Below are 430,400 nucleotides of genomic sequence, written 5' to 3'. Positions count from 1 at the left end.
CTATTTGGTCTTTCTTTACCCCCTATTTATACATTACATTTTCCCCACATATTAGTATACATAGATTGATAGAAATGTAGTCCTTATAGAAGAGAGTTTGAGTAAAAGAAGAAGATAACATTTTTCCCCTTTCCTTAATATTTACCTTTTCAGGTATTCCTTGCTCTTTGATTTTCGGTATCAAACTTTCCACAGAGCTCTGGTCTTTTCTTTGCAAAGAATTGGAAGTCTTCTATTTTGTTGAATGCCCATACTTTCCCTTGGAAGTATATAGTCAGTTTTGCTGGGTAGTTGATTCTTGGTTGGAGACCCAGCTCTCTTGCCTTTCTGAATATCATGTTCCATGCCTTACGATCATTCAGAGTAGAACTTGCAAGGTCTTGTGTGACCCTGATTGGCATTCCTTTATATCTAAATTGTCTTTTTCTGGCTTCCTGTAGGATTTTTTCTTTTGTTTGATAGCTTTGGAATTTGGCAATTACATTCCTGGGAGTTGTCTTTTGGGGGTTTAGTGTAGAAGGTGTTCTGTGAGCTCTGTCAGTGGCTGTATTGCCCCCTTGTTCTAGAATCTCTGGGCAATTTTCTTTGATTATATCTTGTATCACCATGTCCAGTTTGGTGTTTATTTCTGGCTTTTCTGGGAGTCCAATTATTCTTAAATTATCCCTTCTCCCTCTATTTTCCAGATCTATCACCTTGTCGGTGAGATATTTTATGTTCTCTTCTAATTTCTTGGTATTTTGGCTTTGCTTTATTAATTCTTGCTCTTTTACACGATCGTTGTCTTCCAGCTGCCTGATTCTGGCCTTTAAAGCCTGGTTTTCCTTTTCAGTTTCATCATACCGGTTTTGTAGATGCGTGAATTTCTTTTGCATTATTTCCAACTTTTCCTCCCAGAAGGCTTCCATCTTTTTGGTCATTTCTGATTCAAATTCTTCATAGGTTTGTGGAGAGTTTCCATTTCCTTTGGAAGGTTTTGGAGCATTTTCTTTTATATTATCTTCTATCTGCTCTGTATTTTGTATTTTGGCTCCATAGAATGTGTCCAAAGTCGCCCCTTTCTTCGTATTTTTCTTGGTATTTTGGGGCTTCTGTGGTTCTGTGGAGTTTGCCATTTATGAATGTGGAGGATTAGCTTTTCTTGTCTCTGTCTGGTGTTCAGAGGCTTTAGTCCTGGGCAGATGGTTCTATGAGCTTTCCCTGGGTTAAACTGAATATGCCTCACTGGAACTGGAATGGAAGGGTCGGACCACGTTGCTTTCCGGAAGTTGCCTTCAGAATCGCTGGCCGTGAGGCTGTTTCGTCGGCCTGCAGGGGGATGGGCTGCAGCTTTCCCAAGCTCTAGGGCAAGGACTTTCACTGAGACTTGGATAGCAGGATCCAGCCTGTGAGGCTGTCTTGCCCGCCCTGAGGGTTGCTGTTGTTTAGACCAGCTCTCTGCAGCGGAAGCCCCAGGCAGTAACTTTCACTGGGACTCGGGTAGAAGGCCCTGAGGGTTCTGCTCTCTGAGCCCGGCCGGGCTGCGGCTTCGGGAGCCTTGGACTCTGCGCTCCTACCCCTGAGGTCCAAGTGATCTCGGGTTCTGGCTTTTGAGGGGAGCCGTACCTTTTGAACCGGGTCCAGGTCCAGGAGGAGGGTTCCCAGGGTCTGTGCTGTTGATCGTTTTGAATTTCGGCGCCTTAGGAGCTTATCGTTTGAGATCGGTCGGGAAGGGTTTTCCGGAGATCTGGACTTTAGCTTTCTCTAAGCCGCCATCTTAACCGGAAGTCCTCCACCATGCTAAGCTCTTAACAGTTATCTCAGGTTTTTGTGGGGAGGAGGAGTCAAGATGGCAGTGTAGAGGCAGTGAAAGTTCAGACCTCTGAAAACCCATCCTTACCCATTTCAAACCAAATGCTCCTAGGACACTGAAAATCAAACCTAACAGTAGGACAGAGCCAAAGAACCCTCCTGCCGGACTCAACTTAAAAGGTACACCCCCCCCCCAAAAAAAAGCCTGAATTTGAAAACACTCGGGTCTAAGGGGAAAGAAGAAGGAAGGTCCCAGGAGCCCTCCCCCACCTAGACTGCTGAGCTTCCAGCGGTACCTGGAACCTCTGGGTGGACAAGGGTGCTAGTCTGGAGGGAGTACCTTATGGGCAAACCTGTGCCAGGCTCAGAGCATCGAACACAGGCAGTGGGGAAGCAGTTGGAGAAGAAGCACAGAACAGGTAACCTAGGCTCAGCAGCTGAGACACTCCATATTGCCCCCCACTTCCTAAGGTTTTGACCTCAGGGCACATCCAGCTCTGCAACTCAGCTGGGATTAATTTCATCAAGCCTTCAGAGGGCAGGCAAGCTCAAGCTCCAAAACACCTCCCCCACAGACTGTGCTGAGAAATTTGCTGACTAAGCTCCAAGGGGGAGGGCTAATAGAAAATCCCAAAACCACAGATCCAACGACATAATGAGAGGAGCAAGACTACAGGCAACTACAAGTGGAAAAGAAGGAGCAAATATGAGTAAACAACAGAAAAAGAAACTACAATTGACAGCTTCTATCCAGGCAATGAACAAAGAGCAAATGTAACAAAGAAGGATGAAAGAACACCAAGCAAAAACACAGAAACTCCAGAGAATTGGACACAGGCTTTGGAAGAATTCAAAACACAATTCAAAACACAATAAAAGAGGCTGAAGACAACTGGGAAAAGAACTTAAAAAGCAAGATAAGTCATCTGGAAACAGAGGCATTTGAACTAAAACAAGAAAATAGTGTCTTGAAAGCCAAAATCAATCAGCCTGAAAATGAGGCAAAGGAGATAAAAGATGAGGCAAAGAAAATGAAAAATTAGGCAAAGAAGATGAAATTTCAATGAGGCAAAGAAAATGAAAGATGACCTCCAAAGAAAATCAGACCAGAAGGAGAAGGTTGACAAAAAAGCCAGGGATGAAATCCAGTCTTTAAAAACCAGAATACAACAATTAGAAGCAAATGACTTCATGAGGCAAAAGGAAATTATAAAACAAAATCAAAAGAATGAAAAAATTGAGAAAAATATGAAACATCTTATTCACAAAACAGAAAATTTGAAAAATCATTCCAGGAGAGAAAACTTAAGAATCATTGGTCTACCAGAAGACCATGACAAAAGAAAAAGCCTGGACATCATACTACAGGAAATTATCCAAGAAAACTGCCCCAATATTCTAGAACAAGAGGGAAAAGTGGAGATTGAAAGAATTCACAGGTCACCTCCTGTATTTAATCCCCAATTGACAACACCCAGGAATGTTATAGCCAAATTCAAGAACTATAAGACCAAGGAAAATATATTACAAGCTGCTAAGAAGAAGTCATTCAGATACCAAGGAACTACAGTGAGGATAACACAGGATGTACACTGAAGGACCAAAAGGCATGGAATATGATATTCCAGAAAGCAAGGGAACTAAGTCTACAACCAAGGATCAACTACCCTGCAAAACTGACTATATTCTTACAGGGGAGATTATGGTCATTTAACAAAATAGAAGAATTCCAAGGATTTGTAAAGAAAAGACCAGACCTGAACAGAAAATTTGATGCTCAAACTCATAACTCAAGAGAATCATCAAAAGGTAATTAAGAAGGGGGGGGGGGGGAGAAGAAAAACAAAAACAAAACAAAAAAAAAAAACTTTTTTTAAGAGACCCAATAAGTTAAAATGATATGTATCCCTATAAGAAAAGAGGTCATTGGTAACTCTTAAAAATTGTTACTATCACCTGGGTAGCTAGAAGAATTATACTTAGAGGGAACAGTGAAAAACTATATAGGATGAAATGCCAAGACATAAATATGTATATAGAGATTTGATTGCATAAATATATATATATATACATATATATACACACACATATATATATATAACTAGAGCTAAATAAAAAGGTTAATACTAAGAGAAATGGGAAAAGAAACAAAATGGGGTAAATTTATATGTCACAAAGAAGCACATGGCGGGAGGGGGTTGGGGGAAGAACATCAATATCCTGATAGGGTAAAGAGGTTGGAGATAGGAAAGACTCAATTCTTACCTGCATTGAAATTGACTCAAAGAGGGGAGAGCAATCAAGTACATTGGGGCAGAGAATTGATTTGTGCCCTATACGGAAGTAGAAGGGAAACAAACAGAGGGAGAGGGAAGCAATACAAGGGAGGGAAAGGATGGGGGGGTAGTTTAAAAAGACCGTAAAGAAAATAAGAGGGGAATAAGAAGGGAGGGGGGTAGAAAATGAAGCAAAATAAGGGTGGGAATTAGGGGGACTGATAAAAAACAAAACACTGGTGTAGAAGGAAATAGTGAAAGAAGAAAGGGCAGGACTAGGAGTGGAAATCAAAATTCTGGGAAATACACAGCTGGTAATCATAACTCTGAATGTGAATGGAATGAACTCACCCATGAAATAGAAACAAATAGCAGAGTTAATTAGAAACCAAACCCTTATCACATGCTGTCTACTGTTGTGCTTGAATTTTTCACCTTTTAAGATTGTTATAATATTGAACAATGGCCGCCAAGGAATTTACTTATGAAATTCCTAAAATGAAACACTCAAGTCAGAATGGAGTTTATGGAGGTTTAATCACAATGGGAGTAGGGAAAAGGAGAGGGAGAGAAGGAGAGAGGAGAAAAGGGAAAAGGGGTTACTCAACCTCTGACCAAGGCAGAGGGAGTTTAGGCCTAAAGGCCAAGGTGGAAGGAATTAGTCCTTGACTCACGTGACTTATCTGAAGGGAAGCTGTCTGCGGGCCTCTTCTCTGTTCAAGCTTCTAACACGAACTGCCGTCTAGCTCTCTCCACAGGAAGTGCGCGAATTCCAGAGGCTGTTCCCTACCTCATTTCCTGTGCCTCACAAGTGCCAATGGTGGCTCTAGCTTGGCTTAGGACAGCCCAGGTGGGCAGTTAGTTATTTCTGATTTGTCATTGACTAGCACATGCCCGTGTAGTGTGGGTGTGCACAATTTTTGGGTGCTAGACCAAGATGGAGACTTTTAAAATTCACAATGAAACACACATGAGGAAGGTAGACATGCACAGGGTAAAAGTAAGAGGATGGAGCCAAAACTATTGGGCATCAATTGATAAAAAGAAGGCAGGAGTCACAATCATGATATCTGAAAAAGCCAAAGTAAAAATAGATATAGTCAAAAGAGATAGGGAAGGTAATTACATCCTGATAAAAGGCAGTATAGACAATGAGGAAATATCAGTACTCAACATGTATGCACCAAATGGCATAGCATTCAAATTTTGAAAGGAGAAATTAGTGGAGCTCAAGGATGAAATAGATAGAAAAACTATACTAGTGGGAGATCTGAACCTTCCTCTATCAGAACTAGATAAATCAAACCAAAAAATAAATAAGAAAGAGGTAAGAGAAGTGAATGAAATGAATGAAATCTTGGAAAAATTAGAGTTAGTAGATAAGTGGAGAAAAATAAATAGGGACAAGAAGGACTACACCTTCTTTTCAGCAGCACATGGTACATTCACAAAGACTGACCAAGCACTAGGGCATAAAAACATTGCAAATAAGTGCAAAAGGGCAGAAATAATAAATGCAACCTTCTGAGACCACAATGCAATGAAAATAATAATTAGTAAGGGTACATGGAGAGGCAAATCAAAAATTAATTGGAAATTAAACTATACAATTCTCCCAAATCAGTTACTTAGAGAACAAATCATAGAAACAATAATTTCATTGAAGAAAATTGTAGCAGCCCAGCCCATAGACGTTGTGGGGAAGCAAGGAATGTGAGTGAGCACATGGCCATTATGTGCATGGCAATGAACTTTATTGCCAGCATGGCTGAAGTTTAGGCGCGAAACCTTGCTTTCCTGTGTCCCACTCACCTGAGGAGTAAAACCCCACCTTCACCTTGTCATAGGTTGTATTATCCAATAGGGGTACCCCAGATAACTCATCCATATGTATTGAGGTATCATATAACTGTTCAATATGTATTGAGCTGGCATGACTATAAATAAACCAGCTCCTCTAAGCTCCGCCCACTGGTTCAGGATTCCCGGGTCTGGCAAGTAGCAACTTCTCCCCTGTCCCTCTTCTCTATCTTTCTTACTAAGGCCTGGTCCTTAGACCAGGCCTGCCTTACTAAGGCCTGGTCATTAGTCCAGGCCTGCCTTACTTCCTCTCTTTCTCCTAATGCTATCTAGCATTATCTACCTCTTGTAGTTCCTAGTCTCCTTTCCATCTGCACTAGCTTTATCCTCTGACCGGTACGGTGTTAAAAGAGGATCATTGGGTGGTTTCAGCCTGAATATTCACACCCAGTGGTCGGAGCTTAGCTGTGGCTCATACAAATAATATCCGTCTACTGACTCGGTTACTCACATCTCTAAAGTCGGCCCGTTCACGCCCTTCGCGGGTAAAAATCTCTTCTCTATCTCTATCCTCTCAAATTCTTCCCCCCATTGCAGCCTCTTGCAGGCCGGGAGGTTGCATTCTGGCGCCCAGACGTGCTTAAGGCCCACTCCTAGCACTCTCGTGGCATTCTACCTTTATTTCTCACAGCGGTTTGGGAGGGCGCGCCCCAACACGTGAAGGAATTCTTCAGGCTCGCGTGAACGAAGCCAAAAGACGATTCCCTTCAGGTCTGGAAAAAGGAAGGTGAGTTGGTCTCAGAGATGGGTTTGAATATTTCCTCCCACGCAGGCTATATACGACTCCTCATGTCGTTAGTGGAACAGGGAGGTAGGAAGGTCTCCAAAGCGCAGATCAAAGCCTTGCTACAGGTGATTCAAAAGGCTTTCCCAGCCTTCCCAGCCAAGGGGACGCTAGAAGTTGCGCAATGGGACCTAATCGGACAGTCTTTAAAGGACTATCAAAAGGAAGGTAACAGAGTCAGGAAGACGGTATTTAACACCTGGTCAATTATCAGAACCATTCTAGAGGATTTAGCTACTAGTACCTATACTGCAGGGGAGAAGGAATTTCCACAGACTCAGGAATTAAAAAAGCAGGATTTCAAAGGCACTGCTCCTGAGGAGACTGATGGGGGAAGGGAAGGAGAGTGTTCAGAGTGGTCTAGGGATCCGCCAGAGGCCCCAGGCTATAGCTGGAAGAGGAGTAAAACAAAAGAGTCATTTGCAACTCCAAAGCTATATCCTTCCTTAGACACTCTGACCCCTCCCCCTCCCACTCCACCACCAGACTACGGGTTGGCTTCACGAGTCTCCCTCGTGGCCTCCCCACCCCCACCTTGCTCACCTGAAGTTTCTAAGCTTTATTCACCCAGGAATGAGCCGATCACGCCTACTCAAAAGGGCAAGGAGGGCATTTCTGCTTTCCCAGTCAGATATATAGAGGACCCTGAGGATGCCAACAGACGCATTGCCCAGCATAAGCCCATAGACTGTAAGGTCTTGAAAATGCTCAGAAGCAGCGTAGTAAAAAACGGGGCAATCGCGCCATTCACACTAGCGCTCCTCAGTAACCTGGCTCAACAGACACTCACGCCGGCTGACTGGTACCTGGCAGCCGAGTCCGCCCTCAGCGGAGGTGACTATTTGACCTGGAAACTGAAATTCCATGATCTATGTTCCCTGCAGGCCTCCGAGAACAGGCAGGCAGGAATCAATGTGCCCTTTGAACAATTGGTAGGGCAAGGAGAATTCGAACCAATTGCTAGGCAAATCGCAGCCACAGAGCAGATTTTTAACCAGATAGCCAGCGCGGCCACTAAGGCATGGAGAGCCCTACCCGGGAAGGATTCAGAGCGCTTGTATACAGAGATTATCCAAAAGCAGAACGAATCTTTTGCTGACTTTGTGGATAGGCTCAGTACAGAAGTCCGCAGACATATCCCTCACGAAGATGCAGCCAAGGTTCTCATTCGGGACCTTGCTTTTTTAAATGCTAATGAACAGGCCAGGACAGCTTTAGCTCCCATTAAAGCTACAGGGACCCTGACAGATTTTTTAAGAGCCTGCCAAGACATAGGCATGGGTGAGACACGAACTGTTTTAACAGTGAGTGAGCAGCAGGGAATGCTCACAGGGCATTGCCATGCATGCGGCAGGAAAGGTCACTATCGTAAAGCATGTCCAAATAGAAGACCAGGAAAGACTCCAGGTATCTGCCCCAAATGCAGAAAGGGCAGGCACTGGGCTTCTGAGTGCAGAGCTAGCAATAAGCGAAGTCTTCCCAACACAGGATCTAACACCCAGTTAAACTAGACTTCGGGCCAGCCTTGAGCCCAGGAGCAAATCAGGGCAGGACCATGAGGTATTCTTTTCGTTTCCCTATTATAGCAACCGAAAGCATAGTATTGAAAGAGAACTCAGAACCTACTTGGATTCCAGCTAGCTTTCGTTTCCCAGTACCTCAAGGTGCTAAAGGGTTAATACTAGGCGACCCTGACCTCATTGCAAAGGGTTTAGAAATCTTTCCCACATTGTTTCAGGATAAGGAGACCAATGGGCTCCACATCCTGGCTGCTGCAGAGCCAGCATTTTGCATTTCAAAGGACACCAATCTAGCTTACTTGACCATATTCCCTGAGGCTGATTTCTCTCTAAAGAGCAAGCTTCAAAAAAGCAGCCTTGACTCCACAGCCCATGGATTGTTTTGGTCTCAAAAAGTGACTCAGGATAGGATGGTAATGTCTTTGTTTGTAGTAGACAGGGTTATCTCTGGCATCCTGGACTCTGGAGCAGACATCTCGGTGATCTCTGCTACGGATTGGCCAGAGTCATGGGAAGTCATTGAACCTCACCAGAAGTTAATAGGCATAGGCACTCCTGAGCACATTCTCCAATCAGCGAATACTTTATCGTGGTCTGATAGTGAAGGACATAGAGGTATATTTAAACCTTATGTACTAGATATTGCCCAATCTCTGTGGGGCAGAGAGGTGATGTCCGCAATGAACATAACATTGACTACATCGGACAGACTGCACACGGAATTTGTGGGTGCGGCTAGCGTCGCCCCACTATTTGCCGACCCTATCACATGGTTAAGTTCCAAACCCATTTGGATTAACCAATGGCCTATATCTAAGGAGAAATTAGTACATTTAGAGGCCATAATACAGGAACAATTGAGATTAGGTCACATACGAGAATCAAACAGTCCCTGGAACACCCCGATTTTTCTGGTGCCAAAGAAGGCAGGGAAGTGGAGGCTAGTCCATGATCTTAGGAAGATCAATGAACAGCTAATGGACATGGGGACAAGGCAACCGGGATTACCTTCCCCGGGTCCGATTCCCATAAACTGGAAGCTGATAGTTATAGATTTGAAGGATTGTTTTTTCAATATCCGCCTGTCCCCACAAGATTGTCACAGATTTGCATTTTCTGTACCCTCAATAAATTATGGTACTCCTTTCAAAAGATTCGAATGGCTGTGCCTTCCACAAGGCATGCGTGTAAGCAGCTGTTTATGTCAGAAATATGTAGCACATGCATTAGAAAAGGTTAGACTTGAACACGGGAATTACCACATAATTCAATATGTAGATGATATTCTGTTAGCAGCGCCATCTAGTGGCGAAGTGGAGATATTGCTCGCAGACGCCACCAAAGCGTTAAGGGCGGCGAATCTGGTGATCTCTAAGGAAAAGATTCAAACCACGCCCCCTTACAAGTACCTAGGAACACTAGTGTATGATCAAGAGATCCGTCCACAGAAAATTGAGATTCGTAGAGATTCCCTGAATACGTTGAATGATTTCCAGAAGTTATTAGGTGATATTAATTGGCTCAGACCTTTTCTAAAAATCTCTGCAGGACAGTTAGAACACCTGTATGCCACCTTAAAGGGAGATGCTGCTTTAACATCCCCTAGAACACTGTCTCCCAAAGCGGAGGAGGAGTTAAAGGTAGTGGAAGAAGCGGTATCAAAAGCCAGAGTGTATAGAATTGATCCATCATTACCTTTAATAGCGTCTGTTCTACAGACCAGGTATACTCCCACAGGTGCTTTACATCAGGATCAACACATCATAGAATGGATTCACTTAGCCAATCAACAAACTAAATCCCTCACTAGCTATCTAGAACTTATCATTTTGCTGATAACTCAGATCAGAAAAAGGGCAAGACAATTAACTGGCATAGATCCTAGTACAATTCATGTGCCTATAACTAGAGAGCAAGTTCAGAATTTATTTGCACAGTCTTTGCCATGGCAAATTGCTTTTGCCGATTATACAGGACAGATAGATAATCACATTCCTGCTAATAAGATACTGCAGTTTGTAAAATTGACTCCTATTATTTTTCCAAGAATGACATCCATGCATCCTCTTGTAGATGCTGTGAACGTTTTTACAGATGCATCAAAACATGGGAGAGCAGGAGCTGTAGTCCAGGATAGTACAATGTTATTAGACACTACTTATGGCTCTCCACAAAAAGCTGAATTAGCTGCAGTTCGCAGTGTGCTAAGGGATGTAGTACAAGCTTGTAATATAATCTGTGATTCATTATATGTGGTTAATTTGGTTAATTCGCTGGAAACAGCAAAGATTAAACCTGTACCTGATGAGGAGTTATATCTCTTGTTCCGTACCACCCAGATGGTGATATGGCAGAGGCAGAACAAATTTTTTATAACACATATTCGTTCACATACTAACCTCCCTGGTCCTCTCTCGGAGGGAAACGCTAAGGTGGATACCTTAGTGGCATCTGCTTTTCAAGATGCAGTTAGATCACATTCTTTATTGCACCAAAATGCAAAATCTCTCAAATGCCAATTTGACATTACTAAAAGACAGGCACAGGAGATAATCCAGCAATGCAGCTCGTGTGCCCAGTTCTCCTCTACACCTCTTCCCTCAGGAGCTAATCCACGAGGACTCAATGGACGTGACTCAATATGCTCCTTTTGGAAGGTGGAAGTATGTGCATGTGATAATTGACACATACTCAAGGGTCATATGGGCCACGGCACAAACGGGAGAAAAAGTTTCTCATGTCATTGCACACTTGCTGGAAGCATTTGCGCATTTGGGCATTCCAAGTCAGATAAAAACTGACAATGGTACTGCATATACCAGCAAAAGGTTTGCAGAATTTTGCAAACTGTGGAATATAAACCACAAAACTGGAATTCCAGGTAACTCCACTGGTCAAGCAATAGTGGAGAGAGCTAACAGGACTCTCAAGAACCAGACACAAAAACAAAAAGGAGAGTACCTGACAATTTATGAAGGTGACATCTCTAAACCCAAACCTATTATCCCTAACAAACTGTTAAGGATAGTACTTTTAACTCTCAATCATTTCTCCATCCCAGAAGGGCTGAATGCTACACCTATGCAGACGCATTTTGAGTGTCATGATACAATGGACACGGTGCAGCAGCCCTGGGTTTTTTGGAGATTGCCAGGAGACAAGGATTACAGAGGTCCGAACAGGCTAATAACGATGGGTCGAGGATATGCTTGTGTTTCCACAGATAATGGAGAGATCTGGACTCCCAGTAAGCATCTCAAACCGTGGAAGGGACCGCTTCCAGATGCAAGGGGAGCAGAGGAACAGGCTCACCAGTCTAGCACCGCACCGGCTGCCCGAGACCAGGACGAGAAGCAGACGAGCATCGCTGCTGTCTCCAGTCAGCTACCTGATGGTCAAGCGCAGGGCACCGGGATCGAAGGCAACACTGGTGAATGCACGCACTCTGAACACTGACATTACATTTACTCTGATGGCATTCACTATTTTGACTTTGCTGAACATCTGTCATGCTGAAGTCTACTGGTCCATCGTGCCCAAACCTCCTATTTTGAGAATGTTAACTTGGATGGACAAGCCCCCTCTGGTATATGTTAACAACACGGACTGGCTACCACACCCTATTCTAGCCAAACGTGTTCCTCTAGAGTCTGAAGGGGCTCTGTACAATTATTCAGGATCTACTGTGTATCCTCCATTTTGTATGTCTTTTAGAAATTCGTTTATTGGTAATTCTTTCTGTGTACCACGCAGACATCAAGCGTGGATTGTCAAAAACGCCACTGACAACAGTTATGTAGGGGTTGGCATGGGTGTGATAGGAATGGGAGATGAGTTAGCACGTAAGACGTTCCAACCTAAACACCCTGCTAACAAGTACCTATGTCCAAATCAGATAGGTACGGTACAAAAGGAGTTGCCATGGACAGATTGTTCTGTCCGAGTTCCCAGAAAGGTTAAGATGCCGGCAACCACAGACTTTAACATTTACAATTGGGCACCCAGGTTACGTTGTGGTCGCTCTGAACAACTGACACGGTTAGACAAATACACTGACTATGAGAAATGGCACATGCCATGTCAGAATTTTCAGAAAATTGAGGACTTACTAGAAGTAGACATGGCTGGTTCTAGACTTGCTATTGAAGCAGGTCCTATACAGAACACACAGTGGAAGATAGTGGCTGCCACGCAGCCGATATACAAGTTTAAGGTCAAGGTGAAGAACTCAGGACTTGATCTTGAGTATGACAGTCACATCAATGTCACAGCATGTGTTTTTGCTCCTTATGTAATGCTAGTAGGTAACAACCTTCGAATTTTTAAAAATGACAAAGGTCTATATGAGATCAACTGCACAAAATGCCGACTACATCAATGTCTTAGTCCTAAACACCAAGATTCATATGTTGCTATCATGTATCATCCACCTTTAATGTGGGTACCTGTCAACTTGACAGAGACGTGGGCATCTACGCCTACTGTGCACATTGTTCAAAAGGCATTTAACATGGTTATACATAGGTCCAAGAGAATGGTCTTTGCACTTGTAGGAGCCGTAGTCTCAGTAATTGCCATGATCACATCACTAACCACGGCAACATTGGCATTAACTTCCTCTATCCAGAACCATGAGTTCATACAGGAAGTGGTGTCTAACTCTTCCAAATTATGGCACACTCAGCAGAGTATTGACTTAGCTTACAGAGATGAGCTGGACAGTTTAAAAGATGCTGTGTTTTGGTTAGGTAAAGAGGTTGAAGCTTTACACACAAGGATTACTTATCCCTGTCATTACAATCAAACGGGTTATTGTATTACTCCGTTGCCATATGATAATGTGTCATATGAATGGCAACTGGTCGTTCAGCACATCAAGGGTGCTTGGGGAAGTCATAACAGCACCTTGGACATTATTAAGTTGCAACAGCAGATCAACAAATTAGACCAAATTGTATATGAGAATGAAGCTGCAAATATAGCTGCAAATTGGGAAGCAACTTTATCTTCCCTAGATCCCCAAAATTGGTTTGGTAGAGCTAATTTAACCAGCATTGGTACTATCATTTTATTCATATTATTGGCTATTGGTTTGATTATACTTTGCAGCAGAAGCTGTAAAAACAGAGCCTACATTCGAGGCATACTGCCAGAATTGGCACGGTCTTATCACACTAGGCAATTGGTGCCTGAAAATGTTGAATTGAACACAACCGTTTTATGAAAGACCAGAGTATCATGATACTTTACATTCCAATCTTTGATATATACTGAGAAGGTGAAGGCATGTTTGCTATGTCACACGTCTGTCCCTCCTGAATTGTTCAGAGAGGATGTTTTTTCTTTAAAGGAATCTCTCCCACCACACAATCCAAAAGAAAAGGGAGAGGAATCTCATAGAGATCAGTATTTCTAAGAAATCTTACAGAGATCAGTATTTTGCTCTAAGATCAGTATTTATATTTTAGAGGACACTTTTTAAAGTCACTCTTGATTGATCAACCTTGATTTTTTCTTTTGCACTATTAAGGCCAGAACTTTAAGTATAAAGAAGGTACTGTTAATGCTCTGATCCAGAATTATGAAGGTGCCAAGATTTCTAGAATTACAGTCACCTTACGGTCAGTAAGCATGAGAACATGACAGAAATTGTTAATTTTCAGTTGACCATTCTGGAGAGTGATGTCTGATTGCATGCAACGGGAATCATGATGAATACCAGACAGCCTAAGCCACGGTGATGCATTTTCCATGTGAAATGGATGCTTGAGGTTGGGGAATGCAGAGACATAGTGCACTGACGCCCTCAGTCACTGGAGGTCCTGGCATCGTCCTTCCAACCAGTTTCTTAGGTGGCAGGCATCTGGCAGTGAGAGCGAATAGATCCCAAAGATGCAGAATCAGTTCAAGAGAAGGAAAGCATTTATCCTTCGGGTCCAGAGGAGGTCAATTGTGCTAATCATGATGAGATCTGACAACTTCTCATGGTTCTGACTGGTGAAGAGTGACGTAGTTAACTGAAGCACCTATCTTGTCAGACGGAGAACTTCTACCTCATGAAACCAGGATCAGTGTTATGGAAATTATTTTTCTCTTTGACATTTTATATTTTATATAATTATTTTGTTAAGCACATAGATAGAAAAAAGGTTCACACTTGATTTTTATATTTGAGTTTTATAATCGGGTTTGATTTTCTCACTGTGAATTGTTATGATTGTGCACCAGTGTGTTTATATTTAGCGTGTGTTGAGTTACATTTTGATATTACTCTATTCATTTGTGTGTCAAACAAAAAGGGGGAGATGTAGCAGCCCAGCCCATAGACGTTGTGGGGAAGCAAGGAATGTGAGTGAGCACATGGCCATTATGTGCATGGCAATGAACTTTATTGCCAGCATGGCTGAAGTTTAGGCGCGAAACCTTGCTTTCCTGTGTCCCACTCACCTGAGGAGTAAAACCCCACCTTCACCTTGTCATAGGTTGTATTATCCAATAGGGGTACCCCAGATAACTCATCCATATGTATTGAGGTATCATATAACTGTTCAATATGTATTGAGCTGGCATGACTATAAATAAACCAGCTCCTCTAAGCTCCGCCCACTGGTTCAGGATTCCCGGGTCTGGCAAGTAGCAACTTCTCCCCTGTCCCTCTTCTCTATCTTTCTTACTAAGGCCTGGTCCTTAGACCAGGCCTGCCTTACTAAGGCCTGGTCATTAGTCCAGGCCTGCCTTACTTCCTCTCTTTCTCCTAATGCTATCTAGCATTATCTACCTCTTGTAGTTCCTAGTCTCCTTTCCATCTGCACTAGCTTTATCCTCTGACCGGTACGGTGTTAAAAGAGGATCATTGGGTGGTTTCAGCCTGAATATTCACACCCAGTGGTCGGAGCTTAGCTGTGGCTCATACAAATAATATCCGTCTACTGACTCGGTTACTCACATCTCTAAAGTCGGCCCGTTCACGCCCTTCGCGGGTAAAAATCTCTTCTCTATCTCTATCCTCTCAAATTCTTCCCCCCATTGCAGCCTCTTGCAGGCCGGGAGGTTGCAAAAATGACAATGATGAGACATCCTTTCAGAATTGGTGGGATGCAGCCAAAGCAGTACTAGGGAGAAATTTATGTCCTTGAGTTCATATATTAACAAATTAGGGAGGGCAAAGGTCAAACAATTGGGCATGCACATTAAAAAACAAAGTGAACAAAGTAAAAATCCTCAGATTAAGACTAAATTAGAGATCCTAAAAATCAAAGGGGAAATTAATAAAATTGAAAGTCAAAGAACTATTGATTTAATAAATAAGACTAGAAACTGGTACTTTGATAAAAACAAATAAAATAGACAAAGTACTGGTAAATCTAATTAAAGGAAAAAAGAAAATCAAATTGACAGTATCCAAGATGAAAAGGGAGACTTCACTCTAATGAAGAGGAAATTAAGGCAATCATTAAAAATTATTATACCCAATTACATGGCAATAAATATGGCAATCTAGGTGATATGGATGAATATTTACAAAAATATTAATTGCCTAGACTAACAGAGGAAGAAATAGCCTACCTAAACAACCCCATATCAATAAAAGAAATTTAACAAGCCATCAAAGAACTCCCTAAGAAAAAATCCCCAGGACCAGATGGATTCACAAATGAATTCTATTAAACATTCAAAGAATAACTAATCCCAATATTGTACAAACTATTTGACAGAATAAGGAAAATTGAGTCATACCAAATTCCTTTAACAACACAAATATGGGACTGATTCCAAAGCCAGGCAGGTCAAAAACAGAGAAAGAAAACTACAGACCAATCTCCATAATGAATATAGATGTAAAAATCTTAAATAGGATACTAGCAAAAAGACTCCAGCAAGTGATCGTTAGGGTAATTCACTACCACTGAGTAGGATTTATACCAGGAATGCAAGGATGGTTCAATATTAGGAAAACCATCCACATCATTGACCATATCAACAAGCAAACCAACAAAAATCACATGATTATCTCAATAGATGCAGAAAAAGCCTTTGATAAAATGTGTAAACCTTAAAATTTCTTAGACTTATGAATGTTGGAAATTTCCCCAGTGGGAAATCTCATACTGGAAAAAATTTCCTACTGATAGTAAGAACTCTATTGGAATGTGAAACCCCTTGGCATGGGAGGATCCTTCTCCTCCCTACTTAAGACTCCTTTAGGACAGAAACCTTTTGCTAAACAATGGAAAGGGTTTTGACCTATGCTTAAGCATAGAACAGGAAGTTCTTTGAGTCATGATTGATTTTAGAATTGATACAGATACTTGGATATATAGATAGAGATACTTGGAATGACAGAACCAGGTCTTGGAAAATACAATCTCCACCCTACTTAGAGTAACAGGATTTAGGAAGGGCTGCAGCAAAGATCAAGATTTAATTATTTGAGAATATGACCTTCAACAGACATGTTCAATAGACCTCTGGGTGGTCCTGGGTTAAACTAGAGCCACCATTGGCACAGGGGAGACATCGACAGTGATTGGTAGGTGTGAGAACTGAGGGGAGGGAACTTAGATGGTTTCCTTAAAGATAGCGGGGTCTGAGGACAGAGGGAGGAGAGTTTTTTGCTCTGAGAGGTTTTGCTCTGAGCAAGGTGGCTCTGAAGGAGGACTGAGGAGGTTGCTCTGTTGGAGGACCAGGAGAGAAGGTTGGCTCTGAAGGAGGAGAATTCTCTGGAAACATTTCTTGAAAGGAGGCTCTCTTGAAGGTGGAGCCTGAGGTTGGCATGAGAAGCCTTACCTAGAGAGATCTTGGGTGAGTGATAAAACCAACTGACTGATTTATTCATTCTTATTCCTTTCTTACTTTCTCTCTTTTTCTATTGATTAATCAGTGTATTATAAATTAAATTTCTCTATAAAACCCAGTTGGCTTGGGCATATTCATAAATTGGGAATATATTCCCTGGCGACCATCTTATATTTATATAAAACCAAGACACAGTAGAAAACATATTTCAGCGGTCATAATTGATATATATATTTCCCTTGCTCCCAAACATTTTAATTATCACAGTTTATGGCTCCCACTCTCTTATCTACAACTATTTAACGCTCAAAACTATTTTAAATCTAACAAATGCAATACCCATTCCTACTGAAAACACTAGAATTGATGCAGAGGGAAAGGAGCAGAACCTGGAGAACATTGTACACAGAAACTGATACACTGTAGTACAATTGAATGTAATGGACTTCTCCATTAGTGGCAATGCAGTGTTCCAGAACAACCTGGAGGGATCTATGAGAAAGAACACTATCCACATTCAGAGGAAAGAAGAGAAACACAGAAGAAAAACAACTGCTTGATTACATGGGTTGAGAGGATATGGCTGGGGATATAGACTATCATTCTAGTGCAAACATCAACATGGAAATAGGTTGTGATTAAGGACATATGCAATACCGAGTGGAATTGTGCATTGGCTACAGGAAGGGATGGGGGGAGGGGAGGGAGGGAAAGAATATAATTCTTGTAACCAAGTAATAATGTTCTAAGTTGACTTAATTAATTAAAATAAGTTATCTCAGTTTATCTTCACTGCAATCCTAGGAGGTAGATGGTATTATTCTCATTTTTCAGAAGAGGAAACTGAGTCAGGGATTAAGTGACTTGCTCAGAGTCATACAATAAGTTTCTGAATCCACATTTGAACTCAGATCTTCCAGATTCCCCATACAGATAATGTGGAGGTCCAGTGGTCTGTAGGGTTTCTTCAGTATGCCAGATAGTACTACATCTTTAATGTAATTTCCATTGGTAAAACCATATCTCTTTCTGATATTGAGCCATTGGTTAGTAAAAGGACTTCAGTAGTGAGAGTTTTCTTTCATGTGTCTTCAGTAGCTGTGACCCCTGAGGGTTTGGTCCATATTAGTGAAGGGAGCCACCCCCTCTTCTTCATGAACTCATAGGTCATTCGAAGTGAAAGTACACCAAAGTGAGCTAAAGGAGGGAAGTAACTTTTAATACAATCATAGCATGTTAAAGCTAGAAATGACTACTCCAACCCCTTCATTTCAAAGGTGAGGAAACGAAGACCTAGGCAAGGGAAATGACTTGTCCAGAGTTGAATTGTCTAGAGTTCCAGAGCCCTGGTCTAATGCTTTTCAGTCATTTGTACTATGTATCTTGAGAACAAATTAAGATTCATTATGTCTTTGCATGGCAGCTCAATTAATATTTGTAGTAATCTTACATTAGTTTTTAAATATCATGTTACTACAAAAGGATGTGTTGCAAAATGTACCCAGTATGAGGTATTATCCCCATTACTTTCACAAACACCAAATGGCTTACCAAAACTTGTTTAAATGGGTCTTTTTCTTCTTTAATCATATTTAGGACATGTTCTTTGAGCCTTTCCTCCTGAACCCTACTGCTATCAAGCATTATTACCCTACTGAAAGCTATTGTCAGCACACAGAAATAAAACCCGAGCTCTTTTGTATAATTTGCAAGAGTTATTATCTCGACTTTAATGAGAACAGATCCCACTATCTAGAAATCTTTTTCATTTTAAGTTACTGCAGAAAATCTGGTCCTCTATTATTATTTTGATTGTGATTTGCATATCTAATTGTCTGGATGTGTTTTCTTCACCTCTGGATTCTCATAATTACTGACAAACCAAAACTATACTATGCTAATAAAAGGAACCCTATTGCAACTAGAACTATCCTGTTGAGTATTTGTCTTTTTAACTCTAGAATAACATATTCAGTGCTGAGAGACTTATACCTTGAGATAGTATAAGATTAGTAATGAAAGCTCAGGGTCAAAAGGTATGCACATTTTAATCATTTTATTTGCATCTTTCCCAGTTTTCAAAAATTGCTCTACTGATTCACTACTCTACCAACTATGCACTATGGTGCTCCCCTCACCACCTACAACCCCTTCAACATTGACATCTTTGGTCATCTTGACTTATTTGGATGTTGCTAGGTGACACTTTGACATTGCTTTGATTTGCATTTCTCATTACTTGGAGATAGATATTTGTAGGTATATATATATGTATATATATAAAAAACATATATTGTGTGTACATATGTTAATTATGTATCTTGAATCCTATCTTATCAGAAAAAGCTAATACAGATTTTTTCCCATTAGAACTTTTCCAATCTTAACTTAGTTTTTTGTTTCTGTATTTTTTTTTGTGTGCAGCTTTTCAGTTTCTTATAATTAAAGTTAACTATTTTATCTTGTAATTGTCTCTATCTCTAATTTGTTTTAAAATACCTTACCTATTTAAACTTGTGAGAATGGTATATGCTCTGCTACTCTTCAAATTTTTTTTCTAATTAAACCCTTACCTTCTGTTTTGGAGTCAATACTGTGCATTGACTCCAAGGCAGAAGAGCGGTCAGAGCTAGGCAATGGGGGTTAAGTGACTTGCCCAGGGTCACACAGCTGGGAAGTGTCTGAGGCCAGATTTGAACCTAGGACTTCCCGTCTCTAGGTCTGACTCTCAATCCACTGAGACACCCAGCTGCCCCTAACTCTTCAAATTTTTTTTAATAGTTAAAGTCACATATTAATTTAGAGTGAATTGGGAAATATGGTATGAAGTATAACTTTAGGCCTAATTTCTGACAGTTTTATGGTTTTCTGAAGTTTTTTTTTAATCAAAAAGAGAATTCTTTCCTAAGTAATTTATGTTTTCTGGTTTTGATGCACTGGATTATTTGGGTTCCATTGTTTCTGATTCTCCCTTGTATGGTTTGTTCCATTGATCTATCTTTCTATTTTTTAATCAATACAAGATGGTTTCAATGCCTACGGGTTCATAAAATAGTTGGAAATCTGGAAGTGCAATTTCATCTTCCTCTATATCCCTTTCCATCATTTTCTATAATGTTCCAGATTTTTATTTTTTCAAATGAATTTTGTTATTTTATCATGTTTTACAAAGTATGCCTTTGATAATTTGATTAGTACAGCATTAAAAGTATAACTTTTATTATAATTTTTATTATATTGGCATAGCCCAGTCATGAGCAGCAAATACTCACATTTCTTTAAAGGTTATTTTGTAGTTGAAGCTAAACACATTTTTTGTGCTTTAGTAAATTGATCCTCAGATATTTTATGTACTTTGTAATTATTTGCAATATGATTTCCATTTATATTTTTTCCTCTTATATTTTGTTATTTTGTAGAAACCCTGTTAATTTTTAAGGGCTTATTTTGTACTTATTGCTCTATTAATCTTTAATAAGCTTTAGTGATAAGCTTATGAGATCTGAAGGGATTACCTAAAGAGGGTTGAGGGGGAAGGTAGACAGAATCCACCATTTGGGAGCATGATGTAAATGGTGTCTCAGCAAAAGAGACTGAAAACGTGTGGGACAGACAGGTAGGAGAACCGGAAGAAAGTAGGATCATACAAAACCAAAAAGGAGATAGTAGCCAAGTGATAGAGTGGTCAGCAGCCAAATGCAACAGATAAATCAAGGATTTGGCCTGAGAAAAGAGCATGAGATTTGGCAAATCACTAATACCTTTGGAGAAAGCAGCTTCAGTTAAGTGATGCGATCAGAAGCAAGATTACAAAGAGTTTGGAGGAGTGAGTGAAAGAAGAGGAAATGAAGGGAAAGAATGTGGGCAACTTTTTCTAGGAGTTTGGCTGAAAAGGGGAGTTATGGAACATTGATCTGGTGAAGGGCAGTGCAATTGCCAGTCAGAATTCCAGAGGACAGATGATGAAGTGTGCTACCCATTTTCTTACACAGAAGTGATAGACTAGTGAAGAATGAGACATACATTTTTAGAAATAACTACTGTGTGGATTTTTTTTTTACTTGATTATGCTTATTTGTTACAAGGGGGAGTTTGCTGGGATTTGCTTTTGTTTTAGTTTTTGGCTTAGTGATAATTATGCAAAAAAAAAGAAAAAGGGAGAAAATGATCATTGAAATATTTTTTTAATGCACGAAGAAAAGGAAGTTCAGGAAGAAACACAAGCATGGCAACTTTAAAACTAACTTGGTAGATTTATATGGTTTTTTTCTTTTTTTAAAGCATATTGTATATAACAGATTCATGGTATTATATAGAATTATCTTTTTCTGTTGTTCTGAAAATGTTCATGTTAACTCATGTTTAACAATTTCAGAATTTTTTTTGAAAGAGTATTTTTATAAAGGAATGTAGCTCAGTTAAAATTTCAAGTCAAATTGAAAGTTAAGTACAAGAGGGCAGCTGGGTGGCTCAGTGGATTGAGAACCAAGCCCACAGACAGGAGGTCTTGGGTTCAAATTTGACCTCAGACACTTCCTAGCTGTGTGACCCTGGACAAGTCGATTAACCCCTATTGCCTAGCCCTTATCACTCTTCTGCCTTGGAGCCAGTACACAGAATTGATTCTAAGATGAAAGGCAAGGGATTTTTTTTAAGGGGAAAAAAAGATAGTTGAGGACAAAACACTAAGCAAGGCATTTGACTTTAAGATAGAAGATTCATTGAAAAAGAATATTAAATATAAGTGAGAAGAGTACCAAAACTATATGCATGTATTTACTTCTTTTAAAATTATAGTCTAAAAGAATAATCTCTGATAGTCAATTTTAAGTATAGCTATTTAATTAAGAAAATTAATATCCTAATTAAACAAGACTAAATGTATTTCTTAGACTGTGTAACAATGGTACCCTTCTATCACTAATGAAAGTTTACCAAAATTTTAGTTTCACTAATTTGAAAATATTCAACTGCTTTTGTAGTTTTAATTTGCCAAAATAAAGCCATAAAGCCACAATAAATGCCTAATATCCAAGAAGCAAAATGGTCTTTACTCTATTTATTTTCACATCCTTCAACTCTCTCCCAGGGTTAGCCACCTTGCTTTTTTTCTATATAATTTCCCAGATAAACCTACACCTTAGTATATCCTTTACACACACAACACACACACACGATCCATATTCTAAATCATTTATACAATCCATAGGAAGCCTCAGAGTCTGACACACAATTGTTTGGCTCTGTGTTCCTAGATGTGATTCAGGTTAAGAATTCTTTTTACTGAGGTTGCCTTGATAAGAACTATAACAGTCCCAGAAAGACTTGAGCCTGGAGTTACGATATTCTTAGTATGAATACAAAATCCCTCAAATCCCATTCTAGCATGTATGTACAAATTTGTAAAAATCAAATAAAACAATTTCAGTCTGATTCTCAACTAGATTTTGTTTCAAATCCAATTGCATCAATTATGCAGTAATATAGTGAGTTATTATTTAACTTCCATGTTTTTCTCATAACTATTGGCAATCTCTGACAGAACAAGTCCTACTTCTTCCATGGAAGTCTTCCTTGACTAATTTTGCCCATAGCCATCCCCTTGGGTTGGACTAATGAAGGTCTTTTCTGACTCAGAGATTCTATGATTTTATAATTTTCTCTAAATTCCTACCATACTTATGGACTGAATCTCACATGTTAGCTCTTCACTAATAGCAAACACTCTAAAATACGCTGCTCCTTCATTTTGTTTTTTCTCTTATGAAGCCAATTAGTTATGGAAAATGTGTTAGAAGTCAAGGACTTTTATGCTTCCTTTATGTTCTTTCAGTCCTGCCCATGAAAATTGCTCATTCAATACCTTTTTGATTTACTGAGATACTAAATTACTATGGGATTATTATAGTTAGTATTAATAAATTATAATAATTTAGTTACAATATTTTCATAGTTACAATATGTTTTAATACATTGTATAGTTAGTTATAATTTAGTGAGAAGTTAATACATTATTATTGGAATACTAATTGACCATTTTGTTACAAAATCCAAGTAAAATGCCAAAGGAAATGCATATTTCAAACTTTACTGTAAAGAAGCTTCAGTATTGATTGCTTCAGAAGGAAGCGATTCTGAGCATGTCCCAAAAAAGGACAATCTGTCCCCTGAGGTCTTCTTCATCTACCTGCTGTAAAGATTAAAATTTAGGGAAACTGAGGCAGGTAGAAATTAGTTTCTGCAAGGAGTATTATATTTTTTATGAGGTTTATTAAAGATTAAGGATTAAAGAAAATACAGGATAAGAAAACACATGTCTAGGCCACAGAGAGGCCTAGATATAACCTCACCTACATTATGAAAAGAGCCACCTCTCCTCCACAATGGAAGTCCAAAAGACCCCTCAGTAGGCGGAGAACTTTAAATAATCATTTGTGTTCTCTCGCCCAGGCGAGAATTCAGTGTGATTACAAAGCACTCTGGGGAAGTGGAGCAAAGGATTCTGGGGATTGGAGTCCTGAATTCAAGTCTATTTTTACACTGCACTGTCACTAGGTATGTCTAAGTAATTATTAGCGATAGTAAGATTTTGCAGTGTTTCTAGTCATTGTTTCAAAATGCACATGTAGATAATACATGTATAATAACCCAGTTGGAATTGCTTGTTAACTCCAGGAGGGGGACAACACGAATCATATAATTTTGAAAAATTCCTGTGTGAATTTGTTATTAAAATAAAGATAAAACTAGATAAAAATAAAAATGCACATGTAACAGGCTGGTCCTGCCAGCAGTTGGGATCATGGGGATCCTGGGGGTTAAAAAAAAGAATCTAGTGCACATGAAAGGAAGCATACCTTTTCAATCATCAAGCACTTGGCTCCTTTCTCTTACTTTTTGAGCCCTATACTGGATTACTTGTCAGTCATTTTCAATCACTTGCTCAACCAGTTCCTATTCTCTTTAGAAAGGAGCCTGTAATCTGCTGCCATTAAACCACCGCTGAAAGGCCTCAGTCCTGGGGTTAAAATTCCCCAGTGTTGGTAGTTTCTATTGAAACATTTCATAATGAAACTTCCTTTCAGCATAGATGTGAGGGACTATGGGTGTCAAATGCTGGAAATGGGAATAAGGAAAATATGGGCGGAAATAACCGATATAAAAACAAAAGGCACCAATGCACTTATTTTTAAAAAATAAATAAAAAATTAAACATCTGATTGCCATTGCAGAAGCACTAATCTCAAAGGGCCAGCCTTAGAGGTCCCTTTAATTTTAATATTTTTGATCTTATGATTATAAGGGAACAAATGTAAATATGCACAATCAAGATCAATAAGTGGTCAAAGAATCTGAACCTTTCTGTCTCAGTTCTTTCATCTGAAAAAATCACAGTGAGTGGAGATGAACGAGTTGACTCCAATACTCATTACAACTCTAATCTACGCTTGCATTATCAAACACTTTAACACAAACAACATGAAGAGATGTAATTCCACCACATGATGGTGTCCTCAGCTGACTTCCTGCCTGCTAGGAGAGAGAAACCATGCCTGGTTGTGGGCTGATTGGCTCTGGAGGACTGGGGACAGGCTGGCTTTTTCCTGCTCCATCCATCCATCTGTCCCCTAGGCCTACCTAAAGGGACAGGAGAGAAATACCATTCCATTATCTCCTGCCCTGATCTTCTGCTCCAGCTACCTAATGTCCTGAGAAGATGCTACTCAGAGGCAAAAACCATTAGTTAATAGCCTATCACCTGCATTTATTAATGATTAATGAAATGAAATTAATGAAAAAAAAGCCCTCCCCTCCCCTCCCTAACCCAGTGATTCTGAACCCCTTGCTATCATGATTCAAACTCTCCCTCACTGCTCACTCCCTTATTCCTATCCCAACAACTCCCTCAAGTGTCCCAATATGAAGCTACCTTACCCCTTTCACCACACTCTCTAGAATACCAGTCCTATAGGCAACAAATTTGCTCAGACCTCAAATTATTTCTATCCATGCTACCCTCGAACTGGGTCTATATACTTGGAGAGTGCATATACACATATCTTGCATGGGTATACACCCCTCAAGGAAATGAAAGGAAAAAAAAGCCTATATACAAAAGATTCATGGCAATGATTTTTGTGACAAAAAGCAAGAAACAAAGTAGATACTCATTGGATATGAAATGGATAAACAAATTGTGGGTACATGAATATAAGGAAATATTAATGTGTTAGAAGAAGAAATAAAACATTCTTGATGAGAAAAGCTATCCATTACCATAGAAGGAACTGATGAAATCTGAATGCAGATTGAGGCATACTATTCTTCTCCATTAAATTTTCTTCAGTGTAAGTGATATATGCCCTCTTTCCCAACATAATGAACATGAAAATCTAGATTATGTGATAATGTATGCATAGCCTATATCATATTAACCTATCTTCTTGAGGAGGGAGGCAGGGATGGGAGGGAGGGATGGGAGGGAGGGAGGGAGCTTGGCTCACAAAATGTCAGAAAACAAAAATATTTAAAATTGTATTTCCATACAATCTGGGGAAAAATTTTTAAAATTTTTAAAGAAATAACAAATATAACAAATTCAGAGTTGGTGCTTTTAATAAATGTCTGGTAAAGAAGTATGGGAAAACATAACAACTGATGGAGATAAGGAAATAGAACATGAAAAGCACTATACCCAACGACTACAATAACGTAAATGGAAAACATTTTTTAAAAATTAAACTAAACAGTGTTGTTGAGGAGACATGCATGCAAGACAGAAAGCTGAGGACAGAAGAGCTGTCAATCAAAAGGCCTGGCAAAGACAGTTGGAGCCAAGCCAGGCTGAACTGGACTGAGAAGCTTCTGAACTGGACCCCCTTTTGGCTTCTTGAGCTAGGGGAGAGGCTTGTGAACTAAGCTTTTGGCTGCTTGTGACTGATGGTGAAGAACCTGAAGCTTTTGCTGACTGACTGATATTTATCTGGCTGGTTAGAAGAAAAAGAAGAAAGAAGAAAAATATTTGTCCTTTTATCCCCCTGACTGTCCCTACTAGTGACTGATTGCCATTTCCCCAATATCTCCTAACCCTCATTGTAGAGAATAGGGAACCCCATCCCTCTTACCTTATCCTCTACCCTTGTCCAGTTTTCCCCAAATAAACCCTTACTTGAGAAATCAAGAGAAAAGAGTATTTCCTCTAAATCTCAAAGTTTACCCTGAGTGACTTGAAGGGAAAGGGGGAGGGGAAGCTGAAAGGCTTTTGAAGAGGGAGGAAAACTGGGAAGAGGGTAAGAAAAACTTGATTCATTAGTCATCTAGTAACATTCAATAGACACCCTCAAGTATCTCTCTATTAGAGTATGTAATTATAATGATCCCAGAGAAGAGTTGAAAAAAACATACCTTCCTTTTCTTCACTGCAAAGGTAGAGGACTCTGGACTTAGAATGTCAGATGCGCTGTCCAGCATGCTCAATATATTGTTTAGTTTCATAGAACTGCTTTATTTTTAAAAAATATTTAAAAATATATAACTAGATCTCTATAGTAAATATAAATTTAGTACTAATATTTTATTATCTGATCTTAAATGCTATTTAATATATTGATTTATTAATATATCTAAACATATAGATAATATAATATATTATGCAATAACATATAATAATCCATATAAAATAAAATAATAATAAATAAATGTATTAAATATATATAATATATAAAGCATTTATATTTTTAAAATAAATATTTTGTTGAAATTAATGTTTTTTCCCATAGGGGATAGGAAGGATATATTGAGAAATGTATATGATGTCAAAACAAAAAATCAAAAGATTAAAGAAGAGTAGACTCAAGCATTCTCCCAGCTTAGAGCTCTTGGGTCTACACTCCTGGATCAGGACATAGATCCTAATGCAGATGACTTTTCCTACCCTGTTCCAGTCATTTGTAGAATCTCCCAACATGTTTCTGATTCCATAGGCCCTGTCACAAACTCCAGGTTCAGGAACTAAAAACTGTCAAGTCATTCTAACTACCTTTGAAAATCTTTCTCACTAGTTACCGAGATGACACTGTACCCTAATTATCCTCTAACTTCCTCCACTTAGGCACTTTGTTGACAGTATAGGCTGGTTGCCAGACCCACCTGAAGTGAGTTTTCTCACTTATTTCTCCATCAGTTCCTAGGAAATTCTGGCCTTCAGGTCTCTAACCTTTCTACTATGTCAATAAAGGACTAGAAAGGGAGGGGGAGAAAGGTCCTAGAAATAACTACAGTACCATCTACAGGCCAGATGCAAACTCTAGATACTTATTCCTAAAGTAAGTCCTTCAGATATATATATATATATAAATAAATATATAAATATATATATATATATATTTTAACCAATCACACATAACAAATTTCCACATTTGTTTTCCAAAGTTATGTGATCCAAATTGTCTCCCTTTCCTCCCTACTCCCAGAGCTGGCAAGCAATTTGATCTAGGTTATACATATATTATCACACAAAACATATCTCCATATTGTTCATTAATCTTCAGATATTTAAAAAATGCCATGCCAAAACCCAGCATTTTTTAATTTAATTTATTTTTTTTTAACCCTTACCTTCCATCTTGGAGTCAATACTGTGTATTGGCTCCAAGGCAGAAGAGTGCTAAGGGCTAGACAATGGGGATTAAATGCTTAATATATTTTTCAAACAAGAAGTATGAAACAAAAGTTCACAATTTTATATGCAATCCTATTTTTGTTCTTTGCATTTTGAAAGGTTTATGTTCACTGAAAAGTTCATAATAAAAATAAGAGAAAAAAATTTAAGATTCCAGGAAAAGTGGGTTGTAACTTACTGGGCTCAATTCTGTACTTCCATGGGAATGTAAGTGTTGCTGCTGCAAAGCCTCTTTTTCAAAACTATTGTGCTGTACTTGCTATAATTGTTTTCTTTTTCTTTTACAATTGCAGGGTGGAGATGGAGGGACGAAAAATAGATTTTTTAATGAAAAAAATTAAAACAAAATCTTTTTTTGCCATGCTCTAGTGTTTGTACTGTACCCCTACTCTCATGTCCTCCACCTCAAAAGAGAGGCTTTTGTATACACAGTGGATCACAATCTAAATATTAGACAGCTATTTAGAATTCTCATCTGATACTATGATAAACAAAAGCAAGAAGAATCATCTTTCTATATAGTGCAAGACCCTGGTTCCTATCTCATTCCTTTTTTAGCCTTCATTTTTTAGAGATGTGGAAAACTAGGCAGAATAGTATACAAGCAACAAAAATATTAAAAGCAATGGGAAATAAGCAATTTTTCTTGGAAAAGATAGGTAGCCTATAAATAGAAAACTAATAGTCATTTTTTGTTCCAAGAAAGACCTGGATATTATGGGAGTACTCATCAGCTTAGAGAATGGTTAAATGAATTGTTATATGAATAGAACAGAATGGTATGTAATATAATATGATGATATAATTATTCATTAATTATATTATGTCATGACAATTTTATTAAGAAATAAAACAATTCTTTTTTTTAACCCTTTCCTTCTGTCTTTTAATCAGTACTGTGTAGTAGTCCAAGGGCTGGGCAATGGAGGTTAAGTTGCTTGCCCCAGGGTCACACAGCTAGCCATATTTGAACCCAGGACCTCCTGTCTAGGCCTTTTACTCTTAATCCACTGAGCCATCTAGCTGACAAAATGGATCTTTTCAAGAGAAACCCAAGAAGATTTGTATAAACTAATATGGAGTGAAGTGGACAATTTATACAACTACCACACAGCAAAGAAAAACCACTTTGAAAGACTTAACAACTCTAAGCAATGAGATAATCAACCACAATTCCAGAGTACTAATGATGAAACATGGTACTCCTGGGCACAAGGGACTTAGCAGTGCAAAGTGACCAGACCTGGAAATGGAATGCCATGTGTGAGGGACAGTGGAACAGTGTCCCTGGATTTCAGAGCACATGGAGAGAAAGTAAGTGTAAATAAACCTGGAAGGTAGGAAGTGCCCAAATTGTGAAGAGCTTTAAGAGTCTCACATGATTATATATATTATCCTGTAGGTAATTGGAAGCTACTTACGTGTTATCTTCAAAGTTCTCCAAGGACTAGTTTCTTAGGATTCTCTCCTCATTGCTGGTGATTGATTGCTCTATAATTCACCCTTGCCTAAGGGGCAAAGATATAAAGAAGACAGATTCTGGTCTTCTAATTTCAGCTTTTAGAGAGAAGACACACCAGTCCAGACTCTTCAGTGCCCTTGAAGAGGAAAAGACTCCCAGAAGACCCCACCATATCCAGGAGCCAGTATTTGTATTATGTTCCTATTCCCAGTTTACTGTGGGAGGGATTTCAAGGAATGTTCCCTTGGGCGAGATCTGGGGTTCTCCCTCTTGGTTGAGCTGAATTTTCCTATTCCAAATGGGAGAGCTCATCGACTGCAAATTGTCTCTTGTATAGTCTCATGTATACTTTCTCTGATATCTGCTTGCTGTCTCTTTGGATAAATGGGCTTATTTGCCATTTGCTCCCTATGAGTGCTCATTGTGGAACTCACATCTAGTGGCAATGGATACAAGACTTGGATGTTGACAGCTTGAGACACTCCTTCCTCATTAAGGGATAGTGATCAGAAGTATAACTTGCACATAAAAATTACTTCCCCTAAACTAACAATATTTCAGAGAGTAGATCGATATAATCCTAGTCCCATACTCCCTCTCTCTGAGGAGAGCAGAGTGGCCAGGCTCTGGTCCCAATCTCTTGTTTCCCCTCTTGGAAGGAATCAATCTCCCTTGGAGAATAGGTGGGGTAGGGTGGAGAAGAAACTAGAGAAAAGTATTTACTTTCTAGAGTTATCTAGATATCTAGAGAAATCCATGTGCACAGATATAACCTACTTGGCCAAAAAATAACGAGAACCCCACACCATATCACTTACATAAACTTATTAAACCTATATAATAGGAGCAATAGATGCCATGTAGGCTAGGCTAGGTTGAGATTCTTGAAGCCTTTTGTTCCAGGACAGTGGTGAATAGTTATGGGGTGAACCCAAAGAGACTGCTGAGAGATAAAAGAATGGATTCATGAGACAAACAGTATCACACAAGTGTCCATGCCTTCTACTCAACTTTGATTTAGGAGAAAAGGAAAAAAATAATAGATATCTCTCTCTCCTTCTCTCTCTCCCTCTCTCTCCATTTTCTTCTTGTTAACTTCTTGATCTAAATCATCAAATTTCCTCCTTTCTGGAAGGAAGAAAGTTTTAAAGAGGAAAACTGGTTCTGCCTTGGTAGCCTTTTCTCTAAGCAAACTGTTCCCTGGATTGTCATTGCTTACTGTCCCTTTTATTGCTGTCCCTTTATTGCCTTTGTTACATTTGAAGATTTGGTAGTCACTAATTCTGATGGTTAATGACCATGGCTCCATAAGAGATTTGGGAAGTTTTGAAAACACAAGAGGCACCATTCCTTTTTAGTTGGAGCAATCTGAGAAGACTGTTGGGGAGGCAGGAGGTGGGGAAGTCCCCAGATCCCTAAAAAAGAAATAGTGAATGAAGCTAAATAGTCATCTTCTACATCAATTGGAGAAGCCATGGGAGGTAAATAAATTCCCAAGTGGGAAAAATATCCCTTGGGGTGAGGGCTGGGTATTTTGACTTTGAAGCAGTTGAGAATGACTGTTGCTTTCAGTGTTGTCCCAAGTGCTGGAGCATTCTACTTCTTCTTTAGATCCGGGTGTTGGGGCTACCCCTGCAAAGGCACTGGGAGCAGCTTTGGATGCCAGTTTTTCTAGCAGAGGTCTTACACAGGGCTATCACTCAGCTATATACCTTATTTATATAGGTTCTAGTTACACACTAACCCCCTCCTCCCTGTCTCATTACTCTTGCATTTGCTTTTTGTTTTAGGTATATATCTTACCCTTTCACTGATTATTAATTTCTTAAAAATGTTATTCTGTTGTTTTCAGTTGTGTCTTACTCTCCTCCCCCCTCCCCCCCTCTCTTTTCTTGCCAGGGATATAGAGTAGTTTGCCATTTTCTTTCCTAGCTCATTTATAGATGAAGAAACAGAGGCAAGCAGGATTAAGTGACTTGCTCAGGATCACAAAGCTAATTAGTGTCTGAGGTCAAATTTGAACTCAGGTCTTCTTGACTTCAGGCCTATCCACTCTATACCACTTAGCTGCCCTTTCCTGTGTATACGTCATAACTAATATATATAATATATGTAGATTATGAGCATTGAATATTTTACTAATCCAGTAAGCATTTATATAGCACCTATTATGCATGTATATAACCTAGTAACACAAACATAAACACATATAAATATGTAGTCTAACAATTTATTATGTGCCTATTATGTATGTATGCATATGCACATACCTTGGGGGCAACTAGGTGGTTCAACAGAGAGAAAGCTGCATCTGGAATCAGGAAAATGTGAGTTCAAATCCCACCTTGGATACTTCCTAGCTGTGTGACCCTGAACAAATCATTTAATCCCTGTTTGTCTCCGTTTCTTCATCTATAAAATAGGGAAAATAATAACACTTCCCTCCCAGGGTAGCTAGGGGGATTAAATGAGATTATAAAGTGTAGTACTTTAAGGATTGAGAAGCACTTTACAAATGTTATCTCTTTAACCGTGAGAGGTAGATTTATTATTATCTCCATTTTATAGATCAGGAAACTAAGGTATACAGAGCTTAAGTGACTTGTCATGCAGGTAGGAGGTATTCCAGGCTACATTTCTTCATAAGCTTAAGCAGCAACACTAAAACAAAAAATCCTTGGGGAAAATAAAGATAAGAACCAAACTCTCCAGTCAGAAAATTTCTTCAGAATTTCCTTGGTTTTTAATAGCCTTAATGAAAAAAGAATCTGGGGTCTTCTCTGGCCTAATTTCATCTCTCTATTTTAGGTATGTGGGGAAAAAAAACTTAAAGCAAGTTTTGGACTTTCTGCCACTCAGGTGGAACAAATTCCAACAGCAGTTGGAATGTTAGAAGATACTGACAAGAATGACAGTTGGTGGGGGGGGGGGCAACTGGGAGTGGCAGTTGGTCCCCTGACACCCTTGCTTCCTGGCCCTTGAACTGGAAGGAGCCCCTCTCCCTGTTTCTGGATAGAAGCCTCTCTATTCCTGAATTTCCCAACTGTGTGCTCTACCTGGATTCCTGTGATCACGTCATTGGACAAAAGGATTTAAGGGAAGCAGTTTGAACTGTAAGGCCAGTCTTTAGGCGCATCTGCCCGAAGAGAGGCCCAACTAGCTCTGAATGTCAGAACTTTTCTTCCTCGTGCTGTCTACTGCTAAAGACCTTGAACTTAAGAAAGCTAGCATAGATTAACATAGACAGGAATAAAAGAAACCCTCCACCAGCCTGCAAGGCCTGGCCTTAGCTCAAAAGGTGAGAGAGACTCAAACCCAATCTAGGGAAATCCCAATTCCTTCTTCCCTGATACCTCCCCAATCCAAACTTGTTATTATTAAAATTATTTATTAAAATTATTATTATTTATTAAAATTTATCTTTAAATAACTGCAGTCAGATAAGAGGACTATCATTTCAGGGGACATAGAGGGAGCTGAATCTCAGGACAGCCATTCAACTATAAACAGTCTTTATTGGACCCCTGCTGGGCAACCTTGGTCTGGGGGGGAGGCCTGTCCCTCAGGAGGGTCCTGGGGTATCTGCAGCATCATTATATAGAGAAGACATCCCCTCAGGCTATCATAAGTGGCCCATTTCTCAGGAATCCCATTTTTCAAAAATAGCCTCTCGGCAGGGCATCTCTCTCCTTTTACCTCACCGTTAGCCATATTCCCTCTCTCCCTTCAACTCCTCCATTTCCTGTTACAAAACCTTCTGTATCCCCTGTTCTTCAATCCCCAACACATTTTCCCTATAAATATTACAAGTATTATAAAGTATTACTAGAAATGCACTCTGGCTCTATTGATCGGCATTTTTCTGGGCATTATGTGTACTACATTTGCCAAACTGAACTCACCCTTCTCAGAACAGCATCACTAGTATTAGTGAAGGAACTTGACACCACACAAGGATAAGTTGAAGGAAAAGGAAATTTTTAGCCTAAGAAAGAGAAAGCTCAGAGAATACTTTTAAATATTTGAAAGAGTTTCACACGAAAGAGTTGTCATGACATTAACACAAATTAATCGCTTTGCTTGACTTTGATTTTCTTTCCTCCCTTTTATTAGCACAAAGGTGATGAAGCATGGGGAATTGTGTAATTGGCTTGCTAATGATACTTACTAGAATTATATTATTTTAATACAAACATGGGAGCCAGCATGATTCAGTGGGGAAAGCATTGGATTGGAATCTGAGGTCCTAGATTAAAATCTCACTTCTGTTACTTGCTACCCAAATGAAGCTGGGCAAATTACTTATCCTTTCTGGTAACTCCTTCAAGTCTATAACCAGATGGGCTTTAAGGTCCCTTTTAGCTGTGAATCTATGATTCTTTAAGTTGTTCTGCTAGACTTCGGAGGGCAGAATTAGGAACAACAATGACAAATTTCAGAGAGGCTGATTTTGGCTTACCACAAAGAAAAATATTCTAAGAATTAGAGCTTGTAATGGAATGCCACTACATAGTAAAAAATGGCAAGCAAGTTAATTAAAAAACAAACATAAGAAAACCTACATAAAATTATGATGAAAGCAGAACCAAGAGAATATACAGTAACAGAAATATTGTCTGAAGAATGATTTGTATGTGTCGATCTCCAGAGAAAGAAGTGATAAACAGAAACACATGAGACATTTTATATGTGTGTGTGTGTGTGTGTGTGTGTGTGTGTGTGTGTGTGTGTGAAATGACACCTTCTTTAGTACAGGGACAGGAGGAAGGGACATAGCGTGGAACTTTAATGTAACAAATTTCCTTAAAAAAGGAAAAGGAAAGAGAGCTATCAAAAAGTAGAATGGACTGATTGAGCAGGTATTGAGTTCCCTAATGCTAGAGGTCTTAAAGCAGGTACTAAAGCATTCATTCTTTGGGCATTAATAAGAGGAGATCTCTCGATTTCCTTCTAAATCTGAGACTTTTAATTCTAATTGAGATTCACTGACCTAAAATTGGAAGGAACCTGATCTAGTTCAGACTTCTCCCCTACCTGCCTCCCCACCCCCACCCCCATGCCTCATTTTACAGATGAGGAAACTGAGGCCCAGAGAAGTTAAGTGATTTGTCAAAAATCATATAATAGTCACTGAAGGCAGCATCGGATGCCAGTTCCTCTAGTTCCAGAACTACTGCTTCTTTCATTGTTTCATTTGGTCTTCCAAAGTCCAGGTGTGTTCTGGGTTCTTCTGTGAAGTTTTTGCTGATCATTCTAGCCTACAGGGATCTTTCCTTCCTCTGAAATATGTAGCACTTGTCTCTCTGTTTTATATTGCCTTGAATTAGTATTAAAATGCTCATCTGGATGTCTTGTCTCCCAGCTAAGCGAGTCATCCTCAGGAGGTGCATGATAAATACTGATGGTTAAGTAAAAGCTTAGTCAAGTAATAATGGGAGCAGCTGGAATGATGAGGAAAGTTAAAGGCAAAGTCAGAAGTTCCAACTTGAGGCAGAGATGCTGGAGGATTTTAAAGACTTAGAGGTAGGAGAGAGATTAATCCAAAAGGAGACAAGCTATGCTTTTAAAAGCACTTCCCAGGGATGTAGTGAGGCAGTGTCAAAAGACTGCTTTGAACTTCTTGAAAGGAGGGCCCACAAAATAGACACTATTATTATACTCACAAAGAAAAAATGGGCTTTTTTGGCTTTAATGAAACTGGAAAACTTGAGTTCTTGAGGTTATAAAACTATAGCCTTTTTGAAGACAAGTCATCAAGCCAATCCAATCCCCTCTTTCATGCTCCCAACTTGTAGCTTGAGTCTCCATTTTTCTTAAGCGTGCCATTGTACATTTTGGCTTCTCTCCAGAAGGGATTAGTTTAATATTCTGGTTCCCTGACATTCACTCTCTATAGACTATATACTCATCTACTTATGTGAGTTTAAAGGGGAAAAATAGAAGATGTATTGCCTTTTGTGTTACTGGTCTGTCTGATTTTTTGCAAAACCCCTTCGAAGTCCCATAATTGCTGTTAAGTCCTAAGACAATTGCATTCTTTAGGGAAAAGGGTAATTTGTATATAGTGTTCACAGATACGTATAATATATATATATATATATATATATATATGTATATATATATAGACACCCAAACATATATATACTATGTATATATACATATATAAGAATGTCATTACTTTTGCTTCATTTTTTTAGAAAAAGAAATTTCTAAGTTTCTAAGTTCTAAAATAGAAAACTCTGTCTATATAGATAATTGCTATCTATGTATAGAGAGGGAGATATATAGATTACCTTCTTCCAAAAAAATGTAATTGTCCTAGTTTGTAGTAGCAATTATGGAACTTGGAGTGGTTTTATAAAAGTTATCAGCTAGACTAGTAACACAAAAAGTAATAGGTCTTCTATTACAGCCCATTTTAACTCACAGAAGTGGGAGGCTCTAAAACATAACCGCTGGGGCAAGAGCATGGAGAAGTGGGGCAGAGGGTGGCAAAAGGAAAGAAGAGAAGGTGAGGGCAAAAATTTCTGGCTGCCAGTTACTAGAGGGATTAGTTTTTGGGTATGAAGGGCTTCAGGCCACTTTAGGAATAGGAAGGGACCTCTGGGAGAGGCTGCCCTAGCTCTTGGAGAGGTATTGTGGTACCATGGAATCAGAGGACCTGAATTCAAATTCCAGTTCTGCTACTTCATGTGTGACCTTATGTAAATTCACTGGAACTCAGTTTTCTCATCTATAGATGAGATGGTTGGACTAAATGATTTTTTAAAAACCCTTACCTTCCATCTTAGAATCAGAACTGTGTATTGGTTTCAAGGCAGAAGAGTGATAAGGACTAGGCAATGGGGGCCAAGTGACTTGCCCAAGATTTCACAGCTAGGGAGTATCTGAGACCAGATTTGAACTCAGACCTCTCATCTCTAAGCCTTCCTCTCAAGCCACTGAACCACCTAGCTGCCTCCTAGATGACTTCTAATATCCCTCCTAGTTCTCAATCTATTACCCTGTGACTTATCACACTCAGCTGCTCCAAACTCTCCATCACTCATTGAGGCAGGCCATGACCAAAGCCCCTTCAAAGGATTCTGGGCTTAAATGACCTGTGAGACCTCATCTTCTGGAGGTCAGTTTCTTTCAGTGGCTCTTTGCCCATATCCTGGAGTGTCATCTACAAAATTAAATTCAGGCATGGCTTGTTTTTATGTTTTCCCACACGTGGGTCTTAGGGTATCCAGTTCCCACATAGGTACTTAACCATAAAATTAATTTTCCTAAAGCACCGGTCTGACCATGTTATCCCGCTCACCAGTCCAATGGCTCCTTATTATATCAATAAATATAGGTTCCTGCCATCTTCCATTTTATTTACTTCATGGGTTTTTATGGTATTGTATGTGTGTCTTATCATGGCATGAGCAATAATTTAATATGTATTGCGTGAAAGTGTAACCAATATCAAACTATTTACCCTTTAGGGAGGGATGGGGAGAAGGAGGAAGGGAAAAACTCTGGATCCTAAAATGTCAGAAAAAAAAAAACGCCAAAAATTGTTTCTCTGTGTAACTAAAAACATTTTTTTCAAGAAAATAAACATGTTTCTCTGTAACACTTAAAACACTTCACAATGTGATTCCCTACTATAATTACAGTTTTGCTTAAAACAAAACAAAGCATTTCTCCCCTCCATTCACTTTGTAGTTTGTTCACACTGGTACCCTTTGCTCACCCATGAGGCTCCGTCTCTCATCCCCTTTCCTTGGCATTCACTGTCTGTTCCCTGTGTCTGGAATGCTCCTCATCACTTCTGCCTCACAGAATATTTGACTTCCTTCTAGCTTCAAGGCACTTCTCAGGCTCCTCCACCTCCTTCTCTTCCAAACCTGGCTATGGGAGCCTTACCTTCTAAGGCTGCCTTCCAGCTCCTTTGTATTTATCCTCTATGTACCCATTTGTACCCATTTCTTCAAACAAACAGATTTTTGTTTATTCTTTGTATTTCTAGCACTTAACACAATTCTTGGTACACAGTAAGAGCTTTAAGAATGTTCTGTAGAGTTCAGCTCATACATAAAATTCTTTCGTGGGTTTGAATCGCCTGTAGAGGGAAGTTGGATGCTGGAAAGTAATGGATAAAGCTTCCAGGCTAGAGAAAATGAAACAGAAAGAGCAGAGAGACAAGACATAGCATGGTGTCATCAGGTCAGATGGTCAGAGATCCAGTGACTGAGCTGAGCTATCTTTATTAAAGAAAGTAGCAGTGGGGGTTGCAGGATGTCAATCCAATAGTACAGCAGCAGTTTTAACATGCTAATGCCAAAGCCCAAAGAGTGGATAACACAAGAGATCTCCAGGTATCCAGATGGAGGCTGGCTCCAGATTATTTTAGGAATGCAAATGCAGGTCTTTGACATTACAAAGCACGTTTAGAACTTGTCTGCTAGCCTCCAGACTGCAGATCACACACAGTAAAGGCTTGGTTTCTAAGTTACACAAAATTGAACACCCAACCAATTTAAGGACTCAGAAAGGCATCACGTGAAATATTAGAAATACTCCATAAGTCTAGTCCATGAGCACTTTGCTCATTAGTCAGCTTTTGAATACATCTTTTTTACCTTCGTGCTTCATTATAAATGGAACTCTACACTTGCTGGCTGATTGCTAGGATAGTTTATTATAGGATATAATCAAACTGATTATCACTCTAAAATAAAGGATGTCCCATAATTGAACTGATTGATCATGGGACATCCTTTATTTTACCCAGGAAGAACAGGGTTACATGAAGAAATATAGAAAGAGAAAGCATTCAACCCATTAGTCTTTGGCCATAAAGTAACAATATCCAGTAGGGGCTAAGATGGCCACAGAGTAGAAGGAACTTCATGACTTTCCCTACTACCCATCACAACAAAGCATCTCAAAAGGACAAGAATCAAAATCAGATGAGGGCAGGGGCTCTGCCATGGGGCACAGCCTTGAAGGTAGGCAGAGATTGGGCATTTCCACACTATAAAGGGGATAAAATGACACCTAACAAAGTGTAAGCTGATCACCCCGCCAGAGTCAGAGTGAGGGTGGGGGCAATCTCTAAATTCTCAGGAGCTGGCTGAGGTATAGAGATAGGATTATAAAAATAAGAGTGAGTTAAGTGAAGTTGAAGGTTGTCTTGCAGAGGCTAGTATGGGCACATGCTAGGAACTCTGAAGAGAGGATTCTGGAATGCAGGAGAGAGAGGAGGGAGAGGGGTTTTTTATTTTAATTTTTTAAATTTTATTTAGTCAGTTTAGAACATTATTCCTTAGTTACAAGAATCATATTCTTTCCCTCCCCTCCACCCACCCTTCTCATAGCCAATGAGCAATTCCACTGGGTATTACTTGTGTCCTTGATCAGAACCTATTTCCATGTTGTTGTTTGCACTAGGATATTCATTTAGAGTCTACATCCGCAATCATATCTCCTCGACCCATGTAATCAAGCAGTTTTTCTTCTCTGTTTCTATTCCCACAGTTTTTCCTCTGAATGTGGATAGTGTTCTTTCTCGTAGATCCCTCCAAGTTGTTCAGGATCACTGCATTGCCACAAATGGAGAAGTTCATTACATTCGATTGTACCACAATGTATCAGTCTCTGTATAATGTTCTCCTGGTTCTGCTCCTAGGAGGGAGAGTTTTGAAGGTGCAACCATCAATTTCTCTCTCTTTCTGTCCTAAAGCCTAAGAGGAAGGAGATTGTCCACTGCTGAGCTCTTTGAATCAAGCCTGTTTGTGAGAGAAGAGAAACCTTTTGAATTCCTTTGGAAGTACCTTTTCCACAGAAGAAACCTGCTTAAAGAAGATCTCTATTCTATTAAACCTGACTGAGAAGAAGTATTATCCAGAGTCCATTGGTGTATGAGGGCTGAGGTGTTCACCTCAGACCTAGTCCATCCCAGGGTGGACTCAGTCCATTTGAATTCATCCTTATCCAACTTGTAGAAAACTATTGACAATCAGATAAACCAACAAAGGAGGATTTTAGTGTCAAGAAGCATAGAGAGGGTTTGGGGATACTTAGCCAGAAGCAGGGAGTAATAGGGAGCATCAACATCTTGCAATGGACTTAGAGGGAAGAGGGAAGTAATAGAATTTAGAGATTAGGGCATCCTCCTTCCTAAATCCTCCCTCCTGTGAAAATTGGATTTGGCTATCTCCTGATTGTAACAATGAATGTACTTAGCTCTTCTTTTATTGTGAAGATTAAATTGTAATCCCCTGTCTATTTTTAGATTTAAATCCCCAAAGTGTTAACTCAGTGTTTTAAGTAGATCCACCCATTTTAACTACAAAAAGGTGTTAACTAACCTAAAAAGGTGTTAACTAAATACAAAAAGTGTGAACACCCATTTCATACATTGAGTGGGCAGTCCTGGAGAGGAGCATCTTCTTTGATTGGTAGATGTAAAATTTAGAGGAGGTAACACAAGAGAAAAAAGTCTTTAAATAGAGGAAACAGAAACACACAAGGAGAGATAGATCTTCAATCACTCAGAGTTGGACCGGAAGACAGACTCTTGAGGAGAGACTGGAAAACAGAAACTCAGACTTGCAGTGAAGCTACTTGATCATGGAACTGGACCCCTGGAGGAGCTCATGCAGGAGACCTCAGACTGCTTTCCTTTTTAGATGGTCACCATGGTGAATGTAAAGGCTGACTTAGTTCCTTGCCCTTTCTGGAGGTGTGAACCTCCAAGAAAGGCCCATCATCTTGAGACTCCTTTTCCCTGATTAGGGCCTTAGAGTTTCTACCTGGCTCAGAGAAAGCCAGAGTTTTTTTTTTTCTCTCTCTCTCATTCCTTAATATCTTCCTTCTATTGTAAATAAAACTACCATATTCATTTTGGGATTTAGAAATTAAATCCCTGGCAACCACCAATTAAATAATTCAGTCAAACCATAAAAAATTTAACACTCCTTACCAATTTGCCTTACTTCGTTCACTAAAGGGGACTATGGTATTTACAACCAATTCCCTTGGTGGATAATAACATCCATCCACCTCAGCTTACCATAATACTTCAGAGGGCACCACAGTCTTACCACTGAAGGCAGCACAGGACCTTGGCACCTGAGGCTGGGGAGCATGAAACATGGAGCTCAGAGTGTGGAAAATGGGCTTGTAGATAGGGTAGACTCAGGCTGACCACAGACCCTGGCTGGCAACAGAGACTGGAAAAAAAGTCTCAGGGTAAGACTCTTTAAATCTCACTACACCAAGAACTGCCTGCCTGCCTCACTCAGACTTCTGGCTGAGAAACCAAGATAATATAGAGAAAAAAATGAGCACAGCAATGGTTACCAACATGAAGGGATCACAATCCACAAGTACCAAAAGAAATAAACAGCCTTTGTAATAAAATATGTAACCTGTGTGACTATTTCTTGTTGATGTAACTGATGTATATACTCTGGCTTGTGACTAGAGAGAGCTGCTAGTAAAGGGACACTTGAGGGCTGTCTATTTGCAATGAGGATAGAAATACTTTGAGAGACACTAAGAGATGCTATCACAGGGGAATGCTCTGGGATTTGCCTACTGATCACTATTGATGGCTGATAGATCAATCTATTTCCTAACCTCCTCCTCCCTTCACTTCCCAGATCCCACACACTCCCTCAACCCCTACCCTTCTCCCAGCCTCTCCCTCCAAGTTTCTTCTTGAAGCTTGTGGCTTTGCCCCTCCCCCCTGAGTGACTATGAAGATACATTTGTTTTCTTTCTCAGGTAAAGGGTTTATTGGGAAACAACAGGATAGAGAACTGAGGAAAGAGGGATGAGGGTTTCCCTAAACTATAAGGAGAATAAGAGGATTTGGGAAATCAGTCCAGTCACAACTGTGACAGAGGGGCAGTCAGAGAGATGGAGGACAACTATTATTCTTCTTTTCTTCTCCACAAAGCCACCAAGGTCTCTCAGCCTAATTTCAGAAGCCTCCCTCAAGGGTCCTTCTGCCTGGGACAGAAGCTAAATAAGATCAGTTCAGGGCTTCTCTCCTTCAGCCAGCCACCCTTGGTCAGGAAAATCCAGAGAGCCAAAGTCTCCTGGTCATTAACCCCATAGAGAGAGACAGAATCAGATCCTTCCCCTGGCCAGCTCAACTGCCTCCTCAGGGAACATTCCATTTGGAATCTTCACCTTGATTTTGCAGATCAGGTCCCCAGCTTGGTTTGCAAACCTGAAGTTCTCTCTTTCTGGCTTGCCTCTATCACACCTTTGACACTGTAAAACTTATATGGAGAAAAGGAGCAGAGTGCAGAGGCAAAAAGCAGAGTGACAAACAAGCAAACACATCCAAACTTTCAAAAAAATGGCAATTGGTCAAAAGTTCTTGAGGAACTCAAAATGGAGTTCAAGAACCAAGTAAGAAATATAGAACAAAAATGGGCAGAAAAGTGGGAAATAGAAATGCAGGTAATTAAAAAAGAAAATAACAGTTTAAAAGACAATCTCCCACCTGGAAAAAGAAGTACAGAAATCACATGAAGTAATAAGCAAATTGGTGACCAGGATTGATCTGCTGGAAGCCTTGAAAAGCAGGATGGACCAAACTGGAAAGGAAAATCAAAATATCATAGATGAAAACCAGTATTTAAAGAATAGAGTTGAGCAGTAGAATCTAATGATCTTACAAGAGAGCAAGAATTAATGAAGTAAAATCAAAAGAAGGAAAAATAGAAGGAAACATGAAATATTTCATTGAAAAGACAACTGACCTGGAAAACAGGTCTAGGAGAGACAGTTTGAGAATCACTGGTCTACCTGAAAACCTTTGGGGGAAAAAAACAACCAGAAGCCTTTACATCATATTACAAGAAATTATTTAAGAAAACTGCCCTGATGTTCTTGAATAAGAGAACAAAATAAACATCGAAAGAGTTCATAGATCACCCTCTGCATTAAATCTTCAAAAGACAACTCCCCCAAAATTCAAGACCTTCCAAGCCAAGGAGAAAATATTGCAAGAAGCCAGAAAGAGACAATTCAGATATCAAGGAGCCCCAGTTGGGATTACAGATCTGGCAGCCTCCACACTAAAGGACCACAAGGCTTGGAATATGATATTCAGAAAATCAAGAGAATTGGTTCTAAAACCAAGGAAACCTACCCATCAAAACTGACTATATACTTTCAGGGGAAAGTATGAGCATTTAACAAAATAGAAGATTTGCAAGTATCCCTAAAGACCAGAACTAAACTGAAAATTTGATGACCAAATACAAAATTCAAGAGAAACATGAAAAGGTAAACAAGAAAGAAAAATAAAATTTTAAGGACTTCAGTAAGGTCAAACTGTTTATATTTCTATATGGAAAAATGATATTTGTAATCTCTAGGATTCTTTAAGTAGACCATCATGTCATCTGCAAAGAGCGATAATTTGGTCTCCTCCTTGCCTATTTTAATGCCTTCAATTTCTTTTTCTTCTCTAATTGCTACTGCTAGTGTTTCTAATACAATGTCAAATAATAGAGGTGATAATGGACATCCTTGTTTCACTCCTGATCTTAATGGGAATGGATTTAGTTTATCCCCATTGCAGATGATATTAGTTGATTGTTTTAGATATATACTGTTTATTATTTTTAGGAATGACCCTTCTATTCCTATGCTTTCTAGTGTTTTTAGTAGGAATGGGTGTTGTATTTTATCAAAGACTTTTTCTGCATCTATTGAGATAATCATGTGGTTCTTGTTGGTTTGCTTGTTGATGTGGTCAATTATGTGGATAGTTTTCCTAATGTTGAACCAGCCCTGCATCCCTGGTATGAATCCTACTTGATCACGGAGAATGATTCTTCTGACCACTTGCTGGAGTCTTTTTGCTAGTATCCTATTTAAGATTTTTGCATCTATATTCATTAGGGAGATTAGTCTATAATTTTCTTTCTCTGTTTTTGGCCTGCCTGGCTTTGGAATTAGTACCATGTTTGTGTCATAAAAGGAGTTTGGTAGAACTCCCTCTTTGCTTATTATGTCAAATAGTTTGTATAGTATTGGGATTAACTATTCTCTGAATGTTTGATAGAATTCACTGGTGAATCCGTCAGGCCCTGGGGATTTTTTCTTAGGAAGTTCTTTGATGGCCTGTTGGATTTCTTTTTCTGATATGGGATTATTTAAGAAAACTATTTCTTTTTCTGTTAGTCTAGGCAATTTATATTTTTGTAAATATTCATCCATATCACCTAGATTGGTATATTTATTGCCATATAGTTGGGCAAAGTAGTTTTTAATGATTGCCTTAATTTCCTCTTCACTGGAGGTGAGATCCCCCTTTTCATCCTTGATGCTGTTAATTTGCCTTTCTTCTTTCCTTTTTTTAATTAGATTAACCAGTACTTTGTCTATTTTGTCTGTTTTTTTCAAAGTACCAGCTTCTAGTCTTGTTTATTAGCTCAATAGTTCTGTCACTTTCGATTTTATTAATTTCTCCCTTAATTTTTAGGATCTCTAGTATGGTTTTCTTCTGGGGGTTTTTAATTTGTTCGTTCTCAAGTTTTTTGATTTGCATTTCCAATTCCTTGATCTCTGTCCTCCCTAATTTGTTAATATATGCACTCAGGGATATGAATTTCCCTGTAAGTACTGCCTTGGCTGCATCCCATAAGTTTTGAAAGGATATTTCACCATTGTCATTTTCTTCAACAAAATTATTAATTGTTTCTATGATTTCTTCTCTAACTATCTGATTTTGGAGTATCATGTTATTTAATTTCCAATTAATTTTTGATTTGGCTCTCCATGTACCCTTGCCGATCAATATTTTTATTGCCTTGTGATCTGAAAAGGCTGCAGTTATTATTTCTGCTTTTCTTCATTTGAGTGCCATGTTTCTATGACCTAGTGTATGATCTATTTTTGTGAATGTGCCATGTGGTGCTGAAAAGAAGGTGTATTCCTTTTTTGTCCCTATTTATTTTTCTCCATATGTCTATTAACTCTAATTTTTCTAAGATTTCATTCACCTCTTTTACCTCTTTCTTGTTTATTTTTTGGTTTGATTTATCTAAATTTGATAGTGGTTGGTTCAAGTCTCCCACTAATATGGTTTTACTGTCTATTTCCTCCTTCAATTCTCCTAGTTTCTCTATTAAAAATTTGGATGCTATACCATTTGGTGCATACATGTTGATTAGTGATATTTCCTCATTGTCTATACTCCCTTTTAGCAGAATATATTTTCCTTCCCTATCCCTTTTGATCAGGTCTATTTGTGCTTTGGCTTTGTCAGATATAATGATTGCCACTCCTGCCTTCTTTCTATCAGTTGAGGCCCAAAAGGTCTTACTCCATCCTTTAATTCTAACCTTGTGAGTGTCAACCCGTCTCATATGTTTCTTGAAGACAACATATGGTAGGGTTTTGGGTTCTAATCTGCTATTTGTCTACATTTTATGGGTGAGTTCATCCCATTCACGTTCAAAGTTATGATTGTCATTTGTGGATTCGCTGGCATTTTGATATCTTCCCCTAGTTCTGACCTTTCTTCTTTAGCTTTCTCCTTTTGAACCAGTGATTTACTTTAGGTCAATCCCCCTAGTCCCCTCCCTTGATATGCTTCCCTTTCTAGCCCCTCCCTTTTTATGCTCCCTTCCCCTCCCCCCCTCCTTCCCTCCCTTTTTATACTCCCTCCCCCCTCTCCCTCCTTAATTTTCCTTTCTTTCTTGCCCTGTTGGATAAGATAGAATTCAGGATCCCACTGGATCTAGATGTTCTTCCCTCTCAGATTTGATTTCACTGAGAGTAAGGGTTAAGTAATTCCACTTCATGCTCTCTTCCTCTCCTTCTCATATGAGAGTTCTTCCCCTCCCCTTCCCATGTGTATCTTTATATGGGAAAGATTATTCTATTGAGTCCCCCCCTATTTCTTGAAGTAAATCTTAGTATTATCGACAGTTCCCCCCTCCCTTTTCCTTTCTTTGCCCCCACTTTCACCAAATCTTCTTAATGCCCCAATCTTTCCCTATGCATGTTTCTTCTAACTACTCTTATGATGGTACAATTTATGAGAGTTACACAAAACATTTTCCCCACATATTAATATATATATAATTTGATGTAAATGTAGTCCTTGTAGAAGAGAGTTTGACTTAAAGAAAAAGATAAGATTTATCTCCTTTTCCCTTTCTTTCATATTTACCTTTTCATGTTTCTCTTGCTTTCTGTGCTTGGATATCGAACTTTCCACAGAGCTCTGGTCTTTTCTTAGCAAATGCTTGGAAGTCTTCTATTTTGTTGAATGCCCATACTTTCCCCTGGAAATATATAGTCAGTTTTGCTGGGTAGTTGATTCTTGGTTGGAGACCCAGCTCTCTTGCCTTTCTAAATATCATGTTCCATGCTTTGCGGTCTCTTAGTGTGTTAGTCGCTAAGTTGTGTGTGATCCTTATGGGAGCTCCCTTATATCTGAAGCTCCTCTTCTTGGCTTCTTGTAGGATTTTCTCCTTTTCTTGGAAGCTCTTGAATTTGACAATTACATTCCTAGGGGTTGTCTTTTGGGGATTTAGTATAGAAGGTGTTCTATGAACCCTTTCTAGTTCTATTTTGCCCCCTTGCTCCAGAACATGTGGGCAATTTTCTTCAATAATCTCCTGTAGAATAACATCAAGGTTATTGTTTATCTCTGCTTTTTCTGGGAGACCGATAATTCGGAGGTTTTCTCTTCTCCCTCTGTTTTTGAGATCGGTGACCTTCTCAGTGAGATATTTTATGTTTTCTTCTAATTCATTAATTTTTTGGCTTTGCTTTATTGATTCTTGCTGTTTTATCATCTCGCTTTCTTCGAGTTGCTTGATTCTGGTTGTTAGGGACTGTTTTTGCTTTTCAGCTTTGTCTGTCCTTCTATTGGATGCTTCGAGCTCTTTTTCCAATTGAGCAGTCTTATCTGTCAGACTGCTGATCTCTTTCTCCCATTTTTCTTTCCCGGTTTCCATCTTTTGGATAAGTTCCAGTTTGAGATCTTCCAGAGCTTGTTGATAGTTTCCATTTTGGGAGGCATGTTCTGATTTTTTTTGGATTTCCTCCTCATTCTCCTCTTTTCCTTGGGTACTTCCACCATAAAAGTTTTCAATAGTCACTTTTTTCCCTTTCTTCCTGGAGGCTTGATTTTGGGCCATGTGAGCCATCCCTTTGGTGGTTTTATTCCCCTTTACTTTTTGGTCTGGGGTCTGGGTTATATGGGCGGTTTTTCTGTGAATTTAGGTTGCTTCAGACTAGTTTTTCCCAGCCTCCGAGGTTTCTTAGAGAGCTGGGTCCCTGATCACAGCCACACTGCCCAGCTGTTCAGCTCCGCACAGATAATCAGCGCGTGGTCCGTCCCTGGTGTTTAGCTCTGAGGAGATGTTCAGCACAGCCGCCCCAAGTACAGCTCCGCTGACCCCCGTGCTCAGTGCCGGGTTCTCCAGTGAAGCCGCCCTGAGACGTTTTTTCCTGGCAGTCCCCAGATCCCAAGGACCCTGGAGTGCCACCCCCCCCCCCCCCAAGACAGAGACTTTCCCCACTCACTCGCTGTCCCGGTGAGTGCTCAGGTAGCTCACTCTGGTTTGGTGGGGGAGGTGGGGTGGGGGAAGGGCGGCTCAGTTCACTTTTCTGGCAAGCTTTTCTTCCTTCTTATTATACTATGGAAATGTTCAAGCCCCACGTACCTTCACCTCTGTGGGATACTGAGGAGTCCTGTTCTGCCAAAGGTGATTTTTATGCTCCTTTGATGTAGATTACCCGGAAGTTCCTTACACAGAGATTCTAACCTACTCAGGTGTGGATTACTAAAAGGATTAATCTACTCAGGTGTGAATTCAGAATGGGCTGTCCTTTGGAAAACGTCTACTGTGATTGGTAGATGGAAGAACTTAGGGGAGGTAACATAGGAGAAAACCCGCTATATAAGAAAAAGGAGAGACTGTTGAGGGCTCTTGAGATATACAGCTCTTGAGAGACAATATCTAAGGAGGTCTTTCAAGGGAGGCTGACTCTGGCTGGAACTCCCTCTGGGGAGACTCTGTCACTAGAATCCTTGCGTGGACAGATCTTGTGATGAGTGATAAAAGACTGACTGATCTCTCTCTCTCTCTCTCTCTCTCTTAAAGACTCAGGTCTAGGCCATGTTGGCTTAAGGCCCTTCAAACTTATTCCTTTCTTAATCTCTCTCTCTTTCTTTGATTCCTCATTGTATTATTAATTAAATCTCTATAAAACCCAGTTGACTTGGGTATATTCATAATTGGGAATATTTCCCTGGAGACCACCTTATATTTGATTTAAAACAAGACACTGCAGTGAAAACATATTTTCTGCGGTCACAATTTACTCACCCACTCTTATATCTACTACAATTTATATCTTCAACCATTTTAACTCTTACAATTTATGGCATATACCATTTAACTACTACAGTTTATGGCATCAACTCTTTTAAATGCCACAATTTGCTCTGTTCATTGCCTGCATAGAAGCTGTCAATTGTAATTTCTGTAAAAAATAGACTCGAATACAGGACTACAATCCCCACAAGCCTTTGCTCCACTTCCCCAAAATGCTTTGTAATCTCACGGGAATTCTGAGGTTGGCCGAGATCGAGGAAGGATTTAAGCTGGTGGCAAAGGTTTTTGGGGCTCTCTTGGTCTTTTGGACTTCCGTTTTGGAGCAGACATGGCTCTTTCCATAATGTAGGTGAGGTTTTGTCTAGGCCACTCTGGCTTAGGCATGTGTTTCTTATCCTGTCTTTTCTTTAATCCTTAATCCTTAATAAACCTCTAAAAAATACAATACTCCTTGCAGAGAGAAACTAATTTCTACCTGCCTCAGTCTCCCCAATATTTTCTAAATTTTAACTTGTTACATTTCTTTTTCCTTTTTCTGTTGTTTACTCATATTTTACCCTTCTTTCCCCTGTGTAGTTGCCTGTAGTCTTGCTCCTCTCATTATGCAGTAGATCTGTAGGTTTAGGCTGTTCTGTCCAGAAGGGGCTTCTTCTCTGTTCTCCTGATTGATCAGGTTAATCAGTTATTCCCTAGCAGACAGCAGAAGCTGAAAAGGAAATGGGCTTCCCACCCAGTTATCAAGGTTGTTGCCTGTAGTTTGTTGCAGCCTTTGTGCTTTGAGTTTAGTCATCAAGGCTCTCAGATCAGTCCGTGGGTGAGGGGTGTTGGAGCTTGAGCTTCCCTGCCCTCTGAAGGCTTCTAACTGCACTATTGATAAGACTGAGCCAGGGCAGAGTTGATCTGCAAAGCTGGATGTGCCCTAAAACCAAAACCTTGGGAAGGAGGGGGCAAGATGGAGTATCTTGGCTGTGACTAGGCTGCCTGCTCTGTGCTTCTCCTCCAGCTGCCTCTACACCGCCTGTGTTCAATGCTCTGAGCCTGTCACAGCTGTGTCAGCAAGGTACTAGTGACTAGCGCCCTTGCTTACCCAGGGATTCCAGACACTGCTGGAGGCTCAGCACTGTAGATGGGGGAGGGGTCCTGGGACTTTCCTTCTTCCTTCCCCTTAAACCCACATGTTCTAAAATTCAGACTTTTTTGGGGTGTACCTTTTAAGTTGGGTCTAGCAAGAGGTTTCTCTAGCTCTGCCCTGTTGTTAGATTTGGTTTTCAGTCCCCTCAAAGCATTGTGCTTTTGATTCAGTGAGGAAAGGTTTGTGGAGGTCTGAACTGTTGCTGCCTCTAAGCTTCCATCTTGACTCTACCTCCCCTTTACTCCTATTATAAAAATAAACTTTGTTTCTAGAGCCAAGGGTTTTGTGCTTTACTGGTGTGGAAGTGAGAAATTGAGAATGATGAACAAAATCCAATGAATAACATAAGGATTACAGAATTCAATGATTCTGAATCAGAAACTGAGTCAGAAGGAATACCAGATGTAATAATAATAAATGGATATTACAAAGATAATTTGTATGGCTAGATGAGTTTTGATATTGCTGAATACCAAAAGACTGGTTATTGCCTTGCAAGTAAAATTGGATAAAATTGAAACAACTTATGAACAATTAATGAAAGTTATTGGTATGGCTCAGGATCTAAAGCAGCAGGAAGTAGTGAAGCTTGCAGGGGCTGAACAAAAACAAGCTCCTACAAAGTTGGAACTGGAAACTGAGGATTTAGAACATAAGGCAATTGCAACGTGTCCTTTGAGTGATATTTCTGATGTTACACCTGACCAAGGCATCTTAGGCAGCATAAGAATTTTACTAAAGGAGAACTGGAATCTTTAAAGAAATGGATTCCCAAACATGAGGAAGAGCTAATCTAGGTAGTTAAAGAGCTAGAGAAAGTTACCAGGATTTTGACCTGCTTTTAGATGAGATCTTAACTAAGAGGGAGAAGTAGCAGATTGTAGAGTGAACAAATACCAATATTGTTCTCTTCAGATAAATTCAGTGGAGAATTACAGGCAAGGGAGTCTCTCTTAGAAATCAAGAAAGCAAACTCAAAGCGCCCAGGGATGTGGTCAAAATTCGACTGGTTGAGAGAAGACGAAGTGGAGACTATAGCTAGCTTCCTTGACAGAATTATTGATTTCAGGGAATATTGGCTTGGCCTAGATCAACTATCTGAAGAAAATGTAAGTCACATAAAGTGTCAGTTCATGAAGAATGCCTTCCAAGTCATGAAAACCTATTTCAGAAGTAATTGCTCAAACTGGTTCACCATGGAACTTGATGAGTTGAAAAGGACAGTGACTTATGTTTACCAGGATGAGTTAGATAAGGCAACCTGATGATAAGACCAAGGTAATTGAAAAAATAAGGCTGCAATTGAAGGAAGCTAACAAAAAGATCCAAGAGAGTGAGATACAGCAGGTTAAGACTGTTGCAGTCTTGCAGTCTTATAGGCCTCTTATAGGCCTTATAGACATGAATACAATCATAAACAAAACAGGCAAAATCCTCCTCAGTGCTATTTATGCAATTTAGTTGAGCACATGATGAGAGAGTGTAGATTCAGGGGTCAATTTAAGTTCAAACTAGAAATGGAAAACATCACGAAATGTAAAATGAATAATTTTGATTACATTAAATTAAAAAGGGTTTGTACAAACAAAACCAATGCATCCAAAATTAGAAGGGAAGCAACAAATTGGGAAAAAAAATCATTATAACAAAAACCTTTGACAAAGGCCTAATTTCTCAAATATATAAGGTACTAAATCAATTGTACAAAAAAAATCAAGTCATTCCCCAATTGACAAATGGGCAAAGGACATGAATAGGTAGCTTTCAGATAAAGAAATCAAAACTATCAATAAGCAGATGAAAAAGTGTTCTAAATCTCTTATAATTAGAGAAATGCAAATCAAAACAACTCTGAAGTGCCATTTCAAGCCCAGCAGGTTGGCTAATATGACAGCAAAGGAAAGTAATAAATGTAGGAGAAGATATTGCAAAATTGGGACATTAACGCATTGCTGGTGGAGTTGTGAATTGATCCAACCATTCTGGAAGGCAATTTGGAATTATACCCAAAACTGCCTTCCCTATGATCCAGCCATACTACTTCTGGGTCTATACTCCAAAGATATAATAAGAAAAAAGACTTGTAAAAAATTTATATAGCCACGCTCTTTACGGTGGCAAAAAAATAAAAGGAAAATGAAGGGGTGTCCATCGATTGGGGAATGGCTAAAGAAATTGTGGTATCTATTAATGATGTAATACCATAATTAACTGGAGGAATTCCATGTGAACTGGAATGACCTCCAGACACTGATGCAGAGTGAAAGGAGCAGAATCAGGAGAACATAATGCACAGAGATTGATACACTGCGGCACAATCCAATCTAATGAACTTCTCTACTAGCATCAATGCAATGACCCAGGACAATTCTGAGGAACTTATGAGAAAGAGCACTATCCACATCCAGAGAAAGAACTGTGGGAGTAGAAACACAGAAGAAAAATAATTGCTTGATCACATGGTTCAGTGGGGATATGATTGAGAATGTAGAACTCTAAACAATCACTGTATTGCAAATATTAATAATATGGAAATAGGTCTTGATTAATGACACATGTAAAATTCAGTTAAATTGCTCATTGACTACCAGGTGGTGTGAGAGGAGGGAAGGGAAAGAATACAGATCATGTAACCATGGAAAACTATTCTAAATTAAATAAATTAAATATTTTTAAAAAGAAGATAACATAATGTGAAACCATTAAACAAATAAGCCTTTTTTCACCTCACCTTGCCCTATTTGGGCAATTCATAGTAACATCATGGAGGGCTGGCAGATCTCTTGGCTTCTCTCTTGGAGAAATTCTCTTCCTACTCTCTGTATTCCATTTTCAAAGTCAAAGACAAAGAAAACTCTGGAAAAGAAAGAGATGAGATATTTTATAACAACTTTATAGCAGTTCTCAAAAGAGGAATTGTGGATGATTAATAATCCTATGAAAGAATGTTCCAAATCACCAATGAGAGAATTAAAAATTCAAACAACTCTTGATGTTTCACTTTATGCTAAGCAAATTGTAAAAAATGACAAAATACGAAGGCATTGTGGAAAGATGGACATCTTATAATATACTGCTGATGGAATTATAAATTGCTCCAACCATTCTGAAAAGCTATTTGGAATTTTGAAAACAAAATGACTACATTTAATGTCCACCCCCTTCCAGATATTCCATTGCTAGACATGTATTCCCAAAAGATCAATGACAAAAAGAAGAGCCCCCATAGACATAAAAATTGTGGCAGCACTTTTTATAGTATATAGTTCTTACTAGGAACAAAGACATCTGGCTTGGGAGTGGTGAAACAAGTGTGGTACATGGTAATAATGGAATATTACTCTGCTTTTAGAAATGCTTAATATAGTCTATACATGTCTTCTCCTTTCTTTTCCTACAGGAAACAGAAAGAAGACCATGGGAAAGAAGGTAATTCTTCTCTCTGCTGTTGTAAAAAAAAAAGAAATGGCAAAGAAAAATGGTTAATCCTTTGAGAAATTCTCTGGGAACTTTGGCCTTAGTTGGGACATCCAGACTAAAAAGTGTTTTGTCAAATGGCCTCAGTACATTGGACTGCAGTATCAAAGGTTTATCCTTTATAAGCATTCTAACGTGCCACCAGTAATTAACCAGTTAGGCCAGATTTTTTATTTTTTTAACATTAGACAACTACCCAAGTGTTTAAACTTGTCCACAAGTACAGACCTGAAACAAATCAAGAAAAGCTGCTGCTTCAGCCTGAGTTGAATGCTTCAGTCAGGAGTAGGGGCTATATCTACTAAGAGATCCTGCATCCTCAGAGTCTTCCCTACTATCTTGGTAGAAAACAAGAAAGCTCAGTGGGTAGTAAATGTGCATAATGTGGACCTCATTGAACTAGTGTTCTTCCTACCTGTCTTGTACCCAAAACTGAGGGCTCCTTGTTGTATTATCAAAAGAAGGGCCATATTGAATTGTTTAATTTGCAAAAAAGATCTGTATGACACTTGCCTTCACACAGAAGAATCCTAAGGACAGGAGAGCCCTGCTTAAGTGGGTGGAAGCTACCAAAACCTGATAAGTTAACATACAATAAGATCTATCATCATTGGGGTGGCAATGTTCTGGGTCCCAAATCAGGGGTTCATATTGCCAAGCTAAAATAGGCAAAAGCTTAGGAACTTTGAATCAAACCAGGTTAAATATGTAAGTTTAATTTTTCCTTATATAAAAATAGAAATTCTAACAACAAAAAAGAAAGGATGAATCTAAGGGGGCATTGAAAGACTTATGGTAACATGCAAAATGAAGGCAACAGAGCCAGGAAAATGATATACTCAATGATTATAAAAATGTAAATGGAAAACACAACAAAAAATAAAACTAAGTTCTCTGAAATTATAATGCTAGGCCTGAGGAGGAGACATAAAAGGCACTGTGAGTGTAGGAGACCACGAGTGTGGAATGTAACATATGATGTCCAACTCCTTTTGGAATGTTGGTTAGTTTGGCTAGACTATTTTGTTTTCTTTCTCCTTTTTTGTTTTCTTTTTGTTTTATGCCTTGCTTTTAAGAGGGAGAGGAGGCAGGCTATATTGAGAAATGTGTCATTTAAAAAATAGCAATACAATGTATTTTATTTTTTAATTTTAAAAAATTAATTAATTTATTTAGAATATTTTTCCATGGTTACATGATTCATGTTCTTTCCCTTCCCTTTTCCCTTCCCCCCTCCTGGAGCTGACAAACAATTCCACGGGGTTGTATATGTATTATACAATGTATTTTAATAAAGTTGATTGGGGGAACTCATCAAATTGATCACTCCCTTACAATAGTTTTTAAAGGTGGAGGCAGATCCCTCCTTGTATGGTTGGTCTTCCATCTCTGAAACCAAAGGCAGGGAGATGCTGAGTATTTGGCAGGGGAGTAGGCAGCTTGAGCCTGGGGTATGGACACTTCTGATCAATGGCAAGGGGGTAGAGTTGGGGCAGGAAGAGGGATCTGGCAAGAGTCCCTAGTACAGACGGCCTCCTATCCCAGGTTTTTAAGACTATAAAAACAACAAAACAACTTTAAATGCTAAGACTACAGAGCATTTCAGTGAATGTCTGAACTGGGCCTTTTCACTGTCAAGGTCAGCCTGACACAGCACTGGCAAGCAGCACACATCTGTGCCAGAGACAGGAGTTACAACGATCCTGGGATATGGATCATCTCCTCGAGAACCCCTCCCTGTAGACTTTCCCCAGACTCAGTTTTCAATAGCCGGATGGGTGATTCTCTAGGCCACTTACAGGATAATAAGCTGTGTGGAGGAAGGAAGGAAGGAAGGAATTTTAGCTAAAAAAATCCTGAACCATGAAGGGACTCTGGGAAAGATAGGATTCCTGTGCTGGATCTCTGAGATTGGAGCTCCGACCCTGGAAAAAGGTCAGATAATCAAATTAAAAATTGGAAGACTCTAGGATGGGGAATGTCACTGCCCAGCTATAAGTAAGGCCAGGGGGATCATCTCATGGGCTTAATTTGTGTAGGAATTTTTGAACTGCTACATCCCAGACCTCTCATGATCGTTTCCTAGAGCAGAATTCCTGGGGAGCCCCTAGTGAACAACAAATCCAAGACAAATAGTGGGACCTCATTTGATAAAGGATGAAGATGGTGGCATCTCTTCCCATGCTTGGTTTCCAGTGAAGGATGAAGGCTGTAAGCCTAGAGCCAAATGCCTGAATCTCTGTGTTGACCTTAATTGTCCAATACAATTACAGAAGTTTTAGGGATAAGATCCATTTCTATAAGGCAGGATAACCTTTAGGACCAAGATGACATCTTACTAGGTCTTGATTAGTTTGAGTGATGAATCCCATGATGTGGTTGCATTATTTGTATTCATAATACTCAAAGTTAAAATTTTATGTGAAATATAATTGGTTATAGTCCAATGGAAATATGTAACAAATTATATGAATTGCATTTCTTTGGAGTGCAAGTCTAGCAATTCTGGGATTATTTTCTATTTATTTAAAACCAAGTTTTCTTCCATTGTTTGCTATTTTTCCCAGAAATCTTATAGAATCAGAAAGCCTTCAAGATTATTGTTGGCACAATGTAACAAAAGGTATTTCCACGCTGCTACGGCCTCAACTGTACTTGTGGCTTCTCCTGTAATTTTAACATGAATGCAATTGAATTTCCATTTTAAAGTGATTGAACCAATCAGTTTGTAGTAAAAGTTTTCCCCCTATCTATTTCGTGTCCATTTTTTTTCACTGCCTTAAATAAACTTGAATTTTTTGTCTGATAAAAGACATTTGGCATTTTTATTATTGTAATACTTTTATTTCTTGGTGCTGTTTGTGAACCAGAGAAAGCTGGTACAACACTGCTTTTTGTTTTTTTTTTTAGCTTTTATTTGGCCTGCAGGTTTTATAACCTATATTACAGATTTAGGCATTCCAACATTTTGGTCTTCTTGGATTTACTACAATTTCATTCATGCTATTCGATTATATAAATTTTTGTTGTAATGTAGTAAATTGTTTCTTTTTCAATGTTAACAATGTTTCCAACTGAAGAATTTGCCAATTTTGTTAATAGGTCTACTTTTTAAAAGTTTTTACCAATTACATGTAAAAATAGATTTTAACCTTTAAAATTTTTTTTGAGTTCCAAATTCTGTTCATCCCTTTCTTCTTCCTTTCCTAAGATTACAAGCAATTTGTTATATATAGGTTCCAAATGTGCAATCATACAAAGCATGTTTCTATATTAGTCACATTGTAAAAGAAAACCGACAAAAAAGGTGAAAAAAGAAGTGAAAAATAGTATTCATCGATCTTCCTTCAGACTCATGAGTTCTTTCTCTGGGAGACGGCTAGCATTTTGCATCATGAATAATGTTCTATTCTTAAAAAAATACAACTGTTGGCAATGTAGCCTGCATCATAGCCTCGTGTGACAAGAGTATGGCACAGACTGACAACAGAGCGGTGCATTAAAACCCTCAACTAGAACACATTACATTAATTGAATTGTCTCACATTAAATGTCATCTGGTATAATTTTATAATTCACACTAAATTGAATTTTGGCTTGCTTGAAATTGCATTAATTTTGATGCAGCTGAACTTGGTAACTCCTGATCTAGAAGGAGCGGAGAGAGGCACAATCAGGACTAGGAAAGAGTGAGAAAGCTGCCTAAGAGCCAATGAATGGAAAGGTTTAGAGGATTTTTAAAAAAATGTTGGCCAGATCCCTGATCTCCTGTGTATAGGGATCTCTAGGTGGAAATTCCCTGTATTGAGGAAGACCCAACACTGAATTGTAGAGTTGCCAGCAGGCAGAGAGGTCAAGAGGCTGGCCCAGTCAGCTAGCCATGATGTGTCCCAAGTGCACCCTCTGCCCCGTGCAGTATCTCTCATCACAGGTCCTTAATTCTTTTGTTAAATGCACATAATTTTTAGGGTTAGAAAATTCTACTCTGGGGCATGAATTTAGTTTGTGATGTCACAACCTAAGCTATAGTTAAAGGCTTCGATGGAGAGAAGAATATGGAACTGAGAGAAAAAGAGAGGAGAGAGAGAGAACCAAAACATCTTAATAATATGGCCTCATTTTAGCATAAGGTTTACTACATTTGGATAGCAGATGAAGCTTATTTGCTCTGAAATAAGACTGTATAAGTTTATGAGTCTGATTTGAAATATTATGGGTGAGAATATTCAAAACTCAAGTTGGGGAGGGAGAACAGGAATTGTATTAGCTTACTACTAAGCATACCTTCAAAATACATTAATACAGAACAACTAAAAATCAGATAATTACATAAAAAAGCACTTATGTGAGAGAGAGAGAGAGAGAGAGAGAGAGAGAGAGCTTATTAATCAAAAAGGATAAGGGAGAAAGATGAGAGATGGAGAGGGAGAGGGAGAGAGAGAGAAGGAGAGAGGGAGAGGGAGAGGGAGAGAGAGAGAAGGAGAGAGGGAGAGGGAGAGGGAGAGAGAGAGAAGGAGAGAGGGAGAGAGAGAGAGATGGAGAGGGAGGAGAGAGATGGAGAGGGAGAAGGAGAGAGAGAGATGGAGAGGGAGAAGGAGAGAGAGATGGAGAGGGAGAAGGAGAGAGAGAGATGGAGAGGGAGAAGGAGAGAGAGATGGAGAGGGAGGAGAGAGAGAGAGAGAGAGAGAGAGAGAGAGAGAGAGAGAGAGAGAGAGAGAGAGAGAGAGAGAGAGAGAGAGAGAGAGAGAGAGAGAGAGAGAGAGAGAGAGAGAGAGGAGAGAGAGTATGACCAATAACTTTCACAAGAAACCTTGGTCTCCACAGGAACTGCATTGATCCACTCTGGATCAACAAAGCTTTCAAAAATTGCCAGCTAACAAGATTTATTGAGTGCCTATTATGCCTCACCTATGGTGTCCATTTCTCCTGCAACTCCCTCTCACCTGCGATTCCAAGAAGCTGTGGCATGGGCAGGAGCTACCCCAGGTAAACCATTGGGGCAGGCAAGCTACAACAAGCTGAGGGTAATCCACAAGCCCCAAACCCATTGATGAGTTAGACAGGTGTCTACCCAAAGCTTGGAAAGACTCCCAGGGGCAAATGAGAACAATTATTCCAACAGTACTCCCCTATTCAAATAACTTCAATGGCTTCCTCCTACCCCTAAGATAAAATAGGATCTCTTTTTTGGCAAGTAGAGACCTTCCTAATCTGACTTTTAAACTATCTTGTTAAGCCCATTGCATGTTATTTTCTTTTTCACATATATGTTCCAGATAAATTGGTCTGATCACAGCACCTCCTACACATCCCATTTCTCATCTCTGTGATTTTGCCCATGCTCTCCTCCATTCCTGAAATGCAACCCTTTTGTTTCTGACTCACAAAATCCTTCAAAGCTCAAGTACTTACTGAAACCCTTTCTAATTACCCCAGTTATTAGTGCCAACTGTTCCTCCTCCCATTCCCATGAAATTACTGTGTTTATTTTGTACTGATTTAACTGGGCACATATTGTTTTCCCTCAGCAAAATGCAAACCCCTTTACAACAAAGTCTGTTATTTTTATCTTGGTATCCGTAGAAGCTAGAACCTAGTAGCTACTTAATAAATGTTCACTTGCATTGAATAAAAATAAATTTCCTTTGAAAATCTGAAATGCAGTTTGTTTGTTTTTTGACAGGCTTTCCAAGACAAAAATTAAATCTATTGATGTCCTTACTAATGTCCATCAACCCATTAACATCCAGGGAGGGAGTAGAGTCATTGAGCAGCTGCAGCTAAGTGAAACATCAAGGAACAGAGGTTTGAGGTATAGTTAATAAGGTATTATTATATATTATTATATAGAATATGTGTGCTATACTACACTATTATATATATGCAGATCACATCAGATATAGGTACACATGATACATATATTTTACATGATGCATATAACATGTCAGATACACAATACTATATCATATTTACATGTACTAGGCACACATGATTAGATATGTGTACACTACATATTATGCCATGTACACATCATATAGACTATATGCACGCATCACATATTACTTGATTATATATTATTAGATATCACATACATGTCATAGCATTAGAAATGTGTGTTACATAGTAGTATGTGTACATGCAAAATATTAGATATGCCTATATTATATGCATGTATATTACATACGATCAGATACAGGCATATCATATTGGTATTATATGTATATATTACATGTAAGTCAAATATTATTAGGTATTATGTACATACTATATGTCATTAGATATTATATGTATACATTATTAAAATATGGTTCTTTTATAGATAGTATTCTATAATAAACAGGGTACAGTTAAAAAACAGATCAGATCCCAGCCGTACCCCGTCACTGGCTACAAGCTGTTAACCTGGTTCTTTTGGGTCTCTTTTTTTCTATATTCACATATATGTACACACACACACGTCTGCATTCCTATCTATGTAGCTATGTATAGTATGGCTAGTTTTAGCTAATATACTGGGCATTTTACTAGGCTAACCTGCACACACACCCTGGCGGCACAGCGGATCTGCAGTGCACTCTGGAGTCAGGAAGACTCTCCTAGAATTCAAACCAGACCTCAGACACTTACTAGCTGGCTGACCCTGAGGAAGTCTCGTCACCCTGCTTGCCTCAGTTTCCTCTTGTGTAAAATGAGCCGGAGAAGGGAATGGCCAACCACTCCAGTATCCTTGCCAAGAAAACTCCAAATGGGGTCACAGAGTTAAACATGACTGAAATGGCTGAACAACACCTCTACTATGCATGGGTATAACACAGACACACGTCCATCTCGAGCTAGTTGGCATGGGGTTACCTGTTGGCCGTCTCCCCCATTAGACTGTGAGCTCAGATTCAGAGGCTGCCCTTTTTTTTGTTCTCTGCAGCATCCAGGGCCAGTGCCTGGTACAAGGTTGTGCTTAATAAACATTTACGGAGTGACTTTACCAGCTTTGTTACTCGATCAAAGATTCTTGAACTTTCCTTTCTCTGGGAGTTTCATTTGCCTGGCTGTGACCCATCCTGCACCCCCTGCCTGGCCATCTGCTGCCCACTGGGGGAAGACGGGCCCTCCCACGCTCACTGAGCACCTGGGTGGCCTGGATCTCATCACTAACCCTCTGGGCCTCATTTTCTCATCTGTAAGTTGAAGCAGGGACACGAGATGGCCTCTAAGAATGCGATGACCTTTTCTGTGTTTCACATACTATGTTGCCGGCTGCCACTGGAGCACAAGGGGCAGGTCGAGGCCCCCAGAAAGGCCGCAGTAGAGGAGCAGAGCTGCAGAACAAGGGGATTTGAGAGCAAAACTGTCCCCTCCTTAGACCTTTGACTATTTGTGGCACTTTTGCTGGGCTACAGCCTCTTAGACGGGAGACCTTTTGGGGAATTTAATCCCTAAGTAATGGACACACTTTGTTGTTACTGTTTCATTGTGTACAACTATTCATAACCTCACTTGAGGTTTTTGTGGGCAAGACACTGGCATAGTTTGTTGTTTCCTTCTCTGATAAGGAAACGGAGATAAACTGGGTGAAGTGACTTGCTCAGACTATTAAGTCTCAGACCAGATTTGAACTCAGGAAGATGAGTCTTCCTGATTCTAGGCCTGGGACTCTATCCACTGTGAGACTTCGCTGCCCATCCTGAACACACTACAATATTTCCCTCCAGGAACATTCAAACTCCAAGGATTGGGACTATTTCATTTTTGTTGTTGTGAATGCCCAATACATACAAAAGGCTGCTCCAAATGTTGAAGGAAGTTTAACTATCATGAATATAACAGTTTTTGAGCAATATATGAATACTGAATACAAACACATACCCTTTCCCCCCGTGCATTTGTTTAGTTAACACATTAATTGTTTGCATTTCTACAAATTAACTGGAATTTCACTCAAAAGTAGGAAAGAGGAACAGAGCCAAGGATATATATTTCACCATAAGAGTTGGTAATTTGGTGTACAGTATGCATACTTTTTACACCACTGAGAAATTAAAAAAAAATTTTACTTAAGAATCATTGTAGATAAAGGGGCAGCTAGGTGGCTCAGTTGATGAGGACCCGAATTCATATCTGGCCCAAGACACTTCCTTCCTGAGAAATCCTGGACAAGTTACTTAACTTATTCTTTCACCATGGAACCAATACATGGTTCTGGGACAGAAGAAGGGAGGGTGGGAGAGAGGGAGAGAGAGAGAGAGAGAGAGAGAGAGAGAGAGAGAGAGAGAGAGAGAGAGAGAGAACAATCAAAAAAGAATTACTGTAGTTAGATGTGCTAATGACAAAGACAAGAGATAAGATATAATGTTAACTAGGATCTTTTATTGTCAGACTTCCTTTGAGCAAATACGCAATTTTTTCTTAAAGGCTGTGGTTTGTCAAAAAGGCCCAAAATGGCTTTCATTTAAATTCTCTTAATGCACAGATTCATCTCGGTTGATGCAAGTTTGCCTTATATTACAACTTTTTCATATAAAAATAAACGTCCCAAACCAGATTTTTTTTCTTCTGGTTAGAATTGCAGATTTATTTACAGGTGTTTGTCAAGACCCCTATTAAGAAATTGGGATAATGGGTTTTTAAAAAATTAAAACAACACAATATAATTTCATGCTCCTTTAAAAGATCGCTTCCATTTTATAAGAGTTTGACCTCGTTTCCCCCAACCCCAACAGGGTGCTTTTATAATTTCTAGCCAGTTTTATAAGTATAGTGTTCTTTAGAGTAACATTTAATATTTAAAACTTTTATAAACTAAAGATCCCCCACATATGGCATGGACTTAATATGGCATTGAAAATTGCATTTCTGTATAAGGGTAATCTATAAATACAATTATCTTAATCAGCTCCCTATCTGTATATAATACAGCAAATACAGAATGCAGACTCGCTACATGGAAAATAAAACTGTCAAAATGGGGTTTAGAAATACAGTAAAGACATAAGAAAATCGAGGATTCTGATTTATTAATACAATTGCCTTATAAAGTAACCATAAAATTGAAACAACTATAACTCTGAACTATTAAAATGTACAGAAGGATTGTTTACACCATTGCACGTCATTATTCCCTTTGCTTTTAATGCTCATGAGAAATGAAATAAAATTAGAGTTTATATAACACATGCATGCCTATGCAAGCACATCTACTTAGAAGAATAAACAAAAACAGTCCAATGTCTGCGAAGAAGGCTGCCAGCAGCACTCCAAGTAGAACAGACGGTTCGATTCCCCTCCCAGCGCCCTGCCCCTCGTCCCCCAGATTGCTCACTGTACCACTGGCAGAGGCAGTCCGGCTGGGAGCTTAGTGCATAATAGATGGATTCCCTCCCCTCTTCCATGTTCTCTTCACTCTTCTGAATGGAAAGGAAGGCTCTCTCCTCAGGAGCACAGTTAAGGTCAGTTAGTGTTGCTTTATAAGGTGAAGGCACTTTTCGCCACCTTGGTGGCAGCGCACACGCACACAGACACACGCACACAAATACACACATCTTTAAGGCATGGATCATCTAAAAGTAATAAAGCTTTGGAAATCTTGCAGACTGTGAAGCTGACAGTTTAATACATGATTTTTCAAGTTGGCATTGTGTAAGGACTTGCGGAGAAACCTTCCCCCCACGAGGGTCTCGACGACGTCCCCCGGAGCTTTGCTGATGGCCTGAATCAGTCAGCACGTGGGAGCCCCTCAAGGCCAGAAGGTGAGAGGTTCAGAGTTGAGGGTCCTGGCGACGGGCCCCACTTTTCATCGCGAGCTCCCCTGGCTTCCGTGACTGCTCACAGATCGCGAGGTGCTGTAGCGTTTCTTCACGATCATACTGATGTAGGCTTTCATCAATTTGGCCACGTCCACCACCTGTCGAGGAAACGAAAGAAGTCCGGGCCAGATGGTGAGTTTCTCACAATGCGGCAACACGGAGAAGCCACCACCCCAATGGTTTTCCCTAGCGAATGAGCATCCCAATGCTTGCCCTAAGAAGCCCACGAGCTGGAGCCACTGCCTTGGAAGGTTTAGCCTTAACTCAAGTTTTGCAATGTGCAGTGGCTGCGTATCACTGACTTTTGCTGTCCTAAGCTGAGATGATGGGAAAATGAGTCACATTATTCCCACGGGTACTCTCATATTTAAATTAACTTTTAAGCAGATTTTAATGTTTAAGAATTGAATCAGGCATGATTATAGTTCCAATGATATCAAAATATATGTTAATGCTGCTCATTATTATTAAAATCCCCCATTTTGGGGGGATTCAATCAATCAATCAATCAATCAATCAATCAATCAGTGTTCTAGGAATGACTGCATACATTTTTCTGCATTGATTTTAATACTAGTAATAAAAGCACACAAACAGTGATGCTGTGCTAGTCATTCAACCTCTGAGTGCCTAAAAACTCCGATAAAACTACAAGTTACAGATGAGTTTGATGATAGGAAGCAGATTTCCATACAGAATTCTCCCCAGCAGGGTTTCCTTTTTATGTCTTCTCATGAACATTATAATCTCTCCCGACCCTGTTCTTTGCATTGCTTTCTCTATTTACAAACATGAGTAACAACAGAATCTATCCACAGTAATTAAACATCTGGGCAACCAGATACAGACTTAAATGCTGTATTGATGTTTTTAAGAAGAAACAGATTTAAATCCAATAACTGTCTGGCCAACCTTATCACAAAGAATCAGTGGCTACTGCTTATTTACTGAGTATTTCATCAAGGATGTTCAGGATATGAATTCATTGTCATCTCTTACCTCACTGGTTTCAAAAAGCAGTTCTCTCTCGTCGACCACAATCTTGTATGTGTTTGCCAGGGGCGCCCCAAAGGACAGGATGTGCTCGTACTGGAATACCTCTAATGGCCTGCCCTCGCCACGTTTGTAGACAGACACTGCTTCAGCACTGACTCCCAACCAGAGCTCTTGTGGAAAGCCACCTTCTTTGCACTATTAGGAAAAAGAAAAAGAAACATGCAAGAGTTGTAGCACCAGTAGAAAATTTTTAAATACTCTGATTCCCTCTAAAGAGGTCACAAAAACTTTCTATACATTAATTAGTTTGCTTGTACCTCATTCTCACTGGGGAAATTGGGAAATGGGATGAGAACTGTTTTTCAAGGGTTATTGAGCCATTTTGATGACACAGCCAATCATCAGCCAATTTAAAGTACTGATTTAAATAATTTTTTTTTTGTTGGAAGTTTTGTTTTATTGCATTTAATAGTCATTTGATTAAAAGTGACCCATTATTCTGGCAACACTACCATATTTGCCAAGATTTCCCCAGTGAATTAAGGAGCCAGAACTGAGATTAGAAGGCAGGATTTCTGGTAGAATCCACTGCTGTTAAGCTTAAATTTTGCACCAGTTTCTTGCTTAACAGAATATTCCTCAAACATAATAACTATAGGGCGAAGGGCATTTCCTTAAATCATTTTATACTTGGTAGTTTGGACCTTTCCTGAAATAAATATTCTAGGCAGATCTAAGTGATATTTGTGTACTATATTTGGGATAATAAAGGCCATATTCAAATTATCTTCCCTGTCAAATTAATTATCTGTTCAGTTTAGAGTTTAATATTTCTATAACTTCCTCCTACAGATGTAAAAAAGTGGCTAGTTTCCATCTGAAATATACTAGATATAATGAAGCATGGATATACACTAATGAGACCTAGATGTCCTCGACCAGAAAGCTTTAATACAAACTGGAAAGGATCTCTGAACCAGTAACTCCCTTTTCTATGTTCTTTTTTAGCCTGTTCTTACCATGGGATAAGAGGTAACCTAACACATTAATTTACTCTGGTGATAAATCAGATGATCTAAGATATTATTAAGATATTGTCATTGTAAACAACTTTCTTTAATAAGAGATTAAATGATATTAGATTAATGTTAATGATGAACTACAAAGCTAATGAGAAGAAAAAAGTATACAACACATGGGTATAATTTATAGGATTTGGCTCACTTTCTAAAAAGTAGGAATATGATGAAATGACTTAAAACTTCTAAGAAAAAAGAGGAATGCTATTTTAGAAAATACTTCCTTCTACAGAATTCCCTTAATTCTCATGATATATTAGGAATTTTTTCAAAGAATGAAAAGTTTTTATCCATAGTCACTAAAAGAATATGGTCTGTCAAATGAGTTTTTTCATCCATTTGAGTGTCATCCTTTATTAGCAGCATTTATTCTATTCTCCTGGAATCACTCCTATTCTGTTTTAAGTCCTTGGCTCTCCTTCCTGCCCTCTTAACTCACGTCTCAGCTATCTACAGTACCCATACAGTATCCAGAGCTGTACCAACGCCCGTAGCTGCCTTACCTCCACATCAAAGAGTGTAGAGCCATATCCAGGCCACTCTTTAATCAAAGCCATGTACTTGGCCATGGCCTGTTCCTGATTCATTCCCTGCAATTTCTTCCATTTATCAATGACACTGGCTCGAGCAGAGGAGACTTCTTCCTTGATCCACATATCCAACATCTGCTCTTCTTCGACCTTTTGCCGGCTGACGGAGCCCGTCCGGAAGCTTCTTCTCAGCGTTCCTTCTAAAAAGCTAGTGCGTCTCTTCTCCATCCTATCCAAAGGCGAGAAGGTTTTGGTCGACTGGGTGATGCGAGACTTGAGCTTCTGCAAAGGGTAGACTTCCTGTAAGGCCGGGACGGCCGTGTGCATGGTGTAGTCTCCCTGCAGGTACTGAAGCCTCAAGGCAGCGAGGACTTGAAGGTTCTCCTCGGGAGCTGGGTAGTGACCTCGGATAACGGCTTCATGAGCCTAAAAGGAGTCAGAAGGCAACTTAGGGACCCTATATGCAGCGCACTTAAGACCTCTTTCTTGCCCCGAGACCACGCTCTGGAGGACTTCACCTTGGACGCTCCAGAATTCTCTCCTTGAGGACTGGGCTGCTCTAATTGGAAGAGTCTCTTATGTCCCCCTACATTCAGGATGGCCGAAGCCCTCGCTGCACCCCAGCCTTCCCAGCCTTTCTGCCACCTTTCCTGCCAACACACTCATCCGTTCTTCCACCCCTCTGACGTTCAAGTGTAAAAACAAATTGGCGAGTTATAAAAATTAAATGATCATCCTTAGACAAGTCAACACTATCATTTCTACTAGAAATACGGACGGGCTGAGCATCCTTGTGGCTCTGCTCACTGCCCGAATGAGTTCCCTGATGCTTTGTGGCATCCCTCCCTGGACACAACTCTGTCCACTGAGACGAGACCCCCGAGGACGAGGACTGCTTTGTTTGTGCCCGTGTGTCCAGCGTACACCACTTGCTGCTCCAAGAGTTGAGGGAACACAAAGGGAGCAGTTTCAACTCTCATTCCTATAGCAATAGATGTTTTGCTTTGTTTATAGATGTAGTGGCTTCTCCTATGAGAATAGAGGTTCCTTGAGGAAAGGATGATCTTCCTTCTGAAACTGTATCCCCTATTCTTACTACAATGCTCCTTTAAGCACAGGAGAAGTGCTTAACGAAGGTTTTCATTCATTTGGCGAGGTGGCGCAGCAGAGGAGACCCGAGTGGAAATCCAGCCTCAGGTGTTTCCTGGCTGTGAGAATCTGGGCAAATCATTTAACCTGTGTGCCTCAGTCTCTTCCAGTGTGCAATGAGGAATCATAAGAGCCTTTAGCTCAGTGTTGTGATGGGGATCAAAGGAGACATATTTGTAAAGAAATTAACATAGGGACAAGGTACATACTAGATAAATGCTTATCCCTTCCCTTATTCACTCATTGTTCAACAGTTTTATTAAAACTATCTTCCATAGGACAAATTAGCAAGGTTTCTCACTATTTGCTGGGGCATGATGCCTATTTGAAATAGTTCCCTTCCTCCTTCCCCCTCTCCCTTTCTCTTTCTGTCTCTCCCTCCCTCTCCCCCGTTCTCTTTTTACCTGTTCAAACATAAATGCAAACTCCACACTGTCTTTGGGGACATTATCTGTGTCCAAGAAGCAGTAAAGCTTGAAGTAGAATTTCCAGGGCAGGTCACCAACCTCTGATGTGACTGTGAGCCTGAAAATACAAATCATGGTATGCTTTTTGAAGATCAAAATACTAATTAATATATACTCCACAGAGGACTCCTGCATTTTTTATTTTTAAGGTTTCTTCATGCTTTTATAGTTTTTTACATGATAATCATTTCCTGATATACCTTCTTCCTAATCCTCTTTTGTAAAGAAAAATCGTCGGGCAAAACTGATTGAGATAGCAATATCCCAATTGCTTACTCTTGTCATGTTTAGAATTTGTTAACTTCCCTTCCCTTCCTGCCTCCTGCTTTATGGAGAGGACCTTTTTCTTCCCCATTAGCTGCTCTCTGGAACCAGAATTTGATTTCTTTACCTTTAAGCATGTTTAACATTCTACCATAGTAGTATCATTTCCATACATATTTGTGAGATGGGTTTTATATACACACATACAATTAAATGGTATAGTAAACCATACAGTAGGGGGCAGCTGGGTGGCTCGGTGTATTGAGAGTCAGACCTAGAGATGGGAGGTCCTAGGTTTAAATCTGACCTCAGACACTTCCCAGCTGTGTGACCCTGGGCAAGTGACTTAACCCCCACTGCCTAGCCCTTACCACTCTTTTGCCTTGGAGCCAATACACAGTATTGACTCCAAGACGGAAGGTAAGGGTTTTTAAAAATAAAAAAAAATAAACTGTACAGTACAGTTTTTTGGGGACTTTTGGGATACCCTATATATGGCTCAAAAGACATCATATTCTCATACATTTAAATTAATATAAGTTAAAACAGAATCTTTTTATTTGGTCATCAGTTTAAAAAATGTAGTACTTAGTATTAGTACTACAAAAAATATTTTTTGAATACTTCTATATATTCAGCACTCTGCTGAATCCCAAGTCCACAAAATGAAAAATTCATGGGAACAAGGAAACCAAGCCTACTTATCTATTTGTCTTTTAAATTTTTTTTTAGCTTCTTTAAAAAACTAAACGAAGGACAGCTAGGGTAGTTCAATGGATAGAACACCAGACTTGGAGTCAGAAGGACCTGTGTTCAATTCTGCCCTCAGAGACTTTCTAGAAACTAGACGGAGGGAGAGAGAGGGAGAGGGAGAGGGAGAGGGAGAGGGAGAGAGAGAGAGAGAGAGAGAGAGGGAGGGAGAGAGGGAGATGGGGAGAGGGAGAGGGAGAGGGAGGGAGAGAGAGAGGGAGATGGGGAGAGGGAGAGGGAGAGGGAGGGAGGGAGGGAGAGAGAGAGGGAGAGGGAGAGAGAGAGAGAGAGAGAGAGAGAGAGAGAGGGAGGGAGAGGGAGAGGGAGGGAGGGAGAGAGAGAGAGAGGGAGAGGAAGAGGGAGGGAGAGGAAGAGGGAGGGAGAGGGAGAGGGAGAGAGAGAGAGAGAGAGAGAGAGGGAGGGAGAGAGGGAGATGGGGAGAGGGAGAGGGAGAGGGAGGGAGAGAGAGAGGGAGATGGGGAGAGGGAGAGGGAGAGGGAGGGAGGGAGGGAGAGAGAGAGGGAGAGGGAGAGAGAGAGGGAGAGGAAGAGGGAGGGAGAGGGAGAGGGAGAGGGAGGGAGGGAGAGAGAGAGAGAGGGAGAGGGAGAGAGAGAGGGAGAGGAAGAGGGAGGGAGAGGGAGAGGGAGAGGGAGGGAGGGAGAGAGGGAGAGAGAGGGAGAGGGAGGGAGAGGGAGAGGGAGGGAGGGAGAGAGGGAGAGGGAGGAAGGGAGAGAGGGAGAGGGAGAGGGAGGGAGAGAGGGAGAGGGAGAGGAAGGGAGGGAGAGAAAGAAAGAGAACAGCAAAACATCTTAGTAATATGGCCTCATTTTAGCATAAGGTTTACTACATTTGGATAGCAGATGAAGTTTATTTGCTCTGAAACAAGACCGTTTAAGTTTTTGAGTGTGATTTGAAATATTATGGGTGAGAATATTCAAAACTCAAGTTGGAGATGGAGAACAGGGACTGTGTTAGCTTACTACTAAGCATACCTTCAAAATACATTAATACTGAACAACTAAAAATCAGATAATTACATAAAAAAGCACTTATAAGAATTAAGAGAAGTGTCTGCATTTATTAGTGTGCTGAGAGAAGTATGTGTGGAGACGAGAGGCAGGATAAGAAGGATGAGATGTACAGGAGAAAATGGAGCACTTTAGAAGTTAGAAAGGCAAGTAAAATTATAACTACTTTAAATCCAAAGACTATTTTGTTTTTGTCTTTTGAATTTCCAAGTCCTAGCAATGTCTTCCTTGCACACAGTACCAATGAAAAGATCTCCCATTATTATTCAAGGGAAACAGGGTAGCTTCAACAGAAAGAAAGATTAAATAAAAAGACATTCAAGGTTGCCAGGTATTCTGAAAGTCCTAGAAGCTCATGGGGTTCATATTAATGAGAGTTTTAAAGTGTGTATTTACTTTGTATTTGAGTGAGTCAATCCCTATTAAAATATTAGAAAATTGCTAGACTGACTTTTCAATCAAGTTTTAACAATTTTAGGCCAGGGTTTATAATTTTTCTTAGAATGTTTTAAATGCATAAAGTATAACGTATAATATTTCAAAGAATCATATTGAAATAAAGACATAATTTCCCCCATTTGCATTCACATATCAGAAACCTGCTCAAAGATACAAGGTTAAGAACCCTTAGGATGCTTACTTTTGTTAGTGGTTTATATACTTAATATCATCCCAAAAATCCATGTTAATAAACATAAACCAGGGAAGACTACAAGACAATTTCTACTAGGAAATCTCATTCTAGTTCTTTTATGGGTTGTGGTAGTGACAGTATAATTTCAATTTAAGTATTTTCAAACTTTAAAATATATAACTTAATGCTTTTAGTAATTAGCTTTGAGTAGTTTTTAACTTATAGAGTAAAATAGATAACTGTCAATCACAACTGCATTATTATTTATTGCCTTTCTGGGAGATGTAAAATTGTCTGTTTGGGATATATTCCATTCATAAGACCAAATCCCCCACCTCCAACACCTTCCCCTACAGATCTTTCATATAAAATATTAAAGATTATGTGGTTGGCAATTAACATCTTATTAATGGATTTTTATGCCCTTTGGAAAACTTTGGTTGCATTACATATAAGAACATCATGATAAGTGACTAAATTATGGAGTATAAATGGATTTAGTGGCCATTTCTGAAGAAAGCTGTATATTAGCCCCTTTGTTAAGAAAATTAGTTCATATGGGAAAAACGAGTTGATACAGATTAGAAGATTTGCTTCATAGAGAAAAACAAAGAAGGCAGGAAAGAGTTGTTAAAGAATCTCTTAATAAGAATATCAGCAAATCAATATTTTTAGAATAAAGCACAATATCTACAATCCTATTTACTTTCTACATGATACAAGTATAGCTGTATTTATAGGGATTAAGATTATATTAAACTCTAGCTGTTAGTTTCCAGAGTTTATTAATATTTACTTGAGTAAGAGAAGGCAGACAGATAGAGAGAAAGAAGTCTATTCTAAACTAGCCACATGGATGCCCCGCTCATGGCTCCCTCCTCCACCTTCCTTCCAAGGGAATAGAGAGCCAGCTTCCTGAAACTCCCTCTTTTATTCTGGGTCAGAATCCTGATCCTTTCTGGCTCTGGTGCCTAGGTCACTGGCCCGTGACCCATGCAGTACCAGGACACAGGTACATGATCCTGGGAGGGGGCTCCCTTCACACAAGGACTAAGGAAATTAGGATAATATAGATGACTATTCAAGCTAGTTCATTTTAGAATTGCTATTGTGGGTCTTTAAGGAGACTTACTTTTCAAACTTGGCTAAGACATCAGCCACTATAGTTCTGCTTTCAATTGCTTTATCAGCCGTGCCATTGTACTCAAAAAGAGCAAACATGTTTCTGCTATCCTCCATGGCCAAACCTCTAATTAATTTTTCAACAACCTGAAACAAACAAACAAAAAAAAAACTTTTAGTATCTTTTGATTTCTTGAAACAAAAAAAAAAATTAAAACTTTTAGTATCTTTTGATTTCTTCAAGTTGTTAATTAAAAACAAAAACAAAAACACCCAACAGTAATAATATACCTTTATCTAAAATTCAAATGTATTGGTGTCTCGATTTAGAAGTAAAAGTGAAGAACTAAGTGGGTTTTTTGGTATAAGGGATGTTTGTTGGGGCCTGGGAAGGGAAAGGAGTATTTTCAGAAATGAGGGTGTTTACACACTGCAAATGAGCAAAAATGACACAAAATGCAACAGTCAGTTTGGAGGGGTTTGGAAGGGTGGGCACACAAATACATTGTTTGTGGAATGGTGAAATAGTACAACCGTTTTGGAAAGCAATATGGAATTATGCAAATAAATGAACTCTACCGCCACATGCTTTGAGTCAGAGGCTCCATTACTGGGCTTGAGCCTCAAGGAAGCCATCAATCAGAAGAAAGGGCCCCAATATATCTTAAAATATTTATAGCAACAACACCATTTACCAAAGCTAAGAATTGGAGACAAAATAGATACCTGTCAATTGAGGAATGGCTAAAATAATTTTAGTACATGAACACAACAGAGTATTATTGTACTATGAGAAATAATATGTGATGAAAATCGAGAAATGTGGAAAGGTCTATATGAACCAATGTAGGGGAAACAAGCAGAGCCAAGAAAATAGTATCCATAGTAATGACAACACTGTAAATGGAAAGAACAATGAAATACCAAAAAAAAATTATAAATTATAAAGATCGAACAGGACTTGAATGAAGAGCTATGAGGGACAGCTGGATGGCTTGGTGGACTGAAAGCCAAGCCTAGAGATGGGAGGTCTTGGGTTCAAATCTGGCCTCAGATACTTCTTAGCTATGTGATTCTGGGCAAATCACTTAACCCCCATTGCCTACCACTCCTCTCCCTAGTAACCAATAATAAATATTGATTCTAAGATGGAAGGTAAAGGTTAAAAAAGGAGAGAGGTGAGAAGAGTGCCCCAATCCACCTCTTTGTGGACATCCCACCATCACATATTTTTAGATTCTTTCAATGTATTCATCAGTTATGCTGATTTTTTTTCCTCTCTAAAAAAATACTATTTGTCACATGGGATGACTTTCTGGGAGGAGAAGGGAGGAATATGTGGAGTAACTATGGTGATATAAAAAAATAAAAATAAAAATTTATTTTTAAAAATGGTGAGATAAAAATAAAATATATCCATAAAACTTAAAAAATCTTTAAAGCTTTGCAAAATAATTTATAAACATTCACTTATAGACCTCATAACAATTCCAGATAATAAATGTTTTAGTATTCTCAATTTATAACATGAGGAAAAAGGGGCTGAGAAAACTAAAGTGACTTTGCTAACATCAAATTCCAAAATTCCACTTCATATTTCAGGATGCTTAATTAACTGTATTAGCACATGGTATATGATTATGATTTCATTAGGAAATATTTTTGCAGCCTTCAATATATTAATCTTTTTTTCCCATAAAAATAAAGGAGCGTATAATCTGCTCACTGGTAGGATCAAAAGACTTACAATTATAAGGACGTGTTGATTTTTGTCTATGATCAGAGAAACAGAGTTTGTGTAAGGCCATGTTCTACCTCTTGCTCCCCAACCTCAAACATGGATCTTTAGTACCCCCTTCCCCAAGGGGCTTTCTAGTTCTGAAACCATAATCAAATTACAAGACAAATCCTGAAAGGCTGTCACTCTATTCCCCCTATGGCTCTCCTCGGCATCCCTATAACTTTCCAAACCAAAATTCTTTTCATTCTTTTCTCTCTGTCCCTCCCAAGGCCCCTGGGGACAAGTGGAGAGAGCATGAGGCATGGAGTCAGGAAATTTACAAATACAACAAAAGACGGGGGGGGGGGGGGGGGGGGGGGGGGGGGGGGGGCTGTCTTTTACCTGCTAATTTATTAGCTCAAAGGAGTATTAGGAGTGCCTTCAGAAAGTTCCTTGTAGAACATTTCCTATGTGTTAGAAACCATTCTGAATTGTATATCATTCCTTTTTTTATTCTAGTAGGAAGACTAGTCCACTAGTGTGGTCATTTGCACACCCATTCCCTGGCTGTGGTCACTGAGATGACAAGGAAATATTTACATTTCTATGTGGATATGGTATAATGAAGCTGGGTTATTCTGCATGACTTGTCAGTACTAATTGGTTCCCCTGTAATGATAGGATTTTAAATACTTTCTGTTAGTTACTGACTTAGCAAGTTAGTTTTGAGAATATATTTTGTGTTAAGAGTTTCAGAGAGGAGGATTAGGTGGCTATGTGGGCTCAAACCTGGGCCCAGATACTTCCCAGCTGTGTGACCCTGGACAAATCATTCAACCTCCATTGCCGAGCCCTTACCACTCTTTTGCCTTAGAACCAATCACAGTATTGATCCAAAGATGGAAGATGAGGGTTTTTAAAAAAAGTTTCAGAGATGTTCTTTCTATGTTATCTTTATAGCTTTCCTCTTCCTTCATTTCTAATAAGAATCTTATTTTTGTGAGCACAAAGCTAACTTTAGGTCATTTCTAAATTTGTCAAGCTGAATGCCCTTTGATACAGCAATACCACTACCAGGTTTGTATCCCAAAGAGATTAAAAAAAAAGGGAAAGGTTCTGTTTGCACAAAAACATTTATAGCTGCACTTTTTGTGGTGGCAAAAAATGGGGGGGGGGGTTCCTTGATTGGGAAATGGCTGAACAAATTGTAGTATGTGATAGTGATAGGATATTATTATGCTGTAAGGAATGGTGAATGGCTTGATTTCTATAAAAACTGAAAAGACCTACATGAACTGATACAGAGTGAAATAAGCAGAACCAGGAGAACATTGTACACAGAAACTGAAACACTGCGGGATGATCAAATGTAACTGACTTTGCTACTGATAGCAGTGCATCGATCCAGGACAATCCTGAGACTTATGAGAAAGAATGCTATCCACATTTAGGAAAAGAACTGTGGGAGTTAAAAATTCAGAAGAATACATATGATTTATCACTTGCATATGGGTGCATAATTTGGGGTTTTGGTTTTAAGATATTATTCTATTATAAAAATGAATAATGTAGAAATGGGTTTTGAGTGATAATATATGTATAACCCAGTGAAAATGCTTGTCAGCTCTGGGAGGGGGGAAATAAGAGGGGAAGGAGACAACAAGAATCATGTAACCATGGGAAAAAAATTAAAATATCCCTCTCAAAATACATAAAAAACAAAACAAAAATGTGTCAAGCTGAGCATCTTCTATGTATGTGTGTATGTATGTACATATATTTACACACACACACACACACACACACACACACACACACACACACACACACACACACACACACACACACACACACAGGAAAACAGGACAGAAGAACGTCTCACCTCTCCAGCTGTGGTGTGAGAGTTGATGGTGATCTTACAGGACCCTCCACCATGACAATAAACAGTAGATGTCATTTCCTGTCTATTAATCAGGGCTTCTATTTCATCCCGGGAAGGCACAAACTCTCTGCATTTGGTTTTTTTAAGAGACTCATAAACGAAGGCAGCATACTTTTCCATTTCTGTTCCTGGAAACTGCTCTCGTATCCTAGGAGACAAGCACTGGCCTTTAATTACAAGTTTCAAGAAAAAATTTTAATGAAGAATTGGTAGTCTGTGCTCCTGGGGACTCTGAATTGACTTCACTTAAGATCCTATAAGAGGCTCCCAAAGCCAGCACGGTGACTCACTGGCTCTGGTCACACTACAAGGCACATGTCCATTTTATGTGAATTTTATTTTAAACAAGAGAAAAACAACCAAATGTTTAAAGGTGTACCCAGTTTGTTGCCAGTTCATCTTTGAATCAAAGAACTTACCTTTTAACACCTAGGACTCTCATTCAAACACAGTTGGGGAGAAAAAACCAAAAACCAAATAGCCTCCATCCACAATAAAATAAATAAAAGCCTGAATCTGATTTTTCTCTGTGGAATATAAAATGCCAATTCATTTTTCTCATGAAGTGGCCTGAGCAAATAGGCTACACTCATTGAGACATGTTGCCTGAAGATAGATACGAGTATAAAAATTGTATAATATTTCTAGACTGTTCTGCAATCTTCATCTCTTTTCCCTGGGCATTCTTCCTTCTGTCCAACTCTTTATAGGCTGACTCACCATCTTGTGACTTCCTTGTCCAAAACACCTCTCCCCCGGCCACGCATCCCTTATAGAGGCTTTGAGAGAGGTATCTGCCTTTTTTTTTAAGGGGGGATATTTTCTTTCCTTGGTACTTAGCATATAATTTGGCACATACTAAGTGCCTGATAAATATTATTATTATTTTCTCAATCAAGGAATCTCAAAGTCTGGCAAAGGAGTGCTAAGAGATCTTCAGGGCTCTCCATTTCTTTAAATTTGAATCAAATGATTACATGAATAAAAGCGACGACAGCATTCATCTATTTTTGGGGAGCAACATGGGAGATAAAATGAAAAAGCCCCTAATAATAAATAACATTCCTCTTTCCCCCTCTAACCATTCTAAAGAAGCCTTTTTCTGACTTTACCTTTTCAAATGGAACTTGAGATACTTCAGGATCCCACGACTGGGCAGGAAGGTGCAGCTCAGACAAGTCAGAATCTGCCAGCTGTACAGATTGCCCACGCTGCCTGGGTGAGGCACCTTGTTGGTCTGTTTGATAAGCTGGCAGTAAAGCTCGTCTCGGAGAGGTCGGAGGTCGTGCCCGGTCTGAAGGATGCCTTGAATAATCGGGATAGGATCTGACATGGACTCGAGTTGCTGGAGGGAATTGAATATCTTGATGGCTTCATCCTGGAGAGTTGTATAGCCTTTGTCTTTTAGCACTAGGAAAACACAACCGAACACAAAATAGGAAAGAGTTTTTTTAAAGGTTTGGGCGAGTGTGCAAATTGATGGGCAAAGAGCATGGAAAGTAACAGGATTAGGCCAGGCAGCTGCAGTGAAAAGCATACTTGTTTCTTTTTAAATTCTTTCTTTTATACATCCACATGGAGGTTCACAGACGCCACCAAACCACCAAAAGGGTTCATGACACAAAAAAAGATTAAGAACTGCCAACAGCAAAGACCACTCAGATCTTTCTCCACTCTGACCTAACCAGTGAGTCAATCTCTGTGAAGAGCCATAAGAATGTAGCATAAGGCATCATCCTTGCTATTATTTAGAAGAGAACCTGCCCGCTACTTTCAGAATGCTTTCTAAATTATTATTAGATGTTAAGTACAGTCCAGCATGAGGAACATCTAAAAATGTCACTTCATCTCTTTAAGAGTTCAACAAGACCCAGCTGTGTGACCCTGGGCAAGTCACTTGACCCCCATTGCCTGGCCCTTAACACTCTTCTGCCTTGGAGCCAATACACAGTATTGATTCCAAGATGGAAGGTAAGGGTTTAAAAAAAAAAGAGTTCAACAAAAATGAATTGTATGTTGGCTATGGGAGGGGGGAGTGAGAAGATGAGGAGAGGGAAAGAATATGAATCATATAACCATAGAAAAATATTGCAAATTAATTAATTAGTTAAAAAATGAATAAAAATAAATTTTAAAAAGAGTTAATTAAACAAGAAGATGTCGTTTGCAATTCTATGCCTTATTCTGGGGCATGGATTGACAACAGCTCCTGAATATGTTGCCATACCACCCTGCATCATATGAATCGGTAATCAGTTTTAAGATCTGGCTCCAATTTCTTTCAGATGATCACTCCTCATTAGCTGTTCTAAGTAACGGATGCTGAGGTGACTACATTTACATTCCCAGTTCTCTCTTCATTTTTGAAGCTGATCTCCTTGCTGATCTACTACAAGACACTCCATCTCCCAAGGCTGGGATTCTTCCACATCTGTAAATGCTCTCCTTCCTCATTTCTACCTTGTAGTTTCCCTGGATTTTGTCAAGCCTCAGTTAAAAGCCCTCCTTTTCCCAAGAAGCCTTTCCCAATTCTCCTTAATTCTAAGTGCCTTCCCTCTGTTGATTATTTCCCATTTATGCTGTATATCTCTTGTTGGGACATAGCTGTCTGCATGCTGCCTCTCTTATTAAGATTATGAATTCCTTGAAAACAGAGTTTGTTTGGGCTTTTCTTTGTATCTTTCCCCAGTACTTAGCATGTCAGCTGAGATAGAAAATAAGTCTTTGAACAGCCTATGTTTGTCGTCTATACTTACAGTTTAGATTAATGTCCCCATAAGGCAAAGGCAGAAGCGGTGAGTGCAACGGGTGATGGGTGTAACGCAGAATCGGGTTTCTCTTGTAAATCTGTTCTACCACATCAGAATTCAGGCAGTTCTCCTTAAAAATATTTTTAAAAATTAATTCTAAAAACTCATTTGCATTTTATCATAAAGAAGTACCACAAAGAATACCATGAGCTGGACTTCTGTTAAAGAGGATTCCTTGATTATAAAGTCTTTGAATGGTCCCCAAAATACAATTTTTAAAATTACTGATATTGAAAAACAGAAAATACAGAAAAGATTGGGAAAATTAATTCTCAATATGAAGTTTTTCTGAAGGAATTCTTTTCCTTCATTTTAACTTGCAAATATTTTCCTAAAGCATTTCTATTATTATTTCTAGGAACTTGGTACCCTTTAAAAAGTGGAATGACATACACAGAAATTATTTGGTTAGGTAACCTAAATTATACTTTTTAAAAAAGTATACAACTTTTTCAAATAAATCCCCATCTCCTTAATTTTCTTACTGATATTCTCGCAAACCTGTAATGTGTGCAGAAAATCTATTAATACAGCTGGATTCAACAAAAATATAATTCTCAAGCAACTAGAAAAATTGAACTCCACTCCAAATAATATTTCACATTCATACATTTCTTATTTATCTTCCACCTAGCATGTAAAAATATACTGGCACACGACTATCAACATACCTTTTAGTCTATTCTTGGTGCTATAATATCCTGTACTTGGAGTATGAGAAATCCAGTTATTTTTACTGTTTCAAATTTTTTAAAGGTGGAGAAAAATCCAATGAACTACTCTATCAGGCATTTTAATGTTTTTAGGAAACTTTTACTATTCCTTTATCAAATATTATTCCTTTTACCAAAAAAATGTAAAATGGAGTGTTAGACATTGTTTCTTAAGTCTTTTCAGATTTGAAAATTTTCACTTAATCTCTAAGTTTATTGAAGAAAAAGGATAAGTGAAGATCAATATATAAAATTAAATTTAAAAGATCATCTGATTTGCATTTCTCTTTGCCAAAGATCTCCAAAAATAATGAAGACTGTCATTGATCTTAGCCAAGCAGATGCTCTAATAACAGGATTCTTAGTCCATAGACAATTCTACAATTTCACAATATTTTCCCAAAATTTTTGGCAGTTGAACATAAAAACCTTTGGATCATTTTATTAGAGTTGGCCCACAAGAAAGGGAAAAATGGATACAGTAGAAAATGATTTTAATTAGCTCTCTTTAGGTCCCCTAGAACGAATGGGTTGATTTTGGAGCTCACAAAAGGAATAGTCCCAAAGTTTAGGTTTTACTAAGTTGCTGTCAAGTCACCAGCGCGTCCTCCATATTTTGCTTTTACAAAGTTTTTATGCCACAAACTTAACTGTTTATTCACTGTCATATTTTGATCAACTTGAAAATAAAGAAATGTAATTAATATTTAGCTTTGGATCAGAAACAGGTTAGGAAAGAACCTTACTCCTTTCTTCTATGGTTGAATTTCCATGGCGGGGCAACACAAATAATACTACCTCCATCCTTTTTGACCTCGCAAAAATGTTAAGTCTTCGGAACAACAGGGCTTTGAAAATCTGCTTCTGGACTGATAGGTTCCAGAGTTATAGAGGGATGCTTTTCAAGTAATTGTCCAGGGATGACCAAGATTCCAGATTCAACTGGGAAATAATACTAGAGGAGTTTATAACTCAGAGCTGATACTTCAGAACAGAAATGTAAAAAGTTCTTCTAAATACCTCCTGTGGACTTCCATCCTTAAGAAGCCCAGGCGGTACCTACAGAACAAGGCTGGAAAATTTCACACAATATTAGAGAAGATGTGCCCCGAAGATCCCACATTCTGCTCTCTCTCTCAATATCCTGAAGGCTAGTCCAGCAAGTGTGAAAATGCTCATATCTCCAAAATATGTCAATTATGGTCTACTTAAAGGCTATCTTTTCTCTTGCCTGAAAAGGGGAAATTCAGATAAAAACTAATTTCATTTTCTTCTTTAATGAATCCACCCATTCATACCAATGTTTCTCATTCCAGTCTAGTAACGGAGTATCAAAGTCAGTTCTGAAGCGGATGAGCCACTAGATACAAAGATAAGAATGTGAATAGACATTCTGCAGTTGGGTATCTTACCTTAATATCCTGAATCAGCTGCTGGGTGGGAGTATCAATTGGAGCTTTAGTCTCAGTCACATTTTGAATGGCACTGGACCACCGGGTGGCCTCGTTGAGCAGTTTTGTGTAGAGCCGGTAGCAGTGCTTTCGTCCATACACGGTGACATTCCAGTAGCCTGAAGAGTCAGGGAACACACAATTACAAAACTCTCTGACCCAAGGAGTCTGTCCGGAAGGGATATTCCTTTAGGAAATCCATCATCACAAGGGGGATGTATCCTTCCCTCTAAAGCTAGGCTTATGACCACGGTGACGGGGGTTAGACAGAAGCTGGCAATGGACTCTTTTCCTCTAATTCCTCATTCTTAGACTCTTAGACTCCCTTTAAGAAATGATTATGCCAGGCAAGCTTGTATATTATGGATACTGCTTATGCCTTTTTCTTCCTTTCCTTCCTAATCTCCTTAAAACTCTGATGAATTTAAGACAAAAAGAAAAGAAAAAGATAAAAACCAAAATGAAAAATAAACAAACTAGAAAGACCACCAATCTCCCTCCCCAACTTCCAATCTATTAAAACAGAAGAAGTTTTTCTTGGATGCACTTATGCATCTTGCTTTTCTATTCATCTCACTGAGAGCTGGGACTCTGTTTGCTTCATGCTGCATGTATCATTGATTATAATGCTATACATTTTTAAGGAAGATCAAAGAGCGAACACAAGAATGGAGATGATTAAATCTCACTGCATCTGTAAGACAATCTGCAGACTTTGTCCCATCAGTTATTCCCACTCCCACTAAAAACTAGAACATCTATAAATAACTGATTCTCGAAGATAGGTGACTGCTGTACATATTTTCTGGTGGAAAGAAAAACTTAACAACTGTAATTTAAAAATTAAATTATTACTCTTCGTATGAAATTCAATGTATTCTTTACACTGAATCATGTAAGAAGCTGAATGTACAGGTGGACAAACAGCCCCATCCTACAAGGCATGTGTCTAAAGAAATGCTGCCAAGATTATATCATTCATTACCTTACAATTAGTTACATCGTAGGGATCTCTAATGATTATCATTAACAGGTACGATATTATTAACTGATGCTTATGAAGAGAGTTTAGAATGTTCAAATCTCAGAAAAATCTCATCTACTGCTTTTCTTGCCTTTATATGAATTTTGTGTGAACTTCCCCAAAACTCAGAAAAATAAAAAATTCTATTTATGTGTTTATTTAGAATCTTATTTATAGTGAAACCCACAAGCACGTAGTCTAAAAAGAAGCAATGGGCTATAAAGAAATTTCTGGAGAGAAAGTTTAGACTCTGAGCAGAGCCCTTTGAGACCAGAAACATAGCTCCATGGTAGTTTTGATAAGGGGTCATAAAGGCAAATGAGCCAGTTACCTGTTTCTTTGAAGATTTTTTCATCAGGTGGGACAACAGAACAGAGACTATTCAGGACCAGGGTGCCCAGTTTCAGAGCATTCTTCTCGGAGCTTTTGTAATAATCCAAGGAGTTGTGTGTTAGGACGAACCAACGCTTCTTCAGCTTGAGGGAGGACACCTTGGGGCTGTTTTTTACCTCTTTGTGTAACCATCCTTGGGAGAATAATTATTTATATGATGAGAATTAAAAGCCTTAACAATCATATAAAATACTAGATACTAAGTATAAGTCAGGAGATACTCAAAACGGGGTTGAATTTCTATTTTGAGGCTTTGAATTACTTTTGCATTTGTTATTAATAAGATACTTTAAAAAAATATAAAAAGTGAGTCAAATTAACTGAGAAAAAAAAAGAAGGAAAAAACCCCTTTCCCTTTTGTCTTACAATCACTCAATATTATGGAGAATTAATTAATTAATTAAGGCAGTAAAGCAATAAGGGCTCAGTAACTGAGGCTAAGTGGCTTGTGCAGGGTCTGAATCCAGATCTGAACCCAGAATCTCCCGTCTCTTAGCCCGGCTCTGTAATCACTAAGCCACTTAATTATCCCCAAATTAACTTTTAAATAATGTCACACAAATAAATATACTCCTGAAGAACACACGGCTCTTTGGAAATAGCCTTGCAATCCCTGGTCATTACCTCTCACGATAAATTCTTGCCCCTCTACCCGGGTATCCCCTTTGGACCTCTGCAGCAGAGTTATCCAGTGGTGCATCTCCTCTGGTGTGTCAGCATTGCAGTGAAGGACCCGGTTAGCTGTGATGATCACAAATGAATTGGGCCTGCATCCAGGGAAGAGAAAGTGGAAAAATCTATTAGCTCAACTGTCAACATAACCTTTGTTTGAACCACTACTAAAATGACTCTTTCCTGGCTTACCAATCATAGGTAGAAACATGGTTGTGCTATTAGTATTTTATATTAAAGTAAACACTGTTCACTTTTGGAGCATTTATTTTAAGCTTCATTAACCTTTACACTTGGAGCAACAAATCCTGAAGGTTCTGGGAAGTAAAAACATTTTTCTATGCAAAATTTTCCAAATGAAAACCTGGCTAGTTCTGGGAAAGCTAAATAAAGTGACTTCTGGAGGAAAAAATGATGATTTTTCCAAAGTCAACTTTTTCTCTGTCTCTACTGGGTTATATTGTTGTGGATGAGTAATGAATGGCAGGTAAGTACCGTTGATCTAAGTATATCAGTAAAAAGTTAAGAAAGTGAAATGTCTTGGTATCTTTTCAAAACAGATTCTGGCAGGTACATGCATGTTAGGCATTGGGATGAGGGCCAGGAAGAGGGGACACGGTGACAGAAAAAACGATAATAAAATCTGTCTGTTTCTTTGGCCTTTTTCTGTTTTGGATGATTTTGACTGCTATAGATCTGTGTCACCTCCGATGGCCTCAGGTTAATTTGTTAAATTATGCCAGAAAAAGTCTGGAATTGTGCAGTTTATAAATCTTCAGAAAGAAAAAAAAATTACTGTTTGAAAGATCTTAGCATAGTAAGATTTAAATTAATATCCAATAACTCCAAGTATTATATTTTATAAGATTTATTAGTAATCACTTGAAGTAGAAGAAATAAGAAATAGAAGTACAAAGCTTAAATATGACCACGTGAGTAAATTTTCCTGCCAAGCTCTCCCCGCAGCCTCCACAGTCATCTAGGAAGAGCTACACAAACATATCTTCCCTACCGTTAGCACACAGCGTGAATATGCAAATGGGATGCTGGGAAAGAGAGTCTTATACAATATCTAAAGAGGTAGAAAATGAGATTCTCTCTATATATTCTTAATAAACTTTATTATTGTTCTGTCATTTCAGTCATATTTGTCCCTTCATAATTGCATTTTGGATTTTCTTGGCCAAGATAGTGGAGTGATTAACCATTTTCTTCTCCACTTTATTTTAATAAGGAAACTGAGGCAAACAGAGTAAAGTGACTTGCTCAGGGTCACACAGCTAGTAATTGAGGCTGGATTTGAACTTGAGACTTTCCTGCCTCTAGGCCTGGTGCTCTATTCACATCACCTAGCTGTTGCTTAAGATTCCTTAGCTTCTTTGGCAGCTGACTAATACTCTCCGTTACTACTAAATTATTAGAATATAAAATTTGTCGTGTTACTTTTTCTTACTATTGTTTTCCTTTTGCAGGATTGCTCATTTTTTTTAAAAAGGATTATTATCTTAATGGCAACATGCAACTAATGTGGAAGTATTCTAAAGGGAAAGAAATATAGAATTTTCAAATTTCTGAAGTGAATAAATATGGAATAAGGGAATTAATTCCAGAAAAAAACATATAATACAAAAGTATTTTAGCTATCTGGATTAATATTAATTATACATATATATGTATATTTATTTTAAAAAATTTAAAAATGCCTTGCTCAACACTGAAGAGTAAAAATAATTTATTGAAATCTATATAGCCTGTAATGTTTTTATATGTAATCAGTATTCAATACATATTTAAACAAACAAATTAAAGTTATCACAGACTAATTTTTGTAAATTAATTCTCATTAGTTTTTATGGTACAGTCTGGACTACACTAGGTATCTTTCTTCAATTATAATCTAATTATGATACTAAAATTTATGGATGTCAAAGAAATGTGTAACATTTAAATAAAGCACAGTAGATCATGTATTAGAACACAGTTAATACTCCAAAATTGAAAAGAGAAAAATGTGTGTTGGAACAGTAGGATGATTTCATAAAAAAGAATTCAGAATCAAGCAGAGAAAAAAAAATTACCATAATGTAAAAAACCCAAAGAATATCACCTCCAAAGAGCACTTCAGAATTGATTATGATTTTACTAAGAATGTTATATTGCACAGTCCAAAGGAATTTTTTCTTTAGGGGGGCTGGAATAAAGAGGCTAATTTTAAGACTTTTTATGAACAAATAATGAAGTTTATATAAACTTCATTATTTGTTCATAAAAAGTCTTAAAATTTTTTTTATTAAGGCCAGGGTGTGGATGGAAAAGTGAGTCAGGGAAATCCAAAGCAATATTTCTTTTATGGTGATTTTCATTGATTTATAAAAATCTAAATTCAATTTTACTTTTGCTCAAATGGAGATTATTTTGATTGTGCTCTGTTGAAAATATCTAAAAAGTTAAATTGCTCCTTCCCTGTTTTTTTCCTATGAACCATTACTGACTAATGATTTGAAAAAAGAGGCAAAAGACAGACTTTGGCTCTGGGATAGGTCTGAATTGTGAGTCTTAGCTTAATGTGACACTGGACACGTCACAGAATCTGTAGCCTCAATTTCCTCACTTATAGAACTGATATAAAAATACTTATGCTACTGATCTCACAAAGTTATTGTGAGGAAGCTATTTTGTGAACTTTGAAACCCAAGAGAAGTACATGAAATTACTGGAAATGAAATTGCTCTTCTGGTCCTTTTTTCAAGCAAGTTACATATATTGATTACTGACCATAATATTATTTTGTCACTAAGTGAGAAGAAAAACTGGTTAGATATGGGGGAAAAAACTCAAGTTAGAAAAAATGAAATGAGGTCTTCAAATTTATTAAGATATGAAAATAAGATTAAAAAAAAGTAATAGCTGAAATTACCTGTCTGGGTTGTCAGAAGCACAAACAGAATCAATCAATCCAACATCCAGAGTGCCCTGCAATTGAGAATAAAAGAGGGAATAAGTCAGGAGAGCATCGAAGTAGCTATATATAGTAGTTTGTAGATTTGAAATTCTATGGCTCAGCAAAAATATTAGAAAGAATCCCCTTTATCCCCTGTTAACTGCAAAAGAAAAAAGATTTCCCATACAAGAGGCATTCCCTTCTTTAGAAATCTCTGGACCCAGCCTGAAAGCCCTTTCTCCCAGGGAAAGAAATTTTGAAACTTTCTTTAAAAGTTCATTCTTGCAATTCACAAATGGATGTCTCCTTTATGAACAGTCAAAGATAATGGCCTTAACACTGATTTCAGGACTAAGGATAAAAATCACCAGTCCTGCCTGCTTGGAAAAAAATGTTACAAGTTTTTCTAGTTCATCCTGTTTTATTTTTCTTTTATGCATCATTTCTTGCCTATCAAATTCCATTTATTGACCTCTCAGGTTTTAGGTCTATTATTAAAGGGAACAGAAAAGCAATTTCCCTATCTTTGTGTCCTGTTATTAGCTTCCCATGTTCATTAAACAAAAGATACTCTTATTTTATTTCTTCCCAAGCTTATGTTAGTACTCTTAATTCTCAGCCCATGTTAGCTGCTAAGTAAAGCTTTCACTCACCACTGCATTTTGTGGATTTGCTTGCTCATCATGCATCTCCCGAATCTCCTGGTCTGTGGATGCATGGACTTGACTCAGCACACTGAACCAGTGACTGGAAGGAGGAAAGAGTGGGTGTCGTTTTGAAAAAGAAAGGTCAAACTCTGCATTTATAAAAAGGCTGTCCTAGAAGCAACCTTTTGGAAGGGGCCTCTGATTTCTGCTTCGTTACATTACATAGAAAATCAGAAGTAGAAACTTAGGCTTTTTTGTCTTGTTTGGGAGCAGTTAAAAATTATAGTAACTGATTGCTTTTAGATGCCCAAAACAACAATTTCATAAGGATAAGAGATTTTTTCTGCTTCCTGTTCCCTTTCCACGAGATTATTCAATATAGCAGAAAATATACTTGTGGAAATAAAATAAGGATAATGACCCTATCAAATTAGCAAATTTAGTAAAACACTTGTTAGTTAATCTACTGAAGTACTTTATCAAATACATTTACAGGATTATTTTCTTTAAAAATGAGTATAAAAAGGAACAGGCAACACAAATGAATATCTGTGAAATATATAGGGAAGGAATGAAGAAACTGATCCCCTTTAAGTGTTCAGAAATATTGTTTCAGCATGACTATTTAGGAAAATTGTTCCATAAACCCTCCCAGGCCATGAGTTATCCTCCCATGATATGGTTTTCTTCAAATGAGTCAAACCTTTCCATAGTAGAGCTAGAAGTTATTGCATTAGTCAGAAAGCACATCTTTCCTGTCATTTTATATTCCTTAGATGTTTTAGTTTCAAGATGTTTTTTTCAACCTTCAATTATCATCAAAAGCAAAAAATAAAAGCAGCGTAAGCCTTCCTTTCTGCCCTGTTACAGTGAAGCAGAAAAGGAAAAAGATCTGAACTAAGGGACTACTTCTTGTGGAATGCTTTATAATTAAATCAGGTAGTACCATTAGGCAAGAGACTTGGGGGTGATGAACTGTAGGTTGTATAAAAGAAAAGGTACTTTGATTTGCATTTCTTTAATCAATGACTTAGAAACTTGAACCCAGGACCTCTAGTCTCTAAATACACTGAGTCACTTAGCTACCCCTCTACTGTTTTTCTTCCAATTTTGACTACATTAGTTTTAATCTTTTAAATTTAATGTTTTTTTTTTTTTTTAATGGGGGAAGGAGAGGGAGTTACCAGGGAATTTTGTGTGGCAAATAAATAAATTTAAGTTTAAAAAATGCATTAGTACATTAAAAACAAAAGAATTGGGGGTAGGAAGGAGAGATGGAGGTAGTTAGGTGGTTCAATGCATAGAGCCAGGCCTGGAAACAGGAAATCTTGGATTTCAATCAAATCTCAGACTAGCAGTGTGCCCCATGGCAAGTCACTTAACCCCCATTGCCTAGCCCATATGGCTCCTCTGCCAAGGAACTAATACATAGTATTGATTCTAAGAGTGTTACAAAAACAAACAAACAAACATCAAAGGAACAAGTATATGGAGACATGGACTCTCCTCTTTATCTCATTTGTTTTTATGGGGAGAGGAAGGGCAAAAAGAGAAGGAATGACAAAAGAGCAAGCACATAGGCATAGTCAGTGCTAAAGGACTCGAATATCCTATTTCTTCTTGGGAGACAATTACATTGTGTCCATAAAATATCAACAAATAGCTAAAGAAATGAGAAATACCGTTTATATATATATACACACATACACAAAGGGATAAAAGATAATCATTTCCTTTGGTATTTCCTAAAGGAAAGCTATATTACTAAAGAGCATGTAGCCTCAAAATACATAATAGTTTTAATTAATTTAATTTAGTAATTATTTTATTTTATGAATTTTAAAATAATTTAATTAATACACAATCCATTTAATAGTAATAAACTCAATGAATTCATGAGCTAACCAAGGGGCAAAATTTCCAATGAACTGATCGAGGGTACTTCAAATGCTTCCATATGTATGTAAAGAAAGTATATGTGCATCTCAGCTTTAAGTAACTAGATGAACATTTACAAAATCCTCAAGATGACAAGGGAATGTATTGTTCTTTCATAGTCTTTAGAGAGGACACTGTTAAAATTACTCACATTTCTTCTTCCTAATCAAATATAATTTGGGACTAGAAAAGTGCTGAACAACAACTATTCTATGCACTGGTCAGTGGAAGAAAGGAAGCACTTGGATGAAATATCCACAAGGTTAAATTTAGCTGATTCAATATGGTACAAATCAAACAAGGGAGAGCTGCCAAAGGCCGGGGCTATAATTCCACTGAGAAGTTGTGGTCATTTTTTCTATCCACAAGAAACCACATGCAGTCTCCAGGGCCATGAAATGGAATTACAGGACTATAATTCCAAGTTTGTTTGCTTTTCTATTTTATGTATAATTTATGGATCTAACTGAAGTTGGAGTCTCTTCCCATGGGAAGATTTTTTCCCCGCTGATGTCTTTCCTCTCACCACTGCTGCCATGGTGCTATGTCAACTCAAAGTTTTTTAAGAGTGCAAGTGGTGGGGTAAGGTCCTGAGAACTTGCCACACTTAAATGAAATCATTTTTAAGTAAAGGGAAGAAAAAAATGCAAGCTGAAGGATTTAGGAATTAGAAGCATGACATTTTTGGATCTTTATTATCTAGGGCCATACTTGTTCCTAACAGAACTCACAGGAAAAACCATGGAAGGCCAGGGCAGGCTCACTTAAAAAAAATAATAAACTCTTAGCTTCTGTCTTGGTATCAAATATCAGTTCCAAGTTAGAAGAGTAGTAAGGGCCAGGGAATTGGAGTTAAGTGACTTGCCCAGAGTCATGCAGCTAGGAAGTATCTGAGGCCACATTTGAACCTAGGACCTCCCATCTTCAAGCCTGGCTCTATCCACCAAGCTACCTGGCTGCCCCGCAATTTCACTTCTAAAAAGTAGCAATTAGGAGGCGGAGTCAAGATGGCAGTGTAAAGGCAGCGAAAGTTCAGACCTCTGAAAATCCTTCCTTACTAATTTCAAACCAAAGGCTCCTAGGGCACTGAAAATCAAACCTAGCAACAAGACAGAGCCAAGGAACCCTCTTGCTGGACTCAACTTAAAGGTACGCATCCCCAAAGCCTGAATTTGAGAACACTCCAGTTTAAGGGGAGGGAAGAAAGATGGGCCCAGGACCCCTCCCCCACCTGGAACACTAAGCCTCCAGTGGTAGCTGGAACTTCTGGGCAGGCAAGGGTGCTGATCTGGAGGGAGTATCTTGTGGGCAAAGCTGTGCCAGGTTCAGAGTGTCAAACACAGGTGGTGGGGAAGCAGTTGGAGAAGAAGCTCAAAGTGGGCAGCCTAGTTGCAGCAGCAGAGACACTCCGTATTGCCCCCCCCCCCCAAGGTTTTGGCCTCAGGGCACATCCAGCTCAACCCAGCTGGACTTAATCCCATCAAAGCCTTCAGAGGGCAAGGAAGCTCAAGCTCCAACTTGCCTCCCCCACAGACTGCACTGAGAGATTTGTTGATTAAGCTCCAAGGTTGAAGGCTGACAGAAAAGCCCAAAACCACAGATCCAACAAAAAAATGAGAGGAACAAAAGTGCATGCAACTGCAGGGAGTAAAGAAGGGGTAACTATGAGCAAACAACAGAAAAAGAAGAAAGAAATTAAAATTGACAGCTTCTATACAGGCAATGAACAAAGAGCAAATGGAACAGAGAAGGATAAGGGAACATCAAGCCAAAAAGCAGAAACCCCAGTGAATTGGATACAGGCTTTGGAAGAACTCAAAATACAATTCAAAACACAATTAAGAGAGGCTGAAGACAACTGGGAAAAGAACTTAAAAAAGCAAGTTAAGTCATCTGAAAACAGAAAACAGTGTCTTGAAAGCCAAAATTAATCAGCTTGAAAAATGAGGCAAAGGAGATGAAAGATGAGGCAAAGAAAATGAAAGAAGAGGCAGAGAAGATTTAAGATGATCTCCAAAGAAAATCAGACCAGAAGGAGAAGGATAACCAAAAAGCCCGGGAAGAAATTCAGTCTTTAAAAACCAGAATACAACAAGTAAAAGCAAGCAACTTCCCAAGGCAGCAGGACACTATAAAACAAAATCAAAAGAATGAAAAAAATTGAGGAAAATATGAAGCACCTCATTCACAAAACAGAAGATTTAGAAAATTGTTCCAGGAGAGACAACTTAAGAATCATTGGTCTACCAGAAGACCATGAAAAGAAAAAGCCTGGACATCGTACTACAGGTAATTATCCAAGAAAACTGCCCTGATATTCTAGAACAAGAGGGAAAAGTGGAGATGGAAAAAATTCACAGATCACCTCCTGTACTTAATCCCCAACTGACTACACCCAGAAATGTTATAGTCAAATGCAAGAACTATCAGACCAAGGAAAAAATATTACAAGGTGCTAAGAAGAAGTCATTCAGATACCATGGAACCACAGTGAGGATAACACAGGATTTGGCTGCATCTACACTGAAGGACTGAAAGGCATGGAATATGATATTCTGGAAAGCAAGGGAACTAGGTCTACCACCAAGAATCAACTAACCAGCAAAACTGACTATATTCTTACAGGGGAAAGTATAGTCATGTAACAAAATAGAAGAATTCCAAGCATTTGTAAAGAAAAGACCAGACCTGAACAGAAAATTTGGTTCCCAAGCACAGAACTCAAGAGATTTATCAAAAGGTAATTAAGAAAGAGAGAAAAAAGAAGAACAAAACCAAAACAAACAAACAAACAAAAAAACCCAACATTTTTTTTAAGAGACCCAATACGGTAAAATGATATGTATTCCTGTAAGAAAAGAGGTCATTGGTAACTCTTAAAAATTGTTATTATCACCTGGGCAGGTAGAAGAATTACACTTAGAGGGAACAGTGGCAAACTGTATAGGATGAAATGCCAAGATATAAACATGTATATAGATATGTGTATGTATAAATACATATATACATAAATGTATATATATGCAATTAGAGCTAAAAAAAGAGGTTAATACTAAAATAAATGGGAAAAAAAACTAAAAAGTAGCAATTATACTACCGTAAGCTTTGTTTTTAGAAAGCCTTTATTTTCAAATATTCAAAGCTTTTTTAAAATAGAGATTATTTTGCTGGTTAGGTAGGAAAAAGTGAATAAAGAACTGAGGTCTTTTGAGGCTGGCAGGAGTTTTTGTGTGTGTGTCATCTACTCCCTTTGGCAGTCTGGTCAAGTCTACAGAGCCCTAACTCAGAATGTTTTAAAATATACAAAATTTTAAATAAAATTTAAAAAAAATCAACATGTTGATAGCTATGTTAACTATTTCATGGTTGACATCCCCCTCCTCCCCCAATGCTAAGGCAGTCAGTGATGGAACCCAGACTTGGATCTAGGAGTTCTGATTGTCCCTAGTGCCTCATAAAAGTGAGAGTGGGAAGACTTCTTCCCCTGCAGTCATTTTACTAGGCTACAGGTCACACTGTCCTTTCCCACCTTTTTTGCTTTTGTTGCATCAACAAGAAAACAAGAGCTTTAGGTTCTCAATATATACATTCTGTGTAAGCAACATGTCCTTTTATACTAAGCCTCCACTTCCGTATCTGAAAGCAAATCACATCTGACCCTGGCTCCATAGCAAGAAACAGAGGGGGCAGAGACTGCTTTCCTGCACCCCTCTGCCCAGGAAGGCTTCCCCACACATGAAAATTCATGTCCTTTTTTCTCAAGTGTTCATTTGCTTTATGTCCAGTTAAATATTGGCTCCACAAAACACTTTCCTGGGACCATTAGGAATTGTAATCCATGTGAAAGCAAGGACCAATTCCACAGAAACAAAGCAATAATTCCCACTCACCTGGCATCTTCTGGGGATTCAGCGATCAGATGGAATACCCTGTCAGCCATAATAATATCAATTCCATTCTCTTTACTGGTATTGTCAATGATCTCTCTGAAAAGAAAGCGTGTAACTGATCTTAAATGAGGAACACTACAGTCTTAATAATATTCAATGAATGACAATCTAGGAAACCATCCTTCCAAGAGAGATTTTATATTAAATCATGTTTATTTCTGATGGTTTAAAAGTAAAAATCATAAATCCAGAACTTGTGCTAGTCTATGTATGATAATTTTCAGGTGTTGATTTGCTTCTGGCACAGGGAGCGAAAGGCATATATAATGCCTTTCTTTACCTTCCTCTTTGCTTCTCTGGTTACTTAAGATTCTTTTCTTGCCCTGTTCCCCTTCTACTCTCTATTTAACAAATTGCTAATTAATGTGATTGTGAAAAAAAAGATGAATTAATAGATCTTGGCAACATTGTCTAGATAATCTAAATGCATTTCAAGGGAGTTTCTAGAAGAAATGACTTCATCTGAAGGAATAACTTGAATGGTTATTTATTTAGAGGCTATGGAAAGTTGGAAGAGGGCTTTTTTAAAGCAGACAACTTAATTAAATTAAAAACATTTTTTCTAAACCCTTACCTTCTATCTTGGAATCAATACTGCATATTGGTTCCAAGGCAGAAGAGTGGTAAGGGCTAGGCAATGGGGGTTAAGTGGCTTGCCCAGGGTCACACAACTGGTAAGTGTCTGAGACCAGATTTGAACCTGGGATCTCCTGTCTCTAGGTCTGACTCTCAATCCACTGAGCTGCCCCCTTGCCAGTCTATTTTGAATAAAATTAGTGCTTGGTAAATGGTTTTGCTAAAGAAAAATAAGACCTCCTTCTATAAACCTTTTTTCATAGGTGGCATCCTGTGTGGTAGAGATAAGGGAGACTGAGTGCACTAATTCTCCCACTTTCAGGGATAACGATAGAAAGTGACAGGACAAGGTGATGAGCGATTCAAAGGACAATTCTGATCTCAAATGGGCAGCAGAGGAAGAAAATACATTTATTCTGAAAACATCTCCTGGTTGTCAGGTTCTCCCTCAATTTAGCAATTAACAATCTGGCTTTTGGCAGTCCAGAGACTCTGAAAGTGATATGCTGAAGGGTGAAATTGTTAAAAGGAACTTTGACCAACTGTTCTACTGTTTCACTCCATTATTTCTGAGTGCAACTAATTGTGCTTCCAATTGGCTAATTACAAGTCCAACTGGCTAGGCTTTGTCTTTTAAATGAAAGCCAAATGGCTAATTGTGACTACAAAAAGTCTATTAAATTGTTATTCACAGATGATATCTTCTTTCCAGGCTATCCAAGAAAGTATAATCAGCTAATAAGAACAGCAGGAGCCCTTAAAGATCTAGTCCATTGCATTAAATTCAATTTAAAAAACCATGTCTAAGTTTCCATGGGAATTTTGTAATACTTAGAATCACATGCAGGTCAGAGAATACTATTGTTATTTCTACTTATTTGCTACCCACCCTTTGCAAATGGCTAAGAACTTAGAAAAAAAGAAAAATAAACGGCAGTACTTATGTTAGTAATGGCTTCTATAATTTAGGAACAGTTCATGAAACTAGGTTCAATAACATACTTGGCCGTTCGGACTTCAATTGTGCCCTTTAACTTCTCCTCGCTATCATTTTCAAAGTACATCAGTTTGGACTGCCGGAGAACAAACCAGCGCTTCTTCCAGTTCCTCCTGGAGAGGGTGGATGATCCACCACCTTTTTTGTGTAGCCAGCCTTGTTTAAGGGCTTCTTGCTTGGATCGGAACCACAAAAAGGTCTCATCCTTGAGGACACACCAGCGACGTTTCCATGAGTTCATTAAGCCACCTGTTCCCCAAGAGAGTCAGAAATAAGTTAAGAAAAATTAGAATAAAATAAACCAGGATTGTAATTATACTCAAGTATATCTTAAAATAATAATAACAATAATAATGATGATGATGATGTCAATGATGTCTTCTTTCAATCCAAGTTTTTTTTTTTAAATCATTTCCATAACTTTCCCAAACAAACCAGAATCAAATAGCTTAGGGATGGGGAATGTTTAACGGTGTTTATTCCAAATTCAGCTCTGTAACTATAGGCATCAGGATTTTTGAAGTCAGACTGTTGTGTTGTAAAAGAGTGGGATCCTCTAGAACTGTCCTATCCTGTGTGTATACACACAACATAATAAGGAAGAGATGCTGAATTGTGTCAGATGTTGTTCTGAAACTACATTGAAGAAAAATCTTTTAAAAAATTTAAATTTATTTTTATTTTATTTTTTAAAACATTTCCCCTATGGTTCCAGGATTCTTCTTGTCTCCTTCCCCTCTTCCTTCCCCACTTTTACAGAGTTACACACATATTATCACTCAAATACTATTCTGGAAGAAAAATCTTTAAAGGCTGCATGGATTTATGCACAAATTCATGCTGATTGTGAATCTCCAGATTTAATGGATTGTCCCCAGAAAGACACTTTTAAAGACATTTTTTTCCAATTCCCTCTCTGCTTTATCTGCTTGAAAGAAGTTACTCTAGGAGGAAATTGGAATCAGTCAAAATTTAGTAAAAACATTTCATATGAAAAAAAACATACTTTTATAAATCTGTATATCTTTGAAAAAGGATAAATACTATGCTCAGAAAATTCTTCTAATTTATAAGGTAAATGATTTACATTACAAAACATAGCTTTTAGCAAAATCTCTGGGCAGATTTAATCCATATCAATGCTAATTAGAACTCCTTTATCATTTGGCTAGTTGGGAATGAAATATGGAACCGAGATAAATTAGCTACAATTTCTTTCAAATTTATATTTACATAGTCATTTAATATTTGTAAGGCCCTTCTTAATGCATAATGTTTTTTTTTTTGTCTCTTTATCCAAGGTGCCTAGCACAGTCCAGGAGCTTAAAAAATGCTTAACTGAATTTAAAATACATAAATATATATGTAACCTCATTCTAAAGACATAATTCTATCTCAGTCCTACAGATTCTCCAAGAAACAATAACTGTTATGGCCATTTGTCTTGATTTCTTTTATTGAATGCATTGAAGAACATAGCCCAATTGAAGTGTACAAAATATCCACATCTGATTTCCTAGTACTAGGGGTTAATTGGTACTCAAAATGAGTGAAAATAAAAATAAATTTAAAATGTATATCTATAAAGCTTAGAATTATAAGGTAACTAACCGTTTAATTTCCCATTGTTCAACTACCGATTCACTCATTGTAATAGTAATTTACAATGCATTTAATTAATTTCCCTTTTTGAAAATAAATAATGAGAACTTTATCTTGGAGGAGGGGAAGGAAGAGTATCTCCTAGTTTGTGATGACTCTGGGTAGATACTGCTCAAAATAAGAACTGGGACAAACTGGCTAAAATGGCAACTAAACAAAAAAAACAGTTTGTGCTTCTCTAAAATAACAATCTATGTATGAGTGTGCCAAGCTTGAGAAATCTTTTCTATCAATAATAAATGTTACTAGAATAAAATACCAAATTCATTTCTACTTGTGATCTGAATACAGATTTCTCAAATGTAGATCTAGAAGCAGTTGTATTAAGACTGATAATAAATCTAATTTATTAACATTTTATAGTATGAAGGTTATTCTGACATAATATCAAATTTTAAATAGTTACTATAACTCCTAAATGGAATATAAATTAGCTTTTAGGCTAAATCATAACACTAAATTATTAGTTCTTATGGTTAATGTATTTCTCATCTCTGGGCCAAATTCTTTCTCCCTTGGTACTTATATGTTCACGGAATGTGATCAATCTCCCATAAAAGAAAGTTGAAGTTATTATTTTCCTTTAAATTAAGGATAAAATTAATGTGACAAAAGAGGACAAGAATTGAGGCACTGTGGTTTCTTTATCAACTATTTTTCCCCCAAACCTTTTTGCTTGCATCTCTCTTTTAAAGAATCAATGCACTGTGGCAGTATTGTTTTGTATCATGGTCAAAGGAGATCAGATTTCCAAGGGTTCTTCCCTGGATCACTGTCACCAAGTCTTTCCTAACTAATTTCAAAGTTTCATTTATCTCACCTTTTCTCTATTTCCATTTATTTTAACCTGACTAAATTATCAGGGAAATATGATGTAATACAAAGTTATTAAGTTTATGAGATATCTAGCCTCATGAACAAACACATAAAACCTGCATGTTGTATTCTCAAAACTATGCCAATTCCATTTGGTAAAACAAGGAAAACTCCAAACCATAATTGGAGAATCTTCATGTGTTTTTAAGAGCCCCAACAAGAATTTTTTAGGCTTGTTATAATACTATTAGTCATTTTTAATTATAGTTGTTCTTCAAGTAGTTTGTGGCTGATTAGGTCAGTTGGTTAGCAGAGTTTCCCAATCTTTTTTTTTCATTTTGTGACACACCTCTAAAGTTCTACATTTTCCATGATATATCATGCAAAGTTTGGGAGGTACTGGAAGGCAGCTCTTTGAATAAAATGTACTGAGGGGTTGCTTGGGTCCATGCTAGTGTGAGGGGTTGAAGGTAGGTATGACATTCTTTGAAGAGTATATATTTGACTGAAGTGATAGAGCTAAAAAGGAAGGTGAATTAAGGAAGCATAGTTAAAGAAAGGAATTAAAAAGAGAGAGAGTGCAAAGAATAGGGAAGAGGCAGAGAAGGAGAAAAGAGGAAAAACTAAAAAAGAGAAAAATTGAAGGGGGAAGCAAAGAAGAAAGAAGATGAACAATATGGAGTGAGGAGGAGAAAAAAGGAAAGGAAGGAAAGAACTGGGAAGAAAGGAGAAAAAACCAAAAGTGAATGGGAAAGAAGATAAAGAAAAAGGAGAATAGAGAATGAAAGAAAAAGAAGGAAAATAGAGAAAATGAGTGGAGAAAAGAACAGATGGTCAAAAAAAAACGAATAAAGAGAGGGTTTTATGTTTTTTAAAAATGACTAAACATCTAAAAGCATGACACCCTTCTTGGAGAATTAGACTGATACAGATATAGGACCAATTCCCCTGCAACGTAACTTCACATTTTAAACTCACTTTTATCTTTAATTCGATGCCAATTTCATTATATTTCAATTTCTAAGAACTGTACTCTTAGAGGGGAGGAAGAGGAGAATTAGTCTAAGTAAGGGAGGTTTCTTTTCAGATTGTCTCTTCTTCCTACTTAGTTTATATGACTTTTCCCCAATTCCTTGCTTTTCCACTAAGTCTGGGATAGTGATAGGAGGAGGTCATCTTCCCTTTAATGGTCCCTCTGGGATATTTCCCCTAAAGAACTGTTGTACACGATCCCCCCAAAGTCAAGTTCTTTTCTGTTCTACTACTGTCTACTTTAAGAGAGAAAAGAGAATGCTGATGATCACTGCAGATGGCTCCCACACTGCGGCAAACAGTCAAGGTAAAGTGTGAGCAATATATTTGACAGTTCCTTAAACAGCCAAAACATAAAACTGTTTGTAAAGCATCTTCTGGGCCCCAAATCCCACCATGGCATCACAAAGGTGGACTGATATAGGATGTGGTGATCCATTAAGTAATCAGGGTGTGTCCTTTCGACTACCCACAGTTTCCAGATATGCCACACCTTTCTCTGTTCTTTCTTGGACCACCTGGGAGAGAGAGAATGCCAATAATCGATGCACCTGGACACCCACAAAATATGGCCCTCGATGCATGCATGAGAATGTCTCTCCAGAATGAAGCCACTAGTGACAGGGGTGGAAGACTTAGAAGCCAGCAATCTGAGTATCTCTACAGGGAGAAGCAGAATTCAGGATGGTAAATTGTATCTCCTACAAGGATCCAGGTATGCCACCGTCCCAGCTCTGGAGTAGAAAGCAGGCAAACAGACTCATGACCACCATTGTGGGCAAAGGAGATTATGCCCCGAGTGTCTTTTGGTTAGATTTCGTGCTCAAAAGAAATCTGAGTTTCTTTATTGCCAATCTTTTGCTCTACCCAAGAGTTCCTTATTACCAAGAGCAATCTATTGCTCTATTCAAGAGTTCCTTGAAATTACCAATCTATCACTCAATCCAAAAACGTAGAATCTGTTTGATGTTAAAACATACCTTTCATATACAGAAAACTGTGGAAGTAGGGGAGGCTGACACAGCTATAGACTGAGTCTCTTCGATAAGAGAGTTCATCATCTGTATCAAATCTAGAATCAAAATCTTCTTCACTGTCTTCAAACTATTAAAAAAAAATCAAAATTTAAATATCAAAGTATGCAGTGATAGAATAAATTATGATAGTATGAATCATGCAGAGACCAATCACTTTTTTAAAGTACAAAATGACAGTTATCAAAGTTTAGACATAAAGGAGGGAGAGCTGTTTATAATAAGGTTAAATGCATGTCAACATCTGCTGAACTCTTCTAGAATGGACAAATCAACTTCACATAACCTGGAGGAAGTCTAAAATAATAAATCCTTGCTGTTTGAAGGATAAATGGTAATTAAATTATTTAAAAGTTAATGTATCTTGAGATACCATGCAAAATCATTTAAATACATATTTATTTAAGAGAAATATATTTGAGATACAACTAAATGCAGGAGGAACTTAATACATGAAATGGAGCATAAGATGAGAACTGGAGGAAGCAAGGTCAACTATATATAATTAATTAATCTAATTAAGAAAAAATGGACAAAACAATAAAATCAAAGTAGTTACAGCCCATTCCTTGTCTTTTTACCAGTATTAGAAATAATATTCTATTGAGTGAGTGACATGTGAAGCAACTTTTCCAAACTTTTCCCAGTGTGCCTTTGGCAATTCTGGTGTTGGGTGAAGGTGTCTCATTTCCTAACCTAGTGCAAAAGCCACAGTTAACATTGCTCAAGCCCCAAGTAAACACTTGCCAGTTTTATTAGGCTTCAGGCAAAATTCAATTCTGGGTGTGTTTGCAGCTCCATACAGAGGGCATAGCAAAGGTTTCTATTTGCTAATGAAAATCCTTTTTGAAAATTAAAGGCTTCAAGATCTTGTTATTGTTAGGTACATAATGGAATCAGAACCTTTGTACATTTTGTATTATTTGATCTAAAGAGATCGAGACAGTGGACATTTCCAAACTGGCCTGGGTAGTTACAAAAACAACAGCATGGACTCACCGAGGACTGTGCTCCTTCAGAACTAAAGCGGTAGGCTCCGGAGCTATTGTACGTCCCCACTGAACAGCGATAGTCGGGGGACCACTGGCTACTGCTGTGAGAGTTGGAGAAGGTCACGCTGCTGCCCGAAGTGATAGCCCCATCTTCGTAATCGTCCTGGTCGTAGTCATAGTCGCCGTCTGGGGAGATAAGGTCCCCGGAGTTCTGGGGCATGCAGTAGGTGGACTCGCCACTGGACGAGTTCTGCAAGCTAACGGAGTCCTGGACAGAAGGCGTCAGCAGCACGGTGCTGTCGGCGCTGGGGCTGGTGGGAACCACCGTGTCATTCATGTAGGGATCCTCCTCCGAGGAGTCGTCACTCGTCCGAATGCCGCTCGTCCTCTGATCGGAATGGCCGTGCTCGCTTGGGTTGGGTGAATCCTTAAAGGCATCGTCATCAGCCTCGAAACCCTCGTCGACCTCCTCCTCGGGGTAAGGCTGGCTGAAGTTGAAATTGGGTTTTTCCCCACAGGCATTACTAGCCAGTTCACTGAGCTCAGGAGGAAAGCTACTGCCCACAGAGAGGGACCTCTCGATATTTCTAACACACTCGTCAATCTCATCAAAATTGAGGGATTCCAGGAACTCCTGGGCCGCTCGGCAGGCTTCGTCCTCGAGCCTTCGGAGCTCCTGGTCCCGGAGCTGCTGCAGTCTTTGCAGGGAAGCCTCCGTCAGGGATAGCTCCTGCTGCTCCTTCACGCGTTGCAGGTCTTCAATCTCCTTTTCCAGGCGTAAGATCTCTTCCACTTGCTTGTTTTCCTTCTGCTTTTCTATTTCCCATTTCAGCGCTTCTTCCTTCTGAAGGGCTTCCAGTTCTGCAAGCCGCCTTGCTTCTTCAGCCTGTTTGGAGAAATGCAAATCATCATGTTTCACGACACACCTGTGCTGATGTGCCATCACGGTGGATCAGCTGCAGACAAGATCTAAACTGAAAAGTTCCATTGCTCTGTGGAATTTAAATTCATAATGAGAAACTCAATTGTCCAAAGTTTTTCCTAGTAAAAGACCCCCTCATGTAAGGAGTAGGAAATCCTCACAACATTTTTTATGGAATTCATCCGTTTCTACTTGTAGATTTCAATTCCAAGGAGCATCTCAATACAACACCCACCAGTAAAGATCCCACTCTAAACAAGCTCTCAGGAGGCAATCCCTCTTTCCAAAATGCTTACAGTCCAGCAGGACTATATGACAAATAAACAAATAGTAATAATGCAAGCATGCAGAAGACTTGGGGAAGGGGAGGTCATTTCTGCCTGGTGGTGGTCAGGGCGGGGCTTTGTAAGTGTTTGGTGAACTGACATCCCTGAATGATTCTCAAGGGCAGCACTAGTACTGCAATCTCCTAAAATCTACTCATCTTTGACACCTCCCTCTCTCATCCAGCCCCCCACCCCATCATTTTCCAATCAGCCACCAAGACCTGATCATTTGATCTTTGGTTCTCTCAATACATCTCTTAACTAAGTTTCCCTTTTCTTCTGACACGGCCACCACTCTGGTCTAGCGGGGGCCTGGCTCTATCCACTGAGCTACCTAGCTGTTCTTGCAAAGGGATTTTTCTAAAGCCCAGATCTGACCCCATCTACCTATCTGACCTGCTCAAGAGACCTTCAAAACCTGCCCCTTTCTCCCACTTTTCCAGTCTTCTATCTTATACCCTCCCACTGCATACTCTTCAATCTGGCCTCGAACAATACGCGCCATCTCTTGTCTCCAAGACATTTTTACTGGCTGTCCTTCATGCTTAGAAGGTTCTCCTTCTTCATCTCCATTTCCTGGCATTTCTGACTTCCTTTAAGTCTCAAATAGCATCCCACCTGCTACAGGAAGCCTTTCTAATCATTCCCTCTAGCGCCTTCCTCTGTTGATGACTCCTTAGTTATTCTGCGTGCAGCTTCTGTCTAGTTGTTTGTATGTCGTCCCTCCCTTTAGATTCTGAAGTCCCCAAGGACCAGCTATGTCTGCTTTTCTTTGAATGGCTAGCCCTAAGCATAGGGTTTAGCACTCAGCAGATTCTTAATAAATGCTTACTGACTACATAATATATTCTTGAAGGTATATCCAAAGAGGAAGAGAAGAAGAGGTAGGGGGAATTATGTGGGGGGTATTATAAGGACTATAAAAAGAAGGGACTAACAAAGGTAGTATGAAATAGAAGAACAGTGACTTGTCCATTCTGACTGCATACTGTCTTGAATGCGAAGCTAAATCGTCCATATTTTATAAAATAAGCAATGGAGAGTTACTGAAGATTTCTGGGATACAATGTGTTAAAAGACGTGTTTCAGGAAGAAAAATCCAATGCTAGTGCAAAGGGCAGACTGGAGACAAGGTTAGGGAGAGATTATTGAAACAGTCTAGGTAATGAGGGCCTTAACTCAGATCACAGGAGAAGGAAGATATGTAGCTGAGGTAGAATCAAAAGTATTTGGAAATAAATTTTTATGGTAGAAGAAATGTAGAAGGTGACTCTAGCATTTCAAATCTAAGGGATGTGGGAATAATGAAGGTCCCAAAAACAAAAAATAGAGAAGTCAGGAGATGAGTGACTTGGAGAATAATAATGATCCCAGTTTTGGACAAGTTACATTTTAAAACAATTCAATGGGCTAGTTGAGAATGAAAAGAAAAAAGGACATGAAGGGAAGCCAAGTTATCAAAGCATTCTTTACCTTCTGGGCAAGAAGCTCAGCTTCTTGTTTCTTCCTTTCTCTTTCTCTGTTAAAGTTAAGAAAAAGAATGTGAAAATAACAAAATATAGCACCTTATGAAGAGATACTTATTTTCTAGTAGTAATTTGCTAGTTATAGGCAAAACTTTAAAAGAACGAAGTTTATAGCTTCTCTCTTAAAATATAAACAGAGGACATTAAATCTCTACATAGGATCCCTAAGGGTTGCATATTGGCTTAGCTTTATTATCTATCTTTTATTATATTTTTAAATTTATTTTGTAAAATAGTTCCTAATTATATTTTTACCTAGTTTAAACTGAAAAAAAAAGGAAAAAAAAATATTTATTCTACCTACAAATAAGAACAAGAAACATTGTAGAGGAAATGTAAGGTTAATTTTGAAGTCAGGGAACACCTGTGCTCAAGTCTTGCATTTCACTCATGCTATCTGTGATCTTCCAGCAGCATTCTATGACTATAAGTTATTGACTGCTCCCAGCAGGGGCAGGGGAAGCTCCCTCTATCAGGACTACTCTATTTGGAGGAAATTATAGAACTTGAGTTCATTTCCATAAAAATTTTAAATAAAAACAAAAATGAAAGATCTGAAATATTGATGGTGAATACTTGCTAAAGGATATTCAAAATAAAGTCTAAAATATAATTTTTAATGAAATGACAGTACTGGAGCATACAGCACCTTTCTTGCTCCTCCTTTTTCCTTTTCTCCTCTTGATTCCGCTTCTCTTCCAGCATCTGTCTATAAACTCTCCGGGCAATCTGGCCTCTCAGTTGTTTCTGGAGTACTACAGCAGCTTTCTTGAGGCCCAAGAATCTTCTCCTCATGAGGAAGGCTCTGTAGTTCTTTTGTATGATGACAATGTGATAAAGGACCTTTCTGTACTGCTTCCTGAAGGAAGAACAAGCACGATGGTAAAGAGGGTCAGATGAGTCATGGAAACTGAGACTACCTTGAGAATGGTTTGCATTATTATTTCAGGGCAGCAAAAGAACAGAAGAAGCACCTAGCTTTGTAACAATTCTTCCATTATGCTGATGCTCTCCACTCCTACCTAGAGCACAAGGTCCATTTACATGAGGAAACTAGCATTATCTTGACAAAATAAATGCACACCACCAAGAGCCACATTTTTTATGGTCCAGATAAGAAGATACTCTTAGAAATGAAAAGGAGATCTGATGTATCTCCTGCTTTAATAAAAGAAATGACCACAGCAGGAGAGCTTTGTCCTATAGAAAAAGGAATTCCTGGTGTTTTATGTGACATATTGTTCTGTATATGTGCAAAGAGCTAATATACACATGAAAAGAAATGGCCTCATTATGCAAACTACTCCTGAACAGGCCTCTATAGAGTTACTGAGAAAATACAAAAGTAAACAGATGGGCTGTACTAGAAGACTCTAATCCATAATGCATGAAACTAGGTAAGCAAATGAAAACATTTCAGCAGTCACCTAATGTCAGTTCAGTAGTCACCTAATGTCATTTTACTCTTCAATATCAGTGACGGGGGCTTTTCCCTTCTTTTTTGTCAAGACAGAGATGACACAGGACTTATTATAATATTAAGAGGAGTAACTGGGGGTCAGGGTGGGAGATGGGAGCCAAGAACAAACTTCACTTTGCTCAGCTATTCCCAGAGTTCCAAAGTAATTTTAAAACGAATTCACACAATCTCAGATTATTCAATAATGTTGTACCAAAGCAGGAAATGCCCTTCATGTGTATTTTGGTTTAACAGATTACACACCGGGCCAGGTAGCCAAGGACATGAGCACGGATCACCATGGCTGCCCGGAAGACCTCCTCTTCCCGTTGTTTCTCTAATTTCTGTTCCAAGGACTCGCGAAGAAAGACCTGCACAAAGAAAATGCACATCAGGACCTCTCAAAGACCCAACGGCCAGAAAACAGGTTTAACCATTCAAGGAATAATTCACAATCAGAGAGCAGATCCTGTGGAGAATGGAATGACTTGTCTGAGGCCCACATATAGAATATGAAATTTCAGAATTCTTAGAAACAAAAGAAAAAGCACATTAAAAAAAGTGAAACAATAATGAATTCCAAAATGATTTTCTCACTGAAGACATCTCACCAAATGTTACTTTGGTCTGCCAATTTTCATGTTGGTCTGTTCATTAAGGATTATGGCTATTCCAGTTCATTGTATCTGTTATTCTGGAAACATACATTCATAGAATGATTTTATATTAAAAATTTAAGCTGGGGGCAGCTGGGTAGCTCAGCGGATGGAGAGCCAGGCCCAGACACCAGAGTTCCTGGGTTCAAATCTGGCCTCAGACCCTTCCTAGCCGTTTGACCTTGGGCAAGTCACTTAACTACCATTGCTTAGCCTTTACCACTCTTCTGCCTTGGAACCAATACATAGTATTGATTCTAAGGCAGACAGTATGGGTTTTCAAAAAAAGAATTTAAACTTAGAAAATAAGATTTTTAGAGTGAAGGGCAAAGAGATTTGTGAATTCCTGATAAGTGATTAAAATAAAGGAGACATTTTTGGTACATCATACTTACTGAGAAGACTGCTAAAGAAAACTTCTAAGTATATTGCTTTCTCCTTGAAAACAAGAATATAACCCCTCCATCCATAACAGGTATTATGCTTACTTGCCAAATAAAAAATAACAACCTTTAATTAGCAAAAGAGTTTCAGCATCTTGAGTAGTCTGGGGTAAATTTTACTTTAAAAAAGAAGTACAAACATTATGGTTGTACAGGAATGTCATTTTCCACTTGATTTTTTCAGAACTAAGACATACTTAAGAGGTCTTAAATGTCTCTCCAAAAAATGGGAGAAATATATCCTTGCATTTTGACTTATGAAATAATTTTTAACCTATTAAAAAAACCTTTGGCTGAATTCTACATTTCCTCACACATGATCTTAACTTTAGTGACTCCCCTGAGTCATACAATGATGTACTAGACTTTAAGGCACACTTTTCCACTGATTTCAACAATTTTTGGGAAAATAATATAAATATAAAAAATCACATCAGGTGCCAGCTTCTCTAAATTTTCTCCTGAAACTCTAAAAACATTGCAGCATATTGTAGGAGCTTTTAATGTTCTGACATATGAAAGTTATTTCATTTCATACAAACAAGGATTAAATATCTAGGATATATTTATTTATGACAAAAATATAAGTACAATAAATAAATGTTTTATTATGTTATAGACCAAATAGGTGGTCATTACGTCAAAGTTAGAAACCAAAAAACAAATTTAATAAAAATGTAACAGTATGTGAACTTGGTCAATATACTTTTCAGGGGAGGTAGAATTCCCAAGTCCTGCCCAACTCCTGAAAGTTTGGGCCTGCTCTCCTCCACTGGCTCTTTGTTCTGAAAATTGTTTAAAAGAAACTCAATAAAGTACATTCTTTCAATAGGACATAATTACAAATATAAGCATGCACAACAAGTAAGCTTCAGCTTTGTTAAGCATGCAGATAACAATCTAGCCAGCCAATTTCCCTTTAAGTAGTATTCATTCATTATCAGAACAAACTCCTCTGTACTTCTTTCTGATTTAAAAGTAGTTGTTGTTGTTTTTTTAGTATAAAAAGACTGTAAAAAATTGTTTTTACCTTGTTTGTCCTGAGGGTTATTAGAGAAGAGTATAATTGCCATATATAGACTTGAAAGTCAGAATTGAAAACAAGGAATGAAAAATCTGCAGAGGAAAATGTATCATTCCCATTAATAGCCACAAATTACATTTGGTATTGTCTTGGTTCTGATTCCAATGGGTTTATCATTTTAAAATTTCTTCTTTAGTAAAAATAAAACAAAAATCCCTTTAAAAAAGAGAATACTGAAAATTGCACAAAATGAAATGAAGTTTTATCTATTAAGACTTAAACTTTAGTTAAGTGAACTATATAGAGCCTGATGGGATTTTCATAGAGCACTGGAAGTTGTTACACTAGACATTTCCAAAGCAGTGTCTCAAACTGGGATAATAGAATGCTTATTCCCCAAGAGAATGGGAGCCAAGCATTCTGAAGCAATATAAGTCAAAGGATATAGAACTAGAAGGGATCTAGGAGAATGCCATTCCCTTATTTTATAATTGAATAAACCGAGGCTCAGAAAGGAAGAAGTGACTTCCTCAAGGTAATACATAGAATAAGAACAGCAGAACCAGAATTAAAATCCAGGTTTTCTGATTACCCAGTTCTCTTTCCACTATATTAAAGTATTTAGGTATATATTTCTAGAAGATAAGAAAACAAATACAAGTTAAAAAAATTTTAAGTACATGATTACAATATCTGTAAAGCCTCTTTCAACTCTAAAACTAGATAATTCTATGGAAATCTTAAAGCACAGGGAAGTATGGATCTTGACTTGTGCTCAAAACAAGGGGTTAACTGAGAATGGAAGATGTTGAAAGATTGAGACTTTGGTTAAATAATCACTATGATCCAAAAAGAATTCAATAGACTATAATTGTGGACCAAATTTAATAAGACTAGACTTGATAAAAATAAATTGATGGACTACAAGCTATATGAAAAGATAACTATCAAACTGCTGTATTAAAAGACAACCCCCCAAACTACCCTAATTATCCTCAGCTTTTGTCAGACCAAATACGGAATATCTCTGGATAAGAAATGACAAGCTTTAGGGAAAAAATGGAGACGCTGGAACACAACCAGAAGAGGGTGATTAGAATGAAGAGACTATACAATATGAGGATTATTTGAAGAAAATGGTAGTGTTGGAACTGGAGGAGACTTTTGTGGGACCAGATAGTTGTGTTTAGACTTAGATTGATTTTACTTGTTTCTCAAGAGGGAAGAACTAGGAGGAACAGATGAAAGTTGCAGAAGGATATTTATATTTAATGTGATCAAAAACTTCCTAATAAAGTGAAATCAAAGTTAATCTTGAATCCTGGGAATGATCATTTTTAATGTTTCCCATCACTTGTTTCTTAGTCTCAATTTCTTAATCTGTATAATCTCTACGAAGCTATTAATACTTGCCTCCGTCTTCTCTCTATAAGGAGTTGATAAGTTCTCAGGGCTGAACAAGGACTGTGACCCAACAAAGTATTTTGTATAGATGATTAATAAAGGCTTTCCATTGATGACTTGTCTCAGCCAAACTAAAGATGTAATATTTCTCTCTGAAAAAGTAATCTGGGAACTCATTTAGGTACCAGTAATAATCAAAGTTAGTCATTTCTGTCTTTTTATTACTCCCAGTTTGAATTATTTAGCACGTTATTGCTAGCCAATCTCTTCACGTCTATTATAGCTAAGGAGATTCTCTTCAAGTATATTAAGCACATATTCGTGCCCTCATTCATTCAGATGAGTTCTTATTTGACACAATGAGAACATATTACCACTAAATTTGAAGCATATGAAGAGTTATAAGGGAACAGACTGGAAAAAGAGAAAATATACTGAAGCTAGAAGAAAGAAGATCTGGATTTACCTTGTGTTTGATTTCTATATATTGTCAACTTGAAATCTGAAGACTCCAATTTTGCCCCATCCCCAGAGAACTCAGCCCAACGGTGGTCCCAGACAGACCCATGTCAGGCTGACCTTAAAATACTTGATCCCATCTCTGTTTCCAATGAATAATGTATGAAAATGACCAAATAAAATAATGTTTAAAAAATAAAAAATAAAAAAATCTCATCCTATTGTAGCGTTTAAAAAAAAACAAAACAAAACTTGATCTCAGCCCAGGTGAGGCTAGCAGACCTAATCAATGTTAAGCACCCTTTTAGTCTCAGAAGTTTCCCCCATGGAAGACCAAACACTAGTGCAGGAGCCCTCCTTTTAGTATCCAGGGCAAGTAGACCCCTCTGGGATACCCCCGCCTCTGGCTACAGCCTCCTTCCCAAGCCTGCTCACACCTGGCCACTATGTCCAGAAAGCCCTGATCCCCATGTCCTATTGTTTCTTTGGAGAATCAGCTCTCAGGTGCATTCTCCCAGAGACACTGTCCTCCCAGTCCCAGGCTTTAGCTCTGTGCAGTATGTCGGCGCCTGGCTCAGTGACTGGACCTATCTCTTTCCTGATTAAAGACTTTGCTTTATCTGACACTTCAATAGTTCTGTGTTTTCCCAAGTTGACAATATCTTGTATATGTTTGTACTTGTTTCTCTCACTAAGATTCAAACTCCTCGAGGACGGTGACTAGTTTGTTTTTGTTACAAACAAAACATTATAGTTTAAATATTCCATATCTCATCTTTTCTTGTTCTGATAGCCGGGAGAAGGCTGGAGAGAAGAAAAGATAGGGTATCTGAGGGCTGCTGTTGGGATGGCGGTTGGGGAAGAATGGAAAAGAACAAGGAACTCAAAGGTGCTCAAGACAAACTCTTACAACTTCAAATCCTCTGGGGGTTGGCCCAGTTTATATTCAGCTGCTGTGGGCAAATTCTACCTTGCGAAACGACACCACATATACCCGGTGCATCAGAAACAACGTTCTTCAGTTGTGTGACCCTGCCAAGACTGCTCTGCACAATGAGTCATTTAATAATTAGACTTCATTATGAACTAATTTCAATTCAGTATTCACTAACTGAGGTATCCTCATAGTATCTAAATATTCTGATGCTATCGTTCAACTTTTCAGTAGATATGAAACAATTAATTCTTAGTTTACCCATAATTGTTTCCAGGGCACATCAAGACTTTAATAAATATGATTTTTATTGGCTGTTTATCCTATGAGACAAAATGAGTAGTGGAAAGGCTTCATTTAACTCTCAGTTTAGGACCTTTACTTTTATAGTTAATGAATAAGCTTCCAAAGGGACCCCATTCGAAAATCAACTGAATTTGCCTAAATTTGCCTAAATACCAGTGCCAACATGTTTTTGGAACCCCCAAGTTTGCCCCTGTCCCTAGGGAAATTGCCTTAAGGGAAGGCCTAGTCTCAGATTGAACAATAAACCTTAAAGTACCTAATGATCTCAGTTTAGGTAGAATTAGGAGACATAATCAAATCTTAAGTACCTTTTTATCTTAGAAGTTTCTCCCAGCCTCTGGCTCCAGCCTCTTTCCCAAGTCTGCTAGTAACCAGCAGTGTAGGCTTTCTGTCCTTAATTCCCCCGAAGGTATTTAAGACCTCAAGTTCTATTGCTCCCCAGAAAATCATCTTTGGCAGTGTGCTTTCCCAGAACTTTGGCTCGGTGTGGTATTAAGTACATGGTGGGCCGAATCTAGAGCACTGTCTTTTGTCCTGATTAGAGGCTTGTTCTTTCTGTCTGTTTAATGGTTCTGTTTTTCAAAGCTGACACCAGGAATCGTTGCTTTGCTAATATTCCTCCAGCATACAGAGTACTCAGTTTATAAATACAGAAATGAATAGCAAAATAAAATTCTTTAAAAAAAAAAAAACCCTTACCTTCCATTTTAGAATCAATACTAAGTATTGGTTCCAAGGCAGAAGAGCAATAAGGGCTAAGCAATTGGGATTAAGTGATGTTGCCCAGGGTCACACAGCTAGGAAGTGTCTGGAGGCCAGATTGAATCCAGGACCTCCCCTCTCTATCCACTGAGTCACCTAGCAGCCCCAAGGTCTGAATTCTTGAGAAATTACATATGCAAAAAGCAGATTAAAAATTGTGTTTGATGAAAACATCCAATTCAATAACCATTAATAAGTACTTTCGTGGGCAGAATACTCTTTGTTGGGTGGGTGGGGGTTGGGGGGGAGAAATAGATAGATTAGTTAGATAAGACACAATGCCATTCTCATGGAGCTTAAGAGCATGATTTGGAGAAAAGAATGCTAAAGTGCTCATTAATTTTAACTAATAACACCTATTTTGAGGCTGTGAAAGTGACATCACTATAGAAGTGCTTTGAACACCAAATAAATCTTACCTTGGTCTTTCCCAGCTGCCATTCGCTGTTAGTGTCATCATAGTGGTGAAGCAGGACAGTGCATTTTCCTTTGACATCTTCAGGAAGAGTCAGATTTCTCATCAGTACTTTATACCTGAGGCATAACTCATGTTAGTTAGTTGAACTTCCCACAACATCCTAATCTGCAAAACCCCTAGTAAATGATAGGGTACAGTGTAGAACCCTTCCTTACCTTTTACAAAAATCCTGAAAAGGCCTGCGGACAGGAAACCCAGCTTTTCTTATTCTCACAGTCTCCAGCATCCCAGAATATTTCAGCTGGTTAAGCACAAGTGCTTGATCAAACTGATCTGGCATCTAAAGAGAAATGAATCAACTTTAAATAAGGTTGACACCCTTAGAATATTTTACAAGGCATTTTCCCTCAAGAAACCTCAGACAGCTATCAGGCCATCACTTTTTTGTACCTGCAACCTAATATTAATCTTGTCACCACAGACAAAGAAACTGTGGCCCACTGGGGTCATCTGTTTTTGAGTGCCCAGTCACAGCAGTGTCCAGTGGGGAGGCCAGAAAGTGGAAAAAAAAGGACAGTGGAGTATTTCTCAATTTTCAGCTGGGTAACTAACCTACCCATTAATCTCAAGTTAATTATAGTTATCTATACAGGGAGCATGAGAAGAAAGTAACTTGTTTATTTAATTAAAGGCACAAGAAATGAAGCCAAAAGACATAAAATTCCCTCTCTCAGTTCTCCAGTTACTAACACACATCACTAAATTCTGACCAAATAGCAAGTTTTCTTCAGCATGAAGCACACTAGAAGTGACACATTTACAGTGTATTAGGTTTTCATTTGTTTAATCAGCCTTTCCTTTTCATTTCATTGGTATCTTGCCATCTTAGTTAACTCTATAAAGAGGACTGCCAGATAGACACCCAAAGTTTTAAAAGTGAAAAATAGAGAAGAAGCTTTTCCAAGAGAGAAAATATGTCTAGGTTGTTTGCCAGTCAACACAAAGCCAGCCTTAAAACTATTTATGCAAACCAGTCTTCCAAAGACAATAAAAAACAAATAAATAATAAAACCAATAGAATGTTACATTTCAAAGAGGAGTTCATTGTCTTGCAAAAACAACAACAAACACAGACGGGTGAGATACTGACTCTAGTCAAGACCATTTTAACAGGAGTAGTGAGCTCTTCTGCAGGATCCATGTAAATAATCCTGGCTCCACAGTTTTACTCTTAATGTTTTAAATAGGCTTTAAATGTTTTAATGTTTTAAAATAAGCTCAATGAAGAGAAAAACTAGACACAAAATTATTATCATTATAACTTTAGAATCCAAATAGACCTTCGTAGATTTTTAAAAAAATCTTTATTTTGTGAAACCAAATCTCACACATCAAATCACAAATAATTAGATCTCGCGTTTAGAAGATTACTACCAAATGTTTAAATGATTGGACAATTCTAAAGCTTTTGCTAGAAAATTAAATCTGACCAGAAAGTCATTTATGATATTGGCTTTTTACTGAAATAAAAATTATTTATCTATGAAGAGAACAGTTCCTAAGACTGACTTGAAGGAGAAAGTATAGATCAGGATCATACATTTCTTGATTCTAAATTCAAATAAACCTCCCCAAAGTAAAGACAACCAATCTGATACTCAAATTCTTTAGGGTAAAGTATATGCTTTCAAAGCTTCTACATCTGACTCATACCAGAAAAAAAAAACAAAAACAAAAGCACACCCCCACCCTCATTTTCTCTTTTCTCTCCTTCTACTTTTCCTTGTTTAACAGTCAAAAGGAGTTCAGTGATTACTTGGCTCCAGAGCCATAAAAACAAACTAAAACAAACTACTCTCACCAACTTCATCCATAAAGCTCAGAAACACTTACCATCGTCCCTTCTTCCTAGGTAGTAGCCAGAACCTTCTGTTTGGCTCTCTGGCCAAAATGCATATGGAAAACAACAGCCACACACTGACCTTTTCCCCAGGGCTAAAGACACTGAACAATAATGAACACCATTCCTGTGCTTTAAAAAGTGCTCAGTCACCATGGCAACCCCTCCCATTCTGGGGATAATTAGTGTGGTGTGGTTGTAGGATTTGATACAGGAGAGAGGGAACAGGGCAAGGAGGTTCCTCCACCAAACACTTTTGCTACTTGCAATCTCCCATTGAGATTGGGTTTCTGGCCCTTTTCACAATGATTTAGCCGGAGGAGTGGGGAGTGGGTCGGTCTGCCAGCCGAGGGGCACAGTGGACAAGGCACGTTACAATCATGGCAGAAACACCGAATTTCTAACAGCAGTGTTCCTTCTGGCCTCAACTTTTTTTTTCCCTTTTCCTCCCAGTGAACTTAACGTTGAAAGAAAACGCAGTTGGAGACAGAACAAGAAGCAACTTAAAGGCACTTGGCCTTTCAAAACTTCTCAACTGTGCTTGGTCTTGGCTGGTAACTCGTTTTTTCAGAACAGGAGTTTCATGCAGAGAAAAGCCTCCAGCAGGGAGGAAACCTGGAGTTTGGGATGGGGACAAATGGGTTGGGTTTCTGGGGGGATGGGTGCAGGGGGGGTTGCTTATTCTCCTGGGGTCAGGCTATAGTCACTGCTTCAAGTTTCAAGGGTATATAACAAATAACCTTCGCTGTTGATTTATGCCTTCTTGGGCTTGTTCCCTATTATGAATTTCAAGTCACGAGGGCTTTCCTTTTCACCACCAGGCAGACTCCAAAAATGTGTATGAAGCTCACAGTCATTAATGGCAAACCAGCCCCAATTTTCAAGGCTTGATAAGGTGGCACGGGTCTAAAAAGTATTTTTCTTACTAATGAAGGTGAGATTCAAGGCAATTTTCAGTGGCTAACCCATTGGCACTATGCTTTATAAATATTAAAAGTAAAATGGAACGATATGCATCATCCATACCACTTTTTCACTTCTATGAACCAGATGCAAATTCTGAGAACGATTTAAATTAAAATTTTACTTAGAATTAAATTATTTAAATGAAAAGGGTGCATCTACATTCCTTAGTGCATACTTTGAAATTTTGGTATAGATATATCCCCTCAAAAATTCAGAGGAATTCATTAAAGGCTTTTCATGAGTCCCTGTCACTTTTCAAGATCCATCATGAAGCATAGAAGAGTAAGAAACACTCCATTTAGCAAAAAGAACCGCTACATGCACCTTTTATGTTTCATACTGAAGGGGGTGGGAAGGGAGGGGGAGTGGATTTAACTATGACTGAGAAACTAAACTTTAGTATGGAATAATACTTTTGTTTCCTGCCAACACTCCCTCAGCTCTTCCCCAAATCCATCCTTTCACAATCCTTCAAATTTATTAAACAAACAAAAAAAGAATTTATTCCAAGGACACCAGTTTCTAAGACTCATCTTCCCTAAGTCCTTTAAAACAAAGTTTCATTAAGAAAAAAAGGTTTCCTTCTTAAGCTGCTCAGAAACTGCTTCCAGTGGCTACAATTTCCTCCCCTTGGCTCTAGCAGAAGAACCATCGGGCATCTCCAAGGGAGTTGCCCTGGCCCTGGCCTCCGCTGCGTCAGGGCAGTTATTAAACATTATCGGAGGAGCCCGCTCACTAAGGAGGCTGTGTCATTTTCTTGACCTTCAAAGCACTGGCCAGAATAATCAGGCCAGCGAGGAGGGCACCCTGCGCTCACAGAACACACCGTCCCAGGACCCCAGACAAGGAGCACGAGGGGGCTTGTGTCACTGGTGGAAGAGACAGGGAAGAGAGGAGGAAAGTCACATGACTCCAAGGGAGGCAGGGAGGAAGCATCCTTCTAACCCCCCAAAAGGCCGAGCAAACACTCACTCCACAAGCACTCATTAACTGCCTACTGGGTAAGTCCTGGAGATACAGGCGCAGAGTCTGATGCCTGATGGATGGGGGGAGGAGAGAAGAAATAAAAATGGTGGATGGATGGCCCAAAAGAAAGGGAATGAGTACAGCGACATACAGACACTTCAATTCAAGGTGGTTTGGCGGGAAGGGCACCAGCAGTTGGAAGAACCAGGAAGGTCTTCCTGCACAAGATGGTGCTTCCCTGAATGCAAGAGTGATCCTGAGGGTCCCTAGGCTCTTTCAAGGAGTTTTAGAAATCTAGTTTCATCAGTATGAAAGCAGCTAGAGGGCTTCTCTTAAATTCCAACTAAAAGTCTACCTTCTCTTAAAAGCCTTCCCTAAACTCTTAATTCCAAAATCCTACCCCTTTTAATTATTTCCTATTAATCTTGTATGCAACTTAGTGTATATTTTTGTTTGCATGTTGTCTCTCCCATAGATTTTAAGCTCTGTGAAGTCAAGGAATGTCTTTTGCCTTTTTTTGCATTGCTTAGCAGACAGTCAGCCTGGCATGTAGAAGGTGCTTAATAAATGTTTATTGAATTGAACAGGTTCAAGAGAGAGCACTTGGCCTGGCTTGTGGAAGATTGGAGTTAAAATCCAGCCACAGATTCTTATTAGTCATTTGGCCCTGGGTAAGTCACTTAACTCACTATTCACTTCAGTTTCCTTATTTGTAAAATAAGAATGATGATAGCAACACTTATCTCCCCAGGTTGCTATGAGGGTCAAACGAGATAATATTTGTATAGTGTTTAGCAAAATGCTTTACTGATAGATGCTTAAAAAATATTAGCCTGCAAATGTTTTGTATAATACTACATGTATAACCCAGATAAAACTACCTGCCAGCACCAGGAGGGGGAAGGGAAGGGAGGGGGAAGAGGAGCTTGATTATATAACTAAGGAAATTTGTTATTACATGTAATTGGTTAATATACATATATAAATAAATGTTTATTTCCTTCCTTCCTATTAAGAAGGCATTTTCCTATTAAAATATTCCTCTCTTTTGCAATATCTGCCTACACTTCAACCAAAAATAATATATCATAATTTGAAATGTGAATATTGACTGAATATAGAAGCAGACATGAAAATCCAGTGAAGTCAGTCATTAAAAATATTTACAAAAATATTTACAAAAATATTTACAATGCTGTCTGTCTTCTCACTAAATTCTGGTCTTGGAAAGTAGTTATTATTTTTAACAAAAATATTATTTAAACATGTAATAGGTATATTATTATTATTTTAAATGGATTAATAAATATTTTAAAAACGTAATAAATATTTTGTTTTAATTTCTAATATGCAAAGATATAAATATATAATACTCTGTGGTCCTTGATTTTAAAAAATCATAATTTATTTTATTATTTAAAGGGGTCCTAGGACTAAAAAGTTTGAGAATTGCAGGCTTAAAGGAAAGAGAAGGTACGTGGCACAGTGGATAGAGTGCTAGGCCAGGAGTAAGGATGACTTGGGTTCAAATCTGGTCTCACATACATCTTGGCTGTGATTCTGGGTAAGTGACTTAATTCCATTTGCCTAGAGTTGCTACTTAGAAAGGGACTCTGAGGTGGAAGGAGTGTATTTTAGGCACAGGAGATGGCCAACACAAAGACAGGTAGTGTTTTCAGTGAGAAATAGAAAAGAACCCATGTCCAAGGCCGAGGGCATGAAAACTTGAACTGAGGATTGTAGTTTAACCCCAAGGGAATATGAAGTAGGTGACCCTGGGCAAGTCATTTAACCTTGTTTCCCTTAATTTCTTCCCTCTTGTAAAATGAGCTTAAGAAGGAAATGTCAAACCATTTCAGTATCTTTGCCAAGAAAATCCCCAAATGGAGCATGAAGCACCAGATACAAGTGAACAACCAAATAAGTGACTGAAGTGAGCTGAGTAGGGAAGACATACAGACAGATCTTTGCTTATGGGGAATCACTTAGGCTTCTGTATATAGGATGATAGATGGGGGGGGGGGGGGTTGTAAGGAAATCAGATGGTGTTTGTTGTGAAGGTGGAGAAGATGAGATTTGGCAACTGGCTGGATATAAGGGAGAAGGAATAGTCAGGAGTTTGAGAAAAATACTGAAGAAATACTGGAAAGAGTGATAAGATCATGGTGCTTTTGGCAGAAATAGGAAACTTTGGTAGAGGGAAGGATTTGGGAATGGGAGGGAAAAAAGTTTTTTTTACTCCCCAGTAAACTCAAGGGCCAAGATCAAATATAAAATCCTCTATTTGGCATTTAAAGTCCTTCCCAACCTGGGAATATATATATTCTTCTCTGTGCATTCTATACATAAATCAACCAAAATGGCCTTTTTACAGTCACTATCCTCTTTCATATATTATATAATACATGCAACACATGACACTCTTAGTACGTCTTCATCTCTAATTTTTTTTCAAAACCATCTTCTACATTAAAAGTCTTGATTCCTTTAGTTACTAGGACTTTATCCCATCAAAATAACTTCATAATTATTTTGTATATATTGCCTACGTACTTATATGCACACACTTTTGTCTGCCTTTTAATTGAATTGAAGTCCCTTGAAGGCAATAACTGTCCTTTTTATTTATTTATTTATTTAGTATCTTTAGCACTTAATGGAGTCTGGCTCTATGTTGAACTAAGTTAATATAAGGCATTTTGAGTATGCTATTGTTCATATGGCATCCTGTCTGCAAGAAGGCCTTTTCTTAACTAAAGAGACATGGAATGTTTTCCATGAAATCAATTTCTAGTCTTATTTATTAATTCAATGTTTTTCTTTCGATTTTATTAATTTTCTCTTTTATTTTCAGGATTTTAATATAGGGTTTTTAACGTGTTCCTTTTCCAGTTGCATACCTAATTCACAGTCTTCTCTTTCAATGTTGTATTGATGGTGAAGCATTTAAAGATGTAAATTGTCCCTTAAGTATTACTTTTCTGTATTTGGTTGTGATGCTTTCATGTTTTATCATATGAACAATTGTTGTGAAGGTGCCATGTACTGCTGAGAAAAAGGTATATTCTTTTTTATTTCCATCTAGTTTTGTAGCAGTCAAAGTATGTATAAACCCTGGTTATATTTTAGAGTAAAATATAATTTTAGGTAAAAGATAATCAAGGTTTATACATGCTTGGACTGTACAAGTTTTATCCAGATGTCAATTAAGTCTTACTTTTCTAAAATTCTACTCACCTCCTTAACTTCTGTCTTATTTATCTTTTGCTTTGATTTATCTAATTCTGAGAGTGGAAGTTTAATGTTCCCACAATATGCTACCTACAAGAAATTCCTCTAACACATGTTAATAGAGAAAAATCCATTATGCTTAAGCTAAAGTAAAAAAATTGGAGTTAGTCATTATGATCTCAGACAAAGTAAAAGTGAAAACTGGACCCATTAAAAGAGATAAGAAAGGAAATTACATATTCATAAAAGGAACCTTAGATGATAAAATAGTACTAATAGTAAACATATATCCACCAAATTCAAATCCCTAAAGGGGCAATTACATTAATTACAAAAGGAAATCTCAACTAGCCTATCCAATGAGCTTTTACAAAGTACCTATTACCTACATGGCCATTTGGTGTTTGGGGGCATCAGAGATGGTCTCTGCACTTAAGGATCTTATACTGGGAAGCTTTGATCTACATATGTAGTGACTGGACCTGAAGTCAGTAAGACCCAAGTTCAAATCTGGCCTCTGTCTCTGTCTGTCTGCCTCAGTTTCTGACTGTAAAACAGAGATACTGAGAAGCATCTACTTCCATGGAATTGTTGTGAGGGAAAAAATAAGACAATAATTGTAAAGCACTTTGTAAAATATAAAGTACTATGAAATGCTAGGTGGTGATGGTGGTAATAGTAGAAGCAGAACAATATGATAAGCTACCTCTGTCATTAGACAGCTATTCCTTGCACGTCCCCAACCAGATGCTACAAAATAGTTATGTAACTGGTTAAACTCAAACCCCAGGAGCAAGTACAGGCTTTTGCCCTAAAGAGGCATGGGACTAAGGGAACACTGGCATATAAAATGAAGATCAAAACCTCTGCTTATCCCATCTCATGCTTGTAGAAAAAAATACCTTAATAAAAGGAATCATCGCCACATGATTTGTCCCCAGATATTTAGACTATATCCCTCTGTTTTAAGACTGACTAGCATTTTTGGGGGGAATTGCAGTGAAAAGATTGCTGGACTTACAAGTAAGGAAAACCTGATTGCAGATGCTTAATGGTTGTATGATATTAGGAAAAGACATTTAAATTTTCTCATCCTTAGTTCCTTTCCTGTAAAGTAGGAATAATACCACCCAACACAGAAAGGAATTGGGAGGATAGAATGCAAAAAAAAACAAAACGTGTAAGATGCTTTGCAAGCCTTAGGGCACCATATAAATGTCAGCATGAAGAAGAGACGAACTGAAGCCCAGGAACCCTTGTTGGTGACTCATCTGCTAAAACTTGGGAGATGAGGCAATTAAAAAAATAACTATTTACACAAAATAGGCAAACTGGAATGAATGAAATTCTGACTAGAATGAATTACTTTCTGGACTTTACAGATGGTCTGGCACAGGGGTCCCCAAACTATGGCCTGCAGGCCACATGTGGCCCCCTGAGGCCATGTATCTGGCCCCCACCACACTTCCAGAAGGGGCACCACTTTCATGGGTGGTCAGTGAGAGGAGCACTGTATGTGGTGGTGCCTCAAAGTGAGGCGTTGCACACAGACAGTACTACTTCCGGTGACATCATCCTTTGTGTGGCGCCTTGTTCTGAGAGTAACTGAATGAGAACGAGGTGCAGCTCAAAGGATTATGTGGCTGCACAATGGAAGATCTGGGGGAGGGGATTCCGCACTGTGTATACTGCTGCCCGGTATAGAGGTGGCAGTGATGGGCCTGTGCAAGGTGTGACAGACCCATCACAGCCAGTGCTGCAGCCTCCGCTATCCCAGACAGCCGTATACAGATTTGTTCATTGTTTGTTTTTTTTTATAGTTCAGCCCTCCAACAGTCTGAGGGACAGTGAACTGGCCCTCTGTGTAAAAAGTTTGGGGACCCCTCTAGCATATACTGAGTCTAACCTAAAACAAAATCTAGCCATTCTTTTCCTAAAACTTCTACAAAGGGCATTCAATTTCCCTCAGTTGATTACATAAAAACGGAGGCCTCACTTTCCAAACGTAACATAGCTAATTAGTGACACAGAAGAACTCATTATTCACATGATGTGAATATATCTAGACCTGGGTAGAACCTTAGAGTGGGTCAGAAAATTCGAGATTTAGAGCTATAAAGGACCTTTGAGGCCATAAAAATCCAAATCTCTTCTTTTAGAATGAAGAAAGCTGAGCTGAGAGAGGGGAAATGATTGTCCCAACGTCATACAAGTACATATCAGAGCTGGGCTACTAATGAGGCCCATGGATACGATGGCATCCCTACTACCTCTCATTTCTAAATTTCAGCCCAGTGCTCTTTCTCCTGTACCATGTGCATATTTAAGTCTAGCCAAAAATAGTCATCCATCAAAGAAAAAAAAATGAAAATGTTGTGAAATGAGGAGTAGTTGGTTAATAGGTACCATTCATTTGGCATATAACTCAGGACAAGTTACAACCTTTTCTATACTCAATTTACTCATGTTAAAAAGGGAAGGGATTAAACTAATCATCTCTGCCAATCCTGCCAGCAATAAAATTCTCAGTCCTTGGTCTCTGATTCACAGGATTTAGAGGGGGAAGGGGTATCCTAGTCCAACTGCATTTTACATGAGGACACTTAGGGACATTAAATGACATGCTCTTGGCCTATTCATTGCAATTTGAAGATGGATTTCTACGTATTTCATGGAAAAGAATAAATATTTATAAAGGAAAAAAAGCCTAACTCTCCCTTTCATATTGACCCATGAATTTATATGGATGAGTGAATGACCAGTGAAACATGGATATAAGGAATAGTCTTGGGGAAGAGAAAAGAACCAAAGTTCCTTGTCACACAAATTAAGAGAACAGAGATTTTTCAAGAAGGGAAAAAATGACCGACAGGTTCAAATACTATAGACAAGTTGAGGATATAGACTGAGAAAAAGCTCTGATTGTTATGAATGCTTACACTGTTCTCACAGTTTAGAGAGTGTATTTTTAAGTCTAGTGATGTTAAATTTCCCAGGCCAACAAAGATCAGGAATTCTACTCCTGAATCAAAATGTAGAAATTCAGTCATCTTAACAGTTGAACAGAATAAGGAGCCCTAGGTATTTCCTTACAACACTACAGATGCTAAAGGACACCATAAGTGGGGTGTCAGGTCTACTTTTTTTAACAGTGGATCAGCAATTACCTAAATAGAAATCTATTAAATATTCAACTCCACAAAATAGACGTTTTTTACTTATTTCCTATTTCTCAATAGGGAAGAATATTGGGAAGACATTCTTTGGGGTTTTCTGTCAATTTGTCAATTGGCATTACCAGGTGACATTTTGAATAGCTTTAAATGTTATGTGCCTATTCTGTAATTATAATTAACTGGTGGATAGAATGTGGGCTCAGGAAGGAACCTGTTGAAATTCTGTCTCAGATCAGTTACTTGGCTTCTCTTGGGCTCAGTTTCTCATCTATAAAATAGGACAGCACTTACCTCATAGGGATGTAGAGAGTTTCAAATGGAAATGTATGTAAAATATACCATCTACTTTAAAAGCTCATAGAAATGTGTGCTATTATGAATATTAACTGCATCACCTATAATGAACTGATGGAATAAAGTAGTATGTTATGAGGTGACATGGCGTGGGAAGGGGCAATTTACCCCTTATAAATTCAGGGTTCTCATCTTGGCTCTGTTCTTAAACAACTGTGATTTGAGGAAACTCATTTACCTGCTTCTACTCTAAAGTCATCTATAAAATAAAAGGTTAAGACCTCTAAAGTTCTATAAAGCAATAGTATTTTATGAATTCTAAAATCAGGATGGGGGAAGTGTAGCTATACCACATTTTTATAAAAGGGGATCTAGGAGTTTATCAGAATGTATCCCCATTATGAGAAAGAGCACTATCCACATCCAGAGAAAGAACTGTGGGAGTAGAAACACAGAGGAAAAACAACTGCTTGATCACACAGTTCAATGGGGATATGATTGGGGATGCTTACTTTAAATGATCACTCTATTGCAAATAGTAATAATACGGAAATAGATTTTGAACAATGATAGACGCATAACCCAGTGGAATTGCACGTTGGCTCCTGGGGGGAGGAAGAAAGAAAGGGAGGGAAAGAATATGAATCATGTAACCATGGAAAAATATTCTAAACTATTTAATTAAAAAAAAAAAAGAATGCAGACCCAGTCAACAGTGTGATACAGTCACCAAAAAAGGAAATGCAGTCTTGGGTAGACTTAAGAGAAAGATGCATCTAGTACGGGGGAGCAACATCACTTTGTTTGATTCTGGGCATCATGTTTTAGGGAACACCCTGAGAAGGCAGAGCATGCCAATATGGGGAGCAGGTTCAAGACCATGTCATATGAAAATCTTTTGATGAAACTGAGACTGTTAAGCCTAAAGAAGACTTGGCAGGGGTGCATGAGAGGAAGCGTAGTGCAGGACACACAACTTTCTTTGGGAATTTAAAGGATCATCCCTTTGAACAAGAATTAAACTTCTTTTGTTTGCTCTCAAAGCATTAACAAGGCCAACTTTGGTTTGCTATGAAGGAAAAGCTCTTCATCGAATAGTTCAAAGGCAATATCACTTGTGTCTCAGAAAGTATTTAGATTTCCCCCAAATGATAATTTTTTCCCTCCCAAACCCTTACCTTAGGATAAGTTCTAAGACACAAGAGCTAGCCAGTTGGATTAAAGTGACTTGCCTAGGGTCACACAGCTAAGGAGCATTCAAGACCATCTTTGAACCCAGATCCACCAACAATGACATTTTCAAGTGAAGGCTGAATGATTATGTTACTAATACTCTGAGGTACTTTTCTATCCTCTATATAGAACACTGTACTCAGACTCAAGAAGGTCTCAGTTCGCATCTGCTTCTCCTACTTACTAGTTATATGACCCTGTGCAAATCACTGATCTCTCTATGCTGGGTCCTCATCTATAAATAAGAATGTTGGACTGAATGACCCTTGAGGTCCCTTCTCTATTTGTAATCTTTATAATCCTCTGATCTACTAAGTCTACCTTTTCACATTAGGAGTTCTGTATGATTTTGAAGTCACAGATGACTTAATGACAATTCTAAACATAGCATATTTGTTAGCCACGGACCAGGTATGTTTGTCTCCTTCAATAAAATGTAAGTTCCCGGAGAGGATGGATTGTTTTGTTTTTGTCTTTTTTATCACCAATGTCCAGAACATAATGGTTGCTTATAAACCTCTATAATACATGGGAAGCATTAGTATAGCTTATTGATATTATTAACGTAGGGACTTATGAATTATAAATCAAAACACCTATATGGTTACTAATAGCTACTGTAGAATCTTGAATCAAAGATCATCTCTGGCACATATATTTTTTTTTTTATTATAAAATTGTAAAGAGTTAACAACAACATGCTGCAAGTAAAAAGAGCCATACAAGCTTAACGGCCAAAGACAAATGGCCTTAGACATCGCCAATGGGGGAAACAAAGAAAAATTTGGATGGACTCAATTTGGGTGTGGAAAAGTGATCATGCACATTTTGTGAAGGACAAAAATGATTATAAGAAAAAATAAAAGCTAGAGAGGAGGCTTTCAGAGAAGACCCACTTTAACGACCTTGATGAATAGAGGCAGTAGGCAGGGAGCCACTGAGTTGGACTGGAGAGTTTGGCCTGGCAAGACTAGGCTCAAATGACATTTGCAGTCACCCGAACTAGTCTGCCAGAGAGTCAAACTAGATTTCAGCCAAAAACTATCCACAACTCTTCCTTGTCTCTGCAAACTTTGCTGTACTTTATTCAATATCTTGAAAAAAATCTAGTGCATTCTGTGTTTGAAATTGTAAGAAATTGCAAGTGTAGTATCCTCTATTCAATTCCTACAGCTCCTTTGATACATGTACCCTTTATTAAAAAGCTAAAATGCTTTAAAGCACAATGAACTCAAAATAAAAATCATCTTTATGGCAGGGGGCACTTTAAATAGTAGCAAAGAAACAGACTTCCTAATTCGAACACATGTACCCCTTCTTTTAAGTAACATTTAAGTTTCTATTACATCCAACTTTTATTATGTATATGAAGTATGATTTTTAGTTTTACAGAATCTTCAGCTTGAGAATCTACAAGCTGAGGTATGCTGTATTAGCTCTTTCAGGACACTTTGTACTTCGCCACCATATCAGGTAGAGCAGTAGCCCTAGAAGGTATTCAACAAATGCTTTTTCCACCCTTCTTTAAATTTGACTAGCAGAATTTATTTTTAGATATCTCAGCCAACCCTTCCCCTTCCCATACTATAGAAGGCATCACCTGGCAAACATAGGTACATGTAATGCCTTTCATATTTCCATTTTTTTTCCCTCTTTGGAGGTGAACATTCATGAATTAATGTTCTCTAGGTTCTATTTATTTCACTTTTCATTATGTCATGTAGTTCTTTGCAAGTTTTAAAATAAGGTAATCTGCTTATCATTTCTTAGAGCACAGCAGCATTCCCTTCCAGTGCTATGCCACCATTTGTTTTAGTCATTCCCCAATTGTTTGGGTAGCCCTTCAATTTCCAAGTATTTGCCACCACAAAGAGGGCTGCTATGAATATTTGAGCATTTGGGTTCTTTGCCTTTTCCCCTGTTCTTCTCTGGAATCAGATCCAGAAATGGTATTGCTGATTCTAAAGGTATACATAAATTTAAAAGACAGTAGTAAAAGTGGATTATAAAAAATTTCCCCTCAAAGTAATTAGGGGCAATAGGAATAATAATAACAATAACAACAACAATAATAGTACTAGTAGTAGGGGCAGGTAGGTGGCTCAGTAGATAAGAGAGGTAGGCCTGGAGAGAGGAGATTCTGGGTTCAAATTTGGCCTCAGACACTTCCTAACTGTGTGACCCTGGGAGAGTCATTTACCCCTTACTGCCTAGCCCTTACTGCTCTTCTGCCTTAGAACTGATATTTACTATCTATTCTAAGACAGAAAGTAAGAGTTTAAAAAACAATAATAATGACAACTAACATTTACATAATATCTTATATTGCCAAGCACTGTTCAATTTTTATCTTGTTTAATTCTCACAACAATCCTGGACACACGGGGACACACACACACACACACACACACACACACACACACACACACACACACAATGGATTAGATACAGTTTTTCAAAAGCTTGTTGAAATGTAAAAGTATTCTACTGATTCAGAACATACTCAAATCTATTTTGAGATTCATTTAAAATGTTTTTTAAAAGAGAAAGGATATCATAGAGAAAGGTTCAGAGTTGGTTCTACAAAACAGCCCTCTCTGGTAAAGGTGACAGAAGGTAAGGCTCAGTACAGCTCCCATCTGGAAATCTCCACAGAAACCTCCTCCTTCCCATTTATAAAGCTGGAGTCCATTAAATTTTCTTTTCTAAGGAAGTTAATTAATTAAAGCTTTTAATCTCTCCAAGATAAAGTTCAATCTGGCTCCTCTGTCCCTTACTGTTTCCCTCTGTCCACCACATTGTTAAGTGGTCAGCAGTATTCCCTTGTACCGTAACCCCAGACATAGTATGAAAAGTCATGCTGTGAAATACTAATTAAAAGGACAGCTGTCCTTTGAAAACTGTCACAAGTATACCCAAATCAAAGTCACTAAGGCCTAGTTTACGCACTCTGCCAGATGCTTAATCACTCTGGTTATAAGAAAATAGTCTCACAAACTTGACTTTTTCCTGATAAAATGATGGTATTTTTACTTATAATTTATAACACATAATGTTCTCTCTCTCTCTCTGTCTCTCTGTCTCTCTGTCTCTCTCTCTCTCTCTGTCTCTCTCTGTCTGTCTCTGTCTCTCTCTCTCTCTCTCTCTCTCTCTCTCTCTCTCTCTCTCTCTCTCTCTCTCTCTCTCTCATAGAAAATGATTTCTTTTCTTTCAAGTAAAAGAACCATAGAAGAATTTTAAAATCAACATCATGTCAACAATCAGAACTTGCAAGTAAGAGTTTTAAATCTAAGGAGAGAAGAAGAGGGGGAAAGGCTAGGAAGAACAGATTTTTTTTGAAATCAAAAAAAAGAGGAGAAATGAAAAAGTAAGCCTGTCAGTACAAAATTTTATCCTCAGAAAACTAACAAAAAAATAATTCAGAGAGGCCCTCCTTAGGCCATTTTTTTTTTAGTTATTTTTGTCACATCTGATTCTTCATGACTTTGCTTAGGGTTTTCTCGGAAAAGATATTCGAGTGGTTTGTCATTTTCTTCTCCAGCTCATTTTCTAGATGAGGAAATTGAGGCAAGTAGAATTAAGTGACTTGCCCAGGATCATATAAACTAGTAAATGGCTGGGGCCAGATTTTAACTCCATAAGATGAGTCTTCCAGATTCCAGGGCAAGCATCCTATTCATTGCACCACCTATCTGCTACATTTGTTCTAAGTCACAACAATAGATGATACAATCTAGGATAGTGATAACATGATACATACATGTACATAAATAACATTTATCTGATTCTTTTTAAATTTCCCAGGTTTTCTTTACAGATACTGCCTAAATCTTCTGGAAATAATCAGCAAGTAAGCCTTGTAACAGCATACCTACTTTGCTATCACTTCTAAAACCAGGAGTCAAACCCTAGAAGAAATCTGCATCTGGTTAGTATCAGATACTCTCTGTCCAAACATCTAGGTTCAAGACTATTGATAGGTGTTTTGTGAAAACCAGATACTATAGCAAGAACTGTTTTATTCTTCATTCATCAAACAGGCATTGAGTAGAACCTAGGATTAAAAAGGCATTGTGATTAGTGACTGACATATTAAAAAGTAAGTAAAATTCAGTCCTTTCTCTCAAAGCCCTTGTAATTTGGCAAGAGTCAGTTTCAGTTTGGTAGAGTGATCAGCTGCTCTGAGCTTTATAGTCATCTATTCATTCATGGCAAGTGCAGAGAAAGAAAAGATCATCAGAATAGTGGCAGTCAGTAGGGGGACAAGAGGGGTGAGACATTACAGGAGAGATACACTAGTTACTGAGAAGAAATCTAAATTTTGATCATTTTACATGCCACAAAAGAACTGACATGTTTAAAAGAGTAATACTGAATTACTAGATTAAATTAGAATCACTAGCTTAAAAAATAGAATATTAGAGATCATCTAGTTCTACTCTGATTTCAAGATGGGGGAAAATGACTAGTCTTCATTTTAATACCACTAAAGAGTAATAAATGAATTTATAAATAGGTTGTAATGTGAACTTAAAAATATATGACACCATGTTTTTAAAAACCATGTGCCTAAATGTTCTTTCTGCAATAAGAAAATAAAGCAGATTAAAGTTAAATTATCGATATTCTACTTTAAAAGAGATTTGAGAGGGATTTGGAGAGTATACAACAGAATACAATTTCCTAGGAATCCCCCACCCTTATTCATGTATTAAAGTGACTGCACACAAGCTATAATGGGAAATTAGCCAGTCTTAAGATCACAGTCAATATCTGATAAGTATAAATTAGGAACACCATAAAATATTCCACTGAGCAGCTCTGAGTTGCTAGGAAACAGGAGGTCAGGCAACATTCAAAGGCCGGATTATTCCCATCCTCTAGTACACTTATAGAACTCTATTCATCCTAAATCCCAAGTCTGTGGGTGCTGGGTTGCAAAGACTCTGTGACCCAGCACTCACGGAACCTAATTGTGATTCTGGTCTTCAGAGTTCCATGACACTGTCCTCACTGAACTCTGAATAAATTTGAATTCCTCCTCTTTCCCCATCTCTCCTTAGCCAGCTCTAGGATTTCATGCTACTTTATTTGCAGCTTGGCAACTTTTCACCTGTGAGTCCATAAGAAAGAATAGTTTTAAGGGTCATAGCAACTCATGACCTGATTTTCAAAGCATATTCTAAAAGATTTTTTTAAAAAATGAAAAAGAAACATGTCAAAGGCTCATTACCCATGATCAAACTAAAAAAAAAAGTTAAAGGAAACAAAAAAAAACTTATCACCTGGCTTGTTTATAATGAAAGGCTATATATGAAGTGTTCCTCAATCTTCAGAGTTATACGTCAGTTACTATTATTTTTATTGTATGAAACAATGAGCCATTCCTAAGTCTGTAGTTGACCATTCCGTGGATAATGAGATTTTGAATACTATTTCCTTCACTATTTTATCCTTGTTCTGATTTAGCATTTAAAACCCTTGATTTCTTGGCTGTAAAGAGGAATTTGACAACATTTTTGAATTATGTTACCTCCAATTCTCCCTTATTTCAAATCAAATTTTATAGAATTTATTTTAGAAAATGAACTTTTTTCTTTTATAATTTATAGGACTCTTGTTTATAATTATTATTATTTACGGAGGTATCCTATGAAAAGAACATGTCCTACACGACTAGCAATTTTCTGTGAGAACTGCATATTATATTTCTTTATCACATTTTTATTTAATATTTTCCATAAAATTCCATTTTAAATAACTTGGAGTCACTTGTAATTCACTGAAGTACAACCTATGACCAGACAGCCAGGAAGATAGTCGTGTTAGTTCTATAGGTGATTCTTGCTCAGGTATAGGTTGGATGAGATGGTTTCCCCCCTTTCTCTGACACCTATGCTTGACATAATGAACAAACATCTGTGATCTCTGAATGACGACTGAAGTAAAGAACAGACAGAAGGAGCCTTCTAGGGATGGGGGTCCCAAAGATTAGCAGTCTGTATGATATTCCTTTATAGGAAAAAAATAGTGAACTCCTCGGTGGCAAATCATGATGGTCTGAAAATAATCTCATCTTCATTTTAATTTGCTACAAAGTCCTATCACAATATAATCCCAACATCAGATAAGGACTTCCTTCCTTCTTTCCTTCCTTGTGGAACTTGAATGCCTATTTTATATCAGCTATTGTTTTATCTGAACAAGAAAGGGGAAGTTTTAATAATGTAACTGGTGGTGATGCTATTTGTGTAACACAGGAAATACCCCCCCAGCACAGCTTCAGAGCCAAGGCTACTCTTTTCAAAAAGGTGAACAAAACAGCAAGGTCCACTGATGCCACACAATGGCTATAGACAAGGGTTAGTATGAAATGGTTTCTTTATAGGATGCAGGTGTTGTGATTTAGGTGGGCCCACAGAATGAGACCTTGGGGGCCAGTCAATCCAATTCAACGCCTTCATTTGCTAGATGAAACGGAGGCAAAGAAATCAAGTGACTTTCCAAAGGTTACAAAGGCAAAACATTTCAACCTGTCCTTTGTGTCTGAATCCAATGTTCTTTCCATTATATCACGATGTATTTGGCCTTGTACACTGGGTGAGGGCACTGGTGTGAAAAGGATAAATCAGCAGTATTTCCTTAATCTTCCTACATGTGGAACATGTGAAATTGTTTTTGTAATTGGTAAAAATTAGAAAAGTCTCTTTTTTGAAAAAGTTAGGCATATTTATTCCTATCATATTAATATATACCATTATGTATAGTCCACTGCTATTAAATATCAATTAAATATATATTTATGTATAAAAATAAATATAATAAAAGCTAGCATTTGTAGAATATCTACAATGTGTTAAGTGCTCTGCCAAGTGCTTTCTATCTTGGTTGATCCTCTTCATTCCTTAAGAAGTACATGTTATTATTAACAATCCCATTTTAAACAAAGTTTAAAGTCAAAAGAAGTTAAGAGATTTGTCCAAGGTGTCTCAGGACAGGTATGAACTCAGATTCTTCCTGACATCAGAATCAGGATTTGCTTTATCCACCGAGTCACCTCATTGTCTATTATAAATTTTAATGGAAATAATGGAATGTATTATGAATGAAGTATATCATAATCAGGGAAAAAAAGATAATTGGAAACTAAGAAAGTGGAAAGGCCATGCTGCTGTATTCTATAATCCCATAACAGGTCACTGCTGAAAGGTATCTGAAACAACTCTAAAAATGGTCACAAAAATGCTTTCATTTTTACTAACATGTTTTTTATAAAGTCAAAAGTTGAACATTTTTGAACACAATTGTATTGTTTAATTATTTATAATTAAAATATATAAAAATAAAAATATATATTTATAATATAAATATAATTACAATAATTAAACATTGTCATGTTTACTATTAAAAACTGATTATTACTTTTAGTTTTAAACAAGTATTAACTTGAATTAAAATTCTCTGAAATATCAGTTTCTGCTTTAAAGGTTGCAGGAGTTTTTTTAACTCATGACACTCAATAGCTAAACAATGACAATTTCATAATGTTGACTATGGATTTTTTAAAAAAATTAACCCACCCCACTGCCCACGGTAAAACCAAAATATTTTGTGTCCTCATTTAGGTAAAACTATTAATACAATTGCCACTCTAAAACAACTGAGTACCTAAAACTTATGTTCCTGGGGTGTTATTTTGATACATTCTGATATACCTTTCTTTGAAAAAAAAAAACACTTTTAGATTTTTATAATAAGCTGCAACCTTGCCTGTTGTTGGCAATTACATTTATCAACAAAGTCACTTTTTTTTCCTTCCTTAAAGTTTTACTTGGTATATAACACTATATAACATAAGTTCTGGACCATCTTCTTTCTCTTGTTAAAAAAACAAACAAATAAAAACCTCTTAACTTCTTAGAACTGATGCTAAATATTGGTTCCAAGGAAGAAGTATGGGTAGATGCTATCTTCATTTTGCAGATAAGGAAACTGAGGCAGGCTCAGGGTCACAAAGCCTTTAGTAAATCAAATAAGAAAGTCTCATCTGCAGTATACTTTGGTATAATGCCAAGAGCAATGGCTATGGAATCAGAAGACATGGGTATGAATTGCAAAAGGGAGAACTGTTTCATTTTTGTATTTGTATCTTCAGAATCTAGCACAAGTTCTGGCTCTTGCTGGGTAAATGATAATTGATTGATTATATGACTGAGGGAAGGAAGGCAAGCATTTATTAAACAAAGGTATTATGCTAAACACTTTACAAATATTAACCCACTTGATCCTGACAACCCTAAAAGATAGTTGCTGTTATTATTCCCATTTTAGGAATAATATTTCTGGAATAATTTAGGAACAATATTTAGGAATAATGTTTTTGAGGAAACAGAGGTAAACAGAAGTTAAGTGACTTGCCCAGGGTCCCACAGCTAGTAAATGAGACCACATTGGACCTCAGGTCTTCTTGACAGCTGGCCCAGAGTTCTATCCATTGCAATATCTAGCCACCTGACTGACTCTGGGCAAGTCATTTATTGCAATTTCTCAGTTCCCTTAGTTTTAAATTCCTGGACAACCAATCTCATGGGATTGTTCTGAAGATCAGATAAAGTCGTTTGTAAACAATATTAGCTAGCAGCAGTAGAAGAAGGAAGAGAGCAGTATTAACAATAGTAGTAGTTTTGCAATAATATGGTGCTATATATCACATCCAAATTACCACCAGAAGTTAGATGGGAGGACGCTGATACCATTTTACCTGAAATCTGATACAGTTTAGCAAGGACTAGTGCCAAACCTGAAATATTTTAATTTAAATATTTAGACTAAAGTTGTCTTTGTATTGCTTTATTTATGAATAAAAACGCACACTTATGGAACACTAAAGGATGTTTGCATAAAGAGAATGCACAGCATGCCTACAAGCAAGGTCATAGAGAAGACACAAATAGAACAGTGCCTACCCTCAAGGAACTTCTCCTTTAGTGGGGGACAGAAGCCACTTAAACGAGTCTGCTGGAAGACAGGATGTCTACAAATGCCCCCAAATGGTTAAAAAGGCTTCAGAAGGTTTGAAGAGAGAGCAGGGACCCTTGGGGACGTGGGGAGAGGTGGCTAGTCCTCACCCAGGGGGGGGGCACTGGCCCTTGGCTTTAAAGACAGGATGGGAGAGAAGAACAATCTACCCAGAGAACACAGAATGGAGAGGCAGAGGAGGCCCACACTTGAGAGTGCAGTGAAGTATAAAACAGCTCAATTCGGCATAGGTAGTGAAGAGGATTCCACTGAAATAATGCCAGGGAGGGAAGTGAGGACCAAATCAGGGCACGCGCTAGAGGGAGTCCTTGATGGCTTGTGTTGTGTTTTGTTACAGACCAAAGTAAACATAAGAAAGCCAAACAAGACAGTTTCAACAAGGAATTGATCAATTAAGTGTTAGAGAGGCCAAGAAGGAAAAAAAACGACTAGGAAAGCGTCATCAGATGGAAAATTAGAAGGTGACTTGTGAAAACATTTCCACGGAGAGCCAGTAGAAACCAGGGTGCAGGATGGTAGGGTTGGAGGATAAGGAGGCAGCTGGTGGTTTGGGGGATACAGTAGCGGGTCCGGAGGCAGGAAGACCCGAGTTGAAATCTGGCCTCAGACACTTCCTAGACGTGTGATCCTGGGCCAGTCACGACCTTGGTCTGCCTTGACCCACTGGAGAAGGAAATGGTCAAAGCACCCCAGTGTCCTTGCCAAGAAAACGCCACAGACAGCACAGACAACAGGGTCAGACAAGACTAAGACTGAACAACAATAAGGCATGGACAGATTCCTTTTAAGACTTCTCGTCAAAAGAGAGGTAGGGTAATCATTTGATGCTTTATTCTGTTTTAAATGATAAAGAAAGTTTGAATATGTCTGCAAAGGAAGGGAAAGGATTCGTGGAGATGGGAGAAAAACAGGTCCTGAAGAAGGAGACGGGGAGGGAATTAAGAGGATGAGGCCACTTATCCAAAGGAAGAACGATGAGAAAGTCTATGATGGGAAGGGATGCATGCTCTTTAGCCAAAGAACCCCCTCATTGCTACCCTTTGGTCACGTATCAGATTCTCAACTCCCTGGGACCAGACAGAAAGAATGGTGGCTAAAAGATAAGGGTTGGGGCAGTTCTCACCCTAGTGGTTCAGTTGATAGAAAGGGCAAAATGATGTCAAATGTAATGGGTTTGGAAGCAGGAAGCCCCAAGTCTGACTCCTGTCTCTGACAATGACTAGCCATGTGAACACTCACTTCTCTGAGCCTCAGTTTCTCCATTTGTCAGAAACGAATAAAAAGATCTAGAGTACAATGACCTTACATGGTTGTAGTGAGGATCAAATATTTTAGCAGGTTCAAAAACCACTTATAAGTCTCAAAGTGCTATATAAAAGAAACTATCATTATTTTTATTATTATGGGTGAATATTTGAGTAGGGTACAGAGTTGGGCACCTAAGGAGCACAGGAAAGGCTACAAGCAATGGTAGGTATAAAGTCTAAAAAGCTGAAAATCTCAACCCCCCCCCAATAATTCCCATTTCCTGATACCAGTCTACACATTTAAAGTTGACCAATTCTACTTATGCAATAAAAACTGTATTGTTGAGGAAAGGAAAAATATAAATGAAATAAATGGAATGCATTTTACTGTATACTATAATGACTAATTCAAAATCTAGATCTAGTCATGTGGCATTCTGAATGTATTATTATATTTAATCTCAACATCCAAACTTAATTTCTGCCAAGCATAAATTTTAATTTTTATTCAGATGCCAGTTTTGCATGGGATCTTTGTTTTCACTTTAATGTCAAATTGCAAAATTAAGCCACCTTTTAATTATAAGGGTGCAATTAGTAATTAACAGAAGCCAGTGATTACCCCTCGAGTTGTGTTCACACATTTATCTGTAAGCTGAGATTTGTATTTCAACCATTTCTTCTTATACACTTTCCTTAGCAAAAATTTCCTTTAGGATTCTTACTGGCCTGGGACAAGTGAATCTCAACAAAATGTGCCTCCTCAGGTTTCTCCAGTAGGATTGCAAAATTCAGGCGTGTATCTACATGTGTAAAGCAGGCATATAATATGCAACAGATGATCATTCAACTAAAACCCTTTCCTACTTCAAAATCTATGAAAATCATTCATCAAAACATATTTTAACAAAAGAACAATAATGTTCATTTTCTTTTAGTGTGGCTACCTTTCCTTGAAAAATTCACATAATATAAAACCTTACATAAAGTACTTAAGTCACAAGCAAACGGCATGTTTCTGAATACTGGCTTGAAAACAGAGGAGGATTTCTTTGAAATAATGAATTCAAACAAAAGAATCCCATTGAAAAATCATACCTATTTTCCCCATTCCCCTAATACCAATACCAGCCACTGTTCTGTTGAATTAACAAAAATATATGCTGCAGATTCCATATTTAATTTTAATATTAATATCTGAAAGTTTAATATCTGAAAAGAGTTTTCTGGTAGATTAAACTTCTGCAGACAAATCACTTCTCGACTGACCCACTCAGGAAGAAACCTTTCCAGCTCATTTGGAAATGGCAACCTCCACTTTCACAACTCTCCTGCATGCCGCTCCCACAAGTCAGATACAATCTGTTAAATACAGTCAAGAACTAAAGCCCCTACCTTTGGATTCCTGTCTTCTCCCTTTAGTTTTGGTCCACTGGGAAAGCTTGCATCTTTAGCAGTCCAAGCTGCTACGTTCACCTCCACTGACTGAGGCACAAAAACGCGCTTTCTCCAGCTTGCTGGTATTTCAAGCCTTTCATGTGGTATCTTAAGCTGTGCCTGTTTAATTCATTCCTGCTCCGACTCAGAGGAAGTCATGCCTGGTGAGGGTTGGCTCAGCAGTGCATGCTGAAGATATCTGGGGCTGGCTCTGAGAAAGCAAACCAGCTTGTAGGCAGCCAAGATGCAAATATTTCAAAGCCAGTGAATTCTAAAATTTTAATAGTGGACCTGAGGGGTGGGGGCTGGGGGAAATAGGGACCAGAATAAAAGTAAAGTTATTTGGGTTCAATATCAGAAAATTTCCCCGAAGTCCTACAGTCCTCGCTTCAGCTGCACTCTCTGAGCTGCATTTGTGCCTTTTTATCAGGGTCTGTACATAGCTTTGCTGAATAGTTACCATGACAACTTAGTAAACAGGATTCAAGTGACCATTGAGAGAGGCTGGGGGGGATTGTTCTATTTTGTGAGCAGAATGGTCTCTCTTCAATGCCTTCTTTACTAAAACCGTCTGAAAAGGTAAAATTGCCTGTGTGTTTGAGATGTTCTCAAAAGGCAAAGAATAAAATGTTGGCAGTTGATGTACCTTTGACTGGGCACAATCCCATATCCACTGTGGTCAGTCCACAGAGCCCAACAAAAATTAATAGCAATGATAGGAGGAGGAGGGTGGAATGCTTAAAGGTTCCTGAATGGCTTTTTTCTCTTCAACACTGGGGCCAGGTGGGCATTTTTCAGTAGAAAATAAAATGGAAATACATGAATTCCCTCCAAGAAAGGACCGTCTCAAAGGGAGAATGGAAAATGAGTCAGGAAGCTGACCTTCTGGGTAGTACCACTGAAGTTCTAGCCATCCCGGATCTCTTGCTTTTCTCTACTCTCTTATTTTACTTTCATCTAGAAAGACTAAAATGCACCTTCTGTAACAGGTACTTCTGTATTTTGAGGCTTTACACTGTGTTTTCTCTTCAGAAGGTCTCTGATGTTCTTTTAATGACAAACATTCTTAATAATAAATACAGACAGTTCTCACTTTACACAAATGGATCCTGCTGCGGACCAGGATTGTAAAGTGATTTTGAGGCAACATGGAGGGAAGGAAGCAGGGGCTCAGCACTGAGGTACACGAGGACCAAGAGGGACCAGGAGAAGAGCAGGAGGTGGAACATGGGGGCTGAGGCCAGACATGTTGGCGGGGTCTGGCCAGAACTGAGAAAAATACACAGTGGGGCAGGCAGATGGAGGCTAGACAAGGACAGGAGAGGTCTAGTGACAGTGGGGGGCCATGGACGGACACACGGATACCCAATGACTGACACGATGGGGCCAGACACACAGGTGGGTGGGTGGAAAAGGGCAAAGGTCTCTCTCTACTGGGGGTCTCCAGCCTCTGTCTGTGCCTTGTATATCTGCTTTTAGATGGAGGATTTTTTAGTGGTGGGTGGGTGAAGAGCTGAGCCAGACAGAGGAAGGGACAGAAAGATCACAGAACCACAGTCAAGTTAACATAAGTATTTTTCTAGAAAGTGGATTGGACAGTTCTCACTTTACCATAAATGTCTTATTATTCAAATTCAAATTCTGAAAGAAATCCACAATGTGACATTTACTATAAAATGGGAACTGACGAATATAAAACTGAGGTTCTAAAAAGAAAACCAAGCAAACCCCACCAATTTGGAAGAAGTTGCTTTTTTATTTATTTTATTTTTAAGCCATTACCTTCCATCTTGGAATCAATACTGGGTATTAGTTCCAAGGCAGAAGAGTGGCAAGAGCTAGGCAATGGGGGTCAAGTGACTTGCCCAGGGTCACACAGCTGGGAAGTGTTTGAGGCCAGATTTGAACCCAGGAGCTCCCAACTGTAGGCCTGACTCTCATTCCACTGAGATACCCAGCTGCCCTCACTCCTCCCCCTATCTTCTTTTTTTGCCAGAATGAGATGATCTTTCAAGAAATGAGATACCCAGCTGCCCCCCCCTCCCCACTATAGATATGGGGAGGGGGGGGCAGCTGGGTATCTCAGTGCTGGGGAAGGCTGGGAGCTGGGGGCACAGGACACCCCCTCCTTTTCCAAATGAGGAAACTTGGGGCCAACAGACAAGATAAGTCCTCTGGTCGCTGGGTTGGTAAAAGATTTAATCCTAAAACCTGAAAATTAGTTGGCTCTTAAGATGAAGACAATGATTAAAATGTGGCTTTGGTTAGTGACTTATAATTTATTCCTAGATAAAAAAAAGGGTGGAGGTAGAGGAGCATTGTATATGAAGAAATTATGCTTGTGAGGAAATCCAGGAAACCAGAGTGAGAAGAATGGTTAGAGGGCATTTTGGGTAAAAATCAATGGCGGGAGAATAGAAACAATTGTCATTTGAATATACTATAGTCTACACAGGCCAGAACATAGAAAAATAGTCGTTCAGGAAGCAGATCACAAGCTTAGAAAAGGCAGGACACAGCAGTGATGAGAAAGTTCATTCATCTCAATATATGCTGGAGATTTCTCAATTTAAAAAACCGAGCCACTAATAACTTCCTGTTTTGCCTTGCTGATGGGAGCCTTAAAAAGATGAGGGAAGGAAGAGGTACAGGAGGCCGGGGATTGAACACCCTTCCTGCCCTTCTGGCCCCCAGAACTCCAAATCCCAGCCTGTTTGAATGTCCAGAAGGCCTCAGGTTGACTGTTATCCCTGCCTTTCAGCTCTGAGAACTTCAACCTAGGCAGCGAAGGGCAATGGCCAGAGGAACAAGAATAAAACCCCTCCTCTACATCTCCCCACAACCTCCAGCTAAAAAACAAAAACAAACACGAAAACTGCCCCAAAGAAGACATCAGAAGAAAGTACAATGATGAATAAACCCCATTTACTCCTTGAAAAAGAAACATGTGACTCTATAAAACAACCAGAAATGGCCATGAGAAGGGTTGCACCAGAAAAGCTGGCCTAAACTCCATTAATCAAACCTGAAGTTAGTGACCACAAGGACTGAGACTCATTAAGGAATAAGGGAGTAAAAAGAAGCAAACCATGGTACACAATGAATAAGTGCTGCGGTTTAAAGCATTCAAGAGGGAAAGGGAGCAACAACACCCCAGAGAGGGAAGCCACAAAGAGTAAACTGGCTGGGTCAGAAGGATAATAGGAATGGCTGGAGGAAATAAAGAGATTTAAAAAATGAAATCATAATTGAACTGAGAGCTCTGGAGAGAAAAGTTGGAAGGAAAATAAATTAGAAAAGAAAGTGGAATATATTACTTAGATAACAGGCTCCCAAGAACTCATTGATTCTATGAGACAATAAGAAATGCTTAAAGATCAGAATATCAGAGGTTCTGAGGTAAAGAAAAAATAATGTGAGGAGCCAGAAACAAAGAGTTCAAGAACAATGAACCCCAGTAAGGATCACAGAAGACTATACTGCAACTATACAAGAGAGAAAATCCTGGAATAAAATCTTACAATAGACAAAAGACAAAAGCTTATCCCCAGGAATAATATTCTACAAAACTGGGCATAATCCTATGGCTCAAAACAAACCTTTCATAGAACAGATGATTTGCAAGAAGTCCCAATGATAAACTGGCTAAACTTCAGAAAGTTTAGGTTTCTCCAAAACCTAATATTCTGAGAAATTCTTTTTTTCTATACCTCCCCCTCCCCTTTTTTTCTTAATAAGCTGGCCATTCAGGCCAGTCAGTCTTCTATCCTGAGATTCATGCTTTCTTTAAAAGAAAGCCAGTCCTGTCAGAATTTGAAAATTCTCCAAGAAGAATCCATTCACTCATTCTTAAGCTTCTAGCCCTGGAGGGGCTACCCTCAGAGAGCCTTTAAAGTATTAGGTTGCATTTTATCTAGACCTCCAATAAGTGAAAGCATGAGTCAGTCTGATTCATATGATAAAATTACACTTGGGTCATTGAGTATGCTGATAATGCTAGAAAGGATTTGTTGGAAGGGAGGGACATTTGCTTCCTATTTATTTTGGTACATTTAAACAAAGATGTTTATCAACATTTTTTATTTTTCTGGTGAGGACAAAGTATGTCCTACATAATTTTACATAAAAAATTCAAAGATTAACTAAAGATGTAAAATAAGCCTAGATGGGTGAGAGGAAAAAAAAGAATATACCAGGATCCCGAGTTACATGCACCCATTACATTTTCTGAAGTGTTTATTAATTCTTTTTCAGATATAGCTTTCCTGGATTCCCGTTTTTAAAGATGGATCATGTATGATTGGAATCGAATTTCTTCTTTATCATAGAATTGCTCTGATATAATATCAGAGTGAAATATGGTGAAAGATATCAGCAGTCAAAGCCAAAAACCCCTCCCAACAATGCAAATTCATTTTCTTTCAAAAGAGAGATATAATTCAACAATAAATGGTAACACTTGCACTGTTTCCCTAGGGAGAGGAGAGAGCTTTGATACAACATAAAATTAGATGTTCTGGAAACTCTGGGAGATTAGTTCTCATGCTTATTGAGATTTTGTGATAGTCACCTGTATGTTCCTTTCTTTAATTCCATCTTATAACCCCTTGGGGGATTTTGTTGAGGAATGTTAATGAGAGCCCTTTCTGTCCAAAACTCATTTGCTTAGATACTCTGAGAAAAGACTGAATACCACATGACTTTCCTTTGGGAACTGTTCTAATGAGGTTAAAGTATGTTTTGAAGGATAAATCTCCTGTGGTTTATTATATATGGTAGATTATTCTTAGCTATTAAGGTAGCCTATGCCAAATTATAAATTGACTTGTGCAATTGCTTTTTTGGAGATGGAATTATGTAAGTATTCTATTTCCTCTTCTGTTATCCTAGGCAATTTATATTTTTGTAAATATCCTTCCATTTCACCTAGATTGTCATATTTATTGTCATATAATTAGGCAAAATAGCTCCCAATAATTGCCTTAATTTCCTCTTCATTAGAGACAGAATTTCCCCTTACATTTTTGAAACTGATTTCAAATTATAAATTGAAAGGCAAAAATAATTCTATTTTTTATTCCCAAATCATTCATGATCAAGAATGTGAGATCTGGTCCACTACTCCATATCAAATTCTACAGAATTCTTTATATTTCAAATTTCAATATTAAAAAAAAAAGTACCTATTTATACTGTGGAGCACTGGGGATTGATGCAGAAACAAAATCCAGACACAGCCCCTTCCTACCATGCAAGTAAGGAAAGAGGACAGGTACACAAATCACCAGGATGCACACTCAGTGCATGAGAGAGGCACTGATCAAGTGAGGGGCTAATATTAGGGGCACAGGAGGTCAGGAGAGGGAAGGATTTAGGGAAGAGAAGGCAGCTGGGCTGGGCCTAAAAGGAGAGGCAGGATTTGAGCAAGCCAACATGTGGGATGCGAAGGGAACCATGTGACAAGGAGTCTAGGCCAGTTTGGCTGGCTTCTAGCCATGGGTGATGTTTGATGATTAAATCCCTTAATGCCAGGCTGAGGCATTTGAATTTTATGTTAAGAAACAGGAAGCCACTGAAAGGTTTTGAACAATGGAATAACCTGATCAGATCTGTGTCACAAGGAAAATTAATCTGAAAGCATTATGGGTAAAGATTAGATGGAAGAAGGAAGACAGGTTAGGAGGACTAGTCCATCATGGTAAAGGCTTTAAAGTACTAGCCGTAATGAGGAAAGTTTTAAAAATAGCCTTCATAACTCAAAAGCCAAGAAGAAAGCTTAATATAGGCTTAGAAAGCACATTCTACTAGTCAATAGTGAGAAATTATTTTTATATATTATATTATTCATCTTTATTATTTATTATTTATTTTTATTTATTTTATTATTTAAATTATTTTTATATATTATATTATGTTATATATATTTATATACATGTACACACACGAGAAAAATATAGTAAGAAATTATAAATAAAAAGTAACATAATATAAATTCTATAGCTGTGTGGGGAAGAAATACCACAATTTCCAAAATGCTCTCTCTTAATACTAAGAAATGAATGCCCTCAAATAATAGATTCAAACCCTTCCTCCTAAAACAAACCTGATTTTCTTCAAGGTTCTTCTCTTCATCATAAAAATTGTGTATTGTGTGTAAATATTATGAATATTGTGTAAATATTGAGAAAGTCAAGCTTATCTTCTCATTCCACTATCTAATCCCTCCCCATCCCACCTCTGCCTCAAAACAAACTCTGGATTCAGTTACTATTCCCAATGAATAGTTTTCCTCTTGGCATGACTTTGCAGTGGCTTTGATACTTTTCAAGTCTGCAGATATTAGGGGAATGCGAGAAGGTGGTCCTGCCATTCTTTTCTCTTCACATTCAAGAAATATGTATTCTTCACAGAATGTAGATCCCTAGCTTTCAGAAAGTCTATGAATGTGAGAGGAAAAAAATGAACATTTTTTCTCATCCCTAACCTTGGTCTCTTTTTAAATTTAAAGTATTTTATTTTTCATCTACAACATTAATTAATGTCCTAAAAATAAAATACTGACAGCCAAAATAGGGTCCATAACAAAACAAAAGTTAGGAACAATGATCTAATCCAATCCTTAGCTTGTGAAAAAAGTCCTTCTATAACATTCCGGACCAGCAGCCATTCATTCATCCTTTATTTGAAAACTTCTGTAAAAGAGAATCTGGCCCCTTTCCTTCATCCCCACTTCAAAGAAATAAATTTCAATTCTGGATTGCTCTAATTTGTTAGTTTATATATATATATATATATATATATATATATATATATATATATATATATATATATATATATATATATATTCTTTATATAATTTATAAATTTCAAGCTGAAATTTCCCTCTCTAGAAACACTGCTCCTAGTTCTACCTTCTGGGGTTAAGCATAAAGAATTTAAACAAAATCTTCTGAAATAATATGATCACAGATTCAGAGCTAAAAGAATCTTTAGAAATCATCCAGTCTAGTGCCCTTATTTTAGAGATAAGGAAACTGAGGCCCAAGACAAATTAAATAACTAGCTCAAAGTCACACAAGTAAGGAGTAAACAATAGAACTACTCAGCAATATGTGCCAATTAAATCTATTCTAGATGAAATATCTTCATTTCTTTAAATTACTCCTTGTATGGTCAAATTGTGAGGTTCCCATCTTAGTAATAATGCTCCTACAGCTGTTCTAATTTATCAAGAACTGAAGGAAGGAACACTTCAGCACAGTTGCATCGAGTAACTTTTAGAAAGATAATTTTTTTTCTTTGAAGTGTTATCTTCCAAGCTAGAGAAATGCTTAAATATTCACTCATAATGGATAATTCCTTAAAGGCAAAGAGTATTTTTACTTTTTCTTTGTACGCAAAATGCTTTAGCACAGTGCCTGGCACACAGTGCTTAAAAAATTCTTACTGATTGATTCAAAGTGACCAAACAGGGAGCTGATATAAACTTGTAATTCACTACAGTAACTTTCTAACTTTTTATCATTCTAAGTAAAGGAAAAAATAAAGTCACAAATTGTTTCCTGACTTTTACTATCTAGAAATTCAAAAACACAGTCCTATCATAGCCTATTAATATGTACTTCTATGTAGAAGTTAAAAACCTGCGTTTGTATTTATATCTGGTGAGTACCTCAAAAAACACCAGGGTCATTTATAAATGCTCCCACTATGTATATTTCCTTATGGAATGAATTACTGACTACAACATATGAGGAACACAGGAGGTAATGAAAATTGAAACATTATGGAATAATTATTGGAAAAAATTATTAGTATAATCCTGGATAAGTTGGGATCATTTTTTAAAAACCTTTACCTTCCATCTGGGAGGCAATACTGTGTATTACTGTGTATTGGCTCCAAGGCAGAAGAGTGGTAAGGGCTAGACAATGGAGGTCAAATGACTTGCCCAGGGTCACACAGCTGAGAAGTGTCTGAGGCCAAATTTGAACCTAGGACTGCCTGTCTCTAGGCCTGGGTCTCAATCCACTAAGCTACCCAGCTGCCCCAGGGATCATTTAAAAAAAAAGAAAATGTAAAACAGTAGCAATTAATGATCTGAAAAAGGCCACTGCCTTTACTTTTTTAGGGATATAAATACATGCAACAAAAAGCCTTCAAAAAGTACTCATTGTGGGGGCAGTTAGGTGGCCCAGTGGATTAAAAGTCAGGCCAAGAGATGGGAGGCTCTGGGTTCAAATCTAGCCTCAGACACTTTCTAGTTATGTGATCCTGGGCAAGTCACTTGACTCCTATCGCCTAGTCCTTATTGGTCTTTTGCCTGAAACCAATACAAAGTATTAATTCTAAGACAGAAGGTAATAGTTAAAAAAAAACAACAAAGTACTCCACTTCATCTGCCTTATAAAATATTTAGAAAATATTTTAAGGGTTACAGGGCTTTACAAAAATGCATGGAAGTAGTTTAATACCAGGATTTGAATATTCAATTTTGACATTTTGTTTTAACATTAGATAATGTGTTGTCATTAATGGTTGGGCAGAAATTTGAAACATTAACATTTGACTCCAATTATAGGACCCAAAAGATGCTTTACCTAAAAGAATTGTTCTGATTTCCTGCCTGCCTGCCAGCCATCAGTCCATGCTCGGGTACCACGTCTATTTCCTGCCCCATGTGTGGCCCGTCCTCTGCTCTCTGTGCTCGCTCCTTCTCATTCTTCCTCTTGTCTTACTTCTCTGTCCCTGGCCCCCGTGTGTCCCTCAAACTTGCCCCCTTTCTGGCTCCCTCTCTCTCTTCTCCCTGTCCACAGACAAATCTACAGTACATAAAAAGGTCATCTGCAGAATGGTCCACTTACATGAAGTGAGAACTGTCTGCAGGGCTAAGCCTTCTCCAGTTATTACCTCCTTTGATCTCACCGCAGCCTTGAGCGGTAGGGGCTATTATTATCATTTTACAGAGGAGGAAACTGAGGAAAACAAAGCTTAAGGGGCTTGTCCGGCATCACACAATTAGTGAGGGTTAGAATGGAATTGAATCTGGGCCTTTCTCACTCTAGAACCTGTGTCCCATCCACTGTGAGATCTAGACATGCAAAATACTTGGTTTCCTGCTAAGCCAACATTCACAACTGAATTTTAAAGTTACTTTTTAAAAATAAATGTCCCTAAAGTAAAGAACAACAGCAAGGCTGTCTCTACTTAAGAGGATTACAAAAGGCTGTGGACAAAAAGCTCCACTTTATCATTTGGGCTCCAAGAGAGGTCAGAGTATCCTGATGCCATGTGAAATTCCCAAGTGGAATGATGTATCTCATGACCATTATCAAATAATATTAAACACTTGAAGCCAGGTCTGATGTTAATTTAAAAAAAGTATCTGATACCTGGAAAAGTTAGCAGGGCTGGGCAAAGGAATGAGAAGAACTTGTCTATAATGAAAGCTTTATTTTAGTAAGCAACAGAAAATTATATGAAAACATTTTGTCATCACAAAGAATATTAGCTCTGCTGCTTCCACTTAAGAACTCTTTCTTAGAATGCTGGATGTAAATTAAAGATATTAATTTACATAACAAAAAACTGCAGAAGACTTTTATTTAGAAATATCCTATAAACACTATGAGGAGCACTATGAGAGACTTCTCTGATATACGCCTTCAGAGACTCTCATTCCAAGAAGCCAAATACTATCATCTACATCAGAGAAGAGTACCTTAAGAGAGAGAAAATGACAAAATAAAGCAAGAGATTAGCTTAAATTCAATTAAAAAACCCTAAAAACAGTATCGAGGTATGTCTACTTAAGTGATCAAATACAAACACAAGTGTGTGTACACATATACATTAGGAAATTTATCATTTTACACATATATCAATGCAATAAGAACTCTTATTGTTTATGGTTAAAACTAAAACTTGGGAATTGTGTTGTCTTTTTTAAACTAAATTTTCTACCCCACCCCCAATTTTGGTTGCCTTCTATTAAAAACCCTATCCAGTCATGCTTTAGTTATGGCTTGACAAACTGGACACAATATTCTTTAGAGGTAACATTTCTTTATCTTATACAAGGAGTAAAGCTAACTCCATCTTCTCTTTGATCCCACATAAAGCAATTGGACAATTGGATTTTACTAGAGAAGGTTTGTCATAAAAAAGGGACTGTGCCAAAATTATTCCCCCAAATCACACTAACTTCCATTGATGGTAACTGAGTTCTGATCATATGTGAAAAGTTTGCAATCTACAACTTTGAAGAAAATTTAGAAAATAGGCAAAGCTAATAATATACTGGTTCTCTTTAGATAATCTCTGCTTTTCTTTATCAGCATTTTTTCCCTTCACATTTGGCATCAAACAGCTATATACACTTTGAACAATTAACAAAAGCCTCGATGAATCTCAAAGTTGCCTGACAATAACATAATAATAATACAGAATTCAGATGAGTTATAAACAAAACATCTCTACAATACATACAAATCCAAGGGAAATCACAAAGAATTTAAAAACTGAGGCTAAATAAAAATTTGAAAACACCTCAAATTTTTCATTTTATTACAAAGGAAAGACTTCTCTGATATACGACATTCTTTAAAGAAGTAAAATGGAGATATGAGTGGCTCTAAGTTTTAGAATGAAATTTTCCACATAACATTTCAATAACAAGAGTCTGAGTATATGACTAGCACGCAGTACATTCAAACACGTTCCAAGTGACCTGACAGAAACTAGAAAAATGAGAATCCACCCTCCCTCCCATCCCCTTCAGAGACTCTCATTCCAAGAAGCCAAATACTATCATCTACATCAGAGAAGAGTACCTTAAATCTTACCTTTTGCATGTTGGGCTTGATACAGCGAACAAAGAAAGGATTAGATGTGCTCAATGTTGCCATTAAGGAATGCAGAGAGTCCTATTGAAAAGGTTAAAAAAACCTCTTATTTAGTTTCCTATTATTTTACCCTTTTCGTTTCTAAGCACCACAGGCACTTCTAATAACAGCCTTAGTAGACAGAAAGGTGATTTTTTTTTAAGGTATTTTCATTTTAAAGGTCTAAATCCAATATAAAAAGAGAGACATTAAAAGACACAATAATTTATATTGGGAGGCAGGGGGAAAGTCTCATACTAGAAAAACAATATATTATTACTGCTGCTAGTCCAGATGATCATTCTAGTTATGCACAAAATGAAACCATTTCTTTTTTAATTAAGTGAAAGCAAAAACCAAAACAACAATACACAAAAACAAAAAAACAAATTTTCTTTGTAATGTTTAAAGAGGGGCAGGGCAACTAGGTGGCTCAGTGGATAAAGAGCCAGGCCTGGAGTCAGGAGGACCTGGGTTCAAATCTGGAATCAGACACTTCCTAGCTATGTGGTCCTACTCAAGTCACTTAACCCCAAGTGCCTAGTTCACACCACTCTTCTGTCTGCTAAAACATGTAATAGATAATAATGAGGAGGTATATCCTCTTTTACAGACAGAATGTAAGAGTTGCTTTTTGGGGGGGGGAGTGCATAAATAAAGGGGTAAGAATACCTTCTACAACAGAAATAGCTGACCATTAAGCATCAAGTGATGGACAATCCACAACTTCCTAAGGTTGCTCATTCCACAAAGTAGAGCTTTCTTGTTTGGGAAGTTTTTCCTTTTACAGAAAGTCTACATTTGCTCCTTTGCAATTTTTACCCATGGTTCTTGGTCCTGGTCCTTAGGGCTATCTTCTGTTCCCTTCCCCTTCACTTTAAATCTCCTCAAAAAAAGTCAATATTTGCTGACTTAATTGCCTTCCCTTCCCACTCCCTCCATTATGCTCTGAAGTCTGTTTATCCCTGGACTCTATTCCCTGTTCAACAGTATTTTCCCTGACAGCAAGAGTTTTTTGGAGGAGAAGGGTTTTTTTTTTTGTATCCCCAGAACTTAATTAGCACAATACACAGCACAAAATAGACACTTAATAAATAAATATTTATTGATTGACTGACAGAAAACTTTCTTCAATATCACTAAGAGACTTTTCCTCTCCTCACCTTCCTCCTTGACATTTCCTACAATATCTGACATGGTAGAACATTCCACCTTGCTTGATACCCTCCTCTCTTCTCTGGCTACATTACATGACACTATTATTTCTCTCCTCTAACCTCTTTAACTAAGTCTGCCCTCCCACCCTTTCCACAGTGCTCCAAAGTGGCTGACTTTCAACAGCGTGCTGGAATCTCAAACTCAAAATATCAAAAATTGAACCCATCATTGTCTCCCCTAAATTTGCTTCTCCTCCTCTCTCCTGGTTTTCTGTTAGTGCCCACACCAATCCTTCCAGGCTTCTGTGTCATTATAAATTTTCCCTCTCCCCACCCATGCAAATGACCAAATTTTGTCCATCTTACCACCTTTGCAGTGGAGCTGGCATCAGTTCCCTTCCTTTCAATTTCTGTGTAAGCTATCATAGCTCCTGTCCTTATTTCTTCTCACCCAGACTATTATAATAGCTTCCCAAATTGTTTCTCTGACTCTAGTCTTTCTCTAATTACTGCTGTCCATGTAATTTTCTTAAAGCACTACTGTGATTGCATACTTCACCCTTTTAATCAAAAACTTTTAAGGACTCCCATTATTTACTCCATAAAGTAGGGACTCCTGTCAATGGCATTTTACATCTCTTCAGCCTTGGTTTTGATTTATCTGTACAACTTTAGCTTCAATTAACCTAACCCCTTCCCATGTTCTAGTTGTTTCTTGCCAAAGTACAATATTCTTGGATCCCTATTCTCTTCTTCCCCTCTGCTGATGCTGGCTTTTATGACAGAACTGCAGACACAAAGAAATGCTAACAGAAACTCTTTCCTTGCTCACAATCTAGGAAAAATAGCCCTACATCTCTGTCCACTGAAACCCCTACATTCTACCCCCACTCCACTCAGCTCTTCCCTAAAGCTTATGCTAATACCTTTCCAGGGAAAAACGACCTTCCTTATCAAATTTCATAGCAGTTTGCCTAAACCTCTACTTTGCATGTATCTCATTCTACCTTGGGTTAGGATTATTTGTTCTTTTCCCTGAAAAACTGATTGTAAATTCTCTGAGAAATCTAAACATAACTTTTGCATCTGGCACATAGTAGAAAATTAATTAATGCCTATTGAATTAAAGTTTTCTTTCATATTTATCCTTAAACAGCTACCAGTTAATTTTTTTTTTCATTGGAACACTTTAAGCACATAAAGGAAAGGACAAACAAATATAGGAAGAAATCTACTCCATGTTCAAGTAAAGTGCTATCATAAACAGAACAATCTGAAAACACCACTCCCACCATGACTAAAAAAAGCTATTCATTTTTCTTATTAAAAATAAAATTATTTTATTTCTACAAAACTTTTTGTTTTAAAATGGCAGAATTTTTAAAGAAAATTATAATACTTCCCCATGCCTACACGAATACCACGTTCAATTTTTAAAATGACATTAAATAATAAAACACCAAAGGAAGGTCCTTTCAACTAACCTTGAACTGGGAGCTGACAGTGGGCCTCTTGTGTTTACTTCCACATTTCAGGGTTTCCTGGTTATTGCGGCTTGAAACATGTTCAAATAGATCATAGATGAAATCAAGTCTAAAAGAGAAACACAACAAAAGCCTTCACAGAAGTAATCGTAAAATGATTATACTTCATCTTCCTATGATTACAGCCCTCTTTTCATCTGATAACTCCAAGTTATTTACTTAAGTCAGAGTTCACATTACTTTCAAAGGCTGCAGGCTTATTATCAATAATAAGAGAATAAGAACAGCTTAGCCGTGGGAATGCCGATAGAGTTCATCCGTGTGGAGATGACATTTACTCCTTCTGAGAAATGGGACAAGCTCACCACCCCTCACCGGCCTCGGCTGACTCATCTGAATGATGAAAGGGCTCAGCAAGATGGCCTCTGAAGTGCCTTCCAGCTATAAACTGATGATCTTTTTACCGTAAAAAGGGACGGTACCCCGATTTCGTAGGTAGTACCATGTAAGTTCTGGTGATCTCTGATCTCCTGCTTTTCTCTACTCCCTTATTTAATTTCATCTGTAAAGAATGAAATTCACCTTCCATAACTAGTACATCTGTATTTTGATGCTTTACACTCTATTTTCTCTTCTGAAGGTCCCTGACACTAACTTTTAATGACAAATATTGGTGAATTCCAGTGTTGACACTGGCTGGCCGTGTATCCTTAGGAAAATCAATTCTACAGGTCAGTGCTTCATCAGTAAAATAAAGAGGTGCTGGTGGGGAGGTCTTTGGGGGTGTAGCTATGTGGACTGAGAGATGGGGGTCCTCCATTTGAATCTGGCCTTGGACCCTTCTTATATGTGTGTGACCCTGGGCAAGTCACTACTGCTCTTCTGCCTTGGAACCAATAAAGAGTGTCGATTGTAAGACAGAAGGTAAAGGTTTCTATAAAATAAACAAAAGCGGTGGGGAGGAGAAAAAGGGACGGGATAGATATTACTTTGTACATACTTTGTATTTGTTTAATTCTGTAAATATTGTATCTCCTGGTAGAGTGCAAGCAAGGATTATTTGCTTTTGTCTTTCTATACTACTCAGTTACTGTAGAAAATAGTCCCACAGTCAGGAATACCTGACTGGTAAAATGGCATATACTGGGCTGTGTGGCTCTATGTCTCTTATCCCTTCCTATCCCAGGCAGCCTGAGAGAAGTAGCTGGAGAAGAGCCATAGATCTACACTGATAAAGGGAGTTTTCTGGTAAAGAAAATTCTGCAGCATCTTACGAAGAGGAGGTATCTTATTAACTATTTACTGTACTGAATCTAAGAAAACAAACAAACAAAAAAACCCCCACCAAATTCCTAAGCCTAGAAACCAGAGATACAACCATCCTATGATGCTGTCCACTAATTATTACAGGTAACATCATCAAAATATATTAGATTTCCTAACAAGTTTTTTTCTAACTAAGCCACTGATTATAATTCAAACGTTTCAATTATAAAAATCAAGTAACTTCTCTACTCTTCTCTCTTAATAAAGAAATATATTTCATCTGTAAACAAAATAGAAACAGTTTCTTATTCATCAGAAATAAGGATCAGGAAAATAAATTATGGATTTATTATTTATATAAGTAAATTATGGATACTATATATTTGAATAACATCAAATAATCTTTACACTAGAAATAAAACTTCAAATCTACGGGCCATGAAAATGTTAAGGCAGGATGACTTCACCATGGAGTTGTTTCTTTCAAAGGTAGAGTTAAGCATTTAGTGTCAGATGAGGGCTACTGACTTGAGTTCAAACAGAGATTCTCAAATTTTAACTTTGTCCCTAGAATGGGTCTATTTTTCAGCCTTTCTTAGACATTAAATTATTAATTATTGTATTGTGTATTAAAGATGCTTTATTTCATAGTCCTATAAAGTGATATTTTAAATGACTATAAAACTGATCTGAATAGTCAAAGATAAAAGGTAATAATATAAGAATTTAAAGAAATTCCAAGTTAGTACATTAAATATGAATATTTAAACCAGTAATCTACCAGTTTTTAAAGTTTTCTATATCCCATCTTTGACTTTATAATACTGCCACTCCTAAAAGGATTGTAGGCAGGCAATAAAGAAAAGAAAGTTAAATAGGGGGCAGCTAGGTGACTCGGTGGATTAAGAGCCAGGCCTAGAGACAAGAGGTCCTGGGTTCAAATCTGACTTCAGAAACTTCCTAGCTCAGTGATCCTGTGCAAGTCATTTAATTGTCTAGATCTTACTGTTCTTTTACCTTGGAACCTATACAATATTGATTCTAAAATGGAGAATGAGTAAAATAAAATAAATGTGGTTTCAAAGCTGTGAGAATTTCCTTACCACTCTTGAGATAACAGTATTAGAATGTAAGATTCAATGACTTAAGCTACAACATTAAAATATCTCTATTAATGTTAATTTTTGGTCAATAAAAATATTACCAAGCGCAGGCTATTACAAAATGTTCTAGAAGAATATTAATATTTTAAATACTACTATATGAAGAATATAGATAGTGTAATTCAATAGCAAATCACATCTGGCATTTTGCTGGCCAATTAGTTCTCAGTGAGTGGTGTCACTTACCGGCTTTCCCTTAGCAAGTTGAGAAGGTCATCTCGGAAAGTATCTCTGTTCTTTTCCAAGATTCCCCTAACATCATATTGCACCTGGAAAACCATCCGCAAAAAAGGGAAGAGAGACAATGAGACAGAGAGAGAGAGGAAGAGAGAGAGAGAGAGAGAGAGAGAGAGAGAGAGAGAGAGAGAGAGAGAGAGAGAGAGAGAGAGAGAGAGAGAGAGAGAGAGAGAGAGAGAGAGAGAGAGAGAGAGAGAGAGAATGAGAGGGGAATAGAGAGAGGAATAAAGAGAGGGAAAGAGAAAGAGGGAGAGAGAGGCAATGAGAAAGAAAGACAAACAATGAGAGGGAAAGAGGAATACAAAGATGGAGAGGGAGATAATGAGAGAGGAATGGAGAAAGACAGAGAGAGACAGAGAGAGAGAGAAGAATAGAGAGAGGGAAAGAGACAATGAGAGAGGAATGGAGAAAGACAGAGAGAGACAGAGAGAGAGAAGAATAGAGAGAGGGAAAGAGACAATGAGAGAGGAATCGAGAGGGAGAGAGAAATAGAGAGAAAGAAGGAGAGAGAAACAATGAGAAATATAGACAAAGACAATGAGAGAGGAATAGAGAGAGGGAGAGAGAAAATAGAGAAAAAGGAGAGAGAGGCAATGAGAAATATAGACAAAGACAATGAGAGAGGAATAGAGAGAGGGAGAGAGACAATAAGAGAGAGGGAGAGAGAAAATAGAGAAAAAGAAGGAGAGAGAGGCAATGAGAAATATACACAAAGACAATGAGAGAGGAACGGAGAAAGGGAGAGAGACGAGAGGGGGCAATGAGAAAGAAAAGGGGGGGGGGGACGGAGAGAGACAGGGGAAGAGAAAGATTAAACAAATTTTATAAAACCTAACAGTAAAAACAAAACATTTCAATGAGTTTGTTTCTCTGCCTATGGAGTAAATAAATATTTTTCTAAAAAGTATCTGGAAAAATTTCAGAGTATTTTTAAAACCCTCTACTAGCATCCTACTTTGATGACTTATACTAAAGTGGAGGTGACCCTGGGTACTCAAAGGTTCTCTGCCAACATGATATAAGCACTGGCAGTTCTTATCAAGCTGGCAAGGCTCTGAGAACAAGTCTAGTGACAATCAACTTTCTGTCATCTCCTGTTTAGCCTAGTTTAGAGAGGTTGGTTCATCGATCATTTCTTTTTTGGTCCAAAGCCTAATCATGTCAACAAAGATATGGAGAAGCTGTGATCTGTGTTAACAGAGAAAATACCTATACTAACAAAACTATGGCTCTTTTGAAACATTGAAGAAATCTTTAAAATATATTACCTCTCCAGCATAGTGTTTTACTCCAAAATTATTAACGGCAACTCTTGGCTTCACATAAAAGTGGTTATGCTAAATTAAGACAAAAAGGAAAAAAGCAAATAATTCACCAAGAATTCTTGGTGTTTACTCCACAGAGAACACTATAAAAGGTAAAAGGGAAGTATAAAGTTTAGATAAATCTTGGTCTCTGATTTAACAGACATGCAACATCTATATATTGCTACAAAAAAAATTTTTAAGTGTATTAGAAGAGGTACAAAGTCCTATGACAAATCTGAGGAGGGAGAGGTCATTCTATGCTGGGGAAACCATAAAGGGCTTCTCTGGTATTTGAATGGTTGAACTGAAAGGATATGTAGAAATGTACCAGGTATGAGATGGAAATGGAGGCACTTTCCCTCAAAAATCTTAGTTAAAGGAATGGAGGTAGCACATATTTGGCTAAAAAAGGAGCAGTCAATGGAATAAAACACACAGAACCTAGCAACACTGCATATGTCATCCCAAATCTAGACAAGAAATACACAATTAGAAGTGCTAACATCTAACCAGTAAATGAGTAAATGTTTTGATGTTGCCACCTCACAAAATATTGATAACAAGGAAGATGTCTACGGAGTGGGAGTCGATCAATTAGGAATGAGTCTATTTAACTCACCTTAAAAGAATCTGTCTTAATGAATGGTTCAAAAAAGAGTTACAATTTGGAAAGGAGATATATCGGTGGGCACTAATGAAATAAGAAGTGTTCCCAAATTTTAAGTGTACACTTAATCCAAAGTTTTGTTAGTGGAGATAGAAGGATTTTGAATAACTTTAACATACAGAATGTTGAGCGTGTAATTTCTCCAATAAAGTATTATCTGTGGCCTGAGGAAAGTGACTTTCTTCGTTGATAAGGGCTAATAGTCCGAGTTTCTAGAAGAGGAGAGAAAAAAATAAGAACGTTTTTAAAATATAATAGGAGGACATTTTTTTAAAAATTAGAGTTGTTTTCCTGTTCTCTCATTTTTATCACAAGGCACATAAGGTTATTTCTAAGAAAGAAAAAAAGTTTTTAATCTTATACTATAAAGAAAAATATTATGTAGATGATTTTAATTGTTTATTTTTTAGTGGCAGCTAGCTGGTTTGGAATCAGCAAGACTCATGTTCATGAGTTCAGATTGGGCCTCAAACACTTAAAAGCTGTGTGACTCTAGGCAAGTCATTCACCCCTGAGTTTGCCCGAGTTCCTTATCAATAAAATGAACTGGAGAAGGAAATAGCAAAACACTCCAGTATCTCTGCCAAGAAAACCCAAAATAAAATCACAAAGGATCAGAAATGAATGAAATGACTCAACATCAACAAAAAGTGGTTTTAAAAAAATCAAATGAAAAAGGAAGCTTGGTGGGACACATAAAATGTTGGGCACGGAGTCAAAAAGTTTTGGCTTAAGTCCTTCCTCTGAGACTTAGCTGCTTAACCCTGGGAAAAGTCACTTTAACCTCTAAGTGGTTCAGAAAGCTCCTTAGGAGTTTTCTTTAAGACACAGACAAGTTGGAGCTTTGCACTGCCCACACTGGATTCCCTCCCCTGCCCCAATAAAATCACAGATTCTTGAAATTCATAAAGTGATACACATTTATTTTTTAGAAACTGAAATTTTGGAATTTACTTATTTATGTTTTGCTGTGTTGCACAGTATTGGTGGTAAAAATTCTAGATACCAAGGTATAGTCTAAATTCTAGAAAAGCATAACCATGCCTGTTCAGTTCAAATATATACATGTATATATTATGTCTGTGTACATACAAATACATACATGCACATTATTAAATAGACATAATTATATTTCTAGGAGAACTAAGATCCTGCTGAACTTAAAATCAAAGTGGAAAAGATAAAAAATGCTCCCAAATGATCACAGGATCATAGAACTGACAAAGCTGGAAGGCAATTCTAATTAGAATACAATAGACTATTTTGGCTTCTTTCACACCTTTAAAGTACAGGTTAGTACATGCTATTTTGTTCCCATAAGCACAAATTAACACAGCTGAGCACTCCTGGGACTCTAAGGCATTCTGCAAAAATGGATTACCTTTTCAATCAGATCTAGACATTCTCCATTGTCTATCCAGTCAATATCTTCCCACACTAATCCTTCTCTGTAATAAAAGGAAAAGGAAACATTTAAATTTCAAATATTTTAAAATTCTCAATTTTTCTTTGCTCATTTTGGAGATGCTACTTTGAATCCATGATTACCTGCTATATTCCAGTTGTTCTAAAGAAAAAATATGCTTATTGAAATATTCCTGAAGCTTTTCATTTGCATAGTTTATACTGAATTGCTCAAAATGGTTAACCTGAGGAGGAAAAAGAAGCATTAGACAATAAGTATCTTCAAATTTCCCAACCATAAAATGAAATTTAAGAAGAGAAACAAAAAATCCACCGTGAGCTTGAGAAATCCACTCTAAACTTCAAATAGAAAGGATTTAACAGCAATAGGTTTACATACTGAAGAATTATTGAATACCAGTCTTCTGAAACATACATACCTCAAAGTTTTCAAATCCAAATATGTCTAGGATTCCAATAGATTTGAAGTCATCTTTGCCTTTGATTCTACTGTTAATTTTCTTAATAATCCAAGCAAAACATTGGGAATAAAGTGCCATGGCCATAGAATCTCTGCTATCTGCTGCCTATGGGACAAATCAGACACATTAACCATACTCTATTGATACTTAATGGCTTGTCCTTCTCACTAGACGTATCTATCAGGTATGGTTCAAGTTTACCACACTCCAAAATCAACAGATCCATTCCCAAATTTGTGCAGGGTTTATGTTTCAAAAGTTTGTAACCTGGTACCTTGGAAATTATTTTCCAACAGAAATCTGATGTTGAGGTTCTGAAGTTGGTCCCCCAAATGCCTATTTTAGTGTGAGTGAATTTAACACTAATAGTCCCAGTGAGAATGTAGGGTCTTACAAGAAAGTCACATAGTACAGGAGAGAAGAAAAAGATGGGAAAATACCTTCTTCTTTTCCTTGGCTCAGGAAAAGTCAGGCAAAATTCTGAGAAGGTGCTACGTTAGTATTTGATGTCTTCCTACTTGCTGATACCCTCATCCCAATGTCCCTAATGCCTTCATGTTTCCCTTCATCTTCCAACATGGTACCCCATTCCAAACTGTTTGATTTATCTTTTCTAGACAGTATGCACAGCCTTGCCTTTAATCCATAAATTGACCTAGGGAAAAACTCAGTAACTTTGGCCAAAATTTACTTGTTGTATGTTGAGAGGTGTTAAGATCTCTTCTCCCCTGAGTATCATTGATCTCTGTGTCAAGGCATCAGTTAGCTGTATTGAGTCCAACCCAAGTAACTCTGCAGATCTACCGAGAGCTGCCAAAAAAGAAAAAAAACATCCAAAAAGGTAACAAGTAAAATACTGTGTTTGTACAAGAAGAAAGAGATGATTACTTCTTTTTGGTGTGACAAGGTTATACTAGTGTACACCAAGGTCTTTAACCAGATAATATTCATTAATCAATTTGCCTTGGAAATCAAAGAAGAATGAAACAAGTTCAGCGCTCATATAGGATTTATGCAATTATAATAGGTGACTGGAAAACTTGAAAAACTGTATTTCCCTTTTTTACTTAGAATGATAATTCATGTCCCTTCTATCAGCTAAGGTCACACTGAATTATAGGATTGATAGCTTGAAAACTTTAGAGATCATCTATTCTAAGTCTCTTAGACTAAGAAAAATCTCAAAATCAAAGAGGTTCAAGTGAACTACCCAAGCCTACAGGAAGTGAGGAGTAAAGCCCTGATTGAAAATCCAAGTCTTCTGATAAATTTAAATCTAGTCAAATCACTTCTAAAAGACAGCATTCAAAATGTAACCTTCTATTTATAATATAGAAGTATGGGAAGCTATTGACTGGACAAACAATAGAGAATATTAAGATCTTTCTGAAAAGGCAGTCCATTTTAAAAAATTATTTCAAAAGAAGATTCTAGAATTCCTCTCAATTAATCCTGCCAATTACTAAATATGTTACTAAACATTCCACCTAAAAAACTCCATTCCTGTAGTTAAACAAAAATGCCTAGGCTAAAGGTCATTCATAGCAATGGTCTTCACATAGTTAAGATGGAAGAAACCTTTAGTCTTCTCTTCTAGAAGATCCTTTAGCCTCATCCCATATCCCTAAACACACATTCTATATTTTCAAAGAATTGAGAATTTTAATTGATCCTATCATTAGCAAGAAGGTAGAATTGGAATATGAATTCATTTCTTCTGACTCAAAGACTGGGTCTATTCCTGATTTTTCTCCTACAGATCCAGTAATATTTTTAGTAATGAAGTTTCACACATGGAAACAAGATCCTCACGAGTTAAAAAACAAACAAACAAAACCTTACCTGTTTTGAAAGAAACTTGAGCTCCACCAGCAGTGATGAATTCTATATTTCCAAGATGTAAAATACCAGCAAGTAGTCTAAGAATTTCCCGAACTTCTTCTTTGCTGAACTGCATCACTTCCATTGCAGTCTAGAAGAAAAAAAAATATTGTTTATGGTACCTTCCTCGCCCCTTAAATTGAAGAAGTGGCTAGTGCATCATCATCGAATGACATCTATCATGCATTGGGGTCTGTATAGCAAAGCTAAAGACTGACGATGGAAAATGGGTAGAGAGTTAATATATGCTTTTATAAGTTAACACTAGCAATATGATCCATTAAAAACAAACAGCACATGGAAATAAGTGTTCCATGAGTGCATAGCATTATACAAAGAAATAATGTCTCTTAATTTCCATGGATATTTCTGATGGACCACAATTAATTTCTACACTACTTGGTAAGTGCTTACCCTGTACAATATCCTGATAACCACTTTTGAAATGTTCAGAGAAAAAAATGTTTATTTGTTTGTGGGTTAACACATACATTTGATTATTATTTAATATTTTTAAACCAGATGTGATAATATAACATAAAGGGCTTTACAAAGTGTTGCACGTCACTAGAAAAGATGAGTTGGAGGAGCAGAAACCAGTACAGTAAAAAACTTTTCCAGAGATCTCGAAAATGCCCCAGACTGAATTCTGGTGGGGAAATCTAGAAAGTGTGGCAACGAGTCACGTGCCCAGCCCAGCTGACAGAAAGGTCTATGGACAAGGGAGAAAGGCTTCTGGAAGCACTCTAAAACCCAGGCGGGGGTGCACCATGGGTAAGAGGAGACCCAGGCCCAGAAAGGGCGACCTCCTGACCCATACTGGGGCACTGAGATAGGGACAACTGGAAATCCGCAGCTTTGCTATCCAGTACCTAATTCTGGGTCACAGATTCAAGGTGGACCGAGAATGTGTTCCGAGGTAGGGTGGTCTTGGGCAGTGTCCCAAGAAAAGAGAAGAGCAGAGGCAGCGGCAATGTGGCTCAGACCCAAATATCATTTAATGCAACTAGACCTGCTTAGGGAGGAATACAAGGCAAGAATCCCAAGCTAAAAGAGAACCTATAATTCTGCCATTTTGAACCAACAAAGCTTTCCAGCTGACTGATATGGGTCAGCAGCAATGTAATCTTAAGCAGATCTAAATACAGATCATGGAACTGCAGAGTTCAGACTAGGAAGGGGTGGGGGTGGCTGTAGGGAAGAGAAATATTCAGACTCTGACCTAGATCAGACCACTTTGAGAGCACTGAAAGCTGGCAGGTCCCACAGTTTGTCCATGTGGTTTGGGGACTTAAGACCCCAAGAAAGCAGTCAAAAGAACAGTCCAGAACTTTCTTCCAGAAATATAACAGAGCCCAGTCCTTAGATTAAATCTGAGGTTAAGAAATAGGCTGAAAGAATGCACAAACAACCAAACAAAAACCCACAATAAAAAAGGGGAGGTAGGGATGCTAAAAGACATAAACTCAGAAGACAATGTCTACAAAACATCTACAAACAATTCCTTAGGAAAAAATATAGCTTGGGAATAAATAAAACTAGAATGCTTGAAAGAGATGAAACAAGTTTTTTTTTTTTTAAGTTTTAAAATGGTTTTATCAATGGTATGAGAGTGCTTGAGGGGAAAAAAAGGAAAAGAAATTAAAGCTATGGAAGAAAAGAATGTGTGTGTGTGTGTGTGTGTGTGTAAGTTAGGGAAATTTTTCTCACAATCTATTTTCTTTCATCTATATCAACAAGGTAAAGGAGCATGGCTGACAGTTACACTTCATTTTCATTTGAATTTACTCAAAAGAAAGAACAAACACACATACAGAGTTGAATACAGAAATTACTTTCATTAAACAGATAGTTGAAGAAGAGGGAAAAAGGAGGAAGGAATATCACAAAGTGAGTCAATTAAAGGAAGGATCTGTGCTAAGTAGAACAAACTCAAAGGATGTGCAAAAATATTTATAGCTCTTCTTGAGGTGGCAAAGGATGAGAATTTGAATGAATATCAATGTATTGGCAAATAGATACGTTAAAGAATACAAATGGGATGGAATACCATTGTACTGAACTTTTAGCAGCTTAACATCCAACTAGTATTCCAGAAAAGTACTGATAAAAAATGTTATTTATCTCCTGATAGACATGTGAAAAATTCAGTGCAAAATGAGGCAAAGTATTTCTTGGGCATGGACAATGTAAGTATTTTGATTGAATATAAATGTTTCTAATGGTTTGATCTTTCTTATATTTTCAGATTCTGGAGGAGCGGTATTTAAGGAGTATAATAAAGATGATTAAAAACAAAAGATCTTGATGAATTAAAACAAATAAAAAATAAAGTGTTATGCATTAGTTATTTTTACTGCTATTTTTATCTGTGGAATTTCTATTTCTCAAATAGAGGACACTTTTTTGTTTAATTTGATCAAGATCTTGAGAACTAAATTATTTAAATAAAAAAATAAAATAACAATCAATAGCTTAAACAGGCAATGTTAGATAAATCATAATCTACAAGAGATTTCCTCTTAGAATAATATATTATTTAATATTTTAGGCTCCTTCTCTCAACTAAGAATAAGTAATTTATTTATAATCCCACTGAAACTTGGCACAGTCAGGAAGACAGAGCTCTACTTGCTGTAACATGCACCCTAGTGGCCATAGAGAAAATTGGTTTCAAGGGTCAAAGAGAAAGGAAAAGACTAGGTTGAAATTAAGATGGCACTATATTCACGGAACAATCTATCTTTTAGATCAGAGGTGTCAAATACCCAGCAGTACTTGCAATATTCCTAAGAATACAGGCAGAACCAGATTAATATGTAACTGGGAAATATTTACCAAAATAAATAAATATGATAAAACAGAGATAACTACGTTTTAAAACTAAATCAATATAGTTCGCAGATACTCCTAGGTAAGGATTATTATTTAAATATCACACCACACCTTTAGAACAAAACCCTTTTCTTTAGTCATAGTAAAATCAATCTGGGAAAGGTCTTTTTCTTTATGTAGCCCTCGGAGGCACCTAACCCCTTATCTTTCAAGATTTTAGATTTATAGCAAGAAGGGGCCTTAGAAGTCTACTTCTTTATTTTACCCCTGAGAAAACCGAGGCACAAGGTGGTCACGGGATGTGCATAAGTTTAGGTATGGCTAGCATTTATTTATATTCTCTTCTTTCAATCACCAAAAATAGTCTAGGTTTCCTTATTTCTTCTTTATATCAGATCTTTACAAAAGAAGCAAGCTAACTATTAAGGGCCCTCTCTATGATAGAAGGCTAGAAGCATAAATGAAAATGGAAAGAGACAATTAGAGAGTATCTAGAACATATGAGAACATTTATCAGGGCCTGAAGATATATACTATAGAATATTTAAGGAATGGGAAGGGATTACTCTGGCAGCAGACTAGTTAACAGTCTTGAAAAACCATGAAAGACAGGACAAGTTTCTGTGGGGAACCCTATATAATTTCATCCAAATAGGAAATTCCCAGAGAAGGAATTCACTCATGTGTAACTAGACTGTAATTGTCATCTCTTGAGAGTTGCCTGGGAGTACTGAAAAGTTAAATGTCTTGCTAGTGATAATACAGTTAATATATATCAGAAGAGAAACTTGAATCCAAGTTTTCATGATTTTAAGGCTGCCTCTATCCAATAAAAGCCCGCTGCCCTCTCTCTGTGGTTTACAAAGGGCAAAGGCTGAGCCTATCCTAGGGAAATGAAGGGTGATCCAGGGCATTACAGACCAGGGAGCTTAGGGGTCCACACTTGCGTAGAGAAAACAAGGCATTTGTAAGAAGATTTTAAGATGTAAATAATAATGGCTTGTTGAAGGACATCAGTCAAGTGAATTTAGTTTTATCTGACTGAATGACATATTGACAAGTGGGTAATATAAACAGAAATTGGTACAATGAAGAGAGGACTGAATTGATTTAGAAGACATCAGCTCCAATTTCAGCTCTGTGACACACTTTGCAACATTATAAAAATCACTTAATATCCCTGGGCTGCAATTTCCTTAAATATAAAATAAGGAGACTGGATACGGTAACTTCTAAGGTCCCTTCCAGCTCTAAAACTATGAGCCTAAGACCTGCGAAAGGTTTTTGATTACACTTTGAAAATCCTTAATGATAAAGCCACCAAATAAAAATACCACACAACAAAAACTGGTTTGATGGTTAAATATAAAGCTATGAATAGTTGGTAATAATGTGAGTGATTTCTCTAGGGATATTAAACAGGGAATAGTTTTGGATCCCAGTTAACACACTAGATTTATATAGTATTTTAAGGTTTGTGATTGACATATGTTACAATAGTTGATCCTAACAACCCTGTAGGATTGGTGCTATTAATTATCATTCTCATTTTGCAGACAAGGAAATAGACTGAGTAAGTGGAAATGATTTTTCTCAATTCCAACTCAGATCTTCCTGACTGCAGGTTCAAGATCCAGCCCCTGTACCATCTAGCTGCCTCTGAAAAAATTGGACTAAGAATAGGGGTTTTTTTTAAATTATTTTTAAAATTTTTATTTGTTTGTTAAATTAAAATTTGCAGCTAACTCTACAACCCTCCCCTTGCTGCATCTGAGAAGGCAGCATTTAACAAAAAAAAAGATATATTTATATATAAGAAAAGATATATTTATATATAAAACTATATCTTGCTTATTTGAAAAGATGCTTTTCATAAGATTTGCCATTTATGGATATGATTAAAGTAAATGTTAGGAATGATTTATAAGTAAGACTGTTTTATAACAAAGGCTTTCTGAAACCCAAGTACTACAACTCTTAGATGTATCTGCTTTATTCAAATTTTGATCCAGAGCAAATAATGTACTATGTACACTACTGGCTATAAAGTGAGCTAGAGCTGAGACTGGAATCCAAGTCTTCTGACTAATTCCAATGCATTCTGGTTCAAAATTATCTTGACCAATTAGAAAAGAAATTATGTAAATAAGAATCCAGGATCTAAAAGGACTGAAAAAGATCCCTAAGGAGAGGATATACACTAATTATGTATCATATAACCTTCCTCCGGAAGATGACTGCTGAAATAATTATGTTGTCTACATATTTTGCATTATTTGCATCTTTATTAAAGAAGTGTGTTCATTTTTATCACCAATTTTTTAAAAAGAGAAACTAGGAATATTTCAGAAAAGCATGACAAGGATGATTAAAAAGATGAAAAAGGGGGTCCTATAAAGAAAAGTTAGAGAATAGCCTTATTTAAATTGGAAAAAAAGGAATTATAATGGGAAAAATTTTTATAATCAAGGTATTTATTACTTGTTCTCTTTGTTTTGAGTTAACTGGAATATAAATTACATGAAAATAAGATAATTATTCATGAATGGAAAATGATTGTGCTTATAATAAATGGGATATGATTGGGATACAGGAAATGATTGGGCTTACAATAAAAAGAATATGAATTGGGCTGGAAATTTGATTTCAATGGGACAGGGAACTCTTTCTACCAAAGAAGGTGGGCCAGTTTTCTGCAACTTCAGTCTTAAGAGAGTTGCCTAAGGCACAGAGAGTTTAAGTAACTTGTCCTGCATCACACAGCCAAGTATATATCAGAAGTGGGATTTGAACTCTGGGCTACCTAACTATCAGGCCACCTCTCTCACACAGCAACTCTAAATGAAAGGAAAAGGAGAAATTTCAGTAGCAACTTCTTTGAATACCAATGTAAGAAAACACTGAAGTGAGAAAGTATGGTTTTTTATGACTACAAATCTTTATTTTAAAATAAATGTGCTTGTCCACAACTTAAGAATTTGTCCTCTAGTATGGTTTTGTGGCAAGTGGACTGGTCTCCTCTTATCAAAAGATCCAAACAAGTTCAAGCTTTACCACCTATTAACCTTGGGAAGAAAATAATTTAACTCTTCGTGAATTAGTTTTCTTACCTATAAAATAAGGAAAATATATGACAACAAATAATTTTAAAGAAAACATGTTGTTAATGGTAAAGAATTTTGTAAATATGAAATATTATTAATAGAGTAGTTCATTATATCTCAAAGTTCCAGTTAATTCCTGTTTTTAAAGCCATGTAAAAAAAGGTCACCCAATTTCTGAAGGCAAATTTAGGGAGAAAAAAAGAAAAGAAAATACCTCCCATGAATGTTTACTGATTAGTCATTATTTCTGTTTCTACCTATGTAACTAATCATACACTGTATTGGAAAGTAAGAAAGTTGTGTAATTAGAAGTATATACCCTTGAACTACAATTCCCAGCATCCCACTTTAGTCCTCATGTTACATCCTTACATTTTGGAGATAAAGTGTCTGTAACCCCGCCCCTTTGTCTCTCTTCTGTGAATCTCATCAGGAAAAACTGCTCTTTACTCAGGCTTTACTTTGTTCTTTCTATTTCCTCTCCTTCAAATGATTATTACTAAATCTTATAAAATATAATACTTTGAGTTATTGGATATTAATTTTAATATCACAAAGTTTTATTTTAATTCCTATTAGAAAAATAACTTACAATGACATCTTTGAAGGATTCTTTATCATTGATTGTCTCATCTGCTACACACCCAGACTGATTCAAGTAGTGGTAATGTTCCGGCCCAGATAAATAAAATTCTTCTGCAGAATAAAAAGAGGGAAAAAAATTTTAGCCCACAATTTTTATTAATTCAGCTGATCCCGAGGGTACACAACAAAAAAGGATTTCTTTCTGTCATTCAAAACAGCAAACTAAGTATACCTCACTAATATCTCTTCACTAAAATAATTTATAGAAAATAATGATTTGGATCAAGTATATTTTTATACATCAGGATGGTAGAACATAGTAAAGTCGGTGTAGTATTAAAGGCCAAGGAAGTGTACTAGGCACTAGGGATACAAAGCAAAAATTAAATAGTCCTTTTGCTCGAGGAACTTAATAGTCTTATAGGAGGAATAATATGTATAGAGAAACTAAAATGCAAAATACATATAAAGTAAATATTGAAGGGAGGGTATAAGCAACTGGGAAGGGAAGAGAGTAGGGTTTTGGGGAAGAAGTGACACAAAGCCAAGCTCTGAAGGAAGCAAGGGATTTTAAAGTGGGAAGATGTGCATTCCAGGAATTGGGGATAGCCTGGGGCAAAGACATGGAGACATCACCCGTAATATTAGTGAACAGGAAGCAAGACAATTTAGATGGGTTGTAGAACACGTGAAAGGAGGCATTTATGCATATAATCACAGAAATAAAGACAAGATAGATTATAAAGGGCTTTAAAACCTAAACAGCAGCATCTATATTTTATTCCAGATAAGAGGGAGCCAAGGGAGCTTCTTGAGCAGTAGAGTTACAAGAACAGCCCTGGGATATATAGTAGTAGTTATTACTCAGACAACCATGTGCACGGGAGAGGGAGGGAGTGCTTGAATCAGAGTGGAGACTCATGTTTGAGAGATGTAGTGTGGAAGCATCTTGTTAGAGGTAAGGCAGAGTTGAAGAAGAAAAATTTGAGGATGACTTCCCAAGACTGTGAGGAGCATCCTGGGGGCAGGAAGACTCAGCTCTGTGAGTTCAAATCTGACCTCAGACATTTATTGGCTGTGTAGCCCTGGGCAAATCTCTTAAACTACTTGCTCAGTTTCCTCATCTGTTAAATGAGCTGGAGAAGGAAATGGTAAATGGCTCCAGTATCTTTGCCAAGAAAAACTCAAATGGGATCATGAAAAGTTGACCAAAAATGACTGAACAACAAGGCTCCTGGGTTCAGGTTTTCTCACTGAACCTGTTGGCTATTTCTTAAAAATCTTTTTCTTTCAAAGTTCAGCTAAAGTTCTGCTTTGTACATGAAGCCTTTCCTGTCTTCTGATGCTAATTCTCTACACCTCCATCACTATCAAAACAAACAAACAAACAAACAAACCAAAAAAAACCCACACACATACACAGAGAATTTTCATTTAGTTCACATACACATTGTATCCTCAGGTAAAATATATGCTTCTGGAGGGGGAAAAATGCTATTTACTTCTCTCCTTCCCCTATATTTTGTCACTATGTTCCCAGGGATGAGCATAATGCTTGGTGTAGGCATTTAATGAATGTTATTAAATGATCCACTAATATTGGTACTACCATATATATACAGTGTTTTTGTTAAGAAACAAAAATATTTTACAAGTGAAAAACACCATGTAAATGTTAGCTTTTATGATTAGAAAATAACAAATTAATTAGTTTCTGTTTGCTTCTACAAATGTTGGAAAGCACATTATTCATGTGTCATAACAAAAAAAAATCAATTTCAACACTTTTATTTTCAGAAATATCCTTTGAATTAGAGATCCTCAAAAAGAAAAAAAAGGGCAAAAGTCATGGAGATTCCGGATTTCTTGTCAGTCTCCTACCTATGTTAACTGGCACTTAAGTAAATTCAATGTTCTATTTTGAAAAAACACCTTATTACTCTACCAATAGATTTCTTAAAGTTTTCTAATAACTTTTCTTTGATTATTGATTTTTTAAAAATGGAAGACAGCTTACACACACATGTGTTTCTGTCACTCACCTTTGTCTTCATTGTCTAGTCCTGCCAGCAGTGCATAGAATACGTGATAATTCCTTTCCCCTGGATTCTGTCTTACCACTCGGTTCTGTGAAAATATATTAAATTTACACTGTTTTCCCCATGTTAATTTCCATAAATTTACAATCTTTTCAAAACAAAAATGAAGCAGAATGTAAACTGAGCCAAAAGTAAACTTACTTTTTCTAATAAATCTTCATTTTGAAAGAAATTTCAAGTCAAGGAAAAATCAGGAATCTGACATGAATTTTATCTGAAATCTTCCATTCTTTATTTTCATTCAACACATTCCCTCTGACATCTGTTATTTGTGTTGCCAGAACACAAATGAAACCTAAAATAAGACTAGTTCATCCAAATTCAATTGCAAACATGGTAAGTACTAGAAAGTCAAGTCAAATGATGTGACACTAGATTTTACCACCTATGTTTTTATGGTTAATTATGAGCACAGGATTTATGATAATGACACCAGCTACCAGAGCTTTCTAAAGAACAATTTGTTCTTAACCGTGTGCACTAATTAAGTAGTTCAATTCTGCTTACTCTAAAATCAACTATTTAAAGCCGATCCAGAGAAGAAGCCAATGTTTCTCTTTCTTCTTTCCTTCCATTACTGGGACAATCCAGTAACAGCAGCGGCTCCTTCCTATTTATCAAGGTTAAATAGAGAAGAAATAAAAAGGAAAACAGGATACAATCTACAATTCTTCCTCCTTGAATATTTCCCTTCTCACAGATGTTCAGCTGAATAAACTTCCCAAAGCGACTGGAGTTGTTGTTGTAAACAGTCTTTGCATTACCAAAAGCTTCCATAATTGGGCTGTGAAATGAGAGGGTGGCAGAAAGGGTTAATTAGGAGCAGAAGTAAAAACAATAAAATCTCCTCTTGCCCTTCCCCAAATGTCATCTCTACAGAAACCAGGAACAAATATTACCCCCACACAGGTGCTACATCCTTTGTTTTTAGCCCATCTTAGAACTGGCCCTGACATAGCAAGAACTATTATTATTATTATTATTATTATTATTGGGGTATGGATCTGTGACATCATTATTAAGGAATTCTCCACATTAAAACTTCCAATACCAATGAAAACTTGCCTGCAACTTAAGAGACTTGTGTGGGGTACCTAGATAGAGGGTAAGTGGTCACTCAGCTAGAATGTGTCAGAAAGCAAAGCTTGGGGGCAGCGATGTGGCTCAGGGAATTGAAAACTAGAGACAGGGTGTGTGTGGGATGTCCTGGGTTCAAATCTGGCCTCAAGACCCTTCCTAGCTATGTAACCCTGGGCAAAGCACTTAACCCCCACTGCCTAGCCCTTACTGCTTTTCTGCCTTAGAACTGATACTTAGTATTAATTACAAGATAGAAGGTAAAGGTTTAAAGAAAAAAGAAAGAAAAGAAATCAAGGATGGAATCTAGGCTTTCCTAACTCCAAAGAGAGCACTCCATACACTATACCATGTCACCTCTTAGTGAATAGCTTTATTTTGAGAAATGAGGTAATTAAATGGTATTTAAATTAAGAAATACTTTGAGAACTCATTAGTTTGAGTAGTTATAAAAAAATCAAAATGAACAATATTTTCTGTATAAATTAACATAAATCTATACCTAGTCATGAAGCAAACAATAGGGTAGGCAAAATTTTTAAAATAAAAATTAATACTATAAATTACCATAAAAATTGATATGAGCTGCTATAAAACGCATCACTGTGGATACTGATAACAAGATATAATTTATTTTTTCATACATTGAACAAGTATTTGATAACTGACTACAGTGTGTCAGATACCTCTCCCATGGAAATTATAGGATAATACAAAAAAAGCATACAAAAATATAATTATGTATACATTTACAACAAACTGTAACAGTAGGATTTAATGGTAGAGGTTCATAAGAATATTCTTCGAGATTATTTCCTACAAAGACTTCATGGAGAACACAGGATAGGTAGGAATGACATATGTGCAGAATGACTCACATATATTTCTGAATATATGCAGTCATAAAGTGCATTTATTTTGCTTTACTATGAAAATCGGTTACAAGGAATTTTCTTGTTCTTTTCTCTTTTTTTTCCCAATTGGATAGAGGTGAGTGAGAGTGGGAGAAAATATTTATTAATTTTTTTATATTAAAAAAAATGAAGGAAGGTAAGGAAGCTGCAGGTGTGGGACATTGTGGACACCTTCAGATGAAGTCCCTCTACTGTTGGTTTGACTTAACTGGTTTACATTCTTATAAGAGAACAGTAAATGAGGATAAATCTTTAACGTAATGTAAAAGCCAATCAAAGAGCAATAAAGCTCATTAAAAAAAAAGAATATGTGTGGATGGAGGGTTGGGGAGGAAGAGAGGAAGGTCAGGGGTTTTGAGGAGAAGAGCATGTGCTCAAAGTCACAGAAGTGAGGAAGCACTGGAGGTGTGCAATTTCTAGTGTGAGAAGAGAAAAATGAAAAATAAGGCTGAAAAGAGCAGCTGGGGGGGCTCAGTGGATAGAGTACCAGCCATGGGAAAGGAAGACTTCTCTTCCTGAGTTCAAATCTGGCCTCAGATCCTTACTAGCTATGTGGCACTGGGCAAGTCACTTAATTCTGTTTGCCTCAGTTTCTTCATCTGTAAAATGAACTAGAAAAGGAAATGGCAGTTTCCATTCCAAAAAAGCTCCAGTATCTTTGCCAAAAATCCCAAATGGGGTCATAGAGAATCTGACATGATAGAAAACAACTGGACCACAAGGCCAAAGAGATGATTGAGACCCGAACATGGAAGGCTTTGGAATGCAGTGCTGAGATCAAACTTGATTGTAGTATAGTGAAAAGGGCACTGGATTGAAAGTTGCAGGTCTCCAAGGGCTATTAGTTCTTGCTACTTACTTTGTTATATGCTCTTATTTAAATGTCTGAGGCTCAGTTTTCCATCTTTCAATGGGGGGAGGGTACAATTGAACAGAAAATGCCCAAGATCTCTTCTGTTCTGAAGACCACAATTATTAGGTAAAAAAATTAAATGCTTCCAATTGACACGGTCTATGAGCATAAAAAGTGAACTGTCTTTCACTAATGAGGGCCAGTGTCATCTTCAAACAGCTGATGCTCAACAATTGAAATTTTTTGCTTGTTAATCTATCCTATTCTCTTTGAAATGTTGAAGGAAGCATGGTAGTAGTTCCTACTATCGCTACTAACAACAGAAGGGACCTGCCTTTCTAACAGAAAAGTTCAGGATACAACTCTGAAACTTGTAAAGCATTTTGATATGAAAAGAGAAGAATTAAATTTAGTTTAAAAATACCTGCTTTCAAGAATAGCTTGCTCGACACAGGCTGTCTTCTCCTTAATTGATAAATCCAAAGAGTGCTGGCTGATGGCAGACAGGAACTTGAGGATCAGCTTAGTGCTTTCTGTTTTACCTGCTCCACTTTCACCACTGAAAGACCAAAATAAATATAAGGAAAGATAGGGTGCTCTACTACTCACCATAAGTGCCATAATATAAAACCGGTAAGTGGAAAAGCGCTATTTCTGCAGCTAGCAATATAGCTTCTATCATTCATTATATTCTCTTTTATGGTGATGAAATGAAAGTTCTTAATAATGAAAAAGACAATACTATGGAAGTCATATGACATAAAAACAAAATTTATCCCTTCCTGCCTCCTTCCAGGGTGGCCAAAGCAACATGGCTGTACAAATGTATTTGGGAGCTTTGGGGAATAAAGTATAAGCCATGATTTATGTATTCAAAGGACTTAGAATCCAGCTGGGTAATGAGATAAACACACATGAAACATTTGTCAAACAAGACAAGATAGCACATAATTCAGCACTAAATTGAGCAATATAAGTATCAAAGTGGAAAGGTCCAATAAATAGGCAGTTGGTGGTGTAAGCTGGGAGCTCAGGACAGACTATTATTATCATCCCTGTCTGATCTTTTAGACTGCTTTCATTTTTATAACAACGATGGAACATTTTCCTTACATTAAATATGTGACTGGTTTTAATACTGATGTGTTAACAGAAAGATCATCAGTTTCTTGCATTAGAATAACATATGCTCGATCTTATAGTGCGACAGGGATGTGATTGGGGTTTTGATGTTAAAGGATCACTCTACTGCAAATATGAATAACGCAGAAATCAAAGTTTTGAACAATGATACATATATAGTGGAACTGCTTGCCGGCGTTGGGAGGAGGGAAGAGGAGTAGGAAAAATCATGAATTGTGTAACCATGGGAAAATATTCTAAATTAAAAATTAAAAAAGTAAATAAATGGATAAATAAAAAAAAGATCATCAGTTTCTACTTAATGGATAACTCATTAGAATATTCTATTGCTAAATGGCAAATATTAAGTTTTTGGTTTAAAAAATTATTTTTATTGTAAATAATAATATATTTTATTATATTTAAAAATAAATTTCAGAATGATTCAAAATAGGGAACATGTCAAATTATTTCAGAAAATTAACCTCAAAGAGGAAACTAATATGAAAAGTAGCTTGGGAGGGTCTTCTATCTATCCTTATTAATTTTCCATTTTCCATTTTCTTAGACTTGTTCCCCATGGAGACATTTCTTCAACCCAAGAAGGAGACAGAAAAACTTTGGAATAGAAAAAAGAAAAAGCAGGGTTGGGGCTTTTTTAAAACTACAATACCTTTCAAATACAAAGTATCTCAATTGATACACTTTACAAATCAATTCTCAGCTTAACTTTTTAAATTTATGAGTATTCATGCTAGGTGACTATGTCAAGATGACTTGAAACACAGAAAGAATTCAAATATTTATGTGACAAATTTAATTTTGTTATAAATTCAAGTCAAGATATTTTAATCTTTCTGGGCCTGAGTTTACTTATCTGTAAAATAGGGCATTAGAGGAGAACAATTAACATTAATCAGGCAATTTTTACTATATATAATCACTTTTTGCAAAGTCTATGATGCATAGTAAGAATGTGATAATTAAGGGGAAGCTGGGTAGCTCAGTGGATTGAGAACAAGGCCTAGAGATGGGAGGTCCTAGATTCAAATCTGGCCTCAGACACTTCCCAAGTGTGTGACCCTGGGCAAGTCACTTAACCCCCATTGTCTAGCCCCGTGATGGTGAACCTATGACACACGTAGCCATTTTTGATGATATGCAGCTGTATATAGAGAAGTATGGGGCTGCATGCCGAGAAGGACATTTTTTCCCCCCAAAGTGACACACCACCTGAGTTATGCTCATTTTTTTTTGCCGGATTTTGACACACCAAGCTCAAAAGGTTGCCCATCACTGGTCTAGTCCATACCACTCTTCTACCTTAGAACCAATACACAGTATTGATTCTAGGGTGGATGGTAAGAGTTGTTTTTTTGTTTTGTTTTGTTTTTTTAAAGTGATAATTAATGTGAAAGAGAGGATGCTTTTAAAATAATAAAAATGAGTATGTCCACAAGAGGGCACTTTATGCTCAAGGAAATCTAAATTGAAATAGCTTGGTTTCTATTAAACTTTTTTTTTAAGTCATAGCAAAAATTCAAAAAAGAAATTTGTATTAATGAGTAAAATATTTTTATTTGAAATCTCTCCTGAGTCTGAATATTTACTGTAGTTACAATGTTCATGTTTGTATTATACAATAGAAGCTTTCTACAGTTGACAGTAATATTTAATTAAAATATAATTAATGCATAAGTATAATAATTACATTCTGAGTTTTTCCTATAGAAGTCAGAAGTTACTCTATCAGATAGATTTGTGGTCTCTCACTTTTTTCCCCTATTCAGATCAATTATTAGTTATTTAGGTATTTAATAAACCAAGAAGCTGAAACAAGCATAAACAGTATAAAAAACCTGGGACCTCTATTCAGGAAGACCCGGATTTGAATTCCTATTCTGTTATTTAGCCATGGCCATGGCTACTCAACCTCGTTGAGTTTGTTAGGCCCAGTGAGACAGTTAGATCCTGTAAGTCAGGAGAGAGAGCCAGGCTTGGATTTCAGAAGGCCCATATCTGAATCTTGCCTCAGATACTTTATTACTGGTGTAACTTTGGACAAATCACTTAGCTCTACCAGCTCAATTTTCCTCATTTGTAAAACGAGAATAAAGATAGCATGTGTTGCACATTTGTCTTAAAACCCATCTAGAAAAAGAACAGTCCCATAATTGACTCTTTCACAAATATCCTTTAGCAAAATGCCATGTTCCTTAATTGAGCAAATTCTTTGGACTCCATACCAGTTCACTCTTTAACCCAATGGAATGGAGTTCAGGAAAAGGCAAGATCTACACCTTGGACCTGAACCAAAAGTCTCAGTTGCTTTAGACCCTAAAGACAGAATTAGCACAAAGTTCCAATATAAATAACTGAAATTAAACTCTGATGGCAGTAAGATACAATAAAAGAAAAGAAACTTAGACTTGGCCAGGGGATAGTAGTTTGGGGGAAAATAGGGGGATCTAGGAAGATTTCGTTTTCAAAAGAGATTTTAAAGGAAATGCATTTTAATTACTTTCGAGTACATGATGCAACTTACTTTTCACGGATTCTTCCAAGAAGAGAGATCTGCTAGTTTGTTTTAAGGAATGAACAGCATTCATTTTAATAGCATTTGTATGTTAGAATCTTTTCCCCCTCCCACCAAAAGTAGATCCTATAAAAATTATTAACAGATTCTTTTTTCCCCCGGTAATTTTCTGTAGTAGAAGCTTAGGAAACTTTTTTCCCTAGGAAATACAAAGTTGAGAGTGTTGGGGAGAGAGAGCTTGGTCACGGAGTCCAGATGAGTTAGTTTCAAGTTTTGCCATTGACACACTCTGGCTGGCAGGTGCGCCCGGGCAAGCCAGTCTCTCTCTCAGGGAACCCTGGCAACTCTCCACACCTGTAAAGTGGATCTGCACTGGTCGAGAGAGCTGCCTCCAGGATAGGAAAGTGGGGCATACCTGGGAAGGGATCTCCCTTCCAGATACAGATCTAGAGTGGTTCTGGACACAGGCTGATTTAGCTTGGGTTCACTCGGTCAGTACGTGGATCAACCTAGGTCTTGAATCTGTCTTTTTGACTCTTATGCTACTTTGCTAAACCAAGCTGCCCTCCAAACTTCAGGATTGCTTTTCAAATTGTTAAAGATTCTGAAATGAGTCCTAATTAGTGAGGCATTATTGCACTGATGAGTTACCTCGGTCAAATATTAATGACATGCCATTTTGATTCAACCAAACCTCGGCCCTAAAATAGAAGCTGCTTGGGAATAACATTGTTGAGTGGTAAGAAGAGAAGACAGAGGGGCAGTTAGGTGGCTCACTTGATAGAGAGCCAGGCCTACACATGAGGGATCCTGGATTCAAATCTAACCTCTCACAAATGGGGGCAAGTCACTTAAGCCCCACTGCCTAGCCCTTACCATTTGTCTGCCTTGGAACCAATACTTAGTATTGATTCTAAGATGGAAGGTAAGGGAGCAGGAGAAGGAGGAGAAACTACAAAACTAGTGTGCAGGTACATGTTCTAAATAATGCGCTTTATTGAGTTGGTTTCACCAAGTGAAAAAAGAGGAGGGTACCTTTCATGGATGAAACAAGAGAATTGAAAAAATGAAATCAATGTGTGTTAATAAAAGTATCTGGCAATCCCCGAGTACCAAATGGCTTCCATTCTGTTGTCCTGTCTGGGCATAGTTGAGGCTGCCAAAAAAAATCAATGAGAGATGGGGTGTATGTGTGAGGGCAGAAGTTGGCTCTATAAGTGTGAAACACTTTCAAGTTGGAAGTTCTAGAGGAACAACAGTATTGAAGAGAGCAAAAGAAACACTACTCAGATTCTCATAAAGTTAAAGAGCAATTAAAGTCACGCAATGAAAGAAATAGGGTAGAATAATTATCTTTAGTTAAATAACTAACAGGTTATGGATGTTTCTTTTCAAATGAGCTCCCCAAAGATCTTTTGATAGATGCCATTTTCAAGCCTAGTTAAAAACAGATTATCAAACTGTTCAAAAAGGCACGTCCAAGTTTGAAAGAAGGGGGAAGCATTTATAATGAAAGGAAATATTAATTCAAAAGGCAATACTATGTGGGTGTAAACATATTTTTTTCCATTAAATTATTCTATAAAGTATGTAAGCAAAGCATATTTTCTTTCACAGGATAATTGGAGCATGTGGTGACACTGCATCCTCAGAGACCCAGTAATAAAAGAGGTTTATGGGAAAATAGACAAAGAGTATTTTTTGAAGCTAACTTCGTTTCATTCTTTCCTGTCATTCCCTCCCCTACTGCCCTACGCCCCCAAATCTTTGGCCCCTTTCCCCAGGCTACATTACGATGATGCTCTCCTCCCATTATTCTGTTTAAGCAACACAAGCTGACCATGAATTATTAAAGTCACATCCATTTACCTGATGAGAACACACTGGTTGTCATGACGTTTCCACAGGCAGCGGTAACATTCATTAGCAACTGCAAAGATGTGAGGTGAAATCTCTCCCATGTGGTGCCTGCTGTAGTGCTCCATTGTGGACTGGTCGTACAGACCAGGAATGGTCTTGTAAGGATTCACCGAGGCAATAATGGAACCGATATAGGTCTGGAAATACATGCAGAGGAGAAACACAGTGATTTCACAGGCCTGCAGGTGGCCCACTTACAAGAGCCATCCAGAACTTTAGCTTTCCGTTCTTGAAAATGGAACCTCAAGAAGACACAGAAAGAGCCACAAACTTTAAAGGATGATGTAAATTCTAGATTTTGTTACAAGAAAACTAGGGAGCCAGAGCCAGAGATGCTGGGTTCAAATCTAACCTCAGATACTTCCCAAGCTGTTGTAACCCTCAGCAAGTCACTTAACCCTCATTGCTCTTCTGTCTTGGAACAGATACCTAATATCAAGACACAAGGGAAGGGGTTGAAAGAGGAAAAGGGAGAAGGAAAGAAAGAAAAAGAGAAAAGTTTAACCCCTGAGCGCTTTGACAAATTCTCACAGAGCATGCCCCCCAAATCCACAAGAGAGATATATAGCTTGAATGTATATAACCTAATAAAGAATGCAGTTTGTAGAACTACTGAAAATGGCTTCTGAATTAAACCCGGGTTTATTTCTATCCAACATTTTTAGAGGATATAATTATATACTGTACCTCCTCTTAACCTCATCTTATCTCATGCCAGCAAACTACCGCATGCTTTAAAAGGTTCTTTTGTTTTTTACTCATTTTCATTGTTTCCAACTTTTTGTGATCCTATTTGGGATTTTCTTGGCAAGGATACTGGAATGGTTTGCCATTTATTTCTCCAGCTCATTTTACAGTTGAGGAAACTGAGGCAAACAGGGTGAAGTGACTTGCCCAGGGTCACACAGCTAGTAAATATCCACAGTTAGGTTTGGACTCAAGAAGATGAGTGTTCCTGACTCCAGACCTGGTGCTTTATCCTTTGTACCACCCACTGCACAGAAGTTATCTAATCTAGTTCCCATTCCAATATATGCATGTCATCTAAAACCCCTCAAGGAAAATGCTCATCTAGCTTCCTATTTTAAATTTCCAGTGATCATAATACTAGTACCTTACAAGGCGCCCAATCCATGGTTGGGATGCTCTAAGTGTTAAAAAGTCTGTTCATGCATGAAGCCTCCTTTTTGGATGATTTTAAGTTGTCATTAACCTCAAAGGCAGCTAGTGGGTAGTGCTGGGAATATTTGAGTTCATATCTGGCCTCTTAAACCCTTACTAGTTGTATGACTTTGGGCAAGTCATATTTGCCTCAGTTTCCTCAGCTGTAAAATGGAGAAAAGAGGGTGCCAGATAGGGACTTTAGATTAAGCCCACAGTTTCAGGGCAAGACACGGTGGATGATCCGGAAAATAAAAGTGAGAAGAATTGCTAAAAGGGTAGGAGAACAAAGAAGGGGGTCATGTAATGAAAACCCCGAGAAGGGAATATCCAGGAAGAGGGAACAGTGAAAAATGTCTAATGTTACGAGATAGATGATTACTTTGGAGAAAAGTGGTTACAGTGGATAGATTGGATCAAAAGTTAGGCTGCAAAGGGTTAAGAAATGAGGGGAAAAAGGAAATTAAGATATAGGAAGGACGATAGCCCAAGGGGAAGACTCAGTCAAATGAGGATTTTTTTTAAGGACAGGGGAAACACTTTGATATGTTTGTAGGGCACAGGGAAAGAGCCTGTGGACAAAGCTGAAGATTAAAGAATAAGAGGAGATGATTGTGAAAGAAAAAGGCTGGAAGAAAACTGAGGGGTTGAGATTGGGGTATTGGCAGACGAACAGGTCTTGGAAATAAGTCCACCTGTCTAGTAAACTCGAGTACAGGAAGGGAAAATGGGGAATGATATCAAGGGATTCTAAAGACAGAATAAGGGAGAGATGGAAGCTCAGAGTGAACGGCATCTCTTTCTTACTCTGCAAAGTATAAGGCAAAGTCTTCTGTCAACACCGAAAGGCTAAGAATGGTGTGGGAAGAGGAGGTCTGGAACAGCCACTGTGGATCACAAAAAAGAAACTCAAGTGAAGAAGAGGACAAGAATTGCCTTTTGACAGTGAGAACCAAGTTGAGAGTAGGTAACACATTTTAGTGGATAAAGTCAACAAGGATGTGTAACGTTCTCCAGAACTTTTCAGCAGTCCAAGAGGAAAGATGGCGGTGAGGGTGGAAGCAGGGGAAGGTAATCCAAGGCTGGAATCTGACAGGGTATGCCAAGACAAAAACATAAAAGAGGAAAAACAAATACAACACCACTCCATGATTTATAAAATGTGTTTTCCCTACGTTGTTAAAATAAATGAATAAAAATAATATCTTTCCTAGAAACTGGTAACTTGCTTTCTTGTTTCTGCGGTAAATGGAATTTATATTTTGGTTTGGCTAAGTCTAATCTGCACTGGATTTACTCAGGCTCTCTTTCTCTCTCCCCACTCTCTAAATTACAAATTATATAAATAAGGCCAAATTTTTTCTTAAAGTCACAGTTTAGCACATCAGTCTGGTAATAACTTAAGATATCATCTACCAATCATATTTCTTTTTTTTTTTAAGTGCACAACCTATGATTACATGTTTATGCTACCTCTAAAAAGGACAGCATTATATTTAAAATATTGGCGTGGTTTACTATAAACTCCACCCCACACAAGTTATAGTTTCTTTTCAAAAGGCTTCCTTCTTTATAGTTACTATAATTAACATATCATAGCATGCACTGCTTCAGTAAGTCAACTGAACAGAGAACTGATAAACTCTGACTACAAAACAAAGCATACTTTTTTTCTATTTATTTTTCTAGTTACCTTTTTTTTTTTGGTTTGTTTGTTTTTTGCAACACGGCCAGTACAGAAATAGGTTTTGTCCAACTTCACATTTGCTTGCCTTATCAATGGCTAGGGGCAGGTATGGAGGGAGGGGAAAAAAGTTGGAACTCAAATTTTTAAAGAGTATAAATAATAAAAAATTAGAAAGAAATAATTCAATTAAATACACACATTCATTAGTGTCGTCAAATCAGCAAGCATTTATTAAGGGCCTACTGTCTGTGTGGGGTTGTGGGGTTTAAGGAGATGGGAAAAGTGAGTCACTGTCAGATCTGCACTTTAGGAAAGATCACTTCTTAAATGAATGGAGGAGAGACTGAAGTGGGAAAAGAGTCGTGGGAGGGACACTGGTTAGCAGATTAATAGACCAGGAAAGAGGTGATATGAGTCTGGAACAGGATAGTGGCAGTACCAGAGAAGAAAGAGTTATTATGAGAGATGCTGAAAAGGTCTTGGCATCTGATTAAATATGGAAGGTGAGGGAGGTAGAAGATTGGAAGATAACACTTAGGTTATGAACCTGGTTGACTAGAAAGATGGTGCCCTGACAGAAAGAGGCAATTTAGGAAAAGGAAAGGGCTTGGGAAGAAAAATAATGATTCCATTTCAGACATGTTAAGTTTAAGATGTATGTGAGGCAAATGGTGTGTGTGAGAGACAGACAGACAGACAGAGAGGCAGACAGACAGAGGGGAAGAGAGGGAGGGATAGAGAAAGGAGAGAGAGACAGGAGAGAGGGAGGGAGGAAGAGAGAAAGAGAGGAGGGAGGGGAGGGGGTAAGGAGAGAGAGAGGGAGAGAGAGAGAGAGAGAGAGAGAGAGAGAGAGAAAGAGAGAGAGAGAGAGAGAGAGAGAGAGAGAGAGAGAGAGAGAGAGAGAGAGAGAGAGAGAGAGTGTGTGTGTTAGTTGGGCAAGTAAATGTGAAACGTCAATATAGAGAGGACAACTGAATTTAAAGGCTACTGAAAAGGACCAAGTAAGGAAGATAACCAGGAGAGAAGATTTATCAGCAAAACCTAGAAAAGAGAGAATATCCAAGAGAAGTGGGTGGTTGACAGTAAAAAGGATGAAGAGATGTCAAGAAGAATAAAGAGCTAGGTAACAGTGGATAGAGAACCAGGTCTGGTGATGGGAGGTCCAGGATTCAAATATGACCTCAGACCCTTCCTAACTATGTGATTATGGGCAAATCACTTAATCCCCATTGCCTAGCCCTTATTACTCTTCTGCTTTTGGAATCAAAATTTAGTATTGCTTCTAAGACAGAAGGTAAGGGCTTTAAAAAAAAGGCATAAAAAAGACGAAGAAAAGGGAGATTTGTCAATTAATAGATCATTGGTAACTTTGGAGACAGTAGTTTCAATTAGATGATGAAGTCAGAAGCCAGATTGAAGAGAGTTAAGAAAAGAATGAGATGAAAGTAGAGAAACCAGTTGTAGACAATATTTTCAAGGAGTTTAGTCAAAAAATAAGAAAAGATATGGGATGATAGCAGGAATGAATGGATGAAGTGAGGGATTTTTCTGAGGATGGGAAAGATATGATCACGTTTGTAAGCAACAGAGAAGCGGAGAGTAGTCAGAAATAGATTTTGCTTATTTTTAATTCCTAAAGATACAAATTCATGCTATATCCATTATTTAATGATTGAAAACACCATCTGATTCAGTATAACAAAATGCAGCTCTCTTGAAAAAGGTATGTCCCATGCATATTAACATTTTGTAAAGTTATAATAGATGTAACTACAGAGAAAAATGTTCATTGAGTGCCTAAGTATTTATAGCTAGCAAGGCAGAAAATGTGGGGAGACATATATACTTGCCTATTTGACAGTGTTTAGAAATTTGATGTGTACAAAATTAAAACTGTGTTCACAGATGATATCAGGATTCATTAAAGGGTCCTATTCATAGGTAGTACTGTATTTAATTAAATGAATTAATTGAATGAAGCCACCAAATGCTATAAAGGTTTCCTTAGATGAGGAGACTTCCTGGTATAATTAAAGTTATATCATAAGCATAAATTATTCTGTTCCAATGCAATCACAACATTGACTATAAGGAAAGACCTCTGCAAAATATAAAGCACAACAGAAATCTAAGCTATAATTATAATCAAAATGATTTTAGAGTCAACATTTCATGAATGACTTTTTCATTCGCCCACCTATTTTTTATTTTAACACTCTAAATATGTACTTATCACTACCCAACGCCTCATTCAGATAATAATGCATCTAGAGTTCAACCCAGAAAAAAAATAAAGACAACTAATTTATTCTACTTTTTTTGAAAAGACACTTTTCCTGCATTTTTCATGAAACTGAAGCTTACCTGTTTTCAAGCACCTAAACATTTTTGGATGCTATTTCAATTTTTTTTTTATGGAAACCTATGATGACATACTTTCACCCTTTTAAACTTTGTACACAAAAAGAAAATGTCCGTTCCTATAATTTTTATAGTTATCAAAATCCTTGCTTTTATTTGTATGGCATTTTACAGTTTATAAAATAGTTCTGTATACATTCCTCACAACTGTTCTGTAAGGAAGGAAGAAAAGGTATTATTATCTTCCCTTTACAAATAAGTAGACTGATTTATAGATGTGAGGTGACTATTGGCCAGTTTGAGCCCAAAGGTCCTACAATTAATTATCAAGCGACTAATGACCACTTTATCACTATATCTTTCTCTTATCTTCACTCTCTCCAATTTGTCTTGGCCATTTAACATGCTGGCTTACTCTCTTTCTTTGACACCCTCTTTTCTTTGTTTTTATAAAACTCTAGTCTCAGAATTATCTTCTTCTGTACACCCACCCACAGTACAATTCGTATTTTGTTAATTGTGAGCACTAGTACATAAGGAGGTCCATAACAGCAGAATCTGGACTGTATGCCATTTTTGTATCTCAATCACACACCAGCACATTGCTTCTGATCCAGATGGCTTGAATAAACGTCTCTTTAAGGTGTTCCAACTGAATCATTGTGGGCTGTTTTCTCATGCATAGAGAAAGTCCCAAACTGCCCTATTTTCTGAATCACTGCATCTACTGTCCCCTCCCCCTCATCTGCTTCCTTTGTTGTACGCAATCCCTTCTCAGGGCTTTTGGAATAGGTCCTGGCTTCGATTTCACTATCTTGTTTTTAATAGAATTGTCCAGGTGAGATGCTGAGGGAGGTTATAAGCTTCTCCTAGGGAATGAACCCCACAAGCTTTGTAATACTTGCTTACTATTCACTCAGTGGGGTTTTTTCTTCTGAAATTTCCATATTCTTTCTGACTTTCAGATAAGTGGGAGATTAATGTACAATAAAAACAATGAATGTCAAGATTTACCTTTATTTTTCTTTACATACAAAACAACCTCATTTCAACTCAAAATGTGCTGTGCTCAAAAGGGCTTAAATTTTTCAAAGCTTTTAAAATAAATTCAGTATTAAAATGGCAGAGCAGTATAATCATAAGATTATGGATTTAGAGCTGAAAAAAGGGATCATGTAACCCAAACTCTCTCTCCCATTTTATAGACAAAGATGAGGACCAGAAGTTAAACAACTTGCCCATGGCCAATAAGTGGCTAAGCTAGGATTTTGAACACAGATCTTTTGACTCTAAGATTTTCCATCTTATTACTGTACCACACTGCCTCCCTATCATCTTGAAGTTTGCATTAAAAAAATTTTAAAGTATCTATAAAAAGAGAGACATTGCTAAAAAGTTTTATAAGATGATTTGACTTTGATAAATGCTCTGAGAGTTTATTTGCCTAAAATCCTCTTCTTTAAAACCCTCTCTTGCCCTGAACAATCTGCAGGGATCTAGGAGAAAAAACACTATGCACAAGCAGAGGACAAACTGTGGGAGTAGAAACACCGAGGAAAAGCAACTGCCTGACTACAGCGGTTGAGGGGACATGACAGAGGAGAGACTCTAAACAATCACTCTAATGCAAATACTAACAACATGGCAATGGATTCGAATCAAGAACACATGTGATACCCAGTGGAATCATGTGTCGGCTACGGGGGGTGGGGGGGAGGAAAAGAAAATGATCTTTGTCTTTAATGAATAATGCATGGAAATGATCAAATAAAATACTATAAAATTAAAAAAAAAAAACCAACCCTCTCTTGGGGGCTAGATGGCTCAACTGAGCCAAGCTTAGAGAAGGGAGGTCCTGGGTTCAAATTTAGATACCTGTGTCATGAACCACTTAACCCCAATAGCCTAGCTGTTGACACATTTTTGTCTTAGAACTGATATTAAGGCAGGAGGTTAAAGATTTAAAAAATAAAATAAAATAAAATAAAATAAAAAATAAAAGTCACTAGATGAGGTGTCAAGTGTAGCTTAACAAAAGAAAGTTTCATCTGACAAACAGAGATTTGGGTTCAGCCATGGTTACTTTGTGAAACCTGTGTGTTACACTCACAGTACCAGAGAATCTTTCATCTAGAAGGGATCTAAATAAGTCAGCTAAAAGTAATTTGCTACTGCCTGAGAACATGCATCTCAGAGAAGCGGTAGCCCAGTCCCTTCATTATCTCCAACGAAATGCAATGCTATAAATTGGCTTTGGGTTTACCCAGTATTGAGGCTCAGAATAAGCGGAGGGGGAGAGAGCTAATGAAACCTGGGTGAATCTAAGGAATTGCAAAAAATAAAGTGAGGTTTGAAACATGTTCTAGAACAAAATCTAGATGTGGGATTGCTTTTATACACGTTAAAAGCTCATTTGAACAAAATCACACGAGTAGAAATAATGGGAAATGCCACTGAATCATAATTTTAAAATTTCTCAAATATACATGCAAACTCATATTCAGACGTTCCTCAAAAATCCACAAAACAAAATATGTTTACGTGCTGGCAAGTTAATAACTTTGAGAAAAATCAGTATCCTCCTGTCCTAAAAGATTAAAAGTAGCTAAAGGAAGGGGGGCAGTTTTGACACAAAAGTTTCATTATCTTGGTTTATAAATTGAAGTAAAGAGGTTTAATTTATCAAAGGAAGAGCTAGAAAATAAAAGTAAAAAATTAAGCAATCTCAGATCCTGTTTCCTGGCATCATTTCCAGAAGAATGTCTATTTAGCTGGTATGGAAAAAAGGATGGGCTGGTTTTATTTTTTTAAATAATATATTTTGCATATTATAAAAATGATAAGAGTTACTCCATCTCTCTGAGCACATAATTAAATAAAAAGAAAAGCAGAGGAACTTAAATAACCCTTTAAATGTCACTATTTCTGAGTTTTAGTCTTACTTTCTGTCAATGGAGAAAGAAACAACTGGCAAGTTTTATAAACCCTTCAGACAACATTAGAAAATTTCATTTACACTTTTAAACAAGAATTAGATGTACAAATGTGTTTTGAAATATTGTAAGACATTCAGGAGGCCAAGAATAAATATCTTTTAAATGCAGCTTTTAGTTAGGTATTGCCAACTTATTAAAAAAAAAAAAAGAGGAAGCTATCTTCAGATGTCACTGTTCAAAGAGGGGGCTACTTTTCTAAATTTAAATTATCTAATTTTTAAAGGAAAAATAGTACTTATCTAATAACTATTTAGTGTTGTTTCATTCCCTTCTTGGCCACATTTAAAATGTGAAAACAAAGACAACAGAATTTACAATGGAGAAGAGAGTGGAATTACTACCTTCCACAGAGGATCTATAAATTAATTAGACTATGAGTACGCATAAAAATTAAATTCATTATCCTCTTCTACATTCACTCAGCTTCTATTAGCTAATTTAAGCTTTCCAAAGAAAAAGAAAACTTCAGTTTTTTACTTTACTTTAACTCATAATCTTTTTTCATTTTCTCCAATTGAAAATGGATACTTATTCAAGAAAAGGAAGGAAGGCAAGGAGGGAAGAAGTCCACTCAGAAGAAGGTTTTACCATTTTTCTGGGTTGCAAACTTTGGAATGTTGTTTTTTTTTCCCCTACTGTCTCTTTTGTTCATCTAAAGACAACATTTACTTATTTTACACACTTGATCATAATATAATTTTTAGCAAAGATAATGTTATATATGGTAAATAGGACAAACAGTAAAGATAATCTTAAAAAGAAGATTTGATTCCACAACTTCAAAACATTTAGAGGTAGGCAAGTTAAGACCTCTTTCAACCTTTTTCAATGGTATTAACATACTCTTCTACTGTCTGCTTTACTCAAGGTATTGATAAGATACTGATTAAAAAGTGGGGGGGGAGCTAAAGTCTATTAAAAACAAACTAAGAATGAAAGATGAACTTCATTAAATCCTATAAATCTAGGTTAAAATTAAAATAAATCTTTAAAAGTGTTTGTTGAATGCATGCATTACTTCTTCCTCTAAAATTAATGCATTGAACAGTCAGCACAATGGCATTCTCTGCAAGAACACCCAATGCACACCCATCCTTCAGCACATAGTAGACACCCAAGGATGAATAAGCTACCTCATTCTTCAAGCTGAACTCCAAATTCTATGACTGAAAGTAGCTTGGTCACTTAAAATGCTTTATGAAAACAGAAAAGATCGTGTGACTTTGAAGCACAGAAATTAACTACTTCCTCCAAACACACATTTTTTCTGTTTTCTGTACACCAAAAGCACATTGGGAAAGGATCAGGGAGGGGGTGAAGCACTTGTGTTCCTTTTCCCAGGAATACTATGCCAATGAGATTTGTTAGCAGCATAACAAGACCCCGGAAGTCCGCAATTCCATCTCTCCTTTATGTATATTTCACAAGATCCATATTTCTTCACTGGAGGCACGTTCTTTAGTAACCTCCACAGGTTGCTAAAAAACCTTGACAGTGGGCTATGCTGTAAATTAGTGGCCAAAAATAATCATCACTGGATGCCCGATTTTAGGATAATAAACGTCTTTATGAGTTATTGTTAGTCACAAGAATGAACCCGAAATCTGAAATGGTTTAGAAAGAAATTTATTTGGTCATTTGGTCAAGAAGTGAGCCTGAGGAAAGGGTAGCTCCCTGTCCATTTTCTATAAGGTTTATATTACATAGAGTTCAGAGAAGAGTGCCAGCACAGGGACGGCATGTAGCCAAATTAAGCTATTTTGGAGAAGGCAGTTCTTACCCAAGGCCCACGGAGATGCATATTTTATCAGGTAAATATATAAACATTCAAATGTGGGGAAATCAAAACATAAGCATGGGGTGGAGCCAGTTACCTGGGTGGGATACAAGCATTCCCTGAAACCATCTGGTCTCCCCAGATGTGTCTGAGGTCCACCTGTGGGAGACTTGAAGTATGGCAGTACTTTGAATGGAAATAGGGAAGTTTGGAAGAGAATTGCATTTAGGAGGAAGGGAAGAGAATGAGTTCGGTTAGGGCTATGTTTTTTTTTTAACCTTTATCTTCGAACTCAGAATTGATACTAAAAATCAATATCAAGACAGAAGAGTGGTAAGGACTAGGCAATTGGGGTAAAGTGACTTGCCCAGGGTCACACACTGTCTAAGGCCAGACTGGAACTCAGATCCTCTCAACTCCAGACTATCCACTGTGCTATCCAGCTGTCCCAGGCTGTGTTGAGTCAAAGATGTCAATAGGACATCTAGTTTGAAATGCCCAATAGGTAGCTGGTGATCCAGGGCTCAGGGGACACATTTGAGCAAAATAAATGGACCAGGGACTCTTCTGTATAGAGAGGCTGATGAGCTTGCCAAAAGAAGGTAGAGAACCTGGGATCCTATAAATATGGATTAGTAGGCAGGAAAGGAGATTCAGAAAGAGTGCTCAGAGAGGTAAGAGGCAAATAAAAGGGTGCAGTACAGTTGGTCTCAGACTTTCGTGTTGGATTCCATGACCTCTGGGAACTTCTATGATCTTAATACATGGGCATCTAACACTCACACATTTTCCACAAATGCTATACTCTGAAAAAGTTGGGTATAAATCAAATGATCTTAAATATATAAGAATTTGTATTCTTGTATTCAAAACTATTTAAATTTTTTAAAATTTTATTTAAGTATCTAATTCATTATTAAATATATATAAATTATAATTAATAAAAATAATGGTTAATTAATTAAATATTTAAAGCAAAATTATATTCTCTTTAGAAATGTATATTTTCCCCCACCACAGATTTGCTTTCTATATTTGAATTCTTATAGATGTTTTCAAAAAGAAAGACATACTTATGATGATGATGGAACTGCTATATACCTAACTATATACTATACACCTAAGATTTAAAAGTATAACTATATACCTAAGATTTAAAATATAGTTCCTAAAAGAAAACAATGTTATTTAGTAAACATCTGTTTGATTAATATAAATACTAAAAATTCACATCCTTTGGGCAGGGATGTATTCAGAATCTCGCTGAGAATGACGAATAGTTCATATTTCTATAGAATTATACATACATTATCTTATTTTATACTTACTGCAATCCTTTGTCATTATCCTCATTTTACAAATAAAGAACTTGAAGTCTGTATATTCAGGTGACTTGAATAATGTGTCAAATAGCTAGTAAGCAGCTGGAATTCAAATCCAAAGTTCTTTTCACTAGCTATGTTGACTGTGCAATTCCCTTAGTGATTACTTGAGGTCTAGCTATAATGCTTTAGTATATTTCCATTTAAAATTCAATTGTGAAATTAAATGACTTCAAGTGATTTCGATATGCTAATGCAGGCCAGCAATAGGAACTCTAGTCTGATCATTGAAGTTGTCTGGATTCAAATTCTACTTCAACATTTAATGCATAGAGAAGCATGAGATGGTTTGTTTCATTCTTTCTATATCTATTGCTCCTTCTATCTCCAGTGTTCTTACCTTGGGGCCTGTGAACTTTAAAAATACATAATTTGATAACTATTTTTTCAATAGAATTAGTTTATTTTATAATCTTATTAATTTTAAAACATTGTTCTGAGAAGGGGGAGCAGTTCAAAGGTTTCAACACACATCATAGGGATCCATGATTCAAGAACAAGAACTCCTGCTCTATATGAGGTGAAATGAATAGTTTCTTAATAAACAATGATGCTGAAGGGCAGTATTAACAACTACTTAATAACATAAAAGCCTATCTCCTCTTGCTCTTGCACACACAAAGGCATATGCATGCTTGTATTGCACACTGGGGATGGGGACTATGATTTGGATTATATCCAGTAACAATCCATGCATAATGAGACTCCATGATAATCTTAATTAGATCATCATTCACGTATGTTTTATAAAGACAGTAAATAATAAAGAAAATTTATTTTTTGCCAACAGATGTAAGTGGATCCCAAAAGATTGAATTATTAGCAAAGTTAAGGAATTCAGAGCTTTTGAAAAAAAAATTTAAGTAATGTTTTTCAGAGCACCTAGGTGATGCAGAGAGCCAGGTCTGGACATGAGAGTCTGGGATTAAATCTGACCCCAGACACTTCCTAGGTGTGTGACCCCGACAAGTCATTTAACCCCAACTGTCTAAACCTTAATGCTCCTCAGCCTTGGAACCATTGGAAATTGTATTGGAAATATTATCAAGTTGTTTTTTTTTAAACCCTTACCTTCTGTCTTGGAATCAATACAATGTATTGATTTCAAGGCAGAAGAGTGGTAAGGGCTAGGCAATGGGGGTTAAGTGACTTGCCCAGGGTCACACAGCTGGGAAGTGTCAGGACAGATTTGAACCTAGGACCTCCTGTCTCTAGGCCTGGCTCAATCCACTGAGCTACCCATCTGCCCCCAATATTATCAGTTTTAAGAGAGAAAGTAATAGTTTTGTTTTTTTTTAAGCAGTGTTTCTATTTAATTTAAATGAATTTGTAAATAAAAATGGAAAAGGAGAGAAGGGATACAACAGGAAAGAGAGAAAGGAAGGAAGAGGGGAAAAGATTTTAAAAAGGGAAAGAAGGGTGGGGAACATCATGATAACAGAGTTCCTGATTAGCACCACCTTAAACTGACACCGCAAAAGTGGCTGCTCAAAGGCATACATGTTTGGTGAAGTTTAAAAATACATACAGTCTGACAGATGGTTACAATCATTTTCTGGCAATGCTTGTTTCTTGATTTCAGATTAAAAAAACCCAACTTTATAACCATATTCTATTCTTCTTCTCTCATAGCTGAACACCTGCCAAGGTTGAAGTAACTATATGACCTTTTGACAGCCTTTAGCACATCTGAAAAAAGAACCTGAATCAATGATGGACACTGTTCCTTGGCACTTGCATCGTAAGGGAAAAAGAGTTGAAGGGCCTCCCTGGAAAAGCTCAGCTTGGAACATTGCATGGGAAATGAAACACAGATTTAAGGCCACATATCCAAAACAGTAAATTCCACCACTGTGTTCACAACCATCTTAAAATCCTAAGTGGGATCCAGGAGGGGTCATTTCCCTTCAATTGCCCACTGAAATCGACACACCGTTAGGCCACTAGTCACCTTTCACACTTTGCTTTTCCAGAACCCGCTTCAATATCTAATTCAAGAAGAAAGTTTAAGGCATGTGCAGACTGTGCTTAAAGGGCCACTGGGTCAAACTTCTGACAGCTAAAAAATGCGGGGTTTGTGAGTATATTCATACTTGCCCATCACTTATTTTTAGACACAGGCTCAGTTCCTAAATTCCAGTTGACTTGCCTGCTTTCTGTTCTCTTTGTGGGGCTAGACCAGCAACGTAACCAGCTGACTGGGTGGAACAGAAGTGGTTTCCTTTGGGGTCAACTTCAACACCATAATTTCAAGTAAACTGTGCTGTACCTAGCAGTATGGCCTAGTGATGTGGTTTAGAGTCACTCCTCAAAGACTGGGAGAATCTTCTTTATTGTGCACTATGCTTAGCTTTGATTGGCCCAAGAGGGACAATTTCAAAATTACTCTAAGATGTGTCTTATTTTTGATGACTTAAAAAAAAAAAAGTTATTGACCGTTTTGTCCAGACATGCAAAGCTTGTAGTATCCATGTGATGACTGAATTTTCAAGAGGCAGCATTTCTTAATTTTTAAGTTGGCCTATTAATTAAGAAAATCTGAACTGGTTGGCTGACTTTCCATAATCTAAAGGAACCCTAAGGAGCTCCAGCAGAGCAAAAGGAAGACTTAGAGCAAAGGAGAGAAGTTGAGCAAGAAAAAGCAAGGGAACTCTGGTCCATATTTTATATACCCCATGTATCCTCATCATCCAATTCCTCCCCATGGCCTCCCAAGACATCTCTGGTGGATAAACAGCCATGGAGGAGGTAGACTTAGAGACCCCAACTCCTCCCTCAGACCTTGTCATAGAAAGGGGAGAGTCCTTGTTGAGACCCTGAAGCTGTCAACACATTCTGCCACCTGGTCTGGTCATCATGGCTGTCTAGCAAATGGCTAGAGCTTATTGATTTATTCTTTTAAGTAAGTCAAGGGGCTTCTCAGCCCTATCCCGAATCCTGTTGGTCTTTCAAGATCCAAACAAAAGAAGGGAGATTCCCCAACCCAGACCCATAGCCGGGAGAGAAACTAGCCTCAACTTAGAAACAGATTTTTGAGGGAGAATGAAGAAAAAATATTTTACAAAAATATCTCAATTCATTATTAATTTTCCAAAATTCACAATTATTATCTGCCTCTTGTGAACCCACTAGAGTTGGGCATTTGAGAATCTTAGTAGGACAGGTCAGTCTAAAGCCATACTCATCAGTCATGATTCTCATTCTTCACCTCCCTTTTTAAGTCTAATTTGTGTATGTTGTGTCTACTTCCGATGTGCCCCAAACAGAATATATGCTCTTCAAAAGGAGAAAGTGTTTCATTTATGTCTTTGTATCCTCAGTGCCTTACACTTAGTAAATGCTTGCTGAACTATATTATCTTTTCTATATTACTGCGTTAATTAGTACTACTATTTTTACAATTGCTTAGCCTCAAAACGTTTGGGGTCATCTTTGGTTCATCCCTCTCTAGTCAAATACAATAGATCTTGTCGGGTTTTTTTTAATGGACCTAGGTTTAAATTTGTTAAAAATAATTTATTTAAAATATTTTCCCATGCTTACATGATTCATGATTTTCCCCACCTCTCTGCCCCTCCCCCCTCCCAGAGCTGATATGCAATTCCACTGGGTTATACATGCAAATAGATCTTATTCTTACAATGTCTAATATCTCTCCTTTCCATTTCATGGACACCCACTCAAAACAGTCCAGCTCCGAAAGTGAATGGAAGCCTTTTTTTTAGGATTGGGGAAGAAGTCATTTTGATTTAAGTTTTACATTTCTAAACTTCTTAAAGAATTACCTTCACTGGGTGCTTGCACTGCCTGCCAGTCTGATCAGTCCTTCTGAGTCTCACTACTTTACTGAAACCGTCTTCTCGAGGGTCACCATGACTCACACATCATCCTCCATAACATCTCTGCGATCTCTAAACCACTGGAAGTGCAGACACCCCACTTATCCTTAAGTGGGGGGAAGGTCCGTGACCCACGTGCGCCACAGCGGGTGACAAATCTCCCCCCCCCCCAAAAGTGGGGTGTCTGCACGTCTAGTGATTACATCTAAAAATAGCGAGGGGAGAGTTAATCCCATCTTCACATCTCCAAAAGTTAACCACCCTTCCAGATAATCATCTTCCCTCTTAATTTCAGAGATAATGTCCTTTCTCCTCCTCCCTTGCTAGTTTACATGCTAATTACTTGGGACAACCAATAATTTTGTCATTGCTTCCTTTTGGGACAGCAGCGACCATGCATGGATGCTTCTGCTGACACAGAACATCTGGCCTGGACCCAAGGAGCTGGACTGAGCCGTTTCTCCCACCTCTGGCTAGTTCAGTCCTCTGAGCGCTAGATTGTATGCTATATACTTGGGTTTCTTTGTTTTCCTTTGTGGTGAACGTAATTCAGTGTTTAAAAGAACAGATATTATTTCAAGGACATTAAAGTTAAACAAAGTACAAACTAACACACCAGCCACGGGAAAATGTGGCTTTATACAATCGGATGGGCTACCTAGAAAGAAGGTAAAGTCAACATCACCCGCTGTTAGCTTCCTCCAGAGCAAGTGCTGAGGTTTCCTTTCCCTGGCCCACCCGCACTCACTGGGCACCCAACCGTCTTCTTCCTCTTTCGCTCTCTCGGCTTGACCCTCTGTTATCTATCTCCTTTCCAGAGCTCCTGTTCTATTGCAAACCCTTCCTAAAACCCTGAGCCATCCGACACCACCTCCTCTCTCCCCTGGCCACCTCCAGCTTGGTAGAGGAGACATGGCTGTTGGTGGATGAGCGAGGAGTCACCAACTACAGTCCTTCTGGCCAAATGGAGGCCAACTAGGCATTCTCTGGTTGTAAGCAGGCAGCTAGATTGCATGGAAGAAAAAGCATGGAACGGGAGTCAGGAAGATCTGAGTTCAAACAGGGCCAAAGATTGACCGCTGTGTGATACTGGGCAAGTCACTTAACCTATTCGCCTCAGTTTTGTATATTTTTCATAAAACTGAAGATTTAAAATTTTTGTTTGAGAAAAATTTCAGGAAAAGAAGCTTATCAACTCCTTGAATCCAGAAACTGAACTGTTTGGAGAAAGAAGCCAGCAGAAACCTACACTGCACCAAGAAGATGCGGAATGAACTTTGGGATGTAATTGGTTGAACTGAAGGGGGTTGAATGCATTTATTTTGAATGTAAACTTTTATGTCAAAGGGGACTGCCCCCTAATTGGCTTTTTGTCAATGTGCCTAGCAAATGATGGTTTTGCTCTCTCTCTCTTCTATTTCCCTCTTATCTCTAACTATTGTAGTTTTCTTTTAGAAAGTGCAATATTGTATGCACCTTTAGTTAGAAGATCCTTAGATATAAGATAGTTATGTTTAAATGGTCCATTGGAGAGACTAGTCTCCTAAAGGATCACAGGGGGAATTGTGTAATTAAAACCAGTTACCCTAAAAACTACAATTCCCAGTACCCCACTCTCCTCATGCTACATGCTAATGTAGGGAGGATATAAATTTGGTGTAGCTTCACCTCTCACTCTCTTGCCTTCCTGTACAGGCTTTGGTGGAATGGGCTTTTTATTTTTTAAAAACTCTTACCTTCCATCTTGGAATCAATACTGTGTATTCATTCCAAGGCAGAAGAGTGGTAAGAGCTAGGCAATGGGGGTTAAGTGACTTGCCCAGGGTCACACAGTTTGGAAATGTCTGGGGGCAGATTTTAACCAAGACCTCCTGTCTCTAGGCCTCAATCCATTGAGCTACCCAGCTGCCCCCTGGAACGGGCTTTTTAAACAGGCAAGGAGAACTTAGTCACGTGGTCTTAATTTTGTTAAATAATTAAGTATTTTTTACTTCTATTTCCTTTTTATTCCCTCTACTTCAAATGACTATTAATAAACTTTATACTAATACTTAGAGTTTCTGGATATTAATTTAATTCCTACAGTTTATTAATTTGGAAAATGGTGATAGCACCTACCACTCAGTATTATTGAGAGGATCAATTAAAATAATAACTAGAAAGTGCTTTATTAGGACAATGTCTGGCACATAGTAAATGCTATTACTATTATTACCTTATGTTCTATCACTATGCCCACCAGATTCCTAGGCATTGCTATCTGATATATGCTAAGGACCCAATAGCCTCTTCATCTATTATACACCTCAACATCCTCTGTGATGTCTCCTCCAATCAAAATGTGAGCTTCCTGACAGTAAAGACTGTTTCACGTGTGTGTGTGTGTGAATATTTATATATTTATATACATTTGTTTACATTTATATATATTTATAATTTAGATATATAATTCATATTTACTATTTACATTTATATGTCTTATTATAGACTATTAGTTTATATAGAATTATATAATATTTATATATAATTTATTATTTATATTCTGTTACATATTATAATAGTTATATATATATATATATATATATATATATAAATATATATATATATATATCCCTAGTGTTTGGCACCTAGTTGGCATTTAATAAATATTTCTTTATAAATTCATCCAAATGCCACCTCCTGGCATTAAACTTTATAATCTGCCTCTGAGCTACTTTTCTAGAATAATTTCACATGACTCTCCCTCATGCACTTGATGGTCCAAACAAACTGATTTACTCAGCAAATATAACATTCCATCTCCTGTTTTTGCCACCATCTCTGTGTTCTGTTCTCTCACTTATCCATATATCTTGGTATCCCCTAGTGTCCTTCAAGAATTTACTGAAGTGCCATCTTCTTTGTGTGGCCTTTCCAGGTGTTTTGTGTCTCCTTCATTAAAATTACTTTTGCATAATATATCGCATTTGTCTATACATATTAGATCCCAACATCACAATGCAAACCTTTTATATTCAGGATCCAGCTTAGCACTTCACATATATTAGACACATAACATGTATTATTGATCTTCTCATTGTTCTCAGGCCACAGTGTTATGAGCACTGTTTCCCTACAGCTGGAACTTATTTGTCAGCAGCCTCTATATAGGTGAATTAAAGATTTCTAAGGACTTTAAAGGCAGACTACTGGCCTTTTGTCCTTTGTCTCTCTCTAGTACCTGGTTTACAAAATATTTAATCAATTGAATCTATTGTTAGAATGGAATAGAAATTTAATCCAATAAATAAACACACGTCCCATCTAAACTTACTCAACAGTAACAGCCAAGAATTACAGAAAATATTTTAGCATCATTTTTTCTTTAAAAACATGAGCATCTCTGCTCTTATTTCTAATGATGGGCTTTCCCTTTTAAATGATAGAGGGAAAAGACCCTCAGTAATCTAGTAAATTCTAGATGAAAGGGGGAAATAAATAAAGCTCATGCTTGACATTGGCTTTCCCTGCTGGAATTCTTGGCAAACCATCAGCTCTGATGAGTGAAGAGACTGATAGGCCTTGGCAGTCATTGTAAATATATTTACTCTAATGAGGAAATAATAGTGGCTACTTTACAGATAATAATATAATTACCCCCAGACTTAAATCAGGTTATAAAGGCATAATTAACTGAATTGAGCTGCAAATTGAACTCACACAAACTTCAGATGAGCATCTACATCAGTCTGTAAGAGCAAGGGGGAAGTGCTCTGTTACAGAAGTACAAACAAAAGGTCCATTCATATGGTTTATTAGGAAGTTTACTGATCAGGTTCTCTCATAGCGAGATAAGAAAACCCACTTTTTTTCTCCAAAGATATATTTTTCTAAGTGCTTAGTGTTTTTTCTTTAAAAATTTTTCAATGAAATTTGAAGACAAATATATAAGTGAGCATTAGGGTACTTAAAAAAACCAGGAAAGTATACAAGCAAAGATTAACCCCATGAAAAGTTCTCCAACAGAAAAACAAAAATTTATCTTTATGCTTTATAGGCCATGTTTACAGAACAGCCTTCTGATCTATAAATACTGCAATGCATTTGTTTTCAAGTTTCTCCAACAAAGTTGAGCAGATATTGGTACATAGTTGTCATATTTTAAAAATAAACATCACCTTTCCTAAAGAACATATGGAAAACATTTTCACTTGCAGAATTTAGCTCAAGTCAAGCTCAACCAGTCAAAATACCATAGTATGATTATAAAGCTTATTCTCTAGACATCACTGTTTAAAAACATTTGGAAAACATTTAGGTGAATTTGGCAATACTGTCATTTAACAATGTGAAAATTAATGCAAATAACTTTCTTAGAAAAAGTAAGCATTGCCTATGATTATCTATTACAAGGTATTTGCTTTTCTTTTGTCAGTGCAAAGATGGGAGAAGTAAAGAATGTGTGATACCTGAAAAAATAAAATTTAATCTAAAAAAGAAAGGGGGGAAGCGTACTTTTTTTTTTCTAAAATTTTTCTCTTCTCTGCCGGGTGAAGAATGATTCTAGGTGTGTCTTTCTTGATTAAAGCTTCTGTTAACCTTATCTCTCAAAAGGAAATGTGGATCCAATAATAATAATGATAATAATAACAGCTGTAGCAACTGTTAATCCCCTATGAACTACATTGAAAAACATATTGCTGACTTTAGTTTGAATTCCTAACAAATATGACATTAAAATTTGAATTAAAAAAAACTGATAAATTTCCTTGAAAAATTCAAATACATTTACATTTAGAGTTCATTAAAAAAAAATAAGTTGGGATAGCATGAATGGAATGATTCAAGTCGAGTGTATTTTGACTATGCTATCCCCACATCCTAACTACTAATCCTGGACTCTATCCCTGAAACCATCCTGGGCCCTTCTCAGGATCCAGGACTTCGTTTCACAGCCCAGCCATCTCTAGACCACGTTTCCATGTGTGGATTCTCCATTTCCAGCATCCCTTTCGGTATCGTGGGAAAGGCTATCTCTTAGGCTTGTGTACCCAAATGCTCAGCACAGTGATATGGACATACATGAGCCTGAATCTTTTATCTATCAAATTTGACTTGCTAGGAGAGAGAAATAAAGAACATGGAATTGGACTCAGAAGACTTGACCTTGAATGCCAATTCAGGCAATTACTATCTAGGAAAAGTGACTACCGTTGTCAGGGTGTCACTTTATTTATATGTAAAATGGGGATGGTTAACCTAGATTAGGGTTCTGGATACCTTTGGTAAACTATTGAATCCTATCCATCTCTTCACACAAAAATGTATTTAGATGCACAATTATAAAGGAAATCAATTACAATGAATATAGTTGTGGAAACACATTTTTTCCCCAATTAGCTAACTCTAGGTCAAGAACCCCTGGCCCAGATAATCTTCCAGGTCTAAACCTGTAATTCTATAATTGTCTATTTCTCTCTGTGGTCTAAGAACTAGTCTAGCACAGTAAAAAGCTAATTACTAGACTGGCTTCGGGGTGATGCATTTTGTGGCCATGGCAACCATACAATGTGCATCAGTGGGAGAGAGTACCCACACAGAAAAAAATCAGGGTCACCTGAATAATGAGCTACACTGGACCTAATCCAATAAATCATCAAGCATTTATGAATGCATGCTATGAATTGAAACATTGTATTAGGCACTGGAAATTTTAAAAATAATAAAAAAATAAAAACATGCAGTCCTTGTCTACTAGGAGACTACATTCTATTGAGGGAATGCGACAAGTACAAAACTAAGTGCATACAAGATACTGAGAAAGAAAATAAGTGGAGTAGAGAGGGGGAATAATCAAGAGGATTCACAAAGGAGGACGAGGCATCTAAACTGATCCTGAAAAGAAGCTAGGAATTCTAACAGTGAGAAATGGTATATTCTGATGATGAAGAAATAAAATGGAGATAAAAGAACTAAACCACATCAAATCTTGTAAAAAGTCAGTAAGCCAGTTTGGCACTGTGTATGATCTTAAGAAATGTAAGCCTCATGTAAATTTAGAAACCAAAAAAAGATTAGTTCAAAAATATAACTTTTCTAAGTGGTAAAAACACTGTAAAATAAAATGTATTCCCAAATGGAAATAAAAACATTCCTAAGCCCCAGAAAGTCTATCTAATCAAAGGAAATCCTTGGGTAAAAAAGGTAAAAAAAAAGGAAATGATATAAAAGTTGGCTATATAGAACTTCAACTGACCAAATTAATGGAAGTCCAATTAATTATTTTTGTATTGATTGTAATTTTAAAAGTATTTAAAAATAGGAAATACTTGAAGAACAAAGCAACATTCCCTGAAACACTAGTATTTTAATCCTTCTCTTTAAAAATTTAAAATGGAACTTACATATATTTGAGTTTTCTGGTATCGCAGGAATAAATTGTTTAATATGGAGCCCTCATGGAGGTCTATCAATGAAGCCATATTTTCCACACCTTCTTCATTAGATGGATGCATAGCTGTTACCTTTTGCTGTGTAATCGTATTCTGTTTATATGTGAATACCTGGGGGGGAAAAAGATTTATTAGATCTCTTAGTTATCACCATTGGTAAGTTGGCCTTACAAAGAACCTTCAAAATAAACTGGGAATCATCTGAATAATGTAGCTGATACTTGGGTTATTTTTTTAAAAATTAAAGGATTTTACATCATGTTACCACGGTCTACCTTAGGGAGTAGAGGGTCACTGACATTTATATGGCACTTTAATGTATGTATATCTAATTTCCACAACAAACTTGTAAATTAAGTGCTATTACTATCCCTGTTTTACAGAGAAGGAAACAGAGGCTCAGTAACATGCCCAGTGTTAGCCAGCTGGCAAGAGGCAGGACTTAAAAGCAACATCTTTCTGACTCCCATCAGTCCAGCAGCATCCACAACAAGGCATTCATGGAAACCATTAGGATCTACTCAAAAACACACTTTTGGATAGGAAGGAAAGATATCCTGACAATTACTATCAGATGTTTCTGACAGATATTACTTGAAATGCTGACCATCCTCAGGGAACTTCAGAAATTGGAGGTCTATAATATACTCCCCTGATAGTATCAGATTAAAACACAGGTGCTCTGATTTTTCAAAGTGAAACTCTGAGAATGTTCATGTAGCACTATACGGCAAATTTCTATTAGTTGTATTGAAAATAATAAATATATATTTTCTAGTAAAATTCAGGTTATGCAAACATAACAAATATTTTGAAGATGTTCTTGGAAGATGGCTTGAGCATCTGGGCAGTAAACTTTGATGTATTCTTTTGACAAAGCAACTTTGTTTCTAGGTCCTAAACATGATGAATTTTTTTTCCTTGTGGGCCTTTTTCCCATCCCCCTAATTTCCTTTTTTAAAGTTCACCGCACGGATGACGAGTTCCTCTAAATTTTATATCTGTTAAATAGTTTATATCTTTTTTTCCCATGGAATTTTTTCTTTAAACCCTTACCTTCTGTCTTGGATTTAATACTGTGTATTGGTTCTAAGGCAGAAGAGTGGTAAGGGCTAAGCATGGGGGTTAAGTGACTTGCCCAGGGTCACACAGCTGGAAAGTGTCTGAGGCCAGATTTGAACCTAGGACCTTCCATCTCTAGGCCTGGCTCTCAATACACTGCCCCCCTCCATGGAATTTTTTAATGGATAAAATTTTATTTTTTAAATGGAGTGGTCTCTAAGTAAATGATGACTAGGGATAGGATTAATGATACAAAAGTCATATTTAAGGAAGTTATTTGAGCAATTAACATCCAAATTTGTGCAGGGCAAGATATTTCATAAAGGAATTTCACTGTAGATTTATGTATCTTCATTACATGGCAAATTTTTAAATAGCAATCAGCACACATGATTTCAAAATGAAATGAGCATTATTAATATGGAACATGATAAGTTTTCAAAAAATTGCTAGAATAACACTTTTTAAAGTATAATCTTTACTGGCAATAATACTAATTGGCAACTGATCCCTCATAGCCACAAACTGCTTGTTAGTAAAGGAAGACACTCTCAGTCCTCAGGTGCCATCAAGAGAAGGCAAACTACCAACCCAATGATTTTTACAAAACATTAAAAATGAGAAGCTTCTTCTTAACTTTTTTTTTTTTTGTGAATCACAGACTCCTTTCAGCAGTCCCAAGAAACCTACAGACTTAGAATACTGCAGTGCTTTTAAAAACCAATAAAATAAAAATATAGAATTACAAAGGAAATCACTGAAATAGTTATCAAATACTTTTTTGGGGGAAACTTATTTAATTAGTCCATTTAGAACATCATTTCTTGATGACAAGAATCATGTTCTTTCCCTCCCCTCTCCCCACTCCTTATCATTATCAAATACTTTTAAAAGTTCATAGAAATCAGGTTAACCCAATTCCTAAGTCTCTGAAACACTAATTTGAAGATTTTCCACCACCTGATGACCAAGAGCTGCTCAAAACTATAGAAAAAGGGTTGCCACAATCCGGAGCAATGCCTGCCTTGCCATCCCTTCTGAAGAGGGGAACCTTTCCTCAAGTTGCCTTAAAGAGGGAGGTGAAAGAGGCCCTTTCTGTGTCCCACACTTGTGCACAGCCGACCAGAATCAGAAGTGCCAGCCACAGGTGCCCTGCCTGTCTTTTCCCTCTGGGGTGGCCCAGATCACACGAGTGCATTTAAGGTCGGGGCAATGAGCCAAGCTCTGTTGTGGAAGAAAACGGAGCTGTGGGGTCCTGCCAACACTGCCCACAATGACATGGTATTGGAGAAAAGAGCAGGAAGTGCACATACGGCATGTATAAGAATAAAATACTTCAAAAGCATGCCTCCTGTGTAACAGAAAGAATAACCAAAAACACCCAGAAATTTGGTAACAAACACTGTGCTATAAAGTAAGAAGGTTATCAAGGTCTGCTGTAAACTGCCTCCGTTACGCCCCCAAACCCCCCTCTCTAACCCAACACGTTGCCCCAGCAATGGTGTGGAGGTGGCGTTGGGTTCTCCAAATCTATTTCAGCAGCGCTCGGGTTCTGTCAGATACAGAAAAGTTTCCATGTGGTGATGGACTGCTGTCTGAAGACTAACCAAGCTAAGTTTCAGGATGCGCATCCCTAGAAAATGATTTTTAAAAAATGACACAATGACACCCAGTGGAATTGCTCGTTGGCTATGGGAGGGGGTGGGAGGAGGGGAAGGAAAAAACATGAATTAGGTAACCATGGAAAAATATTCTAAGTTAATGAATTAAATAAATGAACTTAATTTAAAAAATAATGATATATCAGTTTTTAAAAGGTAGAAAGGCTTTTATTCATGAAGACTGTCCCACATCAATGAAATCGTAGCCAATCTGAAGTTTTTTTCTTTCTGATCGGTGGTTTTCTTTTTGAATGTTTTTTTTTTTTGTTGGTGCTATTCTAAACTCAACAAACATCAATGAACATTAGTACTTAAAGATTAAAAAATGATGTGGTCTAAAGTACTTAAGAAGGCAGTGACTGACCACCCTGAAGCAAATAAACAGAAAACTGACTGAAGGCCCTTTGGTAAACTCTAGAAGAGTTAAGATTTCCACATAAGTAACTTCTTCCCTTCTAGCAGGACAGCCAACATTGCCACAATCTCAAAGCAGAAAACTGACTTTCAGGAGATGCTTGAAAAAGTAGAGCTTTTGGAGATTTGCCACTTAAGCCTTTTGTGGAAAAGAAACAGAATTCAACTTCTGTCAGATAAACCTAGACCCTACAGTACAACCTCTCTCTGACTCTGTCTTTCCCTCTCTTTCTATCTCTATTTCTGTCTGTCTCTTTCTCTCTGTCCTTCCCTCTATCTCTCTGTTTCCCTCTATTTCTCTTTATCTCAGTCTGAATATTTCCCCCTCTCTTTCTCTCTGTCCCTGTCTGTCTGTTTTTCTTTCCCTCTCTCTCTCTCCCTCCCAACCTTGTCCAGGTTACCCAAAAGAACTTATAAAACTAGACTTGAGAGATGCAGGCTGATAACTCCCAATCATATTCATATTTCTGTTGTGTCATCGGTAATTGCCTATTTGTCTAACTGAATCTGGAGCACTGTTCCGAAAGCCCTTTCTAGAACTTGTTCTCCTCTGGTTGCTTCCTCCTCTTTCTGATTTAAACCTGCTTTCTCTGCAGCTGATTCTTGCACATTCTATCAGAATATCTTAAATCTAGAGTGGGAAGAGACTACACAGAACTAATCCTAAACCCTCATTTTATAGCTGAGGAAACTGAAGCCTTAATTTTTTTTAAGTTTTAGAAAATTTTATTTAATTTAGAATATTTTTTCATGGTTACAAGATCCTTGTTCTTTCCCTCCCCTCCCCCTTCCATAGCCAACGAGCAGTTCCACTGGGTTTTACATGTCATTGATCAAGACCTATTTCCATATTATTGATATTTGCACTTGGGTGATCATTTAGAGTCTACATTCCCAATCAATCCCCCTAGACCCATGTGATCAAGCATTTGTTTTTCTTCTCTGTTTATATTCCCACAGTTCTTTCTCTGGATGTGGATAGCATTTTTCTCATAAGTCCCTCAGAAATGTCCTGGATCAGTGCATTGCTGCTAGTAGAGAAGTCCATTACTTTCTCTTGTGCCACAGCGCATCAGTCTCTGTGTACAATGTTTTCCTGGTTCTGCTCCTCTCACTCTGCATCACTTCCTGGAGGTTGTTCCAGTCTCCATGGAATTCCTCCACTTTATTATTCCTTTGAGCACAATAGTATTCCATCACCAACATATACCACAGTTTGTTCAGCCATTCCCCAGTTGGAGGGCAGCCCCTCGTTTTCCAGTTTTGGGCCACCACAAAGAGCACAGTGAAACCATAATTTAAAGATGGGAAGGAATTTGAAGTATTTTCTGATCCAAACTCCTTTACTTTATAAGTTAAGGAAACTGAAGCTGAGTGACTTGTCCAAGGTCACATAACAGTTCTAGAATTTGAACCCCGTTTTCCAACTCCAAATTCAACAACTCTTTTCACTGTACTTATACTGTATTTGTTTAACTAAAATTCATGTCCTTAAACTTAGTGATATCTAGCCATAGCTTGCTTATGTAATCATACAATATAATCCATTATATCCAGCAAGCTCTGGGATCTGGAGGCAATATCTACTACTCTCTGCTGAATAGATGATAAATAACGGTATCCTCAAAAATAAACCACCGGGGGCAGCTGGGTAGCTCAGTGGATTGAGAGCCAGGCCTAGAGACAGGAGGTCTTAGGTTCAAATCTGGCCTCAGACACTTCTCAGCTGTGTGACCCTGGGCAAGTCACTTGACCCCCATTGCCTAGCCCTTACCACTCTTCTGCCTTGGAGCCAATACACAGTATTGACTCCAAGATGGAAGGTAAGGGTTTAAAAATAAAAAAATAAACCACCAAGAAGGTGTTCCAATGTCTTATCCTCTGGAAATATGAAAAATGGGAATGACAGCTGGGAAAAAGGGACAGAAGAGTAGATGGCAAAATAAGTTGCTAAATAAAGTTATAAGCTATGGTACTAGATCCATCAAAGGTAGAAGAATTCAGAAAACAATGATACCTAAAGCAAAAATACAGGGCAAAAGTAACCTAGAAGCATCTATGCAGTTGCTAACCACATCGAAATGAAAGTTCTCAAAGAACCATTACACTGTCTGGGTTTTAAAAATAATGTGAATAATGTGGGCTAAGTGGCTCAATGCATGGAGAGCCAGGATTGGAGATGGGAGGTCCTGGGTTCAAATCTGACCTCAGACACTTCCCAGCTGTGTGACCCTGGGAAAGTCACTTGACCCCCATTGCCTAGCCCTTATGGCTCTTCTGCCTTGGAGCCAATACACAGTATTGACTCCAAGACAGAAGGTAAAGGTTAAAAAAAAAAGGGTACTATTCAGAAATATATGTATAGATGTATATATATTATGATAGATTCTTAGAAAATTCTAGGAGACGATAAAAATAAAACTACCTTGAAAAGTCCACATTTTTAATAAATACAAATGGTAAGAATACTCACAGCTCTATAGCACTTTTATTTTTTTAATTTAATTTATTTAGTCAATTTATAACATTATTTCTTGGTTACAAGAATCATATACTATCCCTCCCTCCCCTCCCCCCACCTTTCCTGTAGGGTATCATTGTCCTTGATCACAACCTATTTCCATGTTGATGTTTGCACTAGGATGTTCATTTAGAGTCTACATTCCCAATCATATCCCCCAACCCATGTAGTCAAGCAGTTGTTTCTCTTCTGTGTTTTTACTTCCACAGTTCTTCCTCTGAATGTGGATAGAGTTTTTTCTCATAGATTCCTCCAGGTTGTTCAGGATCACTGCACTGCCACTAGTGGAGAAGTCCATTACATTCAATTGTGCCACAATGTGTCAGTCTCTGTGTACAATGTTCTGGTTCTGCTTGTTATAAGTAAAATTGTTGATGTTGTAAACTGTAGTGATTAAAATAGTGGAAGATATAAATTATAATAGATATAAGAGTGGGTGAGTAAATTGTGACCGCAGGAAATATGTTTTCACTACAGTGTTTTGTTTAAAATCAAATATAAGGTGGTCGCCAGGGAAATATTCCCAATTATGAATATACTCAAGTCAACTGGGTTTTATAGAGACTTTAATTAATAATACAATGAGGAATTAAAGAAAGAGAGAAAGAGTAAGAATGGAATAAGTATGAAGGGCCTTAAGTCAACATGGCCTAGACCGGAGTCTTAAGAGAGAGAGAGAGATCAAACAGTCAGTCTTTTATCACTCACCACAAGGTCTGTCTAAGCAAGGATTCTAGTGACACCAGGCCAGATCCATCTCAGCTGACTTCACCAGAGAGAGTTCCAGCCAGAGTCCTCCTTAAAGAGCCTTCCAGCCAGAGACTGTTTCAAAGGGCCTCTCTCCAGAGGCTCCAGAGGGACAGAGTCCCCTCAAAGGAGCTCCAGCGAGACCTCCTTAGAGATTGTCCTCCAAGAGCTTCCCTTCTCCAGAGCCTCTCTCAAGAGATTCTTCCCAAGTGATCCTCATAAGAGCTTCCTCCAAAAGGATTTGCTTCAAGTGATCCTCATCCGCCTCATAAGAGATTTCTCCAAAAGGATTGTCCTTCAAGAGATTCTGCTTTTTCTTATATAGGGGGTTTTCTCCTATGTCACTTCCCCTAAGTCCTTACATCTACCAATCACTGTAGATGTTTTCCAAAGGACAACCCATTCTAAAAAACATGGCTGGGTCAACTAATCCCCTCAGTAAGTCTGAACCAGAGAAAACACAGCTGAGTTGACTAATCTCCTCAAGAGAAAACCTCTGAATAAGTTTTCACCTCTTTGCTCCTGGCAAGTTTACAAGTTTCCCGACCTTTATAGGTACCTAGCATCCCATTGTATTGATTCTAAAAACAGGCATGACTCAAAGAACTCCCTGCCTCATCATAAGCATGAGTCCAAGTACTTTCATTGTTTAGCAAGGAGTTTTCTCCCCTAAAGCAGTCTTAAGTACGGGTGGAGTAGAGGTCCTCCCATTTCTGATCCTGGCGAGTTCTTACATCAAAATGGGGAATGTTCCCGGTAGGAAATTTATTCCAATGGAGGATTCCTCAATGTAGAAATTTTTAACATTCACAAGTCTGAGAAATTTCAAGACTTACATGCTTCTCTCACTCTGCATCACTTCCTGGAGGTTGTTCCAGTTCACATGTAATTCCTCCAGTTCATCATTCCTTTCAGTATAATAGTATTCCATCACCAACAGATACCACAATTTGTTCAACCATTCTCCAATTGAAGGGCATCCCCTCATTTTCCAATTTTTTTGCCACCACAAAGAGCGCAGCTTCTTTAGCACTTTTAAATGGACATGAATTGCTATCCTTAACAACTCTGTAAGGCTGGCAACCCAATTATTATTATTCTCATTTTACAAAGGAGGAAAATGAGACAGAAAGGTGAAATAATAGCTAGTTAGTAAGTAGCAAAGTGGAAACTTGAAATTTGGACTTTGACTCCAAATCCAAAATACCACAAAACCTTCCTCCAAAACCAAACCAAAACAAACCCTCTTTTCCTGGAGTGGGGTGAAGAATGAAAGTGCTTTTTGCTCTATTAACTGAAATTTGATATCCTAAAGAGACCAAAAACAAACAAATAAGAAAATATTTAAAAACTCCAAATTTCCTTCAGGAAAGTCAGAGAGCACATTTGGTGGCTCCATATCACATGGAATGCAAATACTTCGCATGAAGGATGAAAAAAATCATCTAAGAAACAAAACTAAATTAATCTGTATTGAGAACAGCAAACTGTAAATGCAATTCAGTCTTCTTTAAAAATCAGACCACCGTACTGTTTCTTTTCCTATCACCCCAGCCCTAACTTCACTCCAACCATCATCCACAGAAAATTAAACTCGATCTCTGGCATTTAATCATCCTTTATCTATTTGTTCTACACGAAAGGGCAGTAGAGTCCATAGGCTAAGCTATAGCCTTTAAACAAGACATTCTGCACTTTCTTTATTAAAGTTATTTGTTAATACGGTCTAGTTTACTCTCTTATGAATAATTTAAGGAGAAATAGCCTTATTTCTCTATTTTCTTAATAATCTTGAGCTGAAAACTAAAGGATGAATAATGTGGGCAGATAAGTCTATCTGGGAAATGATGCACCTTTGGGAAAACAGGAGAGATCTGGCAGTTCCAGGATAAACAAAGTGGACTTTATGACAATCTGACCATCACAGAAAGTCACACAACCTGTACTTGAACCAAAAAAAAAAAAAAACCCTTCGACAACATTCCCAATGAATAGTTATCTACCCTTTGCTTAAGGACCTCAAGTAAGGGAGATCCCTCTACCACTTCCGTTATATTTTTGGAAAACTTTCATTGTTATGTTTTTCTTTCTATAAAACAAAATTTTCTCTTTTGTCTAATTATTCCCTCTTGCCCTGGACTGCTGGTCTAGATCTGGACGGTTCTTTATTCAGCTCTCTTTGAAATACCTTCAGTTTTCTCAAGAATTAAGAAAACAATGGCCATCCTCCTCTGCCACACTCAAAAAAGTCTTTCCACAAGAATTAAGGGGGCTAGTTCTCTCAGTGAATATGAGAGCCACGTCTGGAAATGGGAGGCACAGAAGTTCAAATCTGGTCTCAGACACTCTTCCTAGCTATGTGACCCTGGGCAAGTCACTTACTCCTCCACTTTCTAGCCCTTACCACTTATCGTAAATGCAGAACTGGGAAGTATAATCACTAAAAGCAGTCCTAGAAATCAATACAAAATTTGAGTTTCTATTCAGAAAATAATGACAAAAGACTAAATCTTGACCCTCTTAACATTTACTTGTCAGTGTATTTATGTGTTGTTTAAAAATATATTTTATTAATGTCATTTGCTCTATAACCAGTTTGTCTATAACCCACCCCCCCATTTTTCCCTCCAGTGAGCCTCCTTTATAACAAAGATAAATAGTTTAAAAAACAGAACCAGCTTGGTGATCATATCCAGCAGGGTATGAAACATTCTATCTCTGCAAACTGCCCACTTCCCCTTTCCTCTACCCAAAGGAGGAAAGCATTCCCTCATTATCTCAGGAGGGTGGGAGTAAGGGTGCACAGTACTGCTAGTCTTTACAATTTCCAATTCAATTACATTTTAAAGTATTTAATGTAATAAATAAATTTATGAGAAAATGAAACCAGCAGTCTAATAATTTTTTAAAATGTAAAAAAGAATTTAAAGTTCTTTTTGTTTACTTTTTTTTAAGTCACTGGATAGACTGTTTCTCCTGGTTTCATTTTCTCATAAATTTACAGAAGTCTTCCTAAGTATTCTATGCTCCTGACACTTGTCATTTTTAATGGTGAAGTAATATACTCCATTTCAATCATCTATCACAATTTATTCAACTTTTCCCTAAACAATGGTCATCCACTTTATTTTGAGGTTTTGTTTTGTTTTGGTTTTGCATTTTTCTTTTTGCTGTAACAAAAATTGTTGCCAGGACTATTTTGACATTAAAGCTATTGTTAAATGTTGAAAATTCTCCTTTTGTAAAAATGTTCTTATCTACTGAGTAATATTTCCTGGTCTTATTTGCATTATTTCTCTATATATTTCAGATATTTGGCTTTTATTAGGGATAGGAGACAAAGGGGCTCCTTTTTATTTTAACTCCAGTAATGGTAACATTTATGTAATCATTTTCCTATTTAAATTTATGATGTTTATTTATATTTGAAAGGAGACTGGCAGAAAGGCATATTAGACAAAATATACTTAATTTGTTATTGATTTAGATGGTTCCTAAATCCCCTTCTAGCTCTAACAATTTAAATTCATTTTAATTGAAATATAATGTAACATAGGAAACAAATGAAAGAGTTAACCATGAAATTCTTTCGTTCCTTCTAGAAGGAGAGTTGTTTTTACAGTAGTAAACTACAATGATCTGACTCTGTTGAAAAGTGCATTTTTCAAGTCATTAAACTAAGGTTAATGATTCTATGCCTTTCCCCCTAAATGTATTTTCAAGCTTTATTTTTTTAAAGAAAGTAATTCATTGAGTTAAAGTAATGATCAAATGCTAAGAGTTGAGACAGTAGCTTCAGTCATAATACTTAAAACTTTCAATGAGACACAGAATTAGATACTGAATAGATCTATTTGTTTAAAAGTTTTATTTACTATATAACATTCCAAACTTCCTGTGGTTATAGTATTTTCACATTAGATATTAAGGAACAGCATTGTTTGCTTTGTATTTAATAAGCAAGTCAAAATTTTAATAAAGTACCTCTTTCCCAAGAATTGGAACAAAAAGCTTAAGTTCATTAACAGGAAAGGGAGTAAGATTTTTTTTACATTTTACATTCCATTTTTGAACACTGTTGTTATTAGGCTGAATCCAGTGCTTTTTTGTCTGGGAATGTTATGCTATAATAAAATCTCCAGTAAAACTTGGTAATTTTACTGCATATTCTGAGGCAGAAACAGAATGACTTACTTTCAGTCTGAAATGAATTCAAAGACATAAAATAACCAAGAAAAGAAGAAAATAAAAAACTGTCCACTTACAAAAAGTCACTTCACATTTTTAAGATGATTCAGTGGTTTAGGTTTTACTCATTTACTAAAATTTGAATCAACAAAAACTCTTCACAAAAACCCTAAACAGTTAGAGGGTAAATAATTAAATCACCTGCAAGAATCCAGGACTCACTCCCAGCATTTGTAAATCTCCAGGGTTGCTCGCTTACCCCCTCACCCCCACTCAACTCCTAAATGATGAAATTCTCTTAAATCGGGTCACTTATCACATATCCAGGAGATCTGGTCCTGGGAAACAGAAACAAAGTTTGCCATTAGCATCCCTGCTCCTTCTCTCTCTTCCTCCTCTTGGGACACTAAAGATTTAAAGAAGCTTTATTATAGGATACACCTTGAATAGCTGAGATTCGGATAACCCAGTTCCTGATCAGTCACTGTAAGATAGATAGATGGATAAAGCGACAGACAGACGGATACACAGACAGCCAATTTATCCTGTATAGAACTTGTTTGCACAGTCTTTTGTGTGCTGCTGCCTCCCCTATTAGACCACACGCTCCAGAGTAGGGACTCTCTTTTCAAACAAGCAAATTAAAGGATTTATTAAGCCCTACTATGTGCCAGGCACTTTGCTAAGCTCCCCGGATACAAAAAGACTAGCCTCAAAGACAAGGAGTCTTTCCCTAGCACTACCCCTAAGAGCTGCATCTGCTCAGTACACATTCTGTACAGCACCTAATAACTTACACATTGATCATTCCATTGGAACAGATGATCCTTGAAGGCAGGGACTCTTTTTTTTTTTTAGGGGAGTGGGGGCGGGGGCTGACGAGTTGGTTTTTCTTTGCATCCCTAGGACTTAAGAGTGCCTGGAAAAGAGCAATTCTTTAATAAATTCTTGTTGATTTACTGACCTAATTATCAGAAGAAAAAGAAAAATACTTTTATTTTAAAAACTGTTTGGCATCAGTATTTCAAGTCCAACTGGAAATCCAGAATATTGGTCTGAGACTCAAAACTTATACAGTACTTTCTTTACCTGCATCTACCAAGGTTAGTCAGGCTGGATCACTGACGTTACTGAAATTATAAATATATAAACAGCTAAATGGTACAAATAAAGGAGCAATAGACACAAGTAACCCACAGAACAATGAGAGGGTGTTAGAATAACAATAAAAACAAGAACATGCTTTGGTGGCTGTCAATAATCCATATTCAACCAATTACTTAATATCACTCTTCTCCCTCCACCTCCTCTTTTTTAACCCTTACCTTCCAAATTGGAGTCAATACTGTGTATTGGTTCCAAGGCAGAAGAGTGGCAAATGCTAGGCAATGGGAGTTAAGTGACTTGCCCAGGGTCACAAAGCTAGGAAGTGTCTGAGGCCAGATTTGAACCAAGGACCTCCTGTCTCTAGGCCTGGCTCTCATTTCACTGAACTACACAGCTGCCCCCTTCACTCTTCCCTTTTAACTGTTTTTATTTTTCCCATTACTAAGAAAAGATAAAGCAAAAGGAATTTAGGGGGAAAATTCTTTAAAAAAAAATGTTAGCAATAAGAAGCCACTTCCTTATCCCCTCCTCCACATCCTTCCTCTGCACAATTAGAAGGTTATGAGTAAGAAATTTAGTCTGATTTTGAGCTTTTTTCCATAGTATGGTTAGTTTTGAGGAACTTTTTCCTAATTTTTTTATTCTTTGTTATGGGGAAAGAGGTAGAGGGGCAATAGGAGCTTGATATACTAGAAAATGTGGATAATTTTAAAAGAAACCATATTAATAGTTTTAAAGTTAACTTGTATTAGAACAAAAGACTATTAAGACTATGTAGAGCTCTTGTTATTTAATTCTTTTAAACATTTGGAGAAAGTCTAAATTATGTTATAAATCTAAATCATCATTATTGTTACACCGAATGAAACAGAAATGAAGAAGGCACAAACTTTTGTACTGCTGCTGTTTTCAGCTGCTGGCTTGGCAAATTCCTACACAATAGGACAGAGTTCAACTAGCTCATGATACAGTGGATGAAGTAGTGTATTTGGGATCAATAGACAGTTTGAAACTAAGCTAAGTCACTTAGTATCTGTCACCTTCAGCAAGTGTGAATCTCTCAAAAGTTTCAACTTCCCCATAAGTCGGGATCACATTCACACTACCCTGTTACAGGATTATTTTAAGGATCAAAATAAACTACAAAAAACACTTTGTACATGTTAAAAGAGCCACATAAATATATTCTTCTTTTTCTTAGAACAGGTAAAGATATAGTCTGATTAATTTCCAAAGAAATCTAGAAAGTGTTGCAAAAAATATCTGTTAGAACACTAAAACTGATATGGAGAGAGGTAAAAGTCCAAGAAAATATAGCGAACTATAGAAGGACAGCAAAAGTCCTTCAAAAAGGGATGCAAGAAAATCAAATGCTTCACTTAAGTTTTGCCTAGCCATGCGGAAAAAAATAAATATGAAAAGAAATGACAAAAATAAGAAAAAGATAAGAAAGTAGTATGATTCATTAAATAAAACAAAAAGTCTCAACTCAGAATGAATATTTCTGCATAAGCATATTTTAATGAACCCAAATAATATTAAAACTCAAAATTCCTAAAGGTTGAACCTCAAAGTTCAACAAGAAATATGGTCAGATCATCCAGGCACATTGAAAGCACTTTAAAGTCAAAAGGAAATTATTTAAATCAGACCAAGTCTTCCCAGTGGTTCACCAAAGAGCAAAGGTTATAAGAAAAACATAACGATTCTCCTGTTTTTTGTCAATTAGGTCATTTTTCACATTCCTTCCCCACTCAGCTACAATAAATTTAGTGAGGAAACCATACTTTCTGGTAATATCTTGAAAGAAAAAAAATATAACTATTCAAATTTTAACATACATTACAGAAATAAAGTAGGAATGCTATATTCTTTAAACCGATAACAATTGTGAATTTCACCTTTGGTCTAAAAAAATGTCTGATGACTTCTTCAGTTTTCTCCATCATGTCTTGCAAATGCAGTAACACACAAATTTTCTGCTGTAATGTTTTCAACTATAATTTCAGTGGCCTTTCACCGTCAAATAAGTGGAAAGATGATGAAAAACAAAACCAGATAATCATATGTATGCAGTTAGTAAAGGACAAAAGATGAAGAAAATATGTCCAAGTGCACCTACCACACCCAGCTAGGATAAAAATCTGGAGGCTAAATATTTCTTTAAAAGAAACTTACTGATTAAATTCATATATTTCAAGACTCCTCAAAACAAATCCAGTAAAGATCACTGAGTATCCTTAATAGGATTCAAATTAAGTTTCTCCAAGATGCTTACTTGTGAGTCTTTAGACAAGTCACTTAGTCCAAGCCTCAAAAGGGTGCACTCAGATTCTTCTATGATCCTATGATTCTAGGTTTAAAATTAGAAATGAGAATAACAATTTTCATTTCTCTCATTCCCTTTTCTGGTCTTCACATATTCTTTTGCTGTAGGGCACAATTTGTCTCAGATCCATATATCACAAGCATGTAGTCCTGAATAAAAAGCCAGACCCACAGGAAAGTTGTGGGGGAACCAAAGTACCTTGCATACCCCTCCTCAACGAACCAGAAAACTATCTTGTACCAAAATGGCAGTAAAAGTGAAAAGGAGCTACCTGGAATTCTAAAGTAAAGCAATGACAAGGAAGAGCATCAGAATCCTAAGTAGAGGACAAAGATGTGACTCTACATAGAGCACAATAACTACTCCTTCCCAGGATTTTCTGAGGGATTAGAATATCTCTCTAGCATTGTTACTTATGAGCTCCCCTCTCATGTGTTCCTCCAATGATTAACAATTAGCTAGTATTGATGAGCTTTTAGAAAGTTATTTACTAAATAGGGACTGCAAGTAGGGCTGCCACAGAAATATGCCCACAAAGCAATAATATACTCTCCTTGTACACAAAAGGTCCCGAGAGTGGAAGGGAGCATACATGAATTCATGTGGACAAAGGATAATTTCAAAGTTCTTAATTAATGGAAGTCTTTTTTTTTTAATCTTCATAAAAGCACCACAAAATTCCTTCTTAGATGTTGCTCTCTTACTTGGCTCCAAGAACTGGTACTCTTGTACAGTAAGTATGTTTGAGAATGCTTTTCCTCACGGTGTCTAGATCGGACTCTCTCAGCATCCTTGCTGGCTGCATTATTTGCTACTGGTTCAAATTCATTGATGACAAGAATAGTGTGATTTTTCTCCAACTTTTCCTCCCTGCCGTCTTGTATAAGTAAAAGGATCTGTCTCCTCAGCCACTCCAGAAGCTCCACTTTCTCACTCTTGGATTCCCTGATATATATATATATACATTCCCCAGGAATGCCTAATTCTCTCAATAAATGACAATACTTGACTATCTTTTGATTTAACTGAAGATCTGCTCCCCAAAATGATTATGGGCTTGCTCACACTTAGTTTACAGTTGTGATTCATTCTGTATTTTAAGCACAAAGGCATTCTCATCCTATAAAGGTATCAGGACACAGAGCATTTTATTAGTTACATTAATTGGATTGAGAGGGTTGGTCTTGCCTTTTACACAGGCATAAAAAGTCAGTCAAAAGCATTAAGGCACCTAGGCAGTGTGCTAAGTGCTGAAAGTAGTTCTGTTATAGGAAAGAAGGCAGGTAAGTACCAAAGGAAGGGAACGTACTGGTATAGGAATAAGTTAGGTAAGAGGAATGAAGCAGCCAACAGGGAAAGATGCCTAAGAGTGTACAGGTAGAGGTTTGTTTTCCTTGAGCTATATAGTCCACTTTAAACATGTGATTCTTCAGGAAACACAAGACTTAGCCCTAAAAAATACATACTTCCTTCTTTTTTCTTATCCTAGTCTTTTTTTTTGTTTTTCCTAGATTTTATGCCCTTTTGGTTCATCTCTTCTTTTATCCCCCTCCCCCTCATTTAATTTGTGCTACTCTGTAAAGAACAAATTGGACTCTTGTTAACTACCAGTGGTTGGTGGCTCCTCATGTGTTTTCTATCAAGGGACTGTTTTCAACTGTAAGAGAACAAGACATGGCAAGCTATGCAAAAGAAGAGCGATCCCTGGCACTCAGTCACCAAATGCAGTCTAACCAAATTATTTCCCTGATGAAAAAAATGATTGGATTCAGAGTCATATTGAGTATAGACAACTTACTCTTGAGATTCTTAATGAATCTGCCCAAAAGGTGAATTCTACCAAAGAAATGAAACTTGGTTTTATCCTTAAATTCATTCAATAAGCATCTGTAGATTCAAAAAGTAAAGTAGACAGCGAAATCGGAACAATTCAAACTCTACTCATTTAAAATCTGTGATCATTCAAGCTGGACCTTGGGAAGAAGTGCTTTGCTAGGTAAAGCATTTATATTATATTATAAACAATACTTTAAACATCTTGTTTAAGGTCTTCGAACTGGAATATTTTGCTTTTTTAAAGGACTTTGACAAACTTTCTATACAAACAGATGAGGATTACAATTGTGTCTTAGCTGTTCAATAAAACGGCCCAAAAGGGTACTTGCTTTAAAACTTTTTTATCAAACTAGTTTGCAATTGTACACTTTTGAAAATTAATGGCACTGTAATTCCTTCCTTATTTACAATTTTTGATTTATAATTTTGATGATCTGAAATATTAGCCATACCCTAATTTTTTTCATTCAATATTTTTTCAATTAGCAAACATTTATTCACTTTCTCTTCTAACTCCACTGCATGGGGGGGCAGGGAGGGGTAGAAATGGGGAGAGAACAAACTCTTATAATAAATACACATCAAGGAAGACAAATCCTCATATTGTCTATGTCCCAAAATATATGTCTCATTCTGGGTATTGAGTACTATCATCTCTGTCAGGAGATAGATGACATTCTACATATATTATTAGTACTTGGACCAGCCTCTATGTCCAGTGGTCCAAATTATAGTACTTCTGTGAAGCCCAAATCTGCCTTCAAAAAAAGCCTTGAAAATTATCTGCTGCACTGTATTATTTTTCTATAAGCAATACTCTTGTGGATATCCACCAAGTTTATGTTTTGAATGTCGCAGTAACAACAACAAGCATTTATATGGAGTTTTAAGCACTTATGTTATTGTATCCTCATTTTACAAATGAGGAAACTGAGGCACAGATAAGGTTAAGTGATTTGTCTAAGGTTACACATCTAAAAATGTCTAGGGCAGGATTTCAACTTAAGTCATCCTGATTCCAAGTTGAACACAAATGTTACATCCACTCAGGTAGCTGCAGTGAAGATTTACTAAAAGTTTTCTGTAGGGATTGAACCCTATTAGTCTTAGATTTTTTATTTAGTCTGTGATACTAGTGGTCAAATGGCTAAAATGAACTAACTATATACAAAGAAATGGCACCTGTTTCCATGACAAAAATAAAGTGCATGAGGGGAGTATCATCATCAGAAAAGCATTTTAATTTTATCATATCTATGATAAAGTAACTAGATAAACATACTATAGAACACAAATTAGTCCTAAAAATTAGTATAATTAACATTAATTGAGCAATATTTAGGTAAAGTAAAAACTATTTCATACTGCTCACTATTCACCATACACCTTCCCATAATATATTCTTCTAAGTCAAAGCTACTTAATAAGAAAGCCCTTTTTTCTATAAACTTTAATTTGCTTTTTAAAATTCTGGATACATTTAATGAATTCCTTAAACAAGAGTGTGTATTCCAATAGGTTTCAATTCAATAAACATTTATCAAGTGCATTAGTATACTCCTGCAAGGCCCTGAGGATACCAAGATAAAATCCAAAATCTGGATTAAGGGGAAAGCAGGCTAAATCTAAACTAGGGGGAACTCTGCCGTGTTTACCTTAGCTCAGAAGCATACAAGGTCTAAAAGACAACAAAATTCTCTCCTAAACCACAGACTTGAGACTTCAGCTGTTAGACATTAAAATGCTTCCTGAAGCAAAGAAGCCTTTTCATATGAAAGGTTGTTAATGGTCAATCCTGCAAGAGCACCAAAGGCCCTCACTATTGTTTACCTTTTCCCTACAGGTTAAGGTGATTCCTATTGTTTACCTAATGAGGATAACCAATAGAGAAAGAAACATCCTTATCTGAATACACACCAAACACTATTCCCCAAAGGTAGAGCACAGAGTTGGGTAAAATGTGCCACAGCTACAAAAGTAACAAAGATAAGACTGTAGCAAGCAGCAACCATGGTGGTGCCGGAGAGCCTGGGTGAAAGTGACTGACCTTGGTCCCCTAAGGGACAGATGTCTGTGAATTTAAGTCTTCAGAAATTTAGGAGGATCCTTGCTTTTTTACTCCACTGTAAAAAGACCCACTTGGACAAACAGGGTACTTAAGAGTATGCTTTGGTTTGTATTTACACAGGGACAAAGCACTATCTTACTGCTTATCTCTGAAATTTTAAATAGAATAATTAAAATTAATTAAATAATTTTAAATAGAATGATAAATAATTGAAATAGAATAATTAATAATTAAAAGGAAGAACTCAAAGGGCAAAATTCAGGTGAAATATACATCAAATTACAATATCTTTAAAGAAAATCCCTGTATAATTGAGGTACTTCAAAACACCTGTTGCAGAGGACCAGATTATTCCAAGTGATAATAAATGTAAGGAAACTGGGATATAGGAACATATCTTGATTAGGAATCAAGAATATTTAATTAATATAGGAAAATATAGGAATATGTAGGATATAGGAAAATAACTCAAACAATCCCACAAAGTTCAATGCAGCAGAATTTGGTCTACATATACATGATGTACATTAAAATTCAAGTAGTTGACTCCATTGCCACCCACCAGTGGAAAGTAGTGAATTTTTTAAAGAATATTTTAATAAGGATTTACAAAGTTCCTATTAGAGGGCCCCTATATTAGGCAGTATGGATACCTAGATAAAACAGCAAGGACAAAAAGAGAGGCACTGTGTGGGCAAGTCATTTAACTTCTTGGTGTGTTTTTGGACACTTTCTAAGTGGCAATGAAGGTTCTAACCTGCATTAGTAGAGAAAATTCCTCATCTTTATGCCAAAAAAACCAGAGACTTTGTCCATATCCCTTTCTGAAAGTCTGACTCTCTTCCTCTCCCATAATAAGCCCATGACAAAAATGAAAAGAGAAACTTAAATAATATTTAAACTTGGGGTTTGAATTTAAGACATAAATGAGACACTTGAATGACTGATACAAATTTTGGCCAGGCAGCCTGTTATAACAGCACAGCCTCTCTGTAAATGGCCAAATAAACTGTGCCCAAGCACCACTTCAAGCTCTGTGGGTTATTTATACTGACAAGAACTAGGTGGCAAAAATAAACCCTCGTCCAAAAGAAAGTAGTTTAGTTGTTCAGTGCCATTTTTCAAAGTTATGAAAGTTCATGCAAGGTCCTGTTCTAAGGAGTTCACTATTTATTCTGCTTAGTTCCATCAAAGCCCTTTTTAAATGTTCATATATCAGTTTTAAATGGCCCAGAATTCACTGTCTCATCACCATCATCACAGCTAACATTTATATGGCATTTATGACAAGCCAAGCACTGTTCTAAGCACTTTGCAATTATTATTTCATTTGATCTTCTTCACAAAAGGCCTGGGAGGTAGATGTTGCTACACGACTCTAAGACCAGAGAGTTCTAAATACTGTGCCACCACGGCTGCCTCAAGTATGTCGGTCAGTATTTAAGAAGTTGTCTAATGATAGTAGTAGAATTTATTTAACACCTACTATGTGCTGGTCACTCAGCTAATTATTAGTTCTTTTGATCCTCACAACAGCCCTGGGGAGGTAGGTGCTTTTATGATCATTCCCATTTTATAGCTGAAGACTGAAGCAAAAAGAAGGCAAGTGACTTGCCCAGGGTCACACAATTAGTGTCTAAGGCCACATTTGAGCTCAGGTCTATCCACTAAATTTCTTAGCTCTCCCTAAACTTCTTATCTATGTTTTCCACAGCAAAGTGCAATGGAATACCTACTTGATCAAACTAGTTTAAAAGTAGGAAATAGATTTCTTTATAGCTGCCAAAACAAATTTGGAAAGTACATAAATGTGATTATAGAACATTTTTATATGAATAAAGGATTTGTATTAAATAAATAATATAAAAAAATAATAAATTAGAATTGTATTAAATACTGGAGAAATGAGTGGGCAGAGCCAATATAATTAAAATGACAATCCTACCTAAACTAGTCTACTTATTAAAAGCAATCCCAAACAAATTATCAGAAGTATTTTATTGAACTAGAAAAAATAATAAAATTCATCTAGAAAAACAAAAGGCCAAGAATATCAAAGGAATTAATTTTTAAAAAGGAAGGAAGTTTAGCAGTATTCGTTTTTTATAAAGTGGTAGTAATAAAAACTATCTGGTACTGGCTAAGAAATAGAAAAATAGTTTGGTGGAACAGAACATACATACAACAAACAGTTGTAAAAGATTAGTAACCTTATGTCTAACAAAAGTAAAGATCCAAATTTTGAAGAAAACAATTTGCTATTTGGTAAAAATTGTATGGGAAAACTGGAGAGCAATCTAGCAGAAATTAGATATTGACCAGAGTCTCACATCATTTACTAATATAAAATCAAAACAGATACATGACCTAAGCATAAAGGGAAATATCACAAGCAAATTAGAAGAAGAGGGAACATATTACCTATCACATTTATGGACAGAAAGAATTTATGAGGAAAGAAGAAATAAAAGCATTATAATATATTAAATGGATAATTCTGAAAACATGAAATTAAAAATGTTTTGTACAAATAAAACTAATGTGGACAAGATTAGAAGGAAAGCAACAAGTTGGGGAAAAAATTTATAGTTTCTTGAATAGAGGTCTCATATCTAAAATATAGAGAGAACTTTGGCAAATATTTAAGAATATGAACCATTCACCAATTGATAAATGGTCAAAGGATAAGAACAAATAGTTTTTGGATAAAGAAATTAAAGCTATGTATAATTATATGGAAAAATATTCTAAATCATTATTGATTAGAGAAAAAATATCAGAACTCTGATATCTTAAGTAATATACTAATTACAGGTTAGCTGAAAAAAAGTATTGCAATGTGAGAAACATTACAAATATTCAAGCAGGAAGCTATCTGAAAATTCAATTTAACAAACATTCAGTATCTATTTATCATCATGACTTAAGCAATGCCTCATCTCCAAGTTCTCTAACTTTTAAGCACTTGTCTTTTAAATATATTTATCTCCCTAAGGATTTGGCTTAAGGTATAGCTTGTCTTGTGCATTACCAATATTATACAGAACCCTGGGAAATGACAGTTTTTTCAAGTTAACAAGTATTTTATTAAGTGCCTACTATATTCTAAGAACTGTATTAAACACTGTGTAAAGGGAACCCCTTCCTCCCAGGATCGTGAACTTTCTGCTCATCTGAGCCAGCCCATTAGTGACCTGGAACTAGAGGTTATGGGTCCAGATCAGAGAGACTTTGATTGGTACTTGAGATGTGGTAGATCAGCGCAGAGGGAAAGGACATGGCATGGAGAAGGAGGACTATAAAAATGAGACCGTAGAGGAGGCTGAGCTCTTCTCTGAAGGTCTTTGGTTGGGGGCCTGTCTGCAATCGGCATTGGTGACTAGGGTGGAAGACAATCATGTGGGCTGGAAAGATTAGGGTAGTAGGTGAGGATTTTTTTTTTCTATTTCCTTCACTCCTTATTTCTTTCTTAGACTATATATTAAAATTAAATTGTTAAAAGCTATTATCATTTTTGTGACTTAAGGATTATTTTTATACACAGCAACCACAATAATCTTTTTTAAATTAATGTTATTTCCCCAAACCAATTTCTAAATATTACATTTAGCTTATTACCCAATTTGGCATAATATTAATTTTTCAATATTATAACACTAAGGACACAAAGTAAGTCAGTCAAAAACAGCCCTTGCTCTCACCAAGGTCATCATTTAAAAGAAACAAACACCTATGTACCAACAAGAAATCTAAGGAGAAACTGGAGATAATCTCAGAGAAAAGGCACTCATATTAAAGGAGATTAGGAAAGCTTCTTGCAGAAGGCTGGATTTAAGCTGAATCTTGAAAGAAGTCAGGAAAGTCAGATGGCAGACATGAAGAAGAGAATCCAAGACATGGGGGACAACTAGTGAAAATGCACAAGTCAGATGAAGTGTTGTGTGTGAGAGGAACAGCATGCCAATGGAACTAGAATATAAGAGTATTATATGATTGAAAATCTATTACCCTAAAAAAGAACTACATATCCCAAGAGCCCCCTGACTTCCTGTCATTACGTACTCCCATAGTAGGTAGAGGGAGGATAAAGGGCGTGAGCTTTGGAGGTTCTCGCTCTCTTGATGTAGAATCAGCATTGATGGTGGTGAGTGGGGATGACTAAAAAATGGCTAACCAGCCATGGGCATGTGGTCTTTATTTGGTATCTTCTTTATTCCTTGATTTCTAATGATAATTAATAAATCTCTTAAAATATAATATTATCATTGAGATTTAATTTTAACTTTTACAGTATGCAGAGGGGGAAAAGGTAAAAGAATACCACTCTATGAGTAGTGGAAGGCAACTGGAAAACAAGTTTAAAGAGTATCTACCATCAATAATAACTGCCCCAAATTAGATGAGCTAAATTCATGTCTGAAAATACAATTCCACTTCCAAGGCAAAGCATCCAGAGAAAATGGTAGAACCTGCCCAAACACACTTTTTTTTTTAAAGAAAATAAGTTGAATTTTTATTTCTTACATATAGTCATGGTTTGCATTTTCTGAATAAAATAAAACTTATAAATGGTTCAAGGACTAAAAAATTCTTGATTCTGATTTTTAAAAATCACTGCAGATAAATGATCAACTAAAACTAGTTTTCAATAAGAATTACTCTTAAAATCACATCCTATTACGAGACAGAAATTACAACGTTAGGATTTGGATAAAGTGGCATTCACATTGGGAAACATTAGTTTGGAATATATAAAGAAAAATATCAATCCTACAGAAAATTAGGAATAAATTACACAAGAAAAATAAAACATATTCATGAAAATAAATGTGAAGTTTATATTCTTTTGCTAAATCAAATATGAGGATAAGAATGAAAGAAATGCAATTCATTCCCAAGCAGCTATAGCCTACAGGTCTTAGAGATTATCAAGGCTATAGCTACTGACATGAGATCCATTGGCATAGAAAGGCAACTGGAATCATGAAACAGATTCATCAGACCCATCGAGAGAACCAGAGGAATATTTAAAGAAAGAGTTGGTGTCCACGGTCCATAGCCTCCAAGTTATGGTTCTTCCAGTAGCAACATATGCCTAAGGAAAGCTGAGAATGCAGAAACAGACCCTTTCCAATGGAGGTACTAGAGAAGACTTTTGAGAGTCTTTCTGGACAGAAGAAGATCAAAACAGTTAACACCTGGAGAAATTATTTCAAACTATTCACTGGACGGTCAAATACTAAAGATGAAGCTTAAATACTTTGGCCACATAATGAGAAGTCAGGACTCAATGAAAAAGACCTTGATGCTGAGAAAGGTTGAAGAAGAAAGGAGAAAGGGATGGGAGAGGATGTGATGGACTGATATCGTCATGGAAACAAAGAACATGAACTTTGTGAGAGATACTGGAGGATAGAAAGGCCTGGCATGTAGTGGTCCAAGGGGTCACGTACAGTGGGACATGACTGGATGGCCAATGAATGCCCAACTATCCACATTTATGGGTTAGAAAGATGAAAATGAGCCCCCCAAAAAGACAAAGAAGAAACCAAGAGAGCCAGGGGATATGGGGGGGGGGGGGGGAATCAGTATTCAACAGTGTCAGAGGAGCCAAGGGAAAAGCATTTCAGGAAGGAAGACTTGTATCTTGACATTTCAGTAACACTTTATCCTGGTGTATCAACCTAAATGAATGTTGAGAAAATCTGCTGATTTGTCAATTAAGAGATGGCTGTATAAATTTTGTCAAGGAATAAAGTGGAAGCAGAAAGATAAGAAAGGAATAGTCAGGAGGCAGAAGGTAACATACCAGTGTTTCAAGAAGTTTGTCTATAAAAGAAAGGAAAGATACAGGATAGGAGTTTAGAGGGGACAAAGGGGCCAAGAGAAAGTTTTCTCAGGAAGGGAAAACCTTTGATACAGGATAATAAGGTAGAAAGGAAGGAGCTGGTTAGGAAAGTCTATCTATAGCCAGGGTCTACCTGATCATTCATACAACAGTAAATGGACGTTTCCAAGTATTGAAAATGCAACACTAGAACTGAAAAACCTACAATTAAATCTTTAGCTATACTTTTTATTTTATATAATCACTAACAACACTTAATAGTTCCCATTTCTGGAGACATCTGTAAAAAATGTTGTTAAAGGGGTGCTATCAGAACCCTGCCAATGCAGTTAAAAATACATGAATATGCTCATAGTAGCTAGTCAGAATTGGCAGTATTTTAAAACAACTGCAATAAATGAAGCTATAAGCATACAATAAAAAGTTTGAATTGACCAGTAAAATAAAACCATAAAAATGGAGTAGTAATAAAAATTTTTACTATAAAGAAGGAAAAGAAAAATGTTCACTTAAAGAAGGCTATTTTGAAATTGTTTACATTAATTTAGATATTATAAGTCCAGAACGTCAGTCCTTTTTTAGTAGACAAAGCTGTTTTCTTATAAATTTGGCTTCAAAGTTTCCAACTTTGTTGTATTAATTGTCTACTAGATATGTTTGTTTTTTGGATAGATTAGCCCATGTGCTAAACAAAGTCCTTTTAAATGAAGTACCTATTCCTGGATAAAGGGAAACTCAAATAATCAATCAAGCATGGTTCAAACAACACCAATAACCTACAAAAGCACACTCTAAAACATTTTCTAGTTTATTTTTTAAAAGAGCAACTTAAAAAATTTTAAGTGGGAGATGATACATTTTTCTTCCAATTTAAAACATTATAAACATAAACTATCAAAATCAGTTTAATTTCTATTTATTTGTTTTATTTTTTTAAACCAGAGCCAGGAGAAAAGGTTGTAGTGCACAAAGAAGGCTTTAAAAGCTACTTTGGTGCTTTAAGACATTAACTGACTCAAGCTTTCCCTTAAACAAAGCACAAGTTCTATTTGAACTTTTAACAATGGTAGTTGACTTTTCTGCCAAATTTTCTTGCAAACTGTTTTTCATTAATAAGCTTTTTAAAGTGTGTCTAATAATAAAATCCACTGTTCCCTTTGTCCTGGCCTCATTATTCTGGTGTCTTGCTGGGTCTGGTCTTTTGAACTGGTGAGATACACATTAGCTCAAGTTCCCAACATGCTGGAAATCCCATCATCTTGCCTATTGAGACTAGCCCAGAGGCATCATAACAGGACAACGAATAGTCTATTCTATCACTGAAGACGTGAGCTTTTTTTGGTGGGGAAGGGGGGGTTGAAAGAAAAGTGATATACTAGAAAATTAGATAGTAAATGTTATAGAAAGACAATCTTGTAAACTTGTAGCATGGCATTAATCAAGTGTGACAGAGCTTTCTATAATGCCATAATCACATTTTTAAGGAAATGTTCCTTAAATAATAGCATTCAGTATACAAAGAAAAACAGTTGTGGTTCTAGCTGTAACCAAGTCACATGGAAGCTTGAAATATGGTGTGTGTATCTTGAACTGATGATTATTAAAGTATTAGTAATAAAGTGAGTCTTTAAGTCTAGCACATAAGCAATGCTGAGGTACTGCTGTCAAGAAAAAATATTGGGCCTGAGGATGAAGAGAACCAAGGACTAGCTAGTTCTATCACTGACTGAGTGACCAGAAAAAGTCACTTTCCCTCTTTTGCCTTAATTTCTTCTTGCTCAAAAGGTAGACATCTCAACCTGCTTCAGGCTTCTGTGAAAATCAAACAAGATAAACTGTGAGCTAATTATATTGAAAAATCAGTTATCAAAAGAATTTTTAAAAAACAAGTCAGTGAAAGAACAGATAAAATGGAAATAAGATGTAGTTTTATATATATAATCTGTTTATCAAATGATATGGGGAGATGGAAGGAGAGGAGGGAAGGAAGGGGTGAATTGGGTATTTTACTGTAACAAATAAGTAAATTAAATTTTTTTAAAAATTCTTGGATTTCAGGTCCTGTCTAGAACTTTCCCCTGAAATCTTTTAAGACCAGACTTCAACAGGAAAAAAATGATCTTTAAAATGGGGAGACAAAAAGATGATAGCAGATTATTTATAATCTCCAAGATTTCTGGTTTCATCAATTCTCTTGCTTTAAATAATATGTATTTTTAGAGCTTTAGGCAATAGGTCAAAGAAGGGCAATATGCTACAATGGTAATAGAAAAGCATTCGAAGTCAAAGAACCTGACATCAGATCTTATCTTTGAGGACAACTCCCTTAACTTCTCTGGGCCTCAGTGTCCTCATCTGTAATAGGAGGGTGTTAGACACAGGTCCCTTCCAAGCTATATCTCTAGAATCTACTTCTCTTTTGGTCTCAAGTTTCTCTGCCAGGCTCCTATTTTGTCAAATCTCTCCTGATCTGAATTAAGTCATTCTTCCACTTCTGTTTTTTCTAGATCTGAAAAATCCCTCCACCTTAACATAATAAATAAGAGGCAGTGACAAAATGGACAAGGAGCTGACTTCAGAGCCAAAGAGAGCTGGGCCCCAGCTTGCCTCTCGAGCATGATAGCAGTAAGACCCTGGAATTAGAGATGACATACTGCCTGCATGGTAAAGGACCTTAGCTCACCAGGGCGCTGCCAAAATCAATGAAATTGCTTAATGGAAGAGACATCTATATCCTCTTCAAAATGGACAGGACGAGGGCAGCTAGGTGCCTCAGTGGATAAAGAGCCAGGCCTGCTGACAGAAATCCTGGGTTTAAATCTTATCTCAAACACTTCCCAACTATGTGACCCCAGCCAGGTCGCTTGAATACCCCCACCCCTATTACCTAGCCCTTACTATTTTTCTGCCAATTAGTTCTAAGACAGAAGATATGGGTTAAACAAACAAACAAACAAAAAAGGAATTACTTCACAGAGTTACTTAATGCTATTCATCTGCTTAGAAATGGCTTTCTCCCCCAACTCTCCACTTAATCAAATCTTTTTTTAATTTATTTTCCTTTCCTTTCTTTCTTCATACCAATTACATGTAATTACAAATTTCTACAGCTTTCTGAAGTTATATGATCCAAATTCTCTCTCCCTCGCTTCCCCCCAACTTAATCAAATCTTAAAGGCATAGTCCTTTTGCCACTTCCCTATACTCCCTGAAGAAGCGCTCTCGCTCTCTCTCGCTCTCTCTCTCTCTCTCTCTCTCTCTCTCTCTCTCTCTCTCTCTCTCTCTCTCTCTCTCTCTCTCTCTCTCTCTCTCTCTCTCTCCCAACTCTACCAATTCTTATCCTTCACAATTCATTTAGTGATTCAAAAACCAGGCTTGAAGCTCTGATTCTGCTACTGCTGAAAACAAAGGATGGGAAAACCCTAAAGATGTATGAAGCTAACATAAATATACACATATGATATCTGAGAGATGTTCAGCAAGCAAATGTCCAGCTTTTCTCAGCTTTATCCATTCTGGCCTGTATCCATTCTGCTGTATCCATTCTGGCCTCTAATAATTGCTTTTCAAAATTATATGTTCTACTAAATAACTAAAACTGTTTTATGGACATTTTTTTAAATGAAAAGGAACAGAAATTAAATTTATTTTTACAGCATTCTTTAGAAATACTTATTTTTGTATTCTGTTGTAAAATCAATCACAAAGTAGAAAGCAGGCATGATTATTCACCTTTACAATGGGAAAAATGGGGTACTCTAAATGAGTTTCCCCAAAGTACTGAGGCAGTTACAAAACTCTACTGAGAATAGTACTTCATTGAACCAGAGTTCCTAGGTAACAAGGAGACTAAGCTATCACTATTTGCAGACGATATGATGGTCTACCTAAAGAATCAACTAAAAAGCTAGTGGAAATAATCGACTTTAGCAAGGTTGCAGGATACAAAATAAACCCACATAAGTCATCAGCATTTCTATATATTTCCAACACATCTTGGCAGCAAGAGTTATAAAGAGAAATTCCATTTAAAATCACCCTAGCTAATATGAAGCATTGTTTCTGAAACTTTCTATTACTTCACATTTACATTAGGATTTTCTATATATTTATTATTATATCATTTTTAAATTACATTTTCAAAAAAAAAATTCCCTTTTCTCTCTCTTTCACACACACACACACACACACACACACACACACACACACACACACACACATATTTATCAAGCAAAAAATCAAATGAATAGCTCTTTAAGGAGCCTATTGGAGAAGAAAAAAATGCTATTCCTTTTTCCCTCCCCCTAACAAGAAAATGGAAAAAACAGTATAATTCAAGAATTAACTTGCTAAATGAAACTATCAGAAATTGGATTCTTGGTATTCAGGTGAAGATAGAGAAGGATGTATACTTAAATAATGTGGCCAATAGGAGCCCAATTTCTGATCTGTACTCAGTCAAGTCTGACCTTCTGCACTAATTTCCTTTCTTCAAACTCTGTGAACTCAACTGTGAAATGAGGCGAGGGATGGGTCCTACTTAAGCACACATGCTTTAAACTAAACTGCGCTAAATGATTACCTTACAAAATCCAGAATTGTAGCCTGCTTTTTACAGAAGTCATTCCTTTAACCAAAAACAGTATGTTTAAACAAAGGTAATGGAGGAATAGAAATATTTTCTAAATATATAAATTGCAAAACTCACCCATCAACCACACTACTGGAAGAATTGTGTACCCAGAAATGTGGGTTAGTTTCTCAGTAATTTGTGATGTTCTCCTGATCCCCCTGGGGTTAGCTGTATTAACTAGGCACTAAGCAATAATAAACACAGACTGACCTTGGCAAGTTATTGTTACTGGTTTGTAAACTAAATTAGTTTTCAAAGTAAAAGAGATTCTACAATGTGACAAAATATAGAAGGTCTAATTATGATACCAGAAATGCAAGAATGAATAGAACTTGGTTTAAGTTTCTTTCATATCAAATCTTCTAGAGCAGTTAAAACTACTTGGATTCAAGTTTTAAATTATTATTTTGAATATAGTTTTTTTTTAAGCATGTGTGACCCTGGGCAAGTACCCAAGGGCCTGATCCTTGCCACTTTTCTGTCTTATGAAGACAGAAGGGTTTAAAAAATAAATAATAATAATAAATGATTATTGATTGATGAGTGTTTTGACATTCATCTCCAATTTAGCCTAAGAATATCTTATTTATAGGGGGTTTTTTTTCATTTATCTCCTCTATTAAACTGTGAGCTGTGTTAGAACAAGTACCATTTTTGTCTTTCTTTTTTATCTCTATTGTTTAGTACAGAACCTAGCACAAAGTAGATCCTTTCTAAATGCTTGTCTCTGGTATTAGAAGAAGGCAGAGTGGGTAACATAAATAAGGAAGATTAGAAGGATTATAATTTTCTTACACTGATTAAGCATATACGATTTTTCAGACCTTTAAAAATACTCAATCATGGGGTAGCCAACTAGCTGGGTGGATAGAGTACTGGAACTGGAAAGACTTATCTTCCTGGGCTCAAATCTAGCCCCAGACACTTCCTGGCTGTGTCACCCTGGGCAAATATCACAAGCCCAATTTCCCATCCCTTGCCACTATTGATATTTTAAATCAATTCTAGGACAGAAGTTAAGAATTAAAAAACAAAAACCTCAATCCCTCCCTATCCCAGTCATGCCCTTAGTTATGCATCCTTTAACAAGGTTTGGCAGGAAAGAGCTGTGCATATAGTGGTAGTCTCTCGGTGACCGAGAATGACTATTGTCTTTGTGCAGTTTCATCTACGGTGTACCCTCATGTGGCTGTGCATATTCTAGTAAACCAAAACCCATGCATGTTTATGATCCAAAAATCTCACTTAACAGACCAAAACCCCCTCTCATTTTGCTTGTTTCTAATGAGAAAAAAATAAGCAAATTTCCTCAAGGTGTTTATTTGTGTGTGAATGTTTTCCTTATCTAATATTTATTTATATATGCCAAAACTACCGAAATGACCACAAAGCTTTCTTTTAAGTCTTTCACTGTAGAACCCAGTTTCAGTCTCTATAAAGAAAAATGCTGAGAACAACAAAAAGAGCTTTTTAGCTATATTGGGGATAAGGACAATGAAAGATTCGTTCTGGTACTGGGAGAGCATTGGGCTATGATCTCACGGAAAGGAAGTGATCTATTCCATTCCTATTTTGCTTCTGCTTTCCCTATCAAGAAGAATGATCTTCAGAGTAGAAAGAATAGAGCTAAAATGCCTAAGAGGAAATTGAAAACCCAGATTAAGTGGGGAGATAGTAAAAGGCTACCTGCCTGATTTAGTGTGTACAAATTACATCTCGGGCCCTGGTGCTGAAACAACTAGTGGATGTGACTGCCCAACAGCATTCCATTTGAAGAATGGAAGAGAATGGGAAGCATCCCAGCAGACCTAAAACAAGCAAATATCTTACTTCTGAAACAGAGAAAAAGCCATAAAGCAATAAGAAGATAACTGGCACTGAGTGGCCAAGCCTGCAGACCACAATCTTTGTGAACACCTAAAAGCAAAGGAATGATCACCCTAAGTCAGAATGGGGAATTCATTATGAACAAGTTGTGGTAAAATATGATAGTATTTCCATTTTTGTCACATAGTAGTACATTAAAGAATACATATTAAGTCCTCCTGTTCTAGAGAACAATTTAGAACTCTACCAAAGGGCTATAAAACTGCATATGCTTTGACCTGGCAATACTACTACTGGTTCTGCCTTCCAAAGAGATACTCCTCTCCCCCCAAAAGTTAAAGGATCCGTATTTACAAAAATATTTATAGCATCTTTTTTGTGGTGGCAAAGAACTGGAGGCTGAAGGGACGCCCATTAATTGGATAATGGCTAGACAAGTTGTGGTATAGGATTGTGATAGAATATTATTGTGCCACAAGAAATGAAGGGATGCTTTCAGAACATACAAACTTCAAAATGTAAGTTAGTAAAGAATGTCTGGTTGAAGAATCCCATTACATACATATTACAAGTTCTGAAAAATGTATCTGACATTCTTCTTTCCTTATAGGGACCTGTGGAGGTCCCAGGCTAGTCCAAAATTGCAGCACTATAATATTAAGAGGCATATGGGATATTAGAGCTCTAGTCTAACCCTCTTAATTTACAGATGAAGAAACTGAGGACCAGAAAAGTTAAATAGCTTGCTTAAGGTAAAAAAGCAAGCGGCTCATTTAGAATCTGGGCCCCAATACTCCAAATCAAACATGAGATCCACATAAAAATGTGGAAAGTGGGAAAAAAAGTTTAAAATTAAATTTATATTATAATTACAGCTATGTCAAAATATTTATATAACCATAAGGTTTGTTGAGCCTGTCATATGTTGATGCAATGTTTCTTTATTTTTCCTTTACTGAATTAAAGAAATTTAAAAGGGAATATAAGTTTACATGATGTTTATATATGAGCAAGGATCAAAGTCCTAAAACTGGATAATTTGATATGACCTAAATAATGACAATAAGCAAAATGGCCAGTTAAGACCAAAAATAAAAAGGAAAAAACATCATCTACTTTTAGTTAGTTGGCCAACTCAATGGCAATTCTCTCTACGTAATGGTTTTTTTCCTTAAACGCCTGCATAGGCAAGGAACAGTGCCAGATATTGGGGCTACAAAGACAAAAACAAAGCAGCCCCTGAGCTCTAGAAAGCTAAGAGAAGACAAATGCCCTTACAAAGATATGAGTAATACAAGAGATAAAGATAACTCAGGTGGGAAGAGTGGAAAAGGCTTCACATAAGAGCTGACGCAGTTTTTAAGAAAGCTAGATCTCAAAAGGTAGAGGTGAGAACCAAATACATTCCAGACAGAGCGGTGACCACCTCTGCTGTGGCATGGCAGCAGGAATGGACTGTCATAGCCTGGACACAGCAAACAGCCCAGTTTGACTAGAACTGAGCACAGGAGTAGAAAGTACATTGAATAAATCTGAAAAGGCAAGTGGGAACTTGATTATAAAGAAGTACCAGTCTAGAGATTTTCCATTTTATCTTAAGGGCAACAGAGAAGCACTGAGGACTTTTGATCATGGGTGAGTGTTGGCATGGTGTCTTTTACGAGTATCAATCTGACAACTCTGTGGAAGATGGAATGGAGCTAGAAGTCAGAAGCAGAGGAGGCAACTGAAATAGTCCAAATAAAAGAAATAGAACCTAAACTGGCCTGACAATTATGTGAATGGAGAGAAGGAAATAAATAAGAAATATTATGGAAATGGAATGAATAAGATTTGGCATTGTAAGGGAAAGTGAAGAAAAGGGAATAATCAAGAATGATTCCCATGTTAGAAACCTAAGTAAAAAGAATTATTCTCTCATTGTGAATCTTAGTGCCTGGAAGGATGGTGATGCATTCAAAAGAAATTGGAATTCTGGAAGAAAGATGGAAGGAGGAGAGGGAGAGAAAGAGGGAAGGATATAAATTCAATTTTCAGACAACGAGTTTGAGATACCTGAGGGTTATACTGGTAAAGATAAATAAAAGGTAGTGAGAATGCAAGACTGAATTTTAGGAGAACTTGGACCTGAACATAAGATTTTTCAGAAGCTTCTGCCTAGAGATTGCCACTGAAATTATGAGGACTGAAGAGATAGCCAAGAGAGAAAATATACAGAAGTGGAAAAAAAGGCTTAGTACAAAGTTTAAAATACATTGGCTCTTAGAGGTGGAAGGAAATTTGGAGATCATTTAGTCTAATCTTCACATTTTACAAATATTGAAACTAAGTTGCAGGGGAGGGGGAACTAACATTAAATATCTTGCTCAAAATGGAAAATAAGTGAATCTACCCAACTTAAATTCAAATCCAAGTCCTCCAACTCCACTTACATTGTTATTTCCCAACAATATTTCCCAGTATGTTACTCCTATGGACTTATACCATGCTGTGCTTATTTTATTTAGCACTTAATTTATTTTAAAAATCTACAATTTGCTCATGAAAATTTTGTTTGGATAGTTATAGACTAGCATTTGACCATAATTTTTGATGGTCAGTAAGAGAAGTTACCAACTGGTTTCTCAGGATTTTTTCCCCTGTAACCGCATATAACAGGTTTTTAAACCCTCTAATGAATTTATCATGTATTGCTTCACATTATACAGATGTCACACTACTAAGGGCAGGGGTTATATCTGTAAGCTTTATTTTCCCCAATAACTAATTTAATCTTTGTCAAACAAGATACTCAATTTTAAAAAATGAATTAAATTATATAACTTGTAGCATCTTTTTTTCACTAGAACTTTTTCACTAAACAATAGCAAAATCACACAATTCAATTTAAAAAATCTTCATTAACCACCCTTTCTTATGCTCTGGATTTCATGCCTTAAGACCTAGAGATGCCCAAAATGAAAAGGCACCTGCCTCCACATTTATATTTGACTGGAAAAATAATAATAAATGAATACAAGGTAATTTCAAGAAGCTGTAGTTACAACTGCAATGTATTTTAACAAATATTTCCACCATCCTCCTTGCTAACAGAAAACTAACTTATGATACTTTGTCCTTCCTGGATCTGCTTCTAACTTTTCAGACTTTGTCACTAGGCCCTATCTACTACCTTACTCTGGAACATCCATTTACCAATTGGTGCCTCTTCACCTTGGAACATCTATCCATCATGGGAACTATCCTTCATCCCTTTACTGACTCTGTTCTGACTTGCTGGATTTTAATACCATGTCCCCAGTTCATAACACCCTTCCCCTCCACTCTTTTCTAGCTCCCTTCTGTGTTGTCTATTCTATTAGAATGTAGGTTCTTTGAGAGTAATCACTGGCTTTCTTTTTGCTTCTATAATATACATAACATGTATATCTTCTCACAGAAGAATGTCTTGCACATGATAAGCCTTAGTAAATCTTGTTGCATTATGTTTAGTGAGAATCAAAACTTTGATGACAGTTTTAGTCCAACTAAAACAGACAAAGCAAATATTTTCATATAATGACTTGTCCATAGAAGATGGAGGGGAAAAAGTGAAGATTGCTTATAGACAATTTTCAAGGTCAATATTTCTAAATAAACAAAAACATCCTGTATCTGTATTACAACAGTAAATAAGTGAGAAATAGAGAAAGCAAAGGAAAGACGGAAGATAGAGAAGTCCTAGGGAAAGAAGGAAGAAAGAATGGTTTAGGTATAATAGTGATAGAATTAGGATTTTACCAGTTTCTGTATATTGGAGAAAAACTGTATAATTTCACCTTACAAAATGCAAGTATGCTGCTGATATTATTAAATATGACTTTCTTCCCACCTTTTAAGTGCAAAAATGCATAAGAATTCTCTGTAATTCAGACATAATCTCAACATCCCATTAAACTGTTTAACAAATTTAGATGATGTCTAAGTGAAATTCAATAAGTCTATTTAAATCAAAGAATAGTTGCTTACAAAATACTGAAACTAGTCAATTTGGTCATTAAAACATTTATTTTTCTTCTATGACTTGGTCTGAAACCTTTGTAACATTTTCAAAGAAAACTGAAAAGAAGAAAATCCAACCATACAAAAGAAATTTAAATAGCAGTCTGTGTACATCTGCTTTAACCTAAAAACAAAAGGCATTTTGCTCCCTCTTCAGTACAAACTGAATCAAAGCGCAAAAAGCACAGATGGTTTAGATTTTCTGTACAGTGTCTGAGAAGACTAACATCTTCCGTATTTATACAGCTAAGGCTAATCTTACTGGCAATTTTAAACCAGGAATTTCTATAAGACAAAGGGGAATTCTTATAAGCAACTAAAAATTAATTGGGTTAAACTGATATTCCAGAGAGAATCAACTGACTGTTCCACAGCACCATAGTAATAAGACAAATGTTTTCAACTAACAGCACTGTAAATTCATTTAGCAGTTTCATTTTCATATACATATGGTACTGAGAGTCAAAGGGTCCTTGCCCCCTAATAGCTTCGATTTTATTTTTAACAGGAAAATAAAGGAACTTGATTGAAATGTATATGATCAAATTTGATAATCAGCATCAGTAGGCAAAAAGGAAAAAAAAAGGAAAACTCATGATATGATATGATCTCTTTCTGGTGACATTGTCTAATCTTATAACTTTACTCAAAATAAGTGGGGCAGGCAGAGGAGAAATTAAGAGTTCAGCATTGTGGGTGATACCTATGTTCACCAACTCCAATCATGCAACATAGCTTACTTATAATTAAAACCAAAGGCAATATGCCCTTTTCCATAAATTTCTGTCTTAGTAAACTTCATATATGTGCATCTTAAAGCATTTTGGAAGAAAATGAGACATCATAAACTTGATAAGATCATTTTCCCCTCGTTACACCATTTACAATTTTGTTTTGTTTTGTTTTACAGCTACTTAACACATAATGGATGCTTGGTTTTCTCACTTTTCAGCTCCCTAGCTTTCTTTTAATTATGGATCATACATCTGACTTCCCATTTAATACAAGTGCAACAGCTGCATTCTCTGCAATAGATTCTATGTCTCTTTTCTAAGGAAAAAGAGAGGGGTGAAATTTTTGAAATAACTTAAAAGAGTAACTGAGCCAATAGCAATCATACATAATTTATTATCTATAAGATTTATTATGATCTATTCATGAGTCCTATATAATTTTTGTAATCAGTCATACCTAACCTATCCCTCATATTATGTTTTCCTCCTTAAATATGGTCATAGTTATCAAGTCTTTTCCTTTAGCTCAGTGTTATAAGTCATTTTAGTTTCTTAATTTTATGAGATTTTGGACACTACCTTTTTGTTCCACTGGGTGAAATGATACATTAATACTTTTTTTTTCAACCCTTACCTTCCACCTTAGAATCCTCACTTAATTTGCCCAGGGTCACAAAGCTAGGAAGTGTCTGAGGCCATATTTGAACCCAAGACCTCCGATCTCTAGGCCTGGTTTTGAATCCACTGAATCATTTAGCTGCCCCAACTTTTTAAAAGCACAGTATTTTCTTGCATTATCTAAATCAAAGTCACTGTTAAACATACCTTAATGAGAGAATTCTAAGTATTATTCTCTTCAGGGAAACAGGAATGGTTTTTTTCCTATTATATAAAATCGTTTTCACTAAAGTCCTTCTCTGATTCCACACCATTACAAGACGGTATTCTCTAAGACTGTCAATTGAATACAACAATTTTCTGGTTTTCCAATGCCAAACAGGAGAGTATTTAAGATCTGATTAGGCATCTGTGTGTAGGTCTCTCTTTTGAGCACCAGTCTAGCTCACCTGGGAGAAACTCATCAGTGGATTGACCAGCAGGTGACTATTTTTGGCCTCAGCAACTAATAGAATCTAAGTAAGGTGCATCAGAGTGGTGATCTCCATCAGTCAGAGAATATACACACTGTTGAAATTAAGGATCCTTGAAATAATTTGACTTCTCTTTGCATAATGTCATCAAGTTAGAATTTTTATATCTATATTATGATACAAATATAATATGTAATTCTATGCTATAAGTGATAAATTGTGATGCTGATAGCTGTCCTCTCATCAGTGACAACAAAGAGTTGTTTGATTCAGATAAAACTTACCGATTTTACCCATTTTAACTTATTCTTATAAGCTGAAACAAAGGCCTTATGTAAATTTTAAAAATCCACCCTATGTCATAGAAGGAAATTGTCTTGCAAAAGGCAAAACCTGTCAGACTAAAGGCATGCTGGCCAGCCTCCCTGGAACTCTGTTCTCTTTTGCTAAGCTACAAAAGTCCCATAATACAAAAGCTTCTTGAAAACCTCGGCCAGCATATGGTGTCCTATTGTTTCGCAAGTGTCCGTCTCTCCACATTACCCAGTTAACATCTGTCATTACTTCTGTTTGCAAGGATATAAGCAGATGCCTCGTGAACTTTGACTTCTGACGAAGATGGATACATTTCAGAACAGAAAAATCATTCCAGCGGAGTGAGATACTTGCTCATTTCTAAAGAATTAGCAATCTATCACCTTCTTGTGAAAAAGTGTACCAAAACTCAGGTAAAATCATTATGTGAGCTCCCCAAAAATGTTCATTTAAAGACTAGATTCAATTCTTTATTAGATATAAACTAAAATGATGACACATTTGGAACTTTTAACATTTTAAAAGTTTTGGGGGATGTTGTATGTTTGACCAAGTAACCCACTAGATTGCATTGATCCAGTTTTGATCTTTTTCTCCTCTATATTTTTCCTTTCATATTTTATTTTGAAAAAATCTCATATAATCAAAATTTTACAAATTAAGAAAAGTCACCTTCTTGTGGAACATTTTACATTCTCAAGCAAGATAGCTAATCTTTTCAGGCATTTGAGAAAATACTAAGAGATTTTTTTTTTTTTTAGGTATGCATACCTACTCTTCAAAGTTTGATTATCATATCAGAGAACCAGGGTTCAAATCCTGATTCTGTCATTTACTGTGTGACCCTTCCTATCACATGGCTTCCATTTTTTCATGTGTCAATTAAGACTAAATTCCCTTCCATCTCTAAATCTACACTCGAATAGTCCTAATATAAGACAGGATTAAGTACACAAAGTTTGCACAGTGGAGGAAGAAAATTCTTAAACTCTGACTTCCCATTAGAGAAGGTGGAGAAGTCATAGGGAAAGAAGGAATAAAGGATGTTTTAGGCAGAATAATGGTGATAGGAATGGGATTCCACTGGCTTCTGTACTCTGGAGGAAAAAAAAGTATTATCACCACATAAAATACAAGCATGCTTGCTGAATGTTATTGAATCTAACATTTGGAACAGAAAAGGGTGGGCAGCTAAAACAGATGGGGAGGAGTTAACAAAAATTGCTTTAAAATATTATTTTTTATAATGCCACATACCAGAAAATTTAATTTTCCATGGCATGGAAGCATTTATTTTGTGATAGGTTGCATATGTTATAATGAATGCTCAAAATCTTTTGTGGATAATAACAATCTGGGGGTGATGTTTTCAAATGCAGGGATGCAGTTTTTCCAAACCTTCTCTTAGGTTGCGAAAATGCCATAGTGTGGCTCAGCTTCTAGTCCAATGATTTAACTATATATAACCTGTGTTCAACTTTATGCTGTTTTCTCATCTTATTGCCTTTGTGTTATATCATGGAAAATCGTCAAGACCAGCTGATTCAGCCTAAGCATGAGGAATTTGCACAAGTAACAGTAGGTTTGTCAACAGTTTACTGCATTGTCCTAGCATAACACCCTGAATGCTCTAGTTCCTAATTTCTAAAATGGGGGAAATGTTGATGGGCTTGATAGGGAAACTGGATGAATCAACAATTTATGAGTGCTTTTCAAGTTGAGGCAGTTGTATTTATCATGGGTCATATTACACAGTAACTCCAGGAAATAAAACAAGCACATCCTATAAGTTTATAATAACTTAAGCTTCTGAAACAATTCACAATTGAAAACCATTTCCCAGAACTGAAAGGGGAAAAAAAAGGAGGTTGGGGTCGATGTTAGCTCCATCTAGAAGAGATACACTACTTTTGTTGTAAATAACACAAAACATATGCTGCTTTTGTTGTTCTTCCAGAGCCCAAATGCCCCAACAGATCTGTGTTAAGTTAAGCTAACACAAGAAATGTACCTTTGTTACAGACAAAAGCACTTACAGTTGCCAGTTTCTCAACGTTAAGGATACTATACACTATGTTCTGTTTGCTGACAATAGTACACTGCGAATGAAAATTCAAAGAAATTACCTTTGACTGACAGGATTCTTTACCTGTGATACTGACCATCTGTGTTTGAAAAACATTACTGAGATGATGTATTAGCTGTTTCCATTTAGAATGTGTTTTGTCTCCTTAAAAAGTCTTAAAGGAGTAATTAAACATACATTTTCTGTTGATGCTAATCATCATCATCATCATCATCATCATCATCATCACCAAGGTATTTTTTGCACATGTCTTTCTGTGTACTTTTCAGCAAATTCACAACATATTATAGCATAAAAAGAACTATACTGAGGCTTGGAAGATTTATGTTTTCAATCACAGCTCTAGTAGTGATAAGGCCTTGCTCAAGTTATTTAATGTCTCTTGGTCTCTGTTCCTCATCTGTAAAATAAGGAGATTGGTTCTATTAATTCCAATGTCACCTTCTAAATCTCCTGGAATTCTATTATACACTATTTAAAAGGAAAATGTTCTTTGGAGTAAACAATGAAATGTTCCCATAAAAGCTACAGGTCTCATTGATATTTTTGTCTTGAAGACATGCAATTTTAGAGCAAACAGTTGCTTTTAAAAATATATTTAAAATTAATGTTATTTAAAATTTGAACAGAAGAGACAATTTGCCACAAGATCCAATTTAGATTTCTATTTTTTTGGTCCAAGTACTTGTTGAGGAAAACTTCCTGTTTTCAGTAATGTCATTAGTATTCTGTGAAAATGGTGCATCAAGAGAGACAGTATCTCATCAGTGAAGATATGTCCTTGGCTCTCTCGGGTTAGAACCTTTCAAGGCCTAGTAGGCAATCTTCAGGAGATTCTGTGGCCTCCAAAGTGAATTACCTGGTGGGCAAGCTTCTGTAGAGAAGCCTCTTTGAATTTAGCTGTCTAGTTCTTGAACAAAATCTGCCAAAATGTGTATCATCAAGAACTGATGGTCATTATATAACAAGTGGATAAGGTGTAAAAATACATAGAAAGAAAGAAACATGAAGGAAATTTTGGGGAAGATTTTAATTGATATGATGAGAGACTTGAATGGTAGGGGTTTTATTTCCATAAATGAGAAGTCAATAGTGGCAGAGCAATAGTTAAAGGTGATTTTGGTTGTAATCTCTCACAGTTTATGTACTGTAATTTACACTGTCATTATTTTATTGTTTGCTACACTGTTAATAAATAGTATAGTCAGTAACCTTAATGTTTATTTACTTGTAAGGGTTTTGATACTTATAGAGAGAGCTGAGCCAAGCCAAAGCTTAAAGGGCAGGAGCAGCTGGGTTGCTCAGTGGATTGGGAGCCAGGCCCAGAGACAGGAGGTCCTGGGTTCAGATACTTCCCAGCTGTGTGACCCTGGGCAAGTCACTTAACCCTCATTGACTAGCCCTTACCATTCTTCTACCTTAGAACCAATACATAGTATTGATTCTAAGATGTATGGTAAGGGTTTAAAAGAAAAAAAAAAGCTTAAGGGGAAAGAAGTTTGTCTAATAGTCAATAAATATAATAAAGTTGGATCAAAGTTCAGATATAATTAACTGAGAGGTGATAAGATTTTAGTAATTAAGACAAATAAAAATAATTTATTGCTTGATTTCCTTGGAACCTAAATTGAGAATAAGAAAAATAGGCTAAAAGCAGGTAGCGATAGCCTTTCACATTGGTAAATTTACTTTAGTAATTTCACATTATATGTGAAAGGGGCTGACCTCAAAACAGCTACAGTTATATTATCCCTGACAGTGAATGTCTAAGTTTATCATAGGATAGCTTAGATATTCACTGATTTTTAACTGTTTTCCATTCATTCTTATTTTTTTATTAGTTTTTAACTCTGCAAGGAAATACACTGAAATCCCAAAATTGATTTCTTGATATATGTCTAGTTAAAAACTGGTGCAAGAGTTGGAGTTTAAAATCATATTGGAGAAGTTTACAAAGAATCTAAAATGGGAACAGATGGAAAATGGACAATTTCCCAATTCTTCCAGCCTGAGTTCTTCATTATGTGACTGACTTTTTTGGAGTTAATTCCCAGAATGAGAGATATTCACACTGAAATACAAGTAGAAAACCCCATTACCAAGAAAATGTAAGTAATCTGGGGGTTTATTTGTCACTTGGGATCATTCACTGCTTAGTTCATCACCCTAAGTGAGAATTTTCAAGAGCTGGATTATGTGCCTTGTCTCATTTACTATTTTAATGCTGTAAGCATCTGAAAGTCAAGTAGAAACTTACATTAGTCTCCAGATTGAAGAATGTATTATTTCCTGGGTGGAAGTGAGGAGGGGGTATATGGATCCTATAATATACTATAATTAATGACATATATATCTAGATTCTACAATGTGCAGGAAAAAAAAAGTTGAAGCCAAAGGAAAGAATTAAAAAGCAAGCTGTTAAAGAATCAATAATAAACTCACTTATTTTTTCTATTATTTCTGGCTTAGGAATGTTCAGTTTTCTCCAAAATCCTATTAAGACCCATAAAATTTCCATCCCTTGAAATTTTAGGGAGCTTTTACTCCCAGTACATTTTATTCTTAAAAAAAACCCAACATTTTGTCAGTTACATAGGACTGCTGACAATCTGTAATTTTGCAAAAAAAAAAGTCAGATAACTAAAAAATTTTCACCATCAAGCCCAAATGATACCATTGATGAGCAATACAATGAAATAAAAAGAAAGACCTAAAATGTAATAGAAAAGCAATTTGGTAAGAGGCAGAGTAAAGATATAAGACTTATGAGGTGGTAGGAGATGGAAAGAAGTAGTTCAAGTTTTTTTTCCTATTTGAAACAATTTTTCCAGATATACCTATTTTAAGGAATATATTTTCAATACCTCCCCCATTAAAAATAAATAGTTTGAGGAGGTGATAGTGTATAAAAGAAAACCAACTTTCATCTAAGCATGAAAGGTTATAAGCATGAGAATTATGTCCAAACCACAGACCAGGAAAGTTTTTTTCTTGGTTATGAATGGATTTCAGCTTCCTGTGATAAAAGATCTTTTTGGTTTATCACTAATATCTGCAGATCATTCTTTTCTTCCTTGATAATTTTATTTTAATCATTGCTTTTGGATTTCAGCTTCCTGTGCTAAAAGAACTTTTTGGGTTATCACTAATATTATCTCCAGCTCATTTTTTTTTCTTCCTCGATAATTTTATTTTAATCATTGCTTTTTTTCTTTTCCATTATTTCTTTTCCTTGTTTGGCCTCTTTTCTAAATTGCCCCTTTTCTCCTCTACCTCTGCTCCCCCATGTTTTTATATCCCTTTCCCTTTGCCCCCCAAACTCTCTGCCTGCCACCTTTCAGCTGAAGATGGGCTGATGTGTGTGAACTTCAGAGAACGTGAGGCCTCCCAGCCTGCTTGTAGTTCTGTGGAGGGCTGAGCTAACTGCTACTGATTTCCCAACCTGATGCATATTTGAGAAGCTTATTGTGAAAAGCCAGTTTCTTTCTGTCACACAGATCTCTGTTCACATGCAGCTGGCTGTTAAGGGGAGCAGCTGTTTCTGCATGTAAGGCTCTGGAATGCAGCTTTGCTTGTAGCTAAAAGAACTGGGCATCCCTAGGCTCCCAAGACCCAGCTGACATAATCTACTTCCTTTCAGAGGAAACAGTCCAAGAACCTGGCTGCTGAGCTAAAACGTCTGGAGCCCTGTCATTTCTCCTCAACAACCATCTCCTTTCCCTTCCCACCTTACTGTTGCAAGTACACAGTTATGGCTGGCTCCTTTTTTCCCCTATGATCTTCTTATGGGGGAGAGGAAAAAAAAGTCTGGTTCAGGTGTTTTCACTTTAAGTTTTTACAATCTGATGATGAAATAAACTTCTTAGGGGAAAAATGATTGAAAGGATTGAATATATGTGAGTATGATGTAGTAGGGGGAAGATATAATAAGGGTATAAAGTTGTGACATATTAGCATGAACTTATTTTTTAAAAAGGCAAAAAGGCACTAATGAGGTAAAGAATTAAGGAAATTGAGAGACAAAAAGGGTGAAGAGCACTTGTGAGAAACATCACATCAAGAAAATTACATCAAATTTTAAAAACCACTTAATAGATCATTAATTCCAACTATTATGTAAAAGGACATATGGGGCCTATAATGTGAAATGTAACTATAAAGCAACAGGACTCATTTTCCTGTGGGGCCAGTCTTATTACTTGGTTACTCTGTAATAACTGGTTTCTTCTAGAGTTAAAAAAATGCTGAAAAGAGAGCGCAAACTTGTTTTTATTTTTTTAATGAGAAAACTTTTTTTTAAAAACATATCTAATTATGCTTGCTGTGAAAATGGAAAGGAAAAAAGTGTGGGAAAGCAGAGCCAGCAATTTGCAGAAGTCCATAATTAAATCTTTAGTGAACAAAAAATAAAAATCTGTAGGCCAGCATGTAGAGACAAGACAAGGAGAAAAATCATCGGCCATTTCACATGTTAAGAGGCTTTATTAAGTTTATGAGAAAAAAATCAAATGGTTCCTCAAGACTATTATGTGCCTGAAAATTAAACAGTTTACAGAAAGTAAAGTATTAATTATTATAAAACAAAATATTGACTTTAGCACTTACTTAATTCTACAAAATAGCCCACTAATTCATGGTTCTTTGAATCTAGCAGTGAACTATTTGTGTTCATACTTGAGTTTTTCTTTTTTATGTTGTTAATGTCACTTTCACCCCCCATAAAAAGACAACTAATCATGATTATTATTAATTAGTGGCAGAGAAGACATTCTAGAGGTAGAATTATGAGGATTTGGTAACTGAATAGATCTAAGACATGAAAGAGAGGGAAAAACAAAAAAATTATTCTAAGGTGTTTTTAAACCCTAACCTTCCATCTTGGTATCAATACTGTGTATTGGCTCCAAGGCAGAAGAGTGGTAAGGGCTAGGCAATGGGGGTCAAGTGACTTGCCCAGGGTCACACAGCTAGGAAATGTCTGAGGCAAAATTTGAACCAAGGACCTCCTGTCTCTAGATCTGACTTTCAATCCACTGAGCCACCCAGCTGCCCCCTCTAAGGTTTTGAACACAAGAGATGAGAGGAATAGCAGGAAGAAATAATGAAATCAGAAGGAAAAGCTTTAGGACAATGATATTAAACTGTGTTTAGGGCATGTGGAGTCTGAGGTGCTGGTGGGATACCCAGAATGGATGTAGTTGGGACATTCAGGTCAGGAAGTTTAAAGCTATAAATATTGATTTCTATATTCACAAGCACAGATATGATAGTTAAAACCAGGACGATGAATGAAAATATCAAGGAAAAAAGTAAAGAACGGTCTTACAAAATATCCACTTTCCAGGGTTTGATTCAAATCTAATAAACAGTATTGCCTCCTAAATGAAGATCCCTGGGGTTAAAATTGGGGCTGGGCCTAGATTTAGATAAGGCAATAACAGACCACATCTTCTTAGCGTTTAGAATGTAGTAAGGGGATAAATACTAACAGAGATCAGTTAAATAATATGGAATACATTTACTTACTATAAGGGTTTCTTAAAAGGGTATGTATACCTAAAAGGCGTTATCTGTCCTAAAAAGGTAGAACTACATAGTGTTTACTCTATAGAGTTTTACTGGCTTTGTTTTTAAGTTTTAACAGTTTTACAGCTATAGAAAAGGTCCTGTGAGGTATGAGAGATGAGATTAGACAGGGAGAAGGAAAAAAAGGGTTGTGAGGCTGACCACGTATCATCAGGAGAGCTCCAGCATTACGGAACATGCAGAGCAAGAGTACAAAGGTTGAAAAGGATAAAGACTGTCTGCGGGGCAGAGACTTGTCCAGTTGAGCCAGATTGTCAAATTCTCAGAGGTCAGAAAGGGATTAAAGCTGGAAAGCAGAGTGACGCCAGATTGTGAAGACTCTTGAATGCCAACCCAAAAACATATGAACTTTACTTAATAGGCAGTAGGGAGCCCCTAAAAATTTCTGGGCAAAGAAGTGATAGGAGAGCAGATTTTTATGTGTTAAGGGGTCAAAGATCATTTAAAAAATTATTTTGGGGTCAAAATGAATACAAATGGTAAAAGGTATGACTTTTAAATGAGGCACACAAAAAGGTCAAATATTTTTATACCCAAGTGAGATTAAACATGGCTCAAGGGAGAAATCAGGCATTTTACATTCAATCAAAGAAAGACCATTTGCCTCTAGTTCTTCAGTGAAGAAATGTCTCATTAAGCATAATTCTGACAAGACGAAGCATGTGGTATAGGAATCAATGATCCTGCCTGGAGACCCGGGATAGTGGGGTGAAAGTAGACCATTACGTGCCAGTGATGTGGGGCAGTAAACAAGACCAGGGATGAGGCCTTAAAGGAAGAATGAGGTCTGAAAGAAGAAAAAGAAAAGTCAAAGTCAAGAGTCAGGAAGTCTAGGAAGAGTGCAGAGCAGAAGGGGTAAGGCAAGTCAGCTAAGACTTTTCCGCTCTGTCCTGGGACAAATTGCATGTCAAACCATAAAATACAAATGAGTCAGGGGGGAAAAAAGTCATTTGTCAGATTTAAAGTTCAGAAAATGTACTCAGCATATTGTCCCGCTTCATGTAATTACTAGCTTTCTTGATTCATACTGATTGGCTTATCTTTTGTTCATCAACCATGTTGTTTGGTGCAAAATTGTATTTTAATCCATGATTAAAGCATTTATTTAACGAATAATTTTACAGTAAATTTGTCCTACTGGGCTATTTCAGGCCAATTAAAAGTTAAAACTTCATTATGGTTTGAACAAAATTTTTAAGGTTGTCGTGAATGAAAGGGGAAAACTGAAACATTAAGCTAAATTCTCTGGGTCCAATGCTACAGAAGAATTCTTTTAAAGTATTCTATTCATATATATGTCCACAAGACCAAATCTAAATGATACTGTATCCCCAGGATTCTTGTGGGGTTTTGTGTGTGCGTTTTCAAAGTTCAAATTATGAAAGTCCATCACACAGAAGGTGATTCATCCAGCTTCCTATCAAAAGGAAGTTCATGCTTCACTAAGGAGCTCATTACTTCTCTCCATGGGGACCGGGTAGGCCCTGACTTGTGATTTCATATATAGGGAATTCCCAAGTGATAACATGCCCTCTATCAATGCAGATCTCTACTCCTCTGCAACTCAGTTACCTGAAACACTCAGAGGTTAAATGAATTGCCTGGAGTCATACAGTCACTATACAGTGTTGGGACTTTCTAATTTTAACACCAGCTCTTTAACCATTTTACCACACTGCCTGATATTACAGTGATGAGACTGAGTATCTCTTTTTTTTTTTACATTGGAAGTACATGGCCACCCAGTGGAATTTCTTTTCAGCTCTGGGAGAAAGGAGGGAAGAGGGGAAGGAAAGAAAATGAGTTGTGCAAACATGGAAAAATATTTAAAAAGAAATTTAAAAAAAGAAAAAAGAGAAAGAAAGTATATGGCATGACTAATATAGAAATATTTTGCATGACTACACAGATATAATCTATATCTATATCAAATTATTTGCCTTCTTAATGAGGAAGGAGGGAAGGAAAGAATTTAGAACATTTTAAAAACCAAAATGTTAAAAAATTGTTTTTTTAATGTAATTGAAAAAACGATAAAAAAGATTACTGAAAATAAAGTAACTGACAATACTAAATACCTTAGTATTCTAAGATGCCTTCCAATTCTGATTTCCCATAAATTATTATCAATGTTTATTTACAGGAACAAAATTTATAATGAAGGGAAAACAATTAAAATGACTTGGCATCACCATGCTCCAAGACTGACCTTGTCTTTATTTTTTTCCATCTGCTAATGCTCTCTCTTCAACTACATCCTCCCATTCACCCTCACCTGAAAAGGTATTAGAATAGCAGTTCATCAGTTCCCTGCCATCTTGGACACTAAAGATGGCAACCACATCTAGGCCAAGAAGCTCTGGATAGACTGTTTACCAGTGTACTCTGAAATGATTGTTGGGACAAGGGAGATCCCAGTCTGAGTTGTCAGTGGAACTGGTAAAAAAGGGCCTCCTGAGAACAGGCTCTGAATCCTAGGCAAATGGTAATATTAGGTCAGAAGAATGGCAGGAAAGGAGATTAGGTGGAAGTCAGTCAGATTGAAAGAAAGGAAGAGGTAGGGTTGTGGGAAAGAGGAAAAAAGTCAGAGATGTTGAGAAACACTTCCCCACCCTCTCAGGTTGTAATTAAAAAGTTAATCTAAGATTAACTTTTTATTAATTAATAGAAATTATTATTTTATTATTATATAATTATTAATTAATAGAAATGAGACCACAGATACATCCTCTGACCCTAGCTCTACCCAAGAACCCAGAAACAACTAAAACAACTTAGCCTTACCTTTTTATAACCTATTTGAAAGGCTAATATAATTTCAAAGGCAAGGATAAGTAGCCTCTACCACATTAACTGCCCTCTCCATTCCTATCCTGTACTTCCTGCTTCCCTGACACCAGAACATTTCATTCCATAATTTAAGACAAAAGATTTAAAATTCAATCACAACTAGGAATTTTGGCGCATCTGAATCTGTGAGTTTCAATCAAAATTAAAATAATTTAATAAAATAAATAAAAATAATATTAGACCTTTGTCCTATTCCAAAAGGGAGAAAAGTTAGAAAAATAAGGCACGGAGAGTGTGAGGGAAAAGCTCCAGGATACCATGTTGGGGATAATGGGAGGAGGGTATGATTTCCTGGTGGATTCTGGCAGTGTTGAGACGGCTTCTAGGTCATGTTGGGAACAAAAGAAGTTCCACTCCTATGGAGCCTTCAGACTTGGGGGGTGAAGGGGTGTATTGTCTATTGTATCCTTGTTACTTAGTCAATTAATATTTTATTAAATGCCTATTACATGCTAAGTACTGTCTTAAGCTCTGGAGATAAAAGGAAAGGCAAAATAACAGCCCTTGCCTTCATGGAGCTCACAATCTAATGATCTGATGCTGCAAATTATTTATTATTGATGTGTTATAGCTAAGTAAATTTCATTTTATTAACTGTTCAATAACCTATGAGTATTTCATTTGTCCCAACACTGAACCTGACCAAATAGGGTATGGCTAAATGCCCTTCATGGCTGGCCCTATAAAGGGGTATTTCATCATAAATTAAGTCTCTCAAGATGTATATTTAAAAGGATTTTTTTGAGGGAGCAGCTCAGTGGCTCGGTGGATTGACAGTGGATTGATTAGGACAGGTCTAAAGTCCTGGGTTCAAATTTGACCTCAGACACTTCCTAGCTGAGGGACCCTGGACAAGTCATCGAATCCCAATTGCCTAGCCCTTACCATTCTTCTGCCTTGGAACTAATACACAGTATTGATCTCTAAAATGAAAAGTAAGGGTTTAAAAAAAGGTCTCATCTAAAGAGAAAGGATATGAAAAATCATAAACTATCATTATTAATAGTAATATTAGTTTATATCATTTTGAAAAGCATGGACTTTAAAAAAAGAGCCATTTTCTCATGGAGTAATACAATGAGATGGATGTGTCTAAAATCTCTATTCCTTTTAAAGAAAATTGTCAATTTTGAATTGTCTTTATGAACTGTAGTAATCTGATCTTGAAGCATATATATGTGGAGACCACATTCATGACCTCATTATGTATATACAAAATAGCCTAATTACAGAAGAGCCATGTATGATGGGAAATGGAGGGAGGACAGTCATAAGACAAGAATGAAGACTAACAGATGGATTGCCCAAGTGTTCTCTTGGAAACCAATCAAGTTAAAAGACCTAGACTAGGAAAAAGCCTCTAGCACCGTGAGTGAAATTTCTGTAAATTCTCTCCTAAAGATTATAGGATCAAAGAGAAGTAAAAGAAACTTTAAAAGCCACCAAATCCATCCCCTTCATTTTCCAGATGAGGAAACTGAAACTCAAAAAGGTTACATGATGTATCTGGATCACACAGCTAGTCAACATCTGAGGCAAAACCTGAACTCAAGCCCTGCCTAGTGCCCAATCCACTATGCTTCACTGCCTCTAGATCAGTGGCTCTTGACTTTTTTTTTGAGGCATGGATGCCTTTCACATTCTGGTGAAGCTTACAGTCTCTTCGGAATAATGCTTTTAAATGCATAAAATAAAATATCTAAGAAGAAATCAATTAGATGGAAATAAAGCAAACAGAGGATTTTTTAGAAGTCCCCAGACATCCTCTCCCCCTAAACTCTTGGTCTGTGCCACAGAACAGGATAGCCAAGAACGAGAAGGCATAGACGGGTTGTGATTTTTACTTATAGAAGGAATATCTCCATTGATAAGATCACAGATCTAACAAGTATTAAGCACTGGCAAGTAATGATAACTAACACATAGAGGGCTCTACAAGGTTTGCAAATAACTTTATTTTTTCTATTTTCCATCTCAACATGAAAAGAAGAATCATTACCTATTCTTGGGTTGTCAAGCTACCTATAACAGGAATATGGAAAAAAATAAGATTCTAAAACTTTTAATATATTAATTAATAATGTAATATATAATAATAAAACCCAGAGCCATAACTAGGGAAGTGCGACTAGAATTTTGCTCCAGGGTGCCAAAACAGAAAAGGAACTGGCATGACTTGCTCTCTTAGCACCTGAGCAAGGGCTTAGTGCCCAGTTAATTAGAATTATTTTTTGGACCAGACCCACAACTTCATTAGTAATAAGTAATTCCTGCTGATGAGGAAATGATCTCTTGCTGATGAATGTAAATCAGTACCTGTTCTGCAAATTGTAGTTTAAGAGAGCTGCCTGGGACACTACGAGGCTAAGGGACTTCCTGGCACTTTATACAGTGCCTGGCACACGAATAATTGTAAGTAAGTTGTCTGACTCGCTAGTCTATGTGTGAGGAAGGAAATGAACCCAGAGCTTCCTGACTCCCAGCCTGGCTGTCTATTCACTACAAAGGAGTGGCCGCTCAGTGATAATAGTTAAAATAGGAAATTAGGAAGTGACAGCACACCTCAAGAGAACTCTTTCCCCACTCTGACCCTTTCCCAGTCTCTTCTTCCCCTTACTTCCTCCCCGCCAGCGTACAGAGCCTATCCACACACAGGGCCTTATGTCCCAGGATATCCTGCCCCAAATCTGTGTCAAGAAGTTGATTTGCTGGTATATTTGGAGCTGAATGTTTTTGGCACCAAAAATGCTATTCTAGCACTGAGAAAACCCTAAAATCTATTTCCAGATCATGGTTTTATTCTTAAATTGTTTGAGACACACAAATGGGGATCAATCAAGGAGAAAAATGAAGTGATTGAATAGACTTAGAAAATGGAAGTTTCTCACAACTAATGAAGGATCTAATAATAACAATCTAAACTGAGTTTACTAATTAATTATATATTTTTTAAATTAAAAAGTATCAACTGGGGCATCACTCTGATTCCTGGTAGACATTAGGATATTTATAGATGCTCTAAGAATATAACAAGTTTGTAGTTGAACTGCAATTTAGCAGCAAAAGAAAGAACATAATGTCCTTCCATCATATTTTATTTGTGTCATTCACTTTATGAGACTTCATTTGGAAGAATTTTAATAGATAGAAAATATTCATGAAATTATGCATTCCATCTCTCTGGACATTGCTAGATCAGTTGAAACACAGAGAAGTGTATAAAATTTCAAAACCACAAAAGAACACTTTTTAAAAAACAGCCCCACAAACCAGACACTGATTTACAAAGTGATATGCCTGCTCCTTACCTGACCATAATCTGTCCTGAAGACAACAACTCCCTCTGCACAGGAATTTACAGTACTTGGAAAGTGCTGGCCATTTTCTCGCAACCAGACTCGGGTTCCCTGTAAACAAAATGAACACAAATAAGCTTTAAGCCTGGAAAGAATTTTAAAACAAACCACAACTCCCCCAAATATCATTACTACTGTATACCTTTCCCTGATTTGGAAAAAAAAAAAGATCATTTAAAAACTAAGATACTAACCCAAAGAATCTGTCTTCCCAGCAAGCGAGCCTCTATCCCCAGTTACCTAGTCTCAGCATATAGCTGTGGCTTTGGAAGAGGGGGAATGGTAGGTGGAAGAACAGACCTCGCCTGGCTTCAAGTCTAGGCATGGTGGCAAACATCTATAATATAATCCCAGCTGCCGGGAAGGCTGAAGCTGGAAAGTGATCTCTTGAGCTTGAGTTTTCTGGAGTGAGTATCCACAGTGATGTTGGTATTAATATTGTGTGCTCACCAGGCCTGGGAGACTACCAGACTGCCTAAGGAATAAGGTCCATGTGTAGTAACTGTATTTCCAAGCCTGGGTGACATGGGGAGACTCAGTCTTAAAAAAAAAAAAATTATTAGCATCCTTTCTTTTTTATATTATCTTCATTCCTGGACATTTCTTCTCAACAATTTCCCTGCAATTCATCTCTTGTTTTTAAAAGATGAGGGGAAAAGTAATTTCACAAAAAACCAAAAATAAATAAAAATGTCTATGGGGGAAAAGAGGGGCTATGTACCACCACAGCTTACCCTTCTTAAATAAATAAATGTGGAAACATTCACTTGGAGTGTTACTAGGCCAAAAAGAGGAGAAAAGGAACAAGCATTTATTAAGTAAAGTACTGGGCACAATGTGTGCTTTATTATTTAGTTATTTTTATTACTTATTCATATTATATATTATTTGTTAAATAATATCTCATTGAGTTAATGCCTCAGTTGGGTGCTAGATGAATTGGAGATGAAGCCAGCATTCCTATATCAAGGGCTGAAGTCAATTTCCAGTTCTACATTTTCCAATGGCTGAAATGTACTCCCTCCTCATTTCCTCAGAGAATCTCCCTCTTCCTTCAAGACACAGCTCAAATACCACTTTCTACAATAGGGTTCTTCACCTGGGACCCACAGACCTCTCCCAAGAGGGTATTAGATTGTGGGGGTGTGTGAGGAGTATTTGTGGGGAAAAAATACATATTTAAATATAACTGGTTTCCTTTGAAATTCTATATATTTCATTTTATGCACCTAAAAAGAACATTCTGAAACAAACTTCTTTATCATTTGTAAAATACATTCTGCTATCTCTCTTATTGCCAAAGAGCTCCACACAAAAAGACTTATGAACCCCTTTTCTACATGTGGTCTTTCCTGATCTCCCCAAAACATCCAATGCCCTCTCTCGAACTACTTTGCGTTTACTGGGTTATATTTATTTTGTATATGTATATCCATTGCCTTGGTGTGTCCCCCCCCCTACACTCATTCTACTTAGAATTATTGGAATATGAACTCCATGTGGGGACGGCCTTATTCTTTGTAGTCACAGTGCTGGTCCATAGTACATGCTTCATAAAACCACACACTCATGGACTGACTCAGAAGCTGAATGAGAGAGCTGATTTCTCTCCAATTTTAAAATTAACCTCTACTGTTTTATATGGTATCAACATGCTCCAAAAACTACGCATCTAAGTCACAATTATTTGACACTTTGTACGTCCTTTCCTTGTGAAGAAGCCATCAATATATGGATCTACATGGCTGACTTGGAACGGACCATTTTTTGTTCATCACGATCCAGTGTGACCTAGATGAACAAAAATCCATTTTCATATATGCCTTTCTAGTATATGACTGGATGGTGCTTGGGGTTAACTTTCCACACAATACAGCAACAACATGGAGCTAGAAGGCTTTAATATTAATAATAATAATTAATATTAATTAATAATTAAATTTAATATTAATATTAACCATAGAGTATGCTTCTTATGATAGTTGGTGGACATGTGAAGAAAGAGCTGATTGGAAAACCCAAGAGATTTTAATCAGCCCCAACTCACACCACTCTTGTTCCTGGTTCCCCGTCACATATTTTCTGAATCCAAAGTGGGGCTGACCATGCTGAAACTGATCTGAAAACAGTGGCACATTGATAAAAGTGACACGTGCGGCTGCCTATCAACTCTGGACAGTTATTAGCAAACAGCTGCTATCAAAATGCATCCTTTTTCTCCTCTAGCCTCGAAATAGTTCTACTTTAGTATCTACGCATGTACTATTAGTAGAACATCACTGTCCTTTATAAATGCATGTAACACATAACTTTAAGTCATGTACCTTTGTTTTCTTATTACATATACAAATAAAAAGAAGGGTTCAATTAGGAATCAGATAAATGCATTTAACTTAAATTTCAAGAACTTCAAAAAATCTATCCATCCTATATATGGAAAGAATTATGTGAAAAAGATACATAACATTACAAATGGTTTCCATTGGCACAACCATAAAGAACCCAAGGTTCTTGTCACACCACAATGAGATATAATAAATGGGATTTTGCTGAGGAGGAAGTCTAAAAGCAAAGCCTAAAAGGGGAGGAAAAAATACTATGAAATATGAAAATGGGGAGTACATCCTAATCCAAAAAGTATTTATTTAACACTTCCTATGTTCAAAGTATTGTGTTAGGTAATGGAGATACAAAGATACATAGGAAACAGATCTAGCTCCCACAGAAGAGTAAAATTTTCTTTAAAGGGGGGAGGGGGGCAGCGGAGTAGCTCAGTGGGTAGAGAACCAGGCCTGGAGATGGGAGGTTCTGGGGTCAAATCTGACCTCCAACACTTCTAAGTTGTGTGAATGATCCTGGGCAAAGAGCAGGGCCAGCCCTTCAACTCATTCCCATCCAAAGTAGGCAGCAGAGCCCAACTGAAAGAGCATCGCATGTAGAGTGAGGGGGCCCCCATTTCACATCCTGTCTCTGACACACTTAACAATTTTCTGTGACCCTGGACATCGCTGGCTCTCAGTATCATCTCAGAAATGACCTCTAAGGTTCCCTCCAGAGCTATGATCCTCTGACTTGGTAATTGAGAGGATGGACAGAAAGAAGAGAAAGAAAGAGAGAAAAGTCAAAGATGACTGTGATGACTGGGGCCAGCTAGGTGGCTCAGCGGATTGAGAGTCAGGTCTAGAAATGATTGATCCTGGGTCAAATCCGGCCTCGGACACGTGTGTGACCCTGGACAAGTCACTTGACCCCCACTGCCTAGCCTTTACTACTCTTCTGCCTTGGAACCAATACATAGTATTAATTCCATGATAGAAGGTGAAGGTTTAAAAAAAAAATTACGTCTGGGCAAGGAAAAATTGAAAGCATAAAATACAAAGGACAAGAAGTCCTTTTGTTTGTGTGTTCTTTTTTTAAATAGCTACCTTAAAGTTCAACTATAGTCTTGACTTTCAATCCTCACTGATGGCAGTGACCACAATAGAAAAAGGGTCGTTGGGAGAAGTGGGAGAGGGAAAGGGAAAAAGAGAGGGACAGATATATGAAAAGAGTTGAGTTCTGAAGATTCTGGATTGGAATATTGATGGGATATTCAACTAGATGTGTGATGACAGACACAGAGGGGAAGATAATGGGGCTGGAAAAGCAGATTTTGGCATCAGATGCATAGCACTGATGAGTAAAGTCACAGCAGCAAGTAGTCACACCAAGAGGCAGAACATAAAGAAAGAAGAGGACAGAGTGCTGGAGAGACACCCGCATTCAAGAGGCAAGGGGAAGGGGCAGCTAGGTGACAGAGCAGAGAGAGTACCATGTCTGCAGTCCGGAGGATCTGGTTTCTAATCTGGCCTCAGATACTTCTTATCTGTGTGGCCCTGAGCTGATCACTTAACCTGACTTCTGTCTTAAAGAGCTGTTTTTAAAACAGAAATTAGAGGGTGTTTTTTTTTTTTTTAAGAGGCAAAGGTCCAGCAACAATTCAGAAAGATCAGATAGGTGGAAGGACCAGAACCAGGAGAAAACAGTGTTCAAGTAACCAAAGGAAAAGAAAAGTGATAGAATTGATTTTATTAGACGCCCTAAAGACATCAAAAAACATTTAAATCTTCTGCCCTCTATGACCAAAGAAAACAAGTCTTCCACATAAGAACCCCTCTAATACTTAAGATAACCGTCAGAACTGCAAGAGACCTCAGAAGTCTTGCAGTACAATCCCCTCATTTAACAGGTGATGAAAATGAGGCTCAGGGCAGTCATTTTTTATAGAATGTTTATTTGTGAATTCATCTTTGTGGATATTCCCATTACTCACAGATGACTGAAACTCCTTAGAGCTTAGTAAGAGGTCTTCATGAGAGTCTATGAACAGCAAAAATTCATCCAGTAGTGGACAACCTTCTGGTGAAAGGTTTCTATTGACATACCCACCCTCCTCAATCCTTCTGAGCCGATAAGGATGCCCTAGTATACCTTTTGCTCTGGTGGCACAGCCTTTGAGAACTCAGGGTTACCTCTACACCACAATGAGCCATCAGAGGACTATGACAGAGGGTATTACAGAAAAAAACAGATCAGAAAGGTAAGGGTCTTAAAGTAAGCAACTTGCAGGGACCCTCACTGATTGCAGACTTTCTCTACAAATAATTTCACTGATAAAAACACAGTTCTCATTTATTATAGCTCACCAATTAGCCTCATCCAAGTGTTTCCTGATGTTTTGGGGCCATATAACAAAACAATGCACTTTGATAACTGAGATAAACCTGTCAATTAGTGGTAGATTAATTAATTTTAACTAGTTTGATTACTGAGTAGAGGGTTCTGACCTCACCCCTCTAGTCTTTAGTTTCTTCTATAAAAGAGAAGAATGTTCCTAATGACTTCTAAAAGTCTCTTTCAGTTCTGAATTTATAATCCTATGATCCTTAGAAAAGACATGTGGAAAAAGAAAGCTAATTACAGTTTGCAGGTATTTTCTATTACCTGTTAAGTCTTTTGGTTCAAAGTTTTGGTCTCAGACAGTGTTCTGCCTCAAGGCTCACCACTCCCCTCACTGCTGGCCATTCAAGTTTAAATAGTATTGACACAGCATTACAGGATCCAACAGAAATACACACTCCTGTATTTCAAAGGTCTTCTGGCCAGGTGTGAATAGCTGCTGATAAGCAAAAATCTCCAGAAGTCAAGCAATAAGCCTATCAGTGCCTGCTTGGTCTTCTGGGCAAGGAAAAGTTGAAAGCATAAAACACAAAGGATAGTCCTTCTGTTTATGTGTGTGTCCGTCCGTCTGTCCATCCGTCCTTCTTTCCTTCCTCCCTCTCTTCTTTCCCTCCCTCCCTCCTTCCTTCCTTCCTTCCTTCCTTCCTTTCTCTCTTCCTTCTTTCCTTCCTCCCTTCCTCCCTCTTTCCTTCCTTCTCCTCTTTCCTCCTTCCTTCCTTTCTTCCTTCCTCCTCTTATTCTACTCCCTCTCCCTCTCTCTCTCTCTCTCACCCACACTCACACTTAAAGTTTAAATACTTTACCAGTGGTCTCACACTAATGTTTTAACACAAGAAGTTCTTATGCTTTCTTTGAGCCCAAGGCTTTGTACTCCAGCTCTTTCTGTTACTAAGTTCTGATAGCAAGATCCTGTAAGAACTCCAAAAGCATACAATAGGGATGTGGTTGCTGATATATTAAAGAAGTTGGAACTTGGGGGTCGTGTGGGGAGGCAGCTAGGTGGTTGGGGGATTGACAGCTAGGCCCAGAGAAGGGAGGCCCTTCCTTAAAATCTGGCCTCAGACACCTCTCCTAGCTAGGTGACCTTGGGCAAGTCATTTAATCCCTGTTATCTAGTAAAGAAGGCTGAAGGACTTCAAATGAGAATAAAATTCAAATGCTTCAGCTTCACAACGTAACAGTTAAAATTTAGGGGAGACTGAGGCAGGTAGAAATTTGTTTCTCTCTGCAAGGAGTATTATATTTTATAAGGTTTATTAAAGATTAAGGATTAAAGAAAATACAGGATAAGAAACACGTGCCTAGGCCAGAGAGGCCTAGACAAGATAATCTCACATCATGGAAGAGCTGCATCTGCTCCAAAACGGAAGTCCAAAAGAGACCACAAAAGCCTTTGCAATCAGGTTAAATCCCTTCTCGATCTCAGCTCACCTGAGAATTCAGTGAGATTACAAAGCATTTTGGGGAAGTGGAGCAAAGGCTTGTGGGGATTGTAGTCCTGTATTCGAGTCTATTTTTTACAGCAACAGGCACTGAAAAGCCTTGCAGAGGGTGAGTAATGTGGTCAGAGCTATGGCTTTTGGTAGCTGTTTACAAGATGGTTTAGAAAGGAAAAAGACTTGGTAAATAGGGAGTACAATTAGCTATTACAATATAGTAACAAGGACCTAAATCAGGACTGAAACCAACGTGAGAAATGTTCAAGGAAGAATTGACAGGTCAGCAATTGACTGGACAGAGGAATAAGAGAGAAGGAAGAACAGAAGATTGGTTAACAGCACTCAGCCAGGAACCGTGATGAGCCTGCCTTGAAGGATGACTCCAAGATGGCAAACGTAGGTGGCTAGAAGGATGATGGTGCCCACAACAAAACAGGCCAGTTCGGGATCAGGAAGGAAGAGAATGAGTCGTGCTTTAGCTGTTGAATATGAGATGCCCGTGTGACAGCCTGGTGGTGACATGTTCAGCAAGGCAGCTGGTAAGGGACAGCTGCTCCGGAGGATTGTTATGGCTGGACATGAAAATTTGGGAATTTATGTATGAAGATGATGAGTGAACCCACAAAGCTGATGAGATCACCAAGAGATGGTGTAGAAACAGCAGGCAGTGTGGGACCAAGGTTTGGGGGTGCAAACAGAGCAGTACAGGAATAATGACCCAGCCAAAAAGCCAAGACAGGGAAGAGAAGAACCAGAAGGGAACGGTGGGTACCGCATGTTCAAGGAGGAGGAACTATCAAGAAAGTAACCGACTGTGTCTCAATTGATGCAGAGACAAGAAAGCACTGGATTTACCAGATTGCTGGTAACCTTGGAGAAGGCTCCCCGCCCCCCCAAATGTCTCTATGCATAGAATAGATATCCATAATTATTCCCAAGCAATGGTTTCCACATTCTAAAGACTGAGTCTTGCTACAATCCATGAAACTCTTATGCTTTTGCTTGTCAAAGTACCAGAATCCTTTCTTACTTCTTGTAGTCAATATTTCTCAGTCTGTATGAATGGTATCTCATCGTGACTGTCAGAATCCCAAATTAGAGGAGGCAGTTGGGTGGCTCAGTGGATGGAGAGCCAGGTCTAGAGATGGGAGGTCCTAGGTTCAAATCTGGCCTCAGACATTTCCCAGCTGTGTGACTCTGGACAAGTCACTTAACCCCATTGCCTAGCCCTTACCACTCTTCTGCTTTGGAACCAATATGCAGTATTGACTCCAAGATGTAAGGTAAGGGTTTAAAAAAAAAAAAAAGAATCTCAAATTAGATGAACCACCATATGCTCTGTATGGGACAGCAAGAGGGTGCAATGGATGGAGAGCTGGGTCTGGAGTCAGAAAGACTCATTTTCCTGAATTCAAATCTGGCCCCAGACACTTACTAGCTGTGTGACCCTGGGCAAGTCACATAACTTGTTTGCCTCAGTTTCTTCATCTGTCACATGAGCTGAAGAAGGATATGGCAAACACTCCAGTAACTTTGCCAAGAAAACATGAATGGGGTCATAAGGAGTTGGACATGACTGGACAACAATAAAGTAATATTAAAAGAGAGTGGAAATTCCAATGGTACTTCTATATCAAAAAATTTAAAACCAGTGCACTATCAGTCAATCTAATGAGGGCAGGAAGAGAGAGAGAGGGGGAAGGGGTAGATCTGTTCTGTGCTCCGGTGAGTCCTGATAAGAGATGGAGCTATCAGTCCTGGGGGAGGCCTGGAAGAGCCGGGAGAGATTAACATAGACTTTTAGACACTATCAAGAGTGCATGAATAGGGGACAGCTAGGTGGCACAGTGGATTGGGAGCCAGGCCCAGAGACAGGAGGTCCTAGGTTCAGACACCTGGGCAAGTCACTTAACCCCCATTGCCTAATCCTTACCACTCTTCTGCCTTGGAACCAGTACACATTATTGATTCTAAGACAGAAGGTAAAGTTAAAAAACAAAAAAAAAGAATCCATGAATAAAGAAACAATTATTAAGTGCTTATCAACCAAACTACACTTGCCCAAGAAACATTAGGCTATCTTGGGGTAAAAGAGACTGAAAACGATTCTTTCCATTCCCCAATAATCCAAGAATCAAATCAGATTTACCTAGAAGGCTGCCAACATCAGCCTAATAATTTCATTTCACAATTTGAGAAAACAGACTTCCACTTAAACAGTGTAATCAGTTCCTGTGTAATAATGTCAACCAAAGAAGCTGTTTAAATGACTCGTTACCTTCTTGGTTGTGTAATAAAGAAGTGAATTTGTAACATAAATAAAGATACCTTATCCTTAGATAGCTACTTCAAGAGCTTTTATATAAATTATAGGGCCTTCAAAGTAACCCTTTGAATTAAGAAAGGTTAAACATCACTCTCCTGTTGATAAAAGAGAAAATTCAAGACCCAGGAGGATGTGATTTGCTCAAAGTCTTGGAATTTTTAAATGAATAAATGAGCACCAGAATCTAGGACAGTGGGAGTCATCACCAAGCAAGGGGTAAAGTGATGGAGAGAGGTTTTTTTTTTTTACCACTTTCTGTGTAGCTTTACTATGGGGACCTTCGTTTACCTTCAATTGAATTAGAACTAATATCAAATATGCATACGTGTGAGCTGTAGTTAAAAAGCAGCATATTGTTCTGATTCAGATGACTTAAATAACCAAAATAAATTTCAATAAGTGGTTGACGGAATTCTGAAGAACTTATGACAAAGAATACTATCCACCTCCAGAAAAAGAACTTTTGGAATTAGAATGCAGATCAAAGCATACTATTTTTTACTTTATTTGTGTTTTTATCTTGGGATTTTGGTATTATATTAATTTTTTTCCTCTAACAATGACCAATATGGAAGTGTTTTACATGACAATACAAATATAACCCAGATCAAATTGCTTACCATGGTGGGGGGGGGGGGGGAAGGAAACAATTTGGATCTTATGATTTGGGGAAAAAATGTTGAAAATTGTTATTACATGTAATTGAGAAAATAAAATAGTAAATGACTGACTGCATAAAAAAACATTCTTCCCAAGAAATCATCTTTTTAGGCTAAACTCTATAATTAAAAACTACTCACCAAGAGTACTAGAATTTGGAAGAAAATTGAAACTAAAGATGACTGCCTACAATATGAAAAATAATTTCCCAAGCCAAAAGAGGGAGAAAGGAGAAGTCAGAGAAGAGATATAGATCCCCCCAGAAAGAAGACATAGATACATGTGTCTATCCTCCTTAGGACTTCTGACAGCTCTTGTTTAAAAAAGAATCGCAAAGGCTTTTACAATGAAATATCCTGAAAAAACAAGCATGACTTCTTTCTAAATATACTACTTCTATGTTCTTTGGTGCTAGCCCTGGAGCCAGTTCTGAAACCTACAATATGACTCATCAAGCAATAAATGCCTCGGACTTGAATTAACTGTAACTCCTTAAGTTGTAGTCTTCTTCCAACAAGATCAAACCCTGTCTTACCCCTCGAGATCAAGTAACAGCTGTCTAATAACCTTTATGTAAGTCCCATTGCTTTTTTTGAAAAAATGAAGTACTGAACTACACTATCTCGGGTATGAAGCAGTTTTCTTTTGTTTTTTAAACCTCTGTTGAAAATTTCTCACTACTGAGATGAATTCGTAGGAAACTAGGGTTTAAGAAGACATAGCAAGCCAGGCAATGACTCCAAAAGACAAAACTGTGAGGCTTTTAAAACTACCACTACATATAATTCATATTGTTGTTTGCACATCTGTAATCTATCTTGGCTCCTTATGGCACTGGTGTTGACTGCCATATGGAATAATTCTCCTAAAAACTAATTGAATGGAAAAGCATGTAGGGCCTGTGGGATTATATTGGGGAGAGGAACACAAAACATTCCTCTGATCACTCAAGATGCTGGTTGTCCCTTATTAGGGTAGCAACCTTTGATAGGTGATCTGCTTTTCCAAGGATAATTCTGGATAGTTTCCAAACAAGTTTACATTTTATTCCCCACCCTCCAACCCTGATCATATTTATATCACTTAATACATAAGTACATACACCTTTGGTATTTATGCAACTCCAAGATCCCTGGGACAATTCTAGCCTATTCTCTTATGCAATACTGTATTAAGTAAAGGTGTAAACTAAAATAACTAAATCCATTCAGACTTGTTAGACTAGGGCAGACTTTGAAATGAACTTCAAAGCAAAATGTCAACAGATTTCATGGCAATCCTGGTCAGATATGAAAGAGAAGTAAATCTTTAATAGGAAGAAAGGAAGCGATATCAATTTCATTGTGAATTTCACCTTAACTCCTGCTTTTTGGAAAATGAGTTAAAACTTTTTGGGGGGGGGGGGACTTTTTCACACACTGGCTGAAGAAGGTAAAGCTTTGTTCTGTTTTAATTAGGAAAAAAGTAACCAGTTAATTTGAGATACCATGATCTATGGCACGCTCTACATATAACACCAGAGGTAAAAGAATATTGTGAAGTCAAATGCACAGGTTAACACGCCACTCTCCAACTGCCTATTTGTCACCTCTTGGATGAGCAGAGCCAAAAATGAGATTTTTAACAGCGTGTGGGGATGATAAAGCAAGAAGACTACTGTTAAATCTTGGCGGAGAATGCCTACCAAACTGAAGGCCTACAGAGCTATTGGGCTGACCTCTTTTGTTGTATGCCTGTGAAACCCAGACAGTAAATCAGTTCCACACCAGAAAACTGAACATCTTCCATTTCAATTGTCTTAGGAAGATTCTGAAGATCCACCTGGCAAAATAAGGTATTGGGCACGGAGGTCCTTTCTCAAGCTGAACTGCCAAGCATCCAGACTCTCCTGCAGACAGCTCAGTTCTGATGGGCTGGCCACACTGAATGGCAAACATATGTTTACTTAAAAGACTATTCTATGGAAAACTCACACAAGGCAAGGGTTCACAGAGAGGTCGGTGGAAGCGAAAGGAGGGCACTCTTCAGGTCCCTCTGAATAACTATGCTATTGATTTTGAAACACGGAAAACCTTGGCACAAGCCCATCCACCAGGGTGTGCTGGCATCGAAGAAGGTGCCTAGGAGCAAAGCAGAATTTCAGTAGCTCAAATGGAATGTGAGATGTGCAAATTAGACACATCTCTCCCCCAAATGTTCATATGGACTTATTTGTGCCCAACCTATGGTAGAACCTTTTAAGCCTATACTGGTCTGATCAGCCACAGCCATACGTTGCTCTCAGCATCTTGATGTCATTTTGATCCTTTTCAAGTATGAAGGGCAACAATAATGTCTATTTGCATCTATCAGCAGAGACAAAAATAGGATTTCTAACAGTATATGGGATAAAGCAAGGAGAACTAGAGTGGATAAATTTTTACTTTAAAGCACAAAGAAAAGGTTATACCATTTTTAGCCGCAGAGAATGAATTCCACTCCCATCCTGCATCCAATGGACTATAAGCTCCTCAAGAATAGGAATTGTTTCATTATTTTGTCTTTGTATCTACAGTGCCTTGCACACAGTAGGCACTTAATAAATACTCAGAGACTAATTTCAAGGTAAATACTCAGACAGTTTTAAAGGCTAACTAAAGGAAACTAAATAGAGGGCCAAAGTCAAACTGGGTTCTAGTTCTTTCTCCTTGACAATCATCATGAGACAACAAAATATTATCTTGACAGATTTTCAATTTTAGAAAATGAAGTGATCAAGTTGAAATTACTCCACATTACTTTACAGTACCTAGTTCTTAAATAGCACTTCCTCTCCTAATTTTCTTTTCTTTTTCATCAAATACCACATTTACCTTTTATTATATTTGATTACTTCACACTAGAAATATTCAAGCTTATTTTATTGAATGTAGGAATGTCATTCTATGGGGATAATTTAGACACTGTGATTTATATCATTTTTCTCAGACTATCCAATGAGAGTAGTATTTGAATGCTACCTAAAATTTGCTAATTTATGTGATTTTCCAACATGACACAAATACAAGTGACCAGGATTATTTGTGCAGAGAGACTAGGTACTCTGATAATAAAATCCACAGTTTATAAAATACACATACCTATATAATCCATTCTTTCACAGTATATTATATTCCTTCAAAATAGATGCCTAAGTTTTTAAAAGGATGATATAATTCTCTTGATTTTATATTTATATGGAGATAGAGAAGTATTACTCTATTCTCCATTACAATTCTATATACTTCTTCACACCAATTATTCCTTCACTCATAAATTTTTACTTTATGTACATTTAACAACAGACAAACCTGCCCCAAATTACCATCTGTCTCTGTTCTTGGACATAGTACAAAAGAGAGGAAAAAGTGAGATGGCAGAAAGAAAATTACAAAATTTTTATAACAAGGGTAACACATTGAATAAAGTGCCAAGCTCTCTTTTCTGTTCACATCCACGGTGCCTGGGAATTCCAGGAGTTCCCACTGCAGTGGGTGGTCTTTACATTCCACAAGGGATACAATATCTAAACAGATTTCACTGGGCAAAGGAAAAGGACTAATTGATTCTCCATAACGGATTTTCTTATCCCGAGACTTCTGTGTTTCGCCACCTTTTTTTAGGGCAACTGTATCAAGTTCTGAAAAGGAAAACCTAAACCACAGCCTACAACTTCTCATTAAAACTATTCTGATTTCAAATGAAACATGGTTTGTGCTAAACTGCAATTTCAAATGACAGGCCACTTGGGTCTGGAGATGCCAAAGTGGTGTGTTGGACCCAGTCACATGCCAAAATATAAAGGACACTAAAGAAGTGGTAATCTGACGATCAACATAGCAATTTACCATTAGCGCTTGGATCCTGCAGCCTGTTATAACATGCTTGAAACACTGGTTTAGGGAGTGACCCAAGGTACCACCTTAACTACTGGTCATAGCATAATGGCCATTTCTTATACCTCTAATTTGACTCATACTATTAAAATATGGTCAAACAATTTAAATTTGCCAGTGAACCAAATAACCAATTATTGCTGCTTTCTCTATACCCACATGACCCACCCGTGGCTGCCAGGAAAGCCAAGAGGGTATTTCCCCCTTTAGTTGGGATGGGGCGGGAGCATAAAGGAAAGGGAGGAGGAATTTGTCCCAAATTCAAACTTAGTACTGATTTTTTTCCATAGACGTGGCACTATAAATGGTAGTTGAGACTTCTGCCTCCCCTAAAATATCTACAGAATATTACTGGAAGGCAATATATTTGTAACAAGACACTTTTTTATTATTTTTCACTGTAATCACAGTGTTATGGCCAAAGTTCAGGTTATACACACACACACACACACACACACACACACACAACTAAACAAGCATATGCATATATATTCAAAAAGATAGCCGCTTGGTGAATTAATAAAAACAAAGACATAAACAAAGTTGTTGGTCAATCATTTTTTAGTCATATCCAACTCTTCATGACTTCATTTAAAGTTTTCCTGGCAAAGATAGCAGAGTGGTTTGCCATTTCCTTCTCGGGCTCATTTTATGGATGAGGAAACTGAGGTTAAGTGACTTTCCTAGGATCACACAGCTAATAAATGTCTGAGGCTAGATATGAACTCAGAAAAGTGAATTTTCCCAATTCCAGACCCAGTACTTTATTCATTGTGCCACCACCTACCATACACATATACATACATATATCCACACATACAGGATTACGTACATATGTATGTGTATACATGTCACTTGTAGCACTTTGATTTGGGAAAATATAAACCTGCTTCTAAATGACTACCTTATTAAAGAATTTTTGGAATAAAAATGGAAATGTTGAATTAAAATGTAGCAGACTGCCTGAATTTTTATAAAATTTACAACAGAAAAATAGTCCTCTAAGAAAAATCATCCAAACACAAAATCCCCCATTTAGTATCATCAAGCTTACAAATGCCAAAATGATTTTTAAAGGATTACAAGTGAGTTTTCCTTTTTAAAGTCCATGCTGATAACATTCAAACTCAATGGGCAGTTCTGCTCTACTCTGAGAAGATAGTAGTCATCAACCAACTCATAAAGGAAAATAAACACACATCTGAAACATCTGGATAGAAATCCAAGGATGAAGGCAACAATGGAAAATCTCCAACAAAAAGGGGACTTTGGTCAGGATCTTTAAAGTCTGTGTTCCCAAGTCAGAAAGGCAAAGTCATGCCAAGGAATTAAGCAGAGCTAAAGGGCAAGATGCCCAAGCAATGTACTTGTGGCTTTGGGAAAACACATCACTTGCCCCCATAAGGAAGTGTTCTTGGCTACAAGATCAGTTCCTATATCCAACCCCCCTTCAGACCTGGTTCATAAGAAATTTTTTACTCCAATGGTTCTGAGCTATTGCTATGAGAAATAATCAACAAGTAAGGAAGCTAATTAAAGATGGGAATGCAGCGACTCCAGAAAGAAAGGAATTCACTACATAGTGACATCTGTGTGGATGGAATACCAGCTTTATGATGTTCTGAAACATAAGATTAAAAAAAAATGAATGCTCTGACACATTGGGGAAAATATCTGAAGTGAATTTCTACATCCATCAAGTAAACTAGCCATGACAAAAGAATATGCCTGGGTTTTTAGAAAGAAATTGAAGGGCTCAGTGGCTAGAGAGACAGGTCTTAAGAGGTGAAATTCTGGGTTCAAATATGACCTCAGACTCTACTTAGCTGTGTGAACTGGGTAAATCACTTAGCCCTAAAGATTAAAAAGAGGGAAGGAAATTGGACAATGGATCCTACAAAGAATTAACTAGCCAACTTAGTAGATATAATGAAATTTCAAGTAACAATAAACATGTATTAAATGATACAAAGATGAACATCTAACATGTGTTAGCATATAGTTTAGAGTAAGGGAAATAATAGACATTCGATATAATCTCTCTATCCTTTCTTTTCATGAGAATTCACTAGTATTTAAGAGAAGCAGTAATGGGATTTAGAAGTAGGAAACAGTAAATGTAAAGAGGGAAAAGAATGTATCTTTTGTAAACTAAATAAAATTACAGCAAGCACAAAGACTTTTGCCAAGTTGGAACAAATCCCTCTAGGTGATAAAGAAAAAAGCATTATGAATTAGGTTTCTTCATTGTTGCCTTTTAATGGTAGCAATAAAGAATAAGACCATTAGGTTAAAAAGAAAGATGTTTGCTTTCTTTAGGAACTACATAAAACAAGACATTTTTTACCCTTGATTTATTTCCTTTCCAACCATTGATAAGAGAATTTTTTTTATCTTCATAAAACAAAAGCAACAAAAGTTGATAGAATAACAATGAAATTCTAACAGGATTTTGGCCACTCTACTTTTTAAGGAAAAAACAAAAACACAAATTTGCTCCAAATAGGAATCTCTTTGTACATGTTTTCATTGCCATAAAATTTTTGTTGATTGTGTACTTTGTGATCTGAACTATGAACCATGCAGTAAATAAATAAAACTAAAAATTAATATTTTTCATTCCCGCCCCATAAGCACGAGTGTTTCACTAAATTTTGTAAAATTTCAAAAAACTGTAACTCACTTTAATGTCTAGATATTTAACTCCTCTTTTGTGGTCCTAAAGAATTTTAGAGGAGGGGACCTAAAATAATCTAATTCCCTGATTTTACAGATTAGTATATTAAAGCCTATTCCCAGATGCCCAAACCTTTCAGGAAGCTCTATCATTAATTTAGTTAGCATTCTGAGAATTTGCTCAGTTCTCTCAATACATGTAATCTGATTAGTAGGCTTCTTAAAAGAAAATTCTACTTTAATCATCATTTACCTATTTTTTTTCTACCTACTCTGACAGTTCTACAAATGTACACATTAAAAAAGGATATTAATCCCTAAAAATCTCAAACCCAACCTCAGATATTCTGAAAATAGGCCATTTGGGGGGGAGGCAGCTAGGTGGCTTGGTTGATTAAGAATCAGGCCCAAAGACAGGAAGTCTTGGGTAGAAATCTGACCTCAGACACTTCCCAGCTATGTGACCCTGGGCAAGTCACTTAACTCTCATTGCCTAGCCTTTACCACTCTTCTGCCTTGGAACCAATACATGGTATTAATTCCAAAACAGAAGGTGAGGGTTTAAAATAAAAAGCCTATTTTCCAGCTAATTCGCTGGTGATTTACTGACTTCTGGGATTTAGATTCTTTAAAAATGAAGAATTTGTGCTTTTTATGTTTACACACAAAATATGATTTTTAGAACTAACTAGGTAAAGGAACTTACAACAAATTTATTATACAACTCTTTCAACTATATAAAAGTGAAGGCTCATTTCTTTTATTTAATTCTTTATGTACTTTAGCAACAAATATCATTGTCACCGATGTAGAGTCAAGAAGGGGCTCTCTAGTTTTGATAAAAGGACCACTAGTAGTTTCCTATGTGATAGGACAGAACATTGGACTTCAAATCTGTAAGACCTGGGTTCCAATCCTGACAGCCATTTAGTATTTCTAGGAAAATAATTTCACCCATCTCAATGTTCCTTGATTTTTTCCCATCATTAAATAATTAGAAAAATAAATATTTGCCCAGATCATTACTTTCACAGTTATGTGATGCCAAAATGAGATAATGCACATATGAAAGTACTTAGTAAAGTTCTATACAAAGAGAAGGTATTCTATGATAACATCTATACTGTCATGCTAAGCATTATTTAGCATCTTATCAAAAATCTTTTTGTGTTCTTTTTTACAAGCCATGCTATTCACTCCCTGCCCTCCAACTGGGAATACATGCAAATAAGTAAATGATCACTAAGTATTGTTTAAGAACTGCTGACTTAATTAATAATATGAAAACCTATAGGAAGTGTTCCATCTGAATAAAATGATTTTCAAACTTTCTGGTCTTAACGCTCTTTAAACTAACTCTCTCTCTCCCTCCCCCCCCTCCCCTCTCTGTCTCTCTCTCTCTCTCTCTGTCTCTCTCTCTCTCTCTGTCTCTCTCATCTTTCTCCCTTATCCTTTCTGATTAATAAGCTCTCTCTCTCTCTCTCTCTCTCTCTCTCTCTCTCTCTCTCTCTCTCTCTCTCTCTCTCTGTCTCTGTCTCTCTCTATCCTCTCTGTCTCTGTCTCTATCCTCTCTCTCTCTGTCTCTCTCTCTCATCTTTCTCCCTTATCCTTTCTGATTAATAAGCTATCTCTCTCTCTCTCTCTCTCTCTCTCTCTCTCTCTGTCTCTGTCTCTCTATCCTCTCTCTCTGTCTCTCTTTCTGTCTCTCTCTCTGTCTCTCTGTCTCTCATCTTTCTCCCTTATCCTTTCTAATTAATAAGCTATCTCTCTCTCTCTCTCTCTCTCTCTGTCTCTCTCTCTCTCTCTCTCTCTCTCTCTCTCTCTCTCTCTGTCTCTCTCTCTCTCTCTCTCTCTCTCTCTCTCTCTCTCTTTCTCTGTCTCTCTGTCTCTCTCTCTGTCTCTGTCTCTCTTTTAATAGGCAATGGTGGTTAAGTGACTTGCCCAGGGTCACACAGCTGGGAAGTGTCTGAGGCTACCCAGCTGCCCTCTCTTTTACACTCTTAAAAATTACTGAGAGGGTAGCTAGGGGTTTCAGTGGATTGAGAGACAGGCCTAGAGAGAGGAGGTCCTGGGTTCAAATTTGAGTTGTCACTTGGGTCAGTTCAAATCTAGCCTCAAGATGCTTACAAACTGGCTGCTTGGCAAGCACTTGACCCTGTTTGCCTCAGTTTCCTCATCTATACAATGATGTGGAGAGGGACATGGCAAACCCTTCCATCATCTCTGCCAAGAAACCCCAAATGGGATGACAGAGTGGGACCTCCGGGGGGTGGGTCCTTGGACTGGGCTGATGCGATCACTGGCTCCGAGGAAGCCTCTTGGATCGCGTGGCTCTCTGGGTCCAGCTCAACCTCCTGGGGCTCGATGAGTCGCCCCAGACCAGGAACGCAGCAGACGTGCCCCTCAACTTGGAACCTGGCGAGGACTCAGAAGATGATTCATGCCTGCTGTCCCCTCACAGGCTGGGCAAATACAGCGGGGAGATGCTGACTTGTGGTCTGGGAGTATGGAGGAAACCGGCCTGTGGGGCCCAGGGGAGCAGTCTCGGTCAGGGCGAGGCTGCCCAGTGCCCACCCCGTCCTGCACCCCCCCCCAGGGAGCCTTGTTCCGGGCGGCCTGCGGCCACGCCTGCCCACCGCCCCTCTCTGGCACATCACTCAGTGCTCCAGGACGGGAACGGCTTCCAAGAGAGTGGTCCGCCTCCCTCATTGGTGATGCTGCAGCACACTCCGAGTCTGCAGCACTCTGCCCTCCAACGGGCGGGTTCCTCCAAGAATCAACATGTTAAGAAAAAAGCCCAGCTCAGCCATCGTGGCTTCCTCCCCCCAAGCTCTACTCCTAGCGCTCCAGAGGGTACCTACTGTGTCCCTGCACAGAATAGTTTCTCCCCAACTCCTCTTTTCAAGTCCCTGTTGTGTGCCCTTTTCTCTCATTAGAACCTGAGCTCCTTGAGGGCAAAGACTTTCTTCTTGTATTTGCATTCCCTTTGGCACAGATCCGGACACACAGTAAGTACTCCTAAATGTTTGATTTGGGGGGCAGCTGGGTAGCTCAGTGGATGGAGAGCCAGGCCTACAGACAGGAGGTACTGGGTTCAAATCTGGCCTCTGACACTTCCCAGCTGTGAGACCCTGGGCAAGTCACTTAACCCCCATTGCCTAGCCCTTACCACTCTTCTGCCTTGGAGCCAATACACGGTATTGATTCCAAAACAGAAGGTAAGGGCTTAAAATAAACAAATAAATAAATAGATGTTTGATTTGATTCAGTGATGAAGGGTTATCATTTTTATCAGATGATAATGACAGACAGCAAATGACAAAATGGGACAACTTTGACACCGATGATATAGAGTGTAAAAATATTTTTCTACTTCTAAGTCCTTTTTCATTTCTTCCCATACTCTTATATTTTCATCTTGGGTTTCAAAGGAATTTTGGAAGTTACTGAAATGTGCAAAAAGAATGCTACTGCTACAGAACCCTTTAACCATCAGATGGTGTATTTCTTTGCTGTTTGGTATAATTTCCCTCAAAAAAATGATCACCAAAATCCCAAAACTGGCTCTTAGGTGAACTCCAGCACCCCCCGTGCTGGATAAGTGAGAATTTCAAACAGGAAATCAATGAGGACCAGGTCTTCTCTGTGATTTCCCCCGTAGAGAAGTGCGATGCCAACAACATATGTGAATTACAGAAAGCAGAAAGAAAGGACTATAGTAAAGACTAGGTGCAGAATCTTAATGGAAAGGAAGGTGGGTTGTAGATAAAGAACGGAGGAACTGAATACAGTTGGGCTATTAGAACTTAGATAAGAAGGTTACATGTAAGTCAGAAACAAGAAGAGACCATGTTAAAAGGTATATAATTTTGCCCTGTCCAAACCAGAAAAGAACATTTGACTAAAAAGACAAAAAGTTAATCTTCTGAAGCTGAATGGTCCTGCTTGCACTAACAATAAATTAACTCTTCTGCCAGATAAATAAGCTAAAAAGAACAGATCCTCTACCATGCATTTACCTGTGTGATTCAAATCTAGAGCACAAATGCTAGACAGCATGGAGATTATTTTTCTTATGCTCTATCTGCCAGCAAGACTCCAAGTTTTTGCTGGTAAGGTTTTCCCTTGGTCCCTCTCGGGTCTATCTTCCTAGATCTATCTCCTTCCTCACATTCCAAGGTACAGGATAACCCATGGGGCCACATGCCCTTCCACTCTTCAAATCCCACCCTCCAAATCCCCTGGCACGAAGATGTCCCATTTAAGTATCAATCTAATTATAGTGAGCTATGAATGACCAATAATACACTTAATAGAAGAACAAGGGAGCGTACTGGCATCCGAATGATTTTAACTTACGAAGCTACAAATTCTTTAGGTAAATTCCCGTCTGGCAGCACGTTGAGGGCAGATATTTGTTAATAAGGGATTTGGCCTACAGCCCTTCTCTAGTCCGGTTCCTATTCCTAGTCCAGAGTAGACAACAGATCATCGGAACCAAACAGGCAGGAAGAACCCAAAACAGCATCCTTTTCAGTTGCTTTTTTGTACAGCCACAGGATTCACTACAAGTGTCTGCTTAGGATCACCCACTGAAAGCTGAGAATGACCTTCCAACCAGAGTTCATACCCCCCAACTTCCTCACTTCATACATGAGGCAACTGCAAGTGAAAGTGGTTAAATGAATATTCCAAAGACACACCTTCTGTCTTACAGTTGTTATGAAGATAGAGAAAGAGGAGAGGGATGGGGGGGGAGAGAGAGAGAGAGAAAGAGGCAGGGAGAGGGAGAGAAAGACTTGAGAAAGATGAAAGTGTGATAGCCAAATTTAAAAATGAGCCAGAGCTCATCAGTGGAGAGGGAAGAAAAAGAGGAAGAAAGCCTACGCTGCTTGAGTGAAGAATAACTGCTTAACATGTCTTCAAGGAATTTTCTTTAAAAGTAATAGATTTCACTAAACCTGGCTTGACACGGCATTTGATTTAGCTACAACGCTATAGTCTTCGGTTGGTCACGTAAATATTTGTATCTGGTTTTCTCTGGAGAATTTTTACTATAGTGGCGCACTAACATGGCACAAAAGCAACTTACAGCTTTCTAGAACTCTCCAGAACTCTTTCCTTTTGCCAGGGAGTGACACAACCGTGTTTTAATACGCTACCTGCTTTCTCATCTGGGAGTGGGAGAGGTCGGAAGGAGAGAAGGCAGATTTTTGCTAACTAGTTCTAGAAATGTAAAAGCCCATCTTCATATTCCACAGACTGTGTGCTAGGGCACGGGAGAGTGGGTAGAGAAGAGGAAAGAATTTAGATTTCTCCCTAACGCTGCTTATCCTGAGCTTTGATTTCTTACAGTCAGTCTTTTCTTCCCACAACTCATAGGATTGCATACACTCTGGGGTCTGAAGGGGGATGTAATTCTTTACCAAAAGAGGTTGCACTGGTTAGCCATAACTGAAGTATTTGCCCCATGCCTATTTATATAGGATAAAAGACAAAGCATGAGCTCTATTTTAACTATAATAGTAATGTTTCTAAGAGGCAGATTAAAATGAGAAAGATTTGGGTCTTACCTCTAATGCATATGTTTGGGAAAACACATACAAATTATAACAATGACAACCTTTAGGAGGCTTCAAAATATAAATACAAAATAGGGCTGCCTTTGGAATCAGGTTAATCTAAGTCCCAATCTGGGTTTAAGTACCACCATCTGCCCAAATACTGCTGTGCGATGCTAGATAGTCAATCAACAATAACTTGTTTATTAAGCGCTTACTAAGTGCCAGGCACATTCTAAGAGAGGGAGAAAACATGAAAAAAAAATTGTACGTCCAACTATGATCTGAAGATTTCTACTTGAACTGGAAGAACCTCAATAAATGATGCAGAGTGAAATGAGCCGAAACGAGAGAACACTGTACACAGAAAGTGAAACATTGTGGAAATATCCAATGTAATGGATTCACTACTAGTAGCAATGCAATAATCCAGTACCCTCTTGAAGGACTTATGAGAAAGAACGCTATCCACATGGAGAGGAAGAACTGTGGGAGTAGAAAGGCAAAAGAAAAACATGTCACTATCACTTATATATATGGGAATGTGATTTGGGCTTTTGGTTTTAAAAGATGTCTCTATAGCAAAAATGAATAATATGGAAATAGGCATCAAGTGATAATATTTGTTCAACCCAGTGGAAGTGCTTGTTGGCTCTGGGAGCAGGGAGGAAAGAAAATGAATCATGGTAATAGAAAAGTATTTTATAAATAAATAAATAAAAATGTAAAATTAAATACTTGTTAAAAAATCTGCATTCAAAATACAGACCAGTGTAAAAGGAAAATAATGTGAGAAGGAAGGCACTAACAGTGAGGGAAATGGCAAAAGCTTATTGCAGAAATTGGGATTTGAGCTAAGCCTTAAAGTTAACCATGGAAGTCAGCATCCAGAGATGAGGAGAAAGCATTGCAGGCAGAAGGAGGGCATAGTAAAGGCAAAAAGGTTTATGGAGTATTTTGGGCAAGCAATAGCAAGTAAGCCAATGCTGTAGAGTACTTAAAAGGGTGCAAAGTTTTAAGACAGAAAAGTTAGAAAAGGGTCAGTTTGCAAAGGAATTTAAAATCTAGAGGATTTGAGTTTTTATTCTGGAGGTAATAGGGAGCCACTGAAGCTTACTGAGAAGGGAGGTGACATAATCAGAGAAGCATTTTAGGAAGTACAATTTGGTAGATGCTTGGAAGAAGGGTTAAGTGGGGAGAGAATTGATCTCGCTGAGATACTGATCTGGTAGTGATAGTACTAAATCAAAGGATATACAGAGTTTTATTTGGGCAGAGTTCCATGGAAAGAGAATTGAGGAAGGTGGACCAACTATGAGGCTATTGCAATCGTCCAAGCATGAAGTGAAAAGGTCCTGCACAAACCAGGATGGAGGGAAGAAGATGGCCACAAAAGATAACCTCTCAATGCCACAGGTTGCAGAATGGTTGCTGTTTTGCACTAAGTTGCAGAATGCCACAAGTTGCAGGATGGTTGCTGTTTTGCACTAAGAGAGAGTCTCCTCACCAGAAGTTCCTTACACTGATGGAATTTAAAGCCTAGAACAAATATACATTGTTTCTCAGCTTGTAGCAAATAAAAGATATATCCTCATAGTGAACTTCTTATGTGACAAGTGGGACTTGGAGAAAAGTTAACTGGGATCCTGAACCTATATAAATCCATCTTGAGATCTTCAAACAAACATTTCAATTGTTAATATAAGCCTTCTCCTCAGTTTGTATTTTCTGTCTAGATTTCCATGGGACATCTATGCCCTTTTCCTTCACCTACTTACATTACTCAAACCAAAAAGCACTATGATATATTAAAAGAGTCACAATTTTTTGTCATCTAAAAAAGATAACCTGGGAAAAATGCCAAGGATGTCAACCAACAGTGTAAATCTTAGGAAACCAAACCCTCTTCTGGTATATAAAGTTCGGTCCATGGGGATAATTCTCCCGAGTGGTATACAATAGTGAATGAAGTCAAGCTGCAAGAAGGTTTCCTAAGCCTCATTTTAAATGCTCATAGAAGACAGAAAAAACGAATAAGGACAAATATTCCACCAGCAGGTCTAAAATACAATTCCAAAACAGTTGTAAACTAACAAAACACTGCCCAAGTATTTTGGAAGTGTTATTGATGTTTCACAGACCCCATAATCTCAAGAACTCCTTGAACCCTTTTTTACTCCAGGAAGAGCTGACCTACCAGCAAGTTTGCCCTCCTGCTGTCATTAATCACAGACTCAAAAGATAAGCAGAATTCTGCATGCAGGCAGTACTGAACTTGTAGCAATTGTGACAAAGTAATGAAAGATGGTGCCCCCGCATTTCTCCTGGAGGTTACAACAGCAGGAAATATCAAAAAGCTGCTCACAGTTCACCAGAGATAAAACCTTTCATTAGCTCCCTCATCTGTTATCAGTTCCATGGAAAACCATCTCACTTCTGAATAAATGTATCTTCTACTAGACATCAATTTGTAAGCTTCTATGTTGTAAATGTCTTCAGGCAAAGAAAAGCAAATCACTTCCTTAATGCAAAGTTAAAAGACAAGAAATAGAATAATTCTATCTGAATTTGCTTTTTTTTTGTGGTGCCTGGTGGAATTCCATGTGCTTGTATGAGTTTAAAGGCATCTATCTACTCAAAGACTTCTCACATCTGGTATGATTCTGGGGTCCGCCTTGCTCGACCCTAACCTGCTCCATCAAACAGACCCTCACACTGCCATGATTAGTGGGAAAATCCCTTTTCGCAGCACAGAAAGGATGTTAAAAGACTAGTCATGAGGAAGAATTTAAATTTAATTTAAAGTCTTCCATTTCCTGCATTCAGAATAATCAAATGGAAGCTTTCTAATTAGACTAAAGAAATTCCTAGCACATTAATATTCTTTCCTCTTTTTTAACTGGGAAAGAAAATGAACCTACAAATTAGTGCTCTGTTCAATAGTAATATTTAAAAAACCTACACACTATGATTAGAGTTGCAAATTGGTAGTGGATAGTGTGCCAGGTGGAGTCACAAAGACTCATCTTCCTGAGTTCAAATCTGGCCTCAGACACTTCCTAGCTGTGTAACTCTGGATAAGTCACTCAAATCTGATTGCCTCAGTTTACTCATCTATAAAATGAACTGGAGAAGGAAATGGCCAAATCCCTCCAGAATCTTTTCCAAGGGCACCCCAAATGGGTTCATGGAATCAGACACAACTGAAAAATGCCTGAACAACAACTAGTGGTATGGATGCCTGCTCAATGCCTACATAACTCAAGACAGGGTAAAAAACTAAAAGAATAAATCAAGTGGAAGAACATGAGCATTCTCTCCTAAGTGCCTACCCTCTTAGACACCAAGTATATGAGATGATTACAAAGAAGAAAAAAGTTTTCTAAGACCTAATTACTGTCTCTTAATATGCTGCTTCTTTAACTGGGGGTTTCCATGAACTATACTTTAAGAAATGACAGTGAAACAGAGTATTATGTTGTGTATTATAAGACATTCATGTACTAGGTTATAACTTAAAAATTCCCCTAATAATGTTATGAATATGCTGAGCAAGCCAATTTAAGTCGCCAAAATATAAGCATGATATATACTATCCAATGTAAAGTGTTTCCGCAGTTACCATCTGCCAAATCAAAAACCTGGGTTTCCAATTCACATAAAACTTACCCATCTGTACAAATCTATATATGTGGATAATAGTTTAGTGACATTCTGAGCCTGAAGCTAGACACCTTGAGATGGTCCAAGACTCATCCACAAGCCACTTAATCTGAAGCATAAAATGATTTCCCAAAAATGTAACCTTTAACTAGGCCATCTTTTTTCTTTGGACAAGATTCCCCTCCATCCCAATAACTTGCCAAGTTAAAAATGTTTTCTGTTTTAATGCTATTCTATTTTTTAAGTACTTTAAGCCATGACAAGTGAAAAATAGTTGCACATTCTATAGCAACCAAAAATGTACTAACTTTTAAAAATTGTGAAAAATTCATTGTAGTTTGATGTGGTAGAAAGAGGCACAGGCTGTGGACCTGGGGATCTGGATTCAAATTCCATCTCTAATTTATGTGATTTTGGGTAAGAGTCACTCAGTGTCTCTAAAAACCTCAGTTTCCCTCATCTGTGAAAAGAGGGAGTTGGATCAGATACCCTTTGTCTATTCCCCAGAGAGGTATACCTTGTCAGCACTAGATCTAGCACTCAAGAGGATTCACTCAAACCCAAATGTGTTCTGTGGCTGCTCTGAAGTGCTCTGAAACCCTGAAGAAATACAAAAACAATCTTACCAGGGGATCCCCAGACTGCACTTGCTATATATATGTCCCTCTTGACGGGTGCTGCTGTAGATTTCTGTGGTCAATTTCTATGAAACTATTTTCTGCCTGCATGTGAGTCCTTTGAAAATGATTAATTTGAGACGACTTTAGATTCGCAATACTGGTTAAGGCATGCAAAGGCAGTATTTCAGCCCTCCACAGTAGTAGACCTGCCAACTTCTTACATTCAAAGCTAGTACATAATGTGCTGCTGTTTATTAACAGATCTGATTTGCCAAGAGCACATATGGTTTCTTCAAACTGTCTTAATGGGAAAAACTCTAGGAGGACTTATCTTCCTTGAAATGGAAATACCTGAAAAAGAGAGATGTTGGAATGTGGTCTTAGAAATGGAGCCCAGTTCTGCAAAGACTACTACAAAGAGTATTTCCACTACAGAACAGTTCAATGGTTCTTGAACATGCTGTTTCTTGTATATTCAATTTGTTATTGTTCAGTCATTTCAGTCGTGTCTTAACTCTTCGTGACCCTGTTTGGAGTTTTCTTGGCAAAGATACTGATTGGAGTGATTTGCCATTTCCCTCTCCAACTTATTTTACAGATGAGGAAACTGAGGCAAATGGAGTAAAGTGGCTCAACTAGGGTCACGCAGCTAATAAGTGTTAGTCTGGATTTGAATTTAGGTTTTCCTGACTCCATGCCCAACGCTCTATTCGCTGGGTCAGCTAGCAACATAATGCTATGAATCATACCCACAGTAGAGTTAGCATTTTAAATCACTTTTTCCTTACTATACCTAAGCTGATCCATAAGCTAACCAAATCAGAGCTGTTGCTAAATATGATTCAAGAAAAGCCCTGGATAGATTATTTACTTTACTCTAAAACTAATAAATTTACTGTCCCATCTCTCTCTCTCTCTTTTTTTTTTGGTTCATCCTGAAACCAAACCAAAAAAAAAAAAAACAACCCCATAAACCAAAAAATATTTTATTTTATTTTCAGGATAACAATCTTTTCCCCTTATTTGACCTTGAAACCTCCTCTCCCACACTGTTGCAGTTTTCTAAGTCTGCCCTTGGAACAGTTTCATTGTTCTCAGCTGAAGAGAAAAGGGGGTGGACACCTCCCATCCCTACAACCAGTCAGTCTCACTGCAACCAGAGAAGACTCCCTGAAACCAAAATCTCCCCTGTGGCAGCATCAACAGCCACCACTCTGCCAAAATAACAAGTTTTTTAATACAATGCTTCCACTTCATAGCACCACTGTATTGCTCATGACTGCTGCGGGCCGATTATAACTCCTCTTTCACGTGCATTACAAAACTAGAAAGTTCACTTTCAAACCAGAGAACCCAGAGTTTTATCTTATAAATGACACTCTTTCAAATACATTTTATGGCTGTCAGTCACAAAAAGGCATCATGTGATTTTCTTGTGTTTGCCTTAAAAGAAAAGAGCCTGGGTTATCAGAATGTGTAACTAAGAAGAAATTTAACTCTTTGTTTAAAAGTCATTTACAGAGCAGGCATAAGTCTATAACCCATAAACTCATATGCACCAATCAGAGAACTGCTAGGGATTGAGGCTAAAAGCTAGGGATGAGTTAAAAGTTTAAAAAGCCAATTATAAATCTCCTTCTGTGTACACATCTCCTATACAAATCTATGGGGGGGGGGGGACCAAATCAGCTGTAGATTCAATTTCTTATCACATATATTTTATATTCTAAGGATAGTACAGGGTCATGGAAAAAAGGAAAGTATAGGGAAGTATGTCAAATATGGAAGGGGGAAGGTAGGGAGAGAGAGGAAAGGAGAGGGAGAGGAGAGGAGGAGAGGAAAGGATAGGGAGAGGAGAGCAGAGGAGAGCAGAGGAGAGGGACAAACAGAAAGACAGAAATGGAGAAAGAGAGTTCAAGGAGAATGAAAACTGAGAAAAAGCCATCACACGTGGCAATTAAGAGGTCACTGGCAACCTTAGAGATTACAACTTCCCTGCAAAGGCGACTCTGAAAGAAAGGCTTTATGCACGGGGAGAGTTTGATTCATGATTAACTTAAGCTGATGTGTGTTTTGTGGAACCTGTGTTCTGTGAATAGAGGGCTCCTTGGAAAGTTTCTCCAGTGAAATTATATGTATGCTAGTCTATTCTACTCTGAAGCTATTCCTACCCCACAAAGTCACAATCCCTTTGGGAATTCCTCACCTCAGGACCTAGGAGCAGCATTTGGGGAGCTCATCAACACAGTTCACACTCAAATATCTCGGGTGGCTAAGTGAATTTGTTGCCTTGAAGAATTACAAAGATATCTGTATTATGGGATCTCCTGGATGATTACAGTTATGAGACCTAAACTTGTTGCTACACCAAAAACCAACCTATATAGGCTAGTTTAGGATATACTGACCAAAAATAAAACAAACAAACAAAAAAAAAAACCTTTGAATGTAATTATTACGGAAAAGAATAAAGGTTTCTTAGTTTGATTCTTATAGAGCTTAAATAAGAGAAGAAAACAAATTTATTTATGTAAAACATATGCTTATAATACTTATTTTCCCCCTTTTGTTTTTTTAACTTTTTTTTAAAAAAGCTTAAGTTTACTCCTATTGACAAAAGAAGAACTTTGTTCCTATAAACATTGAGTATTCAATTTAGTTGAAACTGGAAGAAAGATGGTCCATGTCTATTCTTAAAAGCTGAATATCATTTTGAGCTACTTTAGGCCCAAAGTGTATATATCTGCTTCTGCTTACATAGACTTAACCCTGAAAAACAGCATGTTTAACCATATAATGACTCATATGTTAAATCACAAGTGTGAAATCAAAATAAGAGGGTGACCAACCTAGTTAGATATGGGGATAAAATTCTACCCAGAAACTTACAGTAAAATTTTACAAAGCAGAAAAAAATTATATATGAAAACTTTTCCATTTTCAACTCTATTTTAATTTGAATCATTTGTTTTTACACTCACCTATCCTAATAAGCCAAATTAAAGCAGAAGTAGAAAGAACACTAAAAATCATTTACAAAACTATGTACTCTGAGAATAATTACAATTTTTTTTAATGTTTTAAAAGTATAGCCTCATATTTTCCATAGCTTCTTGAAAACTATGAAGATATTTTTAAAATAGAAGATAATTACATTTCCCTCCATAAGACAAGCCAATTTAGGTTTAGCAAAATTAGATAATAGGACATTCAGGATCTACTCCTAATAAAAAGAAATCCAACTTAGATCTTACACTTGTGATACTGGTTCAATTATGGATTCATTATTTTGAAAAACAATCTAAAGTTAGGAAAAGAAAATCCTTTAATTGGCTCCCTTCCACTAAATTAAGAAAGCAATCATTTCATGACATGCTACACAGCATCTCATGCAATGCAGGTGTTCAATAAAGGATTTTTTTTAAAGTATCATTCTGTACAGAATGCCCTCATCCAAGGTAAGCTTTTCAAAAGAAAGTCTGATTGCTCAAGGAAAGCTGAAATAAATCTTAACTCAGATGAAAAAGAATGTGATTATTTTTAGGGTAGCCTTGGGTATGACATACCCAAATCATACCTCAGGTTTGACCGCATGGCACAATAAATCTTTAAAAAAATGTTCTTCCTTTAACCACCCAAAGTTCCAAATGAGTAATCATTCTATTTTTAGTTACCCCAAGTTATGGTTTCCAGACAGCTTTTCCCTACAACATACCACCTCCTCAATATTGAGTTTCAGCCTCTAGCAGTTTTGGCTTTTTCCGTTAGTTTAGTTTTGGAGGATTTTTTGAGCCATGGGCACGCTTCTTGGCTTCTTTTCAAAAGAACACTGGAGAGCACAGATTTTTTTTTTCCAAAGAAAAATATTTTTTTTCTTGTCTCTTTCCCTCTATTTTACTACAATGAGCATATCCTCTTTATCACTTCCCCCCCCCCCAAACACACACAATGGATTTAGTTTTATTCCACAGTAGTCTTTTTTAATCCTTAAAGAAGAATCCTGTCATAAGTGACAGAAACCATACCAATTTTATTTGTTTAAATTCAAAATTTTTTTAAAAGGATAAAAACCCCACAATGTAGAAATAAAGCATTGTGGGAGAGGGGGAGAGCTATGTGGCTCGATGGATAGAAAGCCAGACCTAAGAGACTGAAGGTTCAAATCTGGCCTCAGATACTTCCCAGCTGTGTGACCCTGAGCAAGTTATTTAACCCCATTGCCTAGTTCTTACTGCTCGTCTGCCTTAGAGCAGATATTTAATATCAATTCCAAAATAGAAGATAAAGGTTTAAAAAAACAAAACCAAACAAAACCCCAATGCACTATGGAAATGCTAGCTATTATAATTAATATTAGCAAAGAACTTTAAAAAATTGTGTTTGTTACATTAAAATTTCCAGGTAAGGGGGCAGTTGGGTAACTCAGTGGATTGAGAGCCAGGCCTAGAGATGGGAGGTCCTGGGTTCAAATCTAGCCTCAGATACTTCCCAGCAGTGTGACCCTGGGGGTAACTCAGTGGATTGAGAGCCAGGCCTAGAGATGGGAGGTCCTGGGTTCAAATCTAGCCTCAGACACTTCCCAGCAGTGTGACCCTGGGCAAGGCACTTGACCCCCATTGCCTAGCCCTTACCACTCTTCTGCCTTGGAACCAATACACAGTATCAACTCCAAGACAGAAGGTAAGGGTTAAAAAAAAAAGAATTTCCAGGTAACTCCTTCCTTCTCTGTCTTTCCTGTATTAGAGAAGGCGTCATTTGACAAAAAGATTATATACATAGATTTATACACACATACATATAAAACTCTGTCTTGCTTATTTCTATTTATCAATTCTTTCTCTGAAGGTGGATATGCACCTCATTCTTTAAACAACATTTCTGATGCTGGAGAGAGAGACAGAAACACAGAGAGAGTGAGTGCTAGATAGATATAAAATGTTCTCTTGGTTCTACATATTTCACTCTTCATAATTTCATGTAGGTCTTTCCATATTTAAAAAAAATTAATCTGCTCATCATTTCTTATACAATCATATGTCACAACTTTTTTGGCCATTCCCCAATTGGTAGACATCTCAATTTCCAGTTCTTTGCCACCACAAAGAGAGCTGCTATAATTATTTTAGAAAATATAGGTTCTTTCTTTTCCCCTCCATTCCTCCTATGTAGGTAAAAATCAGTCCCAGAAAGATTTTACTTGTTTGGATAGTGAAAACATAAAAACAGAATCAAGTAGGCATATTCATGCTTAAATTAAAACGATCATTTAAAAAAATAAGTCCTAGGAAACAGCCCTTTCGGACTGACTTCTAAAGAATAGGATTTCCAGCTCTTCCACCCTACTGCTAATGCTATTTCTATTCATAAACCAAAATCAGTTTCTTACTTTAATTTGATTCATACATCCCCCAAACAGGTATAGGAAGAGTAATTCAGTCTTCATTTTTATCTACATTTTCATAAATTAGCCAGCAAGGCATCATAAGGCCCATGATAGTGTCATCTTCAGGCACACTGCCAGAACCAATGGGTCTAAGCCTGGGACCTTTGGGGAACTCTCACTGTCTCAAGAGCAATTTTCAAAGTAGAAATCAGACCAAAGCAGCGGCTCCCAACACAAAGTGATATGGATCTTCCTGCCATTCTGACTTAGAGGAATGAGGATACCTACAGACTTTAGAAGAGCCAAGGGAATGGACCTGATTCATACTCTCAGTGATGACCAACAAGTCACAGACAGTGGCGACCCACTTCCAGCCTGCCCTGCAGGATGCTTCTGATCCATCTCCATCTTCTTGTGTATGGTGTCAGCTCTCAGACTGTCTCCTCCCTAGCTAGCTGCCCAAGAGGCACTTCGAATCCCATTCAATCATTTACTAAGTCATCAGTCCTGTATCCCCTGTAGCTTGTCCTACCACCTGGGCATGGCAGCACATCAAGCAAATACAAGCTGGTCATGCCAAAGAGGGGCTAAATCTGAAATTCTTTTTCCTGGCTGGTCAATGAACCATTTCTGACACCATTATCCAGTGAACATATGATTCAGATCTTTGAAACCTTTAAATATTCTATGAATATCCATTGTTACCATTGTAGTTGTTATTATTACTAACTTTGAAATCTTTCAAGTGTTGTTACCATTATAGTTATTATTATTACTAACTTTGAAACCTTAAAGGTAGTCTATAAATATAAGCTGTTACCATTATAGTTGTTATTATTATGATTAATATTCATTTTTCCAGTGGAAGGCTTTGTCCGGAACTATTCAATTTATATACAATTTTCCCACTATGCCTATTTTCTCTTTTGTTTTCACAGAATTTCTATTCACAAATAGTGAATTCCTGAGAGAGAATTCTCCCTAATTAGTCTTTAATTAACAATAAATAAAATAGAAAATATAAATGAATAAAAAATAAAGTCCCACGGCTTGGTATATTAGCCAAGAGAATGTTCTGGGGATGTTTTGACCCCATCTTTGGGCATATACAATGATTTAGTTAGTTAAATAAAGCCCACTTAATAAGTCTAAAGTCAGCCTCATGAATAAGCTGAGAGTCTATCTATTGCTATGATAGTTGTGTCCTGAAATTGCAATTCAAATGGATAAAAGAATTAGGCGCTGCCTCAGGAAAAGGCTCCCAAAGATCTTCTATGGCAGAGATTCTCAACTCTTTCTGTGATATAGACTCCCTGGAAAGTCTGAAGAAACCCAGGGACCTCTTCTCAGAATAATGGTTTTAAAGGCATAAAATACAACACACAGACTGACAAAGGAAATCGATTTACATTAAAATAGTTATCAAGTTCGTGGATCCCAGGTGAAGAACACATATTCTAGGAGTCTAGTCATTATCCAATCATGTATTCTAAATCCTCTCCTTCAGTCAGTAACATTATACTACAAAGTAGAGGGGAAATGATCATTGCCCGCTATATACATTAATGACCACAAGTTTACTTTTGTACTTTAATGGAGAGATCAGAATCTCCCAGTACCAGTTTTCCCAGCTACCCAAAGGCTGGCACCCTTGAGTCACTGCCAAATTTTATCTTCTCATGAGCTGGTTTCTGAGACGTGGAAGACACTCAAATTATTCCCTACTCTCTCATCATTAATCTGAAGGATAAAGACAAACGGCTGCTCCTTGAAAGCTGTTTATTGATCAAAGACGCTGTTCTCTTTGGTGAAAAGTACCAATTGCTGAGATCCCTGGGTGAAGTCAATGATGATTATCTGCAGCCTGGGGCCTAGGCCAAAACTTACTTTAGCTCCTGACTGCCTACACACTGATAATGCCACAGTCAAAGGGCCTCCCTTTGGCTCAGCTCCATTTAGCAGATTTATTTCATTTTACACAGGAATCTTTTTAGTGGTTGGGGATACGACTGAGGAAAACACCTAGGAAAATGCTGCAGCCATGCAACTGTCTCGTTTGACCCTTGTCCTAAATCAAGTAAATGTTTCCTATGGGCCCCTTCAGATCAACTAGCATTTCTTACCTGTTTATTCTCTCTATAAAGGGTGGGAAATACAGTCTCCTACCCTCAAGGATGATAATAGTGGCTAACATTTAGCCACGAAATACAGTGTTCTACCCTCAAGGATGATAATAGTGGCTAACATTTAGCTGTGATGATAATAGTGGCTAAATGTTAGCCACTATTATCATCCTTGAGGGTAGAACACTGTATTCCCCACCCTTATTATTTTATTATTATATTATTATTATTATTATATTATAATATATTTGTATATTATATATAATAATTATATAATTATAATATTATATAAATATTATTATATTATATATATATATGCTTGAAGGCTTGCAAAGCACTTATTAGTTCATTTAAACTGGCCCAGGGTCACCCAGCTAGAAGTGTCAGAGGACACATTTGAACCCAGGATGTCCCATCTCCAGGCCTGGTTCTCTCTACCCATTGAGACACCTTAGCTATCTACCCCCATTTTTAATTTCTGCCCAGACAACGTAGCCAGAGGCAAATTATAAAAAGAAAGAAAATTTGTTTTACTCATCAAAATTGAGGGAGAAGAAAGTAATTACAAAGGCAGTAGATGCACATACCAAAATCTCATTCTTATGTTTTAAAAAGGATGCATCATGATACATGTAAAACCCAGTGGAACTGCTTGTCAGCTTTGGGATGGGGGAGGGAAAGAGAAAGAGAGGGAAAATCATATATCATGTAACCAAGGAAAAATATTCTAAATCTAAAAAAAAAATACAAAGAAATAAACAATAAATGAAGGAATAAAAAACAAGCAAACAGCCAAATAAATACACACACACATAAATAAATGAATAAATTAGGTGCATCCCAAATTTTCAGTCAATAACATCTGGGTTTTCAGGAGGTCCTAGGTTCAAATCTGGCCTCAGACACTTCCCAGCTGTGTGACCCTGGGGGCAAGTCACTTTACCCTCATTGCCTAGCCCTTACCACTCTTCTGTCTTGGAACCATAGGAACCATAGGTTCCAAGACAGAAGGTAAGGGTTTAAATTAAAAATATATATTATATATATATAACATCTGGGTTTTTGTTTATTGACTAAAATAACCCAAATAATATCAACAAATAATATAACTTGAGAAAGAATCTTGATGCAGACTTCTTTTTCTTCAGTTCTTCTCATAAAAAGAAATTAACTTTTCTTCTCTCTATGTCCTGAGTCTGTCCTGTTCTCTATTTCTTTGTCCCCTCTGATCAATAATGCCCGTAGTTAAAAGACTGAAGAAAGACCCTCATTTTTAATATCCAATCAGTTGCCGAGTGTTGATTCTATTTCCAGTTTCTTCTATCCATCTCCTACTTGCAAAGCCACTAACCTAGTGCAGGCCATCACCATCTCTTTTCGGAACCACTGCAAACACTTCCTAATGGGTCTCCCTGGATCCAATCATCTCCAATTCATCCTCCACCCAGTTGCAAACTCTATATTCCCAAAGCACAGGTCTGATCTTGTTCAAGAAACTCCCTAAAATACAGGCTAAAATACAAACCTGGCATTCAAAGACTTTCACAGTTAGGTTCCAACCTGCTTTTGCAGGCTAATTTCCTACTACTTCCCCTTTCCACACCTCATTTCAGCCAAACTGGCCCTTTATTCCTCCTCGAGTTCCCATGCTTGGACACAAGCTGCCCCAATGTCAAGAACACCCCCACTACCACCACCACCACCTCTGCCTCACGGAATCCACAATTTCCTTACAGGCGCTGCTCAAGCACCACCATCTATATTATATATCATACATAGTAATTTTCTCCTCCCCAAACTACTTATAATTATTTTGTACATACAGTAGGGCCCCTTTATTCCCAGTTTCTATTATCCCGAGTTTCTCTTTCCAAGATTCCAGTTACCCAGAGTCAACAGTAAAGGACCAAAGTCCACTAGGGAAGTGAAAACGGGGGGTAGGGATGTCTCTCCCTTGTTTTTACTTTTTGGTTTTTATGTTCACCTTTTTTAAAAAATTCAAATTATTTTCCAATTACATCTAGAAAATAATTGCTTTCTAACATTTTGTGATTCAGATTTTCTCCCTCCCCCTATTTCCTGAGAGAAAATAATGTGAAATAGGTTATATCGTTGATTTCATGCAATATATATTTCCATATTCCTTATGTCATGATATCCATTTCGAATATATTAACTTTAAGATGTCTACCTGAAGGCCAGTTTGAGATGTGTGAAAGATAGTTGAGGGTCTTTCTGCATAGAGCCACACATGATTGACTTATCTATTATTAGTAGATTATATCCTCCTATTAGTAAACAATATTATGCTCAGATAAAAAAAAGGAAAGGTATTTAGAGATGGAAGACTGTAGTGAACAGATTAGAGCAGAAGAGATATATAGAATGAAGAATACCAAATTTGAAAAGCAACATATGGTTATTAATATACTATATATGAAAAAAACCCTAAACAAAATAGAACTCTTAATCGCTGTAATGACCAATCTCAGTCCCAGAGAATATGCTGAAACCTATCTCCATCCCCTTAGAGAAAAGGTGAGCAACTCCGTGAACAGTACAGCATGCAATGCCTGAGGATCTCACTATAAGTTATTTTAAAGCTTTAAAAAGAAAAATAAAAAACCCTTGCTGTCTGTCTTCATTTCAGTTCTGAGAAGGGCAGCAAGGGTCAGGCAATTGGGGTTTAAGAGACTTGCCCAGAATCACACAGGTAGGAACTGACTGAGGATAGATTTGAACTTGAGTCCTCCTGACTCCGGGCCTGGCACTCTATCCACTGTACTACTTAGCTGCCCCTGTTTCATACATTGTTGAAACCCTAAAAGGGAGGATTCAATGCTAGGAGAAATAATGAAGAAATGAGTGTGATGTAAAAATCACAAGTATTAAAAGACTTTAATTTCTTTTTTAATTAGCTTCATAAGCAGAAGATGCGTGACTCCTGGTTAGACAAGATGATGCAGCTAAGGAATAGTGGAAATAGTGCTGACCATGAAATTAGTTCCCTTAGAGGTAGTGGATTTTTCCTCACTGAAAGTCTTCAAGAGAAGGCTGGATAACCACTTGGTGAATGCACTGAAAATTAGAATACTCTTTGTCAGGCATAAGTTCAACTCAGTATCTGTCCATTAATGTCCAGGAATGCAGATAGGTGGTGCTAGTTTTGAAGGCTGGACCTCTTGACCTCAAATTCTGCCCCAGGTTATCAGACTCAATATCTTCACGTGTAAAAAGGGCAGAATGGACATGATGACCTCCAAGGTTCTTTCCATCTCGACATCTTAGGATTCCAAGCTCTAATTTTACCTTCCTCAGCTAGAAGTCTATCCTATCTTTAAAATGACTTTTGAAGAAAGAAAAAAACACATTCTGAAATGGATTAAGATTTAGGCACACATAAAAATGAGATTAGCTAAGAATGAGCCAACAATTAATCCATTAATACATATTTATTAAACACCTACTCCATACCAAGCAATACCCTAAGGGCTAGAATCCAGTGTTTGTCAATGTCTTCTCAGTAAAAAATCACTCTGTCTGAAATTCTGAATTAAATTCCGGCCTCATTTCTTTCCTTTAAGAAGCAGTCAGTCATCTGGATACGGGCAGTCAGACGACAATAAGATACTGTACAGTTCTAAGATGACATCGATTCTGAGCTATGTTGGGTATTGGGATGATAAGACAACCCCATCCGTCTTCCTTCCTTCACCAAGTTCTTAGTAAGAGACATCAACAGAGATGTCAAGGCTCCACTACTCCTTCACTAAAGACCTGCTCTGGATGTTTCATCATGGTCTAGAGGCAAACACAGATTCCTGAAGGTCACTCCAGTGGCTCTTCAACTCTGGCCAGTTGTACCAAGATGGAAAGACGTGGTACATGGGACGGGTAAGAGACCACGTATGGCTCTTGTCTCAGGACTAGAGTCGCTCGTTTTGGGAGGTTTATTAGCAGTTTATGTACAGGTGATTATTCCTCTGGTCACAATGACTCCTAAAACCATCTACCAACAGTGGTTACAACCTGCCACACTGGACAGAGAACCGACACCAATGAAATCACGATGCTTGAAGCATCCGCATCCTAATCGGTGACATTCTTTTAGGTACGTCCCGGCAGAGAACTCACGTTTACTCCAGAATCTGTAAACAGACAACAGCTAAAAATTATTTTAGGAGACCTTAAAAACACTTCAACTTTTTGCACACCGAAGACCAACGCAACGTGAGTTTTGTTCCTTGTAATATTCATTGATATAACCTATGACTTCAACAACATCATAACTTATTAGATATCTGTATCACGAAGAGAATGCAAGAATGAAGAAGTTAACTTGGTGCTTGTGTTTTAGGCCCAATAGTACTCCTTTGAAGAAAGGTGTCAAATTGAGAAACATATTTTTCACGATGCCACATACCACACATCTGAGATCAGAACCTGGCTCATATAGGCAGCAGAGAAAACATTTCCATTCCTCCCTCCTGCCCTCCACAGAACTGTTCACTCATCTGTTTTAACTTTTCATGGTAAAATGCTGGAAAATAATACCTATCATGAAAAGACAGCTGCACAAATTGCCCTTCGCAACATATGCAAAGAGCGCCTGACTTGTTTATTCTTCAAAATGGACTATTTAATATTGTATGGCAGAATCTGGCTCTCATAGTTTTACAACAAAGAGCTCACTTCATCAGATTTTCTTCTGGTATACACTTTGAAAAGCAACAGGAAATGCCAACTTTTAAATCTTTTATGGAAAAACCACACTGGGCCTTTCTGGGAGAAGCTTGAATGAGCATGGCTTCAGTACTTAAAATACAGTCAACTAAACTCCATAATGTTCATAAGAAAGAAGCAAATTGCTAATGCTAAATTGCCCAAAAGTTCCAGATCAACCTATGGCTATTTAAAGTTTGATACTTAAAAATGGCTATTACATCTTAAGAAAGTTCAAAAAAACTTCAATGGTTTTAGGAAGCCCCAAAATAAGACTCAGAATTTGTTGTACCTTATGCTGACCAGAACTTCATTCTTTAAAATGTAGGCTTGTCTACTCTGAGAGTTTCTAGGATCCAGTGGAGCCTTCCTTTCCCTACCATGATGCCACCAAAGATCACAAGAATGGCCCAGGAGCTCATTACCAGCAAGCTGGAAGTCTGGAGGGTCATAAAGACATTCATATATATATATATATATATATATATATATATATATATATATATATATATATATATATATATATATATATATATATATATATATATATATATATATATATATATATATATATATATATATGTACCCAGAAAAATAACAAGCATTTATCAAAATTCTGTACTAAAGTCCAGACACAATTTTACTCTGCAAGGACCAGGCCTTCCTACCTTGGTCAGGTACACAGCATGGCATAGCAGCCAAAGAGACAACTCTAAAGTCAGAGGACTTCTGTTCAAATACTACCTCTGATACTTATATTACTACCCGTGCAGCCATAGGCAAGTCACCTAACCTGCCCAGGCCTCAGTTTCCTCATCTGTAAAATGAAGGGGTTGAACTAAATGGTCAACATCACCAGGGACAGCTAACCAATACACAGTGTTGATAAAATGGAAGGTAAGAGTTTTGAGGAAACAAAACAAAACGAAACATCCACGTCATTCTATCTCCCTGGCCTCAGTTTCCTCCTTTGTAAAATAAGAGGGATGACCTAGATGGTCTCTGAAGTCACTTTCTGGCTCTAAAGTTATGATCCTGAGACCACCTCTTTAGACATGCCACTCATACTTCTAATTTGGACTTCCCATCAATCCTCCTGCCCTTTGGCAGAGTACCATGTATTTTCTCCTACAACTGTAGCTCTGAACAACCAACCCAATGCTTCTGGCCTTTAACTTCAGAGAGAACTTCCTGGCTCCTGCTTCTGACTCAGGAAACCTCAGTGTCCAAGAGATCATCTCATAATAAAAATCTGTTTGAGCTATAATATATATTTTTTCATTTCTGTCTTATGACTTTATTTAGCTTCTGTCTTCATTTAACTTCTGTCTTAGAATTGAAAGATTGTATCAATTCCAAGGCAGAAGAGTGTTAAGAGCTAGGAAATTGGGGTTAAGTCACTTGCCCAGGATCACATAGCCAGGAAGTGTTTGGGGCCAGATTTAAATCCAGGACTTTCCATCTCTAGGTGTGTTTCTCTATCCACATAAGGCACATAGCTGGCCCTGAACTATATTAAAAATATTAAATATTTAAAATAATTATAACTGATTAAAATTAATGAGCAATAATTAATTAGTTAAATACACTTCACTGTCCCATTAATTATATTAATTTATTAATAAGGCAGTGGCGTATTCAATTTACCAATTCAGTCATATATTAAATGAAAGGGAAAAGCAAGTTTATATTTACATTAACTCCTCAGTTTACATTCCATTTTTGTTCATACGCTTGGCTAATGGAAAATTAAATTTCTTCTTTTTTGTAAAGATACTTTATTTGACCAATTACATGGAACAACAATTTTCCACATATGTTTTCTGAAGTTATATGATCCAAATTGTCTCCCTCCCCCATTCCCAGAGATGGTTAGACATTTAATCTGGGTTATACATGTATTATCATGCAAAACATATTTCCATATTGTTCATTAAGATTTAAAATTTTTTTAAACCCTTACCTTCTGGCCTTAGAAACAATACAATATATTGGTTCCAAGGCAGAAGAGTGGGAAGGGCTAGGCACTGGGGGTTAAGTGACCAGGGTCACACAGCTAGGAAGTGTCTGAGGCCAGATTTGAACCTAGGACCTCCCATCTCTAGGCCTGGCTCTCAATCCACTGAGTTACCCAGCTGCCCCCTGCTTAAATTTCTTTAAAGAAATTCACAAACTAATATGGAGCTAGAATCCATAGATAGATTAGCCTTCGGTAGAGATGGTGATTTGTCTTTTGCCTTTCTCTTGTATCCCTAGTACTTAGCATAGTGCCCAGCACATAGTAGGTTCTTTAAAATGCTCAGTGACTGATTGGTTAAACAGCACTCACAAAAAGCCCTGTAAAGGAATAGCAATAGCTTTGAAGGTTACCTCCTGTGCCAAAGTCTGACCTCTTCCTGCAAAGTTGTTTTTTTTTTTAATCTAGTTTAGACAGACTTTTCATCTATTTTATATGGAACAAGCGACAAGTCTCTATATTTTCTGCAGAAAAGAGGTTCATATATATAATCTACTTCACAGAATTCTTAAAAGGAACGGACTGAAAAGAGAGTCCTATAAAGTAAGTTGTAGAGTCTGATCCTAAGAAGAAATATTTCATCTATGTCTAAAAACAAAACCAAAATAGCTTTGATTGAAGGAGCAGGACCTCTGGTCTCACACAAGTTGGAATCAACCCTTTGTAAGGATTTTATGACAAAAGGCAGGTTGACACACCATGCGAAGAAGGGGGGAGTTACTTGGGGAAGCAGCTTAGTAACAGCAATTGCTGAGTCTCTAGCAGCCAGACCAAGCGGTCAGGAAAGTGTTGCTAGCTAGCTGAGCTGAGGAAGTGGCAGCTCCAACAGTGAGGCCGAGGAAGGACCCTGGAGCCCTGGCAGTGCCAGGACGGACGAGTCTGCCCCGGTGTGTGACTTCGAGGGCTGGGTGCGAAGTTAGGAATGGGAGGGTCAAAGGCGTACTCGCTGTGGTTGTTCTCTTGGCTTGTTTTTTCATTTCCAAGATGGTCTATGTATGGGGCGGCCCAAGGTTCCAGTGAGCCCCGCATGCTGGCGCATGTCTATGATCCCCGAGACTGCACCTGGAAAATCACTTGAGCCCAGAGTTTTGAGCTGCAGCGTTAATACTTAGGTAAGCTGCCAGAAACACACCAAGGAAAGGAGCAACAAGGTGCCGATGGAGAGGCAAACCAGCCCGAGTCGGAAGGGCCAATCAGCACCGGACGGCTTCGCTTCCAGCCTGGGTGAGATAGGAAAGGCAACAAGAAGTCAGGGAAGGGGATGGGGAGGGGTGCAACGGAGAGGAATCGTCTCCCTTAAAAGCAGGTGCTGGGGACCTTGCAGAGGGCCTTGGACACACCAGGAATGTAATAGACGCTTGCTGATTGTCTAGGTTCTTGTAATAAATGTTTAAAACCTTTTCCCCCAATCCTCGTCTTTATTTCCCTCCCATTAGTATGCTTCCCTGTTAGATGAAACTGGGCAAGTTAGCATAAAAGCTAGTCAGTTGTTTTTTTCTTTCCTTCTTGTTTCTAAGGGGTAAGGAGGCCAGGGTCAGAAAGTTAACTTTCTGCTTCTTTTCTTACACTGGTCTACAGAGAGGGACTGGTATATGAAGACAAAGTAAAACTTTTCAAAATAGGAATACTTTTAAAAAGAAGCATGTCATGATTTCAGAGAGTAGCCAACTCAATGAATCAAAGAATCAATGGGGTGATAGCAGCCATCAAAAAGATAATTTCAACCAGCATCCTAAGAAGTCATTCGAAAGTAGCAACTGTTTACCCTATTCAATTTGCACATTTCATTATAGAAAATGGAATTATAAAACATTATAGATGCATTCATAAGAGTATGCAATTTTATATATATTATATTTATGTATATATGCATAAATGTACACATAGAGACATGTAAATATATGTATATTTATAATGTATGCATTTTTTTGTATCCAAAAAGCAAAAGAAATAATTTCTCACAATCTTGTTTCAGCTGTAGGGGTCAAAAAAATACTTGTAAGAGTGGCTCAGTGGATGGAGAGTCCACGAGAGATGGGAGGTCCTAGGTTCAAATCTGGCCTCAGACACTTCCTAGCTGTGTGACCCTGGGCAAGTCACTTCACCGTCTTTGCCTAGCCCTTATACAGTACTGATTCCAAGATGGAAGGTAAGGGTTTAAAAAAAAAATACTTGTAATCTGTACAATTAGTAATACCATTTAAATTGTGGTACCTAAAAGAGTGGCCCACCATGCCCGGCGGCCACACTGGGGTAAACTGTCTTCCCCACCAGGTGAGATACACCAGGTTGAGGGTAACTCACGGGTCTCACCTGTTGGTGAGTTTGGGGTGTCTACCCCAAGTGTGTGAAGACTTCACCTGGCAGGAGGGGCAGATGAGAACAATCTGTTCCAGTGGCCATAAAGGCTGTGGAGGGCTTAGAGCTTGACTAGACATCAAAGAAGCCAAAGTTAACCACTACATCCCAGGCCATCACCCGTTGTCTTGACCTTTATCAGACGACTTTGTGCCACTCTGACTCACTTAAATCCAATTTGTGCTCAAGGCATCACGTGTATGTCATTTTGGTCCTCTTCAACTAACAAAACCCAAATTAGTCACGTGAACAGGAGTGCCATCTCGAAACCAAAATTATTATAGTCGATATTATCAAGAGAGGATCAGCAAAGGCATTAGAGTACCCATATTTAAGGACATGGAATTATTAAGGAAAATGGAAACCTGTCGGGAAACGTTTCTATAAGGAAATCCTGAAAGTGTCATGACCAAAATCACCATCAGCAGTGAGATAACAACAAGAAGGAAATGATCTACTCCAGGATCTTTGGCAAGAAAGTCTCCAAATGGAATCAGGAAGAGTCAGACCACAACCACAGAAAACAAACTGTGCCAAATAAAATGTAAGCCCCTTGAGAGCAGGGGCTGCTTTTCATTCTGTCCCTGTACTCCCATGCCCTCGTGCAGTACATAGTACAGAGGGCGCTTCATAAATGCTGGAAGAATATGGAGGATGCAGGAAACGGGTCTACCATGAAGTCTTCCATAACAGTGTCTGGAAAATGAGCAAAGTCTACAAATGCATACAGTGTGAATGAGACAGGGAGGAGACGTAAAGATGCAGACTTGTACCTAAGACGAGCTGGAGCTGGAGCAGATGGAAAGAGCCACACGAATAGCCCACGTTTACTGTGCAAATGAGCTTCATTTCTCAACCGATTCCTCCAGGGTTGAAATGAAGCATATGCTAATAGGCTCCAAATGGACAAAGAAGGAACTAAATCCTAAATGCAAAGTTTAAAGTAAAATCTCATTCAACAATCACTTGCTGGTACTAAGTGCCAGGTACACACTAGGCTAGGAAAACGAGTGGCTATCATTAAAAGAAAGGTGTCGGGACAAAAACAACCAAATTCAATCTGAGGAAACAGTAAGAGAGAAAGCTAACTGGAAACCCTTAGCCCGTGGCCATCATGAGTCACCCATGGGATGATAGCACTGCAAAGCAGGCCGACGGCCTAGATCAGATGAGGAGCTCTACGTGTGAGGTGTGTGGCCATAACCTTACCTCCTTACAGAATGGAGTTAATATGAATTAGTGTATCCGGCTTGGGTAGCCTATTTTAAAGATGTGCATATTTTTTTGAAAACACACAAAAAATGAGTCTCAGAAATAATCACAGATCAAGAAAATGGGGCATCTGAGGAAAAGTTCAAAGAGTTCAGCCTATGGGAGGAATGGAATAGCCATTCAGGAAGAGTTTATAGAGAAGGTATATCATGGATAATGGTTTACTCTGCAGGGCTATTAGGTCAAAGAACAGAAAACTAAAAATCCAGATGATCAAAGAAATGAAGGCCTAAATATTAGAAAACTAGTTTTTACAGATTAATAAACCATCCCCATTAAAGCTCTATAGATTGGATCTTAAATTCAGAATTTCTTGTGTTATGGATTCCTTTGGGAAATATTATGGTAAAGCCTATAGCCCCCCCTCCTTTTTTAAATGCTTTTAATAAATGTATAAAATACATAACATGGGGAAGGAAACTAATTACATTGAAATATATTTTTATTTTAAATATTTTAATATTTAAAAAAACAATTTTTAAGAAACAAATTCTTGGACCCTAGGTTGGTAATATGAATTTATTTATCTGAAAATTGGAAGGTGGTAAATTTAATCTACTTCACCTTGAATTCTAGTTTTAATTCACATATATTATGCACTTACAATGTGTCAGGCAATGTTAGGTGCTAAGGATACAAAATCAAGTAAGACAATCCTTGTCTTCAAGGAACCTACATCCTTTGGGGGGAGACAATTTTTTCAATACTGATATATCCAAAATATAGGTCATTGTAGGGGAGTGTGCTAGCATCTGAGGGACTAGGAAAGACTTCATGTAGGGGGTTCTTGAGATAAATCTTTATTTTTTTTTAACCCTTACTTTCTGTCTTGGAAACATCTCTAAGACAGAAAGGGAAGGGCTGGACAAATGGGGTTATGTGACTTGTCCAGGATCACACAGCTAGGAAGTGTCTGAGGCCAGATTTAAACCCAGGTTTTTCCAACTCCAGACCTGGCATTCTATTCACTGTGTCACTTAGCTGCCCCAAGATAAATCTTTAAAGAAACTAGGAATTCTAAGAGGTAATACTGATAAAGAATGAATTCTACCTAAACGGGATAGTTATTGAGAAGCCAAAGAGATGGAGTGGCTTGGATATGATAGAGGAAGAAGACCCATTTGACTGGGCCATTGAGCAAAGGAAAGAGAATAAAATAGAATATGGGTGTGAAGTTATTCTGTAGCCAGATCCTTTTATTTTCATTCAACAAGCATTTATTTAAGGTTGACTATGTACAAGGCATTATTCTAGGTACACTGAACTCTCCATGACTGTGTAATATGTGTTGCTAGGAATAGAGGTGAAAAAGAAAAAGAAGAAAAGAAGGCAAAGGCAAAGATTCTTGAAGCAGTGGTTAAGTCACTTAACCTCAATTTCTTCATCTATAAAAATGGAGATAATAATGACATCTACTTCCCAAGGTTGTTATGAAGATAAAATGAAATATCTGTCAAGAGCTTTGCAAACCTTAAAGCACGATATAATGTTATTTATTTACTACTACTACTACTACTGCTACAGCTACTGCTACTACCACCACCACCACCACCACCCCTGTCCCTACTACTACAATGAGCCCTCAGATGATCACTAGTATCCTAGACAGTAATAAGCAGAATGGGAGTAACTAATTTAGCGTAACTTACCACCTTTTCTCCTAATAACCTTACATTTTATTCTTCCTGACCCAAAAATCACTTTCCATCCCCCTCCAAAAAAAATTCAATTTTATTTTTTGGTCTCTTAAAAAGTCTATTTTTTCTCCATACTCCTCCACTTTTCTAAAAAAGAAAAACAAAACCTTTATAACAAATATGACTAGTTCAACAAATCAATTTCTCACTGGTCATGTCTAAAAAATATGTCTCATTCAGTACTATTGGCCTGCAGACATAATTAAATTTTATCAAGAGTATGTCCTCTGGGAATTCCATGTGAACTGGAATGACCTCCAGGAACTGATGCAGTGTGAAAGAAGCAGAACCAGGAGAACATTATACACAGAGACTGATACACTGTGGTAAATTCAAATATAATGAACTTCTCTACTAGTGGCAATGCAATGACCCAGAACTATTCGGAGGGACATATGAGAAAGAGCTCTATCCACATCCAGAGGAAGAACTGTGGGAGTAGAAACACAGAAGAAAAACAAGTGCTTCATCACATGGGTCAGTGGAGGTATGACTGGGACAGCGGACTCTAAAAGATCACCCTAGTGCAAATACTAATAATAAGGAAATGGGTCTTGATTGATGGCACATGTTAAACCCGGTGGAGTTGTACATCATATATGGGAGGGGGGCAGGTGGAGGGAAGGGAAGGAACATGAGTCTTGTAACCATGGAAAATTATTCTAAATCATCTAATTAAATAATTTTTTTAAAAAAAGTAGGTTCTCTGGAATCTTGGTTGCTCATTTTATTGATCAGATTTAAGTTTTTCAAAGTTGATTATTTTTACATTATTGTTGTTATAATACATTGTTCCCTTGATTCTACTTGTTTCATTTTTCATCAATTCAAACAAATCTCAGGGTTTTCTAAAATAATCTCATTCATCATTTCTTAAGAATACATCTATATTCCATCATTCATATGCCATAATTTCTACACATATTCCTCAATGGGTGGGCACTTCCTTAGTAATATTCCTGAGTATTAATTTCTAAGAATTCATAATATTAACACTATCTAGGCTACCATCATCCAGTTTTGCACCTTTGACCTTATCTTCAACCCTCCCTTAACTTACACATTAAATCAGTTGCCAGATCTTGTCATTGGTGCCTTGACATCTCTTGTCTCCATCTTCTCCCCCTCCACTTAAGCCACAGCCCTACTTCAAACCTCGATCCCCTCACACTGGAACTCATAACAGCCTGATCTCCCTGCCTGTATTCTCTCCACAAAGTGGTAAAAAAGGCAGGTCCGGCCACATCCCTCAGTTAGCTCCCTATCGAAGTAAATAGAGATTTGTCTGTTTGGCATGCAAGTTTCATATTCCCTCAGAGATAGCAAAGAAAGTGGAAAAGGGCTCATGTATAAAAGCACGTAGAACAGTTCCTTCTGTAGTGGCAAAAATCTGGAATCTAGCAGAATGCCTCTCACCACCTGGACAAAGGTTGAATAAATTATGACACAGGAATATCATGGAATACTTTTGTGTTATAAAGAAAAGATGGGATTTCAGAGGAAGCTGGGAAGATATGGAGAACAATTTCTACGATAACAATGGCATGGCTAAAATACTCTGAGCAACACGATGACCAAAGACAGTTTCAAAGGATTCTTGATGAAGCACGCTATCCATCCCCAGATAGAGAATTGATGGACTTAAGAGCACAGACTAAAGATTTTTTTTTATGTATCAGACATGACTAATGCAAGAATTTCTTTTGCATGACTATATTTATAAGGGGCTTTTCTTTTCTTTCTTTTTCAAAGGGTGGAGGGAACAATTAAAAAATAAAAGATAAAATTAAATTTGAAAAACAATAATAATTCTCCCAATTCCTCCCCAACAGTCAACAAATAGTTAAGTGCCTACTGTATGAAGAACATAAAGCTAGACACCAAAGATATTAAGTTTAGATAAGATAATTGTAGCACACTGGCAGAGAAAAAAGGAGCATTTGCATTAAAAGACTGATATGTGGAACGACCTCCAGGAAGTGATGCAGAGCGAGAGGAGCAGAACCAGGAGAACATTGTACACAGAGACTAATACACTGTGGTATAATCGAACGTAATGGACTTCTCCATTAGTGGCGGTGTAATGTCCCTGAACAACTTGCAGGGATCCAGGAGAAAAAAACACCATTCATAAGCAAAGGATAAACTATGGGAGTGGAAACACCGAGAAAAAGCAACTGCCTGACTACAGTGGTTGAGGGGACATGAAAGAGGAGAGACTCTAAACGAACACTCTAATGCAAATACTAACAACATAGCAATGGGTTCAAATCAAGAACACATGGGATACCCAGTGGAATCACGCATCGGCTACGGGGGGTGGGGGGGAGGAAAAGAAAATGATCTTTGTCTTTAATGAATAATGCATGGAAATGATCAAATAAAATATAAAATTAAAAAAAAAAGACTGATATGGGGTGGGTGGCTCAATGGATTGAGAGTCAGGCCCAGAGATGGGGTGTTCTGGGTTCAAAAATTGCCTTAGACACTTCCTAGCTGTGTAACCCTTGGCAAGTCACTTGTAAAAATGGAGATTTTGAACCCTAGACTTCATTCCCCAGAAGTCCTTGGTATTTCCCAGAATTCCCTATAATCTCACCTGAGTCTCCAAATTGGTGAGATCACAATTGGTATTTAACTGGCAGTAACACCTCCCACGCACTGCTCTTCCTTTAAAATGGTGTAGCAAGTATGGTGGTAAGCTAAGTGCGAGGGTTTTAATTGGGCTAATCAGTCATGGGCACGTGGTTTTTATTTTGTATCCTCTTTATTCCTTGATTTTCTGATGATCCTTAATAAATCTCATAAAATGTAATATTTTTATTATTAGTAGAAATATAATTTAAATTATTACACACTTTAAAGCCCCACTGCCGAGCCCTTACCACTCTTCTGCCTTGGAGCCAATACACAGTATTGATTCCAAGATGGAAAGTAAGGGTTAATTAAAAATAATAATAAAAGACTACTATGAAAAGCAGAGATGACTCAAAGTCTATTCAAAAAGTATTTACTAAATTAAATTTAAATTTAAAAAATAAAGTATTAATAATGCATACATTAATAATATGTACAAGGCCTTGTGCTACATGCTGAGATTACAAAAACAATATTGATAATGTGACCTGGAATGAGTAGACACTTACATTTTAATTTCAGAAGAGAAGTCATTGAACTAGGATACTTCCTAGGGGAGAAAAAAAAATCTCCAAGTTAAAAAACCCATCCTCCTCCTCATCATGTTACAAAATCTCCCATTCTGGGATTTGGCTGCCTTTCTGGTTCACACATGGTAGGGTGTAGGCAACAAAATGCAATGGAATGAGGGATTAGAAAATAAATCCATTGGAATAATTCTCAGGACATATGCTTCCCTTGGCAAAAGCAGAGACCCCCTTGTATGATTTCACTCTCCAAAGGGCACTGGCCATGGCCCTGGCACACTCTTGTAGACTTGATGAGTGGGTATGCTTACAATAAACAGTGGAAATGTCCCGCATCTCTGCTCACAGCTAAATGGTTAAGACCCTTTTTATATTTGAAGCCTACTTAGCTAGGCAAAATGCTTCCCAAAAATTCTAACCCAAAGTCAAACATAAATTACTGAAATGGCAGACTCACTCAGCATCAGTACTGTCTCTGCTGCAACTGGAACTGTTCTGAAGGAAAAGAACCATAAATGATTTGGTGCTTCCTAAGTTAAGAGAGCCACAAGAAATGTAATTTAGCACAAGTACTCTCCGTATATGAGGGGCAGCTCAAGTAGACAGAGCTAAGCCTGGAGATGGGAGGGCCTGAGTTCTAATCCAGTTTCAGACACTTTCTAGCTATGTGACTCTGGGCACATCATTTACCCTAAATGTCTAGCCCTTATCACACTCTTCTGTCATGAAACCAAAACTTAGTATTTATTCTAAGGCAGAAGATATTTTTTAAAGTACTTGATAACTGACTTCTTTCAAGAGCCCATAAAACTATAAAACCTCCACTTACACCTGTACCAGAATGAGAAATCTCATTTCTTCTGAGCTTAGAGATATATTAATGGCAGACTCGGATCACCCCAGAGACAACTTATTTTAAATTGCTCAGTGCAGTTTCTCCTGAGCTCTAGTTTCTTTTAAATAGATAATATGTGCCCCAACACTGGGCCACATAACAGATGTGATGGATCACATTTTCAGCAGATGATAATCACACCCCTTATTTCATGAAGCAAAACCATAAACATGATAGTATAAAAGGACGACTGTTCAGTCTTCACTGTAGAAATACCTGTTAAAGAAAGCAGCGTTGGGCTTTGAGTGCAGAAGGACGTTCAAACAAGGCTCTGACACCTGAATTACCCTTGGCAGGTCTCTTAACCGTTAGGTATTTCCTTAGGCGGTTTCCTAGGACTTAATCTACAAAATTATATTAGAGTTGCAATTTTCAGAAAAGGCTATTGAAGGGGCAGCTGGATAGCTCAATGGATTGAGAATCAGGCCTAGAGACGGGAGGTCCTAGGTTCAAATCTGACCTCAGACACTTCCAAGCTGTGTGACCCTGGGCAAGTCACTTGACCCCCATTGCCTAGCCCTTACTGCTCTTCTGCCTTGGAGCCAATACACAGTATTGACTCCAAGATGGAAGGTAAGGGTTTAAAAAAAAAGAATTTTTTTTCTTAAAAAAAAAAAAAGAAAAGGCTATTTGGTGAAATCACAGATTCTTCAGTATGTCGGTATGGAAATACAATTCAATAAGCATTTACTACTGAATACAAGACAGTGTGCTTAAAGATGGAAGTTAAAAAAAATAAAATGGAAACCATTCCTGTGTTTAAGGAGCTTCCATTGAACTGAAGGGAAACAACAGGTACAGTAAAATTCTCTAAGTAGAGACCAAAAAGGTTCCTTTTGACTTGGGCCTAAAATCACTTATAGAAACTCACATATGTACCATTGATATTATATTGCTTGTCTCTTCAAAGGGTGGAAGAGGGGAGGGGAGAGAAGGAGAGAATTTGAAATAAAAAAAAATTTTAATGAACTTTTAACATTTTATGTGTAATTGGGAAATAAGTTAATGAAATGAAAAGTATATTTTAACATTTATATGCATATATAAATGAAAATTTATAACCATGTTTTGTTTTGCTTCATGTATTCAACAAACTTCTTATTAAGAGGAGTATCTTTATACGATACAATATCTAGGGATGAGGAAAAAGTTTCCGGACACCCACAACATTTCTCAGACTGTAGAGCAGCTTTGAGCTAATTCTTGATAAACTTTTGTTAATAACAATGTCAGATAATGGCGGTCTATATAAGCAACCACCAAAGGTTTCATCTAATAATATCTAACCTCAGATTAAATTTCAAAGTCTACATGAGTTCAAAAGTGACTTTCATAAAAACACGACGGAGGAGTTGTAATTAGATAATTAGGGAGCAGCAATAACCCTCAACAGTAAGACATGGCAGCCAAAAATACTAATAAAATATTTAGACTGTACCCTGAGAAGCCCAGTGTTCATGATGGCTAAGGACTTCCAACTCCAGGCCCAACACTCTCTCCAATGGGCCACCAGCTGCCTCACTAAAATGCTAAGACCCTTCTAAAAAGTTTGCCTTAAGATGGTAGAGAGAAAAAGGTCAAGAGGAAGATTAAGTGGGGGAATGTAAGTACAGGAGTAAACTGGGAAAAGGCATTCACCAATTCCTATAACAAACAGGAAAGAAAAGAAAAAGAAAGGCCACTTGTCTTGGGGGAAACAAAGGAAGTGGTCCTCAGAGAGGGGCTAGAGGTAGATAAGTTAGACTCCCTACCACCTGGGGATGCAACTGGAGGGGTGGGGGAAGAATAGGGAAGATAAAGGAAATAGCTTCTCACATTCTTGTTTAAAATGCACATAAAGGGTGAGTGGAAAGGGTTACAGTACAAACTCAAACTTCAGTGTAATTTTCACAACCGTGTCTAGAGCCAGGAGTGGTATCCAAATTGGGTCTTGAAAGGGAGAATTTCAAAAAGGGGAGAGGTAAAGAGAGGATGGAGGGAGAAAAAAACACAGGAGGGGCTAGTTCCAGAAATTCCAAAAAGCTCCCTTGAGTTGGAGCACAGAATACAGGAAAGAGAGAAATTTGATGACAGAGTTGGAAAGTGAGCTGGAACCACTGCACAAGGAGGCAGCTTATGGTGAAATGAAGAGTATTGGCTCTAAAATAAGAGGACTTCATTTAAATTGTCTCCGACACTTACCACCTACGTGAACTTGGACAACTCGCTCCGCTTCCCTAGGCCTTATTTTCCGCTCTATAACATTAGGGAGTTGTACTAGATGGCGTTGGGGTCCCTTCCAGCATTCCATGGATGATGCTTGATCCTAAGGTAAGCATGAAGGGAAAGGCAGGACCACAAGCAACCTAAAGAAAGCTGGCCTTTCTCATTCTGGCAATGGGAAGCAAACTGATCAGAACTCTTATTTCAGGAAATAAATTTGGCAGAAGGATACAGGGTGGATTGGAGAGGAGAGACCTTAGGGAAAACAAGCTAGGAGGTTACTGCAACAGTCTAAGAGGGGATAGAATAATTGCAGTCTGAGAATCAGAAGTGATTGGAAGAGAATAGCAAAAAAGGGAAGGGTAGGAGAGAACTTGCCAAGATGAAATCAACAGGATACAGTCCCTGATTGGATGTGAAGGGAAAGGGAAATGTCAAAAATGAAGGAGGGTTCTAGCCTGGGACTGGGAAGAATGGTGCCCCATAATCAAACAGATAAAAGTCAGGAAGAAGAGTGGGTTCACTTGGGGTGCTATTGGGATATCCGGGAAGAAATGCAAGTCTACAGCTCCGGAGGGAAGCTGGAGTTGGGAAGATAGATTTGGGAGTCAGCAGAGAGGGATGAGTCAAGGAAAGTGCTAGGGTTTTCCCATTCTCCAACTATCATACAGACTTATCTGTTTATGCTGTTTTCTACATCTGAGAACAGGGACTATCTCTTACTTTTGTAGACCATTTCTCAGGGCCTCGCTGGGGGTCTGGTGCTTAGTAGATTTAATTCTATTGACTGATGAACGATTGCCATGAGAGAATGAATAGAGAAAACATAACCAATCCCAATTGAGTTTTAGAAAATCTACCCAAAACCTGAAGGAAAGCTACATGTAGAGCCAAGAAGGGGGAAAAAAACCACAGCAGAATGAGAAAGGAAAGGGAAATTGTTTTGTTTTTAAAACAAAACCCCTTTAAAAAGGGTAGAAATAGGAGCAGCTAGATGGTGCAGGGGAAAGAGAACCAGGCTTCAGTTCCAATGTGACCCTCCACTTCCTGGCTGTGTGCCCCTGGGCAAAGCACTTAACCCCCACCGCCCAGCCCTTCCCACTCTTCCACCTTAGAACCAATCAAAGAATACGGATTCCAAGATAGAATACTATTGGTTCTAAGACAGAAGAGTGGTAAGTCTTTTAAAAAAGAGGGTAGAGTGAGTATTGTAACCAAAAAAGTAAAATAAAATAAAATAATTTTTAAAATAAAATAAAAATAAAATAAAAGCTCTTTAAAGTCCTCCAAAAAAATAAAAATAAAAAAATAAAAATTCCCTCAATCTAAAAAAAAATGAAAATAAAAAAGAGGGTAGACCTCCCAGAAAAGTGTACTACCACGGAAGCCAGAGGAGGCAAGTTGTAGGAGTTGCGGAGAAGACTCTAAGGTTCCTGTACACACTAACTGTACAGGGAGCACCATTTTCAAACTTTCCCTATGGAGCAAATACCTCTTCCTACCCACTACCAGGTTGGGGAAAGACCACTATATTTGGCAATTAGGCAAAGAAAATCTTAAAAAGGGGGGCAGCGAGGTGGTGCAGTGGATAGAGTGTCGGAGACAATTTAGATTTTTTTTAAACCCTTACCTTACTTCTTGGAGTCAATACTGTGTATTGGTTCCAAGGCAGAAGAGTGGTAAGGGCTAGGCAATGGGGGTTAAGTGACTTGCCCAGGGTCACACTAGGAAGTGTCTGAGGCCATATTTGAACCCAGGACGCCCATCTCTAGGCCTGGCTCTCTATCCACTGAGCTACCCAACTGCCCCCCAAAATCCCAATTCTTAAAGATCATTGTGTTTAGAAATCCTTCAGGCTTTAAAAGAAAAGCTAACCACTCCATCCACACCACCCAAGTTAAATAGCCAAGATGTAGGGACACAATGGTCCTGTCAACATCAGACAGTATCTGATTATTCGCTAGAGGGAAGTAAGCTGAGTAAGAGGGTCAAGAGAGGGAATTTGATAAGAGAGGTCCTCTTCTGGTATAAAGAAAAAAAAGTAAAGCACCATACTGTGGGCAAAGAACAAATGGACACAGAGCGCCCTTTACTCACAAGGTCTTCCAGGGATGACCCCATGTTGTTTTCTGCAGATAGCTGTCAACAGAATTGCCCCAAGGCATAGAAAAAATGACTTTCCTACATTTTTTCTTTCTTAGGTAATTGGAGGCCACAATCTTGGAAAACAACAAAACAAAGGCTTCGAAATTTTTATTCTCTAAAGGGAAAAAAAACTATGTTAATATGTCACATGTACACCCCCCCCCCCAAAGATGCTATAAAAATGTGTCTACACTGGAGGAAACCAAATGTTAGAGAAAAAAATCTCCAGTGTGAGATATCATTGTAAACAACACAAAACAGGAATACAATCCAGAGTCAATCACCTCTCTTCAAATCGTGTTGTGTTTACAAAGACTGTTTTTAATCCTAAAAAATGGTAAATGATAAAAACAGCTGGAGAACCACACTCTCTAACAAATAAGTATTCACAGCTTTTTGCATTAGAATTTTATATTCTAAAACCTTAACAGTCTTTATGTATATCAGTGGTGTCAAACTCAAACAGAAATGATCCTTATTGGTAGATTATTGAACCACACATTATGTTGTGTGATTTTTTTTTTGGCAGCTAAGTGGGCCTGGACAAGTCACTTAACCTCTGTTTGCCTTAACCCAATGGAGAAGGAAATAGCAAACCACTACAGTATCTCTGCCAGGAAAACCTCATATAGAACAGACAGGCATGAATGAACAACAATAAAATCCCTTTTTAGAGGCAGTTAGATGGATCCGTAAATAGAGAGCTAGGCCAAGAAATAGGAAGACCTGAGTTCAAATCCAGCCTCATGAACTTACTAGCTGTGTAACCTGTTTGACTCAGTTTCCTCATCTGTAGAATGATCTGGAGAAGGAAATGACAGACCACTCCAGTGCTTTCACCAAGAAAATTCTATGGACAGTACTGGTGTGGTATGGTCCACAGGGTGCTTAAGAGACAGACACGACTAAACAACAACAATTATATTTTTATTTTGTTAAATATTACCCAATTATATTTTAATCTGGCTTTGGGCCAGCCTAACACTTCAGACGTACATATATCTATCTATTCAGGTAGATAGAAAGATAGATATGTATCTATGACTTGAATAATACAAAGCATTCTCTCTAAATACCTTCATAGAAGAAAATTGAACAATCAAATGATATTTAAGTTAGCTACATTTTTTGTTTAATTTTTAGGTAAATTTTATGTCAACTCAAAGTCTAGAGCTTAGTTTATTATGTTTTTTTTCCAACTTAATTTTAACACTCCCCCCAAAAAAATATAATTTGCTGCTATTTTAAAATTTTAGGTACTTGGGAGGATGGGTGATGTTTGACCTTTTTTTTAATTACTTAGGGGCTCTAAATTTAAGTTTCTGTCAGAAGCAAAGTTTTAACAACTTACCTGAAAGGCTAAAAAAAAAAAAAACAGGTTCCCAAGAAATACAGACAGAATGTATTATAGTTTGGCTATAAAAAACCTAATGATAGTAGTGACTAAACTAAAACTTGATGGGGGAGTTTTACCCGCTTAGGTTTTTTCCAATCCTGAAGTACATTTGGAAGTCAATAGCTGTCAGATGACTGGCACAAGTTGTTGCCAGTCAGTGATAAGATTCTGGGTCTTATTTAAACCAGGCAAGTATAGACAAGAATTCACGGCCTGTAACGCACCCAGAAATTAATGCAATTAGGCAATTGCTTAATGTGTATCCTCTAATACATAACAAAACATATGCTAGTCACAATTAGTTTCCATTTTCTTGTTATCAAGGCACTTATAAAGGTAATAAATGCAAACAGAAATTTTAGCATCTTTCAACACTAGCTTCAAGTTGACTATCATTCATCAAGTCATTATCCTGTAATTTACCTAGAGAGAGGCTGCCTGAGAGAAGGTCCCCTACAAGAAGGCCACCACAAAAAGTCTTAGCAATGTTCTTTTTAAAAACGGAGCCTTACCTAGAAATACTATACTGAAATCCCTTTTTTCCTGCTTCCAAAGAAATAGAATATTTATTACAAATCTTTCCTATTCTCATTACATTTCATAGAAAGAATATTCTATTAAATTATAACTTAATATATATTAAATAATATTAAATTATTATTAATTATTATATAATATTAAATAATAAAATAAATTCTCAAAACAAGGGCATTTGCTAAGAGTCCTCTGATCATCTACTACATTTCTAATTTATCATGCTTGAACTCCTTGACACAAGCCTTGTATGTCTGCCACTCTAAGCAGAAAAGGAAACCAGTTATTCTTATGGGTGGAACTCTGGATATAAAATAAGGGCCAAGTTGCAAGATTAATCACATGGAGAGTGTGAAAGCCTCAAACACATTAAAGGTTTGGGGAAGACAGGAAAGCCACAGTTACTCATGCAAAAGAGACTGGAGATTAAGGTGACCTGGCTGTAGATACACCTTTGCCCATTAGCTCTGAAACCATGCATATGTCACTTAATCTCTCTGGGTCCCAATTTCTTCTCCTGTAAAATGAAGGGTGCAAAATCCTTTCTAGCTTGTGGTTTGTGATAAAGGATAGAAACGTTTGCAACTCCATCCTTGATCACAGGTTCCATGGCTAGCATCATTCCAGGTCTATTATTTAGTGGTTATTCATATATTCAATTTATTTATTTACTCAATAAAAGGCGCATTGTACACTTCTTAATATCTTCACAAGATTGTTGAGAGAAGAGAACTTTGTCAACTATTTATGAGACCGTAACCAAATCACGTATAACTTTCTGGTCCAGTTTCCAGTAAAAACGTAAGAGTCCAACAGGATAATGATGGCTGATATTTACATACATAGCACTTTTAGGTTTGTAAAGCACTGCAGACATTATCTCCTCACTGGAACCTTGTTTGGAAAGTTCTACTACCTTCAAGATTTTACTCATGAAGAAATAGGGCCAGAGAGGTGTGTGACTCTCCCAAGAACACAGTTACTGAACTTGGCTTTCTCCTGACTCCCAATCCCAAGTGCTTTGCACTAGACCCTGTAGCATTCAACAATCTGCAAGTTCCCTTTCAGCTCTAAAAGAGAATTTGGACTGCTTGAATACATGGGTTGAAGGGATACGGTTGGGGATGTGGACTCTAAATGAACATCCTAGTGCAAACAACAACATGGAAATAGGTTCTGATCAAGGACACGAGTAATACACGAGTAATACCCAATGAAACTGAAGAGTGGGTGGAGGGGAAGGAGGGAAATAAAGTGATTATTGTAACCAAGGAATAATGTTCTAAATTGACTAAATAAACTTATTCAAAGGGAAAAAAAATAAGTAACTAAAAATAAAAGAGAAGATGGCCATTTGTGGTAGAAAAGGCAGAATAGGGGTTCAAATCCTGCCTTGTGTGGACAGTTCCTTTGCCTGTCTCTGGAACTCCTCAGTTTCCTCACCTGTCAAATGATGATAATATTTATAGTATTTCCCTCACTGCTACCTTATGAGGAAGGGATGAAATGATTGACATGATAAAGACATAAAGCATTTTAGAAATGCTATCATTTATTAAGATGAAACTTTATTCCATATGTGAGCTGCTGTGATAACAACTCTCCCCAACATTTATCTAGCACTTGGAAAGACTGTGAAGTTCTTTACATACATTATCTCATTTGAGCCTTTACAAGGACCCAGTGAGTGCCACTGGTGGTACTGTGCCTATTAACAAGTGAGAGACCCAAGGTCCAGACAAAGTAAAGGACTAGACTTTAGCTTATCACACAATTAATCAGTATCAGAGGTGGAATTTGAATTCTAGTCTTCCTGACTTCAAGTCTAGCCTCTCCATCCACTGGGGCCATCTTGCTAAAGGCACTGTGCTTAAGGATGAGGGCATATGAAAAAAAATGTGACTCTCAATGGATTGTTTTAGTGTATCATTCTGCTGTTTAAAGTGAAAGAAAGTGCTGTTAATTTTTCATTATGTTTTCATTTAGAATGAAGTTAAAGGAATCCTTCTAGCTAGAATACCCTACAAGAGGTCAGTAACCACTCATTTCCAGCAGGTTATCCTGCCATTCTCTCCTAAATGCACTAGGGGCAGAACATTAACTTATTTATAGATTAAAGCAAATGAACCATACTAAACCTGTATTATTAAGACAAACTAGAATTCTTGACAGAACAACAATAAAAAGACCCTCTGATTTTCTTTCTTTCTTATTTTGTTTTGTTTTACTGTGGGAAGGGAAATAAATGCTATGAATCTGGAAAAACATTAATCTAGTAACTTCACTCAAAAGAGAAAGAGGAAAATTTGTATTTTGAGTTAACTTCATTTTGCTTCTCAAGGCACCTATACTTAATTCCATTTGTCCTCTGGTCATTAAAAATGCTGTTTTCCACAAATAGGATAAATATATAGCCTGAGGGGGCAGCTGGGTAACTCAGTGGATGGAGAGTCAGGCCTAGAGACTGAGGTTTTGGGTTTAAAATCTGGCCTCAGACACTTCCCAGCTGTGTGACCCTGGACAAGTCACTTAATCCCCATTGCCTAGCCCTTACCACTCTTCTGCCTTGGAACTGATACATAGTATTGATTCTAAGGAGGAAGGTAAGGATTCAAATAAATAAACATAGTATGGATTCTAGGACGGAAGATAGGGGTTTAAAAAAAACAAATATACAGCCTGAAAACAGAATGGTTTGAAGATATAACTCATATCCAATTTAGCTACATGAAGCACAAACTTCATTGCAAAGTCATTTCAGTGACTAGACCAGAATCTGGTGGAACTGCCCAAGTTTCATAAACTCTCCCTTGCAGTTAAAGGGAAACCACATTAAACTCATGTGTCATGTTTAACTCTGGGTCATTTCAAACCTAAAATCTGGGCAAGATAAATGAATTGAATCAAACTAGAGGAATAAGTCTATTATAGAAGTTAAGCTAAATCCTTTCAATAAGAGCAAATGGTTATTCAAAAAATTTTGTAGTTTAAAAAATTGTGTTGCCTGGCTTCAAGGAAAAAAAAAAGCTTGTTTAATTATTACTAAGAGGGTCTTTTAAAACATGTTTCTCATCTTTGCAATTCTCAAAAATGAATTTTTTTCAGCAAAACACTCACGACCTTCAACAAAATTGTCAGTTTAAAAGAAATGATCTTTTGATATGGTCTGTAATTGCTCCAAACCTTAAAACAGAAACATTTGGTGGGCAACAAATCCAAAATACCAAAATCTCTGGCAGGGAGTGAGAAAAAGAGTAAATTAAATCCTTATCCCTATTTATTTTATTACTCTGGCCTGCCTTAGAAGTATTTGGACCCCTGCAGTAACCAGTGAACCCCCTAACAGGAAGCCAACAAGTTTTTCAAAGGAAATACCAGAGCCTTTCTATGAGAAATCAAGCATTTGGCCATGTCCTTGTTCCACATTTTGGTGGACTTTCTGCAGAAGGGTGATCCTACATATCTAACTGCTTTCTCTAGGCTCTTAGCTCACAATTATGTTCAGTGGCCCCCAAGCCCTTTGACTCACCTAAGAGCTTACATACAGCCTCTGACACAATCATGAGCAAACAGCCTACACACAAAAGGAAACTCACCTTCGGTACATCCTGGAGAAAAGTGGGAAGAGGAGACAATGCAAAAGCTGCCAGCATTTACTCAGCCAGAGCCTCCTCCCGGGGGAATTAATTTCATATAACTTTTTTTGTGTGTGTGTGTAAATTTCTCCCTCTCAGGCTAAAAAGAAACTGCAATAATGTATTTCAAGCGGGTGATGGAAAGAATTACTCACTCATCCCAACAACTGATCCCAGAAAAATGCGATCCTGCCCGGCCCGACGCCCCAACTTTGACTAGTGGAAACCAGACTTAAGTCGGGAGCCCCGCGACCCCTTTAGCTCCGGGCTCTTAACAAAAGCTGCCCAGAGAGGAACTGGGGCCGGGGTGGAGAGAAGGGGAAAAGGGCTATGGATCGCGCGATGAAATCGAGCTCTCCCCGGTCTCCCCTCCCAATGCTGCCGGTGTACCCCTAGAACTGTATGTACTCACCTCACTCAAAAAGTTATCCATTGTTTCACTGTTGAGTCCAACTTGCGGAGAGTTCAACTTCCAACTTGCGGAAGTCAGCAAAGCAAAAGGTCTGGGTCAACCATGTGTGTCAAGATCCCCAGTCAATCAGAACAGAGACTTTTTCAGGGTTCGGGTTGCTTACACGCTGCCATCTCTTCCTTCCTCCCCTTCTCTTCTTTCTCACCTTTCTCGGGTGGGCGGTTGCTTTTTGGGTTTTTTTGTTTGAATGTTTTAATCCAACTCTCTTAAAACTCGCTCGGTCCAACGGGAGCCTTTGTCTCTTTCTCGAATTTCCTCAGTTCTGAGTAAAGAGCTCGCAGAGGGAGAGCAGCTGGTGGCACATTCTTCCTCAAGGGCGGGGGAAGAGGGGGCTTAAATCCTTTGGCTCCCGGGCGGGCGCGCACGCCAGCAAACACACACACACACACACTCACACACACACACACTCTCTCTCTCTCTCTCTCTCTCTCTCTCTCTCTCTCTCAGGCTGACTCTCTCACACACACTCTCACGCCGGCAGAAGCACAGCAGGGTGAAGGTCCTGCCACAAAGAAGCACGTTTCTGGTCTCTTGGGGCAAGGCTTCAAGCGCCTTTCTCCTCTAGCGCGTCCGTCTGCGGCTCTCGGGACGAGCCCCCCGCGTTCTCTCCCGGACACATCCAAACCCCAGCGCACGTCCCGGCAGCGCAGCTCGCTCCTTCGCTGCCTCACTCGGGAGCCCAGACGCCCCGCCCCCTGCCTCGCCAGGAGCCCAGTGCTTGGCCAATCCCGGCCCCGCGCTGCTTTGGAATCCTGACCCAGCCGGCGCTAGCAATCTTCCTCCTCCTGCTCCTGCTCCTCCTCCTCCACTTCTTCCTCCTCCTCCTCCTCCTCCTCCTCCTGGTTCACCTCTACCTCCTCCTCCACCGGCCCCGCGCCGGCCGCACCTCCCCTCCTCCCCACCCCGCCCCACACCTACCTCCAGGGCTCCTCCCACTCTGCGGGACTTTGGCTGCTGCAGGAGCAGCCACCCAGCCCCGCGGCTGGCCGGCTCTGTCCTCCACCCCACCTTCCTCCAGAGCTGCCCCAAGGATTCGGAGGGTCTCTCCACCAGACGTGGATATTAAATGTAAAGGCAGGGTTTTTAGTTCTTTCTGGGTGTTTGGTCTTTGGGACATCCTGGAACCAACTCAGTAAGGATCTTGGTGTTGCAGCATCCGCAGATGGAGAAGAGACGTGAGTCTGCAGAAACCTCTTCTGCACCTCATTTGAGGGTGAACTCATTAAGAGCTCTGACTGACGCGCTGCCCTGTGCTTTGAACGTAGCGCTGAATAAAAATGATTGTCCCGCCCCGCTCCCATCCATTCATTGATTCCTTATTGGTGCCCCTTGGTGCGATCAAAGCAGAGACCATCAGCATAACCAAAACGTAAGCCTCGGTACAGTAGATACTTTCTCAGCGGCGGTCATTTTGGATGACATTCTCAAAGGATGGGGAAATGTTTTCTGTCAAATCACAGGAAAGTGGAAGAAGATGTAATTAATGTAATAGCTCCATTTCTGGATTTTTAAAAAAGGAAATCGAAGAGGACTTAGACAGATCGAAAGTGGTCAAGATTTCCGACCTGGAGGCTGGCCAATAGACGTGATCACTAGTATTTATATAGAACTTCAATTGTTTTTATAACCCATTTCTCATAGCAGCTCCATAAAATGAATGTTTTTGCCCCATTTTGTAGATCAGACACTTGAGGCACTGAACTATTAGAATAACCCCCCTGTATCACAAGGTAGGTAAAGCTGTCTAGAAAGACTCCTCTAAATGTGTTCAAATCTGGCTTCAGACACTTACTAGCTGTGTGATCCTGGGCAAGTCACTTAACCTTTTTTACCTCAGTTTTCTCATCTGTAAAATGGGTGGGAGAAGAAAGTGGAGAACCACTCCGGTATCTTTGCCAAGAAAATTCCAAATGGGGACAGGAAGAGTTAGACAGGACTGAAACGACTGAACAACTGCTCTTAGAGTTGTTCACCCTCAAACCTAGGGCTTGGCCCAATGAGTCCCATGTAAATTTCACGGTCTTAGCACCTTTCTCTAATGCGCTTAGAGATCCATTCTCATCAATCTAAACAATTTCTGGAAATGAGGGATTATAAATGGAGACTAGTTTGATGAAATGGCTTAGTTTCCCAGATGGCTGCTGCCACCCAACAGCTGTGCAAACTTGGGCAAAGTCTTTGTTTAGCAGATAAGGCATAGAAGTCTTTTCATTCCTGCCCCTCTACTTCTTTCCTTCAGTCCACACACATTTAATAAGCTCCTACAGTATACAGAGTACTATGCTAGGCATTGCAAGAGATTACCTTTAAGTAAGCTGGACCCTATGATCTCCTAGAGATTTCTTTTCCTCCCCAGACCAGATTTCATCAGGGCAGAAACACCAAGAGTGGAAATTCTCTCTACCAGGAAGCAGAGCATTAACTTCCATTTAACTTACAGGCTAGTGTTGCCTCAGGTACTTAAGCCTTTTATCCACAATAGCATACTGTCTCTCCAAGTTTACTGCCCGCTAATGATAGTAGCTGACATTTATAGCTCTTTAGGGTTTACAAAGTGCTTTGTATCTACCATGGAATATAATTCTCAAAACAATACTGAGTTGGGCACAATAGGCACCTCCATGTTAAAGATGAAGAAACGGAGACTCTGGCTGAGTGATTCTTTCCTAGTCACAAGGGTAGTGTTAGGACATGATTCCAAAGCGTCTATCTTCATTCACCTCAAGTCTAGCGCCACTCTGCATTGCTTCCTACTAAGAGGGAAAATAGAATTGCACAGATTGCTTTAAAATACATTGCATGTGATGGAATAAGGGACCATAAACTGCTTGATTTCCATAGCTGGAAAGACCTCCACGAACTGATGGGGAGCGAAATGCGCAGAAGAACCAGGAGAACGTTATACAGAGACTGAAACCTTGGGGGTCAATCACATGTAATTGGCTTTGCTTCTGATAGCAATACAGTGATCCAGGACATTTCTGAGGGACTTGGGAGAAAGAACACTATCCTCATCCAAAGGAAGAACTGTGGGAGCAGAAATCCATTAGAAAATACATGTTTTATCACTTATTTATGAGGGTTGGGGATACGGGGTTTGGGTTTTTAAAAGATTACTCTATTACAAAAACTCTATTACAAAAATGAATTATACAGAAATAGATATTGAGTGGTAATATATGTGTAAGCCAGTGGAATTGTTGGCTCTGGGAGTGGGAAGGGAAAAGGAGAGGGAAAGAACATGCATCATGGAACCATGGAAAAATACTTAAATAAAAAAATTATAAAATAAAATGATAAGTACAACTGAGTTGGGAGCATCAGGGAAGTTTTCACGAAGGAGGTAGCAGCTAGTTGCTTCAAAAATTTAATAGAAGGGGTGGCTTGGGGGCTCAGAGGATTGAGAGCCAGATCCAGAGAAGTCCTGGATTCAAATCTAACCTCAGAAACTTCCTGGCTGTTTGACCCCTGGACAAGTTTCATTTAACACATCCCCAGCCCTTATTGCTCTTCTGTCTTAGAACCAATACACAGTATTGATTCTAGAACAAAAAACAATGATTTGTTGGGGATTTTTTTAAGTGAATAGAAATTCGATAGTTTAAGAGGCAGAGGGAGAACTTTCAAATAAAGGAAATAACGTGAATAAAAAAGCACGGTGGCAAGAGTCAAAGCACATTGAGGGAACAAAGAGTAGAATAGTTTGGCTGGAATGCAGAAAGAACAAAGTTGTTCTAAGTTATCTTTTGTTTATGTATTTTTAAATATAATTTGTTGTTTACATTAAAGATCTCAGGTCTCTCTCCCTTTTTCCCTTCCCTCCATGCAATAAAGAAGGCATGATTTGACAAAAATATATATTAAATATATATAGTATAATTAGAATTTTGAACCCTAGGACTCTCTCTCCCAGCATTCCATGTTCCTTCTCACATTATGTACTAATGTAAGGAGGATATAAGTTTTGTGTAGTTCCACCCTCGAGCTCTTAAAGTGGGTTTTACTCAGGCTTTTACTTTTGTCCTTTTATTTCTTCTACTTCCAGTGATTATTAATAAACTTTATAAAATATAATACTTGGAGTTATTGGATATTAATTTAAATCTTACAGTATATATAACTATGGCTCATTTGTTTCTATTTACTAGTTCTTTCATATACAAGTTATTTTTCAAACAATATTTCTGTTGCTGTATTTAATATTCTTTCAACTCCCTCATTCCACTCTTCATAACTTCATGTAAGTCCATGTTTTTAAAGTTAACCTTCTTATCATTTCTTATGGAACAGTAGTATTCAATCACAATCATAGGCTACTACTTATTTATTCATTCCCCAGTTGATAGGCATCTACTCAGTTTGCAGTTCTTTGCCAACACAAAAAGACCTTTTACAAATATTTTAAAACATATATGTTCTTTTCCTTTGAAACAGACCTAATGGTAGTATTGCTAATATAAACAATTCTATAACTCTTTGGGCGTAATTCCAGATTGTTCTCCAAAATAGTTGGATCAGTTCACAGCTCCACCAACACTGTGTTAGTATTTGTGACAGGCCAGCTTTGAACAATGACACAAATTTCATCCTTCCCTATGACCAGGGACCATGTAATGATAAAGGTAAACAGTAACATTTTGTTTCTTTAAAAATTTTGACAACTATTCTAGCTACTTCCTCAATGTGAATTTTGTTTGTATACAAAACATACACACAAGAGCAATCATACTTTGTTCTCAGCTCTAATTTCCTACTAACCCTTAGGTACACAGTTTGACTTATTCAAAACTAATTGCTTGCCAAGTCTTGCCCACCCCCAGGATCAAACTAGGTAGACAGTTACTTAAGGCTCAACACAGAAGAAGGTGAATAAAAGGACATGACTTTGAATAACACTTTTTAAATCTATAAAATTCTTCTTATTTTTAAAAAATAATTACTCTGAAATTAAACATGAAATAAAATTTTCTATACATAGTAGACACAAAAAAAGGATTCTTTATGAAATCTCTATGGATCTACATTTCATATTTACCTTTTTTTTAAAGTATGTAATGAATTCTATATGTTATTTTTTAAACACTTCCTTCCAAATGTCCTTTTATCCACTTCTGTGCAATTTCAAAGATGCTACCATGCCTTCTCCCTTTTGGGGGGCATCATTAACACCAACTCTTACCCCTCAACCCCTTCCTCCAACTGAAAACCAAGAGAAATAAAGAAAATAAAAAGCTTAACAAGAAATAAGCTTGGTCAAGCAAAAGCAAATCCAACAAGGGCCAAATCCAAAAACCTATGCCTCTTTCTGCAACTTTTGTTCATTACCTCTCTGACAAGATGAAAATAACATGCTTATATTAGGTTCTTTGGAGACCTGGTTTGTCATAACACTAAGGAAGGTTTGTAAATCTTTCAGTTTTCTTGTCTTTACAATGTAACCATCCTTGTATAAATTGTTCTCCTGATTCTGCTCATGTCACTCTGAATCAATTCATACTACCCAGGATTCTCTGAAATTATCTATTTCATCATTTCTTTTGGCATGATTATATTTTATTATACTCATATACCACAATTTGTTCAGTCATTGCTCCCTGGTCTAAGAGTCAATCTGAGATTCTAGTTCTTTGTTTCCTTTTTCTTTCTTCTCCTTAAGAAGGAATTGAGAAGTTTGTTTCCTTTGCAAGGACTCCCTCTCAAGTATTATCTTCAGGCTTAACCCCATTCCCAGTTCTCACTTTTTGCTCTGTGGTTTTATGTGTTCTGCACTAAACTGTATGTGGATTCAACCCTTCTCTGTCCATTTCACAGTAAATTTCATCTGCTGTCCACTTCCCCCACCCCACCTCAATTTATAGTCTTCCCATACAACCCCAATTATGATTTATAAGCAAGTTCCACCTCCCTTTCTTCCTTCTTATGCTAAGGCATCCCGCCTTTCACCTTCCCTTATATTTCCCCTCTTGAAATCCTCAGAACAGAACTAATCTTATCCCAGGACATCTGTTTCTCTTATTTGACTCCCTCAATACCCTTTGAAGAAATTAAGATTCTGATGGGACACTTATTTCTTCTCCTACTATTAAAATGTTGGCACTATAACATCATATAGCTTTTTCCACGTGCTCAGATAAATTTAGCTTTCTCAGACTTCCTACTCAGTTCTGGTCTTTTCATCAAAATGCTTGAAAGTTTCCTTTTCTATTAAAGGTCCATTTCCTTCTCTATATTAATATACTCTTCAGGGTAAATTATTCCTGGTTTTAAGCCTATATATTTTGCATTTTGAAATATCAAATGCCAAGAAACCTATTTTTAATAGTAAAAAATTATTCAAACTCCTAGCTAGCTCATCAGTTAAAAAGTAAGGGTTAAAATAGGGATTTGACAAAAATAAGAGAGCAACGTTTAATAACTTTAGTTTTAATGAGAATATAGTAAAAGAAGGAAAATATAGTAGAGAACGAAAATTCCCTAGTGTCTATACTAGTTATCCTATAACTACCTATAATTTCTACCTAAAATTGTCTATATCTACCTATAACTGCCTATACCTACCGTTAATAACAACCACCCCACAAAGTTCCAACCCAATCCACCCCAATCAAAACCAACTTAATCAGTGTTTAATCCAACTGCAATTAGGTCTGTCAACAAAGACCAACCACCTCTCAAAAAAAGTTCAAGAAAGAAAAAAATCAAACAGCCCAAACCCAAAAAATCAAAAAGCCCTCTGAAGACTAAAGCCAAAAGGCCCTATCAGTAAGCTCAGGTTCACCTTTTATATTCTATCAACTAAACACCAACCACCAACCCAACACATTTCCAGCAGCCAACTTCCCTGCAACTACCAACACCTGTCAGCAATTGACAGCCTGACCAACTGATGCTGGCCCCTTTTATAAACCCTTTTTTTTCTACCTCACTGCCTGTCTCTATGGTTCCTCCTTCCTGTCTCTATGGTTTCTACTTCCTATCTCCATAGACTGGTTAATCCCTACACATCTATATGGTAAGAGGAACTCCAGATCCCCTGTTAACTTAAAAAAAGGAATAAAATTTTTACAATAGAAACTATCAGATCTTACTCTTATGTTTTTCTGACTAGCTCTTTGATATTTGAACTTCCTTTTCTGGATGCTTGCAGTATTTTTACTTTGATAGAAGAGTTCTGAATTTTCTCTCTGACATTCCTGGAATGTTTCAGGAGATTTCTCCACATATTCTTTCTGTCTTCACTTTGCTTTCTGATTCTTAGATTCAGATAGCTTTCATTTATGATTTCTTGAACATAGTATCTGCTTATTATTTTTAAGATGATATTCAGTATTTGTTAAATTATTTCCTTGATCTGTTTTCCAGGTGGTTGTTTTTTTCTTATTAGTCATTTCAAATTTTCTTGTTTTTTTTTCCCTTGATTTTTAAATTTTTTTCTAATATTCCTTGCTATCTCAGGGAGTTGTGATCTGTATTTGGTATATTCTAGTTTCTAGAGTATTGATTTCCTGGGTAAGATTTACTTCTAAGTTATATATTTTTTTTTTCACAATTTTCCTCTTTGATCTTTTTTCCCTTTTTTTATCTCTTACTTCTTCTAGATGTACATTAGTTCTTGTAGAAAATTAATTTTTTTACTTTGAGATTCTTGCAGTTGTTACAGTCGATTCTCTCCTTCATTTAGGTGATCACTAAATTTACAACTTTTTTTTATGCTGGTTGAAATTTTCTTTGATCATCTCATCTTTCCATCTTTAGTTCCTGAAATAGGGCTTTCTTGACAAAGTCAGGCTTTTATGAGCAGAGTGGTTGATCTTATTTGGTCTCACCCTAGTTTCTTAGGTTCTTGTGTTGATCTCTGCCTTCTAAAGTTAGATTCTACTGAGATTCAAAGCATTGGGTCTTCAGGGGCCCTTTCTGATATCTAGCAACAGTGTTTTAGGAACTTGAGTGTTTCTTGGCCTCAACTATCTAGTTCTGCGCACCATGATACCATGATGGTTGCTAGCCACTATCTGTTACTATTTCCAAGGACCTCTCCAATTGTTTTCTTACCATTCTGTGTAATTCTAAGGGATCCCTCTATTCCTGATGCTTCTAAACCCAAAGCCTTGTTCTCTAGAAATCTTTCATCTCTGGTTACAGTGGGAGGCTACTATCCTTTTCTCATTGCCTGAAAGCTTCTGGCTGATTTTTTTGGGAAGTTTTAGGGTAAAAAAAAAAAACAAAAAACAACCAATTTCTTGATGAATTTCTGATACATGATTTGAGGGTCACAAAGATTTAGATGTGAATAAATTGACTGAACAATAACAATCTGTTCTGAGGCAAACTTTAGGGGGTTTCTGGAGAAGTTATGAGGAAATTGGGCGGTCATCATTGTTTCAGGCAGCCATCTTAGCAAGCATCCACTCTTAATCATTTAATCAATTGGTCAACAAGTATTTATTAAAATACTATGTGACCAAGCAGGTGCTTGTAAAAAGAATCCTTTTGGATTCTAGCCCTAGTTCTGCCACTAGCTTTTAGAGAGACTAGGGAAATCACTTCAACTCATCTATTCTCAGTTTTTTTTTTCATCTAAACAATGAGAAAATTGGACTAAATAATTTTTAAGATCTCTTTAAATCCTAATTTATATAATTCTACATATTATGTAAGTATCTATATATTTCCTAAGTAGTTCTAACTAAAGATTAACAAGTCAAATGTAGCTAATGCATTTTGTAAACGTTATGTACTTTAAATAGATGCCTACTGGCAAATGTTTAACAACTGACTCTCCAGAATAAAAATATTCAAAAAACACTTTTGAGTTTAGTCTGAATTATTAATATTTTCTCACTTTTACAAGTCTAGACAATCAATAAAACAACATATCAAGCCCCAATCCATAGCAGTTGTCAATTTAACAGTTGACTCTCAGAGCCAGGATGGACTGGCTTTAGCATACCACTGAGTATAAAAGTAAGCTATTATAGTTATTGTTATTATTATTACTACTACTACTACATGATAGATCAGACAGGTATTTAAAAAAGTAAAAATCATATTTACCTGGCAGCAATGTGCTATAGTAATAACCAAATTAGGTTATTTAGGTGCCAGAGGAGGGAGTATTCCTGTCATAAATGATCTAATTTGATTGTAACCACAATCCTAATTCACCTCTTGACACTCACTTTCACTTCGATTTTGTGCTTTGGGAAAACCCAGTAGCCTTCCTTCATTATCCAAGTCAAATCAACCAATACAAACTTAGAAAACAGGTGTTTGGTGAGGATCTCAGTGTCTTTTCAAATTAATCAGAAATATAGGCAAATTCAAGGATTATAGAGACTTGGCCTGAATTGTCTTTTGTACTTTAATTGTTTCTTCCCAAGCACACAGAGTATAGTCATTTATACATAATAGATGCATAAGTATGGCTGTTGAATGAGTAAATGAATGATCAGATATGGAGTATTGTGTTCAGTTCTAGGTACCACATTTTATCAATGGTATTGAAAAGATGGAGAACCATCAATATTAACCCTTGTAACCATATCATATGAAGATTAGTCAAGGGAACCACCTCTGGTTTGTCAAGAGAAGAGGATACTAAAAGGGGCTATGATAGCCATCTTTGAATATTTGAAAAAAATCTATTTTAAAATTAAGAAAACTGAGGCAAGTAGAAGTTTAGTGACTTGTCCAGGGTCACACAACTAGTAAGAATCTAAGGTGAGATTTGAACTCAAATCTTCCTGATTCTTCTGGACCCACCATGCTATCTACTATGTCACTAGTTGGGTCAAAGGGAATCTAGTAAACTTGAGTGGTAAAAAAAATTACAACTTTATTTTCATTATTCTTAGATTTACTATGTAATCCTATCAATTTTGTTTTATGCACTTAAAAACATTATGCTAAAAAGGGATCCCAGGCTTTATAATGCACCAATTTGGTCCATGGCACAAAAAACGTTAGGAATCCCAACTGAGACAGAAAGACATCTTTTACCTTTGTCTTACTCTGTTCTTAGGACCACTGCAGATGGATAGTGAATTGAAACTAGGCAGTCAAATTGCTGATTAACGAATAGTATCTCTGAGTCTGGTCTATGCTAAATTAAACTGTGGAATGTTACAGTTCAGGCAATTCAAGGGCATCCACATTGCTTAGGAATCATATCTAAAACCAGCTCAAACTGTAGATAGTTGATGTAGAATAGCAAAGTTTTCACATGTCAGTTATAGATTCAATTTGTTTCCCCTTGAAGCTAAAACAAGTATGAAAAGAATACATGTCAGTAGTATTCTCCTTTTTCCCGTGCTTATACAATTCCTCTTTTGCCTCCTCCCCTTTCACCATTTCCTCTCAGAAATGAGCAGGATCAAATCAGTCATCAGTTTGAGGTCAGTGACCTAATATGTTGGGCATTGTAGCCTTTTAAGTTTAGTTCGGTTTCAAATGTGTAACCCAGGGCTCAAACCTAGGAATTTAAGACTCTCCTCATTGGTGGAGAGAATGATCAATCAGTGTTGCATGAGTAATTTCCCCTGAATGAGGGGTAAGAGCTTGGAAGAAGAGAGCTTCCTGCTTTTGGCTTTGAGGGAAGACAAACAATTCAAGTTTTTCTTCACGAAGATGTTCTTGGAGGCAAAGAAAGACTCCTGGAAGAAGTAAAAATATAGAGAATCTGATCTTGATTATATCCTTATTTCTAGTTTCCCATACTAGTGTAATGAGTTATTTGTTAACAAAGTAAGCAATAAAAGATTCTTGATAGATTACCTAACGAGTTTGAGTGAGCTGGGTTTCTTTCATTCAGAATGGAATTCTCAAAGAGGATGATGGGGAAAAAGGAATTTCCCAGAGGTTCTTGGGAAGGACATTTGGACCAATGAACCCTCTTTGGACAGTCCTTATTAAGGAAGGTTGTCCAAGGAACTGCTCTAAGAGTTTGAGAAGATCTGGTGATTTATCACTTGGAAACATCCTAGCATCAAAGAGAGAAAGTGGTTGAAAGAAGAGTGGTGTTGCAGTTCCTCTGTTTCACCAGTGGTGGCAGGAGAGAGCAATAGCTGAATGGAAGTAACTGTGACTTCTGACAGGTGGAGTTTCATCTGAGCAGAAGGAAGAAATCCAATTTATCTTTCACTGTTTATAAGTTTATATTTTAGTGTTAGGATAGAAAGATAGCTAGTTTGGGAATTAGACTAGAGTAGTTAAATCAGCCTTGACTTTGGTCAAGGAAGAAGAAAGTCTATTGTGAGATATATTCGGGGATGGTTTTAGTTAAGATAGAATTAGGGAATTATATTTCATAAACCTTTCCAAATTCATTATTTCCTTTTTCCTTTTCCTATCACTGCTCCTATAGAAGTAAATATAAATAAATAGGTTTTATAGAAAGGTTAAATAAATAGGTTTTATAGAAAGAGTGTAAACCTCAAATTTCCTTAGACTTATAAATGTTGGAAATTTCACCATTGGGATATTTCATACTTGGAAAATTTCTTACTGATAGTCTATTGGAATGGGAACCCCATTGGCATGGGAGGTTCCTTCTCTTCCCTTCTTAAGATTACTTTAGGACAGAAACCTTTTGCAAGGAAGATTTTTGAAATCTTCTGTAGTCTATTAATATCTACAAATTAATAACAGATCTAACCCCACACAACACTAGAGATATCAAGGATTTCCCCCTGGTTAATCTCTCAGGGATTCTGTCTCTCTCAGTTGAGCTGAGAGCTTATTCTCAGGGGAGTTCGCTCACTTTGTGTATTGTTTGGAATATGCTCATGAATATAACCTCTCTTATTTCTATTTGCTAGTTCCTTGGATAAATGGATTTATTTACTATTTAGTATGTGTGAAGGTCTTTGTGTAACTAGTATTTGGGGGGGGAAGAGAGTCAAACATTTGAATGTAGCTTCTAGCACTCCTTCCTTAATAAGTGATAGCAACTAGGGGAAGTGGCTTAAACCTAAAGAGTATTTCCCCTAGACTAACAATATTTAGGGAGGCAAAAAGATCTAATTCTAGCCTCGTACTCCTTCTGAAGAGAATCTTGTGATATTCTCCTTGACCCCAGTCTCCTGCTTCCCTCTTGGCAGGAATCAAAATCTACCTTGGAGAAGAGTCTACAGATATCTATCCATATCTCTCTGTGAGCCACATTTAGACAAACTCATAGACAAATATGGCACTTACACAGGCTACACACATCTTACTCTTTTTAAAAAACCATTATCTTCTGTTTTAGTGTCAGTTCTAAGATAAGAGAGTGGCAAAGGCTAGGCAATTGGGGCTCCAGGTCTGATACTCTGTTATTATAGCTGCTCCTCATTTTTGAACTAATATTGTAGAGTTGATCAAAAGTAATCATAGTGAATCAAATGAAATAATGTATTCCAAGTGGTTTGCAAATCTTATAATTATTATTACTAATCTCCATAAGCAATTGTAGAGGAGCAAACAGGAACTCTTTCCTTCTTCAGGATCCTGGGCCCATTCCAGTGGGATGTGTGTGTATTCCAACTCAGCTCAGAAGGACTTGGAGCTTTGATACAGCAAACCCTGGGTGGTCCCTTGGTTTTCCCCCAAGTCCCTGATGATGGGGATGCAGTGGGGATTGAGAGGAGGTTGAATCTGTGTGAACTTTAAAGGAGAAACTTCTGTTTCTCTTTCCTCTTCCTCCTCCTTCCACCTTCTCCCTCTCCTCTTTCTCTTCCCTCTCCTTCTCCTTCTCCTAATCCTCTTCTTTCTTCTCTTCCTCTTCCTTATTCTACTCCTCTCCCCCTCCCCTTCTCTATCACTGTATCTCTCTCTCCTCCACTACTTCACCCCTGCTAACCCCTACCCCTAATTTGGCTTGGAACACACTTTCTCTGCTACCACACCCTCCCCCTTCCCAGCAGAAGTGCCTACTGTTTTCATGTGTCACTAGAGTGGGTGTTCTGCCAAATGAGAATGAGTCAGGACCTCAAGGTTCTTTCTGGCTGCCTCTTTTCTTTGTTTTTCTTTACCTGAGCCAACACTGACTGATGGACCCAGGAAATCTGGACCTCTTGAACTCACAAAGTTGTCCCCCAAACTGAAAGTCCACTTCTGAAATACTGTTCAGTCATATCTGCTCACCCTCAATCCCAGAAAGAGCAAGCTTCAAGTTATACTTTCAGAAGAAAAAAGAAAGGAAGAGGAAATAAGTGAAAGCTTCTTCTCCATAGGATTGGGAGAGTCAAATCAAGGGACTCCCCCAGAAATTCCCTGCATCATTCCAAGGCTCTAGGCTCTTTTGTACTAAGTCAGAAACCCATATGACCCACTCAGAGTATCCCAAGATCCCACAGATCAAGTCAGCCTTACCTATCTATATCTCCCTAAGACAAAATAAAAATAAAAATAAATCATTTTCTTCAGCTGCTCAGAGCTGACAATACCACAAATCCAAGTAACATAGGAAAAAATGTCTTCTCATATTTCTTCTTTTAGCTAGCCAGTTGGTGAAATGGATAGAGTGTTGAGCTTAGAGTCAGGAAGACTTGAGTTCAAATTTGACTTCAGGTACTTACTAGCTATGTGTCTCTGGGAAAGATGCTTAACTGCCACTTGCCTCAGTTTTCCCATTTGAAAAGTGGTGATAATAACAATACCTGTCTTTCAGGGATGTTGCAAGGATCAAATGAAAGAATATTTGTACTTATCATAGTGTCTGGTAAATAATAAGTACTATATAAAGTAGTTATAATAACCATTGTGATAATTAAAATTCTGTAGCATTAAATTTGTTTTGTCTTTGTTGCCATTGCACTTATTTACATTGTTATCATCATTTTATATATTGTTTTTCTAGTTCTATTCTTACTGTTCATCACTTCCTATAGGTTTTCCCAAGCTGCTCTTATATATCTTCTCCATTCGATCTTACAGAATAGTCCTAATTTGTCATATTCATGCACTGCTATTTGTTTAGCCATTCCACAATCTAGAGTGCCTTGATGCCTCTGGATCCTGGTTTCCCCATCTAAAAAATGAGACAATTGTACTAGATGATTTCTGATGATTCCTGTTCTAAATCCATAATTCTATATTCTATAATATTGAAATGGGTTTAGAAAATGGAGATGGGTATGATTGAGGTTTTGGTGCTAAAAGATCACTCTATTGCAAATTTGAATAATATGGAAGTAGGTTTTGAACAATGATACACGTATAACCCAGTGGAATTGCTTGTCAGCTTTGGGAGAGGGGAGGGAAGAGGGGTGGGAAAAATCCTAAATCATGTAACCATGGTAAACTATTCTAATAAATTAATTTAAAAAGAAAAAGAGAAAATGGGGATGGGGAAAGGACTCTTTAAATTAAAATTTGTAGATAATGAGGAAAATGCAAAATTATAAGCAGATCATGAAAAGAGAGTTGTTACTTGGAGAACTGTCCCGATTTTTGCTTTTTTTTTTTTCCTATCCCATGTAGACTAGGATACAGCCTAATTCATCCAAGAAATATGAACAAATACCTAATTTCAGGCAAACCCAGGACCTCTGCACTCTGCAACAATTCAGAATAATACTCACCATGTCATCATGGGCAGCTAGGTGGAGTAGTGGACAGAGTGCCAGACCTGGAATCAGGGAGTATCATCTTCTTGACTTCAAATTCAAGCTCAGGTACATATTAGTTGTGAGACTCTAGCCAAATCACTTAATTGCATTTGCCTTAATTTCCTCTTCTGTAAAATGAATTGGAGAAGGAAATGATAGACTACTCCAGTATCTTTAAAAAAAAAGAAAAAGCAACCTTTATCTTCTGCCTTAGTATCAATTCCAAGACAGAAGAGCATCAAGAGCAAGTGAAGTTAAGTGACTTGCCTCGGGTCACACATCTGGGAAGTATCTGAGGTCAGAGTTGAAAGCAGAGCCTCCTGTCTGAGGCCAGGTGCTATATCTACTATGCTATGTAACTGACCTATGACTGTAAAGATAAATTTAGGGTTGTGACTTAAAATCTAAATTAATTGATTGCCAAAGAAAAAATTCCAAATAAAATACCCAAGTCAGTCTGGAAATTTATGGTAATTTTAATTAATATAGAGGGAAGGATTTAAGGAGAAAGAAGGAAGAGGGCATAGGTTTTCTCCCACCTGGCCTGTGCCAGGGGGAGTTCAAGATTTCTGCCACTAGGTCTCTGAAGGAGATTAGAGGCTTCTAAGAGGATAAGTTTGGAAAGCAAAGGAGAAAAAGCTCAGCCAGAAACTCACCACTGAACTGGACAATAGCTTGTAGCCACATTAAGATGGGGAAAGGCTCAGCACACTGCCATCAGCCAAATCACCACCAAAAGGTTGGGGAGAGAAAAAGTGAGCCAAATATATAGACCTTTTACCCTTGTGTCCCCTCCTCTAAATGCCCTTTATTTAGTTCTCATCTTTGATTAGATTATATCTTTTGAGTTACTTAACACTTCTTTGTTAAGTTCACCTTTTGTTAGTTACTTGACCTTTTGTGATTAATTTACCCTTTTACATTTATAATTTATAGTTAATTAACAACTTTTTTGTATTAAGATCTAAAAATAGATTTAGCTTAAAGTTCTAACTTCACTATAAAGTAAGAACTAAGTATCTTCATTGTTCAGTCAGGAGATTACAATTTCATCTTCTCCATAAAGTAAGATCTAAGTAGGGTGGAGTAATCTAAATTTCAGGACACTCCAGTATCTTAAACAAGAAACCCCCAAATGGAATCACAAAGAGTTTGACTGGCCTGAAATTGAATAAACACTAACAAACAACAAATTTCAATTGAGTTTCTGTCACGTGATTTTTAAAAATTGATGCCCTATGCAAATGATGTTCTTATTTTTAAAATTTGAATATAGTTGTTTTTCCGCATTAATATATTTCATTCTCATTCATATTTAGAGCAAGAACCTTCAGTGCCATGTTCAAATGATAGAATCTCAGAGCTGGGAAGTCACAGGATCATCAATCTAGGTCTCCAGTCTACCTCAGCAGACCGCCTAGTTCAATTCACTCATTTAATAAATGAAGCTGTCACACAGGCATTAAGTGAAAAAAGATGAGATTTGAGCCAAGGTCTTCTGACTCCAAATCCATTGCTCTTTCCACTCTTCCAACAGTGACTTTTCCTTGGGTCCACAGAGGTCATCTACTCCGATCTTCTTTACTAGGGATCCTCTTTACAACATTTCCACCAAGTGCTCTCCCAGTCTTGAATCCAATCTAATCTCATAAGCATTAATTAAATCCCCATTATATGCAAGGCAAAAATAAACAAAAAACCCCACAGAAACCCAACTTAGTCCATAAGGAATTTACATTCCTTTGGAATATTCCATTGGAATAACATTGCTTGTTAATAGATAAGAATATACCAGATGAAGTGTATGGGATATACTGAGAGGATTGGCACCTTTAGTGAGAGGAGCCATGCTCTTTCCAAGGCTGCTCACCGACCTTTAGTATATACCTGTCACCCTACCCTCACCTGAGCTCCAAGAAGCTGTAGCCTGCACAGTGGCCACTCTAGCAAAACCATCTCAGCAGATGGTCTAAATCAGTCTAAAGGTAACCAACAGCTGGCAAACTTGTTTCTGACTTAGGGAGGATGTCTACCCCAAGTATGTGAAGATTTCCCCAGGCAGATGAGAATAATTTGTTCAAATTGCCTTGGAAGTGACTGAAACAAGAGCTATGGAGCACTTAGAACTTGGGCAGACGTGAAGATGCCAAAGTCTTTCCCCACACCCTGGACCCTCATTAGGCTTCTTGGTTTTTATCTTGGCACTGGATTTCAAGGACTCTGGAAGAGAGAGGCTCCAATTCACCAGCAAATCAAGACATCATCACCCTGTGAGGTCACTGGTCTCTTTGGAAGGTAGGAAGACCAACATATGCATGATAATATAAGGAGGAATAGAGTCCTATCAACTAGGGGAATCAGAAATGTCTTTCCATAGGAGTTAGCATATGAGTTGAACTTTTAATGGAGGAAGTGAGGATTCTAAGAGGCAAAGGAAAAAGAGAATGAATGCATTCCAGGTAAGGAGGTGACCTCTGTAAGGCATTGAGGCCTGAGATAGAATGCCAAGTTCCAAGTACAGTAAAAAGGCCAGATAGAGTAGATGAAAGAGAGTGATGTGAAATAATCTGAAGAAGTAAATCAGAGCCAGATTTTGTGCCAAGTTGAATTATTAACTATTCATCTAGTCAATAAGCATTTAGTTATTTATTTTTAAAACCCTTAGCCTCCATCTTAGAATCAATACTGTGTATTTGTTCCAAGGCAGAAGAGTGGTAAGGGCTAGGCAATGGGGGTCAAGTTACTTGCCCAGGAAGTATCTGAGATCTGATTTGAAACCAGGCCTTCTGTCTCTAGGTCTGGCTCTCAATACTCTGGGTCACCTAAATGCCCCCTCAATAAATATTTATTAAGTGACTATTATGTACCAGGTACAGTACTAAGAGCTGATCCTAGAGGTTATAAGGAGTCACTTCAAAATTGAGTTCAAGGAGGATGTATGGACAGGCTTATTAATTTAGGAATATTATTTTGAAAACTCTGAAAAAAAAATATTGAAAGGTCCAAAATAATCCAGTAATCTTTACCAAAGGTAATTAAAGGCCTACCTGATCTAGAATTGTAGTCACATGAGTGGAGAAAAGGAGACAGATATAAGATATATTATGGAAGTCAACATTGGCAACTCAATGGATATAGAAAGGTAAGGGAGATACTGGATATGTAAGGATAAGATACCAGTGTTTTGCCATTTCTTTCTCTAGCTCATTTTATAAATGAGGAGACCTATAAATGAGGAGACTGAGGCAAGCAGGATCACACAATTAGTAAGTACCTGAGTCTTTTCCTTCCTTCCTTCCTTCCTTCCTTCCTTCCTTCCTTCCTTCCTTCCTTCCTTCCTTCCTTCCTTCCTTCCTTCCTTCCTTCCTTCCTTCCTTCCTTCCTCCATCCTTCCTCCCTCACTCCCTTCTTCCTCTTTCCCTTCTTCCTTCCCTTCTCCCTTTTTCCCTTCCTCCCTCCTTTCTTTTCCTCCCTCCCTCTCGTTCCATCTCTCAGTCAAGTCTGTGTATTGGTTCCAAGTCAGCAGAGTGATATGGGCTAGGAATGGGGGTTCAGTGACCCACCCAGGGTCACACAACTAGGAAGTGTCTGAGGCAAAATCTGAAACCAGGACCTCCTGTCTCTAAGTCTGGATCTCAATCCACTAAGCCTGCCCCACCTCTTTACAGTCTTTCAAGGACCCCAGATTGACTCAGTAGTCACAACTGTTGGTTCTTTAATGTGTTTTGTTTACGACTGATAACTTTAATTCTTTAAGGGAATTCACATCTTACTTTTAAGGAAGTGAGGGAAAAGAAAAGTGAAAATTCTCCCATTTCTGCCTTAGGGGACCAACCAACAAATCTAATCTGCATTTGTAAGCTTAAATGTCTAGAGAGACCTCAATAGAAATAAGAAAGTTTTTGGTAGAAAGGTTATGAGACCAGATTTTGACTATACCAGGTTTAATTTTCTTACAGAGATACAGGCAAAGATATGCAACAGGTAGTTAGTTGATGATGTACCACTGGAGCTAAAGTGAGAGATTAGGATTCAATACTGATCTAGGATATATGGGCCTGGGAAGAGATGTATAGGTGGTATAAAGATGATATCACCAATTACATAAAGAGAAAAGGAGAGGGCAGCTAGGTGGCTCAGTGGATTGAAAACCTGACCTAGAGATGGGAAGTACTAGGTTCAAATTTGGCTTCAGATACTTCCTAGCTGTTGGACTCTGGACAAGACCCTTAGCCCTCATTGCTTAGCCCATCCCTCTCTTCTACCTTGGATCTAATACACAGTATTGATTCCAAGACAGAAGGTAAAGTTCAAAGAAAAAAAGAAGAGGAGAAGGTCCAATAATGAGCCTTTAAGATCAACTTCAGTTAGAGGATAAGAGCATGGCTGATCACTTTGCAAAGGAGACTAAGAAGGAATGGTCAGACAGGGAAGAGGAAAACGAGGGGAGCACAGTATTAGAAAAACTGAGGAAAGAAATATTAACTATAGAGTACATTTGAGGAAGCTCATTTCACTTTTGGATAATTCTAATTATTAGGAAATTTGCCCCTTTGGAAATTCTTTTTAGTGCTCCTCCTCTTGTGGCTATCTAGGAGCTCCTCTCAGATCCCCCACCATTTTATTTTATTTTTTCTAATATTTTTTAAAAATTTGAATTAATTTATTTAGTCAATTTAGAACATTATCTCTTGGTTACAATAATTACATTATCTCCCTCCCTCCCCTCCACCCACCCTTCTCATAGCCTATGTGCAATTTCATTGTGAATTACTTCTGTCCTTGATCAGAACCTATTTCCATGCTGTTGATGTTTGCATTAGGATGTTCATTTAGAGTCTACATCCCCAATCATATCCCTTCGACCCATGTACTCAAGCAGTTGTTTTTCTTCTGTGTTTCTACCCCCACAGTGTTTCCTCTGCATGTGGGTAGCGTTCTTTCTCCTTAGTTCCTCAGAATTGTCCTGGATCACTGCATTGCTGCTACTAGAGAAGTCCATTACATTCCATTGTACCACAGTGTATCAGTCTCTGTGTATAAATTTCTCCTGGTTCTGCTGCTCTCACCCCCACCCTTTTAAGGAAGACACCACAGTAATTCTTCCCATAATTTCCTGCCCAACTGCTTTTCTTCAGCAGATATTTTATGGCATAGACTCCATTCCCTCATCATCTTGGTTTCTCTTCTCTGGACATACATTAGCTTGCTGATATCTGTCTTAAAATGTGTTCCCAGAAATAAACACCAGTTATTTTCTTTTGTGTGGATACCATGCAACTTTTAATATAGTTGAAGATCACCTCTGAATCTTTAAAAATTAGAGGAAACAACAGAGAAAATTGCTAAACTGAGCATGATTCTAATCAAAAGGAGCTCTGTTAGGGGGCAGCTGGGTAGCTCAGTGGATTGAGAGCCAGGCCTAGAGATGGGAGGTCCTAGGTTCAAATCTGGCCTCAGACACTTCCCCGCTGTGTGACCCTGGGCAAGTCACTTGACCCCCATTGCCTAGCCCTTACCTCTCTTCTGCCTTGGAGCCAATACACAGTATTGACTCCAAGAAGGTAAGGGTTTAAAAAAATTTTTTTTAAATATTTTTCCATGTTTACATGATTCATTTTCTTTACTTCCTCTCTTCCCTCCCCCCTCCCAGAGCTGATAAGCAATTCCACTGGGTTGTACAAATGTGATCACTAGATACCTATTTCCTTCCATATTATTCCTTTTTGCTATAGAGCGATCTTTTAAAGCCTAAACCCCAAATCACATACCCATTTATACATGTGATAAGTGATGTCATATGTTTTGCTTTTGCATTTCTACTCCCATAGTTCTTTCTCTCAGTGTGGTTGGCATTCTTTCACATAAGTCCTTCAGGAGTGTCCTGGCTTGTTGCATTTCTACTAGTAGCAAAGTCCATTACATTGAATTGTTCCACAATGTTTTATTTTCTGTGTACAGTTTCAATCATGGTTATGCTCATTTCACTCTGCATTAGTTCACTGAGGTTCTCCTAGTTCACACAGAATTCCTCCAGTTCATCATTCCTGACAACACAATAGTATCCCATCACCATTGGATACCACAATTTGTTCAGCCATTCCCCAATTGAAGGGCATCCCCTCGTTTTCCAGTTTTTGACCACCACCAAGAGTGCAGCTATGAATATTCTTGTACAAGTCTTTTTCCTTATTGTCTCTTTAGGGTAAAAACCTAGAAATTGTACTGCTGGATCAAAGGGTATGCATTCTTTTAAAGCCCTTTGCGCATAATTCCATATTGCCTTCCACAGTGGCCAGATTAATTCACATCTCCAATAGCAATGCAGTAATAAGACTGAAATTCTTAAGACAAAAAAGCAATTAGAGTAAGTAGGAAAAAGGAGAATTGTTTAAAGAACATGATGAGAATACACAAATAAATAAATCTTACATCTTATATTTTTAAGACAAATATGAAAGATGAGAACAAGGAAAGGTGGATGGGGAAGAATTAAAAAATGTGGTGTAACCCTTTGAGAATAATATAAGGAGTGCTATCACTCACGATAACCAGAAGCTAGACAGAAACAGTAGGGACAACAAATATATATATATATATTTATATATGTGTATAGATGCATATATATACACACACAAATACATATATGCACACATAAAGTATATTAGGGTGAAAAAACTGTATTAGGGATCAAAGAAAAGATAAGGCTATTCCTTATTCCAATGGATCTCAAAGCTATTAAATGTTAGAGCCAGGATTTGTTCCTAGGTCACTTGACTCTAAGCCCTGTGGGCTTTTTATGATACAATTAGTATTTTACTTCTTTTCTTTAAAATACCCTAAATTATACTACTAAAAAATCTTCTCATTTATACTTTTTAAATTTAAATTTCTTTTTTTTTTGGTATGATAAAAATCAGCAGAATTAGAAACAATGGACCTCAGCCACTTCCTAGCTGTGTGACCCTGGGCAAACACTTGACCCCCATTGCCTAGCCCTTACCACTCTTCTGCTATGGAAGGTAAGGGTTTAAAAAAAAAGAATTAGAAACAATGGCACATGAATTCCACAGCCCTGGAGGTCCAATCCCCAGAAAAGCTATTAGAGTAGTCTGATGGAATATGAGGGAAAAAGACTCAGAAAGAAGAAAATTCAATTACTCATCCTGAGTGTAAGCAGATAAACCAACATATGGTTTTATTGTATTAAGAACAGAAGGAAATATGGTCTCTAGATCAGCTAAAGGAATCCAAATATCTATGAACAAATATTTCAAGATGAAAAAAAATCAAAACTTAAATAAAGTGGAGGACCTTGTGGATTCCCAAGACAACATGTAACCCCCAAAAGATTTCAGAAGAGACGGTCAAAGGTTTTTCTGGAATCAAGATACACTATATTGATGACATTCTTATGATTTACTTTTTTAGGAAACCTATGGGGGGGGGGGCTTTTTCATGATTTGTTTAGTTAACTCACAATGACTCCTAGTAATCATCTCCTTTTCCTGTTACAAATCTGCCTAATGATTCATTTTAGAATTATGTGGAAATTTATGTCAAGCTTATCAGTTTTTAGTTTCCTGAATGACTTGTATCATCAGGTGAATTTTTATTATACAGCACTGATTGAGACATGTAAGGTATAAGGGTCATTTTAATTTTACTCTGGTTCTAATCTGTTCCCAGATTCTTGACCAAAGGCACTACCATTTCCCCATCTTTTTGCACCTCTGTATTTTGAGGTTAAAAAAAAATTCCTACTACAATATTATTTCTCCACCCTTTCACTTAAGCCATATTTAGATTTGGAGGGGAAATGTGAAAGGGAGAGAGGTGTATAAGGTGCAAATTAGACTCAGAGAACTTGAGTTCAAATCTCAGCTCTGTCTTTTACTCCATGTTTGACCTTGGCTACTCTACTTCATCTCTGTAAGCTTTATTTTCCTCATTTGTACAATGAGGAATTTGGATTATGTGATCTCTTAAGATTCCTTTTAGCTCTAAATCTGTGAAAGTTATTTTAAGAGTCAAACTATATAAGACCCAAATGAATGAATTGCATTATATTAATAAAATCTCAAGTTGGGAAACATGCAGTTCACTGAGCAAGGTCTTCTTTGGGGATATCATGGAGAAAAGATGGAAATTTTCAGCTCTTTTTATTTATTTAGGGGAGTAGATGTAGAGAGAGTATTCAGAATATAAAATACCCTCTCTTTCAATCCTGGGATTTCAGAAGTCACAATGGGTTAAGTGTGGTCCAAATATGACATACCACCTTGAAAATTTAGCAGCTAATTCTTTCAAAATGCAAGGTTGCATTCCTCTTCTGTTTCTTGGGCTTTTTCTGCCTGACAAATGGCACTGCTTTGGTATGCCTTGTGAAGACAGAGCAGACCCATTTTGTTCCACTCCCTACACCTAATACTCTCTCAGCTGTCTTGACTGACACAGGAAACTCAAAGCTGTAGGTCACTGAGGAAACTTTGGAAATCACAAGCTCTTCCAATTCTCTCTCCCCAGGGAGTTGGAATCTTTGCTTGCCATGTAAGGGCATATTTTGCATTTAAAGAGAGGAATTTGTGTGCCTCAAAGCCAGGAATTCCACATGTTGTGAAGAAAATTTTACAGTACCTTTTAAAAAAAGTTAGCTTTTACAATGGTTATTATTTTGTTCTTTGTTGTAATATCTTGAAATAGCATATTTTTGCTTCTGTCCTTCACTAAAATTTATGTAAAACATCTAATTTGAGAGAATCTGAAAGGAACAAAAATTTTCAAACATATGTGCTGCCTAGTAAACTGGAATGGCAATATCCCATGTCTATTTTATTGTATTAAGAACAGAAGGAAATATGGTCTCTAGATCAGCTAAAGGAATGCAAATATGTCTATTTTAAAGAAAAGTATACCTGTTATTTTTAGGTACAAAGATAATACAAACCTGGAACTATCTATTATAATTTCTACAAATTATTTATGTCTACCAAATACATTTTTCTATCAATTATTTATATGGTCATAAAATGTCCAGACTCAATTTTGGGTCAAAGTTCATATTGTCCATTTTACTTGGGTCTTCTCTCTCATTTTTCCCATTCATCAGTGGAAAATTTCATTATGGTACAAAATTGAACTTGTCTGGTACTCATGTCTCATCAGTGGCCTCTGCCATTCCGATTGGACACTGTCTGGAGAGCAATGCCATAGGCTCTAGCCTCTAGTTAAAATTGGGGCTCAAAATGGGTTTTTCCCCATTTCCTACCAGCTACACTGCTTTTGTACCCCCACGCCCAGAAAAAGAACCCTCCATTTCAGCTTCCTTTTTTATGTTGTCATCCCCAACTAGATTGTAAACTCAGTTTTTCATAAGAGAATTCTGAGTTCTGCATGTCTTACATATGAAACTAATCCCCAGATTTCTTTCATTTTTGTACTATCTGAAGTGCATTCCTATAGGAAATCATCATTGACTCCACTCTTCCCAAGTACTAGAACTAATACTAGAGCATTCTACAAAAACCCACGTCTCTACTGTCCCTTTCTCTACATTAGCACCAAAGATTATTCTTCTGTGTTAGCCATGAAGGCTGTGTTGTTTGTTGGTACTCACTAATAATGAATGAGTGAAAAAGTATTTATAAAGCATATGTTAGTATAGTTTCATTTGTATAATACTTTAAGGATTGTAAAACTACTTGTGTTATCTCATTTGATCCTGGTGACCCTGTGAGGTAGATACTGATCTACATTTTATAGATGAAGAAACTGAAGCAGGAAGAAATTAAGTGACTTGCCCAGGATTACACAGCTAGGAAGTGTCTAAGTCTGGATTTGAAGACAGGCCTTCCCAAATCCAAGTCTGGCAGTCTATCCACTATTCTACCTGATTACCTTTAATATCCCTTGTTGAGTGATTACAGTCATGTCTGACTCTTGGTGACTCTATTTGGAGTTTTCTTAACCAAGACTCTAGAATGTTTTGCCATTTCCTTCTCCAACTCATTTGACATATGAGGAAACTGAGGCATAGTTAAGTGACTTGTCCAAGATCACATAGCTAATCTGAGGTTGTATTTGAACTCAGGTTTTCATGACTCCAGTTCCACTGCTCTATTTACTGAGCTGTGTGGCTACCTTAAAGACACTATCACTGGGGCAGTTAGGTAGCAAAGTGGATAAAATACCAGACCTAGAGAAGGGATGTCCTGAGTTCAAGGCTGGCCTCAGACACTTCCTATTTATGTGACCCTAGGTAAGTTACTTAACTCCCATTGACTAATCCTTACAGCTCTTCTGCCTTGGAACTAATACTTAGTGTTGATTCTAAGACAAAAGGTTAAAGGTTTTTTTTAAAAAAGACATTGTCACTTAGAGTTAAGTCGGAAAAAATAGATTAAAAGTCAAGACGCCTACTTGGAGTTTGCCTTTAGGTTCAGATCTCTTTTGTTTTACTTAGCAGTTGGCTTTTTCATTGTGATTTGCTTGTAAGTCATTTTACTTGGGAGTTAGGGCCTCAGAGCTTTAAATAAGAACACTTTTAAATGCCCTCAGGGTTCAGGAGATAGCATGCTGGTCCTGGAGTCAGGAACACCCTGTTTCCTGGGTTCTAATCTGGCCTCAGATATTGACTAGTTGTGTAATCCTGGGCAAGTCACTTAACTCTGCTTGCCTTAGTTTCCTCTTCTGTCAAATGAGCTGGGGAAGGAAATGGCAAACTACTCCCAATAGCTTTGCCAACCCCCCCCAAAACAAATGAGGTTACAAAGAATAGAAAACAACTAAAACACAAAGAATAGGAAACAACTAAAACAACTGAACAATCTCAAATGAGCTCCAGAGGAGTATGAGAGATATCTCATCTGATTGCACTCCCCTGGTTCCCTGGTGGAACCAAGAAATCAGGCACTTCCTTTCAAGGTCTGTCAATGGATGAATTATCTTTTTTCTCTAGGAAGCTCACCAGTGGGAAATTATGCTGCAAAACTGAATCTTGCCTGGTACTACCTTCTCAGATGGGACTCTAGCTGGAAGGCAGAGTCATGGGCTAAAGGGTCTCTATTTATTTCTTAAAACTGAAAAAAAATAATTAATTAATTAATTTAGAATATTTTTCCATGGTTACATGATTCATGTTCTTTCCCTCGCCCAAACCCCCTCCTATAGCTGATGCGCAATTCCACTGGGTTTTACACGTGTTGTTGATCAAGACCTATTTCCATATTATTGATATTGATATTGATGGGGTGATCATTTAGAGTCTACATCCCCAATCATATCCCCATTGACCCATGTGATCAATCTTATGTTATTCTTCTGGGTTTCTACTCCTACAGTTTTTCCTCTGAATGTGGATAGTGTTCATTCTCATAGATCCCTCCAAGCTGTTCATGATCACTGCATTGCCAATAATGGAGAAGTCCATTACATTCAATTTAACCACAGTGTATCAGTCTCTGTGTACAATGTTCTCCTGGTTCTGCTCCTCTCGCTCTGCATCACTTCCTGGAGGTTGTTCCAGTCTCCATGGAATTCCTCCACTTTATTATTCCTTTGAGCACAATAGTACTCCATCACCAACAGATAGCACAATTTGTTCAGCCATTCCCCAATTGAAGGGCATCCCCTCTAAAGGGCCTCAATTTAAAGTAGGGTCTCAACAGAATTTTTTTCTCCATTTTCCTCTAGCTACATTATTTTTAGACAACTTCCTTCCCCTCCCCCCATTTCAGCTTCCTTTTCTGTGTGGTCTTCCTCTATCAAATTTTAAACTCATTGAGGGCAGGGACTACATTGTTTTTATTTGTATTCCCAGCACTTAACACAGTGCCTGGCACATAGTAGGTACTTAATAATCATTTATTGACTGACTGACTCCACACTGGGAAGTGGCATTTTAAAAAAATGAATGATTTCTAATATCCCTTCCAGATCTAAACCTGGGCATATATGCTGTCTTCCAGAAGATGTCTCATTTTTGTCTTTGTATTTCCACCTGGTATCTATTTGGTACCTATTAGGCACTTGATATACACTTACTGATTGATTGATTGAACCTATAAATCAAAGACATTTCCTTCACCTTCTGGTGGTCTAGTACAATCTCTCCAAGGTCCTTTCTTTGTGCTAGGAAAGTGAGCAGATCAAATCAATTTGATGAAGGCAGTTAATGGCAGAAGCAGTCAAAAGAGAAGTAATAGACAATTTCAGAAAGGGAAACCCAGTTCAAGCACTAGTGGGTCTGTCTTCAATAAAGGAAAGAGGCCAACATCCAAATGGTCAAAACTGAAAAGAGCTTCTCAGTAGTTTTAACACCATTGGGGTGAAGCTTACATCTGCTTTTCACTCAACTCTCACCTGTGGTACCAAGGATGCACAGAAGCCACACTCCAGTAAAATCATCTCAGAAGACAGGCTACACTAGGTTGAGAGTAACCAACAGGCTTCAAACCCACAGATGAGTTAGGGAGATGTCTACATAAGCATCTGAAGACTCCCCCCAGTGAAATGGACAGTTGAGAACAAATTGTTTCAAAGGCCTTGAAGATGGCTGAAGCAGGCACTGAGGAGGGCGGTGAACTTGGAACTTGGTCAGACATCCAAAATACTGAGGTCATCCACTGAATAATGCACCATTGCTAGCTGTCCTGACTTTTGTTTCACCACTGGTCTTTGATGACTAGAAGAACTTTTGAAACTGTCTTGCTTAAATCAAATTAATTCGAGTCAAAACATCACCCCAACATGGTGATGCCATTGGTTGTCTTCTAATGGTGAACATGAAAGTCTAGCCCCACAGCTGTTCTGAAACAATAGTTGATTCTCCACCTGCCCTTCTGTCATTGGTTTCTTAGTTCCATTCTGGTAGAACCCACACTTTTTATTCCAGGATAGCCATTAAGAAAATTGAAAAGTAAACTGTTTGTCCTTGGATCCTTCTACCATTTCCATATTCTTTTATTTCAAAGTCTTCTCCTTTCCATGCCTGATGCCCACACCTAAACCCACCCCTCCCTTATCTAGCACCCACAGAATTTAGACACAGAATTCAACTTTCAGAGACAGAATGTCACCGATGCTCATTCTTTCCTTTTATAGTTAAACAAATTGAGATTCAAAGAAGTTGCATGACTGTCAGCCAGAACCAGAACGAAGTCTTATTTAACACTCCAGTGTTCCTCATACCACACTACAATCCTATGCTGTCCTTTCCCTCCATTTCCAAGGACTTTAATCACCTTATTTTCCCTTTTCTCTCACTAAATTAATTGCCACTCTACTTTATCTCCTGAGGGTTAGGATCTCTTTACCTCAAGATTTGCTAATCTAATAAATTAATAGATTATCATGGTTATCTTCTAACATAAGGAAAAGATCTCACTTATCTAGGTTGCTTCCAAAATGAACTGTTCATCTCATTTAATCCTTTAAGTCTCATCAGAGATGTTTCTCCTCATTTTCAGGTTTACCTATGTTCTCATTCCCATGGCATCCTCAAATAATAATAGTAGTTTGCTCATGAATTGGGAAGTAGATTAGGAAACTGTAGAATATTAATGCAATAGAAGACTTGTCCAGTAAAAAAAAAAAGTCAAATGTGAGCAGAATTCAGAGGAGTAGAGGAAGATTTGTATGAGATGATGCAGAGTGAAAAAAGCAGAATGGGCAAAGTGACTAGAATGAAAGATAGGGAGTTTGCTTTTGAACCATGAAGACCTGGGTTCAAATCCTACCTCTGCCATACTAGCTGTGTGACCCTAGACAAGTAACTTAACCACTCAATGCTTTTGACAACTCTAATACTATATTTTAAAAGATACGGATCTAAAGGGAGTTTCCTTATTTAATAGTTTCCTATACCCATAAAACCACAATCATACCCATAAAACCACTGGGGAGGTGGGAATGGAGTTTAGTTTGACATCTTAACTTAGTTCTTATGAAGCATTGGTCCCATGAAGATTATGTCCAAAGTCTGCATTATTACCTACTTTTGCTGGTATGGAATCCCGAGATGATGTGTTCCTCAGTGTCATTGGTGAGCTGGCAGCAATTCCAAGGCTGGCTTCTTAGACTTCCAGATCATGGTGGCTCAAGCTCCCAGCCCAGATTGGAAATTTGACTCCTTGTATCTAGAATCTGAAAGGAACAAACAAAAGAGCCAAAGACCCAAGACTGTTTCTTGTTGTCATATTACCTTAAGGGAGGGTTGAGAAGGAGGAGACCCTATGACCTTCTGTCCCTTTACCATATGGACTCACAGGCTGTGAGTAAAGTATAGTAGTTACATCCCTCCCTCCTTCAGAAATGAATATAGCCAAGCACTGATTGTTGCTGAGACAAGCCATTTTGAAGATGCTGACAGTTCCAGCTGCCCAGTTAATGGAAAAAGGCTCATTATAATCATAGAATAGGCCAACACAGATTGACCATGTCCTTGATTCCCACAATTCTCTCAGGAGCAGGTCTCCAGCATCTTCTCCATTTTTATGCCATTTTGGGGTGGTCTGGATATACTCTAGACCCTCATTAAATTAAAATGGACCAAATATGACTTCTGACCTGCGATCCAATTGTGGGAGGAACTTTAAAATATCCTTATGTTCTGAAAGGGCTAGAAGGTGCCAGAAGTGGGTCAAATTATTAATCTCTCCTTATACCCTGAAAATGCTAGAACTGACAGCAGTGGGTCAACTTATTAATCTATTATATAAGATGAAGATAGAGATGATTCAGTACGTATAGTAAGCAAATGTGATGAGACTACATATGAATTTATACCTTTTGACTTTCCCAAGTGTAGACGAATCACTCTCATTCCCCTCCCTCTATCTTTAAGAGCACTAACTAGTATCTACATACCAACCCTTCATACCAGTCAATTAATAAATATTTATTAAGCACCAATTATGTGTCAGGCACTGGGCTAAATGCTAGAGAAAACAAAAAGAGGCAAAAGACAATCCCTGACCTCAAGGAGCTCAGAGTCTAGTAGGGGAGGCAATAAGTAAACAGATTAATACAAATAAGCTACATACCAGATAAGTAGGAAATAATTAAAAGAAGGAAGGTATCAGAATTAAGAGGAGTGAGGAAAGACTTCCTGTAAAGGGAAAGAATTTTGTTGGGATCAGAAGGAAGCCAGTAGGCAGAGATAAGGAGGGAGAATATTCCAGGAATGGGGGATAGCCAGAGAAAACATCAGAATCAAGAGATAAACTGTCTTATTTGTAAAACAGCAGGGAGGTTAGTATCACTGATTCCAACAGTATGTGGCCAGGTGTAAGGAGAAAGGTTGGAAGAGGCTAGGTTATAAAGGTCTTTGAATGCTAAGAAGAGTATTTGTATTTGATCCTGGGAGCTTGACAGACAGCCACTAGAATTTATGGAGTAGAGATGGATGTTTATGGAGTAAAGATAACGATCAGACCCAAACTTTAGGAAAATTGTTTTTATGGGAGAAAGGAGGATGAATTGGAGTGGAGAGAGATTTAAGGCAGTTAGATTCATCAGTAGACTATTTCAACAGTCCAAGCATGAAGTTTCTACTGGGATAGTAGCAGGATCAGATGAGAAAAGGGAGTCTATTCTAGGTAAAATCGACATACCTTAGCAATAGATTGGATGGGGAAGGGGTGGAGTGGGTGATAGATAGTAAGGAATTGAGGTCTTTCACACCTAAAATTTGAGCCCTGGGTCCTGGGAAAATGGTATCGCCTTTAACAGTAATAGGAAATGGAAGGGGGAGGGGAGGGGAAGAAAGGTTTAGGAGGAAAGATAATGAGTTCCATTTAGGACATATTGAGTTCAAGATGTCTACTGGGTGTCCAGTTTGAGATGTCTGTAAGGTAATTGCGGATGTGAAATCCAGCAAGGAGATTAAGACAGGATAGGCAGATTTGAGAATCATCAACATTAGAGATGGTGATTAAATCCATTTAAATCATTAAATCCAATCCATTTAATCCATGACTGAATCTAATGAGCTCACCAAGTGAAGTAACATAGAGGTCAAAGAGAAGGGGACCTAGGACAGAACCCTGGGAGATGAGGATCTAACAAAGGCAACTATAGACTGGTCAGATAGGAGAAGAGCCAAGAAAAAGTGGTATTCTGAAAATCTAGAGAGAAGAAGAGCATTGAGAATAGGGTGATCAATAGTGTCAAGGGCTGCAGGGAGATCAAGAAGATGGAGGATTGAGAATAGGCCATTGGATTTGGTGATTAAAAGATCATTGGGAGTGAGACTAGATGGCTCAGTGGATTGAGAACCAGGCCTACAGAGATGGGAAGTTCTAGACTCAAATCTGACTTTAGACACTTCCTAGTTATGTGACCCTGGACCTCTGTAATCCCCATTGCCTAGCCCTTACCACTCTTCTGTCTTGGAAATAATACCTAGTATTAATTCCAAGACAGAATAAGAGTTAACAACAATGACCAAAAAAAAAATCTTTGGTAACTTTGAAGGGAGAAGTTTTAGTGGAATGATGAAGTGGCAAATTAGATTTTAAGAGATTAAGAAGGCAGTGAGAGGAGCAGCTGGGTAGCTCAGTGGATTGGGAGCCAGGTCTAGAGATGGGAGATCCTAGGTTCAAATCTGGCCAGAGATACTTCCCAGCTGTGTGACTCTGGGCAAGTCACTTAACCCCCATTGCCTAACCCTTACCGCTCTTCTGCCTTAGAACTAATACATAGTATTGATTCTAAGACGGAAGGTAAGGGTTTAAAAAAAAGACAGTGAGAGGAAAATATAAGCACTGGGTATAGATAAGCTTTTCAAAGAATAGCCACAAAAGGGTCCAAGATAAATAGGATATAGAACAATAATGAGAATGAAAGGATCAAGTGAGGTTTTTTTTTTTTTTTTAGGATAGGAGTGACATGGGAGTATATAAAAATTGAAGAAGCCAGGGAAAAATCAAAATAAGTGATAGAGTGAGGGTGACAGAGGAGGCAATCTGTTGGAGGAGATGAAATGAAATAGGATCACTTTTTCAGGTAGAGAAATTAGCTTTGGTAAAGAGTCAGGTCACTTCTTCATATGAGACAGTAGTGAAGAAGAGAGTAGCAGAATAAGCAATATGAAAAGGAAAAAAGGCAGAGTGGAAAAGAGACCTGATACATAATGAACTTGATTTTTTCTGTAAAATATAAGGCAAGGTTCTTAGCCATGGCAGTGGAGGGAAGATGGGTCATGGTAGGTTTCAGGAAGAGATTACAAGTTTGGAAATGTTATTGTGGAGAGTGTAATAGGGAACTAATAAAGGAGGTATAGAAAGATTGCCTAGTAACAGTGAGGGTCCAGTTGAGGGCGTGTAACATAAATTTCGTGTGGACCCAGTTAGAATAGTTACATGAGATTTTCTTCATCTTCATTCAGCAGCTTATGTGTAGTAGCCAAGATTGCAAATGTGGGAATGATTCAAGGCTGAGGCTTGGCAGGGTGCAATCAGTGTCCTAATAAGGGAGCCAGGAGTTCAAAAACAGAAGGCAATGTAAAGTTGAACTATTTCATCGAAGGGGTCAATATGGGGAAGAGAGGAAAGAGGCTAGTCCAGGAAAGATGAGCTGGGAGAGATATGAAGAGTAAAAGGATTGGAGGTCCTGGTCTGGAAGAAGAAGAGGGTTTGATAAGGTAAGACAGAAGGAGAGAGGTGAAAAACCAATAAGTCAGATAAGATTTCAGAATTCTTGAACATGGGCAATGGTGATGGCAACGTCACAGGTATGACGATCTTCATGTGTTATTAAAGTGGAACGAAGGAGTAAGTCATGGAAATGAGTAGGTTGAGGACTGAGTGTTTGCTGTAGTCTCCTAATATGAGGGTAAGACTTGAAGAGAAGGGAAAAATTGTGAGCCAAGTACCAAACTCAAGGAAGGAAAGAGAATGATCTGGAGATCTATTGACAATAGCTACCAGGATTAAGAATTACTGGAATGTGTAGGGTATGATCAGGAGATGATTCATCTCTGAGTGGAACACACCCCTCCTTTCCCCAGAAGCAAGAGTGGCATGAGATGGAAGGCATGTGGGCAGGTGGGCAGATAGGAGGCCTTTTCTCACTACTAATCTCTCTGAAGATTGGCGTTTCCATAGGAGACCATCCCGCAGGAGAGGAAAATCCTACTCCCCTCTTTTCTCTCAAGGGGCAGGCACAGTAGGAGATGGAAGACCTCCAGTCAAAAGAAATGGCCCCTCTCTTTGCACGAGAGACTCTCTACATATAGGGTTAACCCTCATTTAATTATAGTTCATTTTACTGAGCTTTGAAAATAGTGTTTTTTACAACTTGAAGGTTTTGGCAACCTTGAATTGAGCAAGTCTCTTGGTGCCATTTTCCTAACAGCATGTGCTCACATTGTATCTCTGTGTCACATTTTGGTTATTCTCACCACATTCCAAACTTTTTCAGTATCATTATATCTATTAGGGCAATCTGTGATCACTGATCTTTGACATTACAATTGTAATTGTGTTGGGATGCCACAAACTGCACCCATATAAGATGGTAAATTATATCAATCCATAGTGTGTGTTCTGACTCCCACCTGCTCCACCGACCTACTGGTTGTTCCCCATCTCTGTTTCTCCTGGGGCCCCTTATTTCCTGAGATACAACAATTTTTCCTTCGAGGATATGTATGTGCTCCTTTTACCAGAACATATTAATACTACTCTATGACTTAGTAAATGTTAATATGATGAAAAAATTCATCACTACATAGCCAGTCTGATGAAGAGCCTCTCTCATCCTAGCTAGGTTGGTTCTCAAAAAATAGATACAGTCCATCTCAGTGCCTCATTCCTCAGTGCCATTTAAAAATTCATTAAAGAAGCCTGTTTTTTTTTTTTGCATTCATTTGATAAATTGGAAGAAAAGATACTGCCTAGAAAGTGTCAACTAACTACCTTTCATGGGCTCAAACAGAGATGGGAGTGGTGGTATGGGGAGAAATGGCAAACTTGTTAATAAAAGTTACAGGACGGTGTGTTTTGAAGGCCTCATGTACCAAACATGAATACTTGGATTCTGGTTGTATTTGTTCTAAATCAGAACAGATTCCTCCCCTCCACTTGATGCACATGCCCTCCTATGATGATCTAGATGTTTTGGAGCAGTCAGAGGGAAATTTCAAATTTCTTCTAATCTTAGAGGGTCAAAGGTAGAGTGAGAATGTTTTTTTTTTTTAGCAGGAAAATTCCAATGTCTTTACCTCATCAGAAGCTTCACATACTTCTGGCTCTGGGAGGAAGAGCAGAAATGGGGCTGCCTTTTAATTATTTCTTTCCTCTTACACTAAACTTGTGTGTGGGGGGAAGGCACTGCTATAGGCATGCAAACCTTATTATGGACATGAAAATTCTTTTCCTCTCCCCACAAAGATTAATGGTTGATAGTCACTAGGAACTCCCCTTGAGACCCATGGGGCCAGTTGTCTATCAGATGATTAAATTAAAAATTCTGCCCTGCCAGGAGTCTCTTCGTTGTAATTCTGAGGTGCCATTATTCTTATCTGTATCAGAAATGCTCAGCAGGAAATCTAGTGATGTAAGGGTTGGTACGCTAAGTGTTAATAGCAAATTGCCTTGGCTGTTATCACAGACTTGTAAATGGTAGCAGAATCTGTGCTATTCAAATATCCTCGTCATTGAGCGTGATAGCCATTTGTTGCAAATGAAAGCTGTCACATTCTGTGGGCTCCTGGGACTCTGTGTTCATTTATTTTTTATTGGTACATTTCTTTTTGATAGCCGCATACATTTCCCAACAAACACCCAAACTCCCTTACAGAATATTGTACTGTATATCCCTGGGAAAAGAGCTTAGCCCCACCGCCCAATGCAATGATTGCAGTGATGGAATGGGCCATTATCTTCTCCTCTAGTTACTCATTGTTGCTTTCATTGGGTTTGTCCTGCCTTTGGTTGCCTTTTAGTGCTATCTTCATTTATGTTGTTACAGTCTGACACAGAATTTTGTGACCATGATCCTCTTATCGACTTTAAACCATTTGTGTATATTAAAACATTCGGGGTAACCAAACAACCCAGGTGACTTGGCAAATTGTGTCTAAGCTTTCCATTTTCTTAGGTAGTCTCAAAGGTTCATCTTTAAGTTATAAGCTTGCAGTGCTTGGGCCAAACACAAAGTAAAACTTCTAAAATGATCTGAGCTAAATTAGTGTGGCCAGTTTTGAGAAGTCAGCAGAAAAGCAAATGGTGTACATTACAGAATGTTTCCAGGAATCCTGGTTACTAAAAAAGGATTCAGCTACTGGCTTTTATGAAAGGGAAATGATGATGATGAGAATGATGTTAATACTTCTTTACATTTTATAACATTTAAAATAATTTTATTATTTTTATATAAATATATTTTATAAATTTTATAATTTAATATTTTATTTTATAACTTTATAAAACAAACTTAATATGAGGATATTAAGTTCAAGAAGGATTTTAAAAAAGGAATTAAAAATTGAACTATATGATGATAATGTATAGAATGAGGACTTAGTGCAAGAAAGGACCTCAGAGATAATCTAGTTCAACTCACCATTTTGCAGCAAGAAAAATGAACCACAGAATTAAGTAGTAGAACCAGAACAAGACACCAGTTCTTCAGATACTAAATTCAGGGCTTCCCCCATAATATCATATCTTTGAACTCAAGAATAATATAAAGGTAGCTAGAAATATGATTGGTTTTATTCTCATACAATTTTCAAGAAACACAGATTTTACAAGAACATAATTAAATAAGGATGAGTAAAGGGCATTCTTGGAACTTTGAAAAACAACTTTAAAAAATGAAACTGGGGGGCAGTTGGATGGCTCCTGAGAGCCAGGCCTAGCGATGGGAGGTCCTGAGTTCAAATATGATCTCAGATACTTCCTACCTGGGTGACCTTTGACAAGTCACTTGATCCCCATCACCTCGCCTTTACTGTCCTTCTGTCTTGAAATGCAGTATTGGTTCTTAAAAAAATGATACCAGGAGGTATATTGGATATACATATCCAAGGACAATCATCGATTCAGAGGGGACCTTAGAGTTTGATTAGTCAGCACCCTCATGTCTCAAATAAGAAACTGAGGACTAGAGAAGAGAAATGGCTCCCTCAGGATATCCAAGTAGTAAGCAGTAGTTGTGAAATCTCAACTCAGTTCCTCCGACTTCAGATAGAGCAGCACAGGGTGCCTCAGCAGCAAATGAGAAGATATCCTGGAAAGTACTTGTTTCTTCAGGAGAGCCTGGCTCTCCTCCCATTTCTCAGTTTTCTGAATTCTAAACGAGGCAAATCATTAAGCATTTATAAAACACCTACTATGTGCCAGGCACTATATTAAATGCTGAAGACCCAGTGAAAGGCTAAAACACAACCCTGTTCCCAAGGAGCTCAGAGTCTGATGGGGAAACAAGATGAAAGCAACTCTGTGCAAACAAACTATGGCTATCCCTTCCCCATTGACAGGGTTAAGGGCACAGCACTCCTGTGATTTGGGGAATCTGCACAAAATTTTTGGCCCTCCTTTCATACCAGAAAAGAAGTCTGATTTTTTTCTTTTTCTTTTATAGGGAGTTTACAATACCTTACTGTAAATTCTGGATTATGTATGCATGTCTGAGTTTCTAAATCTTGACTGTGTTGTCTGCTAGCCTTTGAATATAGTCTATAACTTTTGCAAAACTCCCCCCAAATTTCTATGTAATTTCTTATGCCAACCTGCAATATATCAAAATGGTGATGGGGAAAGCTGTGATGTGGAAAGGATGACTGTATGTACAGGATACATTGGAGATAATGAGCAGAGGGAAGGCATAGGTCTTAATAAATGAAAATAATGAATTTCACAAAGTGGTTACATGTAATCAGATTTGTACTCTCTTAAAGTTATAATTATGGCATTTTTTTCAGAAAAATAATTTAGTTATAAATATGGCAAAAACATATACTTTGGTTTCAGACCAATGGAAACTTGTAGTATGAATGAATTCAAATAAAGTGATCATTTCACCAGATTCATTACTCACACTCAAATTCATCATCCACAATAAATAATACTTAGCTGTAGCATTGTTGTTTATCCATCATTTTCTAAGAGGACCGATGATGTCATGTATGATGTTTTGAATCATGTATGAATTGTATTTAAGTGAGGCAGAATTACACAAAGTCATCAGCCACACTCTCTCCTTCAGAGTCATCCAAATCCAGTGGCAAGATAAAAACAAGAGAACTGTCAATGTCCCAGGATGCAGTGGATGACCTTGTCTTCTTTGATGTCTGAACTAACTCTAAGCTCTTCATAGCACCTTCTTCAGCTGCTTTCATGGCTGCTGCAACAAAACATTCCCATATTCCCATTCTATCTGGGGGAATAGGGGAGTCTTCACATTCTTGGGGTAGACATCCCCCTAATTCACAGATGGATTTGAGCCTTTTGGCTACTCTCAACTTGGTTGAGCCCATCTTCTGAGATGGTTTTACCAGGATGTAATTATATTCCACTTCTCTTAAATCTTATTCCATCTCTATCCTTTTCCCATTATAGAGTTAAGTGACTTGCCCAGGGTCACTTAGCTAGGAAATGTCTGAAGCTTAAATGAGACTTAAAGAAAGCCAGAGAAGCCAAAAGGTACAGATAAGGAAGAAGGGCATTCCAGGTATAGAAGCCAACTATCTGGAGTCAGGAGATCGCAACTCTTATATATGGTGCTCTTAAATTTATTTATTTTTTTCCCATTTGAATTAGTTTATTTAGTCAATTTAGAACATTATTCCTTGGTTACAATAATCACAATATTTCCCTACCTCCCTTTCACCTACCCTTCCTACAGCCAATGCACAATTTCACTGGGTATTACTTGTGTCCTTGATCAGAACCCATTTCCATGTTGTTGGTGTTTGCACTAGGATGTTCATTTAGTCTACATCCCCAATACATGGTGCTCCATTTAACCACCATTCCTTCACAACATTTGAAAAACAAATTTTTTACATGTATCTCTTTAGTATTCATGAGATCCCAGGGGCCTGGGGAAACAGAAAACTATGTCTTTTCCATGGAAAATGCTATGAAACCATTCAAAAGAGGAGGCTGCTGACAGGGAGCCGCTGGTTCTTTCTGCTCTCCCTATCCCCTACCAAGAGAGATTCTCCTTTTTGCTTTGTGACTTTGGGATTGAAACCTGACCTCACCCAGGTCCTCCTAAGGAGTCCTCAGCATATTTTCGTACCATTTTCGATGAACCATTTTCAGAGCCAAATTTATTTTGCATAAGGAATTTTTAGGGTGTAACATGTATAAGATAGGCAGGTTACAAGTATTCAGCTTAGTCACATTCCACCAGACATGTCTCAACATCCAAATTCAGCCTTTTCATTTCCTATTTCATTCCTAGGCCAACTAGTTATTCTTGGGTTCATGATTCACGAAAATGCCAGACTCCTAGTTAGGGCCCTTGTTTCCATATTTTCAAGAGTGGATCAAATTCAGAAACTGCTTCTCTCTCAATTGATTGTTCTCAAGCAATCAAGCAACACAAATTTGTTAAATATCTACTACATTGGAGGAGGCACTGTGGTAGGGTTGATGGACATGATTACAATGAATGAAATATTCCCTACTCTCAAGGATCTTGTTTTTTAATGGGGAAAACAAGAACATTTTTTTTTAAATTTTAAACCTTACCTTCCATGTTAGAATCAGTATTGTGCATTGGTTCTAAGACAAAAGAGCAGTAAGGACTAGGCAATGGGGTTAAGGGACTTGCCCAAGCGCACACAGCTAGGAAATGTGTGAGGTCATATTTGAACCCAAGACCTCCCATCTGAAGGCTTGACTCTCAATCCATTGAGCCACCTTGCTGCCCCTAATAAGTATATTTCTAACTATATGTATTATAATCATAAAGATACTAGAAATGCAATTTAGACTATATAAACTTTGGACTTACTTTCCCTCAGAATTTCTGGGTATGCTATTGGTTAATATCGGCTCATTATTATTGATACTATTGATAAGCACCCCACTATCAATTTATCTAGAAAACTGAAGTGGGGTGCTTATCAATTCAAGAAGACTTAATTTGAAGCTTACACTTATTAGTCATGTGATCATGGGCTAATCACTTAATCTTTCTCTGTCTCAGATGCTTCATCTATAAAACAAGGATAGCCAACTTAAGTTGTGAGGATCAAATGAGATCATATATATAAAGCACAAAAAAAGTAAAATGCTTTGCAAATCTTAAAATAAATGTCAACTATATCTTCTCAGCAAGGAATTAGCATCAATAAATTCATTTTGCATGACTTCACACAGATAATCATATTGCTTGCTTTCTCAATGAGTAGGAAAGGGGCTAGAGTCAGAATTTGGACCTCAGAACTTAAAAAATGAATATTAAAAAATTAAGGAATTAGCATCAATTTGCTTTTTAAAAAGAATATTTTTAATATATAATAAATATATAATTTAATAATACACAATAAATTATATATAATATATAAACAATATATAATTGTGTACAATATAAATTTATATATAATAAAATAAAAATATTTTTTAAAGAATATTTTCTGAGATGTTATTACAAGAACAGAAGTATAAACATATCCTTTCCTGAGCCTGGGTTATAACATTCCTTCAAACACTTTGCCTCTGGGAAGAGTGTGGGCTCAAACTTCAAGAAGCTGCTATAAGCAGTTTTCCCATTACTGAGTTCACTTGCAGGTGAGGCATAACCCATGGAGGAGTAGCTCCCTTACATGTAGGACAAAATTAGATACACTGTGGATCCCATTAGATTCACCACTCCTGGTCTGAGTCAAGGAGGTTGTTCCTCAGCGATGGGTCCCTCTTGAACGTAGCCACTGGACGTCTATTGGCTTTTCCAACCTTTTGAGACACCCACCCAGGAGGCAGCCTCAGACACAGGCTTACTTAGGAAGCCTTGACTCTCTGGCTAGATAACTTAGGGTGGACTTGGTGAAGACAGGGCACGGGTGTACAGCCGGGGCACTGGGGAGCTGCTCCGTTCCCCCTCTTCCCAGTGCCTGAGGACATTTTTCGCATGCCCCACCCTTCGGTCCAGCCGCCCAAAACAAGCACTTCCTCAGCTCCCTCGGGTAATGGGGGGCTCACAGATGGCTTGAATTTGCCCCCTGGGCACTGGCACACTGATTAGGGAGAGGAAATTGACCCACCAGCCTTCGGGTGTCCAGACATCCTCACACCTTGTAGCCATCAGGAATAAAAAGAGCAATTAATCAGTAACTTAGCAGCTGAGTGCTGAGCATCACTTCTAGCTAAACTCAGCATCTAATTAAAAAAATATATTCACCATATGGAAAGAGATATAAAATTCACAGGATACCCGTACATGCCCCGAATTAGACACTGCCCTTCCATGACACCATCCCAAACGTACAGAAGCAAGAGAAAGGAAGGATGGAAGGGAGAAAAGAAGGAAGGCAATATTTATTAAGTGCCTATGTGCTAGGCATTGTACTATGTTCTTGAAAACGATATCATTTGATCCTTGCAACAGCCCTGGCGGGTAGGTGCTGTTAGTATTCCCATTTTACAGTTGAGGAAGTTGAGGCAGACAAAAGTTAAATGATTTGCTTAGGACCATACAGATAGTAAATGTCTGAAACCATATCTGACTTCAGGTCTGTTGCTCTATCCACTGTGCCCCCTCACTATAAGAGGGGTGGTAAAATAAAAACGAGGCTGGAAAAGGAGACTGGGGCCAAGGAGTGAAGGACTTTTAAAATTTAAAGGAGTTCATATTTTAATCTAGAAGCAATAGGGAGCCATTCGACTTTATTGAGTAGGGTATGATGTGGTCAGAACTGAAGTTAAAGAAAATGACTTTGGATCAGAGTGTGGAGACACTAGAGGGCTGCAATACCAATTAGGAGACCATTGCATTAATTTAGGCTAGTGGTGATGAAGGTGTGAAACTAGGTAGTTGTAGTGAGCAAAGAAGGTGGTGCAGTGGATAGAGCACTAGAGCTGAGTATAAACCTGACCTCAGACACTAGCTGTATGACAAATCACTTAACAGGGTTGCCTCAGTTTCCTCATTTGTAAAATGACCTGGAGAAAGAAATAGCAAACCATTCCATTATCTTTGCCAAGAAAATACCCACAATGGGGTCACGAAGAGTTAGACATGACTGACAGTGAGCAAAGAGAGAAGAGCTGTATGTTAGCTATCTGGCAGAGGTAGAGATGGCAAAATCTGGCAACTGATCGTGCTTGAGTGGTAAGGGAGAATGAGAAACTCAGGATAAGATTCAACATCCGAGAAACTAGGAGAATGGCGACAGCTTCCATAGAAGTAGGGAATTTTAAAGGAGGAGGGAATTGGTGGATTGGATGAAAGATAATAATTTTTTTTCCTGGCAGACCAAGACCATTAGCACTCAGTAATATATACTACTGCCAGGATAATGATGGAGAATTACACAATTCTGTTCATTTACAAATGTTAGGACATATGATAAAAATGCTAAGAATACCACATCAGAGGAGTGTAAATTGTAAGGTCATACTGTGAAGGTGGTGTGCTAAGCCAGAGAGGGATTATAATACACATGGCTAGATCCCTTTCCACCTTAGTAACTTTGGGCATCACCGAATCTTTTTGAGTTTCATTTTCTAATGAAAAGGTTAGAGTAAGTGTCCCCTCAGGTCCTTTCCAGATCTAGACCAGTGGTACCTTCCCAGTGAAATCACAGATCCCTGAGGCATTCAAGGGTGAGACAGCAACAGAGGATGCTCCTAAGTCCTGGTGTTGAAGAAAGTTAATTGCTAGAATTCTCAACTGCCAGCTGAAATCCACTCTTGGCCTTAGTAGACAGTTTAATGATTTGCTTTGGCTAAAGAAGAAGTTGTCACCCATTGACCAACTGGTGAAGCTTCTCAAAGCCTAACAAGGCTATTCCTTGGTCTTTGAAAGACAAATGTAGTCTCTCACTGAAGATGTTCCTTTTCACAAACCTGTCAGAGTACAGATTCTGCTGGCCTTTAAACTTTAAGGTCTTAGAATCACCTCGATGCGATCATGAGACATTAGTCAATCAACAAATATACATATTAAGTGCCTGCTATGTGCTCAGTGCTGTGGATACAAAGATACAAAGAGGAAAAAAAAAAGAGGATCCCTGCCCTTAAGGAACATTCCTCTGTGTAGGCATAGAAGCAGATAGAAAATATACATAAAGTAAATACAAAGTAATATTGGGAGGAAACACAAGTAACTGGGAGATCAGGAAGGTTTTCATCAGGGAGGTGGTGAGTGAGTTGAGCTTTAAAGGCACTTAGGGCTTCTAGGAGGTAGAATGAAGAGGGAGCTTGGCAGGATTCTTTATTTCCAATTCCAGCATAAAATAGAGGAAATAAACATTTATTAAGAACCTACTATGTGTTGGGCACTGTCCTAAGAACTTACAAATGTTTCTTTATTTGGTCTACACAAACTTGTGAGGTAGGTACTATTATCGTCTCCATTTTACAGATGAAGAAACTGAGGCAGACAGCGATTGAGTGACTTGTTCTGTTCAGGATCACAAGGCTGGAAGGTGTCTGAGACCCAATTTAAACTCAGGTATTCTCTCCATTCTGCTACCTAGATGCAGTGGGAGGAGGCTGGTTATTGCCTATGCAGAGGACCAGAGGGAAGAGATGGAGGAACAACAAGGAGACCAATTTTGCTAGGCCTAAGGGCAGAGTTTTAGTGGAGAATTTCTACATAAAATATGAAATGCTGAAATAGTAAGCATATTCTTATATTTCTTTTGAAATCTAATTTGAATCATTTTGTAGTTCTACCCAATAAGTATTACATAAAATTGGCACTTTCAATTGACTTATTTGAAATTTATGAAACCAGATTATATTTGTTCTTTTATCAGCAGAGCAGGTAGTTTATTTTATTTTATTTTTTAAATTAAACTAAGTTTTTTATCTAAAAAATGTTCATTTATTTATTTAATTTAGAATATTTTTCCTTGGTTACAAGAATCATGTTCTTTCCCCTCCCTCCTCCCTTCCCCCTTCCATAGCCAACGAGCAGTTCCACTGGGTTTTACATGTGTCATTGATCAAGACCTATTTCCATATTATTGATATTTGCACTAAGGTGATCCTTTAGAGTCTACATCCCCAATCATATTCCCATCAACCCATGTGATCAAGTAGTTGTTTTTCTTTGGTGTTTCTGCTCCCACAGATCTTTCTGTGGATGTGGATAGTGGTTTTTCTCATAGATCCCTCCGGGTTGTTCAGGATCACTGCATTGCCACTAATGGAGAAGTTCATCACATTCGATTGTATCACAGTGTATCAGTCTCTGTGTACAATGTTTTCCTGGTTCCAGAGCAGGTAGTTTATAAATAGCCTAGACCTTTAATGAATATATGTTGCTTTATGGGAAAGGGAACAATTATATAGCACCTACTATGTGCCAGGCATTGTGCTAAACACTTTACAAATATTATCTCATTTCATCTTCTCAATAACCCTGTGAAGTAATTACTGCTATTATTACCATGCTGCATTGAGGAAACTGAAGCACAGCTTAAATGACTTGTACAAGGTCATACAGCTAATACATGACTGATGTAGAATTTGAACATAGTTTTTCTTGACTCCAGGTCTCATATTCTTTGCACTGCCTCTCAACTGATGAAAAATTCTTGACGATGAAGAGTATCTTTACTAATTTTTATCCTGTTGAACTATGCTGTACACAGAATTTCTTTATTTTTAATTTTATTTTTATTTTAATTCAAAACATACTTCTATATTGGTCATTGTCATAAGAGAAAACTCATAGAGCAAAACCCCAAAATAAAACCATAAGTACACTAATGTGAAAGATGATTCCAACAGTTCTTTCTCTGGAGGTGGATAGCATTCCCCATCATGTCTTTCAGGATTGTCCGAGATCATTTATGCAGAATTTCTTAAACTGTTCAGTTATTAGTATGGTTTCCGGTCAGTTATGTTCTAAAAGAAGGTGAAGCATTTTATAATTCTAGTAAATATGAATTTAGTTTTTTCAAATATTCTATTTTGGAAAATGACCTTTTCCTATACTTTTTGGTAGCACTAAGTATAAGAAAGTGATAGCAGACAAAGAAGTCTATCAATTAGTATTTTAAAAAAAACTTATCTTATGTATTAAAATTGATATTAAATATTGATTCTAAGGCAGAAGAACAGTAAGGGCTAGGCAATTGTGGTTAAGTGACATTTCTAGGATCACACAGCTAGGAAATATCTGAGGTTAGATTTGAACCCAGGTCTTACTTACTCCAAACCTACCTCTTTGTCTACTAAGCCACCTGGATGCTCTTCCCTTACTATTTATTAAGCACCTACTATGTGCCAGGCACTGTACTGAGTTCTGGGGATAGAAAGAAAGTCACTGCCCTTGAGGACATCATAATCTAATGAATTTATCTAATCCCATGTTTTAATTTTTTAGATATCTTTAAATAACATTATAATTTGACAATGTATGATAATTTTTGTTGAAAGTTTTCTCTATATGTTAGGTTTGGAAGTAATTTTATTTCTATTCCTTATAATAACACATGTTCTTCAAGACTAGTGAAAGAAAGATGTAGTAGGAAGAGAGGAGTATTGCCCAAAGTTGTTAGAGTGGTCACTTCTTATTTAGAAAGCTTTAAAACATGCCTAAAAACATTAGTGAGTCTGGGAAATAGATTATAAGCCTGTCACAGAGACTTGATGGAGTAGGGATGGAGAGCTTCAATTAACAAGATACAATGCCCTTTTATTTTTATTTTATTTTATTATTAATTTGGTGAACATCAACATACACCCACATTTCCACATACAAAGAACAGAAAAAAGGATTGTGTATATATTGTGAATCTCCACATTTATAAGGTGTGTGACATGTCACTTAAATTCTTTGTGCCTCAGTTCTTTTACCTGAATATGAGGATAATAATAGCATCTACTTATGGGATTGTTGTGAGAATTATATATATATATGTATATATATATATACATATATATATATAATTTCATAAACTCCAAAAGGACATAGAATAATATAGAATAATGTGTTCATATAGTGTACATATCTCTATATGCACTATATGAACATGACATTATTGTGAATAGTTTAATAGATATGAGTCTTTTCTCTTTTTCTTTAATTATTTGGTGATTAAATACCTAGTAGTGGTATAGATAGGTTAAAGGCTATAATTAGTTCAGTGATTTTTGGGGATTAGTTCTGAATCTGGGGGAGAGACTTGTTCTTATATATTCTTATCAATTTCATATCTATCTTAGAAATCTTACTTTTACCAATGAAGTTTGCTGCAAAGAGTTTTTACCTATTTTTCCATCTAATTTAAAATTTATCTTATTTGTACAAAAACATTCCCAATTTTATGCATTCAAATTTTTCTACTTTATCTCATGAAATTTTGTCTTTTTCTCGTTTGTTAAAGATTTTTTCCTATCCACAGTTGTTAAAGTTCCTTTAATTTGTTTACATCTAAATTCTATATCCATTTGGAGTTTATATGGTCTTTGGGTGAGATTATGGTCTAAACAATTTTTGACAAATTGATTTCCAGTTTTCCCAAGTGTTTTTGTCAAAGAACTGAGCAAGTCCTTATCCCAGAAGGTGAAGTTCTTGGCTTTATTAAACGTTATGTTATTATATCTATTTGCTTTTGGATCTTGTGTATCTAATTTGTCCCATTGATAACATTTCTATTTTTTTGACTAGTGCCAAATAGATTTTGAATGTTTTTTATTATGATTTAGAATGTTCTTCAAAGAGAATAATAATATCATGGTAAAAACTCAGGTATCAGAAAGATTGAGAAGCTATTTTTATACTTAGTTCAAGTTTTGTTTCTGGTCCTTTTTATTTTCATGCAAAACACACTTCTATATTGGCCATTGTCATAAGAGGAAACTCATAGAGCATACAGTCTTTGCTATTGTTATTTTTGAAATGTCTGATGTTCACTGTGATTCACAACTACTTTTCTCAGCATTTGGTGAATTTTTTTCAGGAGATTATCTTAGTCCTTACATCATTAGTAATGAATGCTTCAACATTACTAGCTTTTGGGACAGCTAGTTGGCTCAGTGGATTGAGAGCCAGACCTAGAGACAGGAAGTCCTGGGTTTAAATCTGGTCTCAGACACTTCCTGGCTATGTGACCCTGGGAAAGTCACTAACACCCATTGCTTAGCCTTTACCATTCTTCCGACTTAGAACCAATACCCAATAATGATTCTAAGATGAAAGGCATGGGGTTTAAAAAACCCTCAAAACAAAACATTACCAGTTTCAATCTGAAGTTCTTACTACATTATACCAGAAGAAATGTCTTTGTTTTCCATTTCCATGTAAGTTTCCTTTTTGCCTATATTCTATTCATGAAACGAGCCAAGAGAATCAATGAAGTTTTTAAAATTATTCTGGTAAAATGACATATGATGCCAATTTAGCACTCATGAAGCTGGTCTTAAAAGATCATGTATAAGTTCCCCTTCCAAGTTTCGTAATATGTTAAATCAAGAAGGTGGTTAAAAAGGAATGCATCCTTTCCAGTCTTCTTACACTTTAAACCCCACCACACACTGATCCAGTGACACTGGCCTTCTTGATGTTTCTTGAACAAGACACTCCATCACCCAACTCCAGGAATTTTTATTGGCTTTTCTGGAGGAATATTTTCCCTCTTCTTCTCCACCTCTAGGCTTCTGAGGCTTCCTTAAAAGCTCGACTAAAATCTCACTGACTACAGAAAGCCTTTCCTGATGCCTCTTGATTCTAGTGCTTTCTTTCTATTGGCTATCCCAAATTTATCTTACATATAACTTCCCCCATTAGATTGTGAGCTTCTCAAAAGCTGGAACTTCCTTTTATATTTCTTTCTATCTCTAGCATCTAGAAGGTGCTTAGGAAATATTTATTAAATGATTGATTATTCTTAAGAAATATCTGTGGGCAACAACCCAAGACAAAGTAGCATGGTTTTCTGGGTAACTTCCTAAAATTTCCAATATGAATTTTGAAGCAATGTCCCTCCTCAGTACTTTATAGAATGGCCTCAAAAGAATATATATATATATATATATATATATATATGTGTGTGTGTATATATACATATATATATTTTTTAGCGTTCATATTCCAGCTAGAAGCCCATTGGAATGGGACTACAAGATGCTGCTACCCTAGTGAGACTGGAGATGGTTCTTTAGCTTACAGTGCTGTTCTTATTCATTCCTTGGAATAGACTGCTTGGCAATCACAGCTCTGGGGACAAATGCTCACCTTCTTGAAATGTAACCAGAATCAATAGATAGTACAGTACATTGTTGATTACATTCTTGAGATTTTTAACATCTTTTAGCAAACTATCACAAGCTTCAGTGATCTGGGCTAAGTCTACATGAGCCTATCTTTAGAGTTCTCACTCGAGATTTTGGCTCTTTTAGATTTCAGGTAAGCTAAAATTCTATAGCTTGATCCTTTTTAGTGACATCGAGTGCTCATGGCAAAGGCTCCTGTTGCTACAGTGGCCACACTAACTGTACCACAAAGATTGAGAAAGAAGTTCCAAATATTAAAAAAATCCAAAACCCTCCAAATCCTTACCTTCTATGTTAGAATCAGTACTGTGTAAATGGTTCCAAGGTAGAAGAGTGGTAAGGGCTAGGTCATTGGGGTAAGTTCAGGGTTACACAGCTGGGACATATCTGAGGTCAAATTTGAACCCAGAACAGTTGATCTCTGGGCCTGGTTCTCTATCCCCTGAACCACCCAGCTGTTCCAAGTACTAAATAGTTTTGTTTTGTTTTTAAACCCTTACCTTCCCTCTGCAGAAGAGTGGTAAGGGCTAGGCAGTGGGGGTCAAGTGACTTGCCCAGGGTCACACAGCTAGGAAGTGTCTGAGGTCAGATTTGAACCCAGGACCTCCCGTCTCTAGGCCTGGCTCTCAATCCACCAAATAGTTTTGATAATACTTCCAAATATATCTTGAGATATAGTACCAGTAGGGTCTCTTTTTTTTTTTGAAAAATTTTCAATATTTCCCTTGATATTTTTTACCTTTTGGTATTATATAGGACTTTTGTTATCATTGTTCTCTTTTTCTAAAAAGTAATTGATTGATTGTTTTATTGATTTGGTACAAACAAATAAATTTGTGTAGTCTGTTCATTTTTATTATGTTGGCACCATAAACAATTACTATCACTAATTATTTAGGTCTATTTTTATTTTTATTAAGATTATTTTGTAGTTGTAGTTATGTAATTCTTGTGTATTTTATTAAGTATGATTTTTAATATTTTATATTCTAAAGTTATTTTCAATGTAATTTCTCTTTCTATTTCTTTATCTTGGATTTTGTTTGTAATATACAAAAAAGCTAGTGGCTTTGTTTTATAGTTCACTACTTTGATGAAATTAATGATTGTTTCAACTAATTTTGGGTTGAACAGCTAAGTAAACTACTTTATCACCTCCAAAAAGCAATCTTTTTGCCCTCTGCTTATGCAAAAATGCAGCATAGCATAGTAGCTAGATATTTGGTCTTTGATACATGATGACTTGGGTTCAAGTCCTATCTTTGACACATGACCTCAGACAAGTCACCTAACTTCTCAGTTCTATTAAAAATACTCTGTCTATAAATTGCACAGGAAAAGTGCTGACCAATGTTGGTAGGAAAAGTTTCCTGAATAGGGAGTCCAATTTGCACATGAAATCATAGATTTAGTCTCTATACCTTCTGATTTTTATTCCTTCAATTTATTTATTTTTGCCTTATAATTGTAGCTAGCATTATTGGGGACCCATATATTTTCTGATCTCATTAAAAAGGTCTCTGATGTTTCTCCATTATGGAAAATGCTCACTACCACATTAAGGAATGATCCATTTATTACTATATCTTTTAATTTTTATAGGAAGGAATATTATATTTTGTCAAAAGATTTTTTTAACATTTCTTGATATAATTATGAGATTTTTGTTGCCTTTGTTACTAAGGTGGCCTATTTTAGCCTTTTTAATACTGAACCAAATTTGAATTCCTGGTTTAAGTCAAATCTGGTGTTATGATTATAAAAGGGAAGATAGATGGGGAGGAGCAGGGATAGAGGAGGTTGGTGTGGAAGGGAGAGAAAACCACTGGAGCTGAGAGAAGGTCTGTCTGTGTAACTCTCTCTCTCCCTCACACTTTAACACACAAGGGTTTTACCCCTGAGCAGATGCTGTGGCAAGGTTGAACAGGGGCTGTGTCTCAATAAGAAGACTTCTATGGGATTATGGTGTTGACTTGTCCTCAGGACTTGGCTGGTGCCCGAGCCCCAAGAAGCCCCTTTGGACACACAGTCTTGTCAGGCAGGCTGAACATCCCTGCTTGCTCTTGGCTTTGCTTAGCCAAGGCTAAATGGCCAGCCTATCCCAACACTCTTTTTCCGGTTTTCCTCAGAACTAGGGTGGTTTAATAGTTCAAGAAATAAGGGAGGGAATAGGAAACCCTGCAGGACTAAGCAATCAGGTTGTTACTTCCTTCTTCAGCTGAGCCAAATGACTCAGGCATTTCTTTTCCTCCTACCTCTCTAATCACTCCACTATCCTACTCTAGTGTCCTTTTTGGGAAGGCAATGGGATGGGACAGGACTCCTGTGAGGTTCAAGGGTTCAGCACCCCTCAGTAGTAGCTGTTGTTCTTTTTGCTTTCTTTAATCAATGATCCAGAGATGTCAGGGATCTTCTATCTTCCAGCACAAGGGGAAATGGAGGCAAGGCTCTCCTTAGCTCCTGTCTCTCATGAGTTCACAGGGCAAAAGACCCTTTTCCAAGCTCTCAATCCCTCAAGCCCTTTCTGCTCCTCCAAATGCCACTCTTCCTCCTGCCAACGTTCTGAAATGGTTCCTCAGTCTCAGTTTTCCTTTCCACACTGGTCATAAAATCTAATCTTTCTGATATGTCGATTTTTAATTCTTTGCTATACTTTTATCCAACATTTTGGGATAGATGTTCATTAGAAATATTGATCTATGCTTTTCTTTTTTCTGCTTTACTTCTCTTTGGTTTAGGTATTATGAACATATTTGTCTCATAGAAGGAGATTAGTAGTATCCCTTATTTCCATATTTTAGCTAGCAATTTAGGCAACATTTGAATTAATTATTCTTTGAATGCTTGTTAGAATTTATTTATAAACGTATTTGCCCATGGAGTTTTTATTTTTTTTGTTTCCACTTCTATATATCATTTGGTTTTAATTTGTCTTTATTTTTCTGTTTAATTGTGGTCTTTTAATTTGTTGATTGATTAATTTTTTAGTTGTTCCCAATTCATTTCCAATTTATTCCTCTTCATTATTGCTGTTGAAATTTATATATATGTAATATATATATATATGTATGTTTGTGTGTATAAAACTATATATTTATAGACCTGTATGTACATATGCATCTCTTCCAAGGACTTTTTGGGGACTATATTGTATATACATATGTGTGTTTGTATATATATTTGTAGGGAAATATGTATGTGTGTATATATCTATATGTTTCAAAGACTTTTTTGGATGCATCACAAATTTATTTAAATCTTGTTTATTTTTTGCCATTTTTTTGATAAAATGATTATTTCAATAATTCATCCTCTGACACACCAATGCTCTAGGACTGAATTATATCATCTCCATTTAATTTTAAATTCTTATTTTAAATGTCTGTTCTTGAGTATAATTTTTGTTGCTCTGTGGAAAATGATGTGCCTAATATTTTGACTTTTTTGTACCTATGAATTTTTTATATATATAGGTTTGATTTTTATAAAAATTATTTATATACCTGCAAGATATTGGCATTACTTTCTAGTCCCGTTCTATAATCTCTAGACATGTAGCATAGCTAACTTTTCTAAAATTCTATTCAGGTTCTTAACATCTTTTTTGTTAATCTTTTTTTTTTTAAAGATTTGTCTAGTTCCCAGAGGGGCACTTTGAGGTACCCAACTATTATAATTTTGTTGTTTACTTGTCATTACCATTTAGTTAATTTCTCCTTTAAGTACTTAGTTATATCATCTGATACATCTGCTAAATATTTATATTATTTCTTTTTCCATAATGACTTTAATCATCATGCAATTATGTCACTTATCTCTTTTAATTATTATTTTTTGGAGTTCCATTTGATAATTATATAAGGCATTGTTACTATATCGTTATCTACTATGCTTTTAATCATGATATAGTTACCCTACTTATCCTTTTTTTACTGTTATTTTTTTAAATATTACTTTCCCTGAAAACAGAATTGCTTTTTTGTTGTTCCATAATTTCAGTCCTCTTTGACTCTTCATGACCCCATTTGGGGTTTTCTTGGCAGAGATACTAGAGTATTTGCCATTTTCTTCTCTGTTTCATTTTACAGATAAGGAAATGAGGCAAAAGGGTTAAATGACTTGCCCAGGGTCATACAACTATTAACTGTTTTATTATGTAATTATATTTTATATGTAATATAATACACAATGATATATATTGTATAATTATTTATATTTTCTAAATATTAATTAAAAATAATGCCTCATGTCAAATTTGAAATCAGGTCTTTGTGACTCTGGGTTCGGCACTACCCACTATGCAACCTAGCTACCCCTAAGGTTGTTACTCTGGCTTTTAAAAATTCACTTGAAGCATAACAATTCTTCTCTCGTCCCCTCATTTAAATTTGATGTGAAGTTTTATGTTTTAAATGAGTGTCTTGTAAACAATATATTGTTGGGGGCAGCTAGATGGCTCAATGAATAGAGAGAGCCAGACCTAGGGCAGGAGGTCACAGTTTCAAATCTGGCCTTAGACACTTCCTAGTTGTGTGACCCTGGGCAAGTCACTTAACCCCCTTTACCTAGCTTTTACCACTCTTCTGTTTTAGAAACAATGCACAATATTGATTCTAAAACAGAAGGGAGGGGTTTAAAACATCAACAATGACAATATATTGTTGGATTCTTCTGCCCTTTCCCATTTCATAAATAAATTCATTCCAGTCCCTTTCATGGTTTATGGTTATTAAGTATAGGATTTCCTCCATTATGTCGTCTTGTACTTTTCTTTCTTTTCCCCCAATTTTTCTCTGCATAAAGAAAAAGGAGGTGAAGATTAGAGGAAATATGATCCTTTTATAAGGGAATATATAACTTCTATAACTGAAGTAATCTGCTTCTAATTTTCTGTATCTCCTTTCTTTACCAAGCCTGGATGCTGATCTTTTAACACTTTCACTTTCTTTCCTTTAGAATATACTTCCTGAAGTTGACATTTGTTTTGCTTGTGACTATTTTTCCTCTTGATCTTTTCTCCTCCTTAAACCTGGCTCTATCTTCCTTTTCTCTCTTTATTTCATTTTAATTTAATTTTTAAAAGTAATTAAAATTAATAATTAATTAATAATTTAATTTAAATAAAATTTAATTTAATAAAAATAATTAATTTAATTAAAAATGAAAAAAATTCAATTTTTAATTAATTAGTATCTTTATATATGTACCTAATATGTGTGTATATATATATATATATATATGTTCAACCCTCCTTTGTGAACTTCAGAGAAGAGTGAAGATTATGAGATGTCTCCTGTCTCTAGCTGTCATCCATGTTTATTTACTCTTCTTATTCATCTCAATTATACAAAATAGTAAGTTCCTTTTCTTTTTTTCCCTATTTATCCTCTAGTGTTTTTCTCCTATTGTATTTCCTTGATCATTCAATCAACAAATATTTATTTAGTGCCTACTGTGTCATAGGTGCTGAGACAGGCAATAATATATAAGTACAAAGAATGAAACAATCTTTAGTGGCAAAGAACTTACATTTGAATGGGGAAAACAAGAAGTGCATGTAAATATATATATATATATACATGAATGTAAAGTTAATAAATACAAATATATAAAATATAGTTAAACATAATATAGCAACTAAGAAGGATCAGAAAAAGCTTTTTGAAGAAGATTGAGCTTTGGGGCAAGTTGGTGGCTCAATGGATAGAGAACCAGGCTATTCTACTGGCTTAAATGAGAGAACCGTAACATTTTGAAATTTCAAAGTATTTACTTAGTTCTCAATTGAACTTTTCATTGGGAATACTTGAAAGTGTTCTCTTGAGTCCTTTTTCTCTCTCTCTAGGATTATGCTAAAATTTTCATATTAAATGATTCCTCATAGTAAGCCTTTACTTTTGCCTTTTTAAGTATCATATTCCAAGATTTACTCTTCTTTAAAGTTGTTGCAGCATTGTATTATGTGATTCTCCTTTCTGGTAGCTTGCAGTATTTTTTCTTTGACCTAGAAAATCTGTAAATACTTCATTGTATTTTCTTTCAGGTGGTGATCAGCAGATTCTTTTAATTTTTTTTTGACTTCTGACTTAATTAGACCTGTGGCAGTTTTCTTTGGTGAATTTTTGAAATGCAGTAACTAGATTTTTATTTGGTCATGGTTGTCATACAATGCAATGATTTTTAAATTATCTCTATTCAAACTGTTTTCCAGGTCAATTGATTTTTAAAGTAGATAGCTTATTTTTAAATCTTTGGTTTTGTTTAAATGTTTTTTATTTCTTATAGTCATTGATTTATTATTGGTCTATTTTATTTTTCATGCAGTACATTACAGGTAAGGTTTTTTACATTCCATTCTAAGTCATTTATTGTCCTTCAATTCCCCCCATCCCACCCCCCTTCTTGGATTCTCATTTCTATCTTAATTTCATTTTTAAAAACCTCTTGCTTAATTTCTTCCAACCATCCTTTTAGTCCTCATGGTCAAAGAAATGGCTAACAGGGAGAGATGTCTAGTATAAATAAATAAAAGAACACCTAGCTGCCCTGATAGACAACATCCTTGGATATTGAAAGAATGGAAGGCTAAGATTATTGAGACACTGTCTGTAATATTTGTAAGAATATAGAGATTGGGAAAGATCCAGCACAACCAGCAAAGGACAAATGTGCCAATTTTCAAACTAAGCCAAGGAATATAATTTCAGTTTCTAGTAAAATTCTATATTGTATTATTAAAGAAATGTTTTGTCAATAACTAGAAAAGGAAGCAGTGAACACATAGAGATAGTATAGCTTTAAGCAAGAATAGGCCAATGCCCTATGATTTTTCTAGAAAGACAAGCAGATTTGTAGCCAGAAGATCAGGTTTAAAATCATAGTTTGGCTAATTACAAATTGTGTAATACATAAAAGTCACTTGACCTCTCTGGGCTTATGAAATGAGAGTTGGACTAAATTAATTTCCAAATTCCTTTATAATTCTAAATAGCAGTGCTTAATAAATACATGTTCTAGATCTGTCTGTCTATTTGTCTGTCTGTCTGTCTGCCTGCCTGCCTGTCTAAATCTGTCTACCTACTTATTATCCATGATCTGAACTGAGTTCTCTTTGACTCTAAGCCTAAATGCTCTCTTCATTAAACCACCAAACTGTTGCAATGACTGTTTATCAACAACTGTAAAGAAAGGAAAAGAGATCCTATATAGAGAATCCTGCTGTGGGATGAAGCCTGCTGGGGGTAGCTGGCCAAGGAGGAGTAGAGAGTGAACAAGAGGATTCTGGGAAAAAAGAACTGAAAGCTGAGAGAATTCTGGGCAACTGATTCATTTCCAGCCTTGAAAGGAAACCGAAAGGCGCTTTTTCCTGAGGGTCTGAAAATAACTGAAGCCTCAGGAGGGAGAAAGAACCTGATTTCCTTCCTGTTGTGTAGCTGTCTTGTCTCCAGCTATTTAAGACTGAGAAAGAGTGCAATTGGATTCTTTACCAGAGCCAATCTGCCCTCTCCCTTTGGGTCTCCCCCCCTTTTGCCTTTCTTTGGGTAGATTATAGAGATATTAGTTTAAGTTATTTTGGGCAGAGGTATAAGAAACAGGGTGTTGGGGAAAGGCTGGAGGCCCAAACCTCTGGCCAAGGACCTTTGAATACCAGCTGCTGTAGAATATAATTATTAGGGCATTCCTATCCCTCCATCATGCTGCCTTCACCCTCCAACCCTTTTATTCCCATCTCTTCAAATGAATTTCAGTTTATGTCAGTTTTGAGGCTGGTTGGGGTTTTCATGAGAAGATAGAAGTTGAGTGAATTGTGAACAAGACCAAAGGTGAAACTTGTTTCATCTGTGACCAGCAAAGATCCAGCTTGTCTCTGTGCTTTATAAGTAAGGGCTTAACAACAAAATCCCCTACCCTCGAAAGGACTGTCTGGGATACAAGCTCTTTCCCAGCAGTTGAGCCCACAGTCAAGACTCAAAGATATAGCTTGTGGTATAGTCTTCAGAAGAGGTAGACAGATTCCTTCTGTCCTCTAAAGAGTGCAAAGCTCTAAGATCAGCCATCCTTGAGGAAGGAGAGCTACTGCCATCTTTCCTCAGACCTTCAGATTCCCCCACATTCTGTTCCTTCACATTTCCCTTTAACTTCTCACTGGAGAAACACATCCATCTAGTGGGTCAAAACTTATTCACCCCTCTCCATTAGTAAGAGAGGAGAGTCCCCTTCATTTCTCCTCTTTTACACACCCTAAAGGGCTGTCATGTGGAAGAGGGATCATACTTGTTTTATCTCAACCCAAGCAGACCTAGGAATAAGAAGTTGAGAAGGCAAATTTAGATTGGATATAAGGAAAATATTCTTATCAGTTGGAGGTATAATTACTAGTTATATGATCCTAGGCAAGTCACTTAGTCCTATTTGCCTCAGTTTACTCATATGTAAAACAAGCTGAAGAAGGAAATGGCAAACCACTCCAGTTTCTTTGCCAAAAAACAGAACAAAACAAAAACCCAAATGGGGTCACAAAGACTCAGACAAGACTGAAAACAACTGAACAACAACAAAAATGTGGAATGCTGTCACTGCCTGACTCATTGGAGGTCTTTTAAGTAGGCCTCAATGACCATTTCTTTATCATATTGCAGTGGATTAGATTAGATTGCTGTCAAGGTCCCTTCCAACTCTGAAATTCTGTCATTCCTTTGAAAACTTAAAAAAACAAATCTTAAACAATATTTTTGGTAACTACCAAGGCAAATTGGGACTACAAAACATTTTAATACTGAACATTTTGAATTTCTTGAAGTGAGATAAAATATACATATATAAAGTGCTTTGTAACTGTAAGGCACTATGTAATTTTGTTACTAATTATAATAAATGTATTGTATAATGTTATGAAAATGTTTCTGATTTTATAATTCAGTGATAATTTAAAGAAAAGTTTATTAGTGAAAATATTTTGACATTATGTAACAAGAACTTTAAAAATACTTTAAAGATGACTTAGTTGCTTTACAAACTACCTATTTTACAGTGAAGGAAACTGAGACCAAAATCATTACTTATTTATTGGCATAAAAGCCAAGACAAGACTTCACTCTTTCCTGACTTTCCAGTATAGCCCTACTACATGATGTTTGCTTCCTGAAGAGTCCAGGGATACAATAAAATTTTATGACCCCTTTTTAAAAACTACCATGAGCACAACTTGTCAGAAAATAATAAAGAACCACAAGAAGGCAAAGAGATCAGGAAATCTACATGTAAAGAGAACCCAGTAAACATATTTTTCCAATTAATTTCACAAGAGAAAAAGGGTCATTAAGATGAGCTCCCTCCTAACTCCTCCTCATCCCTCAAACTTCCACCAAGATGAGTTTCTTTTGTAAAGCTCTTCTCTAACTTGAGAACAAGGGGTCACTTAACAAGGAAACTGAGAACAAGTAAAAGGAAATAGTTTTCCACCCAGCAGCATGTGGTCAGTTTGAGGAATTTACTTGAGCAGAGGGTCAAATCGTCAAACAGTCATACTGTAGCTGGATTTTAATAAAGAGCTGGTAGCAATAACCACTTTTTCATTGGCTGGGAGAGGACAACTGGTCACCTTAGAGGTCAGGCAAATCTCCTACAGCCATCGATGATCAGAAAGAATAGATTGTAAATCTCTGGGCTGGAGAAGGAAGGTCAGTTTAAGAATTATCAAAAGCAGACTACTTAATCTGAAACATTTGATTTGATGTGATGTCAAAAATAAATTCATAAGGAAAGTTACTAAGAGGCTTTCAAAACATGCCAGCTCTAGGTGAAAATCAATGAGGTGACATATATATATATGTGTATATATATATATATATATTTTCATATATTGATAAATGTTAGATACACATACCCATGTAAGAAACACATATACATATATATCCCATATACATTATATGACCAGTGAAGAGGATGTCAGGGAGTGCATTACCTATTAAGTACAATATTTTTTCTAGTGTACTCTGTTTCCTGGCCCACTTTTCCCTAGTTTTAGTAAATTTTTATTGTTTTACCTTCTTTAGAGTGCCAAAAAATCCTGGAATCGTCCAGTGGTAAGAATGAATTTCATTTTCTTTGGGAACTATTACTTTTCAATTACCTGAATACTTTTAGAAGACAGGTTGGGCAAGTAGATTCAACAATCTGCCTTTCTCTCATTATTTTATTTTTCATTTCTGTTGACTAGAAGAAGCTTTCCATAGGACTATTTTATGTCTAGGCTGTTTCCTGTTCAGCTCAGTTCTTTGTAGGATCAGGCTCGTTTTAAATAAATCAATGTTTACTCAGATCTTTTGGGATCTTTCTTACCTTTCTACTTGTCCTAAGCTGAATCCACCTGAATGGTAGATACCATGACTGTGTGATTATGGGCAAATTGAAAAATAGCTTTAGCACAATTTCTAGCTATTTCCTGACAAAGGCATAGGAATTCCTACAGTTCAACAATATACAATTTCCTGCAGTGTTCTGGATTTTAGACTTATGTCTTGCTTTCTGTTTTCCCTGAAATCTTAGAAGATTGCTTATGATCATTAGAGACATTATGATGAGACATTACATGTGGAATTCATACAAGGTCTCTGAAATGTCAAGTAAGGACTCTCTCACTGAATGAAAATAATGCATTTTGTAAGTTAAACCTTTATGAAAGGGATATTTGGGGTGACTATTAGTGGCACAATTATATCATGTTTTAGCTAATATAAAGCATTTGAGAAAATAGGAATAAGGTGAAATAGTGTGAAACTTGAAGGCGTAGCAAAGTTTTACATCAAAATATTCTATTGCAAATGTAGATTCACATATATGTGTATATATATATATATATATATATTTGAATGTACAAATAATAATTGTAATCCTTCAAAAACTTTGAAAAAGTCTGCCTCTTTGTAGACTTATAATTCTCTTCATCTCTGTGAAGGTTATCACACTGGACTTTAGGCTTTCATTGAATTAACTCAGCCTCTCTAGATCTCAGTTTATATTTTTCCAACTAGTCTGAGTACTTTCTTGGAACTGGCCTTAGGACTTTTATGTTTTTTTCTTTTCTTTTCTTTCTTTTTTTCTTTTTTTAAACCCTTACTTTCTGCCTTGGAACTAATGCAGAAGAGCAGTAAGGGCTAGGCAATTGGGGTTAAGTGACTTTCTCAGCTAAGAAGTGCTTGAGACCAGATTTGAACCCTGGACTTCCTGTTTCTAGGCCTGGCCACCTATCTGCCCCTCTTTCATTCTTTTCTAAACCTTCCTTGATCACCAAGGTATTAAAGGACTCAAGTAAATCTCTGAGCAAGCTTGACACTTTGGCATCAGAGAAATGCTATATTTAATCTCTACCTATCTGTCCCCCATCATACTCCAGATCACTGTAATGGGGAAAAAGGGGTTAAATTTTTAAAAGGTTGGATATAATTGTTTAAGAGTGGTCGCCAGGAATTTAATTAATTCCAAAGAGATTTATTTTACAATTTATTTACAAAATGTAGGAAGAGTGATATAAGAAATCAGAGAGAAGATAAGGTAAGAGAGAAGATAAGAAGATATCTAGCTAAGCACTAAGTAATTTATCTCTGGCCCTCCTGGGCAGGGAGAGTTAGTTTCAGCCAGCCTTGGCAAAGCCGAGGACCTGGGAAGTTTCTTAAGAGGATAGGTCTTCCTGAGGCCAGTCTCTTCAGAGAAAAATCAGCAGTTAAGAGTCAGCTTTTTATTCACCACATGTCAGTCCAGCCAGGAGCAGCATCTCAGATCCAGTTAGCAGATCCTTCTGCCCCTCTTTACCAGCCTCAACTTGAAAGCATGAACAATTCAATTGAATTCAGGAAGTTGGCACTCTCTTTTAAAGACATTTTCTCTTGCATTACTTCCTGTGCCTTCCCCTAATTCCATGTCTACCAATCACAGTTGAAGTCCTGCTCTAGGACTGCCCAGGAGGCAGTTAGTTGATTCTGATTTGTCACCCACTATCACCCACTTGGGTCACAAACCTCCCCCACTCAAGTGTGAATGGGGTGTTTATACCTTTGGTGATTAAATCTAAAAATGGGCAGATCTCCATACTCAATTTTTAAGTAGCATGTTTACACTTTTGGTGATTAAATCTAAAAACAGACTGGGGTTACAATTTAATCTTCACAATCAGGGGAGAGTTAATTTCATTGTTATAATCAGGGGAGAGGTAAATTTGATCTTCATATCACAATAATATAATTTCTAGGGTTTTTTGACAAAGGAAGAAAGAAACTATGTATTAAAAAATAATATAGGAGAGGCTCCCTTACTTTGGGAGTCTCAGATTCCCTGAATGCATAACATTGGATGGGTTCTGGGGGCAAAAAAAGAGAAGGCAGAGGAGACAAAAAGAGTGAGCTTTTGTATGATGAGTGGTAGATCTACTTGGAAAAGTAGAAGATCTACTCAAGAAAAGCCAGTCCATGCAATGTTGTTTTATTTCCATGACCTGCTAAGAATATACTTTTTCAGTGAGATTATTCTCTTCATGGTTAAACTAAGATTTTATAGTGTTCTTAAGTTGAAAAAATAATTTACATTTGTGTGTTCTATCATCTATTTTAATCTATATAACTCAGAATATGTGGCCCTAAATCTTGGATTCTAACTTTCAGACAACTATAAAGAGTCTATCTTTGAGCCTACAATTCCAGGATTGCTATTAGCTAATCAAGAACCTCCAGAGTACTATTGGCCAATCAGAAATGCTTTCATTGGCTCATCAGAATTATTCTTATGTGATCACTTGCTTTCTAACTTTTTCTCTCATACAGTATAAGCAAGCAATTACAAATGAGGTGCATTTAGTAATGTTGCTATCATCCTCCAAAATAAAAATAATTCAATCCACCACATAGATCAGCACCAAAATTCACATGACTCAACACATTTTATTATAGGCTTCTATTTCTATTTTTTTGCACATAAAGATAATGATAATAACATATTTATGTAGCACTTTAAAGTGGTATAGCTTTAAGCTTTCATAAGGCTAAAATTTAAAAGTAGAAAATAACCCAGTAGAAATGAGGCTTTCTGTACTTATGAAAATGTAATTCATGGATTTGGGAGGTAATTTAAAAAAATGAAAGAGCATGAGAATGTAATAATTTTGTCCTGAGAAATACTATAAATTATACCAATGATAACCTATCTTTACTACTTTGAATACAATGAAATAATATCTAAATTGAGATGAGGTAGCCTGGTAAGAATTGGTAGTAAAAAATGGTCATTTTTGTTTACCCTTAAATTCAATTCTCTTTCACATTTTTTCCTTAAACTAGCCATAATTCATTTCATTTTCCATTTGGATAATTTAAAGAAACTTCTGTGACAGTGCATTAGACCAGAATGAAATCCTACTTTTTGTTTGTTTGTTTACTTACTCCAACACTGACTATGGAAATAATTTATGGAATGTGTCCCCATTTCCTCTTTTTATTTCCATTGAACCCGTTAACTAGTTATATCCAAATATTTTATATATATTTATATCAATATATGTATGTATATATATATCCACATGATGACTATTAAGACAGGTCCTCTTTTTTCTGGTGTTATCTGGGTTCTGATAAATGAAATAAATTATTATCTAGGATCAAAAGTTTATCAAGTTAAGTAGGACAGAGAATTTTACCTTGGGTCACCAAATCTAAATGCTTCCTTCCTTTTTCTAGGATATATTACTTTTAACTGTGAATCACTTAAAAATGCTAATAGCAATTTGATATTAATCATTGACATATTGAAAAAAATTGTACTCTGACAAATCAACAGTTGCAAAATGAATCATTTAGGATATTTAAATTAGAAGTTCATTGAGTTCAACTCACTAAATTTACAAATGAAGAAACTGAGATATAGAGAGGTTAAATAACTTGTCTGAAGTCATGAAGTACTGTGGAACTAGGTTGAGATTGAAACTGTCTTCTGATATCGAATGCTCTGTTGTTACTACTATTACTATTCTACACTGCACTGCTTTACATTATAGTACACAACACCACCATACACTGATGACTCCTTTGAAGTAGATACTAAAAAGAGACATACTTGGAGTGAAGAGACTTGGATCCAAATCATGGTTCCAGCATCTAGGATTAAAACTAAAAATATTTTTAAGTGAGGTAAGAGTACTTGGGGATTGAAATGGGAAGTGACACACTTAAAAATCACATAGCTAGTAAGTAGTAGGATGATATTTGAGCAGGAGCCCTCTGATGACAAATCCAGCGCTCTTTTTTTATTCTATCACATCGCCTTATTTATAGATGCAAAAATTTAGATTCAGAGAGGGAAATTTAAAATCATGCGAGCCAGATGATTCCTATCTTTAGGAATTTGAAGGGCTATTGTGTGTAATAATGAATATACTTGTTATGCTTGGCACCAGAGGGCAGAATAAAGAAAGAATGGAAGCTGCTGAAATATACATTTAAGCTTGATGTAAGAAAAAAACCCCAAAAAACTACTTTATAATTTTGATTATCCCAAGGTGGAATGGAATACCTTGAGGAAGTGTGGGTTTCCTCTCCCTGAAAGTCTTTAAGGAGGAAGGACCACTTGTTGGGTCTATTGTACAAGGAATGTTTGTCCCAGTACGGGATGGATTAGATGGCTTCTGAGGTTCCTCCCAACTTCTGGATGGAAGCATTATGGGAAGAATGAGACCTGTACTTTCAAAGAGGGATAAGAGAAACAAATTTAGCAAGAAGAAACCCAGGATATGGTGACAAAGGTAGAAGGGAGGGATAGGCAGCAAGAGGATCTGGGAGTAGTGCAGTTGCCCAAGGACAAGGAGAAATCTGATCTTTGCTTTAAAGGGACTGAGTAAAAAAGAAATACCTGTCCAGAGAGATGCCAGAGTGAGAATAACTTTTAGGGAGATAGACTGGGAACTGATTGCCCTCTGGGCCACTGAAGGCTCCTGAGGAAAGAAGACATCACTGTGAAGATGGTTGTGTCAGCTCATTCTCCAATAACAGCATTCTGGAACAAAGTAACTTTCGTCCTTTACTAATTGTAGCTTTGTCAATACCTTCCAGCTTAGGCAAAATTGCTTCACTGCTTTATTCATCTCTAAAATGAAGTTAGTAGTACTTGTATTCCCTCCCTCACAGAGGTATTATGAAGAAAACACTTTATAAATCCAATAGAATACAAATTCCTTGAAGCTGTTTGCTTTTTGGCTTTGGGTCTCTGGAAACTGGAATGGTGTATTGCACATAAATATTTAGCATATCTTTGTTGAATTGAAGTAATTCAAACTATAAAGTGCTATATAAATGGTAATGATTCAATTAAATTTGATTAAAATAGTTATTAATATGCCTATAATATATTGGATACTATGTTATGTGCTGTGGAGGCAAAGACAAAAATGCAAAAAAAAACCCTCTCTAAAGAAGTTTCCATTTTACTGGAGAGAAACTGCTCATATGCATATAAGCTGAAGAGTGCTAGCGCCAGTTTTTATAGGAGCCAATTGCAAAATTTGGGGGGAGAACATTTATATCTCAAATATCAGTAAATGCTACAAAATCAGAGCTTGATTTATTGTTTTGTGGACTTATGGAAGGGATACAAGAGATGAAAAGAGATACAAGATGACTAATATGGAAAACATTTTATATTATTGCATGTGTAAAATTTATATCAGATTGCTTGCTATTTCAGGGAAGAGGGAAAGAAGAAAGAGGGGAGGGAATTTGGATCTACCTTTTAAAAAAAGATTAAAGATGCATTTTTCCTGTAATTGAGAAAAAATAAAATATTAAAAAAGAAAGGGATAGAGAAAATATTAATAATTTGATTAAAACTAAATTAAAATTAAAAGTGTATTGTGCATACACTCTTCTCCCTAAAACCAGTTGTTAAACATTTGCTAGCACACTCTGACAGATGAGTCAATATAAACTATATATAAGTGCGAGATTATTTTTATTGTTGGTGGAAGAGGCAGAAAATGTCATTTATGTAAAGTGGCACTTGAGGTGAGCATTGGGGAGTTTTGGGGATCTAGGTATTCTTTGAAGCAAAGGTGAGAGTCAGTTTTAGCACAGCAGCAGAAGACAGAATGTCACATACAGGGAACAGTAAATAGGTCAGCTTGACTGCGATTTAGAATGCAGGAGGGAAAGTAATGTGAAATTAGTCTAGAAATATAGGTTGGAGCCAGACTGTGAAAGACTTTAAATGTCAAACATTTGAGTTTCCATTTTATCATGGAGGAAATAGGGAGCTCCTGAATTTTCTTGAGCAGTGGAATGACATGGTCAGATCTTTGCTTTAAGAACCTCAATTTGAGGGCAGTTGGATGGCTGGATAGAGAACCAGGCCTAGAAATGAGAGGTCCTGGGTTCAAATATGGTCTCAGAAACTTCCTAGTCATTTTATCCTGGGTAAATCACTTAACATCACCCCCTCCCCATTGCCTAAACACTATTGCTTTTCTGCCTTGGAACTAACATTCAGTATTAATTTTTATTTTTTAATTTAATTTTAATGTTTTTAAAAAATATTTTTCCATGTTTACATGATATATTTTCTTTCCCTTCCTTCTTCCCTCCCCCCTCCCAGAGCCTGATAAGCAATTCCACTGGGTTATACAAATGTTATCACTTGATATCTATCTCTGTACTATTCATCTTGTTAAATAAACAAGGTTTTCTTATAAAATCATTGATATCGCAGATCAAATGAACCCTAAAGATGTGATCATGCCTGACCCCAACTCCCAAGAAGAAAAAAAGGGTAGACTTCCCTTTTGCTGTCCTCTTTTCCGATGTATTGCACATCCATCACCTCTGCTAGTTTAACTAGCCAAAAATATGGCTAGAAAGAAATGTCCACATATTTGTCCTTTGGAAAACAGGTGAAAATTTTTGCCCATTTCAGAGAAGATGCTAAATTAAATAGTATATGTGAAGTGCTTTGAACTTTTTAGTGAGAAGGCAATTGCACACAAATAACAAATTGTAACTATATAATTGACGTTATTCAGAATAAACATGATCATAGCCTGCAGTAATTTTGTTTTTTGCTCCTCCAGTGACAAGATCATTGAGTAAAATCTAGTTAACTACTATTTATTTAATGAGCAGGGCTAAAATTTAAGGGACTTTTCACCTCCCTCAGGATTTGTTTCAAAATCTTAAAAAAAAAATCTGTTAAGCTGGCTTGATATAATTTCGGTGATTTTTAAAATTTAACTGATAGAGCTATGAGCAATTCCAACTTTGGCCTAGCAGAAGCAAATTGGAAAAATGACCAAGTAGTTATTGGCTAAATTTCATTTTAATAAACAAAAAAGAAAGCATTTCCTATCTCTTGAGGGTTACCCCTTCCTCATCTCAGTGCCCTCATCCTATTCTTAGTTGGACTGATTTTAAAGATGGCAACTTAGCACTTGAAGAGGGAATGTCAATAGCTTCTAGGTGTAACTGTGGTGGTTTTGACTGAGGGTAGGAGGGACTCCCTGGGTATCATTAATTTCTGTCAGGAGTTCTGGAATGAATTTTGCTTGTCAGCTTCTGTATGTACTAATGTTTTATTGAGCTTTATGACTAATCAGGGTGTGGTGTTGAAACACATTTGGAAATTGGCAGAAATCACCCTTAGGTCCTGAAATCATCTCCATTCATTGGAATTGCCTAGAATCCAGGGAAGTGAGGCTTGTGTGACGTTGAAATCAGGAGCAGGAAGATGAAAGAGAAGAAAAGAAGTTACCTAAAGGAAAAAGGTGAAAATGACAATTTCTTCTTAGTGACAGCCTATAATATAGCTGTTCTAGTGCAACGTCCTTTCCCTACAGAAATAAAGTATAGTATTTGTCTTGAAGAATTTGATCTGAAAAAATCTGAAAAATAGAAAAAGGATCACCTTAAACCAGGGCTTTCCCAGAAGACTTATGGCCCATTGGTGTAACTTTTGGTGCCAGACCCTTCTGTAGATCTTCTACCCTGAGCAAGTACATATACCTTAGACTAGATAAATACCCATTTGCTCACAACATTTTTTTTGTGTTTGGGTGTTGCAAAACGAGTCTTTATAAATTGATTTTCCTGAAAGGGTGGTGACATTCTTTGGCATTTTAATGTTGGTTTCAAGTTATTTTTGAGGGACATTTTCATTATGTTGGTTCCCTTACTAGAACTGTTTAGTAATGACCAGTTGTTTCAAGAAACCAATTAATTATCCATAGACAGTTATGGTAGAAAGAAGAAAGGGAAAAAGGGAAGGAGGAAGAAGGGAGAAATGAAGGAAGGAAAGAAAAAAGAAAACCAGAATTTATTAAACACCTATTATGTGTCAGGCATTGTGCTAAGCATTTTATAGATACCTTATTTCATCCTTACAATAATTTTGTGAGATAGGTGATATTATTATCCCCATTTTACAGATGCTGTTATCCCCAATTTATAGCTACTATTATCTCCATTTTACAATGCATACTGTGGCACTTGGTTAGGTGACTTGCCCAGGGTTACCCTGCTGGTAAGTGTCTGAATCCAGTTTTGAATTGAGGTCTTCTTGACTCTAGGACCAGCATTCTTTCGACTACACCACCTGAATGCATTGTTACTGGATATATTATTCTTCTGGTTCTGCTCAGTTCACTTTGCATCCGTTCATATAAGTCTTTCGAGGTTTTTTCTGAACTTGTCCTGTTCATCATTTCTTATGGCACAATAGTATTCCATCACCATCCAATACCTCAACATGTTTCCCCATTCCCCAAATGATGAACATCCCCTCGGTTTTCCAATTCTTTGCCACTGCAAAAAGAGCTGTTAAAAATATTTTGGTGCGTCTTCTCTTTGGTGAGAAAAATCCTTTTTCAAGGATTCACATTTGTTCCTGGGACAAGACTCCCCATCTCCTGACCCTGGGCTTTTCCCTTGGCTGTCCCCATGTCTACTCTTTCCCTTCTCTCCACCACTTCCCTGTCTTCCTTGGAGCCTCTGCTAAAATCCCATCTTCAGCAGGATGCCTTCCTGACCCCCACTCCTAGGGCCTTCCTTTTGTTGGTTATTTCCATTTTTTTCTTTGTACATAGTTGTTCACATGTTGCCTCTTTCCACTAGACTGTGACTTTCTTGAGACCAGGGACTGCCTTCTACCTTTCTTTGAATCCTTGCCCTTGTAAGGTCTCTGGATCATAGGAGGCACTTTGACTTACAGCATGTTGCGGCTCAGAATGCAGTGGTAAATAGAGATTCCTGGAACTAAGTTAATAATAATTACAGAGGGGAAGCTAGGTGGCCCAGTGGATTGAGAGTAGCCCAGAGAGAGGAGGTCATGGATTCAAACATGGTTTCAGAGTCTTCTTAGCTGTGTAACCCTGGGCAAGTCACTTAACCCCAATTGCCTAACTCTTACTGCTCTTCTGACTTGGAAATGAAACTTAGTATTGATTCTAAGACAGAAGGTGTGTTCAAAAAAAAATTACTGGCATTTATAGTGTGCTTATAAGGCACTTTAAGATTTGTAAAGCATTTTACATATATTATCTCTGATCTTTTACAGATGAAGAAATTGGGACAGAGGTGTTATTATTCCCATTTTACAGATTAAGAAATTGGGACAGAGAAAATTTATGCAATTTGTTCATGGTCTTGCAATTGCAGTCTTAATGGGGGATTTAAAAATCTAAGCTTTTATATGGTAAGACCAGTGCTTTCTCCATCATACAAAAGAGGTCACATACACAGCCAACAACACTCCTGAGTGTAACCTGGAGATTAAAAAGTAATTGGGGAGTGGAGCAGGTAGGTGGCTCATTGCATTGAAAGCTAGAGCTAGAGCTCTACAGGGAGGTCCTAGGTTCAAATATGACCTTAGACACTTCCTAACTGTGTGACCCTGGGCAACTCACTTAACCCCAGTTTCCTAGCCCTTACCACTCTTCTGCCTTGGAACTGATAATCAATTGATTATTAATTATTTTTATTCAGAAATATTTTATTTTCCTCAATAAATACATTGGGGAATAAATAAATAAACATTTATTTATTACATGTAATAAGAATTTTCAATATACTTTCCCCAAAATTATTCCATCCAAATGATTCCTCTTCTCCTCCTTCCCTCCCTTTTCTCAGAGATGGTAAACAATTTGATCTGGATTACCCATGTCACATGCAAGACCCACTTCCATATTGGTCATTGTTGATACTTAGTGATTATGAGACAGAAGGTAAAGTTTAAAAAATTGTAGTTGCAAAATAGTTAACAAAAATAAAAATACAATCAAATAATTGATAATAAGATAATAGTAATCGATGGTTTTCTAAGTCAATGCGTGACCTGCAGGGATCTGTAAAGTTTGCTGGCTCCCGTTCCTATATGAGTTTGACATCACTGCCCTGTCCTAGATATCCTTCCAAAGGGCTTTGGGTAAGCAAGGTAATGCCAAAGGCTTATTATGTAGTTAGTTCCACTGAGAAGGCAGCCACCAGCCTCTTCTACAGCCTCATGGCCATTACCAAAGAACCAGAAGTCAAAGCTTGCTGGTGGATGTTCTAATAAGGGAGAAGATGAAACATTTTCCTCCAGCCTAGTCGTGTTTGTTCCAAGGGCTGCTCCTCACGTGGTGAGTCAGATACTGAGGAGAGGACTGTGGTGAATCTTGCAGATGCAGACACTCTCTGCAGAGCTAGAAAAGAGCACACCACCCTCTTCCCTCCCTTTGATGGGCAGAGTCACCCCTGAACCACACAACTGTTTCCTTGTTCTGGCTGGCCACTAACAGCCTCCAGCAACACAACACAATCGTTTGGGCAGGAAAGCAGGATGGACTCGAAGAAAGCCAGCAGTGTGCATTGTTATTTGTAAGGCAAATGTGAACAGGACCTTACAAGTCTTAGAGGAAGTCGGGGAGAGGAAGTGTGCAGGCAGGGTGCTTAGGATATTTTTGGCATCGATTTTCTCAGTACCTGTAAGATATATTTGTGTCTGTTGGTAATGTTTACTGCCACAAGGAAAGAATGGCAACTAAATTGGGACTGTGATGAATTTTTCAGCTGTTTAGAGCACTGACAGAGAAGGTAACATTTGTTCTTTGTTGTTGTTGTTGTTTTTCCCTGTCAGAACACTTGCTGATTTTAGGATAAGGAGGTGATAAACAGCTCCAGGAGATGGAGTCAGCTGGCTCTTCCTGGAGGAGTCCAGGCCAGATAGGGAGCTTTGGAATATTTGGGTGTTCAGCTCACTAGGAAGAGGTCTGGTTGAAGCATTCAGTCTCTTGCCAGCTGCTCCCCTCTTTTTTTCTGCTTTCTACCTACTTGGCAAGTTTTTCCATATTTTTTTTTCCTGCAGTATGTCTGTGAGGAGTGGATTGTAGTTGTAGGCAGTAGTTTTAAGATGTACATAAAATAGGGATCTTTCTCCTTAAGATATCAAGGGTCTCTTCAATCCAAAATACTTTTCCTAAGCAGGGGTGCCTCAGTAATGGAGTCTAACCTTTGTCTACCACCTTGCCCATACCTCCTATCTTCGTGGAATTATTTATCCGCATTCTGGAGTTGATAAAGGACCCCGGGTAGTGTATTATACAATAATTTAGGGTTAGAAAAGAAAAAAAAAAGTATTTCATATGAAGTAAACCAAAAGGTAATTTAGATAGAATGATTCCATATAAAACTGCACTGATACAAAAAGAAAATTCCAGAATCCCTGAGGTAGAAGAAGATCATCCACTCCAATGTGTTTTTGAATAAGCATCCCCTCTTTCCTACAGTATTTGGGAAGAATGGTCATTCAGCCTTCACTTCGAGACTTAATTGAGATGAATCTCCCTATTTCCTGAGTAAATGTTCTACTTTGGGGCAGCTCTGATTTCTATCAAGCTGAAATCTGTCAGTTGGCAAAGCCAGTCATTCAATCATCAAGTATTTATTAGAGTTACCATGTTTTCCTCGCTATGCTTAAGGCACTGGGAACACCAGTACAAAAGTGAAATGGTCCCTGCCTTCAAAGAGCATGCATTCTGTCAGTGGGGTGCAATATCAATAAATATAGGAGGAGGAGACATGATTTCATTGCTATGGGGAACTCCCAGATGAAGTAACCTCATTAACAATGTGGGTCAGCACCTTCCCTTCAACTCAATCTCAGAGAGTTGTCTAGAACACTGGCATGTTAAATGGCTTGCCCAGGGTCATAGAGCCAGTTTGTGGAAGACAATTGAACCTCGTTCTTCCTGTTGCCTACATCCAATCTCTCTCTAGTACAAGATGCTGCCTCTCACGCCATATATCCTCTCCTACTCCAAAGCAAACCAACAAACCCACAGTGCTGAAGGAACAGGAGACCCCAAACTCAAAAGAATCAAGAAAGGTATCTTAAAAATAAAAAACTCTTACCTTCTTGTCTTGGAATCAATACTGTGTATTGGTTCTAAGGCAGAAGAGTGGTAAGGGCTAGGCAATGGGGGTTAAATGACTTGCCCAGGGTCACACAGCTAGGAAATATCTAAGATTTGAACTCAGGACCTCCCATCTCTGGGCCTGACTCTCAAGCCACCGAGCCACCCAGCTTCCCCCAAGAAAGGTATCTTGAAGGAGACAACATGAGCTGAGATTTGAAGGGAGTTAGGAGTCCCAAGAAGTGGAGCTGAGGAGGGAGAGCATTACAGGCATAGAAGAAACCTAATATAAGGACATGGAAAAATAGAACATAAGTTCTTTTTCTCATTGCATCTAGTTATGAACTTCAAGGCCCAAAATAACAAATTTATTCAAGTTGCATCAACAGGCATTTGTTAAAGCACTTAGTATGTGTCATGTATCAAGCACTGGGGGCATGAAGGAAGACAAAAAAACAGTGTCCTGAAGACAATTGTCATATCCCCTCTTCATCTCCTTATTTCCAGGTTGAACATTAGAATTCTTTCTCTTCCTCTCTTCTCTTTTCTCTTTTCTCCTTCCTTCCTTCCTTCCTTCCTTCCTTCCTTCCTTCCTTCCTTCCTTCCTTCCTTCCTTCCTTCCTTCCTTCCTTCCTTCCTTCCTTCCTTCCTTCCTTCCTTCCTTCCTTCCTTCCTTCCTTCCTTCCTTCCTTCCTTCCTTCCTTCCTTCCTTCCTTCCTTCCTTTTCTTTCCCTTCTGTTTTTAAATCAATTCTAAGGTAGAAGAGGAGCAAGACTAGGCAGTTGGGGTAAATGACTTGCCTGGGGCCACACAGTGAGGAATTGTTCCAGGCTAGTTTTGAACCAGCTCCTCCTGATTCCAGGCATTACAATTTCTTTCAATCTGTCCTAGAATGGTTCAATCTCTAGTTTCCTCTGGCATTGTGATTGCTATCCTCTGAATACTTACCAGCTTAGCAGGAACCGATTCCTTGCAAAAAAAAAAATGACATAAGGAGGCTGAAAGGTAGAACAGGAACTTGGGAGTAAATGAGGAATAGTAGTCCTTTCTAAAATCTAGCCCTCATTACTGAATGAGCATTGCTCTAAATGTGATCTGGCCTGGGCACAAGGTAATGGAGGTGGTGATAACCTCCTCTGTTCTACTTTTTTTCTTCTTCTTTTTTAACCACTACCTTCTGTCCTAGAATAAATTCTGAGTATTAATTCCAAGGCAGAAGAATGGAAAGGGCTAAGCCATTGGGATTAAATGACTTTCTCAGCTAGGAAATGTTTAAGGATAGAAATGTTGAATCCAAGACTTCCCATCTCCAGATCTGGCTCTTCCATTCCCTGAGCCATCCAGCTGTCTCCTTTTTTGTTCTTAACTTTATGCTTCCATTAAGGCAGCCTCAGGTTAGCTTTTTGGTATGCTGTGTCACTATTGACTCAAATTGAGATTGTGGTCCACTAAAACCCTCAAGTCCTTTCATGTCTGTCCAGTCATGTCTCCCTATAATTAATAGACAGAATGGTAAGAGCTTCTACTTTTGGAAATCCCCTTGTAATGGTGGGACCTTTTCTTGATTCCTGAGCTACTTCTTTTTGAAAAGCAGATGGCATAGTGTGGCCTTGGTGTCAGGGAGACGTTAAGTTCAAGTCCACGAACCTTTGATGCTTATTCACTGTCTGGTCATGAGCAAGCCATTTAACCTCTAAGTACTTCAGATAAGGTGGGAGAAAGAAACTTGCATTAATTATGCACCTCCTCTGTGCCAGGCACTGTGCTCAGGCACTATTTCATTTGATCCTCCTAAGAACCCTGGGCGACATGCTATTATGATCCCTTTTACATAGTTGAAGAAACTGTACTAAAGAAATTACAAGTCTAGAACAAAAATAAAAATAAGAAAAGAAAGAGACAGCCGGTGGCTCACTGGCTTGAGAGCCAGGCCCAGAGACAGGAGGTCCTGGGTTCAAATTTGACCTCAGACCCTACCCTGGGCAAGTCACTTAAGTCTCATTGCCTAACCCTTATTGTTCTTTTGCCCTGGAACTGATACTCCGTTTTTATTCTAAGACAGAAGGCAAGGGTTAAAAAAAAAGGAAAAGAAAAAGAAAAACCAGGAGATTTATTTCAAGATGATAACATTTCTATTCTTATTTGTGAAAGACAATTGTTTTGGTATTTCCTCTTGAAACAATAGACCTAATAGAGTAAAGGCTCTTGCCACAGAAAATGCAAGCAAAATTAAGTTATCACTCTACTTTTTGGCCTACATATAAATGCTTTTAAGGGAATTAAATTAGTCGAAAAGTGCTCCAACAATTTATATGTATAGCAATATTATTTTAATAGTTACTATGGCATACCAAAATAAAATGAAACAAAAATTAGTGTAACAATATGTTACTTTGCTGCCATCGGAATTATTTTTCTAAAGTGAAGGTTGATTTTGTTACCCCATTGCTCAACCCACTCCTGTGGTTCCCTATTAACTGTATTTTTTAATTTTTATTTTTTTAAACCCTTACCTTCCATCTTAGAATCAATATTGATTCTAAGGCAGAGGAGTGGTAAGGGCTAGACAATGGGGGTCAAGTGACTTGCCTAGGGTCACACAGCTGGGAAGTGTCTGAGGCCAGATTTGAACTAGGACCTCCTGTCTCTAGGCCTGATTCTCAAACCACTGAGCCACCCAGCTGCCCCCCCCCCCAATTTTAGTATCTAATATAAAGTCGTCTGTTTGGCATTTTAGGCTCCTTACAATCTGATAGTAGTAGTAGTAGTCTCTCGCTTTTCCTGTATTTCTCATTTTTTCACCTTTCACTCCTTTCCATGTTTTTTTCTATTCATCATTATGAGGGTATTTCCCACTTCTTCCTTCACTGGTCTGTATTCTAGGACCTGTATCCACAAATTATTTACTCTAAGTTCCTGTTCCGCTTCCCATCATCCATACGTCATTTTTTTTAAACAAGGGATAGCAGTTTTTGTTACCCATCATTTATATTCAGGCACTCAGAAATCAAGTATTAGCCTATTAAAATTTTGTTCTTTAGAAGCATTCTTAGGTCCATTTTCAGGCCATCCTTTAACTGGGACGCCAAAGGGCTATCTCTAGGGAGAGAAAGGAACCTCATTTGGAAGTCAGAAAAAACTCTCTACATAACACTCAGTTGGCTGGTCCTAATATAGACTCCTCTCAATTATCCATAGTGATGGGGAACAAAAATAGCCTGGATAATTATAAACTCACTATAATCCTAAAATCTCAAATAAAGAGTTTCAACCTCCTCCATAATATCCCTAACGAATAAGCAAACAAACTGGAATGACCTTTCTATCTGCCCAAGCCCTGGAGACGTTTCTGGCACTGAAATGACCAAAGGGCTGGAAGGTAGCCAGGCAAGAACAAGGAGACACAACAGATATGGATAATCCATGTTCTAGAGGGTTAGCTTTAAGGAACCAACTGTAGAGACATTCAGCATTACCTTGGTGGGCAACCTGCTCCCTTAATGAATAAAGCAAAGGAAAACAAAGTCTTGGAGAAGAGCTAAGGGAAACCACCAGTGGAATTAACTGCCAACTTTACTGCTTAGGCATTTGAAAGGAGGAGGGAAGAGTTTTCTTATGAAAATAGCTGCTGGAATAGATCTATCTGCTCTATAATTTCTTTGGAAAGAGGGAAGGCACTCCAAAGAATTTAGCACTGACACTGGATGCAATTGAAAGAAAATGCGTGTGAAAATATCATGATAAAAGGCCTTTATTTAAAGTGTGGTTGAGAGGCCGCTGACTCATTGGATGATTGAAGTTTTTGTGGCTTAGGACGTGATTTGAGCCAAGAATCCTGGAATCAGTTAGGCCATTTCTTTTCTGGAAAAAAAGAAGGGCGAGAGTAAATTCTGTTCTATGATGATATTTTGTGCAAATGTGATCACATTAGACCCCTGAACTTTCAAATGGAGGATGGATTTTTGTAACCTTGGAGATCCATGTTTTGATACCCATATGGTGGCAAAGGAAGAGTAGAAATGGTGATCAACCCTTTGTTCCTGGCCAGATGAAGGAAGAATAGCGGATGTGGTCAGTACCACATCTGAGCTCATCCTTGGAAAAGGCATGCTTGAGCCAATTGGTTGAACAGTCTCTGATGGCTTCTCTGTAATATGTTCAAATGGGAATGGATGTGAAGGGAGTTAGCGGAGGAGTTAGCTCAGTCAAGCATCTGAAAGGGGTCTCTCTTAAATGATCTTTGTAAATGTGGACAGCTCTTTCTTCTTGTTCATCTATCATCAGGATGCTATGTTTGCATGTGAAGGTTTTACGGCAAGGATAGAGGGTTATTTGCAAACTAGAATTCCAGTCCTATGGCACTAGAGTAAAATTAAATCTGTTAACTGCTGGATTGGTTGGGACAAAGTCATTTAGTCCCTCAAAGGAACACAAAAAATATTAAGATATTTGAAAGCAAAAGCTACTCTTGAAATCCTTTACCTTAGGGCTGTTTTTGTTGAGTGAGTTCACTCAAGACTCTTTCTCTATTGCTGCAGAGAGGACTATCAGAAACTAGGATGCTGGCTGGTTTCTGGAATGAGATGGAGACAAAATGTTGCCATCATTATTTTCAGTGAATGATTTGGTACACTATTCTAAAGACTATGTATCTTCTACATTGCTTATACTGATAAAAGGTCTAGATGAGCTGCTGAGGTGTTTGTTGTAGCAACAGCCATCAACTTTAATATATCTTTTTCCTGGACTAAATCTTATTATGAGGACTGCCTCTGGGGAGAGCAAGAGAAAAACAGAAGGATTCCTTTACATCTTCAGCAGTCATGAGTGCTACTCTTACTGTTCAGCATATTCTTACCTGCTTGGATCTGGGGTTCTTATAGGTATGAGGATAGATTTCAAGAGGTCTGTGGTCTGAGATAAAAAAAAACAAAACAAAACAATTATCTTTATTTTCAGTCACATCACGTCTGGTTTAGCATTTCCTTTAACTATTTGAAAACATTATCCAGAGAAGGGGTTCTTAGATTTTACTAGACTGCCAAGAGGGTCCACGGCACACAAAATGGTTAAGACCCCCAAATTCAAATCTCTGTGCAAATGGGAAGTTCTATAAAGTCATGCAAAGATTAGGTAGGAGGAAAGGGGTGGTCTGGGAACCTGGCACTATCCTTTTGGCTTTCTGAACTGAGTCACACTTTTCTCCAGAAGGTCTTTTAGCCCTTCTAGTCTGCTCTCCTTGCTTAATGGTCAATTCTGGAAATTACTAGAGAGAAGTGAGCATGATGTACTACAAATTAAAGCCCATTATGAGAAGTGACAGCCCTAATTGGATCCCTAGAGGGAGAAAAGAGAAAGTAGAGACAGAAGAGATTGCTACAGGTACCAAGTTGTTACCTGTGCTCCACACTATTCATGATGGGCTACTAATGGGCAAGTCAGTTGAACAATTTAATACACAGAATAATCCAGAAAAGTCTTAATGATTAATTCCAACCTTCAATTAATAGATTCTTGAGGTAACTAGAGTTTTTTGGTATTTGACTTTTAGGTGAATGGATCAAGTGATATTAGAATAATAATTATACAGGAGACTTTTTTTGGAGGGGTCAAGGATAGTAATTTATTTGCTACAAATTCAGTCTAATATCCTATACCATCTACACGTAACCATTATACAAGGAGTAAGCTATACCTAGTATATTCTAATTGTGATAATAAATTAGACTTACTATTCTTTTAAAAAATGTTTTATTGATAATCTCTTCTTGTTTTCATATCATTGCCACCTTCTGTGACTCTCAGCAATCTCCCAATAGCACCCTCATGTCCGAGGTAACTTGTTAAAGAAAATAAATTAATGCACTGGCAGATGAATGTCTCATTACACACCTATAGTCCACCACCTCTCGGCCAAGGAACTGGAGGTACACTTTGCCATCAGTCATTCGAAGTCATGGCCATGTGATAGTGGGCTGTACATTTTAGAGAGGTTTTCAAAAACATGAATCGAAACCAAAAGGTTTTTCTTCCTACTCTTGAGTTAAGCAGGATACCTCAAACATTTCAGTTAAAAGAGGGCTTTACAGATAATCTTGCTAAACTGAAACTGGAGGATAAATCTGATAGCATTTATTTTTCACTGACCTACTTACTACAGATTGTATTTAGTATTGGGGTTTATTGTTGGGTTTTTTTTAATGCTCTCAGCCAGTCTGTAATGTACAGCAACACTATTAACAATCATAATTGACCAAATATTAAATCACCATTAAACAGTTCTTTTACTTAAGCCTCAAATGTAGATTGAATTTGCTAAAATGAAAAGAAGAGATGAGCTAAAACTACTTTATGTGATAGGAGGGACATTTTAAAATATTTTTAAAAATTGAATGTACAAATACAATTCAACACTTGCTAAATGCTTTAGAAAAAAGGGCTGTTAGATAATGAGAACAAATAGTGATAATATTCATTCATATTTATTTAGAGTTTTAGGGTTTACAAAACAATTTTCTCATAACAACTCAAGGAGAGAGGTAGAGAAAATATTATTATGTCCATTTTATAGTTGAGGAAAGTGATGAAAAAGATTAAAAACTTACTTAGAATGACATGTTGTAAAAATGGAGGTTTGAACCCCAGACTTCAATCCCCAGAAGTCCTTGGTACTTCCCAGAATTTTCTATAATCTCACCCGAGTCCTCACCTGAATGCAAGAACACAATTTAGTATTTAAAGAGCTCTCTACCTCCCAAGAGCCTCTCTTCTTCTGCTTCTAAGCACACGCAGCTCTCTACCTGGCAGGAAAGATGTAGTGAGTAGGTTGTGAATGGGCTAATGTGCCCTAGGCATGTGCTTTTCTTATTTTGTATTTTCTTATTTCCTTGATTTCTAATAATCTTAATAAACCTCTAAAAATATAATATCTTTTTATTACAAGAGACTAATTTAACTGTTACAATGTCAAGTCAACAAGCATTTATTAAGTGGAAAAAGGTATCAAATGATAACATTTGTATAATCCAGTGGAATTGCTTGTTGGCTCTGGGAGGGGGAAGGAAGAGGGGAGGGAAAGAAAATGAATCATGTTAACATGGAAAAATATTTTAAAAAATAAAATGGAAATGAAAAATAAAACAAACAAAAAAACACAAGCATTATTAAACACTTGATGAATGCCAGATTCTCTAGGAAGTTCTGGTGGCACAAAGTGAGGCAAAACAGCCTCTTCTCTCAAGGAGCTCCCCGCTTAAAGAAGGAGACAATTTGCAAACAACTATGTACAAATGGAATATATAGGAGACGAATTGGAGGGAGGAAGACACTAGAATTAAAAGGAGTTAGGCCAGCTAGTGAAATGCAGTTAGTAAGTATATATGAGTAAGGATTCAAATTTAGATCATCTGGATTCAAAGTCCAATGCACTGTCCATTGCCTCTGATTCTTGTTGGTTATCAGTTATCTGTGGTCAAACCACAACCCTGGTAAGCTCAGTTCATCTGTTAAATAAGGAAAATAAAAATTGCTTTACTTAAGGAGGTATTATGAGAAAATTGCTTTGTTAACCTTAAAACTCTAAGCAGATGACAGTTCTTACTGTTGCTATATATTTTCAGTGTCTAGCATAGTGCCTTCTGCCTAGGCATTTACTTATGTATAATCTCATAAGGTTGTTGTTTTGTGAGGATCAAATAAGACGCTGAATGTAAAATGCTTTATAAATCTTAAAGCTCTATTTAAATGTGACTGCTATTGTTAGGCAATTGCTATGGATTATTGATATTGATAGTTAGATAATAATAATTATTATAATTATTTTACTTTTATACTTTAAAAGATTCTTAATTTCTTTTTTTTTTCTTTAAACCCTTACCTTCCATTTTGGAGTCAATACTGTGTATTGGCTCCCAGGCAGAAGAGTGGTAAGGACTAGGAAATGGGGTTTAAGTGACTTGCCCAGGGTCACACAGCTGGGAAGTGTCTGAGGCCAGATTTGAACCTAGAACCTCCCATCTCTAGTCCTGGCTCTCAATCCACTGAGCTACCCAGCTGCCCCCAAAAGATTCTTAATTTCATCAGTATAGACACTCTCTCCATTGACACAGATCAAAAACCCTTCATAAATTTATTCTATATGATTCTCATTCTTGTTTTTCCATTAGGGTTCCATAAAGGATCCATGCAATGGGCTAGAGACTTTGTGTTTTCAGTATCTCAGATATGATAATAATAATAATAATAATAATAATAATGGCAATTTGCATTTATATAGCACTCCAAGATTTGTAAAGTATTTTACAAGTATTTTCTCATTTGATCCTTATAAAAACACAGAAAGATGGGCACTGTTAGTATCCCCACTTTAAAGATGAGGAAACAAAAGCAGATAGGGGTTAAGCGATTTGCCCAGGATTGCACAGCCAGTAAAGTTAGATCTTCCCACCTTGGGTCCAGCACTCTATTTATTCCCTCTGTCACCTAAATGGTCAGAAAATGCCTGTTTGTTGTCTTATTCTCCCAATATACCCTTTTCTAAATATATGTATCCTTGATTATGTTTTTCCTGCCACTTTTTGCATAGAAGTCAATCATGGTATGGCAGTCCAAACCCATCTTTTCATTGTTCTTTGAGTAGGACAGGATTTTCATTCTTATGAAATCATGAAATTCCACAATTCTCCGCCATATAGGATTGCGGCTCTAGAGCTGGTTAGAGGCCATTCAGTTCAGTCCCTTCACCATTAAACAAATACTGAGCCCAAGCCCCAAGGACATAAAGGACTGGCTCAAAGTCACAGAGTTAGTGTCAAAGGCTGACCACTGTCTTCAGATCCTGGGCTTTCTGTTTTGTGCCACAGAACAATATTGATGTTAAAGCACTCGGTTTGGGGAAATCATTGGAAGCATCACAATTCTTAATCTGATTCAGTCCAGCCTCTTCTGACTCAGTTCCCAGTTTATCTGATTATCCATCAGGTTGTGCTTGTCCAAGACTATCATATTAATTCTATGAGCTGCCCATCAAGAAAATAACCACATCTTATATTTGGGAGGTATTTCATTGTTTACAATTTCACATTGATTCAGAAACAGTTTTTGCCTCTGGACCACACAGCATTTTTTTCTCCAGCTCTTTTAATGTATTTAATATATAATATTGCACAGGGATCTTATTCCCTTCCTTGACTGTAATCTTAGGAAGGGCAATGGCCATGTTTTATCTAAACTTTGTACCTTGACCAAGACCTCCTTAGCCCAGTGGTATTCATAACTATTTATTTAATGAATTTGATATTAAAACAACACCCTGAGACACTCGAGGTAGGCATTATTATCCTTGTTTTGAAACTAAGAAAAATGAGGCAAAACTGAGGTGAAGTTCAAATGGGGTAAAGTTGCCAGTGTCACATATCTGCCAGCATTCAAACCCACATCTTGGAGCTTAAAGTCTCCTGTTCTTTCTACAAGAACAAATACCTGAGTTTTTTCTATCCCAAGTGAAAACATGTTATGACTTGGTTAAAGTTTAACAAAAAGATCAACATGAAATCAGAACACCAAGATTGATGTCCTGCCCTTGGTCGGTGACCTTAAATTACCCGCAGGGCCTTAGTGTATGATGCTTCAGACTCTCAATGAACTTTCCTTTTACTCTCCCGTTCCCTCAAATTCATTTACATCTTTTGTCTCCAGTGACATTAGATCTATTGAGGGTTTTCCTTTTTAATGCCTACACAATTTCTAAATATCCACAAAGAGAGAATTGATTTTTTTTCCTTCAAGGATATGCCAGCAGGAAACAGGGTGCAGACAGAATTGTTCTCAGTTTGAGGATCTGGCAACAAAGAGAATATTGTCTTTTCTTTAAAGCATTTTTCTTTCTGACCTCAAGACAGGACAAACTATATATTACTTTTAATGGCAAAAACGGTAAATTGCTCGAGCTGCATTGGTGGTTTTATGTGCTTGTAATGTGATAATCCCAGAGGATCCTCTACAGTCACTTTTTACTTTTAGCCTAATTATGTCTCTTTTACCCAGACACAAATGGAGGCATTGCATGGCACAAGAATATTAATGAAAAAAAAAGTTCTGCTTTTCTTTATTACTCACTTGAAATTAAAGGAATAGAGGCATTTTGCTTCACATTTTTTCTTAGCAGAGATGTTTGAAGTAAGGCTTTTTAAGAATGCATCATGCCACATGTATGCAAGAAATGCCCCACTACCTAAAATAACCCCCTCTTGTTGCACCTGTAGCACGAACAAAAGGAGTCTCTAAATAATGTAAATGCACACTGAGTTGGAAAGCATCTGGATCAGCTTTCTATTTTTAAGATCACAGGGCAGAAGACTAATTTAATCCTCACTTTAAAGAGGTCTCTTTCAAATAGGAGGCTTGGAAACTTTTCTCTTTCTTTCTTTCTTTCTTTCTTTCTTTCTTTCTTTCTTTCTTTCTTTCTTTCTTTCTTTCTTTCTTTCTTTCTTTCTTTCTTTCTTTCTTTCTTTCTTTCTTTCTTTCTTTCTTTCTTTCTTTCTTTCTTTCTTTCTTTCTTTCTTTCTTTCTTTCTTTCTTTCTTTCTTTCTTTCTTTCTTTCTTTCTTTCTTTCTTTCTTTCTTTCTTTCTTTCTTTCTTTCTTTCTTTCTTTCTTTCTTTCTTTCTTTCTTTCTTTCTTTCTTTCTTTCTTTCTTTCTTTCTTTCTTTCTTTCTTTCTTTCTTTCTTTCTTTCTTTCTTTCTTTCTTTCTTTCTTTCTTTCTTTCTTTCTCATTCTGCCAGTATTAGTTCTAACACAGAAGAGCAACAAGGGCTAGGCAACTGAAGTTAAATGATTTGCTTAGGTTTACACTGGTAGGAAATATCTGGAGTAAGATTTGAACCCAGCTTCTCCCAACTCCAGCCCTGGAGTTCTATCTTCACTACCTAGCTACCCCAGGAAGTGTTCTTTCCTAGTTGGATGATTGACTTGACTCTTACCCAAATTTACAACATGAATATTTAACTTCTGGGTATTAAGTGAATTAGTGGAAAGAGTCCTAGCTTTGCTCAGAGATAGTTTTAAATCATGATAAATCCTCAGCTGTGTAACCTTGACCAAGTCATTTATACTGTTCTATAAAATTATGGGCTTAGATGAACTGATTCCTTAGGTCTGTTTTAACTTTAAGTCCTATGATCTAGGATGGTTAGGCGGCAGAGTGAATAGATAGCCAAACCTGGAGTCGGAAGGACTCGGGTTCCACTCTGGTATTGGATGTTTTCTAGTTGTGTGACTCTGGGTAAGTCACTTAACCTCATTTGGCATGCCCTTGCCCTTCTGTCTTAGAGTTGTTCCTTAGAGTTGTTCCTAAGGCAGAAAGTAAGGGTTTAAACGAAAATCCCATGGTCTCCAGTAGAGGTAGAATGGGAATGGGAAAAAAAAAAGACAGAGAAATATTCAGGTTCTTTAGTATATATGTATATTTTTTGGTCCAGATGTGATTTATTTAATCAGTGTAAGGAACTCTGGGCAAGAAAACTCCCTCTGTCTATGCAGATGAGCAATTATATGCATAGTCTTTGAGAGTCGTCTGGGGCGTTGTAGAGAGCTGTACTGGGTCATACATGCAGTCTGCTTTGACTTGGTTGAAAGGTTGAAAAACTTGAACCTGGCCAGGTTCTGGACCAGCTTGTTACTCACCACACTCCCTCTCATCTGATTCTTACCGAATGATCTTAGGCTTCAGCCAAGCCAAGGCATTTGGCACTTACCACCTCTCCTTGCAGACCAGACTGAATTACTACCGAATTACTACTTTCCCCTTTAGAGATAGTCCAGTTGAGAATGATGTGTGGGATAGTGTGACTGTCCCAAGCTGGAGCTCACATTTCAGTTGAATGCTTCTTTTACATTTCAAGTGAGCAAAAGAAACAAAATATTCCCATCTTTGAGTGTAAACCCCAGGCAGTCTTAAATGCAATAAATATCTTCTAATAGATACCAAATCCTGTTTTTAAAGCAAGGGTTTCCTCAATATTCTTTGGAGAATTTCTAAAATTCAGCTAAGGAGAAGAAAAAATTCCAGACTCACATTTCCTTTCTGGGCTTTTTGTGGCATTACCAATAAAACCCACAGCCTTAAAGCCACTGAGATGTTTACTGAGGAAATCCCAAGACCCCCATAGACAAAACTTTTACGGTGGCTTTGTCATATTTCTGGGGAGCTGGGAGGGGGAGTAGATAGCGCACTGGGTCTGGAGTCAGGAAGACCTGAGTACAAATTGGACTCTAGACATTTACTAGCTGTGTGATCCAGGGCAAGTCACGTAATCCCTATTTGCTTCAGATCCCCATTTGTAAAATGGAAACACACTAGAGAAGAAAATGGTCAACCATTCTAGCATCTTTTCTTTTTTTAACCCTTACCTTCCACCTTAGAATCAATACTGTGTATTGGTTCTAAGGCAGAAGATTAGTAAGGGCTAGGCAACAGGGGTTAAGTGAATTGTCCAGGGTCACATAGCTAGGAAGTCTCTGAGGTCAAATTTGAACCCAGGACCTTCCATCTCTGGGCCTGACTCTCAATCCACTGAGCTACTCAGCTGCCTCCCCATTCTAGTACCTTTGCCAAGAAAAGATGGACTTGTCCATGATGTTATGAAGGGTCAGACATGATTGAATGTCAAAACAACATACTTCTACTTTGGAGGAGATGAAATATATGCATATATGTTATGTCATCTAATAAGAATATAATTAGCACATAATATTAATGTCACACATGATAATAAAATATGTAATATACAAACAATGCAAAATAATATCAAATTGGACATTACACTATATACTATAATGTTATATATTATTATATTATATTCCATATATACAGAAAGAGAAAGAGTGAGAGCCAGGGGAGGGGAAGAGAGAAGAAAGAGAAAAGAAGATAAAAGAGAGAGAAAGAGGGAGGGGAGAGAGAGAGAGAGAGAGAGAGAGAGAGAGAGAGAGAGAGAGAGAGAGAGAGAGAGAGAGAGAATGAATTTATTAGGTCTTACTATGTGCCAGATACTATGCTAAGGGGCAAAGATTCAAATAGAAACAAATGAGATAAAGTTTATCCTCAAAGAGCTTTCTTTCTTTCTTTCTTCTTTCTTTCTTTCTTCTTTCTTTCTTTCTTTCTTTCTTTCTTTCTTTCTTTCTTTCTTTCTTTCTTTCTTTCTTTCTTTCTTTCTTTCTTTCTTTCTTTCTTTCTTTCTTTCTTTCTTTCTTTCTTTCTTTCTTTCTTTCTTTCTTTCTTCCTTTCTTTCTTCCTTCCTTCCTTCCTTCCTTCCTTCCTTCCTTCCTTCCTTCCTTTCTTCCTTCCTTCCTTCCTTCCTTCTTTCCTTCCTTCCTTCCTTCCTTCCTTCCTTCCTTCCTTCCTTCCTTCCTTCCTTCCTTCCTTCCTTCCTTCCTTCCTTCCTTCCTTCCTTCCTTCCTTCCTTCCTTCCTTCCTTCCTTCCTTCCTTCCTTCCTTCCTTCCTTCCTTCCTTCCTTCCTTCCTTCCTTCCTTTCTCTGCAAAGCCCCTTACCTTTTGTCTTGTATGTATTGGTTCTAAGATAGAAGAGTGGTATGGGATAGGCAATGGGGATTAAGTGACTTGCCCAGGATCACCCAGGTAGGAAATGTCTGAGCTATATTGGAACCCAGGACCTCTTGACTCCAAGCTTGGTGCTTTATCTACTTTGCTACCTACCTGCCTCTTGATTAAAACATTTTTAATTGATATAATTTCTTCTTTTATGACCTATATTCCCCTAAAATCTTTCCCATCTCTCTTTTAGAGAGCCAGGTCGCTAAGAAAGATTAAGGGAGTGGAAGAATTTGACAAAAATAACCAACACATTGAAAAAGATGAAATTATATGAGTTTTTACACTGACAGTTTTCCAGCTCTACCTTCTCTTATTTCTTCTTTGGGACCAAGCTTTGGACAATAGTTTTAACCAATTAATACAAATAGAATAGAGTACTGAGTATTTTACAGACTCAGACTTTGGTGTCATTTACCCAGAAAGAGAATTCAGTTTGTCTAGAGGACATTGTCTTCCCTTTTTCTTTAGTTAAAAGTTTAGATTAAAAAATTTTAATTAAATTAGTTTAATGAAACAAAAAAAAATCCTAGACAGCTTTAATATCCTAGGAAAGTGAGATTTTATAACCTTCTCAATGACTTTATTGTTAATATCAATTCTTATCCATCAATACCCCTTTGTAGTATCTATCAGCCCTCGTAGTCGATGAATTTTCCCTTTGTCTAATTTAAATCTTTCACACCACAATTCAAGCAGTTCATTTGTTCTCCTTTCACACTACTGTGTGTTATTGATCATATTTTTTCTGTTTTTTTTTTAATAGTTCTGTACAGGACAGAATTAGGAGGCTAGCTAAAGTCAAGATGAATCACACATCTTCATTACTGTTATAGTTAGGGCAGCTAAGTGGCACAGCAGATAGAACACCTGGCCTGGAGTCAGGAATATGAGTTCAAATATGACCTCAGACACATATAGCTGTGTGGCCCTGGACAAGTCACTTAACCTGCTTGCCTCAGTTTCCCTCATCTATAAAAGAGCTGCAGATGGAAATGAGAAACCACTTCAGTATCTTTACCAAGGGAATCCCAAACAGGGTCAGGAAGAGTCAGGCATGACTGAACAACAAATTACTATTATAGGTAACTTGATTCATTTGACAAGACTGACATTGTTCATATGCAGCTGGTGTTTTTTTTCCCCCTTACGAAGAATTAAATAAAAATGTTTGGGAAAAGGGTGGAGATGGAAGGAGTCAAACACACTGTCTCTGGTTCATTACTACCTTGTTTTTTTTTTAAATAATGGAAGGTCCCATATCTAGGATTTTTAATGCCTGCAAAGCAGTTTATCACCATAATCCAATAGAACAGACAGTACAGGGGTTACCCCACTCCTAACCCATTTTACAAAAGAGAACACCGAAGCTCAGAGAAGTTGAACAACTTGCTCAGGGTCCTATAGTTAGGAAGTGTCAGAGGCAGGCTTCACATCTAGTTGTCCTGACAATAGGGACAGAGTTGTTTTTTTTTCCCATTATCTTATACATCTTCCAATAAATCAGAGAAGCATCTTTTACAGATATTTCAAGGAAACTCAGGGAAAGTCATTGCCAATAACAAGATCTTGCCTTTAATTAATTAATAAATTCTTTCTGGAAACCCTTTGATACAGGCAAGATAACTACTGATGCCCAAAACTGTCTTAGTTTTGTAAACTGGCTGCAGTCAGTATTTTCTATTTTAAGTTCTTTGTATCGAGAAATTTTCTCACTATACTAATTATGATGACTACAAAACTAATGATGTTGACAATAATCATCATAATTGTGGTTGGGAGAAGTTAGCTGTGAGCCTGATAATGATTCAACAAGGAAATGAACAGAACATGAAACTGCTGACAAGGATGGCTTTCTTGGTGGCATGGTTCAAACAAAGTTCTAGTCATAGGCATATAAAGACTTCAAGGAAAATTCACACTGAAAAGAAGAGGGAGAGAAAGGAAGAAGTCTTCCCCCCACCCCCTGGAGATCTGTCTATTTGCCAGAAAGTGAAGAAGGCATTTTTTTTAATACTTTGGTTGGGAGCTCAGAGTTTAAGGAAATTGACACCAGACCTGGTGAGATGGTTGGCTAAAAGTTTAGATGGGATTAGAAAATAAAATAAGCAAGGTCAATTCACTTCATTAAATTGATATTTTGAGATGAAATATTCTACCCCAGGTGAACAACACACTTTCTATACTTTCTATACTAAATAAAAGGTAATTGGAGATCATCTAATCTAAAAGTTCTTAATCTGGGGTATGTGAAATTATATTAAAGGTTTTTTTTTGATAACTATTTCAATGTTATTGATTATCTTTGCAATCCTTTGAGTTTTATTTTATGCATCTAAAAGCATTTATGGGGCAGTTAGGTAGTACAGTGGATAGAATGCCAGGTCTGGGATTAGAAAGACTCCTTTTCCTGAGTTCAAATCCAGTCTTTAGACACTTAGTTGTGTGACCTTGGGTAAGTCACTTACCCCTGTTTCCTTCAGTGACCTGAACTCAAACTCATAAAATGAGCTGGAGAAGGAAATGGCAAACCACTCCATTATTTTTGCCAAGAAAACCTTAAATGGGGTCACAAAGAGTCAGATACGACTGAGATGGCTAAGCAGCAACAAAAAATGCATTATTCTGAGACAGAGTCTATAAGTTTTACTAAACTACCGAGAGAAATATATGGCACATTATCTTTTCTAAGACAATGAACAGTAGGCTGAAATGTAGAGGCTGGAATTTTTCAAGAGTAAGAAACATCACAAGGAAAACGTCTCCATATATAGGTGCGTGTAAATCACAACGTAGAAAGGTTTACTTGCTACTCCTTGTTGGCCTGCAGTTAGGAAAATCTTTAGTTGGATTTCTGTTCTCTTGGCTCTGACTTCATTTATTTGCGTGTTGCTGCCCGTGAGCTCAGCCTCAATGGTGGGAACTTGTCCTGTGATGCTGGGAAAATCATTTAACTTTCATTTCTCCATTGGTAAAATGGGGATAATGATTTTTGCTACCTGACTCCCAGGAGTCCTGTCAAATTCAATAAGATGATGATTTAATTCTATGATCTAAGAGATGTTCAGGAACACTGAGAACCCTCTAAAGACTAACAGCTGGTTTACTTGTTACCATGAAGCTGTCACATTGACATGGGCCAAAAAGGCCACCTATTGTCTTTTAAGTTCAGCCTTTTCCCAGCCAGGCATTTTCCACTTCCAATCCCATAATTTATTGCCTAATGACATAGACTTGTCTCATGTTTAATTACATAAGTGAGGCTATTAAAAACACATTCATTGGCCATTTTTAGGGTCCAAAATACAGAAGCTGAACAATATGTCTTTGTGCTATTGAGTTTTAATGATTATTTCAGTTTTACATTTCAGACTGTATACTGGTTATGTGGGGGTGACTAGATATACCAGAAATCTCAGGATTGGCTTCTAACTGGCCTGATGTTTTAAATAGGTTGAGTGAGTGGCCACAGGATTGGGAAGGACCACATTCTTCTCTTTCTTGAACCGATTCATCATTTTTCACATCCTTTCACTTGTGTCCTCTCTAGGACTCTAATACTCAACTCCCTTCCTCTTGGCTCCTTGGAAAACAAGCTTACCTTTCTTAGTCATTGGGCTCTGCTGCTTTCTCTTCTTCATCTCTCAGATCCTACACCAGCCTTCGGTGCCTGGAGCAAGATGGCAGCAGCAGAGCCAACACCTTAAAGAAACAGACAGCTCTTCCCTGGCCTCTTCTCTGGGCGTTAGAAAGGGAGAAGAACCCTTGGGAAGTGTCAAACTTTTTTGTTTGTGGAAGTTCACGAATTGAATACTTTAGAAAACCAGCTTAGAGCTGAAATGTTGACCATAGCGCTGGCATGAAAATAATAATAGCTAGCCAGCATTTCTATATCACTTTAAGACTGTCAAAGCTCTTTCCATATGTTAGCTCATTTGATCCTCCCAACCACTTTGTTGGGTAGCTGTTATTCTTTTCCCCATTTTAATGATGAGGACCCTGAGAGAGTGATCTGACTTGCCCAGAGTGACTTAACTAGTGAGATAGGATTCTAAATCGAGTCTTTCTGACTCTAAATCCAGCACTCTATCCATCAAGCTGCCCAGCTGCCACGAGAAGATACTTTACTGTTGTCATATTTCCTCATCTTTAAAATGAGGAGTTTAGAGAAGATGATCTCTTAGGTTCAAAATTCTATAATCCTGGTTTTTTTTTTCTTTCTTTTTTTTGGGGGGGGGAAACTAATGGGAGGGGTGGGAGATCAACTGGAAAGAGATCCTTCCTCCAAAAGGTCTATAAGGGATGCTGCATAGAGCACGTGAAATTGTACCATTATTGATTAATTCTTTCAGGCTAATCATTGCTTTTTCTAGGCTTCTTTAAAAGTCAATTTAGGAGCAGCTAGGTGGCTCAGTGGATAGAGAGATAGGAAGTCCTAGGTTCCAATTGGACCTCAGACACTTCCTAGATGTAGGAAGCTGGACAAGTCACTTAACCTCAATTGCCTAGCCCTCTCTGCTCTTCTGCTTTGGGATTGGTACTTAAAATGGGTTCTAAGACAGAAGAAGGAAAGAATTTTTTTAAAAGCCAATTTATTAGGTTCTGATCACGGACATATGTAATACCCAGTGGAATTGCTTGTCAGCTACAGGAAGGGTGGGGGAGGGAAAGAATATGATTCTTGTAACCAAGAAATAATGTTCTAAATTGACTTATTATTGACTAATTACTTTTTGTTAATTAACTAATTAGTCAAAAATTGACTAATTAAAATTCCCCCCAAATAAAATAAAAGTCACTTACCCATTTTCACTTGGGATAGGCAATACATTATTCTAATATGCATCCCACACATCTCAGTATGAGTTGGTTTATCAGTTTGCATCTAGTGATAACACTGGGGTTTGGGCTGTGGTGAGAATTTGGGTGCAGAAAAGGGAGATGGATTATACTGAAGACAAGCATCACCTACTTCACCATATAGGTGATGATTATAGCCTAGGACCAACCCTGGTGGCCACTTAGATGATAAAGAACTTTACAATAAAAATCTGCTCACAGGAAATGGGAGTTCCAAAGCAGTTGTGGTCAAGCTTGCTCCTGGCTCTCTCTAAATGCTCGAATTTAAATGACAGGCTCTTTTCCCCATTTGCCTGTATATTGGCTTCTTTCCTAACTACTTGGAAAAAAGCTTCAGTTAAACCCAATTCAGGGGAAGGGGATTCAATAGAAGTTTCACTGACAGGCTAGGATAGATTCAGAAGAGTTTTTTGGAGAATAGAAATCTCAACCATGAAGTGATTTTTACAGGGTTAAAATGACCCCAGGAATAATTTAACAGTTGCTGATGGGGATTGGGAGAGAGACAAGACTGAAAGGGAAATTGTGTATTTGTTGACCCTCCCAGGCTAGCCTATATTCATGTGGGCTCACAAATCTTCAGGCTTTTATGTTTAGTTTCTTTTGAATTAGATAAAATGGAAGTAGTATCAAAATCCCAGGCTATCAAGAGGTTTCCTGGCTATGGAAATGCAAACAGTAGGAGCTTTTGGAATTCAGTAGCTGATAGACAGGCTTAGGCAGGTGAGGACTTATGGCAGCTGCTTACAAACCACACCAGAGGAAGAATTAATGGGAAATTCCTTGAACTTTCAGGCTGATCTTCCCAAAACTAGGTGGGAAAGTCAGCCCTTTGACTGCACCAAAATTGAAAATGTGACTGAGTCCTTTACTAGAAACAATTGAATTTATCAAGTATTTATTTGCTTAATATTTTATTAAATTTTATCCTTATTTTCTATCTTAGTAACATTTTTTATCCTTATTTTCTGTCTTAGTAACAACTCAAAGACAAAATGGCAAGGACTAGGGTCACTAGGTAAATGGGGTTAAGTGACTTGCCCAGGGTCATACAGCTAGGAAATCTCTGAGGTCAGTTTTGAACCCATGTCCTCTTGAGTGCAGGCCTGAGTTCTCCTTGCTGCCCCCATTAAAAACTCAATACCAGACATCAACATACAATTAAAGTAGCTTAATGACATTTATACTTAAATCATTTTCTATAAAGTATGAGAACACTATTTCAGTCTTTCCTTTAAATCTCCATCAGAACTCTTTGTTCATTTTCATTTAATTTTCCTCCTATGATCATAATTGAGCATGCATTTCGTTTTTCCATTTTTTCACATCATATTATTTCATATAAGTCTTTTCAGTTTTTGTTGAATTCCTCATTTGAAAAAAGTGGAAATGATGTCAAAAAGTCAGGGGCCTTTTATACAACATGGTCATGTATGGACCAGGTAGTGCCCCTTGACCTTTTGATGTCATTTCTGTTTTTTTTTTCCAAATTCAAATTTCCCACCCTTCCCCATCAGTTTTTGCCCTCCAAGATTTTCCCCCCTTCAGGTCATGTGTGTGTTTTGGCACTGGCGAATGAATGAATGAACAACACCTTTAAAGAGCAACCTCAAGTCTGGAAAGCCCTAGATATTCAGTCATGTCTCACTATGGATCTGCCCGAATTTTATGAAGTCATGAATTCATCGACAAGCAAATCTGGACCAGCACTCGCCTGGGGTCTCTGACAAACTTGTGACATGGCTGGACAAAGGTCGGTTTTTTGTTTTATTTTTTGCACTGGACTCAGAATCCCATCGGGACTTAGATCAAATCACAGCCCAGTGGCTCTATGAGGCGGCCTGAATGGGCCAGGTTGTTCAGCAGTCTTTCAACTGGAAGAAGATACCTGTAATTATCACCAGCACAAGGAATCACTAGAGGAGTGTATATTTTGATTCAATTTATTACACGTGCTCGAACCCAAATGATTGTTGGACACTGAGGCTGTTATAGAGCAATATACGAGCAAGAACAGTGAGTTAAAAGAAAGGAGCAGACTGTGAAGTTTCAGCCTCCTTCCCACATTTCTTGACCTATCCTGGATTCTCTTTCCCCTGCTTCCTTGTCCTCACCAATGGAATTTGTTTTAGAAAGTAGATTTAGGGGGATATTTAGTGCTACGTTGCCATCAGGCAAAATTGCTAGTTTCTCTGACACAAAACTTTGAATTCATTGAATCATGCAAACTTGAATCATTTAGATCTCAATGTGGACCTCTGTTATTATTGTCCAACTACTTAAGGTAGCTGGGAGTAAGCAGCTAATTTTGTTGTTGTTCTTTGGAGTTACTAAGGCCATATAGTGTTGTGGGGGAGAAGAGAGTAGCAGAAAGAGAGTTTCTGGGTGGTGTAAGAGAGAGAAATCTGGAAATTTTGGGAATAAGGCTGGAAGAGCTGCAAGAATTCTGCAAGCAGTGAAGGGGGGATGGGCAGAAAGGAACTTGGAACCTTGGAGTGAAAAAAAAGAAAAAAGCTTATCCGGGCCATGGAAATGGACTCTGGGCTGAGAGTACCAGAGCACAGGGTTTTTGGACTCTGACTGAATCTCAAAGTCAGTGATCTTTTACTCCCTGAATTCCTGATCCCAGATCCTCCCAAACCCCAGCCAGTGGACAAGGACTTTGAGAGACAAGCAGTCCACAAAGAAGATCTCTACAACTCCCTTTGAACCTTGAACCTGGGGATACTTGCTGTGCCAGTCAAGAAACCAGGGCAAACATTTCAGGGGTTCAGGTTATCAGGCCTGAGCTGTCTGGCTTTGGGGGGAAGACTGTTCCTTAGAGAGGGACCCCCTCTCCCTCTTTCCCTCCTGATTCTCAATCCTTACCCTTCATCAGCCTTACCTCTTTCCTCCTTCCCTTGAATAAACTCAGTTATTAGGACCCAGAATTGACCCCAACTTTATTAGAAGACAGCCTGAATTGAGGGGGAGAGAAGTGATCTCTTCCTCCAGAAGAAAGAGGCTTAACACCTGAAACCTCTTTCAACAAAGATCCCAGAGAGCCTGGCAGTAGGAGTTTTTATTTTATTTTATTTTATTTTTTTCCATGGTTACATGTTTCTTGCTGTTTCCCACCCCTCTTCCGATCCCCTCCTGGAGCTGACAAGCAATTCCACTGGGTTATACATATATTATCACTGAAATCCTATTTCCATATTATTCATTTTTGTAAAGGGCAATCTTTTAAATCCAAAACCCCAAATCATACACCCATATAAACAAGTCATAAATCATATATTTTCTTCTGTGTTTCTACTCCCACATTTCTTTCTCTGAATGTGGATGGCATTCTTTCTCATTAGTCCCTCAGAATTGTACTGGATCATTGCATTGCTTTTAGTAAAAAAGTCAGTTACATTTAATTGTCCCACAGTGTTCCTTCATTGTTTTGAATTAATTAATTTTTTGAAAATTTTATTTAATTAGTCAATTTAAAATATTTTTCCTTGGTTACAAGAATCATGTTCTTTCCCTCCCCCCCCTTCCCATAGCTGACATGTAGTTCCACTGGGTTTTACATGTGTCATTGATCAAGACTTATTTCCATATTATTGATATTTACACCAGGGTGATCACTTAGAGTCTATATCCCCAATCATATCCCCATCTGCTCATGTGATCTAGCAGTTGTTTTTCTTCTGGGTTTCTACTCCCACAGTTTTTCCTCTGAATGTGGATAGTGTTCTTTCACAAAAATCTCTCCCAATTGTTCTGGATCATAGATAGCATTGCTACTACTTTCAATGTTTTTAAAGGAATTTAATGAAGTTAAAATGAAAACTAAGGGCAGCTTTGGAGAGGAGAACTAACAAAAATGCTGCATGTACTCTTGTACCCATGAGAAGAGGTAAAGGCAGTCCATTGGTTTGCCTTGTGGGTTGGAGGGGTGCTGTTGCTGATTTCATGTATTATATGGGCCTCAAGGCTTTTGGAGCATGAGCTGTCCCCAGCCCAACACTGCTTCACCACATGCATCTTCATTTAAATTTAGTCAGTTCTGGGCGATAGAAGCTCAACTTCAGTGACTGCAAAGACTGAATGACCTTAAATTAGATCTAGTTATGCTCCTTACCCCTAGCTAAGGCCATCACTTATTTATTTCGACGTGACAAATCACAACCCAGCAGAGGAAGATTCCTACCAAGCAGGAAATTTATGGGCCATAACATCCTATGATCACCCTCCAAGTCAGCTCAGTTCTTCCCATGAGGTTTCCAAATCCAAGCCTTCTTCCCTTACCCTTTATAGAGGAAATCTCCATGTAAGTCCTCCAAGTCTATTTTTAATACTATGAGACTGTTTTGTCAAGAGAATTACATAAAAGTGGACTCACATTTGATGTGTGTCCAGGTAATTTTTTTGGGTTTTGCCCTCACTTTATTAATTTTGAATGATACTTTGAAACTATTTTGATCGATACCTTTTGTTTTTATATCATTTTCATTTCCATATAAATCCTGTCCTCTCCTTTTCTTATCAAGCCATCTTTTTGGAAACAAAGAACTTTAAAAAAGACCAGTCAAAAGGATCAGCTAGGTAGCACAGTGGATGGATTGAGATCCAGACCTCAAGTCAGAAGACCTAATTTCAAATGTGGCCTTAGAGACTTCCTAGCCATGTGACCTTGGCAAGTCCCTTAGCATTTGATTGCCTAGTCTTTGCCACTTTTCTGTCTTAGAATCGCCAAAAAAACAGAAAGGTAAAGCTTTAAAAAAAAAGTCAGATAAAAGTGAAGCTCAGCAAAACTAACCAATATATCAGCAAAACTTGGGATATTGTTTAGAGCTCTAGACTTGAAATTTAGAAGGTCAGAGTTTAAATCCTCTCTCTTACACTTAATAGATATTTGACTGAGCAAGTCATTTAACAGCATTTTCCTTATCTGTAAAATGAAGCCAGTAAATTTACAGACTTTGCAGAATTATTATCCAATGAGATAATTATGTGCAAAATGCTTTACAAATCTTAAAAGAAGGAAGGGTTGGGAGGGAGGGAAGGGGAAAAAACTGAGACAGATTTTTGGATATAGCTAGTGTGAGAATTTGTTTCTCTTGGATATGCACATCTATCACATATAAGAAATTGTATTATTGTTATGTCATATTATGCTATGTTTTATATATATGAATAAATGTTAATTTAAAAGTTATATATTTATCAGTTATTAATATTCCACACCCCTAGGCCTTAAGCTCTTCAAAGAAGGGAGATAGAGGCATTTTTTCAAGTGTTCTCCAGGGCAAAACTTTATCATAATAATTCCAGTGTTCATTTTCTAGTTTTTTGTAGTATAGGTTATATGATCTCCAAAGTTCATTATTAGATACATTTTTTTTCTTGAAGATTCTAGGTGTGCCCTGAGGGATTTGGGATGATTCTCTAATGTCATTGGCTAATCCTTTCCCTTTCTCCCATCTCCACTAGGATGTACTTCCCTTGAATCCTTTCGTCAACCAGCCTTCAGGAGCTTTTTATTTTTATTTTTTTAATTAAAAATGTTTTTTACTTTTATTTTAATTTTTTATTTTTAGGAGCTTTTAGAAAAGGTTATTCACTAGTGTTGCACAACATGAATATTTGGTACAAAAATCCTCCCAAAAGTCTGTGACTCATTCTCTTCCACAGATACATATATGATCTAAGAGCATAAGTGAAATATTCTACATTTACATAGTACCTACAACGTTCTAGAAACTGAACTAAATGCTTTATAAATATTATTTCATTTGATCCTCTTGATAACTCTGAGAGGTAGGTGCTATTCTTATTTCCATTTTCCAGATGAGGAAACTGAGGTAAAAAGGGATTAAGTAACTCACCCAGGGTCACTGCTAATAAGTGTCTGAGACTGCATTTGAATTCATGCCTTCTGGACTCCAGACCTGGAGCTATCTACTGAATAATTTAAATGACTTGCTTAGAGATTACCCAGCTAGCAAAAGTCAGAGCCATGATTTGCCCAGTGTTTTCCTGACTTTGAGTCTAGCACTCTTTCTCTACTATACCACAGATATTCCAAAAGCATTTATTTACTGGAGACGGCAGTGCAATTACCCAGCCCCAAACACACATACACGCCCAGTTGCCCTTCTGTGACTTCTTTTGTCCCTTGAAGAAGCTAGCCTTGATGTTTGGTTTAATCTGATTTTCCCAGGAAAAATGTTGAGGATGCACAGGGGACCACACAGCATGAACTGCCCCTGGCCGAAAGCCACTTGAAAAGATGCAGCTCTGGCTCAAGGCAGGCCGGAATGAGCCCCAAATTGGCCTTGGCACAAACTCTCAGTCTAAGCTTATCCCTTCCTGCCAACCATTCCAGTGGGTTATCTTGTCAGAGGAGCTTACATCCTCACTCCCAGGAACCTAGGAAAGATTTCAGAAGCCGTAGATCTAACAAAAACACTTACATAAGCTACCAATTTATAGCAGAGCGTTGGGAAGGGGTGTACACAACTGTCAGAGTTCATTGTGTTTTCATTAGTCATTAAGAGAAGAGTCTATTGGAGCAGGGGAAAGGTTAACCTTTTCCTCCATTGATGAAGACCCTAAGAGTTGATCCCCAAACTCCTGAAGGTAGGAAGTCTTTGGGTACACTAGAACCTCCTACATTTGTTCCCTGAAAGCTTTGCTGATGTCCAGTCTTGTGTGGCCAGGAAGGAAAGTCTCTTTTTTTAGGGCATGAAATGGAAGATTTGGAATTAGCTGGCCACAGGCCTAGGGAAATGAAAATTCCCAGAACTGATATTGTTATTGGCTGTGTATAAACATCAGATCTCCAGAAGGACCTCTGGCCTTGGAGCTATGAGAATGATGGAAGGTGGAAAGCTTAGGCAGATGAATAGCCTCATGGAGATTCAAGGGATTGTGTTGGCCTAATGGACAATTTTAAAAGGCATAGAGGAAAAAAGGTGCCAGGTAAATTGGGTACAGTTATGGGAAAATACTCATTTTTGTCATGTAGGTAAAATATCTTGTTGTGGAGAGTGAAAATAATATACATTGGTATAATACTTTGAAAATATTTTTCCATGTATTGCTACCTTGGTTGTACTTGGCTTTAACAATAATAGCTAGCATTTATATAGTGCTTTAAAGTTTACAATTTATATTTTATATTAATTATTTTAATATTAATTAATTATATATTAATAGATTTTATCCTCACAGTAGTCCTGAGAAACTTTGATGATCCTCATTTTGCAGATGAGAAAACTGAGGCAGACAACAATTTAATAACTTGCCCAGGGTCCCACAACTAGGAAGTGTCTGAGGACAGATTCTATCTATCTACAACTTTATAAGGAGGCAAGTAATGTTTTTCTAGAGAAGAAAGGATAAGAGATAAGGACTGGACTTATGATTTCATTCAAAAGAAGCTCCTGGGTAAGAAAACTCCCTCTAGCAGTGTAGGTCAACACCCATGGTATTGGTGTTAAATCTGTGTGAATTTAAAAGCCAAATTAGAGAGTCAACCAGGCATGGTGGAGAGCAGGCTAGTCCTGGAGTTGGGAAGAACTGGTTAGACACCAGTTCTGATTCAGTCATATTCCGACTCTATGAGCGGGTAAGACACAACCTCTTAGGGCAACAAGCAAATCTCTTAAGACTATAATTTTCAAGGAGGGCATCAACCTGGATTTATTGGTTAGATGGACCTAGAGTGCTAGTCACCATGATTTAATGGTGGAGAAAAGACACTGGAATGGTGATTGGAGCTTAGAGAAAGCCATTGCCCCTCAGTACCCTTGGCACTAATAATCCTTTATTCACATCCCTACTCCCTGATCACAGTGTGAGAGAGTCTGATACTTATGGTTCTCCATTGCTACTTTCAGTCTCTGGAATGGTTACCACCATTATTGATTAATCATTCTCTTTTTTATTTTGAGGTTCATTCAATTTCTGTTTATCACCTAGTCAAAATTCTATTATTTCTCGACCTTCATAAGGCTCTTCTTCCTTCTTCAAAAAGTTCAGTGCATGGCTTCTAGTCAGAAAGACTCCTTATCTCCTGCCTTCATATTAGTGGGCTTTGTGGTTCAGTCATGTCTAATTCTTTGTGACCCTGCTTTTTGGGATTTTCTTGGCAAGAATACTAGAGTGGTTTGCTATTTCCTACTCCAGAGGTTTAAAGTAAACAGAGGTTAAGTGATTTGTCCAGAGTCACACAGTTAATGAATATCTGAGACTGGATTTGAATTCAGGTCTTACTGACTCCAGGATCAGTTCTTTCCACTAAGCCACCTTGCTGCCTCCTATCAGCATTTATTACAACATACATAACATACATAATTAAAATTTTTTTCCCTATTACATGTAAAAGCAATTTTAAAAATTTGAGTTTTTTTACATTACTTAATTTCAAATGGGCCATAAAGGTAAATATTCTATCCATCCCTAATTGATTTGCTTTCTTTTTCCCAAAACAGTTCCTCTAAACCTTCTTGTACCTCCTCAAATCCTTCATAACATTCCTTCCTATTAGTTAAGACCTTGATTCATATTTCATTAAAAAAAAAAAACTGAAGCCATTCACTAAGAATCTCTCTCCCTCTTTTTTCTTTCTCCTCATCTCACATCATTGATACATCTTTCCCTACTTCCTTCTCCTTAATCTTGGCCTTGTATAAAGAAGTGACTTGCCCAGGGTCATACAGCTGGAAAGTGTTTGAGGCCAGATTTGAACTTAGGACCTCCCATCTCTAGGCTGGGCTCTCAATCCACTGAGCTACCCAGCTGCTCCATGACCATTTATTTTGAGTGTTCTCTTGAAGCCAACTTTTCTACATCCTCTACCACCTTCACAGATTGCACTTGCTTTCATCTCCATTCTCTCCTTTATCTTTAATCTTTCTCTTTGGCTGGTTTCTTTCTTCTGCTTACAAATACTATTCTCTTCCCATCCTTAAAAATCCCATACTATGTCCACTAATTATTGTCCTTTATGACAGAGGCTGGCACTAGAGAAAAAGTGCCAGGCTGAAGAGTGTGTGGAACTGATCACCTCAGACAGGGAAGGGGCCCCAGGAGGATGGAATTCTGAGGAGAAGCAGGAAAAAGTGGGTAGCCCTCAGGAGAAAGTCTTATTCAACCTTCTCACTTTCCCCACCAGGAATCAAGATGTCTTTGATCCTGTGTGGAAGTGCTAGGCAGAGCCAATGACAATGACTGCTAGCCTGAGGAGTTTCAACTGACAGTTGGTGACAGTTGGTCACTAAAGCTTTTTTATGGGGCTCTATTAAATCCTCGGGTGCCAGTTGTATTAGTGAGAATGCTTTAGTTGTAATTGAGGGAAGGTTAAATCATATTACATATATATATATATATATATATATATAGAGAGAGAGAGAGAGAGAGAGAGAGAGAGAGAGGAAAAGAGTGGAGACCTCTTTTCTCAAAGTGGGGTTAAGGGGAGACAGCTGATGTTTATGGTTGGCTCAGAGAGAGGAGAGGGAGTTTGAAGATTTTACCTATCTGCCTTCCCTCCTTAGCTATGGCTGCTCTCCCAAATTTGCTCTTGTCCCTTTTGTCTCCCCTCCACTACTCGAGGCCAAAGGGTTTCTTCCTAGGAAGATGTCTCTCACCTTGATCTGTTCACTCACATTTGATTCACAGCTTGGGGAAAAGATAACTACTTTAATGTCAATTCAATCAGGGTAATACAAAGGAATAACTGGCAGGGAAAAGAATGGGAAAGGGAAGTGGGAAAAGGGGGTCCCTGTCTTTATCTAAAACACTTTTCCCTCCCTCCTCGAGTTTGAGGGGAACTCAGGCTTTGACAGCCTGAGCCCTCTGAAAGATAGTCAGGTTGGCTGACCCTGGGTTTGGTCCCTTGGCCACAGTTCAGATCCAGGGCAACAGGAGCTGAGGTAAAGTCTGACAGCGATTCAAAATGCCTTTTTCTCAAGTTTTCTCTTCAGTGAGTATCTTTAATTGGGAAGTGTTGGGGGGAAAGATTTCCAGTCACAAGCAGGAAAAAGTGGGTAACCCTCAGGAGAAAGTCTCATTCAATCTTCTCTCTTTGACTTCTCTGGACTAAGAGACCAACTGCTCTTCAGAAGGAATCTTCCTGCTTCTCCTCAGAATTCCATCCTCCTGGGGCCCCTTCCCTGTCTGAGGTGATCAGTTCCACACACTCTTCAGCCTGGCACTTTTTCTCTAGTGCCAACCTCTGTTACACCTTTATCTTCACTCTCTCTACTTAGCTCAATTTCTTAAGAAAACTGCCTCCACTTCTTTTCTTTTCAGTTGTTGTTGTTTTTGTCATGTCCAATTCTTTTTTACTCCATTGGGGATTTTCTTGTGGTTTTCCATTTCCTTCCCCACTTCATTTTACAGATGAGGAAACTGAGACAAACAAAGCTAAGTGATTTGCCAAGAGTCACACATCTAGTAGATGTTTGAGGTCAGATTTGAACTCGAGAAGTGTAGCCTTCCTGACTCCAGGCTTGGCACTCTATCCATTGTGTCACTCTTTTCTAAATAAACCCTCTGCAGTATGACTTCTGACCTCATCATTCAAATGATGCACTGTCTCCTAAGTTACTACTCATTGCTTAATTGCCAAAACTAATGGTCTTTTCTCATTCTTCATCCTTTTTGACACTTCTTGAGCCCTTAGCAATGTAGAATGTATTCCTATTGCTTCTTCTACCTGTTCGACTGCTCCTTTAGTGCCAAATCTTTATGCAGGCCATATCCACTAACTGTGAGTTTCCTCTAAAATTCTGTCCTGTTTTTCTCTCTTATCTTTTCCCTATATACTATCTCACTTAGTGACCTCATCAACTCTCACAGGTTCAATTACTATCTGCATAGAGATGATGTACAGATTTATCCAGCCCTAATTTTCCTCCTGAGTTCCAGTTGCACACTGTCACCTGCCTTTTATCAGATTAATGTCCATTAAATATCTCAAACTTCACAAACTTATCATCTTTTCCTCCCCAATCCATTCCTCTTCCCAATTTCCCTGTTCCTGTTGAGGGCACCATCATCCTCCCAGTTCCAGAATTGTCTCTTGCCACTCTACTCCATCTTTGACTGCTGCCCAAGTGATTTATATAAAACATGGCTTACCAATGTCACTCTCCTGCTTGGTGAGTTTCAATGGCTCTCCCTGTTACTTCCAAGGTCAAATATAAATGTCTTTATTTGGCATTTCAAACTCTTTATAACTTGACCCCTTCCTTTCCTTATAGATTTTCCTCTTACTCTTCTTTATTTACTCCAAGTTTGAAGCACACTGATCTGTTTGCAGTTCCTTGACGGTGACCCTCCATCCCAAATCTCGGTGCCTTTTGCACTAGCCATTTTCCTTGCCTGGAAATGCACTGCCCCATCACCCCTGTTTCCTAGTTTCCCTGATTTCTTTTTAAGATTCAGTTCAAATCTAACCTATTCCAAGAGGCCTTTCCCAGACCTCCCAGCTGTATGAGGTCTTTGAGGACTGTCTTTATTTGGGGGGCGGTGCTTTTTCTTAGTGCCTAGCACAGAATAAGAAGCATTTATTAAGTGCTTATTAATTTGACTTGACTTTTTTTTCTTTAACGTGACTCGTTTTGCCCAGAATTGTCTATTCAGGGTGACTAGTAAGTTATTTGTTTCCTCGACAGAACAGGAAATAACTATTTACTATCTTTATTCCAAAGACTTTTAGTTGGCTGTCATCTGTCAGTTGGTGGCATGTGTATCCTGTATGTCCATAGGAGAGGGCATCAGCACCGAGCAGACATAGCATAACATAGTATAAGATGGATTATAATAAATAAAAACTATAATTTACAAAAAAGCATTGTAGGTTCCCACCCTTAAATACCACCGGGGAAGTAAAATTCTTTGCTGCTATCTATAAGGCTTCTTTCTACTAAAGTACTTAATGAAATAATTTGAAGAATCCAATAAACAACAGTTGAGCAACAGCTATCAGTAGCATCTAATATGTTAAATCAGGCTTCTTTATAAGATTTTCAAAATATATAATTTTTATGTTCAGAGCAATTAGAAATCAAAGAACATTTAAGTTGCCTTTAAATTTTTTTTTTTTGGTATCAAAGAGTAGCTTAGGATCACTGAACCTACTGTGCAATTTCCTAAATACAATTAGTCCTTTTTCTTCTTTCCTTTTTTTTTGTTTAATTTTTGGCACAGCTTATTTTCCATTTTTAGGTCTTTGATACCACACATGCATATATAATTAGGACAAAATATATGTAAGATCCCGTTTGAATTGTTTTACATAGGTTTTGCATTATATACGCTTTTACTTTCTGTAATAGCATAGGCTACACTTTGTTATTGTGTTACTGTGTTATTGCAAATGTTTGCAGTTTTTGAATTTCTGTAATTGTAATATTTGGACTTGCGAGTTTGCAAGTATTTTCCTTAATGTCATTTTTCTGTTTCTTGGAATTCTCTTTTTGTCTTTAGCATAGGCTAGTTTAGAATAGGTTTAGAATAGTGATAGATTAGGACAAGGTTAACATAAGGACTATTTGGGGAATAGAATAATAGTTTAAGCATAGATTAAGAATAGCATGGGTTGAGGGGATTCCCTTTAATTGGGGAATGGCTGAACAAATTGTGGTATATGTTGGTGATGGAATACTATTGTGCTAAAAGGAATAATAAAGTGGAGGAGTTCCATGGAGACTGGAACGACCTCCAGGAAGTGATGCAGAGTGAGAGGAACAGAACCAGGAAAACATTATACACAGAGACTGATACACTGTGGTACAACTGAATGTAATGGACTTCTCCATTAGTGGCAATGCAGTGACCCTAAACAACTTGGAGGGATCTACAAGAAAGAACACTATCTACATTCAGAGGAAAAACTGTGGGAGTAAAAACACCAAAGAAAAACAACTGTTTGATTAAATGGATCAAAGGGATATGGTTGGGGATGTAGACTCTAAATGAACATGCTAGTGCAAACATCAACAACATGGAAATAGGTTGTGATCAAGGACATGTGATACCCAATGAAATTGTGCATGGGCTGCGGGAAGGGGTGGGGGAGGAGGGGATGGAAAGAATATGATTCTTGTAACCAAGGAAAAATGTTCTAAATTGATTAATTAAATAATTTTAAAGAATAGCATGGGTTACTAACATAAGTAAATATATATATATATATATATATATATATATATATATATATATATATATATATATATATTTGCACACATATATAAACTTAAGTCACTAACCATCCAATGGCATGCTGTTGTTTAGAAAGAGGCATTTTTCACCTACTTAGGTTTCCTATATGAATTGTTAGGCCAGTCTGTTTAGAATAATCATGGGCATCATTAAGAGACACTTTAGCCTCTTGAGGCTAACATCAAGGGTATACTCTGTTGAATTAGTGCTTTATAGAGAAGTGTGGGGGTGGGTAGGAATCATTGCTGAAGCTGATGGTTCTGCAGTTTTAGAGCTGAGAGACAACTTAGCACTATCTACTCCAATATTTTTATGATAAAGAAACTAAGACAGAAGAGAGGTGAAATTATTTATGTTAACATCTGTGCAGGATGGGATGACTAGGACTTTGCTCCACAACACTGAAGTTCAAGCCCTGCAAAATTTAAAAATAATGATGTTGATGCTTGATTACATGGATCGAGGAGGATATGATTGGGGATATCTGAATGATCATCCTAGTGCAAATACCAAGAACATGGAAATGGGTTCTGATCAAGGACACATGCAATACCGAGTGGAATTGCGCATCAGCTACTTTAGGAAGTGTGGGGGAAGGAGAGGAAAGGAAAGAATATGATTCTTGTGTAACCAAGGAATAATGTTCTAAATTGACCAAATAAAATTAAAATTAAAAAAATCTGTATAAAACATTTAATTTATTTTAATATGACCCAAGTTCTAAATAAATAATGTCCTTTATATATGAAATATATGTATATATAAATTATATATAAAATATGACCTAATTTCTAAATAAATGATGTTCTTTACATATAAAAAAATAATGATGTTGAAATATAATACCTTTTTGAAGATGAGTTAAATTTTAAGAGACTTTTCACTTCTTCTGGGCTTAGTTAAATCAGGAATTTCCCAAATTACTGATTTCTTCTACCTTTGTGGTCATATACTAAAGAGGCCAGATACTTCCCTGTCCTGGCTCCTCCATGTCCCCCACCACCCCCAGCCCTAAGGCACCAGAATCCCAAGTAATAGCTTTGGGTCATTCCAGGGGACCCAGGCTAGTGTTCAGATCTCTTCCCCACTATCCCAATGAGAATGTATTTAGCACTAATTGCTCTTGGTGTCAGAATGGCTAGTGATGGCTCTGTACTTGCCTAGTGACACACAATTAGCACAGAACATTGAGTCTAGAATATGAGTCTATGGAGCCAGAGCTCATTGCTCCTTTCACATCTACCTCTTCTTTTTAAGTGCACTTTATTTTACCAAGGGCATTTTTTTCCAGGTTTGAGACTTGAAATGTCATTTTCTATATCTCTGGAAGTCTCAGTCCTGGGAATCTCCACTCAAGTGTCTCTGGAGGTTGAAATGGGACAGCATCAACATGAGACACATAGCAGACTTGGTATCATGACCCATATCCTCATTTCCTAATCGAGAAGAAGTAAAATTCTCCCTGGACAGGGGATGATAAATCAAGGGCCTGGAGTTTCACCCCTTCCATTAAGTAAAGCCTGAGGCCACTTGCCCTATGTCATATAGCAAGGCATTGATGCAGCTGGAAAGAAAATGTTGCTCTCCTGAGTCCTATAGTAATTATTCACTAGGATTACACCATCTCACTGAAAACTCTTGTTTTATAATGTCCCTTCTGATTCAACAAAACATGGGAGAATTAACAACTCTTCTTGTTCCCTCAAAAGTCCTCTCTCATAAGATAAAGATGGACAAGGTTCTGCTTGGCTTGCAAAATTAACAGGAATGCTATCATAATAATCTTGCTATCGACCTCCCAGCAATCTCTGTTTTAGAGAGGGAGGGGTGGAAAGGGAGAGTATATGTGTGCTGAAACTTGTCAAAGCATAATTTGACAATAAATGTCTGTCTTGTGAGACCAGATGAAAAGTAAAGCCAGTATGAATTTAACTAGGAATCTCTTTTAAATTAAAAAAAGAAAAATAACTCAAGGAGATATATAAGATGAAACTGTTAACCTGAAAGTTGGAAAATATACAAACAGCTTTGTGAATAAGAATAAGATTTGAACAGGATTCCTTTTTATGGTTCAGGAGATTTGATTCACTTCCTGCTTATGTCAGTGTCAAAAATAGCAGGTGATTTTTTGTTTGCATCTCCCCTTGGCATTGCCTAAAAAGCCAGCCACCATAATATCTTTGGACTGTCCATTCAGAAAGAGGTCTGCACTGGAAATTGCATGGTAGTGATCGTTCAGAATGAAATGTATGAATCAAGGTATGATTTGCATGAGTTTTCCTTGAGGTCTTTCATGTAATGCACAAAAATAAAACTTTAATTTGGATCTGATCTCTCCATTAGATCCCCCTAACAACTTGGAGATCTCAACATAATTTCATTATTAGTCATATATTCATTATTAGTATTTTTTGAGATGTGAAATGAAAATGATGATCTCAACCAAAAAGGATAAAAACCCAACATTTTAGCTTTGAAATTCTTGAAATAGTTATTTTAAAAGTTAATATTGGTGTTATTTATTTTTATTACACTTAATTCTAGTTGAGGAAGTGAGATGACACAGTGGATAATCGATTTCTAGATTTGGAACTGGGAACTGTAACAGTTAAAATTTAGGAATATGGGAAGACTGAGGCAGGTAGAAATTAGTTTCTCTCTGCAAGGAGTATTATATTTTTTAGAGGTTTATTAAAGATTAAGGATTAAAGAATATACAAGTAAGAAACATGTGCCTAGGCCAGAGGCCTAGACAAAATAACCTCACATCATGGAAGAGACGCCTCTGCTCCAAAACGGAAGTCCAAAAAAAAGAAAAGAGAGCCAAAAACCTTTGCCACCAGCTTAAATCCTTCCTCGATCTTGGCCCACCTCAGAATTCCCCGTGAGATTACAAAGCATCTTGGGGAAGTGGAACAAAGGCTTGTGGGGGTTGTAGTCCTGTTTTCGAGTCTATTTTTTACAGAACACCTGAGGTAAAATCCAGCTATAGACATATACTAGTTATGTGACCCTGGACAAGTCACTCAATCTCTGTCTCAATTTCCCATTGTGAGATGGGGATAATAATAGTGCTTACCTCTGAGGTTTGCTGTAAGAATAAATGAAGTAATATTTGTAAAGTACTTTAAAAATGTTAAGGCACCATATAAAATTATATTTGATTCCAACTGCCCCATAGAATCTAGGTGTCTGTAGTATCTGTTAAAAAAAAAAATCAGCAATGATAGATATTATGGACCAGAATCGCACAAAGGCTATACAAAGCAAACACACACACCATCCTGAGAACTAAGATTCTTTCTCAATTTAAGCTATCTGTCTATATTAAATAAACAGTTGTCATTAGCTATTTGCCAATAGAAGAAATTCTACTCTCTCAAAAATATTTTAGAAATTCTTAAGGTATGAGCTAGAACTTTTCCAGTATTTCATATTTTGCAGCCAGGGTCATTCTAATGATACCTTGTGATATTTATATTCTTGGAAAAAACCCATCACTGTGGCTAATTATCCCCTGTTTGTTTGGCATTTTGGGAATGACTGGGTCATTTAGCATATCGAATGCTCAATCAGAACAGCCCTAAGATTGGCTCGCTTTGCAAAGAACTTTTCAATAGCTGCAGAAAAATATGTTTCGTTCCACAAAGGTTTAAAGAACATTGGAGAAGAAGTGAGGGAAAAGACCCAATCTCAAACCTTTTTCAGACTGGCTAGTGTTACATTACTTAGAATATTTCCCTAGTGGGTACTAAATTTCATCGTCTGACTGAAAGAATACATTAAGCACAATTCTTGTGGTCTTAGGATAAAGATGAACTCAGCAATATGCAAGAATGTTCATCCTCTAAGGACTAAGTAATCTCTTTAAATTCTAGGGGGTATTTGTCAATACAGCCTGCTTTGAAGAGGCTTGATATTTGAAGAAGGTAGAAGTGGCCTGGGATTTCAGGGAATGCAGCCCTTCTAGTGAAGCCATGCAAAGTTCATCTCAGTGTATTCAGCAACTTCTCTGAAATGGTTTGTTTGAGAATCAAGATTGATTTTCTTCTGTGCCACCCTTATATTAGGATGATATTGGGGGTTGTTGTTTAGTTGTTTTAGTCATTATGACCCATTTGGGTTTTTTTTTTTTTTTGGCAAAGATCCTAGAGTAGTTTGCCATTTCCTTCTTCAGCTTATTTACAGCTAAGGAAACTGAGGCAAACAGGGTTAAGTGACCTGCTCAGGGTCACACAGCTAGTAGGTAATTGAGACCAGATTTGGATTTAGGAAGATTAGAGTTTCTGCTTCCAGGCCTAGCACCTTATCATTTCACTACCTACTTGCCCAATGATATTGATTAATGACATTCCAATGGGCATTTATAGGATCAGGAATGTTAAGGTTGGAAAGGACCTTAGAGATTATGAAGTCCATCTAACCATTTCATTTTACAAGTGAAGACCATTGTGAATTTTAGTTTTACTCCACCCTGTTTAGAATTCTAGGAAACAGGAACATATACACCCCTACTTAAGGATTAAGTGTGAGGGAAGAAGGTCTTTGACCCACATGTGCTATCAAGTGACAAATCAGAAACAACTGACTGACCCCTTGGGCTCTCCTAAGTCAAGTTTAAGCTACTGTTGGTACATGTGAGACACAGGAAGTGATATAAAGAACTGCCTTTATATGTCGGGTCACTTCCTGTGAGAGGGACCTTTTGCGACCCTGGAGGAGCTCAGCATGAGACCTCAGAATGCTTTCCTTTAGAAGGTCAAGTGGTGAGTGCTAAGGCTGACTTTCCTTTCCCTTGGCTTTTTGGAGAGGCCCCTTGGCTGAGGCCTCTGAACTCCTGCCTGGCTCAGATCAGGCTGGAGCAGATCAATTCCCTTTTCCCTTTCCCTTTCATTCTTAATTTCTTCCTTCTATTGTAAATAAACCATCAAAAATTCCATTCTGACTTGAGTATTTCTTTGGGATTTAGAATCTACATCCCTGGCAACCAACTAAAATTATATTGTCTCAGCCCTAAATTTACCCCTTACACCATGGGAGTTGAAATGGCTTGACCAAGGTCACACAGGGAGTTAGTTAATAACAGTATCTGTATTTGAATCTAGGTCTGATGATATCAAATCTAGTACTCTCTACATACTGCTCCATTCCAAGATAAATGCTTATTATTATGTGGTTTCAGAAAATTTCTCTTCAGACTACTTTTCCCTAGACGTGGTAAAATTTATCTCCCTTATGAATAATATGAAAATGGGATTGGAGTGATAATATATGTACAGCCCAGTGAAATTGCTTGTCAACTCTGGGAGGGGGAAGGAAAAAGGGAGGGAGACAACAAGAATTATGTAACCATGGGAAAAACATGAAAAAAATGAAAAAAATGTTATCTCCCTTGAAGATACCTTTCAAATTCTTGATAAGTCAGATAGGAACTAAAAGATACACATTTTCTGTAGGGCAAAACTTGGATTTTGTCAGGGGCACTGAATACGGAAGGAAATGAAAAAGCAAGTGGACGTTGTTCCTATTCTTTTAAAAAAGTTTTTTAATGTCTTTATTTTATTTTAATAACAAATTTACACATTTTTCCAAGTTGAATAATTCATGTTGTCTCCCTCTCTTCTTCCTTCTCCACTCCCAGAGTTGACCATTGTTCCTATTCTTAAAGGTTTCCTTGACTATTGAGGTTGAGAGGAAAGAAATGGGATCATTTCTAAAAGAGTAAAAGAGATAGGGCAGCTAGATAGCTCACTGGACAGAGAGCCAGGCCTAGACATGGAGGCCCTAGGTTCAAATGTGACCTCAGACACTTCCTAACTGTGTGGCCCTGGGTAAGTTACTTAAATCCCTTCGTGGCAATTCAGTCTTGGAACCAATACTTAGTATTGATTCTAAGACAGAAGGCAAAGGATTCTTCTTTTTCTTTCTTTTTATTTTTTTAAGAACTAACGAGATATAGACATTTGCTTAAAGTGAGGAATAATTTTCTGACTTGTCCAAAAAATGAAATGGATTTCTATGTGAATTCCAAGGTCCCCCTTTCATGCTCCAGGTTGGATTTGATGACTTCCAATCCTTTGTTTCTACAATGATTAAGTAAAAAGACAGAGCATGATACCAGAAAATACTGTGTATTGAACATATATAAAGAAGCTGAGTGTCTTTAAAAAAAAATCATCTTAGAATCAATGCTATGTCTTGGTTCTAAGGCAAAAGAGCAGTAAGGGCTAAACAGTGGTGGTTAAATGACTTGACCAGTATCTGAGGCAAAATTTGAATCCAAGACCTCCTATTTCTGGGCCTGGATGTCAATTCCACTGAACCACCTAGCTACACCCATGAGTGCCTCTTTTAAACTCAAGAAGTACCCTTTACCAGGCTTAGAATGGATCTAGACATTCTAGGACATACACACTTAAAAAATTTTTTTTTTACCAATTACATGTAATAGCAAATTTTCACAAAAGTTTTCTGAAGTTAGATGATCCAAATTGTCTCCTCCCCTCCTTTCTTCCTCCCTCCCAGAGAGCTGACAAGCAATTCAGTCTGAGTTTTATATGTATTACCACCAAAACATATTTCCATGTTGTTCATTTTTGTAAATGACTAACCTTATAAAACACAAACCCCAAACCCAAATAAACCAGTGAAAAATTGTATGCTTTCACCTGTATTCCAACTCTAATGGTTCTTTCTCTGGTGGTGGATCGTATTTTTTGTCCCAAGTCCCTCAGAACTGTCCTGGATCCCTGGATTGCTGAGAGCACCCAAGTCTGTCAGAGTTGATCGTTCCACAATATATTGCTGTTACTGTGTATAATGTTTTCCTGGCAGGACGTACACACTCACTTGGTGCTCACCTGACCCAGTGAAGAGGCAGAAAGGCTCTAGAGATCCAACGCTCTGGGATTCCCAGAATGGAATGAATTCACGTTTCAGGTGGACTAAGCCAGGGAAATGAAACTTGGGATTTGATGCTGGTCCTTTCTCCAGTTTCAGTAGTTCTGGTTATCTGTGAGGACCTCTATCTGCTTTGGGGATTAACTAGCCCATCGTGGAGCAGGGTGAGTGGATTTACCAGTTGGCTCTGGCAAGAAGCCTGGCATCTCCTAGAATCTCATCTTGAGTGCAGGACCTGTGCCCCAGCTGCCTCAAGTCACTCCCTCTCTTCCCCATCCCAAAGTCCCTGCCGCTCCTGTGCTTATGTGGCAGGAATGGATCAGCGATATAATGAGGGATGTTGTATATGGGATTCTTTCTTTAACATGGACCAGTCCTGGAAAGGCCCATTGCATTTTCACTTCTGCATTGAGCACAGAGCTGTCACATTTATTCATCCGAGTCAGGACCCATAATTTCATTGGTCCATGGATCTTCCAGTGAGGAAAACCCTTTCTACTAATGCAGATCAGCAGTTTCTTTGCAATTTGTTGTTGTAGAGATTTTTCTTGAGCCTTGAGAGATTGAGAGACTCATCCAGAGTCATATAGCCATTACAAGTCCAAGGAAGAACTTGAACCCAGGTTTTCCTGACTCCAAGAACAACTCTCTGCACTGTACCACGCAGTCTCTTTGTTTTGCATGTTTAGAGATGCTTAACAAGTTATACATTAATATTTTATCAGTAAGTTGCATATAATCACATATATCAATACAGTAGAACCTCATTTTGTGTGAACTCAACACACAAATTCAGGTACATGTGACAGGAAATTAAAAAAATAAAAGCAGAAAAATATGTAAATTAAAACATGTTAATTCCATGCTAAGTACATGCCATTTTCCCAAGCTGCGCCAAGTCTCACAGCAGTTTGCTCAATCATGCTCATTCTCACACTGAGAAACGTTAGTGTGAATCATCATGCTGTTTTGCCCCAAACATTAGCTCCCACATCAGTCCTTGTCTGGAGTTCTTCCTTGTAACAACAAGTCATGCCCATGTCGGAGCAGTGCTTGTTTCATGAATGCTATTTATTTATTAATAATGGCTGGCTCCAAAGTAAAATGGTAGTGATGCTGGTAGCTCGGATAGACCTAAGAAGTCAGAAAGTGCCTGATTATATTTGTATGAGAAATACTTATTAAATAATGAGGTTCGTTTTTATAGAAGATTTTCAACTTGTGCAAAGGGTCTTGGAATGTATTGGTTGAGTAAAATGAGGTGCTATTATATATTAATAAGTTGCATATATAGATGTTTAATAAGTTCATTGGCTTGAAATAGGTGGTTTTGTCTCCCTTTTACCCTTTCCACCTCCAGCTGGACACTCTATTGGGAATCTATAATAATATGTGACATCTGGGGTTTTGTCTGAGAGAAAACATTCATGTACATCTATCTTAATAATATAGCTTAAATTTTGAAATGTTTCTGACAAACCTTCCCCCCCCTCCAAATCTGCCTTTTTATGATTAAGTTCATTCTTGGAATACTTGGTTTTTATCCCATGTGAACATATAGCAACATTCCTCATTTATATCATGACTCAAAGTCACTTTCTCCAAGAAATATTTCTTTATGCTTACCAGTCTCATATTTCCTCCTTTGAGCCTGGTGACAACCTTTACAGAGAAGAAAAAAAAAAGGATTTTTGTGATTTCAATTGTTTTGAGATCTCCCTCCACAGAATGAAAATCAGCAACTGATAGTTTAAAATTCTAAAGCACTGGGAAGTGATTTACCCTCAGTCATTCAGCTAGTAAGTTAAGAAGTGACCCTTGAGCTCAGATCTCCTCTGCTACTCTGTCGATAAATACAGATATTGTGACCTCAAATTCATCACTGAAGAAATTCAGAGGTAACTTGCTAAGTCATAGTAAGTGGTAGAGGAGAGATTTGAATTCAGATCTTTTAAATCCAAATTTAGTTTTCTTAATTTCCTACCACATTGCTGCCATCTCTTCAACTCATTGACATGATTTTTGACTTATGTCCCACAATATTTTTATTAAATTTTGTTTTGGTGACAAACTTGTATTCACTGATCTATTAATTACAATGAAAGTGGAAGTGCATAAAGAAAGTCCTATAAAAGCCTCTCTGGCCCTTAGTTTCTTTATTTGTAAAAAATGGATATTTGAAGATAGTGTAAACTATGACTAGATCATGACTGGATGACACCTTCTAGTGGAGCAAGTAAAGTGAGTTTGATTTGGCAAAAAGCAGGCATGAAACCTGTCTGTGGATGAATGCCAAGAACAATAGCAAGAAGGCAAACAGAGACAGAGATCAGAGAGGAAGAATCTGGGTGAATGAACTCTTAGATTCAACAACTGTTATGAGAGCTGATTTATTATGATAGAGAAGGGGTGAAACCCCACTTTTCCTTTTTTTGAAAGTTGGCAGCTGGCACCCATCATGCTATTACCCTGGAACTAATTGACCCAGGGAGCAACATTTCATCTAACATAATGATTGTCATTTATTGGAAATGAGGCAACAGGGGACTAGACAATTTCCAACCCTAAAATTCTGTGTTTTATGGGATAAATTAATAACATTAGGCATGATAAGTACGTATGTTGGGCTATGTCCTCTGTTTGTAATGCCCACTGACAGGTGACAACAATTTTTCAATATATACTCTTATTTCATGTTTGTAATTTCTTAAACTTCTTTATTATGCTACCACTATCATTATTATTTTTCTTTACTTATAAAACTGTGTTTTAGTTAAGGTAAGGGGCTCCTAGTAAGGAATTTCTTCTACAGTTCAGTCTGGCACCTTATCTGCAACTTAAGAGTCAGACATTGGAGACATTGAGAGGTTAAGTGACTTGACCAGTCATACCATTAATGCGTGCCAAAAGCAGGTCTTGAATACAGGTCTTAGAGAATCTGTAGTTGGTACTCTGTTTAATATGTCAGGCTCTCTCTCATCACTGATAAATGACTGGGACTCAGGCATTTGTTTAGACACATTCTGCAAATAGAAGGCAAATAATATTGCTTTATCTTATTCTTTATACTTATTCTAAACTCAGAAATGTTTCATGATTCTTCTGTACATAAAGAATTGGCAAATTTGTTTTTACAACCTGGTATTCTTTCATTCCCAATTCAGTCCGAGGTGATTATTTGGGGAAATCTAAAACCAAAGGCAAATATATAGACCACTTTAAGTGATCCTGAAGTTTTTCTCTTCATCTATCTGTTTTTTTTTTTAATTCTTACTTTCTGACTTAGAATCAATTTTGATTCTAAAGTAAAAGAGTGGTAAGGGCTAGCCAATGGGGATTAAGTGACTTGTACAGGGTCACACAGCCAGGAAGTGTCTGAGGTCAAATTTGAACCCAGGACCTGGCATCTCCTGGCCTAACTCTATATCCAGTGAGCCATCTATCTGCCCCCTTCGCTGTTACCTATTAATAAAGAATGGTAAAGTTTTCTTTAAAAATTAATCTGAGTCTAAACTATTTATCAGTTACAGCTTTAAATTGCACACAGTAATAATAATAATAATGAAAGAAAGTATATGAGAGGGCTAAAAGCTGACCTTGTGGCTTGGAGAACTAATGAAAATTTCATCCAGTATCAGGGATTTGCTTTAAATATATAAGAACAAGAGACATCCTCTAATAGATAAGTGATCATTCACAAAAGATGTTAATAGGTAGCTCTCAAAAAAAAAAGTCAGTAATCAACAACTATATAAAAAAATACTCCAAATCATTAGTTAGTAAGAAAAGTAGAATTAAAACAATTCAGAGGCTCTGCCTCACACCTATCATATTGAGAAAGATGGGAAAATAATTGTTGGAAGGACTCTAGTAGGATAATCACACGGATATATGGTTGGTGGTTCAACCAGTGTTGAATTTGGAAACATAGCCCATAAGCCACTAAATTGTTCATTTCCTTTGCCCTAGCAGGATCTCTTAGACATACGTCCTAAAGAGATCAAAGATAGAGGGGAAAGACCCATGCACATAGAAAAATGTATAGCACCATTTAAAAAAATCGAAGCAAATAACTTGGGGCAAAGTGGGTGGCCAATGACTAGGAAGGGAATAAGCATTTATTCATCATTAACTAGGTACTAGGCATTGCACTGAGTTTTAAAAACCTTATTTCATTTGATGCTCACAAAAAACCTGGGGATTGCGGTAGGGGCAAGTGCCAGTATTATATTAATTTAACAGTTGAGGAAATTGAGGCAAACAGAAACTAAGCAATGTTCCAGCATCATACACACTTAAGTGTGTAAAGCAAGATTTGAACTTGGGTCTTCCTGACTCGAGGCCCAGAATTCCATCCATTGCACCAGCTACCTGCCTGCTAGATGACACAGTGGATAAGTTCTATCCGACATGTAGGAGCAGCAGGACAATTTGTATACTGGCTACAACATCATAAAGAAAAATAGCTGTGAAAGTCTGAGAACTCTGATCTCCAAAAACAATCATGATCTTAGAAGAATGATGATGAATCGTACTTTTAATGGAGAGAGTGTTGGACTAGAGGTGGAGAATGAGACATACTTACATTTTTAGATAGACACAATGTATAGATTTGCTTTATTTGACATTAATCTTAGTTGTTATAAGGGAAGACTTACTTTTGGGGGGGGTGGACAAGGAAGTGAGTTGCAATACTGATAATAATAATTTTTTAAAAAGAGGAAAAGAAAGAAAATCACATCAACAAAACATTTAAAAATACAGTGAAGAGAACTAAAAGGGCAACATTTTAGCTATAATACTAAATTCCACTGTGCACTAAAAAAATAAAATAAATAAACCCAAGCTGGACATGATAGAGATTAGCAGAATCATATACTATCCTTCTCTTCTATTCTCCTGTGTATCAGGAAGTATTCTTGTTCATTCATGTTTATCAGATTCATAATAATAAAAATAATTGGCCTGAATAAAAGGCCAATGAATAGTCCCAGTGCTGCCAGTGATTACATCAGGGGGAATAATTGCCACTCTAGAAGTCCTTGAAGATTATGGAGCGACAATTTGCCATAATTCTAAGTACTTCAAAATATGTATTATTTCATCTATGTGGGAACCTAGCAAAGATAGATCGTGGTTATACATCTAGCAATTATCAAAGAACAGATTGGAACCTGGACCTACAAGTCTCAGGTTTTTGACTTTCTCCAAACCACTACTCTGCCTACTTATGTAGCTTACAACATGCCTTACAGATAGTTTCATGACTTGCTTTGAATTAAGACATTCGTAAGCCTTTTTGAACCTAGTTAGATTGGCCCTTGGGTGTCAGACTTTTGCAGAGTCTATATTTAAAACTTTTTCATCCTGGTAAGATTAGAATTTGAATCCAAAGCCTTCAAGAACCTTCATAGCAGAAAGAAGCAGGCATTGGAGTAGGACTTTATTGGAGAGAAATATTAAATATTTCAATGATTTTCTTTGAAAAAATTAATTTAATATACCAATAGATGAATATTCCAATTTATTTAATAGAACAGAGAATAATATACATGAAACTACTAATCTATTATGTAAAGCTTATTTTTAAAATGAGAAAAAAAAACAACTTTCAAAGTTGTCCTGTTTATCTGTGATTCCTATTTTGATTCTTTCCCCAAAGCAAAGCATTACATTACCTCTTTTTTGAATATGCAGATAGGATTGTGTTAAAAAGTCAAAGAAGGGTAATAGTGAACTACTTTTTTTTTCTTTAGAATATTTCCCATGGTTACATGATTCATGATTTCCTCCCCTCCTTCCCTCCCCTCTCCCTGAGCTGACAAGCAATTCCACTGGGTTATACATGTATCATTGTTCAAAAACTATTTCCATGTTATTCATATTTGTAATAGAGTCATCTTTTAACATCAAAACTTCAATCATATCCCCATGGAACTACATGATCAATCATGTTTTTCTTTTGCATTTCTGTTCTCACAGGTCTTCCTCTGAATGTGGATAGCATTCTTTCTCCTAAGTCCCTCAGAATTGTCCTGGGTCATTGCATTGCTACTAGTAGAGAAGTCCATTACATTCAATTGTGCCATAATGATTCAGTCTCTGTGTACAGTGTTCACCTGGTTCTGCTCCTTTCACTCTGCATCATTTCCTGGAGGTCTTTCCTAGTGAACTACTTTTTAAAAACATTTTGTTTAATCTGCTTAAAAATGTTTAAATGTTGGTGTTCTTATCTTTGGCACAAAGCTATTTTTGTTTTATAATGTTTCTCAATTGATAAATAGTTAAAAGATACACATGGAAATTTTTCAGAAGAAGAAATTCAAGTTATTAACATCACATGAAAAATGTTCTACATCTCTAAAATTGAGACAATACAAATTAAAGCAACTATGAGATTCTACATCACAGCTATCAGATTGACAAAGATGATTAAGAAAATGACAATATTGGAGAGGCTGAGGTGAAAATACTTATCTATTATTGCATTGTTGTGAAATTGTGAATTGGTATGACCATTCTAGAAATCAATTTCAAACTCTGACTGAAAATCTATCCAACAGGACACATACCTTTTGACCTAGTTATACCATTAATAAGTTTATATCCCAGAGAAACCAATGAAAAAGGAAAAAATCCATATGCACAAAGGTATTTCTAGCATTTTTATGTGTAAAAATTAAAATTAATCTCAAATAATAAAATATTATATTTTAAGAGATTTATTAATGATCATTAGAAGTAAAGGAATAAAGGGATATCAAAATAAAAACCACGTGTCCATGGCTAATCTGCCTGGTCAAAATCTCTGCTTACCACTGTCTGAACAGGAAGCCAAAGAGGACAGAGCAGGAACGCTCCCTGAATTTATCCCCTGTCTACAGGAAGTATGTAATGACAGGAAGTCAGTGGGCTCCCAGGAAATGTAGTTTTTAGAGTAACAGATTTTCAATTACACATTCCCTCATGATCATTTTGGGAGACTAGTCTCCCCAGTTGACCATTTAACATAATCAACTTTTAAATTACAATATTTGGAGATAAAAGGGAAAAAGAACAAACCAGTGATTGCTAAGTGCATTGACAAAAAGTGTAATAATTATAGGGATTGTTTAGGACAGGGGATAAGGAAGGTTTTGTAACATGGAATTGGGGGGGGGGAGGGTTAAAGGGAGAGAGGGAATATGGCTGCCGGTGAGGTAAAAGGAGATACCCCCTGCTGAGAGGCTATCTTTGAAATTGAGGTTCTGGAGAAATGGGCCAACTATGATAGCCTGAGGGGTGTCTTCTCTATTGATTGATGTGGGAGATACCCTAGAGCAGGTAAGTGTGGACCCTCCTGAGGGACAAGCCTCCCCCCCACCAAGGTCACCCAGCAGGGGTCCGATAAGGACAGTTTATGGTTGAATGGCTGTCCTGAGGTTCAGCTTCCTCTATGTTCCCATGAAATGATAGTCCTCTTATCTGGCTGCAGTTTAAATAAAGATGAGTTTTAATAACAAGTTTGGATTTGGGAGAGTATCAGGGAAGAGGAATTTCCCTAGATGAGGTTTGAGTCTCTCTCAGTTTTTGAGCTGAGGCCAGGCTGTGCAGATTGGTGAAGGGTTGGTGGAGGGTTGCTTTTATTCCTGTCTATGCTAATCTGTGCTAGCTTTCTTAAGTTCAAAGTCTTTAGTAGTAGACAGCAAGAGGAAGAAAAAATTCTGACCTTCAGAGCTGGTTGGGCCTGTCTCTTCGAACTGATGCCCCTAAAGACCAGCCTTACAGTTTAAACTGCTCCCCTTAAAACCTTTTGTTTGATGACAGGATCACAGGAATCCAGGTAGAGAACACAGTTGGGAAAATCAGGAATAGAAGTACTTCTATCCAGAGACAGGGAGATAGCGCTTCTTCCAGTCTGAGGGCCAGGAAAGAGAGTCCCAAGAGACCAACTGTCACTCTCCAAGTTCTCCTTCCCCCATTAACTGTCATTATTGTCAATATCTTCTCTCTAACATTCCATCTGCTCTTTGTTCCACCTGAGTGGCCGGAAGTCCAAAACTTGCTTCAGTTTTCCTTTCCACAAGAGTCAATTAGGGGGCAGTCCCCTTTGGCATAAGAGTTTACATACAAAAACAAATGCATTCCACCCCACACAGTTCAAAACACCACATCCCAAAGTTCACTCTGGATCTTCTGGTGCAACGTGTGGTCTGTGTAGGCATCTTTATGGTTCCTTCTCCAAACAGTTCACTTTCTGGATTTGGAGAGGTAGCGTGTTTCTTATCCTAAAATTACTCTCAAAAGAATTTAAACTTTTCATTTTAGAATAATAATACACATGATAGCCCCAAATTGGAATATAAGTCAGTGTCTTACTGGGGAATGGCTAAACAAAGTGTGGTGGTATATGAAAGTGACTGGATATTATTGTGCCATAAGAAATGGTGAAATGGACAATATCAGGGGAAACTAGGAAGACCTTTATGAACTGATGCAGAGCAAAGGGAGCAGAACTGGTAGAATAATTTATACAATGAATACATTAGTGAAAGAAATAACTTTAAAAGTCCTTCAAACTCTAGTTAACACAGTGGTGAACCACGAGGCCAAAAGAATGAAGATGAAACATGCTGCTGATAAAGAGTTGAGGAACTTAAATACAGAAATAGCTATATGTTTTGGGACATAGCTAATGTAGAAATGTGTTTTCCCAGACTATGCAACTATGTATTAAGGGCTTTATCTTTTTTATTAATTTGCTCAGTGTATGGGAGGGCAAGTAGTAGAAGGAGCAGTTTAATTCTAAAAATGTTGTTAGTTAAAAAAAATTAAGAAATCATTAAAAGAAAGACAAAATAAGGTATTCATTTTATCTAAGCATTGCCTTGGGACCTTATTCAAGGAGGTTTAATATTTGGAAGTACTAGAAGATCTTATAATGAGACTATTTCAGTTTCTGTATGATACAGTCCCTTAGAACTACTGAGAAGAGTGAGTGAGATTTCAGTGTAGCAATTTTTTTGTAGCAAAAAATATATCATTCGGGTTCAACAAACATGATATTCTTATATTTTAATTATCTTTAAACTTATTAGCCAAACAATTTTCACATAACCTTGGATGAAAGCTAAGATTATATTACTCTTTTTTTGCTTATAGATCTAAAGACCAAGGTTATGATTTTCCTTAAATGCCAAAATGAAATGGAATTTGAAATGACCGAACTATCCCATGAATCTGATTGTTTCTGCCTTCTGTCTACATGATTCTTCTATGCTATGGTTTTCAGTTGGCCCAATAGTTCTTTTTTTTTGTTTTTTTTTTATTTTTTTTTATTTTTTTTTAAATATATTTTATTTGATCATTTCCAAGCATTATTCGTTAAAGACATAGATCATTTTCTTTTCCTCCTCCCCCACCCCCCATAGCCAACGCGTAAGTCCACTGGGCATTAGATGTTTTCTTGATTTGAACCCATTGCTTTGTTGATAGTATTTGCATTAGAGTGTTCATTTAGAGTCTATTCTCTGTCATGTCCCCTCAACCTCTGTATTCAGGCAGTTGCTTTTTCTCAGTGTTTCCACTCCCATAGTTTATCCTTTGCTTATGAATGGTGTTTTTTTTCTCCTGGATCCCTGCAAGTTGTTCAGGGACATTACACCGCCACTAATGGAGAAGTCCATTACGTTCGATTATACCACAGTGTATTAGTCTCTGTGTACAATGTTCTCCTGGTTCTGCTCCTCTCGCTCTGCATCACTTCCTGGAGGTTGTTCCAGTCTCCATGGAACTTCTCCACTTTATTATTCCTTTTAGCACAATAGTATTCCATCACCAATATATACCACAGTTTGTTCAGCCATTCCCCAACTGATGGGCATCCCCTCGTTTTCCAGTTTTGGGCCACCACAAAGAGCGCAGCTATGAATATTTTTGTACAAGTCTTTGTGTCCATTATCTCTTTGGGGTACAGACCCAGCAGTGCTATGGTGGCCCAATAGTTCTGATTTGCTAGTGATCCCTGGTTAATATACTTTGCTGTTTGAGTATAGACAGGTAGCATGTTCTGGTGGGAGAAATGCTGGAGTTAGGGGCAGAAGACCTGGTTCCTCATTTGTAAAATGAAGAGGCTGGATTAGATTGCCCCTGTGATCCTCTCTAGCTCTACCTCTTGGATTCTGTGACTCTCTTATCTTAAAATCTCAGCCTTGCACCACTTGCGGGTTATGTGGTCTTGGTCAAGTGATTTAATATCTCTGCATCTCCGTTTTTTTTATCTCTAAAATGGAGATAATAATACTTGCACTATTCACCTTGCAGTGTTGTTATGAGTATTAAAGATGTATGTAAATAGCATTGTAACTGTAAAATCCTATAAAAACCTGTGTAAGCTGTTATTATACAGGCATAATTCAATTCAGGAAACCTTTATTAAGCATTTACTATGTGCAGACCTCTCCCATAAAATCCTACTCTGATGTACTCCAATGCCTTGGAGGTGACCCTGGACTCTAGAAGGGTGTGTCAACAGAATACAAACTTTGGCATGTTCTATCAGGTTAGGAAGGCTTTGAGTAAAGTTTGGGCAACAAACTGGAGATCTCTGAACCAGCCTAGTTAAGTGAAGAGAAGCTCCTCACCAGAAAATTAGCCTCCAGCTGATGATGTTCTGGCAACTTATGAAACCATCTGTTGACATACGTAGGACCTGCAATTAGTGTCGGTGGGAGGAGTACTCAATTTTGAAGTATCTGCAGATTACTGGGGAGGTCCAAGACAAAAAAAAAACATCCTTCCTGAACTTATCAAGTTTCTGATGTAATAGAGAGTGGGACGAGGAGGAATGATATAAAATAATAAGTAACTCGAATACAGAACAGAACATGAGAAAAGCCTATAGAAAAAATGAACAAGCAAATGAGTGTCATGCCAGGTTGGAGTAAGGAAACATTCCCACTAGGGAGTAGAGGGGCTGAAGTGAAGGTGTGGGGTCACAAAATGAGCTCCTTGCCCCCAGGAAGCCTGAATACAACCCTTGCTGTTTCCCATCCTATAATCCTAGTCAGAAATGTGAACACTGACGTGAAGAGAGGGTAAGATAGATATAGTGAACACTTGGTTAGAATGTCACAAATAGAACCATATCCAGGGCTAGACATGGAAACAGAAAGAGCCGAATCAGGGTGGTAAGATAAAGCAGAGAAGGAGGGTAGAGGAGGATCAGAAGAGCCCCCAAACCTCGGTTCTCCTTCTGTCTCTACCATTTACTACTTGTATGCCCTTGAAAAAAGGAAGCCTAATCCTAATCCTTTCCGGGACTCAGTTTCCTCCTCTATAAAATCTTTTCTAGTCATGGATCCTCTGGCTATTTATTTAAAACAACAAATGGTCCAAAGAAAATGGATTCTTTGCCTATAAATTTTCTTTTACACTCTTAGGGAAAGGGTGTTTTTTTTTTTTCAGGCTACAAATCCATGGAAGTACTCTATAGACAATAGCTATTAAGTATTTAAAAGAAACTATTTTCTTTTTGAATTACTGGACATGTAAATGATTGCTTTTAAAAATGTATTTTCTTTTTTAAAGAGTCCACTTGGTGTGCTATTGTTGACAGCAAAGAACAATGCTAGAGACAAATTCCTGAGCCATTAAATCAATGTGGTCAACAATGGTATGAACTTACATTGGAGATCCAGATTTTCAACATGCAGAGTAGCTGTGTTTAAAGGTCTTTTCATTCATGCAGCAACCTGTACAACAATACTACTGGAAACAGACCGGATCTTGAGAGAGTGGGAAAACCTAATACTATTTGGCAGCCTTTTCCTCCACAGAGGAAGAGAATATTTTCTGTTCACTTGTCTATTGGTAGGAGCCAGGGATGTGCTGGTAAATGTTTAACAACTGGCTGTCTGGGGAGAGTATATAGTCAGGACACACTTGTGTTTATAATTTGTATTATTTACATTTTCTCCATCACTTCCTTCCAATTGAGTCTTTTTTGGCTCTCTGTAACCTCATTAGGGTTTTCTTGGTAAAGATACTGGAGTGGTTTGCCATTTCCTTTGCCAGCTCATTTTACAGATGAAGAAACTAAGACAAAAGGGTTGAGTGACTTGCCCAGGGTCATATAGCTAGTAAGTTATCCCTATTTGGCGTTTCCTTCTCCAGCCCCCTTAAAGATGAGGAAGTGGGGCAAACAGGGTAAAGTGACTCACTCAGGGTCACAAAGTTATTAAGTAAGGCTGGATTTGAATTCAGGAAAATGAGAACTCCTGATTCTAAGCCTAGTGCTCTATCCATTATGACATATAGCTGCTCATCACTTTCTTAAATCTGGACTATTAACAAAGCAATAAATAAAGCCTAAATTTGTAGTTTATTGATTTTTGATCTGTGAATGCTCACCCTGAACATTTAACAATAGGCTCTCATGACAAGATTAGTGTTGATGCCAAATGGGTAGGAGCTTACACTAGTATTGGCCTTAACATATGGGTGGAAAAAAGGAATGATCTTTTCAAGACCTACTTAAGATAGAATCATTAAGGAAATCCTTGCAGAATAATGGCGAATTGTTCATCTTTAAGATTTGATGATGTGGCTGATGCTACTCTCAACATGTACAGCTGCAATTGTTTCTGTAATAAATATTGATGCAGGTGAGTTTTCAGTTACAAAATGAAGTGTTTGATAAAGCCATTCTTTGTGGTTTGCTATCTAGGTTCAGCTGTGTGGTGTTTTCATTGTATGTTTGGAGAATAAATAATGTTTGCATTAATGAACCAGTGATGAGAGCAACATTTGTTGCACGTCTACAGTCTTATTTTTGCTGTATTATAAAATTATGGAGATGAGGCTGAAGGAAATTCCATTTTTGAAATTCATTTTACTCTGAGTTTAAGAAATGATAAATGGGGGTGTGTGGTAGGGAGGAGAGTGCAGCTGGGTGGCTCAGTGGATTGAGAGCCAGGTCTAGTGATGGGAGGTCCTGGGTTCAAATTTGACCTCAGACACTTCCCAGCTGTGTGATCCTGGGCAAGTCATTTAACCCCTTACCTTGCCTAGCCCTTACCACTCTTCTGTCTAGGAACCAAAACACAGTATTGATTCTAAGGAGGAAGGTAAGGGTTAAAAAAATGTTTACTGATGGATTGACAGATTGACTGTGCAAGGAGTGAAGACTCCGACGATACCTTTCTACAAACAACGATTTTTTGGTGTTTAGATAGTTCTTGGTCTAGACAGTTGAGTCTAGGTAAGTCAGAATAGGAGGAAAGAACATTCAACTTGCACCTAGATTTAGAAGGTAATTCTAAAGAAAATTCCACAGCTCTAAAAACAAAATGCAAATTCTATTTATCTCACTTTGATTAAAGGAGGTTTTGTTAGCATATTATTATCTATTTATTATCTTGTACTTCTTATAAGGGGGCCAGACTCTAAACCTGACAGAGTCATTCATTGCCAGCTTTTTTGCTTGTCCTTTGTAAGAAATAAGAAGCTGTACCAGTCAGGTGATATAGTATCAAAAGAAGAGTCCCGGCACAGTTTGGAGCAGGCGAGACCTTGAGTGAGCCCCAGTCAACATCTGAGACAAACCCAACTCTTGGATCAGCTAGCAGAGCCGCAATGACTCTTATGATGTGAAAATCTCTTATTTGTGTTGGGGACCCGTATGACAAAAACAGGAAAGCCTTACGACTTGCCATCTGAAGTTTTTACTTTATTAGGAATGCCGGCACCAGTGTTTCAACTAGTTTCTTTAACAATGGCATCAAGATACATTTCCTTTGACTCATTCCTCAAAATAAAATTTTTATTTTTAAACATCATGTACAGATGGGGATGGTTTAGGATTATTCTATAATGCTTTGAAAGATGAAACATTGGTTACCAGAACTGTACCTATATTGGCATGTTCTTATACAAGATTAGTCTTCTGAATGGCTTCAGATGTTTACATAGGAAACTATTTCTCTAGTTTTCACACATGTTGGCTCTCTCTTTCCTATTAATGTCTTCTTTTCCTTCTAATAACTTTTAAGGTTTGCAAAGAACTTGACAATATTTTATATTATTTTACCTGAAAATCTATGAGGTCAGTTATTATTATCATTGCCATTTTTCAGATAAGAAAATATTAATAATAGCATTAATAGAGCACTTTTGATATGTATTCTCAGTTTATCCTGAAACTACCCAGTGAGGAAGATGATATTATTGCTCCATTATTGAGGAAAATGAAATTGAGATGATGAGAGATGAATTGACTTTCTGAGGCATTTCTTTCCTGACTTCAAGTCCAATATAATGTCTCTTGTGCCACCTCCTTTTCCCTAGGTCAGGAATTTGGAAAGCATACCATGTCCTTTGGATGCCAATAATTAATGGTACTTGGTACCTAGAAATGCTCCTTTGTTTTTTTAATTATTTTTTTAAAATTTAGAATATTTTCCATGGTAACATGATTCATGTTTTTTCCCTTCTTCCCTGGAGCTGACAAGCAGTTCCACTGGGGTTTACATGTATCATGCTTCAAAACCAATTTCCATGTTATTCATATTTGAATAGATTGATCTTTTAATATCAAAACTCCAATCATACCACCAACAAACCATGTGATCAATCATATGATTTTTCTATCTTTCTGCTCCCACAGTTCTTCCTCTGAATGTAGATAGTGTTCTTTCTCATAAGTCCCTCAGAATTGTCCTGGATCATTGCATTGCTGCTAGTAGAGAAGTCCATTGTGCCACAGTGTTTCAGTTTCTGTTTACATTGTTCTCCTGGTTCTGTTCCTCTCAATCTGCATCAATTCCTGGAAGTCTTAGAAATGCTCCTTTGGTCAGATATATCTTTAGATTCTAAAGTTTGGAGGAAGTAGAGTTCAAACTGGAAGATATTATCTCCTACCTTGGTAGGATAGAGAAATTTCTTCTAAAAGAGAGAACCAGGGAATTCCTTGAAATAAGACTCTTCACTTTAGAAAAAGTTTCTAATAGAGATGAATTTAGGAGTCATCCAGTTTAACTCTCTTATTTTACGGATGAAGAAACAAAGGTTCAGATAGAGCAAAGATTGAGACCTAGAGAGGTTAATTGACTTAACCAAGGTCACACAAATAATAAATAGCAGAGCTCGGCTTTGAACTTTGCTCTCTCCATCCAAAGCCAGTGCCCTTTTCATTGTTCCATACTAAAATAGATCTCTTCTTGCCCCAAGAGTGGAAGTCTTTCTTGTATCTCTCATTACTTCTCTTTTTACCATAAGGCAAGTCTTGTAATAATAATCCTGGCCACTTCTCACCTACTAGGATTTGACATCTAAATCTACACTTTTTAGGGAAGTATGGTATAATATAATTGGCAATCAAATTTTATTCAGATGAACTTAGATTCAATTTCTACTCTACCATCAAGATTAAGAGGTCAGCTATCATCAGAAGACATTGTATATCCTAGACATATTTTCATATGTAAACAATATTGATAAATAGCTTTAAAAATAGAAGGAAAAGAATTGTTCTGTTAAAGTTAATTATTAAAATGATAGATTTAAAATAGTTTTAATTTACCCACAGTGCCTATGAAAGATACCATGCTATTAATACCTAGTATTTATATAGTACTTTAAAATTTGCAAAGTGTTTTATAAATATTGACTCAGCTTATTCTCATAATAACCTTAGAAGTTAAGTGCTATCATTAGTCACTTTTTACATATGCGCAAACCAAGGATAAGTCAGAGGCAGGACTTGAACTCTGATCTTTCTGACTCCAATTTTGGAGTTCTATCTCTTGTGTTACTTATCTGCCTTAAAGACTGTTGTCTAATAAAATAAAACAGCACTAAAGGAAAAGTCTCTCCATATTACCTGTGTAATTCCAAATTGTCTTTTGGCTGGACCTATGATTTCACTGGTACAGGGGAGCAAAGCATTTTCAATGATGTAGGGGTGTCTGGGGCATTAAGAAGTGATTTGACTTGTCCAGGATTACATGCATGGCCATTAAGTAGCAGAAGTGGTACAGGAACCCAGGTCTTTCTGAAGCTGTGACGTGAGATAGGTACACTTCTTATGTTGTTTTTGTAGTCCAAAAAAACAAATACAAAGATGAGCACTAAAAACAGGACCCGTTTCTTTTCCTTATCGTTAAGTTGATCCTTGTGAATTGTGTTTAATCAGCTGTGATGACAGTGGAGGGGAGAACAATGGCCAAAGTTGGAGGGAGAAGATACTCCTTTTCTGTTAACCAAAGTCTCCTTGAGTCACTTTTCTGCTTCTCCCATCGGGTGAGCTTGTCACTGAAAGAAGTGTGTGGTGATAAAAAGTAGCTGCATTAAATGTTATCTGCTTAGGAACTGAAAGGGTTTGTAGTTTATACAGCCTACTGTGCTAATCTTTACAGCCAATCTCTCCTTTTAATCTGAGACTGTGTCCAGACTAGCTTTATGCTGATCTTTGGTGACCAGCGACAGTCCAACTAAAGTAATAAGATGATAAAGAATATACTTTGGAAGGCACAACTAGGATATGTGGAGAACCTCTCAGATAAAATGGCTCAAGTGGATCCCTGTGTCATTTTGAAGCCAAAGAGAGTAATTAGAAGGAGAAAAAAAGAAGATATGAAAGATAAAGTGGAGAAAACAGATGATTGCGATTCTTCCATTTTAATTAGAGGGAACATTTTCTACCTTTATGATAGAAAAAGATATCTAAGTCTTTGTTTCCTAATTTTGGCAAACTTTGTTGGGGAAAAGCAGATGGATCAGTTGATGTTGCAGAAAAGGTTCAATAATTGCTCAACTCAGATCTCAGAGTATTTGTGTGGCCAGATAATACCAAGAACTTCTAGAAAAAATAGGTGCAGTTCTTCTGCAGGAGACATCATATCCTGAGCCAGGATTCCCAAGCAGTTTGGAATAAAATTCCATTCTTCCTCTTTTGGGGGGGAGCAAAGAAAATCCTGAATCTGCTTCTTATGATTTAAGCCGTATGGTAAGGATTTATAGCTCTGGATGAAGTAGAAGAAATAGTGATCTCCCTCCTTGCTATCCTGCCCCCCCCTCCCCAGTTTTTTCTTTCTAAAGGTCAAGTGTGAACTTTCTTTAATATCTAAAAGTCATTACAAATAAAAGATGGTGGCTTGAATTTAGAGGGGGTGGATATGAATTCATTCTTACTGATGTACTCACAAAATCAAATGACTTTTGAGAGGTGTTTTGTCAGAGAGGAAGAGGCAAGAGTAAAATTCCCGTCTGGCCATATTCCCAGTTCCTATAATTCTATAGGAATTCCCCTAACATGGGTAGAATGATACTCTGTCCAGATATGGTCTGAACTTTGTCCCAAGCTATTTAACTTAATTCACATTAAATATACTAAGAATGAATTGAGGGAGTTATTGTTAGTTATGTGGTCTACTAATTGTCTAATAATCTAACATGTGTAAAGTTCCTTCCATTGTTTCTTAGGTTTCCTTTTTCTGGGGAGTTCTTAAACTTCTAAGATATTTTTTGCTATGTTTATTAATCTTCAGAACAAACCTATATTATTACTGCCATTTCATAGAAAGCTTGAGGCACTGCAGAGAGCTGTCATGATTAAGCCATGATCTTAGCACATCACATTAGGAATAGAAATAAGTCCCTCCCCCCTTTTAAAAAAACCCTTACCTGCCATCTTAAAATCAATACTGAGTATTGGTTCCAAGGCAGAAGTGGTAAGGACTGGGCAATGGGGGTTAAGTGGTTTGCCCAACATGATACAGCTAGGAAGCATCTGAGGGCACATTTGAACCCAGGACATCCCGTCTCTAGGCTTGGCTCTCCATCAACTGAGCCACCTGAGCCTTCTAATAAAATAGAAAATATTCTGGACTTTCCCAGGGCCCAGGTTTAGAACCTCCTGAGTCATCCTCGACTCCTCATTTTCACCTATGCCACACTGACATTTTCTAAATGTTGTCATTTCTTTCTCCATAATGGCTCCTTCCTAAGCCCTCTTTTCTCTACTCAGACAGTGACTGCCTGAGTGTTCATTGCCTCTTTCCCATGGCGTCCCATGATGCATTTCCCAGTTCCCAAAGTTCTAGAGCCTCCCCTACATGGTGGTCTTGTGTCTTCTTTGTCTGTATCTTATACATATCTATATCTGTGCCTGTCTTCTTCCCCAAAAGAATGTAAACTGCCGGACAGCAGATGGTTGTGGCTTTTGTCTTTGGGTCCCTAGCACTTGGCGGAATCTGGCACCTAGTAAACACGTAATAAATGCTTGCTGATTGGTAACTACCTCACAGATTTGTTATGAAGATCAAGTGAACTAATGTAAAGAACTTTGCAAACTTTAAAGAGCTATATATGCATTGTAACTATCATCCCTCATTATTTTTCTAGTTTAGTGCAGTAAATTGCTTCCTGTAGTTCTCTATGTTATTTATTCACATCAAGTACCAGATATATTTTTATGAATATAAACATAAGTAACACTAAATCCTTGCTTTAAGAGCTTTTCCGAAGTTATCCTCACAAATCCTATGAATAAATAAATGTTTCGTCTTTAATCCCAAACCTCAGATAATTTAATTTATTGATCAAAATTTTATTTCCTGGCTTTATGCAACTCTCACATGACTTTTGTCCCTACCATACCCATTCTGTAAGCTGACCATTATCATATTATTTCTATCTTTTGGAAGGGATGGGTGAAATCTACTCTAGAGGTTACAACCTCATCAATTTACCTAATTCATCAGCTATTTAAAAAAAAAAAAGGATTAGAACCAGGCTTCTGAAGCTAGTTGTGGGCAATCTTTAAGATAACTCTCATTCAAACTGTTTTCTGCTATAGAGTTATTAAAACACTGAAAAATGTGCCCAGGGACTTTGTTGAACCAGAAGATAAATGTGGGTTAGTCATAACTAAAAGGGATAATATCCTGTTTAAATCCCACTAAACAACTTGTGCTGTTTTGTCTGTTTAATTCATCTTCTTTGATGTGAGACTTATTTTTTTAACTGTGGAAGGAAGGACATAGATTAAAAGGCTTTGTTTGGGTCTTGCTAAAGTTTGGAACTAATTTGTAAAAATCTAGATTTGGACTGAATGGGAATGTGAATCCATCTGAAAGGCATAGAGACCTGTAGACCAGGGAAGTGTAATAGAGCTGACTAAGCAAAGTACTTTAAATCTGCCTAGTGTCTTCAAAGGCAAGATGGATTACTTCTGCCAGAGACATAGTTTTATTCCAGGACATTGTCTCTATTTACTGTTAATGCATATGGAGAGGCATGCAAAATGCTAAGTTTACTATAAGTAGAAGTTAATTTTAGGTCTCTCCAATAAGGAGCCAAGAAAGATCATTTATGAGGTTCATGAGTTGAAAGATTGAGGTTTCTTGGAGGGTTTATCTATGGTAATCCTCTCCACTCTCTACTTCCTTTTTTTGATGAGTGTTGCATATATTTTCTACATCTTAAAAGAAAAATTCATTAAATAAAAACACTGGTATGTGACATTTATGAAACTGTGCCCTCCTTTACCTCAGTGTGAGTTCTTGAGGTTGTAACTCGAGTTCCACTTTCCTTTAGTCTATAGGAAGTCTGAAAGCTAGGGTGCAGGGTGTCCCCAAAGTTTTAGTTTTGTTTAAAGCTTTGATAAGCTTATAAGCTTCACCAGGAACATCCTGCGTTAATTATCTAGCAAAGGAAAATTATATCTGAGTTGCCCACCAAGAGGGGGCCGACTCAAATGATTAAACTGGTGGTCTGGTCAGTTTATCTCTGGTTCATATAAGAGATAACCTGCCTAAGAAATTGTTTTATCTTTTCTGGTCACCAAAGGAAATCAAAGCTACAAATATCTAAACTACTCTTCCTAGCCCACACCTCTAACCCACATTTTGTTGGTGGATGTCAGCAATTTGAATTAAACTACACTGATTGGTTTTAAAATTAATTTTGTGAATATAATTTCTGATCATGTTGTTGTTTTTAGGGGAAGAAGAACCCTAAGCTCTGTATTCAAGGCACTACAGACCAGTTCCACAGTGAATGCATATGGAGAATAGTAAAGTGCTCATTTTTCCAAATCATAGCAAAACAGAAATCAGAGAAGGTATATGTTGAAGAATATTTACCTGACAATACAGAATGAAGGAACTCTCCAATTGGGAGCAGGATAACTCAGCTCAACCAGAAAAGAATGTTCTAGTTCTCATCCAGAGGAAAACTCCCCAAAGTCTCCAGAAGAGCAAACTGGGAATAGGGACGTGATGGAAATTGCCGGAGTCTCTCATATCTTCTCAGGGTATTTTCCTTCAGTGACCTGAAGCAGAGTTGGCCTAATCTATCTTTTCTCTAAAGTTGGAAACCAACTGTTCACAACACTCAAAGAAGACATTTTCTTGGAAAATACCAAAGGGGGATTTCTGCTAGGAAAATGCCCAAAGGGAGGACTGACCTTTGAGGAGTCCCCAATAGATCTGGGCACTATTGAAGCTCTCTTGCTTTTCTTCAACTTTGCCCTGCCCC

At 37.6% G+C, this 430,400-nt stretch overlaps 2 protein-coding genes and 1 long non-coding RNA gene across 4 annotated transcripts; 2 read left to right on the top strand and 1 right to left on the bottom strand.

The window, feature by feature from the left end:
• Positions 1–4,296: 4,296 nt before the first annotated feature.
• LOC130458467 (endogenous retrovirus group K member 6 Env polyprotein-like) lies at positions 4,297–15,150 on the top strand. Its single transcript, XM_056824278.1, has 2 exons — positions 4,297–6,654; positions 11,455–15,150. The coding sequence occupies exon 2, from the start codon at positions 11,458–11,460 to the stop codon at positions 13,453–13,455; it is 1,998 nt and encodes a 665-aa protein (XP_056680256.1). The 5' UTR covers positions 4,297–6,654; positions 11,455–11,457; the 3' UTR covers positions 13,456–15,150.
• Positions 15,151–52,061: 36,911 nt separating this feature from the next.
• Positions 52,062–58,236, top strand: LOC130458466 (uncharacterized). Its single transcript, XR_008917785.1, has 3 exons — positions 52,062–52,093; positions 56,966–57,127; positions 57,825–58,236. It is a non-coding gene; the product is annotated as an uncharacterized LOC130458466 (long non-coding RNA).
• Positions 58,237–60,485: 2,249 nt separating this feature from the next.
• On the bottom strand, positions 60,486–302,753 carry MYO10 (myosin X). Of its 2 annotated transcripts, none has more exons than XM_056824276.1 (41): positions 301,842–302,753; positions 242,261–242,359; positions 191,961–192,119; positions 170,324–170,511; positions 165,221–165,355; positions 162,612–162,736; positions 162,094–162,107; positions 161,896–161,980; positions 159,861–159,964; positions 153,291–153,420; positions 152,140–152,258; positions 151,407–151,553; positions 151,111–151,211; positions 150,944–151,010; positions 149,682–149,774; positions 148,857–148,925; positions 147,538–147,620; positions 144,923–145,031; positions 142,243–142,323; positions 108,125–108,249; positions 107,911–108,025; positions 101,768–101,874; positions 100,694–100,903; positions 99,992–100,037; positions 97,278–98,156; positions 96,225–96,348; positions 91,740–91,983; positions 90,102–90,197; positions 84,280–84,373; positions 83,603–83,658; positions 80,638–80,780; positions 79,952–80,146; positions 78,558–78,715; positions 76,379–76,502; positions 74,735–75,032; positions 73,563–73,770; positions 69,971–70,107; positions 66,100–66,220; positions 64,520–64,972; positions 62,941–63,132; positions 60,486–62,039 (listed from the first exon to the last, which is right to left on the bottom strand). In XM_056824276.1, exons 1-41 carry the CDS (start codon positions 301,860–301,862, stop codon positions 61,929–61,931), a joined length of 6,165 nt encoding a protein of 2,054 aa, XP_056680254.1. In that variant the 5' UTR covers positions 301,863–302,753; the 3' UTR covers positions 60,486–61,928. The 2 variants fall into 2 exon arrangements, with proteins under 2 accessions (XP_056680254.1, XP_056680255.1); XM_056824277.1 differs by lacking the exon at positions 301,842–302,753 and adding an exon at positions 290,605–290,629.
• Positions 302,754–430,400: the final 127,647 nt, after the last annotated feature.

Source organism: Monodelphis domestica, chromosome 3, assembly GCF_027887165.1.
Source record: "Monodelphis domestica isolate mMonDom1 chromosome 3, mMonDom1.pri, whole genome shotgun sequence".
NCBI lineage: Eukaryota > Metazoa > Chordata > Mammalia > Didelphimorphia > Didelphidae > Monodelphis > Monodelphis domestica.
This window is presented reverse-complemented; position numbering and strand designations above follow the sequence as displayed.

Excerpts from the sequence above, each read along its gene's own strand:
- MYO10 (XM_056824276.1), bottom strand. The coding sequence starts at position 301,862 with ATGGATAACTTTTTGAGTGAG. Across the intron at positions 192,120-242,260 it reads TCAGGACAGATTATGGTCAG|GTATTCACATATAAACAGAA; the intron begins GTAAGGAGCAGG and ends TTTCCCCCCCAG. Across the intron at positions 149,775-150,943 it reads GTCTAGATCTGATTGAAAAG|AAACTCGGACTATTAGCCCT; the intron begins GTAATCCATTTT and ends CTCCTCTTCTAG.
- LOC130458467 (XM_056824278.1), top strand. The coding sequence starts at position 11,458 with ATGGAGAGATCTGGACTCCCAGTAAGCATCTCAAACCGTGGAAGGGAC.